We start from the raw sequence: 563,772 nt of genomic DNA on the forward strand, positions 1-563,772 counted from the left end.
TCATGTCATTCCTAAATCAATTTAGGTTATGTATTTGTGTATTGTTTCTGTGTGCTGAAAATAAATAGAGTTTGAGACCCAGTATCTTGAACAGAGCAGGCAAAATTTACAAGCTTGAGACAGAACAGCCCACAGTGACATGGTGAAGTTGCGATACGCGTGCACGCTTGGGATAACAGCTCGAGAGAATCATGTTTGTGGCCGAAAACTGCAACTGTAATGTATAGGGCCATTTTTCATTTGGCTCGAGCACAATGTCTCGAGCAAAATTAGAACACACATGGAAACTCCCCCATTGATACCTAAATGCACCTGAATTCTGGGTGTATGTTTAGATGAAGTGATGGAGCAGATGGAACAACAGGCTTATTCACAAGCTGTTCATGGCTTTCATCTCTAAAGGCCAATGTCACTTTAGTTTAGGTATCCGTTATAAGTGATTATAAACAAACGTGTAAAATAACTGTATTGCAAAAGCAAAACAGCCCGTACAATTGGTAAAACAGACACAGAAAGACAAACAGACCGACAAACTATATTCAGTCTAACTGATTATAAACAATAGCACAATAAAATGGCAAAAGTGTATACTAGTCTTATTATTTCTCTAATTGTTAATAACATAATTAATAACATATTTCTAGATTGTTTATAATCACTTATAACGGATACCTAAACTAAAGTGATACCTAGAGGCCTGGGTTCGAAATGATATTTCTCAACCGAAGAAGTAAAATAAATAAATAAATAAATAAAATAACCCTACATCTGCAATAGATTTCCATGTTTTTTTGTGTGTGTAATTGTAATTACCGGTATTGTGTTTTTGTATCATTATATAACAATACCACTCAGCATGTTGTGTTTGAATAATAATGCGAAAAGTATTAACAAAACAAGCAGGCACTAAAAATATACTGAAAAAACAGTATATACAAAAAAGAAAGGAATATATGAATGAGCATGTACATTAGCTGCAATTCCTAGGCATACAGTTTCTGTGGATTATAAAGAAGTTTTTTTTGTTTTGTTTTATAGCATTACCGTTTTCCAGTTAAAAACTTTTAATTACCTTTTTTTGTCTAAGCCTCTTTGGTTACTAAAGTGCACAGCGTTGTCTGCTGATTAGTGGGAATTTAGATGCGTATGCCTTGTCAGTATGCCATGGTAATATTGTACTGCATATTAATGCTGTGTATGAAATTATAAACCAGCAGTGCGGAGTAGTGGTTAGGGCTCTGGACTCTTGACCGGAGGGGCGTGGGTTCAATCCCAGGTTGGGGACACTGCTGCTGTACCCTTGAGCAAGGTACTTTACCTAAATTGCTCCAGTAATAACCCAACTGTATAAATGGGTAATTGTATGTAAAAAATAATGTGATATCTGTATAATGTGAAATAATGTATAATGTGATATCTTGTAACAATTGTAAGTCGTCCTGGATACGAAATAAATAATAATAATAATAATAATAATAATAAACCTAACAGATCTTCTCAGCCAATCACATTCCTTGTAAAGCTGCTCACATTCTAGGCTTGAAACCCTCCAAAGCCAATGATTATTTAGAATGTTTAACTCTTGTGGTAAAAAAAATAAAAATACAAACACAACAGAAAACGTCAGTAAAACATTGTTAGTAATTGTTGAAGCACATGGATATTAGTCATTAAACAGAAGATAATGCCAATCTAGGCGTTTATTGTCCTTAATAAGCCATGACATTTACAAATGATAATCAACAACATGTTTCTAACGAGCCGTGCACTCTTATGGAGATTAATGAACCTTGAATGATCGGAAAAATATCTGGCTATTCACGGATGATTCGTGACTGGACCATTTGTGATGGGAAACATGCATCTTTTAATGAGCTTGTCTTAATTAGAAACAAACACAAATGTGCAATAGGAGGAATTTCTTTTTCTATGCTGATTTATTCCTGTCACGCAACCAAGACGTGAACAATAATAAAATGTCTTATAAAACAAAGCTTCTTCCAGTTTGCTTTGCTACACTTACCAACAGCATTGTACAAACTTTTGGAGATTTATGTTGAGAGGTCTTTTTCATGAAATGGTTCATCATATGTTAGGATCAGACACAGAAACAGTTTAATTGTTACTTTCTTCACCGTTGAACTTTATGGGATCATTCAATAGTCTCTAATCAGCTAATGTATTATCTTGTGAAGGTTACAGGACACGTCTCCCATCTGACACTCTGCTCCTGTTCTTTCATTATATCATGCTGAGAAAGTTTTAGCCAGTCACCTAGCAGCACCAGAGGACAATGACACCCAAAACAGTCCCGTGATCAAACAAGAACTCTGCTGTCCATTGATTGCGTCACCATCTGTTACCAAAATAAGTTGAGCAAGTTTTTATAAAACAGCCTGAAACTTGTCAAAGTCAGATGAAAACTAGGACCAAAACCCAATTAAAAAGAAAGTGTTTTTTTTTTGTTTTTTTTTTAAATTGGCAAATAAAACACTCTTGAGTGGCCAACTGTTCACACCAGCTCCAGTAAAAGTAATTTGTACTTGTTTTTCTATAGCCTGTAATACAAGTTTGACTGTATATATGTAAATTATAAAAAATAAAAACATTGTTACCACTGATGTTTTCATGAGGGGTTGTTGAATATTCTTTTTGAGTCTCTGTACAACATTACTACACATACTTAAAACCCCCAAAAACACATCCTTTAGCAGACCCCTTGAAGTACACCTCGCTTAATTGTAAATATACAGCAGCCCAACTTCAGTTGATATGCAAATATTAGGCTGTGAACACATATTCATAATGTTTTTAAAAGCACAGCTGAAAAGGCCAAAACCGCTGGGATGTGAGCATGAAAATAAACGCATTGCTCAAAATGGAATTGTCATTAAAGATAAAAATAAATAAATAAATAAATAAACCAACAGGTAAAAGGGACAAGAAAAGCATCTTTCATTGTGAAGCCAGTTCTAGAGCTGGTTACAGTCGTACTAAAGAAGTGTTGAATAATGCATGCTTTTGTGTGGAAATGTACAGTTTCAAGCACTACAGTGGTTTACAAGAATTCAGGTAAGAGGAGATTAAAACAATGCTGCGAAAGTATTACAGTAGGCCTACACGATTTATTTTTAACTGTGTTAAATAGCAAATGAAAGTCCAAAGTCATATGAGACAGCTTAGTTTACATCCTTTTTTTGTGCTGCTTGAAAATCGGTCTTCAACTTGATCTCCTTCTGGAGGGACCGTAGGGTCCTTCTATCACCCCATTGCTTTTAAACTCCCATTAGAAATCTCTCTTTTACTAAAACGTGTACCATTCCATACGGCTGAATTGTTGTGGCAAATGGTATTCACAAAACCTTTAGCAGAAACACATTGTAAAGTACAGCTATGGCCAAAAGTTTTGGGATCACCTAGAATTGTAGAATCATATCATAAAAAAACAAACAAACAAAAAAACAAACACTATAAACATCATTTAAATCTTCTATTTAACATTATGGAATCAGAAACTACAAAATGATATCGCAAAAGTCTACCAGAATCCATAATAGTGTATGGACAACTACAATGCTGTATGTAATTCAATATGTTAACGTAACATTACTCAACAGGTTTCATTCACCATCATAAGGCAATATTAATTAATTGTATCGGGTGATGCTAAACTTTTATCCATAGCTGTAGGTTCTGCACGTCTTTGCCAATGGTACACAAACATTGGATGGTCTGAAGTGTAGACAAATCATAGCTCTAATGAGGCATTTAAAACTTGGCATCTGTCAACGCTGATTGTTGGCAAACTTGCAGCAATAATATGACTGTTTTGTAATCCTTGAAGCAATGAAGTGAATGACTTTTATTAGTTAAAGCTCTAAACCAATACTAGCACTGGCTGCTGTTCTTAAGCTTGCTGCAGATTCATTCAATTTCATGCTCATAAGGGATTTTTCTTTCTTACAGTACCTACCATATGCTACAGTAAACTTCATCTGCATGGCAACAAAATGCGTCTTGAAATACAGTACTGGTACAAAGTGTGATTTACAGCAAGACTAGGGGTGGGGATTGTATTGTCTATTTTACCTCACTTGGACCCTTTACTTACTAAATATCTTGGTATCCGTGAATAGATAATCATCTCGATTTTAAACCATTTTAATTAGCAAGACATCTCATAAGTAGAATGGTACCCTGAAACTTTTTCCTTTTTTTAGGAAAGCAGTACAACTGGGGACGAGGTGTTTGCTGCTGGATAACTTCACTCAGATTACTTTCTCGCTAAATATCTTTTTTTATATATATATAAATTTACTTGTTGCCAATTATTTTTATTATTTTCTCCCATTTTGGAATCGCCAATTATTTTATTATGCTCAGCTCACCGCTACCACCCCTACGCTGACTCGGGAGGGCGAAGACGAACACACACTGTCCTCCGAAGCGTGTGCCATCAGCCAACCGCTTTTTTTCACACTGCGGACTCACCATGCAGCCACCCAAGAGCTACGGCGTCGGAGGACAACGCAGCTCTCGGGCAACTTACAGGCAAGCCCGCAGGCGCCCGGCCAGACTACAGGGGTCGCTGGTGCGCGGGGAGCAGCGGACCCCCTGACCTAACCCTCCCTCCCCCCGGGCGATGCTCGGCCAATTGAGTGCCGCCTCCTTGGAGCTCCCGTCCTCGGTCAGCAAAGGAATAGCCTGGACTCGAACTCGCGACGTCCAGACTATAGAGCGCATCCGGCACTCTACGCAAGTGCTTTTACTGGATGCGCCACTCGGGAGCCCCTACTCGCTAAGTGCTGTGGTACCTCAAATATGATCCACTTACTACCAATGCAGAATGACACACGGGTAGAAAATACTCTCTTCACTTTAGCCTCAAAAACAGGTTTCTGTCTAAGGACTGCCAAGCACAGCACTACATTGAATAGTATACCAGTCTTAGCAGTCAACACTCAGGAAAATATATTTTTGAGGATAAAACAGAGAAAAAATGCCCCGCCCAGCATTGTTAGTAAATTAATCATATTTAGGGTACAACTGAACTAGAGAGATAGATTGCTCATTAAAATCCTGAGCATATTTTTTAAGAGGAGACAATTATCTATTCAGTGACACCAAGATATTTAGTGAGCAAGTAGTCTGAGTGACGTTATCCGGCAACAAACTCCTCATCCCCAGTTGTACTGCTTTCCTAGAAAAAGGAGAACATTTCGGGTACCATTCTACTTACGAGATGCCTTGCTCATTAAAATATTTAACATGTTTTTTTAATTGTTTTTACTTTAGCGCTAGTACAATACATGCGGTTGGAACAATTCACCATGAAACTGATTTTTAATGTAATAAATGTCACATGAAAGGTACAAAATAATGACATTATTAAAATGTATATATATAGTGCAATCAAAAAGTATTTGGACCCCCCTGTCTCAATCTGGGAAATGTCAGCTTCATGTTCAGTTTATTTATCCAAGATCAAGGGTCTCATTTACAATCGGATACTGTCTGGTCGTCTTAAATTATGACACTATACGTGCCTACAGAGCTGTTTATCCAATTGTGATACATCTTAAAGGACATTCTTTAGCACATGTTACTGTATTAATAGTAGCTGAATATGCGGCCTGTCTGCTTGTTCAGTATATCAAATAATGGTGGGGACATCTAGTGGTCAAAACTGGGAAAGAAAAGCAACTACAGTACAGTGCTCAAAATGTTCATGATTATTGTCCTACAAATAATGAACTTGGGTATCACAAATTATATTTAAGAAGTGTGTTGACCTTGTAATTTAGAAATATAACTCTACATGCGTTTCCTGTAAAATGTTATTAACAAAAAAAGTAAGCTTTTTGAGTTTTAACAGAGATTGTTGATTTTATCATAATCTTCTAATGCTGCAAGCGTGATGTCTTGATGAGTAAAGTGTGTAACAAAACAAAAGTGTTTTTGTGTATGTTTGTGTATGTTTTGATATCGTCTAGTTTCCCAAACCACCATTAGCCCCAAAGGTAGCATTAGGTAGTCCATATTAGGGCTGTGAAACTAACCAACGTTTTACTAGAGATTGTAATAAATGAATAGAATATCTTTATATCCTATATGCCATAGAACTGTAGTCTTAGTCTACCCCAAAGCATTCAGTAAAATTAAATAAAACCATTTACATTAATATTAAGCTATAAAATACCAGGACAAATACAGTAAATGTGTGATTTAAGGGGTTTGACTTCTTTATATATATTTTTTAATTAATTAATTTGGTAGCTTCAAATGTCATTTTTAATTGATTAACATTTTTGGGAATTCATGTTGAATTCAACCACTGTAAGGAGTTCTGAGTTCTGTTGCTCCAATATCAAGCTATCATCATTTTAACTGGCTCTGTGGTTGCTCTGAGCTTGCAGGTAAACTATTTGAGCTGGTAGGGCCAGCAGAGTTGAAAGGTCCCCTTGTCACATGACTTGGAATGAGGAATGTTCAGAGCTGGCAGTTAGGATTTTCCAGGTAGTTCAAAGCAAGCTCAGAACCAGTTCAAGACAGATGTAGTGAAAAATAATAACTAAATATTGCAGCAACAGAATCCGGAACCACTTACAATGATTGCATTCATCATAAAAAAGGTAATGGAGATAGAAAGTCAATTAAAATGACATTTGAAGAGCTAACAGCTTTGCATTTAATCATTCAAATAGTTTTTTTTCCCCTGTATGTGCAGACAGATGTAATATGTCATCCTTCAAAACTCTAATGGGAGGCTTTCAGGATCTTCAGCCCTGATTTCTGTAATACAAAGTAAGTGACAAATAATGTTTCTTGGTATATGGGAGATAGAAATTACTCACTCAAGCACATTGATTAATGTCAAATGGAGTCAAAACGAAGTTATTTTGATGGCTTCTGCACAAAGTATTTATTTAGTTGTCATTTGACACAGTATTTTGTGTTCTGTATCTGTGTAAGTGTTGACCCAGAGCCAGCAGCATCTTTAATAAAATGCTACCACTTTAAAAGGAGTGATAAGCAAGATTTTCAAATCTTACTAGCCTAAACCACATTATCACTGCCCTTAACTCACTGGGATCTTTTTTTTTTTTTTTTTTTTGCTTGATTTTTAAATTTTGGGATTGACGTTAAACAGATTTTTACAGCACAACAAAAACAGAGCATCCTGGGGGCATAATGTAAAGGGAACTTCTTTGCTGACAGCATAGTAAACATAGTAAAATGGATACCTGAAAAAGATCTGCATCATTAATGCGGCGAGTGGTTAGAAAACGATTCAGTACCATCAGCCAATCAGCTTCCAGCTCTAGAGGGCTTCTGTCAGATGGCAGATGTCTGCTGCTACGTCACAGCATCAAGTGTGAATCAAATTTAAAATCAATCAGCGCAAATACCTTTTTTTCATTTTGACTTGCTGTAATGACAGTTCACATCTATAGGGCAGCAAACCCTAAACATCTCTCATATATACCTGTCGATAAACTTAGAAGGCTTCAGCTTGTCCAGACCATAGCTGCTCACACTCTCACACTCATGTTTCTCAACATATTACTCTAATGCTTAGGACCTTACATTGTTTACCAGTGAGTCCTTACAAGGACCTTCATGAATTAGGGCCACCCTATCTCCAAGAGATACTAACTCTGTATATTCCTATTTGAAAATTGAGATCAGAAAATGCAGAACTTTTTGTTGGTTCCAAAAATTGTCTTAAGTCAGCTGGAGTCAGAGTTTTTTGCTGTTGTGCTCCTCGTTTGTGGAACTCTATTCCGGTTAACATTAGACAAGTTGAAACATTGGATTCTTTTAAGTCTAAATTGAAAACATACTTTTTTTTCAATGTGTTTTTATGTAATTGGTTGTAGCTGGAGTGTATTGTACAGTGCTCTGGGATGCCAGAGCGCTTTATACAAAAATAATTTGTATTGTATTATATAAATCAAAGACACAATTGGCCCAAATGAATTTTATTATCAACCAAAACCAGCCAATCAGTACTTTGCAACTACGAAAGCAACCAGTCCTATACCCACCACTGCAGTGAATCCACAGCCTGTCAGTCCGATTATAAATTCAAGGTAAATCTAGGTTTTAAAGTGTTGTTTTAAACAAAAAAGAGAAAAATAGTTTTCTGTTAAACTTTTAATTTAATTTTTTTACAGAAAACCAGTTATAGAACTTGACTGAATCACATAAAATCGCGTTACCAATTTATATGCTTCCTTCACTGTATCTAAGTGTGTGGTTGATAAATCAATCAAAGAAAGAACCAAAAGATCTTCAACGTAAAAAGGACACCAGTGCTAAGAAATGGTAATGCTATATGACATGCAATGACTTTTTACATATTAACTTTAAATGTACCCTATCTTTTCTATTTAGTTAATATTTGTTTTCATAAGTTTGTGCTGCTAAATGACTGTATTGGTGAAGCCTAGTTTTAGTGTACTGTACATGTAATGAAACTCCACATATCCCATTGAAAAATCTCTTTGGAATATACAATTGCAAAGCCCCTTAGTCTCATATGATGTATTAGTTAGACCGTCTCAGGTTTTAATTGGAAAGACAGGTGGTCTAACTAATGCATCCTCTTTAAAAAAAGGTTTGACCCTTATGTATACCTTAATGTTACAACATAATACCCGTATGGAAGAGGGATATGAAAATGTGCAGGAGTTGTTCCTTGTGTTCTCATAGATTGGTACAGTAAAACTTTGCTTTAAGGCCACCTCTCAATTAAGGTCACTATCTTACAGTCCTAATCTGTTCATACTGAAGCAGTGTTAACCAGTTAAATAAATTGGTTAAAATAATAACTTTTATAATAATCAAAATCTTATGTTATTATTTTGTTACAAGAAATTCTATTTACCCTCATTAGTAAGGCCACATGTAGATGTGCTTGTGACTGGGCTTAATACAGAGATTGCACTGTGTGTATTTAGCCTAATCCATATACTGTACAGCTATGGACAAAAGTTTTGCATCACCCTATAGAACATACTAATTTATCTTCATAAAGTTGAATGAAACCTGCTGAATAATGTTACTTTAACATATTGAATTACATACTGCTTTGTAGTGTTCCATATAGTTAGCAAAAAACTGACAAATTGAAAAATGTGACATTTCGAAATCTAACATTAAACACTGTATTACTATTATGGTTTCCAGTAAACTTTTGCAATATCATTTTGTAGTTTCATTGATTACATGGTATTAAATAAAAGATTTAAATGATGTTCAATATATATATTTATTTATTTATTTGTTTAATTACATCTCAATCCCAAAATTCTAGGTGATGCAAAACTTTTGGCCAGAGCTGTAGGTTTTGTAAAACGCTGTACAGGTGAAACATTGAGGTTTTCAACACAGCAGTCATGCTAAACCCTCAAATGGAGTAAAGAGACACAGTAGATGGCAGATTGCACTTTAAATGTCCGACTGGACCCTTTATTTTCATGCATAGCTTGGACAAGTGTGTAGTGGAACTTCTGTAAAGATACAAATTAAATCCAACATTCATTCTCTCATTTTATTTTATTTTGATTATTTACAAAATAATCTTTACTTATTTCACCAGTCCTTCAGTTAGGTTTGGACATAGAAAAGTGCTGTGTTAGAACATAAATACACTACAAAAAAAAGCATTTACGCTACAACATTCAGCAAGATCTGTACAACACAGTGCAAGAGGTGGAAGGGAAAAAAGTCTTTTTTTCAGGTGTGAAACTCATATGAAATGCTTTCTATATAAAATAAAGGTTCTTTATTTTATATAGTAACAGTCTAAAATATAAATAAAAAAGCACCTTCTAGAACAGGAAATCAAAACAGGTTGTTTTACATAATAAAAAGAAAAAATATATATGCAGATTTCATTTATTCCAGTCTTTTGCAGTAGATCAGTAATGAAAACATGTTCATTTTCTTACCATCTTAATCTCAGCTATAAAACACAAGAGTAAGGGTTTTGCTATATAATGATTAAGATGTGAACTTATTTGTTTAAATAGTATCATTTTAGTTGTAAACTGTAAATCAGTGCCAGAAAACCCTTTGTTTCAGAAGGATTTAACAGAACTAGAATTAGGCTTTCTATACTACATCACTTATAAGGAGACAGTGACAGTTTTAACAGCATGCCAAATTAACAAACATACGGACACAAAACAACAATATGAAGTGTTTTTAAAGATACCCCTTACTCTGCGTGTGTTTATGGAACAGATCATATTGACATTAGTTGCAGCCTTCATAAGGAATTCAAAAACGGAATTAGTCAAGTAGTCAAAACTATTTAATTTTCTGGCCACCAAACAAACAATTTTCTGGTTTTCCAAACAAACTGGATTCAAGCAGATGTCATGTTAACTTTTCAACCTTCATCATCAACTAATGTAACACTGATGCCATGTGATAGCACAAAGTTATATGAATTTTTTTTTTTTTTAAATCAATGATTTTTGCTGAAAAGGTTTTTTTTTTAACATATAAAACTGTGCCTTAAAAAGATATGATGTAAAATATCATATCGACATATCTACTAGGTAGTTTATGTTTATAGGAAATTTGTAAGTATTTAACAAAAAAAAAAAAAAAACACACACCACCACAACACCACCACCACTTTGAACTCTGTTATATTCATTTTCATAAAATAAATATTTAGCTTTTTCTTTTAATTTGCTGGTAGTTTTCTTCGGACAGCAAGACCATCTGAATTTAAGACCAGTTTGGATGTCTTAATGGTCACAGACAGTTTTGAATAAAAATGTAAATAAAATTGTTTAAAATTATAATCATTTTCTGATTTTCTGTATACACATACAGTATTTTCTAATTTGGCATTAATAAAACACAGTGATCTGTTTAGGAACACTTATCACTGGCTGGTAAATAGCAACCCGGCGTTGTCAGATAATTGGACTGTCGAGGGAATGCACAGTTTAATTACCAGTGATTGACAGCAATTAGGCCACTGAGATGAATACCAAACTCTCCAATTGTTTACATAATTATTTTTTTATCTCCTCAAAAAGGACAAATAAATCACTAGAACGAAAAAAAGCCTCCCTGGCTATATTAGGCAAGAAAATGCAGGACACAGATAATGCTGGCAAACCCTAACTTCAACACTCAATACTCTCCCATTATTCCATGACCATAGAAGGCAGTGCACAAAGCTGTACTTGAATGTACTTTTTTCTTAGTGTAGACTTGTGAAGCCTAAAACTTCAACAATAAAGTTAACAGGGAGAAACAGAGAGTGCAGCCCACCCCAAAACAAGTAACAGTCTAATATATCACCCTTACTGTGGGTCTCCCAGTCATACCAGAGCCCTCAGAGAACAGACCGGGCTTCAAAGTATTTTAAGGAAAGCATGTGAATTTGGAGTAGAATCTGTGATAGAGTTTAATACAAAAGTCCCTTTTGTGGATGTAGTGGAGGATTGGGAGGAACATGTTTATTTCACGTGTTCTGCACTGTGCGAAGAGCAGTAGTACTTCTTATGAGCTATAAACGTGGAGAGACTGCTGAACTTGATGTTGCACAAGCGGCAGTATCTATGGTTGCCATTCTGCACCGGGGGGACAATAGCCTTGGGTGAGGAGATGGGCTCCTCTGCATGGAGAGGGGGTTTCACTGGTTGGAGTCTGAGGGCTTCAGGCACTGAGGAGATGTTCACAGGAGCAGCAGGAGATGTGGGAAGAACAAGCTTGGGTGAAACATTTGTCCCTTCTGGGCTTCCATTTGAAAGAGGAGACGCTGTATCATTTTGTTCTCTGCCATTCAGGGTGCTCTTCGATCTCAGTTTTGGGGGGGGTGTGGGGGTTACCCCTGGGCTTAGGGTAGGGCTGGCTCGACTGCTCTCCTGAGATCTGCTTGGCTGTAAAACGTCTTTCATGTTGTTGCTCTGTGCTGCATGTCCGAATGCCTGCATAGTCAAAAGGAGACCATGCACGTTTTTGAAATGCTCTAACAAGTCCCCTTTGATGGCCCCATTGAGAGGACAATAGGGACAAACAACCGGGGAAACATTCAGAGGACCCTGTAAGGCCTTCATGTTTGGAGACTGGTGCAAGTTCATTTCTGAGCTCAATGAACAACCACCAGGTAAACTAATAGCGTTAGTGCAAGCAGTTGTTGGAACTAGGATTCCTGAAGCGTTCTTTTCTACTTTTATTACCTTAAGGTCCAAATGTTCTTCATGAAGATCTGCATTTTCCAAGACTCTTGATTTCGGTGAACTGGAAACGGCCTTTTTCATTTTCTGAAGCTGATCCAGCGCCTTCTGCTGCAGCTGGGTTGCAGGACAGTAGTACTTCTTATGAGCTAGGTAGTTTTCCACGCTGTTGAAGCTTATGCTACAAGCCGTGCATTTGTGATAGTCAGTCAGGGGTAGCAATGGAGCCACCAGTTGGTCTTCTTGAAGACGGGGTTTCTTGCTGAGATCAATGGGACCTTCTCCATCTGGACTGGAGCTTGGAGACGGGATGGCATTGCTCCCTGCTGTGGAGACAAGGCAGATGGGTATTGAAGGAGATTCTAGTGGTCTCCCTACCAGGGCTAATGGCTCTTGCTTGATGCTTACAGGTGCAGTTTGGTTGGCAACTGCTTCATTCCGGGCCATGTGTATTTCGTACAACTTCCTGCGCTTTCTGGTGCGCACCGGCTGTGGCAGGAATGTCACTTTGCCAGATCTCGGCCTCTGGTGGGGTGGATCATGCCTTGAAGCACAGTAGTAGCGTTTGTGGACCATGTAGTTATCATGACGGCTAAATCGAATGTTGCAGGCCTCACAGAAGGTCTTGGTAGGGTCGTCGTCTGCTTCCTCAACAGAGTTACAAGGGCTCTGGCTGCCCTCACTTACCCTGCTCCCACTCTCCCCCTCAGAAGAGGTGTCCTTCAGGCCAACTTCCTCTGTTTTAACCTCAACCACCTTGGCATCGGTGCTGCTGGAAGATGGTTCTGGTTCAGTGTCACTTTGCGGAGCCGAGGCAGTCTGGCTTCCCACAGCCGATGAAGAGCTGCGAGTGGCGGTGGCTGTCACGGTCGCAGCCGCGTTGTCCTTCACATGCGGTACATTAACGGAGCTGTCGCCCTGCTGGTGGCGGCTTGAGCAGTACAGCCTCTTGTGCACATAGTAATTGTTAATGTTGTTGAAGTTGATGTCGCATTCAAAGCATGTGGCCCCTTTCTGGATGGGGGATCCAGCATAGAATGGTGGGACGCCACCTTGTCCTTGTTTCAGTCTGCTGTGCACCATCTCTGACATTTTGGCAAGGATTTCTGAAGCCTGGGGAACAACGGAGGCCTCTGGACTAAACATGTACTGGGGCAGAAAAACTGTTCCTCCAGGCTGCAAGGAGCCTGTTCCAAAATTCACTGGACTAGAGCCTGGCGTTGGGCTGGAGAGTTCGGTTTTCATCTTGACTGAATGCAGGCTGCGAGGAGAGGAGGTCCTGGAGGACCGATCACTTGCAGGGTTTGCCTGGCCCTTCTGCTCCATACTGTCGTCAGTTTCACTTTCGGATTCCGAGTTCTGGGCGGACTTTGGCTCCTCTTTAATTCTCACTGCTGGAAGAGCCTCTGGAGAATTGCATTGGCTGGGAGTTGCGCTATCGCCATTAGCTCTTGGGCTGGCAGAGTTGCTGTGCAATGCCGACAGTGTAGCCACTTTGTCCTGCTCCTGCTCGAGGTGTTCACTGGGTTTAGGAGATTTCTGCAGCTGGACATGGCTCGGGTCACCCTGTGCTCTCCCTTCCATGTGTGCCAGTGCATGCTGCTGGAGGCTAGCAGGAGAGTCTGCAAGGAATCCACAAAGGGAGCACTTCATTGATGATGCAGGGTCATTACCTGCAATTAACGGCAGAACTGGAAGCCCTGGCCCTGGGGTATATACTTCACTTTTTGACCCTGGTTGGCACAACATATGATTGGTTACAAGATGGCTGTACAGAATATCTCTGGTGGTCGAGACAAATCCACAGCCATGGCATATACCTGGAAAACAAACAGGAGGGCATTGGAACACGGAATTCTAGAAGTACAGAATTAGTGCAGAATAGGTAAGAATAACCTTTTACAGGGGAAAGGGAAAGATAAGTGCGCACACACACACACACACACACACACACACACACACACACACACACACACAAACACACACACACACACACACCAAACAATCTTATTACATTTATACAGTGTCCTTCATGCACAAGGATCCTAGGGTGTTTCACAAACCAGAAGTGCCAATTAAACAAAAGTAAAAAGTAGAAAAAATGTCTTCAACTTAACCTTAAAAATATCAACTGTTTCTGCACTCCAAATTACATTAGGCAAGGAACAGCAGAGTTGGGGAAGACTTTGTAAGCAGCTAGCACATATACACAGATATGTTTTTTTAGTTCCCTACCGTTGAGTGTGTCAGTGTGGACTTTGAGGTGACGCTCGCAATTGGCCTTCGTTGTAAAGGCAGACAAGCAGATCAGACACACAAAGGGCCTCTCTCCTGAACAATACCAAACCAAGGCAGTCATTAGTTTTGGGTCGTGTTCTGGTCAAATCTTGTTACCTCACACAAGAATGATTATTCACAAAGCAAAGTTGTCAATGTTATTACTTGCATACTATGTGCTAAAATGTCTTATTAATATATTAATAGTCCAATAAAGTGTTAATACAGCCTTAAACACGTCCTTGTGCTCTGTTGTTATAAGCGCTGGTGATGCATAGCTCACACAACCTAGTCTATGTAAGTCGCCTTGGATAAAGGCATCTACTAAATAAACAAATAATAACTAATACCAGGGAATAACTCTTTTTGTAATCTGTAGAGGCAATGCAAAGTTGTTTGAAAACTGCAATCCCATTGCCACCTGCACAGCTAATGCAAAGACAAAGTTTAATGTGTTAATACAAATCACCTGTAGAACAAGAATTGTAAAAGGATTGTGCATTTACCCCTTGATGCATCGCAAAACAACATGAGTGCCTTCTAGTGGCATTTTTAGAAACTACATCCTTTTCCAAGATTATGGACAAACATATTTCAACACACATAACCCAAATAACTTGAATCCCGTCTAACCTTAACTATATAAATCAGTCTGCAATTGCAACCCTGTTGACTTCAGTCTGCTCTTTTCATTTGAAAAACCTGCTCATCACTAGACCCCTGTGTTCATCTGTCCCATTCAGTTGGAGACTATCTCTATTACAAGCAGTTCTTTATGCTGTGTCTTACCGCTGTGAGTGCGCATGTGTATCTCCAGGGAGCTGGTGCTGGGGCAGCTCTTGCTGCAGTGTGGGAAGGGGCAGACCCGCTCGTTGGGGTATAAGTCTTTGGGCTTCTCCGGCGGAGGGGAGGAGTCCTGCTTCTGCCGGCTGGCACAGTAATACATCAGGTGGGCCTGGAGGTTCCTCGCGCTCCTGTACCATATCCCACAGTCCTTACAGGGGAAGATGTCCTCTGGAATAAATTGTTTAATTTTATTTAGACAGGCAAGTCATAAATATTAAAAACTTAAGTTACCTGCTGTACATATTAACAGAAAATGACTGTATATAAGAACATAAGAAGAACATAAGAAAGTTTACAAACGAGAGGAGGCCATTCGGCCCATCTTGTTGTTAGTAGCTTATTGATCCCAGAATCTCATCAAACAGCTTCTTGAAGGATCCCAGGGTGTCCGCTTCAATAACATTACTGGGGAGTTGGTTCCAGACCCTCACAATTATCTGTGTAAAAAAGTGCCTCCTATTTTCTGTTCTGAATGCCCCTTTATCTAATCTCCATTTGTGACCCCTAGTCCTTGTTTCTTTTTTCAGGTCGAAAAAGTCTGCTGGATTGACACTGTCAATACCTTTTAGAATTTTGAATGCTTGAATCAGATCACCGCGTAGTCTTCTTTGTTCAAGACTGAATAGATTCAATTCTTTTAGCCTGTCTGCATACGACATTCCTTTTAAACCCGGGATAATTCTGGTCGCTCTTCTTTGCACTCTTTCTAAAGCAGCAATATCCTTTTTATAACGTGGTGACCGGAACTGAACACAATATTCTAGATGAGGTCTTACTAATGCATTGTAAAGTTTTAACATTACTTCCCTTGATTTAAATTCAACAATTTTCACAATATATCCGTGCATCTTGTTGGCCTTTTTTATAGCTTCCCCACATTGTCTAGATGAAGACATTTCTGATTCAACATAAACTCCTAGGTATTTTTCATAGATTCCTTCTTCAATTTCAGTATCTCCCATATGATATTTATAATGCACATTTTTATTGCCTGCGTGCAGTACCTTACACTTTTCTCTATTAAATGTCATTTGCCATGTGTCTGCCCAGTTCTGAACCCCACACTACAGATGTCAATACCATGACCTGCATTCACAATTAAAAAAACAAATGTCCATGCCTTCGGTAGGTTAGGCTAAAATGTGCAGACATTGCACACAATTGTCCAGTATATTGCTATTTTCTTTAAGTCAAACAAAACTAAATATTTTGCATCTGTTTAGAACTGAATTAACAGGTGCACATTAGATGAACTATATATATTTTTTTATTTTTATTTCTAGTCTGAGAAACTCTGCAGTATATGAATTCCAGCTTTCAGCATTTTTCAGAAACCTTTTTGAAGGGCAGCTTTTGAAGTTAAAAGCATAGGCTGAAATAACATGCCCCTACACTAACACATTGCTTGAGGTCCTTGAAAGAATTCAATGCAATATATACTTTGTCTATTGCGATTAAATGAAAGTGATATCTGATGCCGAACTACCTTAAATGTTAAACTCAGTTCAATTCTCTACTTTTCCGCTCCAGGGACACTATATATATAGAAAAGATTCTGCTTCACAGCAGGTTCTCTCCTGTACTAACCCTTCTTTGAGGAATTGAATTAGACACCAGGACCGCAGAAAATTGATTTCTTTAGATCTATATTTGGTGTTTTGGAAAAAGAAATACATGTTTAATCATAACAAGGGGAGATTGTACAAGCTTCTGTCGACCTGTATTGATAATTAATGACACATAAGCTGCTCAAAGTCCTTCAGGGAAAATGTGGCTCATTAAAAACACTTAAAAAACAAAAGAAAGAACCTCCTGTGTATTTAGTATACCTGTCTATACAGTTCAAAACAATGAACAAACTACCAATACCCTCCAATACTGCCAACACAACTGATAGACTCAATCTGCAAAGATACATCAAGTTCTGTGTGGTAATGGATCAGTTTTATTTTCTAATTACTATTATTATCTTTATTTTAGTCAAACCAGGCACATAGTTATTAATTAAAAAGTGATGTTTGAAGATTTTACATTAAGTGTGGAAAACTGCAGTATTAGATGAAAAGACCATTTAATGTATTATATTAGCTTAAAACTGCTTACAACACATTCAGATGAGGACGTTGCAGTATATTTATTGAAATTTGAACAGTGTACAGTTTTAGCAGTTAATATGCATGAAGACAGCTGTTCAAATGAAAATGGAACTCTTCATTACTTGATTATTTCATAGGAAAAAATTCTGAATATGTGATTTTTCATTTAAATTCTTACTACTGATTGTAGTACATGAAATTATATATATATATATATATATATATATATATATATATATATATATATATATATATATATATATATATATATGATGGTACCATTGATGAAAAAACAGTGATATAGAAATATCAGTTACTTGTCAATATGTATGTAACTACCATACTGGATTATAACATAGATTCTAAAGAAAAGGTCTAGTGTTCTCACAAGCGCATCCCATCTCAATGCAGACATGCAATTGCTTAGGTTATACTGCCACCAGGTGGATTCAATCTGGAATTACAAACTCCATGTTCAAGTGGGTTCAAATCTGACGGTAAGATTTGTTTTCCCTGACAAAACATGTCTCGGTTTAATCTTCATCAATATTAAAAATTACTATTCTTGTAGTTAACAATACTGGTTTTCAGGAAATACACTATCTCTCCCCAACCAGAAGACACAGTTAAAAAAAAGGTAATACTATAAAGAATGGTATACGTTTCTTTTACAATAAATTAAATCAATATAGAATATAGAATGGTATACGTTTCTTTTACAGTAAATTAAATCTATATATAATGTTTCCTAATTTTTTGTCAATTTAGCATTAATGTAAGAATATTTAAATATTGTTTAATAATTATTGGCAAACTCACTGTTGACAACCGCAGTAGCTAGGATTGCTGCCATCCCGGCCTGCTGGGGCAGGAGCTGAATGTCAGGGTGCAGGGCTGCTGGGTAGGTGGACTCAGTCTTCAGAGGAGAGGACCCCTCCCTCTGACCAGACACCAGGATGGCCGTCACACTCTCCCCTTCCGGGATCACCTGACTCGTCTTACAATACAACTCATCACCTGCAAACACAACAAACACAACCAAATATCATAAATTTCAACATCAATCTCCTCCACACCAAGATAATGCAGTAAATTAATTCTCAACTCAACCATAGGTTGGTCTTATCACTGAAAACCAATGCATTTACTGAGGTGCCAGGATTGAAAACAGTTCTAAAGCATACCTCAAAGAGGAGTTCACGAGTAGGGAAAACAGTTCAGACTGTCTGTTTGGTCGTGGATAAGCAGTTGAAGATTCAAACCAAAGCTAGGAATTCAGGAATACGACTGGCCCAGTTTAAGGTTGAGACACTTGGTTTTGGACTGGTGCAGCGTTACACTTCTCCAACCAGACAAAACCTACCTTTGCTGTAGATGATGGAATTTGCTGCTGTTCCATCAGAAGTTAAGGAGAGTCTGGTGAGCCAGCAATCTCTGTCATCTGTCACAAGTGTGATCCTGGGTTCCTGGTGAAAAAAAATGCAGAATGAAGGCTTGGAGTCTGAGCACCAGAAATGCATAAAAAGACATGTCCCAGTCTAACCTGCTTTACAGAAGAACAGGCTGGTATAGATAAAATAGCAGATTATACAGTCATTGGAGGTCAATTGACATGTATACAAATGAGGACAGGTTTGACTGTATAAATACATTCAGTGGTATCCAACTTAAAATGTAAACAATGGCATCCCACACGGGAAGATGAGGAATCCTGCAATAACAGTTATTCTGCATTCTCTTGTAAAAGATTAACACAATACGTTTTCCATGTTTACACTGCTGAATTTACTAAACCTTTTCTGTCTTTCTTTTGGTGTGCTCTTTACTGTGCTTTATCATAGTTAAATATGGCTATTACATACTTTAATGGTTTACCATGCGTGCACTATGTTTTACTACGTCTTGCTGTGCTTTAATATCAAAGTAAACTTTTGCGAAATAGAGATTACTAGTGGGGTTCAAAGTTGAGGTACAGCTGTTATAATTTCTCTCTGTGAAACCTCAAAGATAAATCAACACAACATAACAATGTAGCTTGATTTGAAACCTCTGAATGGCTATCAATGCACACAGGCTATTGATAGGTCTATTTTTTCACGCAAACAATGGTTTATTTCACAGTAAAAAAAGAGGTACTTCAAGATATTTCACAATTAAACATACAATGTATTAAAGCAGAAAAAATAGTGTTGTCACAATCATAATGTATCAAAATTAAAATGCTAAATTGTACAATATTTAATTTTTTATGTCCACCTTTTTGACATTCTATTTTCACCTCAGTGAATTATCAAACAAAATAAAAACATAAAAATAAATATAAAAATAACAACAGACACGTGAAATGTCCCCTCCTTGTACTGGACAAAGCGATCTTTAGCAGAAATATTTACGATCTTTAATGCAGCTGGTGTCTTTTTTGTTGAAGACATTTTAAAGAATTTGTGCAGCTCTACAGTGTGTTCAATCGTTTACCGGAAGCAAACTAAACTGACTGCCAGGTTCCTAAATGCAGCATAAAAGGTACTGCATCAATAATAAGACAAACATTTGCTGTATTTATTTAAGTGACAAAAACATGTCTATTTACATATCTTTCAGAATGGGAATATTCACTGGGTGCTACATATTCGTGGGAAAAAACAAACCAAAAAAAAAATAACACAGCCTTAATTCATGACGTTTGTCATGTGATACAAAGTACAGTAGCTTCTTTAATTCCACAGTCTTTGTAAAATAATGTTGTTTGCCAGTCAGTCACCCATAAAACTGTATAGTGACGACTTCATGTGTACGGGCCTGCTGGACAGATATGAGAACAGACAGCCGTGCCAAAAGAAAGGTAGGGACAGAGTCCTTTTCATTTCAATCCTAGACAAATAGCTTTCAGTCTTGGAACTCAAAAACAACAGTGTCTCAGATGATCTGTGCAATTGATGTGCTTCTTACAAGCAGCATCACAGGATCTCTCCAGAGCTGATATGACAGAGAGGCCCAAGAAGCACACATGAGCTAAATGAATAGTGTTTGAAGTGGATGGACGACTGCAAAACTAACTGCATCCAAAATACGAGCAAATTAAATGTATTCATTAATGGGAAAGTGTGACAACAGATAATACAGAAAGACTGCTCAGAATATAACTCAATTTCCATCAGTTTAGAGCAAGGGCACTGACAACTTTGTCTTGATTAATACACCCACCTTGTTAGAAAGTATGATCTGTCTGCCCAAAGCCAACTAAATGAACCAATCTGAATATTTAAAAAAGTGTCACTAAACAAAGCATAAGCCAATGTTCTGCCAATGAGTGAAAGAAAGAGACCTAACCACAGAGGGCTGAAAACATTAGATCACAGCATAATCTCAGTATGTAGTTAATATACTGTTACTGTGAAGTAGGAATTCAAATTTCAAAGCGTCTTGTTCATACTGTTTAAATTCTACATGTAGGACAGGCTGCTCTGGTGCAGCGTTCCAACCCCAATGGGGTTATTTGATGCAAATGATCCAATTCAGCAACATTAAATGTTAACCTCATGCAAACACTTGTTATCATCCCACTCTCTGTATAGGCCATTCATTTTTACAGTATGATGGATTAATGTGCCACTGCTTTATTTAAGATACACATTATTTATTACTGTATATCTTTTCAGTGGAAACTGACACTTATGAGCTGTGTGGAAGTATAAATGGTGGAAGTTCATTGCTGTGCAAGGTACGGTGTGCAGTAAAAATTTATAGTACTACATTTTGTTCCTCAGTTGGAACATATTTAATTAGGTCAACTATATTTATTTAACATAAGGGTTTGTGCAGTGTTTTCAAAAACATTTTGAATATGGGTCCTTGATTCCAGAGGTGTGTGTTCTACCTGTACCTTAAATTACTTAATTGATCCAATTGAACCGCCTTCCAGGTCTTTATTTAGTTAATTATTTAATAACAGCCATAAAACCTGGAGGACTCCCAACCTTCAGGAATGGATTTGTGTGCCCCTGTACAGTTGATTCTATAAATGCTTTTTGACACAATTTTTTTCACACCAACAAAAAAGAAACTAAATGAAAGGACTAGTTCAAATACATCCTACTTGAGCTGTGCAGCTGTACAGTGGTGTTGCCTTGCTAATGTAGTTTAAATATTGTTTCTCCTTTGCCAACACCAACAGTAATTAGAAAGAAACAAATCACATGAATAATTTAACATTGCATTCCGAGTTTGTAGGCAATAACTTCAAGAAGCCAAATTAAATCAAACCTGTCTACTTGACTTATAGTTTTACTTCATTGTCTGCGAGATACAGGGACTGCATGCTTTTGTGCCTGCTATTTGAATCAACCGCTAGAGGGCAGTGCTTTGCTATCAAACTGTGGATCAGATGTTCATACTGTAACTGTACTAAGCCTTATGAAAACAATCAGATTAACAGTTCTGAGTTTCACCGGGGGCACAGATGATTTTACAGACGCGCTACAAAATTGATTTTACAGGCTTGAAAGAGTGAAATAAATGATTCAAACCTAGAGCTAAAAAAAAAAAAATTAAAATTGAGAATTTTTTTTTTCATTAATAAAAGGTTTATTTCTAATTATGACAGTCATAGCCTAAAGAACTTTTTTTTTCATTGTATTTCAGCAGGAACACTCCAAGATTCCAAGATATCTCTTCTTTTGTGTTAGTTTTAAAACGTAATAATAATATCTTAGCAACATACACCCAAAGCGCTGCACGCTTGTAACAATTTGTTTCAGACTAAAATCGAACAAGATTCTTTAAGGAGGTAAAACAACACACAGTGACACAATAATAAGAGCACATTTACATACAGGTTCAAAGATTTGAATTTTAGTTTTGAATGTGCAACAGCCATTGGATGATAATCAGTTCTGCTAAGATTAAACAAAGTCTCTGATAAAACGTAATCTAGTAGCTGTTCCACACAGACAAAAGAACTGATCCCAGGTGTTTAAGGTAGAACATAGGAAAAGAAGGCTTTAGCTGAAGCACACCCAACTGCATAATGGCTTCAAACAAGGTTACTACTTCAAACTCAATACAAGACATTGAAAATGAGTGGGGACATTTAATATAGTAATGAATATGTGGGAAATAAAGAATAATTATGAAAATAATGTAGCAAGCATCCCCCCCCCCCACCTCCATCAGAGAATAGTTAATATGTGGTTGTGTGTGAAAGTCTTGCTATATACGCAACGCTATATATGGATGTCACCAGTCCAGAAGGTCCAAAAAGTATATAGCTTAATAAGAATTCAAAAGCAACTCAAATGTCAATTTATACATGAACTTCACATGTACAAACTGTTATCAAGTATTCACAATTTCATTTTCTTCCTTGCTTCATATTCATAACTGAATATAGCTTTCTAAAAACTGAAATGTTTGTCGGTTTATCAAACACATCTGTTTACCAGAATATATTTTTGGACGGTAATATTGATGGGTAAAATTATGGGGAATCTGAGCGTGTTGCAGGTACCCCCCAAGTAACCCACAATGATATTTTCTATTGTATTTGTTTTTCTACCTAATCCACGATGGTACAGCTACTAGACTTCCCTTTAACAATTACCTTTTTTTTTTATATATAATAACCAGTTGCGTATATCTATTTGAAGTGGCCATGCCAGAATTTGAAATGACATACATTTCTCTTTATTGCATGACCTCTCAGGGGGAGGGGCTGACACTGACACCACCCCAATAATATAAATACCGCTACACACCGCTACACACAAATGTTCTAATTATAATACCAACAGAACTGTACATGCTTATTTAATTGTAATACAACTGCATAGAGGTAAGTGTTTCGTATATCTAACACCCACAAGACCTGCCTCTGTTAGCTTTTCATTGAGGTGGCAGGTCTTGTGGGTGCTAGGTATTCAAAACACTTACCTCTATGCAGTAATGACCTCCCATTATTATATCCTACTTTGTATGATATCCTATCTTTCACCAACTGCATCGGATCCTGTCCGGAACTAAACTACTTTGAAAATATTAAGCTCTTGTGAAAAACTCTTTGACGTGAAGATTAAGCCCATCTTCGGCCTGTGTCTCTTATGAATATTAATCAGGGGAGAAATGTTTTAATCTCTCTGATCCCTCGACTGCTGCCTGGGTACTGATATGAAATCTAATTATTTGGTCTGATATTAACCCCCCCACCCCCATCTCAGACTGAGACTGTCAAATCCTCATCAACTTCCGCTTATCACACAGAGCAACACCCTGTTCCATGTACGATAAAACAGGAATGCTAATGATGCATGACTGATTTATTTTTCTATTCATTAAAAAAAAAAAAAAATGAAAAAAGAATGTGCTCTTGTACTCGTACTTTGGCAACTGTCTGGTAAGTAATGAACTTTTTGCCAGGGTTTAACTCCTCAACTGCTGCGGTTAAACTTGTCCTGTACATACATGAAAACACGAACGAAAATACAACATGTGTTTGATTACGGTCAACATACAACAATGTACATGCAGTTATGAACAGATGCAGAACAATAAAAGGCTCAAATACAGGTGTCTGTTTTTCTCCATTCCAGTGGTTTATGTCAGCAACTGAACTGTACACATTCTTGTGTTATGTTTGCAGTTAAAACATTTTAAAAGGAAAAAAGGCGTTGTCTTACATTTGAATGTAATGCAGTTAGACTTGATTTGTCGTTTGAAGTAAAACATGTTCTGCTTTCAGTTACAAGCTGCCGTGATGCAAGTATTCTCCAATATTGGCTAATTGTACAAATTCAAGTTTTGTACTGTATTAAACTTTTACACAATTTGTACTGTAACACACACACACACAAAAAAACATAGATACCGAGTCATGTTGTGGTAACTGAATAATTGTTGGTGCCACTACTACTTGGCTAGGTCAATTACAGACTTTGACAAATGGCCCTTGTTATAAAGTCGCAAACTGCTGTCCCTTTAAATCTCAAATAGACTGGAGAAACTGCATCGTCCCAAACAAAGGGTTCAGTGTCTGGGCTGAAACCCTCGGACCGATAACCATCTGAAACTCTATCTGCTACACATCCGCTGCTGCAGTTGCCTACGATAGCCCATGCCTGCACCCCATCCCCCCCTCCCCCAAGAACTTTACAGCACTTCTAAGAAAATATAATTAAAACAGATGAGATGCAGGCAAATGACATGTAAAAATATTAAAAACATAAAAAAAAGTGTTTGAAATACAAAAGATAAGAGATTAAAAATTAAACCACTACTAGGGCCCACGATGGGCCCTTCTTGATACAATGGCCAAGTCACTTATTATTTGCATTTGAACGGAGGCGGTTTGGACGACTGCAGTGTGGCTGAAGTTTAGCGTTTCATGAAGACAACAGGAGTGTTTAACATACTGGCTTGTCATCAGAAACCCGGGTCTGAGGAGTTAGACAAAACTACTAGAAGACAAAGCTACTGTCAACAGCCACGGCCACAGCCAAAACGCACTGATCCAAAGTACAGTGACATCTCACTGTCTACAGACTAGGAGGATTAGAACCTCAAAACGAACCATTAGAAACACCTGCCATATCATTGTCAATAGAGTGTAGGTCCACCATGAGCAGCCAGAATAGCATGGACTCTATTTAAATTATTCTGGAACGATGGTTTACCATTCCGAGATATAATTCCAACCAAAATTCATTCCTTGCCCCTCAGTGAGCAATGTCAATTTACTGCTCAATCCAAGCACCTTGATTTGTTATTGGGAGTTCTTGAGGTCAACTGTGTCTTTCTTTAATGGTATCACTGAATATCAGAAAAAAATATGCATAAATATATGCAGCACATATTAAATGAAAATGACCCTTTACCCCCTATTTATGATTATGAAAGTATAAGGAGTGAATCAAAAAATACAAAATATATACAGATGAGCCCGCTTTATATCATGATTGCCATGCAGGCATAATTTGCGATATAAAGCGGGTCATGACATAAACTGAGTTTCACATTTGCCTATGACAGCTAAATTACGTGTGCGAGAAAAAAAGTGTAAGTCGTTCTCTACATTTAAACAAATGCATATAGTTTACTACCGGACAAATACGTTTCATATGATTAACTGTAATAAACAGTTTGTGTCATTATCTGACACAAACTGAACTGTATCCCGTTAAGTCCACCCACGCAGCATTTGACAGGCTGCACAAAATGTCAGTTTATCAGCCGAGATGATTATTGGTTGTTAGTTGGTTTGGAAATTGATTATATCCTGTGGTTACTTAGTAAAGGTCAGCCACACAGCATTTGACAGGCTACACAAAACATGACAGTAAGCGGGTTTGTGAGATATTAAGACGAAGGTAATTTCTCAAAGAACCTATGCGAGTGGTTTTTCAAAAATCGTGATAATAAACGGGGTATGACATTAAGCGAGGTGATATATAACAGGTTAATCTGTGTGTGTGTATGTATATATATATAACATTAGAAATTGAAGATTTTGTGAACAAATAATGCATCCCACATGGCATAATGTAAGGGGGATGGTTTGATGATATTGATATTGGCAGTGGTTTAAACAAAGTGGCAATGGAGTGGTTGATATTTACTGGACAACACCTGTAATGGAACTTTACTGAACGAATCATACAAAAAATGGACGATAAAAAACCAAAACCAAAAGAACTTTAGTAGAAATGTCTTTTGTCTCACTTGAAGCAAACTGGAAATCCATAGCAACTAGGAAAATAAAAAGGTTGTCAGGTTTTCCTGCCTGTGACTAACACAAACCAGAACAATCCATGTCTTGGTCATACAAGAAAATGAATCGGAATCACCTTTGCTTCATCAAAGTGCACTCCCATTAAGAAGCATTCTCCAAACTCACTATTTTCTTGGAAGATATTTAGAAAAACAGGAAAGCTCATCCAAAGCCTATTGTGCTCATTCAAGATGAGGAACAGGCTGCAGCAGATGACGACTGTGCTTTTGTGTGTGATTTCTGAACATTATTTGGACAAGAACTTTCTATACCATTAGATGAGAATCACATTTCAGTACACAGAAGCTCAGCTTATGTGCAGTGGGTAATCAACGGTATTTTCCAATACAACAACTGCAGTTGAGAATGTACACTATTATCAATCCATTATCCATTAAAAATCAAACAAACAAACAAACAAAAAAAACTTAGAAGTGTAAAATCACTTGAAAAACTTGTTTTAAACTCAGCATGCCAAATTACAGGCAATTACTTGTTCTGAATGATTTTCTCTTCTATATAAACATCCTATATGGGTTTTTTTTGAGGACTGTACGCAGTTAGGTATTTTACCACAAATGATTTGACAGCGAGATCATTTCAAAAAAGAGATATTCATATCGACCACTTGATAGACCATGCAAATTCTTGATTTTCATACAAATAATGGATCACTTATAACAGAAGGATATTCATATAGGCAAGATCTTTACGGTGGAGTGGGGAGATGCTGAAAAACAAAACATGGTCTGTTCATCTCCAATGGGGCTAATTTCTCCATTGCAGGAGAACAGACCATAGACAAGACGGTTTGTATGATATAATTTAAATACAATTATCATTTTCTGGACAGCTGAGCCTTGCCTTTGTGGTTCTTGGTAACATATATTGATAACATCAGCAGCCTCGGACCACTATGTAAATGAATTCTCAACATGGAGAGGTGGGGCTCAGTTCCAGCAGGTTAATTTAATGCACACCCTTATGCGCTAATCGTGTCCATATTTCTGGCACACCCTACATGAGGAACACTTGGGGTGTGCAGAAACTAATTACTGACATTCGCATTGTCTTTAAGAAGTATTAAAAAAATGGTCAGGTAGGGGGCTCCCTAGTGGCACATCCGGTAAAGGTGCTCCGCGTGGAGTGCAGGATGCGCCCTATAGCCTGGACGTCGCCAGTTCGAGTCCAGGCTATTCCACTGCCGACTGTGGACAAGAGCTCCCAGGGGGCGGCGCACAATTGGCCGGGGTGGGGGTGGGGGGGTTGGGCTTAGGTCGACCAGGGTGTCCTTGGTTCACCGCGCACCAGCGAAAATAATTGGCTATTCTAAATTGGGAGAAAAATTATTTTAAAAAAAAACAACAATTGCCGACCATTAAATTAAAAATAAATAAATAAATAAATAAATGTCAGGTATTCAATAAATCCATTCATTTAAGTGTTGATTTCAAAACAACAAAAGATGTCCTCCCTCCAATGTACAGTTGAGGACTAATCAACGGCAATTAACTTCTGTATTGAGTGCTATAAAAGAATATGTTCCTCTCATCCAGGGTGCTGACATTTTTACTACCGTTCCGAGGCTGTAAACTGACAATGAAAAGTTTTACCATAGACTACCAGCCTCCTAGAGACAATCAAATAAACTTCTTCATTGCCTCAACTGTACCCACACTATGCTCCCCTGAGTTATATTAACAGTATCACACTTGTAATAAATGATATGAGAAAAAAATAGCTGTATAAAAACTATCCTTCCCAGATACTGTGCGATTATGAGGACACTCTGAATGTGCCTGTACTGCTTTTAAATCATAACAGGAGGCTGTCAAAAGTGTACTGAAACTAATTTCGGGTAGGGAAATTAATTTCAAAACCTTAGTTTCAATGCATTCTCAGTAAGTCCTTAACAGTCCCTGAATCACAGAACAAGGGCAGTTTGTAATTTGCTTAACTTGACAGCAGGTCCACTGGCCCCTGCGGACCCCCACATTCTGACTAGTTCTTTTCAAGACACATTCCACACACAGAACACTCCCTAACTGTGGAATTAGATCTACAAGTGAAGGATGAACTGACTGGGACCTGGGTTGAGAACTGAGCCAAGAGGAGAATGTGATGTTGATACATTTGGAACATGTGACTAGCAGCTATCTCCAACAGATACTCCAAATCCTTCCTGTATTTGAGCTCCGGGATGGGGAGGGAAGCTGGTCAAAGCTGGAAATCATCAACAAAGCAAACTTGATAAGGAGGAACAGCTGAACATGAGCTCTCCAAAAAATATTCTGATAGTAAAATGAAATCTTAGAACTGGGCGCCTATCAAACAGGAATCAATCATTCCGGACTCCGAGTCCAGAAGGATGGCGCCAGAGAGAGATAAAGAAATCGGGGGAGATAAGGGTTAATCAAGGACTGCATTTTAAATAGATAGACAAGCAGGCTCGGAAAGGAGAAAGTAGAGGAATCGTTTTGGAACTTTTGAGAGCACTTAATAACAGATGTGGAGGCATTAATGCCAATTTGCACATTTTAATCTGCAGTTGAAGATTTCTTAATAAGAGAGAATAGCTTAAACATTCCTTTAAGAGTGGTGGGAGTCGAATTGTCTGGTAAAGGCTTGGTAAAATATTCTTTCATAATGAAGGACTTAACAAGATTAAGCATAGACAGCCCTGCAGAAAGTCCAGTTTTTATAACTGCTTTCCTTACTGGTGTTTATTAGAGAAGTGATCAGGTAGTATTAGGGGGTTCATGCCAAATCTGAAGTGGGTAAGGGAAACTGTTTCCACTGCATTGTTGTCTCATCTTCTGATGGATTCAAGGCAGGTTTAGCAGGACTTAGGACTGGGTGGGAGTGATGTGAATGTGTCCCGTCTTGCATTGATGAATCGGTGCTTGTTAAAGCAAAGGGCCCCCACAGAGAACTATAAAGAGTGGGTTTAAAAGTTCAGGTAAGGGGTCATAATACCTGCTGCACAGGATGTGAATGTGAATCTGCCACATGGTGGCAGGATAAATCAGCTCCACCAACTGTTGTGAAAATAAACCAAAGAGAGCAGAATGGGACTTGCAACAAAGTTGTTTTAAGTTTGTTGTAAGATAATGTTTTTATTTTTTAAGCATTAGTTATTGCCCTACTAGGCTGTGCAGAATACCCACACTATTGGCCAAGGGCTAGTGAAAGGCACCAGGAATTTGTTTGTGGCCATCAAGGCTTCCTGATGCCAGGAGCCAACACTGCAGCATGATGAACTGAAATGAAGGACGTGTCAGATAAATGGATCGTGTGACAGTGCACAGACAATTACCCCGACAATTAAAATATACAACGTGGAACAGAAACTGACAATCACTGCAGATTACTGTTGGCTGCTTGAGGTAATCAGCTCAGAGTGGAGGTCATTCTGGCCTCAGCCAAAATACTGTATTCTTCAGGGAGCTGTACTGGAGAGCGTTGAACTGAAATCCTTTTATCTACGCAGATAAGAGTCATACACAGCTGAAAGCCACGACTGTGCCTTCTGAAGAATATTACAGCTTTTTTTTTTTTTTTAAACCAAATAGGTTGCAATTAGATGGCTATTACTGTACATTATAGTATACACTTAAATGATGCAAATTACAATACACATGCTGTTTATCTCTTGTACAAGCTTGTAAAACATTTCAAGAACAATACCAGAGCTGTAATTTAATGAGCAGTGTCACCTGTGTTTATATATTTTTTATTCACATTAAAACTAATATTCTCACCCTCAGGCAAAAAAAAAACAAGCTCAAAAGATTCCGTGTCGATGTCCAGTTTCCCAATATGCGCCTCAGTGAGATCTCTCTCTAACATACAAATGCAAGTTGTTTACAGCAATGTCATTCGACTTTCATAACAGACCCCAAAGATGTGTTGTGGCTTACCCCTCCTGCCAGCTCCACAGCCGGGGCTTCCACCTGAATCTTCCCCCTGAACGGCCCCCAGGTGGTCTCGTGAAGAAGGCCCTGCTTGGCACAGACTTTACTGTCTCCATCGCCGCCAAACAGCTCCAGCTCCTCTGCACAAAACAAAACAATGTCATCAAAATACAGCCAATTTCAGGTCGCAATTAGAAAACACTAGATGACCCCAGAGCAAGCATTGTGTGTGTCCACCGTTCTGAATCTAGTTCATATAGGCTCAGTGTTTAGTTACAGTATGTCCCGTCAACCTCCCACAGTGGCTCCCAGGTAGATTAAATAGATTTGGTTGTGATTGCTATATCAATATTTTACTAACACGTATTTTTTGTTCTGTTAAATGTCAAAACTCCAAAACTGGTACAATTGTGAAACCTGTATTTACACTCTGATACAAACCTTAAATTAACCATTTGCTTCAGTGGATAAAAAACAAAGAAAACCAAGGAAGAGATATTCTCAACTTGACCTTGACCATTTTAAATTATTATTTGACAGCGTTATTAATAGGAAAATCCAAGTCCCGAAGACAATAGTTTTGGCAAATGCCTATTAAAAGTTCATATTATAGATGAGGATATTAAACTCTGGGCAGAACAGTTGGGAGCTCTTCGATGTTTGAATGGTAATGCATTATGTATTTTTTTATTATATGGTAAACCAGGTTGCTATGGTGACCGCACACATGAGATAGAAATAACAAGTACAAGTGGTTTGTAGAATCTGAGGAATTTCATATGAAAAGGGTGATATTTTTCAGCTTGGAAATTCCCCATCATCCCCCACATAAAAAACGATTTTAAAAAAAGGAATAAACTTTTGACATACAGGAAGCATGATTTCACCGAAATGTTTCACTGTTTTGATTTTATTTTCAAGTGATTTCTCTTGCTGATAATTGCAGTTGTGGTTTAGAAGATGTTTAAACAGGATGGAGGTATAGTATGTGGTTACTTATTATTTTATATTTTTCTTTTCATTTAGTTTTTTTCTTTTAATTAACTAGATTTCAGTCCGTCTGTTAAACTGTTTGAACAGTCTCAGCACTATCTACCCACACACCCTACTGAACCAAATCGCACAAACAGGAATTTGAATGCTATAAAAATAAGTCAAATATGTTTTAACTGTTACTGTATGTATGAGGCCATTTGATGTTTATCACTGGTGTATTATTACTAATGCTAAAATGTCTGATATGGTGCCTCAGAGCCTCTGTGCTTCGGCGTCCTCGGTGCATAGGCGCCCTCAGTGCCCCACAGCCTTACCGCTGGCTTCTTTGGAAGGTGCGGGGGCACTGGGTGAAGCAGAATTCCTGCCAGTGGATTCTACCATCACGACCCTGGTGCGAGCCCCTCCAGTAGGACTTTGTCTAAGGACCCGGTAGAGGCCCACCTTAAAAAAGTGTATGCAGCCGAAGCGCCAGTAACGCACCTGGCCATCATGGCAGGTTTCCTCACGGCCTACCTGGATGGCATCTTACAATCGGCGCCCCTTTCTGAACCAGTAGCTTCAGAGCCGTGTTTGGTCTCAGGTACGCTGCTGCAAATTTCATGCTTCCAAGGGCAAGCCCTGGGCAGAAGCCTGGCAGGCCTGGCAGTGGCACGCAGACAGCTTTGACTGTCACAGGCCATGGTCCTGGATTTGGAAAAGTCTGCCTTAATGGACGCCCCTATCTCCCCTGGCCATACTTTCGGTCCAGCAGTGGAGGAGATCCTGCAACGTGCCCGCCTGTGACACAGACGGTGACCCGGATGGTTCCGATCCCCACTGCGCCATGTGGCGACCTGAGGCATCGTCTTCAGGCTTCCACGGCAGCTAATATCCGGGGCTGCCCGCAAAGATGGAGGAACTCCAGGCATGGGGCCCCAGTGCAACAGTGCTCCGGGAGGCAGTTCCAATGAAGCCGCCCTAGGCAGCCACCAAGTCAGGCTCCACCCCAGCCCCAGCAGCCCCAGCAGGGGCCCTGAAGGCTTGTGGTCTCAGACCCATCCCTTCTTACAGGACCAGCTGCAATACTGACGCAATCACACCTCAGACTCTTGGGTGCTCATCACCGTACACACCGGTTATGCGCTGCAGTTCAGCGCGGGCCCTCCTCCCTTTCGAAGGATCACGGGTACATCCTTAAGCGACCCTCTCCAGGTCTTGACCCTCAGCAAAAAAGTAAAAACATTACTTCTAAAATCAAGCCATCCACCTCGTAGAACACACCTCTCAAGAGGAGGGGTGCTACTTGAGGTACTTTCTAGTGCCAAAAAAGGACAGTGGCCTTCGCTCCATCCTAGACCTGAGACACTTCAACGGGTTCTTGACGGAGAGGAGGTTCCAGACGGTTACACATCACCACATCCTCGTCTGTCCGGCCAGGCGACTTGTTTACCACCGTGGACTTAAAGGACGCCTATTTACACGACCCTATTCAAGGGAACGTTAGGTTACGGATGTAACCCCAGTTCCCTGAAAGAGGTTCGATGCAAAAGAGAACGTGATCTCCGAGGAGTGACTACTTATTCCCTCGGTAGGCGGGACTGAGGACAGCACTCACCGGAGAAGCCTATCGACAGCTCTGACATAAAATGCTCAATAAATACCTGACCTGTGGCAGGCATAAACTATGGTTGTTGGTCATGTTCTCTTTCAGGGAACCGGAGTTACAGCCGAAACCTAATGTTTTGTTTCCTTTAAAAGATGGTTGTAAATTGGCATAATGAGCTCAGCTAACCTGTAGGTCATACATATTTCAAACTTCATGTATCTCAAAATAATTGCCTGTATTTCTTCCAGATTATATTGTAAACATACCAAAGATAACATTAGATTATGAGTTATAGTTAGCTGTATAATAAATATTAAAAGCTGTACTATAAAACAGCCATTTTATTTACATGCCATTGAATTTTGCAAATTGCAGTATATATTTACTGTGAAGCTCAAAAAGTATGGACAACTTCCTATCTTTTCAATGTAAAATGCTTCAATTCACACCTACACCAATGTGTCTAAGTAGAAGTATAGTCTCTCCATGCAGGTGAGCTTCTTCTACTGTTGTTGTTTGGTCTGTTTACTTGAATCCCTGGCCTGTGATCTACCCGACGAGTATGACTGAGAAAAGTAATAATTCTTCCCCCGCCCCACTCCCCGTGCTGCAAAACTCCCCTGCTTTGTCTGTTACAAATCCACCCTCCCCTCGGCACAGTTCAACATCTCATTTCGGGTCAGGATAAAGTGGTGGAGAGATAAGGCTGTTTGTCTAACACTCTCCATGTCAAAACACTCATCTATCTTCTGTGTATCAATCCCCACCAGAGAAAAACACTGGGCCTATGATACACTGACTTACCAGCCAAATCGAAGAGAGAGAGAGAGAGAGAGAGAGAGAGAGAGAGAGAGAGAGAGAGAGAGGCACTGTGTGCTGCAGTTACAATTATTTCATTCTGACAACACACTGTAAATAACAGTTACGGCAAAGCAAAGTTATCTCAACTTCTAAAAACATTCCCCAAATACTATTCCATTTGTTCCCTGTGATATGATGAAGGACTGCGCAACTAAAAATAGACTTCTTTAAAAAAAAAAAAAAAAAAAGTGTTAAAAATGCCTCCCTTAAAAATAAGTGGATTAAAAAAGTATGTACTGTAGGGTAAACCAGTGCAGGTCACCGATACAATTTAATCCCTTAAAACCATCACTAGAACTGTCCCAATGTCCCAATGTAAATGCTACTATATATTTTAATTAAAACATTCAAATAAGGGTTTTGAACTGTATACAGTGTCATGATTTGATAGTTTCTGTTTTCTTAAAACACTAAATGGGGCCTGTTCACATTGCTAAAGAATGTTTGGTTTGCTTTTTTTAAAAGCCCATTTTGATTCAATCAAGCTTGCAGCTGTTCATTCTCAATGAAACACTGTTCAACACAAGCAGCTCTAAACTCTATATATTTCAATTTCAAAAATATTTTTACCGCTTGACCGAGTATTAGAGGACTCACCTATAACATGTTCAGACAAACTGAAAATATTTCTTATTAGATATTCATGAAGCCATGGTGTTATTCCAAAAGCGTTACGAAATAAGAGGAACCTACAGCATAACAATGGTGAAAGCATCGGCCTAAAGTAAAAAAAAAAAAAAAAAGTTGTATGCTTGTCACTGTTTAACATGTTGTTGAACTGCTCGGAGAGTGGAATAACGCTGCCCTTTATGACCGGGGAGGAAAAGACCAGTGGTTAAAACACAGCAGATGTGCGTGTCATTTTAAATTAATGAGGTGCAGTTACAAGATACATCAAAAATGTTAAGCTGTAGCTGTTCTTGAATCATCCATTAACCTTGTCCAGTAATCTAAACAGACAAGTCTTTATGGTCCAGGCACTTCCCTTTTATTAGGGGAGGCCTTGTCCAAGACCCATTAGCACATCAGTCTCATCTTCCGTTAATGCAGGTTATGACATGAGCGTACAACAATCCTTAATCATCACTCGTTAACTGAAGATCTGCGACGAGCAGCAGGGGGAACGCAGCGTTTCACTTTGCAGGGGAATTTCTTTAGTGTCTTTCAGTCTGTTTAAAATAGGAGTCCACATACTTTAGGAAGCTTCAAATTACATTTTCTTAACTTCTAGCTTACCTTTGTAGGATATCAGCAATAATTCAGAGCAGTCATTATTGTTCTATTGCTCAAGTGTTGTGTTTTGTTTTTATTGTTTGCCAAGTCTGTGCAGTGCTTTGACTAGGAGTTCAGGAGGTGTTCTTCAGTTCTATTTGCCTGCCATAGACATACAGTAGTGTTTATTTTAGAAGCGCCCATCAAAACTATATCACCAGATGGCACTGGCTATTCCTTTTATAAAGACACTTTGGCTAATCTAGCCAAAGTTTCAGTACATATATCTATGGCAGGCAACTGAAACTAAGGTCCAACTTATCAACCCAGGTGAAATAATACAAAATACATTAAACACAGTAATTGTCAATTTAAATTAGAACCACTCAATTACAAACACCATAGAAAGGTGAGGGGACTGAAATAAGAAAAAAAAGCAACTGAAATGGACCCCGTTAATGTAAACATAAAAACCACTGCACTTTTTATTGCTGCTGCTAATTTTTGATGCCTGGAACTGATCCCTTTTTATTTATTGTTTGTTGTTTATCTAGGGCACCGTAGAAATGTATTTTGTCGTCCTGGATAAGGGCGGCTGCTAAGAAATAAATAAATAAATAAATAAATAAATAAATAAATAAATAATTATTATTATTATTATTATTATTATTATTATTATTATTATTATTATTATTATTATTATTATTATTATAGGGCAAAAACTGTTAAAAGTAATTTATAACCTACTCCTGTAAGCAGTTTCAAGGGGTTTCTGAACTTACACGGAGATTGTTACCAAACCAGTTCTTTGTTCGATATAATATAATGCACCATATATGGAGAATGACCAACAGAGCAAATAGACACTCATGCATTTAATTACACTGCTTGGTTACAGATAGACAGCGCCATACAATATATGCTAAAGTGTATAAAAAAACTCCCTATCAAAGCACATTCCCATTGTTATCAAAGCAAGCTCCAGGAGACTTGGTTTATCTTAAAATATCAAGTTTCGACAACATCTATTGCCAACTATGGCGCTTGTTATTTATTTATTATTTTATTTATTTATATAAATGAATGTATTTAACTCCACAGGACCATTTCACAATATACAGATTCCGACACATTTATCAGTTTTTACTACTACTACTACTACTACATATTAACTGGCATTATTATTAACAGCAGCTACTTTTCTAACAAGTGGACAGTTATTGGGTTCACTATTAGTAGAAGCAAAGTCCATTTTCAGGGCTTATCTTTCTATCTACAGTGCTGGGGCTTTGTTTCAGCAGACTCCAAGTTAATACAATTTCACTTATCTTATCACTTTATCAGCCACCCTCTCATAACGCTCTCTCATTGGCTCCCGCCAGTCAGCTGGTCTGGGTATTATCAGAATTATTTCTAATCTCCAAGATCATTAACCAAAGTATGCACGTATCAGGCTGTTTGCTTTTGATAAAAGTTGTAACAGGCCAAAATAACAGGATCTACCGAGTGTGATTAATTTCAATTTATGCTCCCTGTTCTGTTCTGTTCCCACAAAATGATGAGCTCCCCTTTAATCCCAGTCTGAAAATCGTGTAACCAGTGCTGGTTACAGAGCGCCTGTGCTGTCAGCTACCTCAGAAAGAGGCCTCCACAGTTTATCGTCCAGTGCATTCATCAGAATCCAAACCCTGTTGGCTGTCCAGTTTGTTTACATGCCGTAGTTTAAACTGCAAGTACTAGCTCACTCTGCAAAACGAAGCGTCTTGCTTCAGCTACCACCTGCAGCAACAGGAGGTTATAAGTGTGACCCACACCCCCCTCCCAAAACAAATAATGTTTGTTAATAGCATGTTATCAAGCACAGCTACACAGCAGATATTTCATGGGAATATAAAGTACATTTTCTTTAAATGTGCAAAAATATATTTTAAAAACTGTATGGGTACTAGAGAGGTCAGTTAGTAAACTTCTCTTCAGTTGTTTGAATGGAGAAGCTGAGTTTTTATTCAACTGACCTAAACAATAGCTGATCTAAATATAAAAATACAGGAATAAACCGGTCGGCATTTGACTTATACATACAAAATAAACGAGTCCCCTTCTATTTAATGATTTTAAAAGATCTACTGAATGATATTTAATATCATTTAATGAAGGGTTCCTTCAGGTGATATTTAATATCATTTTTAATGAAGGGTCCCTTCAGGTAATCTCTATCTGTGTCTCAACATGCACCACTACTCAGAGAGAGGTGCTGTTTTCTGTCCATCTTCCATCTTGTGTTTCAATACCTAGGGGGCACCTTTCTGTCATATTTCATAAAATGTCAATTTCAATTATATGTAAAACTAAATATATTTCCAATAATATGTAAAACAAACTATATTTCCAAGGTCTGGGTGCAAACGTCTACATTTCAACAATATGTAACAATTCTCTGACTTACAACAGAGAAATTAAGACATGGTCCCTGTATAACACAAATTAATCTGGTTCTCTCAATACATCCCCAAGTCAACTGTCACAATTTGTACACATTAAACTGCACTGTAATACATACAGTAATCCCTCATTCCTAATGACTCCATCTCTACATTCCTCACTTAAATAAAATCAAGTGGTTTACTGTGCTCGTCTGAGCTCTTTAACTGAATGCATAAATATCGGAACGCTCCTCTTGTTTGGAATGAAACTGGTGTAGCTCTGAACAGTGTGCCCAATCCTATTTGTATTTCACAAATAATTTATGACTTCATGCACACCACATTGTTCTTCCCCCTTTACTACCGCCATTGTTCAGGGGTTCTCTGTCAGTCTTTTGGCACCAGCCCTTAAAATACATGTAACTTAAGAGCTAGACAGGTTACTGGTTACAGGACAGGAGTAAATGAACACTGTGGATGACTGCATAGCTCAAGAATGCTTCTGGAGGCAAAATGGACACCCCAGGCATAGGAGCGCAATGCACTCTGTCATATTATTTATTATTCTGTCGTGAGACTTTCATGTCTTCCAATTACAAATATATGGCGCTTGATACTCCTATAAAATATCATTAAGACTTTTTTCAGATAGTAAAAATGCACATAATAAAGTCCCCAAACCACAAATAAACAACTCATTTAGGGGCTTTCAGATTAAATAACACAAATGACAACTTGAGTAAAGAGCTAAGCCCATGATGTCCTGGAATGCATTCTATACTCCCCGATATCAAGGTAGACTCTAGTTGCCCTGCTTGAAGAGAATGAGCCACATGCAGACTGTGACACTCCAATGATGAAGGCTGGTGTTGCAAGACTCAACTGAAGACAAGCAGCACTTGGCAGGCCTCGAAGACAAAACAAACCCTCTCTGGTGGGAGAGAACCCCGCTCTCGGAGGCTTCTCAGTTCTCAGTCACACAGCAGCCCTCTTCCTGGTGCGTGGCGCTGTAACTCCATGACTCAAAGCAATTCTGAATCTGGAAACTTACTGCAGCAGCGCAGGAATCGCACTGAGGTTTCAAAACAGGAAAGGATTTTGAGATTCAGATCCATTTAAAAAAAAATACTGTGTGGTCTGTTTTATCTTTGTAGTTTTGTATTTTAATAAAACTGTGGTGATCTTATTGAGATGTAGACGGGTGGAGTCATCAGTCTTTTTGCACAATCATGTGCTTCATTACTGTTTGCTACCTTTGATTCTTTACAATGATACAAATTTGATGTTTACTGAGGCTAAGTTACTTATTTGCTGTTCAAAAACAACAACAACAACAACAACAACAACAACAACAACAACAGGAAATGGATATATGTACTAAATAAAACCCTCCAATACTGCATTTGTTAAATCAGGTCATGTTCACACTGTAATATGACCATCATGAAAATAATCATCAATGTACAGGTATGGTCAAAGTGTTTCACCACACTATAGAATTAACTCATTTTGCTTCATAAAATCAAATGAAACGATATATGATGAGTTTATTCCATTAAAAGCAAACAAAAAGAACACAGCAAACAACGCGTTTCGACAACATGTCTTCATCAGGTTCGCAATAATTGTATATGTTTTTGCTTAATGAGCCAACTTCCTAACATTTTGGTATGTTGTTTGAAAACAAATATCGGAAGTATTTATAGGCTTTTTGATGCCATGGTAACCATACATTTATTTCTCTTTGTGATGTCATTCACTGTGTGACTAATGATGTAACAGCCTACGGTTCCTTTCTATTTAAACCTTCAGGCATCATGGTATCTAGTCTATTTATCCATTTATTTTCTTTTATTCTTCTATATTGTACATTACCTAATTTCATTTTTTCTAAAACCACAAACTTCAGCTCATCCATGGTGTGTCTGTTCCTTGTAAAGTGTTGAACTATTGGTTCATTTTCTTTTTTATTTCTTATATTTGATAAGTGGTTCTGTACTCTTATATAATGATGTACCTGTCTCTCCCACATAGTTTATTTTATTACATTTTATGCTAAATATACCATATACAAGGTTGCTATCCTTACATAACAGATTTTTTAAGACTGAATATGTTTTTTCTTTATTTGCAATTTCACTTTTATGGCCATAGCTGTATATTCTTTATTTAATTATAAAAATATATCAATAATGTGCTTGGCTGAAGCGTTCTGGGTCTAGGTACTATGCAGCTGTTGATTTTTACAACTTAAGACAATAAAATCTCTATGTCATTAATGGAATTAATGACATAGAGATTACAAGCCACGAAAATTAAACTAGTTAGCAATTTTTTTTCTTATTGTTTATTTTAAAACTAATATATCCCTTTATTTCATCGAAACAGAAGTCTTCTGATCTATTAGTCTGGTACTGTATATGGGACAATGCAAGGTAACCCAGTGACCCCTGTGAGTAAAAAGAACTGTGTTAAACAAGTAACGGAAAAAAAAAACCACTACATTATCATGATGAAACATCATACAATACAATACAATACAATACATTTAGACTTTAGCCCCCAATCACCATGCAATACCAAGACAAACAAAACCTTCCTGTAATGTACAGTATGCGTAATCCAAAAACAAACAAGCAGGGAGGCAAACTTCGCTTTCCCAGCTTACCATAATTTTCCCTGCTTTCTAACTAAGCACCAGAACCTCATCTGGACACAGGGCATTTAGTCCTTTCAGTAGAATTATCCAGAAGTGTACTCCACTTTCTGGCCTAACCCCCAAGCCTTTCCGCCCTGTAATGGGAGCTTATTTTGCTTAATGTCAGATTACTTTAGCCAAAAAAGGGGTTTCCTAAGAAACGGTCATCCCTTCAGTGTAACTATCTGCTCTGGTCAATGCAGCTTGCTATTGTTATACTATTGTTGATATCAAAATCAGAAGATCACTCCAGGGGTATTGATTTTTTTACAAAGTACAACAGAAAATCTTTATCAGGCTGCACTATAACCCTCGCTAATGGGGGTGGTTCACCTTAGCAGAATTCTAATTCCAGATTGGCCATTTTAATTATTCCTTCTCCTTGAGACACTAAGTCCCCATACCAAATACCCACCACATATTGTTTCAAAGAGTCATAACCAAGGCTTTAATGCCTTCTACTTCCTGTGCTTTAGGTCACATTCACTGCAATCCAAGAGTGTCCTACAGGTACCAGGAAACTGCTGATGCTTGCTAATAAACTAGGTTTTCTGGATTTCTCTATACAACAGTGTAAGAGGTTCTTAAAAATCACCACTCACCAATATCTTTGCTATAGAGAATCCAGAGTTTAAGCTCAAAGTTCATTAGCAGCAAAACCATTCTGGCATTGTCTATACCTGGTGTGTCTCTCTGTCCTACACATAGGACAATTATTGCCTTATAACACAATGAAATGCAGTAGAACTATAGCAAGGTACAAACACACATTACAGTAAAAATGACCTAATTAACAGAAACAATTAAATAGTAATTTGTCTTCAAACAATATTCAAACCGAAGACTGTCAGTCCCTTTATATCTATACCTCCTTCAGCCCTGGGCCTCTCTCAAGCAGAGACCTGACTCGTGTGGTGGTTTTGTGAGGTGGACTAAACTGAGGACAAACTCTTTTCTTTTGGAGTATGAGAAACTGGGTTTGAACCTAGGCAATCTTATCCCTTAAAAACGTAATTAACCTGCTATCTGCGCCACCTAGCCACCCCTATAATTGTACCAGCGTTAAGCCTTTTTTCATTAATTTAGCGGTTAGGATTTCCACCAGATATAGAAACAAAAGCAATCTTTCTTTGTAGTCACTGAACCCCACAACCTGGTACTCCTCTTCCTACAAGTGGCAAAATTAAATAAAAAAAAAGAGGCGCTCGCTGCTCCAGCCGAAAAAACAATTCTCTTTATCAGTAAGGTGCACTAAATGTACTTTAAGGTTCAATGATTTCTTTGAAATACAGATCACTCTTAGCTTTTTTCATATAGAATGATCCAACAAAAACGTAAGTATTTTGCTAATGTTGTTACAACTCATGAGTGGACATACACATTATTGAATGAATGAATGAATAGGGCTGTAATTATTCCTACTCTTCTAAAACCTGCAAGCTACCATTTAAAGTTCCAACCTGTGATAAAGGCTTTAAATCCTTTGTCTAATCGCTACCTGTGCTGTAGGTCACATTCACTCCCACAGCAGTGCTCAGGTAACGGAAAGCACCAGATGGATTCTATGACATTACTAAATGTCTTCTGAATGGCTTATTACAACAGTATTTATTAGTAGCTATTACAAATCATGTCATTACTAACAAAATCAATTTACAAGCGTCTTTGCTTGCACCAGTTAAAAAAAAGAAATGACCATACCATGTTACCCAGCCACGTACAAATATCACATGCAATGTCTTTTACACCGGTAATGCTTTAAAAGCCCGATAAGCATGAACTGTGTCGTTCATAATTTGGAGGGGTGGGGTGCTTTCATTAATGTTGATCCTAATGAATGGCCCCCAAGACAGCTGCTTAAAGCTTATTCCAGTGTGTTTGGTACATTTAGGGTTGGCGGCCATTAAAGGAAAATGTGGAACAGCCTTTTTTATATATTGTGTGGCTTTGTGAGAGGTTTGTCCAACACTTTATAAACCAAGCCAAAGTGATTCCTCTGATTTTGAAGTAAGTAAAGAGATAAAGTAAAAGGTCACAGTGAAGGAATCTCATCTAATCAGCAAACCATTGTTTTCCTATCAACCTTGCTTTGGTTGATAGGAAGATGTTAGCCTAAGAACACATTGTTCCCCTGCAGGAGATAGTGAAGCGGAATCCACTCGTAAAACAAAATGGTGTTAAAGTTGGAGGACACAGGACCTCAAGGCATGGACCATAAGAAAATGATCTTCAGCAGAAATGTCCAGCCTTTTTGGTTGCCCTTTAAGTTAACCATAGTAAAAGCATAGCAACGTGTAATAAAAACCACAGTGAAAGCATGGTAAAGCATAAAACCAAAGGGTTGTGGTAAAGCATATTAATGATCCCTTACGTATTGTAGGGGTAGTATTCAGTCAGCTATTTTGTTACTGTATTTTTTCCATTTGCAATATATATTTTGTTGTACTTAACCCATTAAGTACCAAATACATTTATTTGAAAAATAAATCTGTATTTATATAAATTTGATACATTTACAATATAGTTCAAGAGAAAACGTAAATAACAGGTAGGTGCCAGTTAAAAATGCTCCAAAAATTACAAAGTAGCCTGTCCTCAAATGAGGACAATGGCACTTAATGGGTTAAGAGCTTCCTGGTCATCAGTACCATAGTTTCACATGGTTTGGCCATGTTTTTAAACACATCAATTTTTTTGCCCACTGACTGTATTAGTTACCAAAGGCTAGTGATTTCTTTGCAAACCCATTGAGCTATCCTTTGGACATCCATCGGAGAGCCCTGACCCAACGGATACTTGCTCCGAGTGAGTGGCAGTACAGTGGGAGCACACTCGATCAGGTGGTCAATACTGTTTATTCAAAATGAGCGTTTGGATTACTGTGTGTATCAACTGAGATCCTTGTGATTCCTCTGCTGTCGTCCTCTTCTCAGAGGATCAGTAGTAGTCACCTGGGGCACTTGACACCCCTAAAATGCAAATGTTGTTTTTAAAAACAGCAGCATGATCCAAAAACTTCACATGCAATCATGTGAGAAGTTCTGAAGTAATTGAAACTAAGTGGCTTCTTTCTTGTTTTATACCGTTAATGTTTCATTTGCCTTCTGTTTTAGCTGCTTTGCATAGCACTGTTTCATGGTGTACTGGCTCCATCTCCCAATACAATGGCCACATCCAAAGAAGTATGGAATGAGTCAGGTAAGAATTAGGATGTGTACTACACAGTAAAGAGAACAGGAAGAGGAATCATCATTGAGAGTTTCCACTCAATGATGATTTACAACATCCTTCCTGAATGTGTGTTCCTCACAATGAATCAATGGGAAACATGAGCCAATTCGACACTGGCTGCCTTCATTGGTCTTCACAAGTGGGAAATGCCCAGTGGGATTGGGTTATACTGTATATAGGTTAGTTACCTAGAAGAAGCAGTTTCAAAACACACTATTAAATAAAAGTATTAAATGATCTAAAACTGAAGGTGCTGACTACTGTTCATACCAGTAGACTGCGATTGGAAACATTACTACTTTTCATATGAGCGACATTATATGAAATAATTAACTAACTTCAAATTTCATTTTAATTGCTGCTTTTATTGTGGTGAATAATTCTGAGTGGCTCTGTTGTATTGAGTTATTATATTTTTCTCTAAATATTACCAAGGTTTTAGCTTGTTTGGAGAAACCCAAGTGATGGACATCCGCATCCCATTAAATAAACATGACGATGTAACCTTTGAACTGCAGCAGCCACGTCTACTTTCTCTGTATAATAGAACATATGTAGAGTAGGTGGGACTAACAGAGTTGAAAGGTTCCATTGTCACATGATCTGAACAGAAGAAGGAGGGGTATTCAGCACTGGCACTTAGGATTCTTCAGACAAGCTCAAAGTCAGTTAAAAGGCAGATTTAGAGAAAAATGCAAACTTAATATGGGAGCAACGAAATCCAGACCCACTCGGAATGATTGCAAACACTTTACAATACTAAGGGAATGTAAAAAAAATAAAACAGCAATTAAAAGAACATTTGAAGCTACATACTCTAATATTTCAAAGTTATTCATCAGTTCTGTACCAAAAACCACAGATCTTTTAAAAGGATGGCAAACACATTTATGTCTTAAAAACTTCAACCAAATCACAAGATCAGAAGTCCAAGGTGACTTACACTTGACGCCACTGTGTGATTAGATACATATGAGGCAGGCGATACCGCATCGCACAATAAAACCGTACTTACTATAGTCGCAATCGCTTGAAGACATGAAAGCTTTTTCTTTATTTTTAAAGATGAAAAGCCTTTAGCACTGTGTGCAGTTTCCTAGATTTAGCATCAAAAAGCCATAAAAAAGTCAAATAGAAAGTGCCAAGCTGGCCAGAATGAGATAAATGGGGATGACTGAAATCCCAGGAAGTGAGGGAGGATGTGGTACTCGCTGCAGTGAACGCGCACTGTGATACAGGAGTAATCATGAGATCCTGTCCCGGAAGGTACTCCACATCACTGATATAGCTGTGCTCCTGATAGCAATGGGATGGCTGTGAGAAATGTTCCTTTAGATTACAGGCCTGGCCTATCAATCATCACTAGGGAAGTGAGTGACAGATGGAAGAAAATAGTTTTGAAAGGAAAGATAACTAGGAACTCTGCATGCCTGCTGTTCTTTTAACTCTTTCCTTGCTGCAGAAATCTGATACGAAAAGGATGACACAGGCTGCAGAATTAGAACACTTTGGAGAAAGGCTTGCTTTAATCTTGGATAGTTTGGTGTGGATCAAGGTTCTGAAACTCCAATTTATGTATCTGCTATGTCTTACTCCAACCATTGCAGTTCTCTTTTCACTAGCCTGCCGAGAATCTAAAACTAGAATGCAGAATAAATTTGGCTTCACAAGCTTGTACTACATTTACTGAAAATCCAGCTATTCTTGCAAATCTTCCCTGGTACCAAACATTGGTCAACAAATCAATAAGAGAAGATGGCTTCAAATTATCTCTAGAAGATTGTTATGCAGAGCTTTTAACAACCAGGCTCCGTACTTGTGGAACTCTTTCTAAATCAGCTAAGGACAGTCAAAACGTGGTTATAATGGTTTGCAAATGCTTTTTAGATTGTGAAACACTTTGTATTGCATTATATAGTAGCTTCAAGTGAACCAACAAATGAATTCAGTCAGCCCTACACCAAACAATTCCAGGATACTTGTTTCATGGTCAAATGTAAAAATGGTTTCTAGAAAGTTTCTGACTGGAAAAATATATTTTCACACTGTATTCCAAAGTGCTGTTGGGAAAACCTGTGGATAGGTTTCAGTACAACCGACAAATGATCATTCTATAGGAAATCTTCCAAGAATGTGTCAGTCTTCGGAAGCGTATGCAGAGGGAATGACCCAGATGTTTGAGGGCTTTCCTGAAGAGTATAATAAATGTGGAAGTCAAGTGACAAGAACGCACTCACTGAACTATATGAAGACAATCAACACAGAAAGTGGAGCAAAATATATGGACAACCTTAATAGGGGGTGGATTACGTGTGGTCTGCATGAGAACACTGTATACAAACTTCTACCCTACATAGAACAGAAATACATATATTTCAATATACAAATTTGAATATTTAAGTCAAAAGATGAAGTCTCACCAAAAAAACTGACAAAAAAAACAGCCCCCTCAACAGCACAACACCGACACACAGATGGGATATTGGTATCAAGTTATCAGATAAATTGTGGCCGGTTTTTGTTTGTGTTGCTTTTGTCAGAAACCTCAAATGATCCGAGTTGTTTTCTGTGAAAAAAAATTACAGCATAATTAAAACAGGTGTGTTGATAAATCATTGAGATAGAGTTCTCAGCACCTACTAATCAAACAGCAGATCAAATACTAGACAAAACTACACAGAAAATACGAGGACAAGCACAGAATTATAAATAAACCACTTGTCAGAAAACATCTGCACTGAACCACAGCTGCCTCAACAAGGACTTCAAACCAGTTACAGATATGTACCGACAAAACAGCTCCTCTCAGAGAACACTGCTCAGCTAAATCTGCAAATCTAATAAAACACCATCCATCCAAAACTTTCCCTTTATAAGAAGGGTTTCATATTTCCAACATCCAGCTCATTAAGATAAGTTAACTATGACAATTATACTAATTATACCATTTGCGAAAATATTGCCACTGCATCACTGTTCCCCTTTTGGTCAGGCTATTCTGTAGAGGTTAACATATGTACTGTATTGGTATTAGTGGAAAGGCAGTAATGAACATGACATGAGTAAAGCAATGCTTGTTTAACAGAAGCCTGTTTGTGCAGTGTACAGTGGTCTATGAATCAATGGCAGTTACAGTGTGTCAATCTTCCACTATGGCCAAAGTAAACCTCATAATAGTTCATTAGCCAAGTCTTCTGGTTTCACTGCAGTGTCTGGGGTGGAAAGTTCCTTTTTTTTTTTGGCCAATCTTGGTAACATCCAAAAAACAAATTTAGGATACTGTGATTTCTGTTGGCTTGTTAATAATATGACAATACCATAACATTATACTGTATAATCCTGCACTGAAATAAATGATCTCTAAAATCGTCTGGTTTCACAGGCGCTGATTAGTACTAATCTTGGATTACCGTACCTAAAATAACATTGGGTAACCCAAGATTGGAGCTAATCGGGACCTGTGAAACCAGCCTTGTATGTCCTAATAACATTTTGAGAGGAAGGGGTGGTGGTGGGTTGTCTAGAGAGTTCTGTAGACATGTTCTTAATATAAAAAAAATGATAAATATGCATATTAGTTTTCAAAATTGGTTTTGGAATTATAAAATATAATTTAAATAGATACTTGTATGTAATTGAGGATCAAGAATTGGGAGATGTATTTAAAAACCTTATTTCCAGTTAATAGGCATTTATCCCATTCTATTAACAACTTCTAATTACATTTTCAATATTTTTTTTTGTGCTTTGATATTTACTGTGTTAAGGTGCTTTCACCTGAGTTATGGTGCTGCTTTTCAGTTGTCAGTCATAGACACCTGCAACCCAGGCTAGGTCAGCCAGTGTCTTTATAGAAGTACTTAGTTGTGTATTGACAGCCATACAAAAAGAAAGCAGTGCATGAATACCTATTCACTCTTAGTTCTAAAAAATATTTGGCAGATCTAGTTGGGGTTACATACATCTATGGTAGATATCTAGAACACCAACACACAAAAAAAAAACAAAAAAAAAAAAACACAATTAAATACAATGCGAAATTTCTTCTTGGTTAAATAAAAAACCATTACAAATGTAGATTCCAAACATTACCAAATAAAGAACTATGTAATACATGCCCTGTCACTGAAAAAACAAATTATATAAAACCACTTAATCGTTCTGCTTTTAAGCGTCTTAAAATTGTGCCATTTAAAAATATACATAGATGTATTTTACAGATTATGTCCGGTTATATGCTTATACGTTTTATGTCTCTGATAATTAATTACACCTCGTGTTAAACAGGCATGAAATGATAAAGAGAAATAGCTCCATGATTTCCCCACCCACGCATACCAAAGTGAAACAAACAAGGGAACAATCTGGAAGATCTCTCCCACCCTGTCCATCAGCGTGAGCAGTTTCACCTCGGACTGCTCTGTTCCTTCGCTGATAACAAACCTTGAGGTTTTTACACAAACTTTAGGCAGAGGGAGATTACAAAAAAAGGAGTAAAATAAAAGATAAAACTGCTAACTGAAAACAGTTTCCATCATTTTAATTAGAAATTGTAAAAACTGCAGTCAAAGTAGCATATTTTAATGCATTCGGACCAGGAGGAATGGACAGGAGAAAGAACCCTACACAACCCCCCACCGGCCCATTGTGTTTCTCCAGAATCAGGCATCAGTTTTTTCCTTAAGGAAGCACCTGCCATAACTCCTGTAAGGCCATTATGGCCAGTTCAACATCACTGATTTTTCAGCATGTTGTTAAGTGTTCTGGAGGGACACATGATATCCCTTAAGGATTAAATGGATATATCTCTCTTATATCAAGTCTCTTACCTGTTTAATGTCTTATTGCAGGTGTTTGTTTGATTCCAGTGTTGTTTCTGCTTCAATCATTATAAGTCATGGTTATTAAAAAATATGGGGAAGTGAAGAGGGGAATAATAACAGTGCTGCACAGGCTGGAGTGCTTCACCTATGGGCTTCAGTGCACAGTGCAACACTAATATGTTTCCCCATCTCACACCCCCACAGTCAGTATTGTGGAATTAATTAATTGTGTGATGTCTGTACATTTTGTTAATGTTACACAGAATTGGAAACAATGTATGTTGTTCTACGTACCAATCTATTCCTCAGGTTTTTTGGAGGGGGGGTGATGTATGAGAGGTTTGATGTCCTTAAGTACAGTATTACATGTATGTATATGTATGTACACACAAAAACAAATTTTGGGAGTCTTTTAAGAAGCCGTTTTTGTTGAAATAGGTAGTAAGCAGGGCATACAATGACCCGAGCAGAAACAAATGAGAACCATATAGAATACACAAAAGAGGGTGTCAACAAATGAAATCAAATGGAGATGATGTAAAAGTATACTGTACCTTTAACACCTCCAATTTGGATTTCCCATTTGAAAGAAATGATCTTTTCCTTCTACACTCCTACACAGCAGACCCATATGAGCGGGAACACTGTGGTTAAACATTTAGTTTTTTATCATTGAGCGCCATCTAAACAAATAAAATGACACATATGCAAATCTTCAACACCTGAAACAAGATCTTTCATGGAAATAATAATTAAAAGAAGTAAAACAATAAAAATATATATTTTTTAAAAACTTCATTCCAGTGGTTGAATGAAGAAGGATGCTTTGAATAACAGCTACAAATCCCATGCATACATCCAAAAAGGCACACACACCAAGCCAACTTATTTTGTGTTTGTCTCTTTGGCTATTTTACAAATTGTCATTTGGGATTTTTTACTCTGTTTTATACTCGGTTGGGTTTACGTTTTTTTTGAAGCCCACAACAATTCTTGCCTAGATAGGGAGAGACAAAAATAATAATAAAAAAAATCCTGCAATAAACCACACAGCACAGGTTGGATAAATAAACATCATAAAGAGTCCACTGAAAGTACAATACTCTGCTTTGCAGTTATAAAATCCTTGACTATCTCTGATCCTATCCAGTTGGAAGACAATCATGTTATTCGATGTATTGTTTTTGTTTAAATATTCATTAAAAGTTTTAAATAGTCCAGTTTTCTATTTATTTTTTCCTTTGGAACAAAAGCATGGGGTATGGCATTGTTTTATTTTTCTTATTGCAATTTATCCCATTTAAATGCAAGGTGGTTTTATTTAAAATTGAGATTTGTTGGCGCAAGCTAGCATTTGTCTGGCTGAGTACATCGTTTATTTATACTGCAAATAAATAGCTGTAGCTGTCTATTGATGGCTTCATCAACCGCAGTCTTCAATAATGTCATAAATATCGAAACATTCGTGTGTGTTAAAGCTTTGTGAAATACACCCATTTTAAGTATAGTTATTTTCTGTGACTTTTAATAAATAATGTGAGATAATAATAAAGCATTGACCGAAGGTCATCACTGAGCTTCTCAACTTTTGGTTTTTGACTCCTAGGCCAACAAATGGCCAAATATCTCAGCTAGAAAGTCTTGTGACATGTTGCAGCATTTCAGGTTCCAAAATGCACATGGGTTTAAAATACAGATCAGGAAATGGAAAACTCTGATGACAGCTAGTATAACCCTTCTACATGTTTAGGGTACACATAGAATTGAGCAGTTGTTCAAACGGTTTCTTCTTAAAATATATTTGAGAGTGACTCAAGTATCACGAGGAAACTGACAGATTTTGATTACCAGATCCAATCTGTCGGTAAATTGTAAACCTGTTTCGTGCACCTCATTGCAAAAATCAGAAAGTCTTTGTATCTTAAAGGGTTAAAACACATGTGGGTGTAACAATGCTTAAAACAAATATTTTTTTTCAGAACAGTAAAACTGTATTGTGTGGCTGTGTAAATGTGATTTACCTGCATTGCTAAATATCCGCCACTACTTAGCTTACCTAAACCCACCCCAAACATTTAAAATGCCAGACTCACCACAGGAGCTACACTTATCCAAATATCTACTTACAAAAGTATTCTTTTTTTTAGTTGTTTAAATGCGCATGCAGGTGTTGCTTTTCATAACAAAAGAACTTACATCTGATAAACTGTTCTAGATACGCGATGGCAAACCAAGCAGGATAAAAATAACAACAGAACCCTGCAATAAAAATAATCCGCTTTTGTAAAGCAACTGCTGAGACACATGATCACGCAGTGAATCTTAAATATGTATTACGTTTGGTTAATAAAACAAGCCAGTATCCAATTAAAGGGGACGTCACATCAGCAATACTCGCACAGGCCAGGGATTATAGCTATCAGGCATTTGCATATGAGCATTTTAAGCAGAAAGAATATCAAACCCTCCAGCGAGCAAGGTCAATTTACAGATAATTTTTTTTTTTTTTTAATAATTTATTTTGCATATCGTGCAGCAGACATGTTGGTAGATTAAAATGAGTCTCTTCCTCCACTAGGGTTAAGATTTCCCATATCAAATAGTTCTTGGTATTTTTTATTTTTTATTTTTAAGCTGTTTTTTTTTAATCTTCGGAAACAAAAACAAGACATAAAAGGTTTTTGAAGCATGCATCTCAGGTCTATCACTGGTGTATTGTGATTTAAAAAAAAAAATGTTAAAAACACAGACACCCTCTATGTTTAAAGGCAAAACAATTAGGGACTTTTCCAAGAACCGACAGACATCAATAGACATATAATTTGATATTGAAAATGCATTATGGAATATAGAAATATGTTTCTAGGGACTACACTAGTGCTTTCCTTGAAATACATTCTTTTCACAAATATTAGAGACCATCATTTGTGTGTAACGTTTTAATATAACTGATACTGTATCCATTTTACTGCATGTTTAAAGAAAATCTGCATAAATAAAACATACAGATGTCATTATCATTTGTTTTCATTAGCTGATTTACTCACAATTGGATCAAGTACCGTTGTTCTTTAACTATATTTTAATCTGGATGATGAATTTCCACAGGGGTGATATGTAGACTCGCTTATTAACAGTGAAATGAGGTTGGTGAAAAGAAAAAAAAAACAGGTTTCTACATTTTAGGGCAGTATTAAGACCTGCCATTATTATTATTATTATTATTATTATTATTATTATTATTATTGAGCCTGGGTGTAGTACATATGATTGAAACAGTACTAAGTAAACAAACACACCAGCCCCTGACAAGAAGATGGAAGCACACGTGTGCAAAAAAAAAACACAACGGACTGGATTATCACATCCAATGTCTCTACAAGTTCACATCCTCAGAGCTCCCACTTGCTGACATAACAAAGAGGATATTTTTAGATAAGCGAAACACTCAGACTGGTCAAAGTTTCCCTTTTGCCAATCCTATTCCTGATAAATGCAAAGCCTGCAGTAGGGCTGATAGAATGCCTATCTTGGTGGCTATTTGGAAGGACACTAACATCACTCGGCTGCCATCAACTCCCGACCACACAGCAATTAATATCTCTGCAATTACTGTTATAGGGACAGGCTGGGAGGAGATGATAATGAAACATCTTGACATGAAGAATAATACAAAAAAAATAAAAATAATAATAATAATAATAAAACTCTTACTTAGAAGGCATGAAAAATATTATTAAAAGATAAATGGTTCAATTTTAACCCCTTTGTTACCAGGTACTTAAAGAGGGATTAAACTACAGCAGTAAAACACAAGGTGGAATTGAGGACAGCAATTTGTTAACATTTGCTCTGATATCATACATGTATAAAAACAGAAAAAGAAGCATTCATTTAGCAAAATTAAAAAAACACACACATTATTCCATTGTAATCTGAATACAGTATGTTCAAATTGTGAGGTATTTTACTGTTCTATTGGAAACCATCTCCTCTTCAGAATCAATAGAAACTCCATCTCTAAACAAACAGGTAAAGGTAAACACCTAACTAAGTATATTTTTATCATTCTTTTAGCAACAAGAATGATAAATTATTTACATGTGTTGCAGGGAAGCCTCTTATTGGTTTTGCCTCTTAGAGTCCTTTATAGAACCACAGAGTATTCTAAATGTATGCTTTTAAATTGAAAGAATGTAGTCTTTCCAATGTACTAGCATCCACATTTTAGTTTCCTCTCTTTTTTAGAAGATAGATAATACAATATTATTTTAATTATGATGCTAATAACAAAGGAGTACCAGTAGTTCTATAATTACAGAAAGTTATCAACCACACTTCTGCTTCTTTTGCGTGTCCACAGCTCTGACCTCACATGGATCAGTCTTCATAATGTAACATTTCCTATCTTGTGTAAATGTAGCCGACAGCGATAAAAGGAAAAAAAAATGAAGTAAAACATCATCAAGAAAAGCTTGTCGTTCTTATTTAGGCACGTTATCTAGGAGTTTTAAGACGTGGTTGACATTTGCTACATCTTAAAAGTTTCCCACATTAACTGGAAACTGTTATTACTGTGGTACTTAGATACCACTATCAAAACCTTCACAGTTCACAAGATAGGACCATCTGTATTACATTAGTATAGAAAGTCCTCCTTAGACTATAGTTTTTTTTGTGGAAATACTTGTAGAAATGTGATAAATGCATTATCTATTATATGTATTACTAGAAGTTAGCATACAAATAATATGTAATTTGTATAATCATTTTTTGTTGAAGCAATTCCAGTACCTTCAGCTTTAAGACTACATACACCACTGTGTATAACGGAACCAATTAACCTTTCATCAAGGACCAAAATGAATGGGACATGGAAACTAAGCTCATCTCTCTATCAAGAGAAAAGGTGGTCCCTTCACCCAGGGACACACACACAAGTTTCCTTGAGCTGTACTGTAATGAAATGCGGGAGATAAATGGAGGGCAAAGGGAGATGCTGATAGTATTTCAATATCTATTACCAGGGTATCAGAAACAATACCTCCAATGTTGGTTTCCAAACACTGTAATGTACAGTGTGTTAATAATATGTTAATAAAATGCCCCTAGAGCTTGCTTTACCTGGTCCGTTCCAATGGTTTCCATCCTCTTTCTGTTCTTCCTCTACTTCCTCTTCTTTCAGTCTCTCTGCTGGACTTTGATCTTCTTTACCTGCAGGGGTCCCTGGTGATTCATTTGCAGTTGGTTCTGAAAGAGAGAAAAGATTCCAATAAGCTAAGATAAGTTAATAAGCAAAATATATGCAACTGGTGCAAGGCCGCATGTTCTTAAAGGGGTTATAGTCAATAAAAAAAATATTCCATTCTGTAGTTTGCAGTATTTGTTTAAATACTTTACTATACCTTGCTATTCTTTACAATACTTACCTATGATTTGCCATGCTTTCACTATGCTTTATGCTTTATGACTATTTTTCTTTGTCAACTCATGGCTGCTGATGAAACTTAATGCAGGCTCTAAAGTAACCCAGCAAATAGATGGTGTAATTCGAGACAGAAACCCTTATCTTGCGACAAAACATACAATCTTTGTTTAACGCATTGATGAGTGCGATTGCCGTTGAGACTCCGTGCTTGCTTTTCCGAAACCAATGGCGCATGCAGTGTATTCATGGCAACCCGATAATGATCATTTTCTGCATTAACAGCAGTTAAAGATCCCCCCCCCCCCCCCCCCCAGGTAGATCTAGGACAACATTATAGAGGATCGCACAAAGGGCATGTTTGCATTTACATTCGGACTCCGATAACGACTGATAATTCAAATCGATAAATGTCATAAACATCTCCCCATGTGACGTCATTAACATTCACATTATTAATATAAGAGATAGAGGTGTGATTAACATCAAACATATCAACCCCCCCCCCCCCCCCCTCCCAGTCATCTCCGGTTAAAAGTCCCATTATTTCAGCTATAAATCAAAATGAATGGCATATTGATTTTATCCTGGCAGTGAGTGTCTCTACTGGAACTAGAACACCAGTTATTGCTTTTAATATTATCTACTAATCAGCTTTATCAAACAGGCTGGAACCAGGTGCAGCATAGGAGAAAACCTCCCTAGCCTCAGCGAGCTACAGCTCCCAAATCAGATAAAGCTATGAGATTCCCCTTAACACAGCACGAGGGCAAAGTCTGTTTAACAACTGAAACCCTGGCTTCAGCTGAACCCTTTCCAAACTCTTACCTCCCCCTAACCTCTCCTGAAGTACCCAAGTGTGCATCTAGCCCACGAAAAACCAAAGAACTAAAGTCCATTGTGGCTGCCGGGTTCATCAAGATACATGTGTCTCCAAAATTGATGGGTTTATCAAACACGAACAGATTCGATTTGTGTGCATTTCATTGTTTGTTAATTCGGTCAGTGGTCCTAGGAAATCCTGTTGTATGATCATCAACATCATCATATTAGAACCCCCAAAATCTTTCATCCATCAATCAGAAGACTCCATTGGAGGGTACTATCAAATCCCTCTGAATCAGGGTTCAATTGCTTAATTGCTACTGCTTCTACTGTTACTTCGAAAACTTTTTTTTTTCAATATATTTAATTAAAAAAATAAGACTGGTGTTGCATTGCATTATTTCTTATTTATAAAAATATCTATCTATCTATATATATATATAAAAAAAAAAACAACGCGATCGCTGGTCGATAAGAACGTATGTCCTCAAAACAGGCCTGATTTATGGTTCTGTGATAAAAGCGCTGGTGACATGTAACATTGTATCTCTAACTAGCTAGCCATTAGCGGAGGGTCAAGGGTCTCGTATTTCATATCACATCCCTGATTAACACCTGACAAAGTTTCCATGCCCTTTATCAGACCCAGCAAACTGGGTAAAACATTATCTAACTGCAGCTAAAATTAGGGAGAAATTAGGAATTATAAGGTCAAAAGGAAACATGTGAGAAACAGGAATGTTGACATTCCTATTAAACTTTCCAAAAACACGATTCAGATTCAAACTCCTTATATTTCGACTAGTTATCACCTTTGAGCGAGCCACTGGAGACACTTACTCTGTTTTGTGGTGTGCAAGAGTGCTTAAAAAGTAGCTACAAATTATACGTCCTTAGTTTTTACTGCCCCTTTACACTGTATGTTCGCAATCATTCAGAGGGTCTCTTATGACGTTGACTATGAATTCAAGAGTTTTCAGTTCTAGTTGCCTGCCATAGACATAAATAAAATAGGATAGATCACCCAAAAGTGTCTTTATAGACGTAAGAGCCATCAAGAGATCTGCCACTTTGACTCATGTTTCTGGCAAAACACAGCAATGCTCCAGTGCTTATTAATGTGCTTAATCTAGCCTACATTACATATATCTACGGTAGGCAATCAAAACTAGAATAACAGCTCCTGAACTCAGATGAAAGGACCTTAACACAAACTTATCAAAATTGTATTTGTGTAATTGAAAAAAGCACCACCAAGAATTAATGCAAACCCCCTAACCCACTCAGACTACTACTGTAAAGGGATGAATAAGAGAACTCCAGCTGCAATATACAAAAGACAACATCAAGATTCGTTTTACTTCAGCTCCAAAGGGCTGATGTGACTGTGCACCTGCAACTCAAAAGACAAAGACACAACAATACAAGAAAAACATTGTAAAACTTTTTTTTTTTTTTTTTTTTTTTTTGATACTCTGTATTTTGGGTGTGATACAAAATAATAAATTCCAACAGAAATGCTTGTGTGGAAGTTGGCAAGACCAAAGCCAAGGAGAGCACAAAGCAGACGGGGGGGAGAGACTGAAGAGATGCTTTCATGTCAGTAAAATGCTGAACCCCATGATATTTTGGGTCAAGTGTGACATTTTTAAAGCATTACTTAATGTTGCTACTATAGATTACAGCTTGCACTTATACAGCTGGTAACAGTATCTGTAACAAAGTGGCTATATACCAGCTGGAAACCAGGAGGCTATGTGATCCAGTGGTTAAAGAAAAGGGCTTGTAACCAGGAGGTCCCTGGTTTAAATCCCAGCTCACTGACTCATTGTGTGACCCTGAGTCACTTAACTTAACCTCTTTGTGCTCCTGTCTTTTGGGTGAGATGTTGTTGGAAGTGACTCTGCAGCTGATGCATAGTTCACACACCCTAGTCTCTGAAAGTTGCCTCAGATAAAGGCGTCTGCTAAATAAACAAATAATAATGATTAGAGGTAATAACATTCTTTTACAGAACACACTGGCCAAATTACAAATTGATCTCACCACAGGCAGAACTAAAAGGGGGGGGGGGGACAAGAAACAGCAATGATCCCCCCCCCGATATGGAAATGAATGTATTTTTAGCCATTGTCAAATTTAAAAGTAGGAAGCACATTAGTGCTCATTAATAAGTCTAGGTGACCGCTAAGCCTAACAGCTAGAAGATGTGCCATGCAGAATGGATTATGTTTGATGTGTGTCTCAGTTTGGCAATACTCAGAATTACCAGATTACCTTCGCTAGTGAGGGGAGCTGAAGCAGGGCTTGAACCGTCACACTCCGCAGAATCTTCCTGGTCTGAGGCACCTCCCCCCTCTTCTGATAGGCTGTGCTCATCTGGGAGATTGTCTTCACCATCCTCCAAGTCACCTATGGAGCCTTCGAGAAAAAGGCCAGGTAACAACTTCAGTACAAAACCACAACTCATATTGTTCCCATTGAAACTGGGCAGAGGTGCAACCAATTTCATAACTGAACAATCAGACTTGTGCTTATTGACATTAATCAATGCACCGACAACACTTCAGTATTCACAAATGTCAATATTATTATCCATAGTAATATAATATGCATTGGGAAAACAATATTATTAAAAAGCACATCAGATTTAGCCTAGCAACACGCAAGGAAAACATCTTTTTTTGGGTAGCAAGCAAGTGAGGGTACAAAAAGTGTACCAGGGCGATTAATCAAATAATGATTGTTTAATTCCACAATATAAAATCCATAGTTCCAATAATCGATTAATTGTTGCATCTCTAAAAGTCCTTCGAATTCTGCAGCCTTCCCTTGACTGCTAATTAAAGTTTCAAAACACACCAAGTATCTTTACGGAGAGACTACCTAAGGATAACTATGGTTTCAGTGTCTTACAAAGAAAAATGAATAAAAATGAGCATCGCCATACATAATATACAATGCACTCTGTTTATAACAGTGGTGCACAACTCAGGTCATGGAAGGCCGGTGTCCCTCCTGGTTTTTGTTCTAACCATACCCTAAACTAGTTAATTGGACCAATTAAGCTTCTAATAAAGTTGGAATAAAAACCTGCCGGGACACCAGCCCTCCAGGACCGAGTTGTGCACCACTGGTTTATAAGAATCACATCCGTCCTGGATGATTTGATTCTTATAAAGTGGTTGATTCTTAAAAGCTGACCAATATGATTACAAATAGCAAAAGCATGCCTCTACGCATCAGCCGTTTAAATACAGTATACAAATGTCAATGGTGCTCAGTCACTGAGGACAATACATCAAAACAAGTCCTCGTGTGTAAGCAACTTGTTATATGATCACAATTATGTTTACGCAAGGCTGCAGAATCCTATTTTAGTACAGTATACTTGAGAAGCGATTTTTTTTCTATTTGGAGTCGCTGCTGACCAGGGATTATACTGCTTACGCTGTGTACATGTCTAAATCACGCCAGATGTGATCAAATTCAGATTCAGAAACAGCTTTATTGGTTGTACATGTCAATGCACTTTATACAGTATCGCATTACATGCAGTCAGTTTGCCCTGAAATGATTCTTGTAGTGGATTGCTTGATTCTTACAAGCAGGGTATTTTAGCATGGTTAGTATAGGAATGATTTTATCCCAGTGGTTTTGATCACTATATACGGTTGATTCTTATACCGTGTAAGTGGAAATTTTGACTGGGAATTTATTTTGGCTTTACTGGCAGTTTTGATTGGATCGCCAATAATTCTTCCACCAATCAGAGTATGGCAAACAGTGAGCAATCCCGGCCTCTGACAGACTGGTATGCAGCACAGGTTAAAGAAGTGCTGGGCAAGGGAAAGAATGTGTCGGATGTCAAAGTGAATATAAGAATATGAGAATGGCAGTGTGATGAAGCCAATTTGCTTGAAAAAATTAAAAGCAGACCGGACATTTACATCAATGGATTTAGAAAATCAGGAATTTATGATGCGATGAGGAACTCCGAGGCTGTGTAAACTACACCTGCTACTGTGGTACCTGTATGACTGTTCATTTATGTTAAGCAGTTTTGTGTTATTGATTTTATTTTTTTGCAAGGGGTTAATTAAGTACTGCAACAGCCAAAATAGTTTATTCCAGACTTGTTAGAAAGTCTGTATCAAAAGCAAATTTGCTTTGGATTGTTATTGTAGATTCGATGTAGATATTACTATAAAGACACCCACCGTGCAGGTATTGAAACGTCCCTAAACAACATGTTAAATTATTTCTGCTCCATATAAAACTGAGTTAAATTTTGCCAGTGCTTGCTAGTCTATTAACTATTAAATTTATTTTAATTAGTCTATTAAAATTTAAAGCATTTTTGTTTCGGCTTTACTGTTAAAGTTTTCACACGTGGCAAATACTGTCCTACAATTACTGCATGATACTGTGATCATTCCACTGTGTTAAGTTAGTGAACCAGAGCTATGATTTAAAACTGAGAGTTAGCAAATGCCTATAGTTAAAATGTACTGCAGCTACTAATCCTTTCCAATTACTGGTATCTTAAAATTAAGGACTATAGAACGATAATGCTGTAACTCATTTGTAGAAGGCCTTCTTTTTTTTTCAAGTTGCTGCAGTGACATTGTAGATGCTATAACAAGTTACTGTAAATGAGATACTGTTTAGAAGACAGATTTCATTAAGTAAACATGTATTTTAATGTTTTTGAAATTAAAAATAGAAACACAAAACTGTGGCAATTCTTTGTGAAAGTGCTAAGTGAAAAACACCATCAAAATCTACCGAGGTAGCAAATCCACCGAATTTAATACCAGCCAAAATTTTCCGTTATACAGTATCAGTAATTCTTATAAAACACAGTGCACTTTAATAGTTTATTATTAAAGTTCAATATATTTACACCAATACCAGCGGACTATAAATCATCTTCTAGCATCTTTGCTACTTCTAACAAATGTCATCTAACAAAGCTAATAAAATATTGGCGTATAAAGAATTTACATTGGAACCATAAACACAAAACATTAGGGTTTCAGAAGGCACATAAGGCTAAAAAAGTCAGGTTTGAAAGTAACTGCTACTTAATTCTTGATCGCAAAGTGAGAAGGCATCCTATTTTGCGATACAATCTCACAGTCATTTGCTTGGTGATGACAGGCAGTTCTTTCAAGCTGTACCATGTTTAACTCTGTTCTTTAAGAGGTAAATGAATGGGTACCAAGAGACATTTCTATTGTAATATGGTACAAAATACTTTCGGTTTTCAAAATTTAAGAATATTCAAAAGAGAAAAATCCCATCTTTTACTTAGCTTTCTAAGTACCTTTATATGTTTTTTTCATATGATGTCTTTGGACATATATCAAGTATTTCTTATCCTATACTGATCACAGGGCTGTTGCCTCTCCTCAGATCTGAGAGACAGCACTTGAAAAAGCCCTGTTGGCATTATTTAAAAAATAAACAAATAAATAAATAAATAAATAAATCTATAAAACTCTTTTGTGCTGCATGCTGGGTGCTTTGATCACACGTCCCCTGTAGGATGAATTATCTAGCCCATAGGCTGTGGGGCAAGCTATTGTGGCAAATTCAGAAAGAAAAAATGTTTAGATGCTAAAATAATTCATTTTGTGATTTTGACAATTCTTTTTTTTCATTTGTATCAATCAGATTAAAAAGTGAAACAAAACGATGTAGTGCTGGGATGGACTGGGGAATATCTTTTTCAAAACGAGTATTCAAATATGCATGCATTTTTAAATTAGCTAGAAAAAAGTAGAACACATAGATAGATAGATAGATAGATAGATAGATAGATAGATAGATAGATAGATAGATAGACAGACAGACAGATAGACAGATAGACAGATAGATAGGTTAAATAATAGTAAAAGTACAACATAAATACAAAAGTATTTAGGACATTTCAGACACAAAAATCCTTCAAGAGGTCCGAGTAGGGCAAAACACTCAACAAATGCTTTATATATATATATATATATATATATATATATATATATATATATATATATATATATATATATATATATTTACTAAATCACAGTTCTCTGAAGCACAAGAATTATGGATTACTGTACAAAAAAAAAAATGAATGCAGATTTCCACAGCCCCCGCATCCCAGGTCATTGTTCCCAGGATGCATGTGGCAAATGTAATGGTTCACCCTAGCAACTCAAACATACCTCTTTATAATGAGTGTGTAGCAACTGAAAATGCTGTAAAAAAATAAAATAAATAATAACACTGAGATTTCATACTGGTTGATTTTGTATATATATATATATATATATATATATATATATATATATATATATATATATATATATATATATATATATATTTTCACTTTCATTTAAATTCCAACTAACAGGGATTCTTCTAGACCAATGCTGTGACTGCAGGCGTATATATTTACGCCACAAGAACAAAGAACCTTATAATCTATACAAAGGACACAACAATAAGCATGAATAAAGCAGCTTGTAGAATAAGGAAAGGCATTTTTTCTAATTCTGTTAATTTCACTTCCAAAGCAATTAAAAAGGGGGCTTTGATAATGCTGTGAAACAATCGCGGCTTGACAAAGTGTTTTTCTCTTTGTTAATGAAACATCTTTAGGCTAAATTTGTCTTCCACGCCTGCATGGTTCATTGCAATTTTAGATAAAAAAAATTAAACACAGTCAGATTTGGAACATCATAATAATAATAAAAAAATCATGTACACAATATTTTTAGAATAATGTAGCTTAGCTCTGAGATCTAATTTTTTCTACAATTAATTTTCCTTTAAATCTTGACTGTACAAAGGACGTGTGTTTAAAATTCCAATTATATTCCATGTTATAAATGTGCGTTTAAATTAAGTTTTTTTTTTCTTCTAGGTTTTGGTTTAAATTAATCCACCAATGCATCACTACACACATACATATTTTCTTTTCTCTTTCTCTAATTTAAGAAATATACTTTGTAATTGTTTATTTTGGTTTTTTTGGTTTTTTTGCGGAAAGAGCAGTACGTCACCAAAAACAAATACACTTTTGTTCTGTATTACTGTGCACTATTCTTGTCAGATCTCAGAAACTTTAGATTGGACCAGGACTGTAGCTGGATCAGGAGCTACAGTGGTGTTTTTTTTATGTATGTATCATGGAGAAATACATTGGATATGTGCTGAATGTTTAAAAACATCAATGGGAGACAACAGGTCAAGCTCCGAGCAGATGTTTCAAATACAGATAGGATGGGAACCCCTTATCGATCTCAGACCCACTGCCTGCATTAGTTTGCAAGGTGGACTTCTTCGGCTACTTGTTGCATACCTGCCCTTAAAGAATAATGGTCCATGGGGTGTATTCAATTGATCTAAATACAGATGTTCTTTAATAGCACTAAAATGTTTTTCTCTGCCATTTCCAATACAGACAGAACTGCACTGTTGGTTTTATTTTCATAACCTTAGTACATTGAATAGACCCCTATGTGTGTCATTCATGGGCAACCGTCCAAAACCTACAACATATCCTTTCCCAATACTGCAGAGTTAGGGAAGGACAAAGACAGTTTCCTTAAGAGAGAATGTGATCCCATAACATTATGATAAAGTGTTTACTGTAAATTTCTAAGTGGTAGGACTAGACCCACACCGAGGCATGGGTGTAGAGTTGACCAAGATCAAATGTACAGTACTTGTGTTGTGGAGTAAACCTGTAGGAGTACAAAGATATTGAACCACTTGGACTGGCCTTTGAGAATTCAAATTTCTATCGACTAAGTATTGTGAAAAATACGGTAGTGCTTTGATATACAAAGATATTGGTGAATCTTAAATACAAATGTGTTCATAGGGTATGGGTTTTAATGTACAAAAGCAATGTTTGTTTCGAGTCAAGTCCACCCTCTGAATTTCTTCGTTCTGCAATGCACAGTAAACGTGTGCAATATCTGAAAAACGCTCTATGGTGCTCTCACACAAGCAACTTATAAAAAATACCTTATCACAAGCTGCAGTGTGTGAACCTTAAAAAGAAAATATGTATCTCAATCTTCGACTAGGTAACTGAAGGAATATGATAATTGAAGTGTCAGGGCAGTGGGGAGGGTGGAGGGAGTTACATTACCCCATTGCATTCAGGAACAGTCTCTGACATCATTACTTCAAGCACAAATTGGTACAGTATGCAAATGATTAATTTTATTACATTACATAGTTAGAGAAAATGAAAATAACTGGTAGATGCCAGTTAACAATGCTCCAAAAAATGACTAAGCAGCCTATCCTGAAATGAGAACAATGGCACTTAAAGGGTTAATCTGGTTCAGTTAGACAAGAATGACCATCTCATACTGCACACCTCATTGGATATATCTCAACAGAGTGTAACACAGTTACTCCAGGACCCTCTTTTAGAGTTATTCAACTGTATGCCTATTGTATATTAATGTTGCCAAGCTCCATATATTTGGCAGATAATGGACATGTGCCAGTACAGTAGAGCTGACCCTGAATAAGTTGCATTTACATTTGCATCTTGCAATAAAAAAAAAAAAAAACGGAGAATGAACTGAACTGACTCAATGAAAGGCACGGTTTGTTGTTCTAGCTGGATAAGTGATGACCTGACTGAATAAGTTGGGATGTTGGGAAGTTTACCTCAGGATGACTCTTACAATAATATGTAGCTTTTCCATGTTTGAATATTCTAATATTTCTTTAAATATTCAAATACAAATACTGACTCAGCCACTGAATTGCCGGGTGTGACCCTGAGCAAGTCACTTAATCTCCTTGTGCTCCGTCCTTCAGATAAAAAACGAGGCCTATTTTAAGTGATTCTACAGCAGCAGTTGTTGCTGCATAGTTCACCCCATAGTCTGCAAGAAGCTTTGGATAAAAGCGTCTGCAAAGTGACTTATTAGGCATCCAAGCCAGAATGGCTGGGGAAGCCTATTGTTATTATAAAGATTTTTATTATTATCATTTTAATTCTTCCCAAGACTTCAAACTGCTCCTGCTCGAACGCCGTGTAACCAATCAAACTTTCCAGGTATCATCCTGGATTGAATACAATTCAGATGCTTAAAAATTTAGCTCCTGCGTCAACCAAGATGGCGGCCTGGCGCAATTTTTTTTGAAAAACCATTCAAAATCATCTTGTTGGGAACCGGTGAAGCGATTAATCTGAAACTTTGCATATGTCATCAACAACCAAACCCGCTTCAAGTTTGGCAAGCATAAATTGCTGCCTTAAGGTCAAATGCAAAACTAGCTTATAACTCCTTACAAAGTGGAGATAGGGTAATAGTTACTATGGAACACATATAGGAACCCATATATGCTCTATTCTGAAATAGCCTTGACTGTGACCTTTGACCTCTCCTTAATGTAAAATGCAAAACTGGCTTATAACAAGTGCAGATAGGGTCATGGTTACTATGAAACACATATAGGAACCCATATGTGCTCTATCCAAAAATGGCCTTGCCTGGGACCTTTGACCTCGCAAGTTAAAATGTAAAACCAGCTTATAACTCCTTACAGAGTGTATATAGGTTAATGGCTACTATGGAACACAGATAGGAATCCAATCTGTATAATGTGAAATAATGTATAATGTGATATGTTGTAACAATTGTAAGTCGCCCTGGATAAGGGCGTCTGCTAAGAAATAAATAATAATAATAATAATAATAAATAATAACAAAAACAACAACAACATTTAAAAGAGACATTTAAAAAGCATGGCTCGGAATGCAGAAAGTTTAGCAGCAAAGAGGTGAGGAAGGAGTTAAAGCGTATTCTTTCAAAAAAATAAAAAAGAAGAGGATGAAGTGACTGGGAGCATCACTGCTCTGGGATTGCTGGAAGCCTTGCATGGTTATCATCTCATGCAGGCACCCTCAGCTGGTCTGATCTGTCTTTTCTTCATTAAGCAAATACGGCAAAATGGAAATGAAAACATAATAGCTATTTGATTTCTAGCGAGATATTTTGCATATTGCTTCGTAGCTGATAGTGGAATTTCATCAGCTCTTTTTTCATGCTTTAAAAACTGAATTACTGAGCTGGGCTTTGCTGGAATTCTTCACATAGGGAGGATGAGGGGGAAAAAAAAGACTAGTTCTCCTCCAGATTGACTACTTACATGATTAAATATTCCCCATTTCGATAAAGAAGAAAATGTTAAGAATTCACAGTGATTTAGGTTCACTATGTTAGTCGGGAGATAAGAGATAGAAAATTAACTCCTTAATGAACAGAAGTTGCCTTGCTTGATAACGGGAAGGTTCTGGATGAAAAATCTTTGCGCCACAAAAATAGCTTGCCATTGATTTTATTTATTTATTTCCTGTATTTTTTTTTTTATTTTTTTTTAATCAGAATCGGGGGGAAAATTAGCCTGCATGTCTTCAAAAATAGGTGACAAGGGCTTAATGCTAATGTCATGGCAAAAGGCTGCCAGGGTAAAAAAAAAAAAAAAGTGCAGTGCCTGGTAAATGGAAGACATGACCAGTGAGCCATTGGGTCCCGACCAGTGGCCTGAAAGCAGTCAGTCATTCAATCATTTAGATTACACCCCTGGCAGAATTTGCCATTTCGTCATTCTCAAATACTCTGCCTAGGTCACCATTGCAGAATTGATCTGCTTTTCCCTAAAACCATTTCACTATGATGGGTTCTAAAACTGCACTGCTTCGACCACACAATAATATTCAAATAAGCCATTTTCCTTTAGCTATACCAGAACCAGGTTGGGGTACAGATTTCTCCATCAGAACCACATTCCTAAATACTTAACAAATAATGAAAATTAGCCAAATACTTAGAAAAGGAAAATCTGAATTAAAAAGCTGCTTTGAACTCACAGTAAGCAAAGGGGAAAGAAACAGTTTATTTTATTTTTTACAGTTTAGTTTTGTTTTTACAGTTTATTACAGGCAAGGTCTAAAGTGTCGGCACTGTGTACTGTATGTGGACTGAAGCCGAGGCAAATCACCAAGCTAGCAGTTAGTCTACGTTTGCCAACATACATTCACACACCTTTCCCAAAAAAGAGCACTGGAGCTCAGGATTTGATATACTGCTTCTTAGAACTGGATAACATTTAAGAACCCTACTCTTGCTTCCTTCTCATTGGACGCGCATTAGGTAACTGCCACCATCAGCGCAAGTTGGCAAGATTGAGTTCTGCCAGCCTGCATTCCTAACTGGGGTACCAAATAAAAACGATTCGATCTGCTTCTGCTGATGGAAATGAACATGTCTGATTTGAATAGCTTTGAAGTCAGTCCCAGTGGTAGAGGAAAACGAACAGAAAAAACCCAAAGCACAGCAGGCCCGTTTTCCACAGTGCTTATATTATCCAGGGCTGGAACCTCTGATCCCCCGGTGGAGAAGAAGACCCTCTCCTAATAGTTTGTTTGAGCTGGACACTGAGCAGACAGTGATCCCATATAGCTCTTTGGGGTTGCACAATCACTCCCTCGTTGCACTCGGACAAGAAACTGTGTACATGGTTTTGTTATGATTAATCTTGCCAAAGTAGGCTTAACTGCAGCAAAACTAAAACTAAAACTGAGCAAGCTGCGATAAAGATAGGGTGTTAAAATGTTCTATTTTGATGGCATGATAACACGTTTTAAGAGAAATCTCCAAAAAGATACAGTCCTTAATGCTTTATAATAAACTGTCCTAGCTTTTATCATCTCCAGGGATGTTTTCATGGCTCCACTCATCATTTCAGTGCTGAACTATACAATGTTTCTTTATTACAAATAGGGTTTAGATATTTATTTGACTTTGGAATAGCCAAAAGACTGATATTTACAGTAACTACACCCTGCAAAAAGCATAGCTTCTTTAAAGCTTCTGTCCCCAAGTATCTCCAACAGTCAAGGTTCGTGTTTCATCCAGGAACTGAACTTGTATTAAAACAAGCTTGGTTTTCCAGTGCACATAAAAACAAAACAACTGAACTCATCACTGCCACCATTGCGGAGGGGGCATTGGACTGGATTAACAGCAGTGGTAGGCAACTTCAGCACTTCCATGCCAGTACTATGTTGCAATCTCATGTCCTATTAAAATAAACCCTTGGTCCTGAGTATTTAATTGCACCAGTAAAACCTGTCATGGAAAGACACTCCAGAACCAGGAACCTCCCCAAGAGAAAGAGCACTATAGATATTGAAACTTACAGTAACTGTCTGTCACTGTATCCATTGCAGGTTTAAGGAGGACACATGTGTTTTGATAACAGTTACATGGGATTGTAGTCTATTTATTCGTTACCTTGTGAATTCTAGTCTGGTCAAAAATAAAATCTAGCCATTATGTCAGTTAGAGTGGGGAGACAGTGTAATTATTTTACTGTTCCTACATTTCACTTAAACTCCAGCCCGATAAAAAAAGACGTTATTATCTGTATCTGAAAGTTTTTGGTTTTGTGTGCGAAACTGGCTTGCAAAAAAATAAAATGTTTCACTCTTTTGAAGAATTTCGCTAATTATCTGATCTATTCACTCCAATTAAAAATACATTAACTGAGCTCAACTGCTGAACAATCAACCTTTTCATAGAGGTCTTCTTGTTTATTATCAGTGAACAAAAAAAAACTGCCAGCCTGCCAAACTCGAGACCCTGGACTATCCAAGTCAGGCATACAGACAGCAGCGAGGTGATAAGGAGACCTGATAACAGATAGAAAATAGCAGCAGATTTAAACTTTCCCACCAGCCAGGGATCAGGAGGAGACTGAAATGGAACCAACTACTGCTCAAAGCATCCTATCTCCCCGCACAAGGCCACCAAGCAGGGCTCACTATAGCCGCAGCCCTTTAATACATCAAAAAAGACAACACAAGAGAAACATTTTACATTTCGCACATACCTAAGAGCTTATCTCAAGCAATTTATCTCATTTGTGTGAAAAGTATGTTTTTTAAAATGCAAAAAGCACAGGGCTTTAGGTTGTTTTTATGAAGCAACGTCACTAACCAATAACAAAGCTTGTTTCATGGTCACACTCACTGAGTGTGCAGCTACCACTAAAAACAAAATAATTTAAAAACGGACCCTGCAGAAAATGACGCCTGTTTCTTCACAAAATGCAATTTTAAAACCATACATTATATACAGGTTTTGCATTTTAAGAAGCTCTGGGCCTTGTGTGCATTGCTATTTTGTTCTATAGTCTGACAGTCCAAAAAGATTGTGACCATTCTTGAAGGTCTTTCCTGGTCTGTGATTTCCACAACCCCCATGTCCCAGATTTAATTGCCATCAAATTACAAATTAATATTTCATTACAGGTCATACAACTCTATACCCACACCGCTGATCAAATAAGTGTTGGACATATAATTTGAGGGCTTTTGTGAACGGGTTTTACTACGTAGTTTAATATACAATTAGATTAAAATGTATCACACAAAGCCTAAAATGTAATACTAGAAGACTAACCTAAATTCACTTTAAACCATCTGTTTAGGCAACACTAAAACAGGCATTTTAGAACCTGGAACTGATTTCTGTTCCTTTTAGAATGGTTTATTTTTTCCTGCTACAAATAGAATGGAGAAGTCTTAGCCAATGCAAAGTTGGCTACTCATTTTCAAAAGGAATTAACATTAAATGATATCAAAAATTTGTAATGTGAAACATGAATACATCACTTGTTAAAACCTTTTCTTAATGAACTATTGAGGTTATTTTTAGTAATGACTGAGCATTTAAAAAAAGTTATAAAACAGGAAAACAACTCAGAATATTATAAAAACCTACAATCCCTAGGGATTAAACTTTAACTATGGCTATCCTTATAAAGTTTCTAAAAAAATTAAATAAATAAATAAAAAATACCAAATGACATAAAACAAGTTGATAACGATAACTATTATGCAGTGTTAGCATTAAATATATGCACACAGATAGTTTGGATTATTCTGTACTCTTTTAAAAGATGCCAAGGTTAAAATTCTAAGCTTTATTTGCGGTTTTCTTATTTTATCCCTCTGGCTTTCAGAAAAATGTTATACTTTTTTAAAAGAATAAACAGCTGAGCAGTAAAGAGTTAATCTTGTTGATTTTATCCTCCTGGTTCCCAGCTCCCTTCCATGAACTTGACCCTGAAAGCAGCGGGAGGAGCGATCGTGATGGAATGAAGCCGCCTCACAAACAGGCCACCCCACAGCGTTACTGCGCTTGACAGAAAACAGAACAACACTCTTTTCTTTGTGTCTCATTGCGGCCTTCAGACGCTTATCAAGACTCTGACCCTGAAATCATCTTCACATTAAAACTACAAAGAAATATATCTCAACAGATGTTTACATCAGACTAAATAACCTTAAATGGCTAGAGGGAAAACAAACGTGTACACACACACACACACACACACACACACACACACACACACACACAACCCCTTATCACGTAAGGTGGTGTCGAGATCAAACCATATGGAAGCAAATACAGAATCAAATGGAATGTCAACATGACATTGTGCCACTGGCAACTGTATGCATAGCTCTGCACTTAAACACTTAAAAGCCTTTACAATTATCTAAAATAAAAAGGGCTTAATTCAGAAAAAGGAAGCCACCAGAAATTGTGAGATTTTTACACTTGAAATACACGTCACCTATACATAGGTCATTCTCTGTTTATTTTTGAGAAATGCACAAAACACAGCAATCCCATTTTTTTTTTATCTTGAACTATCTATTTAAGATGGATGTCAATTTATCAAACTTTTTATCGGCTTTTCATAATTCCACTTTACCTGGTTATCTCCACCTGTTACACAGCATTCTAGAAGCAGCCGATTTCATGTATCTGAAACATTTGACTGAAAGATGCAAAAAAAACTGGAAAAAACTGTACACTGTTTCCGACCTTTTTTCCTAAGCTTTGTATTTAGGGAGTAGTTTTAGCCGGGTTTCAGTAAGTAGCATTCAGGTACACAGGCATGTTACCAAATGACTCACTAGCATGACATAGGTAATTACCCTTATGGAAAAAACATATTTTTAAATATATGGTACAAAAGTATGATCCTTATATTTTTCATATATAGAAATTGGCCCCTTTTTTATATATTTAAAATATATGGGATATACTTAAAATATATTGTAGTCGGTAATCCATATATTTATTTTATATGTTGAAAATATATGGTGCACCATACATTTTCATTAGTCTGTAATCCATATAAAATAAATATATGGATTACAGACTAAAATATATTTTAAGTATATAATAAAAAAGGGGCCAATTTCTATATATAAAAAGTATAAGGATCATACTTTTATACCATATATTAAAAATATATGTTTGTTTCCATAAGGGTATGGTCATTCTAATAGTTTAAAAGTACAAAGTACATTTAAAAACACACACACACACACACACACACACACACACACACACTATAATAATCCACAGTTTGCAGTTTTAACCAAGGCTCCACAGACAATGACTGTTAAAAACATGTGGGGAGGTTAGCCGTTTTAAATGTTATCAGTGTCACGCTGTATAGAGATTCTCTGAATGCGGAGATAAGAGTGAGTGCATTTAAAAGGGGATGAAGAGAAACATGCTTAAATATAACCTATGGATACAGAGAATGGGGTATTACTGTATTACTGTAGAACATTAGTTGAATCCCAATATGGTCAAAGTCATAGTAAAGACTGAAGAAATATGTGATAATATTAATAAGTTCATATGGTTTAAAATCCCCCTGGTTATTTAGAATAATTTGACACCATGCTCCAAATCCTACTGGCCATCAACGTTGACTTGGAGGCAGGGTTCGAGCTTGTGCTCATGCACATTGGTCTTTGATGCTGGGTAAAAGACAATGTTTTAACTGATGGATCTGATTAATAACTGATTAACAACTGGGAGTCCTAGTTCCTCCATTAATTACAGCCCCAGACTAATGTCTAGCCTCAGTCTCCATGAGTAGTTGTTTTTTATTTAGCTACACCTTCAAGCCTGCAGATAATTTTAATATCAGCCTGGTGTGGATAGCTGATAATGCTGGAGGCTTGGCCCAGTGGACACAGCCTTGGCAGTACCCGTCTCTGATTAGTAACCATTCTCCATCAAGATAAGATAAACTGAACCTGACCTTTCTATTTGGTTTCCATGGCAATGAGGCCTTCTCATTTTGATATTATTTTAGTGATTAAACAGCAAATAGCTGTCAGATGTGAAGTGCAGATAAGGGCAATTAATAATGGCGTTTGGTTGGGGTGGGAGGGGCAGGCATGTCAGAAGGGCCTTGTGAATGGGCGTGGCTATACTATTATGAATAATGGCAATCTAAGATGAGTAGGCCACTTACTGCCATCCCAAGTCTCTCATGTACTCATTATTCATAGGGAAAAACCTGCTAATTTCCCTGGAGATCTCAAGTTGTAATGTACTGTAATGTGTGAGGTAACTTTTTGCTCCCATTCTGCTCCTATTGATGGCAATGTAAAGTCACCTTCAATATCAAGTCCACCATCAGCAGTTACAAACTTATCAAGCCAGTGTTAAATTACCTCTCTAATCAGACCACAATGGAACTCAATCCTATAGTATTCATTTATATTTATTAATATATATTCGTTGGAAGGTCACCCCACTATTAAGGCCATATTTTGTTGGTCCCTTGATGACAGCTCTTGTGAAATAAGAGAAATCCTACACACGACTTATTAACTTATAGCACGAACAGCACCAACAAAAACAAGGTAGTTTTTCTACATTTTTGGAAATTTACAGTATGTAACCTGTTAGCATATACAGTATATGACGGACACCAATTGTCTGAATGTACCATACTGTATTATTATTATTATTAGTATTATTTATTTCTTAGCAGACGCCCTTATCCAGGGCGACTTACAATCATAAGCAAATACATTTCAAGTGTTACAATAAAAATGTGTATATAAAAAAATAAATAAATAAAACAAGCAGCAATCACATGCATTACAGGTCAAGTTGGGAGAAACACATAATCAGAAACCAATGCAGTCAATCAAAGTCCATCATAGGCGCTGTTTGTTAACCAGTTACCCGGCATCCTATTGTAACACTTTTCAAATCCTTTTTTAATTCTGACATTGATTTGTCTCCTTTTTTAAGTCCAACATAAATTTTACATCTGTGTTTAAAAAAAAATCAATTACAGGTTTTCCATTCCTTTTATTCAGCTACTTCTTGTTGTACTTGCTGGCATTGTCTAAAGGCAAACCAGTTAAGGTTTTGTGCAAAGTATGAGTAAGAAAATGTTTGAACTTAATTTATCTTCTGATGACTAAAACAAAGGCTAGTAAGGTCACATGCAAAGAAAAAAAACACCAGCAGTTTTACAGACGAAAGGGTAATTTCCATGTTATTTTTAAGCTTGTTTGTTTTAGCACCTTTACCAAGATGTGAGTAGTTTCAGGCAATCAGTATGTGAATAACAGATTTAGACTTTTGATAATCGTTTCTCTTTTTCTTGTTAAACAAAGCAGCTTGGTTGTTAAATGATCACACAGCAGATGCTCAATTTTCCACACTCCTCTCAAGACAGGCGTTTTGTTTTGCTAATCAAGTGTTTAGGAGGAATTTTCTTTCACATAATGTATTTTTTTGGTTTGTTTGTTTGTTTTTTCAATCCATTTTTGATCATATTTTACCGCTGTTTTCTTCTACGCAATTTAAAATGCTCAATTCCAATGTCCCCTCACCACTGCATCCAACTGGCCAATTCAAAGGACTGACGGTCAACAAAGGACCTCTGTTGTCGCTATCAAGCGCCTCTTTCCACCTGTCAAACCTAAGCAATGAAAAACGCCATTCTTCTGAAAAAGGAAAGTGCCAAGCCTTAGAAGTCTCTATATGGACTAATTTGGCATGTAACCAGGAAGGTCACTGAAGCACAATGAGGTGAATCATCCCTAGCAGATTGTAATGCCCTGCAGCGCCACCTGTAGGCCCCCATATTTACATGACTTGTCCTGCACTCCAAGCAGTGGTGCTTTTGCTAGGTGAGCCTTGGTGACCCTGCTAATCTGCTTTGTGATGCCAATTTCCAGCTAAAAGTTGTACCGAAGGACTGAAATATGTTGATAATCCTATCAAAAGTATGGCAGCGCCATAAACTTTGAGGCCAGGGTGTTTTTCTTCCTCAAGTTGTGTATGACCTGAGAGAAAGTTAAACCCGATATCAAGATCAGGCACCTGTTTAGAGGACACAAGCTGATAACTCAAAAGGTGACAGTAGCCTTGCAGGGCTGGGTAACCCTGCCCCCCCCACCTCCTCAGCCCCCAGCAGGTGTATAGATAGTCCAGGAATGGAAAACGTGATGAAATAGGGACAACTAGGCAGACAGACATTATCAGGTGAGTAAAATCAACGTCAGCTATTTTAACAATCGGATTAGGCTGTGTTAACTTTGCCCTAGACTGAATGACTTGCTGTGTAGACTCTGATCACTCTGATTAAGTAAATGCTAATAGAAAAGTAAGTAATTCTTGGTCATTATACGCTATCAGCATGTATAGTCTACGATTGGGTTTTGAACCGAGGAATTGTACCCTTCAAATTGTGAAGATGCAGGTTCTGAAAGCCCTGTGCATTATTGTTAGAGACAGAAAGAAAGAAAAAGTGAAGAGAGAGGGAGGGGGGAGACTGGGGTGAGGAAGCCTGAGAAAACGAGGCTCAGATATCCGAGTGATTGGTTTCAAACAGGGCCTGATCCTTCTGCCAAGTTCATATCCTATCTAACAAGGGTGTAGTTACTTAACATTCATCACCGCTGAACTCTAAAACTTTATCAGCTCCCAAGCACGGCGCCATCGCCAGGCCCGGCCATTCTCCACTCTCAGATAGGCCTGATAAAACACTGATAGATTACAGGAGATTGTTTTACTTCAGGGGACACAGCTACTAATACTAATACTGAATTCACATCTGAGAGAGAGAGAGAGAGAGAGAGAGAGAGAGAGAGAGAGAGAGAGAGAGAGAGAGAGAGAGAGAGAGAGAGAGAGAGAGAGAGAGAGAGAGAGAGAGAGAGAGAGAGAAATAAATAACCCAGAACAAAACAAATTCAACAGGATCAAAATCTCCCGGCTAGGTTTCCAAAAAAATATTTTGCTGGCAAAAAAAATAATTTTTTAGAGAGATAGTGCTATTTTTCACCTGATAAAGCAGATGGAGAAATGTGAAGGGGTTTGCTCTTCCTGTGCGACATGATTTAAAACAGAAACAATGCGAGAAGGGAAAAGACAGAGGGGAGAATCTCTTGTCAGAAGATTAACACTTTCAATCACTTTTTTTTGGGGGGGGGGGGGGGGGGGGGGGGGTGTAGCTTTTCGACTATTTCGAAGGAGAGACAATGAGACAGTGACCAGGAGAATTCCACTGGTCTCAATATTAAATAGTTCACAATATGGAGTTTTAATGGACATATTATAATGGATATATATATATATATATATATATATATATATATATATATATATATATAATACTTTTTTTAAGATATTTATTTTTTGTTTTGTTTATTTTGAGCCTGAGCTATAAATTACCTCCTACTGCTAGGGGGAAAGCGTATCGATTGGGTTCACTGCAAACAGTTCCCCTTCAGCTAAAACGATGGGCAATGTAAACAAAATGGATAGTAAACACACATCAATGAATTACATTTTAGTACGTGTGCATCTCTAAGCAAAACAACAAAGTTGAAAGTGACCTTCAATGGCGGCCAGGGTCAATTGAAAGCTGTGAAATGAAGACCAGGAGCCTGCGAGGGGGGCTGGATCCGAGTGTAACTTTCAGCACATCACAGAGATCTGTTATGTCTCGATCTAAAGCATGTAGAAGAATAACACATGATAGAAGCGCAGGGAGATTAACACACACCACAGATTCTCAGCTTTGTTATCAAACTTGATAAGCACCCAGACAGTTCATTTAAATAAAAACCCATATGGAGGATAAACCCCCATTCCGCCTTTGTTTAGTGCTTTCCAAGGTTTAGACCACCTTGGTGTTTCGGGATTAACGCAAAAATACCAGCATGGCAATTCAAATCATACTTATCACTACCTACACTATCTATAGATGACAATTACTGCAAGTCACCTCCCTACTGGATCCTATAAGTAGCAACTCCACGTCTAAATCTGGTAAGAGTGTCATCTCAAGCACAATAACAAACACATTCTAAACATGCAATCCCACCTAGCATGACAACGGGAAAATACGTATAGCTAACTGATAGCTAACTCTGTGAAATTAAGTTAGACTTCTGGTGACTTCGATCAAGAACAGTTACTTTTCCCTGTATCCAGAATATATAAACCCAAAAAAGTCAAGATGTAGTTATTTCTCAGGTCAGAAAAAAAAAAATTCAACCAGGTTTATTGGCTTTTAAAGATTTTTTAAACAAGTTCTTCAGTAGCACCGTGACTTCATATATTTATAGGGATACAATTGTCTTGCAAACAAATAATGCCTGAGGCAGTAAGAGTTAGCCCTGTGACACATATAGAGATATAGAAGGACAGAGCTTATTAATATGCTGTTTTATATACAGTCTATTTCAGCAAATTACTGGTATGAGATTGAGGGAATAGGTAGTACCAGGAAACCATTGTGAGGGTTTTTTTTCCAGGGATTTACTGATTCACCAAGAGGGTCCCATTTCTGGTACCTCTCCTACAGTTAGGGCTACTTCCGTATATGCATTGAGTCATTAAAGTAGGATAAATTATAAGAAACTGAAGGGCTGATTTGATCAGCCTACACCTTGTGTGGGATAGGCCACAGTATCAAGTACACACAATGTTTTTACATCCATCTTAAATGACTGCACATTGACTCAAAAAAGCTAGTAAATATGACATTTTAAATTACTAAGACAGGCACTTCACTGCAGAATGCTAGACATCCCCTTAATCCATACAGTAGGATGTGCAATGTTGCGGATTCAATTTTTAATCTAAGCCTTTTCCATATTCACATACAAGTTGTACACATGTAGTTTATCTTTAAAATGAGACAGCACTCCAATGGAGGGTTTCTCATTATAAATTGATTGGCATGAAGACTCCCAGTTTGGTCGTTTAAATACACCCCATCATTAAAAGATATAAACACCATTTGAGCAGCTACATTTCAGATGAAAACGACAGTACAGAGACACTCTTTCCTTTCTTCTGGAGGGCTAAAGTCATTCAGCCTTGGCCCCTCCTTCCAGCAATAAATAAATCTCCCTATTATTCATACAACAAAACCTAAACATATGCATTGAAAGAAAAAAAAAGCCTTGTCTTTACAATAGGTTTCCCCTACTCACTTCAACTGTCTCTAGTTATGTATTTTATAGAATATTCAGAATACAAAAATCAATGGGTACCAGACATAGGTACATAGTGGTGCAACAATTCTCGGGTTCTATTGAAATGTTTACTGCCTTACTAGCAGGCATTGCAGTTTAGTGAGGAATCAAGCAGGCCACCTTATCTAATACAACCAGCAACCACACATCAACCTCTGAATAAGTAAGCAGAGCAGAGGCTTTTTGGTTCAGCCTGTGAGGGGTTAAGTAACGTAACACCCAAGGAGTCAATCATTCTCTATCTTGCTGGAAAGCAAAACAATTCATCCTGTATTTGTGACAACCTCATTTGCAAAGAAAGAAAAAAACTTTTATTTTTAATTTAATGTTAACATTTTATCGGAGGCCTATGAATAATCTATGCAGTGTTTTTTTTTTTGTTTTTTTTATTGTTCCTGGCATTTTGGTGGAGTGAGATAAGAGTAAAAAAAACAACAGAACAGCTTAGAGAGTGAAAAAGAGAGATAGATAACATTGATATAAACTCCTGCACAAAACAGTCGTGTTCTAATCTCAGCTTTTTATCACACTTCCGTTTTTTTCTCCTTCATACAGCCCAACTGGAAGGGACTACTGCTCTAAAAATGAAGTTTGCAGGGTTAGTATCAAATTAACCTTATGCAATGGCTTTTAATGTGAAGAACTCACAACTCCTGAATAAACTCACTACTGCAGCGAATGGAAGGAATATCTTTGCATTTAAGCACGAAAACCTGGCAGGGAACAGGAGGTTCCAAATCTTCCAAGTCTTTAATATTTATATTAGAGGTCACAAATGTTTTAATTGTTAGAATGATAAAACTGTTTGTGAACACTATGGGGTACAATATATATATATATATATATATATATATATATATACATATATATACACACACACACACATATGCATTAATATTCTTTATACAAGAAACATGGTACAAATAAACAAGCATCGATATAATCAACTTTATATTATGCAAATGAGATCAAAAGGGATACAATTCCAGACGGGAAATCTTTCACTTTCAATACACTGTACGGAGCGAAAATAGCCAGATCATAGTAAATATTTAATGATCAGGTGAAGATAGTTTAGGAAATGTTTATTAACATGCACCAGACAATCCACAGCAAAACACTGTACTGTACTTCTACACAACTCGTGTATGTGTGCATTAAGGCAAAAAATACACCTTATGAGTTTTAATGAAATGACTGATAATATGGATCTTAAAAGGATAACGTGTAACATAAAATAGAAAGTTTCATTTAGCAAAACTTTTGTAAATTGCAATGGATTTTTTTTTTTTTTTATGATATAAATAAGATTTACCTAGTCTGTCAAACTAATATCATATCCCCTTCAAGTCTTGGAAGGACATCTTCTTGTATCCCAAAGAGTTCAAAAACATCAAAAGGGTCAAGTTACAAAATATACTCTTTCCTCAGCGTTCTTCTCACAGAAAAAATGTACAGTATAAAGGTACATAAGCTGTACTGCACTCCAATCTACACTGACCTACATGCTCATTAAAACACTTGGAAAGAAAGCATACAAAAAGGAAGATTACCAATTTAAACAGGAGAGTTTTTCTCCTTCTGTCGCTCCCTCCCAAAGAAAAAATTATCTGCGTATTATCAAGAAAGGCAGACACTTTAATCAGTGAGCTATGAAGTCAGTATTTCCATTCTTATCTTTTAGAGGAGTGGAAATGGAGAAGAGATAGAGCGCTTGGAGCTGATCGGTGGAGGGGAATGATAATAGGAGGAGCGGCCAGGCTACTGGCCGCTCCGTCACTGCTATCGGCACTATTATCAAGCCTTTATCAATTCAACCATCACTGTGCAGTAATAGGGCCAGTTCAGCTTTCTGCATTATCATACTGCACAAACCTGGATGAGAGGCCTGGACAGGGGAGAGAGAGAGAGAGGGAGGGAGAGAGGGAGAGAGAAAGAAAGAAAGTGAGGGAGAGAGAGAAAGCTAGTAACAGAGGGGCTGTTAAAGGACGAAGGAGTAGCTCTACAAAAGAACAGAAGAGAGGAATGGCAGAAGGCGGAATATGGTATGAAAGGATTAAAAAGGGAAATGCAATAACGTTTAAAGGAGTGAAAATTCCATGTTAAATACCAATGGTACACTGGCACCTGCTGAATTCTCACTAAAACCATGACAAACAATTATACATTTAGTATATAAAACACAGTTGTGTATACATCTTAGATCTAGATGTATTGCATCCATAGGTTTCTGGGCAAACTCTAGAGTAAGCTACTATACCGTACCTACACTGGACCTGGGGGGTGGGTCTGCATCATCAAAGAGCAATATCAGTGGCCATTTTTGTATACGGTTAGTAACTTAACTTAACCTCATGGATTGTTTCAGACAATCAAGTTCCCAATATAGTGAATATCCCACAGGTAGATGTCCTCTAAAAACTAACAGGCCTTAAAATGCAATTAAGACAGCAACATAACTTACAAATAGCCAAAGTGATCCAGCCCAAAATATAACCTAAAAAACACATATAAGTGTCTTCATAGACGCACAAAAAAAGAAAAGAAAAACACTTGTAGGGTTTTGAATAGCATTAATATCCTCCGCAGCAGGTATTACTTGGAGATTATTGACCTTGTCTTTCATCAATGAGTTCAATTATCTAAATACTTAAATATGACTGGCTGTAGGTGGGATGCACGCAGAGTATGCAACTGGAAGCTCCTGGTACGACAAAGTAGACTGACTGAGCCCACTGCACAGCTCAAAGCAGGAATAAACGCAGCATGTCTCTTGCTTTGATTAAATTAATAAGAGACTACAAGCTTTGAGTGAGTGCAGCCACAACATCCTAAACCACATCGCCTGACCATTCAGTTGTGCGATTATAAATGCCTACGTGTCTATCATGAGTACATACATAGAAATATACAGTACAAGTGTGCTCGCGTGTATTTATAGATGTATAAAACAGATAAAGCAATGTGTGCGGGGCACGAGGGTTGTCATGTCACAACAACCAATTGCAAAGGTTAGATCTCACAGTCACACACCAGAAGCCTACTTCTCTTTAATGTCTGCAGCTCTGCAACGTGTTTCCACTTACAGGGTAACAGTACCCCTGGCCAAGCAGAGCTCCCAATAAACTGTGCTGACATGACTACTTGAAGGGCATATAACCTGACAAATTGTGACCAGCCGAAGGAGATTTCACCCCTGATGGGAATTATTAAATAACTTTATTGTTTCCATGCTTTCCTGTTCCTCATATAACCCACACAGACATCGACGACAAAATAAAATAAGAGGTTCCATTGCCATCTGTTTCCTTTTACTTGGAAAGACCCAACAAAACTCAACTCAAACTGTTTATTCATTGAAACCACTTCTCAAAAAAACTAGGGAACTCTAAATCCTCTAAATGAATATTTGGGTAAGATTAAGACCAAAATACTTTCAATGTTCACTCCCCCCCAACCCCCCACCCCCACCCCCACCCCCACCCCCACCCAAACAACAAACTAATTTTCACTGTCACTCATAAATCATCTTCTGATGCACTGTTGTGAAAAAAAAAATGATATAAAACAAGATTGCACCTCCCCAAGTCAATTAAGCTTAAACCTGGTAGCAGTTATGGATATCTTATCATAACTAAACATCATATAGTATCTTGCAATAACTGTGCTGTTGTACGGCTTCTTGAATTCCTACTGGAAATGAGCCTAAACAGATACACCTGGACTTCTTTATTTCTTCTAAATAGCGCAATCAGCCCAGGGCACCTAAATTCCAGACAAAGTGCACTAGTACCCAGCCAATCACTGGTGTCATGCCCTGGAGCTGGTCAAATAAATCATGAAAAAACCCAGCAGCTAGAACGTCCATGTCCAACATGTCCAATCTAGTGAAAGACATCACTTGGTCCAGGAGTTCAGTCCCAGCTTGATGAAGATCCCAAACTGCATGACTAAACACAAGAGGAAAGCCACAGATGGGGGACTGACAGTGTGCCTCCCAGAAGCCCAAACATTAATATGGCAGTAATGGAAGTCTCAGATGGCCAATGCCAAATTAACAAACCTGGTGGTTTCTTGGTTTGGCTCGTGGCTTCAAGGAATCTGTAAAACAATTATCAAATAAAACATACTGCTACTAAGGCAAAGTTCATGATCAAGATGGTATACTGCAGTGCATCGACCGATATACAGGCACACTAGAAAAGTCTGTAGAAATTAAAGGATATTAGGGGTCTGGACTTGACAATAAACATTCATCAATTCAGTAGACCCTCTGTATCTGAACTTGGGTTGTGTCTTCTATTGTACACCAGTGTCAATAGACAAAAAAAAAAAGTTGTTCATACACAGAATGATTATTTATTTATTTATATATATATATACACACACACTCTACCAGTCAAAAGTTTTAGAACACCTCCATTTTTCCAGTTTTTATTGAAATTTACGCAGTTTAATGTCTCAATGTACTCTGAAATGAAAGCATAGAACAAATAAACAATTGGAGATAAAAAAGAAATCATGAAATCGTTTTGTTTAACAAAATTTATTCTAAATTTTTGACTCAAAGTAGCCACCTTTTGCAGATATAACAGCCGAACACACTAGTGGCATTCTTTCTACAATGGAAATCAAATATTGTTCGGAAAGTTCTTCCCAACACTGTTGTAGAAGTTCCCACAAATGTGTTGCACCTGTAGGTTGCTTTGCTTTCACCCTTCTGTCCAGTTCATCCCAAACCAGCTCGATGGGGCTTAAGTCTGGAGACTGTGCTGGCCATTCCATGATTTGAAGCCTACCGTCTTGTTCTTTTCTACTAAGGTAGTTCTGACATAGCCTGGAGTTATGTATTATCTTGCTGTAGGATGAACCCCTGACAAACTAGGCGTATACCAGAGGGTATTGCATGGCGCTGCAAAATGCTGTGGTAGCAGTTTTGGTTCAGGGTGCCACTCACTCTGTGCAAGTCGCCGACTCTGGATCCAGCAAAAGAGCCCCAGACCATCACACTTCCTCCTCTAAGTTTGACAGTTGGTGTCACACACCGAGGAACCATCCTTTCGCCTACTCGACGGCGTACAAAAACCCTGCGTGATGAACTGAAGATTTCAAATTTTGATTCATCGGTCCATGAGACCTTCTTCCAGTCTTCAGTAGTCCACTGGCGGTGCTTCATGGCCCAGGCAAGCCTCTTTTTCTTATTTTGCCATCTTAGCAATGGCTTTCTTACTGCCACTCGACCTGTCAAACCTGCAGCTCGAAGTCTTCTCTTCACAGTTGAAACTGAGAATTGCTTACTTCGACCAGTGTTAAGCTGTGCTTGAAGCTGTTGTCCTGTGAGCCGCCTATCACGCAAGCTGTTGACTCTCAGAAACTTGTCTTCTGATTCTGTTGTGGCTTTGGGTCTGACAGACCTCTTCTTGTCAGAGTTTCCTCCAGTTTCCAAGTGCCTTTTGATGGTGTAGGAAACTGTACTCACTGACACCTTGGCTTTCTTTGCAATTTCTCTAAAGGAAAGACCTACACTTTTAAGGGTTATAATGGTCTGTCTGTCTTCCTTTGTTAATTGCCTTTTTCTCGCCATTATGAGAGCAATATACTACTTCCTGCAGTACAATACTGTCCAAATAATGCTTAAGAGAGTGTAGTAACACAGTCTGTTCCAACACTGCTTTTATACAGACAGAGGGTTTGTAAGTAATCAACAAAAGTTGGGACACCTGTAGGAATTGTTAGCATCAACTTTCAAGGCTTAATTTACTTCCATTGCTGCAGAACAGCTGTACGTTGTTAACCCATTACTTGTTACCTGAAAAAGGCCTTTTTGTATAACTCTGAAATGTACATTATTTTTCAGTTTTTGGTAACCTAAACTTTTTTTTTTTTTAACCTCTGGCAGTTTACCACTTACCTTTGTACCATTTCAGGTTATTCACTGGACTTGAACTGCTTAAATTTCAATAAAAACTGGAAAAATGGGGGTGTTCTAAAACTTTTGACCGGTAGTGTGTATATGTATATATATATATATATATATATATATATATATATATATATATATATATATATATATATATATATATATATATATTATTTCCAGTGGTCATGCTATTCATAAAATAAGATAAAATGAAGACTGCAGTCATTTAAATCTTTCCTAATCACAAACTGGGGGTATAAAAATGACATGTACCAATACAGAAAGCCGATAAAATGTAGATTTCACTCTGACCTTTTAATCTAAATACAGTAGATTTACTCGACAGAACAGCTGAGCGAATGCGTAATTCTATTTGTAGCTCCAGTTGTCTCAATTAGTTAATAAACTTTTATACAAATAATTGAATAGTGTCTATTGTGGAGAGAGACAAAGGTTTTGTATTTTACATAATATAATGTATTATACAGTATATTTATTTGTATACATATGAACACACGCTCCCTTGCGTACACAGAGCTATCTTAACCACAAAAATGTTAAAATGATAGCTTGTCAGTTATGGCCAAACATTTCTCGTCACCAGCATGCTTGATTTTCACTCAAGCATGCCCTCAAGGCCCTTTTAGAATGACTTACTGGACGGAGATGTTTGATAGTTTTGGTGTGAAATCATAAGCATGGCGCAGACTAGTGGCACTTGTAGAAAGCAAAACTTCACAGGTTACAACAGTGTAATGCAAACAAAAGCTTATCCTATAAAAAAAGATTATGAACTTTTAGATGCATACACAATATCACACACACAAAGATGTGTGATAGCAATAGTTGCAGACAGTATTTTATAGTAGGGTGCAATTGTGTAGCTGTAATCTAAACTACCTTGTCTTCTTGTTGCAGTAAACAATATTTGTATTATCCCGCTGAAACCTGATTTCTGAAGGAACCGGATAGATTTTATGTCCTTTAACATTTTACAGATATCAAACCAAGTAATACTGCCAGCTGTACAATCTGTCTTCACCTTTGTTTTTGGGTGTTTTGACTGCAAACCAGCCATGAGGTAGTGGTAGGTAGATTTCAGTTGCTTTAGCGCTTTCTTAATGGACTTTGCTTCCCCTCTGCACTCTGGTTACAATCTGCTGTTATCACCAACACATACAATGTAAAGAGTAGTAGGTACCCACAAGTAGATTGTAAGCTGCTGGGTAGGGATCGTTCTGCTCCTGGATTGTAAAACAAGGTGATGAAGTGAACCTCAGCAGGCAACTGTGCTCATAACATCCCTATCGTCTAGACTTGGCATCCATGCTGGCCGTATAGATGACAGTTAAGCAAAGTAGGCTGGTTCACTATTGGATTTCACTAAAGGAGGCCTGGGATTCAACCAAGTTGAGGACAGTTGGTTTCAAGGGGGCACATAGGCAGCTTGTGTTCCTATGTCTAAAAACAACCTGCTGGGAATGTAAACAAACTGGAATCTGAAGGAATTGTATATTATTGTAAAATTCTACATGATTTTGGGACACTGCCACTTTATAAGAGCTGAACCTTACATTGTTGGGAGTATAAGATGTACCAACCTTTTTGCCTATGTAAAATTACATATTTTTTAACCATTTATTTATATAAAACTTAAATATCATCTGTTTTGTGCAGTCATCTGATAACAAGGCTGTTTAAAATACTGCATGGGATCCTAGCTATTGCATTTCACTCTTCTGTGGGGACTCCTTTTGGACAATCTTTTTTAACTGAAGCAAAAGTGATGCACCTGTATGGTATTGGTAGCCATGAAACACATCACCCTAATGCAAGACTGGCGTGCTCTGCTTTAGAGAAGATTCAAAACAAGGTTTGAAGTTAGCAACCAGAACAGGAAGAAATGATACATTATCAAGTATGCTGATATATTATCACTCACCATCTAATATCAGTGAAGAATATCAGCAACACATAACCCGCTTGCTGGCTCTGCTACTTTTCTGCATACCGTACATAAAGACCTTTATGAGAAAATTCAGAGATAACAATCAAGGAGGAACAAAATCCCTATCAGAGCTTGATCTAACACGACATCTACAGTTAATCATAGGTTGTATTAGTTTTAATTAAATTAATTGACAACAATGCATGCAATGAAAAAAAGCAAGAATCACACCTATCATTTAATTATACAACAGCATGAATCACATGAGCAGTGGAACAGAATGCCAAAGCTCCAGTTTGCTGATTTGCTCCGGTTTGTTATTGTAGTAGAGTCCTGCTCCAGTCTGCATGACGGAGATAAGAACTCTTATCAGAGTTGGCAATCTTTATCTGCATGGAGATCAGGCCCCAGGGCTTATCAAAAGTTCACATCGAGCTAAAAGCAGAACAAAGGGAAAAAAACAGGCAACAGAGAGCAGCAGCTGCAGCTGCTGTGGCTTGATTTTCTCGTGTTTCTCAAAGTATACATTGAAACTTTTAGACTATTACATTAACTTCTAGCAAGTGTTTGGATATTGCGAGAGGATAGTGAGCAAATCAAACAATGCAATGCCAGATCCATTTTTCTTTTAGAATGCAATATAACACTAAATGTTTTCTCCTGATTTTTTTTTCTTCAGATGTCCAAGTAAATCCATCTTCTGTTATATCTGTAATTCGCACAAGCACAAAGCGAGACACACCTAAAAACAAAACTAAAAACTGATTAACTTTTCACACGCAACAAAGAAACGCGACCTCTTTGGACCACAGTTCACTCAACCTAGATTTCACTGTCCAGCTGAAGATGGTAGAAATTTGAACATTGCGTTTCTCTTTCTTTCTGTTCACCCTCTAGTCTATGTTGCTAGGACAGACTTATCTGTATTGAAAATCACCAGCTCCATATATTATCAACATTATAAATCTAACAGAAGACAGGGAGGCATGCAGCATCTAGCGACTGTTCTCAAATCTGGCAGTTTTTACGTTATCTGAATTGCCATCCAATTCAACTTTTATCATCTTCCTTATTATTTTTTTGTTCAACTCGTGGAGTTATCACAAGCCAGTCCCATAACAAAATGGCAGCTATATGCAATTTAAATTCACATTCCATTTTTATCAGTTGCATCGGCCTCAGCAACCTATCTCTTCTGCCATCAGCGCCCCATTTATCTCGTTTCACATTTAACCGTCAGAATTATTTTTGAACTCGAAGCAGGAAGCTTTGGGTTTTAGCTTTTAACAAACAGTGTCATTATTAGATCTGGTGCTAATTATCAACAGCCACGATCTCTCAGCTGATAACAGGAGGACATTTGAGCAGCGAACAAAATATGTTTAGTGTATGACAAAAGTAAAGCTAGTCTCTATGAGTCATGTGTTAATCAAAATGGAAAACAATTACGCAGGGAACATTCAGTAGCGTCTTATTTAAATTCCATATTACAATTGCTGTAGCATTAATAGCTGTGCCGTTGGAGTCGTACAACAACACATTACACAATCATATAGAAAACACTATTGGAATAATAAAAAAAGTATATATTTTTAGAGAATATATTTTACTTGCATATTCATCCTCATTATCATTCAAAGGACTATCTTCCCGAGTGACATACAGTGAAGGCTACAAAACGAATACTACAGGAAACTAAGTATCAAATATTTTGACAAGAGGTCTCTTAATGTATCCACAATTAAAGACATTTAAAAAAGACTGTCAAAACTTGTGATTGTATTTGTTTTTTTTTAGTTTCTTTTAGTAATCCTTAATTTAACAAAACTGAGTGTTTTGTAGTTGTTGTTACATATACATACACGAGATGGTTTGACATTGACCATGAATAAATAATAATAATAATAATAATAATAATAATAATAATAATAATAATAATAATAATAATAGGCTAACGTGTTTGATCCGTTTCTCAGTCAGAAAAAAGTGTTTTTAACTTCCAAAAAACTGTCTCAGAACTTTTTACCTACAATAATATTTAGAAAGCACAAATACCCTAAGTGTTTTCTCCTGTTGCCTAAAGATTTTTTAAAATTAATGACAACCACGATCAAACGTTGTGAACTCCCTGCAGTCCCTTTCTATAAAACGACACTTCAGAAAAGGCTTGTCGTCAATATTTATTTTGGTACAGCCCACTCTGCCCCAGTCAAACCCAGCCTCCAAAATGTTGCTACTACTTATCAAGACCGAGCATCTTTTGGAACGGGAACTGAAACGCGACAAAATAGCAGCAAAGCTTGTAGCACTATTGCACCTTTTTTTTTTTTTTTTTTTTTAAGACAAATTAAATTTTATTTTTTAAATTGTATCAACTGTGAGATCACGTTCCTGTGACAAAGGTTTTACATGAAGGAGCGCACATACCAAGCTAAGTGTTCAAATAAAGAAATAAAAAAAACACATGAGCCGAGCGCTTCAAAGCATTATAGCGAGGTAAAGAAATAGATTGAAGAAAAAAAAAAGATCCAATTGCTTGTAACCGTTATCAGCGAGGGAGATCAGCTTCCCGTTTAATCAGGAGGCCCCATCTCGCTGGAAACAGCGCTGCATGGACAGATAGAACGCAACTCCAGCCTGGGAACAGCCAGCCACAGACAGAAAACAAATAAAAACGATCCAATTTAAATCTCTATCGGCCTTGTGATCAGATCGGCCTTATCTGTTTTTCACATCAGCCTTTTCAGAGAACAGAGGCTTCCAAAACAGAATTTAACAGGAAACTGGAGCCTGCATTTCAACTGTGCTGTTCATGTGGTGGGGAGCATACTGAGAAAAATAAACGAATACACTATACAGGCGTATACAGGAGTTAACGTAATGTTAAATACTGTGAGGCTTAAAAAATAAAAAAAATCTGACCAGATTATCAGCATTTTTCATCTTTAATCTTGAATATAATAGAAGCCATCTGACAGCTGTTTTAATACTAACTGCTTTGGATCGAAAAAAATAGGCAAAGAAGCTCCCCTTCTGTTTTGTAAACGTATTCACCACCGGTGTTTGCTTTGCGAGTACTGTGTACACATTGTAACCCTGCAACAAAAACACGCGAAATCGAATGAAACATAGTTATACGTCTGCACTTTCAAAAGTCAGTTTCCGAACAAGCGCATTACTTGACAGTACGGCATAATATTAACGGTGTATACTTTATATGACTTTCAATGTCTACCATACCTTGTTTTAACTTAACATCTTTTCACCGGTTCTGACAGCCCTAGGTCGTGATCAGAGGACTCACTTAGTCATGATGACATTAATCGGGTTGTTTGTTTATGGCATTAACACTTAAGTAGAAAGATAACTCACAACCCACAGTAATCCACATTCAAATTCATGCTGTTCCTATGATTAAACTAATCCGCTATGTACCTTAAAAGTATGAGACGCGTTCCCCGTGTCATGCTTAAAGAAAACAGGAACAGATCTTTACTTTTTAACACAAATAACAACCCCGTTAATTACGAAGACACATTAAAAAACATCGTTCGGTAGACCCACCGCCGTGGCAACAACCGTACTTAAACTAGTTTACTTACGTTTGATCTGCCGCGGTTTGCTCTGTTTTCTCCTGGACATTGCTTCTAGGATATTTCCTTTCTGTTTCGGTGGATGTATATTTTGGTGTGCTTACTTTAACTATAATACAGTACTGTTCAGTCGTGAAAATATCCTCATGTCTCTACTTCGCTCCTGCTAATAGTACATGTTTGCAAGTTTCTTTTGGATATGTTTTTTTTTTTTCAGCCTGAGTTGGAATCCCAGGCTTCTCTCACTAAAACAGTATTTCAGACTGCTGTATCTTGCTACTGACAGGGAATCAGAGACACACACACACGGTTGTATTTTGATGTTGCCCCGATCCACACCCACACCATACTACAGCGCGTAGTTCTGAATGGAGCCCGAACGCTCTAGCACTGAAATTGATGCATTGTGATACTGGCACACCCCCTCTCTCCCTGCCTGTGACGTCACGCAGCCCGCTGTGTGTAGATGGTACGTTGTAGATCGCTTTCACAAACCGACATCATTGCTCCGCCCTCGGGCGCTGAAAACAAGAAGCGAAGATTTAAAACAATACTGACACTGTGTAGCCCCGAAGGAAAACCTTTGTTATTAAATCACTACAGTGATTGAAAGCAATTACTTGGCAGTCAATGTAACGCCTTTTAAAAAGAGTCTACTGCAAAACAATAACATACGGTAAGTGAGAGCTTTTTGGGATACTGTACAAGATAATAGCCTGCGCTACTCCAAACCTCCTCAACAATAGTGTTATGCTAAATGTTGAAAACTATATATATATATATATATATATATATATATATATATCCACTAAACACCCACCATGATTGTTTCTATGCGTGATGCGCCATTGCTCAGGCAATTTTGAAAACTTCACGGTCTGCAGTTTCAAGGCAGGTGCAATCAATCATACGTTCCAAATGCTTTAAGGCATTATGCGTTTGAAGCCCCGTTGTACCATATATGAATTGCCCCAGTGCTCTTACACGTACCTCAGTTTTTAAGTGAAACTTAGATGAGTCACCTTTAACAAAATAAATAAATACAAATAGCAAAGTAGCATTTTACCTATAAGAGCAACACTGTGACATTTCTGCAAGTACTACAGTTCCATTAAAAGAGAAACAACTACCACTGAAAATATTTCATATTTGGACATCACTTGTAGGCAAAATTACTATCTTTTAGACTCTTGTTGTATTTTAGGAATTTAGTGAAAGGTGAGGGATCATGATGGCAGGCAGGTGAGCATCTTCTGACAGCACTGTGAGAGTAAGGGAGAGCACACTTCAACCCTGACCTGAACCCCCCTCCGCTCAGACCTTCCCTTCCCGAAGCACAGACTGCCAATTGTATTGAATTGTGTGGCAGTGATGTGGACGACCAACCTCACTTGTGACGTCAGACAAAAGCTTCCAGAGGTCAAACTAAAATAAAGAAGGTATACAAAAAAATAACTCAGCTGAAAAGTCCAGGTCCTCAGATCATTTCTTGTGATCTTGACATAACCACATTTAAATATACAGATAACAGCCACTGTGGAATAAGGCAGCATGTACATTGTGTGGGACCCAGGTAACTGAGTTTATATCAAGGGGAAAAAATGCTCAAAGCAACACATCTAGGCCAAAACAAGGTATTGCTCAAACTGGGTGCACTTCACTTATTACTGTCAACATGTTTTGCTGCCCTGGTGGTTAAGATGTCAGATTCAGGATTTTGCCCCAGTATAATTAAAGATTCGTACACAGTAAGTTTTTGCATGTTACTCTCCTATGCTTGTATATTGGATTTGCATTTTGTATACCATGATTCTCTGTGTTTTTCACCCTTTAACAATTTTTGTTTCCTGTACTTTTTACCAAGATGAAAGCTTTGATAAAATAAAAATAGTCTTCAAATCCCAAACCAATGCTGAAAAAAAAAAACTGTTAAAGATGGTTAGGCAGACATACAATGTTTCCTAGTTAAAATGACAATGGAAATAAATAAATAATAATAAGATGTAAATATTATTATTATTATTATTATTATTATTATTATTATTATTATTATTATTATTATTAGTAGTAGTAGTAGTAGTAGTAGTAGTAGTAGTAATAATAATAGTAGTCGTAGTAATAATAATAATAATCAGGAAGTTGATGTATTGTTATAGTTATTTATATAGTTATTTACTGGACAGGAAAATGCACTACAATAATATATCACAAATGTAATTTAATATATTATTCTGTCATTTTTATTTATTAGACATCTAGCCAAACCAAAGTGCTTAAAAGCCTTGCCTGCAATATTGCTAGAATGTTTTGGACCACATTCTCCAATTGCAATTGTGAGTTATTACTTTACATAAGCAAACACAATGGTGGGTTTTATAAGAACACAAGAGAGAATTGTGGGAGTAGTTACTGTGACTTTTATTTTTGCAGGACATTTACTGAAACTCACTGTAAAACACTAAGCACAGAGCTTCTCCTCACCTCCAGTAAGTCAAAAGAGGGGGAAAAAACATTCTCTTGTTGGCACCTATTTAACAATACTGCTCTTTGTTTTCATCGAACCACTTCTTTTACTTGCAATGATTAACGCAGACATCAGGACAGCATTTATCAAAACACGATAGTCTACTCAGCAATCAATTAATAGTGAACACGTTGCTATAGTCTTTCTATCCCAGTGCCCCTTCTGTTGTTGAGATAGATATGTTTGCAAGGATTGGTCGGACAGTCAAAGGACTCAGATAAAGAGTTTTTGCAATAGATTGCTGTTGATAAGTGGAACATGATGGCTTCTAAAAAGAACACACCTTTCTGGACATTCTGATTATAAGGAAACAAATAAATAACTGCACGTCTGTGTGTGTGATATTGGTTTTGTAAAAATTGAACTGCTTGTACATTTCAAATATGAACTGTTGTTCCTGTTATTTATTACCGGTATTACTATTGTTTTTTAGTGATGGTGCTGCTATCCCATTAAAAATAAAAAAACAGATAACAAAAACAAACAGCCACTGTGATAAAGATTATGTAACTGATGGTGTTTGACATTTTAAAAAAGTGTTATTTAAAAAGTAAGCCTTTTCCAGAAACATTCTTTTTTTTAAATTAATTAATTAATTATTTTTTTTTACTGTTAATCAATGACTGTTATTACAATTATTGAGGTATTATATTTTTGATTATGAGTTCAGGAGATACTATTCTGATTTCCTGTCATAGACATATAGGCTACAGATCAGCCAAAGTGTCTTTATTAGAAAGCACCAGGCAGCATCACCCCGTGCATCAGTGTATTGCCAGCAAAACAAAATGAAACGTCATCAGGAGTGGCAGATTATGAGATGCTACAGGCTTTGTCTAATCCAGCCTATGTTACATTAATGTTATTTTAAACCAGTGTGTGTGTGTGTTTGTGTGCATAAAGACACCAATGTCTATTTTACTGCTTTAAACTTAATTCTGCCACACTAATGGGCCAATAAATCCAACTTAGCTGCAGGAAAACAAAGATTATGTATAGGGTCTTGATTACCATATTATTAGTAGTAGCAGCAGTAGGAGTAGCAGTAGTTTCTTGTTGGAAACTCACCCCACTTTCTTCTCACTATTGCCCCTACATTTGCTGCCACAGTCCAGCTTTGATCTAACCTTGAATAACAAATATAATGCTATTAACAGTAGTGTAGTAATGATTCAATTAATGTTTTATAGCTTCATTTTTAGTTCAGAAAAAAGGTCACTACTGTATAAGGAAATGTATCTATTTTTCAGATATTATTTCATTCGGATAAAATGCCTTGATGTGTTGATGTGCAACATATTGTTTATATATATAAAAATGACTCAACAGAGTATGGAAAGGTGCATGCTGGGAATAACAAGAAGAGTCAAGAAAAGGAAGGAATGGAAAAGAGTGCAAACAAAAGTAGTGCGATGTTATTATAAGAGTGAAAAAAACTGAAATGGCAGTGGGCCAGACATGTAGCAAGAATAACAGACCATCGCTGGACCAAGGAGATACTAGACTGGATCCCAAGAGATATAAAGCGACCAAGAAGAAGACCTCCAGGAAGATAGCAAGATGAAATTAGGAAACACGCCGCTGCAACATGAATGAGGGACGCAGCAGACAGGCTTTTGTGGAAGAATCTTGGGGAGGCCTTCATCCAACAGTGGATTGAAAAAGGCTGAAGATGACGATGATGATATATATATATATATATATATATATATATATATATATATATATATATATATATATATATATATATATATAATATATAAATAAATACCCACTACTGCTGCTAATTAAAAAAAAAAACTATCAATTATCTTTCGATAATCGGAGGAACTTTTTACTAGCATGAAGGAAAGAAAATGGAACACAGCCACCCAGTGGTGTTTGTCTGTTACTGCAACAGAGCCCGGTCTGAGTTAGCAGGTTAGACCTGCATTACCTAAAGGCAGTGCTTTATTTAGACACCATGAAACCATTAGCAATGCCACAATGACATAATATCCTTGGGGTCCAAACCTTTAGTCTTTATCTTTAAATCACAATTCGTAACATAAAACTAAAAGGGCAGCTACACATACAGTACTGCAGCACCACAGAAATTCAAAGTGACTAACAACAAGTTTGTAAAATGTATTAACAGGTATAAACACATTATAAACTTCACTACTTTCTTCTGCTTCACTGTTAGGTAGTTGCCCGCTAGAACATTCAGACAAGGGGTTTGATAATAAGCTTTTTACTCCACTGATAAAAGCACATTTGTCATTCTGAAAGGACAAGGAAGGAAAAGCACCAATACAAACCAATGAAGAGTTACACACTGGCAAATCACAGTGATGTATGTTACAGGGCAAACATTCACTTTTTCCTCCTGATGTCTCCCACAACTGTAATTAAAAAAGCAAACAGTAAAAAAAAAATACGGGTTGCTTATCAGCGCAATAAAATCCTCATTATGCTTAACTATGGTATATGACCTCCTTTATACTCTTATAAAAGTTTAGCATGTCCTCAAATTAAGCTTCTGTTGTTTCAAATTCCTTTACAGATTATGAATATAAATATACATTATATAATCATATAATAGATATGTACCCCCACAACCCCACATAAAGTTGTGCCCATGGGAATACTGCCGTTCTGATGCACTGGTATTGTAACTAAAGCCATTACCTGCTGTATGTACTGCTCATGCTCTCAATATTGTGCCTTTTCTTAAATATGTATTTTAATGTCATTTTATTTTGCATTTTGATTTGTGTATGCCCTCGCCCTTGTGAGAAACAAACAAATATGCCGTTGGCCAGAAATCATTGAGAAGCACTGTGTTTGAGAGCGGGAATGAGACACCGATGAAAAGCTCTGGGTACAGCCCCTTCTCTGCCTATTAGATGGATGGCTGTAGTGCTGTGTAATAATTCCAAGGTTGTGCTCTTGCCTTTCAAGCAGGATCTAGCATACCATCTCCAGATTTGTAACATTGTTTGGCCCTCTTTTATAACTTGTAAAGATCTGGCATATCTCTCTTTGGCAATCTATTTGACACCTGCTGCTTAAGAAGATGAGGTGCCTCACTTCCATTTGATCTATGGCAGAGCAGGCCTTTGGTATTCTGGAAATACATTGCTAGATGTCTCGATCAAGCCAGTGGAATTCTTCAGTGTGATCGTTCAATGGTGTGTGACTGGCTGCAGTATACTGCGTTTAGGCACTAATACCCAACACAACGGTTACTACCGGCTAGACAGTTGAGCCAGTATCTTGAAGAAAGGGCACTTAACAACCCACAAGATCAGTTATGGAGCCGGATAGCCCAACTGGAGCCTATTAAAGCTGTTTTGAACCGTTGAACAGTGTGTATAAAGACATATATATATATATATATATATATATATATATATGATGACTTTTTCGACTTTTCGACTCATTTTTACTGCTTGCAACTAAAGCCAAGCCCCTGAGTAAGACAAGCTGTGAGTTTTATTCCAGTTTGGTATACTGGCAGATAACATTGGTGTTTATTATGTATGCCATGGCAAAGGGCAGCACAGCAAAGGGTAGAGAAACACATTGAAATCATGCTGAGGCAAAGGCAATCACAGTAAATGTATAGTATAAGCAAGGGGAACTACTAGATTACTGTGGTAAAGGGTGGCAGTTTTTTTAATTAAATACAAGCTGTGTCAGGAAAATGTTGTTGACTCCATCCAATGAGTGTTCTTGACTAAAAAATAATAGTAAAAACAAGAGCACCTTAATCCTTTCAACTCCTCTGTCTGCTATTCAGTACTGAGCCTTTTTTTTGTTGTTAATCAAATCTGCCTGGGTTAAATTTAATATAATAAAGTTCAGTAGAACACGGAAGTTACAAACACATGTCTGCAATTCTGAAACGTGTACTATTTCCAATGATTTAATGTGTAATGTATTAATACTAGTTCTACATCTTTACCATTAGGAATATTAATAAGAAAACAAAACATAAAACAGGCGAGTCTGTTTGACTAGTCAAAATCTTTTACGGGAGTCTGGAGCCCTGCTTCTGGTTTAAAGTGTTGTGTTCACTGGTTAGTTTATAAGTGTGGTGTTCATAACTTTAAAATCGTCACCTCGACCATTAAACATTAAATCAGTTTATGGCTTCAGAGATTCTTTTTTAAAATTTCTTTTACTGCTTTGGTGTGTACCAATACTACACTTAATATCATACGGGACATATAAGATAATTGATTAATTGACTGTTCACAAGATTGATTAATAAAAATATATCAAAGTGTAGAAAGGTGTGATAGTTGCTTAGGCCCTACAAAATCCATCCAGCAGCAGTCTTTTGCAGGCTCTATTTGTAATTTGTTCTTTAGGATAAGAACTAAAACTAAGTATCTATTCTGTGTTGTCATGCCAGTCTGCCAGGTTTTAATGGATATTCTCCTGGTTTAATACATAAATATACATAATGAAAACATGCGTAAGAAGAGCCAAAAGCAATTGGCAGCGACTGCTCTACCTAATGACAAAGCAGGCTTGTTTTCAGTCAGTAGGGATTTCAACATACACTCTGTGTAAACATTTCCAGAAACCTACAGTTGCTCCACACAGTAAAACCCCACGCTGTGTTAGATAGTCTGGCACAGGGGACAGTGCTGAACGGTTTAATACTTGTTTTCAACATTTACGTGCCAGAAAGTATTTCCTGGGAGGATTACATTATTTATTTATGCTCTGTGACAGAGAGAGAATGAATCTTGGTTATAAATTTACCTCCCGACCTGTGAGGTTGCTGTGCAAAGGGAACAGAGTGCCCTGGACTGGATGGTCGGACAATTCATTCCAGGGAAAGGTGGAAGTTGGACATCTAGAAAGGGTGCAGTGCCACGGTACACAAAGTCATCGCTCCAGAAGGGAAGCAATGTGGCAACCGCGGATTGGAGGAGAAAAGGTTACACTCGCTAACAAAGGGGGCGTGACTGACGGTACAAAAGGGGACATGTCTAAGCGATCTGTTCCTTGTTTATGGTTGAGACAAACCTAAAAGGACCAAGTATAAAGTTACCGTCAGTGTTCAGTGTTTGTTTGTTTTGTAGAAATCTAATTGTACTTGTTTGTTATTATTAGATGGCTAACACGTACCAGGAGCTGTTGCTTGCAAGGCCAGCACCAACCCGGACAATACTTCACCATTGTACAGGGATAAATTGTATTTCACAACTTGCACGTAAACCACTCACTCTGGACTTGTGATTGTGTATGTCTTTGTGTGTGTTAATACTTGTTTTATTATTTCAGGACTGCAACCCGTTGTTAATGTGTATTGCCTGGGATTATTCTTTGTGGTCGCCAGACCAGGATTATAAAAATAAAACCAGTTTGGATTGTGAACTTTGTTGTCTGTCTTCTGTTTTATAATTGCATCACCTCTACACCTGCGCACTGCAAGCCACTTTGCCACAATGAGTTTTTATTATTATTTTTGGTGTATATTTATACACACAGCTGCAAACGGGCTTAATGGTCTTTCAATCAGGGTGTGTGTAACAGGTGGAGGCTGGGAGCGAACCAGAGACACTGCACGCGGTCGTCTTAATGCTCGTCTGCATTCGTAGTTATAGAGCTTTTAACCTTACCTCATCTCATCGATAAACGAACAGCATTATTAATGGCAGTGCCTTTCATAGTGGACCACCATCACAAAGCTCTTTACAAGATACGAGACTAGGGTGTGTGAACTATACATCAGCTGCAGAGTCACTTACAACAACGTCTCACCTGAAAGACGGAGCACAAGGAGGTTAAGTGACTTGCTCAGGGTCACACAATGAGTTAGTGGCTGTGCTGGGATTTGAACCGGTGACCTCCTGGTTATAAGCCTGTTTCTTTAACCACTGGACCACACAGCCTCCTAATAGATATTGGTTATTTATATGGCAATCAGATTTTCGTATAGAATATAGTACCATATAGTAGACCAAGGTTCTTCCCTTCCCTTGAGCCAAGCATGGAATGGGTCGCGTATATTGTCAGCTGCAATGCCAGGTTTAAAACAGTGCCTTTTCCAGATATTTTCAAAGCCATTCGTCCAGTCTTTAATAGTGTTTTGAAAGTAGAACTAAGCAATATAATGAAGGTCTCTTAAGGACTCATTTCTTTTTTTACTTCTCAGTTTTGTTAATTAAAGACTGGAGTCTGTGAAAATGAAAAAGAAAATGACAAATTGAAACATGTCTATCAGACAACTACAGTAGATCTGTGTTCTTAACAGAAACATGGCTGGTTGCTTTGTTACATTAGCATTTCATTTTTCCTTTGAATAATAAATAAATACTAAAAGCATTAAAGCACTGGTAGCAAAAACAGCACTGAACTTTTGCAATAGCATTTCATTTTGATTGTTAAAAGCTATTGTGAAACTATGAAGGATAGAACGCGCAAGTTATTCCCCTTGGAAACGTTACTGGTTGCCTCAAGCAGTGACACAACACAAAGCTTTTCAACCCCATGTTGCTTGTGTTACTCCCAGGTCCTCTGTCACTTCATTTTAAAAACTGTTTGGCAATCCACATACTGAGTTATTGTGGTCTCGCCCCAATTGGAAACAGCCCAGTTAGCTACATCACAACTTTTAAAGAAGCCAGTATCTGGATAGATGGGGCAGTTGGTAAGGAAGCTCTCATTCAATCCTTTGTTAAATTTTATCACAATAAAGTTGCATGGTAAGTAATTATGCCGTTTATTTTGCTTTCCTATATGTTAAAATAAAAGTTATGCTGAACCATACAGCAGCATTCATAACACCTTCATAAAGGCTACATAACTTTACAAACCAACATAACAGGTATATAAGTATTCAGAACAAGTGGTGATGAATGTGTCCTACATTGCTGCAATGCAAATCATGAATGTGTCCAACAATGCAAGTCATGAATGTGTCCTACAATGCTACAATGTGTCCAGTTCAAATAAAACGTTACCAAAAGAAAAATATTGAGATATAAAAGTCAGCAGTCGACATCAGTCTCCTGTGTCCTTAGGTTATTGCTATTATGTGACACATGCTTAGGACTTTCCTTTTTTAAAACCTTTGGATTTAATAAAAAGTAAGTTCTGTGCTGCTTCCTTTCTGAGTCTAACAAAATCAGGTAGTGCTGTCCTTTGAAGGAAGCCTGTGACACGTGTTCATTGAAACAGTGTCCTGGTATCCTGTGATAATTCCAATGCAAATGAAAAGCATAGATTTCACTTGTCATATAATGACATATTTAGTCCAAACTTTATGTTTAGAAAACACTTAAAATATGTATTTCAGAGATATGTATTCAATTGATTTAAAATATTTACTATGCTTTACCATGTTATACTGCAGTAAACTTTTATCACAACATAAACACAACAAAGGTAACACTTTAGCTTAGGGATCTGTTATGTGTTTTTTATATAGAAAAAAAATCACAGGTATATTTATATTATATATTATATATGTTTGTATATAATACTATATAGGCTACATTCTCAAAGCTATTTAATTTAAACTGTCATTAGCAACTTTTTTTTTTCAGAAAGGAGAAACGCTCCCACTTAAGTTACTAAACCAGAAATAAACAAGTAAGACTTTTAGTTCAGGGACTTGAATGAAGTGTTGAATTGTTTCTTATTCTTTGTAGATGTTTAATAAGTGTTTTTTTCCATTCAGAAAAAATAATCACAATTTGGAGTAAATAGCTTTGAGGATCTATCCCTATATGTTTAATATGATATAATGCTCTGTACTGTGCAATTCTTATGTTATGACGACAATATATTTCACATTTCATATTTCAATATATGTATGTATTTCAGTGGTTTATTATTTCTAATCATAAGCTATACCTGTTGATAGCATACAGATCCCAAGACTAAAGTTTTACCAAAATTAAGAAATAAATTGGAAAAAGAAAGTGATAGAACTATATTTTCCGTAAGAGTCTTCCCTTGCCTCTGACACGTAATTATTTCCTGCCGGCTTTATCTCCTTTTTGCAATGCTTGGCAGGATTTAAAAAAAAAAAAAAAAACATAAGCATTTAGAGATTCAATAAACAAAAGACGACTCAGAAAATAATTCTATCAATTAATCCTGTAGCCTTATTTACAACCCCCATGGCACAGAATCCAACACGTGGCTGCGCTATCTCTCACTGACAATGTTCTCTGTGATCTTCTGTAGTTCACATTCAAGGGGAACTTGCAAGGTTCAAAGAGACAGCACTGGAATCTTCATTTACTGAGGGTTCTGTTTGGGGTCAAGTCCTGCAATTACTGTGTTATTAATTTTAGCTAATTCTGCAATGCCCATTTAATTGCTAACTTAAATGGGTCGTAGCTAAAATAAAAAAAATAAAAAAATCTTAGATGTTGTGCACTTCCATTCACTTATACTGTAGTTCTCATATGATATCTCAAACTTGTATTTTCATTCTTAACTGGTACTACACCAGATAAAATAAGGTTTCGAGTCTTCTTGTCTTGACTTACAGGATATCTGTTAAACTTCCACTTCCTAGGTCACTTCCCTTCAGCGGTGTCTTCAGGGACAAGCATCTTACTGTAGCTGCAAAGCAAGTCAGTCATTAAGGGAAGCAGCTGGTTGGTTACTTCTCGTAGAAAAGTTGTGGGGACAATTTCACTCTCCAGGTGAAATAAGATCCAATATGGTTTTAGCACATTTGCAAATATTCAAATGCACCTGCCGTTATTTTGAATGGACTTTTTTTTTTAAATAGAACATAATTCACCCAATGGATATGCATTTTCTTCATGCCATGAAAATTGTTTTAAGGATTGCTTTAATCAGCCTATGCTCTGCCAAGATAAGCCACAGTTAGAACTAACCTATTTCATATTTTCCTTTTACTCTTAAATTACATTTACTTTCATATTTCATGTCCCTTCAACTGGGATATGTCACTTCTCTGAAGGACCATTTTCAATGCAGTTTCAATGGGGGAAATTCCATGCCATGCCTCTGTGCAGTGCTGGATATCTTGGTTATTACTCCTTTAAGAGTTCATGAGGCACACATTCTAATCATTTCAAAGTACTGCCTTATTTATGTATCAATCAGAAAATAAGATGCATGCATGGATTGAAATAGAAAACGTGACAATTGTATTACCTGCTGCTGAAATAAAAAAAAAAAAAATAAAACTAGTTCTATCCTCTGTGTTTTGTTACTTTTTTCCATATACAGGTATTCACTTAACAATATTCCAAGATGAAAAATCAATATTTGTTCCCAGCATTACTTAACAGGGCCAGACAACTGATTAACAAAACACTTAAACAAAGTTGTAGCTTTTTTTTAATAACCAACTTTTAAAGAGGCACTTTGTAGCACACTTACAACATAAAAACTTACTTGCAAGTATCCTGTTTTTTTTTTTTTTTTTTGCACAATATTAAAATAAAATTTCTGACATATGCATTGCACCCAAAGTAAAATTACCTACATTATCATACAATATACGATACATATGAACAAGATAATAAAGCACCTTTTAAATCTAAAAATAATAATACAAAATTGCAGGACAGACACAAAAGTACTATGGTCGTTTGTATCAGAACATCAGTGCACTGATTCGCCTCCTTGACTGGGGAGTTATTTTTCATAAACATCAGTAATGTGAAATGTCCTGGTTTGCACCTGAGTTTATATTCTAAGAAGGCTTTTTTTGTTCCTTACCTACAAATTAACACTTTGTCATTAAGCATAAACAGATTTTTTTGAAAAGCTACAGAATACCAGCATAATTGTTTCTGAAAGGTAACTGCTATTGATTAACTGTTTCCTTTGATCAAGAAAGTCTGTATTCACATTAGAAAAATAGCACCAGTTATTGTATATACAAAGCATGCATGTCACCTTATTACAGTAACATAACAGAATAACTATTTAAGAGCTATCTGGACAGTACGAGACGGTGTGGTGAAATGGCACAGTTTTTGTTGATGTAGATCCACAGCTACAAATACTAAAATAACCATGTAAACCCTACACTATGAAACAGACATGCATTCGGAATGCAGCTCCTCTTCAAGTATTTTCTTTTGTTCAGATATTAAATGGACACAGTTTTAAGGGGGGCTGACACATTTAAGTAGCATGTAACCTCAGTACTTCAGAAATAAAAATACATTTCTCTTGACGTCCTAGTCTGCGCAAAAGCAATTACATTATCAGTTTATAAAACTCACTCTCGACATCAAAGTCCTCACATTTGCATGATAAAACAGGTGAATTAAAGTAGAAGATTAGTAGACATAAAGCAAAACTATTTCACAGAGGCAGTCATGCAATCTCATTTAAGCTAGACAGAAATAATTCGGCAGTCAAAAGCTTAAATGTTTTTGTGAATCTGTTGAAGACAGTTTTCAGCATCCCCACAAGTCAGATTTATTAAATTACTCAGAGGTGTCTTTCCTTAAAGGGATCTTAAAGCTGGTTAATTTCTGCCCAAACAATTGGCTGAGCAGATGATTCTGGGATTCAGCTGTCCTGTAGCTGTGAGGCTCAGGAGACTTCACCCCAGGGACAGTCCTGTGCTTGTTTAGGGAACTATACACAAATGGACTCGGTCCTTTAGACAGAGAGGAATGCAAAGGTTTTCTGAAGATGCCTTTTTTGCTTTTGATATCCCAGTTCGAATGGTGCATATCCATTTTCTTTGGAGGATAGCTGTCAAAAGAGTTTTTCTTTGGCTGTATGTTATTAATCCCTCCGATTTTCGGTTTCACATATAATTTGTTGCTTGTCATATCATCTCTGGCTGATGAAAGCAATGGGGGATCATTAGCAATGTCTGTTTTCCTAGAGCTCCCAGTGCTTTCATTTTTTAAGGGGCTTTGCACTCTAAGTTTTTTCTTTTTCACATCAGAATCCATGTTTTCTCTGGTGGCAGTGGAAAGTTTTGAACCCAGAGATGTCTTGTATTCTTTTCTTTTTTTCTGATGAAGTTTTGAAGAAGATTGTACAGATTCCTTTTCTTCTCCTTTCCCCACAATAGAAGCTATGTGCTTTATGCCATTCAATCCGGTCTCATCAGATCCAGTGCATTCTATTGAATGCTTCTGAATGACATCTGCAGGTTTGGTACAGTCAAAGCTTTGTTTGGCGTTCTCACTCGACTTTAAAGATGCCTTCTCCCTGGCTTGGCAGAAATTTTGATTATCACTGGTCTTTGAACCTTTTTTTTCACTTTCACTTTTTTGCTGACCCCCTATAGACAGTTTCTGTAGTTCCCCAATTTGTTTAGCATTAGCTTTGGAAGCTTTCAATATATCTTCAACAATACACTGGGAAGTACCATCTTGCTTGATAACATTCTTTGCCCCTGAACTTTTATCCACAACCAATGACTCACTTTGAAGATCTGTGGTTTCTGATACAGATTTGATGGATTCAGACCATTCTGTTTCTTCCTTTGACGATTCATGATAGTGGGAATCATCATCAGCAGAAGGCTGAGTCTTTTCAACCGTCTCTATAGGATTTTTCAACGCACTGCTACCAGACCCCACTTGACATCTTTTGCTGTTGACGATATCATCAACATTTGATGGCGACTGTGTGTGCTGTTCGTAATGAACATCATCAACATCTTTTTGGGAGGTGCTCAGGCAATGTGCAGACTGGATGTCTACTTCTTCAGTACAAAGTTCAGGTGAAGGAGGGTCACCAGTCAAAGCATTGGAAATAGAAGGGAGAAGACATGGTGCTTCAGGGACAATATTAAACTGGGATTCTTCCATCTCGGCCAAATATTCTGAAAGGTCATCTACGTCGTCTTCTGTTTTTATAGTCATGTCCTGAAGATCAGGAGGGTTATCGCTAGCCTCTGAGAAGAAATCTGAAGTCACAGGCCGTGGCTCTTTTGTAACATGGGTTTCGATGCTGTGGTTAAAATGAAGTGACACAACACTTGCAATGCCACCATCCAAACTGGTCTCACTCAGACTATCAGGTGAAATCTTTCTCTTTTTACGTGGGGGAATAGAACCTCTAGTATCAGTAACAGTGGCCTGCAGCTCAAAACCCACATCTTTGGAGGGTTTGCATGGCCTCATGACTCCCCGAAATTTAAAGGTCTTGCTCCCTTCTGCAAGATGCTTCTCCATATGTCGGTCGTATTGTTCTTTTTTTGAAAACGTGTAATTGCAAGTGCTACAAATAAAGGATTTTTTGATAACATGCATGACATCGGCACACAGCTCGCATGCATACAGTGTTGTGTGTTTAATCTCGGGTTCTTCTGTATCTTGGTGCTCTTCTTTTACATGAGTTTTGAGTTCCTGCAGGTCCTGATAAAAGATTGGGCACTTGTGACACAAGTACATTTTTTTTAAGCTGTGAACAACTAAGTGACGCTGAAGTTTAAATGGTTTGGGGAATTGTTTTCCACAGTGGTGGCAGTCTCTGGAAGGGTCTTTGCAATTTGGGTGCATATTGACGGTTTTCTGAATGTGTTCGGATTTCTGCATGGCCTCCGACAATGTATTTGTGCTGAGCTTTCCAACACAGCTAGAGTTCAATTTGTTCTTAACAGATGCATCATTTTCCTCTTTGATCTTCAGATCTAGCTCAACGTTCTCTTTCACAGCCGTTGCATCTTTATTTGAAGGCGACTTTGTGCTAGCCTCATTGTTCTTTGACTTGCTTGGTCTTCGTTGCATGATGGAACTCAAGAAGTGTTTAACGGCTGTTTGCTCCATGAAACAACCAGGCATGCCCAGCACAGATTGTTGAGCTTGTCCTTTTCTTGCAAATTGAATGGCATGCTCTCTCAAATGTTCATTGTACATCCAGACGTTAGAGATCTCCTTCATACACATCCCACAAGTCCATATGCCAGCCTTGTTTTTGGCATGCTTCTCTTTTAAGTGATCTCGCAGTTGCTCTCTGGAGCTGAATTTGCGCTGGACACACATGTAGCAAGTTGGTGGAGGGGAAGGGTTGTGGGAGGGCTTATGAAAATTAAGTTCCCCAAGTGTCTGAAACCACTTGAAGCACACCTTACATTTGTATTGCCTGTCTTTTGATTTCTTGCTGATCTCACACCGATTCTTTAGTTTCACTTCCTCTGATCTTCGACTGGCCTTCATATTTAGGTTGACAGTGTCATTGTTGCTGATACTGGCATATGCAGGTGTGTCTTTAGTGGAGTCAAAGAAATGGATGGCGGGAAGTTGAAATTTTGTGTTTAAATTCTGGATATCTATAGTATGAAACTGAGAAGGATTATCAGGATTCCTGGCTACATTAACAAGAGAATCTGAAGGGTCTGAGGAGTCTTGATTGCAGGGTATGGCTAGATCGTCACATTTGAAATCCTTAGAACATTCTAGTGAATGGAGAGTGTCTGCTACAATATCTGTCACTGGATCTTTGGTGCCAGCCCACATTACTGCAGGTAATGCAGGCTTATTCCCTGCTTGATTATTCCGGCAAAGAAATTCCATGTTGCTGCGACTGTCTTTATTATTCAGGCGTTCACTTTCATGGTCTGTCTCCCCTTCTGATGTGAGGGTTGCATTCTCAAAGCCGGAAACAACTTTGTCAATTTTTAAAGTGCTCTTATGACACATTTCCAGCATCAAGGTGTCATTGGTTGATATTGTCTCATATTTGCAATGGTCACTTCTTTTGCTAACAAAACTGTTATTCACAAAGTTGTCAGCATCCTGTTTGTTATCAGGGGGTGTAAGTCTGACCGAAATGTGTTCGTTAACGAATAGCTCAGGGGTTGGTTTCTGCTTTTTATTTCGTTTACCGTACACTCTCGTGCATTTCTTCCGGATCATCTGGTCATCCCGAGGAAACAGCTGTGAAAATTTGCTTTCGTCATCAAGTAGGGATTGCAAGTCTGACTGGGACTTGCTAACGCTTGAGGAGGGTGGTTCGTAAGGATATGGCGGTGTGCCCACCCATTCTGTGAATTCGGGAATGCAGGAACTCTTTGTACAGTTCACCTCCACTGAGTCTCCTAGTATTTCAGTGTGTGATGCTTCGGGGACAATTGCTTTCTGTTCACACATCCCTTTCATGTTTCTTTCATCTTCCCCTTCATACACACAACACATTCTGTTTTCTTCAGTTCCCTTCTCTGCAACCTCCTCCAGTTCCACACCTTTTATATGTGCTTTACTGACTTGGTCTTCTTTTTCAGTAAGACAACCCATTTGAACTGGTAAGTCCAGATCTGTTTTCCCAGGACTCAATGTCATCAGTTCCTCATCATGTTTCATTTCGTATGAGAAGACATTGTTGTCTTTCACTTCTAGTTGCCCTGCATTTTTACTTATTGGCTTCTCTTCTGGTTCTTGCAAGGGTGGGTCAGTTTTGTTCTTGTCTCTTGAAATGCCAGGGACATTGGGGGTTATAGCTTGCAAAATATCTGATTTGAGGATAGTTAAAATATCCTCTGAAAAATGTTCAGCCATTTTGCCTTTTAGTTCATAATAATTGTCATTATTATTATCCACTTTCCTGCTTTTCAGTGTTTTTCCTTGTGGATGTAACAATTTTTGTTTCCCTTTAGGACCCAACCTTTTTCTCTTGTTTGTTTCATTTATTTCTGCTGTAGCTTCACCTTCATCATCTTCATCCACAGCTGTACTCATTTCTTTTTCGCTGATTCTAAAAAGAGGCAAATTTGCTTCAGAAGATACTCTGTTGCAGCTTTCCATATCTTCATGCGGTGAAGAAACTTGTTGGTCTGACTGCGAAAGGATATAATTTTGCCCCTTTTCTAACATATGCAATTGAATGTTATTCTCCACAGTGCATTTATCATCCACAGTGATGTTTGGGGATACATCAGTTTCCACCTTCAAAACTGCTTGCTGATCTGCTTGTAGCTGACAGCTCAGTATGTTTTCCAAAGCCTTCTCTTCCTTGATAGCCTCAGCTTTCTTAACATTGTGTTTCATTGCCTTGTGTCTTTTCAACCCAGGGTTGGATCGGAAAGATGCTGAACAAATGTCACATAATTTTGTTCCATTCTTTTTCGGAACATTGCTCTCATTTTTAGATTCAGTTTTATCAACAGTGTCCTTTTCCTCAATTTTAATTGGTTTTGTTATTTCTTCTATTTGTGGCACTTGGTCTGATTGTCTACTCGACTCTGTGTCTGAAGAACAATCAATACATTTTTCCATGGTCTGAAGAGTTTCTGAATTATCTAAAGCTTCATGGTCCAAAGAAACTGTTTCTTTCTCAGGTTGTGGTGATTTAAGACTCAGACCCAAAACTACTGAATCTGATTTCTTTAAATGATCACTTTGTAAGTCCATATATTCTATAGTTGCTAAAGGAGAGTGCCATACATTTGTAATCCCATGTGACATTGACTGAAAGTCCAGTATTGCATTTGTAATGGAAGTAATATTGTTTTCTTTATCGTGAGAGCAAAGCAGTTCAGTGCATACACATTTAATGCTTTGGTCAGGCACTGCTGAAGAGCAAAGATTGACTTGAATATCCACATGTCTGTCACATGAGTCAGAAGAGGACCCATCATGTATATGGTTGTCTGGTTTTAAAGACTCCTTGCATGTTAAAGGCAGGGGTAAGCTTACCTCAGAGTGATCATAGTTATTCTCAATGCTTTCATCATAGAAAGCCTGATTGTCTTTGCATTCATTTGACGGTCCTGCCATACCGCTGTAGACTTCAAGACTGGTGTAGTTCAATGGACTTTGTTTTAGCTCATATCCTGGTAAATCCTGGTTTGGTCCAGATGGCTGGTCCAAAAATGCATGTGTTTCTTTAAAAGTATCTTCACCATTATTAAGTGAATCAGATGGCTCAAGAATGTTAACCAATGGACTTTTACAGAGAACACTTGCTTCACAATCAATGGTTAGGCTTTCCTTTTTAGGTTCAACGCTGATGTGTGAGAGGTCAACAAATGAGTAAGACAAGCCAGACGAAATGGATTCATCAGAATGAGGCAACACCACACTATGTGTTCTTAATATATCATCTTGTCTTGGGGAGTGGGCATCCATGGAAATAGGTGAAAGTCTGTCAAAGTTGTGCCACATCTTGTGAGAGTTGCACTGATCGTATAAGTCATTGTGGTTCACAGATGGAGAAGGATTATTGTGTGCCTCAACAGCATTGCTTTCTGCCTGTTCCTTACTCTCTTCTTCTGCACATTGGTGCTGCAAGGAGTATGTAGTAGAACTTAACTGTGCTAGTTGCTCATTTCTCTCTTGGCAGTCTGTAAGATCTGTATTTGGTTTCGACACAACATCATCAGCAAGTGTATCACAACTTTTCAATGTATCATGTTCTCTAAATGTCAAGGCTTGCTTTTCTCCATCCCCATGTTCCTGTTTTACTAAGATCTGATTACCCAGCTCTGGCAAAGCTTTTGTAGTTGTGCTGCATGGAGATAACAGGTCACTGTGCTCTGCATCAGCCCCAGGTGTGCTAATGTTATTTTTACAAAGTTCATCTGTTGAGTGCTGTGGTTGTGTAGCATTTTGAAATTCATGGCTAGATGATTCAGACATCTTTGGTTTTAGCATTTGATCACTGTGATGAGGTTCTTGCTTTTCCGTCGATGCGGTCACACATTCCTCTTTAAAGACCCCCTTATCACTCTGTTCCTTTTCATTTAAATAATTGGTATCTTTCAGTTTGTCTTTTGGTACGTTTGATGTTTCTGTGCTGGGCGATTTAAAGTTCTCCTCTTTTTGCTCTGATTGGTCACGTGCAATTGAAACTGGAGTGGTAGACAGCAACACAGGGTAAGAAGGCATTATCATTTCTTCCTCATTGTGCTTTATATTACGAGCAACAAAAAGCTGTAGTTGTTGTAAGGGGTTCACTGTGGAGTCTATGCAAGTATCTTTCTCAGGTGTGCAAGAAATCTCTGTTGCCAGATGATCATTTCCCTTTGTGTTTTCCTCAATGATTTGAGTCTTAGGTGTTTCTGAGTCAGTTTGCTGAGCTGTCAAGGGCGGTTCGCTTTGATCAGGTTCTGCTTTGTGGTCACTAAATGGCTTATATTGAAATTCTTTTATATCATATTCTGGGTTCATAATGGCAGACTGGTGTGTGGTTGTTTTAGGAGAAAGTGCTACATCTCCATTATTAGAACAGTCTGGGTCCCCAAATGGAAATAGCAATGTTTTGTGCTTTACACACTCAGATTCAACGTCTCCAGCTTTGCTTTCAATTGATTCAGTCTGTGATGACCCCTCTGTTTCATCCTGTTGCTGTACAGTGGAATTACTTTCTTCCCTATACTCTTTGTTTAGAAACAGGGACACTTCCGGGTCATCTGATAAAGTACCTTTACTAAAGATGGAATCTGAAATGACTTCCAGACTTTTCATGAGATTTTCAGCATACTTTTGATTTTCAAGGATTTCTTCAGATTTGTCTGGCAAAGGGCCTGCAATTGCAGTGGTATTCCCTTTCTCATTTTCCTCTGGCATCTCTCCTCCTTTCACTGTAATCTCAGTATTTTCAGCTTCATCTTTTTTGGAGTAGAAGTGATCAAGGGAACTTGGCTCTTCGTGTTCTGGCGTATGGAGGCATGGTTGAGCATCCAAAGACCCAAATTGAAAAGTACACGACCATGAATGGTCTTGATCGTCATAGTGCTCCTGTAGCCTAGGATCAACTGTGGTCCCTCGAATAGTGCCTGTCAACAACATGTCTTTCTCACTTTCAGGCTCTTGATGCAAATGTAGAGTTGGAAACTTGCTGTTGGAGGTTAGCTGTTCTGAAACTCCACCTTTTAGCTTGCTTGTCTGAAGTTGGCTTTCCAATTCGGTAACAATTCTTTTAATCTCTAGCTCATCATCAGATATGTTACTTACAAATGGAGCATTATAGTCCGCCATTTTATCCGGCAATGCTAAGGGCATCTGCCTAGGTGAAATAGATTTGTCATCCTTATTTAGCGCCTTGTCAACAGAGAGATTTGGAAAATGAGAAATATCTTCAGACAACATAGGGCTCACTTCATCCATTATATTCCAGTCTTTTTTCTCTAAAAATGGAGGGTATGTCGACTCAAACAATGCTCTTTTGTCAGTATGATTTGAATTGAAAGTATCATAACTATCTTTACTGACGTCTGTATACAAACTGTTGTCAAACCCAGGCACTGAAAGTTCTCCAAACATCGAAGAAGTATCGAATGTAAGTGGAGATTTCACCAAGCTTTGCTCGTTGTCCATTGGGTAAGACATGGTGCACTGCTTTGAATGATCTTTCTGAATTGAGTCGTTATGAAGGTCGGATGGACACAGATAAATATCATCAGCCTCAGAACTGGTTACAGGCAAAGGCTTTGAATAAGCATCACAGTCATATATGTTTGATGATTCTTTTACTCCTAAGTCCATGATTTCCAAAAAAGGAGAAACATCACTTCTTTCCACTGCACTTGAATCATGAAAGTCTTTGCTATTGCTTTCAAAATCAGATTTTTTTACGTCCAATACACCTTTCATTGTGTTTTTCTTGCAATCTGCAATGTCAGTGTTAACATCAGGGATTGTTTCACTGGTTTGAGATGATTTAACAACAGACTCATCATTACAGTAGTCTGCAACAAGCCCTTTATAGGATGCAACACCCTTCCTGACAGTTGAATTAAAGTTTACAGAATTCATTGCATTGTCAATCCTTTCTGAGACATCTCTTGTAGTAGCGCAACTTTCAGAAGACAGTATTGGGTCCTGCATAAAGATTCCTTTGCTGTCGAAGCTCTCATGGGTTTTGTTGATACTATATGTTTTGATAGCTGATAAGCTTTCCTCCATCCTGTAACTTGAATGCAGAAATATAGATCTTTGTTGATGATGTGACTTTCTACCAGCAAGCAGAAACTTAGCGGAGCCGTATCTCTTTGTGTTTTTGGAAAAATCTGTTGTGCAGTACTCTTTGGAAATGTTAGGTACTCTTTTAAACACTTCTTGTTCAAAAGAATCAGGAAGTGTAACCTCGCTGGAGCTGGATATCTTTTCTGGACTCCCTTTCTCATTGTCAGAATCTGTCCTGTCAGTACTCTTTGGACTGTTTATACTTTCGCTTGAGAAACTTGCAGGTGTGCTGAGATCACTGCTTGTTGAGGATCTGCTACTCCGTCTCCTAACTCTCCTACCAGAGTTCTCTTTCATCTGTAGTGGACTTAGTGCTTCAGTGCATTTGCTCTCTAAACCCCTGTCCTTTGCACCATGTTTCCATGTAGTTTGTTTCTCCGTAGCCCTCCCCCCTCGGCCTTTATACTCTTTTGTGTAGCTGTATTTGGGTCTGCCACTTAGGCCTGGACCCAGACGGCTGCGGGCGCTGATTTTTAGAGGTTCAGTTTCTTCATCTGAATCTGAGATGTAGTCATATTCTCCCAGCTTACTGTTCTGTGGTGCTGGGGCAAGCCTTTCCATTACTAAAGAAAATGGCAAGTTCTTGCTCCCTTTTACATGCAGCTTGTGAAGTTTGTTCTTTTGCTGTACAATTTTGTGAATGAGTTCCTTGCTCCATGTCCCGCTGCCGGACTTTCTTTTTTTATTTTCTTTTACTCCAAATCTATGCGTTACTGAGCTCACACTTACAGCTGACACTTCAGAAAGACTTCCTCTGTCTATATTTGGGCTATCTTGGTAACTTTTCAGTCCATTTCTTTCTGAATAGTTTTTGGAACACAGCGCCCTGGTCTCTTTTACACTTTCCTGCACACATGCACTATTGGGTTTCCTTCCAAGCTTTATCCTTTCCATTTTTTCAGATGATTTGTCAAAGAAGTGCCCCCCTGATTTTTTATGTGATAAATTATCTTCTTCCTCTTTCTTAAATTCCTCGTGCTTCTTTTTAGAGTCCTGAACCAGGTTCTTGTTGTCAGTGTTCATGTTATCCCTATCAAAGCCAAAAAAGGTTTTTGATTGTGACGTCTGCCTCTCGTCCACAGCCAAATGTTTTTTTTTACTTTCAAACAGCAAAGCATCTTTAATTTTAGTCTGTCCACTTCCCATGGTCTTTGTTGTGGAGAGATCATCATCTGCAAAGGCATCTATGAAGCTACTGTCAATCTCTGCATTGTCCGATTGATAACCAAGACCATTTAGAGCTTCGGTTATTAGACTGTCCAGTTTTGCATCATCTATATCTAAATCAGAAGTAGTAAGAGAAATGGGGGCCATCATCCCATTGAACAAGTTTAGTTTTAAAGGGTCATCCTTTGGATCTCCTTTTGCATCACTGTCTAACAGTAATTCGCCATTTTTGTTTAATCCCAGCAGAGACAAATGTAGATCAGATGAGCACCTTGATAAAGGGAAAGCTGGTGTTGTCTGAGCAGTCTTTGCTGGGTCCATCAGAAATTTTCTGCTTTCCTCCATTTTTGCTGTTTCTTTAAACTCGCTTTGAGATATTGCATGCAGTCCACAATACTGTCTGTGCTCAAGAAATGAGGCAAGGTTGCCATAGTTTTGGTCACACTGCTTGCAGGTAAGGAGAACGTCAAGCTGGTCCAGGTTGGCACTGGTTAGTGAATTGGCCAGTAACTGATGTGCAGAGTAGGGAGGAGGGGGTGGGTGTTCAACCCCAAAGCCATTCAGACAAACCTTCCCATTGTCCACATTCTGTTTGGAGAATTTATTATCGTGTAAGTAGTTCAAGAGGTCATCTTTGGTTCTTTCTGTGGTATGAGGAAAGGCTCTGGAGGCATCAGGATGGAGGTGGTGGAGACTGGGGTTTATCTGGTCTGGGGCGGGGAATGACTTCCCCTCCTTTAGGTGGCAGTGTTGGTGGTAAAAAGGAGGAGGTGGACCTGCCATGGGCAGCTGACTGTCCTCGGAGCTGGCATTGACAGGACTGCTCGAGACCGGAGAAAGTGAAGAACAGGTACTACTGGATGATGGATTTTGAACTGGTGAATGAAGAGGGGATTCATATGGAGAAGGCGTTATTAAGCTTCCTGGTGGCAACGGGAGGTGATTGTTCGTTCTAGAAGGGGCACTTGTCATTGACTGGTTTAATCCATAGAACATACTTTTACTTCTGGAGTTGCACATTTGGGGGTTAGTATCAACTCCATTTTCCAATAAAAATGTGGTGGCTGGGCTACAATTTTGCTTGGTACCTTCATTCCTCTGGTTGGCGAAACCTTCACTTTGCTTTTTGCCATGGAAACTGCTCGGATTGCTTGGAGAAGTGTTCTTGTGAGATTTGTTCTCCTCCTGCCACTCGGAAGCAGCAAGTGGGAAAGGAAGTTTCTGGTTGCTCAGCTGTCTGGACAGTTCGATTCTGTTTTGGTTTGGCATGGTGGATGTGAGATGTATCTGCTGCCAAGGTAATCTGCCATTTTTCACCATATGTTGTCTCTGTTCTACAGCTGGTTGGCATTGAAACTGAAACTGGTTGTCAGTTGGAGTGGAATAAGGTGCAGTGTTCTGGTCGATTGAAGGAAATGTTTTGTTTGCCCCATCCCAGGGCTGTGATAACCTTGGGTGGTTCTTCGTTGTATTAGGGATGTTTTTATCAAATGGCACCAAGCCTGGAGTGCTGGTCACTGGAGAGCTTCCATAAGTTTTGCCCTGAAAGTGCATTTGGGGTAACGAGTCTTGTGCAAGATTTCTCGTAAGGGGATTTCCTTGAGTCATTATTCTTTGACTGGAAACATTATCTTTAGGCGTTGAGCTTCTCTTGTTTACTGACGCAGTGGAAGCACCGCTGTTGTGCAAATTCATTTCTTCCTGTGTAAAAATAGCTTGATTTTCTGGGAAAGTATTGTGACTTTGTTCTACAGGGCATGATGTAGAAACAGCGCCGTCCATTTCTGCAGAGTGATCAGTTCTTCCTTTATAACAAGTGGACTGCGTTCCGTGGGAGGGTTGAAAAAACGGGGCTTGCTGTGAAGGCTGGGGATATGTTCTCCTATCTGGCTGCAAGTTATCATACTGCCCAGTACTTACACTTTCGTCTTGCCCATCTCCAGATGAATTGAATGCAAAATCGCTGTGCGTTACCTGGGTATTTGCCAGTGAAACGTCAACATAGTCTTGAGAATGATCATTGGGGAAAGGATCTGAAGTTGCATCTTGCAAGGGCGAGAATCCGTACTGAAATGGCAAAGGTCCAAAGGTGGCTTTATTGGCATCTGGGAAATTAGCTGGTTTCTGCGAGGAAGAGAGTCCATAGTTAGCACCACCAAATGTTTTTTCTGTAGAATGCCAAGAACTTGACCCGTTGCTCTGGAACTCGGGGTAGTGTAATTGCCCACTTGCTGGGGTATTTTCCCGAGAGAGATTGTTAACTTGCTGTTGCGAGGGATGCTGTTGGTGGACAACATCTGGAGCCTGTGAGGTATAGATTGTGGAGGTAAGGTTTGAGGAAGCCTCCTGAAAGCATCTGTTATAATTGAGATCTTCCTGTTGGAGCTCTGCTTCTCGCTCCGGTATGCTGGGGACATGAAAACGGTAACTACCAGTTATGGGACCTCGAGTAGTTTCTAGCTTTTTGGGTGGCGTCACCTTTTGCTGTGGATATGCAATTCCAATAGTGGGGTTAGACCGGGAGCTGGTCATACTGAGTTTATACAGTTGCTGGGGGTTGCGGTCTCCTTTCCCGGACCTTTTGTTTTTGTCTCTTCCTCTGCTCTTTCCAGTGGGGGACTGTGGGCTGCTTTTGCCACTTGGCCATGTTCTATCACTGGAAAACTTTGGCCTGTTCTGGAGGGACTTAAAATCAATCTTTCCTGTTTGACGAGGCCTAATCACAGCCTCTCTCTGAGGGTAAGACTCCTTTTCCTTCACGGAGAATTTCGTCCCATTAACAGCCTCGCCCTCTGGGTTGGCATTGGAGTTCTGGGAGGGGCTGCTTTTATAGTCCCCCAAGTCTTTGTCACTGAATTGTTCAAATAAGGCCTCCTTGTCCTGTTGTTTGGAATCTGTGTCAGAATCTTGGATGGCATAAACATGTTCTCCCGTCATGATATCCAACAAGAGGACCAGGGGTCAGCCGTACCCTTAGCAGTGCTGCATTAACACCTCCTGTGTACCCTCAGAGGCATGGTACTTTGCTCCTTACAAACAATATAGGCGTTTCAGGACACATCAAGGCTCAGTTTTTTTTAATCCAATCATCGCTGTGCAGATGTCACTGGAAGAAGACGGCTTTTCTTCTGGCATAGTTTCTAATGAAACCTACAAAAAAAGAAACATTATAAGTTGGCATGCATACTTTGCAATAATTAATCAAGATACTTATCTTACTATACAGTATCTAAAACATACACAGAGTGCTTCTAATGCCTGTAATTTTTAATTGTATACTAAAATGTTTTTTATGTCTCTCTTCTGGGTCTCCAAGCACTCAACTTCATTGAAAGGCAGACCTTTATTACATTCCACTTTATTTACATTCCTCAGGGGCATTTTTTTGCTGCACCTCCCTGAAAACCTCTGATGTTCTAGAAGCCAACATTTACACAACAACTGCAGCAGTAGGAGGTTATGATCTTCAATCAGTTGAAGCTCAGGAAGGAAAAAAAATAACAGGTGCCTTTTTGTGTTTTGTGCTATAGATTATAGGAAACAACTGCAGCTGTCATATGTGGTTCATCAATGACTCATAATGTCGTGACATATTTTTAAAGAGACATCACTGGTTGCAAATTTTTCAGTTAAATTAGAAAACGATTCAGTATTATCAGCCAATCAGCTGCCACCTATAGCGTGCTAATACACAGTATTATCAAATTTAAAATACTGTATTGTACTGGCCTTTTCTTTTTGACTTGCTGCATTTTCAAGCGTAATTCACGTTTGGACTGTAAATACTAAACAAAGACACAATTGGTCAAAATTAATTTTATTATCCACCAAAACCTGTCATCTCGACTGGAGCTCAGACACAGCATCTTTCAACAACGGTAAACCGAGACACGGACAGTTCAGTAATATTGCTCCATCCAGATATCCGGCACTGTTCATATAAACTATAAGCAGCCCCAACAAGTGAAAAGGTTATTTGTTTATAAAGTGTTTGTTTCTCTAATTATGTGTGTGATCCTTTTTGAACATTTTTGGGACTATTTTCCTAAAACTCTTCTTAGCGGAAGGTTGCCCAACAAATCATTAGAAGTTCAAGGTAAATTAAGGTTTTAAAGTGTTTTTTTAAAGAAAATAATCAGAAAAAAATATTTTCTTATAGCGATAGTGCCCTCTCAGGACGCAAAAATCCAGTCGCGGTCAACTAACACACGGTAGAACTTTCATTGATGGGCACTATCGCTTAAATATAATGCAGGATAATTTCAACATAAAAAGCTAGTCTTTCTGTAAACCTAATATCAGAGGCCAATGTGAATATCTGTATAAATTGACCCAAAAACTTTATATATTCAGCGTTCTATACAACAGCTCTGTTTGGCTTTTAAATACTTATTCAATGGCAGATGTAACAGGGCAGAGGCTGGGCGTGAACCGGCAGTCCCGTGCTCCGCAAGTGAGCATCTTAACCACAATGCAAAAGAGCCGGGCTCGTCTGCATTTGTGATTTTAGAGCTTTTAACCTCATCTCATCTCACTGACAGGGGACAGGACAGAATCCATAACGGCAGGGTATCACACAACACTGCTCGTTACACAGGCCAACAACTAATGTGTGTGGATTGCGGTTTTAACCATTGTTTTGAATATCCAAATTGTGCATTATTCTGGTCTTAAATTTGCATTTGTTATGTGGCTAACTGGACCGTTTAAATACTCTTTCAGACAGGGGAAATTCTGTATCTCAGCAGACACGCTGATCTGATTTATGGATTGTAATTGATAGAAATGTTATTCTACGGTTGCTCTATGACTGCATAACCATTTTCATATGTCAGTGCCTTCACATGCATTTGCTTTTAAAGCATGGACTCACCAGCAGGGGGCAACATAGACAGGCAGCACTGCCTTCTCCAGAAACTCTTTCACTGCTTCACAATTGTAAAAATAAAGGATCACAACTTTATATGATAGGCTGTATTTGAACAAAACCACAACAAAACCCTGTTTAATCAAATCATGAAACTTACTGAAAACACTATACAATGTTGACGGCACCAGTAACATTTATTGTTTGTCCGTATATGAACAAGTCAGGGGCATGCATGTTATAAAGAATGTTATTTTGTATTAGTACAGTACCCAAGTAAATATTTTACTTCTATGCTTTAATGTGGGTCACAATCACGAGATTCATTTTGTATAATGCATATTGAATTATGCTTGTGTATTTTATTTTCCTTGCCATTTCTTATCTATTCTTTTCTGATACAATAACCAGTTCTTCCATCCAGCATTATAGTATCTTGAACTAGCATGACCAGTTCAAACACAGTACAACTACCATCTCTGACCAGCATAAACCAGTGCTGGTTACAGCTGGTATTTACAACAAAGCCCCTTTTTAAAGTAAGTGTTATAGTACAATGAATACACGTTATTTTCAATTACTGACAGACAGTTACCAGTAAACCAGCCTTCAAAACTGACTTACAGTACAGTCTTTTTTCCTTTTGATGTTGGGTGTATTTGTGTGAATCTACAGGGAGTTTTTAAATAAGTACCCAAAGTAATTCTCTTTACCACTAGGTGTCACTGTTCAACAAATTACAATTTCCTGTAGTCTACCATGCCATTCTGAGGAAAAACATCTAAATTCTATAGAATGCCTTTAGAAATAAACTACCAGCCATTAGGTCAGACAAACAGAAGTAGAACTGGAATTAAAATCAGTTAAAAGCTATACATTATCAACATAGGGGCATAAGATTTGTTAATGTGCTTTACCACGCTCAGATGGTGCATTTTACAAACAGAATGCTAAAAGATAACTGAAACAGGAAACCGACTGACACATATTTATGACATGTTATTACACTACTGCCAAATTCTCTCTAAAGACATTTAAAGACAAGTCATCCAAAAACAAACATGTGCTATTATTCAAATTTGAACTGATTTTTTATTTGATAATTAAACCAGCGTGCTGAACTGCAAAAGGACACACAGAGAAACAAAGACAGTTTCCAGCTGTATGATACAGGCAATGCACCAACTCCGTTTAAATAGATCTGCAAAGGCCTTGCATGTGACAAGACAAACACTCAGGAGACCTCCAATATTTTACTGCAGTCATTTAATACACACAAATAATTATCCGCAACCTTGCAAAATCACATTCGTTTTGCATTAGCATGATACACCCTTTATAAGAAGTGAAGACAAAAACGAAGGAAAGTTTTAGCACAGTAAAAGTAAAGCGCGGAGAAGTGTGGTCAAGCATAGTGTAAATCGTGATAACGTGTGCATTAGGAATACAGAAAAAGCATGATACTTTACTGTGCAAACTGTTCCCAAGACAATTTTTCTTTTTATGAATGTTACCTTATTATTGCAAAAAAGAATGAACAAACCTGTTATCGCAGGATAATCACAGCTTCTAATTGGCTGAGACGATCTATGAGGCTTATAATTATGCTTACAGGATAGTATCTGAATCTCTATGTGTCATACTTTACAAACTAAGAAATCCTTTCCTAGCCTACATTAGCTTCTTCCTTCCTTTAAGGAGACAAATCTAGCAGCAGCAAGGGGTGTACAAACATCAAAATGTCATTCCTGAGCTGTGGAGCCTGACTCTATTAACACATTGGTCCAGAGCCTGCATGAATTAAACCTTCATGAAAATGAACCACTTATGCTGACTGACCTTGTTTGCCACTATTTAAACATGCAGGGGCCTGGTGCCAAAAGGAGAAATTAGGTGCCAAATGCCACACTGTTACACACGTCTTAGCTTAATTCACAGACAGATAAACAGGCACACATAAAGAAATCGTTTGTAAGATTATTAGTTTGCTTAAAGTACACATACGTCTTACTTGTCTGTATCTTTTAAGTATTAGAAACTTTCTATTTTAACTCTTTGAACACTGCATACCTTTAGAAAGGTCAAGGAAAGATAACTCAAAACTTACGGTTGATTTTATTGAGGGCCGTGGGTTACTAAGACCCCACCATATGCTAACAATTCAATTTGGCTAACCCCACATGCTTTGGAACAGTCATCCAGTTACTTAAATAAGAAATGTCACTTGAACGCTGATAGCAGGGCACTAGTTGCACAGTTGATAAACTATAGAACTGCAACATCCAGTTCTTTCTGTGGTACAAAATGTCTACAGCTGGGAGAAATTACTATTATACCACCAGTGTTGAGCAGATTAAGTTGCTGGCTAATTGCCTAAATTGAGATCTATGCCAGAGGGTAAGTGAGCTATAAAGATGGAGTTCAGTTCATGCGAGTGTTACTCAAAGTATAATAAAATGAATTGAATTATTGTAACAACTTATTGCAATAAAATATTACTGAATGTAATGTTCCTGTACATTTCAATATCCATAAGTCTATATGTTATGAATACTGTATGACACCTTGTGACATTAAACAGTAATTGTAAAAACCTGTCCAAAGAAAGCACTGTAGCTGAAAAATTTAGAGAACCAATACACATTTTAGGAAAAAAAAGAAAATCCTTCAAGCACTATTGTGCATTTTTTTGGCCAAGCACCACATGACACCTGTGTCTTGAAACAGGGCAAAATACAATAAAATGATCATAAACCATAGCGTTACACTAAACCCCACAGAAGTAGATTAACACCTGCTCTTCTAGCATTTCATTTTTTTTTTTCAACTTGGTTACTCATTATTTTGGAACAAATTAATTGTTTTTTTTCTCCATTCAAGAAGCCCAGATTTTTCCATCATCATTCAAACATATGTGTGTTGGCCCTAGAATGACTTTTGTGGCCTGCCCTTAATCCCCAAGTTCCTTATACAGTTTTAGCTCACACAGTCAGCTCTAGGGACACATTTCTACGCACATACTGTATACAAGGTAATGCCTCATGAACTGAAAGGTCGCAACAGAAGGTGATAAATACCACAGTGGGTTAGTACTGTATATAGAGCCAACTGAACCGAAAAAAAATGACCTATAGCATGAAGTGTTACAGGTTGTTTTTTTTTTAACATGCTTTCAAATGCTAGAATGAACACTTTTAAAATAGTCTGAGTAAGTAGTGGTAATTGAAGTTAATTAAAGTTGATTTTAAAAAGTATGTGATCAAACGACTTAGCTTTAGTCACTTTCTCTAAGTAAGTAACTAAGAAGATTTAAACCATTTGTAAAAAATATTTGTTGGGACTGTTTTCCTAATTGTTATAATTAATGGATTTAAGTAAATACATTCCTAATACAGATTATTGAATTTTTTGTGACTTAAGTTAAGTTATATTAATTATAATTCCAAGGTATTGACACAGTTTTACCAGAAACGATAACAAAATGAATTTTGCACTATATATATATATATATATCTATATATATATATATCTATCTATATATATATATATATATATATATATATATATATATATATATATATATATATATATATATATATATAGTGGTACCAGTCCACCAATGACAGCCTTATGGGACTGAGCATTTGTGGTAAGCTATGCTGACTTTAGTTCACCAATAACCTGGCGAAATAAGCATTAAAACACTCTTTTCAACAAACACTGCTATACTGTAGTTTGGAGCTAGAAAAACTGAAATTAGGTCTAGAAATCGATATTCTCACATATTATACACATTTTTTGTGTCAGCTGTCATATATTGCTTGAAGGATTATTAATTGTCAGGTAGTTAATTATTGATTTTTTATTATTGATTTATTTAATGGTTAATGTAATGTTAAATGTAATAAAAATTATTTAAATATTTGCAGTTGTATCAAAAATGTTCTAAATGTATTAACTTTAAAAATGTCAATTGTATTTAAAAACAATACAATTATGAGGAATATGTAAACACAAACATGTTACCTATATTCCCATATATAATGTGGAACTATTACTAAATGTGGATTATAACTAAGAAAGATCAATACATGAATGTCAATTTTGGAAAGAAATAGTTAATGATGCGACGGCGGACCAATCGCCCATTCAGATAATCCCGGACTTCAGCAGGAAATGGTGGATTGTCGTCCTCAACTTCCACTTCTTCGGCCTCCTCCTCATCTTCGTGTGGCAATGGGATCCCACTTTGAATGCACATATTGTGCAACACAATCGCACCGGCTGTTACTGAGCACGCTCTCTTGGGGTGCATTCTCATTTCTCCATGAAGGCAGTGAAATCGCCTCTTCAGCACACCATTACACATTCAATAATGCATCTTGTTGTAGAGTGGGCATCATTGTAACGGCGTTCCTGCTTTGTTCAGGGTGCTAACACAGGAGTCATCAACCTTTCAGTGGCTAGCCACGGTCGCCAAGGATGCCATCTAATATCCCAGCATCAAAATCCCAGTAAATGGCACTTTCTCACAGAATACAAGCATCATGAGTGGAACCTGGCCATCGCACAACACAATGAATAATTCTCATTTCTGAATCACAGACCAGCTGGATGTTTAGAGAATGATAACCCTTCCGATTTACTTAAAGGTATTCATGATCGCTTGGGGTTGTATGCGGATGTGGGTGCCATCAATACAAACCACAATTCCAGGAATCCCTGACTTCTCCCTGAATTTTTGCTTTATGAGAGCAAATTGTATTTGATTATTAGGAACGTAGACATACAGTACCTGGTCATGCGTGGTTGAAGTACCAGTGAAACACGCCGAATGGCACGACAAGCTGTTGATTTGTGCACATTCATCATGTCCCTTACAGTGTTTTGAAAAGCCCCATTGGCATAAAACCTCAAGGCAATGAGCGTCTGTAAAGCCGATGAGAGTGTGCCGTTTCTATTGGACACGTATTGCAAATCGTCTGAAAGTTCATTAATAACGGAAATAGTTCTCTGCGATGAAAATTATGGTGGAGAAATTTAGCTCTAAACTGACATGTCCATGGAAGTACACCTAAGACACATTTTTTACGCCTACCCTTTATAAGGCATTGGATTTAAGCCCAGGTGTAACTCAAAGACACACTTACGTCCTTGTGGTGCAACAGACGTATATTTTACGTCTGGCTTATTCCTTGTTTTCATGTCAGACGTAGCTTAAAGCCAGACGTAACGTACAGTTGGTGCAATCCGCCCAAGGAAGCTGTAAATATATACATTGTACTGTTATGTATGCTACATTGTGCTACCACACTTCACATTCCTAACATTTCAATGCTGTACAACAACTGCAGGTAAACCTTCTAATCTTGTGCTTTTATTTCCAACTGTGATATTAAATGGGGTGGAAATTCGTTGTATGATTGATACATATGCTTGCTATTAACCAAAGTGTGATAATAACCAAAGTGATATATATTCAGGAGCTTGTCCCCATCGATTCATTATATTGTCTGGGACATTTCAATGAGGTCATAATAAGCAGAGCGTGGCATTAATAGGAGTCATAGTCAGCGAGTTTCACTGTGTATGGAAATGCCATACACAGTGTGTCAAATGTCTCTCAGTGTGGGGACAGACCATCTTCTTTGAGACTGGCCAGGCACAATAACTCTCACTCCAGTCACTACAAAAGTCAATAACAAACTCAAGATTATAGGGAACTCCAGAATTTGTTTAAATATCTTACTATTTTGTCAGAGTGTTAACACCCTGGCCTAACAGAACTGGAAAGCCTGGCTTTATGTAGCAAAAACAAACCAAGCTGCAGCTGGAGTTTTTCCTTGACTTGCATGCTCACACAGTGCATTAATGTGAACATGAGCAGCCAACATGCACCCATAATTATGCAGCTAAGTACTACTCTGTATAATGGGCACAGAAGCTGTAATTACAGTTAAAAAAGAAACTGGCCAAGAAGCAAAGGAAACAACATCTTCTAGGTAGTTGATGGGTGGAGTTCAAAGTGGGACTGGTTTTGTATTCTGGAAAAAGGACAACTGATAATTCTTGAAGGGTGTAGGTTGTAACATTGTATTGTGATCTTACATTGATATGAATAGGCTTCATAGTATTTTCATGGAAACTTTTGACATCTGCTCTTTGTAATTTTGTAATTTTGTAGCCATGCTAATTACATTTGCTTATTTTAGGTATTCGATTGGAAGTCATTTACATTACTCTTAGGTATATAATATACTACAAAAAAACCCTCAAGAAATCGTGAAAAGCACGAATGGGTTGTCAAATGGGTGAAAACAATATTTAACATTCTTTTTTTTTTAAAGGAGAAAAGTCCATCACTGGGTAATTAAAGACTGGCATCGGCAAAACACTTAGTAACATTAATATCAATTCTCACAATTAGGACTATGGGATCCTTTATCGTTTAAAGCCTGTCAATTTCAAATTAAAAGGTTAAATAAACACCTATTAATACAATTTAAGTAGGTACAACTAACTCACTGGCGAGAGATTAAACAGGACAGTACTGCTTTTCAACACACATACTGTACACTGAAGAGACCGTACAAGCAGGCTACAAAAAAAGAAACAGGATTAAAGATAGAAAAGAAGGGAGCAGTGGAATTACAATCTCCAAATCTGGATGACCTTTTCCTTGGAAGCATCAAAAGCTATTGACAAAATACGAAGAGAAAGACTTAAATTATTACGAAGCCTGCTAAAGCCAGACATCTTAACCACTGGCCAAGTGTTTGGCTCTGCTGTGAAAAATCACATCTCCCTGCAAGGTCCCAAGTTTCAAAGCCTGACTGTTAGAATTTCCATTCCTCGCAATGGCACGCAGTTAAGTGTGAAACCATTCAGTCACTGTGGTGGCCACCAGCGCTGCTTGATGCCATAATGAGGGTCAACAGGCTGGGAGATATTTCATGTCAGAGTATTTACTAAGGCTTCACGCAGGGAGAGAAAATCATCCCATCAAATCATTGACACCAAAGAGAACGCTGTTGAATAGCAGGAGGCTCACAGAATTAGCACCAAATCCTGACCTGTCAGCTTCTCAAACTCAAGGAATTATTTATTTCTTTACTACCTATGGGCTCAGGATTTTAGTCCATATGAAATATACATTTCTGCAGCACTGATTCTTGTTGGTTTTGGATTGGAAGGATATTTTCCAGCACTACTGATGGCATTTATCTTTACATGGCAAGAAATGCTGTATTTATTTATTTATTTTTTTAGTTAAGGATATCACATTTCAAGTCAAAACATTGACCAGCTCCTGAAATCCTAATGATCAATCTTTGAAAAGCTCAGGGAGCTCTGTGCCTAAATACTTCATATGTTTCTAAAACTATTTTAGAGAGTTATGGCTTTTTGTATGAACAACTATGTGGCTTGGAGTATAATTAATTTTATGAAATATATATTGGCACAGTAAATAACAGGTTCTAGAAAACCTTTTGGTGATGCTTGTTCCAGTTTTCTTCTCAGTAAAAAAAAAATGACCTCCTACAATTCTTTAAAATAGCATAAAAGTAAAGCAGGAGTGTTAATAAATACATTTACAATGACTCAAATGGGCCTTTTCAGAAGTTCATTACTCAGTAAGCCTGGCTATCATTATGAAGTTAAAAAATACAAAGCACTTTTTCATAATCTTAATTTCCGTGATTTATAATAAATTAACATATTGTGTGTATGATTACTCTAATTATAACAGACATTTTGTACAGTTTCAACAGCCAGAATCCAAACTGCACAAGATTTCTAATAAAGGAAATAAAGACGTCATGAGCTGCAGTATATAAGCTCTGAAGCAGTTAGATTGTTAATGGTGTACCTGGCTTTTAGCAAAGATCTGATGGAGTCTAAAGGGGTATGGTCATGTATTCCAGACTATTCACTGTTAATACTGCAAATATATGTCATTATCCCTTTAAAGTCAGTAAGAAGATCTTCAAAATACTTAAAGCCTGGACATTTTGTGAATACTCAGGACTAAGGAGTTCTAACATTCATTGTTTATATCACTTACTAGTTTAATCTTTACTCTTTTGCATTTTTGTTAAATTGCGATTTGGAAAGTAAAAGGAAACGGTAGCACTGCCTAATCTTATCAACACATAGCAGCTGTGTCCCAGGCATCCACATGGCACACTGCTTTGGTGTAACAAGCATGGCCCCAGACTCTTTTACTGAAAGAACAGGAGATTTCAATTTTAAATTCAATGCAAAACATGCGCCCGTTGAAAGAATTTCCAGCCCCAATCCCTGCTGCTTATTCCTTCAGGTCTGACTTCCCCTATTATACACGCCACCCTGTACAAAATGTATTGCTTCTGATTTTGAAAGAACAGGATTCACGCAAGTGAAAAATTGAATATTTTATAGGCTACATCTATTCACGAAGATATTTTTTTCAGAAGATTAGAAACAGATATTCATGGTTACAATAACACTGTTAATTAAGATCATTTTATTTTACAATTTTACCTGTTCTTTTAACAACCTATATATGCAGGCAGTATACTACAAACATGCTTGGAATACAATGCATACTTAGTAAGACACAAATGTAATAGGAGTATCCTTGTAACACTAAATCATTTAAACTGATTTTAGGCTGTATTGAACTGAACTGTGCATAAAGAGGATGGATTTTCATCAAACACTAAACAACCTTTCCTAAAAAAGTGGCCTCTCTTACAGTACATTTTCTTAAGGGCACACCATAGAACAACCTATTAATCGACAACAAATTAAGACCACTGACAACTCCACATAGTGCTCTGCCAGCAAAGACTGCTACTGCCAGTTTCTGGTGGCTATTTGTCATTATGGAATACTAAACATCTCCAGTCTTCAAGTTGTTGTTTTTCTCTTCATATATATATATATATATATATATATATATATATATATATATATATATATATATATATAATGTTACAATATACATATATATATATATGTATATATATATATATATATATATATATATATATATATAATGTTACAAGTTGTTACAACCATGTCCAAGGGGGATAGGGTTAAAGAAAGGACAGTGAAGAAAATGCCCACTCCCTCGTTCTTCTAAAAAGCTTTGAGCTTTCTAAATCTTTAACTGACAAAGGCAGGTCAGCCAACGATTTAAAAAAATGCTCATGGAAATGAACTAATTGAAACCATTTGCAGCTACAAGTGCCAACAAGATAACTTGTCGTTATATATTGGGATTTTGTGACAAAAATGAATCCCAACCATCAAGCATCAAGGACGAGCATCAATGAGGTTTTTACAAAAAGCTGGACAGCCTAGTGATCTTTAAGGACCCAGCTAAAATGGACAGGCCAAAAAGTTGGGTCCTTAAAGGGTTAAAGAACAATTTCCTGTTTCTGTTCAGAAAATTAATTCGAATGTAGATAAAAACAATGGTTTTACTGCTCTTTTTAACAGAAATAGAAGTGTGGGTGGTTTACAGATTTTAATTGGGTACATTCCATTTAACTCCTGAGGCCTATATGCTTTTGAAGAAAAACTTGGACCCCTTTGAAATGTAATTGTGGACTCTAAAAATAATTATTCATTACCTCAGCAAAATTTAAGCAAGAGTTATAGGAACATTTGTTTTTATCATATAAAAAGTCTTCGACTCTCTTCAAAATCAATTAGCGCGTTCTTGATGACAAGTCCCGTCCTCTTGTTTGATTGCTAAAATCTTTTTTTCCCCAACGATCAGTCTTTATTTTGCTTTCTTAATGCTTCAGTTGTTTTCAATAGCTTTCTCTAACAACCTGCGTGTATCTTCAGTAATGCGCTTTCTTACTCTTTTGCAGAGCTCAATGTATTCAATCTTTGACTTCAGAGCTGCTGTTTGTTTAATTTCTTCATGAGATCTTTTGTCTCTTGCTTGATCTTCTGGTGGCATTTTGTACTCTGTGTTCCAGCGATGTTTTTTGCTGTTTCTACAATTACTTGTGTCACTTCCTCATAGATTTTGTTTACCTCAGATCTTTTTGCAGATCTTGAAGAGCGCTGAGTCTATTCTTCAGTTCCAGTTGAAACATCAGGCTTTGCTTCTGGAGCATTTCTACGTTGATTGTGCTGAATTTTGTCATCACAAGTTTTGCTCTGTCCAGTGCTGTGTTTAGGTGTATTTTGCATCTTACAAGTTTGTGGTCACTTCCTGTGTTAAAATTGCCGACCGAATTCTTGTCTTCTTGCTGGGTTCCTATTTTGGCGTTGAAGTCACCGATGATGAACTTATAGTGGCTCTTCCCATTTTCGTGTAGTTCTTGAACGTCTTCATAAAAATCTTCGACTTCTTCATCCGAATAGCTTGTTGTTGGTGCATATAATTGGATGACCTGAAGTCATGCTTCCTTGAAACTTTCACTATCAGTCTTGCGGACCTCTCTGATGAGCTGTCAATCACTACTACATTATTCTTGATTCTCTTGTGGACAATTAATCCAATGCCTCCTGTTCTGTAGTGCTTTGGTAGAAGAGAAGATGTCCACTCTTGAGTTCTAGTAGTCCTTCGTCTTTTCGCCATACTTCGCTAAGTCCTACGATGTCCCACTTGATTCTTCCAAGTTTTTCTTCCAACTCTTGAAGTCTTGCTTCACCAGGGTCAGTGTTCTGTGGCAGCCTAAAATCATAACCTGGTGATTCTTAGCACCCTCTGCCTTCATGCCTAACCAGTCGCTGCTTTGGTAGGTGGCAATCCAGCCTCCAGGGAATGGGGGCCACATTTTTGTCTGTACTTTCATCATGGGGGGTTGGCCATAACTCACCACGCTGGCGAGTGCTCCTTCCACTTTGGCTGAGTATGTTACTCAAGCTTTCATAGCATGGTTGAACCTGCCAGAGTCAGGGGACCCCGCTGTACTTCATCTTGACAACCCGTTGTCACCCTTCTGCCACTTTGAGGCAGTGGAAATTGGACTTTAGGAGGTATATATATACACAGCTATGGCCAAAAGTTTACCTGCAATTTAAGGATTGAGACTAAAAGGATTAAGGAGTGAGATAAAAAATAAAATAAAAAATAAAAACTTTATGAACATAATTTAGATCTTTTATTTAACATAATTTAATCAAAGATACTATGAAAATAATTTTTGATTGCAGGGTGAAAACTTCTTGTTTTGTAAACTGCTATGTAAAATAGTCAGATACAGTATAAGAATCTAAGGCTGATTTGATCAGCATATACGCCACCAGGATAAGTCATATCTGGATTTTCTTTTACGGTGCCATTAATCCACTTGGATCTGAACGAGATTTCAAAGTGCTCTGTAATGCCCTTAAAAAATGATCAAATCAACCCCTAAGTCTTAAGACAAGTAGACACACATGTGTTGTTATCCTGGGTCTGTAGAAAAAACAGCGGTGTATCCAGAGAATAAGAGGATGTATGAAAAATCAAGTCATAGTACTTTCACTGTCCTGAACCAGTGGAGTGAGCAGATCAACATCAGCCAACGTAACAGAGATCAGTTCCAGCATCTCCTGCATTGAAAGCACTCGTGTGTAACTTACAAGGTTTCCACCCTATATAAACCTCTGAGCCAGCTGAGGGAATGGAGATATGAAACCATATACAATACTATAGCATGAAGCAATACTGAAAATACTATCGCTCTCCCGATGATAAAGATCACTGTGTCTAACTGTCTGTCTATTTGCGCCCATGCCTGTCGGTCTGTGTCTGTCCATGTGCTTCAAGCCTGCCCAGCTGCACAGGAGAGTAACAGAAATGTCTCCTGCTGACTTCCAGTATGCTTATGGGTTGAGCAAATAAAAATCTGCACAGTGTTCAACATTTTCTGGATGTCTGGACTGAAATAAATAATCAAGATCTGTACTAGTTTACTGTACTATAAGTAACCCTTATTTCAGAAAGAAAATATTGAAAATGGAAGTAAGCAGTTGCTAATATTTAACATTTTTGCAAGTGACACATGAATACGGCATTGAAGTAGATGAGCTGGCCAGCAGCCAGTCAGAATATGAGCTGCCAACTCTGTGAGCCTGCTCTTTCTTATTTTTTATTTTTTTGGAAGTATCTATTACCAAGCAATTTGTTTTAAATATTCTGCTTATACCAGAAAGCTCCAATGATTAATGCGATTCAATACAATGCAAGGAAACGATTGTTTGGTTATCTGGTCTGGGTGAAAACAATATCTCTCTATATAATACATGGATGAAGGATATATTTGCATCCTGAGCCATGTGAAAAAAGGCATAATACCACAGTAGTGATGTCAAAAAGTGATAATTCCTCTAGAGGAAAATATACTTGAACTCTGACCCATTCGACTCCTTGAGACCATCACTTTCAATTCAAACACAAAATGTCTCATTTTCAATCACTCGACAACACCCACAGTACAGAAATGTTAATTAATGATTAACAAAATGAAAATATGTTAAAAAGAAAATGATGTAAAGCTGGTACATTCGTATCTCAGAGAAACTGGAGAGGAACGGGAAATTAAAACAAGGTAAAGGCAATCACCCAAATAAAGCTGAAGCACTAACAGATAACGACATAGAATGTCTGTACAGCACTGAAACACTACGTTTAAAAAAACCCAACTGTACAGCTGAACCTCGTCTTCTTTAATATTAGCATCACAAGAGTATCCATGTATTATAAAAAATAATAGATGGGCCTCTTAAGTGAGTTACAGGAAAACAATTCCATTCCTGGTTTCTGTGACAGTTTATAAATTACTCAACCTTAAATACATATATACAGTACTGTGCAAAAGTTTTAGGCAGGTGTGAAAAAATGCTGTATTATTATTATTATTATTATTATTATTTATTTATTAGCAGACGCCCTTATCCAGGGCGACTTACAATTGTTACAAGATATCACATTATTTTTACATACAATTACATTATTTTTTTTACATACAATTACCCATTTATACAGTTGGGTTTTTACTGGAGCAATCTAGGTAAAGTACCTTGCTCAAGGGTACAGCAGCAGTGTCCCCAGGGGATTGAACCCACAACCCTCCAGTCAAGAGTCCAGAGCCCTAACCACTACTCCACACTGCTGCCCCTACACTACTGTAAAGTAAGAATGCTTTCAAAAATAGACATGTTAATAGATTATATTTATCAATTAACTAAATGCAAAGTGAGTGAACAGAAGAAAAATCTACATCAAATCCATATTTGGTGTGACCACCCTTTGCCTTCAAAACAGCATCAATTCTTCTAGGTACACTTGCACAAAGTCAGGGATTCTGTAGGCATATAGTCAGGTGTATGATTAAACAATTATACCAAACAGGTGCTAATGATCATCAATTCAATATGTAGGTTGAAACACAATCATTAACTGAAACAGAAACAGCTGTGTAGGAGGAATAAAACTGGGTGAGGAACAGCCAAACTCAGCTAACAAGGTGAGGTTGTTGAAGACAGTTTACTGTCAAAAGTCATAAACCATGGCAAGACTGAGCACAGCAACAAGACACAAGGTAGTTATACTGCATCAGCAAGGTCTCTCCCAGGCAGAAATTTCAAGGCAGACAGGGGTTTCCAGATGTGCTGTCCAAGCTCTTTTGAAGAAGCACAAAGAAACGGGCAACGTTGAGGACCGTAGACGCAGTGGTCGGCCAAGGAAACTTACTGCAGCAGATGAAAGACACATCATGCTTACTTCCCTTCGCAATCAGAAGATGTCCAGCAGTGCCATCAGCTCAGAATTGGCAGAAAACAGTGGGACCCTGGTACACCCATCTACTGTCTGGAGAAGTCTGGTCAGAAGTGGCCTTCATGGAAGACTTGCGGCCAAAATGCCATGCCTCTGACGTGGAAACAAGGCCAAGCGACTCAACTATGCACGAAAACACAGGAACTGGGGTGCAGAAAAATGGCAGCAGGTGCTCTGGACTGATGAGTCAAAATTTGAAATATTTGGCTGTAGCAGAAGGCAGTTTGTTTGCCGAAGGGCTGGAGAGCGGTACACGAATGAGTGTCTGCAGGCAACAGTGAAGCATGGTGGAGGTTCCTTGCAAGTTTGGGGCTGCATTTCTGCAAATGGAGTTGGGGATTTGGTCAGAATTAATGGTCTCCTCAATGCTGAGAAGTACAGGCAGGTACTTATCCATCATGCAATACCATCAGGGAGGCATCTGATTGGCCCCAAATTTATTCTGCAGCATGACAACGACCCCAAACATACAGCGAAAGTCATTAAGAACTATCTTCAGCGTAAAGAAGAACAAGGAGTCCTGGAAGTGATGGTATGGCCCCCACAGAGCCCTGATCTCAACATCATCGAGTCTGTCTGGGATTACATGAAGAGAGAGAAGCAACTGAGGCTGCCTAAATCCACAGAAGAACTGTGGTTAGTTCTCCAAGATGTTTGGGCCAACCTACCTGCCGAGTTCCTTCAAAAACTGTATGCAAGTGTACCTAGAAGAATTGATGCTGTTTTGAAGGCAAAGGGTGGTCACACCAAATATTGATTTGATGTAGATTTTTCTTCTGTTCACTCACTTTGCATTTTGTTAATTAATAAATATAATCTATTAACATGTCTATTTTTGAAAGCATTCTTACTTTACAGCATTTTTTCACACCTGCCTAAAACTTTTGCACAGTACTGTATATATATATATATATATATATATATATATATATATATATATATATATATTAAATACATTTTTAACTGTCTAAACAACACATTTTCACACATGCTAGGCAGCTACAAGAAAACAAATCCTGTTATCCTGGCTAGCTGAACAAACCTGGATGTGAAAAACAGACTTTAGGTTCGCTACAGTCATAGCTGTCTGAAAGACCACCCGTACAGGACGACTGTGTAGAACCCCTATTACTACTTTCTCATTAAATACAATATTTCAGGAGTAATTTTTCTGGTTTTATTTGAGTTCTTTTCAAAGTCTAAAGCATTTTGTCATAGTTTACAGTAAGTGCAGAAAAAAACATTGATACTAAATAAAGTGACTATAAACTGTAATCACACAATAAATACATTTTAACATCTGTAGCAGGGTTTACAGAGGGTGGCAGTGGTTCCTATGCAGGTCTGGAGAAATCGAAAGGGCGAGGCAAACCAATGCAAGGCAGAGGCTGGTCATGAACCTGGTAGACTCGTCTTACACTGTACCCCACACATATAACACATTTAGACATAGTTGCAAGAAAAATCAGAAACTAAAACCCACGTCTTTATGTTGCTATATTTAAACCATGGATATCCCTACCGATGCTACCCAGGCTAGTTTTCAGTTGGTTGCCAATGGGTGGGTGCTATTAGGTTGTGTAATTTTGTTATAAGCCTACATCACATCACCGCAGGACCTTTCTAAGTAATCAAGACCTGTATCAAGAAGCACAGAGCTGTTTGTGGTACACAGCCTTTTAAAATGATTGTATATATATATATGTAGTGCAACTGCAGAATCCCATATTTCCAGACGTCTTTCCCCAGTGTTGGGTTCCCGCTGTCTGTTTCCACTTTACAAACCACAGCATTCCGTTACAGTGATGGAAGTTTTGCTTGCAACAGTTTTTTTGTAATTTTACACAATACATCTAATTACCAGAAAGTCTCATTTGAGACTGAACACGGGCAGAATATTAGTCATGTAAGGAAAGAAAAATGTCAGAATCACTGAATAATAAAGTCTGACGGGACAGTGAGTGCTGGAAGCTTGCGGGAAGGGAGGGTGTTCTGGGAATTGTTGCAGTAAATGAGATTTTAAAAGGCTGTGAGAGGTCCTTCCGCATTCTGCAGTGAGCCCCAGCAGAGTGCTTGGTATTGGTCAATGCTCATTCCACACTGTTGAGCTGTGTTAAATACAGTGACTGCATTATTTCTGAAGCTTTCTATTTTTAGAAATCCCTTTCTCTACCTAGTATGGGTTTAATTTTTCCAAAATAGTGTCAGTGTGTTACTAGATAATACATTTCTAATTGAAAGCAAAATATACCCTAATTATAAATATTTTTCCCTATCTACATATACATGAATACTATAACATCATGCTGTATTTCATTGAGAACTGTGGCAGGGCAAAAATCCTGCTGCCTTAAATAGTGTGTGTGTGGGAACGTAAGGTTGGCAGGGATGGGGTTAAATCTGTCCCTGCCAACAATCACAGGTGTGGCTATTCCCCAATTAGGTAATTGATGCTAATTGGGAGGTGGTCACATGTATAAAAAGTAAGCAAAATCCTTTTTTTGGTGGAGCAGTTTGTTTACTGCGTGCGTGCGTGCGTGCGTGCGTGCGTGCGTGCGTGCGTGCGTGCGTGCGTTCAATGTGTGGACAAAAAACAACATTGTGGGGATGTCCCCACTTTGTAAAACATATTTTTAAGATCTAAATATGCCTTAAAAAAAAAAGTGCTAAAATATTTAGTTTGTTGTCGACGTTCACCCTGTGTGGAGTTTTGTCTGACTGGAGTTAGAAATAGTAAATAAAAATATAGTGAGAGTCAATGAGGAGTCCCCACAAATATAGGAAAGCACACACATGTGTTTGTGTGTGCGTATTACTTTGTAGTGCAGGCAAATGCCCAGCCTACAACTGTTTAATCTTTTGTTTAAACCTTTTATTTATCATGCCCTGTTTGTTTGTTCCAGTGTTTTTGTTTCTCTAAACAAACGTGCGCACCAGCACTTGAACTGGAGCTTTTGGTCTCTGAGTCTAATTCTAGCCGGTAACCAGCAGGGGCCATGACACTACCCTGTCACAAGAACCTTTTCATTTTTTATTAAACATAACTGTAAAAAAGATATTGCAGCTCTCTCACAACTTTCCTTCCTTGTTCAGCATGACATGAATAACAACTCAGCTTCAGTGAATTAATGATCTGCTGTTGTCTGCTGAGACTACTAAACTGCTCAGCAGTGCGATACAGTCTCACCGTTTAAGCTTGATTGTACTCAGGGGTTATCTGGGGCGCATACTTTAACACTTTAACATAATATATGCAGTCGTTCCACTTTTAATAGACCCTATGAGTTTTCTGTTAAGAGCAAAGACCTACCCTCCTGATGCCCATTATTGTCATCTCTGCATTATGATTCGTAATGGCACATTTAACTTGCTTTTGGGCTCTCATCCATACAGTTTGCAACTCAACTCTGTAGTAAATTGTACTGAAAAGCCAAGTGGACACAAAGGTAGCGCAATTTATTATAATAACTGATTCAGTCAAGTTTGTAGGTTGCATTTACATAGATGAATAAAAACCAGCTAACATCAATTGCAGAATAGTACATGCTAATAATATCTAAATAAACTGTTAAGTACAGATCTTCGAAACAGTGGTTGCTGGTTATAAATAGCCACTGGTAATCACTGAAGTCCACACCCTATATCCTAAATGCAGCATTAAACTCACCCTGTCATTTGTTATTTCATTTAAAATATACTGTTTAGTTTGAACTGTGGTTATAATCAAATATAGCTATAGTAGATTTTTTTTTGCCATTTCTGTATAATGTTGTGGCGTGTTATGGAGGGCACTGCAGTTTTATATATATATATATATATATATATATATATATATATATATATATATATACATACAATACCCTCCTCCGTGGAGGAAAAAAAAAAAAAAGTTTTTCCCCTGTTAGTAGCAGCTGTCAGGTTTAGTTTATAGAGTGATAATGCTTCAGTCTCCCTCCACCATCATTACTACGTGGGTGCAGAAATCAAATAACTTGTGAGATCCGCAATAAAGAACAAAGGTTAAGAATGACATGCTTTTATAAATTGAATTTAATTAAGAATGTTTAATTGTATCAGCTTTTATAGCACTAACTACAGCTTTTCAATTGGCAGAGTTCTTTATCCACAGTATATCTGCAGCACGCAACAGGAAGCAATTAAAGGCTTGCTGGGTGTAAGCACTCTGTAATAAAGTAGGCAAAAAGGTTTATAAAGTTAACTTGCTTTTTTATTACTGCAGATCCCGGCTTCTGCCAGCTTACAGGTGTGATAATGAAAGCCTGTAAGAAATTGAACGTGAAGTCGACCATTTAAATGCGCTCGCCAAATATTTTTCTAACTAATTAGCTTCTACCTCTGGATTTCTTTGGCCAATGGAGTACTGCTGGGCTGGTATAGAGTGAAGCAGCTTATGGAATCGCTTGTTAACTGATCCATAAATAAATCTGCATTGGAGAAGACAACATGAACGTACTCATAGTCCTGGAAGAAAAAGAGTCACCTAGAGATTGAAATGTCCTGCAATACGGCAGAAATTATAGCTACCAAGGCCAATACACAGGGCAAAGAAGTAAAGAAGTTAGAAGGTCTGAAATACCCCCCAAAAAATGATACATGGGCAATAAAAAAATACTATTAACAGGACTAACTGGACCACTTCTGGGTCTCAATAAAATATCTACTTTAGTAATAAAAATATGTTAGACATTATTTGGGATTTTTCCGACAACAATGGTTTCAACTGTTAACGCTATTTTTAAAGCAGGCCTTATAAATATCCAACTTTCTTTGTATCATTAAGTTAAAACACATGCATACAGTGTCTCTGAAAAATAAAGTTTGAATGAATGTTGCCTTAAATCATGCAGGGCTACAATGTGGGGCTGTATCTTTTGAGTGCACCCCAAAGTGTCATGCTGATGTACTATGAATATGGGTCAGTTATTAGGACAGCCTCAGGGTAACAAATGAATAACACTCATACAGCTAAGAGTGTCCGTGAGACTTCCTGACCTGTGTGTGACCCCAGCACTGACCCCAGTCTTATCAGGGAGTAAACACATTCTAGAAATACTGCCTCGAATCTTTCACACACTGGCGGTAATTGAACGGTTTCCCCCTGCGAAACCTTATTTAAAAAAATATATACCTATTAGCTTATCCACGAATATAAACAGCATTAACAGCACGGTCATTTTCTTTTCTGTGGAATCAGGTGTTCAGTAAAAGACGAGTCATTTAAGGTACTGATCTGATGTGAGCGCCATTCAATAAAAATGTGCAAACTCATTCAGCATGACATCAAATCAATCACTCCCAAATATATCAAAAGCTATGCCTGTGTTGCTATGGAACAGTCGTTAGGTTTTAAGTGGCAACTAGGATACACTGAAGTCTGCTCAAGCCCTTAGAGACAGGGAAAGAATACTGCGGAAAACCAAACCAAAACACGTTTACACTTGCCCTGTATAAGTGACATGGGAAGCCATAAAAGCGGATTGATTCAGTGGAGAGCAGGCATTTCTCAGCTACCTGGCAGTGTCAGAAGTGATTGATAATAGAGGAAATGTAACTTCTAAAGCAGGTATTGACTTAAGAGGATGTACACACACACAGAGTGATCTACTATACTATAATTTGGCTTATTAAAACTGGGCCAACTCAGTTTAAAAAAGGGTTGTCTTATGTTTCAGATGCCTCAAGGTAAAAAAGCGGCATTGATTTGCCCTTTGTGTGTGATTGTGTGTGTGTGTGTGTGCGCGTGTGTGTGTGTGCATGTGTGTGTGTGTGTGCGCGTGCGTGCGTGTGCGTGCATGTGTGTGTGTGTGCGTGTGTGTGTGCGCGCGTGCGTGTATGTGTGTGTGTATGTGTGTGCGTATGCGTGTGTGTGTGTGAGTGTGTGTGTGTGTGTGTGTGTGTGTGTGTGTCACAGCAGGAAGCCTTTATATTTTCCTCTCGTCAGTCACTGGGAAGGAGAGAAAGAGAGAAAGTGGCAGCCGCAGCGATGTCTAGATAAACATTCCAGCAGCAACAGTAACCGCAGAGTCAAAACCACACTTCATAAATTGCCAGGTTGTGAGACGCAGCCTTTCACTAGATCACTATCTCCCAACAATGGGGGCTACAAGCAGCATGAGCCGGGGGGACCTGCACTGGGCTAGCTCTGTGAAAGCCTGCTCGAGTCGGCGGCCAAGTCAGTGAGCAAGTGTGATCGAATAATGCCAATATTCATCAAGCAGACGAGCCCCCCCCACCCCCCGCTCTGTTTGGTTAGGAGGCCTGCACTTGGCAGTAAACGCCAGAATAAATCCCTCTTATGTGTGTTTTTCTTTCATTGGGCACGGATGAAAATGGAATATTTTACAGGCTGAAAAATTTTTCAGCAAAAATATTTTTTTTTCCTGGTGCCTTTCTAAATTGGAAGTATTTTGAGCACAATAGCGGGGTTCTATTCAGAGACTTGGAGCTGTAAATTCGACACTAAAAACACAGCAGAACTACACGCAACGCCAGGGGTCACAACTCCTGCCATGCCCAACATTCACAACATTATTCCTGCTAAACCCCCCCCGATTCCCGGAGAATGAGTCACAGACCTCCCCGCCCCCCCCCCCCCCCCCCCCACACACACACACACATCATGCTAAACAAGCTGTGGAACATGGAACTCGTCCAATTATTATTTTTTATAAATAAAAAATTGACAGAAAAATGGTCTCCGGTTTAAGACTCTGCTTTTCATATTTGTATAGGAACGATCCCAATGACTTAATTTCACCTGAACATTTCTGACTCTACCACTGCTGCTGGCAGACTCCATGGTATCCAAGAAATTAAAGAATGCTAAAACTGTTCTCTGGGATGACATCAATTTAACTAGGTTCCAATAAAAAAGATTAAAATAAAATAAATAAATACAAGATTTTATTGCTTCCAGGTACAAAACCGTAACTACAAGACAAATGTGGGCTCTATTTTCAAACTAAACAGCTGCAGATCTTAATATCGCTTCCCTTAGATAATACTGAAGATTACTGTTAATGCCATATGCATTGGCAAACTCTATGATCTATTAAAAAAAGGGAATTGCCAGTATTATAACAATCAGTTGTAATGTGTTTCCCCAGTGTAGCCTCTTTCACTGTAGCTCAGAGCAGCCCCTGCTGGCAGAGACAAGCATTACAGTTGCTGTCAGCTTTTTCAAAGCACATTACACTTGATATTAAGCCAAATAATTGAACCGTTGTTTTAAATGAACGTTGACTTGATGCCAAATGCATCATCATCACGCAATACACTACAGCTGCGCCAAAAGAGATCCTGTTTATGTCAATTTTGGTCAAAATGATTACAAAGGTCTGGAGCATGCTACAAGTACAGTAGTAAATACATGTGTGGAATTTTCAATTTCCATATTATATATGATCAGCTGTATTTTCTTTTCTCTCTATAACTGATTTTGTGTAGAGATTTTACCATTCACTGTTGCCACAGTTGCACAGGGGACTGCAAACCATTAGCAACCTTGTATAAATACCCTTTGGTTTAGAAAGAAATGTAATACTGTGAATGTCCCTTATCAGTTTATCAGTGTTTACAACACACATTAAGTTTATCACTCTGAATATATATTCCTTCTGAACAAACAGAGTTCCCCAATTAATTATTTTTATATGTGTTTGTTCACACCCAGGATTACTTACATAACATACAGAAATGTTAGAGCAAATACTGCCTAAAACAAAAAAAAGCTAGTATTTTACATTTCATTTGAAATAAAGACATGTACGTATTGTACGTGTGCAGGTAAAATGTTTAAAACATTTTAATGGCAGCAGTGACAAACCTAATCTTTGTACAGAATGTTGGTCAAAAGCAAGGGAGTATATAAATACCAAAGCTTACCCATTACATTAATGATTTAGCCATACAAAATATATTTTGAACTCCTAGGTATTATATACATTCAAATACAAAATGTAAAAATGTATTACAGCAATGCATAATGCATTATGCGTCTTGATAAAGCACAGACGCATTGATTCTTCCTCATTAACATTTTTTTTATTGTGTTTATCTTTCTTAGAATATATATATATATATATATATATATATATACACACACGTATATATATATATATATATATACACACACACACACACACACGTATATATATATATATGTGTGTGTGTGTGTGTGTTTTTGGTTCCCAGGAGCTTCTCAAATGTGCTGTTTATATTGTTAACCATTGCCTCATGTGGTGTGATTCAGGCCCTGCAAGCTCTTGAAAAGAATCCCTGTGCAACGCTGGCTATCGCGTTACATTGGCACTTCCTGGCAATGCAGCCCCCTCACAGACCTGCTTGTGTGAGAAAGAAATCAAACTCAAACTCCAGCTGCAACACAGGCCCTGATTCATCTTCTTCCTTTCGGCTCTCCAAACTGTGCTTCTTAAAGAAAGCAATATTCAAGTCAAGAGTTGTTTGTTACATGTTCTTTTAATTAAGACGCTGTCTGGGGCTGCAGTGTTTATCGGCCATCTAATTGCTACCCAAGGGGTCCTTGGTTTGGACTGCTGCCAAAGAAATCTGTGCTGAAAGTGTATCCCTGGACAACTAATCCTTTAGTGCACCTGTATCCCGTCCGTCTGATAGGAGCCCTCTGTACAGGCAGCTCTCTGTTAGAGCATCCCTATCTGCCATCTCTGAAGGAGACGAGGAAGGGGAAGACACTGGGGTTGAAATGCTAAGCATGCTAATATTCCTGATATGTGTCCACCCTATTGTCAGCTGTTTAGTTAGGTGATGATATTTAGACAAGCAGGCTTGCTTATTGTCACTGAGGCCCGTGCCCACGCAAAAGGGGCAGTTTCAAAGGAAACTTCTTTAGGAAATCTGACAAATTCTCTGGTACTTTCAAGGCTGGATCGCTACTAGATGTGCCTCAGCTGTATGATTATTTCAAGGTAATTCAGAAGCATTCACATTTGACTAATGGAGCATTTGAAGCCATTCAGAGTTTACAAAGAGCATATTTCTTTGAATATTAACACTGCCCCAACTGCTTAAACCTTTTGCTGTGATCTCTGATTTTGTCATTAACATTTTAAAGCAATTGCTCTCTTCTGCAAAGGGCACATGAAGTAAGCACACCTACTGTGCATGTAGTTTAAATGGAGTTAGAAGTTTTAAAGACTCCAAATCAAAGACCCAAGATTACTGTAATCTTCAAGAGATTTTTGCACGTGTGTGCTGAAACTACTGTTGTTTGGATTAAACAGAACTGTGTTAAACCACCTTTCTTTGATTTTTCATGCTCTACTAGAAAGACCACCCTAAAGGAAATAGCAAGACAAGCCTAAAAGAACAGCTTGAAAAGTTTTGATATATTACTCTAACAGACCATTGGTAGTCTACAACATTACCAGCAATGGCAACATAATGGATTTGGAACGAATATTGGACAGTGGTTCTGACATCGCAGCACACTGTCTGTCATGGCATATAACTGCACAGCTCACTGTTGACAAGTAACAGCTATTGACAAATTCAAGATATAGATCATCTGCACTGTGTTGGGGTTTTAGATAAGGTTTGAAATGAGTTGCAGGCATACAAAACCTTATCTCTATCCCCTGCGGTACACCATGGTGAAAGCATAGCAAAGCATATAAAAAATCTAGCGAAGGCAGGGTAAAGCACAAGCACAGGCAAGTACGAGAAATCACAGGCAAGTAATGATAAAGCATGGTAAATCCATAGTACAAGCATGGTAAATCCATAGTAAACTGCAACGCTACTGTGCAGAATTACAATAGTACACATAAAAAAGAGAAAAGAGAAGAACAGAAGAGCTATTGTTTTTAGATGGAAAACCTGTTTTGATGGTGATATCATGTTAAAGATTGACTATGAAAAGAAAACTGTTTGTGTTTGTGTGGTTCTAGTGACATTGCTTTGTAAAGGAACAACCGCAAACACCCCTGCTCTTCAGGCACATGTTAAAGATAATGTTTAAAGTATATGAGATATAGGGGGTCAGCCACCCAACACCACTACACACTGCCAAGGCACAGTATATCACTTATATAAACAAAACAGAAGCACTGACCGGCACAGCTCAGAAGCATCGTGGTTCGTCTTTCATCGAGATCGCATTTAGATTGTATTCACTTTGCTACTGCTGTGGTGTGTAGGTATTACTTGTTTTGGCTCAGAGCTCTTTTTTTGCCTGGAAGATGGATGGGTTTTGGCTCACTATCATCTAGATCTACAATTACCGCAAGCACCAGCAAAAGTTAATGTCATCATATGCTGTAAATGTAACACGCTGGAAAACTGTGGCACACTAAATATGAGCCTTTAAAACTGACGAACCCATGGTTCAGATTATTAAGTTTAAAAAAATATATAGTACCAATAATACATGGAATACAGTAAAAACTGTTTCCAGCATCATAAACACATTTTTTTTTGACAAACTGTTTAATCAAATTACTGGGAGTGTATATATATATATATCTATATATATATATATATATCTATATATATCTATATATATATATATATATATATATATATATATATATATATATATATATATATATGCCTCATTATCAAAAAGCTCACTTACCAACAGTACAGAAACTATAACTCTCAGGTCTGTTTACGGCTGGTGCCACACTAGATTGAAGTAGCTTAGTGTGAGGTAAAGCAATTACAAGCAACAACAAAGAGGGGGGAAAGAAGCATTTCAAATATCCAACCAGCAGATGACAGTAGCTTCCTTTTAAAAACAAGCAGAACTCTCTGAATGCTAGGATCCCCTGTGCGCTCTGTCATTGTCATTCCTTAAAAATAAACAAGAGACCTTCTTTCTGCTCAAGATTTAGAGGTCTATGAGGAAGCTGACCCAGGGCCCACGTTGCAGTATAATGTTACTGAATCATGCATTACTTTAGCAGTCACCCTCAGAAGACTCCTTGGTTCTGGGCTAATGCACTGGGATATTCACCAAATTATTCCTTTAGTAGACAAAAGCAGATTTTGAACTCCTATGCCTGATGCATTTTCAGACTAACAACAGCCAACCTCAGCATTTTGCAGAGGCAAGGTGTAGCTGGACACTTTACATGTAGGAAATGAGGTAACCGGAAGTGGATTTCTTCTCTTTGAAAGCAGGGAATTCCTTACCCTTTTTTATCTTTTGATCACGTCACTGCTGTCTTTCTAACCGTAGATGTGTGAACAGTTCTCAGTTACAAACCTGCTGGCAAGCACCGGTTGAGACAGTACCTTTGCATTCATCTTTCCAAACCTGCGGTAGCCTCTCAACCCTGCTATAGTCGTCTTTCTCCAAATGAATCATATTTTCCTTCTATTTTCCTATTTTTACAGATGGAGAGAACCTGATCTGCTCAAGCGCTTTTCTCTTCGTCTACCAAGCAAGCCAAGAAACTCTTCTCTCACACACATATGCACACACACGCGCACACACACACACACACACTCCTTTTAACCCGCAAACGCTTGTGCAAGTTTACTGTAGTAAAAGCCGAGCAAAGTATAATGAAGCATGGTGAATGCATGGTAATGTATATATAGGCATTGTAAAGCCCAGAGAGCTATGGTGAAATAACTATTTAAAAACTTGGCAAACCATGGTAAACTATAGTAAATGCATAGTATACTTATGGGAAAAAAAACATGTGAAAACAACAAAATTGTCAAGCAAATTTCCTATGGTAAACTTCTATAAGGGAACTAATAGATGTTACCATGCTACTGAACCCTGGAGAAAAGGAAGCATAACACTACTACTACATGCTCTCTGTGACTGGGGGTATGTGCAGTGCTGACTGTGTATGGAAGTTAGGGGTAGGGAGGATTAGAAAAGTAAAGCAGAAGGTCAAGACATGTACTGACCGCCCTCCATCAAACAATTCACCTAAAGACTCCATTGCCTGACATCCCAGTGCGCAGCAGCAGATTGAATTGATTGATTGATTGAAATGTATGACCTAGCTGGTGCAATACTCGGCTATCTTTATGTTATCTCAACAAAGGAAGCAGCTAATGCACCAACACTCATATACAGTACAACATTTAATCAGCAATCATTTTTGTATTGCAAGCCATCTGAATGTGTCTGTATTCCTTATTAGTGTCTATGTTTTCAGTAAGACCATGTGGCATTCCAACCTTAATAAATTAAGAAAATATAAATATCCTGACTTTTTAGATAGATAGTTGACTTGTTATAGTGGTCACTATTATATATTGATCCTACTAAACAGGCGATCCTTGTGCAAGTTTGACTGTATGTGCGCATGGCAGTTTATCGTGCTTTAAATATTCATATGGTCATGATTGGTGCCTTTTAACTTTTTACTACAGCTATGGCCAAATGTTTTGCATCACCCTATATAAAACTAATTTCGATAATGATGTTAATAATCTTATGTTAACATATTGAATGACATACCGCTTTGTACTTTTCAATATACTTAATGAAAAACATTGAAAAAAAAAAGTGACATTTCAAAATTTAACATGAAATACTGTACTACTGTTATGGCTTCTGGTAGACTTTATCAATCCTAAAATTCGAGGTGATGTAAAACTTATGGCGATAGCTGTACACTTTTACTATGGTTTACTATACTTCGCCATGCTTTTAACTATGGGATAACGCAGTACAGGGAAACAACCAGTATTCAAATACCTTAAACTATTCTATTACATCAAAGAAAAAAGAATCCAGACCTATATGGTACCTATAATATAATATACTATATAATACATGGGTAATAGCCATGTCATTTCCTCTTCAGAATAAATCTCATTTGTAGTGTCAGTAAGATTAAGGGCCTGGTTTATGTGGTAATGTACAATCAATATGCAGTCTAGGGTCCATATGGCTGTCAAACTTAATTACTGGATCACACTATAAGGAACAAAACAGGTGTTATTACACCTCAACAGTAATTACCCCTAATTTGGGCATATAACTGTTATGCCACTTCACTCAGCTCACAATGGGTTTATTTAGTGCATTAACATAAAATTCTAGAACCGAGTCCAGTATGTCTTATAAAAAATGGTGTTTATTAATACAAAAACTCACATGAATTATAAGAACAAATGGCTCTAGTCTTTAATGGTATGTTGATGTTAAAAGCGGTCTAATGGTCACGTTTAGTATAAACATTCTGGGTCTGATAACTCATGCTGAAGAACAATAAATTCCTTCAATAGCTGTTTATTATTGGACAAGAGAGGTTCGTGACCCAAGACAATGGCATGTATTCACTGAGTTTAAACGAGTCTATAAACACTTTTACTTCAAAAAGAAAATGTAAATATATAGAGTAAAAAAACCTGAAAAAAGTAGCATTTATTAACTTGCAGCTCAGTGAATAAGAGTCAGTGTCTTGTGTACAGTTTACTGGAACTAAAACTGTAGGATGGTCTGCATATACAGTGTTTAATGAAGATGCAAGTCAATGTAAAGCTGCCACAAACATATAACTACGTGTTATATAGCAAAGAGTAAATGTATTTAACACAATTTGTCAAGATACTTTAGAAGCATTAACTTTATGCTTTAGGATCTGTTTTACTATGGAAAGTTTATTATTCTTTCCCCAAGCTTGTACATTTATGCATTTACCATACTCTGTGCTTTATCATACTCTGAGCTTTACCACATGTGCCTGCACTTTATCTTGCATTCACTGTACTTTTAATATGCTTTACTCTTCCATAACTCTGTAAAATCACCTGAGCAAAAAGACTAAAATACGATTGCATAATCTTCTAAAGTGACTCCTAGAATAATCTGGAAACTAGAAGGGTGTTTGCCTAACACAGCAAATCCCACCAATGTGTACTCGCTAATGATTTTGCTCATAGATGTATTGATAATTGGTGTTTTGTTGGGGGAGAATGATTTCTGTACTGCCACCTAGGGGTGTAGTGCTGCGGGGTCAGCATGGAGCGCCACTCCCCCACTTCTCTTGGGCAGGGAGAGCACCACTTCCATACTTCACATGTAGAATATTTAACTGTTTTGCTCCTATTAATATATGGAGACAGATATACATATGTATGACCCATACAAATAAGCAAAGAATACAATAGCCGTAAGAAACCCTTGATAGGGAAACAATGAAAAAGTTTGAATATAGCATGACTGGTCTAGAATGAGTAAGAGGTGGTGAAGGGAACCTGTATCAATGCTGTGCTAACTTGTCAGCGTTTTACAATTAGATGTAATTGGAACATTTCTTATTTTTGGACCCATATATCAGAAATCAAGTAGATAAAATAAGCTAAACATTTATTTAAAAGATAAAACCTGGATTTGGTGCTTTTTAAGGAACTGATATCTAGAACCTAGGACACAGAAGGATGCCTGATACAGGTTAGCTAGAGTCTGTGTTTACACCATACCTACAGCTATGGCCAAAAGTTTTGAATCACCTAGAATTTTAGGATTGAGACATATATATATATATATATATATATATATATATATATATATATATATATATATATATATATTACAGCATACAAACATTCTAAAAGTTATAAACAAAATAGGTATGAACATAATTTAGATATTTTATTTAACATCATGTCATCAAAGAAACTACAAAATGAAATTGCAAAAGTCTACCGGAAGCCATACTAGTAGTACAGTATTTCACGTTAGATTTTGAAATGTCAAATTTTTTCATTAAGTGCATGGAAAACTACAAAGCAGTATGTAATTCAATATGTTAACGTAACATTATTCCGCAGGTTTCATTTGACTTTATGCAAAATTAGTCAATTCTATAAAGAGGGTGATGCAAAACATATACAGCCACCTTTTTCAGTAGTCAGTGCTGGAACCTGAAGGCTAATCACGTACATACATTACTGTACCATATCTCAACATGTGCCGGGAGGACTCCAGTTCCATTAGTCAAAGGATTATTGCTGAACTTCTGGGCAGCTAGAGCTATCAATTCTGGATTACAGAGAGACTATGCTCGTGACAGCATCTTGCTTGCATCCTCAAAAAAGCATTATATTAGATAATAAAATGTGCAGGTCCATTGGCTCATGGAATCCATGCCTGTGCGATGATGTATTCTGTCCGGTCGTTCAGCCGCCTGGCTGTTGTTCCTTCATAAAACCCTTGGGTAAAATGCTGGGGTGACATTATGGATGGAAACTATGCGACTCAGCATCATTATTCCTTGGCAGAGCATATTTCCTCATTTTGTCTGGGTTGTGGACATTAAATATAATTCATCAACTGCTCTAGTAATTGTGTACTTGGCAGGTTTCCCCATATGAAACCCCTTCTGATTGTGTATTGTTCTCGGGCATTCATAGCATGTACCAAATTAGAGGTAAAACTGTTATTTATTTATTTATTTAAAATTGTGCAACCTTACATGGAAATTGTCCTATTTTCAAAGACACCCTAAAGGGGTATCGAACAGTTATAACAATCACACACTGTAATCATACAGTTCAATCACAAGCACATTGTCCACTACTCAATAGCTCTAGTGTTAAACTGCTCACAATTTGAGTCTGCAAGTGCTTCGAGTGGATGGCTCTTATTCAATGGGGCCGAGTATATGAGTGAAGAAGGCTTGAACGTCTTGTCTGCTTGACTTCTATAGTTTTACCTCCAAATTGTTCATCAGTGTATTTGTTATGTACCCTTGTCACCACCATTCCAATCTCTTGTGCTTGATTTCAACACCTACTCTAACTGGGCTGCACCTTGTCTATTTTATCTTGTTTTGCCATGTTTTCTCTGTGCAAATCATGATCGGGCCTGAGTGTGCTTTCCAATTAACGGATTAACCTCTGAGGATGGTGTTGAGATATTCTTACAGTGATTTTGCGAGAAAAAAAGTACTGTTTGCAGACTTACACCTTCTAAATATCTGAATAATGTATTGCGGCTTTAATGTTACTAGATCACTGCACCCATACCATTCCAAAATGCAATTAGGATTCCATTATATAGTGTAGAAAAACCATAAGCACACCAGCAATGACAACATAAAGGATTTGAAACTATACTGAACAGTAAATTGGTCCTACTACAGTAGAACACTGTCTACTGATATGGTACCACCATGGTAGTGCAATGGATAACCAGTGGGCTTCATACATTTGGTCAATGGCAGCCTCATACCATGGTAACCTCCCTTATGCCACAATTGACCACTTGCGTTGTTAATGTACAGTACTACCACTGTCTGCCTGAACTGCTGTACCACTTGATGCTAAGAGTACAGTATTCTTTAGAAAGAAGTATGCCAGTTGGTATGGAAACACGATGGCAGTCCCTCCGATACATGAATCACTAAACATGTGTCAGACCACTGGAATAAAAGTTATGTCACTGGCCTACTAAAACAGATGTTATTATACGTTACTAAGCAGTAGGTGTGTTTATTGCATCAGTAAGACCAACCTGCAAAGCACAGTCCTGCCAAATAGGTATGTAATAACAGTATTTACACTATGTCTGTGCTAACTAGCTGGGCTTTACCGTAATGGAACAACTTACAGAGGTAGGCTGCGATTCTAGAAACAGATGCTGGTCTGGGGAAATGTACGTGTTCACATCACGACAACAAGAACCTTGGGAAAGCCTGCAAAAATCATCTCCAATGCATTACCAAGAATCCAGTCGAAGACTTCCTTCCGTCCTACCATGGAAAAGCTTGTGGTTCTACAAAGGCAATGTAATTGCTCTGTACAAGGCATAATGATAGTGCAAGGGCAGCTACAATATTTAGTAATACTAAAATAAATTTCTACAATTATTTGACAAATGTTTTGAACAGAACAAATTTTTGTATTACTACCGTATATATTCTAGTGTTTTTTATAGTTACGGTTATCAGTGTTTTTTATGTATATATATATATATATATATATATATATATATATATATATATATATATATATATGCAGTGGCATTATAATGGGTCCCAATGGAATGTTCTGGCCTCTTCTTTAAGGGCATTTCTGGACATTCTGTTTTATGCACAGAACCCCCCTGTTAGAATCCTCAATGGAGTGTGGGACACCCTCCCCCCTCACATTCCTCAGCATATCCTCACATTTCTATTTCAGAACAACAAAGAGGTTTTACTTGCTGGGGAAAGTTGTTTTTTCGTCACCCTTCCTAGTTAGCACAAACACACAGCATGCCAAGCTGTTCGCAGTTTACAGATGGGAAGCCAAGAATTCTTAAAAGTTTGTGGCACATAAGCCTTCGGCTACAGATCACAATCCATTTGAGGATTCCTGTTCTTAAATTAAATAAACAGCTTTGCATGAATTGATAGCTGTGAAGTTTGGATTTTGCACAGCAATAACATTCGCAGATGCTTAAAGAACTGTCTTCATCCAGTTTGCAAACCTGAAATCTTGCATACTTTTGTTATGGAGCTGGCATCACACTGGTGGTTATACAAGATGTAATAAATCTTCCAGTAAACGAAATTACCTTTTGGAATGTTTTAGTGTTTGCAGTTAAGATGCAGATAGACAAAGCTGTAAAAAACATTATTTCCTACCCATGTTGTAAAACATAACACCTTTTTATTAACAATCAGAACATCAATATTCTGTGGTGTGACAGTCTGTTCAATCTTGGCACCCCAAAAATTCAGTAATCATAACATTTCCTTTCAACTTAGTTATAATCTGCTTTGGGGTACTGCCAAAAACCACCATGAAATAAAAGCATACAAGACCTCCAAGGGTGGTATATACATACATTTAGTAGTTCAAAGGATGTATAATCTTGTTAGAGCCTCAGGTACTTGTAAGGGTTAATTGTATAAAGCAACACAGGGGAATTCCATTTGTGATTAAGTTTTTGTTTGTATCCATGGTATTAGAAAAAAGGTCTGTGTATAATATATTATTTAAAATTAGGTAAGCCAGTAAACATATTTAATATGTTTGTAACACCATGGTAATCTTTAATATTTGTACTACTTTGTCTAGTCTATAGAGGCAAATCTATACAAGATGATGGACATCCAGCACCTCTAGTAATTTACACTTGACAACTTGCATCGAGCTTTGTATTTATGAAACTTATTTATGAAATTACTAATTTAAAATAATGATTTATTCATGAAATTATTATCCAACACTATAAAACACTCAGACATAGGACTGCAAAGGGTTAATAGGCAGTATGAAAAACATTATCCCCTAACCATGGCCACTGTGATTGCAGCAAGAAGGAGACATTGTCTTCAGCGAGAACGAGTGATTTGTAGGATGAGAAGAGAAAGGGTATTTCGTAACGGCAGTACTCTCTTCGATTTAAATGAAGATCAAATTAAGCACAGGTACAGGCTCGGCAGCCACATAACTCTTGAGCTGCTGTCTGATTTAAAAGATGACCTGGAGCCTGTCACCCAGAGAAGCCATGCTATCCCTGCAGTGGTCAAACTTGCCTCTGGGTGCTTTCAGGGACTGTGGCAGCTGTTGCTGGCATTTCCCAGTCCGCTTTTTCTTGTGCGTTGCCAGTTGTGCTCAATGCATTTTTGAGGTGAACACCCAAATACCTATTTTTCCCTAAAGCAGGGTGTACTTACAAGCCTTGAAAATACATTTCTATGACATTTCTGGTTTCCCCAATGTGTTGGGAGCAATAGACTGTACACCGCTATGTCGCTAACCCCTCTAGCTCATTCTGAACATCTGTATAGGAATAGGAAACACACCTATTCTATTAATGTGCAGGTGGTTTATAATTGTGCACAATTTAGCACTACACCATTGACTAACTTGTATGCAAAACTGACAGTATACATTTGGCTTATAGGCTACTCACGATAATATGAATTAGTAGTATAATGCTAAATTTGTTGCTGGTCCCTTGAAATTTGTATTAACGAGAATTGACTGCGCTCCTGTAAGTATCATAACTTGTCAATGTGGCACAATGATCTGTTTTGTGTATTGGCTAGGCTAATAAGTAGGCCAAATTAAAACTAATAATAATAACAAAAAAAAAAGCTAAAATCATTTAGTTTCAATATTAAATCATCTGTTATTCGCATTGTACACCAATGTGCACAATGCAGAAGCATGATTTATTTTGTATTACTGGTAGGCTACAAGGCTAAAGTAAAAAAGTGTGCTTGTTATTCATCTGATTTTATTACTGTACTGTACATATTTATATTTTTACATAATGTAATGTGTAGCCTACCCAAAACATTAGTGTTATTTTCAATAATTTATACATTCAAAATACACTGAGCACTACATTTCTTTAGTGGGGGTGAAGGTGGGGGCCCCATTATAGAATCTGATGCAATTAAACTGCCTTTCATTATTTATTCGAAAAAATTGTAGAGATCTCGCTAAGATGATGCAACAAATATTTAACTTGGTATATTGCGGCTCTCTTCATTAACATATTTTCTGTTAGTACATACGACAAAATGCATACTTTGCATACGAATTGTCGCAAAGAAAATACTAATTTATGTATGTTTGTGCTGCAGCTGGCCCATTTTAGTACATCTACCCCTCAATGTTAGAATATATTGTAATACTAGAAGAAATACTACAATTCAATTTTTCTCAGTCTTTCTCTCTCAAGTTTTTTTTTTCTTTTTTCTGATATCTTTTAATACGATGTGCTTAATATGCTTTCAAGACCACAAAAGTTTCTTCATCTGGTAAGAAGTGAGGTACAGAAAGTAAAAAAAAAAAAAAAAAAAAAAAGTTTATTTCACCAGGGTTAGGGTTAGCATTTTTAAACTAAAATGACTATACCTGTCCAACCTAAAATCTAATTTTTGCCAACAAATTACTTTATAGTCAGGTACTTTCCAACCCCGTACTCACTTTATGAGTCCCTGTCCCTGTAGCTTGCTGTTCTCTGGGGCTGCTGCTTTGTCATTACGTGCCCCGGTAGGAATGTGCTACCCTGCAGGGCTGTGTGAAAAAAAATGACCCCCCCCCCCGCCCCCAAGTAAAGACTGAACGCAACCAAAAAACGATACAAAAGGGAATTTCCTTGTCTGCCCAAGATAGAGGAAAGATGAGCTCTTTTGTACAGCGAAGTATGGGGGGTAAATTCAATGTCTCCATTTTTCCATTCTTCTCTAATCATTACACCTTATCTTGGTGCCTGGGTAAATACAGTAGTTTTGTAAATTATTTTATTAAAAAAGGCAGACTGCAACTCTTCCAGGCCAAATATACCTAAGCATCACCCAGTACAGCAAAGGCAGAAATACCAATGAACGGCTGGTATATGTACTGTATGCTGCTCAGTCTGCTGAATGAAGAGTGTCCTGGAACAACTTGACAGCCCACAATTTTTATTTTTCACAATTCATATTTGCTTCCATTTCCAACCGAATACAATTTTGTGGAAAACTGAAACGTTTGTAGGTTATTTTTCCACTATATCAATTTTTTCCAGTACCTCAGCCTTGTTTGGTATATGATTTTCTATAGCTATACTATAAGTAAAGCATATTTAAGATATACAGTATTAGGTACAATTTACTGCTTATGTTAAACAATAAAATTGGCAAAGTGTAGGGGAATGCAATTTGTTCTGAATATTATTATTTTTTAATCTATAGGTGATCAAACAGCATTTTAGGCAAGGCTTTAACTATAAAATCCCCAAAGGAACCTGTGTGCGTTGGGGCATGGCGCAGCAGTGACTGTTTCTTGATATAATGTAATGGGAACCAAGGTTAGTCATTTAGAGTAGCTAAATAGAACAACTAAATAGAACAGCTGAAACATAGGGATTCATGTTTCATTTTCGTTTTTTTCTTTTCAACTTAAAATCTGCTGCTTTAATTATTCAGAAAATTCTATTAGTTGACAGACTGGGTAATCATATAACTAGCCTGCTTCTAACCTTAACAGCAACATATATGAACACTAATATTCAAGTATACTGTGTTTTTTTCCCTATGACCTGTGAATTGAAAAAGAGTGTTTGCCTCAAGACATCTCTCAAATTCTCGCTGTCTAATGTTATTAGATCATGTTGAAGCTATCTTTAACAGCTAATGTCCAAGTCCTGAAAGCAAACTACCTATTAGTTGTTTGTTCTAAAATGTAGTTGAAACAAACCAACTGGGTTTAATTTTTCTTGGTTTCGGCTGGAACATGTATTATGCTGGGGGCCAGAATGTAGTTAACAAATCTGGATAGTGTTTTTTAAGGATACCTATTTCAGCAATTCACCCACCGCATACGTTTAAAATGTTTGTTCTAGCCTTCCTCATGCAGGATCTTCAGCTCCAACTGATTAGTCCATCGCTTACAAACAGAATCTTATGTATTACACCAACAATATTAAATCCAGATGCCAGTTGTATTTAAACTAATGGGTTTTAACAAGGAGACAAGGTCCTGAAAGCAACCACTCTATTGAATGGAAAACATGCTTTTGTGTGTGTGTGTGTGTGTGTGTGTGTATGTGTGTCTGTTGTTTTAGTTGAGGTACAATAAATGATAGATATCTGATCGTGAGCCCACAAATTGCAAAAAAAAAAAAAGAAGAGAAAAAAACCATAAAAAAAGAGTAGGGAAAAATTGTATAATCTGCAAATTAATACTGAGCTGCTGTCAGTCTCCGGATTAAGTACCAGGCATCCCACAGACAACTTACAATTACACATCTGGGAAAGCAACACAATTCTATTGTTGAAGTTGCTATGTGGGATACAGTTTAAATGCAGTTCAGCCAGAAGCAATATCCAGATAACGTTTCCGAGCTTAGATCTATCTCAGGTTTTAACAGATCATATCATTTGCTAATGGTATAACGGCATAAGGTTTTGAGTCTTGAACAAAAAAACAAAAAAAACATGCCTCCACAAATGGTGACAAACAGCAATTCTTTTGACCTACAAAATGATCACACTTTTTTACATGTAGTCCTTTTTTCAAACACTTGAAAACCATTGGTTAGGTGATGGAGTCTACTTCTCAGCTCAGTGTGCTTTGGAATAATATCTTGGACATCATGTCCAAGAAATAACATGCATATGATAATCGTGTTGACATTGCATGACTTGATACCTGTGTTAACACATAACAGGGCTTTATCCAGAGCTAAACAAATAGTATATATCTACGGGAGCAAAATATTTAACAGGGAGGGAGGTGATATATACAGTATGGGCTCCCCCCTATGTACTGTATCACACTTTGAGCTCGCTTTTCTTATGGGAGTTTTTGTTGAGATCTACAATATAGTCTGTTCAACATAAATTGAGAACTTTGGGCTAGTCCATTACACTTACTAGAATAGGGGGGCTTTATACAGGGTGTTCCATAAGTCAGACATAATTGTTAATATTGGTTGTCTTTCTATTTCTTTTAGGTGTGAAATATCAAAAGCAATGAATGCAGATCATTTTGCTGCAGTCAATGGTGTGTGGCTGGCAGGTTTATCAGAGAACATCCAATCAGCATGATATATGATATTGTCTATGATGCCTGATTTATGAGACATCCTGCAGTGATTATTTTCATATGATATTACCAGAAATCATTTTGATTTAATTATTATTTGTTTTAATTCAATCACAGTAATTACAATCCTAAATCCATGTAATCATTGGAAGACTGTAACCCCGTTCTGACTGTTCTCAAATGACCTCTCCCCCTTTAGCTTACAGCCCCTCTTCATCTATAGGTAAATTGATTTAAAACTATTATAATAAAACTACTATAATTATTATAAACAGACTGCTAAAGTAACCTGAAATATATAACTTAGCTTTTTGGTTCTAGTTTTGTTAAATTGACCGATGTTTTGTGTCGTTCAAAAAGTAGGAGTTAATTAATAACTGGAGTTAAGGCTTTGCAAATGTGGCTCAGCAAGAAGTCTCATGAGATGTGATGTGATGTGACTTTGTTTGACAGTGTTACTGACAAATAATCTTGATATATTAAATTGGAAGTACTTAACCCACACATCTTTTGACATGATTATGTTTACTTGATTTATATTTTGTATATAAACACTAAGCACATAAGGTGTTCTGCAGAACACTCCGCAGATATCTACTTACAAATTTCACAGTTTTTTGCATATTTCCCCGCAGATTTGGACTGCCTGTAGTGGTGGTTAGGATATTGTGAACACTAGAAGTACAGCATGCACAACTGTGCAAGACTGAACTGGTATCAAGATCAGGATCTACAGGAGAGCAGTCCTGACAGAGTCCAGGTGGCCTGACAACCACTTCAGAAAGCATAGCAGACCTGTTATATGACCACAGCATTACCAGCAATGACAACGCAATGGATTTGGAAAGAATATTGCACCGTGGTCATGATAGGTTACTATACTAACATGGTAGCATGGTGCTGTAATGATTGATCAGCAGCGTTTATAGGTTCATACGTGTGTGCCAGTATGTCACAATATGAAAAATGTTCCCACTATGCTACAATTCTATAGTTAATCTCCTTGAAGCTGCCAAGGTGTCACCATTGCATTCGTACTGTCATGTCACTGTCTGTCTGCATTGCTTTGGATTAAAACCATTTTTCTCTGTATAAGAATCCACCTGGCAAGCCTGTCTGTAGAATCCTAGTTGCCAGGTACTTTTGAGTACTTCATGCTGTGATCTTTCAACTTTGCTCGCCCCACATGTTCTAATGTAATAGTTTAAAGCAGGCATGGCCAACTGGTCATAAATTAAATTATAATAATAAAAAAAATCCAACTGAGGAGAACAGTTCTAGCTCATACAGCTGAGCACAAGTAGAAATAAAAAAAGACTGCTAATATGTTTTTACTTAGCAGTGGTTTAAGTACGTATGGAATTTTCTGTCAAGTGTGCCTTTTCCAAGTCTGGATGTGGTACAAAAAAAATGGATGACATCAGCTGTATAATATAGTTCCCTAAATGTTTCATGTTGTTTTATTATATGAGCAAGGCTCTTTTTTAAATAACTACTGCTGGGAGACTACCATTAAATCTACTGCTTCAATGCTGGTTGGCACCAGAGAGGCCTTTCATAAACCCTTTCATAAACATCTCATTTTACATAATATCATTTTAACTACAGTATGGGCAAGTCTGAGCTGCTTTGAGGCATTTTTTGTTGTTTCCACACATTAAGATATATTTATTCATAGACACCCCCCCCCTCCCCCCTCCCCCCTCCCCCCCCGAATCCAAGCTGTGGGGATGCAAGCTTCCTCCCATTTTAACAATCAATTGCAGCAGGAGGGGGTTATTATGGCATATTCACACTCAGTCAAAGCTGATATTTTCAGCATCGTTTTCTAAGGTAATAGCCTGGTGATACAATAAGTTCAGGAATTTCAATGCACCTGTAGCTATATATGAACTGAAACAGTATGAATTCCAATTCAGTAATCAACAATCCACAATATATTTCATATTTCTTATTTGAACAAATTCCTTGCATAGTGTGTAAGATGTTGTTATAACCAAACACATCCAGAATATAACCAAACTGTTTCAGACAAAGTGTCCGTCTGGATTATTTTTCATTCGGATGACTGTTCTCTCCTTGGGCCCTCAATGCGCCCTGTACAGTAGTTATTGCTTAAGTATTATTTAGAATCACTAATCTGTAAATGAAACAAAGACATTCATATCTACATACCAAGCCTCCCGCTCCAGACCAGGCTGCTGTTTTCCCTCTCATTTATGACACTAAATTAAAAAACTTAGCCTAAAACCCTGCACAGAATGCCAGACTGTACTGGGATTCAGTCCCATTCCATCTGGATATGAGGTTTGACTTGATCTGATCTGTGAGACTTCAGTGCTGCCAGAACTATCCCCAGTTGTGTTTATTTACATTCCGAGACAAAAAGTACAATGCTTTAACCCTTTCACCTTGCTGGGAGGCTTTGCTGTTCACAGGAAACACCTCGTCATGACAGCTTACCAGCACTGAAATTTACTTCTAATGGGGTTACAAAGCCATCTGTAAACAAGACCTCTGAGCAGTTTAAGCTGCAGTACCTAGACCATACATACAGTATTGGAACACGTTCATGCTTGGAGTCGAATTTCTTATATTTCAAATAGCTGGTTAGTGTTAGAAAGTCAATACGCCGGGTTCTGAAGGAAGTTTTTTTACTCCAAGGAAAAACAATCAAAAGCTATCAAATTAGCAAGAAGCAACTCCTTTCATGAAACACCTCAGAAGCCCTACTGTAGAACCAGCTGCTGCAGGGCTAGCTATACCATCACTCACTATCAGCTTGATAGTGATTGAAGTATATCATATTGCTAGGACTGCTACAATAACTCTCCACAGAGCCAGAATGGCACAGTCATACTGTATGTATACAGTACCTCTGTGTCTCTAGCACTAGGGTGTACCGTAATGTCTAAATTATACCGCAGTCTAGCTTTGGGGATGTGGTATGTAAAGCCTTAAAATCTACAAATAGAAATACTATTAAAAAAAACAAAACATTTATATTAGCCAAAAAAGCTGAATGTCAGGTGCTACTGAGGAATTCAACTGATTGCTGCAATTCTCCGCCAATGCCGAGTTTCTTAAAAAAAACCAGAAAGCAGCCTGTGAACTAAAGCACATTGAAAGCTACTTTTGCAAAGGTAGTAACCCACTTTTATTTTCAAGAAAGTATTCATTCAGCAGCTGTGCCATTATTATAAACTTTTTTACTATTTGTATGAAAACAGGGGACATTTTAAATTCAATCCTCTATGTTTAATAGAAGCAAAATGGAATAATGTTGGTATTGTTGAAGATTAAAACATATTCAGCGGTGTAGTGCAATGTTTAGCAGTGAGGGGTCGCTATTATCTACCCCCACCCACCTCCTCCAACTTATCACGCTGCCTGCTGTCCCCATTTCCCCATACACTCAACAGAGCCGCAGTTTATCACCCTACAGTAGTTACCGTATTTGAAAGGGTTAACAAGTGTATTATTGTAAAGCAATAGTATATGCAAGGCACTAGACTTACAGCTATTTATATTAATAATAAATACAGACATATTTTAATATCCAGTTTCATACACTAATACACACATGATTAAACACAGTCATTATTATTATTAATATTATGTGAAACACCCCCCCCCCCCCCCCCTTTTCGTATATTGAATGGTTTGGCCCAAAATCAGGTTGTCTCACTGTCCTATTGCAGCCGCTTAAGAGCAAATGAGACTGAGGTTTTGAAACAGAAGTGGATCCGTTTGCAAAAAAAGCACAGCGTTGATACAGGTTCCCTTCACCACCTCTATCTCATTATTCACACCTGTTGTTCCAGACCAGATACGCTATATTCAAACTTTTACATTATTGATCTCTCAAATGGTTTCTTACGGTTATTGTATTATTTGCTTATTTGTATGGGTTATACACATATATATCTATCTCCAAATATTAATAGGAGCAAACCCCACAGCACTACACCCCTAAACATTATTGTATATTAAGATAAGGGCAATAACATGGTTTCAAATACTACAGATTGCACATTGCAAAGTTAATGTGGAGAGACAATTAGCTTTGGCATGTTCTAGAAGTGTATTGGCCAATACTTTGAACCGATTGTCTAAATATCTTTAGAACCATATTGTGGCCTAGCTTAAAGCATCTAAATATGAGTCCAGATTTCTCTGAATATATCCTATGCTTGTGAATGTACCATAAATCGCGTGAGCCAATCATGCAGACTTTCTCCTGTTTTATTGGGCAACTCCAATCCAAATATTACTCACTTGCCTCGACTTTCCAGAACAATCTCGGCAGAAAGTTTTTTTTTTTTATATATGGCCACTGATTTTCAAGCTGGATAAACAGAAAGCTTATTGGTTTTTCAGAGGTAACTCAAAAAATATACAATTTGTAAGACTATCCATAACCAACTAGGGACTCCGATCGTCTGTGCTGAAATGTTCTCCTCTCTCACTGACTTTTTTAAATTACATCTTCTCCACAATTTGACCTTAGGCACTACATAATTCAATCTCTTGTCTGTTTATATTTTATAACCAGTTCAATGTGGGTACTGTATATTGTTGCTGAAATCTGGCAAAGATACAGAGCCATGCTAAGTCAATCACAAAATATTGAGAGGAATAAAGAGCTCCTAGTTTTATTTATAGGTTCATATTCTACCTACAGGAAAAAACACTCTGGAAAAAGGAAACAATAGGCACACTATATGAGAACACATCAAACATCTGAGAGCCTGCCTGGTTCCCTGGGGTGTCTATAACTATGAGACTGAGCATCCGGTCTTGCTGGGAGGTGGAGACTGCACTGGCAAAGGGAGATTATCAGGAGCAAGCAATCCAATTGGGTAAACACTGTGACGGTGAAACCTACATGAAGAAACTATTTGTATACTGGCTCATTAAGAAAAACACAGATATCCAGACTTCACAACAGGCAACAGTTGGCTTTTCAGCTCTTTTTAAGCATTAAATTGCCAGAGAAATACCTATTTCAGCATTATTTTGAATAGCCCATTGAATAAAGACAAACAGCTGATATATAGATTAATCATATGTAGATTGCTCTATCTACCTATATATATATATATATATATATATATATATATATATATATATATATATATATAGGTAGATAGAGCAAGATGTTAAAATAGTTACTATATAGAGATAGATAGATAGATAGACAGATAGATAGATAGAGTCAATGTAGACATATAGATTGATAGACAGATAGATCATAGAGTTATTTCATTATTTATCTAGCAATGTTCTCTTCTGTATATTTACTTTAAGCCAAAACAGTTAACTCTATCACCATGTGGACTGGCTGTTATATTTTTATAAGATGTCTGTCCTATTTTTGTTAAGTTAAACTAAAACAAACCCAGGCGGAGTAACAAGGAAAGATGACCATTCCACTGGGTAATGTATACATCTTTAAAATAATTATTAAAAAAGGAGCTTTGTTACACCACGGCTCTTCAAATCCTTGCTTGTGGGTTAACCGCGGTAGCTAAGGGCAACAACAAAAAAACACCAACAGCTGATGACAAGGACAAAAAACGATTTCCCACTACTGGTGTCTTGCCAGAAATCTTTACAGGTCGGTCGTGTGGTGTCTAACGCACAAAGTATGACGCTGACTCATTGTGGAGGAAACACTCTCCTTCGATAATCAGGAGCTGTCTGAACTGGTGGTGACCTGCTGGGTAACCCCATTGACTGGAGTCCACACAGCAGAGCCTCCTGAACCATGAGGTAAGTGGCTGTCCTCTGGGGAGAGCGGAGAGCGGAGAGGGCAAAGGGGAAACTGCAGAAGCTTTTAACACATGATCTGGAGGCTGACTGTACGGCTCACTGCAAATCTGGATTCTGGCAGCAGTCACTGCTAGATGGAAAGCATCAAGACATCACTATAGATATAGTGTTAAAGACCACTTTTGCCATTTACTGTTGCAGATTTGCTGGGTTGATATTGTCTTGTTGCTTTTTGGTGTCTGTTGCTTTAAGGGTTGAAAAAGTGACAGAAAGGGCAACAGCAACTATGCGTGGTCATTTGCTAATTGGGATGCCAGTTTCAATCTAAGCATTTAATAATACATATATTAAGTAATTATTACCTACTCTCTATTTTCAGCTATCTGGCAGCAGATTTCCACTATTAGCCTCAATATTTATATAATATTATGTAAGCTGATTTAGAAACCTAAATAGACACAGCTAGTGCCAAAAAACCCCCAAAAAACACTGCTGAGGGTTCAAACCTTATGTACAGTTTCCATGACTTTGGTCTAAATAGATAATGCTGGGGTCATTGGTTTATGGCACCTGATTCTGGCAGGGTTTGTTTGTTATTTGACCTGGAGTTCTGTTGCCACCTGTGCAAAGCCTACCCTGATGCTGATGTTGTCAAACCGAGTGCTCTTAAGTGAATGTGTTTCATAATACTGACAAAAACAAGTTTCGTAAAACGCATTTTTTTACTCAATTAATCTGAACAGTGGAAAATCAAAATACTAATGCTTTTTAAAAAAGAGCCCAAATATATATTTCTATATGCCTAAATATTTGTAAAAGATATCGTGTAGGTTTCATAATTTGCTGAGTTAAATGGACCTCAGTTTTAATAAAATGCAGTTGTTGTTTTTTTTTTTTTTTTTTAAATGACAACAGATTTTCTGATGTTTGATGTATAAATGACTGAGATGACTGTCTGCACTGGTTAACACATTACTGTATCCTTCCTTCTTTGCAGAGTAAGATGCAGATAAACTCTTTACAAACCGAATGAAGACCCAGCGTGAATAAGCCGTGATGCAGTATGACAAGGCCAGGAAACAGTAGTGGCAGCTTCCCCGTTCCACTGAGAGACTGAGTGGCATTCTCCTGGTAGGACCCCCGTGTGCAAAGTAAATGTTGAATGTTATTAAAGAGCTCAGTAAACCCGAGACAGGCAGGAGGCGATGATTAGACATGGTGAGCTGACACGTGATGGGTTAAGGTGTGCAGATGGCTGGAGCCGCTGACTACATTCCACGCAGAACTATGCCTAAATCACATTCTCTATCCCAATGTGGGATTTAAAAAACAAAACCCATTTGTGTGACAAATGAAAAGTGCAGTCTTTTAAACCAAAAAAACAAAACAAGTAAAGCTCCTCTATTGCACAGTGCGTTTGTCGTATTTCATAGTTATTTTCACAGCAAAAAGAAAATTAAAAAATAGGATTAAATACTTAGTGGATGCTGATGTCCTATCCCTAGCTTCTGCTTGTAAGTCATCTGTTTGGAACTATTTCCTAGAACTGCTGTGGCCTGAAAACTTAGACAAAATGTTCACTATTTCAACCAACTAGTTATTCCTGCACCTCATGCTTAGCACTGCCCAAAGAACAGGCATTAAATGCAACTCACTGCACTAAAACATACCAGCAACAGAATGACAACGATTTTGCTGTGAATAAGCCTTTATGGAAAAACATATGTAGAAAAGTATGATCCTTATATATTTCATATATAGAAACTAGCCCCTTTATATATATTTAAAATATATGGGATATATTTTAAATATATTTTAGTCTGTAATCCATATATCTATTTTATATGTTGAAAATATATGGTTCCACATATATTTTCATTAGTCTGTAATCCATATAAAATAAATATATGGATTACAGACTAAAATATATTTTAAATATATCCCATATATTTTAAATATATAAAAAAAGGGGCCAATTTCTATATATGAAAAGTATAAGGATCATACTTTTCTACCATATATTAAAAATATATGTTTGTTCCATAAGGGAGTTGACATTCTGTGGTTAGAATTAATACATCGCCCTTCAAAAATCAATTCATAAATCTGATGTGCCCCCAACATTTTCCATGATTCTTGACATTGTATTAATTATTATGATACATTTCATCACACTATATGCTGTTGGTAAATAGCGCACAGTGTACTCCAGATGTTCTTACGGGATCTAGTATATTTAAAAACATATCGGATTACATCATTTGTTTGCTGATTGATCAATGAGTTCATGCTGGCCGGGAATACAAAAAAAATGAAAACAATCTTAATACAGGACCTCTTAGAATCATTGATTAAAACCATCTCTATGCTGCAGCTAAACGTAAACATCGAAGTTAATTGAAGAGATACGAGTCATGAGCCCACTGACTTCTGCACAACTTCGCTTTCCCCACACTCAGCAAGGGGAGGTACAAACCGACTGTCAATTTGGCCCCAGCACCCAGGATAGAGTCATATTCCTGTAACGGCACAGATTTCTATTTCAATCTCTGCAATAATAGCAAGGCATACAGACGTGCTCAAATTTGTTGGTACCCTTACAGCTCATTGAAATAATGCTTCATTCCTCCTGAAAAGTGATGAAATTAAAAGCTATTTTATCATGTATACTTGCATGCTTTTGGTATGTCATAGAATAAAGCAGAGAAGCTGTGAAAAGAGATGAATTATTGCTTAATCTACAAAGATATTCTAAAATGGCCTGGACACATTTGTTGGTACCCCTTAGAAAAGATAATAAATAATTGGATTATAGTGATATTTCAAACTAATTAGTTTCTTTAATTAGTATCACACATGTCTCCAATCTTGTAATCAGTCATTCAGCCTATTTAAATGGAGAAAAGTAGTCACTGTGCTGTTTGGTATCATTGTGTGCACCACACTGAACATGGACCAGAGAAAGCGAAGGAGAGAGTTGTCTGAGGAGATCAGAAAGAAAATATTAGACAAGCATGGTAAAGGTAAAGGCTACAAGACCATCTCCAAGCAGCTTGATGTTCCTGTGACAACAGTTGCAAATATTATTAAGAAGTTTAAGGTCCATGGAACTGTAGCCAACCTCCCTGGGCGCGGCCGCAAGAGGAAAATCGACCCCAGATTGAACAGAAGGATAGTGTGAATGGTAGAAAAAGAACCAAGGATAACTGCCAAAGAGATACAAGCTGAACTCCAAGGTGAAGGTACGTCAGTTTCTGATCGCACCATCCGTCGCTTTTTGAGCGAAAGTGGGCTCCATGGAAGAAGACCCAGGAGGACTCCACTTTTGAAAGAAAAACATAAAAAAGCCAGACTTTTGAAGTGGCCTTCTATGAGTCCTGATCTGAATCCTATCGAACATCTATGGAAAGAGCTGAAACTTGCAGTCTGGAGAAGGCACCCATCAAACCTGAGACAGCTGGAGCAGTTTGCTCAGGAATAGTGGGCCAAACTACCTGTTAACAGGTGCAGAAGTCTCATTGAGAGCTACAGAAAACGTTTGATTGCAGTGATTGCCTCTAAAGGTTGTGCAACAAAATATTAGGTTAGCGGTCCCATCATTTTTGTCCATGCCATTTTCATTTGTTTTCTTATTTACAATATTATGTTGAATAAAAAATCTAAAGCAAAGTCTGATTTCTATTAAATATGGAATAAACAATGGTGGATGCCAATTACTTTTGTCAGTTTCAAGTTATTTCAGAGAAAATTGTGCATTCTTCGTTTTTTGTGGAGGGGTACCAACAAATTTGAGCACGTCTGTATGCACTGTAATCTCCCACAATGCATGCAGTTGATAAACAAAAGCAAGCAAAATTTGCACACCTCAGTTTATTTTACATGCAATCTTTACATGTACAAATGCACAGGCTGCATTTCATAGGCGTCTGCTCCGCCATCAAAAGGCTTTGCAAATGCTAGTGCCAGTCCAAGCATGCATACAGTATTTGCTTAAATGCAGAGCTGTTACCAATTTAGCTGAGGCAATAACCCTGAAACACACTTTATAAAAAAAGCAACACCGCTAATTTCCCAAACACTTCAAATTAAGTATGTTCCACCTATTTTAGCCCCCTTCCTCTGGAAAAGCACTTAAGTGAGATGTAAATGTGTAGTAACCATTGGAGTGTTTTTTTTTTTTACTTATCCAAGGCTAGTATACAATTCCAAAGAAATTTGGGAAACCTCAATTCTCAAAACTCGGCAGTAAGAAATGGAAAGTCACTTAGGACTCTTAAAGCAACAGCATCCTTTTGTTTTTCCAAAACGGCTTTTAGCAAGACCAGTTATCCAGCAGCTAGCATGCAGTAAGAAAAAAAAGAACATTCTAATGCTTTAACAAAAGAGAAATAATAAGGTTGCGAAAAGTTGCCAAGTTATCAACGCTTAAAACAACAGGCATAAGCAACTGGAGTTGGAGATGTGGAAGAGTGTTTTTATTGAGTTTGCAAGGGGATGTATGCGTGTGTGTCTCTGTGTGCGTGTGTGTGTCTGTGTGTGTGTGTGTGTGCGTCTGTGTGTCTGTGTGTCTGTGTGTGTGTGCGTGTGCGTGTGTGTGTGTGTGCGTGTGTGAGCGTGTGTGTGTGCGTGTGTGTGTCGGAGGGAGGCGGGGACGATGACTGAGATGCACATAAGAATGTGAGGTAAGACAGGCAGGCAGGCAGACAAGCAGTGCTCAAGATGCCACCTTAGAAAGTTCTGTACAGTAGACTGCTTTCCTCAGATGAACTGAAACATCCTCTCTTTGCTTTGCCAAGCAGTACTGGGAGAGCGACAGAAAAAATAAATGAAACCAGAAAGGTAAACTATGGTTTTGATATTTAACCACGACAATGCAGATTCCACAGAGTCAAACTGGGTTTGACTTTTTTACTGAACATATGTATGCATCTATGGTTTAAAGGCATAGATAAAAGTGCTCTCCAAAGTGTAATTTGCATATTTTTCAAAGGAAATGCAACTGGAAATGTCATATAAAACTAGTAAAAAGCAACTCAGAAAGTAATTTAAGGACTCAGAAGTGTTCCTATGATGTAAGATGATGGTAGTAGAGCAGTTGTTTATTCCTTTCACAGATAACTTGTGCACATTGCCCTTTGGTGATACGATAAATTGGGACACTAGTAAAAATGGAAATAACACAACTATTATCCATGCACCAATGTTATAAACAAAATGCATTCCAGAAAACAATTGGCCAAAAAACTTAAAAACCCAGCAAATTCAGTTTGTCTTTCAAAATACTGTGACAGCTGGGAGGCAACTCGGTTAAAATCAGCTTTACAATCTCCTTACAATCTCTACTACCAGGAAGACTCAAATCACCTTAAAAGGTAGGTGATTTGTATCCGGTCACCTAAACTTGAAACTAATTCAAATTCATTAAAATACAAAATGAGTTACAATAAGGAGAAGAAAAAAAAGTGTCAATGACATACTGTAATGTATATAAAACCATAGAGCAGACATACCTCATAGTAGTAAGCTTGGTGCTGGAGTAATGAAAAGCTGCATATCTCTCCCTGTTTATCTCTAGTGTAGTGTGTTAAGAGTTGCAGACAGTCCTGCCTTGCACAGTCCCTTCTGTATTCTGTGGATGAAAAGAGAAGTCTTCATTACTGACCACAGGCTCTGAGACCCAAGCTCACGCCCCCTCCCAGCCCCTCCAGCCAGTAGCATGCTGGAGTTTGTATTGGCAGTCAGTCAGGCCAAGCCAAGAGGAAAGTGCTTTATCTGCCAAAGAAAACCTCCAGCCACAACAGCCTGCCAACAGAGGGAGAGAGAGAGAGAGAGAGAGAGAGAGAGAGAGAGAGAGAGAGAGAGAGAGTAAGAAAAAGGAAGAGAACGAGAGGGAAGGAAGGAGAGAGAGTGGGGAAAAAGAGTGCGGGAGAGGGACAAATGAAGTGTGAGAGAGGATGAGGGGAAGAAAAGGAGTGTGAGAGAGGGAGGGGGAGGAAGAGAGAAATGGAAACTGGGGAGAAAGGAAGAGAGAGGGGGAGAAAGGGGGGATGCAAGAGAGAGTGGGAAATAGAGTGCGGGAGAGGGAGAGCAGGAGAGAGTATGTGGAAGATAGAGAGGGAGAGATAAGAGTGAGAGGGATAAATAGAAAGGTAAAGAAGTGTGGGAGAGAGAGATGGGGAGAGAGAGGGGGTGGAGAGAAATATAGAAGGCATACAATCTGCAGCTTTCCTGGGGGACGGGTAGACATTCCTGTCAGGCTTTTTTTTCTTTTTTTTTTGTTTAAATCAGGTTTTAATTAAAAAGTCCTCAAAAATCAGATAATGGATTGCTGGTAGGGCAATGAAAACAATATTGTGTGACCCTGGTTCTTTTCAACTCCATCCAAACAATGAAATGAAAACACTTTCTTTTCTGCTACATCTTCCACATTTCCATCCCTTTCCTATCAGACATAAACTGTAACTTTACCTTCTGCAATTTTCCAACTACAATGCAATAAAACATGTGGCGAAATCCATGACCTCACTCTTCTGAACAACAGTGAACATGATGAAAATATTGTGTGTTTGTGAACCAGTTTACATTCGTTCCTGAAAGACACATTGATAAACAGCGATTATAATTTCCAAGCACTGTCACTCATTTTGTTTTAAGATACAGGATATGGTTTCTAAATACACTGATATTTGAAATAAACCCTTGTTTTTAGGGTTGTTTGTATAGATTTGATTTACAATGCAAATTATATAACCACCAGTCATTTAGAGAGAAACAGTGCAAATCTTTTTAAACATGATAGCCCAGTTATAATTTGTCCGACAGCTGTTAATGTAAACAATAACAGCTTAAAGGGGAGGTGATTTTAGCCACACATTGCTGGCATGTATATAATGCAACAAGTTATTATTATTATTATTATTATTATTATTATTATTATTATTATTATTATTATTATTATTATATTCCAGGACCGCAACAACTGCCCACAACAACACCAAAGAATTGAAGGCCGCTGACCGTACTCTGATCCCATTGCCAATCTCTTTATAACCTGGAGCTCGACAAAGGCCAACCCTGCAGGTGTCTGCTTAAGCTTACAGGGGGCCACTGCAGTGCTGTAGCCAGTCAATTGAATATATCACTATGTCTTAAAGGATAGGATTGATACTTGTCTCCAAAGCAATATGGTAAACACAAAAAGTAGATAAAAAGTAATTCAACTTGACTTGAGTCAAACTGCTGTCAATTGACTTTTGTTGACAGCAGCTACCTCTATAGGATGATGATACTATTTCAGGTCAGTGTGTTCTTAGCAGAACAATACAGCAGTATACATGACTATGCATTCATAGTCCTGTTTTTATGCTTAACCATGCTTAAACATACATGCTTTACCAACCTTCAGAAATAACCTTTATAGACATGTAATGGAAGCCACCCAGCATGTTTGTATCTCCAAATAAAACAATTTCTCCCATCGTCCAGAAAATAATATTGTCTAGGTTTGAAATAATTCAATAAATCTTAGTGTCATGCACGTCCATTCGCTATATGGGTTTCAAATGTTCAGTTTTGAAAGAACCTTCAGCATCTTCTTTTGGCAATTAACAAACCAGCAGCTTCCCCAATAGAATCATATGATTTCAGCCAAGAAGACACTTGTAAGGTGAAATGACTTAGGAGAAGTGCAAGAGTAACTAACAGATTTCCTGAGAGTGAGGCATGGAAACTGGTAACTTTCTTCAATCTAATTCAGTGTTTAAAACGAAAATACATGTTTGCTATAACATTCTTTCAACACAGCATATTTGGGACCTATATTGCTAATGCACAACAGGTAAGATGTATTTTGTTAGTTACTAGCACTCTAAACAGAACCTCTCAACCTGGGCTGGGCAGCTAGTCTTTTATCATCACTGCTAAATTCAGCATATTCCATTCACAGATACCTTCCACTAAGCATTGGGAAAATAAAACAAATGCTGCAAAGGCCATTATCATAGTACTACGATGTCTCATTCCTAACTTAGATGTTTGCACAGACCAATACAACATTTATTTGTTCCAGATCTCCTCCTGGCTTCTGCCCCCTTAGATAGTCGGTGCAAACAGAGGCACACACAAATGCAAACACAGGTTAGCTGGGTGCCTGTTGACTTAGCAGCCGGATGATGTTTACTTGCCAGGTTGTGTTGGATTGGAAAAGAGGCTGTTCCCAGGAGGGTCCCGGCCAATCCGTTAGGACATAAAGAGAGAGAGAGGGGGGGGGGGGGGGGGGGGGGGGGGGAGGTAGAATTCAAACCTACAGTAGTGCACCATTATACAGCCTGGCTTTACAAGACTAAAGATATTCAAATGATATTTTCTTAGTTTAGTCCTCTTACCTTTTTATGATGTTTTGCAATTACTCCATTATTTTTTAGTTGTTAATTCTGTGTTAGTTAAGCTGTTTTAAAGTTCAATAGCTCCTCTACATGTATAGAAGTACAGTGTCTTCAGTAAAAAAAATACTTTTGTATTGCTGGCAATAAACTGTTGTGAACAAGATGGTGTTGTCGCTTACTGTTATGAAATCCTTGCTGGTCTAGCTTCTAGCCTGCATACCTTTATGGCAGGCAACTATAAAAAGGTGATAGCATAGTCAACATGTTTAAGAACTGTTGTAAATATCAACTCTAGACATTTTCTGTGAAATGTCAAACATTTATGAGTTACAGCAGAACCTGAAGATGTCATCTTATTCTGCTCACAGAATAGTAAAGTTGAAGCAAGCTTTAAGAGGTGTTTCTTGAGCTGAAACAAACTGGGTTTTCAACAGGGTATGCACACAAGCTAAACTGTGGAACAATCTGTAAAGGGCTTTGAAGCCACTAATGTTAGGAGTCTTTTCCTTACAGGTTTAACACATGCACACTTGAGAATACCTGCATCTAAGCATTGTTTTATAGGCTAGACGTTATGCGGAAATTCTTGATTTTGCAAAATGTTATTCCAGTATTTATCATTAGGTGGCGCTACACTCTAAGCAGAAATACTGTTAGAATCAAGGCTAAACAATACAAGGCCATCTTAAGGAGATGGATGTTCACCACCACCTCCCATTTTTGCACCTGTTTCTTAAAAAGAATGTGATTTGCTGTCTGCAGATGTGCAAAAAAGAATTGAGAACAACTTAAAAAGTAATATTTTAAAATTTGTATGTCAATTTGTTCAAATTTAATGTTGCATTCAACAACGTCTTTAAAAGTTAAAATTACAGCAACCTCTTTTTTTCTTTTAAAAAATATTTTTAATAGCATGTATGCAACTAAATCTATATTTATTTTTTATAAGTCTTCCAATCAACGTCCTTTTACTGCCACAGGTAGACTTCTGTCTAGTGAGCTACGACAGTGCCGACCATCTACTAAATTCACTGCCATTTCACACTCTGGTGAAACCGCAATCTGACACTGGCAAGCAATTCATCTCCTTGAACTATGCAACATAAACAGCCCCTCAATGAACTCATTCATATAAATTACAAACAGCCATATTAGCCTTATCATGGTATGGACATTGACAAAGCTACACTATTTCTATTATTCGGCAGGTCAAGACAAAATTCTTAGGGCTTAAAATAGAAGATAAACGCAGCTGGTTGGTATGGCTCTTTTATTTGTTTAAAGTAAAACACAACTATATATACTACTGTGCAATGTGACCTTTGTAAGCAGAGCTAGGCATAGTCTGTGGCACTCACAGCTGCTTGAATTGTGTTGCTTTTCTGGTACCGCGCTGGACTTGGGAAGCAGGTCCGAGCAAGAGTATTTGTATATTTGACAGGACATCAACCACCTATCTATGGTTATCCCAGGATAAGTGGTTAATGCGATCCAGGTGGAGTCCCTCATGCTATAAAACTGAAAAGATCCAGCTGTGGCTTATCCAGACGAGGTGAGGGTGGATCAAGCCCCTGAGCGACCTTCCTAATGCAAGCACTTGATCTCTGTTACATTTATCCAGTCAGCCGTCAGTCCACTTTACAAATGACTTGTAGGGGTAAGGGTATAGGAAACGCGTCAGAAACTCACTATTTTAATAACATTAGTCTAATGTGCTTCACACTGATATCTGACCCTTCCCCTCCAATCCTTTTCAAAAGCATGAAGCAAGATAGCTAGCCACACTCTTATAGTTGTCAATCAAGGGGGGAGGGGGGAAGAAAGAATGAACAGCTCTTATATAAAAGCAACCATCAGAGGCTTTGTTTTTTATTTGTTTTTATTTGGTGGAGCCACTCCTGAAGACAGATATGACGGCTGACTGGATGGCTGTGAGCAGTTTCTACAGGTTGCTACTTGGCTACATCATCATAGGACATCAGTAATGGAACGGTAAAATGGGGAGGTTCTACATTAGACTTGGAGGGAATGGTCCCAACCCCACCTTACCACATGCACTCACTTTCGCTAAGGAACAATGCAGCTGCATTCCCTCCGCTAGCCTGAAAGCTCTTCACCAAGGGAATTCCACTAATTAAAGAAAAGTATGGGGTTCAGGGTGTGGTAATATAAGGTGACAGGGCCCAGTCTCATGAATCAAGGCATTCAGCACAGTCCAGCTCTGTGCAGAGGCACAAATTAATATGAATATGGAACTAGGACACCAGAATACATGAGCAGAATATGAAGACATACTGCAGAGACCACAAAAGCTATTTTATTTTATTTCCATATATATATATATTTTCTTTTAAACTAAAAATACATCAATTTTTCTAAGGTCTAATTTGGGTTGGTTATGAGCACGCTCCACGCCAAACCATATACAATCCACCCATGCACAATGACTAATTACTGACCCTTGCATTTTGTAACTGTTGTGGCAGTGTTCTTGATTTGTGGACACTTTGCCAAACTAGATCCTACTGTAAACCTGGAGATTTTGTTTGTTATGATGTTGTTTCACAGTAATGTGAAAGACGTGACTGAGGTGTCTAAACTGGTATAAAGCACTGGATTTTACTTCATTCAGGATTTAAAAACCAAGAGACAAGAACAGTAATTCAAGATTTCTTGAAACTGGTTTTGAAATGGACTCTTTTGACATTTAAAATGTGTTTGAAAAAAACATTACAGTTAGAGATATGTGAAGTTTGCACAGTTTTTACTCTCCTTTAAATCTACCTCTGATCAAAATGGGATTTGTAATCAATATTCAATTATATCTAATTGGGATGTACTGAAAACTGCAGCTTCAGGGTGAAGAAGACCAACTGAACCAACTATACTATCAACAAGGCCTGCGTTCAGAAAAAGTAAACAGAAATTGCAGTCAATAGACCCAAATGAATTATAACTTTGTTTAAAACTGAACCGGATTGTGGGGCTTTAAAATATGTATACAACCATTTATAAATACTGTATTTAATTAATGCATCTAACCAGTAATTAATCAAAAGGCTATTATAAACTCATTACATGCATATTTTAATTGATTTGAAAACTAGTAATAACAAATAGTCCCAAGCTGTAATAACACACATGGTGACTCCAATTGTCTGGTAATTCATGTAAAAGTATTGCCCTCAGGCTATAGACGTCCCTTTGGATGTGAAATAATGCCCTCAGCCTTCAATGTTGGGCATTGCAAACACACTCTCACGAACCTCTGTATCCCTGGGAAAACTGTGTCACTCCCTCAAATGCAGCCAATGCTTGTGTCACATGTAGAATACAGTGTGCATATTTTGCAGCTTTTGTTAACTCCAAAACTGAACCCAAGACACAGGGGTTAAACTGGAGTACCCATAACAGACACGTTCATATAAATAATCCTCTCTTTTAACAAACTCTCCCTTATACTATACAAAACCTATACAAAGACTAGCTTTCTCACTTGAATATGCTTACATACCCATGTCTGAATGGGGTTACTGTACAGAATACCAACATTTACACAAGTTGCAGAACATTTAAAGAAACAAATGTTTGCTTTATTTATAACAAGAAGTTCACTACATAAAAGAGCTATTTTCAGACCCTGGTACCATTGGTGAAAAGGCAAGCAGTGTTTTTACTGCTGTGGTATGACAATATGCTGCTTGTGAATGGGGAGGGGTGGAAGGTTTTTTCACAGTGTTGTATTTCATCATTCAATTTAATGTCTTTGATATTTTATACATTAACAGAAAGTGCTTACAGACACTGGAAGCCTATTCTGTGTTTAACTGGTTGTGCAATGCCACTATGTAAATTGAATCTCTGGTAATACGGGACTCCTGAAAAATTAGACAGTGTTGGGATTTGTGATTATTGTTACACATAATTAAGTCTTTAATTCATTCATTTAAGCAGTATAACCACAACAGATGGATGACAAAAATGTTATTGACAGAAATAAAATTGATTTGGTGTATGTGTTATCCTAGCAGTGAATTGGTAAGGTTGAACTCCTTGCATCCTTGCCATTTAAATGCACTGTAATGACAATTCTTTATGAGACATATATCTCAATTCAATAAACCAGGAGTTGGCCCTTCCAGTCAAGGTATTTATACCAAGCAACTTCAACGGTATGCTGTTTAATTGACCCAATGATATAGTTCCACAGTATATTGTCTAATTAACCCAATTATATTGTTCCGCAGTATATTGTCTAATTGAACCAGTTTCTAATGTAAGTTCATTACAGTGAGCAATCCTTGTGTTCCCATAATGTACTATATCTGGATTTTTGCAAACCGTAGGAAGAATGAATTCTTAACTTCGAGTCTACCTTGATGCTGGCCTTCATCAAATACCTAAGTGTAGAACTGGGATAGACTTACATATTGGATTAAATGTACCACGTGTCTTAATCCTTTTTCCCATTACGAAGATCTTTTGCAAGGGAGAATGACTCATTTGGATGACCTAATGACCCAATGGCAGCCTGTCAGTGGTATTGTTATTGACTACCATGACAATGTTCAAGTCTGTAACACAACTATTAAATTAAAAGTTAAAAGGCTTTTGACAAAGTGAAAAACCTTCCACAGTTTCTTCTTACAAAAGTTCACCAATAAACATAGATAGGAGGTATGATTTTCGGTTCAGGTGTGAGGTTGGGGTTATGTCTTTTAGTTAATTATATATATATATATATATATATATATATATATATATATATATATATATATATATATATATGTTATACTCATAGTCAGGATTCGGCCAATGACTGACAAAAAAAAACAATTTCATGATTTGAGCACTGACAAATTATCAAAGAACAAAATGAAAGGTTATTTTGGTCTTTGAGTAAAGTGATATACTCAAATTGCGAAATGTAAAATACCAAACAAGCAAACAACGGAAACACAAAAGAAGAGACAGCTTCTTCGGTCTTCGTCTGCTGGAGGATACAGTCGGAATGAATTTCAATTGTCCGATAGTTCATTCCTAAATTGGACGAAGTACCCAAAGAAAACAAACCTTCTCTTCGTACAGCAGCAGCAGCTGATTCTGGGCCTATGCAAGGCTTAATTTTTGTCAAGCAAAGAAGTTCTTCTGTGTGCGTCAGGGAGATCAGTGCAATTCTAAATGCCACAGCAGCAAGACTTGCAAAAACAAATCCAGTGATTTGTATGTTAAAAAATAAAAACATTTAAGAAGGATTCTTTTGTTGTCAAAAAGCAGTCTCTATCTTTAATCCACAGGCGCACCACTGTCTGTTGCTGATCAGGTCTGCAAAACCTGTTTTCTAAAAAGTGGTAGTTCCATTTATGAGAATATTATAAATGTTTAATAAATGTATAATATGAATAAAACAATCAAATTTTAATGTGTTATTTTTTGTCCTTAAAACTGTATTTTCTAAATAATTAGACTAGAATATTACAAACATTATTTCAAACTCGCTTGAAGTTTAATGTTTGGGGTCACTATCCTCCTAAATTGCTTAACACGAACCCCTTGCAACTGAGACCACAGTCTCAATGGGTTAACTTCCTGCATAAATAGAAAATACATAAATAATGAACCAATGACGTGTATCTTATAAATATAATTTACTGCTTTTATGTTAATTCATTAAAAAAAAATTGTATTAAAGCGTTTGTATTTAGATGCCCATTTTTAACACCCCGCAATTAATTGCTAATCGCAGATTGAGCAGCATCTTTAAAATCTGTTCGGGAACTGTGAATTTGCTCAAAGCACATTTCACAATTTGAGTATATCACTTTATTCAAAGACCGAAGAAGCTGTCTCTTTTGCGTTTCGCTCTTTGCTTGTTTGATATTTTCCATTTCGTAATTTGAGCAAAATAATTTGCTCAAACACCGAAATAACCTTTCATTTCATTCTTTGATAATTTGTCAGTGCTCAAATAGCGAAATGGTTATTTTTGTCGGTCACCAACCGAATCCTGACTATGAGTGTAACATACTGTAGCGATCTCCGTTAACGCAGGCAGGTGCATCACACAGGGCGAGGCAATCCACACACAGGCAGAGGGCAGGCGCGAACCCGGGACCACTTGCACTAAAGCATAGCGGCGATACCGCTGTACAAAAGAGCCGGCTCCCTTGCAAGGAGCGTATATCGGGCTTATGTCTTTGTGTGTGATTACATCACCTACCAGCCCTGCTGCTGCCTTCACCTGTGCATGCTACTATATATATATATTATATATATATATATATATATTTTAATACATTTAGTGTGCCCAATTATTTTACCACTGATTGTCTCCCCAATTTGGAATGTCCAATCATGTTTTCTCCTTACCCCAGTGAAGACCGCTGACTCCGCACAGCCAGGATGCAAATCTGCGCTGTAGGAGTCACCCTGCACACCACACGGCTGTGCTTTTACCAGGTGAGCCACCTGGGGACCCCCTTTTAGTTAATTTATGGTTGTCTTGTGTGGTAACAGCCTGGGGTGAATATTTCATTACTGACTAGTCCCAAGAGTATAATTACATAATAATGATAAAAGATGCAACCTGATCAGCTGGTAACACATTCCCTTGTAATTCACTAATCAGCATAATTGCATGACTGCATCAATCACAGTGTTTCCTCGGGACCTTGGCAGACTAATAAGAGAGGCCCTTTCATTATGTAGACATACAGTACTTCAACATGCCGGACGTGTGACACTCGGGTTATGGCCACAGGACTCGTCGCGAACTAGGTGTAATTATGTCAAAATAAAGCACTTTCCCTTTCTGTATTAGGGAGTTCTGACAGCCTGGAGTGGCAATCCTGCTAAATAAACACCCATCACTTTTAAAAGATGAAAAGGTCATTAAACAGGTTAGAACAGAGCTATCCAAAAGGCTATTTAACCAGCCTACGCAGTATATGTTTCACGTTTATATAAAACACACAGGCTAATTATTCGTTTTTCATTCTTGTGTCTAACAAAAACTACCGATTGTCAAGCCTTAACAATCAAAAGAACAACCAGTTGGACAGCCCTATGTTAGATGAATCCAAAATCATGTTCTTGATATTGTATTGTGGTTGATCTTTTCCTTTTTCCATGCGTACTGTGACAAGGGTGGAAGCATTTTTACGTGCTAATACACTAAAAGTGAACTCCCCTAGTGTTACAGGTATATAAAAACAGGAACACTGCAGTCCAATTGAGGGGAAAGTCTGGGATGCGATCTCATGTTTCAGGAAATTCATCATGCTGTACTTAATTTGAGACTTCGGCATTTCAAATTGTGGTTTCAAGCACTGAAAGCAAAATACAAACCACTGGCGGTCTGAACTACAGTGTGTCATTCTTGTGCTGAACATCTGCAGACATACAGCGAGGCAGGCCAGCCCCTCCTCGCTTACTCTTTAAATAAATATTGGATGTAAAGATTTCAGAAACGCTGTGATCTTTTCGACAATTGCAGCTCCCTGTAATTGACCTTCAAATTATTTTCTAAGGAGCTTGCAAACCATTTAATGCATGCTTATCTACGGCTAGACAAACCTTGGCCTAGCTCCAGAATGCCTGGTAAAGCCCAAACATATATTTAGTCAATTACTCTCTGTGCTCTTAAGGAAGCATTGGATAATATCTGACTGCACAAAAAAAAAAAAAAAAACGCCTCTGTGAACAGGATGGCTTTGCAGGGGTGACCTCAGACCAGAAACACAGACTCAACACAAGGAATGGCGGGGCAAAACTGAAGTGCAACGGCACTCAGCGCGTTTATTAAATAATAAAACAAACAAAAGATTTTAGCAAAGCAAAAAGGGCACGTTGGCCAAACAAACAGAAATAAACACATATCGTGCTGGTTTTTAGCCAGCACGTATTGCAATTGTTTACACTAGTTTTTACCTCCTCGCTCGTTCTCCACTCACGAACACCCTTCCCCGAACAAAGAAAGCTGCAGGCTTTTATATTCTGGCCAAGGGGTTAACTAGCTATAAATGATCTTATTACCCCCTCGGCCGTAGTCTGCACGAGTTAAATAATGTCAGCTATGTTAAATAATCAGTAGCTGATCAGTCACGCATCCTCACAAGGTTTTAAAATCAAAAATACAAAACAATAACAAATAATGGCGGCGGCTTTACATCTGCGCCACAAACAATAATAAGACAAATAATAATAATAAAACAGCACACAAATATATATAGGGGCGGGACAGTCCACCAATCACGGTAAACTAATGATGCCACTTGTATCAGATCATAGTAATAATAATAATACAAAATACAGGGATCTTTTCAATTTATCTAAACAGTAGCTGATCTAAATACTGATTATATTTTAAAATAGGATCAAACCTGGCATTTTACTAATTTTCCTGTTCCTGATGTATTTACAAAAGAAAATACATAAGGAACAGGAGCATTAGACAGCTATTTTTAATTGCTGGTGTGTTACAAAACTTATTTTATTTTTGTGGTTATTTTTAACTGAGAGTAAAAACAAAAAATTCCCCTGACAGGATAGAAAACCTCCATTATTCCGCAATCAAATGCATCCCTGCTGCTAACGGTTCATGAGGACCAGTCATCAAAAGGGATGGGCCTTGTGGCCAATTCTTGATTATAGACTGCAGATTCCTACCCAGTGCTTTCCCAAAGTAGCTGCTGCAGAGGAGACACTCCTTGAGGAATGGTCCCTCCTGAACAATTCATGGGGGACCCAAACCCACTTGACGTTGTAAATGTTTGTTCAATGTATTGTAGACCCCAAACAGACAACATTCTCTTTGATAAGACTAATACGTGTGAACTGGTTCACCCAGATGGGATTTTGTACCATTCCTCCAAGCTGCAGATTCTTATAGGTTTTTTGGGTTTTTTTTGTAATTCCCTCCTTCAGGAAATCAGGGGAGTCCAAATTGAAATCATGACTGGTGACATTTTTATTTGACAATGTCTTTTTAGCCTGTAGCCACTTCTGCTTGTTTCCACTGCCTCTTTAAAGGTTTCTCTTCTCTTAAAGCACTTAGGGCTGTTTGCTTTATTTGACTGCCAGGAACAGTAACACAGTTTGATTGGAAAGTTGTCAAAACATATCTTTTTGATTGCTACTACGGGACAACAAAGAACATTGAAAAGGTGAAGGGGCATACATTGCTTGGTTTATTTAAGAGTTTCAGTAAGTTTACTCATAAATTTGGAGGTTTGACTAACACTTGAATTAACTTTTGACTATAGCTGTATAGTGGCTTTAAAGAAGTATCAAGGTCACATTGATTACACACATATTGACACATTGACAAATATCTTTCATTAAGATGTGGCAACTTGGACTGTGAACATAGCAAATCTTACTTTATTTTATTATTTTTTTTTCATTTCTCAATGATCAATTTGCAAGTTCAATTTTTTTTCGTTCTTGAGAATATGCCAAATTTGGCAAAAGGTATGATTCATTTGAACCATTCTATACAATTCATGATACACTTATAAGAAAATTACATTCACGTTCCTCATCTCCATAGTGACGAATAATATTTCCATCATAGATGCAATGCTTAAATGCCTTAAAATGTTCGTGAAGAAAGCCACTGCACTGGCTAGCTTTAATATTTCAGTTTTCCACTAATTATCACATACCTCATAACTGTGTTTTATTTGGTTGAACTTGCATTTTTTACTCCAACCGACTCATAAGAATAAACGTTGCTGGTGAGAGCAGGTCTTGCTCCTGTGACCTTTAACCCTTCAAGGACTTCTTCCTTTCAAATAAGCATGCTTTTACTTTGCTTGCTTTAGGCAGAACACACTTCAAACAGCATTTTAGTCCACTTTTGCTCTTTTTGAATTGTATGTAGTTTTCAAACAAACAGGGATTTAAAGAACAGCTCAGAAATTAATTTAATATGTGTTGCCCAGATAGATTTAACAACATAAGAAAAGTCTGGGAATGTGAAGAGTCCGTTCGGCCCATCAAGGCTTGCACCTTTCTAGCGCACCATTTGCCCCTCCTAATGGGATCTATGTCCCTACCTAGGGGACCAAAACTACATGAATAGTAAACTTACTAATTGTAGGGTATGATACACATTTAAAAACTCGAAAAAAAAAATTGAGAATTTCTGCAATTTAAAACTACGAATAGTTTGTTGTTTATAACACATTAAAAAAAAAAACTGTACCAGTTGTATGAAAGTTTTTTCTTTTTTTTATAACATTGATAATAAGTAAAAATAGAATGTCTTTATATTATTGACTTTGAATATCTGTCTGCAGTATACACAATATTACAATTGAAATAACAATGGAGAAGCCCCCACCACGTTTTAATGTTACGATCTGACAAACCAAATGAACCTTCATCAAAATCAGAGAGTTGTTGTCCTGTATTGGGTCTGCAGTGTGGTATTTGTTTCATCAATGGTTTCATACAAACCCATGACTTCATATGGCCCCCAGGCCTTTCTCTAGCAGCCTGCACTCATCAGCTCACTGAAGCAGATCTTTATCAGCAGAGAACACTACCTGTGAGACCCACAGCTGTTCCAGGCCAAGGCAACTTTGACCTACTCATTGTGCACTGAGTGTAGCAGCTTCATAATGAAGATCAGATGTGGATAAGTGTGGCTATCTGGGGATTATCAAGATATGCAATACTTTTTTTTTTTTTTAAATATACAAACTAATTGGCTCAGCACTTATGTACAAATGGTTACACACACACATACACACACAAAATTGATATCCTCCTTTTAATCTAGATATAAACATAATAAAGACATTTTAATAATTTCCATGAGTATTATCATTTTTTTTTTGTTTGTTTGTTTTGTTTTTTCTCATTAGGTATTAAATAGTTACAACCAGAACTGGTACTGGTAAGTATATGAAAATTAGTCAACGATGTATTCGAAAATATCTCTTCCAACTTTAGGTGCAAAATTATAATTATAACATGGCACATTTTTAACACAGCTAAAGCACAATTTCTGATGTTGCCATAAGTTGGGCATGGTTTAGACCGATAGTTCCTGAGAAACACAGACCATCATGTAAACCTAAAGCATTTGCAGATTACTTGCCATTTAAACTGATTTGTTATTTTTCATTAAAAATGTTACATGTTATCTCTAAAGTTATCTCTAACAATTGTGATAACATTATGGTACCAGTGCATACATTACGTGCATCAACATATGAAATGAATAGAATAAGTAAAAGAAAAGCAATAGGCAAGTGTATGTTAATAAACTATAATAATAAAGTAACAGACAAACTAACGTTAATGAGCACCTGTCACAAAGACGGCCGGAGTGGGTGGCGTCAGACCAGAAACAGGAACACAAACGACAGAGAGATGGGGTTTTGGTGAGGCTGAACGCGTGATCGCGTTCAGCATTTAATAAACAGAACAGAAAATAAAAGGTTGGAACAGACAAAAACACTGGACACGGCACTACACGCCAAAATAAATAGACAAACAAAACGGACTACACAGACAAACGGTGCACGGAGACAAACAAACACGGTGAGTGAAAACACTTAACTATTCTTCTTCTTATTATTACCTCCGTCTCCAATCCCGTTCTCCACTCACTGAACACCTAACCCCCGACTGAGTGAAAATGTGCATCTATATATACTGTTGTGCTGGGATTCAATTACTAATTAATTATTCACTTGAATCCCAGCACGTGAATTAATTCTGTGCAACCCCGTGCTCACATATTACATTTAACCAGCACGTGAAGTGATTTGTGCTCTCCTCGTGCCTAAATACAAATCTACACTTTTTAAATACACGTGAAACACAGACCCGTTTATATCCCGTGTACCAATGACTATACACCAACATTAACACACACACGCACGCAACATACAACACAGAACACACAAATGCACACAGGGGCGGGGCACTTTGCCACATATACCCCCCCTTGTGCGCAGCACACATGGCCTCAACGGCCACCTCCCCCCTTAAATACCCAGCAGTCCAGGCCAAAGTCTCGGGCTGGGAAGGGAGGCTTCAGTGGGCCCTTGGCTGGCAATGCTGTCAGCACCCCTGCCGGTAGTGGCACGGCTGACAGCCTGTTGGTCCTGTCCTGCAGCGAAAAAGCTGCGGGGGCAGGTGGTCCCCCGACCTCCCCCTTCTTCGTAGCCGGCAGCTCCCCCCTGTGGGGCTCCGGCCACAAGAACTCCTGCAGCGAAACTGCTGCTGGGGAAAGTGGTCTCCAGACCTCCTCCCCCTTCTTCGTGGCCGGCAGCTCCCCTTTCTGGGGCTCCGGCCACCGTACTCCCTGCGGAGGTACGGGCAGCAGAGGCAGCTCCTGCTCCTCTGCTCCTGGCGGTGGTGGAGGCAGAGGCAGCTCCAGCTCCTCTGCTCCTGGCGGTGGTGGAGGCAGAGGCAGCTCCAGCTCCTCTGCTCCTGGCGGTGGTGGAGGCAGAGGCAGCTCCTGCTCCTCTGCTCCTTGCGGTGGTGGTGGCGGAGGCAGAGGCAGCTCCTGCTCCTCTGCTCCTGGAGGTGGTGGAGGCAGAGGCAGCTCCTGCTCCTCTGCTCCTTGCGGTGGTGGTGGCGGAGGCAGAGGCAGCTCCTGCTCCTCTGCTCCTTGCGGTGGTGGTGGCGGAGGCAGAGGCAGCTCCTGCTCCTCTGCTCCTGGAGGTGGTGGAGGCAGAGGCAGCTCCTGCTCCTCTGCTCCTGGAGGTGGTGGAGGTAGAGGCAGCTCCAGCTCCTCTGCTCCTGGCGGTGCTGGCTCCCTCTGCTGTGGCGGCTGGGCATGTGCACGCCGTGCTGCCTTCAGCAGCATAGCGAGAGGCTGCTGGGGGACACCAGCATCCTGCCCTTCTCCCCCCCAAAAATTTTCAGGGGGTTGAGCCTGTAACTCCTCCCCTTCTGGCTCCTGGGGCTGAACCAGCAGGCATTTTCCCTCTGCTGGTGGCTTGGGTCCCAGGGCTGTGGAAGCCCCGACTTGCCTCCCTTTGGGCTGTGGACGCCCCGACTCCTCCCTGTTGGGCTGTGGACGCCCCGACTCCTCCCTGTTGGGCTGTGGACGCCCTGACTCCTCCCTGTTGGGCTGTGGACGCCCCGACTCCTCCCTGTTGGGCTGTGGACACCCCGACTCCTCCCTGTTGGGCTGTGGACGTTCGGGCTCCCCCCACTCAGGCGTAGGACGTTCGGGCTCCTCCCACTCAGGCGTAGGACGTTCGGGCTCCTCCCACTCAGGCGTAGGACGTTTGGGCTCCTCCCACTCAGGCGTAGGACGTTCGGGCTCCTCCCACTCAGGCGTAGGACGTTCGGGCTCCTCCCACTCAGGCGTAGGACGTTCGGGCTCCTTCCGCTTGGGCTCCTCCCATTTGGGCTGTGGATGCTCAGGCTCCTCCCATTTGGGCTGTGGAGGCAAAACCAGCAGGCATTCACCCTCTGCTGGTGGAGATGGGGACAGCAGGTACTCACCCTCTGCTGGTGGAGATGGAGACAGCAGGTACTCACCCTCTGCTGGTGGAGATGGGGACAGCAGGTACTCCTCTGCTGGTGGTCCTGCTACCTGGGCTGCTGTTCCATTTATGGTTGCCTCCAGGTAGCTGAGGACAAACTCCACACCTTCCTCCAAGGTGTTTGGGGTGTGTTCCTCCTGATAGGCCTCCCATCTCTCACTGTCCATCATCCACAGGGCCTGGACGACTATGGGCAGAGACTGGGCCTCCAGCCCAGCATTCTCCAGCATCCAGTCCCGCACTTTGATGGCGTCTTCTGCCATTTTTTTTTTTTTTTTTTTTTCTTTTTTTTAAATCCAAACTGCGGTTCCTGCTCTGGCCTGAGTCCTGGAGGCGCTGTCGATCCCACGCAGGACACCACGTGTCACAAAGACGGCCGGAGTGGGTGGCGTCAGACCAGAAACAGGAACACAAACGACAGAGAGATGGGGTTTTGGTGAGGCTGAACGCGTGATCGCGTTCAGCATTTAATAAACAGAACAGAAAATAAAAGGTTGGAACAGACAAAAACACTGGACACGGCACTACACGCCAAAATAAATAGACAAACAAAACGGACTACACAGACAAACGGTGCACGGAGACAAACAAACACGGTGAGTGAAAACACTTAACTATTCTTCTTCTTATTATTACCTCCGTCTCCAATCCCGTTCTCCACTCACTGAACACCTAACCCCCGACTGAGTGAAAATGTGCATCTATATATACTGTTGTGCTGGGATTCAATTACTAATTAATTATTCACTTGAATCCCAGCACGTGAATTAATTCTGTGCAACCCCGTGCTCACATATTACATTTAACCAGCACGTGAAGTGATTTGTGCTCTCCTCGTGCCTAAATACAAATCTACACTTTTTAAATACACGTGAAACACAGACCCGTTTATATCCCGTGTACCAATGACTATACACCAACATTAACACACACACGCACGCAACATACAACACAGAACACACAAATGCACACAGGGGCGGGGCACTTTGCCACAGCACCTCACCCCTACACACGTTAAAAAATGCAAAAGCAGCTCTAGATTAATTATGAATACCTGTACAGGAGCAATATACAAGACATGCACAAAATTATTTAACAGAATGGTGAAGCAACTCACCAGAACGGAAAACACCAAATTGCTCAGTGATCTGTGTCTGATTAAGTTTTTTTTCCATTTGAATTTAAGTTTGATGATGATGCGTTATCAGGTTACAAAAGAGTACTGTATCAGTTGTGAGCTAATTGCTAGCGGTGCCAAAAATGGGTTATTTTAAGCAAAGTTCCTGTTCCTTTAGTTGGGGCATTTACAATGGGAACAATCCATTTCACCACAAGGGTGTTCTCTTAGGCGAAGTGTTCTCTTAGGAGGCATTGTTATATGCGCAGACTACTGTACCAGTGAATTACCTTAGCAGAACACAACATTAACAGCAATGACAACACAACTGAATTGGACCAGATACTGTAGTGTTCCAGATACTGTAGAACATGGCACTATTGCATGTTAATGCAAGGGATTACCTGCAGTGTGTACAGCTCTGGCCAGAAGTTTTGCATCACCCTATAGAATTAACTAATTTTGCTTCATAAAGTCGAATGAAACCGGCTGAATAATTTGATGTTAACATATTGAATTACATACCGCTTTGTAGTTTTCCATATACTTAATGAAAAACTGACAATTGAAAAATTTGACATTTCAAAATCTAACATCAAATACTGTACTGCTATTATGGCTTCCGGTAGACTTTTGCAATGTCATTTTGTAGTTTCTTTGATTTATTATGTCTCAATCCTAAAATTCTAGGTGATGCTAAACTTTTGGCCATAGCTGTATTAGTTTGGTATGTCAAAATATGGAAATGTTACCACTGTGGTAGCATTCTAACAATGACTTAAAACCACTGCAGCTGTCACAGTGATGTGAATTGTGGATTTGTATTTGACAAAGCAAATAATTGGTCTTCACTGCTGCTACTGCCATCATAGGAATTCAAATCTAAATGCAAAGAACGGCCACAGTCAGCTTTCTAAGAAATGCATGAAAGCCCCTGCAGACAGGAGCATTTCACATGAACCCTGGTTTCTGATGTCAGCACTGTATAGCTATGCAAGCTGGGTCTAACAAACAGACATGGCCAACAGTAAAACAGAATTTTAGGATTGAGACATAACTTTTAAAAATATATATATACATGTATGAACCTATTTTAGATCTTTTATTTATCGTCATGTACTCAAAAAAACTACAAAATGGTGTTTTGTAGTTTCTTTGTTAGATTTCGAAATGTCAATTTTTTCTATTTTTGTCAGTTTTTCATTTAGTATATGGAAAACTATAAAGTGGTATGTAATTCAATATGTCAACGTAACATTATTCAGCAGGTTTCATTCGACTCTATGAAGCAAAATTAGTTAATTCTATAGTGTGGTGCAAAACATTTGGCCATAGCTGTACACACACACACACACACACACACACACACATGCTGCCCCCCCCCCCCTCTTTCTAAGATCATTTGTAAATGATACAACATCTGGACACTAACTCCACAGCCCTGGGCAGTGTTCTTTTGTGGAAATGGCTTTAAATAGTACAGTATACCACCCTGTGTATGAACCATATTTTCTATATGAATCAGGCTGGTTTTAGTTGAGCTGGTTACAAAAATCCCTATTATAGCACTGCTATTGCGATTTCTTTGTATTTTCTATATTACCACGGTACTACAGAGTACTACAGAAAAACACAAGAGAAGACATAGAAATTCAAGCAAGGAAATAATACCAATAACAGAACTTTTTGAAAAGTGATATAAAAATGAAAGTACAAGAAAAAAAGAACACTTTCTGACACAAACCTCACAAAGTCATATTCAAGTTCAGTGGGAGAAGCAAAGTATTGCAAAGTATGTCTATTCTAAGAGACCACATGTTAGTGCTTTCACTGGGTAAGCCACTGAAGAACCAATTCTATTTTGAAATGCCCTCTTATCCAAACTGGAGACACCCTATAGTACTGTCTGTCACCACTCTGGAGACAGCTTCATGCTTGCAAGCAAATGGAGAAGGACGCATTAACTTAGAGCTGAGGACGTGTTTGATGATTTGCAGTGTTTATAGAAGAAGAAGTAATCGTACTGAATTTTATTCAGCGCCAGTACAAATTGAATTGATTGTTCATGCTGAGAAGATGCATTCAAAAGATCCGTTAGTGTGCCAATATTGCAAAGCTAACGAGGTCTCCACCTCAACTCATGAGAAATTAGAATGAGGTGATTTTATTCACAGTAATTGTAGCATGACAATCTTTCAGAATATAAACAAAGTACAATGGATACACACCACAGTGACTTATTTCTTCATTGTAACCCTCACCCTTTGACCCTGAGTTCACAACAAATCAGCAGAAAGTTTGACAGCAGACCCTGGAAACCTGAATTGGTGGAAGATTGTCAACTTGTATACACTTTCTCAGCTGCTGACTAGAGCTAATATATGGGGGTGTCAATTAGACAGTATAAAATCTGTACAGAATGACCTTTACATTAGGGCATGGGATTTCGACTGGATTGGGTTAAGACATGTGTCACAATATAGATTACTTTAGCAAACATCTTTGTTAGCCTAATTAAAACAATGCATTAAAAGTGTTTTACTAATGTGAAATTACTATTGTAATTAGATAGCACACTTTAAAATGCAGTTGTATTATTTGCATGCTTTATACCTGACAGAACAGTGAAAAGAGCTAATATTCAGCTGTACTCTGTGAAAATAAATTGTATTTACTTCTACCAGCTTCTGTTCATCATTTAATAATTTTTGCCTAATAAGCTTGCCTGAAAAAGTGACTTAGATTTCTGCTCTTAATTAATTACAGAACATTTGTTAGGATGTTGCTGACATTTTCCGACCACTAAACCAATGCCACAAACCTGAAAACAGCTGGCCTGTCCCTGTACCACTGAACTTGCAATTGCCTAAACCCATTACATTGGACAGGGCTTTCGGCTGTTGACAATACCCACAGTACCTAGTGTAAGTGCCATTCACCTCCCACAGATTATAATTGTCTTCACAGCATCACATACAATTAGCAGCTGCAAGATACTGATCATTTTAGGTTGTACAAAAGTGAATTACTTTGGACAGATTAGACTTAACAAATAGCATGCATTAACACACCAAAAGAACGGAAATGTTTGTGCATGTTTTAAATTTAAAAAAATAATAAATCTAACACTTGACTAACTGATTGATTGAGCTATTACATTTTTTGCTTTTTTGTTCTTTTGCTCTGCATTTATTTGATGATTTGTATTGAGTTATAACCTCGGACTCTCTCTCTCTCCCTTAATTCACATATGTCAGGAGCACTAGCCAGGTTGTGCCCAGCCAGACGGAATGTTTCTTTGCATCGTCCAACGCATATGTGATTTATGCAGCTGAATTCCATATGGCAAACAGATGGCGGCATTGCGCTCTTCTGACTCCCAAACACACTTTTGATACCGGTGCATGAAGCTGCCTTCTTCACTTCTCAAACTGATTTATTAGCACAAATTGATACAACCTCATTACTACCAAAGCCAATACACAGTACATAGTGCACACTGTCCTTAGCTCCCACAAACATTACTGACACCCTGCAACCACTGGATCTAGGATGGACTATAAATCGGGATCAGATATCTTGCAGGTATATTTATTTCTCTGCCTTGCCAGTTGTATTTTAAAGACTAATCCCACAGCATGACATTGTATTTTGCACACAGTAGCAAGTATGCGTTTCCATGGCTTTCTCTTGCCTGTTGGATCAGTGTAAGTTTATAGGTATTGAAATAAACTCACACAGTACTGAATGGCTTGTTAAAATAATTAAATAATACAGCCTACTTCCAGATATATAACAAATCATTATAATAGTGTATTAGAAAATACATATATTTTTGTTCTTGTTCATTTAGTGATTATGAAAGGTGGAACAACAGCACTGGTTTCAGTCAGGCATGGTGCTGAAAGGCATCATGAGAGCTTCCCCTCACATCTCTGCATGCAAGCAAGTGCTCCTCAATCCTGCCATACAGTTCTGAGACTGTAGAGACCATCCATCTCAACAGTATAGATTCTTAAAAGTATGAAACCACCATAGTGGTTTAAACTTCATCGACAGTCATAATGTTCAAGAATTTTATAAAGGGGTCAATGTGATGAACTTATTGTATGACTCACCAGCTGGATTTTCTGACAACATGGGGGAAACACCACGACGTGCTTGGATCAATCATCTATCCATGGGTTATCCCAGGGTTATCCCTAACAATAAGTGGCTGATCCTGGTGAATTCCCTGGCACTGTGATAATACAGATGGACAAATGTACAGACAGACAGAGATATCTCCCATATCTCCCTTAATCCAATACGCTCAAAAACGGATGCTAAATAAGGGCGTCTGCTAAGAAATAAATAATAATAATAATAATAAATAATGTTCCTACCAAATTTCATCACAATTGGATAAGTGTTTTACCATATGAGAGAATCTAAAATGTGACGTATGACTGCCTCCACTACAGTATATTCCCATTCCTGGGGATTTCACCCCCTGCAGAAGATAGCTTGATCAGTATATGATCATCACAGTCAGTTACCTAGCAGATGATGCCTGCTACATCTGGGATGAATGCTTCACAGCATGGCTTTCCACTGCTGCAACAGCAAGTTCTACACTAGATTTGAATTCAAGCAGCTAATCTTGATCTACAAAGAGAACTTTTTTTACATTCCTGCTATGATGTCTGATACTTAACAGTTTATCCCTTTGATTCTTCAACAAATTCAGCTGGTTTCTATGTGATTTACAGTACCGCGGGCCAAGATGAATGATATAATCTGGATCCTAACAGAAAACAGCAATACTTCCATTGTTCCTTAATTTATTGCAAGTTGTTGGGTGGGGTGACATACATTTCAGCAGTGTAATCATAAACATACAATTACCAGTGGGAAGCAGGCCGGGTTTTGTTGAAGAGGCTTTTGCATGGACATGCCATACCTACACAGCCCAACAGTTCTTCTGTAAAGATATACTGAACATGTTTGGGGTGGGTTATATATTACCTCTGCTACAAAAGATTTTTCCTAAAATTCTTTGTTTTCAAGAAATTTCTAGAAATGATAAATGTCCATTGGGATATGTAAACTTTTGGCCAGGACATATATAAATGATGGCTCAATCCTAACATTCTAGGTTATACAAAACGTTTTGACTAAGATTTTAAGATGTTGCTGTGTAAATGTTCTTTTGAAATACACCCCACAGGCTAAACAAATGCTTTAGGGTTAGGGTCAATTGTCAAAAAGACTATTGTACAAGGCATGACACAGGCTTCTAATCTTTTACAAACATCACTGAACATCCATTTTCAGCACAAAATGCCTAAAGTCTGTCATTCACCTCCTCAAACATGTGAAAGGCCAAGTCATAATGGTATTTAGTAGTATTGAAGATAAACCAAGGGGTCGATCTGATAATCCTTTACCCCTCTGGGATAAACCACAGCTGGATTTTAGTAGAGCTGTAGAATCTGCCTGGATGACATCAATCATTTATTTTTGAGGGCTAATCCTGGGATAACCAAGGATTAGTGGTTAATGCAATCTAGGTTCATTCCACAGTGCTGTGCAATGCTGTGATTTATGTGTCTGTGTCACATTAACAAAGACATGTCAATGTCAAAATGATTTCCATTTAATAAGTTATAATAATAATAATAATTTGGTATTTTTATTTTAGTGTGTCCAGTTATTATTTTTTCCCCCTGATTTTCTCCCAGTTTGGAATGCCTGATCGCTTTTCTCCTCACCGCAGGAATTCCCCACATGGCTCAGGAGACCCAAGGGTTCAGTGTGCATCCTCCAATCCCACGACCAAGCTTCCTTTTTCACCCAGGAACTTTTTTTTTTTTTTTTTTGGAAAATAAAAATATAGGGCTGCGGTTATAAATAATCTTTATAAATTTCTTGTAAAAATACATTTTATTACAGTCTACGATATTATTTTACCAGAGGCTTAAAGATTTAAACAAAAACCCAAACTGCTTTTTTTTTTAAAAAAATTATTAAAATTACATTTCGAATCAATAAAAGAAAAAGAGAATACCAACACTGGTTAATTAAAATGATATAATTTGCAACTTAAATTTCAAACCCATCAATGAGTGGCATGTACATACAATCATATGCTGATGAAGTTTTTTTCATCACCCAAACAGAGATTTAACATATATGTTTTATTTTGCAGGGGTGTACAACGACTGTCACAGGTCTGCAGGTTTTAATGTCAATTTGCGGGTCACTTGGTTGGTCTGACACATCACACAGTGTAGTTATTGATACTAAACAACCGAAGATGCTATAAGTGGGCTTTCTGTTTCTCATGGGACATACATATCTGGTAATACAGGCACAGCCTCTTCAGGGCCAGCTCCACAATAAAAGACTCTCTTCTATTCACTTACACACATCTGCAGTTTTTTGGCCAGTAAGAGGAAACAGATGGATGAGGTTTTCAAAACAATGTAAATATTTTACTGCTAACAACTTTTTATTCATCCCTACCTTCAAACAATCAGTCATAAAATCTTCAGTAAAAGAAATACTGGTAACAATTTAGTTTGGCTATACTACATTTTGCAATGCATTTTCTGTGATATACTGTTGTAAACATTTATAAGGAGACGCAATTTATAATAGGATAAGTTCTAATTACATTGTCACAAACAAAACAAGCTACTACTGTATACTGTAGAAACACATTTTCAAGGGCTTTTATATTTGTACTGCATATAAAGCCAGGATTAGTGGAATCTCTCCATGCTCAATAGGCAGGCCTCCACTCCAATGCATTTCAAATCATCTCTCCTGGATGTAAAAACGCATAGCTACCTGTGAATCTCGACCTTCAGAAGGATTTTCTATTTAGCCTGGCAGACAGGACCTGATAGTTTAACTGTGGAAAAACTGTAGCAAAGACAATTAATTTCTAAAAAAAAAGTACGCGTCCATAGAGCCGAAGTCCCTTCCCCACGGCCTTGGCAGAGCACAGCTATGCTCACTCATCCTGGTACCTGTATTAATAACCCTTTTAAAAGATCACTGCGGTATTTCATGGTAAAAGAAAAGCCCAATGAAAGCCAATAATAGGCAGTCATTGTAGATGTATGAGACATACTGTATATTAAGCAAAGAAAACCATGATAGCCTGTCAAAACTTAGTTTGTAACAGGAGGCTGCCATTTTGGCTCACAGAGTGGCATTATGATAAGCAGGTTTCAAGAAGGGGAAGGAGCTTGTCCATAGAGTTAAAATACCTTTGGGGAATATAAACATACTGGCATGTCATCATGGTCATCTTTCTGATAAAGTAGGGTTTGTAGAATGTCTATATTAAGGAAGAATGTGCTGTAGACTCTGACTGTAGACACCAAGGAATTTGTGTTAGTGTACAACTAAACATGCATGTGCAACTAAGGTTTGCATTAGACAGCAAGTATACTGCATTCTATAGCACTGTCACAGAACTTTGTTGCCCTCCTGCATTCCACATCTACAGTAGTATGGAGGCGTCTGGAAATATACTGATACTGTAGCAACTATGGGAGTGGGTTCCCCGAATGAACAGGTTATAGTACCGTTCAAATACAGGGGGAGCGAATCCTCCATCTTCTCTCTCCTCCGCTCTCTTCAAGATGTCCTACCCTAATAAAAGTTTACCATAATAAAAGCATACTAGTAATATGTAATAGAGCATACTGTGGCAAACTTGTTATAAGGGTAATCTAAGCAATCATGGATCCATTTAACTTCCAGACAGCATATTAATATAGTACCCGCTTTGTGTTTTGCATCCCTGAAAAAGTAATTTCTGATATATATATGAGATATGGGACAACTTTAAAACAGTACTTGCAATGTGATATATGGAAGAATGATTATGTTATGTGCATCATATTTCCACCCGATCAAGCACCTCTAAACTGATAACCTTTACTCACACTTACTCACAATTATCCTACCTAATCTATAAAATCTAAACATTTGTTATACAGAGATGGCTTATGACATTTGAAATCAGATGGTGTATTCGTCATCATAATGTCCAGGAGATGCATTTAAAGCATAAAAAGTTTCTATAAAAGTCGCGACACACATTAAAAACCAATCAAAGTGTAATGAAAGCATTGTCAAGCATACAGTAGGTAAGGATGGTAACGCACAGAGAAGTAAATGTATGGTGAATAAATAGCATATTCTAAAACCACTGTGCAGATCTATCACAGTCTGCTTCTATACAGGTAAGTAAATAACAAGAGAAATCCCTACTGCTAGTTTTAGTTCCCAGTGAACAGTCGACTTAGATAAAAAGCCAGTCACCATTTGCCCTTACACTACATTTCTGAGTCCGGTTCACGTCACTGAAAGTTAAACAGACTACACAATGTGCTCCTGTATGCATTGTGAAAGAGGAATGTCACGCATGGCACAGGCAACAACAATGTTTTCCATGAAACACCTGCATTTTTAATGGCTACACTGGAAAACAGGAATACACAGTGAAAAATAGGGTGCATGTTTACATATACAACAGCTACTAACATCCCGCATTAAGACCAAAAGGACTGGCTTTATTCAGCTGTTCAGAAAACTCATACACTTTGCATTCCAATCAATCAGCTTCTTTGACAGTAAGCTCACCAACATTTAATGAATGTAGTTCCTGCACTCTAGCGCATCTACCTTTATCTGAATTAAAAGAAAAACATACAACACACAATCCTTATGGCAACTTCTACAAAGTGCATTGGACTTTTAATGCTTGTTTGTCAGTTTGATAGGAAGAACTGGTAAAAATACAATATAAAACAAGGCATCTTAGATACAAGCAGATTGTCAACACAACATCAAATATATTCAAATGTATTCAGTCTGGGCACCTGTTTTGTAAACAATAAACAACTGGAAGAGAATTGCTGAGTATTGCATTCTCTAATGTATGATCAACTAATTATTGAAAAAAAAGAAATTTTATATTAAGCAATTGTTTGTAAACATATAGAGAGAGAGAGAGAGAGAGAGAGAGAGAGAGAGAGAGAGAGAGAGAGAGAGAGAGAGAGAGAGAGAGAGAGAGAGAGAGAGAGAGAGAGAGAGAGAGAGAAACCTTCACACAGCAATTCCAAAAAAATAAACCCTGCCCCTGACCTCATTTAGAGACTTGGTTTTACAGCCTGGCTGGAACCTTTCTTAATTTGTAATCAATTGCGTGCACATAGCCATTTTATACCCACCACTTTAAAGCAGGCTCCCGTCTCTTATGGGCTTGTAACTTTCATTGCTGTTGCTCTTCTATTTATAAAGCTCTTCCTTTCCCTTGGAGAGGGTGTCAAATCATTAACCCTAAAAAAGCACACTTTCCATCAAAACTGAACAACACTGCATCTGCAATACCTACAGTATACAGGCACTCTCACTTAATTCATTACCTGTTTTGCAAACACCTTTCTTTCTTGCTACATCCACTCCCTCAGAATAAGATTATCAATTGCAATTTTAAAAAGCTCTGTTTCTTTTTAAGTTGGTGTAAATTGACAAAGAAGATTGCAAACAAAAAGACAAATAAAAGAAAATCTACTAACTACACACCTAGCTTAAGCATTGTTCCTCTCTCTATCAAACTCTTAAAACCTTTCCCAGCTGGTTTGCAGACTCAGTCAGTGAGCCCTTTCAAAGAACAGTTGTAATAGATTCCAGAGTTCTGACATTCCTCCTGCAGAAAGCAAAGAAACTGGTTCAGAATCACCCTCACCTTGCACGCTCCGTCACTGAAGCAAGCCTTGCCCCTCTGTCTCTTCAGTTATTCTCATCCCATTCCTCCACCAATGGTCCTCACTCTGCGCTTATAAAGCTGCCACTGTCATTAAACTCCAATTATGTCAACAGTATAAGATAGAATCAGCAGCATGTAGAATATAAAAGAGCAGCCCTCCTCCTCTGGGATTGGTTATTGAGGCAGATGAATTAAAACAGAGCTCTTCTTCCCTCTCTCCTTCACAAACACAGACTGCTTGTGAGAGTTTGATCTGACTTCAGACTGGACACACCTGCACTGCTGTTTTTAAGGCTGGACAATATATTGTGTGAAGCATAATAAGACTCTCTCTCTCTCTCTCTCTCTCTCTCTCTCTCTCTGTCTCTCTCTCTCTCTCTCTCTCTCTCTCCACTGTCTTCTGATGTCATATGCTCATTAGCATGCTACTGACAGCTAGCTCTTTCTCTCTTTTTCTTAACCCACTCAAGGCAGTAAAAAGCCTTCTCCTGCTACCACATAACAACAACACACTCAGCACATTCCCTTTCATTAAATGCATAATAACCAAGTCTTTAAAAAAAAAAAAAGTTTCTTAAATCTCATACGTAAGCATAGCAAAATGCTCAACTACAAGCCCCTTATAGTTTTTGCTGTAGATAGTTTGACTTCTTTATTTTCACTGAAGTGGCCAATTTATCCTACCACCACACTGTAGATTTACTTTCCTGTGCAGCAGGTTTGGGCCTCCTACATGAACGTTACACACTATCTGTACTGTGCACAGAACCTTATCTGTGAGAGAGAAACTTAAACCCATAGGTTACTCCTATATGTAAGAATTATTGTCTCTCTAGAAGAGTACAGTTTGTACAGGATTTCTGGTTTCTTACTGGTTGCCAGTAGACTGTAATTTGGTTACAGGTTTTCCTGCTGGTAATCAGCAACTGACATCTGTGTGCTTCCAACGGAATTGCAGATTTCCTTTATTAGAGCATTTTACAGCACTACAGAATCTAGCTGTATCCTGGCAAGGTATAGGTTGTTAAAATCTACCCTCAAATCAAGTACTAAAATCTAAAACGTAAGGATTAACCTTCATAACCTGAGCCTGAACGTTTGTCTGCTTGTTTTTTAAACAGTATTAGATTCAATGAGCCTGGTACTTAACTTGTTTCCAGGGGAGGTATGGGGTAAATGTGGTTGTTATTTTAACAGAAAAACAGCTGAAACCTTCACTCATTGAGACACCTTACAAACCTTTGAGCCATTTCGTCTACACAGAAATAAGCAAACTCAGCCTCCCAATGCAAACGGTTCAGTGTGGTTAACCGGAATCCTCAGAAAGGGATCGGAATTCTGAGGAACACATGGTTGCAGACAAAGCAATCCTTTGCTGGTCGAACAAAGTTTAAAGTTTTAAGTTTTTAAGGAAATCATGGAATATATAAAGTTAATCCTTGTTTTCTATTATTTCGGAATGCCATATAAACCAAATCCAGCTGCCCAGAGTGAAACAAATGTTCAGGATTAAATACGGTTTTATGTGTCACTCTGAAAGAAATGCAACCAGATTTAAAAAAAAAACAAAATAAAACATGGTCTTAATCTATAAATTTCCATTGGAATTTAATTTATATAAAAATAAAAAAAATAAAAACCTTGGCAGTACTGCACTATAGAGGGGATATTATCAAATTTATCAGAAACAGAAAAAACGCATTTGCATACTGAGAAGAAAACAAACCTTATACAATGGTAATGATGAAGCCACTATCCTTATAGCTGCTTTTAAAAAGTACCAATAACAAAACACCTAACAACTCTGATAAAGATGACATGTTAAACAGTTTCACACAGTTATCAGACTTTTTGTTAATTGGTACTTTCATATACGCCACCCTAATTCTAATTTATTGTAATGCTAAATCAAGTTTCTTCTTTCATCAGTGTTATTATTTGTTTACTTGAATAAGAAAGCAAATAAACAAACTGTCATGCAGTATCAAATGTCACTGTTGTCCCTCCTTGTCTGTCTGGTTTAATATGGTTTAAGTCAATCGTTCTCACATTAAAAATGGAAATTCCTCGCTAACTTTACCAGCTTGCATATGGCTATTATTTCACAGGCTGTGTTGAATTTGGGTTCATTATCTTCTTGGGTTAGTTTTATTAGGAGGGGGAGGGGGAGTCTCATTTGATCGTGATCTTATATTCTGCAGTTCTCAAAATAACATCTGAATTCAAAGGGACCTTTATTAATTTACAGTGTGGTCTAGGTTATTTGAATTGAACAGATGAAAATAAAAGAAAAAAGGAGACTGCTTGAAATTTCAAAAGAACAAACTTCTTTATTTTGAGGACTTCAGGCAAAAAGCAGGAGTGTAGCATGTCTTGAACACGGCTTCCATTTTACTACACTGCTGTTTCCAGAAACTTCCACAGCTTAATTAACATAACTCTCCTAAAAAGTATCATTCTATTACATACACAGCCAATAGAATCAATATATGTATCACCCAAATTAGGGGAACACCCAATAGTAGACTCAGTGCTTAACAAGGTACTTTTCAAAGAAATAGCTTTCAGCTTTAACCCTTTATACACTACAGAAGGGAGTCATTATTTTATAAGCCAGCAGCTGCCAGAGGTCATTTCAGGAGATAACCTACTGCTGGAAAGCACATGTGGGCGTCAGAAGTGGAAAACATAACATTACACAGACATCTTGGATTTATTTAAATGTGAAGATGATTGTCCAAGTTAGGAGGAAAAACAAACAATGAGAAAATAGTCTAAGATATGACAACAATAAAAGCATGGCCAAGAAAGGTCCCCATACACACTACTCACCAACAATAACAGATTAATACATTCAGAAGAGCTGGAAATGTCCATTTAACTCCACCAGTTGCCTTTCTAAGTAATTGTATTGGTATGAGTCAATCACTGACAGCCAAAACTGCAATGGTGGTGTCATGAGACCACAATATGGAAGACATCTTAGGTCACAGGTCAAAGTAACATTATTTTGGAGTCTATCTTTACACATTACATTAAAGCAATTACACTATGTAACACAATTTTTGTTCCTGGGTAGTAAGTGTTATTTCCTAATTGCTTATGCCTCAAAAGTATAGAAAATGGCTATGTGATGAGTCAAAGGGGTTTCGGTCTGTAATTCAGCCTCCCGACAGTAGAAGGTATCAAACCAACTCGGGACTTCCCTTACCAAGATCTCGTGACCATGACGAAAGTCATCTTTATGAGGGGCGGCACCTTGGTGAGGGGCGGAAGTACGAGTATGTAAATTCCAGCCACTGGAGTCACGTGAGGTTCAAGGACACCTGTCAGTTGGAATTGGTGTTCCACTGACTACCGGGGCGGGGCTTTGCATACTAAAGGGAACGTACTACTGTGTCCGGGGTTGGTCCCACAAAGTGTAGGCGGAGGAAAGGCTGGAGGGAGAGAAGCAGTGCCGGGTTCTTGTCGCTTTTATTTTCACGGTCGGAAGCTTTACTCACGTTGTTCTCTTGGTTCTGATTCTTTTCTTTTTTTTATTCAGCATATCAAGAAGAGGACTAAGAAGCTTCCGATCCTTTCGTTTTGTTTCTCCAGCACTCCCTCCCTCACATCCTTCTTTTGTTTGTTTTTTTTTTCCGTGTAAATATTAATAAAGAAACATTTTTACACGTAAAGTACTGTCTGGAAATTCCATTATTACTCACACGCCTCACAGGCTATTATTCCCCACAAACTTTGCTTTTGTGACCAGGAAAGTGATATTTTGAAATTTACCTATTTCCAATGAGAAAACGGGCGAATTTGTGTCTTTTCGTTCACATAAAGTCAGAAAAAAACAACATATGAATCCAAATTAACATGTATTTATACTAAAGTAATACAAAAATGACTACAAAAGATTTAGAAGTGAGTAGTTTTTCGAGATTTCTGGTTACAGGCGATTCCGATTGCCTCGAACAGACTGGTCACATTGTGGCAGAAGCAGAGCCCATCTTGATGGGTGAAGAAGCTGGAAAAAGGTTGGTGACGCTTCCTCTGATCTGCGACTTGCACACTTTCATCCAACAAGTTCCACTGCTTGAGCCTAGACGTCAAAAGCTCGGCATTGGACTTGGTGAGACCAAGGTCTCTAATCAAGTCATTGAGGTCTTTTTGGTTGGGGGTTGTATGAGTTTCTCTCCTCAGCTCCACCTCTGAAATTGTCATCTGGATCTACAACGTCTTCACTCGCTCTCTGACTTGCTGCTCTCTTCTAAAGACGGCTGCTCTCTCTCCGGAGGAGTGGGTACGGGGAGCTCATGGCAGTGTGGCACCGGGGCGATGGATGAAGGAAGGTCCGGATACGTGATAGCAGGTGCATTCTTGCCAGTCCGACGTTTGGAAGGGTCCACCATGCAGAAGTAGCAGTTGCTTGAGTGGTCAGTGGGTTCCCGCCAAATTCTTGGAATGGCGAACTTCATGGCTCTCTTTTCCCCTCTGTACCATCCTACAAAAATACATTTATTTCACCCATGACTAATGTGTAAGAGATTCTCGCAACATTTTTCATATATGATTGTGGCAATGTGCCCCGCCCCTGTGTGCATATTATGTGTTGTATGTTGCGTGCGTGTGTTAATGTTGGTGTATAGTCATTGGTACACGGGATATAAACGGGTCTGTGTTTCACGTGTGATTTAAAAATGTAGATTTGTATTTAGGCACGAGGAGGGCACAAATCACTTCACGTGCTGGTTAAATGTAATATATGAGCATGGGGTTTGCACAGAATTAATTCACGTGCTGGGATTCAAGTGAATAATTAATTAGTAATTGAATCCCAGCACAACAGTATATATAGATGCACGTTTCTTTCACTCGGGGTTGGGTGTTCGTGAGTGGAGAACGGGAGAGAGAAAGGAGAAAGCATTAAAAAGAAAAGTAAGAATAACAATTGCTACAGCGTGCTGGAAGTGCCAGCACGGTACTTGTTTAACATTCGTCCACTTGTTTTATGTGTTAGTTCGTTTTGTTTACCTGTATATTTTGGCTCCAGTGCCGTGTCCTGTTTTGTGTTCAACCCTTTTATTTTCTTTTCTGTTTGTTAATTATTAAATGCTGAGCGCGATCACGCGCTCAGCTTCACCAAAACCCCAAGTCTCCGTTGTTTATTTCCTGGCTCTGGTCTGACACCACCCACTCCGGCCGTCTTTGTGACAATGATATATTTTTTCAATAACATTGAAAATTGTCTTGATCCCCGACAGGCATGCCGAAATATGCCTTGTAGGCCTCACACATCTTAGCAGATGCTTCCACGGAGTACTTTTCGCTCTTGTCTTGATAAATTGGCCGCAGACATAGCAAAATGCGTCTGCCGGATGCTTGCAGCCTCTTGATGCCATCTCAGAAAAATGCAGATATGTATCCACTTAGGCAGCTGGAACTAAACTGAACTGGTGGGCTTAAGGCCCTTGTATTTATACTACTATTTATATTACTGGAAAGTTCTAGAAAGTTCTAGAAGTTACTCCAAGTTTACTCAGCACTGAATCTATCTGGAATGTTCTGGAAAATAGGTAAATTTCAAAATATCACTGTCCTGGTCACAAAAGCAAAGTTTGTGGGGAATAATAGCAATTTTCTATACTTTTGAGGCATAAGCAATTAGGAAATAACACTTACTACCCAGGAACCAAAAAAAAAATAAATTGTTACACAGTGTTATTCTTTCTAAACCACTCAGCTGTAGCAGTAGCAGTTGAAATAGCAGCAGTGCTGAATTAAAAAACCAGACACTGTACATTGCCTTAAAGTAAGAGGCCAGCTGTACCAGCACCTTTCTGTTTTAAAGCCCTTCACAATAACTGATTTACTAACAAGCTGTCATCTCACCCTACCAATTGGATTTTGATGAAGACATTTACCAAAACATTGTCTACTTGTTCATCTCTTAATAGTTTCACCTTCAAGTCAAGAAAGGAGTGTTTTGACGTTTTGGGCAGATAGAAACAATAAATATGTCAGCTGCCGCGCGTTTAAAGGCCTGACCCACGAGACCCGTACACTGTCCAGGGGTGCTCTCTCATGTGCGGGTTTAACAGTGTTGAAAAACGTCAGGCAATAAAGTCAGTGACGGCAAACAGAACACTCAAAATCAAAGGGCTTCCTAACATGGGTGAGTATGCTCCTGATAACCTTAAACTAAGTACAGCTATGGCCAAAAGTTTTGCATCAATTTTGCATCATTTTTTTAAAAGTTATTTTCAGATAAAATCTTGTATCAATTCATCATCAAAAGTACAATATAATCCTAATTAAATCTGACTAAATGCGGAGCGCTGTCAAAACAGCTACAGATGGTAATGTTGGGAGGCAGTGGAAGAATGCAAAATTTTTAACGTTTCTTCTCTAAAATTCATGAGGGGCTGTGGCAATGTGCTGCGCCCCTGTGTGCATTTCTGTGTTGTATGTTGCGTGTGTTAATGTTGGTGTATAGAGATTGGTACACGGGATATAAACGGGTCTGTGTTTCACATGGTATTTAAATTGTATAATTGTATTTAGGCACGGGATTGCACATCACTGCACGTGCATTTAAAGTAAGTAATATGCGCGCACGAGGTTGCACGTAATTAATCCACGTGCTGGGATTCAAGTGAATAATTAATTAGTAATTGAATCCCAGCACAACAGTATAAATAGATGCACGTTTCATTCACTCGGGGTTGGGTGTTCAGGGCGAAGGAACGGGAGAGTGAGGAGATAAATTAATAGTGAACAATTGCTACTTGGTACGTGTTTGTTTAGTGTTCGTCCCTGTGTGTCAGTGTCTGTTCGTTTTGTTTATATATTTATTTTGGCGTAAGTGCCGTGTGCTGTTTTGTGTTTAAAACCTTTTTATTTTGCAATAAACCTTCTGAACGCTACCATTGCGTCTCAGTTTCACTCATCACCACCATCTGTCTGTGTGTTTCTTCCGGGTCTGACGTGTCACTACCAGCCAGCCTTGTGACAGGGGCATACAAGCAAAAAGAAGGAGAGGAAGGGGCTCCCGAGTGGCGCATCCAGTAAAAGTACTCGCGTAGAGTGCAGGATGCGCCCTATAGTCTGGACGTCGCTGGTTCAAGTCCAGGCAATTCCTTTGCCGACCGCAGACGGGAGAACCCAGGGGGTGGTGCACAATTGGCCGAGTGCCACCCAGGGGAGGGAGGGTTAGGTCGGCAAGGGTGTCCTCGGTTCACTGCGCCTGTAAGCTGCCTAGGGCTGCATTGTTCTTCAACGCTGTAGCGCTGGGTGGCTGCATGGTGAGTCTGCAGCGTGTAAAGAAGCGGGTGGCTAATGGCACACGCTTCGGAGGACAGCGAGTGTTCATCTTCGCCCCTCCCGAGTCAGCGCAGGGGTGGTAGCAGTATGCTGAGCTAAACAAAATAATTGGACACTACTAAATTTAAAAAAAAAAAAAAAAAAAAAAAGGAGAGGAATACCGTGTGTTACATCGATCACAATCAGGGACTGTATGCTTCAGGCAGTCTCAGTCTGCTCCTTATGACTATTCCAGACTTCAAACTGTCTATGCTTCATTAAATCATAAATGACAACAATAAGTCAGCACTGCATCTAGTGAGAAGAACAAAGAGCACATTACTGAACCCTTGAGCACATTGAAACCTTTGCCACTACTTAGATAAAAAAAAAGCACGATATTCAGCTCTTATACTTTCGAAAAACATGTTTACAGTTGATGTAATGTCTTCAGAATCCTGCCCCTTATCCTAGATCTAAGTACAAAACAGAGACAAGACCAATCAATATTTATCAGACATGAAAAGTGTTCCTCCAGGCATGTGAGGCACTTTCCTGCAAGAAGGTGCTTCATCCTTAACATACAGTACCATACATGGGCCAGACACATCCAATAACATTTGGGTCATATTTATCAATAGTGCAAAAGTGTATTTTTTAACTTTGAATCCTTAAATTAATCTTTCTGGCTGCTTGTTACTATTTTTTTTTTAATTCCACCACCACAGTGTGGTCACAATATTGATTGTGGTTTGTGGCTAACCTGAGTAAGTTTAATTTTGTATGTATTATTTTTAATTTTACTAATTTGTTTAAATTTCATGTTAAACATATTGGCTGTAAAAGTGTTACTTAGGAAGATCCACTTATTTTTTAATGTGCTGTTTCCCTTTTAAGTGCTTTGTGATGGTGGTCCACTATGAAAGGCGCTATATAAAAATAAAGATATTAAATTATTATAAGCAAAGCTTGCAGCTTCCTCGTTGCCAAGCAGACACCTGCATCTACTAACACAGTTGAAGCTGCTGGCCAAAACCTTGACTTTTGTTCCAACAGAATTCATGAGTTATGGATAATCACATTGTATAACCACTTGCAGCTGCATGTATTGTTGGGTTGGTTCTGTTCCTGTTGAAAGATAATGACAAATACCAGTGTTGGCTTTTCCACTGGTAAAGAGCACACATCTCTTCTTGAAACATTCTTCACACTTTTATCCTATTCACAATTACTAAATAATGTGTGATTAGCATGCAAAAACACGCAATTCGCATTCATTTAATTCACAATTGCAATTTCAACATGTGACGGTCGTGCATTATGAAACAGGTAAGAGTGGGAAGAAGGCTTCAAGGAAAGACGTGTGCTTTTAGAGAATGTAAACCAGTGGGTAAGCCAACAAGAGCTGCTTTGTAGATGATGAAGCCGAGCGCACAGAAGCCTTAACAATGGAATAATACACAGTAGTCACCCAGGAATCATGTCACAATTAAATTAGAGACTGCTGCTTTAAGATCCCAATAGTTACCGTACATATACAGGGACACAGAATTAGCAGTGATCTTGGAAAAGGCTGGTGCCAGTGTCAGGTTTAATCAGCGTTTCATCACTCAAAGGTTTGTCATTAGCTATCATTACTGGGATGAATGAATAGTGACCATGCCTTTGCTTTCCAGGTAACTGCAGGCAACACCTGTGCATTCCCCAATCCACAAGTGGTCCTCTGTTAAAAGGGGGTTTGCTCAGCACATTTAACCCTTAATGAGCCATGTAAAAAAAAAACAAAACTATAGTATACAATCTACTATCTACAGCATATCGATGAAACCATGTTAGAAAGAATGTAGTACTAGGAAAGACTTAAAATGTCTCTTTTTACTTAGTGGACCCATATCCCTTATGAATGTTTACCACAGTAGATTAGCAAGGAGACTGGGACCTTTCCCATGCTTTCCCCAAGCAAATACCATATTTAAAGATCTGTTTTTTTGCAAATAAGAAATATAAATAATGAATAAACGGTGAATAAAACAATACATTGATTTAAATGTTGCAATTGGAAGTATTTTTTTTTTTTTAATAAAAACAAAATAAAACGAAATTCCAAAAATCTAAAAAGGAAAAAAAAATGTTAGTGCTTTTGTAATCATATAATAGCTCCTTGCTCATATTTTTCTATGCAAGCTCTTCGTATTACCTGTGTTGGCAAAAGATTATCTCAATCCCACCTAGATGGATACTTGAACAATAGTGGCACGGTATATAGAAATAGAAGACTGTCCGGACTTCCGGTTGTCTTTAATGTAAGGCGTCTTTTCAATATTATATATACCCCTTCATCTCTACCACTTCCCAAAGTCCTGATTTCACTGGATGCAGAAAAAGCTTTTGACCGTGTGGAGTGAAATTATCTCTTCTCTACCCTCCAGAGGTTTGGGTTTGGCTCTAATTTTATCTCTTGGGTCAAACTTCCCTACTGCCTCACTCCGCACAAATAACAGACAGGGTGCCCCCTATCTCCACTTCTCTTTGCCATTGCCATTGAACCCCTCTCTATTTCTTTGCATAGTAACCAGGCTGTGCAGGCGTTAACCGTGGGGAAAGAGAGCATAAGGCCTCACTGTACACTAATCACCTCTTGCTTTATATTTCTAATCCTGCTTCCTCCCTTCCATATGTCCTCTCCATATTTGATGATTTTGGTAGGTTTTCGGGTTATAAACTGAATCTAAGAAAAAGTTAATTATTCCCATAAATGCATTAGCCAGACGGTATCCTCTCAAAACTCTATCATTCAAAATATCTGACGAAAAATGTACTCACACGCTCATGCTCGGACCGTTTTAAATCAAATTTCACCCCTCTTTTGGAGTGTGCCAAGCTAGATATGATTCACTGGTCTGCTTTTCCTCTCCTCTCTCTTACTGGCACATTAACTATATTATAATGAATATACTCCCTACATTTCTTTATCTTTTCCAGTGCATTCCAGTTGTCATAAATAAATATTTTTTTTAATTCCTTAGATCAGTTGATCTCTGCATTTATCTGGAACAAAAAGACTCTGTGCATTTGTAAGGTTTTCCTGCAAAGACCAAAACCCTTTGGTGGCCTAGCACTACCTAACTTCCAGTTTTACTATTGGTCAGCCAACATTCGTAATATGGCTTACTGGCTTCATGATCAGCCTCTGGAGGAGGATCCTTCTTGGCTACAAATAGAGGCAGCCTCCCATGTGTAGACATCTTTACCTGTGCTTTTCTATTCACCCCTCCCTCTTTCTACCTCCAACTTCAGCGCTAACCACATCGTCCAACAATCTCTTAAAATGTGGTCACAGTTTAGGCGGCATTTTGGTCTGCGGTTCATTTCTATACTCTCTCCTGTTAACACCAACCACCTATTCTAGCCCTCCCTTGTGGATACTGCATTTCGTGTCTGGCACAGAAATGGTATTACTTCCCTTAAAAATCTATATATTGATAACGTTTTGCTTCATTTGATCAACTCTCCCAAAAATGTAACCTGCCAGGATCACATTTTTTCAGTTACTTACAAATTCGGAACTTTGTGAAAGATAAAGTAAGTCAGTTTCCCCAGCTACCACCTGAATCCCCTATTGATAGTATATTGAAAATAAATCTGCAAAGGAGCAATATCCTTAATATACAACATTATTTCCACTCTACATTATCCCTCATTAGATACGTTGAAAAAACAGCAGCAGCAAAATCTTGATGTTACACTCCCAGAACACGAGTGGAATAACATTCTGTCAAGGGTACACTCTTCCTCTATCTGTACCAGACCTTGACCCGACCTGTGAAAGATGCAAACAGGCTCCAGCTACTCTCATTCACATGTTTTGGTCTTCTCCTAAGTTGTCTCCTTTCTAGATCTAAATTCTTAAGAGCTTCTCGCAAATTGACCAAATGTCTATTGAACCTACTCCCCTTACTGCACTATTTGGTGTGATTCCCAATGGTCTGCGAAGGTTGAAGCAGACTACTTGGCATTTGCTACCTTACTGGCCAGACATCTCATATTACTAAACTGGAAGCAAGCTGCCCCACCCTCTTTTACCCATTGGACCAGGGATGTTCTACATTTTCTAAAACTTGAGAAGGTGAGATACACCTTGCAAGGTTCAACTGATAAATCTGACCCTGCCTGGCAACCTTTTATAACTCACTTTAAAAATAGTGATATAGAGGTCTAATGATTTAAGACATGCTGCATTCTCCCTATAACAGGTTTCTTTTATCATTATTATTATTATTATTATTATTATTATTATTATTATTATTATTATTATTATTATTATTATTTTATATATATATTAGTTTTGTGTGTGTGTGTGTATATATATATATATATATATATATATATATATATATATATATATATATATATATATATACTGTATATACAGTGCCTATAGAATGTCTACACCCCCTTTCAAAATTGTCACCTTTTGTTGCCTTATAGCCTGGAATTAAAATGCATTAAAATAGTTTTTTTTTTCATTTATCTACACATCCTACCCCACAACTTCCAAGTGAAAAAAATATTCTAGAAATTTGTAGAAAATTAATTAAAAATAAAAACTGAAATAGCTTAGTTGGATAAGTGTCCACCCCTCTTGTAATGGCAATCCTAAATTAGCTCAGGTGTAACCAATCACCTTCAAAATCACACACCAAGTTAAGTGCCCTCCACCTGTGTTAAATTGTAGTGATTCACATGATTTCAGGATAAATTCAGCAGTTCCTGTAGGTTCCCTCTGCTGGGTAGTGCATTTCAAAGCAAAGACTCAACCATGAGCACCAAGGCGCTTTCAAAAGAACTCCGCGACAAAGTTGTTGAATACATACATCTTCTAAATGTTAACAGATTCTTAACATGAATCAACTTTTAAAAAATCAAACAAATACTTTTTTTTTAAACTTAGTGAATTCAAAGTTGGGTTGTTTGGGATTGGAAATGATTGTTTTGAACAAAAGAACATTAGAAATGAATGAGGTAGTTCGAACCATCAAGCCCCACCCCTGGGAAGTACACCATTAACCCTGGGTCAGGCTCAAACTGTTTCATGAATAAAGACTGCAGTTTTATTGCTGTTAGATACTGGATGCTATCCAGTGCATTTATTATTGCCTGCATTACTTTCCATTCTAAACCTTTAATCAGCTTCCATGTGTGCCCTCTAGTCTTACCCTGTGCTAAAGGGTGATTTATGAAAAATAAAAAAAATAAAATAGATTTTATTTTCAAGTCAGTCGTGGGCCAATAAATGTCCTTATTCGCACCTAGAAAGATTAACTTTATACCATGTAGGATTCTAAATAACACTCACATGCCTATTAAATGAGAAGAGATTCAATTATTTTAATCTGTCTGCAATTCTCATGTCATTAAGTGCTAATTACCTCTACCCTTATGAGATCAAGTAAGAAAGCAGTCCACTAAAACACAGAGGTGATTTTTAGTCTTCCTGTAATATTTCAAACCCATTCGTTATGTATTCACTGCCTATATTTTGTGACCAATTCAATAACCTACCCTTCAGCAGTGTGGAGTAGTGGTTAGGGCTCTGGACTCTTGACCAGAGGGTTGTGGGTTCAATCCCAGGTGAGGGACACTGCTGATGTACCCTTGAGCAAGGTACTTTACCTAGATTGCTCCAGTAAAAACCCAACTGTATAAATGGGTAATTGTATGTAAAAATTATGTGATATCTTGTAACAATTGTAAGTCGCCCTGGATAAGGGTATCTGCTAAGAAATAAATAATAACAATAATTTGCCACGAGACTTCCCTGAGTCCCTGTGCCTTTGCATTGTCTGTGAATGTAGTTTGTTTGCCTCTCGGCCCCCAGTATAAATAAGGGTTGACCTTTGTGGCAGCCCACTCAATACCTCACCTTAATGAGATGGTATTCCCATTACAAGAACTTTCTGTTTTGTGTTTTTAACCAGTTCTATAATTACATGCTCTCGTCTGAATTCTTGCTGAGTGAGGACTGTGAATTTCAAGTGTGAAGTAAATGTTATCATGTTTCAGGTCCCACTGCTGAAAAAGGACTTGTCAATTCAGTTCTTCTTATCTGAGGCTACACCTTATGCTTTAGAAGTAATTTAAAGCATGCATCCTACAAGATCTTTCATAGAATAGATTTCTTACCTAAAAACAACTACAGCCTCAGGCTAATTAGAAATGCAGGAAAAATGTTCCACCATAGGTCACTGTTTCCAGTCACACCTGCTCCGATGCCCCAGGCATGAATCACAAACTAGCCAAGGCAATTTCAGCAGCTCAAGACATGCCAAGTTAGATAAATAACATGACATACCCCGGGTCAAGTGAAGCTTTTGTATTGCCTTCGAGGCACTTTCAGGTAAATATGCATGATAATTTAGCAGTTTCCCCATGCTTTTTCCAGGCATACACTATTACTGTGCTGTACATTCTTTTTTAATTACAAAATGGCTAAGAGAAAGGTGGAAAAACATATGCTACCACATACAAATCAACAATCATATAAAAAAAGAGTTTATTTTAAGCATTTGAATGCTTGTACTTTTATTAAAGTGTATACCACGAGAGATACATATACATAGCTAAATGTTGCTAAAATGGTAACATTTTGCAAGGATAAACCTTCTCTAACACAAGACTAATTTAATTTAATTCATCCCAAAATAAAGCATATGTAAAGTTTCATCAATAGAACCCTTTATCTTGTAACAATTTGATTAGCCTTTGTTAACCCTTTGCCCCTTTAGTAAAACATACACACAGACGCACACACAACTGTTTACAGATGTGAAAGGAAATATCAGCTGTTTACAGTGCAAACAGCCAAGTCATTTGGCTTAAAAACAAGAGATTTTCAACAGAAGATAAAGGAGGATAGTAATAATGTTGCTAGTTTTAATAAGAAGCAAAAAAAATAATACCTTTGTTAGCACTCCTTTATCCCTAGATGTTAACCCTAGTGACCAGGCTGAATCTCAACACTGGGGGGATGGATATCCCTGAAAAGGACATATTGCATATTGGAAGTGGGTTTACTAATATCCTCTGTTTGCAATTCCAGATGCATACGTATGATACGCGTCTATTTACTTATGACAAATCACTGTACATGAGCCTTGCAGGGTAATGCTGCTGTGATGTTACTACCAACCCCAATAGAACTCCAGCAACAAATTGAATGCTGCAAAGTTTAAAAACACCAATTGTTAAGTACTGTGTGATTATTTCTGAAAGAACCAATTAAAGTGTGAGTGTGTTGCATGCTTTCGTATTGCATATCAAAATTTAAATATTGTATAATGAAAATAAGGAATATATCAAAATTTAATCTAAATTATTGTGACATAATAAAGGTGGAGCTAACAAGTATGCGAGTAACATATATATGCGAGTAAATGTAAAATTAGAGTTATCAGTATGATGAAAAAGGTGACCATATATGGTTATAGTATATACAGAATAGCAGAGAATAAAAAAGTGGTATTTAAGATTTAGATGTCATTAGGTAAGCAAATGAGGTGTTAGTATTATGAAACAGCATTTTAATTGACTGATGTACAGTATGGGGAGAAATTGAAAGGCTAATGTAAACAGATTTGATTACTTCATCAGGATGTTTTTTTTCTGCCCAAGCTTGACTTTAGCCATCATGTTGTATATACATATTGCGAACGAGCTCTCCTCACTCGGCTTGCTTTTGGGTTCTTTTAAAAATTACCCAACACACAGACTGATAGTTAAGCAATTTTATGAGCACTTTTAATTTTAAACAAAACAAGACAAAATAAACATCTAGCTCTTATGAACACTTACAAAACATAAGCAGGTCCTTGACTTGCAGGACAGCTAAGCTGTTTACCTGACCTACAATACAAAACACACAGTACCTTTTTTGCAATATTAACGACAAAACAGTCAGGCTCTCCAGACAGCAGCCGCCTCCAGCAGACTGACTGTTCTCCTTTTATACTTGGCCTCAATTTGCAATAACGAGGCCAACTGCCAAAACAATTAAACAATTTAAACAATTAAACTTGCAGGGCCCCTGTCCTGCTACAGTATATATATATATATATATATATATATATATATATATATATATATATATATATATATATATATATATATTGTGAAGAAGGAGCAGTGGCGCCTTTAAGTCTAGTATAGAGCGTTTTTCCTCTTGGTGAGGCAGACTTTTGTTTTGAATTGTTTGGTTTTGTTTCGCAGTGCGGCTTGAACTGTAATACTGTGTTCTGTTGTCTACGCCACGTCTACCAGGAGACCTGTTACTTGTGTGGCGCAGTCACAGTATTAACACTGTTTGTTTACCAGCTGCAGGAGCAGCGATATTTTGACCAAGTGTGTTGTTTATATGAGCGGGACTGGTTAAAATACTGCGTGGTTTCCAGCTGCAGGAGCAGCGATTACACATCAAGGGTGATTTATAGGACCAGGACTGGCTTAACCCGGTTGGATTACAGGCTGCTGGAGCAGCGATTCATTTATAAACAGGAAGGGTGTATGTTTCAACCGTGGTATTGGAATAATTTTTATTACTGTTTCTACCTGGCTTTCCATACAGTCACGGCAGGAAGACAAAGTGACACATTGTTGCTGTTAAATAGAGATTCAGCTTCATTCGTAGGTGTTCGGAAACCTGGCTGTAGTCAGAACACTGTTGCATATCGTGGATTTTTCCCTTGTGTCTTCCAGGCACCCTCTTGCAGAGGATGCCGCTATTCTTTTCTGTGTTCCAGGAGATACTCATTTGAGGGAGCCCAACTGTACTTACCTGTGTTCCTGGCTCACTCCACCAGAGGGAGCCCAACCTGTACTTACCTGTGTTCCTGGCTCACTCCACCAGAGGGAGCCCAACCTGTACTTACCTGTGTTCCCGGCTCACTCCTCCAGAGGGAGCCCAACCTCTACTCACCTGTGTTCCTGGCTCACTCCACCAGAGGGAGTCCTACCTGTACTTACCTGTATTCCTGGCTCACTCCACCAGAGGGAGCCCAACCACTACTCACCTGTGTTTCTGGCTCACTCCACCAGAGGGAGCCCCAGCTTTTACTTACCTGTGTTCCTGGTGTGCTCCAGGGCGAATAAGCGCAATTGAATAAGTGTGTTTAGTTGTAAATATTGTAAATAAAAGTATTCACCTGGACCAGTGATGTGTTCACTCCAGTCTGTGAAGAGAAAATACCGGTGTCCAGCAGCCCCACACTACCACTCTTTTACAATAAACGTATACCTATTTGTAGTCAAAAGTTTACATATCCCAATGGAAATTTATAATTTCTAGAAATTTCTCAAAAATAAATAATTATAAGAAATCTTTTATTAGAAAGTTTTGCTTTTGTGGATGAGGAAAAAAGTTACAAGAAATAGATAACGTAACATTATTCAGCAGGTTTCATTTGACTTTATGAAGCAAAATTAGTTAATTCTGTAGGGTGATGCAAAACTTCTGCTATGCACTAAACACCCCAGTGAGTTTCCGCAAACAGCAAAAGTGACAATGTGTGGAGACATGTGCATAACGTCACTTCATTGCAGCGCGGTGTTGTATATTAAGTAGACCTAAGGTTGTGTGGGAAAAGACTAGATTACAATGCTGGTTGGTTTTTGAGACAGCATTCCTGAGCCTATAGACTCTTCCAGTAGAGTAGACTAATAGCAGATAGAAAGAAGAGTAGGCCCAGATTTTCACTCTTACTGCTACAAGTAGCTGAAGGAATATGCCTAGCTGGCCTTCAGGCTGACAAAGGGGCAAGCATTTTTCAAGGGAGGGAAGCTTTTATCCTTTGAGGAATGTAAACTGACCAAATGTATCCAACTTTAAGTGCACAGTAGGCCAAACAGTAGGTTATTGTGAAATAGTGTATGTACCACAACTAATACTACTACTACTATTACTACTAATAATAATAACAACATCAACCATTTATTGAGACATTTCCCACTAAAGAGCAATTCATTCTAACAGTGCAAAATATTGAAGTTTCTGTTATGCTGATTTTGCAATGATCTCCAAAACAGTTTCTGAAATAAACCAACTGCAGAAGGGAGAGGACAGTGCGGGGGCTCATCTTGGGCGCAGGCCAAGCTGTGTAGTGGCTTTGCGTCTGGAAGGACACACCATTAGAGACCACACTGGGGTCGTAAAAAGCGTGACTAAATCTGGATCTGAAAGATGTGGCTGTCAAACACTGCTCTAGCCCACAGGCCACATTAACTTATAATTATCCCTACTAAAAATGAAATCCTGTATGATAAAGGAATCTGCCCAACCTCACTCCTCAGAAAACACACACAGCAAGGGCATGTCATTGGAGTTTATGTACAATTTTGACGCTTGTCACATACTGTTGTGCAAAACAGCACACAACATATCCCCTGACATTGAGGTCTAATTTACTCATTAAAACTGTCAAATACTGTACTTAACTACGGCTTGAACTCTATGTTCCTCCAGCTGGTGTTTCCCTATGGAGGTTATTATTGACCCCAAGTGCAATCTACATAATACAAAAACAGCGTTGCGAGTGTACTGGGCCAGCGTAGGCCAGCGGTGTTAGAATCATTGGCATAGGCCTCAATTTACAGCTTGCATCTGTAATCAGTCCTTGAGCTGCATTTAGACTACAAGTATGGCTACCAGTCCATTCCCTATTTCCAGAGGGCAACTCCTGCCACAGACCTCCGGCTTTATCGCCGAGGAGATGCTGGGGTCCAGAACTGCTGCCAGGCATTAAACACATCCTCGAACCTTTACATTTTCTTTAAATCCTCATACATCTCCTTGATGATGAACTATGCTTTACAACTGAATGTTTTGGGCCTGCACCTGTATGATCTGGGTTCACACTACAGTAAACACAGAAAAATACACTACCACTATTATATACCATGCCATATTTGCTTTTTCTAGAGCTAAAAAACATATATTACTAGGCACTGAAAATATCCCCCAAAGTCCAAACAAAATGATGGCCACTGGATATCATTCACAAAGCATTAGCATGCTGATAAGTGCATTGCAGCTTTCTGTATTTACTGGCATGTAAATGCTATTTTTGCGGAGACTTTGACACTGTTTTACCTGTGTAAGAGGCAGTATTGTGTGATGCCCTGCCATTACGGATTCTGTCCCTTGTTGGTGAGATGAGGCAAGGTTAAAAGCTCTCTAATCACGAATGTAAACAAGCCCAGCCTACGCCCTGTTACACATACCTGGTGACCGAATTGGCACAATCTATTGAAAGTCAACTCCAGGTGCTGTATAAATATGTTTAATACTAGTGTAGTCAAAAAGTGTTCAATTATTTATAGTGATTATACAGTATAAAGTATATATATATATATATATATATATATATATATATATATATATATATATATATATATATATATATTTGTTTTACACAAATCAACATTTTTCACAGCAACGTCCATTATGTTCGATATTGTACGGATACAGATAATTGTACAAGTACTGGAAATAATGAATTATTATTATTGAAAAATCACAGGAAACACAGTAAGAAATATTTCACATTAAAGAGGAAGTCAGTTTCTTGATCTCTTAACCTTTTCTGCCTCCCACTTTCCATGGATTGGCCAGCGCTAAGAAAATCAACAGGACGCAATGCAAGGGCTCTTGAGTTTGAATGTTGTCTTCCATTTAGCGTTCATCAAAATTGGTCCCAATGATTTTATTTGTAGGGTTTAATTAAAGCATTAACAAACCTGGAAAGGGCATCAGTCACAAACTCTGGAGCATAGATTTCCATCATTCAATCCATATCCATATACTGTTTCAATGTGATTGGAGGATCATCACTGTGCACTACACCCTTAAACCTGCAGCAACCTTGCTCTTGTTAGCGAAAAAAGGCTTATTTACTTTTACGCAAAAGTGTAAATGTTTTCTATGGGCACTTCATTTAAAACACATATTTTATTGAATATGTCCTTAGAACTGGAAACAAAGGCTACGAAGGTTTTTGGGGTTTTTTTGTATTTAATGGAATATAAATTTTGCACATAAAAACTGTTGTCTGAGGTGGACATGACTAACCTGCACAAGAAGAGCTGCCTTTTATACAGTTCAGGTGCTAGTTAATGCAAACAGTGGAAATGGTGACAATGAAGAAACCATCATGAAGCAAATCTTATCAAATATTAGTGATGTGTGACTAATACCTATTTCTCCTGTTACATGCCAACTAACTGACAATAATGAAGAGCAGCTTTTATCCTGCTGTCACTTCTGGCTTTTATCAGTCATACTGATTTCCACTTAGGGAACAGCTTAGGCACAGCTTTCCGATATTTTTATTTATTATAATGTGTTGTACCTGAACAGTATAGTAAACTGTCTATTAAAAATATGTTATTAATGAACACTACTATAATCAATGTAATACTAGTACTATATTTCAAGTTATGCAACAAAGCAAGCATATTTATTCTGTGTATTAATGCTTATTTTGCCAAGTTATTGGTGAGCTCCTTGCTCAAAGTGTTGGTGAAAGTCAACTCAGGTTATGTCACTGTTTTTGCTCAGTCCCTGTTGAAGTGATGTTAATGATTTCCATTACATGAGAGTAGATGCTAAAACTTCATGCCGAGTTCAACTCGGCTCTCGCCAAGATAGGCACCAACTAAGACGTAGCTTTACAATAAACTAATGTGATCCATCTGCATCTTCATCCATTTGCGTTTCTTTCCATCTGATGATGTAGATATCCTTCTGCCTGGTCTTGATGGCTGAAGTGTAAAGCTGGCTCCAGGGATCAGCTTATTTTACCTCCCCAGCACATCGGCACACAGAACGGCTTCGACGCTGGCTCCGGGGATCAACCACAGTGCGGTCTCCCCAGCGCATCAGCATGACAACCGTGTGGATTGAGCTAAGTAGGGTACATCTCTGGGGTCTTCAAGTGTTTGTCTAGAATAAAAAAAACTCAGCTAATGCCTTCATCTGTGTAATAAGTTTTGAAGTGATTCACCTATTTACCCTTCTTCCCCTTCCTGTTAGAATTACATGTTAATGCTTCTCCTTATAATGAAGTTACATAAATGAAAAATGGGTAGTGCGAAAGTTAAAAAGATAAAATCGGGAAAAGGAAAACTAAAGTAGACGTACAGCTATGGCCAAAAGTTTTGCATCACCCTATAGAATTAAATAATTTTGCTTCATAAAGTCGAATGAAACCTGCTGAATAATGTTACGTTAACATATTAGATTACATACCGCTTTGTAGTTTTGCATATACTTAATGTACAAAAAATGAAAAATGTGATATTCCGAAATCTAACATGGCTTCCGATAGACTTTTGCAATATCAGTTTGCAGTTTCTTTGATTACGTGATGTTAAATAAAAGATTAAAATTACGTTCATATAGCTTGTCTTTTAAATTATGTCTTAATCCTAAAACTCTAGGTGATACAAAACATTTGGCCATAGGTGTAGAATTCAGACTCCTATCCCCTGGTGATTGCAGCTGTAGACGTGTTTTGTAAGCAAAGCAACCCAGGGGTGCAGTAAAACATGTGTAGAAAAAAGTAGTAGTAGTAAAGCTGACATATATATGACGTGCATGTTTTGTTAATGGTTTCTGAATTGTGAAAATCATAGGCATTTCCCCCTTTAATATTATTATTTCTATTAATAATACTACATTACTTTTTGCTGAACTGTATCTGTCTGAGTTTTGTGAAGCACTTTACCTGAATATTACAAACAAATCCCTATAAATTAAAGGGATACCTCCAAAGTTTAATTTTTTAAAATGTATTTCTTACCTGTTTAATATGTTTTCTGTATAGTCTCTATTGTTGTTTCTGCTTAAATCATTATTTGCCATACTTTCTAACTATTCCAGCAACAAATGGCTTCTCAAATTGATTTTGAGCATGCCAAATAAGGATCGAAATCATATAAATGCACAAAACAGAATATTAAACAGGTAAGACATTGAACATTAGGAACATGTAGATGATATACAGTTTCCCTTTAACTATACATTAACATGCTAAGTAGCCAGTGCAGTGCTTTGGGGTTACCTGTGCTCTTTTAAATATGCTTTCAACACCTGTCCCAACTTACAAAAGAGTGAGAGGGCAGGAATGTACGATACTGAAGGCTATGAATTGCTGCTCTGTAATTAGTGTGAATCTTTAATAAATTACATGTCAGCTTGAGTTTTCTTCTACACAGACTGCAGGGTCTGCCTGTCCCTACAGCAGATTTTGCCACTTTTCCTACTCCTCAATGTATACAAAAATACAAAAGAAAAAAGAAATGAGTTTTGCTCTTGCCTTCACTGTTACCCAGGTGCAGAGTCCTTCACAGATTACAATATAGCTGTCACCTCCTAACCATGTGCAAAAAAATAGCAACTCAATATGTGCTGCCTATAAAATGTTATGAACATCACAAAAACACAATTAGGAGAAAAAACAACATTTTTAGGGTACAAATATCTCATTAAAAATGTGGACTCGTAGTATGATATTGCCGTCGGTCTGTCTGTCTGTCTGTCTGTTCTTCTCCAAAATGTTATACTTGACTATGTTATGGACTTTTCAGATTGCATTTGGGTTGAAATGTTTTAAACCTACAAATGAATATAGTCTGACATTATGAGGACCCTCTTGTGTATGTGTGTACACTGGTTTTATTAATATACAAAGCATGCATATGTCATTCAATAACCTCAAAGAGTGACATACCATAGAGCAGGGGTGTCCAAAGTTGGCCCTTCCACTCCTGGTCTTTGTTCCAGCTCTCATCTGTTTAATTGATCCAATTAAACCTCCACCCAGACCCTGAGGTAGTTAATTATATCATTTTACATATTAAACCTGGAGTAGAATGGCCCTCCACGACCGTGGTTGGACAGCGCTGCCATAGAGGCATGCAGGTTTTAAGCTTGTGCCCCAACATCGAAATTGGTAACAAAGGTTTTTTTTTGCCAAAAAATCGTTGTCTTAGACTTTTTTTTAGTTTCACTCAGAATTCATGATTGCTTTGGAAAAGTGACGGTGGCATATAGAAAATAGAAGGAATTACATTTTAATGTAAAATTGAACGCGATTATGGGGCACTGTCTGCAGCTTTAACAACCAGACAGCTACGGAGCTACCTGCCCACCCAGGTACCTGACCTCGGCTGCTTACGGATGTGACCTCTGCTCCGGTTTCAATGGAGCAGCTTGACCCCTGATGTAAAGAAGACGGCATGATTCATAGCCACTCAGTCATTTGAGCCACTACGTTCTGTTATTTAAATTGGAAGCCGTCCATTAGAAGTAAAGTGATATCAACTTAAATACTAACGATTTAGACATTTTTAAACCTTTTAGGACTAGCAAAACCAAAAGTCCTGCATCTCCAGGTCAAAGCTTCAGACTGGTTATAGAAACACGTTTCACACTGGCTGCGTTGTTAAATCTAATACCGATCTAGCTGCTTCAGGGAATACTAATGATATCCGACCGCAGTGCTTTTCTCTTATTGTTTAACGTGAATCCGAATCCCGTTTGCAGTGGGACACGACAAAACAAACCAAATCATTTGTCAGGAGTGAGTTTTAGACTTCAGTCTGTCCTATTCAATTCTGAAATTATCATTCCCCTATGTGTAAGGAAATCCTTTTGTACGACATTTTTTTTCTTTTGTTTGCAGAGGGAACTGAAGCAAGCATTGCACTGTGGGAGTGTGATGGAATATTACACTGAGCTGGGACCACGGAAATTATAATTGTGAAGCTGTACCAAATAACCTTTAGTGGCACTACCATGGTAATGATTCCTAATGTACTGATATACTAATGTCATGATATACTAATGTTACTTACAAGGGCATGAGTCATTGGGTATGAGCTATTGGTAGAATGGTACCACAGTGGTAACAATTACATATTTTAACATACCAGTGGTAACACAGTCATATAAACCAATACATAGCACTGGTAATCTGGTATCGAATGCGAATGGATCTGCTAATGTTTCTCCTGCAGTTAACACCACCAATACAATACACCACCAATATTAATAATTGTGATAAGAATACTCGGCAAAATGGAACACTATGGTGCTAATTACGTACACCAATTTAGCTCTCTCAGCCATAAGATAACGCTTTCAAACAATATTTAGGATTCTTTGGCTATTTGTCTGTAAAACGATCTATTATTCACACCTGCATCCCAGCTAACACCCTCTTGCAGCTTCAAAAACATACCAAACATAGAACAAATTCAGACATCTAATTTATGGGCTTTAGAATATTATTGGTTTTAGAATTATTATTGTTTTATTTTATGTTTGCGCTAATGACATTTTGGAGTAAATATCTTTGAGAATCTGGCCCACTGTGTCAAGCAAGTTAGCATTCTTGATAAACCTGTAAATATTATAAAACTAACGTGAAGTAATTCAGCATGTCAGAATGTTAGAATTCAACTGGTCTCTGCTTAAACCTAAGGAGGCTGTGTGGTCCAGTGGTTAAAGAAAAGGGTTAATAACCAGGAGGTCCCTGATTCAAATCCCACCTCAACCACTGACTCATTGTGTGATCCTGAGCAAGTCACTTAACCTCCTTGTGCTCTGTCTTTCGGGTGAGACGTATTTGTAAGTGACTCTGCAGCTGATGCATAGTTCACACACCCTAGTCTCTGTAAGTCGCCTTGGATACAGGCGTCTGCTAAATAAACAAACAAATAATAAGTAGTTTTTTATCTTAGCTTTATCACATTTGGCAAATTCTGCACTGGTGACAACAGAAATCAGACCCCCTGGACTGTTCTCAGAGGATGCTAATACAGTTACTTTCAGATCGTTTACAGAGGAGGTTCTTAAGTGTAGGATATAGTGAATTTATAGGGCCTCAAAGCAGGTGCAGTATCCTGCAGAGTGGGCCTAAGTGGGGGCACGGAAAGGCTAGTCCCTATATACACACTGACACACATTGTTGGCTGCTTCACAAATAACACTGTACAAAGCACCAATACATTTGCTTGCCAGTGATACAGAACAGTGGACACAGATAAAGGATATGATTTTTCATACACCCTAATTAAACTGATATTTCAGCATATTAAATTAATGACCCCTATTGAGAAATAGAAAGATCTTATCAACAACTCTCTGATTTTTTTTTTTTTTTTTCACAGTAATATTGCAATATTTCAAAACCATAGCCTGGCAAGGCGCAGTGTAAACACTGCTAAAATTAGCTGCAGAATTGGAAACATTAAAGTACTAATTTAGCTGTAAAAAATATCTGCTGTTTGCAGTGATGGTGGAGGGGTTTTTATTTGCTGGCATACTTGTTTAGGAGTGCTGTGTTCCTCTTTGAAAAGGTTCTTATATACGTTTATACAGCTTAATTAGGTAAGCTGCTGGAAAACAAAGAGGACATCCTTTTTCAGATGCACACATTGCACAAATAGACTTGGCTTGTTATTTCATATTTTTTTATTTATTGATTTAAAGAAAGTAATCTGTAACTTCAGACTCACTCAATCAGCTGGCATGATGCCTGTTGTGCAGTTTAATGGAGTCTTCCATTCCAACACACTCTGGCAAGGTGTAGTGCAGATTTCATAGTTCAACGAAAATTTTCATGTTGAAAATGTATTTAGTTTACTCCACTCATGAGCACATTGATGTTTAATAAGAATTTGTAAAACAAATAAAAGAATGAACAAATAAATAAATAAACCATCAAATAAACAAATAAATACATCAATGAAAAATGCTACTTAAAACATTTTCTGAAATAAAAATGCTGACAGGTTTGACAGTTTTGGTGGGGGGTTTTTTGTGTTCTTTTTAAAAGCTGCTATAATGATAACAGTAATCGTAATTCCACAATGCAAACTTTATCCTAGAGTTTCCGATACGAGTTGAAGCAATGTTTCTCCTGAAATGAAGCGAACTCCTGAATCAATGACAAAAATAGTGCAGAGAACACATGATTTAACGGATACCAATAGGCAAGAGGTGTCCCTGAGCTTCTGAAGCCTTTCTCAAAACAAGCTGAGCACACTTGTACATTATAAACCTCACTGATCAGGAAGAAGAAAGGTCATGGTCCTGTGGTAGATGCCCTCAAAAAGCTAACAGGACTTTATATTCTTGAAACTCTCTTTAAAACAGCAGCATCATTTTCAAACAGCCTAAGTGATCCAGTCCAAAATAAAACCAATTGGAGGATAAACAGACACTGAACTTGTTAATGTAACAGCTAAACACTGATGTCAACGTGCCAGCTAAAGATACAAAAATACTGGGGATTTCATTTAAGGGTGTGTTAATACATGGGATAACATAGTTACAGGTTAAACTGTGAAGCTGGAGAAGCTTCCCCTATATGTGCCCATTCTGAGAACGTATTCATAGACTTGTTTGAGTAACTATCATCAGATATTGGCTGGGGGTAGTTCAGCCTAACCTAAATATAAAGATCCCTGCTGAAATTAATGTTTCTGGAAGCTATTATGCCATGTCGTTTGGAATCATTATGGTAATTAACTAAAGCAAAACATTACCTTGCATTACAAAATCGATTTAATCGTGTACAAAATATATAACATCAACCTGCAGTTTGAAAGGGCACAGAAATCAGATACGTTATGCTCAATGCAACTTGCAAGCTCAATGCAGTATGGAAACATGTGCCAGTTTTATGAATTAGTCTAGTTCCTCCTTATATATATATATATATATATATATATATATATATATATATATATATATATATATATATATATACCTGTAATTAATTATAGAGTACTACAGGGCCATTCCTTGAAAATTCTTACTTTACATTTGTTATGCAGATACTGTAAGATAATAACTGGTGAGCCACTTTTTCAATGTGCTCATTGGGTTGAAACACACGCTCATTAACATCTGCAACAGAGCGTGACCCCAGAGCAAGCTGTCAAACTGAAAGCAATTCCAACCATACCTCACATAGTTGCTGTCTTCTCTCGCTCGCATCACAAGCAACACAGAGCTTTAGAACTCTGGCAGGAAAAAAATATTCACCAGAGATTATAAAAAATACTGCATGGGGCAGTGTGTGATAAATGAGAATTGAATGGTATAAGCACCCCTCGGTTGGGCATTCATTTCTCATATCACACACATTATTCTCTACATACAGTACTACAGGGCAATTCCTTGAAAACGATTACTTTACAATTGGTACACAGATACTGTATGTTACTTTAGCAGGCTAATGGCAAGCCCAAGCTTTTATTGGTGGTGAATCTATCCAAATGCACATAAGCCTATCAAAATGTCTAGACCTAATATTGATCACCAGTTCAGTGTAAAGGGGCATTCACACCAGACGCGGCGTGCATGCTGCCTCCTTGCGTGCTGCTCTGCAGTCACCGTAGACCACTGTTCACACCGAACGCGGCTGGGGAATGTCAGTGGACGGTCTGTTGTTACGTCACGGCTGCATGTACAGTGACTTTTGGTTGCCAAGCAATAAACAGTAAATGCCAGCGGGAAGGGAACACTTTTTATACAGAAGACACAAAGCTTAGTAAAAAAAAAATATTTCAAGTAATGAGGAACGAAAAATTATATATATATATATATATATATATATATATATATATATATATATATATATATTTTTTTTTTTTAATATAAAACATAATTTTAATGCTCCCCACATCCTCATAATCCCCCCACAATTACCCAAAATATCAGGCAATTGTGTTGTTTAAAATAAAATAAAAACATGTTGCTTTTAAAAATTGAGATATTTTCTTTCTTTCTTTGTGAGTTTTGCCTGGTTTGCTGGGGTATAGGCAAAGACAGTGTGCATCTTTATACATTGATATTATTGAGCATTATCGTATACACATGATTAAAAAACACAACTGCTGCCATCCCATCATATTAAACTTTTTTTGGGGGGGGGGGGGGGGGGGGGAACTGTAAAAGCGGCAACAATCAGTGGTACTGTGCATCTGCCAACACAATACCTGGAACAATGGAGAGCAAACAAAAAAAGAGAATTGTGATCGCCCTGCTCTACCGGAGAAAGAAAAAAAATGTATGATCGCTGTGGGTCCATGACATCCTCAAGAAAAGAAAAAGGTACGGCAAATATCATCGGCTGACAAAGGAGCTGCGGTTTGGTGAAGGCAGATTTCAAACCTACTTAATGTTGTATCATACAACTCTGCAAAATCTGAAATCAGAACCACACGCTTTTCCTCCATTTTATTTTTTTATTTCTTCCTCGCAAAGGAGCCTCCTACTTTCCCCCTGATTGGCTGCTGGTAGTTTACGTCATGGCGCCATGCGGCGAAAGTTGAAAATATTTGATCTCCCTCTGCCGCTGCGCGTGACCGCCTTCATTGAAAACAATTGCTTTTGCCGCATGGCACTGCCGTGCCGGGTCCGGTGTGAACGCCCCTTTACACATGTTCAGTTTTCAACGGAACGCCTCCACTGCATTGTAGGGTAATTTCAGTGAGGGCATTTAGTATGCATTTCACAACCTCTCATGTTATATTAATCAAAATATTATTCCATTGATCTAAACGGTAGCATATCTAAATACCACCATCCTTTAAATCACTAAAAATGAACCACCCTGACATTTTATAAGACAGAAACTAAATGAACCAATTCCACTCATGATTTTGTACCGTGATTTACTCTCCGTACCAGTACAGCTGACGTCATCGCTTCACATTCTGGCAAGTACCTCAGCTACTTAACAGAATTTCCTCATCAACCTTTTGCCTCTTTTCAGTGAAAAGGTTGATGGACTAAATACATATTAGTAATGAATAGAAACACGTATGGATGTATTTTGTAAGTTATTTAGTGGTATGAACAATAAAGTAGTATATAGCAGAATTATAGCATGGTTAGCATCTGCATATGAGAGCATCAAGCCTCGGATACCATCAGACCTCGGATGCCATCAGTTCATATCTACTGAAGCTACTTTTAATTAGTCTAATATTCCCTCAGACAATACATAGACACTGAAAACCTGCATAATACACTTGCATACACATTGCAAAGCCCTAAAATCCATCTCTCTCTCTCTCTCTCTCTCTCTCTCTCTCTCTCTCTCTCTCTCTCTCTCTCTCTCTCTCTCTCTCTCTCTATTTTTTTTCCATCCAATTTTGTATATACCCTATGGCAGACATTACAACGAGACCAAGTTTCATGTTTACAACAAGACCAAGTTTCATGTTTATAAACTCCACCTCTACATACAGACGGGCTGACAAAAGGGGAGAAAGTGACAAACTGCTTTGCTGTGGATTATGTGGTTCTTATAAGCTTTGACCTTGATATGAACTTGTGAAAGAATCTCAGTTAAGTAGAGAATGATTGCCTGTCATCTTAAAAGACTGACAAATGTTTTTTTATAAAAGTTTTTTTTTTTCAGAATTCCTAATAATTCCCGTAATGCTTTGAGGCAGGGGTATTTACTACATTAGGAAGGAGTTAGAGCATAGTGTGAGAGGCTGTTTAAAACTGTTTCAGCTTCAATTGTATATATACTTGAAAAGGGCCATTTGCAACCAGCATGAATAAAGAGGTTATACATAGCCAATAAAATAATTTCATAAATCTTACCTGTCATGCCCCTCCATTCACTATGTAGGTCCCACTTGTATAGATTTCACAACTTGTAGTTTGCATGTCTCACTATTCAACCAATAATACATAATGTTTCAAATATCATCCTAAAATTATATTTTAACTCAATGTGGTATAACACATGCAGTAACTGCATGGTTACTACCACAACTGTATATGGTGTTAGGGTTAGGGTTAGGGTACTTACATGGTAACACCAATTACTAAGTCGTTACCAAGTAATACTTAAGTAATCAGCCCATAACTATATTATTTGCCCTGTACTTGCCAAATAATGACTACATTGCTATGCAATGTGCTCTGTAACAAAAGCAATACAGTTCAATGTATTAACAGTACTAACCTTGGAGGCCTTCTGAAGGCAAGCAGTGTGGAGCAGTGGTTAGGGCTCTGGACTCTTGACTGGAGGGTCGTAGGTTCAATCCCAGGTGGGGGACGCTGCTGTACCCTGGAGCAAGGTACTTTACCTAGATTGCTCCACTAAAAACCCAACTGTATAAGGGTAATTTTATGTAAAAATAATGTGTACAAAAAAAAATGTAATTGTATGTAAAAATAATGTGATATCTTGTAACAATTGTAAGTCGCCCAGGATAAGAAATAAATAATAAGAAAGATAGCTCTCCTCAAAACAGCAGGCTGCTCTAGTAGTATAGGAATGACAATACCCCTGAAACAGGAGACAACTCATCTCGTGTATGTTTCTTTCTTTTCAGAATAACACAGTGAAACTATTTCATTATTTGTCCTACGGATACCTTTCTGCAAAGTTACTTTGTACATAGTTAATAATAAGGCATTATAGAATACATCTTAAACTAAACAACAAAAAAGCTTTATAAATACTTAGAGATCTTTTACTATGAAGCTGTTGGACCTCCTCCTCCAGTACTGTAAGGCAAGCGCTATCTGCTTGAGAATGGAGAGTTCTTCAGATAACTTGCAGCCCTATTGATTAGCAGTGTAAACCAACAAGTGACCCCTTTACTTAAACTGTACTTGTGCAAGAAAAAAAAAAGCCCCTCCTAGACTGAAAGCATCAATTAAAATGAAATCCAAGTTTATTCCCAAACAGCATCAGTTCCAGACCATATTGAAAACGTTTGTGTCTAAAATTATAACACTGACAGTTTCATCTGCTTGGGCCAGCAAAAGCTGTTTTTGTTGTAAACAAGTTATATCACCAAGATTTTTTTTTTTTTTTTTTTTTAATTTACAGTTAGTTTTTTCCTTTACTTATGTCTTCACAAAGTCTGACAAGACTTAAAATAACACCCTTTAAGGCAGTATCAACAGGTATGTATGCAACAAGTGTCTTCAATCAAAGAAATAATAATCCCTGACATTGACTGTAGAATCGACTGCCCCAAAGGTCAAATCGTAATAGTGAGATCTGTTTCTTATGTCAACTGTTAGGATTATTTTGTCAGTCTACGAAAGAATCTATTTCCTGAAAGCTATCACTTCACCCTCTATTTTTAGAAGGATCCAGTGTAATTTACAAAACCCGGCAGAATATTACTTTCAGATTTACATTCAGAGTCCTGTAATCGGCCTGTTATTTCTTTTGGAGTTAAAAAAAAACACAGATTCTACCTACCTATCTATCTACCTATCTACCTATCTATCTATCTGTTAGTTTTGCCTGGCTGAGTGTGTGTTGTGTGAGGTGGAGGTAGAGGTGTAGCGGTGTGCGGGGCTACTGCCGGTTTGTTTGGTAGGTGTTTACTTTCTCTTTTTTTCTATCTTTTTGAATGTTTTACTGTTTATAATTAATGGTTTAAAGTTTTAGTGGTATTTTGGTGTGCTGAGCTGACGTTTTGTCAGTGACAGCAGACGAGATGGCCGAGAAATGGGGGAGACAGCCGTCAAATTTTTCTTTTGAAAAATTAACACAGCGACACAGCATTAAAGTTTCTCCAGAGGAGTTTGTTCACCTGGAAGAATATCATTTTGTTTCCAGCGCTTTAGCAAACTGTCTCCACAGTGTAATGGAAGGACTTGTGCAATGTGATCAGATGTATTGTGTACCCAACAGATCGATTTATGATAATATTTTTTTAATAAGAGATACTTTAGCTGCTTTTAATATTTTTGGTTTGAACGTAGGGGTAATTTCATTGGATCAGGAAAAAGCCTTTGACAGGGTGGATCAGGTATATATGTGGAAAACGTTGAAGGCTTTTGGCTTTAAAGCCAAATATATCAAAAGGATCCAAACATATAGTGGCATCTTTGGTGTATTAAAGGTTAATGGTGGCTAAGTGCTCCTTTCCCAGTGAGGAGGGGGATTAGGCAGGGGATGTTGTACTCCTTGGCAATAAAGCCCTTTTCAGCTTAGGAAAGTCCTCACAGGTTTTTCCATTCCATTACAGTACAGAAATGGCACTGGTTGTTACCAAAATTATGTTATAGAGGCAGAGTGTTGGTTTTAAATAATTTGGTAGCATCAACATATTAAAAGAGATCTAGACTATATTACTGGAGTTTTTCTGGGATGGAGTGCACTGGATCAGACAGAGTGTGCTGTACCTGCCGCTGGTCGAGGGTGGGCAGGGACTCATAGACCTTTCTAGCAGGATGGAGGCTTTTAGGTTACTGCGCTGAGCACCTCCCGTGAAGGAAGCTTGCCTGTGCCTTCCTACAGCAGGTAGGGAGGCTGGGTCTGGACAGGGGTCTTTTTTTGCTGGAAATGGGCAAACTGGAGATGGCCCGACTGCCAGACTACTATAAGAGTCTGCTGAGGGCATGGTAGTGGGTGCACATTGAGCAGAGGGTCACTGAAAACATTAGCCTTGATTGGCTTCTAGAAGAGCCGTTAGTATACAATACTTTCTTGACATGTGATATTGTTCAGTCTGCTACCTTTACACATCTTTTAGTTAAGGCAGGTGTTGTGAAGCTTAAAGCCCTTTTAGATTTCAACACTTACAGCTGGGTGATCCTCAGTGGTTAGCGTCTGCTCTGGGGATGTGGTCTGTCCACACTGCTGAGCGTTTCCTTACCCAGGTGCGTGCTGCTCTGCCCAGCAAGGTGCTGGAGCTCTTGAGACAGCTGTTCAGGGAACAGAGAGTCCCACACACTAATTCCCCCTTTCCATCACTGTTAGTGTTCCCAGTGATGAGTCAGGCTTCTGATGAGTAGGGTTATTTACTGACTGTAAAGGGTCTGAGAGACCTCCCTCTGTGCACAGTAGAGGGGAAACAGTCGTATAGGGTGCGTGTAAAGGGCCGTTATCAGCAGCAGCTAAGGGCATTACCAGACACACACTGGAGAGAGAGGCGGGTTAGAATGGATTTCAATTTCTAGAAAGCAATGCGTAATATAGAAATGTTTGAACAAACCTGGTGTGTAAACAGTGTATTGTGTGCTGTTAAGGATGGTGAACTGGAAGAGTGCATGTAATGTGACTTTTATGTACTGCAGTGTCGACAGTATTTTATGTCATTTCTTGTACACTTTGGTTGGATCTGAACTATGATTTCATGACAATATCTGATTTTTAAATACTGATTTTGTGTATTAATAGTTAAATAAAGTTTTTCAAAAAGTAAAAGTAAAAATCTCTCTCTATCTATCTATCTACTGTATATATCCATCCATCTATCTATATATATACTATGCTTGGTGGTCCAGTGGTTAAAGAAAGGGGCTTGTCACCAGGAGGTTCCAGGTTCAATCCCAGCTCAGCTACTGACTCACTGTGTGTGACCCTGAGCAAGTCACTTAACCTCCTTGTGGCGTAAAATTGCAAGTGACTCTGCAGCAGTTGTGAAACCATGAACCATGCACTAAATAATAATATTAATAATATATACAGTACAGTGAAACCTCCAAGCTTTTTTCAAGTCTTTAGTGTTGACATTTAACATTTACATTTTTTAATGTTTTAGAAACATTATCTTAGGTAAAACCGTTCTTAAAGCCCTGAAAATACATTTCTAACCTTCTCTAATATATTTTGTGAATGGGTTTTAAAAAAAAAAAATTCCCACTGTTTCCTGGCAAGATCCACTTGATACAAGAAGAAACAGCAGATACTTATGTACAACAACTTGAAGACATTTGGAAAGACTAGTCAAAACATGTGTCAAGGAATTGTACTTTAGTTTTGATTTACAACCAAATTTTAACTACAAAAAAAATAAATACTTGTAAATGTAACACTAGTACAGCATTTTAAATAAGAAGGCAAAGCAAACACACCATAGGTTTGGCCTTTTCCTAGTTCACTGTGCACAGTTCATGGTTTTCCACTGATAGATATCCTTACACTGTGATATGTGGCTATACAGCAAAGCCTTTGACAGGAGAGTGCATTAACTAACATTTTTTGTTGACATTTTTATTGTGTTTTCATAAACAGTTATTTTTTACTACACAACTTGAAGCTAATGTACACACATGCATGGTCAGTAAACACACATAGCATGTTGTTCTAATTAAAGGGTCACATAATCCAATCCTTGTGTTTTGATCCTATTTTATTTTTTTATTCATTTCTTAACCGATTTCTTATCCAGGGCGACTTACAATTGATACAAGATATCACATTATTTTTTACATAAAATTACCCATTTATACAGTTGGGTTTTTACTGGAGCAATCTAGGTAAAGTACCTTGCTCAAGAGTACAGCAGCAGTGTCCCCCACCTGGGATTGAACCCACGACCCTCCAGTCAAGAGTCCAGTCCTAACCGCTACTCCACACTGCTGCCTTGAACTGCTAGTTGGACAAATTGATTATTTTAGAGATTCAGTTTAATCATAAATATGATTTATTGTAGCAACCATTGCATTATTTACTACACTACCATTTCACAGCCTATTAGAGCACATGCAACAAAGCTGATGGGGCTTTGTTCTGTGTTCACAACTGGAAATGTAACAGTGGGGAGCGATGGGTGTTTTTAAGGTAGTAACTCACTATGTTGCACAGCAAAAAAAAAGGTAGACATTCAATATAATCAACAGTAGAGTGGGGTCCAGTTGGGAAGTGTTCAGTTGACAAAGCCCACATTTTCAAAGTGTTTTTCTCCAGTCTTGCATACATGTGAAATAAACAACTTAAAAAGCTTAAGAGAGCTTTAATTATATGAATTAATGGTCTGCTTCTAATTATTTACAACTCTGAAAAAAAATGCCCTCATATTCAAGTTTGTTAAATTGAGTTTTACATCAGAATTTGATGTTTGTTTGATGTTATGAATGGATTACCTAAGCAACGTGAGGTTAGTATGTTTATACCTGTGCAGTAAAAACACCCACCTTGATTCTGGTTGAAGGTGGTCTCATGCAGGAAAGCACCACATTTTATAATTACACTTTATTTACTTTGACCTCCTTCAGTAACTCTAACTCAGTGCTTAATTGCGTGTTCAGACATGTTCTAGTCAAACAGCGTTCTGGTTGAGCCAAAGATTAAAATCAGTCATTTCTATCAGCAGTATGACTCAGATCTGTGTTCAAAGTGGTTACAGCTAAGGCTATGATTTTGTCACGGAGTTCACGGAAATGGTCAAAATCATGATTTGGTCTTAGAAATGGATGTAAAAACACATTTGATTAGGTGTTTCCTTTAGAAAATGCAGTATGTCATGCACTGAAAATACAAATCTAGGACTACCTGTATATTGTTTGGTTGCGTATACACGCAGCATTTATGTGTAGCTATGTGGGTCCGCATATCAGATAGCTGAGCGAGCAAGCATGTAAATGGGTGACAGCTAAAAATACAAAACAGAAGTTTACCAACTCTTTAGAACATGCTGTTTGTTTCAGAATAGTGGAAAACTCTAAAGCCTGATTCATACTTCTGTCGCAGCTGAATGCGATACGTCAGGCGCAGACAGCTAAAAGATGTGCAGCTTCATTATTTGCTGTACGAAGGACGCATCGTGTCGCAGCCCTTTTTACTGCACAAAGTGGTCGCAGCTGTTGTTCATACTTTCAATACAGATTCATGAAATTGGCTACATTTACATTTAAGTAGATGTGCTGAGTTTGTACCTCTTATACAAGAGTCCTCTCAACCAACAGAGAAATGGAAGGGATCATTTCAAACATTATTTAGAGATAGCTTATGTATTTTAGAATGACTTTCAAAAAAAGATTGTAGATGACGTAATTCCGACATAAGTGTTGTATTTTAAAGTAATATTTAAACTTGTCAGTAGTCAAAAGCAATAGTCTTTATATTATTGGTGTTGGTGTACTATTTAAAAGCTCTTGTGTATGCTGATGTAGCTAAGACTACATTATTTGGTGACCTTTCTGTGAATTCTTGTTTTTTTTTATAGTGCTATCTGGAAGCCATACTAGGTTAAAGAAAGCTGTTTCACTTCCTATGTCATTTCACCTAAGCAGTGTCTTCAGAGTCAATGCATGATAGCGACTGGCTGCAAAGCACTTGAGGAAGCAGCTGGCAGGAAAGAGGAAAGAAGGCATTGAAGGGGTGAGAATGATTTCTCTCACCAGGCTATCTGAAAGTAAGGTAGTCTTTCCTAGAACATGTTTACTTGAAAACTACACATGTGATGCCACATTGGTAAATGGAAATGCATAACAGGTAAGATTTATGGATTTAACTGTAACTCAGTTAAGTCGATTGCCCTGGATCTTCCCAGCTGTGGCATACAGTCCTGTTTGGAGCTGTGCAAATACTGAGGCATCTTGCTGATGCATGTTCATCATATACTTAAATTGGCACAGACCTCTGCTGTTCTTTGCCAAATGCAAATCATCTAAAAAAAAACAAACATTGATTTTGTTATCCTCTAAATTTAATATAATACTCATTTAAACAGCAGTGTATGTTGCATCATGCAGACTGTCCTGGAAACACCCTGGAAGCTCACTCCTAAAACATTGTTTATTAGCTTATGAAACCCAATAATAAATGGGGATTATCCTTTCCTGAAAGAGTTTGCATGTCGTTGGAAGTGGTAAACTGAAGAGGTCCAGGCTTTGAACAGCATTCAAAGTGACTCTCTTTCTACAAACTGCTTTGTTAGCCTTGAGAGCTTCAGGACATTGTTATTGCTAAGCCTAAACAACACTGCCTGACTCATCTAACAATTTCTGTGACACAACAGACTGTCAACAGAACACTGTCTGACCAGAAGTGTCTTTTGAGTCAGTGCCGATAAGAGACTTATCACAGGATGAACATTAGTTCAGCTAAGAACCAGCTTACCATGAACGTGACAAATGTAACATAAGATAACTAAATGGATGTTTCCCAGCCTCTCATCCTATGTGGTGATGTGAGACCTGTCCCAGATTGACCCCTTTGCTGGCTACAATGTAATAAAAAAATCTGCAGTAATATAATATATAATAAATATTATAAATACTTGAGGTGTGAGGGTCCGAATAGGGCACCAGGGTGATTCATTGAGCCATGAATGTTTGATTCAGGGTTAATCAATAATCGATTAATTGATTCATCAGACTTAAAAATATATACTACAGATGTAACGGTAACACTTTATATTAAGGAGCTGCTTATTAATGTTTTATAAATATATAATAGATACTTAATAACTATGTTATAGAGTGTTAATGAAGCTGAATAGATGGTTTATAACCACACAATAGCCATAGAAGGAATTACAGTTTTATAAAGGGGACATTTTTTAGCCACCTATTCTACTTTGGGATGTTTACCATGCAATAGCTATAGACGGAATTACGTTTTTATAAAGGGGACAGTTTTTAGCCACCTGTTGTACTTTGGGATTTTTAAACGTAATTCCGGCTATTGTTATTGCATGGTTATAAACCATCTATAATGCTTTATTAACACTTTATAACATAGTTATTAAGCATCTATTATATATTTATAAAACATTAATAAGCAGCACCTTAATATAAAGGTGTTACCGTTGCAACACCTCCCTTTCTGTGCCAATATTCTCTATTTACCATTAAACCTACAATTTTACACCAGGTGTGTTACTCTATTATTATTTAGTAAACTTAACCCTGTTACTGTGATTATTAAATGGCTTACTTAATATAAAAACCAAGGAGTTAACAACAAATAAACAATTTATTTGTCTGTGTGTGTTTGGTTCAGAGCAGAAACTGGGAGTCACAGGTTTACACTTAGTTTCACTCAGTGAGACATTAATCCCATAAAATCCCACTAACCTATTCAGTGCACTGATATCCCCAGTAAGCCTTATCATTGAAAGAGCATTTACATTAAGAGTTTCACTTGTTTAGATTGTTTCCAACTTGCAACTGTCCCTGATAATTATTTCTTAATTTTCTTTAGAACTTTACGCAAAACTGCCCTTTTAATAATTCTAAAATAAAACTAAACAACTTTAGCTGAGTTTGGCTGGTTTCACATAGTCTCTGTGACTGGCTCTCCTGCACTGCACTGCTCTGCACTGCTTGTCTGCTGAATCAGGAAGAGAGAGTGCACCCACACACACAGTTCTTTTGTGCTTGTAGGCTGACCTCTGCACTCTAGGGGGTGGCACAATCCCTTTCATTTTAAAAGCATAGTAATGCAGCTAATCGTTTAGCCATTGCTACACAGTACATATGTTAACTGATCAAAAGAGTACCTACCTTACAAATGTTTGAAGTGGCCCATTCAGTAGTTCTAATCCACAGGTACAGAGACGGATACCTCTGTGTGTGTTAGGAAAAAGGAACCTGAAATGAAAAAACATGCACGTGTGATATTAGAAGTAAGGACTTGTACTGTAGCAAATCAGAGTTGATAGATACAAATCATAAACAGAACTATTCAACTACACAACATCACGAATCAATTAGTACATGTGCTAGTACACAAATCTATTTTTAGCTTGCTCTTTGCAGGGACTCCAGTGGTCTTCAGTGTAACAGTTAATACATTTCCATCCATATTTATTATTGTTTAGGCTTCTAGAAATATATATAAATCATCAAAAATGTTCCCCTGACTTATCAGAAAAGATGAGTATGCTGAAGGAGAACAGGAAAAACAATGCTCATATTTTGAGAAGACTATCAAAACTTTTTGGGTAGTCATAGTGTTAAAATATATTAGCAATATATGCCCTAGAGATGAGCATCACATCCACACACATGCTGTCTATGTTTAGCAATAGCACCCTTCAGGTGTTCATTTCCCAGTACAAGACGATACAAGATGCACTGGTTCTGAAAAAGCATCATTCCATCTATCTACAACTGCGGCAACTTTCTGACAACTACACTGAGAGCTCTCCTGGTAGAGGAGGTAGATGATAATGGAACGACAAAGTGGACTACCGCTCTTCCAGAAGAGGCAAAGAAATGTACCCCAAGTTGGGCCTTACTTTATTATTATTATTATTATTATTTATTTCTTAGCAGACGCCCTTATCCAGGGCGACTTACAGTTGTTACAAGATATCACATTATTTTTACATACAATTACATTATTTTTTTACACATTATTTTTTACATACAATTGCCCATTTATACAGTTGGGTTTTTTACTGGAGCAATCTAGGTAAAGTACCTTGCTCAAGGGTACAGCAACAGTGTCCCCAACCAGGGATTGAGCCCACGACCCTACGGTCAAGAGTCCAGAGCCCTAACCACTACTCCACACTGCTGCCCTAAATATGCCCTAAATATGCCCTAAATATGACGTCACATATTTGAAAGCAACCTATTGCGAGCCACCAACTCACATAGGTGTTGCCGTTGTAGCAGGATGGTACTACAGCACTTTGAAGTACAAGCAACTTCTACAGTATGTTCCTCGTTCCTGTCTGTTTCCAGGCTGTCGTCATGCTTTCTTTCTGCACCCTTAAGTCTCAGCTCTAACACTAGAACATGGGATGCACCATGCTGCCATGGGACTTGATTCAGCTTGTATGCATTCACTCTTATTTTGGTTCCGAACATTAATAGCTTTATCAAGAAAACTGGTATACAGTACTGTATGTTCAAAATAGTTTTATTATATTTTCTGCCAGTCTTCAATATGCCTCAGAAAGTGCACTGCCTGCCCACCCAAGTGTATTACAACATTCCGGAAGGAATTTATTGTATGAAAACATGCTTCCTATAGGTTTACGAAGAAGTAGCATTTGAGGTAATTCCGCTCATAAAAAGCAAAAATACTCATCTGCCTTGTGCCGAGCTTATGCTGTACATGTGTACTGTTTAGTAGGATTTGCCTAATGGTGAAATCCTTACATAATACACTTTGAACGTCCACAGCTCTAGCCTAACGCTTTCCACTATGGTTTTGCTTTCCCTATATACCACAGTGGAAATTACATTTAACAGAGAGTTAAATAAAGTACAATATAATATAATATAATATTTTGTTAAGGGTGGGTGATTGGACAATAAGAAATTCCTACTGTAAATCCATCCTTTTGTTTTTGCTGCATACAGTACACATTATTGTGCTGGGTAGTGATTACTCTAATGTAAATCCTAACCCATTCTAAATAGAACCTCAACACTAAACCTCTTTCATTTCTGCTCTATTCACTTCTGAAACACACTTTTGGTTGTAATGCAATTATATACGGTTCAGGAGGTCATCATACCAGAACCAAGGGGTCTTTCTAAGTTGACAGACCATACTTGCAGTGAACGCTTTTAATACAGCTACACAAAGACACCACTACATGTTACATTGTATACAGTATAGGGATATGTGTTTCTTAGATAAAACTACATGAATAACTGAGGCAAGAAAACAAATGTTTCAGCTAATGCTTTTATAAAAAATACAATTAGTTGAATTTATGATGCCGTGTTTAAGTTACATTATAGTCAATGTTTCTTACAAATAATCCACAGTAAAGAAGCTCTTCTCTTTTAGCTGCAGAGAAACTGCTAAGCAAACCGGCAGTATCCAAATTTCGTCTGCATCCAGCATGTTTTTTTATCTATTCTGCACAACCCAATAAATAATCAGGCCTAAACATTTTCCAAGGCCCCTGCCAAAAGTGTCATGTGAAAGTTTATGAGCTGAGGACACTAACACATGCACGATGGGCAGAAATATGTTTCTTGTTATTGTTCGTTTCCAACAATCACAGAATTGCAATGAGGATTTTAATTTGCCAGTGTGTGTGCATGTTCATTAAAATGTATTCCACCAAGACAGTTTTTTTATTAGTTGTTTTTTCTCAGAAATGTAAGCTGTATCATTTGTGGTTTCTAATGCATGACAGGGCACACCAAAATACTAAAATAACAATTTAAAAAGGGGAACACACTGAGTTTTGAAGCAAGTGATTCACAGCAATAAAGACACTGAGCAGTTGGTTCAATTCCAGTCCAGGTCGATAATGAGAGAAAGTCATTTCCATCTGCAAATAGCTTAGGGCCCTATGAATTGTGTTGGTCTCAGCCAAGTTCCTAATAAACAAGTGTACATATCACATCCACAATTAGCACTACATGATTCAAGAGCAACATCTGTGCTTAGTTTTTAAATCCAAATTCGATTTGATATTTTGACCTTCCTGCCCCTCTGTCCAGGCAGGAAGCTGATTCACCAACTTGAGATGGCGAACCTCACTTTGTCCCCCCCAAGAGAGTAGACACAAAGGCAAGATGGAGGAACATTGAAATGCCGACAGGAAGGTAACCCCTATATACTATAATAAAAGCATAGAAAAGTGTTAAATAGAATAGTGAAAGCATGGTAAGCATTGTAAAGCCCAGATGTATGGTAAAGTATACTGAAAAAATGTCAAACCACGATAATCAATGGTAAATTGATAGTATAATGATGGGTGGGTGGGGGGTGGGGGGGGTGTGTGTGAAACATTACTGTGGTAAACTGGGTTAATAATGGGAGCTTTTGCATCAAAAGGTCAACCTAGTGAGCTAACCAAGTTTACCATTTATCAAGTTTAGACAGAGCAGCTTCAGTGGCACTCATATAAACATTTGTTTGACTATGCCAGATCGATCAGACATTGAAAGACAGTGTTTAGTATCACGCAAGATAACTCAGGTTTCTATGAAGGAGACCGATGAGTTTATGTGCAAGGAATAGTTAAAGGACTCATCAGATTCAAAGCCTATGTTCTAACTGGCTTCAAAGGCTTTTGAATGGAGAGTGTGTCATTGCCTATGGTACCAAACACCATTATTCTGTATTTCTTTGAGTTCAACATCAATTTTGTCTTAAGAAACCAGCACTGTACAATATCAAACTGTAAAGTGGACACAATACTATGAGCGAGAATCAGAAAAGAAACTAGACTGTATCATCAGCATTTAATCCTATATCAGATATACAGGGTGGTTAGAAAGTCAGCTACTCTGTAATGCTGTTGTGGAAAAAAATAACCATTCACCGCACAGCAATGAAACTTGGCAGGCACTATATTATGAGAAACAAGATACTAAGACTACCACAACTGTCCACAAAGGGTTCTATCACTGATGACTACAGCTATACTATTAGTCTCGAAGTTGGGTACTGACTGTATAACAGGAATAAAACCCTCTCTCTGCCTGCTACAGACTCATGCCCGCAAACAGTCCCTTCTGCATTACACTGTCTAGGGGATTTGTTTATAGGGGAAGGCAGTTATAGGGCATAGTTTATAAGGGCCTTGCACCAAAATGCAATTTGGAACATTTTGCTAATGTTAAAAAAAAACTAGTAACAAACACCTTAGTCACATATTTCACTCAAAATGAACTGTCTGAGTTGCTTGTAAGAAGAATATTAACAACATCTGTTTTTTCGTTTACAAAATAATGGTGCGAATTGCATTTTGTAAAGACCTGGACAATTCAATTGAAAGGGAAATCAAGGAGGCCGAAGTAGTAGTTCACAAAACCAACTGCAGAGCTTCTGTCGCTGTAATTGGAGTGACCAGCATAAAACCTGGCACAGGCACTAGAGCCAACACAATCTCTGCCATACCTCCATCTTCATTCTTTATGTTCTGAAGAAGAACAAGAACAACATGACCAATTTATTTCCACTCTTTGATGGTACAATTACCGCTAATAAAAGTAAGTAAATGTAGTTTTCCCTGTGGTATTACAGTGCCCTATATCTGTACAGAAACATGCGCAGAATGTCACTTAAACTGCCGTTTGCACATATATTTGCCTGTGAAAAAGATGAATAAAACATGGCCTGTTTTATTTCACTAAATGAGCAGTTTTAGACTTTTGGCAATATAAAGACCACACAGTTCCATAAAATATATAAACATGTGTATATGCACAGTATGAGGATTTGTAAACTTGGTTGCTTTTCTGCAAGGAGAATCCGCCCCTAACCAACACGTCATCAGCAAGCACATAAAGGCTCTGTTTGTTATTCTCCTGTGTCGCTTCTTTTGTTTCGGCCTCTCAGTCACGTGCTGGGAAGCCGAAACGGAAGTCAACTGCTTAGAGCCTGGAGGAAGGGCTACCCTCAGCCACAGATTCCCTGCGGTTTCCCCCTACATCAAAAATGTAAAACATGTGAGTAGGGGGGTTTTCCTTACCTGAGTGCTGAGCGGTTTGTATTTAGTTCTGCGAGGTGCGTGGTCAGGCTGGAGAGGCTGGGCTCTTTCCCCCAGCGAAGTCATGCTCTGGGAGACGGGCCGTGTCTCAGCTTCATTTTTCAATATTTTGGGGGGTAGGTGGCAGTGCGCCACTTTGGAGTGCATTAATCATTTATTATTATTTTACATTCATGGTTTGGCTGTCTTGTCTTTTGGGAGGAGGTGGCCCATAGCCACTTCCTATCTGCGGCACTGGGATGCATGTAACTGTTCATGTTTTTCCAGCCAGCCTCGTGCAAGTAGCCGTCGAGCACCCACAGGCGAGGCCTCCGGCCAAATTTATCATTCACTCAGACCCTGAGCACCCATCACAGTCATCGGGCACTCAGCGCCCATCACAGTTCATTAAATCATCTGCAATTGCAATCAATAAATCATTCACTCATTGCGGATTCTCCGTGCTGAAATAGCTTGTTTACTTTGAAAAAAAAAACTTTATTGAAAATAGGCAAGGTAAAATTCTTGCTAGGTGGACTCTAACTACACCTATAGGCAATAGTCTAGTCACAGTACTCAATGCATTTACTTAATATGAAATTCAATCATTTGGATAATAAATATTTCAGGTCATGGTGAACTACTATTTCATGTTATTGACTATTTTGAATGTACTATACTTGAGGAGAATATGTAGGTTACTGATATGCTATACATACAGTTCCAAAACTATTTATTTTGAGCTTAGAATACACAATAGTTAATGGACCTGTATTTTAAGGTTTATCCATAATCCACATACTTTATGATGTTGGTGCTACAAAAGTAACAGCAGCTAAACGTCAAGAAGCAAACGCCAAGGACGAACTGTAAGCAGGGACCCAAGAGACATTGCTTGGGCAGTGATTAGCTTGGTCACAGTACTTGGTTTTACAGGCTGTGGGATGTATATAGGGTTAGTGCTGCATTCTGCTGACAGCTGGAGAGAAAGCTGTTCAGAGTTCCCTACTAAAAGCATGCCACACAGTGGTCGCTTGTTCGAATCGTAGTTGTGCCATGTTGTCACTCTTGGTTGGGGGTGTGAACAGGCTGGCTGTAGTGTTGACGTCAGACCTGGAACACCACACAGTACTGAGGGTGAAAGGAATGGACATCCACAGCAGATTGGGGTAATGAATGCGCTGCAGCGCTTTATTATTAATAAACAGAAAATAAAAAGGTTGAACAAAACAAAACACTCAAAATAAAGGGCACAATGGCAAAACAAACAGAAAAACAAACAAACAGTGGACGAAAAGACAAACAAGTATCGTGCTGGTTGATAGCCAGCACGTATAGCAATTGTTTATAATTTCGTTTTGTTTTTTTATTTCTCCTCTATCTCCACACCAGTTGTCCACTCACGAACACACTAAACCCAAGCGAGTGAAATGTGCTCCCATATATACAGTTGTGCCAGGATTCAATTACTAATTAATTATTCACTTGAATCCCCTCCCCGTGCTCACATACTAATACACATGTTATCTGCATGTGAAGTGATTGTGCAATCCCTGTGCCTAAATACATATTACAACACTTGTGCTACATAGCCCAATTTATATTCCGTGCACCACTATATCCACATATAACAGACAACATGAAACACACCACATACAACATAAAACACAACATACGCACATGGGCGGGGCACACTGCCACAGGGGCCACAGGGAGCGCTGCATTGGCCTTGTGTTCTTACTGTTCTTACTGTGACGCCCAATCATTTTGGAAAGTAACCGAAAACAATAGTTTCATGCAGTATATAAAAAGCAAAAGCCCCGATAAAAAGCGATTCACATAAAACTCGAAAATAGCTTAGTACCAAAAAAATGAAATGAATATAAACCGAACAAACAGAAGCCCTAATTATGGATAAGTAGTATAATTGCAATTTCAGAAAACAAAAACAACAAAGAAAACTGCCTTCAATATAAACCTTGAAAGACGTGGAATCCATATATTATAAAAACATTTTTATAAATGGGGGCTGAAATGAATTACTTTAGGTTACGATTGCATTTCGGGGTTCTGGTTAATTCATCATAAAGCACTTGAACCCTTCAATGCAATTCTAACCTTGTAATTCACTGCAGCTCATCTAGTTCATATATTATCCTTTTAAATCTTGTTTCAGGGGCTTACCAAACAAACAATAATTCATGGCCGTAACAGGTTGAGTAACACGTGGGTCCACTTGAGCTGGAATAACATTACAATCAATTCCCTGCTATTGTATAAATAAGACCCTCATATTGTCCCTGTTAGTTGAGTGTTGATGTTTCTTTATATGTTACTGTTTGAACAGCTATACAGCAGTATCCAGGATTTCTGTCTCCTGTATTGCCCACTGGTGTGTCCTGACAGACAGTGGTGTATCATTTCTGCCTTCATTTCCTTAAATAGGCAGTCATTTTTACAATTACGCCCCTCATTATGAGTTTTAAGGTCACTTACACCTTTGTGTACAGTTAAACTATGTGTATCTGAATGTATTTTTAAACAAGGTAAAGAAGGAGGAACCCTACATCATGAAGCACATACTATTTTCTTTAAATGATCATCACCTCCTATGACTGAATTAATTGTAATGCAAATCCCTGATATGCATGCTGTCATTTATAAGAGCTGCATCTCTCTGTCAGTTTGATACAAGTAGCGATGTTTAATATAGCATAGTGCATATGTGAGCACTGTAGAGCACAGAGAGGTATAGTAAAGCATATCAATGAACATGGCAACCATGGTGAGCTATGGTAAGTGCATAGTGAACAGTAAGCAACAAAATTGCCATGCAATTTTACAGTGGTAAAATAAGGGATGTCTTGAACTTGATAACAGATTTTGCTGCAGTAATTACATGCAATGATCATTAAGGAATGGTAGTGTATCTCTACAGAACAATTTAGGAAGCCAGCATAATTGCCATGTTGAATCTTTGCCATTCTGGTTGCCCATGGTGGCCCGACACCCTATTGATGTTACAGCAGGTGTTTCAAATTCTTTGGTCTGGTCTCTGTGAAATCTGACTGGGAACAAGTAAAATGGACTATGGAAAAGAGACATCTGTAACACTGCTGAAGGGCATATCTGACAGTTCATAAAGGGAGTGGAGCCATCATAGACAGGAGATTCTGAGGCAGGCTAATGGTGCCAGCTATGCTTAAAGAGCTTCAGGGCTGGCTCCATGGGTGCTAAGATAGTTTAAGACCTATATTAACTATAACTTCAAATCATACAGCGTAAGTATTTTTCATTGTAGATAACCTTTAATAATGTGCTAGTGACACATTAACTGATTTAAAACAACTTAGACACTTTAATTAAAATCAGAAAATAAAGGAGGTCACTTGGATCGTTGACAGAACTGATATGTCATTGCCACCAGCCAATGAGATTTCTATTAAACTGCTATTCGATAACATGTAACACTTGTTCGTAAGGTGCAAAAAGAAAAATATATGGCTCAGAATATATTATTACTCAGAAATACATGTCTACTTTTTTGGGCAGTAATACCAGTCCAAACCAACAGAAGAGGCAGGTTTTAAATCTCTACAGAAAATGATGTAGGCTGAACATAAAGGCTGTGAATATTTTATACTGTCAGGGAAATATTGAGTTGGTCAATTAATGAATAAATAGAAATGATAGAAAAATGCGCATCTGCAGTCATTTGCGCTGGGAATGTTACACTCAGACTCTTGGCCCATATGACAGAGCATAGGCTTTGCACATGAGGGTACACGGGTGTGTGGTTTGATTGTTAGATTGAATGATTAATTGTTTGAGAGTGAATGGAAAAGTCTGGAAAGTGGTGATTAGATGATTGATTGAATCAATTAAGCCCTTGGTCACATGGTATAAAAGGGAACAAAATAAGTTTCTTAATTTCTAGCAGTAGTTGTCGTTTATGCTTCAAGTACGTTTGTTTTTATTTCCCAAGTTTTCTATTTTTTGCCACATCCTGTATTTTTTGTCAACGTCTTCTTTTTAAGCGTTTTAAATGTAGTTTTCTTTTGTGGGCTGTCACTGTTTCGTTTTGGTTTTGTTCCCATTTTGGTGTGGTTGAAGCCTTTAGCATGGATAGTAGCTTCTCAAATTCTATTATTATTTTTTTTGTATTTACTCTGTGTTTTAGACACTGTAATGGACAATGAGTCATGCACTGAAAAAGCATGCAAAGTCCGCTCACACAATGATGAACGGCTGCGGCAAGTAGCTTTCAAAGCAAAGAATGTTTGTTCCCCTACAAGTAAAATTCTCTTTGGCAAATGTAATAATACTGATGTTCCACAAGGTCAGCTTTCTGAAGAATAGTTCAGGGCTAAATTATGGAATGGTAAACATATACAAAGAAATTATATTTCATCTTAAAATTAAACGATTTCTGCCTAGATATATTCGAATATGTTGTCATTTTAAAAGTTGACAATATAATGTTATAGTTTTATATATATTTCTCCTCCATGGCAGTGTCTTTAAGCGGTTTAAGCAGTCATTAGATAATTGACCACAGCAACAGACCAGGTCAACTATCTACAAGTAATTACCGTAGCAGAGAGGGTTCTTCATTTACGTTAGCTTTTAGAAAGCATCTAACTGATTGGTTGGGGTGATCCGTGAGGTAACCCATGTCTGCATGGTGTTGTACAGAAAAAGAAAACAAAGCATTTTCCTGTTTTGTATTAGTAGCCTTTGAAAATGAGTTATTCTTTTGATGAGGTAATGTGACAGAAAGCAGTGTATTACAGTTAAGAAATACCTCAAGCAATAGAAAACGGTATGGTACACAGTACTGTAAGTTCTCATACCGTGTTCAGCTTCTTGTCATTATTGTACTATCTAAGCCAAAATACTGCAGGTGCTCAAACTGATGATGTAACTGGCACTTAAACAGCCAGGGCATGTATCAAATAAATGAGATTCTATATTGTAACTTGGGTGTAGTCTTCATATCAAAAGTCTAACTAACAACACTGGGAAGTTGAAGGAATCAGTAATGACTAAGAACACAACCGGTCACGGGGAAGCTGTGCGGAGGCATCTAAAATCATTTTTTGCCATCCACAGCTGAGTAAAAAGGACTCACTTTGGCATGTAACCCTAAACCCTTTATTATATTCTGGTGCACACGCTTAAAAAGGAGAATAAAGCCGCTCTGAAATACATATAATTTTCCTTTAACTGTATAGTATTACATGTTGTACTTATATGGTTTGATTGCTTCTCTCTTTATCTTTTTTATATCCTGTATACATAATTTGTCATGTAAGGGGAATAGCCGATCATTGTATGGAATGCTACAGGGAACCAAATACAATGGAGAGACAACAGAAGAAACACTATAGGTTGCTCAGAAAAGCGTGCTGGAGATGACTGTTAAAATTCAGCAGGGCCGGGACGCATGCAAGCAGCTGATATACTGTAAATGCTTTATCCAAGGTTGCTCACAAAAAATAAAATCTGAACCTGTTGCTTTTAACCTTTCTAATGGGAGTTTATTTTCTTACATAACTGCAAACTTACCTGGATTTTAAACTTTCTTTAATTTGATATTACTCATGTTATGTACTTCTGAGTTGCATAATCCCTGGCTAGTACAAACATAATAATAATAACTAAGCAGCAATGTGGTAGGGATGTATGGAAATTGGAAGGCATCCTAAAAAAGCTATGGGCAGCTTCACTTATCTTTGTGACAAAGGCTAACAAACAGCAGGCATCATATAACTTCTGAATGACAAGCGCTGTGGTAAAAGCATCTACTGAAACCAGCTACTTTCAGCTGTGCCAAGTTAATTAAAATCCAATATAGAGAAATAATTTATCAAAACATTGGCCCTAATTTACATTCAGGTGCCAAACATGAATAATGATAACGATAGGTTATGGATGTAACCCCGGTTCTTTGAAAGAGAAGACGACCAGCAACAATACTTTTGGGATATGCCTGCCACAGGTCAGGTATTTACTGAGCATTTTATGTCAGTGCTGCCGATAGGCCCCTCCGGAGAGTGACGTCCTCGGTACCGCCCACCAAAGGAATAAGTAGTCACACTGTGAAGATCATGTTCTCTTTTGCATCGAACACACGAATGCGAGTGATACGACCTCACAAGGTTTGTTGGCCGTCTTCTCTTTCAGGGAACCGGGGTTACATCCGTAACCTATCGTTCCCTTTCAATTCGAAGACGACCAACAACCAAACTTTTGGGAAAGTATATCAAAGCCGTCGCGAGGGAGCGTTAGTGGAAACAGCAGACGAGGGACGTCTCGCTACCTCCAAACTAATGTTGGTAGTACGAGCGTGCAACCTCAAGGACCCTTGTCCTTAGTGAAGGCATAGAGGGATCTACCACATTAAGTCGATAGAACCTGGTGAATGTATGCAGAATAGCCCAGCTAGATGCAGTACAAATATCTGCCAATGAAGCTCCTCTAAAGAGGGCCCATGACGTTGCCACTCCTCTGGTAGAGTGCGCGGTCACCCTCCCAGGTGGGGGTAGGCCGGCATTACAATATGCAGTCGAGACTGTGTTCACAATCCAGTTCCAGCGCATTTATACGCAGGGATGGCCAGCGACCCGACCAGGACCCGCTGACTCCTCTGCCTGCCCAGACCACACCCCAGCCTGAGTTGGATGCGTCTGCCATCACTACCAGATGGTTGTGGCTCACTCCCATGCTTTGCGTAGATGACAGGCTTACTCCACCAGTGCAGGGCTTCCCAGCATACGCGAGACACGGTCAGCCAACAGTGTCTGTAGCGTTTGGGATGTAGCCGGAAGGTATTGAGCCACGCTTGAATCGGGCACATATGGAGTAACCCCAGCTGGATGGCTGATGAAGCTGCAGCCATCAGGCCTAGTAACATCTGACACAAAACCAATTGTACTGTTGAATGCTGTTGGAACAGGGTTAGACATTTCTGAATGGCGGCCACTCTGTCGTCTGACAGGTAGGCTCGCATGGTAAGGGAGTCCAAGCGGAGCCCCAAGTAAACCGTACTCTGCACCGGTATTAATTGGCTTTTGGCATCGTTGAGGGTGAGACCCAGCCTCAACAGATGCTTCTTCACAATCGCCGTGTGGGCCACTGCTCATTCCTGCAACTGGGAACAGATCAACCAGTTGTCCAGGTAGTTCAATAGTTCAACCCCCTGATCTCCTGTCGCCGCAAGGGGGCTAGGATGGCATCCATGTACTATGAGAACGTGCAGGGGGCTAAGGAGAGGCCAAATGGGAGCACGGAAAACTCGAAAATGCTTCCCTGAAAGGTGAAGCAGAGATATTTCCTGTGCACGGGACAAATAGGGATGTGAAAATATGCGTCCTTTAAGTCCACAGTTGTAAACCAGATACCTGGCCGGACAAACTGGAGGATGCGATGTGTTACCATCTGGAACCTCCTTTCTCAGGTCTAGGATGGGGCGAAGACCACCGTCCTTTTTTGGCACTAGAAAATACCTGGAGTAGAACACCTCTTGTTGAGAGGTGGGTTCTACGAGACAAACGGCTTGTTTCAGAAGTAATGTATTTACTGCCTGCCTGAGGGCCAAGACCTGGAGAGGGTCGTTCACAGATGTGACCATGATCCCTTGAAAAGGAGGAGGTCCCGAGCGGAACTGTAGTGCGTAACCGATGTGTATGGTGGCAAGCACCCTGGTGTCTGAGGTGCAGGTGCACCAGTATTGTAGCTGGTGTTGTGTAAAGGGGTGGTTCTGAGGCTGCAAGCCTTCAGGGGCCCTGCTGGGGCAGCTGAGGCTGGGGTGGATCCTGCTTTGGAGGCTGTTTAGGGCGGCATTGGAACTGCCTTCCATAGTGCTGCTGTGCTGGGGCCGCACGTCTGACCGCCAAAGCTGTCTCAGGTCGAAGATTGCCAGGCTTCGACCTAGGGCTTGCCCTTGGAGGAAGCCTGAAATCTACAGCAATGTGCTCGAGACCAAGTGCAGCTCTGAAGCCACTGGTTCAAAGAGAAGTGCTAATTGTAGCATGCCATCACCGGATGCCATGAGGAGACCCGCCGTGATTTAAAAGGCCCTGCATATCAACAAAGCACTCACTAGGCATCTCCAGCCCCGCCCCACCTTTTTGTTCGCTACAGCTTTCACATATGCTAAGAAATAAATAATAATAATAATAATAATAGTCATACATACCGATCAATCATCTCCTGATTACTCATTTTATCACCAAACGCCTCAATAATGCGATCCAAGTCATTATTTTATTACTATAACATCTCAAAAAAGCTCTGCAAATGTCCGTGATATTCTCTGAGCGCTGATGCAGTAGCAGCCAGCATGTTTCCTTATGGCTGCCGTTATCTGATGCCAGGGGCAAGTATGACTATTCATGAGATACGCCCTTTTTTTCGGCTTGTCTCGGCTCCTGTCGCTCCCACTCGGCCATTGAATGGTTTTCTCGGCTTTTTCCGGAGAAAAAATGACTAGAAACCCGTCTTTTGCGTCTTTTTGATGATGTCGGACAGGGTCTGACATTGGACAGGATAGGAATAATTGCAATGTCGGACCAGGTCCGACATAGGACCGCAAAGGGTTAAGGTGGACCTCTGTTATCCTGCATTGGCTATTGGGGCATGCAGGGTCCTTAGGCAGCCCTCCTACCGGAGGGGGTGCACCAGGGTCGTGATGGTAGAATCCATCGGAAGGAATTCTGCTAAGCCCAGCACTCCCGCACCTTCTAAGGAGGCCAGCGGGGCTACCTGCTTTAAGACGCTTGGAACCGAAGCTGGTCAGTGCCAAGAGGATCGTACCTCCTCCAGAAAATCCAGGAATACCGGGAAGGACTGGGGGTAAGAAGCCTGCATAACGGCGCTGTTCCTGTGCTGCTGAAGACTGGTGCCGACTGACGGAAAAAGTGCTGGTTTTGACCTTTGAATGTTGCCATATGTTGATTTTTTTGTATATACATTTTGTCATCTTTATTATAAGAGCATTGCATTTCATTCACAAGAATATATATTATTGTTTTGTACAAAACCTGTGCTCCGAGTTTGTACTCAAAATCCATAACGGAATCAACAACATAACTAGGAAATTGAGACTATCTCAACTACAGCAAACTTAAATACAGACATCAACTTCAGGGGATCAAAGAGGGTTAAGAAGAACTGTAAGTAACTCCATAATGGCCCTTTAAAACTATGTTATAAGCCTGTAGTTTATTTAGTTTAGTTAAGTCACATCAATCACACAAGGAAAGTACATTAGATAACTCCATGGTGGTCCTGGTAGTAGCCTATCATATCATAAAAGAGGAACTCTCTCCCATGTTTACTTATGATAACATCATGGGAACTAAATTATTAGAACAGGATTTGTAGCCAACTCCAGCCTTGTAGTAATGCTATTAAAGTAAATTAATAAGACTGACAAATCGTTCAATGTTTGAACCCATTCCCCCAGTGGCATGAGGCAACAGAATCACATCCAAAGAACATGCCTTTAAAAGCCGTATTGTGTTTTGGAAGTGTATTTGGAGCCCCTTCTAATGTATATTTTATCTATACATTTACTATTTGAGACCCAACATGTTGCAGCCCATGTATACTGTAATACACGGGCAGCAGTGTGGAGTAGTGGTTAAGGCTCTGGACTCTTGATCGGAGGGTCGTTGGTTCAATCCCAGGTGGGGGACACTGCTGCTATACCCTTGAGCAAGGTACTTTACCTAGATTTCTCCAGTAAAAACCCAACTGTATAAATGGGTAATTGTATGTAAAAATAATGTGTAAAAAATTATGTAATTGTATGTAAAAATAATGTGATATCTTGTAACAATTGTAAGTCGCCCTGGACAAGGGCATCTGCTAAGAAATAAATAATAATATAATAATAATACATATACAGTGCTCCCTCGCTATAAGGCTCTTGGTTATAACGCGCCTCGGATATAACGCTCCTACAGCATGTCCCCCAATTCCCTATACTAGTGATTCATGCAATATTTCTACAGTAAATACAGTACCGGTGTTGTTCAAACTACAAACAACTTCTCAGATTAATACTCCAGTTTCTGTCTCTCCCTTTTGATAGAGTATCTGAACTGAAGAAAAGCTGCGCTGGCACTTTATAACACAGACATCTTATTCAGCATTTGTTTTATAACTAAATAAATATTAAGCCTCTTACTTGGTTATCTTTCTAATGTATTTACTATTTTGCTGCGAGAGGAGCTGCGGCTTTCCCCAGGAGACGAGACACTTTAGCTTCGCTTCAGGCCCTGCTCCGGCAGCCGAATCTGGGGCAAGCCCATTCCCTCTTCCCATCTTCCAACCTGCTCTCCTTCTCGCACTTCGTTTGCTTGTCTGTCGATTCAAACTGAACTCCCGACTGCTTGTTTAGCCAGGCTATTTATAGTTTAAACACTGCTAATTAAAATGATCCACGAGTGGGAATGTTACATTGTTTTGGGGGGGGGGGGGGAAATATAGCGTTGGTTACATGGTGCTTTATGCATGGTTAATTCACAGAAAGTTACATTTTTGCTTCACTATATGTGCATTATAGAGAGGGAGTTATTTTATTTTGTATTTTAGTCAGATGTGTGTTGTTATGTGTCCCGTGGCACCTCCCACACCCTCCCCCGTTTATAACGCTTCGGTTATAACGCTCATATTGTGTGTCCCCCGATACCCGTGTTACAGCAAGGGAGCACTGTATATATATATATACACACACACACATTTATCACAGCATGAATAAATCGCAGCTAATTTTGGTTTACTTATTTTACCAGCTAGCAGCAATTAACGTTTGTCTATAGACCATAAATACGTAAAAGGGTCTATTCATAAAAGTACTTGCTGACTGTCCTAGGTAATCAAACTTCGTTTAAAACTAATAAAAGTCGTCCATATTGATATTCATAAAATGATTTGTGCAGACCGGCGACTGTCGCTAAGCAGTTTATGAATGGGTATATATTCATTCACGACCGAAATCTGTCTCCTAAACATTCGCTCAATTCCATCGTTAGCTGTTGGGAACATAAACAAATGGAATCTACCGACAGCAGCATCATCACCCATCATGTTCAGGTTATTTAAATTACCTTAATAATTGTTAATGTTCCTTTGCTTTGCAGGACATATGCAATTCAATGAAAATCACTTGTAAATCAGTTATTTCAATTATTATTTCAGCTTAACACAAATTACTTAAAAAAATATATATTAGGCAGTGTTAGTCACTTTTATACGAACACAATTTAATTAAAAAAAAAGATGTAACAATTTGTGTGTTTTTTATTGCTTTATTTTATATATTTATTGGTTGTTAAATACGGTCAGATCACTTTTTTGACAATGTCATTTTGATGCTGTCGTTAGTTTAGACTCCAACGCACCTAGCGTTCAATAACTCCTAGTTATCGACTGCATTTTGTTGTCATTCACTCTTATGAATAGCAGGTTGACGCTCAGGACCGAAGAAAACTTTATGCTAATGAGGGAATCGTTAACCTTTCTCTCAATTCATTAAAAACATGCCTTCATAGACAAAAATCGTTGGGGCTCAACGATGCATCTCAATTATCTCTTATGAATATCAACTGCCGTTAAATAGACGGCTATGGACGAAATCCGATCATGTAGTCCTGTTTTCTCATTTAAACAGGCCGAATAGACCCCAAAAAGACATATACTGTGCTGTATATATAATAGGAAAAATGTTATTATTTCAAATATAAAACCTGATAAAACTTGGATTGACACCGGTGCCCTGAAGCAACTACTCTTGCCTCTCATTGGCAATGGGACAATACCTTTAGCCCCTTAGCCACTGTTGAAAGAACTGGGTAATATTTTATTCATTGAGGTCTATTCAGTTGATCTAAATGGTGGCGGCTAGAAATGCAACCATCCTTTAAAAATCACTAAATCGGACCCTCTGAAGATTCTTACAGACAGAAATGCACTAAAGAGACTCACAAGGACTGATTTTCTTTACCTTGGTTCTCAAATTGTAATGATATCAGTACACCTGCAGTATTTAGATCCATCTCTGTTAAGTAGGGGTGTGCTGACACTCGTATTATCTGAGTAATGACTGTAAAGTAGTACTGTATTAGTCAGCAGGTATTAAACAAATTAAAATACACCTATGTATTAATGTGTTGATTTCAAAACAAGAAAAGCTGCTCTTCCCTCACCTTTACAATTGAGTACAAATCAAAGGCACTTGACTTCTGTATTGAGTATTTTAAAGGCCAACAGGAAGTGGATTTTCCTCTCATCTGGGGCACTGACATGTTATACTTCTATTGCTGTAACAAGGCCGTAAACTGACAATGAAAATATGTTACTAGCAAATGCAACGGATTTGTCATGTAAACATGACCTTTCATTTAACCTAAATTGAGCTACCGCTGTGGTAACTGGGATATGTATTTCTTTGTCGAGTTTAATCATAGATAACACCTTTCCCAAGACTACAATCCCATAATGCACTGCAGAGATTATGCATTTCTAAAGGCAGTAAAGAAAGTGAAAAAAAAGCTTTCAAATCAAAAGGATAAAAAAGTAAGAAAAATAATCACTTAGAAAATATAAATGAGTTCTAGTTTGATCACGACAGGTTCTAAAAGAAATAACACCATCAGTTATTGAATTATACTCAATAATTGTGTAGACAAGGGAAAGAGAGGGGCCGCATTGTTTTGTATTGAGTAAGAAACTTGTTTTATTCCATTGAATGAATATCTAACAACTTCACATTTCCTAAAGGTAATTGCACAGAAAATATACAAGTTTTGGCAACCCCCTACAGTTTAGATTAATTTAATAGACCCGATTACCTTGTCATGTGACATCGTACCAAAAAGTTTAATTAATCTAAGACTAAGACAGTTGTTCCTAGGCGTATTTGAAATTTTGGACCCACAAAAGTTAGTTCAAACTACTACCTGAAATCTGTAGATCAGCACCAGGCTAGCATGCTGGTTCTTTTTTTAGTGAAATGAATATTAACCTTTGTTACAGAGCTTCTTGAAACTGGGATGGTTTACCTTATTCAACAAAAATGAATAAAGTCTTTAGGCTTTCAGGAGTCAGCCATAAAAAGGAACAATTTTGGAACCACTGATTGTGTTGCCCTAGCTGGTCTGTTGATTATTCTGCTATGGTTTCTTCAGGGTAAAACACTGGTATTATTATGGGATCCCAATGTGGCTTTCCAAACAAAATGCTCTATCTCAGGGGTTTCCACCCAGTAGAAAATCATAGCAGGCTTTTCTGTAAAGGATCATTTGTAGTTTGCCATCATTATGGAGTGTTGTTGCTTGATCCTGCCAAATGAAATCATCACAGGGGAGAGTGCTAAGTCATCGGTTGTACTTTAAGCATTAACCAAGCAAAACTAATTGTTGCTTGTTGCTTGTTAAAAAACGGCAACCTGGATATCCTTCAGGATTCAACATCTGCTAGGACTCTTTTCCAAGGACTATTACTCAATTGAGCAACCACATAAAACAAAAATTGTTTATGTAATAGAAGAGACTTTAATGGCAAAAGACAGTTTCCTTTATGATTCAAATTATCAAAACCTCCCAAGTTTGATATCAAGGCATCACTCCAGCGTTTAACAGAACAACTATCAATTCATTCCCAGAAAGCTGCGTTGCTTGTGTTGACCTAGCCCTGCTCAAATACATTACTCTTGAATGGCACAATCCGTTCAATTAACCACAACATTCTTGAATAGGAATAAGTGTGACAGAATAAATACCTAAAAGAACAGCAACTTTGTGCTTTCTGTTTTTTTTTTTTTTTTTACCATGCATAGTTCTGACCTCTTAAAAACACTCAAAGGAACCATGTGTTTATGTACTGAAGGCTTTCACTAAAGCTTAATCACTGCCTTGAATAAAACTCTTGCATCGAACCTGTATTTAATATATATATATATATATATATATATATATATATATATATATATATATATATATATATATATATATATATATATACACTGTAATCCGGCCGGCACTCACGGTCGTTCGTTTGCACCTTTCAAAGCAGACCCAGGACACAGGAAATTGAGTTTTAAGCGCTTACGCGCTATTTTTAATAAACAATCAAAAACAAAACAAACACCTAGTTCTAATACACACTAACTAAACACTTATGCAGGTCCCTGACTAAATCGCAGGACGGCTAAGCCGTTTACCTGGCATAAAACAAAACGCAGTTTCCTTTTGAAGCACGTCTTCTGTCTCCTTCTACTCAGCAGTCCAGAGCAGTTTAGCTGCCTCTGCACCTGGTTTTAATTTATAATCGTAACCAGGTGCGGGTGATAATTAAATAATAAAACAATTAACCAAAATGTGCATACGCACATGTTTTCTGCAGGGAGGATACTAACCCCCTCCCTGCTGTGTTACACATCCTCCCCCTCAAGTGTGCAACACTGATCGGCCATTCCAAGGCCACCCCCTCCCCTAAAACACAACCACCCACCCTCGAGTCCACAAATGTCAATTTCCGCCCTCTTACACAGGCGGGCTTGAGGGTGGGTCGGTTCCTTCGGCGCTTCCAGGAAGGGACCGTGAACCGGCGACACGGGACCCCACCGGGGAACAGGAGGCTGCAGCAGCGGGCAGAGGTCTTCACCTGGGGACCGACGCAGCGATGTCCGATCACCCAGGGGGAGCTTAGCAGCGAACAGGGGGAGCACCAGCAACGTCTGGCAGCAGCCCAGCGACGTCTGGGTGCTTGGGGAGAGCGGAGTAGGGAACCGGGGGCAGAGCTGTGGCCGATGGTGCAGACTCCTGGGCTCCAGGCCAAGTGCAGGGAGGTCTAGGAAGACCGGCAGGGTGTACAGGAGCAAGGGGCAAGGGACCGCACTGACCAGCGCCGGATCCTCTTCTGGGGTTGTGGGCTGGATCTGTGGTGGAGGTGCGGTGCTCACCTCCTCTGGCTCCGGGACGGTCTCTTCCTCCTGTTCTCCCTGCAGCAGCTCCTCTGGTGCAGGCGATTCCGGGGCTTCTCTCGCCGGCACTGCCGACAACGCTTCTTCTGCCTGCTCCCATTTTTGGAGCAGCAGCTCAAATTCTGTTGGCTCCCGCTCCTTTCTTTCCAGCGGAGTCAACCCGAACTCTCTCTCCCATCTCATAGTCTGCTCTTTTTGAGCAGCAGTATTGTTGTTGATCCTCTTGATCAACTCTTCTATGCTCTCCATTTCTTTTGGGTCGTAGGGGCGCCCACACACGCTGCCACCATATGTAAACCCGGTCGTTCATTTGCCCCTTTCAAGACCCAGGACATAGGAAATTGAGTTTTAAGCGCTATTTTTAATAAACAATCAAAAACAAAACAAACACCTAGTTCTAATACACACTAACTAAACACTTATGCAGGTCCCTGACTAAATCGCAGGACGGCTAAGCCGTTTACCTGGCATAAAACAAAACGCAGTTTCCTTTTGACTGCTTGGAAACAGAGCACATCTTCTGTCTCCTTCTACTCAGCAGTCCAGAGCAGTTTAGCTGCCTCTCTTAAATACACTGCACCTGATTTTAATTTACAATCGTAACCAGGTGCGGGTGATAATTTAATAATAAAACAATTAACCAACGCACATGTTTTCTGCAGGGAGGATACTACCCCCCTCCCTGCTGTGTTACAATACATATATATATATATATATATATATATATATATACAGACATGCTCAAATTTGTTGGTACCCTTACAGCTCATTGAAATAATGCTTCATTCCTCCTGAAAAGTGATGAAATTAAAAGCTATTTTATCATGTATACTTGCATGCCTTTGGTATGTCATAGAATAAAGCAAAGAAGCTGTGAAAAGAGATGAATTATTGCTTATTCTACAAAGATATTCTAAAATGGCCTGGACACATTTGTTGGTACCCCTTAGAAAAGATAATAAATAATTGGATTATAGTGATATTTCAAACTAATTAGTTTCTTTAATTAGTATCACACATGTCTCCAATCTTGTAATCAGTCATTCAGCCTATTTAAATGGAGAAAAGTAGTCACTGTGCTGTTTGGTAACATTGTGTGCACCACACTGAACATGGACCAGAGAAAGCAAAGGAGAGAGTTGTCTGAGGAGATCAGAAAGAAAATAATAGACAAGCATGGTAAAGGTAAAGGCTACAAGACCATCTCCAAGCAGCTTGATGTTCCTGTGACAACAGTTGCAAATATTATTAAGAAGTTTAAGGTCCATGGAACTGTAGGCAACCTCCCTGGGCGCGGCCGCAAGAGAAAAATCGACCCCAGATTGAAGAGAAGGATAGAGCAAATGGTAGAAAAAGAACCAAGGATAACTGCCAAAGAGATACAAGCTGAACTCCAAGGTGAAGGTACGTCAGTTTCTGATCGCACCATCCGTCGCTTTTTGAGCGAAAGTGGGCTCCATGGAAGAAGACCCAAGAGGACTCCACTTTTGAAAGAAAAACATAAAAAGCCAGACTGGAATTTGCTAAAATGCATATTGACAAGCCACAATCCTTCTGGGAGAATGTCCTTTGGACAGATGAGTCAAAACTGGAGCTTTTTGGCAAGTCACATCAGCTCTATGTTCACAGACGAAAAAATGAAGCTTTCAAAGAAAAGAACACTATACCTACAGTGAAACATGGAGGAGGCTCGGTTATGTTTTGGGCCTGCTTTGCTGCGCCTGGCACAGGGTGCCTTGAATCTGTGCAGGGCACAATGAAATCTCAAGACTATCAAGGCATTCTGGAGCGAAACGTACTGCCCAGTGTCAGAAAGCTCTGTCTCAGTCGCAGGTCATGGGTCCTCCAACAGGATAATGATCCAAAACACACAGCTAAAAGCACCCAAGAATGGATAAGAACAAAACATTGGACTATTCTGAAATGGCCTTCTATGAGTCCTGATCTGAATCCTATCGAACATCTATGGAAAGAGCTGAAACTTGCAGTCTGGAGAAGGCACCCATCAAACCTGAGACAGCTGGAGCAGTTTGCTCAGGAAGAGTGGGCCAAACTACCTGTTAACAGGTGCAGAAGTCTCATTGAGAGCTACAGAAAACGTCTGATTGCAGTGATTGCCTCTAAAGGTTGTGCAACAAAATATTAGGTTAGCGGTCCCATCATTTTTGTCCATGCCATTTTCATTTGTTTTATTATTTACAACATTATGTTGAATAAAAAATCAAAAGCAAAGTCTGATTTCTATTAAATATGGAATAAACAATGGTGAATGCCAATTACTTTTGTCAGTTTCAAGTTATTTCAGAGAAAATTGTGCCACAATTTTCCATGTGACTGGTAAAGTAATATCAATAATTGTGTTTTTTTTCTGTGAACAGATGTGGAACACAATTACACATGGATAGGCAGCAGAGGATATATTGTATCATTAATCCCCTGCTTATACGATACACAGTACTTCAACAGTTTCAAAACTGAAAGAGAACAATATGGAACTTGTCATACAAATTCACAAAAATTGAGAAGATCGGAGCAAAGAATCATTATTTTAGAACATTTTTCGGGTTGATATCAAGTTGCCTAAAAAGTAGCTTTTAAGGCACTGTGTAACATTGTTTTGAAGGAGATGCCCATTGATGGCACAATTCGATTGAATTCTAATTATGCTGTAGAAAGGTGTTTTGTTTCCTATACTCTTGAAACTCAGCTTCCAGGAATGTGGCTCATATTAAGAGAACTTCAAGGCACCAACTGCAGCTCCAATGTTCAGTTCATACAATTTAAAGCAGACGTTACATGTACAGTTGTTCAGCATAATGACTTAACTATATACTATAATAAAATCAAGATTGTTAGCTGATAATTTCTACCCAAGCTGTGTCCAATACTCTATGGTTCAGCTCTGGAGTTTCCTTGGGTATATCCATGAATAACTGTTGTTGATCTACAGTATACTGCTTTCAATTTTGAAGTTTCACTCATAAAAAGAATACAGTCCATTCACTTCTTGATATAAGAGACTAATGCTGTATACAGTATATATATATATATATATATATATATATATATATATATATATATATATATATATATATATATATATATATTGGCTAATTGAAAGCAACTGTTTCAGATTCAGCATTGGATAGCTTTATCTTTACTGCATTACTTTAATGCTCCGTTTACATGATTGCACATTAACATAATTCCTATACTGGTGTTCAACATGTCACAGAGCCCTTAATGCAATTTGAATACCAAATATAGCCCATATATCCCACCATGGAAATAAGGGACCAAGAGCTCTATTCAAATCTAAATGTGGTGTAATGTGTAGAGAATGCAGTATCTGCTTGCGTACATAAACTTATGGCGGACTGTGGCAGGGCGGAAGCCCTACACATGGGAAATATGTAGTTTTATTGTATATTTTTGCGTTATTTGTTGTAAATTAAATAATTGTTTAACTGCTGTGATGCTCCGCCGGGTTCGATTACCTGTCTGCATGGAGCAGCAGCTGAAAGCAATCGGCTGTTCCAGCAGGCAGGTGGGCGTGTCTCAGCGGAGCGTCAGTATAAAAATATAGCAATCACGGTGATCGGGGCTGCTGCATCTGAAAATGAACATGCAACTTCTTTCTGTGTTTCACGGCCTTCAACACGACTTTTTATTTCCCTGTCTTTCCCTGTCTTGCTTATTTCAAACTGAATCTGCAACCCCACACCACAGCAGTACCACGACGAACCCTTCAAATCAGCAGATTCATATAGGCGATGGGTCTGTCTAATGTAACATACAAACATAGTCTAAATATTTTCTCTGGCAAATGGAATTATCTTTAAAATAAGTTCAGAGGCACATTTTATTTTTAAAACTGGTATCTTTCAAATTGTCAAAGAGGCTGTTTATCTTTCATCAATTCAGTAAATCAGTTTGATGGTATGGCATATCTGAACTGAAGGAATTCAGAACCTTTCTTTGAACTACAATGTGCATTTGTTTTCATACTGTTCACGATGTATTTAGATTCAAAATGTGATTGAAACTTGTTTTCTTAATAAACAGCTGCTTGTGATTTACATTGGACAGATATTTGGTCACTCATTTGGTATTGGAAAGTAGACAATGACCCACATACAAGCTGCTGGAATAGGGACCATGTGCAGGGCCCTTGGAGCTGATTGGGAGGTAGGTCTGATGAGACCACAGGCCTTCCCACAGCTTTGAGTCATACTGTGACCATGCAAACCAGTCAAGATGTAAAAAATGCTCCTCGCTTGAGTTAGTTTGAGAGCACAAAAATATTTAAATGATAAGAGAACCTAGACAGGAATTTTTTTAATGTTTGCCAGTAGGCTTCTTTCCCCTGTGATCGACTCAATGCTCTACATAGACACAGATGGTCCATATTAATAAATCCCATTCCCTTTGAGATGGCTACATCTGTAGCACAGCTTTCTGTAAATGGCTGTCCCTCACATGACTGATTTATTTGTCATAAAAATCCCTGACATATATACTGTAATTTGTAAAAGCTGCATCCCCCTAGTTTCAGCCACAATGGGAAACACTGCTGAAGGATATCAGTAGGCCTTCAATTTCTAGATGGCTCCAAACTGTCCCAAAAAGGGGTAACTCCATAAAGACAACATTACCTGATAGATAACTGACCTTACCTTTCATTAAGTGCCCTCGCCTTCGATTCAGGACACATAACTTTCGTTAAGGGCAATTATCTAGCAGGTAATGACTGACTATCATTTAAATAAACATACAATGTACATTTTATATGAAATATAGGCAGAAAAATGCAAAGGTAGTCTAATGATGCATTTACACAAACACCCCTCTTGCATATCTACTGTTTATTAACATCTAACTGAACTTCAATAGATGGGTATTTGCATATCAACTAAATATGTAAAATAAAGCGATACTTTTAACATTCTGGAAAACCACACTCAACTTCTCTGAAGAAATTAGATGCAGTCATGTAGCCCTTCATTAAAATGAAAACACTTTGCAGACATATCAGGCTGAATCTGTCATGGATGACCTTGGTGACAGAGCACCTTATTGGCAGCTTTTAGTAAGTGTGGCTATGTGTTTTTGTACTGCATATCCTTTTCTCATGTCTCATATATATGATGGAAAAAGAAACACATTTGGCTATGAGATGTCAATCATGAGAGATCTTACGATCCAGACGGTCTCTTGTTCTGAATCAGATTTGAGTCAGCAGACTCCCACGTGCAGAGGTTCACAAGCTGTACTGTATTTCAGTGCTACAAGGCTTCTAATGCGTGGGAATCATTCTTGAATTACTCACAGTGGCCTTTTATATTCCTGGAGCTGCATGCAAAGTTATGATCTTCAGTGTTGTGAAATAACCCTTAAAATACTGACTACAAATGACTGAACTTCTTTCTTGAAAAAGCCGATAGATAATGGTGACTGCCTGTGACGAATTCTCCACTTCTCCTCAATTCCAAACCTAGAACTCTTTATTCCCAGTGCATTGTAAGTTTCCTGTAATATGTTTTTGTGTCATTCATTTGTATGGTTTTAGGAGTCAGAGTCTTAGTAGGCCGATATGAGCTATTCATTCTGTTTCCTCTTAAGTGAAGTCAGAAGTTCGCACACCTATTGGGGATTCTTAAATTTAAAACAGTGAAAGCTGCACTTTTTCAAACCATATCACCCATGGTTACCTTATCAATGGTGGATGGCTGTCTGATTAAGCATATTTTGTAAATGAATAGAACAATGTTGCAATAGAATACTACTTGCGGATGGAAACCATGTTACCCAGTGATAAAAGATATAACCCAAACACACGTCAACATTGAAGACATCGAGAAAGGCTTTTAGTCAAAACATTTGTCATTAAGGGGTAGATGTACTAAAGTGTTGCGCCTATCGGAATAGTCACAAACCAGTTGCAAACGAGACTAGGGTGAAATGTACTAAACACAGCGCAGTGCCCATCTGAATGTACTATGTATTTCTAAATTATATACAGTAAAATCTTCTTTACAGCATTATGAACTAGGTGCTCACCTGCTTTTAACAGCTAGTATTATGCAAAAAACACATCAAATGGATGGGCGAGACACCTTTAATAAGCAGCCACTTGTTTTAATGGTTAGTTCCTTTGGTGACCGCCAGTTAAAGCAGGAATTGCTGCGAGAATTGTCAATCACAGACAGCATTGTGAAAACCATAGTTAACCACATGCAATGAATGCAGAGCACAAACATTAAAAGAACTGTAAAATAAACCAACCTAGGTGTACATTTCAACGTTTCACATTTCAGTGTCTTTAGTGGTTGAAACATTAGGTGCATCGTGTCATAGAATTTTGTTTCAGTTTTACAACTGAAAAGTTAATCTGATTGAATGCTTTTCTTAAGGGAGAGTCTTCCACTTGAAGACAACCTACTGTATGTGATAATGAAAGCTTAGGCCTGCAATATTTTAGATACCGCAGCGTAATAAAACCATCTATGCCCCTTGCTTTGAACACCCTAATATTTAAAGTTCATATGCTATTGCTTAGTCTGTTTGTATCTGAGCCATCTTTGTGTTTCAGGAATTTCCAGGTTGGCTCAGATCCATACCACTGCAACACCCTGTGTTGAAAGCTGTCTTTTGTATCTAATGTCTGTAACCTGTGTAAAATCTTAAAACTTAACTCTGTCTGCTTACACTTTGAAAGGAAGACAATGTAAGTGGTTTTTTTTTCTGTGTGGTTAGCTACCATTTAAAATGGATACATCCAAAACTGTCATTCTAATATTCCAAAAGAAAGATGAACAGTGTAGTGATATAAACCCATATCATGCTAATCTTGAGATCCCAATTTCAATCTGAGATGAGGTAAGAAAATCTTTTTTAATAAATGAGAAGTCATTATTAATTAAAGTATTTATTTAAAATCTTCAAAGTCACTGCTATCTATGTTTTAATTTAACATATTTGACTGGAGTGACATACAAACAACTTCGGCCTGCTTTGCACAGCACACACATACAAAGTGAGTTTATTCACAGGTGCTGATGATGTCACATTTTTCAATTTTTTTTTTCAAGTATATGGAAAACTACAAAGCGGTATGTAATTCAATATGTTAACGTAACATTATTCAGCCGGTTTCATTCGACTTTATGAAGCAACATGAATTACTTCTATGGCCATAACTGTACACAAAGTGAGAGCTTCCTGAATTTTCTCCTTTCAAATTACTACTTTCAACAGACTAAAGCACCAGACCCACTTGACTTATTGGCATGATTCATCTTTGATTAGACTGTCACACATCTCATAAACGTGCAACCTAAAGGAATGTAAAAAATAAAAGATATTTGGAGTATACAAACACAGTAAAATGTTTCATCACTCGAGCTTTTGATTTGTTTTTACATTGGCTAAAAAACTTTCCTCAGGAAATAGGGCACCTCTCAGCCTTATAATGTCCTCTTTTTTAATTTTTTTTACAATTTTTAAAGAGCATCTGCGCCGTGGAATGAAAGTAAGGCCTGTCATTTTGCTAGACCCAATAAGCCAAAAGAAGAAAGACAAATGTGTACCAAAGAGTGATGTCCACAGCCCAGACATCTGTCTGTCCAGAGCTTCCTCCCCACATTGGCACCCCTTCATTACGCGGGCTTGGAGCGTTTCATTGAGCCTGCTGACAGATACATGGAGATATACAGTACTGTATCTCCAGCAGGATACAATACATGAAATACAGAAAATGAAGCACCTGTAGGTTGATTAAGAAATCACACCATACAGCTACAAAAGCAGTTTATTTTTTTGGTAATGCTTTATTTTGAGAGGCATAAATTAGTATTTAATTAATACGCAATTAAGCATTTGCTGAAGTTTAGTTACGTGTTAACTGATTAGCATTTTTTTTACTGGAGCAGGAAACTACCAAGTCTTAAACATACTCATCATGCATAGGAAATATGAGCTCCAATGACAGTTTAAAGACAGATACACACATGCATGGCACATCTATTGACTGTGTATTAACACATAAGTTTTAATAGTAAAAAAAATGCATTACAAGAAGTCTTTGAATAGATGGAAACGTTAGTTCAACTATGCTTTCTTTCTTAGCAGTACCCAGAGTTTGAAATTATGGAGGAAATTACACTGCACTTTCGACTGTTACTGTAGGCCTTGTGGTGCCATTTTTCACACTCTAGTAATATGGTGTTAGAAAATTACTTTGTTAAAACTTCACTGGTTTCTCCTTGATTGACTCATGACAGATAAGTAAACAGGGCATCATTTAAAATATTAGTTATAGGTCTAGCTGACACAGTGGGCTAATTCACTAGCCTTATACATCTCTGGTTAGGTGTTGAAAGTAAAATGAGTTTCATGGTCATAAGTCTCCAGTGTATATTTGTCCACCTTACAAAATCAACCCAAATTCGGTACATAATTGGTGATCAGGTCAGTACTGAGGTGGACTCGCACACAGAGCGGTACAATTACCCAGCAAGCAAAGGGGGGCTAAGCTTTGATTGCAACACAGCCTGTTCTACTCACATGTGATTCTGTATTATACTACACTTAATTACATACCTCTTGGCTTGATGTAGCATTGATTGGAGTAAATCTAATTAACTTATATTGTTAGTTTGCTTAACCTGACTCAGTTTTCTAACAGCAGGTACTATAGGGAGGTTGGAAGGAGCCCCCTTCCTCATAGCTTAACAATGCACAAGTAAAAAATAAAACTGGTAAAATAATATTTTTAATCAACCTAGGTGAATTTTTGTTTTAAATACACAAACTTGATGTTTTTGGTTAATGTATTGTAAACTGAAACACAAATACCAGAAAATACTGGGTTGAAATGACAGGTTGGTGGGACAGCAAATCATCCTATTTATGGTCTTGCATTAGTACTTTGAACCTCAAATAAACCAGCTTAAGAAAACTGCATTTGTCGACAAATAGTTTATACTATAGTTATCTAGTAACTATCTTAAACTCCATCTTCAAGATAGTTCATTTTTGCTGATATTCATTTGATGAATCATACTTGGAAGCCACTATAGTCAAAAGAGTCATATGAGAATACTGTTTTATGTGTACAACAAATATATCCCAGTCAAGATTTTTAATCTGGAACACTATTCTCATTTCATGTGAAGGTCAACAGGGTTATGAAAATTAATTCCTGATTGTTATATGAATCAGGATGGCCACGTCTTGCTTATTCAAGTAATCCCATTTCCCTGAGTTTGTTCTCTCCTTTGGCTAACTCCACAGTTTTAACTAGTGGAAAGGTTAAAACTGGCTGCACCCATTCGATGCTTGTTATCACAGTACAGTATTTGTATATGAGAGAGGGGGAATGGGTTACTTGTAGACTATATGAAAAGTGATCTCTGTTGTCTATATGATTTCATATGAATGTATTAATCATAGATAACATGGGCCAGATTCATCAAAGTCTTTACATATTTTTTCTTTGTGGAAAAGGGAACTAAAACTAGCAATGTATCTCTTAGAAAGTAAATTCAATTACAGCACAGAGCAGGGAATCTGTAAGTATATTTACTTAGCTGTGTAAAGTGTAATAAAGCATGGTGAAAGCATGATAAAGCATATGTAAGTATTGCAAATCCCAGAGAGGTATGGTAAAGCATTTTAAAAAAACAAGGCAAATCATAGTAAACTATGGTAAGTGCATAGTATAACCATAGGAAAAGCACAGAAGAAATGTAAAGTTACCATGCAAATTTAAACTTTTACACTCAAAACTTTTCTTGAGGCATTAAGCTTCACAGTGGTCCATCATATCCTACTTGAAAGCTGTTCTTAATAAAAAAAAATGACTGACACTCTGGGCAAAGGGGGGGGGGAGATGGTTGAGATTATCTTTTGTTTTAAGGAAATACAGCCTAAGTCATTTATGAAAAGTTCTATTCAAAGTACAGTCCCTTTAGCCTCAACCTTCTGCAAAGGCAAGCAGAACGTATCAGTAATGATTGGTGTAGTTGTAAGCAGGGTTGAGGTCAGTTCCTCTGTGCAAAGCTTTAAGTTATTAAACTGGTCCCAGATGGAGGAAATAGTATGTCTCTGATCATTTCAAATCAACACCCCACCCGCTCCCAGCCACCACATGCTTCATATGCAGGACAAAAATATCCTCCTTTCAGTTCTTCATCTATAAGCGCTTAAATTCCAGGTACAGAAGCAACAACCAATAAGATAGTGATCTATGCCAATACAGTGCAATGCTGTTACCCATATAATTACCTCCTGTTTGGTGTTTCCTACAAGGGCTTTAATAAGAAGGGAGGGTGAAATGTGAACCTTTCCCACTTTCTGAGTCACAACATAAAGAAATGAAAACCATGAGAGTGTTTAAATGGACTGTCAAAACCCATCTAGATATGGCCATTCATTTGTGAATGTAAACTTGTAATTATCGACAACCACAATTATTTATTATCCTAATTCTTTCCAGAAACTGAGGCAATGCAATAAAGTTTCCAAAGTATACAGTGGGACTATAAATCACATCATACTTCAATACATTATGCTACCGGTCAACCAATTTAAAATATAATTCATGTGGAAAATACTTGCTGTTAAACAATAAACATAATCTTCGATCATTTAAGAACATTTAATGGGTTTCACCAATGGTGGCCATTACAATAGTCTGACTTAACAATTTCATCTAAAGTAATCTATCAGGTATGTCCATTGAGGAGCTTTTAAAACTGCTTTTGGAATGACCATTTGGCCATAAGCGTATCAAAATGTTCCGTAGACTCTCCACCATATATGAAGTTTGGGAAATCCCACTAATATCTCAAACAAATCCTAGCAGAAACTTGAGCAGACCACAACATTACCTGCAGTGGTAACACAGTGGATATGGAACAGATGCACAGTGGTCCTGATGCAGTTACCAATACGATACTGTAGCTCAGTAATGCATTATGACACTTTTGGTATGTAAAGCACAGTATTATAATATTGTTAATGTCGTGTTGTGGTACCATTCAACCAATTGCTGCCTCATCCCACCGTAGGTGACCTTGCACTTGGCCAAAAGTTTTCCATCCTGTAGAATTTTAGGATTGAGGCATGATTAAAAAAAAACAACTATATGAACATAATTTAGATCTTTCATTTGAGATCATATAATCAAAGAAACTGCAAAATGATATTGCAAAAGTCTATCGGAAGCCATAATAGCAGTACAGTATTTCATGTTACATTTCGAAATTTCACATTTTTTAATTGTTGTCAGTTTTTCGTGAAGCATATGGAAAACTACAAAGCGTTATGTAATTCAACATCTTAATGCAACATTATTCGGCAGGTTTCATTTGACTTTATGAAGCAAAATTAGTTATAGGCCATAGCTGTATGTACTGTACAGTGCATTGCTTGGGAGGCCTGGGATGAAAACCATATAACCTTAACTCTGGCTACTGTTAAAGAATGTGTACTGTGTCTTTACTGTACCTAAATAAAGACCATTCAGTTCTTTGTTTATGACTACGGATACAGAATATGAGTCACTCTCGTGTCTGCATTTTCCACGAGAAGGCAACATTTTATTGAATCACAGACAAAAATATTCATGTGCAAACAGCTAGTGTTTAGCTAGTTTAAATAAACTATGAAGGAAAGGAACGCATCCTGGATCCTGCATTCTGTGCCAGACTACACTTGACAGTGCTCCAGTTCATTCCCCTATTACTGGAATGAATGAATCCTACATGTCTGCAAAGTCTGACAGCCGCAAAATAAATCTGTAGTCTTCTGTTGCATTGCACTGGAACACAGTAGTGTGTTGTAATTTGGAATAAAAAAGAAAGAAAGAAAGAAAGAAAGAAAGAAAGAAAGAAAGAAAGAAAGAAGGAAACTAGTTCAGTTTGCTGCCTGGCTCCGTCAGTGACCTATAGTTTTGGGAACACTTCATGTGTACAGCTATTGCCAAACGTTTTGCATCATATTATAGAATTAACTAATTTGGCTTCATAAAGTTGAATGAAAACTGTTGAATAATGTCACATTAACATATTGAATTATATACCACTTTGTAGTTTTCTATATACTTAACGAAAAACTGACAAAATTCTAGGTGATGCAAAACTTTTGGCCATAGCTTTAGAGGTGCAATCATCAAACAATGTCCTTATAGAATAGCGAACAGGTAGCAATAAATTGAAGCATTAGGAACACTTTATTATTGAAAGGCAAAAAGCAAATACAATGCATAGACTCTGCAAGAAAGCCTTTAAATATAACTGAAAACCCATGCTAGTGAGGCACTGAATAGAGTACTAGGGTGATTCATTGATTAATGACTGTTTAATTAAGGACTGCAAAATAAAAGCCATGGCAATCAATAAATAGATAAATCAATTATTGTTGCTTCTCAACTGATGTGTGTGAGAGATTGTTATACAACTGGGATTGAGGCATGAGCATGACCATTCTACAATTGCAGCAGCAACCCCAATATAGACTATTTACTATCAGTACTGAAGGACTGGTGTCTCTATCTGCATTTATTTACCTGAAGTCTATCTCAAAAGCGTACGTTATATTTCTGCTTTATTTGATTTTAGTTTTTAAGCAGAACCAGCCATTATCAAAAATGCCAGTTGTCCTGGAATCTCACATTTTAACATCAGACCTTTAACTTTCAGCATTACATTGAGCAGCACTGTTTTTTTTCCCTTGGGACTTGCAAAGAGTACAGGGTTAGATTTCACCCCAGGGCTTATCTACAACACAATTATGTCTTTATATTACAAGTGTTTCTGGTTTAAATATGTAGAAATTGGTATTAATCTGAATCATGACAGAAACAGATAATAAAAAGTATTTTTTTATTATTATTTTTTCATCTCAAACTTCAATTGATACAGAGCTATCCCATTACTGTAATTGGTTTCAGGCACACGGCCAACCTGCCAGTAGCTCAGAATACCTTTGGAACACACAGTTGGCAGCGACGGAACATCTATAGTTACATATTGTTTTGGAATGATTCTGAATTGTCATAAAACTCGAATGGTTTTTATTTTCTAAATGGTTACCTGTTATCACTTAAGAATGTTTTTCACATATCATGAACTTTAGTTCAACGAAGTATCCCAAATTCGGTTAAGTGCAGTTAATAAAATTTGAAACGCACTTACAGTAGATGAACAGCATTGTCATTCATTACAAGTCATTTGTATTATATTACCTGTATTATTGTTGCTCACTGCACTTCTCATGATTCAACAGGGTTGTCAAAGCCATGGGATCTGTTTGGCAAAAGCCTAAGGAGAAGGTTTTTTTTTTTTTTAAGATTCATGCTTTGGTTCTTCCCTTTACTTACTATTGAAAATAAAAAACACTGAAAGAAAGGCTGAAAGGAGAAATTATAAAATAAATATTGCAAGAAAGAAAGATAGAAAGAAAGAATTTGATAACCAAAGTAAACAAAACATATACTATTGTTATCAAACTAATAATATTAATGTCCAGCAATATTCAGTATAATATAGTAAAAGAGAATAAAATCCCATCAGAAATTAATCCCTTACCCTCTGAAGAATAGCATGTGCTAGGTTTTCCCATGGTAATGTAAGAGCCAATTAACATACACTACCAATGATAATAATTATATATATATATATATATATATATATATATATATATATATATATATATATATATATATATATATATACACAGTATATATATATATATATATATATATATATATATATATATATATATATATATATATATACCAATGCTGTGGAAATCAAACATCTGATAGTGCATGTTTGTCCCCTTGGTGAATTTCTGTATTTACTGAATTAATAATACAGCAGTATTCAGATACACCACCATTTAGATCAACTGAATAGAACCCATGCATGGTCTTCATATAAGTCCTCAACCACGAACCGTAAAGGATATGAAAGCACTCTGTTTATCTAAAACAAAACACTTTTCATGCTAAGTCGTGAGAGAGCCTGTACCCCCATTTACTGCACTGCTCTATGATGTCACTGTTTCCCACAACTTCCGGGTAGACCAAGATAGGAACTAAATGACAAATGGTCTTGACCAAGGAATGCATTTTTCAACCACTGGTCATGGAAAACTTTCCGTGCAGCCATTGAGTTCAGTACAGTTTATGAAGGCTGGAGACCATTACATATGTTCCTGCAGTTCAACTGTATCGAGTTGCAGCAGGTTATAGACAACTTAACTCAATTAAGTGCTGAAACTGTAACTGTCATGTTACATGCAGCAATGCAATCAAGATGATTCCAGCACTGAAATATACTACATGTAATTGGAATATGTACAGAAGGAGAAAAAAGTGTAGAACTATCATAGCTATACTATAAATATGTCATTCACCTGACATCTGACAAAAATTGAAAATAAATTCTAAGGGCAGTGTATCCCACAAGGCAAACAAAACACAAAAGTTTACAGCATTATAATACACAACCTGTTTTCTTTCATTCTCCATAGTATCTAGTTTTCGATAAACTCATAACACATCAAATCCAGGAGAAAATTAATGACATTATGTTGTGACAAAGTTTGGTCTCACATTTGAAATCTCACTGCCCATATACCTGTATTTGAAAGTGTCTTCCCCTCAAAACCCTGTTGTTGGTATACATTGGCTGCAATGCAGTGATGAACAGACCATTTTCCCAATTCTAGGTTTCCTCCCATTTTACAAAATCTTTCCCTTCATATCGTCGCTGGCCTGCCTCCCTTCGTCGTGACAGTTTGAACGCAAAGCCATGAATCACAACCCGCTTGCTAGCTCCAGAGCTCTTGAACCAAGTGCCAAGGCATTAGCAGCTCATTTGTTATTCCCGAGCATGTTTTTCAATGAAGGGAAAGCATCATGGTAATGTGCGGAGAAACCACACAGAGGACGGGCTAATAAAACACAGGAAGGCAGGTTTAATGATTTGGAACTTAGAATTTCGTTCCTGTTCACACCATTCACACCTTGAATTTAAAGCTGCTTTTAAAACACTTGTTGATTTTTAAACTGGCTTCTTCTGTTGGTTTGTTTTTATTTATCTCAAAGGCAAATTAAAGGGATACCAGCTGCATGTTCATGAAATTAAATTATAACCAGTTTAATATCTAAATTGTATTAACACAGTAATTTCTGGCAGATGGCATGGATGGGGAAGAAACTACCAAGTGGCCATTTCTAAAACAACCTAATTTAACTTCAGAAATGAAGGGAAAATACAATAGTTTGCTGGAATAGCTAGTAAGCATATTGAATAATGATCTAAGCATAGATCTAAGAATAGAACATGAAACAGTTTTCAGACAATGCAAACATGACTTTGGTGTGCTATATGCCTGCCACCATACATCACAAGCAAATCCCATTCATAACTTATTATTATTGATTTATTTGACAGCCGCCTTTATCCAAGGTGACTTACAGGCATTACAGGGCTTTACATGGCTACAATGCAAAATCAATTTTTAAATATAGTTTACATGAAGTGCAAATTATACTACTAAAATACAATATGAAATAAGATGCAACAAGTTAGGATTACAGCACTTTGCATCTACAATGACATAAGAGTAGTGCAATAGTGAAGGATAGTGCTTCAGCTGAGGATCCAGTAACGTGGTGTGTAGGTCAGGTGAATACAGTACATATTAGGAGGGGTAGATCAAGAGATCTACGAATGCAGTCTAAACAGGCGGGTCTTGAGGAGGCGGTGGAAGTCAGTGAGAGACGGGGCAGTCCTGAAGTTGTCTGGTAGCTATTTTCACCAAGTGATTTTCACATGTATCATTGATTTTCGTACCAGTATTTATTCTCAGTATCAGTACAGTTGAAGTCTCCTGTTCTTGTTCTGCATGAAAACTAAAACTTGAAACGTTACCTAGAAATGCCAACACAAATTACATAAGTAAAATGTCAGTTTCTATGACTAACTTTTAATTGTACCCAAGTTTTATTTTGGGACATGCTACAATGCAGTGATTTGTAAGCTGGCCTTTGAAGAAAATTGCAATGTGGTTAAAAGTGCTGTAGTAAGGAACTTCTCAAATATGAATTCAATCAAGACCCCTCAAGACTCTCTGTATGCATTCTTGAGTTTATGATTCATGTTCAGACCCAGCTTCTGTTTACTACCAAGAGAGAAACAGAATATCACTGTCTACGAAATATACTGGAAATATAAATGTATTCAACCAATCAGGGTGGTCCCGGAGAGAACAGTGGTGTTAAATTTTTGAGCTGACATACACTTGAAAGTGGTTTCCAACAAGCTGAACATGTGGAAAAGGTGGTTTTAAAAATGACAGTCCCGTGCCAAAAAACGCACTCCTATGGAATGTTTGGGGAGCAATTCTCTGTTCCGCGCACGGACTATTTAAATTTAGGAAAATAACATCTTAGTGCATTACAGATGATACATTAACCACACATTTTCTGGCCAGTTTTACCAGACTGCAGTAAGACTGAAAAGCATCAGTTTGACATATTTGTAATTGGCCTGAATCATTGAACAAAAATTGTCTTGAGGTAAAAAAAAAAAGAAAGCACCAGTAGGCTACAAACCATTGCAGATATTTGCAGGTAATCAACTCATTTGTCAATTATAGGGATTGGAATCATTTTTAGCTAATCAGAGAGATGGTTTTTATAAAAGATTAAAGAGTAAATGACATTTTTTAATGAAAATATTATTAGTTGTTTTGTCTTTTAGATTATACATTTATCATTTACATTAGAGCGGATGTCAGGAGAGTAAGGGTTACATTCCAAATGACCCGAAGCCCATAACAGCAACTCCACGAAAACAAATTGATCCCCTGGCTTGGGGAACGTTGCTTTGTCCAGGTGTAAGGGTCATTTGGGAAGATAAGAATTCTATGTGTGGGAAGAGTATATTTCTATATGTTCTGCATCTGAAAGCCCCTCAGGGCTCCCTGACCCCCGGTCTGGGAATCCCAGCTTTATTAGAGGCTCAGAATATCCAGATAGCAGGTCAGGAAGAAAGCTTTGTGAACACAGCTGTATACCCAGAATGTTTCTATTGACATTAAACTCAGGTCATTCGCTACAGTATGTCTGAATAAACATCTAAATAGGCATTAAATTGCAATCACTAATGCGTGTAATCAGCTGGTTGAATGGGACAGGTTCTCTAGAGGTTCTCTTAGATGTAACAAAGCCAGGTGCATGTTCTGGTAAAGAAGATAAGTAATAACCGCTGCGAATAGGAAGATCGTCTGAGACAATTCTGCTTTGGTTGTTTTACATTGCTCCTTCATTAAACACACTCCCTGATAAAAGTGAAGCCAGCTGTGAGGCTGGTGGGGGATGAGGGAAACCAGTGAATGTTCACCCTCACTTAATCCGCTGTCCAGAAACTATTAACCCTTCCCTGCTTCTCCAGTAAAAAAAGAGAAAAAACTGCTGCAAATTGCAAGGCATTTATTTCAAGCTTTATAGGATTCTCCTGCTTAATACAAGTTTATATACATGTGAACTGTCTAGTCATGCATTCTAAGCTTGAAGTGCCAGGCAGCCAAATGTACATTCTGCCACTGTATAGGTCCAGTCGACACATGCATGATCTAAACAGTGGTGGATCGTTATACTACCAAACTGTGTTGGTCAACTCTATCTTTGTAGATTTCATTAGGGTTTTCTCATTTAAACAGACAGAGAGTAAACAGAAATGTGTACAGTTCCTATTGTAAGATAATGAAGGGTCTCTTGTTCTGAATTTCACGGTGGTCTGTGTGTGAGTGCATGTAATGTATACAATTAGCTCTGATAACACAGCTGGACAGAAATAAAAACTACCCTAGCTACCACCTTTTGTGCTTTTTTGTTCTGGCATGTACTGCAAATCACCCTATTGCAGCTTCAGAGGCCATGCGGGATATACTGGACTGGGCTCAACAGCAAGGTGGTCACAGAAATAGGTGATGTAATCCATTTAGATTCCAGCATCCAAACCCCACCAAGATCCCTACCAAGAGCACAGTGAGATCTGTGGGGCGTGGCTCAGGGAGCTGTCAAAGATGACATCCGTGGTTGGTGTATCTGACACACCAGAGTCCAATCACCACAGCTGCTGTGAAAAATACCCCTGGTCTGCACTAATTCTGCAAGCAGATCAATGAAATGTTAAGCACATACATATCCTCTGAACGCAGGCTGGCTCTAATAAAATAACACACCACTCCCATGGGGCCATTTAGAATGATGAAGGCTGCAAACCAGTGACCACAAAAGCCATTGTAAGTGCCCCACCCCCATTTAAAACTACATAAAGAACAACTTGTTACGATCTGAAATATCAGTTTTCTTAACTAATGTATTCTTCTTGTTTAGAATCACATTATATTGTTTTCTGTTGACTTCTTAAAAGTCATCACTTTTAAGCACAGGGGACATGATTAGTAAAGGCCACTGGAGCGCTGTGGGGTTTCCTTCTTAAACCCACAGTAGTGCCAGGGTCAACTGGTATCCTCCCTGTGGGATCCCCAGCTAAGATGCTAAGATCGCAACTTGGCACATCTATGACAGGATCCTGTCCTCCCTGACTGCGTGACTCACCCTGCACACCACGCGGTCATATCTGTACCAGGTGAGCCACTGAGGGATCCCTGAAACTCCCTGAAAGTGTTATGTCACCATTCAACTCCCATAATGTACTTCCAAGACAGCATAACTCAGTTTAAGATTACCTTACCTTAGGTAACATTAGGTATCCAAAGATTAGCGCTAATCAGGGTCTGTGAAACCATCCATTTAAGTATAATATCTAGAAACTACAATTCTAAAGTCTGCCATTAAAAAATAAATTGTGTCAAAATGTTTCTCAACCAGGTTTCTTTAGCTTTACTCAGATTATATGTTTGCACGTTTAAGTTACAGATTAATTCCTAATACATCTAATTAAAAGCTTTGCTTTTTAAGCAATTTGTAAACAACTGTAATATTTTTTTTGATGACACTTATTTTCTTTACTTCAAACAATTCAGGAAAAATAAATGTAATTTCTATTTATTTCATGCAATGCGTATTAATTGCATAGTCATTCCCAAGTAGTCATTTTATTTTGTATAAATAATTAATAACATTTCCCTTCTTCCCTTAGATTTTCAGAGCAACCACACATGTTCCATTTGGTGCTTAGTCTTGTTCCAGCTCTATGTCGTCATCACAGGGAGACCATCACTAAAATTTTGATAAAGTACAAAAAACCAAATGTGCATGATGATCCATCCCAGACATGTGGGGACTCATTTTATCTTGGCTCAAGAACAATAAATGGCTTGTTGTAGCATTTAGCCTTTTCACTGATAATTAGAAACACACCAATGTATGGAAAAATACCCCCCCCCCCCCCCCCCCCCCATTACTGATGGTGAGCTTTAACAACAAAAGAGTTGGCTTTTATTATCCAGTTTGGACTTATTATTATTATTATTATTATTATTATTATTATTATTATTATTATTATTATTATTATAGATAGATAGATAGATAGATAGATAGATAGATAGATAGATAGATAGATAGATAGATAGATAGATAGATAGCATCACACACTAGGCTTAAATCACAAAAGGCTTTAGAATGCCTAAATGTAGTTTTGGTTGGAAACCAAAGCGCTTTGTGATGGTGGTCCACTATGAAAGGCGCTATATAAAATAAAGATTGATTGATACCCATATTGCTATGAAATGTTAGAACCAAAGGGACCCCTAATGGAACTCCAAAACCAAGAAACTGACATCACCAAACTGGACACAATTAAATGAATACCTGGAAATGCAGTCCAATTTCAATGCAGGAGATTTTGAAAATGAGTGAATTTGTTTATTAGAAAATTTCACAATCTGAGATACAATTACAAAGCGAAGGTTGTGGGGGATTCTGATGAAAAGGCACACTGAGACACTTTGCCATATTTACATTTTTTAAAGACACTTTACCCAGTTGGACACAAATAAAACTGAAAAAAGAAAAAAAAAAAGCAGTGTTTATAGCGCAAGCATGGGTATATCTAGCATGGGATCATTTTTGTTATTCCAGTTAAGCAGAATAACATGCTTACAGGGGCTAGTTTCGAATGTGTCTTTGCTTACTTCCAATCCAGTGTTGTAGTACTGAAATTGACAGACTGAGCTCAGGGTTTTATCCAGGCCATAGACAGTGTTTGAAATTAATCTGCATCAAATCACAGTCTGTTGAAAATTAAAATAAAGATCCGCCAGGTAAAATGATGCCTAAATTAATTGATTTAATATGAAAAAAAAATACAAATTGCATTGCTATTTATTAAAGATAGTTCATATAGCAATGACTCTGCACATTTACGAAGACCGTCCAAAACTGTAGTCCAAATCATTTTTTTTTTTAAAGTCTAATGCTCGCACACTGTGTATCACAAAATGACATGCAGATCAAAAAAATTCAAAGCAGAAATATATTTAATCTTATTCACACTCACATTTGCAAAAAAAGTGAATAAAGTGCTCAAAAGTGCTAAAATAATGTACTTGTGGTATAAACAGAATACTGAATGATACTCTGGGACATCCTCTTGCGGCGACTAAAAAACATATGCCACAAATGATCATTCGGTCTCTTTATTTATCCTATAAACGCCAAAAGAACTGGAGACTACTACTTATTTTGTGTTCACTTAGCATGTTCATAGTGCATAAAGTTCAGATAAGAAACAACATTTTACCATCTAAAAAAAGAGGCTGAAAATTTCAAAAAATAAAACACTGAAGATTGAACACAAAACCAACCTTACATTTTTGGAAAGCTTTTGTTTCAATAAATTGTTACGTGTTTGTGTTTGTATTTGAAAACAAGCCATTTATAAGGGGGTTCAGCTTTAAACTGTAAGTGCTGGTTTCACAAACCCTCATTAGCACTAATCTTGAACAACCCAATGTTACCTCAGATAAAGTCGTCCTGTAAGGAAACATAAAAACTCAAAAACATGACTCCAGATGTTACTCCATGAACAGAAAACATTTTCCTCAAATAACATAATGAAATAAGGGTTGTTTATAGCACAAATTAGCTTGTTCAAAAGCTGACTTTCTCACGGTTGATTTGTCACAATGTATCATGTCATAATTCTGAATGATGTTTACTTTGGAGGAAAAAAAGACTTTAGTATGAGAAATTGTTTTTAGGCAAACCAGCAATCTTTTTTTGTGCTCTAACAAAAAAAAATAGCAGAAGATTCACTTCAAGGTACAAATAATTTGCTTTGCTAAGATAATTAAACATGGTAAAGTAATTTCAAATGGATGGGAGTTAACCATGCCAAGTTCAAGTAACCAAACCCCACCCGAATCGTCGCTTTATTTACAAGGGCATTGCTAAAACAATCAAAGAAACCAAAGTGTGATTGTTCCTCCCCCACTTTCCTTATCCACCAAGTGATCCAATGAACTGTCAAAATAAACAATCGTCTTGGTATTGTTATGAAGCTTTTGCTACACTGAAAAGTGAACTTACACCATCTGAATGTAATAAAACTGATAAGACACAGCTTAGTTGCAGGCAGGAACCCCTTGAACAAACATAACATAAAGGTTTGGGAATGAGTGAGCACACCTCAGTCCTTGCTCTCTCAAGCAGACTGTGACAGGACGGTCGAGTGGTGATGCCCCCAGACCAGGAAGGTGACACACACAAGTACTGCGGGTTGAAACGCTGAGCGCGTATTTATTCAAATTTAATAAAAACACTTTTACACAAAACACAACTCACAGAGCCAAAATAAAAGTTTAAGCAAAAATACAAACTAGTAGCATTTGTTATTTTTTTTTTAATTTCTTTCTCCATCGCTCTCTCGCTCACATTCCTCCTCTCTGAACACCCACCCCAAACACAGAAAAGTACCAGCTTATATACATGTGGCCATCTCCGAATTAGCAGTCATTTAATCAATTCGGAGATGGCCACATTCTGCACAAGTTTTAATATGCGTGGTCGACAGCCAATTTGTCAATAAATCTTTAGCTGCCGACCACGCATTCTCACGGGATGTAGTCCTAACATCGCCCCTGCCAAACCACATTAAATCAAAACATTACAATATCCCTTTGAACCCACACATAATAATACATTTCTAGCAGGGCTCTGCCCTGCTCCATATTTACAGGCAGGGCTGTTCTGCTCTGCTACACAGACACTGACAATTGTGTTAAATTGTGAGAAGCTTTTGCGTTGTGGACTAATGTCCTCTGGGGTTTCAGTCATTACATCCTGGTGTCTTTTTTTTAATGAATACAACCTGTGGCCTAAATAGAACTCTCAGAATCCTGTCTAAAGTAAGTGCAGTGCACCAGGTACACCAGAGTGTAACCATTAACCTTTCCCCCTGCAGCACTCTGCCCCCTTAAGAAACACTGCCTTTATGCACATGGCATTTCTTCCTCATTCAAACTTCAAAGCACCTGACTTCAAAGAAAATAAATCAGTCTGTTTTTCTATAGTTCTTACAGAAAAAGAGTCCAATCTGGTCATGATCATATACAGAGATTGCAAGCTGCTATGTCACAAACATTTCCACTTGTTTATATTATGTATTCATAATCTAAATGCAGCTGCCTGTGATAATTAATATTTAATTGTAGTACAAGCTTTACATAAAAACCCTGAAGCACTCAAATTTAAGCTTGTATTATCATGTTTGACATCCTGTTTGTATTAACGTGATGGATTAAGTACTGTAATTAGAGTATATAGTTTGCTGTAATTACAAATACGTTTTATGGTTTTGTCAAGCATTGAATGCAGTACATTGCTGTTATCAATAGGGCACACATGAAAAGGAAAAGCTGGCAGCATACAGCAATAGACCATTACAGTAGTCTCTGCTTGCAGGAACACCTCCTAAGAGAACACTTTGGCTAAGAGAACATCCTTGTGGTGAAACAAATTTTTCCCATTGTAAATGCTGTGCTAATGTGACTTGTCATTGCAAGAGAGTCTTGAGGCACACTGTTTGGTTTATTCAATCTTTCCAGAACTGCCGTTTAATATTGTCTTTGTATTTTGATTTCCACAATTGCTCCTCATCGTTACAACATGGCATGTAAGCAAAGGCCGAAACACGTCACTGTTTCTCTCGCTACAAAAAGTTGAAAATTGTTCAAGCGCTTGAAAAAAAAAAGTCGCCTAGCAAGCTTCACCATTCTGTTAAATAATTTTGTGCAAGTCTTGAATATTGCTCCTGTATATGCATTCATAATTAGGGGTCTACCTAAATCGTGATTTCATGGATTTCACGGAAATTGTGAAATTGAGGGGTCACCGTGAAATTCACCTCTTAGTTTTAGGGGCCAATGCATACCGGACAAGTGCGGAGAGAAAAAAAAGAAACCTTGTTTAAATGAACTACTGAACAACGCAAGCGAACGCAAACTATGTATCTTCCTTCTGTATATGAGCTTCGTTTTTTTATTTCTTAGACAAATAACATTTACAAAAAAATACTCTAAAGCAGTTAACGTTCTTGTTTACTATTCAAATGACAACAATGTTTTAATCAGCCTATCAGTGCGTCTGTATTGGCTTTTCTGTGACCTGTACTATACAGTATGGGGAAGTTAGTGCTGCACTGTTTTGATTTAGGTTGCTAAAATTTAGTTTTCAGCATTGGAGGTAAAGTACGAGAACGACAAAGCAAAAAAAAAAATATATATATATTTTGGTGATTGATCGTGTCAAGATATTTCCCAAATAAACTGTACATGCAGAAGGCGGTCATTGTTTTGCACATCTTGTAATGTGTCTTTGGAGAAAATACGATCGATCGCTATTTAGCTTCAGAATCATAAACGAAAGGCTACTAAATAGGCTGCTGAACAGAACGTAAAATAAACAGCTTTCAGAAAACAAACTGGAAAGTCAGCGCAGACAAAAAGCATTCCTGTCAGTTGTAGCCAAGTTAAATCAGTACTACAGGTACGATCCAGCACAGCCACCTCGCTTCAAAAAACCTGCTGCTTACTTTTTAAATACAGTTAGAATTTTAGACCTGAATAGGCACGTTTTCTTTGTTTTGACTCGGTACTAATAAAATAAATTATTGGATGGGACAAATAACATGACAACGAACGTGCTGCATACATTGCCTTTATTAAAGTATGCCAGATGCCCTTGGGTAACCGAGTTTTGGGACTGTTTCTAATCAGTTTCCACATCTGTATAACTTGGCAAAGATTTGCCTTACACTTCCAACCAATTCAATTCAGTGGATTCAGAACATGCAGTCTCAATGTATGGGCAAGTCCACACCAGACAGAGAATGTCGGCAGCAACTGCTGGGGGATGCTGCATGCTTGCCTTTAACAAATTACAGCACTCAGTTTTAGTAAGGAAGCAAGTACCACTATTTTTAGGCTTTTATAGTGCTCTGAAATATTGGCTACTTAGGTTAATTTAATGTTTAAACAGGTCCGCAAAATGTCCGCAAAATCCTAATTTTTTTCCATAACCTACCCACGAAAAATAGGTAAATGTACCGCGATTTAAGTAGACCCCTATTCATAATTAATCTAGAGCTGCTGCTACATTTTTTAACGTGTGTAGGGATGCTGTGTTAATTTAGTTTGACAGTCAGTTTATTAACGTTAGTTTGTCTGTTACTGCATTATTATAGTTTATTAACATACACTTGCCTATTGCTTTTCTTTTACTCTGTTCATTTCATATCTTGATGCACGTGTGTCTTTGACAAGTAATACTTATTTATTTATGTATTGATTCATATTGTATTTGGTGGTCAACTCCGTATTAGAGAACACTTCAAAAACAACGCATTTACAATAAGTAAAAATGTTAGCTGTTGTATAGCTGTTTGAATTTAAAGCCGTATTTATTCTTTAATGTATATTACACTATTTCTTTTTCTCCGCTTTTAAGCACCTCCTTGTATCTCTGTTGACTGAAGCAACTGACTGACATGCCAATAAATCTGAAAAGAATTATCCCTGATTCCAAACCTTCTTCCTCCCCCCCTGCCAGTCCTGGTCATGAATCAATTGCCTCCAGTTACCAGTGTCAACCAGTCCTGGATGTCAAACAAGAGTGCTGCACTCAGATCAGCGGGTGCCAAAGCTGGAGGTTATGTGTTAGAAATAACAAACTTATTTTTCTGGCAGCCCTTCATCAATCGCTGGATGTATTTTGCTTGAACATGCAAGCTGACAGTGGGGCATTATTGCACCTGCAAATTAATCACGCCTAAAGTGACATGAAACTGTTTCAAGCTTCCCAAATTTCCCAAAACGTGACACAATCTGAGGCATTATTTTTGCAGGAAGGAAGAAATGTACAGTATGTTATCTTAGGCCTCAATGAAACAAGCCTTTCAAACCCTGACTGTATGACTTGCTCTGCACACCACACGGCCATGCTTTTACCAGGTGAGCCACTCTGGGACCCCCTACAAAAAAAGCATTGTTTCATGTTCAGTTTTACACTCAAGTATAATTTGTTGCTGTATGATTATAATTCTGTCCAAGACATTCTTTTTCAGAAAGCAAAGCTTATTGAACAGTTTGTTAACATTCCCCAAAGGTAAGCCCTGTCAGGTAAAACAAGCTTTCTCCAACTGGAACCTGCCAGTCCCCAATGATATGGATAGGCGTGTTCCTCCAAAATATTTTGTTTCAGCTTGTGAACAGGATGACATCACTGGTCAGGCTGTATTTAACCAGGAAGAGACTCAAACACACGCAAGCTGCAGGTTTAAATGCGCTTTTGCGGAATTTAACTATAAATAATAAACAAAATAAAACAAACAGGCACAAGGGCCAAACAAACAGTTTAAATATACAGAACATATATTTTAACATACCAGGGTTTTAGACCGCTGGGTTTACACACACAATACACGGGTTCACAAAAACTCCCCTAAACCCCAATGATATTTCTTACATACACCCTCATATATATTTAAACCCCACAGCACACAAAACCCTCACCTTCACCAACATTAATTCTCACCATCATTTCTCACTAATGTCCGTGATCACCCTATTTATACACCTGTGGCTGGAGCCTTAATTAATAATTAAAACATTAATTCAATTGACGACTCCAGCCACATTCCCACGTGTGTTTTCAGGGAGGATTTTAACTCCCTCCCTACCACCCAATACTCCCCACACAGCACACACCAATGCTCTGCCACACACCTACATTAATACACAATACATTTAAATAATAACAATAATAATACTAATAATACAAAATAAACACAGGGGCGGGGTGTACCCTGTCATACAGCTTTAAATTGATAACTGCATTATTTCTGTTAAATATGATCTGACCCCTAGATTTTTCACTTGTTTTTGGATTATACTGACATTGCTTTGGCTATTAAATCAAAAGCTTCTTTTTTTAAGTTTCTTAAATAATATTTTGTTTCCATTTAAAACGTCTGCAGTGCACTTTGGCTCACGATAGATGGTCAAACCTGATTGGCCCAACATTATTTTCCAAATTTTTCCAGTCAGTGTGGGCTCAACTATAAAGATGCAATTTGCTCTTATCCCTGGTCTTAAAATCCCCAAGTAACAGTAAAGCTGCGCCACTCCATTAATCATACTAGCAATTATACAGAGGACATGTGCAATTTAAACTAACAGCAACACTTTCCAAATCCCAAACTGAAACACAAACAGCACCAAAATTAAAGCTGGCCTAGTTATTTATCATCAGAAGAAAAGAGAGGTGACAAAAGTTTCCATTTATCACCCAATAAAATGAAATGACTGCTGTTAAAATGCATAATAATGTTAAGCAAATGCAAATTAGCCTAATATTGCTGTGTTTTGTGCCTGCTGCTGAAAAAGAAAATTATATAAAAGAAAAGGCATTTTTGGGAAAATAAACAGATCGCATGTTGTGGCGGAGTGTCCCGCCCCTATTATTATTTGTATTATTATTTGTATTATTTTTTGCGGCGCGGATAAAAGCGCCGCGTCTTTTATTATTATATTTAAAAACGTGTGCAGACTCTGGCCGAGGGGTAATAAGATAATTAACAACTAGTTAACCCCTCGGCCAGAGTATAAGAACCGGCAGCTGTCCGTTCTGCAGAGGTTGGGTTGTAGAGAGGAGTGTACGGGAGAGCGAGAGCATATAAAATTAACAATTGCTAAAACGTGCTGGATTAGCCAGCACGTCACTTACTTGTTTGTCTGTCTGATTCATTTGGCCCTCGTGCCCTTTTGTTTTGTTGTTTTGTTAAAATCATTTGTTTTGTTTATTTGTTTGTTAATAAATTACGCTGAATGCAATTGCATTCAGCTTCACACGCTCATCCAATGTTTTGGCTACAGCTACTTCCTGGTCCGTGACGTCACCACACCGAGCCATCCTGTCACACATGTACATCCATTTTTATTTTGCGTTAATTGAAATCTGAATAAAAAAAATGCTGAACATCTGCATTACCAAGTTATATGTTCCCGAAATGCTTTTTCACAGATAAACAGGAATTTAATCAGGCTCCTGCAGAATTGCATCAGATTTACATAATAATTTAGTTATAATTACAAAAGCTTTCTTCCACAGTGAGACTTGACCCCCCTCATTTCACCCCTAATAAGCTTGCATGTGGTTGTTAATAACAACATGAAGCTGTTTTATAGCTTCAGAAGCAACAACAAACTTATGCACCAGCAATCTAAAATCCTTTTTTATCAGTTTACAGTTTGTCTGTTTGTTTATGTGGTCAGGTGATACAATAGGCCTTAATTAGCTGTGTGACAGTTATGGGCAACTATTCAGAAAACCACCTTGAAAAGTGGAACTCTGGTCTCAGAGTGGGTCAGGATGGATGAATATTTGTGCAATGCATTGTGACAAGAAACAAATGTCCTACGGTACCCCAAATCACAAACATCTTCAACACTGGACAAGACACACTGTTTATACTTAAATGTGGTTACCATATGACTCCATGTACACAAGGACAGTTTGCCACAGTTCAAGCTTTTCAGCTCACATCGCAATGCATTCTTGTACCTTTCACAGCAGGACTGCACTTACCAGAATGCATTGGGGTGTCTCAAACTGTCCTATTGTACATGGAGTCATATGGTAACCCTATCTGCAGAGGCCTTCCTATTTCTTATTTTAGATTGGTACCCAGTGGCTGGCTGTCAGAAGCCAGCAGGCCATGGATCCCTACAGATCCATAAAATAATTAATCAGCTCTGTGAAAGTAGTGATCAATCACATTCATGATTCTGGGTGATGCTGTGGGTAGACTTCTACCAGGAGCAAGCAAGGAATTCCAACACAGAACAACGGTCAATCAAAACACTGTTCTCTCTTTAAGAAATTGCAAAGAACGTCCTCCAAAGTAAGTTTTCTCATGCATTAAAACCTTGGCTTCTAGCCACATTCCGTTGATAATAGCCCATCCTGTCCAGGTAAGTATTGCAGCAGTAAAAGTTAAGGAACTGCACAACTTTGTTAGCCCCAGGGGTCTAGTTTGTACAAAAATTCAGATCAATAAAATAAAGAAAGGTGAAAAGGGTGGACATATTGCATTTTTATTGACGCACAACTGGGGTTAATTGTTGTAGCAATACGTTAGCTGTAGGACTGTAAATACAATGAAGATACCAACGTGTTTAAAATACCAGAAACAGTACACTTAACTGTAAAGATACCTGTTGGAGGGAAGTGTAAATGCAGGTACAAGTACAGTGCATTAAATGCATATTTTTCTGATTTTAATTAAAGAAACAGCTGATTGTGATAATGATTCAGAATTCCAGGCTAATATATATATATATATATATATATATATATATATATGCAACATCATCAAGGAACACAAGTGGTAAAAAGGAATATAAACCATAAAAACTTTAGCATGCGTTCATTGCTTAATAACAGCAGACTGATGAGAGAAGTCTTCTATCAGTGTATTGGCAAGTATCAGTTACTTTTTTTACTGAAAGTATTACTTCTTGACCACCCTTCACAGTTTTGCAGCTGTAAATAGTTTTTACTTTATTGCATTGTATCCAAGTTGGGGAAAAAAAAAAAGATTTATCCAAATGGTTTTTAATATCTCAGTTTTGCCAAGGGTTGTATCTGAGAACTTTAAAAAACAATCTGTCTGTGCAGTCTTGAGTTATCAAAACATTCAAGGTTTTGGCTAGGCCTTAGCTATCCTTTATGCTTCCCAGAGTATAATATCTATCACACTAGGGATAAAAAAGCATTTCCTAACTGTGAGACAGCATTAAACTCAGCAGGACCACGACAGAATAGGAGTTTAGTTAATTTTCTTACTTTTCTTGGAAGTTTGAAAACATTTCTTTATGGAAAAAAAAATGGGAACATTCCAATTTAGACACTCCATTTTGTTCTGTTTAATGCTACAGCAAATAAAATACAAAAGACTGTTCCAGTTATTACAAACAGATTATTCATATTCCATATGTTCAAACCTTGTAACACGTTTTACTATACTGCGTTGTGTATTTTTAAGTCATTAATTATTATATAAAAAAGTTACAGGTATTTGGCGCTGTGCATCAGTTAAAGGCTGATCAATCACGACATGTTTCTTTCTGTTCCTGCGAGTCTTACTTGTTTTCCTTGGCGCTCAGAGCTATGAGCACATTTGTTCTTGGAAGATGCTTTTCTCATATTAAAAATAATTATTTCCCTGAAAAAGGCCATTAAAGCCTGCAGCCTTCCTCACTATTTACAGGCCACTTCAAATCAAATACAATATATTACAACAAAGGATGCGTGTGTTGGCTGGGGAGGGGTTTCAAGTGTGTGCTTTCACCGACCCAAGAATCGAGAAATATGATGTAGGTTTGATATTTTCCCTGGTAGTCACATGGCATCCAAGGGCAAGCCCTGGGCTGAAGCCTGACAGGTCTTATAGTGGCGCGCAGATAGCTTTGGCTGTCCCAGGCAAGAGTCCAGGATACGGACAAGTCTGCCTTACTGGACGCGCCTACTCCCCTGGCCATACATTCGGGCCAGCAGTGGAGGAGATCCTGCAATGCTCCCACCAAGAATGGGAGGTGTCCCGACAAGTGGCCTCGATGCTCCCTCCCCGCTGTGATCCAGACGGTTCCGATTCCCACTGCGCCGTGTGGCAACCTGAGGCATCGCCTTTAGGCTTCTGCAGCAGCTAATAACCGGGCCCGACCTGAAGGATGGGGAAACGCTGTACGTGGGGCCCCAGCGCAACAGCGCTCCGGGAGGCAGGTCCAATGCCGCCTAGACAGTCTCCAAAGCAGGCTCCACCCCAGCCTCAGCAGCCCCAACAGGGCCCCTGAAGGCTTGCGGCCTCAGAACCATCCCATCTCACAACACCAGCTACAATACTGGTGCAATTGCACCTCAGACTCCTGCAGTTCCGCACGGGCCCGCCTCCCTTTCAAGGGGTATTTTCACGTCTGTATTCATCCCGCACACAGGAAATATCTTCGCTTCGCCTTTCAAGGAAGCGTCTTTGAGTTTTCCGTGCTGCTGTTCTTCCTCTCCTTACCCCCTGCATGTTCTCAAAGTGCGTGGATACCATCCTAGCCACCTGTCAGACGACAGAGTGGCTGCCATTCAGAAATGTCTAACCCTGTTTCAACAGGGATCGACAGTACAATTGGTGTTGTGTCAGAAATTACTGGGTCTGATGGCAGCAGCTTCATCAGCCATATAGCTGAAGTTACTCCATATGCGCCCAATTCAAGCTTGGCTCAGTGCCTTCCGGCTACATCCCAAACGCAACAGATACCATCGGCTAACCGTGTCTCACGTATACTGGGAAGCTCTGCACTGGTGGAGGCAAGCCTCTCACCTGCACGAAGGCGTAAGGATGGGAGTGATCCACAGCCGTCAGGTGGTGACGATAGAAGCATCCAACTCGGGTTGGGGTGCGGTCTGGGCAGGCAGAGGAGTCTGCGGGTCCTGGTCGGGTCGCTGGACATCCCTGCACATACATGCGCCGGAACTGCAAGCATTCCACCTCGCTCTCCAGTATTTCCTTCCAATGCTCCAGAGGAGATATGACCTTGTCCCCATGTTGAAAGGACCCTGGGTCATGCCCTCTCATAGCAGCGACTGTCCCACTGGATTGTGGACACAGTTTCGATTGCATATACTAATGCCGGCTACCTCCACCTGGGAGGGTGGCCACGCACGTTACCAGAGGAGTGGCTATGTCATGGGCCGTCTTTAGAGGAGCCTCATTGAATGATATTTGTACTGCAGCTAGCTGGGCTACTCCGCATACATTCACCAGATTCTACTGACTCAACGTGGCAGATTCCTCAGTGCCTTCATTAGGCACAAGGATCCTTGAAGTTGCACGCTCACGCCACAAACATTGGTTTGGCGGTAGCGAGACGTCCCTCGTCTGCTGTCTCCGCTCACGCTCCCAACAAAGCTTGGGAGGTCGCATCACTCGCATTCATGGGTTTGACGCAAAAAAGAACATGATCTCCGCGGAGTGACTACATATTCCCTCAGTAGGTGGGACCAAGGACGTCACTCCCCGGCGGGGCCTATCGGCAGCTCTGACATAAAATGCTCAGTAAATACCTGACCTGTGGCAGGCATATCCCAAAAGTATTGTTGTTGGTCGTCTTCTCTTTTAGAGAACTGGGGTTACATCCGTAACCTCTCGGTTTATCGCCATCCATATTTTTCGTTTTTTATTATAACAATTGTTTTATTCCGCTCAGAAAATGGTCCTTTGCCCTTGCTTCAAAACAGACCTCAAACTCAACAACAATCAAAACAGCTGTATCAGTCACACCACAGCTTCTGGTGGTCGCCAGAACGAGCATGTTCACAGGTGAGCGATCCTGCTCAGCTCTACAAGCATCAATCCAGTGTGCCGGCCAATCCAAAACAAGAAACATCTAACAGAAGGGAACATCATCAATATGATAAATGAAACATGTCAGCTAGCACCTCAGGCGTCCGTGTGAAAGTGCAGCTCCGTCTTCTCTGCAATCACACTGTGCATATTCATACCGGACACAGTGCACACCTGCTGTACAAATTACACCACCAGCCAGTTATCCTACCCCCAGGAATATAAAAAAAACCCTGTAGCCCCCAACTTAGTATTCCATAACTGGTTGGTTGATTTTAGCTCTAGGGGAAGAACTTTTCTGGTTTTACTGGATTCACTTCAAAAGATCAGAAGATGATGCAGGAAACACAAAAGTTTCTGATACCCATTAACCCATTTACAAACTGCAAGGCTCGCCATTTGTTATTTTGCATACCAGTAATAGCAGAGAGTCATTATTTCCAAAAGTTTGCTTAAGAACATAAGAAAAGTTACACACATGAGGAGGTCATTTAGTCCATCGATGCTTGTCCGGTTGCTAATATTGAATTGATTCCAGGGCCGCATCCAGTTGGCCCTTGAAGGATCTCAAGTGAATCAGCAGAAACAATGTGGTTTGGTAACTTGTCACCCACTCAGGGAGAAGAAATACATCCAACCCTGCATAAAGTATGTTGTTAATTGCACCAATGCGTTATATCATATATGATGATGAGAAGAAAAGGTTAATCTAAGCCTGTCACTGTCTACGCTTTATGCAACAACTGCTTAGTATTATTATTATTATTATTTTTTTTTTTTTTTTATTTATTTATTTGCAGATGCCCTTACCCAGGACGACTTACAGTCGTAAACAAAAAATACATTTAAAAAATCACAGTACAAGTATTAATACATTCAAGAGCAAGATAAAATACAATGACTTCAGTTCTAGTAAGTAAACTCTGGATGCACTCACTCTACAGTAGCATGAGAAGAATGTGTAAAATGAAAACAATGGAGTGAATATCAGCCTTAATCTACTGCTCATTCATCACCTGTGTGTTAATTATATGCCGAGCAGTCTGCTACTGGCACTAAATAGCAGAGGTAGCGTTGTTATCTGATAATTGTTAGGGCAAATACAGGACAGCCTGAGAGCTCCAAAAACTGTTACTGCATACCCTAAAATGTACTAGATAGACAGAGCTCCTAGGGTCTACAAAGAATAGAGGAACGCTTTTTCTATTGCAAAAAGGGCAGCAGTGTGGAGTAGTGGTTAGGGCTCTGGACTCTTGACCGGAGGGTCAGGGGTTCAATCCCTGGTGGGAGACACTGCTGCTGTACCCTTGAGCAAGGTACTTTACCTAGATTGCTCCAGTAAAAATCCCAACTGTATAAATGGGTAATTGTATGTAAAAATAAATAAATAATAATAATGTGATATCTGTATAATGTGATATCTTGTAACAATTGTAAGTCGCTCTGGATAAGGGCGTCTTCTAAGAATTAAATAATAATAATAATTGCTAATGCTACTGTCTACAGTGTACCTTGACTTTCTGGCCTCATTAGCTGACTGTAAAGGTCGTATAACAGCTGATTATATTGGGATTTTCTCCATGTACCACAGTCTGAAAGCCTTTTAGAAATCAACGCACTGAGTCTGGCCTACCAAGCAACTCCTCAGTGGGTTTCTGATTATATACAGCATTTCCATGCAGAGTTAATGGATCATTGCTTGTAATAGAGGCATGAATGTACTGACCTGAATTATGCTCTGCTTTTCCAAATATTTGTGCTACTCTTCCAACCACAAAGTAATACCAATAATATTTATTTCAAGTCATTTCAAATATTTTGTCAACAAATACGAAAAATGTATTTGTATGCTAATAGCATTTACACTCATGAACTATGACCCGGGTTCATCCTTTAGTTGCTCAACTGAACCCATTCCAGATCATGGAGGTCAATGGTATTTTTTATTTTTTATTTTTTTGGCAAATGTCACTTATTTCTTATGTATCAAACACATATTTTACCAGCAGAGTACACTTTTCAGGTTTCATCAGGCTTTCAGTACATTAGTAGCTTAGAAAAAAAAAAAAACATCAAAAAATATAACATACATTTACCTTTTTTTTAAGCTCTATCTGCTTGCCACTTTGAAGTAATAATAATACACATGATGGACAATTACATGATTTGCCTTCGTGGTACTATAAACTGTGAAACATGAGGCACAGTAAAGGGACAGTTGCACAGTCCTGCAGTGAATTACTGGAACAGACACAAGCTTTGCTCTCTTATGAAACACTCACATAAACTGAGAGGCAGATTCATGCTTTTAAATGCCATCATACCATATCAAAATCAGAAATACTCCGGATTAACATACAAATACACATTACTTTTATATTGGCACTGTAGTAAAACAGAATGCTAAAATAATTATTTTGACATCTCCATATATCCACACAATCTGATACTCCCAATACCTTATGATAAAGCACAATGAAATCACATCATAACTGGATAAGGTTAATGCCATGCTCTGTCAGTAATCTTCAATCTGGAAAAATCTGAACACCTCCCTCTATTTTTTCCCCAGTGTCTATTAAGACCATTCATTTATGTTTATTGTTGCACCTGAAAGTTAGAACAGACCTAAACACCAAATACAACCTGTCAAACAAACAGTATTGTCCCATTCATTTTTAAATCATTATACTGTAGCCTCGGATAAAGACAAAATAACCGAGATCCACTCAACCCAAAGAAACCATAACATGGCTTCTGGCCATGGTTCATCTCTCATCTGGGCTCTAAGATATAGATCAGATTCCTGGCCTCACACGAATGCATGTCCAGTCTTCCACATTCATGGTGTCGTGACCTGACACTGACCTTAGTCTGTCAGTGGCAATGCAGCATGAGTCAATGCACATGTGAGAAATGCAGCCTACATTATGCCCTATATTTTCCATTATGGGCAACTTGCAGGCAAATTGCCCGCTCCATAGCAAATATATAAAGTGGCAAACTTGTCCACAGTAGGAAAATCGGGCCCTATGTCTTTACAGAACCTTTCCAGTTTTTATTTTGAAATGCTATGGATGTCAATGGGATAAGATGCACTGTATAGCATCAGCAAAGTTGATTCTATAGTAAGTCAAGTGTCAAACAAAAATAACAATGGATAGACAATTAAATATAATCTCCGCTTACCGGCAAACAAGAGACAGTTTTGCAGGTCAAGTGTCATTTAAAAAATAACCAACATAGGCAGCACGCACAGTTATATTAAAACAGACCAAAATGAATGAACAGCATAAAGTCAAAAGAAAGCTACATGGAATTCACCATCTTGAAGCTATTTTATGAAGAATCGTGAACTGTATTTACAGTAGTTGTATAAATATTTAGATTTCTCACAGAAAATGAATGTGGTTTTACATAATAACAAATCAAACTTGTATATTTAGGTTACTACTGAAGAAAGATATTAGTGTGTTCCCTATTGAGATAATATGACCCAATCTTTTTTTTTTTTTTATCCAGATATACTTTTGCACAGCCAACTTCCCCTCACATCTTGATATCTGCTGATTCACATTTGCTGATGTCACCGTGAGACCTGCTAAATGCTGCTACTCTTGTTGTTGGTCAGTTTTCTGGAAATTCAATGGGATTCTATGTGTTTTCAGGAAATTGAAACCATTTTGTTTCCTGCATTAATCTGCATTTCAGACATAAATCACATTTCCAATATATAGACAGATTCTAATATGACTTTCGGTTAGCAAAGTTAATTTTAACACATTAAAAAATAACAGTTTGTTGAGGATGACTGGGGGTGTTTAATCTCTTTGTTCACATCAGTACGCAAGAGAAGGGAGCCTCAAGTGTATCTGCTTATCAGCTGCTCAGTCAGGCACCATTGTGGGCTTCCTCTAGGCGGCTTTCTCCCTGGAAGGACCACCCTCTAACAATGCAAGCTTGTATGTCATCCTCTCTTGAATACACAGCCTATTTTAAGCAAACACTGGGATGGGAGCCAAGTTATATCAAATTGTGTGTTGCAGCACAGTCCACAGGAACTCGGATTTAAACCACCTTTGCAATTTGGCACCCAAACATGTTGTGCAGTCGGCCGGCTAGCATGTTCTTCACTTCTTTTCTGTTGTAGCAGTTATAGCTCTGTGGACTGCCTCAAGATACTGTCCAGCTGATACCACAAGAATCCAGCTGTGTTAGAAGCATAATGAAAACAGATGATTCTAATTATATATATATATATATATATATATATATATATATATATATATATATATATATATATCAAGTGTGTTTGACTTGCAGGTCAGCTTCTACCATATATTAAAATAAAAACAATCTGTGGGCTGTTATAGCTTATATTGAATCTATGCAACTTATTGAAAAAATTCCTCTGTGTGCAGCACTATTAGGCTTTTATGTTGAAGAAAGTGGCAATAGGTTATACATTTGTATGCTTTTTTTAACCTTTTTTTGTTTTTAAGTCTAGCAGTTGCCTTCAAATGAGATTACTAGTAATAATGCAATAAATCACCAATGATTTGCTGAATTTTCCCATTCTCTGCAACCAACTGATCTTATGATCAAACTGTAATAAAACGTCACCACAGGTTTACAACATTTAGGCAAATGGCTTTTCAGAAAGAGCCACTGCTGTTCATTGCATAGCTTTTTAGGGCTTCAAATTATATGGTTCCTGGATGACATTTATCTGAAGACTAAAAGCTCCAACAATGGAAATTTACAAAGGTTAAAAAACAAGAGGGGAAAAAAGAAAACAAATCTCCAAAAGAAATGCTCCCATTACGTGTTGACGTATTCAACTTCAGCAATTCTGAATGAAGTCCAAGTTGAAGCCAGGCTCTCTCTTCACTGTAGTCCTCTGGGAATGTTTTGCAAACAAATGAGTTACAAAGCATACTGTACTTTTTTATTCAAATTATATATCCTCTGTATTGTATTCTTATGAATACAATTATTATTAAAGTGGGGTAAGGGTGAAGATAGGGAGGCTGACTGGATGCAAATGAAACAAAACTCAATGAACGATGCATTATGTAATGCAGGTGGTTATTTATCATAACGTATTAACTGGAGAGGTACTTATTATGCTGCATGCTGGGCATTCCTCCCGAGTTTCCAAACTTCATCAACTGTAATATATTCCAGGTTTTTAAACATCATATACATATTTACATCATTTTCGAGAACACAACTGAAGAACCCTTCTTGAAAGAACTGCTTCCAGTACAGTGTAGGAGCCATATCACTTCCAGTGGCAAGAGTCAGATATTTCAAACTGAGTTTTCACTGCAGCCTGGATGAAGAGAGAGCTTGCCACAGCAGGATACTGAAGCCCTCTCAATTTCCCTACGAGTGGCGGCTACTTAAGCTTCCCCACCCTGTGAGCATGCCTCAAACCTGGCCAGGAGGGCGATAAGGAAGCAGCTTAGTCCTCATGTCCGCCCGAGCCTCGGCATCGCTTTGTTTTTTTAATTCTAAAAAAAAAAAAGTGCCCATGCTAATTATGCTGGATAATGTTGTGGTTTAGAGATAAGGTGTAGTATTAAACTAAGAAAGCCTACAATCCAATGAGGGCTTATTACAGACCACCATAGCAGTTTCACTTGTGGCTGAAGTCAAATCCAGGCTTACGGGGTGAAAGGCAAGGACAAACTTTATTATTTTTTATTTTTTTTTAAAACAATAAAATATAACACAGTGGGAGAAAAGCAGCATAGAACAGAAAACAGTTATGCACTACAAGCCAGAGGGTTTGGAAAGGTATTTGTTGTAAATATTTGGTGGATCTAAAAGTTGCATATGGATGGGAAAGGTTATCTGCGTATTCCTCAGTTTTTGTGCCCTCAAGCAGGTCTCATTCCAGTTGTGTAAGCAGTATACTCGTACTGGATACACGTATAGAAAATACTTTATGTGTTTTCATGTTTACAAGGTTAGTGGGAGGCATGACTCAATCATGTTGCCCTTGGCTGCAAAACTCTCTCTGTCACCTCAAAAATTCTTTCCATCTTAACACAAGGGGCACATTTTTTTGAACCTTCATTAAAAATAAATATGCTAACTGCACAAATCTTTTTTCTAATAATTCCAAATCCACCCATAATTTGTACTTGTTAAGATTTTTACTGAATGGCATCAAGTTAATCTGAAAGCAACTACAGTAGGTACACATGTTTTGACTGATTTGTTTTAAGAGTCTTCTGGTGCAGATAGTGCCAGAACAATTGCTCTAACAGATGGCATATCAAAATTTGGTGTATGCAGATATTCTATTGTAAATTACTTGGCGACAACAGTACCTTGTTTCAAATGTTAAAATTATACAGCCAGACACTTCAGACAAGCTCTGTGTTGCTGTCAGATGCAATCAAGACAGAACAAGATTTGCATACAGATGGAGAGATCATAGATGCACAGTAAACTTTAAAAGTCTTGGCATGTAATGCTGGAACAAGCGCCTCAACAGATGACAACTGCAGGTTGGTTACATGTAAATATTCTATTGTAAGAGTGATGCACAGTAAGCTTTGTTTTCTTGCGAAGGTTCTGTGTTTATATTGTGAGGTAACAATATTTTCCAAGACCGTAGGCAAATGTTCTCCAGTCTGCCTCCAACAGTGAGGGACTCATGTATCGACTATTTGAAGCCTGCAGAATGCAGAGCCCTTAAGGCAAGACTGCTAAATTCCATTCAGTTCTAAGAATTCTGTACCTTCTGAACATACATTCAATTGCTTCAGTGATTTCACTCCTCACCCTCCAAAACAGGTAGTTTACAGCAAAGTCATTAGTAGGCTACCAAATGTTTTTTTTTTTCTTTTTTCTAGCAGTTCAAATTAGTGAAACTGTTCATTTTCTCTTCTTGCAGTTTTAAAAGCCACCTGCAGGTGCTAATTGTTTTTTGTTTCTTTCAGAATTAATTACTGGAAGTGCAGCAGTTGGGAGGCCTGAAGCCTGAAGAGGTCAAGTGAATAACCAAAGGTCATGCAAAGACTAAGATTCTGTTGGAACCATTAGACCACAGTGCCTCTTGTTGTTAATTGATAACACTGCAGACCCGAACATTCCTAACTGTTTACCACCTGAGCGCTGATGGAGCAAACATAGAAAAATGACTAATTACAGACAATAGCATATCTGGTTATAGGGAAAATAAAGAAAGCCATTAGGTTGTAAAAAAGTATGTACTTCCTTTTATTGCAGCACATCAATGACTCTTGTGCAGCACCTTATGCTTTTCGAAAAGCATGACACTCTAAAAATAACTTCAAAATCTTGTGAGAGTTTTTGTAGTCTTATTATTAAAAACTTGTATATAGAAATTGCCTCTGATCCAGATTTAATGGCATACAAATTAGGAATCCAGCATGAGAACCCATACCTCTCATTGAGATCCAAACTAAGGTTCTTCTGAGAGATCAGTATCCCATATTAGGATATTAGAGTTTGAAAAGAATGACACATGGTTGTCTTTGGTTAACTGATATACTAACAAGCAAAACAAACTCAATGTCCTAGTTTATTCTGGGAAACAAAATCTATGTAAGGTTACAATCTGAGATGTTTACATTTTATTCAGGTTGGGTTTGTACTTTTTTATTTCGTTGTTTTTGTTTTTTCAGTGTTCCCTGGTCATGGGTGTGAGTGTTTTGGACAGAAAAACTTAACCATGATACCTAAACCTTTAAAATAACAATAACATCTACTTTATCTTTCAAGAGCCTGCTATTTGATATTTCATCAGTCACCCGTTAAGCTTCAGAGGTTTCCCCCGTATTACAATGTCTGCTTTTAACAACGTTGTTCTGAATGACTGACTTCTATTGAATCACCAAATTACTTTCAAATTCTTTAGATCTATTTGCAAGATGACATCTCTAAAACTACAGTGTCCCACAATTAGCATTTGGACAATAATCAATTATTTATTATATTGAACATGATTAATGATAATTGTGTTTCAAAAAGAATAAGCACCATTGGGACACTGTAGTTTTAGATATGTCATCTTGCAAATAGGGGATGTTTTATTCTCTTCCGGTAAACAAAAAAGGTATACTGTACTTTTGTCTACAGTGAGATTCTGGGCAGGGCTAAACAAGTTTCACGTAATTGCATTCAAGTATTTCTTTCTTGTTCAATTAAGTATTAATTCTATTTTTTGTTGACAGCTGTGGTATGACATTATTTTTTAAAAAAAATCAGCACTCGAAAGCCAACAAACAAAAATAAAAAAGGATTGAAACATGATATAAGATAATCGTGATTACCATGATGTTAAGCGATAATCGATACCTGAAAATGACTGTCCAACCCTACACACCTCCATGTTCAACCATTCATTGCTGTTGAATACATGTATGTCTTGGAATGGCCTTTCCCTATTTTGCAACTTGGTACAGTCTGCTTCATACAGAAAGCAGAGCTTGTAGAGCAGTTTGTTTGGTAAAACAAAGGATTTGAAATAAAAGATATTTCACAGTGGTCCAGACATGTGTGATTACGGTATGTAAAGGTGAAAATGTTATGAAAGTGCTATCATTCCACAATGGATTATAACATTGTAGCTGCCCTTGCTATTGCTTTTGTAGTACCCCTGCGTTGTCATTGAAGATTATTTAGAAATGGAGTTAGAAGGAATTAGAAGGTATTTCTAAATATGTGTACAAAACCAGGGTTCCTTTTTCCTTTACTAGGCCAGCTTTCGCAAGCTCGTACATGTAGCTTGACACCTAATCGGCATTGACACTTTTAAAAGGGAATGCTCTAACAGGTAGTGAAGGAGGGGATTGTAAAATAATCTGTCAGTCGGAGTAAACAGGAGGATTTGACAGAAAGGGGCTGTGGAAACCCAAAAGGGAATATTGAGCCAGAGTGTGAAGGACTGAGCACCTGCCTGCTGAGCAGCACAGGCTTGCCAAGACGCAATTTAATTTGTATTACATTTCATTTAAAATGCACTACAAGCTAATGAATGAATTCAGCAGAACGTACCTTGAAAACCAGTGCTTTATGCTGAACAGCACATGCACTTCAATTATGAAAGGCTGTTTAGTGCCTTCCCTCAAAGAAAATGTCTCGATTTATATAAATCTGTTCTTTTCTCAAAAGGAATGCTAAGCAAGGTTTTAAAATTAATCAGACCATGTGACCCACAGTAAAGTTACCAGGATGCAGCAGTTTGTCTATATGCATTATATTCTAAATGTATAAATGTTAAAATGGGGTTTTGTTTGTCCCAAAACCACTAGATTTTTTTTGTGAAACCTTCCCAAAATGAACAGGGTGGAGGGATGACTTTAAACAGGTTTTGCCTGGACAGCTGGAAGCCCTGAGTTTGGCTCTAGTTCATTTGTATTGGATGTCAATGACTGGATCTTGCACATTTTAATTAAAGCTCTTTGGATTTCTAACATTAAAACTGGGATCATATATCTAGAACTGTGTCACACATCTCATCTCAATGTGCAAATCAACCAATAACAGTATAAATACACAGCCCAGTATACTGTATATTCTTTATATCTATTGTGTGTTGCCTTTTAATTTAGTTTTTCACAAACTGTTCATGCATAAGTGTTATGTGGAGCATTATGTGTGTGTGTGTGTGTGTGTGGGTGTGTGTGTGTGTGTTTGAGTGAGTGTGTGTGTGTGTGTGTGTGTGTGTGTGTGTTTTTAGACTAGAAAATAACTTAAGGATCAGGGTGGTGCTTTTAGGTGCCTGAAATATCAGGGCTGTGTTTGTCTTTTCTCACTGAGGAGCTATTCTATCAACACGCCTCCCACAAGAGTGATGATTAGCTGGTGAGCTGAGAGGTACAGGTATTAAAAACAGAATAACTCCTTTGTATCTGATGTTTCAAACCCATGTGCTGATAAATGCCATTATGGAAAGCGGTCTCTTTGCTCTATTGCAAAACAGCAAGAGGAAACCATTGGGTATTTACACTGAACTCGTCCACCTGTTTTGTGAATTTAACTAAACTATGTCTTGTCTGAAACACACTTAGAAAGTAATCAGAAAATTCCCAAGTCTGCATTGTATACCAATCTAGAAGATCATGTGACGTGCAATGTGATCCAACAGACCTACATCTATGGCCAAGAGTTTTGCATCATCCTATAGAATGAACTAATTTTGCTTCAATCGAATGAAATCTGCTGAATAACGTTACGGTAACATATTGAATTACTTACTGCTTTGTAGTTTTCCATATACTCAACGAAAAAATTGACAAAAATTGAAAACCGTGACACTTTCGAACCGATCATACGTTCGACCGACTCGCCCCTCAACACAATGGCTGCATTGACCAACATGTCCATTATGAGTCTCCTGGGTGTTCCTGGAATGGCAACGTTTGCAGAAAGCACAACTCCAGTTACAAGTGGGTCATGATGGACCGATCCCACAGCCATGTGCAATGTATTGAAAGACAAGCAACAGAGGTGCTACGACGGCCCAAATCACACACATATTCAACACTTGACAAGACACACCTATTTATTGAGGCCATTATAATACCTCTGAAATTGGAGGAAATGTGATGATTTTACCATTGTGGAGACATGGACCAGCACAATAAATATAACTAAAGGAAAGTGCATGTTAAATAAAAACTAAAACTAAAACTAAAATGAAAACTTGAGCAGCGCTCAATCAAAGCCAGTACAGTTTATACTTGGTATGGCTTACCTTAACCGTTCACCTTCAAAAAGTGTAAAGCAACTGGGGATTCTGTCAATAACCAGCTTGAATAAGCCCTCTCTTGGAGTTCGTAAACCCTGTGAAATAATAAAAAAAAAAATTTAGGTAGGGTACAAGTATATGTTAATGGTCAGAATAATTTACTCAGAAACTCCAGCACAAACAGTGGATACAGAAACTCAGCATTAGGAATGACAGATTCCGGCCTACTACAGATACTTTAAATGCTGGCCTGTAATACCTACAGTAGTGGTGTCAGGGTGTTATTGCTAAAGTAAAAATCATCCAAAAGAGCAGAGCAGTTCAATATGTTTCACCAGTATGATTCGAGCCCAGGTCAGTGGAGTATGAGTGTCTTTGTTGGGGGTTGATATGTCCGTTTTCAAAGCAATATCTGTTTCAAAGTGTATTTTATTTAGATGTACAGTATTAAATGCAAGAGGCTGTCATGTAGCAGAAGATCTTGTGATGAATAAATAACCGACATGATAAAGAGGAGCAGATTGACTTAAAAGTGCCAGCAGTGCATGTTCTATCATATGAAATATGTAAAGCATGTTGGTGCATTTACATTGTTTTCCACTGGGTAAACAGTTTTCTTCTCATGTCAGATGAGGACCAAGTCAAACAGTTGATCTGACCCCTGTCTACTCTGTATCCCCTCAGTGTCAGGTCAATGACAGGTTACTTATGGAGACTGAACTATTCTTCCACCTTTGTGACCTGTTGAAAGGCATGGAGTCTTGACTTTCAACAGTTAGAAAAGCCCTTTCAGTGGTAATATATTATGTCAATTTGATGTTTTAGCTGTAGCACTCTACACATGTTTACATTATGACCAGAGATACTTAAACATGTAAGTGCCCTATGCTTTAATTAATAGATACATAACTGCTTTTATAAAGATTAATTTTAACTGCTTTGAGTTCCTTTGCTCCGTATTTAGTGGCTGAGCTTGTCACTGGCACAATGCATTGAACTGGATGAGGAAAAAATTACTTTAGTGTTAGGGGGGTTTGCTGGCAACAACATGGAACACAGTCTGGTATTGTGATCTCTAGCTTCCTACAAGTGAAGTGATGTACTGCTGTCTCATGCATTTTTAATCTTGAAAAGAAATATAAAATTAAATATTAAATAGAAATATAAAATTAAGGAGGCTGAGTGGTCCAGTGGTTAAAGAAAAGGGCTTGTAACCAGGAGGTCCCCGATTCAAATCCCACTTCAGCCGCTGACTCATTGTGTGACCTTGAGCAAGTCACTTAACCTCCTTGTGCTCCGTCTTTCGGGTGAGACGTAATTGTAAGTGACTCTGCAGCTGATGCATAGTTCACACACCCCAGTCTCTGTAAGTCGCCTTGGATAAAGGTGTCTGCTAAATAAACAAATAATAATAATAATAATAAAATGTGGACTTACATGTTTATTAATAACAGGCAACAAACCTAAGAGCTGCAGATATGGGCTTGATAATGAGACTAGGCTAACATTAATAATAATATAATGATATCTTTATTTTTATATAGCGCCATCACACCATCACAAAGCGCTTTACAGAGGTAGGCTGTGAACTGTGCATTATATGCAGAGTCACTTACAATAGGACATTTACTAAATGAGACACTTACAATAAAACATGCAACAAGATTTATACCTGCACAAATACAGTAAATCAAAGTAAAAGGCAATAACTGTTTTTAAATGAGGTTTTTGGACATTATCTCATTCTTGGCACGCTAAGAGATTTTAAAATCCCATAACTCATTTAAAAATGTTTTTCATTAAACTAAAATGGAAACTTTGTAACAATTAAGTTAGTTTCATATTTTGTTTCGTATCCAAACAGCAATAAAAAATATTGAAAAGTATTATTCAAGTTTGCTGCCGAAGTGGGTTTATAACAAGTAGTTATAGGAAAGATAAAGAAAGTTTGAAATCCCTGTTCTTGGTATCTTAACCCTACGAGTAATGGGACTATTTGCATTAGATTACATAAGATAATTGACAAGAAAATGTAAAAATGGTTAAACACATGGAAGTTATTTTCTAAAGAGCAATAATCTGCCACTGTCAGAGCTAATGAAATAAATGGTTGCGTGTAATTGCTTTCAGTTTAGAGCTCCTTTCTCTTCAATAGAATAAGACATTATGCCTTAACATAAATAACAAAAATAAAATGGAATTAAATCTGAATGTTTTTAAATTCTGTTATTTCCAGAGATTGCCCAATAACTGAGGCATCTGTTCTTTAGACAAAAAACCTGCTTTGAAAACCATATTGAATTAATACAAATCCAGCTACCACTAGATGTTTAATTGTGTATCCCAATAGATTTAATTAACATAGAAAACAATTTGGCAATTAAAACAATGTAAATAGTAAGCAATTTTCCTATTTGTTATGTTTACATCAGTAAACTGCATTACAAGATTGTGTGCAAAATGCCGAGTGTTTATTTAAAAGAAAATTATATAACCGTGGGTCTGACCTCCATATATTTATAATCTGCTGATACTACAGTGGTTCACACAAACACATTTTGCACCATGACAAAGAAAGTACTGTTAAGAGAAAATGTATTAATCTTCTTATCGACCCAAAGATCTCAAACGAACATGTCTGCAACATTTTGCGTTCAGCTGATGAATACACATTCAGTATGTTTCTACAATCTGTCATCAGCTCTGAAATGTTCATATCATGGCACCCATATTCATAATGTAGACTCTTATGCATGCATCATCTATGTCTGTCTCTCCATCTGTCACACTGCATTGTGAACACGATTAATGTCTTGGGCTTCAGTCCCAATTCTCAAAGTTGTTACCAGGCATACAATCAAAATTATTGACATAGGGAGTGATCTTGTTTTTTGCCAGATTTACATCATCATGGGATTAAGCACATATATCGGTGCCCGGTATTTATTTTTGCAGGTGTGTGGTGTAATCTAAGGCTTTAGGATTGTAGCATCTCAAATATTTTGAGGAGTATGCATTCTTTACTTATTTTTATATTTTTTTTGGGGGGGAGGGGATTCACTTTCTGTGCCAGGACACAGAGTAATTGCTAGAAAAGCAATTCTGTGAGGTATAGACATAAAGGCCCACATTTATAAAGGGGAAAAACCGACCGCAAAAAGCCACGTAATATGCGTGTTCAGTACGGCCGCACTCCGTGTCAAAATAACAACCTATTTTATAAGACTATAGGTGAAGGAGGTGATTCCACAATCAAACAATTTAAATTACACATCTCTCACAATAAATAGCGGGTTTGGGTCAACCCTGCGTGTGTAGGCTACACATTCCAAAAGGAAATGAATGGCACACAAAGACCTCAGCCTGGTACTAAGCCATGGTGATGATGATGCTCGGAAGCGAAAACTGAAATTTATCAATATGGAAGTGGAGATTTTGGTACAAGCAGTACTTGTAACACATGAAGAGTTTGTAGTCTAGATTGCTTATACATTACAACCGTATCATCCAGTTACTGTGTTTCGCATATTAGTTCAACTTAATTCGTATAGAATAATTCCAGGTGTATAGACTTTTCAAACTTCAGAAACAATACGTTTTATTTACTTACATCCATGGCAGTCAAACAGGTGGAAAATCCTTCCATTGTACAGCAATATGTTCAGCAACAATAACTCCATACAGCTTCATACAAACAGTCTTCAGTTTAACTACGACTTATATCTTCTTAAATTCATATGCAGTTACAACTCTCCTATTTCTTATGTATATCTGTATTTCTGACTCTATGTATGATTTTAAAGCATATCTGTATGGTCTATAAAACAGCTACATTATTCAGATGTGCCTACAACCAGCTGACTGTATTTGCTCTAGCTTTTCAGAGTTCTTAAAATAATCAAGCAAATACGAGGCCCACAACTACTGGCAGCTTTAATAAATTAAACAAAATATTTAATACACCTCATTTGCAAAATCCCCTCCCAATTTTAGCGGTTTCATTCACAAATGCCCCAGAATTACATAAAGCGCACAGAGACATAGCCCCCACAAATCACGTCTTAAGAACATAAGAACATAAGAAAATTTAGAAACGAAAGGAGGCCATTCGGCCCATCTTGCTCGTTTGGTTGTTAGCAGCTTATTGATCACAGAATCTCATCAAGCAGCTTCTTGAAGGAGTGTCGGCTTCAACAACATTACAGGGGAGTTGGTTCCAGACCCTCACATTTAATAACATTTTGCAAAGCGCTAATTTTTTAACCCTTCTGATCAAGTCAGTTTGTAAATTGCAGTCTTAATTGCGTGTTTATGCCATTGCATGTGTTTTATAAATCCCATCCAAGAATTCAGAACCCTCAGCGCCCATTTTATGGTCGTAAAACATGCGCAGTCCTTTTATAAATCTGGGCCAAAGTGTTTTTGAGGAACTAAAAGTCAAGGAAACATGCTTATAACCACATCAGGTAATGGCGCCTAAGGGAACTGCTGAACACGAGGTAAAAAACTGGCTGAGGGTTGACTGGAGGAAAATGTAACTCAATGGATTACTGCAATATTGTAATAACATTTAGATTTGAAAAAAATATATATGCACAAGTATAAAGAATATCAAATTACAAGCCAAAACAAAAGTGATATTTTTTGTACGGAATAAGGACCCTTATAAAATTTGCTTGGGATCACCAGACAAAACATTGGCTTTTGAAAACATGCTTACTTCCAAAGCACTATTCTGGGAGAAAAACAGCCTTGTCTTATCTGAGAAGCATAATGCACAGCACATATCAGTACAATGAATAAGGGTTGCTGGCACTTCATTCTGAAAAACAAAAGTTTCCATCTAATTTCTGATGTGAACAAAACAGACTTGAGTGTCGAGGAGGAACAACAAAGCTCACTGATCTGACATCATAATTCTAAGAACTTTAATCTAACAATCAGGAAGCTCTGATGAGCTCTACAACATTTCACAATTAAGTTATTTGAAATACAATCAAAGACGGGAGGTGAGAAAAAGCAGGCAACCATAGACTTTCTTCATATATACAATGAATCAAATAAACTGCAGGCTATTGGGCATCAGTTACCAACAGTTGACCTTGCCTGTTAGGTATGTCACTGTCCTCACCTATAGCTATGATTTTGATCAAAAAGAAAGGATCAAAAGAGACTAGTACTGATTCTTCAATATAGCAATATTAAAGCATACAAAGTAAAAAGTTGAAAAAACCTTGGGTCAGCAATGAAATAATGATAATATACATAATATATACCAAGGTTACCTTTGGTGACTTAATTCAGAACAATACACTAAAAATGTCGGAAATGTATTTTATACTCTTGAGATTTTTTAATTAAATATGTCGAGCCAAAATTTATTTTTCTCACTATGAAATACACTTAAGCTTTATGCTGTAACAGACAGCTGCAAGGTCAGCCAAAGCACACGCTGGAGGAAAAGCTTCAGTACAGGGCCAGCTATCTCCAGCGGCAGGTGATTACGTTTCCATGTGGAACATTGGCTAACATTAAGGCATATTGACAGGCATTGTTTCTTTGCTGCATTGCCAATGTCATGTGTAGTTGACCAGTCTGATATAGGGGTTAGGCATGGCAGATTGGGATTCAAGTCTGGCTCAGGTCACAAGTGAAATTAGTTTCTGTGGTCCATATTACAAAACCTCCACACAATTTGGCACACTTGTACAAGTTTCTGTTTCAGGATGACAGAGGATGTTCCCTTTTTTATAGATTTTGTCCCCGTTCTACAGAAAAACTACAACAACCATTATTCATAATTTGTTTAGTTTTTTTACCAAGTGGGAACACCTTGATTTCTTGTTCATGAAAAAAAGAAAATAAGGAAAGAAAAAGGTTTACAGTTTTTTTTTTTTATTTGTTTAAAAAGATATGATGAGCCCTATTCACAAAATGTTAGGTTTGTTAAGGCTTGTTAAAGCCTATTTTTATTCATTTCCAGTTCAGAAAAAAAAAATCAATAGCCTTAGGTTCATTAGTGTATTCTATTTTTTCAAAGAGCTGTTTAACCTAAGAGAATGTTTATAAAAACACTCCTTGAAAAAGCCCTTAATTTTCTGTGAGTGGCGCCGATGAATCATTCAGAGTTTAAGAAAAAGTGTTTTAAAAAAGCCCAAAACATGATAAATGGGATCAGTGTCATGTTTTAAAGAAAACATATATTTATCCAACCAGGGTCTATTCCTTTACTTAAATGTGGTGTTTGCATCTGCATAGTACGTTTTAACAGTATTTAAAATAAACAATAACAAAATAATCACGCCCAACATTTCTTATGCTCTAAAATACCTCTGGAAAAGCACTTTTGCTGCTGTATACACAACACTTTCCATTATGTCTGCTTTCTGTAAATAGGCATTGAATTGATGAGAGAATCCTCCTGGGGCCATGGAAAACTCTTCTATAAAGTATAAACAGGGATAGTGCCAGAGATTCTTCTTCTGAAGCGTGTGAGTCAAGTCTGTTGGTACAATGAAAAAAACAGCTATAACTGACGCATACTGTACATTGGCCAATTTACAGTATTTTAATATTCATTGGCTTTGAGAAGCTCAACATAAACCAATAAACAGAAATTTACAACAGCAACAGGCTGAAGTCCCAGAATGGAGTAACGTTTAAAACCAGTTAAGGGCTGCTTGTTATATGTTTTGCATATAACCACTATTGAATGTACTCTATCAAAATCTGGCGGCATATGAAATCTGTCTGACCATGTGTCTGTATGTCACACTTACATATGCTAACAGATAATGTAGGTCATGGTGATCTACCTTTTTATGGTAGTGATAGCTCTCATTTTATATTGACAGCCGTGCTAAGAGATTGAATGTCTCCGACATGCCTGTTGATCTTTTATATAAAAAAAATGTAAATAAAAAAAGTCCTGCAGGTTCATCTGCTTGTGAGTCAGTATGGTTTACAGTATGGTTTTTATATTTTCATAATTAGATTTCATGTGTTTGAAGGAGGTAGGGTAACTGTATATTGGTGTCTTGTTTAAAGCTCTTTTTTTTTGGTCCCTGTCAGTCATCAATGCGTGTTTTCAGTAGAAACAACGTCCATCACTCACAGACAAGCACTGACAAATCTATCGAAGAATACAGGATTTTGTTTCATGGGTAATTAGGAGTGCGGGACCGTTCTGAATACGCCTGTCTTTTCAGGGATGTTTAGATAACGTAAGAGGTAGCAAATCTGTACAGGTATTTGTGGTATTCCTTTAAGATCGTTCCTGTCTGCCTCCTGGAATTAAATTATATAAGTGTTTGTACAGTACATAGATTTATGAACATGTTACCCACTATAGCAAAAAGGACAATGCATTAATTCTAGTAGTTGGTAGCAGGGCCTTTTTGTTAACGGTGTTAATATGTATGCCGACATTACTATACTATACTATTAACCTGTCTCCCTGTAACACTCTGCTACCAATGAATGCAAGAAATGTCACCTTTGTTCTGTGTGGTAACTATTACCGATATATTTTTTACATCCACTTGGGACAGGGTGCTGTAGGGTGAGAGGTTAATGGTCACACTCTGCTCTACCAACTTAGAGGGAAGACATGTTTGAGAGCCCTTTTGAATTTTAAAACGTCACTCAGAGGACTGAAACAGAACATGTGTACATAGTGATTCTAAACAAGAAAATTAATACATTAGTTAAGAAAACTGTGATATGACAGGCTTGTACCAAGGTGCTCTTTAAACCACCATAATAAAAAAACTCCTTTTCTCGGTTAACTATAACTGCAAGAACATATCGTATAGTCTAGAATATAATGGACCAGAGAGCTCAGAGAGGTCAAAGTGGTCAAGGAATTCCCTTTAGAACAGAAACACAATGTTTCACAGCTCCCATAAAAATCTCTCTCTCTCTCTCTCTCTCTCTCTCTCTCTCTCTCTCTCTCTCTCTCATGAAAGTATACTGAAACTAAAGTCAAAGTCCAGGTTGCATTATTTTACCTATCTTTATATTACATTGTCTTTTATTTTCTTATTCTTTTTACAATATTTTTTGTAATTACTGCTTTTTGTAAGTCTGTGTGAAGCGCCTTGAACCTTGGTATGAAAGGCGCTCAACAAATAAAGTTTATAAGTATTATTATTATTATTATTATTATTATTATTATTATTATTATTATTATTATTATTATTATAGGCTCGTCCAGGAGCTTTGCATGTATACCAAAGGGGGACTTAATTTTCTGCAAGAACAAATACTTTAAATTTTAAAATGAAAATTGAAATAATTTGATTCATTTATGTTTTGGGGTTGTTTTTTTTGGTATAGAAACCATAGTATCCACATTTGTGCAACTGTTTAAGTGAAAATTAATGGTTCAGTATGTAAACATGCAGACCTCTCTATTTTGTACAAAATCACTACCAAAGTTATGAATGATCTCTTTGTCTTTATTCCAAACAGATTCTCTAGCAAGCACCTAATTTAAAAAGCATGACTCTGTGGTTAGACCATTACCATCCTCAAGCCGAATCCCATCTTTGAAAGCTACAGTGGCAGTTGTAAAATGATCTCATTTCTGAGTGCTAAAAAGGCAAGACAGGTGGCTGAGACAAAATGAAAAGATTCTCTTCCTTCTTTTTTGCGAGGTTTGTATTTTGTTGTTGTTATTGTAATGAAATCAGTCTATCTGGTTTCACTCCCGTGAGTTCGACAAAGTCTGGAGACAGTCTGTTCTTTTCATTTTCACTCTCTGATAGGATACATTTCCTTTTGTCTGAAACAGTAAACTCTAGTCAATGCTTCCTCTGAAGCCCTCAAGCAATGGGGTTCCTATGCAGCACTGGCATTACCTGCGTCTTAGGGTTTGTACTGTACAGGCCTATAATTTCGTGCATCGTTTCAGAATCTAAAAACAAATTGCTTTGTCTTTTTTTTTCATACCTAAACCTTGACACACCTAGGTTATTTAGGATTATAAATGAATTCCTATAGGAAGGAAACCCAATAACCCTCAATAATGCCCCTAGTTAAACAGATGGCTAACAATCGTCAAGTTATATCCTTTTCTTGGGGTTTGTTTATCTTTGCTTAGAGCTGGCCTGTATGAAAATCATGCTATGGTATCCGAAAAGTTAAGCTCAAATCACAACTTGGTTACCGTATCAAAGAACACATTTAAATCGACGTGAACTTAGGTCAATTCTGTTTGGTCTGTTCAACTGATCTGAATGAGAGAGGATTTAAATGATGCCTCTGCTGTTTAATAAATAAGATAGAAGTCTCTCTTATTTTACACAAATACACTGAAGGGATTCTTGTGCTTTGTATGAGATAATGGGCCATATTTTCAAAGCATTCACGCCAGTCTTTAATTAACCCATATTTTTCTGAAAGAGGTAAAACACCTGTTAATTTTACAAAACTAGAACCAAACAATGATGTTATATATTTCAAATTCTCTTAAGCATTCTCAAGGTGGTTTGTTTCTCATTTTGTAACATTAACATGATTTTGTTCTCCTTTCAAAAAATAGGAGTCAATTACAGAATACAGGACACACTTTGAAAATACGGCCCAATAATTATCACAAACTTGGTACTGAATTCAATTTAAATTGCAACCACATTGCAGATTTGCTCTCTGCCCGCCAGGAATTAGGACTATTTAGAATTGTTGTTTTCAGTAGAGTTAATTGATGAAAAAAACACTTTTATAAGAGCCTCCGGTGATGCTTCAAGTTCAAGTCCTGGTTTAATTAGTTTTTTAATAGGTATTTGACAATATCTTCCAGGTGTGTGAATTAGTTACACCAGTAGAACAGTATTAACAAGGTCTTCAGGAAAAAAATTAAAAATCTGATGTGCTGCTGACTGAGGCATTCAGGGCTTTTTTTTTCAAACAACACCTGCATCACAAAAAGTGCACTTTCTGTTAACCTTGGGTTAATATTGTCTCTGGCATACAAAAGGACCATTTTCCCTTCAACGCCTGCCTTTTAATGTGATATAGAGGTCTATTTTAATTATCTATACAGAGACAAAACTAAATACTGCCATCCTTTACATTTTAAGAGGTTTAACATATCCGGACGCTCCTTTATTACTTTGATAAAAGTCGCAAGGTAGTTAGATTAAAGAGCATTGCAAATCAAGGGTAACACCTTAAAATAATGGGCTTGAAGTCATATGGATTTGAATGTCAGCAGATTTTCAGTTGGAATTTCTTCAATTGAAATGTCTTTGGTTTTAAAGTGATTGACTTTTACAGTGTCTTAACTTTTGACATACATGAAGTTTGAAAAGTTAGTCAGAACTATTATATTTAATTTGAAGCTGTATGAATGTGCAGCCATTATTATTAAGACAATAAAAATACTGTACTGTGATCCTTTTCAGAAAGCACTGGAGATGCAAAAGCCAAGCATTACCATTGCCCTAACATTCTCACAACTGTTCTCAACTGTTATTGGTTGGTTTTTTAGACTTTATTTTTTACTTTGACGTGAAAAACTCTATTTATCCTGTCACTGCACAATATCTTTGTTTCCTATCCATATTTGCCCAAGTCTAGCCACTGTACTTTGGCTATGTGATTTAAAACATGTACTTCCAACAAAATTAAATGATTAGAAAAATAGCTTTGTTAAATACATGTTATTGATCTTTGGAGTTCCTTCCTCACAATCACATCACGGTGTGCTGTTTAGTAGATATAGCAGCAACTGCAGTGTAACTACATTATACATGAAGTTAATGTGTATCCTTTAATTGCATTGTCTAGTCTATGTTAAAGCACATTTTAAAAGAAAACCGAGATCATTTGCCTCTGTCTACATGGTGAACAAGATAATTGCCTTGAATTCTCACAATTCTCCTCCAAACGTTTATCATAGCCTCGGATTGCCTTCGGGTATAATTGGAGATAACCCGATAAAGTTCATGTGGGGACCCTATACATGTACAGTACTGTGCAAAAGTTTTAGGCAGGTGTGAAAAAATGCTGTAAAGTAAGAATGCTTTCAAAAATAGACATGTTAATAGTTTATATTTATCAATTAACAAAATGCAAAGTGAGTGAACAGAAGAAAAATCTACATCAAATCAATATTTGGTGTGACCACCCTTTGCCTTCAGAACAGCATCAATTCTTCTAGGTACACTTGCACACGGTTTTTGAAGGAACCCGGCAGGTAGGTTGGCCCAAACATCTTGGAGAACTAACCACAGTTCTTCTGTGGATTTACGCAGCCTCAGTTGCTTCTCTCTCTTCATGTAATCCCAGACAGACTCGATGATGTTGAGATCAGGGCTCTGTGGGGGCCATACCATCACTTCCAGGACTCCTTGTTCTTCTTTACGCTGAAGATAGTTCTTAATGACTTTCGCTGTATGTTTGGGGTCGTTGTCATGCTGCAGAATAAATTTGGGGCCAATCAGATGCCTCCCTGATGGTATTGCATGATGGATAAGTATCTGCCTGTACTTCTCAGTATTGAGGAGAAACTCCATTTGCAGAAATGCAGCCCCAAACTTGCAAGGAACCTCCACCATGCTTCACTGTTGCCTGCAGACACTCATTCGTGTACCACTCCCCAGCCCTTCGGCGAACAAACTGCCTTCTGCTACAGCCAAATATATAAAATTTTGACTCATCAGTCCAGAGCACATGCTGCCATTTTTCTGCACCCCAGTTCCTGTGTTTTCGTGCATAGTTGAGTCGCTTGGCCTTGTTTCCACGTCGGAGGTATGGCTTTTTGGCCGCAAGTCTTCCATGAAGGCCACTTCTGACCAGACTTCTCCGGACAGTAGATGGGTGTACCAGGGTCCCACTGTTTTCTGCCAATTCTGAGCTGATGGCACTGCTGGACATCTTCCGATTGCGAAGGGAAGTAAGCACGATGTGTCTTTCATCTGCTGCAGTAAGTTTCCTTGGCCGACCACTGCATCTACGGTCCTCAACGTTGCCCGTTTCTTTGTTTCTTTGTTCACTCACTTTGCATTTAGTTAATTGATAAATATAATCTATTAACATGTCTATTTTTGAAAGCATTCTTACTTTACAGCATTTTTTAACACCTGCCTAAAACTTTTGCACAGTATTGTATATGTGTGCATGTTTTTTATTCAGTGCTGTTTATATTCAATTACAAAAACTGTCAAAAGTGGTGAATATTTACTGGTCCTTGGTGAGCCTTTAAACAATGTCGGGTAAGATGTAAAAACAAGTAAAAGTAACCATTATTACAAAAAACACATCATAAGGATATAATTAATAACATGTCATGTTATTAATTCTGGGGGTAGCTTGCTAATTTAACAGTTCCCACAGGAAGATTAGTAATGGGAAAAATCAATTTCCATGGTGTGTGTGTGTGTGTGTGTGTGTGTGTGTGTGTGTGTGTGTGTGTGTGTGTGTGTGTGTGTGTTTGTGTGCGTGCATGTGTGTGTGTGTGTGTGTGTGTGTGTGTGTGTGTGTGTGTGTCTGTGCGTGTGTGTGCATGCATGCGTAGGTATTACTATCAATGTGCGGACGAAATTTGAGAAAATGTCCCCAGAAAGATAGTAACTCCTAAAAAAACGATGTTGTGGGGACGTCCCCACTTTGTAAAACACCTTTTTAAGAGCTAAATATGACTTCAAAAAAAAAGTGCCAAAATATTTAGTTTCTGTTGACTTTCACACTGTGTGGAGTTTTGTCTGACTGGAGTTAGAAATGGTAAATAAAAAATATAGTGAGAGTCAATGAGGAGTCCCCACAAATATAGGAATACAAATGTAAGTATGTGTGTGTGTCTGTGTGTGTGCGTGTGCGTGTGCGTGTTTGTCTAGACTATACCTCTGTGGCATAGGCTCCACAAGGGAAATATAAAGGAGTGCAACAGAAATGGAAAACGGACACCAAGCAGCCCCGCTCAGTCCACTTTTCAGTAACACATTTCTAGCACAGATAGTAATCGCAATGTATTCAGTGCCTTGTTAAGGACTTTACTTGATTTAAAAGACACAAGAAATGAACCCACTGTGACAATACATAGAATGAACAAGGAAATGTATGCTAACAGGTTCATTTGTTTTGAACTGGGAATAGAGCTTTAAAGAGAATAGTAAGGAAAAAACTTCAAATTAGCTAAAACAATTAATGCTTCTATACTAGATAGTGCAGTGGTCTCACTCCGGCTTTTAAGAAAGGATAGTGGAGTAACTTAAACATTCAATGGCTAGTCTACAGTTTGCCAGCCCCCGTACTTGTTGTATCTGGGTGAAAACCCCCCCAGGCACATTCTCTCTGTAAGAAGGTAATTTGCTATATAAGTTCACAATTCCCCCAAAAATAAATTGAAAAGGTGATCAGATTCTAAGATGCAATGGTGGCACTGTCATCCTTAAAGCATCTTTTTAAAAAAAAAAATCCCTATGTATTGCTGGAAAATAACTCGCTTCTCATTATCACATTTGTTGTTTGTTTTCTTATTTGGTACTTTTTAAGAGCCCTAAAACTGAATCCCAGCACTATTGAAAACACTTTAGCTTGTAAGTTATTTGGAGTTTTAAAATTCATCAGAACAGAAAACAAATAGTTAATTGAAAGACCATTACTAACAGCAGCTACTATAGGAAGACTATCATGTTTTTTTTTTTTATTTTAGTGCTGTACAGTGGTTCTGTGTACATTTACCGTACACACTGAGTGTGAGTGTGCCCGCTTACATCTGTGTCAGGGTGGTGCAATGTTTTTAATAATGTGCCAAGTCTATAAAAATGAGCCATATACTATGTAATCTAGCACAGTAATATTTTACATATTATTTAGCTGGGCTTAAAAGTAGTCTACAGCTGCAAAACAGATCAAACCATAGTAGCTAAGTCCAAAATGATATAAAATACTTTATTCATATTATTATTCATCTTACTTTGTTGGCTACACATTGCAAGGATATGAATGAAAAATTACAGGTGTCAGTGTCATTGAACAGTAGCTCACAATGACCTTTCTTTCAAAACTAAAATCAAAGAAATGAACAGCTCACAGTCAATGGCTCTTTTTGGTTTGTGGTTATTTCTCTTAGAACTACAAACCTGTTGTTTGAATCTGAGACCAAAACTGCAAAAGTCAAATTTAGTGTAAAAAGCTACCATCCGGAAATCTTATTTTGTAACGGATATTGATTACAAGTAAAACAAAGAAACAAAACCAGCAATTGGTGTCTGACACTTAGAAAACAAAGCACCCATTTCATTTGTAGACAAACCCACGACACTTTTTCAAAAGAAGCCCAGTTCCCAAAACTCTTCATTCTCCACCAGAAATTCGGAAAAATCGAGAAGCCACACGCTCCCTGAACCAGGTACAATATTTATTATTATTATTTGTTTATTTAGCAGATGCCTTTATCCAAGGCGACTTACAGAGACTAGAGTGTGTGAACAATGCATCAGCTGCAGAGTCACTTACAACTACGCCTCACCCGAAAGACGGAGCACAAGGAGATGAAGTGACTTGCTCAGGGTCATACAATGAGTCAGTGGCTGAGATGGGATTTGAACCGGGAACCTCCTGGTTACAAGCCCTTTACTTTAACCACTGGACCACACAGCCTCCTATTTAACAGCAAAGCCACAAAGACAGCTGCACAATAACAAATAGCACAGGATTAATTAGATTCAGATTAGGCGAGAATACTGATGCAACCCTCTCATTTCTTGAAGATGTTTATGAAACAGTGATAAAAGCTTTGTCAGCTCTGTGGAGTCTTGACCTGCTTGAAGACATTTTTTGGGTATTAGTAAGTAGCTTTAACGTTTTGTATTGTATTATTTGTGACATTTTCAGTTGTCTTCTTTACAAGTTTGGAGGACAGATGCCAGCATGTTTTCACACAAACAATGGCAATCTATCTTTTCCGAACCAATTCTCCAGCAGGTTTAACTTACTGGCTTGAGTTGCCTGTCTATTATTGGCAATTCGGTCCTATGATGGCAATTATTTGCTGTATACAAGTCTTGGTTAACGATCTTTCTTTGATATTCATTGTGTGTTTTAATAACCTGCTCGTATCATCCAGTCAGAGAACAATTAAGTTATCTGCCTTTAGACATTGCATGTATCAGTCAAACATATTTTAACAGTTGCAGCATTTTGCAGCTCAATCATCAAAACGGCAGTGTTGCATTTAATCTGGGAGATATTTATACTCTTCAGCACTTTTTATTCAGCTTGTTATTTTAATACAGTAACATTAATATACCATAATAATGTGTGTAGAACCATTCTTGCCATTGTGTTGTGTGGAGAATTTGTGAGACGAAATCACACTGTTTAATGGATTAAATTTAATTAGTTTAATGGATATGTTCCCCAAAAGTAATGGACATTTGAAACTGCACGCTTTGAATTTGAAAATAAAACCCTGGTTTATTTCAGGAACTGGCACTAGGTTGCATTAATAATCAGAAGAATATGTTTGAGATCTGGTTTGGCTTTTATTCTTAAAGCAATGAAGAGAAGTTTCCATGCAATGCCAATGTTTTTGAACCTGTGCTGTTTTCTTAGTTGCTTCTGTCATGCATGCTTTCTCTCTCCCTCGTATACTGATTATCGCCTGAAGGTACAATCACATTAAGGTTTCCTCACAGGGTACAATTATTAGTTATTCAATTATAGGTATTTTCACAGATAACTGTCCAACTGTAGGTCTACAGATTTGTATCACTCTGCTTGTTCAGTGTAACGAATTCAGAGAACCTCACTTTTTTTTTAATACAACAAAAAGAACTCGAGATTATGAACTTCGTAGTGCACTGAAATGTTTTTAAAATAGCCCTTTGTTAGCACAACCTGATGAAATGAATTTGAGAGGGACATAGCCATGTTTGTGGCCCCAGGGTCAGAATCGGATATCATCTGGGGGTTTTATCTATAATTGATGATGATGTCAATTCAGCCCTTATATAAACATTAATAATATACTATTACTATTTCTTGGCATTTAGTACCGGTCGTTTTGTATCCCGAAAAGAAAGTATAACTTAATAAGGGAATAGCTATTTGTAAACTGTTCATTCAAAGCAATCAGGCTAAAAAACATATTTCAGATCTTCTTGTCATTGTACTTGAAGATAGATTGAAGGCGTATGCTTGTTTTCAATACCAGTGCCTGGAATTCATCATGCACAGGAGCAAAAAGACTGTTGACCTGCTTTTATAGAAATACTAAAAGGAAAGTTGTAAAATGTTTTGACTAGAAGTCATATTTCAATGTCTTCAATATACAGCTATGGCCAAAAGTTTTGCACCGCCTAGAATTTTAGGATTGAGACGTAATTAAAAGTTTTTTTGTTAAGTATATGGCAAACTACAAAAGCGGTATGCAATTCAATATGTTAACGTAACATTATTCAGCAGGCTTCATTCGATTTTATTAAGCAAAATGTGTTAATTCTATAGGGGGATGCAAAACATCTGTCCACAGCTGTATAATATCCGAAATTGAAGTTTACAAAGTTTCATTTACTATTTCAAAATCTATTGAGTGTTTTGCAGTTATGGATGAAATAGATACTTTTAAAAATTAAAGGAGAAGAGGGGAAGGGCAAATACCACTTGCATTACAGCTGGAGAAATGTTGTTCTTTTGCTTAGAAACAGCAGGATTATTAAGGGGAGAGCTTAGGAAGATCCCTCATGACAAAAAGAAAGCAAAAGACGGAAGACTGACGTTCTCTTTAGATAAAAAGGAAGTCTAGACTGACGTCTGGGAAAAATTATATTTACAGTTCCACTTACAGTTCTAGCAAGCTGTAGCAAGACAGAAAGGAAGCAGTCTGGGTCATGAGGTATCAGATCAACCTATAACTTTCACAGAGCTTGGGACATCTTCCATTGGCCATGCTAAAGGCAAGAACATTAGAGCCTGTGGTAACCGGACCTACATTCTAGAGGCAATTTTAAAAGAAAACTTCAACTTGGCAACTTTTAAAAATGTGTTCCTTTAACGAAATTATTTAAAAATGCACCAGTAAGTTTTAGTAAAAAACATTGCTCGTTACTAAAAGCTGACAGTAATGGAAGTATTGTGTCAATAGTTACTCTAGCTGGAATTACATTTGTGACACAGAATTAATAAACCTCCTATACACTATGTGAGCCAGTGTGTATGAGTGAAGTGTTATTAATGGTTTGTTGCCAGGGTCAACAATAATCTGAGATAGGTTTTAGTAAGATCTACAGAGATCTGCAAAGACCGCATATGTGGGGAGGTCGAGGGCTAAATGAGATTTTCTCCTACCAAATACTTCACTGTCCGCTATCTACTTCATAAGCTATAAAGTTTTACGATGGGATTTAATCAAGAATGATTGCTGCTTCTTGCGAGGTAAAATCAAAAAGATATACTGTAAGTACCCCAACCACAACCACATAGATCTGCAATTCCTTTGTTTTTTACTACAGTGACTATACCTTTTGGAAACTGATTCCATGAATGATTCATTTAGAGCAACTCTTTCATTTTTGTTTTGCTCTCTGTGTTGGGCAGAGCTTAAAAACATCGTATTACTGTACCTCCTGCGTAAAGTAGCTGCAGAAGACTTCAAGTGGAGAGGGATTTGTGGGCCTCAAAAGTTTTCTGCTGTCTTTTCTGCTGTCTTAACTGCACTTAAGACTAAACTGTGGAAGAATGTGATGCAGTCACAGCAAGGAACACCATTTTAATGTAGAACTGAACATGACTGAGGGACACTGCAGCTGAAGATAAAGACATATAATTACAGCAAACTATACCTTCTTTATTTGAAGCTTGCAAATGCACTGCTTGAAGATACAGGAACATGGTGTTCTGCTTAGTAGATATAGCAGCAACTGCAGTGTATGAGACTGACCCCTGTGGTATAAATGAGGTAATGCATGTGAAGGCAATACGTCAGGCCTGCAACTTCTCATACAAACAAGCCTTTTGTACAATGGTAGGACCTGGGCTGAAGAGTCCACATTCAGCCTGCACCTGTGCATTTGATTGCCACACCCTGTCAATCTCCATATGTGTGTTAGCAACCCTGACAAGCAGCTGCCATGTCAGAAATGACAAGTTAATTTTTTTTAATTTTTTTTTTATTTATTTCTTAGCAGATGTCCTTACCCAGGGTGACTTACATCTGTATACAAACAATACATGTCAAGAAGTACAGTACAATTAAGAGCAAGATACAAAATACAATGACTTCAGTCCTAATAAGAGCAAATACAAAACACAGTACGATTTGATATCGGGGCAGTTCAAGAGCAGATAACATTGTTGATAGTTACATCAGTGTTAGATATGAGTGCAGGTGAAATACAAAATACTACAGATTGGGTTAAGTGCAGGATTAAATACAGTAAAATAGGGAGCAGATAAGTGCAAGTTAAAGTGCATTAAAAGCAGAGTGCTATATTGTCAAGAGAGGGACATCGCCATGTTTGTGGCCCCTGGGTCTAAATCGGATATTATTATTGTTATGTTTTACCTATGATTGATGCTGATGTTAATTCGGCCCTTATATAAACATTAGAATATACTATTACTATTTGTTGGCATTCAGTTTCAAAGACGTACCTGGTCGTGTTGCACAGCCAAAAGTATAACTTAATAAGGGAATAGTGAATGGATAATGTGGAGTGCGTATTGTTCATTCACTGCTTGATTCTTGTAGAAGGGTTGTACTTTAGTTCCTGTGTTAGAAATGTATATATTACATGCACTGTTCTTGAGTAATTTTATTTTTTTAATTTCGGTGTGACACTAACCTTGCAAAATATCTTCTATCTGAGTTTCTTCTTATTACACCTTGTTAGTTACTATTGCGTCCCAGATTTATGTATAATCAACATTACATTTGTATTATGGAATCTGCATCAGTATATCATCTTTTACACAGCAAGCCAGTTAATCAGTCCCAGTCATTATATAATTGTATTGGTTATACTATCAAGTTTGCCCCGATTGTAATGTGTTTAACTATAACAGTATGTTACCGGGCTGATCCTTTGCTTTTCCCTAACCTTTATTCTAAATTGGCAGCAATGAGTTCCATGCTTCCCAATAATGTTATTCTTATAGCAGCCTTATACGCTATGCCCAGATTTGGTGTGTTCAGCTATATTCAAGATCTATTTTGATGATTTACAGTTTTATAATAAAAAACATCTTACTGTGCCTACTTTATCAACGGGAGGTTTATCTCGTTACTAAATTTTAACGCATTAAAACTGTCGAAAACAATTTTGACATCTTTCAGTAACATTCTTCAGCTATTTTATGACCTATAATTATTTTATGTGTGAAATTTAAATTCCTAGCTTACAATGTAGAAATCAATGAAAGTTGTAATTATGGACTTAGCTTGGGGCTAAAACAAAGTTTATTTTAAAGCCACCCTCCATGCCCACACCCCACACCCCACCTGACAGGGAACACTGAAAAAGGTATGTAACGTTATTTGCTCTAGGAAAGTGCTTCATGAAGACAGCAGAAGTTAAGTCATTTGGATGGTTTATAATTTATATGTGTTATTATCCAAGTTCCTTGTGGGCTGGCAGAGAGAATTTTGTTCCTACTCATCCTGTCTTGTTTTCTGATCTCTTCTGGGAATGTTTTGCTGGAACTGTCATATATGTCCTTCTTTGTCAATCAATCTTTCAATCAATCAATCAATATTTATTTTATGCAGCGCCTTTCGTAGTGGACCACCATCACAAAGCACTTTACAAGATGCAGTAACAACAAGAAAATCCATAATACTTTAAATACAGAGAAATGCATAATACATGATATACAGTAAAAAAAAACAACAACAATGCATAATACCTTAAATACATTAAAAATGTATAATACATGATAATAGCATCATACATGAAATAGTAGCAACAACACAGCAGCTAATAGCAGATATCAGGTTTAAAGAGCATGGAAAGCAAGAGAGAACAGGTGGGTCTTGAGAGAGTTCCAAAAAGTCGGAGCCATGAAGCTAAACGAGCATTCTCCAAATGTGGTGCACTTTTGCTTGGGGATAATAAGCAGGCCAGAGTTGGAGGACCTCAGCTTGTGGGCAGGGACATAGCGGGTCAGCAAGTTGAGGAGGTACTCAGGACCTGTGTGATGAAGGGCATTGTAAGTGAGCAGGAGAGTTTTGAAAGTAATCCTGAACTTTACAGGTAGCCAGTGCAGCTGGGCAAGATGGGGGGTGATGTGATCAAATTTTTTACATCTGGTAAGGATCCTGGCAGCGGCATTCTGAACTAACTGCAGTCGGTTTATGGTGCGTGCCGGGAGACCACAATATAGAGAGTTGCAGCAGTCGAGTCGTGAGGAGACAAATGCATGACAAAGTATCTCTGCATCCGGGAGGGAAAGGTAGGGACGTACTTTGGAGATGTTTTGAAGATGGTAGAAGGAAGATTTGACCACGGAGGAGATGTGGGCATCAAAGGAGAGTTTGCTGTCAAGAAGTACACAAAGGCTTCGTACTTGGTGGGGGAAGGCAGCAGCAAACAGTTTCCGAGGTTCAGGGCAGCTATATTGAGATTCTTAAGTTGAGTTTTAGATCCTACTAGTAGGAGTTCAGATTTGCTAGTGTTCAGCTGAAGAACCGGACCATGGCAGAGGGGCTTCCAGGGTCGAATTTTAAGTAGAGCTGAGTGTTATCAGCATAGGAGTGAAACATGAGGCTGTGTTGGCGGTTGAGGTGACCCAAGGGAAGCATATAGATATTGACGAGAAGGGGCCCAAGAACAGAACCTTGGGGGACACCACTGCATCCAGCATAGAAAACAGACTGCATGCTTCTGGATAGGTAAGAGGACATCCAGGAGAGACAGGTTCCAGAGATCCCAGCATACTTCTGAAGGCGGTCAAGAAGAATGCCATGATCTATGGTGTCAAAAGCGGCTGTTAGGTCAAGAAGGACAAGCACAGAGGGAGCACCAGCATCAGCATTAAGCAGGAGATCATTCACAATCCGGAGCAGAGTAGTTTCAGTACTCTGATGCGGCCGGAAGCCAGACTGTAGAGATTCAAGCAGATTGTTATCCGTGAGATGTTTTATCAGCTGACTGGCTACAGCCCTTTCGAGAGTTTTGGAGAGAAAAGGGAGATTGGAGATGGGATGGAAATTAGATAAGTCAGCCGGGTCCAGGGAGGGTTTTTTGAGTGCCGGCGTAACTTGGGCAAGCTTAAGGCCAGAGTCCAGGGACAGGTTTAGAGTGTGCATAATGGAAGGAGCAAGATCAGAAGCACAGAGACGGACAAGGTTAGTAGCTGCGAGATGGTCGGTCCAGATCTCTCTGTGAACCGTTAGTCCAGACGACCTCCACTTGCGCTCAAGCTTGTGGGAGGCAGACTTAAGCACTCGAAGTTCGAGGGTGTACCATGGGCAGTTTCGATCTTTCTTTACGGTTCTGGCTGTAAGCGGGGCAACAGTGTCGATGACATGAGTAAGGGTGGCATTGTCAACTGAGGACAGGAGAGTACCAGTTAGAGGGGATAAAGAGACACATTCTGAGAGCTTCAGAGGATTCATCAGATTCTTGAGACTGAAGGAAATCTGCTATTTTAACCTCTAGGGTGGACCCCCCTTGCACAGTAAAGCAAACTGATTGCATCACAATGGCTTGTCACTGACTGGCCAGAAAGTTAGAGAATGTAAGTAAAATGATAAACTCAGCTAGTCTGCAATGAATGCAACTATTCAGCAACACACACTGGAAAGGTGAATGATCTCAGTGACTTCACAGGGACCATGAGAATGGGTGCCCTGCAAGTGCCTCATCCCTAATGGCAGTGGCTGGATTGAACAATGTGTACATCAAGACAGTCTGTTGGATGTTGCTGGACTGGCAACCTTGCAGAAAATCACCACTGGAAAAAACAACACTGGTCATGATGAAACTCCCCATTCGCCTTATCGCCAGTTTTATCCCCGTCTCATACTTCCTGGTGTAGAGAGACTTCCACACCCATCGGTTGTTAAGGGAGCAACTGAGTATGCCTAGATTATTTTACAATCTAAAATGAGTCATGTCACCTGTTTTTAACCAATCAAGAGGATAGACAATTCTAAATGTATCCAATTAAATAAAACATTTCCAAGTCTGATTTCCAAGGATTCCTACACAGTACATATTATTTTGCCATGCTGTCTTATGCACAGAAAACAGTCACTTGACAAAAATTCTATGATGCCAGGTGTGAGGTCTGCCCCACAACTCTGCCTAATGTACAGTAATTTAGTGTCAGGGACAGTTTAGATTTTTAACTTTGAGGTTTCTTTTACACTAGTCTTTTGTTTAACAGACACTGTAGACAATCCATGGGATGCATGTGCAAGAAGAACATACAGCTATGGCCAAAAGTTTTGGATCACCTAGAATTTTAGGATTGAGACATCTCACTTTTTAAATTTTTGTCAGTTTTTTGTTAAGTATATGGAAAACTACAAAGTGGTATATAGTTCAATATGTTAATGTAACATTATTGAGCAGGTTTCATTCGACTTTATCAAGCAAAATTAGTTAATTCTATAGGGTGATGCAAAACTTTTGGCCAGAGCTGCAGTCCTTTCAACTCTGTTGGTCTTATATGGTCTGTAGTGAGTATGCACAATGTGATTTCTTTGGAATCAAGGACTGCTCAATAGGAGCTGGCAATTCAAATTCTACAGGGGCAGATACTGCCAGATGGATCCTAATACAGAAAAAGTTACTGGGATCATTTAAAGCTACTTACCCTTTAATCACTATTATGGCTCATGTATTATTAGTTAGTTGTACAGCAATTAAATCATTATCCTTATTATTGTTCTTGGACACTATTACAACATGGTTAATGATATGCTCTAGTTTCTTCAGCTAAAAGTTGATTCACCGTCAACTAATGTGAAGTCCCCAATCTCATTAATATTTTTTTTTTGTCTTTGAAATGACTGCTAAGCTGAGGATCACAGGAAAATTGCACTCATGCATCTGTCTGTCTGTCTCTCTGATATTTTTAATAGAAGGATATCAAAGATAAGCGATCCACTGCTGTGCTAGATTCCTAGAAAAATAAGTCACTGAAAAGGCATTACTGCTCTCCTTAAAGCACTTGGCTAAAGGTTGTTTTTGCTTTCAGAGTCATAAAACAAGTCCAGATTCTTCCTGCTGCCCAGATGCACTAAAGGGTATCCTTCCAGACAGCATTTCAAAAGCTACCAATTAAGGTAATATGTGTAGTTGGTATTATAAATCACAAATGAGTAATCAACCAATCACAATTAAGGATTTCTCTAAATTGCATCTTATACTGTGCATAAACATAGTTTTAAAAAAAAACATTACTTGTTTGTTTAATAGGAGTTTCTGAGTACTCTAAAACATTGTAAGGCTGCAAAATTTCTTTCTTTTTTTTTTTGATGTGTAAACTACCTACAGAAAACTGGTCAAGAACAAAAATGACTGGTACAGTATATTAAATTAATTAAAACAAACAAACAAAAAAACATTACCTATGAATTGAATAGTAAACATTACTTCACATTTGCTACAGTACTAAGCAGTACACAAGACAGAAAAAAGGCAGAAAAACCCTCATGGCTAATTAACTTAAAGCATGATCTAAGCACACACCAACTGCCGGTTAAGTTTCACTTTTATAAAACATTCTTTGCGCAAAAAAGCAAGGTTTTTTAATAATGAACTGGAATGTAATTTAGTCAGTATGCAACTGCAACGTGACACAACACTACACTGGGGATAAAACGATACAGACCTCTCTGTTGCTTAATGTTTATAGTTTCTGGGTTTTCTAAATGTTGATTACTAGTAAACTAAACTGAGTAGTTTACACGTTTCAAGGTGGCAGCCTTATTGCTGGGGTATAAATTGATTAAATCAACCTCCTAGTTCCTTTTAGAATTACTGAATACCTTGTGATTGGATGTTTAAATATCCACATGGAAATAATGAATGCAAACATGTGGGTTTTTATTATATTTTATTATATTCCAGGATAAAACAGTAATGCTTTTGTAGGATTAAATACAGTAAAACCCCATATGTGCAGCCAGAACTGGAGTAGAACATTCAAAACATCAGTAAATCAATGTAGGTACCAGGTCTGTCTTTTGATCTTATATGTCCAAAATAATGCTTTAATGTCTAATTATCTCTTCCACTTAAAGGAAACACACTATCAGGTTGTAAACCAAAACAGCAGCTCATTACATTGTCACATTCAATCCATGCTATTCACCACTACTGATTGGGCATTAGTGTACAATTGTGTACAACACAAAATCAATTAAAACACTACATTCTTGGTACACAATGGAAGAAAAGTGTTTAGGTAAAATGCCATACCGGTAAATGGTACAGCACAGCAGACAAAAAATACCACATTTACATTTAGTTTTGACATTCGCTGACCAAGAGGGGGGATATTTAAATCTGGATTTAATCTAAAAGACAATTTAAAAATTAACTCAATTGGATAACTGCATTGAGGAACTGTAGTTTGCAGTCTCTCAAATGACAGCTGCTGGCTTTAATACTAACATTAAGGCAGTGTGGTCCAGTGGTTAAAGAAAAGGGCTTGTAACCAGGAAGTCCCCAGTTCAAATCCCACCTCAGCCACTGACTCATTGTGTGGCCCTGAGCAAGTCACTTAACCTCCTTGTGCTCCGTCTTTCAGGTGAGATGTAGTTGTAAGTGACTCTGCAGCTGATGCATAGTTCACACACCCTAGTCTCTATAAGTTGCCTTGGATAAAAGCATCTGCTAAATAAACAAATGAGAAGAAGAAATTTAAAAGCTACGGCTGTTTAAGCCAGGATAATAAAAAAGGCAGAAAGATGCCAATACTTAATTTATATTTACTTTCTGATCGTGGATGTGCTGACATAAAACAGCAAGTACTTGTCTTTTCTCTCTGTATGGTGGTGACCAAAAAGGATTACATGTCCTTTGAAAATGTTCCATATTACCCCTATGTCTAGAGCCTGGCTTGCATCCAAGAAAAACCCAGACTGATATGGAAGCAATCATTTTGGCTGAAAATGGCTGGTCTAAAAGCAGTTCTTCCGTGCGTGATATTCCAAACAAATTAAAACCTGCCTATTAAATCGTAGGGTATTGGCTTACGGTACTGTATATCTTTCTAGCTTTCTTTTTAACTGTTTTTATCTTTAACGTCCCAGCAAAGCTGCAGTCAATATAAAAGTATGGCCCACATTTCTGCCATACAAACATGGACAGTTTATTGTTGCATTTATCTTTTGTGTGTGAAGCGGCTGTGCCATTTTCTAGATTGCTCGCTTGCAGTTGCATGCAAAAGGTGGAGTGTACTTTTCCTGATTTTATGCTGCTTCACCTCTGAATCAGGTGTAAACCACACCAGCGCTTGACGTTTGCGAAACAAGATCAGTAAACATTACATAACATGTTGGGCTACTGGGGCTGTCCAATCTGCAACTGGACATTACACAAAAGTCAAAGGTCACATCTATGTATCACTTTTTGTTGCTATGTAAAACATATTTCCCAGATAGGATATTTTTTCACAGCCCTCACATTCCGCCTGCATATTGTTTTTCTACAGTCCAGCCTCATGTGTTTCGCATTAGGTAACTTCCACTATCAGGGCAAGTTGGAGAGATCTGCCAGACTGCAATCCTACTGGAACTGGGGATGATAGAATCCCAATTGAAATTGATTTGATCAATGCTGCTCATGGAAATCATTTGTCTGTGCTTCCTGGTTCCAGTGCATCTCTGCCTAAAAAAATGCATACATGATTAAATGAATTAAAGAGAATACAAGTATTTCATTAAAAATCAATAACTGCTGTCCTGCAGTGACATGTACACAAAAGCTAGACTTCCCAATGCTCACCATAGTGATGTACTCTGAAATCTGTTGGTGGTCTTTCAGAAATTCCCCACCACCATTGGATATTTGGACTGATATAATTCAGTACACAGTACATTAGAAATTAAATGCAGATGCTGGTCTTAGCAGTGTCTAACCACTGATACACCAAGGGACATTCCATGAATTCATAAATAATGTTGCCTCTGCTACATTTCAGAAGCGAGATAGATAATGACTCTTTCTTTGTTTCAATTTAAAAACCTCTAAAACCAAGGATTCCTATCCAGAACACAATCTTAACCACAGAATGTTCTCATATTGTTTTCTTCAGGGATTTTATTTCACAGCACTGATGTCACTTTTTAATAACTAGCTAGAGAAAACTAAAAATTATTTAATATTGTGGAAAGTTAACCAAATTTAACCTTGTGCAGACCAGGGGGAACATTTTATGCCAACTTTTACTTCAAGGGTCATCAGTAAAGTCATCAGTAAAATTACTTTTTTGTTAATGGCAACTAAATATATTACAGCCAATTTTAAAATAAGTTGTGCCCCATCTGGCCACCAAGCCCACCTTTATACATCTGAACTCCAAGTTGATCACACCATTGAATCAAGGTTACATTTGGCTAAACACAATGTAAAATAAATAAATAAATGAATCAAACTCAAAGGACTTCTACCATATGATTATAACCACTACCTGATTGTCAGTGATTTATAATATACTCAAGTCCATTTTGACCAATCACAATGCAGCATCAAATACAGTTATTAGAGAATAACAGCACTCTGACATCACTGCTTCAAAACAAAGGACCATGCTGCTTTACAAACATGCCGTAACAACTCTATAAAGTATGAAGAAACCTAAACTAAGAATGATACAGCTGATTAAAATTGTCCATTAAAAATGGTTGTGTCATCCTGTGCCTTTAAGCTTGTTGTACTACATCTCACACCAGACCAGATCCACAAGATAAAATACAATCTTCTTATATTACCATACTTTACATTGAATGCATGATGCAATACTCTTGTTGAGTCATTTCTCATGTGTTTTACCCACAGACCGTGTGCATTGCCAGTGAGCAGAAGAGATGGAAAGTAGCCCAATAACCCTATAGTAAAATATAAACTGCTGTTTCACTTTTGATTTCCTCATTATTCAATGGTTTAAAAAACATTACCATTAACCCATACAGAAAATAAATATATTTTTAATATATGGAATTATATATTTTTAAACCTGAAATGTATTTATAATATATTTTCTTAAACATGACATGTTGCTTAAATATATTTATACTATAAATGTATTTTGTAAATCAACATATTCGCATTTATACATTTTATTTTTCTAAATTATATTCAAAATACATTGTAAAATATGTTGTAAATAAATATATTCACATTCATATATTTAAAAGTGTATGCAGTGTTTTCAAAGAATATATTTATATATTGCATATAATGGGAGACTGCGACGGTCAGGCAGCACTAAATTTAAAACAACAAGGCTTCATAAGTTTATCCATGTACAGCAGATAAAAACACAGACACTGTGATTTTAATGTGGTAAATAAGTTTATTCTTGACGGAACAAATATGGTCGTTAATCAATCTTTCTGCAGATACCGAAGTGTTACAGATACCTCATAAAAAATAACTGGGCTAAGCCTAGTATTTAGAAGAAAAAAAAGAGAGGTCAATAACAATCAAGGACAAAGACATCAATATGAAAAAAATAATGAAATTGTAAAAATGTATTTCCAGTTTATTAGTGGATTTTTCTTTTTTTACTTTCATAGCTCTATTTTCAGCAACAATTCCATAGCTATTAATGAATTTGTAATTGGAAGCAGCAGTTTTTTGTAACGTCTCATAGTTTCAGAAGAACAATGTTAGTAGGTCTACAGAGAAGCAGCCCAAACACCTGTTGTAATGCAAACAGCCTTTTAGCATACGTTGAAAGCTTTTCATTTTTGTACTTGAGTGTTTTATAGACACTGAATTTTTACAAAATGTTGATATATTCCGCTATGTTTAAAGATAATAGTTATTTTTAAGTGAAATTGCGGAATTCCATTCCTTTCTTATTTATTTGCTTCATATCTTGGTGGAACACATGCAAAATACGGTGTGTGTCCAGGCACTTTACATTATGTAATATATTGTGAATACATTATATAATACATGTTTAGTAAATATATTGAATAATACATTTCTAAAAATACATGGACAATATAATTGATATATTGTTACCTGAAATTATATTTTAAATATATTTAAAATATGTTTAAGCAAATACATTCTAAATATATTTTCATATGATGAAAACGGGCCAATTTTGTAATATGTTAAATATATTTTATATAATGTTACATACATAATACATATATTTTTCCATATATTTTATCATTCCCAAAGACTATGAGTTTTATATGAATAATATGTTTGCAAAAATATATTTAAAATATATATTTTAGTATGGGAAGCATTGGAAAATTAAGACAAGAAAATAAAATGCCTGGTTCAATTTTTTTTTTTTTTTTTTTTTAAATTTAGTCGTTGCCAATTAGTTTTTATTATTTTCTCCCCAATTTGAAATGCCCAATTATTTTTTAGGCTCAGCTCACCGCTACCACCCCTGCGCTGACTCGGGAGGGGCGAAGACGAACACACGCTGTCCTCCGAAGCGTGTGTCGTCAGCCGCCCGCTTCTTTACACACTGCAAACTCACCGTGCAGCCGCCTCAGAGCTACAGCGTCGGAGGACAACGCAGCTCTGGGCAGTTTACAGGCAAGCCCGCAGGCGCCCGGCCAGACTACAGGGGTTGCTGCTGCGCGGTGAGCCGAGGACACCCTGGCCGACCTAACCCTCCCTCCCCCCGGGCGACGCTCGGCCAATTGAGCGCCGCCCCCTGGGAGTTCCCGTCCACGGTCGGCTGCGGAATAGCCTGGACTCGAACCGGCGACGTCCAGGCTATAGAGCGCATCCTGCACTCTAGCGAGTGCTTTTACTGGATGCGCCACTCGGGAGCCCCTGGTTCAACTTTAAACATTGTTGCTCAGAATAAATGTTGGCTAGAATGTTTTATTAAAAGGAATAAAAATACATTTGGGGCTCCAAAAAGATTATCTATACCAGTCAGTCCTTTTTTTTTTTTAAATGTAGTAGTCGGCAATTGTTTTTTATTATTTTCTCCCAATTTAGAATAGCCAATTATTTTTAGGCTCAGCTCACCACTACCACCCCTGCGCTGACGCGGGAGCGGCGAAGACGAACACACGCTGTCCTCCGATGTGTGTGCCGTCAGCCGACTGCTTCTTTTCAGACTGCAGAAATACAAGGCTGCAGGTGCCCAGCCAGACTACAGGGGTCGCTGGTGCGCAGTAAGCCAAATACACCCTGGCTGATCTAAGCCCACTGATATATAGTTGCAAACACCCACAACAAACATGACATTTGTTTTTGTATTCACAATGCATGCTTTTTACAGTCTTTGGATTTTGCAAACTGACATTTAAAAAAAATAGTCCTGAAAAAAAAAAACACTTGCAAAAGCAATAAACATATGGGGAACTTCCTGACATATTGACACTAGTTTAAGTGTTGCCATTTTATAGAGGAAATGTTGAGTTATACAGCAAACTGTCAAAACCCTGCCCACAATTATAAAGGGTAGCTTGCATGGCACCCGGGGAGAGGGAAGGGTGGAATTTGCCCATTGCATTAAGGAAGTGAAATGCAGGCTTTCAGCTGTCCAGGCACAACAACATCGAGAGACTTCAATGACTTAACCTGAAACCACATCCTTTTATAAACACACTCTCTGAAAATTCTTCTCATCTGAACCCTGGATCTGGACTCATTTTCATTGGATATTATTCCCTTTGTTCACAATTCCTCAACTATTATATTCAAATGATGCAAGAAGCACATGTTTCTACTAAAACAAGTGTGTGTGTGTGTGTGTGTGTGTGTGTGTGTGTGTGTGTGTGTGTGTGTGTGTGTGGGCAGGTATTACTATCAATGTGCGGGCAAAATTTGAGATAATGTCCCCACAAAGATAGTAACTCATGAAAAAATGACGTTATGGGGATGTCCCTATTTTGTAAAACACCTTTTTAAGAACTAAATATGCCTTAAAAAAAAAAAGTGTCAAAATATTTAGTTTGTTGTCAACTTTCACTCTGTGTGGAGTGTAGCGTTCTCGGTTCCCGCAGGCAGGCGCATCACACAGAGCGAGGAAATCCACACACAGGCGGAGGGCGGGCGCGAACCCGGGTCCTCTCGCACTGAATACCGGCGCTATGCTTCAGTGCGAGAGGACCCGGGTTCGCGCCCGCCCTCCGCGTGTGTGTGGGTTTCCTCGCCCTGTGTGATGCGCCTGCCTGCGGGAACCGAATACGCTACAGGAGTTTTGTCTGACTGTGGTTAGAAATAGTAAATAAAAATATAGTGAGAGTCAATGAGAAGTCCCCTCAAATATAGGAATGCAAACATGTATTATTATTATTAACTTCTTAGCAGACACCCTTATTCAGCGTGACTTACAATTGTTACAAGATATCACATTATTTTTACATACAATTACATTATTTATTTTTTTACACATTATTTTTACATACAATTACCCATTTATACAGTTGGGTTTTTACTGGCGCAATCAAGGTAAAGTACCTTGCTCAAGGGTACAGCAGCAATTTCCCCCACCTGGGATTGAACCCACGACCCTCCGGTCAAGAGTCTAGAGCCCTAACCACTACTCCACACTGTATGTGTATGCACATGTGTGCGTGTGCATGTGTGTGTGTAAGTGTGTGTTTTTGATGCCAGCTCTGAATCAATGCCAAGCCTGGAGCCAGACCAGCTTTCCAGCATTTAAGGTAACTTTGCATTCATAAAACGAAGAAGTGAAGAAAAGCACTGTGTTATTTACGTGGGGACAGTGCACAAGTGGACATGCAAACCCATTCTGCCTGTCTGCCAGTCATGTCAGTTACAAATTAAATTCAACAGTTAACAGGGCAAGGGATACAGGCGAGCCAGTATACCTGCCAAATTAAGTAAGTCACCTGTATTTATTTTAACAGTCTATTGTTATACACAGCCCATATCTTTTTTTGTTTCTTTGATAAACTCCTGCCAGACAGGGAATGCTCTTCTCAGTAAAAGAACACAATAGTGTGTCAGCAGAAGCGATATTACAGTGAAGCAATATTGGGGAACTTAAAAAGCTAATTTACTGTATGTTAAAGGAATATGTTATATAATGTACATTTCCCTAATATTTCACTTCTTACCTATTGAATATCCTGTTCTGTGTGTTCTGTATGATTCTCTGTGGTTGTTTTTATCACTGCTATACATGCTAGCAACTGCAACAAAAGGCTGACTGTGGGGATGGCTTCAATGCACAACGTTTCACCTACAGTATGGGCTTCAGTGTGAAGCACAGCGCTAATGTAAATACTGCTGCCCATAAATATGTAAACCTGGACCTTTTGATAAAGTGTTTTGTTGTATTTATTGTATTTCATTTTTTTTTTTTTAAACAGCAGAGAGAAGGAGAGGTAACAGACAGCGAGTGGGTCTGGATGTGGAGGGTTTAGAAGATGTCTCCAGGAATAGCAGCCAGCAGGTAGAAATACAAACAGTGAGCTCAAGTCTAAACCAGGGGTGTGTCAAATGGTCAACACCCAGCCCTTTTGCTCATCTCCTTGGGCAGGGGATGTACACAACAGGCTTCTGGCACCGATTTCAAACCAACTGCAAGGGCAAAGGCACATTTTCAGAGACGAATAAAGCAATTGTTTTGTTATTAGAATATCAAGAAACAATGTAGTTTCAGGAAAGAAAGTATTGATCTTTGCTAGTTTCAGTCTGTTAACATGGTTTTATTCCTCTATGAAAACTTGCTTTAAAACAGGTCCCCAGAGAAAGCAGTCTGAAGAAGCAAGATTGGTGACACTGTGGCCCTTTGATATTTATTATCCAACTACAGTATTCACTTATTTTCCCAATGTCACGATACCTTGTTTCCCACTCTATACAATAATAATATCTTTATATAGCGACTTTCATAGTGTACCACCATCACAAAGTGCTTTATAGAGGCAGGCTGTGAACTGTGCATTATATGCAGAGTCACTTACAATAGGACATTGATTTAACATCTCATCTGCAGGATGGAGCACAAGGAAGTTAAGTGACAGAGGTAGGATTTGAACCGGTGATCTTCTGGTTACAAGCCCAGGATTATAACCACTAGACTGCCTCCCAAGGCAAAGAAAAGCAGTACAACTGTTGCATTGCATAGTATGCTATACAGCGCAATTAGCTGCCCATTAAGTTAACTAAAACCAATGGCATGGTAAAAAGGGGGTGTTTACAGTATTGCATATCATTTTTGAGAATCTTGGACAAAAACTGACCCACTCCAGGTATTTTAACAATAGGACCTTCAGGCCCTTTTTTTAACTAATCCAGCCAAGTACTACTAATGTGTGAAGGCGATTCAGTTTATAGACACCTATTATGGTTTTTCATTTCTCACAGTATAACTTCCTCCCTTCACAATAACACCACTCAGTCACTATGAGTGGAATTTAAGTTGGCTGGGGTAAGTGGTATTCAGCAGCAGTAATGACCTGTGGCAGAATGGGTGGGTACTCTCAGAAGAGATGGAGCAATTAAGCTTTAAAAAACAGTGTGTCTTATAGTTAGAAGTCTTTGCTAATGACATAACTATTTAAATAGCAAACATAGGGTAAATATACAGCAGTACTGCAGGGATCTGGATCTGATAAAGCTGGCATCTCATGTGAACACCGGAATGCCAAATTGTGAGAGCCAGATATGGAATAATTGAAGAAACCACACAATCTTTCCATCAAACTGTGCCTAGTACTGTTAGAAGATTTGTAAATCATTGGGTAACCAACACCTTACTTATTAAACGTGTGATATAGCATGGTAAAAGAATACTGATATCGAGTAGTCATACAGTGCAGTAAATCACAGATATGCATGGTACAGCACGATCAAAATACACAGTACATACAAAGTAAAAGTTTGGTAAAGTGTGGTAAGCTTTTATGAGGTTATAGTTTTCAATGCATGTAAGTGATTGTTGTTGCAGTGGAACAGCTGTCTGACGTACTGCCCTGTTTGGTAAATTGGAAATATACTATGAACGTTTATGCAGTACTCTATGTGTATCTCTTAATAACCAACAAGTCACTGAAAAGACATGAGTGTGTGTTATTTCTGGCCATCCACGTGTGAAATAAAAACACTACTCCATGTACAGTACATCAATGGAGTACCCTGTTAAATAAGTACAATGAATGGAAAACAAAGTATGTGTAAGCCTACATAAAGAAGCTGAAATCAGGGAATGTATCTGCTGACAATGATGAATCTGAAATAGATATAATAGCTATTAAAATGAGCTCTGTTTTTTACTCTGTAGTGTTGACCACAAAAGCAGTTGTTTGATGCTAGTTATTTTCTATACTTGCTGTGTATAATGCTTTACTAATACTACTGTGTGTAAACGTGACTAACCTCTCTTTGCAGTTTCTTTCCGGCTCACATAGTTCCTGTACAGGCTGGCTGCAGATAATCTTTCTATAAGAGAAGAGGCTGAAGTACAAAAGAAAGGGATTTCATTATAACAGGGTTTGAGCAAAGCTTTGCAACACTATAACCGCAATATGTATTCAAAGTCTTCTTGGGGGGAAACACATTTCACTTTGCAATACTGGTATGGACTATAGTTAAAGATAATTACTTTATGACTTTACCCAATAACTGCTTTTACACCCTTTAGGCAGATACGATTTTAAGTCAAGTTCACAAAGGTTTCGGCTAATGTACACACACGGCTGGTTTCAAAGACCCTGTAGTCCAGTGCTAATAGGGTTCTGTGAAACCAGCAGATAGAGAAATAAGTTGTCGTTCAACAAAGAGTTATCTTGCTGCTCTAAGTAATCAAGCAGTTTTTCAAGGGAGGTGAGGGCTGTACTATGAGAAATGTGATCCTCTGGAATCAGCTGTTCCCCTCCCCTTCACTTCACTCTCTTCTTTTATTAAATCACAAACTATCTGTTTACCAATTTCATATTCTACTGAAAGTTGTTTTACAGGACTACCATTTCCAGCTTCTCAATGTTTTCAAGTTTTTTTTTTGAATTGTTAAAACCATGCGTTTACATTTACTTGCCAACATGTTTGCAGTCATAATGGCACTGAGTCACTGACTTAATGCGTAAAAAATGGGTAAAGTATTACAGTACACCTGTATTTTTCTTCCTGTTTTTCACACACTGTTAATAATCTGGATAAACCGCCCATGGGTAATTGAGAGTTGACTGTACATATCATTTTACTGTTATGTAGGGCGCGAGTGGTGTGATGGAAATGTGTCAGTCTGGCCCTGGGGGTGAGATGTCATGGACGTAACCAAAGAAACAGTTCTAACCACAGGCTGCCTGAATTCTTATTTGGAGGTATAGATCTCTGCAATTTGGGAAGGGGTTAAGTACTGTGTGTGAGAAATAAAGAGCAACATCATGTGTCCAATGTGTTGGTTAAATTATTGATGTATTTGTGAATCCTGCAAAACAGCTTGAGGAATTCTCTTGGTCAACAGTCTGCAGTTAACACATTGGGAAATAACAAAGCCAGTAGAGGATTAGCGTTCTCTTCACCACTGAGACCTATACTGGACCTTGCTAAGTATCTGGCAAGCTGCATGAACAACAACAAATACAAGGTGGCTCTGTGAAAATGTCTGCTTATACACAGTATCCTAACATGATGCAATCTGTCTGTTTGTCTGCCCATCATTCATGCTCAGTCAGAGCACAGTTACAGTTGTGCAGTTACAGAGTTAGGTACAAATGTAGTTTCTCTTGTGTTGTAAGAAAATTCAAATAGTGGTAGAACCGATGATCTGATTAGCATCTATTTTATTTTATTTATTTATTTTTACAAATACACGTTTAGTTGGTTCCCATTAATTTATTAAGGGGGTATTTCAAATGGAAGTAGGAAATAATCGCCACCTTTATGGTATGGTAATAGATGACATTACTGTAGGGTGACCATACATCTCCGATTTCCAGGGACAGTCCCCAGATGTGGTACTGTGTCCCTGTTTCACAAACCCTTTCACCGAATAACCTTCCTTTTAATTTCTTGTATTGGTTAATATGTCGGATGCATAAATGCGTTATAGAGAAATATGCAGACCATTTCTATTGTTAATATTATTCATTGTTATTATTATTAGCTATAATACTGGAGAGCACCAATCGTGCAGGTTTTCTAGGTGTCTTTACATCATCATTGGCTAAAGGTCTGGAACACCTGTTTATCTTGACTAATTAAGCCAAATAGTTGGTGCAATTAAATAACTGAGAGCTTGGTTGAAACGAAAACCAGCAGACCCTGTAGCTCTCCAGGACCAGGGTTGGAAACCCCTAATCTAGATGGTACAGCACTATTGCAGTTGCCATAGCTAATCCAGCAAGCTTCTCTAGTGCTACCAGCATCAGGAATACTGGTGAGTTCAATTTTGTATGTGTGTCCCTGGATTTGGTTTACAAAATATGGTCACCTTACATTACTGGAATACAGAATTGTTGTTCTAAATCAAGTCATTGTACTTTACCAGCAACACTTTTCCATGTACAACTGCGTGAAAGCTCTTGTAAAATGTGAAATCATCCAAGCCACTAAAAATTGAGAAATCATTCAATAGGTGCCTCCTTAATAATTGTCACCGGCTCATCTGAAGCATGTGATTCCTGTCATTAAGCGGTGATTGTAAAACAGGCGGAAGGCATGCAGACACTGTGGTTAGGGTTAGGAAGTGGGATCAGCCCTTGCTGGTCTATAAAGAGAGATGTGGGATCTGTAAACTGTAGAAAAACACCTGTGTTTTCTTCACACTGATATAATGCTTGGGGTGTGGGTAAGGTGGGAATCACAGGCCCATCTGCATAAAAGATTATAATGGTAATTTTTGCCCAGCGATTTATTAAATTACTGCCTGGTTATTTTACTGGCTAGTAATGGGTTTCGATTTGATTTGCCATCACGGATTGTTATAGAGGGATTGTATCTATACCTGTTCAAAATTATTTTAATGTATTTTTGATCAAGGTGAAGCATAACCCATTTGTAAGTATTCATATTGGGAGAAAAATAATGTACATGTTTAAATTATAATCAGTGTGTAGTTTAATAGTGTTTCCAAAATAAACACCAAGATGTGTTTATTATCTGTTTCTTCTAGGTGTTTAATTTCTGTTTAATTCTTAAACATTTGGTTTTATATACAGTACACCTTATCATACAAAAAGCTTCTTTTAAACTAAAATAAATAAATACAACTAGATAAAAAAAAAATCCAGCCTGTCACACAATATTAGAAAATGAACATATTTATTGTCATTTATTTTCAGTTACTAAAATACAACTTCTTGAACTAATCCTGTTTGACACGGATATGAATTTTTCAGCAGCTATGACCAAACGTTTTGCATCAACTAGAATTTTAGGGTTGAGACATAATAGATCTTTTATTTAACATTATGTAATCAAAGAAACTACAAAATTATATAGCAGAAGCCATAATACAGTATTTTATGATAGATTTCAAAATGCCACATTTGTCAATTTGTCATTTTTTTGTTAAGTATCATTGGAGTATGTAATTTAATGTTAACATAACATTATTTAGCAGGTTTCATTCGACTTTATGAAGCAAAATGAGTTCATTCTATAGGGTGATGCAACAATTTTGGCTATAGCTCTAAACAGTAAGTGTTGGGGGACTTATAACATATAATTCATTTTAAAATGACTTGAGCTGCCTCAAAATGGAATCCTATGAAAAAGTGCAGTACTAGCTTTCTGCGAATGGACAGTGATTTAAATGACCTAACTATTGGATTATTAAACATAAATGATTGTTTTTATTATTATTCTATATATATTTTTTGCATATGGGTCATCATATCTAAGCATTACTGCACAGTCTTGCCCTCCAAAAATGTTTTTGTGACAAGCGAATCAGGGTAGAACAACTGTGACTGTGGTTTGGCATTTTTACAGATTTTTAATGGAAAATTCTCTGGCTTTATAATATATATATATATATATATATATATATATATATATATATATATATATATATATATATATATATTGTAATGACTTTTACCCGAAATTTAATCCACTCAAACATGTGAAAATATTGATTTATACCAAGAAATCCATGACTTCACATTAAAAAAATCAGATTTACAGTGAGCCTTTTCAAAAGCACCCCCTGTGGCTGAGAAATTGACACTTGAGTAAGTAAGTCTGGTAAATAATGGTAAGGGCAGGAACAGCAATAGAGAATTTAACACACAAAATGGGAAATCAAACAGGTAGGAAATGCAATATTCAGAAAATGTAGACTACTGCTGGCAATTTCATACTTACATATGACACCTTTTATTGCTCTGAACGAGGGTTAAACTTAATTTTCTGATGCCCAATTTATAAATACATGTTTGTTTAATTAAGTGGTACTTAACATGCCACCAGAATCTCTATATGGACAAATATATCTTTAGATAACTGTCAAAAAACACAATTATAGATACTCATTTTTCAGCATGATAATTAATCAAAACTAGACTAATCAAATAGCGATACAATCAATGATATCACTACAACTGGTTACTGTTCAAACCCTCCCCTAGACCTGTATCAACAGTTTTTACTTATTGTACACATATAACTTGGCAGTTTTCCTCAATCAAAACAAATTGTCTGGCACCCTGCTTTTACTTGGCTACCACAGCGTGCATACTGGATAATAGCTGGCTGTTAGGAATGTAAAATAGATCATATTTAAAGCAATTTTACAGTAGCATCATTATGTGGATACAAAATGCATAAAACCCCTGTTCATTCTACAGAAGAAACCGTGCCAATTCTCACCTTCAGATTAAACTGCAAGAGCTTCCAAAATACCTGCAAGTATACAGGAAAGCCAGATAAGTAAATAAATACATGTATTATAGTTGGCAAGTCATCGCTGTTACACATTGAGCATACTTTTGTATATTTGGATTTCTATTATATACATACTCAAGCCAAAATAGATTGTGGGCGCATTTAAAATATGCCTCTTTCATAAGAAGAAGCTGAAGTGTGTCAGGAAATGAATTAATCAATGTTTATCAAAGTTATGATGAACTAAGTGTCTGGAAAAAGTCATAGCATAATTACAGGACAACTTCTTTACAGTAATGAGACTGAGTAACACATTTGCATGCCTGTGGATCCATGGCGGTTACAGAAAATAATTATTCTCAAATAACCGCGATAAGCTGGCTGCCTGCTCAGCAAAGAATAATTTAATTCTAAAATGTAACATAAAAAAAGTAAGAGAGACCAATTAAAAGACTAACGTTGTGTGACCTAAATAGAGCTCTCAGGAACATGTCTTTTTTTAAGCACATCCGGTACAGCAGAGTGTAACCATTAGCATGTCCCCCTGCAACACTCTGCCCTAGTAGATGTACAAAATGCCACATAAAACAGACATGTTTCAGGATAAGATGTATGGGGTATAGTACTCTGAGATTAGACATGTTTCTACTGAGGCCACATTTGCATTTGTTAAGATAACTGGGATACTTCACACCCATGCTAAGCTGCTCTTAAATCCCCTGCTCAGAAAAAAACACACTCAGATTCGCTGAGACCAGCAGAAATTTTAAATGTCTATGGTTTTCATAATGGAACATTTGGTGTGCTTGTTCAGTGTGATCTGCCAATTGATTAACTCCTGGTCTCTCTGTCGATCTTGCTTCCAGAGAACAATGCAAACGAACTCCACGCATGGCAGTGTTTAAAACGAGGAGATGACCCCTTCAATATAACCATTTGTAACCTTTACTTTCTTAAAGTTGTTGCAGTTCTGATCTTTCTTAATAAAATGCAAGAGAATTACAAAAAATACGGATTCCAAACAATTATTAAACACGTGTATGTATGCCTGTGTGTTCCTTTCAAAAGCAGCTTAGTCTGTTCCCCAGTTGAGAATATGATCTACTTTTGAGCCCTGCTCCTGTATAACCTATGCAGTACATCCATTATTATTAAACATCAGGACATCCATAACTAAAACACTCAATTCTTTGACAAATGTTTCAACTAAAAATATTTCTCCACGTCTTCAGTAGTATTACTACAAGTTACATCAGGACCATGACATTGTGCCAATAGGGTTCAAGGTGAGAGGGAGTTTGGTGCCCTCACAGTTAAAACTGTCTGGGAAATTGCCAGTTATATCATGTGGGATACTGCAGCTTTAATGCAAAACAAAAAAAGAAGAATGTGAAAGAATTGAAATAGTCTCAAAGCCAGTAAAAAAATCACCTACAATTGCCAGTGTAACACACTAATATTTTCCTTGCTAAAGATTCAACATGCTGAGCAAACACAAAGCTTTAAGCTCCCATTTCAAACACCTCATATTACATGCGATTGCTTTTCAAGTTTGGTGCTGCTGCGACACACTTTGGCTTAATTTTACATTGCAAAGTGTGTGCTTCTCTTCAACCACAAATGATTCTCAGTGGTTTTAGTGAATCTGATAACAGACCACAACACCACCACCTTCATATCTATCTAATTGGCCAGACTCAGAAAGTTGTGTTTTTTTTTACATAGGCAACCCTTACAGTCCTAGACCAATCTCTCCTCAGCTCTTCCAAACTTGGATTGACATAACAACAGAAATGTCTGTGGTTTGTTTGGACAGCTGATCCGATTTAAAAACTCCTCTTCAGCTAAACAGAATGGTTAATGTTTCTATTCATACTGCATCACATTTCCTAAAAAACACATTGTTTTGATTAATCAAAATAATACCCAACAGCATGCCTTTAAGTATGAATGCCATATGCTCTCTGGCTCAGCAATATGTGTTGTTATGTGCAGAGTACAGAACGAGCAGGTGTACCTCAGTATAAGTACAAGGTACTAGCCCTGTACTTAACATATCTTTACCATACTATGTACAGTATGGACATTGACACTTTTCACTGACTCCTTATCACAGCACTCCTCTATTGCCCCATTCTTTAATAAATCAACTAAAGTGATGTACATAGACATGTAGTTTTGAGGATCACAAATAATGGGCAAACATTGTGTAAATTCAGTACCTTGTGCCTTGGTCTACAGTAACTAATGTCATGGTACTTGCGTAGCTATATCTTGAGCAATGGTCATCCAGCTGGTCAATATGAAAAGGAAAATACCTGGAATGTGTTAGTTCTATTATACATTTCTTTTCTTGTGCCATGTGAGTACAGTAGGCTTTGTCTTTTATGGCCAGATAAATGTATGATAGTTCGATGGGGCAAACAAAAAACAAATCATATTTAACTTTTTTTTATTATTATTATTTACAATTTAACATAATAACAAGTATTTAACAAGCATTCCCTGCCATGGTTGCATGGACCTTCATGAAAAAGTAGCCTGTCATGATCTACACCCACCATTCTCTACACTGTGGAGTTTATTCAATTGAATTGAACGGTGGCACATCTGAACACTGCCATGGTTTAAACCACAGTAACAGTGCGTGTGAGTCTCTTAAGTATAGATCTATGGAATAACCCCAGTATGTACTCTTCTGCTACGGCCAAAAGTTTAGCATTACATATAATTTTAGGATTGAGACCCTTTAAAAAAAAAAAAAAAAAAACTATATGACTATAATTTTGATTCAGCATCATGTAATCAAATAAACTACAAAATGATATCGCAAAAGTCTACCGGAAGCCAGAATAGTAGTGCATTAGATTTTGAAATGTCACATTTTTCAACTTTTGGCCATAGCTGTACATGTAAAAAAGTGAGACGGCATACCTATGAAGACATATAATAACTGCAGCCCTGCTGCTTTGAATTTCATATCAGTATGGAATGATCCATACACAGCAATTAAGAATAATATTGAACATATGTTGTGAGTAGTTCATTGTCTTTTAATGATTCATGGAAATAGTGGTATGGAAACAATTCAAACCCAACTTCTTTCATTCTTTCTTTTTTTCAAATCACCTGGTAAAACAACTGGCTACCATCTATTCTCACCACAAAGAGCCTAATAAACAATCAAAACAACAAAAAATGTGAGCCTGGCACTTGCCTGCACCAAACCACAGGGATAAACTGGCAGCCTAATCTTCACAATGTTCCAGGAAAATATTACTATTCCGTCTATATCTCCCTTTCATGAACATCGGCAAGCAATCTGACTGTCGCAGAGTTAATAAAGTCCATGCCACAGAGCTTGGAACAATGAAAACAAAGTACCAACCAGAAGAAATACACTTTGACATGACAGACACCGTCATAAGGACCCCAGTGTTTCGTCAAGATGCATTAATGCCTAGGTGGGGCAGCAGTGTGGAGTAGTGGTTAGGGCTCTGGACTCTTGACCGGAGGGTCGTGGGTTCAATCCCCGTGGAGGACACTGCTGCTGTACCTTTGAGCAAGGTACTTTACCCAGATTGCTCCAGTAAAAACCCAGCTGTATAAATGGGTAATTGTATGTAAATATAATGTAATTGAATGTAAAAAATAATTTGATATCTTGTAACAATTGTAAGTCGCCCTGGATAAGGGCGTCTGCTAAGACATAAATAATAATGGGTAATAACCCTACTAAGATCACTGAGTGTCTTCACCCTCTGGGGCCGGTTTAAATCAAGCCTGGGGACTGACATGTGAATTGAATTCTGGAGACCTCAAGCCTCACAAAAACTGGTGAAGAAAATCTTTGATTGGTGCGTGGACTGTGAAGCTCAAAAAAGGTAAGTTGACATTTCCTGTTCTGCTAAATAAGGTTCCATTCCCGCACAACATGCCCCATGCCCAGTATCTCTAAGGGAGATGCACAACAACACAGGAAATAGGTCACATTTGTTCTGAGGTCATTGACTGGAAATGACTGAAACAGGAAGTATTTAAAGCAGATTTAAAGGAGAGCTTTCTCCAATATTTTATAAGGTTAAATAAAACAAGTAGAAAGCATTACAAAGTGTTTTTCTTAATCATTTGTGCATAACTAAATTCCATGTATCATACTTTTTATTATTTAATATGAAATAATGTTTGTTTAATCTAAAAAAAAACTCACGCAATGATTAATTACATACGTAAATTGATTATTTCAATTCCATTCAAACATGTTTTTCCTATGGACCATTTCAGAGTATTTCCTTTCTCATTTGTAACGCTTCACTGCTTTGTACTGATTCATGGTTGATACAACTGCATCTTGATGCAATGTGACATTACATTGTATGCTACAGTAAAATACATTTCTGGTTTACTGGTAATTCTTTTGGGAGCAGTGAACTAGAAAAATATGACCTGGAAACAATGTTTCAATGCATATAATAAGCATGAGAAAATCATGGCAGACTGCCATGTCCCATGGCAAACTTTTATACGGATAGATATTTGAGAATGAATCCATTTGTGTTTGTTGTATCTGTTCCAATTGGTAAAGGTGCAATGAACACCTCCTGCTCAAACCTCACTGTTGAAAGGCTTTATCCATTTAAATCCTGTTGGCTGAACAATTCAGATCAATGTCTTGCTGTTAGCTCATCTCAAATCTATCTCCCTCCAGGCATCACGACTTCTTTCTGTCTTATTCTATTCATATTGGCTAGGCTACCAGCAAGTATTTTTAACAAAACAAAGATATGATTGTGTACAGCTATGGCCAAAGGTTTTGCATTATGTAGAATTTTAGGACTGAGACATTATTAAAATATATATATACATATATATATATTGTAAGAAAGAGCGGCGTCGCCTTTAAGAAATGGCGATGCCATTTGAAAGACTACACAACCCAGGAACCTCAGCACTAATGGGCAAGGTGGGGTTTCTGGGTATAAAGGGAAGTGGAGCGGGACAGCTGGGGGTGATCGTGGGGAGCACCGCCGGTTTGTCCTGCTGAATAATAAGATTGAGAGTGCATTACGTAGTATTGTAAGGTAAAGTGAACGTTTGGTTTCTTTTTTGAGCAAAAGTTGTGTTTTGTTTATACCGTGAGCGTTTATCCTCTTGGTGAGGTAGTCTTTTGTTTTGACAAAGTTTAATTTATTTTATGAAACGTTGGTAGAGAAACACTGCCTCTCGGTAATTAATTTAAAACAGTTCCGCGGTTTCCGTGCTGATTGGGAACCGTCACAATTTTTTTTCAGTTTTTCGTTAAGTATATGGAAAACTGCAAAGCTGTATGCAATTCACCGGCGTAGATTTAGCTAAGGACGGTAGGGACATGTCCCTACCAATGTCAAGGGACCGTTGAATTGTCCCTACCAATAATTTTGATAAATCTGAAACGTCTTTTGTCAAGTCATTTTATCTGCTCCACAAAGGGTTAACTCTCTCAAGCCCCCCGCCCCTCCCCCTCGTTACTCCTCCCTCCTCCAAAAAAACAAACAAAAAAATAACGCTAATTTGATTGGCTTAGGCCCTTCCAAAATGCATCACTGTAACACGGACTCAGTGTGTGGCTGAGGTCAGGGACCAGCAGAGTGTGTTGCTTTCATTGAAGTGCGAAAGTGCACAAGGACTCGGGAATGAAAGGTAAATCTCCGGGTTTAAAATAAAAAAAATTCTAGTCATTCTTAAACGGTGTATATTGTGCCACAATTTTCACATTTATTTTAAAAAATAAGAATAAATATAATCAGTTTAATTCGTTGTTTGTGTTTGTTGGTTAATGCGTTGTCACATTATTTCAATCCTCCTCCTTCCTCCCTTTGTAACTAACTTACTACTTGCTTGATATTTTTGTATCGTGTGTGTAAAAAGCGAACACGAACATATATTTGATTGAATGGACAGTGTGACTATCCAGGCGGCTAAATAAATGCACTATATTATATAGGCAGTAATAAAATATATATATTAAAAAGTCAAATTAAACGGGGGCGGGGGACGACGACGACAGATATACAAATAAATTTCAGTGCGGCGTGAGTAAAAAAAGGTTGAGGCCCGCTGGCTTAGGCTGGACTCTGGAAAGACGCTCATCTGAAGTTGCCGCTTGCCGGTCAGTCTGATAGGAGTGTGACCCACTGACTGAATGAAAGCCAGGTGCCGGGGCTGAAGGTATTGTCAGGTCGTCAGCAACATAGTTTGAGAGAATAAACCTACCGACCTACCTACCTATTATGTTAGCGACCCATTGCTAGCTGCTAACCCAACGTCCTTGGTGGCTAGCTAGCTTGTTTCACAGCTAAATCATTATGTGTGTGTGTGTGTGAGAGAGAGAGAGTGTGTGAGTGTGAGTGTGCGTGAGCATGTTCTGATATCGTCATCCAACTAACGTTAGCTAATCACTTCAATTTGGCTTTAGGTGACTAAAGCATAATAGCAACCAAAAAAAGAAAGATGGACATAAGGAAGTTTTTTTTACAAAAAGTCAAAGTGTAAGTAGGAAGATGTTATTAAAGTAATAAACACAATTGATAATGATTCTCATAGCAAATGAGCGTGCATGTGCTCATGCTTGTAGCGCCAGGGGTATTGGTAGCTTACAGTAAGGCTGGGATAGGTTATAATTCAGGTTATTAGTAATTCTACAGCAGGGATGTCAAACCAGCTTCCAGGAGGGACACTTTATCATAGTGTTTTAAGTGTATACCAGCCAACTTCATGTCAATCAAATTGTCCTCGATTCATGTCCAGCATTCATTTCAAGCCACCAGAAGTTACCTTTTAACAGCTGTCTCCTAAAAAATTTCTTCCCGGGGGGGCATGCCCCCGAACCCCACTAGCGACCGTGACTCCGCCCCCCTACAAAATTATGTCCCCACCAATGTTCAAACCAAACCTACGCCCTTGATGCAATTCAATATGTTAGTGTAACATTATTCAGCAGGTTTCATTCGACTTTATGAAGCAATATTAGTAAAATTCAATAGGGTGATGCAAAACGTTTGGCCAAAGCTGTAGACTTAACGTATACGTATGTGCTTATTGGAGACAAGAGGCTTTACATTAAGCCTGGTAAGTCTGACGTGTGACATGTAAAAATGCAAACATTAACTTGTACAGCAGTTACATTGTAAACACCATTTCCAAGATCTACAACATGTTCATGCATACATTAACAGCATGTTAATATACCACAGACAAGTGGGGTAAATTCAAATAGTAGTAATAGTAGTACACCATCAAAATTAAGAAGGAAAAGAGAGAAGTGAAAACATCTGAATACTCTCTTAGGAAGAGACTGAAACTAACTAGGCCAAAAGTAAGAACTGGAATGCCATAACAGTCTATTGCTATTGGCCAATGGCAAGGTTTAATTCTGCAGACCTTTAAGGCAAAGAACTTTTCTTTCCAAGTGTAGTTTAGTTAGAGAAAGCTTTGAGACGTATTAATTGTTTCAGTAATTGCCTATGGCAGACCCAACGCACAGCTAAATTAGTTTGATTTATTATAATAACTACACAAACCAATTCAATTAGCTTGGTGATGAGATTACTATTTACAAGAATTAGAGCTGAAACAATGGATTTAGAGTTGCAAGACTGGCATTGTTTGAGATTAATGCTGACCGGAGTATGGCAACCATCTCCATCCTGACTACTGAACATCTGGTAACCCTCTTCATATCACTGCTGCAAGCAAATGTCACGAAAAATCATTTAAGGAAGTAATAAGGCTTTGCATTGTCTTACTTATTGTTAGCAAAATAACATCCTAACAACAGCTGTACTTCTTACTGTTTGCCAGACTTCATGGCAAAAGAAATTATTCTGCCACCACATTTTCCAGGCATTGTTACCTTCCTGTGCTGGAGGAATTAGAACCCAGCAGGATCCCATATAGTGCTGGCTGCTTCATAGAATGCAAATAGAAGTGCAAGGCTCAGCATGTGGGGTCCTAATATCTGTTGCACAGGAAATGAACAAGCAGTCAAGGTTTTTGATTAATCTTACAGTATACTGCACAGTCCTACTATATTTAGCAAAAAGGGCTAGAGCAAAGAAACACAGGACAGTTCTTACCTGTAACTAATTTGTTTTTTGGCCGTGTTATACAACTAAAAGGATTTGAACCTACTTAGAAAATCTGCCTGTCTGTATTGTTGGGAAAGGATAAATGGAAAAGGAATAAATAAATAAATAAATCAATAAATAAATCGGGAAAACTATAAGGAACTATTTTTTGCTTAAAAAAACAAAAATAAATAATTATAAGAATACAATTACGAACTCAAGAAACAACCCTGTACCTATAATATTATAAGTGTTCCTCCTCTCGGAAATGTACTCCCACTGAATTATTTAATAATAATACAAATAATAATACTGGCCGGGTACATTGAAAGAACCTTCAAGATCTATTAAAAGACTGCTTTGTGCAAATAACAGTATCATAATTTAATAAATATACTGTACCTGTAACACAGAATGTACTTTAGCGCTTTTTTAATTTAAACGTCATTTAATCATCTAATGATTCCAAAAAGAACAACATCGTTTCCTGGGATGGCTTGAACGCAACCAGTTTATACTTCACTGTCGAAGTTAATTGCATATGAGGTAAATATGTCTTATTTGTTCCCTGATAATATTGAGTTTCACTTTTCATCGATTGACACATAACCGTTGTTCCATACTTCATTGAATAACAAAATGTCAACGCAAAAGTAAGATGACAGTATGTCTGGAAAAAGATGTTGCCTTCTGAAAATATTGCCCAGACCCAATTCTGCAATAAATACCATGAAAGAGCAATGCCTTTCTTTCTCCATCTGGTTTTGAAACAGAAGAACAAAAGTAATCCTCTTAAACAATTCACTTGATACAATAAGCCAGTGATATCATTTCTTCCAACCTCTTCATTTAATAGGGCTGACAGATCTGACTCATAATTAGAGAGGATTGTTACTAGGGTCAGCCCGTAGTCAGATATATAACAGACAAGGTATAAATAAAGTCTTGGTTCTTCCAGGACCATTTTCTTTTTGTATCCTAATAGGTTTGTTGAGTGTTTTGTAGAGTGAATTCCATTTTTACTCAACCTACTGCAGAACTTAATAGGACTGTGATCTTATCTACTTATGAAATCCAAAAGGAACACAATAAATCTTCAATACCATGCACTAGCTTTTTAACACAATCCCTGCATATAAATGATTACAGTAGAAGAACAAGGTCTTAAAGGAAGGTGAACCAATGTTTAAAAATCAATTTTGTATCACACGCCATGTCAACAGTGCTCCCATGTGCCTCTGAAGAAGATCTTTCGGTGCTTTGCTTATATTTTTAACATCAATTTTGACTATTCATACAATCACAGACAACGCTAAAGATGTTATACTTTTGATTTAATTCAGGCCACAAATGTCAATAGACCAAGGCCGTGAAAAACAGGAAACACAATTAAACAGAAGAAATAAAAACACACAGGAAAAAACAATACAGTGCACAAAATAATCTCATTAGACAATCAAATGGAGAATATTTCCTAATATACTGTACAAACAATACAGGCTGACTTTGAATATTGGCAAGGCTTAAGTTTATAGAAGATGTCTTTATGATAGGGATTCTCGTGATGTGTGGTTTCAATATGGATCATGGCAGCGGTGTGTCAAGGATATGTTTGTGTACGAAAGAGGATGCACACAAGGACAACCAGAATGGAATCTGAAGAATCTTTGCTTACACGTCTGCAAGTTACAAGGGTTTTCACAGCAATGGAAACAGTGCTCATCACATCTCTAAGACACTTGTTATTTCACCAGCTCAGGGTGACAACACAACAGAAAATGTATCATGGTGAATGCTGCCAACAAGATTATCATCAAGATTTCACATTGCACTTGACACATTATTATTGGAAAACAGTTTTCCAGATGAATTAACCTGTAACCCGGTGGCATTATAATGGTTCACAGTCCTAAAGGTATGGTTTATATAACCGAGATTTTCCAAATATGTAATTTTTTTTTCTGCTTTTATCATTTATGTGCTTTGCAACTATTCTGGCAGAAACTGATTGGCTGTGTGGGGAAGTGATGTGGGGAAGGATTTCCTATAGGTGTAGCCTTGTGCACTAAAGCATGTGCAACACTGATATGCTTCCCCACAATTAGCCACGGAGGCATTTTCTTCTGCAGTAGTTAGTACTCTAAGTATGGAAAATAATTATCTTAGCAAAAGCTTGATTGTATTTGAACAGCATACTGTCGCACCCCTCTTTATGTGAACTGCTCCGTCATGGAATACAATTTTCGTATAAAAGGGCCTTATTTCCCTGTGGTAGTGTGCCCCGCCCATGTGTGTATTTTGTGTTATATGTTGCGTGTGGTGTGTTAATGTTGGTTTATAGGTATTGGTGCATGGGATATAAATGGGTCTGTGTAGCATGAGTGATATAAAATATATAATTGTATTTAGACACAAGGATGGCACAATCACTTCACACGCAGATTAAAAGGGGTATTTGTATGGAAGCACGGGAAGTGTACAAATTAGTTCACGTGCAGATGTATCGAGATTCCAAATTGAATGATTGATTAGCAATCGAGTCTTGGTACACCTGCATAAAAGATGCAGTGTTTCACTCACTCGGGGTTGGGTGTTCGGTGAGTAGAGAACGGGAGAGGGAAGGAGAGTAAAATAAAGTAAAAGAATAATTAATAACAATTGCTATTTCATGCTGGAAGGACCAGCACAATACTTGTTTGTTTTGACTCACCGTGTTTGCTTGTCTGTTAGTCCAATTGTTGTTTAAGTGTTAGTCCGTTTTGTTTGTCTGTTTATTTTGGCCTCAAGTGCCGTGTGCTGTGTTTGTTTTAAATCTTTTATTTGTGTCATTCAATAAACACACACCCGCCAGTACTGCCTATCTGTGTGTTCCTTTCTGGCCAGACGTCACCCCTACAGCCAGCCTGTTCACAGTCCCACACAATCCGTGAGTGGTTAATAAGTAATTGCAAAGATGCTATATAAATGTCAATAGCCTTTTCCATCCCTGCTCTACAGATCTTACCAGGTATTTGACAAGATCTCTTTAGCCAGTATGAGGTTAATGTGCTGAAGCCAGTTCCAACCCTCAGAAAAATGCCCTTATGTTGATCTAGTAGTGAGATATTTTCACAACACGTGTTGAAATCACTTAAATAACGAGTTCTTTTATTGAGCTTGGTTCACTCTGTGGCTGAATCACAGCAGGCCTTCCTTTCCCTCTGTAATTGAGTAAAACAGAAAGGAGGACCAGCAGGTTAGAGCTGTCAATCCCTACAAACATTTTTCATTGAGTAAAACACAAATAATTCTCTCTTTTTCCTCAATAGGCCTTTTTTTTCCTCAACAGGAAATTAATTTAGTTTCAGCCTCAGAATATTTTCTCCTTTTAATCCAATGAGGTGGGGGGGCCTTAACATTTTTTCCTGAAAAAATAAATTAAGGAAAATTTCATTTTTACTTGTGAAGAAAAACAGAAAGAATAAAGTTATACGGTCATTCTCAATGGACTGACTGGACCTGGCATACGGTACATCTTAACTAAGAGATTAAATACAAAAAATGGTCATTGAAAGGATGATACTAGCTGGTTTAATCAGCATAAAATGTATTTGTTAAATTAAAATATTTGCTGAAGGCACATTGATAACTTAACATTACAAATCACAGATTTTATAATCTTGTATACAGCATAAGGCAGACTGCGTACGTAAAATAGCATTATGTTTAGGTTTAAACAGCTTTTATGCATGCCATCCAAACTCTTGTTAGTACTGTAAGTATGTTTCCAGGGAGATTACACATTTGTGACCCTTACTACTGGTTAAACACGTGTCTTTTTGTCAAAATATACTGTATTCAAACAAGTCAGATGAAAATCACACATTGTATCATTGTATGAATACATATTATGCATTGTATCAAAATATACAAGCCTGCTAGCAATAAAGGGATTGTGCACTGTACCGCTATGGCCAAAAGTTTTAATCACCCTATAGAATTAAATAATTTTGCTTCGTAAAGTGGAATGAAACTTGCTGGATAATGTTACGTTAACATATTGAAATATATACAGCTTTGTATTTTTCCATATACGTAATGAAAAAATGACAGAAATTGAAAAATGTGACATTTCAGAAATCTAACATGAGATACTGTACTACTATTATGTTTTGGCTAGGTCAGTACTTCAGCCAAAAGTTTGTGTTCTTACTTAGGCTTGATTGATCAACCTGAACCTCAATGGGTTAAAATGGATTTTCAGAACATTTTGCAACATAAGGGAAGAGGAAATCATTGTGGGTGGCATCAACCACATATCCTTGGTTATGATGGGATTAACCCTTAAAATAAGTATGTAAACCAGATCAATGCAATCTAGGTCAATTTCTGCATGCTGCAAAAATGCTCCAAAAAATTCATCTGTGGTTTATCCTGGGAAGGTATAGGCTGATCAAATCAGCCATTTAGTTTTACTTTTTTATTGAGTGCAGATACAGATGAGTAAAGAGATAATCCAATACTATTCATTTAGCTGACTACATCTCACGCTGGTTGTGTTTTACTACAGCAACACAGCTGGGAAAACTGCCTACCTTGAGCATATAATGACAAGCTATGATGATACTATCCAAAGGACCTTCTGGCAAATGCATTCTGCTATTCCCTGACGAAGCAGTGATTACGAAGTGAAAAATGATGGAAAGTATGGATTGTTCAGAAACAAACACGATGGAAAACCAAAAACAGATTCCTCGTAACGTGCCTTTGAAATGAGAATGTTTTCAAAAGAAAATGATCCCTGATCACGGGTCCTCCGAGACACTGTTGCAATTTAAATCATATAAAAAAACTCTACATGGTTCACAAAGCTAATTAACCACACACTGTCTTCCATAACAGATGTGATTCCTATGCAAGGTACTAGATTTGGATCCAACTAGCCTCGTTGGAAAATATGTCTTCTATAAAATGTACAGTATATTTAATAAAGTGTTCAAAATATAGCTTCAGAAGGATAAGCAAGCTTTTTAATTCTTTCTTTATTAAGACTGTGGGCAGTTGCCAAGGGCTGGTTCAGGCCAAAGTTTGCCCAAGTGACATCATTTAGCCAGTATTAACTCAGAGCACAATGCTACTTAACCTGTTTCTAAATAGGCTATTTCTAAAAGTAGTTCTTAAAGGTCTTTATTGTTCTTTATAAGTCACCATCATTAGAGAAACATTTTTTGTTGAAATTATTAAAAAATAAATAAAAGTATTCACAAAAACTCTTTGGCATTTCAGCATTAAATATTACAATGCAATGCATTTTTCTATAAAACCCAAACTACTGCAGAGCAAAGGCCCTGTCAAATAGTAAGTCTTAAGCCTAGTTTTAAAAATGTAGTTGAAGTAGTAGGTGCCACACTGTGATTGTAAAGTGGGTCAGCTTATCCTGCATAGGGAGACGAAGGCTCCATGTTGAGTAGATCTGTCCCATTTTGTTATTTGGATTCTATTGAGTTCTCAGACTCAAGTTAGTTATTTTATTACATCCAAATTTGATATTTAAGAGGTTTTGCCTAAACTAGGTCCTCAAGAAATGAGTAATGTCATGGATAGGGACGATCAGGTCAATGACCTGATATTTTTCATTTGACCTCAAGTTACTCATAACTTGTTAAGAATTCTGAGCTTTATTTTTCTTTTTTTTATACAGCTTCTGAAGTCTCTTTAATAGAACTGGAGTGCGAATTATATAATTGTTAAAGTTCTCTAAAGACCTGTTGTAACAAAACAATGCATGAGCTTACAGCAGCTGCACACAGTTAAAAACTAATTTAGCAGTTGTAAAAAGGAACAGCCATATCCATTGGCATGTATCTGTGCTCAAAATGAAGCCAAACGACTCTCCATTTTTCATTATATCATTGCATGACAAAAACAAAAAACAAAACAAAACAAAAAAAAGAGTGAAAACCTGAATCTGACTTGCATTATATTTTTAATAAATCTTTTGTTGTTTTTAAGTTTTTAAGAGGTTGTCTGACTGGTTAAACTTAAAGTAATTGTAGCTAACAAAATCATTTTATAACTCTTACCTGTTAAATACAGTTTCCAAAGAAACACACCAACCAGCTGCTAGGAACTGGATGAGCTTAGATGGGCTAAATGCACTTGCACTTCCTGCGCCATTTCACCTCAGCATGTTACTGTCTGAAAGCATGTCAGTCAAAAGGGGAAGCAGCTGGTTGGTTGATGACAGCAAAAAAGCCATTGAAAGGGTGGGGACAATTCCACCCTCCAGGTGCAACACTAACAGAAAGCATGGCTTGCAAACAAGATATTTCTTTAACTAATTGTGGTACTATATATCTTGTTTTAAAATAGAAAAATAAATAAAAGTTGGATGTGCACCATCTATAAGAGTTATGTAATTATGTTATTAGCTGCAGTGACTTTAAGGTAATTAGAGCATTAATCAATTCTGCACTTTCGGAACAATAAATTCAATACATTTGCATATAAAGTATAAGATTAAGAGCATCTTTAAAAAGCTGCAGTGTTCCACATATTTAGCTACACACCACAATACTGTAATACTGCATGTATGTGGCAATAACTCCATGTTACAGTGCAGCTCTTACAGAGATCCACTTGTACTCCCACTTGTTCTCTCTTGCTTTCCATGCTCTTTAAGCCTGATATCTGTTATTAGCAGTTGTGTCGTTGCTACTTTTTTTTTTTAAAACGCATCCACCATGTTTTAGAATTTTCTATTCACATCCTAGCCTTGTATTTAATGTATTATGCATTGTTTTTCGCTGTATTTAATGTATTATGCATGGTTTTTTTTACTGTATTTTATAAAGTGCTTTGTAAAGATTGATTGATTGATGTAGGACTTGTTTGCAGCAGAAAACATTTGTCTGGTCTCTGCTGCATTCAAACCATGAACTTCAGCCTTCAGCTTTCAAACACACAACATAGAATCCAACCCATATGTTCTACTGTCAGTGGCATTCAAGTGCTATGTTTTTTTCATTTGAAATTCACACCCCTAATAATATTAAACTGTACTAATCTAACACACAATATAGTAACTTATAGGTGTAATATACAGTTGTTTTAAAATAGCTTTTTACGTAGTTAGTAAGGTTTGTGACCACATTAACATGCAGTAACAAATATCACCTCTCTAGGTGTCTCCTGTAAAACATTTTCAGTATAACAAAAAGCAACATTTCATGGAGGTGAGTCTTCTGGCAGGGTGGACAGTGGCAGCTTAACTTTCCTTCTCCACAAAAACAATAACAGCTTTACAGTTTAACTACTATAACATTCCTCCCTCTTTCAATGCCAAAGAAATAGCTTGCTTCAACTGAAAGTTTACAATAATGACATCCTTAACCCCAAAATATAAAAACATAATTCAGATAAAATAACCCTGTCTCAGGGAATGAAATATGAGGTTGGGCTGAAACGATTTCCTTGGGATTACATCTGATTACTAATACAGTGGCCCAACGTGATGTCAGCCAAAATAATATCCCGGGACCCAACCTCCTGACCTCAGAGGGGAAACTGCTTTCTTTGAGAAAGCTTTAGCTTCCACCAGAAAGTAACAAATTGTTTTAATTATTAATGATACGCAAATAAGATATTGGGTTGCGAATGATAAATCGGTCAGCGTTTAAAGCACAGTGAAATCATGGTATTAAAATCTAATATGTGGGAATATTTACCAAGAGATCAAAGCCAGTCTTTGCTGTCGACAGTGTGTCCATGAGGCTATGGGGGCTTTTAAGGCCTCATAAGCAACGTCATTTAGATAAACAATAGGTGCTTGTGTGTCTGCCCTTGAATGCCTAACATTTTACTCACAAGGGGGATAGGAAATATCAACGTATGGGTTTTTGCTTAGTGCGTGGATATTGTGGTTCATGGCTAAACCCATCCCTGCCGGAGCGTTAGGTAATTTATATTTCCGGTCTCTTATTCCTTATTATTGTAACCTCCTGACTGGGGATGCATTACTCTGATTTTGAACCTCTTCTTAAACACCTCTTTACTTAGCATAGCCGAGTGTACCCTTAGCAACAGCAATGCAATGGCTATGATATATGTTTCAACCCATGGTGGTCTCAGTTTTTTATTAACACTGAGCAACCTCCATTCCCACAATCAAGCCCCATCGTTTCTTTTCACCTTCTGAACTTAAGCAACAGAGGTTCCCTTATAAAGGTTTACCACTGCAATTCTGTGTTTTTCCCATGCTTTTCCTATGGTTATACTATTTACCAAACTTTACCGAGTTATACTATGTTTTATTACACTTTGATATGATTTTACTATGGTAAACTTTTATAAGTGTTACTGAACCCTGGAGAAAGGGGCCCAGCCTGGAAATTCTTGACTCTTCATCTATACTTTTCAGTTACCAGACTGGTATAAGTACAATTACTATCCCCAACCAATGTAGTGCTTCTTGTAGATACCCTGCCAGGATCGACAACTTGGTGCAAGTGGGATTCCAAGCAAGCTCACCCTGCACCCCAAGTTGAGTGACCAGGGGTCCGCATTTTTACAATTTTATACAACTAACTTTATAATGAGAAACAAGAACACAAACAAATGTTGGTCCAATAAAGATCAGTTTAATTAGCAGTTTGCATGACCAGCAAATGTAATCTATTTAAACATGAGTTAATACACTTGGTAACAGAATATCAAACTGTGAGATCACATAGGGGGCCATGATGTTGGCTACAACCATTTATTTTATTTTATTTTCTGGTTTTGTATCTACTTTTAATGAAAAAGCATTTTAGGCCAAAGTTAACATTATATTTACTTCAAACTGTTCAAAAAAGTTGATGCAAAATAATGCAGAATGTTAAATAGCTGCCAGGAATTTATAAGACCTTGTTAACACTACCGAGTCATCATGGGCCAATGCCAAAGGCCAGGAGCCACAGAGAATAGCCAGGCACACAAGTACTGGCCTACTTAATTGGTTTAGGGTATGCAGGGTATTTTTCTCCAAGGGAACATCAAAAAAGCCCATTCATGTTCAGTTTTATGACATGTATTAGGTTTTCAGAAAATGAAAAACAAGGTACAATAAAATAAGCCAGTTACTTACTCCAAACCTTTGATAGTGTTTTCTGTTTAGCAGATGCAGAAAACATCTATGTTTGTTCTACTGCATGTGCACAAGATTGATAAGTTTATAGTTTAACATATTTCTGAAGTACAATATTTCTGTTCAATATATTATTTCATCACAGTCTGCATGGAATCATAGTTTCTAGATGACTCACTCAAAATGAGGACAACAATGTGTCCCAATTTTGATCGTCCTGGTTTGGCTTTGATCACATTTTAAGAGTGTCTGAGTCAAATGCCAATTCCAGTGTTTCAGATGCTTCCAACACAAATTGGAATTGGAGAGACTGCACAGCTACTTCATTAACTTCCAAGATATAAAGTAATTAAAAAAATGATCCACAGATCTGTACATTAATCACACGATTCTATGCAGTAAAAATCATTTGGCCATTGGCTGCCCTAACAGGTTACATACACCAATCAAAACACATGTTAATCTAATTTTGGATGAGGAAGGCCTGAGGTTATCATGGCATTTTTTTTTTTTTTTTTAATTAAGCATGAAGATAATTAAACACAGAGGGTCATCTAAATTGAAAACATCATTGAAATGCTGTTTACCAAATTACTCATAATGCCTGTCTGGATTATATTTAGCTTGGTTTGCTGTTCACATGCATAGGCAAATTACGCCTGTGAAAACAACCTAACTTTATTAGCTGAAAAAATAAACAAGAAATAATCGTGAAAACACTATTAATTTAATTTTGATGTTAATTTTACTTTACAGAAGGATGTTAATAGATACATCATGGCACTTCACACTACACTGACCTATTTTCTGTTTGTTTCTGTGCTTTATAACAATCTCTATTAACAGACCTTCTGAGGTTAAAAAGAGAACCATACCTATAGTGTGTGTGTTCTGTATGGTTCACTGTTGTTGTTTCTACTTAGATGGTTATATCCCATTCTTACTAACTATTACAGCTTCTGAAAAGCAACACATTCCTCAAGGTTGACAGTGGGCAGGTGAAGTGGAAAAATATCAGTGTCAGAAACAGTTTCTTCTGTGATAGTTAGAAAGCATGGAAAATCAAAGCATAACAATAGAGATGGAGGGTCCCTGGAGAACTATCTACCCCCGTTTCTTTCCTGACACCATCGTATTTGCTGATCCAAATGAGGGGCTATCGATCTTACAAGGCTCTATTGAGTTAAACAAGCTCAAACAGAGTATAATACATAGAGCTCTGAAAGTGAAAAATAAAAACAACTGACTCTGCGGGATATCGGAAATTTAAAAGACTGGCAGAAGATGTAAGTTTATCATTATCCCAGACAAATGGTCACTATGAATGCCTGGTGAGCTCAGTGCAAGTGGAAAGACTATTCATACCGGCAAAGGGTGAAAAACACAGTTATTCTAAATACAAAAGAATAAAAATCTAATTTCTCACTCGTTTTCAGTACCGCAAAGCAAAAGCAAACAAATTAACAAACAGTGCATATGGCATACAGATGAACAAGAAACTATAATGTGAGATAATGCAATATGGACTGGTGTCCTTTAGTTACTTTCCTGGCTCCAGAATATTCTTACAAGTGATTAAGATTATAAATCAACAGCCAATTGTAATGATCCATGAACATTCTTAATGCCTGTTATTGCTGTTTTTTGCCATAAAATGTTTTTTTTTTTGTTCATGAAATAATAATTTCAAAGCATGTACTCCAGACTTTAATTAATTCCTAAAACATCTCAAATAAAAGTTTACAAAACTAGAACTACACAACTAAGTAATATAATTTAAGTTCTCCTAAATGGTTTGTTCTCTTTGGTCACATTAACGTGTAAAAAATAGGAGTCAAGTAAAGACTGGGGTATACACTGGTGGCACATTTTATATTACTGTACCTTAAAATGGTAATCTTTGGCTATGCAGCACCAAAGAAGGAATATTTTGCCATTAGGTTAATTTAAAAAAAGCTCTGAAATTGAATGCTATTTAGAATCAGCACCACAGATCAAACATCCTCAATTTACCATTTACAAACGTTCACCTCCAGGTAGGAAATATCATATATAGTATTGTATATACAGTATGTGTGGCATCATTTCTGGGAATTCTGTCCATGCTTTTCATTAAAATGCATGAGATTAATGTACACCACCGGTCAACTTGAACAACCTAAAAAGATCATCCATCACTTGGAAGCCCTCCATCACAAGGTGTTTGTCTTTAGTTCAGGAAATGTACTCCCTTTTTCCAGACATGGGACAATGCCTTTGGAAACACGGTTACACATAAATGAAACAGACAGAGGATGAGTCAGATTGTTGGGTTTTAGGGTATGTCAGTGTCTGAAGGAAAATGAGTCATCTAGATGAATCGTTAAAATTGTATGTTAAGACAGAAAGATCTTGTGTACTAAAAGGGGTATAGAAAAAAGTGTACTTTGAGATCATCTGTATACTGGGGTTAAGATAATAGGTTTGTTAGTCGCCCAAGACAGTTGAAATGGATTTGAAATCAAGATATAATAGCAGCTTTATGTAATTAATAAGAATACAAAAACAGTCCATTCGTTTTAGTACATGGGCTGTTGAAGGCCAGATATTATAAAGTAAGTTAAAAAAGAGATCCAGATGGGATCCCCAGTGGCTCACTTAGTGCTGTGAGTCACGCGATCGGGAGCTTGCAGGTTCAAATCCCAGTTCACTGATTTGCCAGACTTAGCTGCATTTGCCATTGCACTACCATGACCTACAAAGAGAAGACTGGAAGACAAAGGGAGGATCAGCAGCTATGGCCAAAGGTTTTGCATCACCCTATAGAATTAACTAATTTTACTTCAAATAAAACCTGCTGAATAATATTGAATTACATACCGCTTTGTAGTTTAACGAAAAACTGACAAATTTTGAAATCTAAGATAAAATACTGTACTACTATTATGGCTTCCGGTAGACTTTTGTGATATCATTTGTAGTTTCTTTGATTACATGATGTTAAATAAATTATCCTAAAATTTTAGGTGATGCAAAACTTTTGGCTGTAGCTGTACAGGCACCAGACAAGGATAGACAGTCGAATTCGGCAGGTGAGAAGAGCGGATTAAAGCAAATTATCCAGACAAAAGATCTGTTAAGAGAAGTCTATGCTACTGTAAGCCAGCACATGCCATTGTTCCTGAAATTTCACAAACACTTAAAGACGCAGGTTCATAGGTTGGAATTTTCATAAAATTTTTTAGGACATTTTAAAACTTAAAAAAAATACATAAATAAGATTGGACCCACAATATTAAATCACGATATAAAGCTATTATAGGATGTTACTGTAGTCCCTCTCAGTAAATATAATCAATCATCTATTAAAAGAAAATCAACAAGTGTAGTGATACCCACAGTGGTGTTCATCCTGTCCTCCATGTTAATTTAGTTGTATATTTTCCAATGCTGGGAACAGCATGTGACCAAAATGAATAAAGTAAAGCAAACCAGATTGTAGCAGCATTATTAAAACACAGAAATGGTAAAGATTACATTGAGCAAAACCTTGGCAAAATGAAAAACAACTGGAGGTGTATAAGCTCCACTATATAACGGCCTCAGTTAGGAAGCACCCCTGCCATAAACCTTGGACTCCTTACATGGAACATGTAATTGAATGAATAACAGCCTCAGCTCAGACCGAGACATATTTTTGGCTTTTTTAAAGCACAGGGAATAGCATTGGTAAGGTTTTCTTGTGCCTTCATTTGGACTATGACTGCATTTTCTTTACACCGCCTGTTGCCAATACATGTGCAAAAAGAGGAAAAAGTGAATCGCATGGAAGCCCTAGAAGTCCAAGCCTTTTTACTGTTGTTTTTGGAATACAAAGCGCACCTGATGTATACCGTGCATGACTGCACAGTTTTGGATTACACCTCTTGTAATACTGTGCAAATCCTGTATGACGCAACGTCTTGTGTACTTCATTAGCAGAAATTGCATATTAGAAAACACTCAGACATTTGCTTAAAATGTGTAAAAGTTATACTTAAAAAAATACAGTATTCCAGCTAAAAATGACTTATGAGCATCACAGATGTTGCAACATATAAGATCAAAAGGACAGTTATCATTTTGGTAGTAATGATACAACATATAACCTTTTCACCTGAATTACTGGAGGAATGTTGTCCGTTTATTGGTAAAATGTCTAAGCAGTAAAGTATTTTTTTGGTAATTAAAAGTAAAATTCTGAGAATTAGTATGAAACAGTGCAACCAATCAGCCTTCACTACAACAGCATACATTCATAATGCAATATTTTTGTGGCAAACAACCATGAAACGTTTCATTAAAATCCATTTAACCTGCCACCACACTGTACCATAGATTCACTCCCTATGCAACATGTGTTCAGATCCAACTTTAAACTTCCCTAGGACTTTAGGTGGGATCCCAATACCTGTTGCACAGGTAGTGCATCTATAGTGTCATGGCAGAATAAATGGGCTTCACTTGATGCAAACTACAGTAAAAAATTATACAGACTTGAAAGAAAATTGTTTTTGCTAATGAAAGGTAAGTACAGCTTTATAATATTTTTAAAGACACACAACATTTCCAATTGAAAACTCTTTATTAGTCCCCATCGTGTTTGTTAGGAAGTTTAAACATAAGACTACATCTTTAAAGTATTAAGTTCAGGGTGCATTTTTGTTTGCACAGTCATTACATGTCATGTGAAGGTTGGGAGCAATTTGTAAAAAGCTGTCCACAAACAAGGTTATCAAAACATTACAAGGCTTACATATAGCACCCTTTGCCTTGGCCGTGAAGAACAGCAAATGTAAAGTAAGGAGAAGAAGAATGAAATGAAGGTTATTCCCTGCATAACCTAATCTCAACAAGCAGGCTACTCGAAACAAACAGAATGCAAGTAAAACAGAAGCAGACACTTGCCGCCAGTGTTTCTGGCAAGTCACTAATTCACTGCAATGAGACCCATGCGTGTGTATTACACGTTCGTAACACAAGCAGTTGGCATAGTTGATGTTCAAAAACGTATGAGCTGCCAGAGCGTGGAGTTAGTTAGGTTAGAAAAAACTCATTAGCATACAGTAAGTTTGGGGCTTAGTTAGTTAAACGTTATTGGGAAACGGAAAAAGTCTGAGTGGTCAATCATCCAAAATATAGAGAAGAAATTAAAGACTCTTAACACAGTTTAAAACAGATTCAATGCAGGACAATGGCAAGAGGTTTGTTATATGGATATGTTGTGACATTTGAGCTTCAATGACCCAGTTTTTGGACAAAGCATTAGTTTACAGTTCCTCCATAAACATTGATGAAAGCTCTAGCAAACAAAGTTTTTGTCTACTTGACCTCAGAGCCTATTTAAGTTTCCGGTCTCAAGACATACAAAAAACAAGAGGCACAGCAGCTAACCTCTGGAGTTCGAACAAGTGAAATGAGTGTGGTGGTTTCAACCAATTCATCACAGATTCTGGTTCTCTGCTTGAGAGAGGTCCAGCACTAAATGGCAGGTCAGGACTCATGTACGTTCGCTTGCATAGCTGTCCTACTGTCCCTCACCTTTCATGAGCACTACATTTACAAGAACAAAAATGTTTGAGAAAAAAAATCCAGACGAAAATGAGATAAAACCTAACTGTACATATATAATGGCCACCTACAGAATATATCTAACCTTGTCCTGCCTGAAGGGATTCCCCTATTATTATTGATTATTCAGGCTCGCTGACATCCTCAGTCTTTTGTCATTTAGATCATTATCCCTTTATCATGGAAAGTATTGGGGTGCAACAGGGAAGCTGGCACTGGCTGCCTGTGTAGTATCATGGTCTTCAGAGGAACAGAAACATATTTACAGTGCATCTATACACGTTTATATAGCCATACATGCAAGCATCACAGAGTACTTTACTTAAGAAAAAGTAAACCACTGCCCAAAACTCCAATGAAACAAGGTCAAGCTAATGAAGGTATATTCTTCGGAACCCCACTACCTACTCTTTAAGTGGTCTTTTAGAATACAGGCTGGTAGAGTACTTCACTGCACTTTCATTGTTTCTACTGAACATAAACATTTCTTAGTGTTGACCACCTATGTTGATCTGTAAAAAACTGAAGAGAATCAAAACAACTTTGAGCCAGAAAGCAGCAAGATGAATAACACAGTGGATCAAATAACACAGCAGATGAGGTTTAAGGGCACCCTGGATTCAGTGTGACTTCTCTGGAGAGATACACGTTCATATTGGTACTTGCACATTGGTACTTTGTTCAGTTTTGGATATGGAAGTACCTGCTAACCAAGCACCTACTGTTGTATCAGCCCTATATAGAAGCCTGCCTGGTCTGTGGTGTTGCTTATTGTGTAACTGACTTGCAACATTTGTTAATCGTGGTCCTTGTTTACAAAATGTGGACCCTTATGTGCTGGTTGCGTCCATTTGCCTGCCTGTCTGTCCCACTCTATATGGTGAACACAACAGCTGCCTTGTTTTAAGATTTAGTTATCATAGTCTCAACAGAGATGGACAAACAGCCAGAAAGCCCCATGCAGGGGCAGAATTAAACCAAAACAGTATTCTTTCCCTGATGTGTTGGGGTGGGGGTTCTCTGAAGCTGTCAGTAACACACTCCACAACTCCAGACACGCAGGAGCCTTCCCTCTGACTTTTTTTGTACTTTAGTCAGCTAACACACAGTTCAGGTTTCACTCGAACATTTTTACTTCCAAGATCTCCAACGCAGTATATTTAATTAACCTGACACTTCACAGTTTTTAGTAAAACTGTAGCGTATGCTTACTAGGCCACATTCTACTCTGAGGGCTCCCGGTATGTCGTTTGTTGGGCCACAAGAGATCTGATACCTGGATACCTGACCAATTATTTCTTTCAGGGAAGTTATGGTGTAAAGTTGTGGTCTAATCTGCAGTGACTGAAACTGGCATGTAAAAGAGAGATGTAGCTTTCATATTTTCTGTATATGTCTGGGCTGCCATTAATCATTCATGTGAGGGACAGGCCATTGTTTTGGGGTGCCCCACCCCTGTGCGTAGTTTTGTGTTTTATGTTGTGTGTATACATTGATACACAGAGTGTGGGTTATGTAGCACGGGTGATTTGAAATGTATAGTTGTATTTAGGCATGGGGATTGCCTTCACGTGCAGATAAAATGTGTATTAGGATGTGGGCACGGGGATTGCATAAATTAGTTCACGTGCTGGGATTCAAGTGAATGATTAATTAGTAATTGAATCCCGGCACAGCGGTATATATAGATGCATGAATCACTCACTTGGGGTTGGGTGTTCAGAGTGGAGAACAGGAGAAAGGAAGAGCTAGAAATAAAAAAAATAACAATTGCTACTCGTGCTGGAGGTCCAGCACGATACTTCTTGTGGGTTAGTTCACTGGGTTTTGTTTGTCTGTTTGTTTGGCCATCGTGCCATTTTGTTTGTTCAGTGTTTCTGTTTTGTTCAACCTTTTTACTTGTTCATTTATAATAAACCAGCGCAACAGCGCATTCACTACACATTCTGTACATCACACATGAGCCAGCTGTTCACAGCCATTTACACAGAAAAGTGTGCTAGACTAAATACATTACACCTTTGTATCTTAAACTGAGTTCTGACTGAAGGTCACAGTTAAAGAGAAAAGGCAGGCATTTGTATATTCAGTAGTAGACAACTGTTTGTTCATTTGCCACAAAACTGCATAAGTTGTATAATGTATCATAATGTCAGGGTACATGTCAGGGTCTTTTTTCTTTGTATATCAAACTTGCATATTTACATGTACATACAGTGGACATAGTTCACAGTGATCATCTTTTTCATGTTACTGATAGCTCTAATTTTTAACTTACAGCTGTGGTGGGGGATGAATGTCACTGGCATGCTTGTTGAAGAGGCTAACACACAGCAGCCTCGCTTCTAGTAGAGGACAAAGGTTAACACAAAAAAGTGTTGTCTCCAAAATAACCAGCCCAGTAATTTGTTGAAAAGTACAATAAATAACAAGTTCGGTAATTTGTTGAAAAGTATAATAAAATGCCTTTTGTTCGTTGCTGGCAGCAAGCCTCTCAGCTTGAATAACACATTTGAGAAATGCACAAGTCTGTTTGCTGTAATGGATGAAACTAAAACCCAAACACAGTTTCAGTTGCAATTTTCAACAATAATTTCATAAAAGTCACAAAGGACCGTTTCTGCAATAAAGCAAAACGCCAAGAAAACTGGATTTATGTGAAAGCTTGTCTATAATAATACATACAAATGGGTTTTCTGAAAAGGAAAATGTCTTCACATCCCGAGGGTCAGAAAATGGGAACCGCTCTTAGCAAAAAAAAAATATATATATATTCTAAAGAGCTGCAAGGCAGGGGTGGTTATCTGGGATAAAAACATAAAACCACTGATCACAGCTTAGATTGACTTATTGTTTTTATTTTATGTATGTGGGTTTGGGTTTAATACCCACAATTATTCATTTCTTATAAAAACAGATGGTTTGTATTTTTGTTATTCATTTCTCTAACTTTAAATACAAAAAAAAGAACAACGGCAGACGAGCGTAGTGAAATCATGGTAAAGCTCAGAGCAGTATGATACAGTTTTTATTATGGTAAATGCATATTAGATGTCAGTATCTGGAAAACTTGCAAACTGATAAAAGAATGTACTCAGGTACTACTGTTAACCATAAAAAAAGGTGTTGTGTTTTCAACTTTAGAATTGTGTTCTAAGCACAAGATGGCATCTGTACACAGGATAATATGTACCAGAATATTTACAAATTCTTAACAGTGATTAGTGGACTTCTTATATATGATTTCCAATCCTCTATAACCTTCCTGAGACATATCGAGTAAAAAATCCCCTTTGTTGTGTATAAGTACCATATAGAGAAAATAATAGTATAACTGTCATTTGCCATTGTAATTTTTTTTTTTTTCAAACATCTTTTTATTTTAATAATGCATGTGTGGTCAATATAAAGTGCAGCGGAATCCATCTATTCTGACTACCAAAGTGAATGAGTAAAATAGTCTTAACTGAGGGCAGCTCGTCATCCGTAGTATGTTTAAACCGTGGGCTGGTCTCTATAAGGATAGGGATTTACTGTAAAACAGTGTGACTCGGATGGCTGAGTGGTGATGTCAGGCCAGAAGCAGGAAATGCAAACACAGGTAGGAACTCAGGTGCAAAACGAAAAATAAAATCTAAAACAAAAACAAATCACAAACACAAAAGAACACTAAGGTCAGGCTGAGGAATTGCCTTCACTGAGCCTTATCTTTTTATCTTGTTCCCTTTTTCCAGACTCCTCTGTTTCTCTCGTTCCGTTCTCTCCTCCGAACTCCCACACTCTGAGCACAGAAAACTGCAGGCTTTTATACAGGTGACCATGGTGATGGCCACCTTCTGCACAAGGTTTTTAAAATAAACAATTGATAAAACAATACGCACAGCTTTTTGCCGTCATTTATATAATAAACACAAAATACAAACACCCGTTTTAAAATAAACAATACCCATCACCAATATTCACAATGCATAGAGGGCTTTGCCCTGCCCCCTTTTAAAAATGTGTAGGGCTCTTTCCTACTGCTCTGCCACACACAGATTTTCTTAAAAAAAAAAAATCCTAAAATGAATGAAATCAAGCTGAATACCTCTTCTGTGTCAGTTGTTTTATTGTGGCAAGGGAAGCTGTTTGTACAGCTGCTGAACCAGTTTTCTTTATAATCAATAAAGAAACAGCAGCTATATTGTCTAAGTGCGCTCCCTTCTTAGACACTTTTATTGGTTGCCACCACACAGGGAACTCTCCTCTAATTTTGCAGGGAGCCACGTGGCAGCATTATAGTCTGGGATACAGTGAGATGAGACATCCAGGGCCATTTTATAGTGTGGGGTTCAAATACTGTACCCCAGAGTAGAAACTGGACCTCACAGTCAACAAACAATCATTTTTTACTGCAGAACCTCAAAGTTATTGGGGTTAGAATGGAGGATGTTCACAAGACTGAATTGTCTGTAATGTATTATTTGTAATGATTTAATGTATGTGTTCTGTATTGTGACGATGGCTTGCCGTGGGTTCAGCGGGAAGAAAGAGACACTGCAACAAGGGATTTCTTTGGCGCTGGAAAGGCCATTTTATTGCTGAATTGGATTGCCGTTGTTTTGTAGAAATGGATTGGCGCTTATAAGTGCCATTGTTTTAGCTCACAAATGATCTTAGCTCTTCCTGCTGTCACTCTCTCAGCACCTCTCTAACAGCACTCAGGCTGCAGCTTATATAGAGTCATCATGCGGGAAAGAGTGAACCTGGTTGAAACCAGGCTACAGCAGCTACACAGACAGATGCACAACACAGCATGAAAGTGAACACAGCATACAACTATTTACAAGCAATCCCCCCCCCCCCCAGCAGTTCAATGCAGCACCAAAATGTCCCATTCATAAGTCCTGCGGGATCCGACGCTACAGTATTAATAAAAGTTCAACAGCATTAAAATGAGAAACAATAATTGGAAAACCAAAAAATAACCTAGCAGAACTATGTTTAACTGTTAACATTGTCTTATCTTGATGTCTTTTATAGTAGCCAACAACCCTGTCTGTTTGGTTGACTGGCCAGTTAGGCGTGGGGTTTGTGACCCAACAGTAAAATAAAAATCTTAGCAGATGGAAAAATCTCTATCTAAAGCAAATATTTCAACTTAAGACAATCATAATTACAAATTGCCCTACCTTATTCCTGAGAGTCAATGTTTTGCACGTCCCTTACCCTATAAGCGCAACACAACCCTTACAATATGGGAAACACCGCAATTCAGTTTTAACGTCCTCTTTACAAAAAACTCAAACTCAAAATGGTCATTTAAAAAATACCACCATGTATTTATAGACAATGTGGACCAAAGTAAATAACATGATATGCCCAAGATTTTATTGCCCAAGTACTTTTAATTGTATGTTGTTGTAAACTTTTTTGTATTCTATCATTATACACAAAAACATATATATTATTTTGCAGCTCAAGAAGTGTATTTTGTCTCATTTCTGATTTAAAACACAAATGTAAGCAATTTGAGTATATGACCATAAAGACAGTCTTTTACCATATTGGGTGAACACCCAATGTTCCTAATTATACAGGAGAAGACTTACGTAGTCCAAAACGCCTTCTCTGGTATTATCCATATTTAAATTTGACTGTTGCTGCATGCTCTCATTATTTATGGGAAAGTAATAAAAATGGGCATTCAGACTTCTGCTCTCTGAATTGATGACAGTGGTTCTCTCAGCATAAGGCCATGTGGTCGGTACTAAATCATTTGTTTTTTATTAAATGTGTTTATGCCATAACTTGCATTGTTCTCTACATCACAAAAAATGTTACTAAAGTCAGATTTGTCGAGAATGCCCAGGAAATAGTTTTTTATTGCCGGTCACTGCATTTTTGTCCCTACAGTCCTTTCACATGTATGCACGTTTTATCAATCAATACAATACAGAGGAGTTAGCAAGCATTAGATCTGTCTATTATTATTTACTTCTTAGCAGATGCCCTTATCCAGGGCGACTTACAATTGTTACAAGATATCACATTACTTTTTACATACAATTACATTATTTTTTGCACATTATTTTTACATACAATTACCCATTGATACAGTGGGGTTTTTACTGGCACAATCTAGGTAAAGTACCTTGCTCAAGGGTACAGCAGCAGTGTCACCCACCAGGAACTGAACCCACAACCCTCCGGTCAATTAAATTGTGAATGTAGATATTGGGTTAAGTTTTAACCTTAAAAATGTATTTTATAAATCACAGGCTTTAAATAGAAACTAAGACCAATAAGAAAAATAGCTTTGTTTTTAGTGCTGTTTTTAATCCAGTAAATTAAAATTGTTGAAACATTTGGCGACCTAAACAGAGGCTTAATCTGCACAGGAAACACTTTGGATCCCAGTCACTTCCCTAGCTGTGACCGAGTGGCACACGCACACACACTGTTCATTATTGAGTAGGTGGCATTGACTAGAGGAGATGAAAGACAGGACATTGTGAAACAGATGACCATTCAAACCGGGCCAGAGTGTCCGCAAATTGCTCTGAAGGCCTTATCAACACCTACGTTATGCAGCGTTTCATCTACCAACTCAGACAACTCATGATTTATTATTCCTCCTTGGCGTCCATCTCATATTCTGTGTATCTAGCCTGGGATGCTCAGTAGACCCATTCAGAGACGTTTTTTGTGTATTTTTATTTCTTGTTCCTTGGGAGGCTGAAGAGACCGCAAGTGCAGGTGTACGTGGGGAAAGACATCAAATAAAAGATCCTGAAGGCTTAGACAGCAGCAGGGGTGGAGGGGGGGGGGCGGCTCAAACATGTCAGGAGTGACTTTTCAGTCCCCAGGGGTTCCGAGGTAGAAATTCTAGTCATACTCAACCTAATTCTTTGCCAGAGAATTACCTCTGTGTGCTGCAGGTCAAAAGCTGTTTTTTTTTTTTTTTTTTTTTTAAATAAAGCTCTATTTAATATAACCTCCAATTTAATAGAAACTCGCATGCACATAAAACAATTGTTGGCAGCTTATTTGAGTATCACCCTCTGGTTGATTGGGGATGTTAATTCATTCAGTCACTAATATTTCACACCATTGGTGCAGAGGTGTACTGTAGACGATCCAATTGAGAATGTTCATTTAAAACATGCTCAATTTGATTGAGATCCAGAGCTTGTTGGGTGGACCTGATCTGCAACAATGTTTAAGTAAACTACAGCATTAATTCGGTCTTCCATAGAAATCAAGAAAAACATGCCCCACACCAGGGCAATGCCAAGTCCAGTCAGGGAGACAGGTCTTAATAAAGCCTCCAGGCAGTGTATTTTTACAAGGGTCTCCTGCTGTGTCTTTGGATAAACTGGTCACACTCCATCTAGCAACTCTGCAGCAGGTGTGAGGCAGGGGGACACTGCTGCTCTGTCACAGATGCTGATCTTTAGACAAGACTGTCAATTTTATTGTTAAAAGGGCACCTTTGCCAAAGCGTTTTAAAATGAAAAATGCGCAACATCAAATCAACAAATAATTTGGGCTGTTAATCTCTGCACTGCCTCGCTGCTTCTGCTGTGTTTTTTTCAGGCTTTATGGGTTCATTTCTGAATTATTTTGCAAGATATGTTCCGATACAGGACTAGACTGATGCAGTCATTATGTAAGTCAGGCTGAATTATTTCACAAACCAGAAGCTGTTAGATGGCTTTATGTGGAAAATAAACAGCAATCTTCTTTACCTATTCCCAGAAACAGTTTGAAAGCATGACTTGACAATGACCCAAAAACAAACCTTTTTTATTGTCAATTTGATTTGTGTATGCTTTGACTTTTTATAAATAAATCGGTCTTTGAAATTACTGCAATTCATCTAAATCTATCTGCTTTCACTGGAGAACCAAACATACCAAATGAAGGTCTCTCATGAATTGAATCTGTAATCCTTGGTACACTAATGGTCCCCCTCTACCTTTTAAGGAACAATATGGGTCCTTGCTTCAGGGCATATACCTGTAGACTTTAAGTCTAGTCAAGAGAGATGAATTAACTTCTTACCTGCCTTAATGATGGACTCAGCTATGCAGTATCAGGCTTGTTGAAAACCTAAACAAAAAAAAGGAAAACCTCATAAAATTTCTATTCTATTAAGGACATTCATTTATTTTCTCAGTTTACTATATAAAAAAAGATATTCCCATTGTAGAATCTCCTTGTAGAATCGATTCACCCTGTAGTTATTGTTTAAATGAATAGTTGTGTGTAAAAGTACAGTATGCAAAAAAAAAAAATTGAAACTGTGTAGGGAAAAATATTTTAGATTTGTTTAGATTTTTATATTTATTCTCTGCCTATTAGCATTTGACACATTAGGCATGTAAAAGAATCTTGTTGTATTAATTGTGAAGGTGGTACAGTAAGTGGGAAAGTTGTCAAAAAAGCTTCTTAAAATAAACCCTACTAACATGGTTGACATGGTAGATAGATACACCAGCCAGCATTGTTAGTACCGGTTTTGAAACAAATAGCATCTGAGTTAATCTTATTGGAAAGTCTTTTCTTCTCTCAGACGTAAGTGTACTTTGGTTGACATGGCGCATAAGTCTGGTAAACCATGATCTCAGCAAAACAGCAAAAGAGAATGCATTTAGACAAAACAGACCAAATAATATATTCAACTGATCTAAACGGTGGCAGTATGAATTTTCTGAATCATCAAAACAGGACATCAAACAGCAGATTGTTTACACTAGAAGGAAAAACATTCCAATCAGCTACAGTACGTAAGTGAATAGTGCATCACTGATTTTGTCTGTATGTTTTTGAAAACTCTTTAACGTGACAGATTTCCATTACATTTTAATCCTCATATTTTTTTCCACATCTAGTTTATATTTTCCATTCTTTCATACTAAAAAAATCCTTGATAGAGTTTAAAGGTGCAGCTCCTGGGGAGGAAGGGGAAGTATCCTGTGAATAAATGTAAAGACCAGGAATTCACCCGGAACGACAGAGGTTTCCCAGCGGAAAGGTTAAGGATAAAAAAAGGAATGCGAGTGTGCACTCCACAGATACAGTGATAGCATTATCAGGAGGGGAGTGCTTTGTACAGGTCTAACCCACACACCGTGAGGCGATTCGGATTCCAGCCACTTGAAAAGTTCCCTGTGCCAGTTCACATTCTCTGCATGCCAGCCACACGAGCCCCCAAATAAATCACAGCTATGGACGAGTCACTTCAGCTTAAATCTGCATTCAATATCCCAGACAAGTACTGACACAATAAAGACTGTTATACAACCTGTGGAGATTCGCTCTACTGGGGACATCTGCCCAGACGCAGTTGTTAAAACCCCTGCTCTTACACATTTATGGTGTGATTTACAGTACTAGTGAACAGTCTGATGTTTCTTCCAAATGGCAGCACTTCAGTAAGTGGTGCATCCCCATGCGAGGGTGGGTTGTTTATTGATGGAGTATATCCATGTTATCACAAAGCAGAACTCTGACTTGTCAGCGACTAGACTGAAGAAAAAACATGCTACCTACTGAGCCATCAATACCCTGCTGTCTTAAATCAACATACCACAGTAGCCTTATGAACTGATTGTCTTGTTTATTAAATCCTCTTTCAGATGTGCAGGATTTGTTCAATTGCATGTGTTACATTTTAATAGGGCCTCAGAGCTGCTTGGCCCAGGTGCCTCTGTAATTTCTTCTCCCCTGAAAAGGGGATTTTGCTCCACGGTTCCACGGCTTCACACCCCAGTGCACCCCAAGCAGTCATTTTCTTACTGCACTTCAAACCTTGCTCAGGCTTGCTCAGAGAAAGCCCGAAAGGTAAAATATGCTTTTTTTAAACATGCCAAAAACTGTGAGTAGTAATGAATGATGTACAAAAACACATATATAGTAGTTAAAACTGTGATGCACATTCAAAGGGTATGAAGTATCAGTAGTTGCTACCATACAGATGGGTTATAATGAGGATATTATTTACAATACTAAAATCATATAGGAGATTTTCTGTTTAGGTCACATACATTGTGCCACTACTATACTGTTTACACATTTTGTAACTAAAACAACCCTCAATGTTGATATAAGTCTTCCTCAAAGTAATTTGTATACATTTATAAATAGTTCTAATATAGTCCTATAATTATTTACTTAACTCAACCTGACCATTTAAGACAAGTACTCCATATTTCTCTGCCTGTCCCTTTCAATTTGTGGAGCGTTACTATTATGAAACTGATCTCTAGTAATTCAATTATACTCTATCCCTTTGGGACTTTAGAATGGAAACGAGATACAAACAACTTAGAATATTTCAGAGCCCTTGTATTTCTGGGTGGTTTATCACAGGTTTAAATTTAATAGGATTTTTTTTTTGTTGTTCTTTCAGCAAAAAGTGTATGTATTGACACGGTTTATATCGAGAGAAGGCTATGTGCTAAAACCTTTTTCTTATTTTTTATAACACATTAGGTTATCACAACATTTCCTGGCAACAATGGGAAGTGGAGCCATTACTGGCAGATCTGATCCCTCTCCAAAGGCAATACAACCCTGCTTACTGGCTGCACACACACACACACACACACACACACACACACACACTGAACAGATTTGCCAACATCCCTCCTTAATCTTAGGCATTGTTGTTTGAACTATTTATTTCCACGGCACCGATTATTATACATATATGCTTATTTATACAGGGCGTTGAGAAATTCCAGCTGCACTTTTGAACAGTAATAACATGGAAATATCTTGGAATGTCAAATTTCTGTTGACAACACCAGGGTGGCCCTGCTATCTACAATGCAAAGTTTACTGCACATACATTTGCAATGTCATTTTCCCATGCTTAAACTACAGTCGTTAACATGCTTTTACTTTGTTTTACTACACTGCCCGACCACCCTATTGGATTTCACATTGCTCTGGGTCACATTTTCCTGGTATACAGTAGGTGCCTTGATTACTCTGAAGGCTGAACGTATGCTGTAGTTTAATTAAGCATTGTTGTGGAGTACGTCCACCTAGCTCTTGCAACCTGATGACTATGGCTACTTTCAAAATGATAATGTACCCATCCACTGTGATGCAGGCACCTTCCATGGCGACCACAAGTCCCAGATTTTAATGGGGTGTATGGCATGAACTTGAACAAATTAATCACAATCCTCTGCCTACCTCTCTGCACCAGCTGCTTGAAATATTGATTCCTGAATACATTAACATACTTTGAGACACTGTTCAGCACCTTGTGGAGTCAATGGTTTGTTGTGTCAAGGCAAATGTTGGCCCAACAGGGTATGCTGTTACAATAATATACCACAGTAAACTTGTATAAGGGGTAGTACAGCAGGACTTTATAGGCTTATGTCTTGGTTTATAGGTTTGATGAGAAGATGTTTTTACTTTTATAAGTCTGTCAACAAGTTATACAAAAGAAACAATGTTAAAATCCTAACCCTAGTACAAGCAAGGAAATCCTGTTGTGTACCTGCATCTCCAGTTCAGTTTATTTTAAGCCCACACATCTTGCCTTTTTACAAAATGTATTTACAGTATTTAACAGGATAAATAACCTCCTGTAACAAAAGCAAGGCCAGAAGTATTCTGCTACAAATGCATTCAGGGAATCATGGTGGGTTTACGTGATAATGCATAGATTTGTACTAAGGGGCAATAGAAACACACTGGGTAGAATGAGACATTGTTGTTGGTGTACTCAGTACTGTTTCACATTAATAAAAACTGTCAAATGCCCTTGGACCCTTTCTAAAGCATTTTGGAAATTACCATACTAAAGCAGTTAAAGTGAATATGTCTTCTATTTAGGCAGACAGCACAGTGATAAACATGACTGATCAATATGCCTTGTGAGAGAAAAACAAGCAAATTGCACTAATCATTTAAAGAAAGGCACATCAATTTCCTTTTCCAGCACGTATCAACAACAATTACTTTTATACAGACATCTGTGAAGAATATCCCAGATGATAACCAGCTGTAGAGAACCAACTTTGCCATGAGATCCAAATGCATTTCAACTGATCTGAGTTTATCTGAGCTGGAAGCAAACCGAAGTAACAAAGGCATATGGCCATATCATATATATTTAAATATCTGCATGAGAGAAATTAGTCAGGCAAGATGGAAAAAATTATTCAGAATCCTTGATAGCCTCTTAAATGAATGATTTAATGGCTATCTGCCATGACTAATAAAACTTGGTGATTGTGTTTGATCTCATTCAATGCTGTAACATTTACTTTTAAATCACATTTATTCCAATTATTCAATTCTCGGCTTGAAGTAGAACATTTAAAAATGGCTTCTAATCATGGTTTTCCCAGAGTGCTGTTCCTGCACATTTTTGCTAATCTGTGTCTTTCTCTGCACAAAACGATTATATGTATAACATTTCTGTACATTTCAGGCTTATAAATTACAGGCTTCTCTAACCCCAAGGTCCTTTCAGAAAAGGGAATATGGATGTGACAACATCTTTCAATGCCATTGCTGTAAGTACAGTACACATCATGCTGGGTTTCTTAATTAACACCCTGGTTCTGAGATCACCAAAAAATGTATGATGCTGCTGCTTTGAAAGACTTTGGTAAGACCACTGAACACCCTAAATATTTCCCACCCCCATGTTTACCCCATGGATGATTCATTGACACACACACGAAGGTTCCTCTGTAACAAGACAGACAATGGTCAGGCAGACAAAAGCAGGAGCCACCAAATAAATCACAGATTGTGCACATTTTTATGATTGGTAATCATACATATTATAAAATATTAACAAAATACTGAGTACTTCAGGCTTTAGAAGTGAGAAGACACAGCCCCCCCCCCCCCCCCCCCCATAAAAAGTTTCCCATAGTAAATAATGTAAATATATGTGTATATATGCTTTTTAACTATATGGAATTTAACACAGGCACATAGTATTGTGGTGAATACAATCCTAAGGTGCAATAAATAATCATAACTAAACAAATGAATCGATAACCGATTCATCATGGAAACTGATTAGTCTTCCAACTTTCCAACCAGCACGGCCATGATATTGAATTAAGCATATTAAAACAAGAAAAGCAGATTCAAATATATTTCAATGAGTTAAAAAACAAAATAGTTTCATAGCAGATTACATAGGAGCAATACAGTGCCACAGAAATGACAAAAACTTCAATAAATCACAAAAATTCCATCTTACTCCAAACAGACTGAGTTCTCCAGCATGGTTAACCTGCTGCAAATTACAATGAATTGGAAATTATTCATATAATCACCTGCGGCTGTTTTATTGATCCTTTTATGGTCTTTTTCTTCCTTTTATAGATTCCATCGCTATGAAAATTAACCTTCCCTCACGTCACAGCTATTCCTGCTGGCAGAGGCAGATGTAACTGCAGACACCCCTGAGGTCCCTACCTGCCAACACCCTCTCTGGCTCAACTTAGAATCGCACGCAAACAGGGTCAGCGAGGGCCTGGAGAGCGGGTTCTTGTTTTTCCACAAACGTGGAATTAAATCATCTCATCGCCAAACGAGTGCACCTCACAACATTTCTGTGTGAGCTCAGATCCTGAGAATCAACACTCTCACATAGGACTGCTTCTGTCAGAATAATACGAAAGTAATGATTGCCCATTTCACTGTCCCTTTGCATTTCAGAAACACAATTTGTTTATCATATTGTGGAGCGGTATCTTTTCAACGAAACTAATGGGACCCTGTTCCACATTTTAAACTACCCCATTCTTTGTGCCTCTTTTAATTCTGATTTATTTGCTGTCAAACAGTTCTTATTTGAAAACATGATGTAACATATTCCAGGGTTGCAGTCATTTTTGCCATCATCACCTTGGCATTTGCAACGGTAAATTTTAATGTGTACAGCCAAAAGTTTCTTCATAAAATTGGATTAAACCTGCTGAATAATGTTATGATAACATATTGAATTATATACCACTTTGTAGTTTTCCATATACTTAACCTAAAACTGACAAAATTGTGACATTTCAAAATCTAAATACTGTACTACTATTATGGCTTCGGGTAGACTTTTGCGATATATTTTTATATATTTTTTGCAATAGCTTCTTTTATTACATGATGTTAAATAAAAGATCTAAATTATGTTCACATAGTTGAATTTTTTTAAATGAATGTCTCAGTCCTAATAGTCTAGGAGATGCAACACTTTTGGCCATAGCTGTGGACCCCAATTAGCAAGTATTTCATTTCTACAGTCATAAAATGTTAAGGAATGATGAAAACCAACAACTATTTTCACTCCTGCAACAAAAAAAAAAACTTCCCCACACACAGTAGTAGCTAACCGTCTTCGACAAATAGGTAGCAGCAACACAGCAGGTGACAATTTGTCACGGTCATGTTATCTTCAAACATGGAAATACCAGGAGCAAAAATGCCATCTTGGCCAAGCCAAGCCTTGGATTTATAGTTAGATTATCATTTTGTTGTGTTTATTTTGTAAACAAAATAGAAATGAAGATGATTTAAGTGTTGTTAACGTATGCTTGTGACAGAGAGAGAAGGTATTCCAACTGCAAATCTCCCTCCCAACCAGAAAAGGCGCTGTGTAAGGCGGGTATTATGCTTCCTCCTAGACTGGAGGACTCGATGGTTGGCGGAAACGGGAAGTCGGCCATCTTGGAGGGGGCGCGCATCTACCCGTAGGTGGAACATTATTATTATTATTATTATTATTATTATTATTATTATTATTATTATTATTATTATTTTGGGACTGCAATTCCTGCCGTATACCCCCAATACCATAGATGGTAGAGGGGATGATTATTATTTTATTATTTACAAATAAATACTGTTTGGGAAACTGAAATATTGTTTGGACTTTGTTTATTTACACCCACCACTCACATCCTGACAATGCTGTTACATACAAGAATGTTTTAAAAGAATGTGGCTCATTACCTTTCGTTTTTTCTAGAGATGCTTTCTGTACAAGCAGCTGTGAAACAGCTTTCCATATCTTCAAATGCAATATTTCTAGGTACTGAATAACATTTCAAGATATAACCTAACCCTCCAAATAGCAGGCTGAGAGTTCTGAGCGCTAGATCCCAGGAATGCAGTATTTGTATTATAAAAAATACAGGGGTTGGGGGCTCCAGAGGATTCGCTCTATAGTCTGGAGATCGCAGGTTCGAATCCAGGCTATGTCACTGACAACCGTTACCACGGGTTCCTAGGGGGTGGCACACAATTGGCCGAGCGCCACCTGTGTAGGGAGGGCTTGGTCGGCAGGTGGAATCCATGGTTCACTGCACACCAGCAACCCCTGTGGCCAATACGGCGTCTGCGGTTCTGCAGTGAAGCCATAAGATCGGTGTTTTCTTCCGGCACTATAGGTCTGGTGGCCTCGCTGTGGATCTGCAGAGCAAAAAATGACGGATTGGCAGGAGCACGTTTCGGAGGACGCGTGTTCCAGCCTCTGTTTCCCGAGTCACCAGGGGGTTGCAGCAGTGAACCGGGATACAAATAACAATTGGGCATTCCGAATTGGGGAGAAAACAGGGGTAAAAAAAACATTGGCGACGACTACATTTATAAAAAAATAAATAAAAAATACGGGGGTCTGATCAGCATTTCCAATCTGTCCAAGCTGGTACTGTTTGTTAGAACTGAGCCTAATAACGAAATGCTGAAATTGTGAATTCTGCAAGAAGCTAATGATGCTTCTTTGAAAATGGCTGCCTGTATGTCATGGATGATTACAGATCGGGCAGTAACATTTTGGTTCGTCTTTCTTCGTCAGTAAGTCACGTTGCTGCTTGTGTATTCGGACAGTGACGTCTTTGTTCATCTTTTCTCGGCAGTCAGTCACGTTGCTGTTTGTGTACTTGGGTAGTACTTGAATTTAAGAACAAGGCTATTTTTGCAAAAGTGCATCTTAAAATCGAAGGAATACGATATATTCTTGTTATTACATGTTACATGATCTATTACAGTTACCCCTGACTCTTCGGGTATATTGGATACAATCCAGTATAACTATCTTCTTATGAGCACTGTGGGAAAGTAATACCCTAATTAAAATTTTACCAAGTTAAATTTCCCATGGATATACTAGATATTTACCATAGTTTGCCATGTTTTTTTAATTCGCTTTACCATACCGTACCTGTCTGTGCTTTTCAATGCTTACCTATGCTTTAGTACACTTTGCTATGCTTTTACGATAGTAAACTTGTATAAGGGTAAAATCCTAAGCAGTTTTGAACAGATTTAATAACAAATAAAAAAAGTGCTGGACATATATTTTGTTACTTTATTATAGTTTATCATAATAATACTGCCACCCATCCTACAATCTAACAGGCATGTCACAAAATGTTTGTCATATACCAGTAGTTTCTTTCCATGCATCAAAAGACTTTGTAATTAGCATCCTAGAATACATTGGGGCATTCATACATGTGGTCTGACAACCACCTTAAAACTTCACAACAATGGTATTGCTTTGTACAAACAATATGTTCAATATTAGATAGAAAAAACAACAGTTGTTTTCTAAACCCTTGATTGTTCACAGCAGTGTGACTAAGCTATTATACATTCAAGGATGTTTTAGTGTGCTTCTGAGTCAAGGCAAAATAACAGACACATTTAATCTTAATAGAAACTGTCAGTTGTCCTCTTGCTTCATATGTGTTGACCTCAGCTGAATGTAGCCCAGAAAAAGAGGAGTTATTAACTTACATTGTCACTTAAACTGCATTTTGAAAAATAAACTCAGTAACCCCTTTTAGTTGGTAAGGCCAAAACTAATGAAGTTTGTCGTAGTTATAAAAACAAAACTGTAACAATAAATACTGAAAGAAAGTAAAACTGTAAATATGTTTTCTCAGTTCACTGTTAACACATTTTACAATAGGAGCTGGGGGAGAGTATCTAGTGTATGCTTCGATAAAGTAGGGTAGAGTGCTGTTATGCATCTGTAATAGTTCCTTCTGCTAAGCAATCTGTTTCCTGTGAACCACTGATACACCTATTCATTTTGTAAGTCTTCTGGAGTAAACTTATCCAGTAAGCTCAATTAACAAGATAGTGCATTCTCAAATGTAACCGTTTATATGCAAGAGGCCAAGGTACAAAACACCCTGGGTTGTTTAGGTTCCAGTCTATTCTCCTGACAATATATACAAAGCTCCCATAACCCTTTGTGGTTTGGTTGAAAAAGGACATGATCTACTGTAAGCAAACAAAACAGCAATAGAGAGAATTATACTGAATATGCAGAACAGGATATTGACTCTCTCAACACTGCAGACCTCTCATGAGGTTGAGGTAAAATAATTCTACCTGAAATAGCAGCCTGCTAATGCAGTCTGGGCTAAATAACTTAACACATCGCAACAGACCTATTAACCAGTCGCAGTCTTGGGTACAGTCTACCCTTTATTTCCATGAAAGGCACTGAGAGCTTTTAACTAGTTACAGAAAGGTCGAGTCCTTGTCAAGTTACTTAGTGCTGAAAGAATTAAAATGGTTCAAATGTAAATAACCCAACAATGTAGATGATGCTCTTCAATAGCACAGCTTTTGACATGACAACGTTGGCCTTCATTTCAGTCAGGACAATTCTTGCAATTTAAAAATCTTTATCTGAGAATAATAACAGTGTGCAGAAGCATGCATCACAGCATTTTGACTTGCATGGTTTTGGCACTTGGCCTTGCTTTTCAGGGCACTTGGTGCAGCCTTAATATTTTGATTGGCATCATTCAGCCAGCTCTAAAATATGTGACAAGAAGGTCGGAGTTACCTCCTTAGTCTAATGTCTGCTTGACATTTGGTGATGGTTGCAAGGATTCTCTTGTCAATCAAATGGGCATATTGGAATGCAAAGTAAAGATACAAGATGCAAGAACAAGAACTAGGTCATGACTCATGACAAACCTATGCAACCTTTTTATTCAGTAACATGTGCTGGATATAATGAGTTAACGGGTCAACTATTGCTGTTTGGAGATGGCAGAGTTACAAGGTATTACACAGCACTGTAAACAGAAATGAAAAGTGACTGTGAGCACTCATAATTATAATCATATGGATCTAAACATTTTAGCTTGTTCCAGATTTTATTTGATGTGGCCCCTGGAGCAGAAAATGTTTGTAACTGTTTGTAATTGTATGTTCTTTTTTCTTTCTTTCTTTCTTTCTTTATTTCTTTCTTTCTTCTTTTTTGTTGTCAAAAGTAGAGTCATTAAATAAAACCATTACAATCTGCTGCATGATCTCTGTGCAACCCAGCAGTGGTCTGCTTTCAAACTCATCCCCTCTGCTAAGGCTTTTGATGGATCGCTAGTCAATGCAATGTCATTTGGCCAAGTATTTATTACACATGTTACAGAGTTTAATATTTACTTTTTTTCATGCTTGCAGCCAATTTGGACCACACTGATTTCAAATTAGGCAACTACCACATTGTATTGTAGGTTACAATTACACTTTTGTCATGGGATATTCATGTGGGGAGTGTATTAAAGCAGAGTCTGGTGTTGAACTACTTAAGCTATATTTATTCAACCAGATATCAGTGAAAGGTGGTTTCTGGTCTTAGGAGATTTACTAGAGAGTACAATATTCTTTTTAGCCAGTCAGCTTTTGAGTTTATAGATTATTGACATTTAATATTTACTTAAAGATGAAACTACAGTCAAGAGACTGACACACACACTGTTGAATTTATCAAAGTCTTTCTAACATACCCCTGAGTTTCTGCAGGTAAAAACTCTTATGTAGGAAAACTGGTAAGTCGAGCGCACTAAACTCACGCTAAACTATTGAAGACTTAGAAAATATATCATAGTGTAAAATTCAGCAGAATATGGGAAACTAATGCTCAAGAAGTCACAACAATTAAAATAAAATATAAGGCATTGCATATCTTGATATTGAACAGTAAAATTTTGTTTTCCAACCTTTGTACATTACAGCCAGGCCAAGATTCACACTCTATTTTGCACTAGAACAGTAACATGACCAACATTACCTAAGCCAACTACTTTACAACAGGCATTGGCACCAATCTGTAATATAACTCAATACTAAAGATTTCCTGTTTTTTAAAATAAATGAATAATCTGTGTCTAACCTGCCTGCTTCAAATTGGCCAATTAAAAGTGGAAATTGATCTGTTGTTCACAGACGAATTTAGTTTTCTTTTTTGAATCTATGGTTTTACAAACTGAACTGTCCCCCTAGCTATGATGTGCATGCAAGAGTGGGAAAAAACAGCATCATCTGGAAATAAATAGGCATTTTTGAAGAACTTTAAGCATGTAGCTAAGCAATCAGCCTGTTTACATCAACAAGGTTTTGTATATTTCTAAAGTTATCGTCTGTTAGCCACATGAAGACCAGTGTGAGAAATTAAACAAATGGCAAAAGCACACCAAGTGCTTCATCCAACAGGCAGGTCATGCAGAATGTGTCTTTGGTATGTCTTTTTTTCTTTTTTTTTTACCATGAAAACTACTGTGAATCTTTTTTTAATGTCTTACTTAATTGATAAAAGAAAGGTTAACCACACCCTCTCAGACAAAGTCCAGACATTTATTTAATCATTTCAGCTTCAGAAAACAAGACATACTTCATTTGCTACTCTAGACCTGAGTTTGAATCAGATCGCAAGTGAATTGAGTTAAGTGGTCTGAACAAAACCAACGCAGGATTAAGGTACAATTATGCACTCTGAACTGGTGTGAACACTACTAGAGCTGTGAGGGGAAGCTGTCATGGTACCAGAATTGCCTTTGTCATCCACATACAAGAGCTGGATAAAAACAAAAATACCTGCACTAGGAACCAGCTAGTTTTGTTTAGATGGACAGTGTCACTGTTGTGTTAATGGGTCATCACTCACACGGCTAACAAACATGTTTTGCAAAGAGCAACCCTGGAATATATTCTGGAATATATAAAATATTCATCTCCCTGTTACTCACCAGTTTGAGTCACAAAGGGCAAGACAGCAGATCTGGAAGATTTTAATAGCGGACTGACAGTAGGAGCTTGTTTGGAGTTCACATTACTAATTTTGCTCAAGAAACAGTGTCAAGTGTTGGATGATACATTCTGGTGACCTAGCTTCACTGCAGAATTCAGTAATCATTGTGGAGTGGTAATGTCTCATTCCAAAACCATTTAATCACCTTAAAGTACTCTTTCACATTGTATAAAAACTGTACTGGCTGCTCATAGCAACAAAAACAACCACTGAAACCTGCCTAGAATGATCCTACATGTTCCGTATTCCACAAGAATACATATACAGTAATATGGTTCCCATTAGAGGTCAGCATATCAGTGTACATTTTGAATCTTTTAAAATGCATTTCACATTAATTATCACAGAGTCGGATCCTTATTCTACTGCCATTAGAGAGCAAGTCAGATAATTCTGGTATGCTGAGTCTTACATAAAATGGCAATTACCTTTAAAATACCAGACCTTGAAAAGGGCCAGCGTAATCACTGTATAATGACGATAATGACGATGCCAGGGAGAGACAACCTTTTGCCCGCTGTCTGCAGCTGAAACTCAGCAGACGCAGGGCCATCAACGTTCATTTCGTACATCACATTCACAATTTAGCAACTGAATATTTGTGTGTTATTTTGGCTTCCCTATCATTAAAATGTTCCACTTTAAAAAAGTTTCCACTACTTAAAAGAATGACCAGTGCTTGATTTAACTTAAATAAAATGATGTAATGCGTGAGTATAGATGAAAGTTACCTAGAAAAAGGCAATGAACAAAAGGCAATTTCCGGTGGTGCATTCAGTTACAATCACAACAGTTGCGATTGAATCCCACACAAGACTTCTTATAGAATGGTAGCAAGGTTTTATATAAGGTCCTATACAATACTATAGATCAGCACTCCTTTAATGAGGTAAACAACCTTGGAAGTGCAGTTACTGTAAATTAAGACAAGAATACTGAGCACTTCCTTGATTGTACTAGACATCATGTTTTTATCCATGTTTGCTATAACGCACGCTTCTTTCCAAATTGCACCTACTGTGCATAGCAGATCTACATTAAGAATTTATTTTTTCAAAAAAGCTTCTGGCAATAATCCATTTTGATTCTAAATTGAATCCAGAAATGAAAACAAAACCCAAAAGACACTGAAAGAAAGTCACATTATGAACTGACAATCAGGATTTTGATCAAGTTACTTGAGTTTCATGGACTTTGATTGGGATCTATCTATGACACTGGGCAAAAATATGGTAAAATAACATTACAGTTCATGTTATATGTGGCAGGACGAAAGCCCTTAATGTAAATAATGTGTGTGTGTGTGTGTGTGTGTGTGTGTGTGCGTGCGTGTGTGTGAGAATGTAAGGTCTGTAGGGATGGGGTTAAATCTGTCCCTGCCAACAATCACAGGTGTGTCCATTCCTCAATTAGGTAATTGAGTGTTAATTGGGGAGTGGCCACATGTACAAAAGGGAGAAAGAGTTTGTTTGAGGAAGGTGTTTGAGAGGAGTGGCGGTAAGTGTTTGTCTGGTGATTTTTAACCTTTAGTGAAGGTGTTTGTTCTTTTGTTTAAATCTTTATTTTGGCCCCCGTGCCCTGTTTTGTTTAACAAACGTGCACATACATGAGTCTCATTCTTGGCGCTGTCCTGCTACAGAATACCAAGCATGGAAATAAAACTCCTGTTGCATGGCAGTTTGATCCATTCCTCATTTCACTCTGAGTTTAACTTTATTAAAATCTGGCATCCGTCCCTGGATACCATGACATTACATTGGCTGAGAAGTTAGCAAGTCTTGTTCCCCTGCAACATAGTCCCCCTGCTGCAGCACTTCATTACTCTACTCATGCATTCTACAGCAAACAAAACACCAACATAAACCTTGACAGATGACTCTGCAGCCCATTGAGGGAACCTAGCACGAGATACCATAAAGCATGACTGTATACAAAGATACAATCTTGACTACTCATTTCACCCAATAAAGGGTTTACTTTTCTGTTGAAATTGACAGTTTGATATGGCTGAAGAGTTTTTGCACTATGGCAGAGTACCCAGGCACTGCAGCAAGAACAAATATAGCAGATGTTTTCAATACTGTCAAGCATGAAAAGACACAAAGTAAAAACATACCACCATGTATAACATACCCGAGTACTTAACGATGCAGAGTCCCACACTATGATAGCATTACCTGGTGTCTGTTTAATACAGTATACCATACTTTTGCTTTCTTTACACTCTTTTGTTTTATACTGATAATATACCTTGTTGACAGTCCACTGTATTACATTCTCAAAATGTACAATACAATTTAAACGTTCATATTTTTTTAAGCAGCTTTTGCTGAACTCCATTTTGTTTTGAAAGGAGCAGTTTTCATGTTGATGTTTCAATACTGTATCTTCAAAATGAACAGAATAATTTTTCCTCCTTTCAAAAAGTTATTTAAAGACCCAACAGCATCATGTAATTTTTTTCTAAGTGATTATTTAAATTAGTAGCAAAGTAAAATGAATGTATCTGTTTGAGCTTTCATAAATGTGACAGAACGAGCAATCCTACCCTTGCTTAACAAATTCTAAAATACTGTTGTTAGCCACGTCTAAAATGTAAAACAGACTGTAGAGATAAACATGTTTTATGAATACACAACTAAAAAATAACCACAGGTTTTAAACGCAGCAAACTTTACATGCATCTTTGAATTTGAAAAAATGGACATCTTCAAACTCAGTTATAGCTCAGAAAATAAATCAATAAATCAATCAATACATAAAAAGGGGATTTCTAAATTGACTTACTGAGAATAAGACATGGAAACTGAGAACTTTATTTAACATTGTGCAGTCCCGGATTTCTTGATTGAAAATGAAAATACACAATTGCTATTTGTTCTCTGAAAACTGTACATTTCAGAACTATGTAGCAAATTAAAGTGCACAAACCATGTAAGACTTAACAACATGTTTAAATATTGTTCATGGTTGTCACACCCCAATGACACAGCCTCTAAGAAGCCAGCAATTCTCAGTGGAGTTATCCTTCCTAGCCTTGTATACTGTGGTGTTGGAAGTGTGATGGGATTAATGGTGTCTCACCACAGGGCTCACTTTCTTCCCAAGCTAGGTGTCTGTTCAGGGGCCTCAGTGCGCACGTGGCCAGGGTATAAATAAAAAACGGACCTCACAGAAGCTGCAGTGCGAGAGGGGCTTCCAACTGTGGAAAGGGAAAGGAAACTGAGAAATAAAATGTGCTCACACAGCATGACAACAAAGACAGAGGGTAATTACAGGGGGTCGTCAGACTTGTAATGGGAAACCATAATTATTACACAGCTGGAGACGTACTGCAGCAGAACAAAACAAGCTATTACAAGTCCACCTGCAATTTTCAGCAATCTAACAGAAGTACTGTACTAAATTGTACTTCTGTTTAACGTTAAATAAACCAGCGCAAAGTGAACTCATTATCACAGCAAAATCTAATCACAGTCTGTAATTCTAGTAATAGGAGATTTCATGCAGCGGTAACACTTTATACTAAGGTGCTGCTTATAAATGTTTTATAAATATATAATACATCTTTAATAACTAGGTTATATAGTGTTAATAAAACATTGTAGATGGGTTATAACCATGCAATAGCCATAGCTGGAATTATGTTTCTATAAAGGGGACAGTTTTTAGCCACCTATTGTACTTTGGTATGTTTAAATGTAATTCCGTCAATGGCTAGTGCATGGTTATAAACCATATATAATACTTTATTAACAATATATAACACAGTTATTAAGTATCTATTATATATTAATACATTAATAACCAGTACCTTAATATAAAGTGTTACCCATGCGGCTATAAGGGAAACACATCTTATTTAGCACCAAACTCCCGGCTCATTTACATAATATACTTAATTGAATGTAGTTCTGAAATTCAGGACTGGGTGCAGAGCTAGTATGAGTTTCAATCCCTGCATAATGTTATTAAGAAAAAAAAACATGAGAAGTGCAAGTGTTTAAATCAGTGGTGCACAGCAAGGGGCCAAGCTCTATTCTAGACCAGATCTTTTTTACAACGTACCCTTAATTACTTAATTGAACTGCTTACACCTCTATTAAGGTGTTAATCTCTGAAACCTGGTGTGAAATGGCCCACAAGGACTGGAGTTGTGCATTCAATGAACTTTCACCATGCTTTTATAACATTTGCTATCAACACAACATAACAGTCAGGTACATTGGCTGTCTGAAATGTGGCTGAAACTGTGAATTGGAACCTGAATATGTATGTCATATATATATATATATATATATATATATATATATATATATATATATATATATATATATATATATATGTTAGGGATGCCATTTGCAAAAGTATGCTCTACATATAACAGGTATTTCTGATATAAAATGTTGCCAACCCCCAGCAGGCTTTTAGAGTAGTGCAAAAACAATTGCCTAATCTCACTAATAGAAAACATGACACTGCACTGTTTTTGTCTAACCAATATGGCAAAAAAGAACAAGATTTGTGGCTGCAGCCAAAAAATAATAGCACTTCACTAAAACCCAATAGTGTAAAAATATGTTTTTAGTTTTACTTGTTGATATATTTGAAGGCAGAATAAATTGGCATCTGTACAAGTAACCCACAGACTGCTAAAGCCAAGGGGACACTAGTCTACATGTTGCTAGAAAATATGGAATGAAATCTGATGCTTCTACATTGCTGCTTCACATTTCAGGGGACACTATTCTACAGTATGTAGAAAATGCAGATAGAATGTTGATGAACAACACGGAGAAGACAATACAAAGATGAGATTTCCTATCAAAAAGTTTATTGGTGTTTTTTAGTGTGCATATAATTTACCAGCATTTTATGTTTCAATATAATAAAATAAACTTAAATATGTATATATAGGATTGCATTAGTAACATTTACCATTACCCTCAACATTTTTGTTCTGAATGTGTTATTTTTGGCTTGATTTTTTTGCTTGAATGTTTTATTTCTGTAACTAAATGTGTAAATAAAACTAATTGTAAATAGAGAAGTTGAAATGTGATTAGTGTTATAGTTTTTTGTTATTATTATTATATTATTTTGAACATAATTCCTAATTATGCCAGGTGAGGATTTTTTCTTCTTCTACAAAAAAGACATCAGTAACTGCGTGTAACAATATTTGCAAGTTGCGTCTGCTGAACTACAATGTTCAAAACGGATTTAAACAATAAGTAGGATTCACTTTATCCATTACTATTAAAGGGTACATAAAGACCTTTTTATTTTATTGTGTTACATGTTCCCATGTGTTGCTACAACTGTTTACGTAAGGAGTGTGTATTGTTTGTTTTTTTTTAAAACATTTTGACCACTTTTTTAAACTTTTAAATTGCATTCCCTGCCTCAAGATGGCTTACCATGTACCTGCATGAACCTCTCAGAACTACATTTCCCATCATCCTCCTGCTCCCTGGTAAATAAACAAATAATAATAATAATAATAATAATAATAATAATAATAATAAATTCATCTCAGTTACTTATGTGAGCAGGAGGATGATGGGAAATGTGGTTCTGAGAGGTCCAGCAGGTACATAGGCAGGGAATGCAATTTAAAAGTTTAAAAAAGTGGTCAAAATGTAAAAAAAGAAAAAAATTAAAACAATACACACGCCTTACGTAAACAGTTGTAGCAACACATGGGAACATGTAACACAATAAAATAAAAAGGTCTTTATGTACCCTTTAAGTTGCATTAAATGAAAGCCCTTATTTGAGACAAAATGATCACTGGAAACACAACTTGGGATCTTAAACATAACATAGCAGTGTGGAATAGTGGTTAGGGCTCTGGACTCTTGACCGGAGGGCCTTGAGTTCAATCTCAGGTGGGGGACACTGCTGCTGTACCCTTGAGCAAGCAACTTTACCTAGATTGCTCCAGTAAAAACCCAACTGTATAAATAATGTAATTGTATGTTAAAATAATGTGATATCTTGTAACAATTGTAAGTCGCCCTGGATAAGGGCGTCTGCTAAGAATTAAATAATAATAATACTGTTAACATACCATTGCAGTTTAACATTAGCATTCTATGCCAACGCAACATTATGTTGAAATTTTTTTTTTTTTTTTTCAAGGAATATAATATTCATAATTTTGTCGACTTTAATGCTGCTCCACTGCATCTCATGGCATTAACTGAGAAATTGGTCAGGATGGACCGATTAACACTTATTTACTTGCCTGTACCACCTATAAATTTTTTTTTTTAAATCACCATGAAAGAAATCGAGAGTCTCCTTCACAATATCGAACACCGGCTCCGCATTCATTTTCTCTGCCAGTTTTCTTAATATTTTTCGCCACGAAGAAGTGTCACATGACTTTATACATCACTTTCATTGGCTGATTTATTCTATGATGTAATGTTACTTCTCACCAGTTCTTTGATACAGTTGCTTGCCACAAAGTTTATGTCACGTTTTACATTTTTCTGGCAACATGTAGATTAGTGTCCCCTTGGCTTAACAGTGGTGGAAAAACAATCATGAGCACTCAGTGAGGGATCTGCAATCGAGCTTAAATTACCTACAAACAGTCCTATCCCTGCCTGAGTTCATGCATTTGAAATTAATCACAGGCTACATTTTTAATCATTTCAATCACACGAAAGCACATGCCTGTCTCAGTAAAGCTAGCCAGGATGATTTCTTTAGGGGGTAAAAAGTAATGTTGGTCGTTTTGTACATTTATAAAAGTTTTACATGGTAAAGTAAGTCGTGCTTTTGCTGCACCTATAAATTACACAGATCAAAATTGACCATGGGTGGATAGTTTTTTATTATTATTATTATTATTTATTTATTTATTTTTTTACCATTTTGTTTCACAATGCTTTACAGCACTTGTTATCAATACAGGGGTCAACAAAGATGTGCCATGTTAGAATATTTTTACCAAGTAATAAAACCCTAGTATAAGAATATACTGATAGTAGTGTATTGTATTAACTGGGGAGCAAGAATAATGGAATGCTACAGATATCACTTCTGACAAGCACCTCAGTACATACAGCTATGGGCAATATTTTTTCATCACCTAGAATTTTAGGATTGAGACCATTTTTTTTTTAAACGATATGAACATAATTTAGATATTTTATTTAACATCGTGTATTCAAAGAAACTACAAAATGATATCACAAAAGTCTACCGGAAGCCATACTAGCAGTACAGTATTACATGTTAGAAGACAAAATGTCACATTTTTCAGTTTTTCTTTAAGTATATGGAAAACTACAAAGCGGTATGTAATTCAATATTAACGTAACATTATTCAGCAGGTTTTATTCGACTTTATGAAGCAAAATGAGTTACTTATATAAGGTGACCATAGCTGTAGAGATTTCAATGAGCAAATGTTTAAACATCTGAATATTTGTCCAAGCACTAACTTGTATGGGTGAGTTTAGTCAGGGCACAGCAGGGTCTTGACCTGAGCAAGCCTTGCGCTATTACAGCATGTAAAGGAACGCTGATGAGCTGTCAGCACAAGACTTACGGTGCAAAGGTCTTGGTAGCATGACATTGGTTTAGCAGGTTAGTTTAGTTATGAGATGAGGATAAAAACTATTCAATTCCCATGTCATTGGGTAGTGGGAGAAAAAGTTGACCAACAAACATGCCATGTGTGACAAGTATCTCCTGCAGTGTGATGTGTTCGTAGTGGGAGAACTGAAAACAGGATTATTAAGGGTCATCAATGGCTCACCAAGTAAACAGTGAAGAGCGAGTCATGCAATCAGTAGGTCAGTAGGTTAGTGGAATCCTGGCTGTAGCGAGTTGCCTGCATAGGCCTTCCCTGAGTTGACATGAAAACTATACCTTATAATAGTGTTACACATGCCTCTTTGTGTCTTTAGTTACAGAACTCCAGTTCCCTTGATTTTTTTTTTCTCTTGCCATGAAGCTTGAGTGAATACTTGGACAAGTGACAGACGTGCTTTATCTGCTAAAAGCTTTGGGGCACGTGGAAAGCAAGCACAGTGCACTGATGCAACGTGTGACCTCTTAACAGGTCCCATACGTGTGCTTGGAATAGAACGTTCTCTAGAGCAGAGTTCTGCCTGATTGACAGCAGATACACACCCCACAGCCCTCAGTGGTCATGCATTGTCTTTCGGTTTCAACTTTTCAAAGTAGTGTACTGAATTCTTCTCCGGATACTGCACCCGCCCCAAAACAATTTGAATTCCCAGGTCCCATCTAAGAACCTGACAAGGCAGAGAAATACAATGCCGAATAAATAAAAAAAAGGCTGAGGTAAGCAAATGAGACAACATGGGAAACCAAATTACAAGGTAGCTTGTCAGAAATTATCCTGTGTCTAGTTTTTTCAAGTGGAGAAAAAGTAGTCTAAACAGAAGAGTCATTCTCCGAGACAGGGACGACAAATGAGCAGAGATTATCCAGATACTAAAAAAGCCGCTGATTTTTTTTTTTCTTTTTTATTAACATTTTAAATAACATGTATTTACATTCTATGTAGTTTTATATGACATTTGCAGTCATGATATACTTCTTACCACAGTGAATTTGTAGATTGCAAACACCAAGTTGTGAAAACATTTGCTTGTAAAGTATAACAACGTATTTTTAATGGGCAGACAGCTCAACTGAACGGAGAGTCCCCCCGGCTGTTTGATATTGTGTCCTGTCAGAATGGTTGGCATTGCTAAAGGTTTAGAAAACCTACACGCTGGCCAGGTACACAGGTGTAACTTGTAGTGTAAGGCCAAGACCTACCCATTTTGTTTTTACCACATCTTTACACTGCTTTCTAGAATGAGACAAAAAAAAGACAACAAATAAATAGGATTACACAGAAGCATTTGACAGTTAGACAGTTATAGAGGAAACTTAATACCACTTAAGAACAAGACTTTTGCAAACATGAGAAAATGTAAGGGGGGTAATATAATAATTAAAGGGCATTTGAAGTTAATAACCCATAAAACACATGACCAGTTTATACATAAATCTTAACACAATTTGATGTTTGCCTTTAGTTCTACAAATTTATTGTGCCAAAAGGGTGTCCCTCATAATTACAGTACTTTAACAATAATGATCTGACCTGGCATATTTTGTCTAATAAAAAAAATCAAGGTACAGGAAACAATAAAGAAGTCAGAAAGCAGAAGAAAAGTTATTTGCAAGTGTGGCGGAGTGTCCCACCCCTAAATATTTGTGCACTGTTCTTGTATTATTGTTTGCAGCGCAGATAAAAACGCTGCGTCTTTTGTTATTGTTTTTGTATTTTTAAAAACCTCGTGAGAATGCGTGGCTGTTCAGCAAATTATGGAAATAATTATGACATTACCTTTAATCACTTTGTGCTTGCGAATGGCCCACAGAAGTTGACAAAATTTGTTAACTGAAATACAGTAAATGCAAAAAAAAAACAAAAAAAAAACCTTTTAAAGTCTACATTTTAAAAATGATATAACAAGAACAATAATGCAAATTAGGTTTATTAAAAATATGAATTACTAATGATAATTTTGTCTGGCTTTCATATATGATCGCGCGCACCACAAACATTAAAGCAGTAATAATACAAGGGAAAGAGTTAAAACAGACTTGCAAGAACAGTTTTTTTTATTTTATATACCTGAAGTTACGTCCCGTTTTAATAACTAACTTTCAATGTTAGTGAAAAATCCTCACCTAGCACGTGTTGTCTTGAATGACAAATCCCTCCATTGCTGAAGTATATCCACAAGGGCTAACAGAATACACACCATGCTCTCTTTAACTTTAATGATAGGGTTTATAAACCTGTCCTGGTAAATGAGGCACACACCCTATTATAACAAAGCATGTGTAATAATGACTTTGGTTATGTATGGTTTAATGCAGACGGGCCCTGTGATAGGACCCTAGACTCAGCAGATACCAGGGGCATCTATATAGCAGAACGCTTTGAAATGAGAGATGCCTTTATATCTAACAGGATTTACAAAAGGAAGGCTTTAAAACATGTGTCCCTGTTGCATTGCAAAATCCATTTATTCTCAGAACATCTGCCAGCCGTTACCATATTTGAACGATTATCAAAACAGCCCTTGTTCTAGATGCAATAATGCAGGGTTTCATAGAAATGTAAGCACTGCACCTGTGAAAGACTTCACCACCACCCCTCCCCCACACACACATTCACCGTCTTATAAGTCTAGAGTATGAAAACCTTCAAATACCTTCATAAAAGGAAAAACAACATTATCAAGCACAATGACTTACCTTTTCTTTATTTTAACCCACTTGGAACGACTATATTATTGTCATTGTTATTATTACTACTGTTATTATTAGCAGTATTTATGCTCCACCGCCTCCTCAAGACCCCCTGGTTTAGACTGCACCTTTAGATCTCTTGATCTACCCCTCCTACTTTGCACTGAACTCGTCTGACCTAAGCACCATGTTACTGGATCCTAAGCCAATGCACTATTCTTGCACAATTGCACTACTAATATGTCATTGTTGATCTAACTTTCTATTATCCTAAATTGTTGCATCCTATTTCATATTGTATTGTAGTAGTATTATTTGCACTTACTGTAAACTATACTGTATTTAAATATGTATCTTGCATTCTAACCCTGCACTGCCCTGTAACATCTGTAAGTCACCTTGGATAAAGGCGTCTGCCAAATAAATAAATAATGCTGAAATAATAATGCTGATTGCATTTTTTTTTACAAACATAAATGCACTAAAGAGACATGCACTGCCAGATGTTTTCATTTCCAGAACCTTGATACACAAAGGACTTATATTAGTAATTTGAACAGTATTTAGATCAGCCACTATTCAGATCAAATGAACAGACCCAATAGAAAGGACTGGGGGAATAGGTGCCGATCATAACTAGGAGGGAGTGAGAAAGGGAACAATGGGGATCTTAAACCCTCTAGGCAACTTGCCATGCATCTTACTTGTGTTTATATACACTAATTCAGTCTGTCAGAGCATTTTCATCATCTTTTCACCACAACCTTGATGATGAGGTGTACATGAGTTATTTCATTACCAGTGTAAAAGTGTCAATGGATGAAATGATCTGTTCAAGAAGGAATGCAACACATCTGACAGGCAATACTATTCCAGATCTGTCTGCTATATATCTAGCACTGTATGAGTTTGTCATGTGTTTATGACTAGATGCTTTCTTTTTTTCTGACATCCACTGAAACAGAAAATTATAATCTCCATACATTGATTCCATTTGATAAAATACATATATTACTCATGCACAAGAATCACTGTCACTGATGCCATGTACAAAGGATTCATATTTGTTATCACAGATAAAACGCAAACTTGATGGAAAAACTTAGGGAACCAGGAAAGGAACACGTCCAAGTCTATAAACCTTATCATATGCTGCTGAGCTGAGCCGAGGAGAAATCTTTGGAGCAGATGAGGCTGGAGGCGCCGCTGGTGTCTCGTGAGAGGAAAGAGTTTGATTTTAACACAACAAAAACACATTTCAATTATCTGAAAAAGTGTCAGATCTGTAGGCCTCCACCCTAAAATGTATAAACCTGCTTTTTCACATGGATCTCATCCAATAGTGTTCTTTATTGTCTTTAGTAATGTAATAAGGAGCAGAATACAGTGCATCACCATAGGGTGTCCCTGATATTGTTGGTGAGTAATGTATTATATTAATGGACTGCACCAAACCAAAGCCCAGAACCTTAAACATACCGAAATAGAGCTTTTTTAGTGGTCTATATGAAGATAACGTGACTTGCTTCATATCGCCAAAACAACTGTCAGCCAGTTTGCTTTGAGGATTTCCTCTAGGAACCTGGGTCTGGGTGAAGGCTCAGTGGGCTCAGAAGATCACCAGAAGCAAGCTCCCTAGTGGCAGACACTGATGACAGTACAAAATAACCCACAGTTAATCGCTAATGATGTTTTAGTTAAGAGGTCTGGTCTAGTGTTACTAGTACTTTGCACCTTTTTAATGGGATGCAGTACTTTACATCAGCTACATGTTCATGTCGTTACATTTCTTACCTGTTTAATATCTTATTATTTGTGTTCGCAATCACTGTCCATTGTTGTTTCAGCTTAGATCATTATTGACCAGGCTTTCTATTACAGCAAAAAGCTTCATTTCATCGTATTGCACCCATGGAGAGAACTGCAATTACACAATGCCAGGAAATGAAGCACAGGTTTTGCAGCCCCTTTAAACTCATTCAATGAATGCAGATTTTTCTAAAGACAGGTTATTTTTTTTTTTTGTTTTGCATTGGTGAATTTAGTCTGGACAAATAAGTACTGTCATTCCAAATGTATTTGGTTGTAAAAGAAGCTACAGTTATCACATGATAAATACTCTAAAGTGTAGATGTGTTGTTATACAACTTTCCACATTACACAGGAACTGGATAAAGTTCAGGGTCTTTAATGAATTAATCATCTTCAGACAATGGGAAGGAAATTATGTGCAGCTCTCCAAGAGTGTCGAGTGACATTATTCTCAGGCTCTCATGATCACATTTCCCTATAAAATGGAAAGAGTACAATACTGGGCTGAAATAAGAAACCCTGGCTTATTACAGACAATGTTATTCTATTTTGTAGTTAATGTCAGTTCATCAAGCTATAGATATGGTTTGCGAATGTCATAACATTAAGTAATCCCTACACAGTGCGGTGCAAAGGGATTGGAGTGGCCAACTTAATTAGATGCACACTATTAGTGTACTCAGCCAACCCTTGCTTTTGATCTGCAAACCTCATCTTTGCTTAAACATATGCACCCTGATAAGGCTTAAGAGAAGCAGATGAAAAGATTTCTTTCTGACCTCTGATTAGATTATATTTTCCTATGCTCATTATTTTTGGTTTATTTTTTCATAATCATTTTAAAGCTGCACGGTGCCACTACTGTCTTCAAATTTACACTACATCATAATTCCATATTATCTGCTTATGACATATTTCCTTAATTTCCTACAATGTGCAGCCAATTATTTTCCAGCAAGCAGATGCCTAGTTCAGCTTTTCCAAAAGCAGGAATATAAGATTCCTTCCTCATTGTGAATTTCTTGATTTTATAAACAGAGAAAGAGATGTGATACCTTTTTTTTTAAATTTAGAATCTCCAATTATTTTTACCCTGTTTCCTCCCAATGTGAGAAATAAATATTCACACACATACACACACATATATATATATATATATATATATATATATATATATATATATATATATATATATATATAGTTCTTAAATGTCCTCTCCTTTGGCAAGTGTTACTTCTCTGTCCAATCATGTGGACCCATTCTCACAAAATATGCTTTGCAGCTACTTATATACATACACAGACACACACATATATATGCAATGTATATACACAAGTATTATAAATTGTAATGAGGCAGAAAATCAGTATCCTTATTGAGTCCTTTGTTTTATGAGTCCAGGAATTTAAAAAATTTTACTGCCCAAGTTCTCCTGTCTTGTGTGTTTTTGAAATTGCTTTTTAAAACAAGAACCATCTGATCATGCAGAGAATGGTTAGGCATGTTGAAATGGTTGCATTTTGTTGCTGATGGTGTGTCTGCAGATTCATCCTTGTCCAAAGATGTTGTTTGGATTCTCCTATGTAGGTCTCATCTGAGCATTTTTTACATTTAATCATGTAGATTACATTTATCTCCAGTTTCCCTTGTGCTATAGAGATATGGGGACAGGTTTTGCATCTGTTGGTATTGCAGGGTTACGTTCCATTGTGTGCACGGTTTAGGTCAGTTGTTTTTTTGCTCTGGATGATAAGCTGGGACAGGTTAGGTGGTTGTCTGAGGATAGGAGAGGTGTTTCCAAAAAAATATAGGAGAGGGTGAAATCTTCAGCTAAAATTGGTGTGTAATCCTCGGATGATTTTGCGGAGAGGTCGTTCCATTTCTCTGTCAATCTGTTTTGGAGAATATCCTTGCTGGATGAAAGCATTACGAAGTCTGCAAAGATGTTTGTTTCTATCAGTAGTTTCAGAGCAGTTCCAGTGGTAAGGAATAGATTTACTGTAAATCACAGATTTCTTTGTGTGATGTTGATGGAAACTAGAGGTAGGTAGGCTATCAGTGGGTTTTCTGCAGATACTGTGATACTTTTTATCGGAATAACTAAACACTAATTAATTACAAGCTTTCAAGACCAAGAAGAGAAATGATATTTTATAATTGATTAACTCAGAAATCTCAACAGGAATAAAAAGATGAGTAGGGAATTCATGTTTAAACCAGTGCTAACCAAGGATTAAAAAATAAATGTCCTTATCTTTTATTAGCATCGACAGATTTATCACTAGTTCCCATTTTCTTATGTTAAAGATATTCCTGTTCAGGATATACAGCATTGTTAGTACAAACGGAGCTACACTGGAAACTGATGTAATGTTGTAGCATGAAGTACCCGAATTTTACTCCTATAGTGCTGTCTTTGAAATATCTGCATTTTTAAAAAGGTATAAAATATGATAGATCTTCAATAGAAAAAAAGGAGAGCCAATGATAATTCTGACAATGCAATTAAACAATGGATTTTAAAGCCTTGGTTAGCTACAGTATTAGTTCCAGCACAAACCTTTATAACAACTATATGGTGCACAACTAAACCTGTCATATATTTTTGCCTAACACCATACAAAGAAAACTCTTCAGCAAACATGAATAATGGTAGAGGCTGATAACCAAATTAAAATACATGCCCATAAGCTTACTGAGGTATGTCTCGGCTCCATTACTCATTGCTCTAAAAGAATGCAATTAATTTAAATACCACAAAGGCCCACAAATGCAACTTTTAAAACATAGGTATGTAATAAATAAGGTCTAGCACCGGCACTCCACATTTTGTGTTTCAAACTGGGACTGACTATTCTGCTTTTTTTGCTCTACTCATAACTCACCCCAAGCATCACAGTCTGATGTAATGTACTGTAACACACAGCCCCTATGCTGCACATTATATACTTATTTAATGACCTCTTAATTTACATTAATGTCAAAATGTCCCTATTAACATAATTTGTTCTAATATATTTGTACCGATTCAGAAGCACATTCATTATTTTGTCAGCTTTCTTGGCGCTTGTTTGTTTTATACTGTTTCAGTCAATTGCTACTGAGCACTCGAATGAGGCTTATGACCTAATAATTGACTTACACCAAGGTCAAACTCTTTGATGAATGCACTGGTTGTCGGTGTTGTTGTATCCACGAGGCTCATTCTCAAGTAATTGCTCCAAGATTAAACCAGCTTTAGGAAAGCAAACAATGTTGGTATTGTGTGTGGGGCAGGTGTGCTCACCTTATTTTCATTTTATTGGGGATAAATTAGGACGAGTGTGCATTTTAATGGAGGCTCAACAGCCACATTCAAACGTACAACACATTACCAATCAGAATGATAGCAAATACAATAGCAAGTGGAATGTACACAAAGCAATTTAAATGTCATTGGTTACCACTTGTGCATAGCCATGCTCTGCTTGTGAAGAATTAATGAAGAATTACACAGTATAGTGATAGTTCTACAACAGCAACCATTTCAGAGGTTACAAAGAGATGATATTGCATCTGTATCTGTTATTTACTTTATGGTTGACTAAAACTATATTCATTGTTTTTCTAATTTATGGCTGCACTGCTGTTGTCAAACAAATGATTTAAAAATCAAATCAACGAATGAACAAAAACACTTGTGGCTTTTTTGAATTGAAGGTGAATTAATTTAAAAATTTGAAAAATAAAAAAAGGCAGGGAGACACTGACCTACACATTCAAAATGCATTGTCCAATGTTACTCAGCCAAACGGCTCCCAAAATATGTGTAATGTTTTGGAAATCCAATAAAATGTGTGTTATATTACTTTCCTGTAAGCTTACTGCAGAGGTACTGTACTGTACAGTGTCACAAGAATGCACATGGCCTGCCTCCCTGTGGCAGATATAAACATTACATGAGCTCAAAAGGAAATATTACAGTCAGCATTAAATACAATAACTGCGTTTTTATTTATTTATTATTTTAATTTTATTTTGTGACATATGTGTGATATATGGGTGATTTATTAACCTTAAGGCCACATTTATGAATTAACCATTTAAACTGAAATATCAAAACTATTATATCTATGGCTATAGTCCCCTACTTATTCAAAATGACAAACCATGTATAGAAAAGGCAAAACGTACAAAGAGAAGCAAAACTGTAGGCATCCACACAATCTTTTCTTTTTTGATACATTACACATTTAAACAATATTTGACAGACTTTTAAAAAGGTATAGCAACACTGCAAGTGCTGCACAGAAAACAGAAAGACATCTATTTAATTGGTCAGCAGCAAATCTCTTTATTCTGCATATTAGTAAGCTCTCAAGCAAGCATCCCTGCAATTCCACAGGGAAAAATGGTAAAGGTAACAGTTTTCTTCTATGTCGTTTCTCCAGGGAAAATCTTTTGAGACTGTGATCACTACATTATAGAGAAAGATGAAGAGTTCAGTTTGTAATGAAGAATGAATAAGAGGCCACATTTTAACAAAAAGGTGCAATCGTGAACATTTATTGCAAATGGTAATTTACAACAATGGCTCAGTCAAACGTTTGTGCCCTTTGTCTGAAAGAGATCCAGTCTGAGTTGCCAACGCTTTTGTCAATGCTAAAAGCAGTTAGGCAAACAAGCCTTTTCATTGCCTAAATCACTGTTGGTTTGATAAGAGTGGTAAGTAGCTGAAACTACCTCAAAAGGGATGCAAACCATCTGGAAAGTTAAGACGGATGAGTAGCAGAAAGGAGCAAACCCATTATCTATTTTATTATAACATTTAATGTCATTGCCAGTCACTGCAGCTTTGAATGCTTTCGTAAGCCACGAGAGTAACAAATAATAATAATAATTTAAAAAAAAAACTTAGCATATCATAATACAGATTTGGAGCAGCTGATGAAAAGTGTAAACTCTTTGTTCACTGATATTACCCTTGACATCAATTTATGAGAAACTATTTATGAGTCAAAGAGCTGCATACAGCACAGTACAGTCATATCCTACAATAAGCTACAGCTATGGCCAAAAGTTTTGCAGCACCAAAATTTTTAGAATTGAGACATCATTTAAAAAAGAAAAACTGTAGTAACATAATTTAGATCTTTTATTCAACATACAAAACTACAAAATGAGATCGCAAAGGTCTACCAGAAGTCATAATAGTAGCCCTACTAAGTCCATTTTTGTCAGTTTTCTGTTAAGTATGGAAAACTACAAAGCAGTACATTATACAATATGTTAGCATAACATTATTTAGCAGGTTTTTTTCGACTTTATGAAGCAAAATTGGTTAATTCTATACAGGCATGTAAAACTGTTGGCCAGAACTGTACACATCTTCAGGCTATGATTACCATTCCAAACAAACTCACAGTTGTGTTTTTGTTCTGCTGTCTGTAGTGATACCTGTCATCTGACTGGTTGATGTACAAACTTAAAGGTTATTTTTATTTACATTCCTGCGTAATGCATGTGAAGATATTTATACACACGAAACGTCTTTGTGTTGACAAAGTCCATCTGCGTAAAGAGCATTTGTTACAGTTACATGTAGGGAATAACATTCCAGCATTTGGATTACTTTGCTTTTGATGTATTCAAAGGGGGACAATGACCATCTGGTCTATTTTAATTTCTAAACAGCTGCAGGTCTTACTGCCACCACATTTAAAAAATGTATAAAAATCACAGTGAAAGCACAGTCTAGCATGGTGAATTATAGAGAAGTATGGTGATTCATTGTACTAAGCAATGAAAAGCTTACAGTAAAAATGAATGAATAGGTGCGCATTCATCTAAATCATTAATTAATATTCCACCACTCAGACATCTTAGAACTGCAGTATGCTGGTACTTACTTAACAAGCAATGTTTAAAAAAATAAAAATAAAAAAGCACTCTTGGAAACTAATGTACAGTACTAAACTACTTTAAACAGACTTTGCAGCGAAAGCAGAGGAAGATAGATCTCAAAGACTAGGCGTGTTTGTTGAGACTAGTACACATTTCTTCAAGTTTACATTACCTTTCCTGCAGCTAAATCCCCAAGGCTGCTGGGTCAGTGTGAAATAGGCTTTTCAATTACCTGAGACGTTCACTTGGTTTTGATACCTGCTTACCTATAGTTGCTCTGTTTCCACTATACTGTAAGTACAAATAAACACAGAAAGCCACAAACAACTGTTCTATTCACTGCTGTGTACCATGCTTGCCTATTCCCAATGGCTTTCAATGCAGTGGCCCTGTGATGTCAACATAATAGTTATTTACTATAAGACCACCAGGGTAGATACAGTAATAAGAGTCATCAGTTGAATGTACAACGGTATGGACCAATACAGATTGGTAATCCAATGCAGTGCTATGGGAGACAGTGGCACAGGACCTGAATCAACAGTGTTGAGAGCGTACGCAGTAATGCGTCTGTTAGCACATATTTATATTGTGTCTGAGCACGACTCGTACCTATTGATAGAATGGTCATGCTCCATCTGGAAGCCGGCAGAGGCTGCAGCATCTGTAAGGTATCCTGACATAATGCTGCTCTTTACAGTCACAAAAAAGGATCGCAGAAGTGAAGTCTTGCAGATACTGTATATAAATCAAACAGGACATGTTATGATAATAGCTAAGCAAAAACTAGCAGACTTTTGAAATCAACTATAAATATTAAACTGGCCTTTAAGAAAAGTTCACACGTTCAAAATCCAACCTCTTTGTCAGAGCTAAAAAAGAATGGTTCAACTACATTGCACCCATTAACAAATCATATAAAAAGTTAAGTTGCACAGTAATTTTACAGCTTGCCATGCTTTTCCTATGCATTTACCACTTTTACCATAGGCTTTGTGCTTTACCATACCATACTTTCAATACTCATTGCTACATTTTTAGCTAGATTCTCAAAGCTTGTTTCGCCAAAATCTTTAGCACGACTTTCTCAAAACAACCTCATAAAATTTCCCAGAAATCAGAAATGTCAGTGTGGGTCTTCTAAGTTGTCTTAAGTTGTTTCTTATTAGCTTATTGTAACTGGTGTTTTTTGTCTTTACAGACTAGTATTAACTTTTCAGCTCTGCCATTTCCCCTCCATCTATGGCTCTGTCAGTTCAGATGATTTGCTGTACTTGTCAGTAACAAGAGAAGGGCTTCATCAAGGTCATCCCGAGGAAGTGAACCTCTCCTTTGCTTGTTTTAACTGTCTGACCCTCACCCTCTCTCATCTGAAACAACTGTCCTAGTAATCACTTTCAATATAAACACATGGGGCCAAACATTCAAACGCCTTGCGTGTGTCGCAAGGGGAGTTGTAGAGATTTTTTTCTGCAAATCCTTTTTGTGAAAAAAGTTGCGCTTTTGAGTGAGATTAAAAATAGATGCTCCGTTGGAAAAAATGGGTTTGCGAGTTGTTCTCTCGAAAGTGCTTTTCTCTCAGATTTGGGGGAGGTGTCTTGAATAATCCCGCAAGTTCAGCACCACGAGCTAAATTCAAAAGTCAATTTGCTCGCAAATCACTATGTTGCATGGAAATCACTTAAGACTGGTTACACTCCTCTTAATTATTTCGCAGGCAGTATTTCAGGACAATCTCTGTTTCTCGTTAAAGAGTGAACATGGCTTTCAGACTGCTATATTTGCAAATGCTAGGAGAGCAACAGAAAAAGAGGAAATATCGTGCAGGCAGAATATACTGACAGCGTATAACATTCCTTGACTTGTCTAATGAAGAAGTCCTTAGTTGATTTATACTTTGATTAAACTTTGGTTTATTTCCAACTCAAATATTTAATTTATTTGTGGTTTATTTTAAACAACACTAAATCACCAGTGCTGAATTTGTAAAGAAAGTGGTGCTGGGGCTATGCCTCATCAAGCCCAAATAATGTGTCTTCATTATGCAAAAGGCTGCGATGGTTATACACCTTGAGAGAGTTGCAGTTGATTTCCTGTGTAAATTCATGTTAATTTATTAATTATTAGTTTCTCCCCAACTCTTTTAAATTTCACTCACTTTTGATTTTACACAAAACATTCGCAACGCAAGCAGAGTTGCGAGAAAGATGAGAAATTTTGCAAGACCTTTGAATATCTTGATTGGCTACACTACTATCTACTAGTGCCTCATATAGCATTCTGATTGGCCATTGCTATACTGCACAAACCTCTGCTTGGCTGAATGGTCTATAATGCAGAGTAGGGGTAGAGGTTAGTTTTACCTGCAAGGTAGCTTCAAAGTAGCTGCAAAGCATATTTTGTGAGAATGGGTCCACATGATTGGACAGAGAAGTAAAACTTGCCAAAGGAGAGGACATTTAAGAACTATATATATATATATATATATATATATATATATATATATATATATATATATATATATATATATATATACACAGTGATGAGAAAGTTTGAGAACCCCTTAGGATTTTTACATATTTCACATATTTCAAACCTAAGATTTTAATTAGATCTTAATCTAAGTCCTAATAATAGATAAAGATAACCTGATTAAACAAATGACACAAAAACATGATACTTTTTCAACATTTATTTATCCACAAATGATTCAACATTCAATATCCATGTGTGAAAAAGTATGTGAACCTTTAGATTCAGTAACTGGTGGCACCCCCTTGAGCAGCAATGACTTCAACTAAGCGTTTCCTGTAACTGTTGGTCAGTCTCTCACATCGGTTTTGAGGAATTTTGGCCCATTCCTCCTTACAGAACTGCTTCAACTCGGTGACATTTGAGGGCTTCCTTGCATGGACAGCTTGCTTCAGGTCCTGCCACAATATTTCGATGGGGTTTAGGTCCGGACTTTGACTAGGCCATTCTAAAATGCGGAATTTCTTCTTCTGCAGCCATTCTTTTGTAGATCTGCTTTTATGTTTAGGATCATTGTCTTGCTGCATGACCCACTTTCGGTTCAGCTTCAGCTCACGGACGGATGGCCTGACATTCTCCTCTAGAATCTTCTGATACAATGCAGAATTCATGGTTGTGTCAATGATGGCAAGCCGTCCAGGTCCTGAGGCAGCAAAGCAGCCCCAAACCATCACACTCCCACCACCATGCTTGACGGTTGGGATGAGGTTCTTCTGTTCGAACGCAGTGTTTGGTTTTCGCCAAACATAACATTTCTCATTGAGGCCAAAAAGTTCTACCTTTGACTCATCTGTCCAGAGAACATTGTTCCAGAAGTCTTGTGGATCATCTATGTGCCCTTTTGCAAACTTCAGACGGACAGCAATGTTCTTTTTAGAGAGCAGTGGTTTCCTCCTGGCTATCCTTCCATGAACACCATTCTTGTTCAGTCTTGTTCTGATAGTCATGAACACTCACATTAGCCAAGGCAAGAGTGGCCTGCAGATCCTTGGGGTTCTTTGCGACTTCCTTGATGATTTTCCGGTTTGTTCTTGGAGAGAGTTTGGTAGGCTTGGTGGAGCCCCAAATCCTTAGAAATGGTTTTGTAACCCTTTCTAGACTGATGAGCATCAATAACTGGTTTTCTGAGGTCCTTAGAGATTTCTTTTGATCTTGGCATGACGTGTTTCCACACACCTGTATGGTAAAGACCAAACTCACAAAGTTTCTGATCTTTATATAGGGTGGGGCCTCCCAAACTCACCCCTGAAGATCTACCTAATTATTTAAACACCTGATTCTAATTATCCCCTTAATTGAGCTGATAAAACCAGGGGTTCACTTACTTTTTCACATACCTTGAATCTTAATTACTCATTGTTTGTCTAATTCATACATCATTTTGTTTCAATAGACATGGAATTGGTTAATAAACCCTACTGGATATTTAAGAAAAGTCTGGTTTTCATTCAAGAAGGCTATCATGGTAAAACTATGGAATTTCCATAATTATCATTGGGGTTCACAAACTTTTTCTCGGCACTGTATTATATATAGAATCAATGCTGTCTCTGCCAGGAATGTGTACATACAGAACTGAACATACAAACTCACAGAGGTGTTGAATAACAGCTCCCTAAAAGTCAATAATATAAAACTGGCTTTGAAGGAATTATATCTTGCGACACATCTTTTTCATGAAAGCTGTTTCTGGATCAGGAATCTGGAGCTACACTTAAACAGGAACCATTAAATCAATAAAATAATAGTTTGCAATGCACTGGATTGTGTTACACAAGCAAGAGACACAGGGACGAATACCAACATGGAAGTGTGGCTGCAACTGCTTGCACCGGGGACATCTATTAATTGGATGCAGACAGGATGATGTTTGCCAGATGGCAGAATGTGCATAAAATGGAGGATACTCCCTTCACCAGTGAACCCAGGGAACTGAAAGAGTAAGCCATAAGACCCCAAAGAATTTGAACAGAAGCCCTTATAAACCTAGGGGCTTTTGCACAGCAAATGTTTCTTTTACCATTGCTATCATTCACAGTGCCTTACCAGTATTTAACAATGTGTTCACTATGCCTTGAGTTGCTAATTGTAAACCCCCTCTTGTATCTCTACCTGTCTATCTGCTATCTCCTCCTGGATGCACTCGCATCACCTCAAATTCAACCTCTCTAAATCTGACCTTTTCTTCCCCTCCTCATCTTCCCCCTCCTCTGATCTCTCTATCTCCATTCCTCTGGAATCTACCATGCTCTCTTCTTCCTCTTCAGCCAAGAACCTCGGAGTAACCCTGGACCCCTGCCTCTCCTACTCCCAGCACATCTCCACTCTAGCACGCACCTGCCGTTTCTTCCTCAGCAACATACGAAGAATCCGACCCTTCCTCACCAACTACTTCACGCAACTCCTCTTCCAAGCCATTGTACTCTCCCGCCTAGACTACTGCAACTCCCTCCTGGCCGGCCTCCATGCGTCCGCGCCCGTCCGCTCCAGCTCATCCAGAACTCCGCTGCTCGCCTGGTGTTCTCTCTGTCTTGCTTCTCCCATGCTACTCCCTTCACTCCACTTGCTCCCGATCACCGCTCGCATCCAGTTCAAGACTCTTGTACTTGCCTACCGATGCCTTGACCAGACTGCACCCAGCTACCTCCAGACCCTCATCTCTCCCTACACCCCCACTCGACCTCTCCGCTCCGCCTGCACTAGACGACTGACTGTACCTCCTCTACGCTCCCCTGCCTCCAGAGCCTGCTGCTTCTCCACCCTCGCCCTGCAGTGGTGGAACGACCTTCCTACGGATGTCAGGACTGTCCAGTCCCTGACCACCTTCCAGTGCCTCCTCAAGACACACCTCTTCAGACAATACCTGTAAAACTCAACTCTTCCCTTCTGGACTATATTGCACTCTACTGTATTTAATCCTGCACTTAACCCAATCTGTACTATTTTGTATTTCACCTGCACTCATATCTAACTTTGATGTAACTATCAACACTGTTATATGCTCTTGAACTGCCCTGATATCAAATCGTACTGTAAGCCGCCCTGGGTAAGGGCATCTGCTAAGAAATAAATAATAATAATAATAATAATAATAATAATAATAATAATAATAATAATAATAAATCTCATGGGTAGTGTCAGCCAATCAGGTTCTGATTAGAGGTAGACATTAGCCATAGGTGCCCTCTAAATCTAACAGGATCTAAAATCATGAAACTCTTTTATTATGTGTCTTTGCCTTCGGTTTGGGGCACCAAACTGTCAGGTAATGAGTAGGGTAATGACACACTAATGTCACAATATGATACGTATCACAATATGCAGGTGATGAAACCATATGTATCACGATACTTGTGATGGTCCTGATTGGCTACTTGTAGATACAGCAAATGGTAATTTAAGGATGCACTATTTTGTTAAAGACACAAAATAAATGGGATAGGGAGAGTATGTATTCATGCCAACTATAAAACACATTTATTCTTCAATTAAGAACCTTTTGGTGAACAACAATGAGTTATGTTGTGCTTTTGGTCTTGTATCATAACACAAACAATACATTACTCTATTATGATGCAATACATTACGTAAAGAAAGTTTCAGGTTTATTGATAGACAATGATTCGTTATGCCCCTAGTAATGACCATTGTGACAGACATTTGGGTGTATTCAATCAAAAACTGCTCAAAAGAATATCAGTAAAATTCTTTGACAAACGCTTCAACAAGATTTTATATATGTTATAGACTAATTAAAAAATATGAAAACGTTACCAATGTTACTGCTTGACTCCTTTTCAATCTTGTGATCGCACTGGAAACAGTGCACTGTGTCATTCCAGCAACCATTTTACAAAACAATTACATTTAAACTGTTTCCACTTTATTAGGAAGTCTGTGTAATGTATTTTCATTATACTCAAATGTACTGCCTTTGTATGTCACAGAGCAGTGATTTAGAGGCTGTGGCACTCCTGCTGTTTTCACTCAGACAGTGGATTAGAGCGATTAGATGCGATTTGGGACACGCACAGTATTCCCAGTACACAGACACATTGCATGGGAAACCAGTGGAACTCTGAAAGACAGTGTTATTGCTGGCTTCACTGTGTAACCAGTTACTTATATGCGGAACCACTGTATTTTTCCTGTAGACAGGTGATACACACTGCTCATGTCCAGAAGAACAGTTTGTTTAATTGCGTCAGTCCCAGATTAGTAGGGATAATGAGAAAACCAAGGATTTCCGGGTAAAAGACTGGCATTCATGTTTCAGGAAACTTCAGCTGTTGCACTGGCATTGTAACACCCATTTATGCATGTGTGGTCTTAGTAATCAGCAGCTGATAACCACAAACTAACAAGTCTGTACTGTGTTAATGTTAATACAAGTGCAGGGTATATCATAAAAATGTTTTTTGTTGTTGTTTTGTTTTTAAAGTGGCCTGAAAAGTTTGAATTAATCTAATATCCCCGATGATATTTCACTCCACCTAAATATCATTCTTTGCACAGTTTCTGTAAAGTAAATACAGCTGACTTAGGAACCATTTTTGCTTTAAGTACCAGGGTATTTATGATGCTTCAGAAGAGCACTTGAAATGATAGAAATCTTTAGGTCAAAAAATCTCTCAGGATAATATTGTTCCCAAGGGTCAGGAAGTAGCCTGGGCTTGGACTAGAGCAGTGCTGGAAAGGGGGTTACAACATTTTGTTTTGTTCTTGGCTAGACAGTAATTTTGCAGTTTAACAAGCTTTTCCCATGCTATGAATTTACAACATGCTTTATCATATCATTGTAATTTACCATGTAATTGTGTGTGATGTGCCATTTTTGTAACTATGCTTTAATATTACAGCGGTATACCCCAGTGCCTTTGTTTCTTTCATTGGCACAAGTAACACAGTGTGTAAAAGAAAACTAAAATATTAAGCAAACATTTTTATGGGAAGTCTTTATCAATCTCTTCCTGCCTGGTGGGCTTTAGCCAAGTCAATGTGAAAATAAAATCTAGAAAACAAAATGATCGACATCAAAAATAAATAGGAATTGTGACAATGTTATGCTAGGATTAGGAAGGAAATGTGTATCAAAAGCCAAAGTTATTACACCTAGAAAGTTTTGTAAATGTTTTTATAGATTACAGATAATAAAATAGTCTTTCCATAAAGTGTGAGTTAAAGGATTGTAATGTTTTGTGAGAATGAAGACAGATGAAGACAGGGATTGCAGTTCTTGAATTCACGGTTTATTATTTACGGGTATTTAGTCACTGTCAGCCGTGACCCACACCTCCAAAACAATAAACGTCGTTGACTAATGATGCTCCCTCTTTTAATTGTACTACTGGATTTATTTTCTTTCCTTAACAAACACTTTTGTCTCTCTCTCTCTCTCTCTCTCTCTCTCTCTCTCTCTCTCTCTCTCTCTCTCTCTCTCTCTCTCTCTCTCTCTCTCAACAAACCCTTCCCCTGTTTTTACCGTTGCCATCTCAAGCTCTGTTCTTTGAATATTTAAGACTCTGGAGTTCCCCCGTGCTGCTCAACACTCTCTGCTTCGGAACAGCAAAACAAATCCTCTTAGTTAGCGCAGACTGCCGAGTCGTTAAAGTATTGTTAATATTGCTCACTGGAATAATAAGCATTAAAAACAGTCTCTGTGTACTCCTAATACAGTGCCTTGCGAAAGTATTCGGCCCCCTTGAACTTTGCGACCTTTTGCCACATTTCAGGCTTCAAACATAAAGATATGAAACTGTAATTTTTTGTGAAGAATCAACAACAAGTGGGACACAATCATGAAGTGGAACGAAATTTATTAGATATTTCAAACTTTTTTAACAAATAAAAAACTGAAAAATTGGGCGTGCAAAATTATTCAGCCCCCTTAAGTTAATACTTTGTAGCGCCACCTTTTGCTGCGATTACAGCTGTAAGTCGCTTGGGGTATGTCTCTATCAGTTTTGCACATCGAGAGACTGAAATTTTTGCCAATTCCTCCTTGCAAAACAGCTCAAGCTCAGTGAGGTTGGATGGAGAGCATTTGTGAACAGCAGTTTTCAGTTCTTTCCACAGATTCTCGATTGGATTCAGGTCTGGACTTTGACTTGGCCATTCTAACACCTGGATATGTTTATTTGTGAATCATTCCATTGTAGATTTTGCTTTATGTTTTGGATCATTGTCTTGTTGGAGGACAAATCTCCGTCCCAGTCTCAGGTCTTTTGCAGACTCCATCAGGTTTTCTTCCAGAATGGTCCTGTATTTGGCTCCATCCATCTTCCCATCAATTTTAACCATCTTCCCTGTCCCTGCTGAAGAAAAGCAGGCCCAAACCATGATGCTGCCACCACCATGTTTGACAGTGGGGATGGTGTGTTCAGGGTGATGAGCTGTGTTGCTTTTACGCCAAACATAACGTTTTGCATTGTTGCCAAAAAGTTCGATTTTGGTTTCATCTGACCAGAGCACCTTCTTCCACATGTTTGGTGTGTCTCCCAGGTGGCTTGTGGCAAACTGTAAACGACACTTTTTATGGATATCTTTAAGAAATGGCTTTCTTCTTGCCACTCTTCCATAAAGGCCAGATTTGTGCAGTATACGACTGATTGTTGTCCTATGGACAGAGTCTCCCACCTCAGCTGTAGATCTCTGCAGTTCATCCAGAGTGATCATGGGCCTCTTGGCTGCATCTCTGATCAGTCTTCTCCTTGTATGAGCTGAAAGTTTAGAGGGACGGCCAGGTCTTGGTAGATTTGCAGTGGTCTGATACTCCTTCCATTTCAATATTATCGCTTGCACAGTGCTCCTTGGGATGTTTAAAGCTTGGGAAATCTTTTTGTATCCAAATCCGGCTTTAAACTTCTCCACAACAGTATCTTGGACCTGCCTGGTGTGTTCCTTGTTCTTCATGATGCTCTCTGCGCTTTAAACGGACCTCTGAGACTATCACAGTGCAGGTGCATTTATACGGAGACTTGATTACACACAGGTGGATTCTATTTATCATCATTAGTCATTTAGGTCAACATTGGATCATTCAGAGATCCTCACTGAACTTCTGGAGAGAGTTTGCTGCACTGAAAGTAAAGGGGCTGAATAATTTTGCACGCCCAATTTTTCAGTTTTTTATTTGTTAAAAAAGTTTGAAATATCCAATAAATTTCGTTCCACTTCATGATTGTGTCCCACTTGTTGTTGATTCTTCACAAAAAATTACAGTTTCATATCTTTATGTTTGAAGCCTGAAATGTGGCAAAAGGTCGCAAAGTTCAAGGGGGCCGAATACTTTCGCAAGGCACTGTATATCACACTTCCACCAACCATGAAAGAACACTGACATTGGGAATCATGTATTTGTATGCCAGACAGACAGCTAGGGTTGTGGAGAGTTAAAAAAAAAACCACACACACACATATAAAGCCCCAGTGATACATAGCTCAGGAAATGATAATCTAAATGCCAAGCCTCAGATTCATTTGAAGAGCCTCATCCCCATGTATACACTTAAAAGTCTTTCAAAACAAAATGTAATTCCTGCAAAAGGTCACCACATGTGTTCCAAATCAATGGAGCTAACAAACAGAAGCTGCCCTAAGTATAAGGCTGAGCGATCCGTCCTGCTATACAAGCGTCAACTCCTCAGCTGTATTGCCGGATGCTTATTGCTTATGCACTGTTAATGTGCAAAGATATCCTTCTTTTTAAAATAGCACATTGGGCTAATTTGTTGTCATCACAATGGAAGTTCATATGATACGACCTATCACACAAGCATCCATAACCACGTAAGAACAATAAGGTAGTGTTAATCTTCTACAGAATAATCAAGACATGTTTTACCTATGTGTGTAATGATTTGTGGAATCACTGCAGCCGTGTTCTTAAGCTTGTGCATATAGGACACTGGTTTTGCAAAAGACTGCCCTTACAGTATTTATTTACAAAGTCAAAATACTTCTGGATAGTAACCTCTCCTTTGATGCCGAAATCTCCTCTGTAGTCAAATTTTCCTTCTACCACCTCCAAAACATCTCAAAGGTCCGTCCCTACCTTTCCCTCCCGGATGTAGAGATACTCTGTCATGCATTCATCTCCTCTCGACTGGACTACTGCAACTCTCTCTATGGTGGTCTTCCGTCACGTGCCATAAACTGATTGCAGCTGGTTCAAATGCCGCTGCTAGGATCCTTACCAGGTGTAAAAAACATGATCACATTACCCCCTGTCTTGCCCAGCTGCACTGGCTACCTGTAATGTTCAGGATTACTTTCAAAATTCTTCTGCTTGCTCACAAGGCCCTTCATCTCACAGGTCCAGAGTATCTCTTCAACCTGCTGACCCGCTATGTCCCTGCATGCAAGTTGAGGTCCTCTGACTCAGGCTTGCTTGTTATACCCAAGCAAAAGTGCACCACGCTCGCAGAGTGCTCTTTTAGCTTCATGGTCCCGACTCTCTGGAACTCTCTCCCAGCCTTAGTGAGTGTAGCTCCCACAATCGCTCGCTTCAAATCAACTCTCAAGACCCACTTGTTCTCTCTTGCTTTCAATGCTCTTTAAGCCTGATATCTGTTATTAGCTGTTGTCTAAATTGCTATTTCAGGTTTTTCACTCCATCTTATTCGTATGATTCTGTATGACACATGCATCCACAATGTTTATAATTCGCAAACTAGCCTTTAATTTATTTAAAGTATTATGCATTTTTCCTCACTATCTTGTAAAGCACTCTGTGATGGTGGTCCACTATGAAAGGCACTATATAAAATAAATATGGATTGGTTGATTGATTGATTGATTTGTTGTTTCATTATGTACCTGCAAACTACATTTTTTGTATTACTGTCCCCTTGCCTTTTTCTGTTTGCAGTCATGCTGAGGGGCTCCTATTGCAATTACTTAAAAATTTCCGGGGCTGCTCTGCAATTCTAGTTGCCTGCTACAGACACAACTTGTGCAACCTAGGCTGGATGAGCCAAATTGTAGAGCCATTCAGCACTATCTAGTGCACAGCTGAGTACTGCTTGCAATACAAAAATAATCTTTAATACTTCTTCACCAGATGGTTCTTACTCTTCAAATGGGATTCACATTTCTGAATTATAAGAGGTGTTTCAAAAACTTTGAGTATAAACTAATGGATTCAAAACTTGCAGTGTGGCTTTGTACTGTCAGTATCATGACGCATGAAGCCTAAAATGCTTTAACACTTGAGATAAATGCTTTAAAAGTTTGACATTCATTACAAAAAACTTTGATGCAGCAGACTTTTCTGCAACTAAATCTTACCAAGACTGAGGTAATGCTACTGGGTTCTCCGAACCAGCTGCGTAAAGTTGGTAGTTTTAGTTTGGTCATTGATGGGCTTGAGATTAGTCCTACGTCTTAAGTTAAAAATCTAGGTGTTTAATTTGACTATGCGTTGTCTTTTGAGACCCACGTTAGAAATATCTGTAGAGTATCTTTTTTCATCTACAAAATATTGGTTGCCTTAGATCATCTTTGTCAATGTTTGATGAGGAGAAACTAATACATGCCTTCATTTCATCGAGAATTGACTACTTTAATGCCTTGTTTGCAGGTGTTTCCACATATGTTCTTAACAGATTGCAATACATTCAAAATACTGCTGCTCAAGTTTTAACAAGAAAAAGAAAGCATGAATGTTAGGTCCTTTAACAGTCTTCATGCATACAAAGCCAGACTTTAAAGAGATGAACAGTTACATTCAGACAACAGAAGTTGTTCTTTCTGCAGTAGTAAAACACAGCTTTTTATAGAACACTTATTTCACATGAAGAAAAACAGCACACTAACCCTTTACCTTGTTTTATAAAGCACACATTAATATATTCTGCACATGAAGGACAGGTGAAAAATATTATAATAACATAATAAAACCAGCTGACAATTAAGCACAGCATAAATCCACAGGGTAGGTATAGGAAAGAGAGATCCCAAAAACAATAATATTATGGATATCATGGTCTCATTTGTCCCAACTGGCCTCTCATTTTCTTTTTGACCTCTGTAATGAAGCTGGTTCCTGGCCTGTGTAATAAGCCTGGTGTTTATACAACTGCACATAAAGGCACTGTCAGACTTAAACCATTCCCAGGAATGCTGTGTCTACTGTACAGAAAGATCAAATGGACAGATGTGTTCCGTTAGAGCTTTACTTTCTAATAAGCATGATTTAATACTGACTCCGTACCCATAAGTATTGACATCCTGTGGTTTCAAATACTTAAATCAATCATATAGCTGACTGAATGGATTCTTACGAGGTAATTACATACTTCATTAACTTTATTTGGTATAACTTCCAATAGCAATATATAGTTCCCTTTCAAGTCGAAAATAACCATCAAGTATGGGATATTGCCGTCAGGCAGTAGCGATTGGCTGAGCTTTATAGCAAAGCTGCCGATAGGCCTCTGCGCGAGCTGCCACGTAAGCCCTCCCCCCTGGGAGCTTACTATACGCAGCGCGCAGAGACTCTCTTCCTCGCTTGTCAACTGATTGTACTCATTAAGCTTAGGCTTGAGAAGCTGGTTTTTGCCCCTTCTCCGAAATTAAATCTAATGGGCCCACAGATGGTCCAAATGACTTCATCTTACCTGTAAGTCGTTAACAAAAATCAGTATGGCTTCCTGGATTTATCACAGCTTCCATACAACCTTTCACAAGTCTGAGTGACAGTTTCACTAGCTCCATACCTTCAGCCATTTTGTAATGCTGAAATGATTTCCCCATCATATCTTGTGAGATGATATACAGTCGGGCTCCTGTTTGTGTGTTTTTTTTTTTTTAATTATTTTAAAACGTTGTAGCTATAGCAGTCAGAACACTGCACTTTCCCATTCATCAACCACAAACAACGGCTGAACTTTATATATCTTTTTTTATATTTTATTTATTTCCTGGACATAAAAGTAATTAAAAAGAAAAAGCTGAAAAACGACCTAATGATTTACAACTCTTGTGTGCATATAACCAACTTTGAATTTTGTACTGTTTAATTGCTAATTGACTAGATCTTTAAAATAACCTATTAATGTCTTTGTAAAGTGCTAAATGTGAGAATGGCTTGGTTTGAAAATGTTTGGAAACTGATTTTGTATTGCGTGTATCTTATTTTAAGTTTTAGATTATATGAACGGTTGATTGACAAATTGTGTTTCTCTGATTAGAGAATGAGAAATGCTTGTTTATGTGTTAATCATGAGTGTATATGACGGGAGATTTGTATATCTGTTTGTTACCTCTGATGAAGACAGTTTGACAGTTTTAATTTTATGTCCAGGAACCAAATAAAATATAAAAAAATATATAAAGTTCAGCCGTTGTTTGTGGTTGATGAATGGGAAAGTGTGGTGTTTTCTCTGTTACAGACGTGCTCAAATTTGTTGGTACCCTTACAGCTCATTGAAATAATGCTTCATTCCTCCTGAAAAGTGATGAAATTAAAAGCTATTTTATCATGTATACTTGCATGCCTTTGGTATGTCATAGAATAAAGCAAAGAAGCTGTGAAAAGAGATGAATTATTGCTTATTCTACAAAAGATATTCTAAAATGGCCTGGACACATTTGTTGGTAACCCTTAGAAAAGATAATAAATAATTGGATTATAGTGATATTTCAAACGAATTAGTTTCTTTAATTAGTATCACACATGTCTCCAATCTTGTAATCAGTCATTCAGCCTATTTAAATGGAGAAAACTAACTACCTGTTAACAGGTGCAGAAGTCTTATTGAGAGCTACAGAAAACGTTTGATTGCAGTGATTGCCTCTAAAGGTTGTGCAACAAAATATTAGGTTAGCGGTCCCATCATTTTTGTCCATGCCATTTTCATTTGTTTTCTTATTTACAATATTATGTTGAATAAAAAATCAAAAGCAAAGTCTGATTTCTATTAAATATGGAATAAACAATGGTGGATGCCAATTACTTTTGTCAGTTTCAAGTTATTTCAGAAAAAAATAAATAAAAAGAACAGAAATGTAAAAAAAAAATTTAAAAAAAAAAATTTAAAAAAAAACAACAAAAACAATAAAGTTAAAAAAAGGGAAAGGGGTCCGAGCGCATTGTGCGACACCCAAGATCTGTAACTTATAGGAAACCATAAGTCTACCGTTCCCCAATTTGTCATGCTTGAAATATTGAATTTCCCCGGGCTACGCCAGGTACTTCAGCTAGTTCACTATATCTGTCTTAAAACATGTGGTATTATAGACAATAGCAAACCTGTATTTTTATTTTAAAACATGACATTTGACTGCACATTTGAGATCTAGTGAATGGGTGTGGATGACATGAAAAATCTATGGAATTATTTTGTTAGCTACAGTACAAATCACTTTAAGGTAAAAATAAAGGGTATTTTTGGGGGGAGTGACATCTCTGTGCAGTCTAGTGGGGTTACCATGCATTCCACAGCTGGGTCACATTTGAAAGAAAAATACAGCCTGTTCCAAATTTAAGTTCAAAGCTTCTTTGGTGGAACTCAGTTCTGAATGAAGACCCTTTATTTGGACATGTGCAGCACCTGACGAGAGACAATCTGTCTTTCAGCCAGCAGACTCCATTCAAAGCTCTTGGTAATATTAATAATCATCTGGATATCATCAGGTTATTACAAAGGCTACACAATTTAATAAAAAAAAAAAACATAGCACACTCCCATTTACTTTAAACAGACAGCAAAGCCTTCTTAAAATAAAAGTGACCAGACGTTGAGAAGTGTGTATTCTAAACTAATGGATCCACGATAATCACCCTAGACAACTTAAATCCTCTAAAAGGTTAGCGATTCATTTTTAAAACCTTTTTCCTTTTTGTTACAATATGGAAAGTGATAGCACATATTTTGTTTAAAGAATATTTTTTTATCTTTCACAGAAGCTGTACAAAGTATGACATTTTATGATCAGAAGCATTCACATACTACAGTACATATATACTGTATGTACAGTATGTAGATTACATATACTGTACAGTATACGGTTATTCATAAACAACACAATCTTTCATTTTGTTTCAGGTTGGTGGACAGGAACAAATACATTGCTGTGCAGTTAGTGTTCATGTCAAGGAATTCTATGAAAAGTATCCAGAAAGCCAAAGCCATGTCCGCCATGACTGTCTACTTGTAAACCTATACCAAGCAGGTTAAAACAAGGGTCTCCTCTATAGCTTGAGTTTTTAAAATGGACATCTCTTGTGCAACAGTGTTCTCATCTGGCAACTTGAATGAAGATGTGATTCTGTGACCAACAAGTTCTGGCGTTAATAATAAGAAACAGAAAAAGAAGGATGAGGGTTCAAACTGGTGACCTTGTGGTTGCTCAGCGAGCACATTACCCATCAGGCAAAAAGAAACATTAGGCTTGTCAACAAAAAATGTGCTTGTGAAGTAAGACGACCTTCTTCTAATAAGACACAGTATGAAAAAAAAAGTGGTCGAAAAAGTATAGCAGACTAATCCAAAGCATTTGGAACCTGTCAAGATTCGTAATTTCTTCATAGGAACGACAGTAATCTGTACCATAGTAAAAATGCCTGGTCTTTCTATGACGTATATTGTAGTTATAAGTGTTACACTTAACACTGACAAATGGAATTAGAATGTGTTTGCTTCTCATGATGATTACCTTCTGATTTTCGGTCAGTTTGGAGAGTTTGTATCAGCAGGAGTCTAGTCGTTTTAAATTCTTTACTTGAATTTGGTTTCTTTTATAATGTCATCCACCAGTGATTCTAACAAAGGGCCCACTGAGAATTCACTTTGAAAAGATTCTGAAATGCATCCAGTCTAAAATGACTTTCTCCCTAAGCTTTCTGGCTCTAGCCATTTCAAAATGAATACATCACAAGAACACCCTACGGGGGAGGTCTGTGTGAAAAAGTAACATTCTGTGAATTCTTCTAAACATACTGCATATGGAACGATGTTACCGGTATTGAAGTCTAGCTCATGAAACAATTGCATCTATCTCACTTGTGCTGTTCAATTCCAGTTGGTGCAGTGTTATAGCAAACATGTATTTTTTTTAAATACTGTTATCTGTTACCAGCAGTTTGCACACCTTACTGTCAGGTAGTTTGTTATACTTGCACTTCACAGGTCATTTCTAAATCAGCAATGTCAAATACCGACGAGAGAGTGATGTTACTGCTGAGGTAAAATGACCATGCAAGTGTAACAGAAAACCAGAAACTAGTACATACAAACTAATGGCATTTTTAATACTGGTATGGTAAATTATATACATTTTTTACATTAAAATATACCATGTGTTTGCTTTAAAACCGCACAACAAGTAATATTTAGGGAAGTATTTAGTTAGCTATAAACCTGTAATGTCTGCCACAGTAAAACAGTGTAGTCTAGTAGACCTTGACCTGTTTTGTCTGACGGACACAGATTTGTATAATGCTTTCGGTAGCACCTTGTATATAGGTCTCTGGTGAAGTGAATCTTCTAGATTGTGGTATAGACCAGTTACACTGTTCTAAATATGCTCTTCATATAGATGGTGCTTAGATGTCTTATTAGGTCATATTTATCATGGTTTATTAGCTTACCATACATTACTGCAGTTTACAATGTTTTCACACTTTCTTTTCGTTCCTGTTATGGTAAATTCAACAGTTCCAATTCAACAGTTCAGATTTGTTACACTGTTTGTAAACCAGGCCTTTGATTTAATATTTCTTTATGAAAATATTGAGAAATTCTGTAAAAGCATTTTGGGCTGTATAAACACACTCATAATTAGTCATACAAGACTTTTTCATGGATTTCCATCAACATGCTTTTCAAAAGGCATCTGTCCAATGCCACAAACATGCACGCAACATTTTGGGAACTGCCAATCAGATGTGGGCAGAGAAAGTTCAATGGTATTGTTGAACAATATGTATTACACGTTGTACACGAGTCCAATATAAACCATAGAAACCACAATAACGATATGACATAAACCACAGTAACAATTTGATTATCTTCAACGGGTACCAGCAGATACCATTATAGATTAACCGTCACACTAACCCAAGCTTCTTATTTAACACCAGTGTAAAGGCACTGATTGCCAATACACTTGGATTGAAAAGGATGTATTTGAAGAGCACACAGTAATACGTGATAGTGCATTGAGCAACAGAGCTAATGCAGTTTTGCGCCCTACACAGAAGTCTACTACTGTGTCATCGTAGATACAAATTTGTTGTAATCCTAACTTCTTGCATCTTAGTAATATAATTAGCATTTACTGTAAACCATACCGTATTTGACTATTGATTTTGCATTCTAACCCTGTACTGCCCTGTAACACCTGTAAGTCACCTTGGTCTAGGTTATGTGGTAGGGTCTCCTATCAACTATAGAGGGATTGAATGTGGCTCAGAGTTCAGTGGCCTCAATATCAGTGGACATTAGTCCATATCATAAAATCACCACACGATTCAACACAAAAAAGAAAGACTGTTAGGACTGGGAGTGTTCAGGTTAGTATTCCAGGGGAGCAATACATATCACAAGCATATCCCCCATCAAGCTAGAATAATTTCCCTGCTTTTAAATATTTGCTATAATGGTATTTAAAGTCATCTAGCACCAGTTTCTAACTACGGTATGTTCCTTATGATAAGTCCGATTTTAGTCTTGTTAATTTATATTTACTGTGTGGCTGAAATTAATGTAACCTGCCTGTAGTACCTTACCCTGGACTAAAATAATAATAAATAAATGTAAAAAAAAAAAAAAAAAAAAAAAAAGTTAAAGAATAAATAAATAAATTTAAGATAAAATTAAATGAATGATAAGATATTAAATACATTTTAAAAAGAGACATTATCTGTTCTGTTGAATAATCATGTTTACTGTGAATGCTGGGTGGCCCCATAACTGGCCCCATAACTGTTATTAAATTCCGGTCACAATGGAGATGTTCCTAACCCAGCTTTGTGTGAATCAGAAACAGAGCAATTCAATATATTTAACTGCTGAAGATGTTCTGCATGCCTCTCCATCTGGAATTGCATTGCCCTGCCAATCGTGAACAAAATTCACAGACCATTAGTGCTGAAGAGCAAACTAACTTACTGCATGTCCTCAGGGTACAACAGTTTAGCATACAGAAAGTGTGCTCAGGCACTATGCATTGTTTGAGAAAGACCATGCCTATTTGACAGTTATATACCTACAGCTATGGTCAAAAGTTTAGCATCGCCTTAAATTTTAGGATTGAGACATAATGGGAAAAAAAACCCTATATGAACAGAATTTATATATTTTATTTAACATCATGTAATATAAGAAACTACAAAATGATATTGCAAAGGCCTACTGGAAGCCATAATAGAAGTACAGGATTCCAGGTTAGATTTAGAAATGTCATATTTTTCCATTTTTGTCCGTTTTTCATTCGGTATATGGAAAACTACAAAGCGGTATGTAATTCAATATGTTAACGTAACATTATTTCAGCAGGTTTCATTCAAATTTATGAAGCAAAATCAGTTAACTCTATGGGTGAAGCAACGCTTTTGGCCATAGCTCTATGCACTGTTGTCCCCTTTAAGGATAGATGAGTTATTTTTTATTATTATATTCCTATTATGAATTTATTATGTTATTCTTTTTATTATGGTAAAAAAAAAAATAATAATAATTTATATTTTATCTTTTAAAAGGCTGCAGTATTTCAATCTGATCGATTTCATGGTGGGAAATAATAAAAATCCTTTGAATCAGGAATCCTCTGACTGTCATAATGTTTTAGTCATGACTGCATTCCATTCCTACAAGGGTAATAACAAAAGCGTTAAAAGCAATCTAGTGCCACATAGTTTGGCTGTTGATCTTTGTGTTTCCCCAGACTCTATTTTCACCTTGAATCAAGTAAAGCCACATTTTCCTTCCACATGTTTTTTTTTTTAAATAAAAGGTGCACCCTTTGCCTTTCCTGGGTGAGCGGAAGAGCCAGCCTTGTCACTCCATTATCCTCTAGTCTTAAAAAGTAGAAGAGAGGGGGCCACATTCAATGTGACCTGGGCAGTTGCAATGGAGCTGGCATCAAACAGTCATTTCACCCATTACAGACCTGTAACCCCTCTGAAGTAGCGCTCTGCCGCTAGAGGCAAAAGAATAAACGAAATGGTACATTCACTTTCAGTGTTACAGGTAATACAGCCTCACCTGCACCTTACAATTGCATTACATGATGCCCACTGGACACTGCAGCACCTATCTGGGGTCCCATAATCTGTAACACAGGAAGTGAATGAAGAAGAGAGGAAACCAGGTACTTGAGTGAGGGCTCAAGCATAATTCAACCATATATTTCGTTTATTTCCATGTGTATTTTAGCAGTATTTCAGTCCACCACCGTTTAGATCCATGTAAGACAGCTACTGTATAATGTCAAGGATTCAGCAACTCTGTTGTAAAACTACGTTCATGCACTGTACTGCAGCAAATGAAAGTAAAACAGTAGTATATTTTTGCAGTGGTGCAACCATGTAATTACCACTTTAGTTGCTGTAATTCTGCTAAACATGCAACATGTACTCTGAATGCACTCTTTCTACATCATTAACTGGGTATGACGCCTGCAGGGGTTAAGTTGATCAATTACACTGCAAGACGTTCTGGCTGTGCCTGGAGCAAAACAAATAGAGAACAGAAATGTGTAATTTAATGCACATCACTCAAAATGTATTACAGATGGTAGAAAATGAGTTTTTCAAAACTACATACTGTATATGAGTGGGCTTTGAAGTTTTCCCCTCAAAGAAACGGAAATGACATAATCATGCTACAGCTTCAGTTTAGCTTCAGTGTAACCTTTCCTCATGCAAAACTACTTCAGTACCAGCTGTTTCACACTATGGTTCAACACCATTAAAAAACAGGACATAGATATAGACTCTTATATGATGTAAGGCACGATTTATAACCTGGGGAACATTTCTTCCTTTACATTCCTTTGAATACATCATACAACACTTCTAGTAAATTTCATTAGCTACCAACATATATTATATATATAGATTTTTTTTTTTTAAACTTCATAAGATGGCTAACAAATAATCCGGATTTCTTGAAACCTCATCACCAGGAACATTAGGTTACTTACCGTAACCCTGGTTCCCTGAAAGAGAAGATGGCCACCAACATACTTATGGGATATGCCTGCCTTAGGTAGGTATTCACTGAGGATTTTATATCAGAGCTGTCAATAGGCCACTTCCTGGGGTGACGTCCTCGGTCCCGCCTAACGAGGGATTAAACAGTCAACCCACGGAAGCCATTTTCTCTTTTGCGTCGAACCCGTGAGGGCGACCGATGCGACCTCGCTGGTGGGTGGTCGTGTTCTCTTTCAGTGAACCAGGGTTACAGTAAGTAGCCTAACGTTGCTTTTCAATTCGAAAATGGCCACCAACATACTTATGGAAAAGTATACCAGAGCCGTTGCAAGGGAGAAGGAATGACAGCAGATGAGGGACGCATCAGAACCGCATAACCCAAGGTTAGTGGTGTGAGCTTACAACCTCAAGGACACTTGTGCCTAATGAAGGCGATAGAACCTGGAGAAAGTATGCGGCGTAGCCCAGCTAGCTGCAGTACAAATATCGGACAGCGAGGACCCTCTGAAGAGGGCCCAAGATGTAGCCAACCCTCAGGTAGAGTGCGCAGCTACCCACCCAAGTGAGGCAAGCCAGCATTGTCAGACGCAGTCGAGACTGTGGCCACAATCCAGTGCAACAATCACTGCTTTGAGAGGGGCTGTCCTAGGGTCCATATACCGTGACAGACAAAGAGCTGGTCAGAATGACGCAGAGCTCTTGTCCTATCCACGTAACACCTAAATGCCTGCACCAGGCAGAGGAAGTTCAATTTCCTATCCTCCTCCGAAGAAAAGGGAGAACAGACAGCATCTGTAGCTCACTGACCCGCTTTGCGGAGGTGATAGCCAAGAGGAAGGCTGTCTTCATAGACAGATACTTCAACTCTATGGAGTGTATGGGCTCAAACGGGGCCTTCGGGGAGAACTGCCTTCCTTGGAGGGCGTAATCACCAAGCACCCTTAAGAAAAGGGGTTGGCAAGAAATGCGCACCCAGAGATACAGAATCAACGGGGGCATGGCACACAGAAATGGCTGCCAAATACACCTTCAATGTAGAAGGTGACCTACCAGCATTGAGCAGTTCTTGCAGAAACTGCAAGATAACTGGCATAGGGCAAGTGACACCAGTCAGAAACCAGTTCTGAAAATATCTCCACTTGTAGGCGTATAACAACCTAGTGGAGCCTGCCCTAGCATTCTGCAACGTGCCCACGACTGTATCAAACAGCCCTAGGGCTGACCAGCAGTACCGTTCAGGGGCCAGGCCCATAATTGGAACCTGCTTGGTTCCGGATGCCAGAGAGTGCCTTTTATCTGACTGAGGAGATCCAGACAAAGTAGGATCTCCCAGGGCTGGCCTTGTAAGAGCTGGAATAGGGTAGAAAACCAGATTATCCTGGGCCACCGGAGGGCCACTAGGAGAACAGTCGAATTCTCTAACCGGACCTTCTATAGGAAGGCCGGGAGCAGCGGTATTGGTGGGAACATATAAAGGAGCATCCTGGGCCACTCGTGGGCTACAGTGTCAATGCCGAGTGGACCGCCTAAGCGGTGGAGTGAGTACCACAGCGGGCAGTGTGTCATCTCCGCCGAGGCGAAGAGATCAACCTGCACCTTCCCGAACCGTGCTCCACCATCTGAGGGTGGAGCCGCCACTCCGACTGATGCGTACCCTCCCTCAAAAGGAGGTCCGCTGCCCAGTTCGCCACTCCGGGAAGATGCATCGCCAGTAGGGACAGCAGGTTCTGTTGTACCCAAGCAGGAGCCAGAAGGTAATGCGATGTAACCCGAAGACCACCCTGTTGGTTGACATACGCCACCACTGATGTGTTGTCTGTCTGGACCAACACATGTGCCCCTTGTAGCACCAGGAGAAAGTGCTGGAGAGTAAAGTAAAAAGCCTGCAACTCCAGCATGTTTATGTGCAGGGTTGTCCAACAGCCCGACCAGGTGCCGCAGACTCTTCTGCCTTCCAAGACTGCCCCCCAACCCAAGTTGGAGGCGCCCGTCGTCACCACCTGATGGTTTACCACTACTCCCATCCGCACACCTTTGCGCAGATAAGAGATCCACCTCCACCAGCACAGGGCTACTGAACACAAGCAAGACACTGTCAGCCGATGGTGTCTGTCGTGCTTTGGATGTAAGTGGAAAGCATTGAGCCATGCTTGCAGCGGGCACATGCGAAGTAAACCCAGCTCGATGGCTAATACGGCTGCGGCCATCAGACCCAATAATTTTTGACACAACACCAAGGTAACCTCAGATCCCTGTCGAAACAGGGAGAAGCAACCTCGAATAGCTGCTACCCTGTCGTCCAACAAGTATAAGATGCCAAGAAGTAGCTCGAGTAGAACCTCTCTCCATGGGAGGTGGGGTCTACAAGACAAATGGCTCACTTGCACAGCAAGGCAGCCACTTCCTGCTGAAATACAGAGACCTGTATTCGTGACCCCTCGGAAGGGAGGAGGACCCATGAGGAATTGTAGTGTGTAACCGGTGTACACGGTGGCGAGCACCCAGGTGACCGAGGTGCAAGCGCGCCAATATTGCAGATGGTGTGTCGTCATGGGATGGGTCTGAGGCCGCAAGCCTTCAGGGCCCCTGCTGGGGCTGCTGAGGTTGAGGCGGAGCACGCTGAGGCAGCTGCCTAGGGCAATGGCCCTGGAACTGCCTCCAGAATGCTGCTGCGTCGATGCACCATGCCCTGTGTTCCCCCTGCCTTGCGGGAGGGCCCGGTTGCCTACTGCCGCGGTGGCCTATAGGCGGTGCCTCAGGTCACCCAGCAGAGCAGTGGGGACCAGGACCGTTCTGGTAATAGTGCGTGCCTGGGGAGGTTGCCAACGGCTCAACCTGCCCCATGCCGAAGTGTTTGCAAGGCAGGTTACCTGTGCCTCCACTGCATACGCCCTCTTCAGGTAATTCCCCTACCATTACTTCTCATACATCAACAGCGTCACACCAAGAGTCTATGCCTTATAATTATGCTTAATAGAGAAGACTTAAACACTACATCTGACCTAGTGGGGAAAAAAAGCCGTCAGGAGCCCTATATTTCTTTCAAGGACCAATTAATCACTCATATGTGACAGGCCCTTATTCACTGGTTTAACAACAGGCAAACAAGTCTGGGTGGCGTGTCTGAAGAAATATTAAAAGCTGTTCCCTGCGGGGTTTGGTGGCTCAGCTCACAGTCTGGAAGCACATGTTCAAGTCTTCATCAGGTCACATGTGAAATGAGTTTGATGGTAATGTCCAATTTAGCGGTGCTTTATTGAAGACAGAATGGCCGAGAGGTTCAGATAAAGATTGAGGAGCGCTTCTGTGGATAGACATAAATCTGTGTTATAGGTTTTTTTTTTTTAAATGTATACCATTCGAATAATTAACTAGTTATTTCTAGTATTGTCCTAAAGTAACTCTTCTGAAGTTTCCTGGGATCCTGGGAACTTTACAAATCAAACAGCACAGATGGATATCACTAACTTAAAATCAGATTGAAACCTAAAATAAGAATCCCTAAGTATAACACAATAATGTTCAGTTTTATACAGCAATACAATGACACTCACACCCTTCTGCACTGCAGGTCATTTCAGCTGCAGGCACAGAAGCATCTTTGAAGCTTACATACTACTCAGTCACTTTATGAACTAAAGTATTTTTGCTTTACCATACTTCAATGTGCTTCACCATGCCGACCTAAGGTTATCCTGTTTTTTTCTTTCCTTTGCCATGTTTTTATTAAAAATGCTTCCGTTGGCATTCCTTAATATTCCTAAGATTTGTGCTTGTAACATTTTCCACGCAGTTGAATAACATGTTCCTTACAGTAATCTACCATGGAGGGAAAAATATGCAATTAGCGGTCCAAATGCCAGGGTATGAGTGAATTAGCTGGTATTTTTATTACCATTGCATATACACAATGACAGAGGAAACATTACGTGAAGTGGTAGCTAGAAATCATACACAGAGCATATTAACCACTTAGGCAGTGGAAACACATGCAGGGTCAATATTAATAACAGAGCACTTCCCATGTTTTGTTTTGTGACTACTAAGGTAATTGAAGTCACAAAACATGCTGCTATTTAAGGCTTGCCTTGTGGGATTTGCTCAAATGGGTGGTTTGATGGACAGGCTGTTAGGGTTAAGGTTAAGTTTAATGTTAGGAACAACGTAAAGGTTCAAGTTATAGTTAAGGTGCCATTTGACTGGCTTACATTAAATTTCTGGCTGCCGGACACATACTATAGCTACAGCCTAATTTAAAATGCATAGCACTGTTTTTACAAACATAGATAATCACATATCTAAGATTACCTAATCTTGCCTTGCATAGAGTAGTCCAACATTAGTGCCAATGGGGTCTGTGAAGCCAGCCGATATAGTATATACATCTACAGAACCTGAAAAGCTGTAATACATAGAATATATAGAGATTATAAATATCCGTAAAAAAGTGTGAGCTCAGGAAACAAAACTAATAAAATTTTTTTTAAAAAACAGGATGGTCTTTTCCTCCTCATTTACTGATAAGGTTTTACTGTAGATATATAGTACAGTATTACTAAAATAAACTTAGTGTAATTGAGAAAGACTTCCAGTCAAAATGTTAGAATAGAATAGAATTTTGCACAGTTTCTTTTGGCAAAAGCACATACTCTGTCATTTAGTGTTTTACAGTCATGGACATCTTACCAGTTATCAACAGATCACTAACATACTAACAGGGTTAATAATTTAACTAATTTCTCAGTAAAGGGATTGTAAATAAGCATCTTATTATTGCACTTGCATCTCCTTTGCTTCAGCAGGGATTACAGAGTCTCAGTCTCAAATCTTTTGGACTGTTATTAGCATATTCATCTCCGTGGAGATTTACTGGGGAGGGTTTTTGGCCTGACTGACTAGACAAGTAAAGCATGAAAGAAACAGGACTTGCCAGATGTAACGTTGTGTAAAAGATTCCCAGAAGTGAGTTCGCGGAACGAGGGGTCATAAAGAAAGCTGAGAGTGAAAGATATCACGAATAGATGGTCAAGCGACACCATAAGTAATTTACTGTAAAATAAGTAGAACCGTATAACCAGCATGCCCATGCAAAACCACACAACTAAACCTCTCTGTTTAAAAAGCCTTCTTCAACTGGTTAGCAGCCCTGAAAACAGCTTTTGCCTTAACGACCCAGTGTCAAAAGTGGGTAGGGGATACTGGTTATCTTAAACTGGGGATAGTGCAAAGCAGGCAGTGTTACTGACAGAAAATACTACCTAGGAAAGCCAGTATCCAGCATAACTACATAATGGAATGACTGTATATAATATAGCTGAATGTTTAATACGTTTTGCAGTGTATACTGAATAAGAGAAACACCTCTTGTCTAAGTAATCTTACCACAGGTGAATTTTCTGTGTGGGCTTGTGCAATCCAATGACTAGACAGTCTTAACCCCAAAGCAAAAATAGTAATAACATTGTAAATGTTGATCTTTATTGGCATAATAATAAATCTGACATAATCTTTTAGGCCTTGTATTAGGAGGGAGATCCAGGAAGGTTTGGGGGTTTGTGACCTGTATGAAAATCCTATCGTCACTCAACTGACCTTTACAAGACATGTATGTCTGAGAATCAGAGCTCATAAAATAAGTCCTTCCTGTTTGCTACAAAGGCCTTTCATTTTGTTACCTCTGGGCTTTGTTTCGTCAACATGAATCATTTGAACATACCTGTCAGTTAGCTCATGTTGTTCTTCATCAGTGTCCGTTCTCCACCTCGCTCCGATTTCCTAAAAACAGAAGACAATATTTATGAGGTTTAATAAACAGCAACCATGCTAAAATAGCACAGCCCTCAAACGAACATTTTGTTAGAACTGGACAATTTTACAGTACACTATATTACTGAACTATACTGCTTTGGCAGTACATTTTAAAATCAATTGAATCCATCTGGTCGGAGTGTAATTCACCTGCATGTGTCCTCTGTTAAAAATGTGATTTTTAATCTGTTTAACCTAAATACACACTGATGAACACATAAGCAAGAACGTTTACCACACAATCTGTGACTAACCTGCAATAGCAGCAAGTAGCGATCCAGTTGTGTTGATCAGGAAATATAAACTGAGGTCTGTTAGGATAACTCCTTTCCCAAAACAAATCTGACCACCTGGGAAGCTGACTAAAGCTGGATTAGATGGAGTCTATGTAATCATGCACAGAGCTATCCTTAATTTAACTGGTATTGGGAGCCAATTGTTTACTGTTATTAAGTGGTGGTCTGGGAGTTTATTAGGATGTATGGCCTGTGTGATCCTAGCTATTGTAGCATTAAAGCAGGGTGGAGTCTAAATGATAATAAATCAGCCTAACTTGTAACTAATCAATGTGGAACAAAGACACTCCTTTGAGGTTTAAATTAGTACTTTTTGATTTCAGTACACTATCGATTGCCAATTTTCTTTTTTACTTGACTAATGACACTGTCATTTTGATGTTACTTTTTTAACCAACTCTGTAAATACTGTAGTCTCCTGTTTCAAAGCCAATATACGCACAATCAATAATGACAATTTCTGTAAATAAAAGCCTTTACAAAGGTGGATAGTTCTGTTGACATGTCAAAGCCGTGTCACACCTGCAGAGTTGTATCGCTTTGTGAAGACATGTATTCATGTTTGGTCCTTCCCTAAAGCAATCTCTTGAAGTTAAGAAAACGGCATCGCCAGACCAGAGTTACTTTAATAGTGGGTCCTAACTGGAAAATGTTGGAAAACCCCTAGAACAATGTTTCCCAACCCTGGTCCTGGAGATCCCCAATCCTGTAGGTTTTATAGGTGTCTTTACATCATCAATGGCTAATGATCTGGAACACATGTTAATCTGGACTAATTAAGCCAATAATTGGTTCAATTAAATAACTGAGAGCTTGGTTGAAATGAAAACCAGAAGACCCTGTAGCTCTCCAGGACCAGGGTTAGAGACCCCTGCCCTAGAATCTACTGGATGTTATTTTCACATGATCATTCCAGTTAACTGAAGAAACAGCTGCTTGCATTTGTGCTGATTGCTGCTCCCCACAGAGGCTATGAAATGCTGTCAGCAGCAATCAGCGCAGATTCAAGCAGCTGTTTCTTTAATTGTTTCAACTGGAATGATAAACTAGCCCAATCCGCACCACTGCCCCTCACCTGTGTGTCAGAGCCTGCTTGCTGTGGAGAGCTCAATCCGAATAATCATTTAGTGCAGCTGAACTCACAGAGCGCACTGCAATGACGCAGCAACGCAGACCTGTCTTTTTTATTTTTGAAACAAAACATTTCCTGTCTGACAGCTGTATGGAGTTTAAATGTCAGTGTTCATCTGTACCATTCTGAAAAGCCTTGATTGTGGGAAGCAGGTACTGTTTGGTGTTCTGTCTGTGTTCCTTGCAATAAATGTACTTTGTGTACAGTTAGATACATATTCTTGCCTCAAAGTTTAATAGGCTACCTGGACAGTGAAACAATTTGAAGGCCTCACTGTACATATGGAGTTTAGTTTGTGGTTAGCTGTATCTTCTAAACTGTAGTTGTATGTTGTGAAACCTCCATGCAAGCTGACTATGAAGCAATCTTACCAAGATCGTAAAGCTAATCAATCATCATCCAGTAACGTGTATTAATTTGAATAAAAGCAGAAGAACAAGAGTTAAGACTGTATCGTATTGTATTTTTTTTTATTTTTTTATTAGAGAAAGTGTTAGATTTCCGTTACATAAGTTTCCTGTTCACAGTGCTTACATAACGCTGCTCATTAATTGTGTCAAAGTTTTTGTCCACAGATGCACCAGTACCTTTTTCTAAAAATACTTTTACTCTACACAGTTTTAACAAACTGCTTTAGATAAAATTAGATTTGTAAATGCTTTGTTTTTCAATACCTTGGATATCTATGGTCAATTTTATACTGTGCTTTTACATTCAGAACAGGGAGCTTGGCATGTCATTTACAGATGTTGTGTTAAATGAATGACTTACAGTACAACGCTGTCAGAATGCAAGCTAAAATACACAGAAGTCATCTATTTTATTTTGTGAAATGTTAATTTTTTTCTGTTAGAAAAAAATATTCATATTTGTTTTATGGATATGGATTAATCTGTAATTGGAATAAGCCCCCCAAAAATATTCCGATTGGAATGGTTAAAGACCCAAAGTAAGGTGGGATAGGAGTAGCTCAGCCAATGCACTCATTGCCTGCCCAGCAAAGCCCACTGCTCTGTCTTTGGCCTTGGTAGCTGAGGCTCTGCTTTGGGTCTCCACAGGGAGTAACCATCATCGCAGCATGGGAGACAACACCTAGAGCCACACTACTCACGCCACCGGAGAGCTGAGGTGAAAGATTTCCAGGGACTGAAATTAATTTCTAGGCTAGCAACAAAGTAAAAACAACCTCTGAATATAAGAAACAGTTACCATTCCCATCCTGGAAACCAATGTTTTGAGGAACACAAGAGTGAAACGCTGCATTGTGTACCCAGTCGTTTCACCCACAGAGCATTACAAAGACACACAGTCATTCACGGCCGGCCCTATCCCATTTTTCACAAACCCCATGGAAATGTCAACTAATGTTTCAGTACTTCAGTTGTGTTTTATCAAGGCAAGAACAACGCTAAGCTTTATACTATATTAACGGCGTGATGAAATGTCACAGCCCATTACACATACGGGGCAAGCGTATTCGAATGAGTCAGTTTTGTATAAATCAATGCAGGACGCTGTCCAGCTGAGTGCCAATCACCAGTGAAGTAAGGCAGAGAAAATGTCATTAAGTCAACGTGCATCCCAAGTGGCAAAACCCGTTTTCTTTTTAGAAGGAAAGGAATTTGCATCGAACTCTGGAAAAGACATTTCCTCAGCCTGAAGTAACATTCATATTGTCAGTCCCCACCCGCTGACAATGCAGCTGAAAACAAAATGGCAGCCCAAGGGTCTGGCTTAACCATCTTTTTCCTGTTGTGCTTCCTAGTAGCCTGAAGGGTAGTCCCCTTTGCTAATGGAGAACAAAAACACTGCTTGCCTTCATGGGCCCCAAACCTGTACAGAAACAACTCTTGTATAATCATCTTTAAAAAGTGCATTCAACAGGGTTAAATGAGTTTTGTGTCAAGTGGCGTGCAACAAAAAAAAGCATTGGTAATTTTAATAAACGAAAGTCATTACCGGTGGACAACTGTAACAATTGTATGATTTTGCGGCTTCTGTGACAAGGGGCCAAGATCAGAAATAACTTGATGCTCCCCATGGCCATTGGAGCCTTTGCTTTCCGAAATGGTAACTACATCAGGAGATTTACCTTTCTGCTCTGGAAACCAAATGTGTGGTTCGTAGTTGAGATTTTGTACCCCTCACTGGGAATAAACTTCATTGGAAGAATTTATTCATTTCAACATATTGTTGGCCAAAGAAGAGGTAGCAGACACTGACAAGACCACTGCATTTAAAAGAAAAAAAAAATATGATAACGACTTCATTCTTTAATGAGGTATTCAGCCAACTGGTATAAATTAAAATAGAAACCTGTTAAACCTGTTAACGACAAAGCAAGAGTTACTGTTTATTAGTAACTCAATGTGTGTTTTATTCAAGCTACATAGTTCAACAAAGGATCATTTTAAAGCTATTTCCAAGCATGTTCAAGTAACACGTCAACAGGTGTGGGTAGCTTCCAGGCAATTCAAGCTGGCTCCTCAAGTACTGTACCGTATAACGTTGCTTGAGACAAAATAATAAAAAAAAATAAAAAAAAGTTAAATGTTCAATGACAGTTTCCTTTGAAATATATGATGGCCTTTAATCAAAAGTAATGCTGGAACCATTAAATTTTTACTGTAAAATGCATAATGCGTACTTTCTTTATACTGAGGTTACAGACTGTCTCCCATATGACCCAAGGGGGCACATACATGAAATACATGTTTTTCTTACAGTACAACAACATTTTGAGAAGTCACTTACACCATTAAATCAGTTCTACAGACAACTGAATGAGGTAAATCACTAGTGAAACAATTGGGATATTAAATTATTATGTGCATTTGATATATGGTCCTGAACTGTGGTGAAAATGTATTTTTTATATCTTACTACTGGTAATACAAGCTCATATGAATACCTCTTCTTAAGAGTACTGCAAAATGGTCTCCTCTTTAACACAAGTTACAAAATATCTTTATCGCAACGTCATCAAATGGAGAGCCCATCACTTTCTGGTGCTTTCTACACAGATTATAGTGCTGTGCCGGTTTTGCATCGGTTCCATTGTATGTGACTGGGGCTTTACCTGACCTAAACTATGCAGTAGCTTCATTATTCTGTTTCTATCATTTTAGTGCCTGAACGTTTTCAAAACTGTGTATTTACGGTGGCCGTAAGACTACCTAGTGTCACAATCTGGAGACTGATCAGCATCGTTTGCTGTATATTCCACTACTGGGTTTGATTATGGGGTGTGATTAAGAGGCCTGACCAAGCCTTGACACAAGACAGCATGGAGGTTAAATTTGTTTGTTTAGCAGACACCTTTACCCAAGGCGACTTACAGAGACTAGGGTGTGTGAACTATGCATCAGCTGCAGAGTCATTTACAATTACGTCTCACTCGAAAGACGGAGCACAAGGAGGTTAAGTGACTTGCTCAGAGTCACACAATGAGTCTGAGGTGGGATTTGAACCGGGGACCTCCTGGTTACAAGCCCATTTCTAAAACCACTGGACCACACAGATCAAAGAGAAGCAAAACCCTTTTAACATGGGAAAGGTAGAGAAGAAGCAAGCTCTATAACTGACAAATGATTCTACATTTATACATTCGATTATTTTTACTTATTATAACAACTCGATCAACAGTCTCACTATCCAAAATATTTATGAAAAGTAATGTTATTTGGCAGATAAAATATTTGTTTTGCTCTCTTGCTGTAACCAGACCTCAATTTACTTTTAAGGTAAACATGGCAAAGACATTGTTTGTTCAAATAAACATAAAAACAGCTTTGTTTGTTCATTTCTAATTTTTTAACCGCATCAGCATCTCCGGCTGAATGTTGGTTTACACTATTTCTTAATTAAAAAAATACCAACAAGACCGGGATACAAAATAAATCAATAGAAACTATCTATAACAGCCGATTCCTTCTGACTTTGAAACTCTAAATGACACATCAAAGTAGATTTTTACTGAAAAGGGTAACCTGAAACTTCAAGTCCAGTTAAATTGATGTATTCTCAGGTCTGGACTGCAGACTCCCTGATTTAAATTTATATCTGTGAACCACCCACAGCATTTTCAAGCCAAGTGAAAAAGCAAAAAACCCATGATAGTAAAGACTGCGCCCATGTAAATCAATCAGTTTGAAAGATTTAGACCAAAGCAACAGAGACCCTGTAAACCAGGGGTGGATGTAAATCACTGTTATAAAGCTGTTATTTAATGGCTCAACTAAATTGGTTTCAAAAGACATTGGGAGTTCATTGATTTGTGACTGTACATACTGTACATCATTTTCCAAAGTCACAGCAGGATAATAAAATAAAAACACATTTGACTGCAGTACAAATCTTCACACAGCTTACACTTTTCAGCCACAAAGCCACTTTGAATAAGTTACAGTAGCTTGCTTTCTTAAGGGGGGCACAAATACTCTTAGGCTACGTACACACACTGCACGTGGCTCGACAACTGTATTCATAAATGGCACTCACTGCGGTTGTTTGTTGTACACACACACACACACACCTTTCATTACTGAAGTGAGTGACTCCCTGTTTAAACAAACCACTGAAATCGGGCCATCATTACATGCCGAACATGAGGTTTTGTGTGAGAACATGGAGGCGGTTTATGGTTATGCTTTTGGAAGAAAGTACTGTACGTAATCGATCGAGAGCTCGTCAAGCACAGCTCTGCTCTTTTCTGCAAAACCAGCAGAGACGCCATTTTGCTTTTTTCTGCACTGCTAAATGCAGTACCATGACGGCAGATCGAAATATTTGGGTGATCTTCAGACCAGAAGGCTGGTGGGAACGAGTTGAGTGGTTTCCAAATGACAGGATTAAAAGTGTACGCATGACTAAGAAGTCGTATATGCGTCTTTGTCATTTACTGAGACATTTCCTGGAGTGCCAACACACAGATGAGGCGTTCGGTATCAATGGGGAAACGAGTTGCAGTCGCACTGTGGTGTTTGGGGATACGAATTGTCCCATATTGTTTTATTTAAGTTTTAAAACCAAAAATACATTTTTTTTTCTTACAACAAAATATTATACAACTGTACTTTGATTAAATAGAAAAGTGTATTTTATGTATGCACTATTTACCATTGTTATGAATTTACTATTCATCAATATTACAAAATCAACTAGACTCATCAAGCACCTATATATTCTTTTTAGCCATGTTTATCACACGGAAATGTCTGATAAACAACGGACATCATTGGTTGTGCAGAAATCCACTGAGCACTGCGGTTGTGTTAGTGTGGCTGTAACACACACACAGTTAGTGCGAATAAACTAACCAAACTGAATTAATAACCGCAGTCGATACTTGTTCCGAACAGGATTAACTCATGCGGTTGCCGCTGCCCTTTGTAACCAAACCGTTGTGTATACAAACCATATTAAGATCAAAAGGTGAACTCACAACCGCCTGTGTGTGTACGTAGCCTTAGTTACATCTGATGTTGATGTTGATGTTGCTGCTTCTGTGCTTGCTGATTGCATTTCTGATATTAAGAATTGGATGTCACAAAACTTTCTGCATCTTAACTGTGACAAGACAGAGGTTATGTTGCTAGACACTGACCACCAGTTACGTAAAACCAATGCTGTAAACTTGTCAGTTGATGGTACCATGCTTGAGTTTAGATCCAAAATGAGAAATGTGGGAGTTATTTTTGATCCTGGATTAACTTTTGAACCTCATGTGCAGAATACTGTTAAGGCATCATTTTTCCACCTTAGAAACATCACTAGGTTGCGACCTATGCTTTCTGCTTCTGTAGCTGAAAAGCTGGTTCATGCATTTGTTTTTTCGAGGATTGATTATTGTAATGCTGTGCTTGCAGGTGTCTCCAAAAGCACACTGTCCAAATTACAACATGTTCAGAACTCCGCAGCTCGTATCCTTACAAGGTCACGTGCTAGGGGTCATATCACTCCTGTTCTAGAGTCCCTGCACTGATTGCCTGTCAGGTTTTGTGTTGATTTTAAAATGTTACTTCTTACTTTTAAGCAGGCCCGGCTCCAGCTTCTTTAGGATGGGGGTGCCAATAGACCTCTTAGAGGGGCCACCATTTAGACACATACTTTTAAACATAGTAATTTTCCGTTGCAGTGATAATATAGGCTTATAGGCAATTCCATGACAAACAAATGTAAATGCAGAGTGAATTATTTTCGATGTATTCAGCGCATCTCTGCCATCCATGTTCTACTGGTGTACTTCATTTGGGATGAAGTTTTTATCTCTACCTCTTTTTTTTCTGCGCTGTCTTTTTTATTCCTTTAAACTTAAACTGCCTTTCTATTCATTTTATTTAAACTATTATACAGATATATACAATCTTCCTTTCCACTTTCCAAAAGTAATGAAAAAACTAAACAAAATGAAAGCAATATAATTAAAGTATAAGTTTTCTATTTTTTGACTTGGAGAACTTCTTTCCTCCATGTTCAGACTCATAGTAATAGCTTTTTCATGAGTCAAAATAACTAAGTTTCTCTTTCTGTCATGAAGCATGGATCAACGAAAAGGAGTAAGTATCTGTGACAGAGTGGAGAAGGAATTTCCACATGAAGCTGTAGATACACCAATTATTAAAACTGACACATACATCTTATGCAGCAAAGAAAATGCATCTGCATATCCATGCAGAAGTTTACAGACAGCAGCACAGTCTGCATCTTTGTTGAGTTTTTTAAGCAACATAGGTTTAGCTACAACAATTTCACTGGCCATGTCATTTTTGTCAACAGCTATCATCTGCAGAGGCTCTAGCATGGTAGCATCAATAAATGTACTAGAGTGGGGTACAAGACAAGACAAAGACTTCATTAAATCCAGATTCTTCAGAGAAAATCTGTGTTCCATCTCTGACACTGCTCAATCTAGAATCTAGATTAACACAGGTCTCTTTAATGTCAGACTGCAGTCAGATTTAGCAATACTTGCATAGTCTAAATGTCCTAGTGTTGAAAACACAACAGAATCAGCTAGCTGCTTACTCATGGTTCTCTGTCTCTTTGTAGGATGCAGATCTACAGATACACTACAGGGCTCATTCCAGAAATCTTCATCTTGACTGAGATTTTTTAATGCATCTGCTGATGCATTTATCACCTCACCAGCAGAGCAGAGATCAACAGATTGTGATTGAAGAACAGCATTGGCTGGCTTTAAAATACCAAGAATATGGACAAGGAACTTTCCAAGAACAAAGAAGCTCTGTCTCTTCAGCTGAGAAAAAAGTCCAGATGCTTCTGTACATAAGTCAATGGAAGCAATATTATCCTCTGAGACTTGTGACAGTATATCAAGAATAAGATCCTGATTATCAATAACACATCTGATCACTTCAAAATGGCTTGTCCAGCAAATTTCTAGCAATCTCTTTAGTGAAGGGCCATTGTCCTTTTGAGTAATGTAGTGGCAATGAAAGAATGCATAGAGAACTACAAAGATCAAAACATCTCTTTGCACATGGTTCACTTTGAATTGCATGTGCTGCTACTAAGTGCAGCTAACGGTTGTAACAATGTATGTATGGTATGTGCCTTCCTAGTTTCCATTGCAGCAAAGCCTGCACACCTCCATTAACCCCACTCATCACTGATGCACCATCGTAGCACTGGCTGATGATGTTGTCAGCATTAAAACCAACTTCAGAGAGGTGTTGAAGTATTTGAGTTGTGATATATTCTGCATCCAACTGATGTAATTCAAGCTAGCCAATCAGATGCTCCTCAGGTATTGAATCAGTAACAAATCTTACCATGATGGACAGATTTTCTACATTGCACTTATCTCGTGTCCCATCACTTTTGATACAGTACCCACTCGAACCAGAATGCATATATTTCTCTTTAATTTGGTTAAGAACCATTTTACTTAATGTCTACTTAGTGCAGGTAGGGTCATGGTTACTATGGAACACAGATAGGAACAAGAATGCCTTGGAAGCCATCAAGTTGCTTGCAACTTCTAGTTATCATTATTATTATTATTATTATTATTATTATTATAACAATTTATTATAATAACGATACCCACTGGAGACAAACTGATCTGCATCATGCCAGCCTATTTACAACCCCAAGAAGATGGCAAGGCATTTTACTACCCAATTTTAAAGAAGAATAGATCTTTAATAACACAATAAAGAAAGAAAGCTACAGTAAATTTGTGATTCTTATTAAAAGTTCACCATTGCATTTTTTGTTTTGTCATGTTTTTTATTCCCACAAGCTTCTGCATTTGAAATATATTTCTTCAAACCGATAATGATACACTTTAGGTCATCCTTTAAAAAAACTGTTGGTTTGCTGTGACCCGACAAAATATAATGTCAAACTATAAAGCGCGACTGTCACAAAGACGGCCGGAGTGGGTGGCGTCAGACCAGAAAGGAATTCAAACACAGACAGAGATTTGTGGTTTGGTGAAGCTGAGCGAATGCTTTCGCTCAGCATTTAATAACAAAACAGAAAATAAAAGGTTTGAAACAACAAAACACAGCACACGGCACTTGAGGCCAAAATAAATAGACAAACAAAACGGACTAGACAGTGCACAACAGACAGACGAACAAACACGGTGAGTGAAAACAGTTAACTATTATTATTCTTCTTATTATTATTCTCTTTACCTCCATCTCCAATCCCGTTCTCCACTCACCGAACACCTAACCACGAGTGACTAAAAATGTGCCTATTTATACTGTTGTGCTGGGATTCAATTACTAATTATTCACTTGAATCCCAGCACGTGAATTAATTCTGTGCAACCCCGTGCTCACATATTACATTTAACCAGCACGTGAAGTGATTTGTGCTCTCCTCGTGCCTAAATACAAATCTACACTTTTTAAATACACGTGAAACACAGACCCGTTTATATCCCGTGTACCAATCTATACACCAACATTAACATACGCACCATACATACAACACATAACACACAAAATACACACAGGGGCGGGCACTTTGCCACAGCGACATAAAGAGGATTTGGCCTATTCAGGCAGAACTATCTGAATGCTTATTGATTGGACAAGTACAGTATGCCCTCTCTGTGACCATGCAAAATTGGGAATTTGTGTTTTGTTTTTATTCTATGATTTAAAAGGTAAACTTGTTGTCACTATTATGCTATTCAGCTGGGCAAAAATACAAAAAACAAACATAAAACCTCACTCCTTTAGCAATATAAAAGACCATGGCATGTCAACAACATGAGTGCATCTATTTCAATTATCTAAACAGTGATGTAGTGTAGCTTAATTATACTGTCCTAAATCTTGTAAGACTGCTCTAGTGCTGAAGATGTCAATAAGAGGGTGATCAATACAATTCCCCAGCAGAGGAAAAACACCAGCAAGATTAATAAAATTCAAGTTAAACAGTGGCTCTGTTTACATTTACAGTTGTTTAGATAATTTAAAAAGAGCCCCGGTGTTATTTATAAATATTAACATGTCACAGATGCTCCATAACTTATGAACACAGTATTAGTGTATCCTGCAATATAAACTTGCATTAACATTTACCAATTTGTATGAATACTGATTGTGGGGCTATATTAATCTAGTTCAAATCCCCATGCTAATGACTTCCTGATGTCAAATCCAGTACAGAAGTTACCTTTGCACTCTTTACTGTGGCTGTCCAACAGATTTCAGTATCACAAAACAAGCTCATTACAATACCTTTCATAATAACTACAAGATGTAGAAATGAATATGAGTGCCAGCAGATGTCCAAGATTATACGGTGTATTTCAACTAAATTGGACTAAGCTGTAACAAAAAATGCATAGCAACAAGAAAAAGCTCCAGGAGATTCTGATTTGAGTAAGATACTGTATCATGAACTTGGCATAAAAATACACAAGTGGCCTTCATGCCAAGAAAGTCAGTAAGTACCAGGCAGTGAACAGAGTGGGGTATGCTGCAGCACAATACCATACAGCATTCAAAACAAGGTTGTTTTTGACTAATGGCATTTCCCAAGAGCAGCATAAAGACAAATGCAAAGTAACTGACTTGAAGTAAACATGTGCTTCCCAGTGCTTATTCTACACATTCTATTGGGTCATTCCAGCCGAAGTGGGCTGAATTCACTAGAGGTGTACGTAGACGACATGCGATGGAGAAACTGGTTCCAGGGTTGGTGGTATGTGCACATAAAACAAACCAAAAAAAAAGCTGTCTAGCTCACACACCACACATGTTAAGGATGTCTGAAAGTGAGAACAATTGTCATTCTGAAGCTTTGACTTTATTTCTTCTCCATGTGGGGGGTGGCCTAGACAAATAGTTTGTAATATGGTGTTTCAAAGGCCTTTCCAACAAGAAATAATTAATGTAAGTGGTCTACTTGAGCTGGAATAACCATATAAAAAAAGGTTAACAGTAATTATGTTTAATGTAAACTGAAGCAATCAATGAATGTCACTGTACATTATACAGCTGAATTGGTTGTAAAACATTTAATAATGAATGGATAGGCTAGAATTAGATCCAACACAGCTGTATACAACCAATGAGCCACTGTCCAATGAGCCACTATCCAATGAGCCACTATCCAATAAGTCACTATCCAATGAGCCACTATATCCCACCACTGGATAAGATTAAGGAGCATGACAAAGCTTTGACACAAATGTTGTCTTGGTTTCAGTAGATCAAGCAACACCCTTCTAATATGGTACAGGTGGAGAAAAACAAGCTCTATAACTAACACATAGTCAATTATACATTAGATTGTGTGTACATAATATGTGTAAGCCTTCCTCTGCTCTATGCTTGAAGAGGAATGTTTGATGCATGCCTCACTCAACAGGAAACAGTCTTCCCTGTTCGTGAGCCACACAAGATACATTTTTTTCTTATAAATGTACAGTGTTTTTTTTCAGCACAGAGAAGAGGTAAGGCGTGACTTATTTAATTTAGACAAAAAAATATCATCCGTCTTTCTGCAATTACACCTTTTCATATTATCATTTTACTCTGAACCCTTTCATGCATGAAATATTGAAAATAGCTGGAAAATGTAATTTTTGACATATAATAAATACAGTGCCTTGCAAAAGTATTCAGACCCCTGACCAATTTTCTCATATTACTGAATTACAAATGGTACATTGAAATTTCGTTCTGTTTGATATTTTATTTTAAAACACTGAAACTCAAAATCAATTATTGTAAGGTGACATTGGTTTTATGTTGGGAAATATTTTTAAGAAAAATAAAAAACTGAAATATCTTGCTTGCATAAGTATTCAACCCCCACACATTAATATTTAGTAGAGCCACCTTTCGCTGCAATAACAGCTTTAAGTCTTTTGGGGTAAGTATGTACCAGCTTTGCACACAGTGTCGGAGTGATTTTGGCCCATTCTTCTTGGCAGATTTGCTCCAGGTTGTTCAGGTTGGTTGGACGACGCTTGTGGACCACAATTTTCAAATAGTGCCACAGATTCTCAATGGGATTGAGATCAGGACTTTGACTGGGCAACTGCAGGACATTCACCTTTTTGTTCTTGAGCCACTCCAATGTTGCTTTGGCCTTGTGCTTGGGATCATTGTCCTGCTGAAAGGTAAATTTCCTCCCAAGCTTCAGTTTTTTAGCGGACTGAAGCAGGTTCTCTTGCAGTATTTCCCTGTATTTTGCTCCATCCATTCTTCATTCAATTTTAACAAGATGCCCAGTAACTGCTGATGAGAAGCACCCCACAACATGATGCTGCCATCACCATACTTCACTGTAGGGATGAGGCATGGGCAGTGTTAGGTTTTGCGCCACACACAGCGCTTTGAGTTTTGGCCGAAAAGCTCTATCTTGGTCTGACCACAAAACCTTTTCCCACATCGCAGCTGGGTCACTCTCATGCTTTCTGGCAAACTCCAGACGTGCTTTCAGATGGTACTTTTTGAGTAACAACTTCTTTCTTGCCACCCTCCCATACAGGCCAGTGTTATGCAGAGCTCTTGATATGGTTGACTGGTGCACCATTACTCCACTCCCAGCCACTGAACTCTGTAGCTTCTTCAAAGTGATTGTAGGCCTCTCTGTGGCTTCTCTCACAAGTCTCCTTCTTGTTTGAGTTTTGAGGGATGGCCTTTTCTTGGCAGTGCCTGGGTGGTGTGATGCAGCTTCCACTTCCTGATTATTGATCCAACTGTGCTCACTGGGATATCCAAACACTTGGATATTATTTTGTACCCTTTCCCTAATCTATGCATTTGTATTACTTTATCTCTAACTTCTGTAGAATGCTCTTTGGTCTTCATTTTCCTTCAGATTCACAGCCTGACTAATGATCCTTCAACAGTGGGGTTTTTATCCAGAAAATGTGACAGCAACTTTAATTGTTCACAGGTAGAGGCAATTTCTTTCATCGGTGTAAACTGGGAGCTTCCACAGCACAGGGGTTGAATACTTATGCAAGCAAGATATTTCAGTTTTTATATTAATTTTTTTCATTTAAATTTACTTAAATTGTCTTCCATTGCATTATATGGGGGGGGGGGGGGGGGGATGGCATCCTTATATGAGGTCATCCTACATTTGCATCTTCCATGTGTCAACATATAAAAAATAGAAAAGTGTTTGTTTTATCTGAAGTCGCCATACAAAAAGGGTTAATTTATACTCATTTTCATATTATTTGTCCACTAAACTTGAATTTTCAACTGATATGTAGAAATTAAACTAGAAAATCAAGTCAGACATCTGTAATACAATACGGGACACTCTACACACAACCTATTAAATTTTCTACCTGCTAAATTGCAACAGCAACTATTGTACTTTGCGTCAACAGATTTAACAGGCTGGTCATCATGGTTAAGGGCTTATTAGTAGTCCTTTCACAGTAACAGAGCCCTGCAGCTACGCAGTCTAGATCAAATGTCTTTGATTTTTCTCCTGGATAAAAAGCGTCATTGAAGTAAAGTAACAGATTTTTTTTGTGGACTTAGTGATATTTTTTATTTATTTAGTCATTCATTTGAAGTTGCTTGGCTCTGTCGAATCTCTCATCCAGAACTTCATAGACTAGCGATTAAGAGAAAAAAGTCCACCAGAAAGGAAACACAAAACATATGTTAAACTCTATTCACTTATTGCATTTATATCAATCTGCGTTGATTATGGGAGGCCTGTCAACATGTTAGTACATTTTTCATTCCACCAGGAGGATGACTTACTTCAGCTGGCAAAAATGTCACACTGGCAAACACAAGAAAAAACATTATGAGCTAAAAAAAAATGTTGAAGCAAAACTTTATCTGCATGCAATTGATAGACCACAATGCAGTCCTGGATGAACTCCAGAAGTATTATGTGCAGTTAAACTGTTTTAAAAAAAAAATCTAAACCATACATCAATATGGTCCAAACTAATTTTAACAATATTCTGTAGGTACAATTGTTATGTTTTTAATAGTTAGTGTTTATACATTTTGCTGGAGCGAATGTTGCTTCAAAACTCAAGTAAATACATATTAGAATATTCTTTCACTTTTAATGAACTGAAACACAGCATATAATACAGTATTTGAGTCCTCATTTAAATTCATAAAGCAGTGATGAGTCAATAAAGTGGTTGTCATTCTCTGGTTGATTCATGTTCATTTCTCGTACAAACAACACACACCAAATAAGACAGCAAAACCCAGCACTTTGGGTTGAGCACATTATTAAGAGCTAAACTGCAGTTTGGTGTTGGTGAGAGAGTGACGTTCCTCCATGTTGACAGCTACTAATCCCTTTGTTCAGATACAGTAGCTATGATTTACCATTCACTATCCTGTGTCATTGTGTCATTGCACATCTTTAATTTTGTGGTTGTGTTAACTGTGTTTTAAAGAATGAGTGAAATGTATTTCTGGTGTTGTGGGTGCCCCACTTGCAAGCAATGCACACAAGGAAAAACTGATAAGGTTTATGTAGATTTAATAAGGCACACATTCTGATCACCATACCATAGATTACAGTGATTCTATTACCCACTTTTCACTACATAAGGAACGAACACTACCATTCTAAAACTAATTAGAAACACCTCATAAACTTCCAATCACTGGTTCACTAACTTAATTGGGGCAGTTTTTTTTGTATTTCTGATAAAAGCATACCTAATGAAGATTTGGAGAAAAAAGCTCTTGGAATCAGCAGTAGTCAATAATGTCTACAAAGCAGGCAGGTCCTCTAAATCACTGCACAGCACAGTCACTGACATACAGAGCTGTGTGCTGCAAGATGCCAAGGGTTCACCCAAGTGAAAAAAGTGGCAATCCTCTTTCACTGAAGCGAAGGTGCTACTGATATTAACAAATAAAGGCCTGGTTTCTGCTGGAGCACATAAACTAATTCACAATGTAACAATGTTACAGAAAGACTTCGGTTCCAGGCAAGAAGCCACAAAGTGACATTAAAAAAAAAAAAAGTGATTGATTTTCTTTGCACTTTTACACCGCCAGAACGTTTCTATACATAACACTGGGGATGTATTTAAAGCCAATTAGATACACTGCATGTTTAACTTATTTGCATTGTAAAATAATGTAATGTGAGGCTGATCAAAGATCCCGGAGAGTTTGGATGGAATTAAAAGGAGGCCTGGCTGGCCTAGGTCACACTGCACATTTAACAGGATCGGGTGCACACGTGTTGACTACATTCAGGGTCAGGCGTCTCATCTGCATATTTTAACATCAGGTTGCAGAAGATCAACTTTAAAACTTGAGACGTGTCGATGCTGAAGTTGAAGTATAGATTTGTGTTGACAAGTTATAGAAATAGGAGACATTCAGAGACTAAAAGCAAATAAGGTAACGGTGTCTCTAAATAAAGTTCTCTATGTAAAACCATGGTACATACCACGGTCTCCGACAATAAAGACTTTAAATAGCTATAATATACTAACGCACTACTACAGACAGATGGATATAGTCATGAAAACAAAAGCACTACTAATGCTTTAAAACTATTTGTAATAGATTCAAGGATTAAACATTTTAATGCAGTAGTATTAAGCTATAGTGGTTTACAGTGTATTTAGATGATGAACATTTTTATTGAAAAATAATCTCATAGACAGTAATGTTTATTATAGACTAAATATCATCATGGTTGACGTCATCTGCTTTAAAAAAATCCTACACAAGACGCGTCTCAGAATTGCATTCTACTGCAACAACAAACGAAACCCATCAGTTTCGACAGAGAACTAATTTTGAAATTCAGGATCGCTGCAAAACCATGAATCAAGCCAAGTTCGATACTATAACCAATGCTGTTGGATAGCTACCAACTGCAGACCCGTCAATATTTTTAAACAATATTATTTACAATTATGGAGGATATAACCGTTACTCAGTGAATGTTTTGTTTTATTTAGGCAATTTCAAGTTATTCATAAAAGAGAATTTAAAATGAGTATTATTATTTAAACGGCAATGAAAAACATCAGTTTATGAGTAAAGGGAACTGTAAAGGAAACTGATAATAGTAAATGCAGTAAGGTGAGTAATAACCATTGTGATTTAGCAGTTGGTTCAAACTATTTAACAGCAATGCTGAATTGTAAATAAATATAAAACTATAAAGAGAATCCAGAAATAGGAAAACAGGGTTGTTATGCTGGGTTGTTTTTTGGATGATAATAATAATAATAATAATAATAATAATAATAATAATAATAATAATAATAATAATAATAATAATAATAATAACAATTAGCATCAGTAATAAAACAAACTTAAATGAGATCGATGCAGTAGTTGTATCAATTAAATATGCTATTAAAACCAAGATTAACTGAGATTTTTTGAAATCTCAAGATTAATTGCCATTCATTTTTTTAATCGCTTGACAGCCCTAGTTTAAATATTTACAAAACATGGCTATTGCTCATATGCTGTATATTTTGTATATACTGAAATAAAGTATAATGACCATCATAAACAGTTGTTACCCTTTGAATTCCCATGTGGTAGGATTCAATGGATTGTTATGAGGCAGATGCTTGTTATGAACATATCATTTATTTTCTTCTCTTTTCAATTTAACAATTTCCATGAATGATGTTCCAAGCAACAGCACTGTTGTAATGCCTCATTAATTCCACCCACTTGTGACTAAATCGTCAAGATTAAACAAGACTTTAGTATAGATCAGAAGCATCATTCACTCATTTTATACCAACTTGTTTACATCAATGAATCGTTTGTACAGGGACCTGAAAGGTTTCTAAAAAGCCAAACAAGTTTCAGTGATGTGTACATAAAGAAAAAGTCAACTTTCGTTATGTTGAAAGCCAAACAGGATTTGCTAAGAATAAAAGTCAAGAAGAAGAAGAAGAAGAAGAAGAAGAAGAAGAAGAAGAAGAAGAAGAAGAAGAAGAAGAAGAAGAAGCATTTTATTGTAAAAACTCCTTAGGGGCAGTTGAATTAGCAACTGATTAGTGTTGTACTAAACATTACTGCTTATAATTAAGCAACAGATATATCTGAGTTTAGATTAACAGTTTAGTGAATGCATTAACTCTTGGTAGCAGAAGTATACAAATAATGGGTACATTTAAAACTTTTATTGGGCACCATGTGTCAAGTAAGAGATCCTTCACAAAGATAATATTACAATTGTAAAGAATACACTAACTAGTTAGCAATGATAACTATCTCCACAGAAGTTTGCATGTGCTTGTCCTGTCATGTTTGAGAGTTAATTCACACCACCTGTATTACCCTATTTTTTTACAACCTCCACCCACCTTCTTTTAAAGTCTAATAAAATAGGCTTTACAAAACAGATACCGGTAGCTTTGCTGGTGAATTATGTGTTCTCAGTCTAATGAGAGACTTCACCTCCATACAGTTCAGTACTCACATTGTTAAAGAAGAGGTATGTTTCCAGTCTGAAACAGCAGACAGCTTCAAAAACATTGTATGTAAAATTCCAATCAAGGCTGGCGCAGTTACAAGATTTGGCCATTAGTGGCACTGTGTGCTATACATAATGTAGTGAATGTATAAAATGTATAAAGAACCTTTTAATCCTGAGTCTCCTGTACTGAAGATGAAAAGATATTAAAAAGCCAAAGCGTCACATACCATTCTGGAATGAGGAAACTTACTTAGCAGTCCACTTACAGGAGGTTTTTTTTTTTTTTTGCTAAAAGATTATAAAAAAAACAACCTGTGGCTACCTTATTGATTACATTATTCATTCTTCTGGTTAACTTGCTCACTGGGATGTTACTACGAGGCACAGAACCTGTTTATGTTGAGTTAAAGTAAGTGTAGTAAGAGGAATGGTTTGGCTCGGTGGAGATGGGTTGATGCAGTAGCCACATTTTAAGCATTCCTCGAGGACCACCTTGGAGCCCGGTTGTCATTTCATTCTGTACTAAATGCCTTGATAACATCCATAGTTTTAACAGCAAGACTAATATTCCAATTGTACCACTGGAGGCCGTAATAGCAATTTTCAAAAGTGATAGTGTTTCTATGCTTGTGTTTATTTGTGGGTCATTGAACCATTGAGATGTTCCTGGAGCATTTGGCTCTAGACAAGTTGACAATGTGAACCTGGGATTCACTTAATGGCAATATAAGTACAACAGACATTAAAATAGAACTAAAAATGTAACAAGGGTTAAATCAAGGTTTTAATACTGGAAACAGAAGTGTGAGTTTACAATGTATTCATGTTTAGAGGAGCCATTAAAATGTAGAAAATTGAATACCAAAAGCATTGTCACCTTACTTTCAATGAAAAATATAAAACAGTATTCAGCAACTACAGCTATAGCCAAACGTTTTGCATCACCTAGAATTTTAGGATTGAGACATAATAAAACTATATGGACATCTTTTAGATCTTTTATTTAACATCACGTAATCAAAGAAACTACAAAATGATGCCGTAATAGCAGTACAACATTTCAGATTTCGAATTGTCACATTTTTTAATTTGTGTCAGTTTTTCATTAAGTGTACAGAAAACTACAAAGCGGTATGTAATTCGATATGTTAACGTAACATTATTCAGCAGGTTTCATTCGACATGAGTTAATTCTGTAGGGTGAGCCAAAACTTTTGGCCATAGCTGTATGTGGCAACAAAGTTCAAAATATAGAATAAAGTAACACAGACACACTGCAGCATTTGTCGGCGCTGAATTCTTTCTCAGATAGGACGGATATCCCCAACTGCAGACCAGCAGTGTGCTGAGCTTCCTTTTAGTCCGAAGTATGACAGTCGCTTTGATTCATGTTTTCTTTAAAGCAGCAGGCTGAAGATCACCAAAAAGCTCACAGCCCTTGCGCAAGCAAACAGGCACACAGGATGAATATCAATTGTCACAGTTGCATTGCTATCAACCACCACCACCCTGTGGTTTGACTGTGCAAGCTCCTTTGAAGTGGACCAACCACAGGCAAGAGTTTACTTCCGCTGGGTCTTTCTAGGGACTGCTCTAACACTGACTGATGTGGACGCCGTTTAAGCAAACAGTAACTGACGTACTGTACTTACTGTGAATGAAATACAGTCCACTATTCAAGAAATGCAAGCAACTCTTGCCCCATCCCACGCTCTGACACAAAGTAAGGATTAGTGATGCAAGTACATCGCTGCTTGTGAAGCGTGCATGTACACAGCATTATGGTTGGGCAAAATGTTTAAATCATCTACTATAACATTCACAACAGGGCACCAATGGGCAACCAATGACCATCACTAATGACCGTCTCTGCTGTCTTTCCCGCTGTGGCTGAAATTGACTTGAACAGGCAGCTACAGGTCAAAGAAGGTATTTGCATGCATGGGACAGCTATTTACACATGTGCTGTTTTGTGTCCAACCCCTCCCCTCCCTAGATGTGTGAGAGTGAAACTCTCTAAAGCACTGAACAAGTGTGGCAAAGAGAATGAGCTTGGTTAAGATATTGTATATATTATTTGAATACTGGATGTGCGAATACATATTTAAAAAAAAGACAATTACAAAAGAAATATTGAAATAAATTAACAAAAGTTTGCTATTATATTGAATTTGTATATGTCAACAGTAAACAACCATTTACACAACAGGTTCAGCTGCCCAACAGGTCTAGCTGTTGCTGCATTCAATATTTGGCGAAAAGGGCTTTGTCATTGTTTACCCTTGTATTCTTTTCAAACCCTTGTATTCTTGTATCTGTACTCCCTGTGGGAAGGGGATGGCCTATTTATTTCAAAGGATTATCCCCCCCCCCCCCCCCCCCCAACCACTTCCTGGTGACAAACATTTGAAATACAATTAAATAATAAGATCTCAATCTGCATCCTCTTCCAGAGGATGTACAAGAAACTCTAGAGCTTGACGGCAGTTTGACAAAGTGAACAAGGCAACATCTGGCATGAAAGGAAAACAAACTTGAACAGACCCCCAATCCAAAGGGCACTTTGTCCTGAGAAAACCTCAAGAGACGCAAGCATAACAGAGCCTTATAAAAGTTTACTGCGGTATATCAAGGTAAAAGCACAGCAAAGCTAAGTAAAGCCAATCTTATTTGGAAAGTATTCCAATACAAATGTATTCCTCTGAAGAAAGCCTGGCAGAACTATAAGAAGACAGCATTGTTTGGAAAAATAATGATATGTACAAATTTTTAGTGGTCCTGATGCAGTAGAACACAGTCTGCCACTGATATGATACAATGGTACTTCAAAGGACTACAAGTAGTCCTTGTTAAGTACTTATACACTGTAAAACCATCGGCATGTAAAAATGTGAAAATGTTACCGCTGGGGTTCCATTCTACCAGTGGTTCATCCCACTGCAATAAGAACTACTCCGGATCACATAGGCAAGAATACAAGAAGAAAACTATGAGAAGTATGGAAAAATTACCTTTCATAAAGAATAATACTACAGTAAATGTCTGGCAATAATCACTGGAAAATAATGGGTAAATTGGTGTGATAACAATCTGACAACTCAAAAACGAGAGGGTATTTCTTCAAAGGGAGGTCTTGTAGTTAGAGTGACACAGGAGAATGCACAGTGATCAACAGTATAGAAATAAGCGCTACAAAGAGGACAAAAGGGCTTTCAGATAAAATCAAAGGGAACGTACCACTCACACAGATGTAATGTAGGAGAAGAACAAATTATTGTTTTCATTTTTTAACCATCAAGAGGTACGCTTATGTGGCAGAAAGTTGTCCATTGCATGGCCCCACATCTGGCATCATAGTATTTAAACTGAAGGGTCTATTTTAATGACAGAAACAGTCCCTGTGAGAGAGAGCGAATGAGTCCAAGTCAACAATCTCCCTCCCGACCTGTGAGGGCACGGTATACCAGGAACAGTGTGCCCCGGACTGGATGGTTTGACAGTTCATTCCAGGGCCAGTCGGAAGTCGGACATCCAAAAAGGGGGCGAAGCCACAATACTGGCAGTCAGCGCCTTACTGAGGTAGCCAATGTGTCAGTCATGGATTGGAGGAGACATGATTACACTCGCTACCAAAGGGGGCATGACGACTGTTTTTCATGTTGTTTTGTCGGTCTATTAATAATTGTATTTGTAATTGTTAATCGCTAATCAGCCAGCATCAGCCCCAGACTACACTGCACTACTGTTTCACTGTTGCTGTATAATTCACCACTTACACAAGAAGCACTCACTGTTGGGATTCGTGACTGTGTCTGTGTATAGTGTGTGTTATTATTATAGTTTTACTGACTTTACACAGTCCCAGATACTAATACTGCTTCTCAAACTTGTAAAACTGCTCTCTCAGACCTCTTTCCTGCATATATTTACTGACGTTAATGATGTTAATAAGAACTGAACCAAACTGTGATAACTAAAGGAAGCATTGAGTTTACAAGGAAATAACTGTCAAAGAATATGCAGCAAGGTCTATGCATCATTTATTTATAGCTATTATATAAACGAATGAGCTATGAAGATAGATTGAGTAAGCTTATTTATTTAGCCTACAGCAAAGAAGAATTAGAGGGACTTAACTGAAATATTTAAAATCTTAAAAGGTGCTGAAACATTAACCTCAGTCAATACTTTATGTGCAGCACTAAAACCAGCACCAGAGGACACTGTTGGAAATTAAGTAGAGACAAACGTGGGGCAGAGGGTAGACACTTCCTTTAGCACAGAGAGTGGTGGGATTATGGAATGGGTTACCTAGCCATGTTATTGATGCTGAATCACTGGGATCCTCTAAAGCCCAACTTCACAAAGTTTTGAATTCAACTGTAGGCACAAGCATTGATGGGTCGAGTAGCCCCCTCATTTTCTTATGAGGTCCTGGAATATAATAAATGTATTGCTTTCGCTCTAATTTCAACATAATTAGTCACTCTGCAACAGTCTATGCTGTCCTGTGAATGACAGCCATAGTGACGTTTGCATATCACAATTGTACTGTGCCCTCTTATCACAGGGTAACAGGAATCAAAACCCCAATGAAAGTGAACAACAGAGAAATAGACTCAACAAAGATCTAAACAGACTCCATCTACAACCTTGATTTTTAGTTTTGGTCAGTTCATTCGCTTTGTGACCGCAGGGCCAGCACAGGTACATCTCAATAGTGCAGTACCAATACAAACAGATGATGAGGTCTTTCGTCATTGGTACATTACAAGGTACTATAAAATCATAAGGGCTATCTCCATTGACTACGAAAAGGGGGATCCCACCCAGGAACTACAGTCCCACCGATAAGATGTGACAATACATTCCTCTGCTTATCCGCAAGTTTACACTGGAGCCTGTGCAGTGTGGCCATCTGGGACAGGATGTGAGATCTGAGTATGATCAATGTTTGCTGTCTGCCCAGTGATGGGATTAAGTGAGTCCATTTTGAACCTTATTTTTATTCAAGCAGCAGGTACATGTTTTTGAAGATATGGGCCAGTGCTTTCAAAATTAAGAATAATGCAAGATAAGAGTGGGGCTAGGAGAATTATCAATTGACAGTGTCGCCAGTAATCGGCAGTCAAATTCATTTTTCCAGTTTAGATATAATTCTTTGGTGTCTGTTTCCTACATTATTTCATAGTAAAGCCTTCTGTTCACTTTTTCAGACAGATGTTCGGTTGACCTGTCAGTTCATAAGTTTGGTGTTCATAACTTGGGGGTCCTACTGTAGTACATCGATAGTGTTCATTCAACAATAGCCAAATAGTTTATTAATAATAATAATAATAATAATAATAATAATAATAATAATAATATATTTATTTTTATATAGCGCCTTTCATAGTGGACCAAAGGTACCAAAGGTAGCTGTGAACTGTGCAGAGGTAGCTGTGAACTGTGCATTGTATGTAGAGTCACTTACAATAGGACATTGATTTAACATCTCATCTGCAGGATGGAGCACAAGGAGGTTAAGTGACTTGCTCAGGGTCACACAATGAGACAGTGGCAGAGGTGGGATTTGAACTGGTGACCTTCTGGTTACAAGCCCTGGACTTTAACCACTGGACCACACTGCCTAAAGTGCTACATTATTTGTGAAAAAAACAGTAGTCTATTAGTACTACTGGGGATTGTACTGGGTTTTATTTTTCTGGTAAGTGGTATAACTTCATATGGAAATGTGTTTATCATCTTTATTTTAAAATATTTTTTATGCATGTGTAGGAGGCTGTGTGGTCCAGTGGTTAAAGAAAAGGGCTTGTAACCAGGAGGTTCCCGGTTCTAATCCCACCTCAGCCACTGTGTGACCCTGAGCAAGTCACTTAACCTCCTTGTGCTCTGTCTTTTGGGTGAGAGGTAGTTGTAAGTGACTCTGCAGCTGATGCATAGTTCACACACCCTAGTCTCTGTAAGTCGCCTTGGATAAAGGCGTCTGCTAAATAAACAAATAATAATAATAATGTGTGATGGTGGCTTTCTGTAATTGGCAACATCCCATTTACAAGTGTCAAAATGTATCTAAAGTATCCTTACTCTACAGCTTGTGGCAAACTAAATGAAACTTTACCCATACTCAGTACTGTATACTGGAATTTGATAGAGGGAGAAAATCTATAGATTTTGAAAATACTTCAAGTGTACAATTATTCATGTCTTAATGTTACAGACATCACACTTCCTGAAATGATCCACCCTTTCAGTGCTTTAGTTTGACTACCATAAGCCGGTCACCAAAGTACATTATGGTTATGAGGCAATGCAGCTTTAACATAAAACGATGTGACTCTGTGTGTGAGAATGTTGCTATTTTAAAATTGGACCCAATTCCTTACTGGCAGCTTGTTTACAAAGAAGCAATAACAGAATAACGTTGCATAAAAACACAGTTCAAGCCACACACATAGGGAAATGAAGGAGGTGGGACCCCACAAAGCCAGCAGCTGATATGCTTCATGGACCTTCAAGAAAACTAAGGCATCCTCTTTTCTCGAGTTCCCTGCCAAATCTCACATACAGTATTTCTTCTTAAATCAGGTTGTAGACTTAATCTAACCATTCATTTTGTAAACACATTCTCTTTGCATGTACCTGGCTTCATAATGTTTAATAAAATGTATCAATGTGTTTTATAGGAAGGAAATACATGATATATTGCTGAATGGCAAGACATACTGTACTGGGGCATTCTGCAACTTAATGTAAATAATTGTGCAAATATAAATTGTCCCACAGTATCCAATTAAACACTAAAACCATTTCCTTGGTGTCATTTATTTACATTCTCCCACAGTCAAGCGTTCTGTGCATTCAGCTTTTTCAGAAAGCAACCCATGTTGACAGTACAGTTTGTTTACATTCATAACAATAGTTTCAGCTGTAAAGGTTTAAGCCCAATTTACAGTAACATGTGTTTATAAATAATAGATAAAAGAAGACAATTAAAAAAAAACGCTATTTTTCAAATGTTGTTTTTATAACTGAAAATGTACAGGGAACAAGTATATACAAATATTCTATGTAACCATCTTATCTTTTTGTAATATTAAAACAAAAAGGGTACAACCCCATTCAAAGTCACTCTCCAGTCTGTGACTGACTTGTCTCTACTGCAGTGTGACTTCTGCATTCCTGAAAAGCAGACATCTGATGCTCTCTATTACTTTACTTGAATAACACAATGGACAATACCGAATATTTCGACAACAATTAGTTTTTAGTTGTGCACAAAATCAGCATACAGTAATGGAAAGAGTTGCATGAGTTGTATAAAGTGATGCTGTAATAAGTGAAGGCTCCCTATCTATTCTATTTTGTAAATTTCTTGTGGCAACATGTTTTACAAGAACATTCCCTAAATAGGTGAAGAGTATATGAAATTATTCACATTTTACATAATTCATGCATGCCAGTCCTAGTCACCTTAAATAGCTTTTGAACTATCTAAACATCTTTAAATGGTTTACCGGTACCGTATCATAAACTTAAAAGGATTATAATATCGCAATTTATGCAACGCAGGTAAAGTTTTCTAATATTCTACCATGTAAGCATTGTAGTTTCTAGTTAAAGCATGTCAAAATATATCATATTCAGGCATTATCGTCACCTTATAAGTTCAATTTAAGGACACGACCCCGTTCTTTAAGAAGAACGTTAATTGCATTAGATTTACAAAACATGCATTTTCAGAGACTCACCCTGTCCAGCTTGGTAATGGCAATCACAGATCCCGTGATGGCGTTTCGTGGTTTGCAAGTTCTGGAAACTAGACAGAAGTGTAGCAAGATTTCCTAGGAAGGAGTATTTGAAGTTGTAGAGCCGTTTCCAGTTCCTTCTTGCGTCTCTCCAGAACAGTCACACTTACTCGAGTTTGCAGCGACCGGGGATTCCCTTTCAATTCGAAGACGACCACCAACGACATTATGTATGGGATATGCCTGCTTATTGGGTAGGTATGAACTCTATACCAGAACTGACGATAGGCCTCTTCCTGGGATGACACATTCGGTCCAGCCCACCGAGGGATTAAAACTGTCATCCTGAGGAAGCCATTTCTCATTTTCCTTCTCAAGATGAGCTGAGCGTGTTGATAGAAAAGAGCTTCTGAATCATGTTGTATTTCACTTGATGCTCAATGTGTTCCACCCACATCCCAAGCGCAACACACACCGTCAGCTGACGGTGTTTCATATGTGCTTGGCAGCCCTACGCTGGTGGAGGACAACTTCTCACCAGTGCGAGGGTGTACATATGGGAGTGGTTTTCAACCGCCAAATGGTGATGACAGATGTCTCCAACTTGGGTCAGATGCCTCCAACTTGGGTCGGAGGGCAGTCTGGGAAGGCGGGCGGTCTCCCTTGCTCTCCGCCATTTCCTCCCAGTGCTAAGAGGTACACATGTGTTGGTCCAGACAGTGGTGGCGTATGTGAACCACCAGGGTGGCCTAAGGTCCCCGGGGTTGCATCGCATTGCCTTCAGGCTTTTGATGTGGGCTCAGAGGAACTTGCTGTCCCAGCGGGCGACGCACATTCCCGGAGTGGTGAACTGGGCAGCAGGCCTCCTCTCAAGGGAGGGTCCCCTTCCGTCAGGTAGTGGAGTGCATTTGGGAATGATTTTGGTGGGCGCAGGTCGATCTCTTCGCCTTGGCGGAGACGACACACTGCCCCCTGTGGTCATGTTTCCTATTGGCCCCCAGGTGGTCCAGGAGAATCTAGTTCTCGAACCTGTGGCAGGTGTTACACGGCCAGCCCTGGGAGATCCCACTTCACATGGATCTCCTCAGTCAGGTGAGAGGCACTCTTTGGGCAGGTTCCGGCTATGGGTCTGGCCCCTGAAAGGGACCGCTGGTTAGCCCTAGGGCTATCAGATGCGGTTGTGGGTACCTTGCAGAATGCTAGGGCAGACTCCACTAGGTCGTTGTACACCTACAAGTGGAAGTATTTTCAAGCTTGGTGTCTGGCTAGAAGCCATGACCCAATCTCTTGCCCTATACCAGTTATCTTACAGTTTCTGCAAGAACTGCTTGATGCTGGTAGGTCACCTTCCACTTTGAAGGTGTTTTTAGCGGCTATTGCTGTATGTCATGCCATTATAGATTTGGTATCTCTGGGTGCGTATTTTTTGGCTACCCAATTTCTTAAATGCGCTCAGCGATTACGCCCTCCCAGAAGGACTGTTCTCCCCGAATGGAGCCTTGATATTGTACTGGAGGCTCTCGCAAAGGCCCCGTTTGAGCCCATATACTCTTCGTTGCTATCACCTCCACTAAGCAGATCAGTGAGCTGCAGGCGCTGTCGGTGCACAGCTCTTGCATGCGTATTTGGGAAGATGGCAGCAAGGTGTCTCTGCGCACCAACCCTGCTTTCCTCCTCAAGGTGATCACAGCCTTCCACATTAACCAGTCTGTGGAACTGGAATCCTTCCATCCACCCCCGTTCTCTTCAACGGAGGATGAGAGATTGAATTTCCTCTGACTAGTGAGGGCATTTACATGCTACATGGAAAGGGCAAGAGCTCTGCGTCAGTCTGACCAGCTCTTTGTTGTCACGGGACATGGACCCTAGGACAGCCCCTCTCAAAGCAGCGTCTGTCACATTGGTGCTGGCTTCCCCCCACACACTAGAGGGTTGACTACATCTTGGGCCCTTTTCAGAGGGGCCTCGCTGTCTGATATTTGTCTTCATTAGGCACAGGGGTCCTTGAGGATGTAAGCTCACACTGCTAACCATTGGGTTATTCGGTTCTGATGCATCCCTCATATGCTGCCGTTCCTTCTCCCTCGCGATGCCTTTGGTATACATTATCCCATACATAATGTCATTGGTGGTCGTCTTCGAATTGAAAGGGAACATTAGGTTACTTACTGTAAACCTGGTTCCCTGAAAGAGAAGGCCACCACCAACCACAAGGTCGCATCGGTCGCCCTCACGGGTTCGATGGAACAAGAGAAATGGCTTCCTCAGGATGATGGTTTTAATCCCTCGGTGGGCAGAACTGAGTGCGTCACCCTAGGAAGGGGCCTGTCGGCTGCTCTGGTATAGAGAGTTCAGCAATTACCTACCCAATGGGCAGGCATATCCCATACATAATGTCGTTGGTGGTCGCCTTCTCTTTCAGGGAACCAGGGTTACGGTAAGTAACCTAACGTTTACTTTCCACCCACTCACGTGCAGCTGTAACCCGTTCGGTCCCAGGGCTTGCTCTGTATCCCATTCTAAAAGGATAGCATAACAATATGCACTGTAATATAATTAATAACACCGGATTACAACATTACTGGGTCAAATACAGTTTACATTCCCAAGAAAAACAGGACGTTGCTATAGAGAGGGCTTCATTTATTAGTACTCTTGAGGCAAATGGGTGGTCAGGTTCCATTTCCCTTGATTTTGTCTAGTGCTATTTTTAAGATTTTGTAAACATAAAACATGCAAAGCATTAATACAAGCAACACCAGAGTTATAGGTATTCACATTTCATCAGTGCTGAATGCATGCACCTGGAACAACTGGAAGACAAGACAGCTTTAGCGCCATTGTGGTCAAATTAGACTGCTTGGAATTTTATAATATTTGTAAATTGTATAAAATTGTTGTGAGACGGAATAATTATGAAAAGTGACCTTCAGTGAGCAATACAGCATTATTTCCTACTGTCTGTCACTTTTTCAACCATAAGTGTCTCCTCTAGTCCATATTGGTATACTGTAGATCCATAACAAAATGAATAAAATAAAATGCAGCACAACTGCAGTCCAAATATATCCTGATTACAGGTAACTGATTAAGTTCTCAATGTACATTGTACAGTATACCCATCTAATTCAACGAACACTACTATACTGTACTATAATACAACAGTTATCAATATGAGAACACTGCAAACATAACAATATGTATTTCAATAAAGCTAAGTCTTGTTTAAATGTATTCACATGATGGAAATCTGTGGTGGTGTGGCAAATTTATTTTATTGTGGGGTGGTGACAGGTGGCACTGTTGATTGCTTGACCATAGACCGTTTTTGAGCAACAGCATAAACTATTGTGGTCATTAGTCAATTGGGATGCAGGATCTAAAGTTATAATAATCTAACATATTTCTCTGTGCATCATCTGTCACAGGCTCCATGCAGGTTGCTGGTCTTCTGTAGTTCCCAAATAGGCTTTAAATGGTAAGGATCAACTTTAAGCATAACTATTGGGAGGACAAATGATGCAGCCCCAGCAAGCCAGTTGGATTACAACATTGAACTAAATATGTGTTTAACAGTATTTTAGTTGGTCTACAATTCTGATCCTATGCCAGTATAATATAACCCTTGGCTCCCTAGTGTTTTTTTGAAGTATTTGACAGCTTTGATTTATTAATCTGGAACTCAGTTTTGTTTTTTGTGCAGTTCAAAAATATTGACTGTCTTTGCATGCCATTAAACCTAATCGAGGAGGCATATTTTTTATAAAAATGAAGAGGCAGTTTATTTATACTTGATCATATTAGTTTATGACTTTTATTCTGTACATGTTTGACAGGTATCATGGTACAGTTAATCTTTACTTTGTGCCATTTTTTTGTTAAAAAAAACTAATATTTGTACAATGTATAGTACTAACATACATATTAACTAACATATTCCTATACCTTTACAAATCAGTTAGTGCGTCAAACCGCCACTGATGCCTACAGCTGAGTTAAGAAATATTACCCCCCCTTTTTTCAGCAGTATAGCTATGTCCAAAAGTTTTGCATCACCTAAAATTTTAGGATTGAGACGACATTAAAAAATAGAAACTATGTGAACGTCACGTAATCAAAGAAACTACTAAATGATATCGCAACCAGAAGCCAAATGTTAGATCTTGTAATGTCACATTTTTCAATGTTTGTCAGTTTTTTTTATTAGGTATATGGAAAACTACAAAGTGTTATGTAATTCAATATGTTAACGTTACATTATTCAGCAGTTTTCATTCCACTTTATGAAACAAAATTAGTTAATTCTATAGGGTGATGCAAAACTTTTGGCCAGAGCTGTAGTAGTAGGTTTTGTGGCTTAGCCTTTGCATCATTCCAGCATTGCCATAGGTTCTGTATTGGACTCACATTTGAGCTCTGGGGGAGCCTGGTCTTCACTGTCAGTGGCTTAAGGAGTCTTGCAGTATGTTTGGGATCATTCTCATGCTGGACCAATTAATAACTTCCCCTGGGTTGAGCACGTTGGACCAGGATATTGAAAGCATTCAGTTATTGTACATGCCATTGACCAGCAGATCTCCACTGAGGGATAGCCTTTCCTGTCTCTGGCAATACCATCTATTCCTAGTCCACACTAATTTCTTCTGCTTGTTTTTGTTGCACAGCATTTGTATGACTATGTCAAAAGTCTGTGTCATTCTCATAAACTCTTGTCATACATGTTCTGAAATCAATACGGTGAACTTATGTCCTGGCTGTTTATTTACGCTCCAGTAAAAGATTGTTTAGAAGTATAATTGAGTAGGCTATCATCCTTCATCCTAGGGGACTTTTGGGAGATGGCTGATACAGCTGGCACACAAAATCCTTTACTGAAGTTATAAGTATCGCGCCACGTCTAGCCCAATCGTTTGAAAAACCATGGGGGTGAAAGGAGCCCATAATTCCAATATTGCTGACAGTTTAGATCACTTACAAACTGTCAGTGTTGACAAACTGTACAGATACAGGCCATGCTGAACCTTGTTTCCTTACTTGGAATTGAATTACACTTGCCATATTGTTGCACGCAAAAAATATTTTTTTCCATAGAAGTGTCTTATCAGATTTGATGGTGCGTTTCAAATTAGCCAAAGACAGTTCTCCAACACTGACTTTCCCAATGTAAACATGCCAGAGAATAGACTTGTTTTCAATGTACTGTAGTTGTAAAACTTTCATTCACCCCTGTTGTACTGAATGAAGTGCCCTGCGAGTGGGCTGCTTGTGGATTACTGTCTTGTACATGCTTTGTTCTGCCCTGTAGAAGTTCACAGCTCTCTGTACGTATGTTTAGCAGTAATTGCATACACCGTGTTTGGTATAAAATGTGTTTCTTTCAGAATTTAAATGTTTATGTTTGAAAATCAGTGTCTGAGAACTATCTGTGGCTAATTTGAAACGTACCATCAAATCTGATAAGAAGCTTCTATTGAAAAAAAACAGTATCTGTGCTGTATTTGGATGTTTACAGGTAAAACTGCAGTACAGTAGACTCTTGCTAATCCGAGCAAGCTGAGACCGGAGACAGTTCAGATTAGTCATGTGTTTAATGCCCTGATCGCAATCATTACCATACATGCATCTTTCATTAGCATGGCATTGTTCAGATTACAGGTCAATTCTAGGACTGGGGTTCACAAAGAATAATAAGTACATTTGAATGGGTTCTGTCCCTCAATATTAAGTTACCATCATTTTTCTTTATATACTGTATAGAGAGAGAGAGAGAGAGAGAGAGAGTAGCCAGGGTTGACAGAATTTAAGTCATATTGTCATATGATTTGAATGGGATGAGGAGGGCTGTTCAGTGCAAGTTCTTAGGATCTCCAGCCCAGCTCACAGCCAGCTCCAAGCCAGGTGAAGGGAGATTTAGAGAAAATAGATTATAATTCAGTATTGGAGCAACAGAAGCCACCACTCAGAAAGCACCATAACACTGTGGAAGGGAAAAATGTAAAAAATATATATATATTCAAATTATCCTTGAAGCTACTTGCAGTTTACAAGAGATGACTATTATATTTGCAGGTATTATATTCACAGTACATTTAGACGTGGTCCTCTATACAGTACAAAAAGTCTGCAAGCTGTTTTATAGTATCTGCAGAGAAATAAGATGCAGTTCACATAAAATGGTTCTCACATGAATAAAAGGTAAAGTAGACACCAATAGCATGAGCACTGGTGCTTGACTCTACCGTTTAGAGTAGCCACAACAGGACAATCAGATTACTGATATAGAGCAGTACCATTTTGCAGGATACATGAAAATGTCCTTAAAAGTATTAGCTGTTTGTTTTTGATTATTTACTCTTTGGACCCTCAGAATGAAACACACAAAGGCTAGACAAATAAATAGAAATACCTGCCTATGACGTGACTAATCCATTTGTTATGGAAACAGATCATTCAGTAATGCAGTTTATAAAAGCTGCAAATCAGTCACCATGGGCATGCCTGCAGATTTGACAACCATAAAATAAAAGCATTCCATGTACTGTAATTTAATTATCCGATTCTGCTAGCTTTATCGTGAACTTTTCATGATAAAATATTCTTATAACAAAAAGGGGTGCGGAAATCGAAATTGTGAAGATAAAATACCTCCCTGACATGATAAATTCCAAGGCAGTAAACATTATTATTATTATTTATTTATTTTTTATTTTTCTTTATACTATTGAAATTACGGTAGACATCCACCACACCTTTGTTTTTTGTTATTAGTTTTTAAACTATGCAAAATTATAATAAAGAAATTGTAAGGGAGCTTAAAATTTAAAAGGAGTATACAACATTCATATATTTCAATACTGAATTATTAAAACTGAGCAAAACTAAAATAAACTTCTTAGTCTGTAACCAAGATCATGTACAGAAGCTAACCATATTGCTTAGGTTAATAAGAAAAATGCTTACATATTTTACAGAAGAAAACAGGAAAAAAATCTCCAGGACGGCTTTATAATAGACTTCTTAAGTCAAAGGATTAAAGTATGAAAACATTATTAGTATGAATGACATGCAGGAAATGTTTTCTATAAAATAACCTTTTGCATTTAAACTTTTCCAGATTTAGCAGCAATGTGGTAACACTTTAGATGAAATGCCCCCTATCATTTTTAAAGTAATATTATATAGGTTATTAATTACTCAGGCCATTAACAATGCATTAAGGGGGTATCATTTCAACTCACCATTATCAGCTGTTAATTAGCATCATGACATCTGAATTGCTCAAGGAAAAGAACCTACGGGACTTTTGTTCTTTGTGAAGACCATGTTTGTTCAACACAAAGTTTAACTCTCGTGTCTCCCCAAATAAGCTTAATCATAACTATAAACACACTTAATGGCAGATTATGTAGTAAGTTTATAAAACTATTAATATATCTTAATGAAAATAACCATTTCCAAATGGCTAACCTACGGTGTGTCATTTTGCATCTTAAACTATGGAAAGCTGAGACAGAGAACTTTGGAGGACTTTAATACCTGTGGACAAACATGGAGGAGAGAGATGCTTTATAGCGTTGCACATGAACTAAACAAGAACAAGTTAACCAGCTGTATTTTCAAGTTATTTAACCAAATCACACTGCCTAAATAATTTTGATTGGGAATTAACTGAATGAAGCCAGTACCTTAGTGACCCAGGAAAAGTGAAAGAATATTAGCAGAAAGGTGACAAACACAAAGCTAATGGTGCTCAAGATAATTGTTTTGGTTTAGTTGGCCTGGAGACTGGACTGTTTTTAATTTGTGTGAAATAAATTAACACAGTCTTTGCAATGTAAATTACATATTATTTAATAACACGGTAGAACCTATAAAGGCACTTTTTTATGTATGGTAAATATGTTCCCTCAGCAGCACCACATATAGACAGACAAAGCCAAAAATTGCCAAAGTGAAGATAGTCATACTAAATACCACATATTCATCTGATCTAATTGGTGGCAAATGTACATACTGCACAGAAATATAAATAAAACCCACATTGCCGGGCAGTTTGACCTGGAGCTTAATTATCTGTCATATATATGCGACACTGTTTCAATGATCAATGACCTGGCCCCCATTAGCAGTTTTATACAGCCCTCAAAAGGCTGAGACTACCACTGTGGCTGATGAGATTAGAAGTGTTCTCGTTTTATTTGTTTTTTTATACAATGGGTGCAACTGGGGTCCACACACAATAGTAAAAAATGTTTTTTGTTCCTAAAATAAAGCTACAGTAATATCAAGTAACAATAAGGTTTAAGATCAGCCTCTCTTCAGATCAACGGAACAGACACCAGTTATGCCTTTCCAAAAACAAGACTTCAACTGCACAGCTCATTTAAAAATGAGTGGAACTTTCCCCATTGTGCTTTCACTTTTCCTATATAAAATATAGTATTAATATTATTCAAATATTTCCATTCATGCAATACTTTTAAAGGACTTACTTAACCTTCTTGCTCATTTTCTCGTAACATCATGCCTGACTTTGGCAGTTTTTGCTTTAGACTATTGATACAGCTGTGATGTAAAATATGTTAAAAACACAATTTATGTCATGTGCCTGGCTGACTGCACATTTTACAGAAAAGCAATAATGTTTACAGTGTTTTCAAGTGACAAGTATTGTATTATTGACATTGAATTTGCAGAGTGTTCCCACTTCTGTTGAAAATAAAACCCACACCAACAGCTTGTACTGTACTGAGGCAGAGCAAAATTCAGACCGTAGCGTTGTAACAATGATACTGTAGGTATATTTCTCAATGAACAAAAACAATACAAAAACATCAGTCACAACCTGCAGCTAACAAAGGATTCTGGTAAAGTTATAGAACAAAAAAATGTCTATTGTTGAAAAAAAAAAAAAACCTCTCTTGCAAACATTCAGTTACCATATCTACTCACTGAAACACCAAAACAGCTGTCTTTTTTTTTTTTTATTTATTTTATTAAACATATCTATACATATTTTCCTACTGGTTGTATTCTTTGTGAAATTGCAAAGCTTGTCACTGAACTCTATGAAAGACATGGAAAAATGACAAACCACAGTAGCACCTTGTCCAAAGCGACATAAAAAAAACAAAGTATTTTTTTTTTCCTCGTGAAATTTTGTTTCAGATGTACTTCTTCTCCCCGGGGTGTGGTGTGGCTGATGTCTCTTCAGCTGCCTGGCATCTGGATCTGTAGCACCTCCCCGTTCTCCCCCTGCTGGATCTGAATCGCCCCATGCTTCATCTCCAGGTCAGACTGCAGCGATGAAGTCAGAGCCTCTGTGCCCTACACAGCAGGGAACAAAGCAAACACAAACTTACAACTGCTGCGTACAGCTTCCATTCCCTCAACACCCACAGGAATGGCGAGTGCACTGAATGCTGTTCATTTCTGGACACACTTTTCATATAAGCTTATATCAGAGAGGAGGCGCCACTGGGACAAAAAAAATGATCTTTTGGGTTATGTCCCTATGGTGTGGCTTTTTCTGATCCTGTGCATAGGACCTTTTGGATACAAAACATCCAATAACATACACAACATGGTATAAAAGCAACTGCATTGAGAATACAAAGTGTATTTTCCTTTGCGTTGTGTTTATATGCAAATACATTGCCATTTATTAACAAGGCTCTCTGTATTAATTCAAGTAGAAACCTTCCCCTTTTTTGTTTTCCTTTTAATTGTTTTTTCTCTTTTAAAGGATTTAAATGTTTTTGCACATAACTAGCACGCAGTCACAGTTCTGAAATGCAGTGAGGGAGAGGGAAAAGCAAGAGGAAAGAAAGGGAGTTCAGAGAGCAAGAGATATATTCCTGTAACAAATGAACCCAGCTCAATTTTTTTCCAGAGATATCCTGCAGACTGGGATTTCTTAACAGACCTATGGTCATGCGTGCTGACTGCATACTCTTCAGCATATTGGACAGAGGGGTTTAAAATGAATCTCTTCTCTTTGTTTTTAAGTTCAAAAGCTCATTAAAAAGGTCCATACTATATAGTGTCGAGAAAATGCCAGCATGTCATTAATCTAATATCTTCTATGTACGATAGTAAAAATAGAAACGGCACATAAGTGAAACTTTGAAAGTCATTTTTCAAACTTGCACATAACTGCTTCCACATGTTATTACCAGATGAAATCTATTTCAATGAGATTTAAAAAGTTTAAGAAGAAAAATAACTAAAAATCGACCCAGTGAGAATTAAATATTTATAACTGGGACTAAAATATGTTTCAGATATTGTAACTTTTTGTGCAGAATATTTTTGTTGTTTGAAGAGGCTCCTGATTTTCTGAAGTGAGGTGTGTAAACATATTACAGGTGCGTTATGCACTGAAGACCTAATATGCTTCCCCACCTAAATTCAGAAAATCATTTTTTGCTGGCACAGTATTAGCACAAGCAGTGTGATCAGTGTTCACCCTTTTTCTATTAGTTCTACACTACAGGGTACCATGATGACAGTCCCGCACAGGGCAAGTTGTAAAGCCACACATTATTAATGAATGGTAGATCACTGCCTTCACTGTTACCAGCGAAATAAACAATGTTGTTGTCTTTTGCTACTTTACTGCAGTGTCTATTGATATATGAAAGGTCTGCCTATGTGGACAGTGGACAGTGTTGTGTGATACACTGCCGTTACAGATTCTATCCTGTCCCGTAGATGTGATCCGGTTAAAATCTCTGAAACCACGAATGTCGAGGAGCCCAACTCTTTTGCATTGTTGTTAAGTCGTTTGCTTGCGTTGTGCAGTGTCGCCAGGTTCACGCCCAGCCTCCACCCTGTTACATTTACATTCACTGTCATGACTCATAAGACACTCATGAAAAAGCAGTTAAGAGATAAACCTGACATAGCCCTGGCGAGGGGCCAGCAATACAAGATTGGACAGGTGAAGTACCCTATACATTAAAAAAGACATACCTTTTACCAAATGAACTGGTAAAAACAGTATATAAGTGTTATCAGTATAATTTCAAAAAATACATATCTGTTTACATTTTTGTTTGGTTTCCCTGACTACAGCAGGGTTGCAGGTTACACTTGTGTCTGCTTAGGTTATAGGCCTCAATGGAGGGAAGCATGAGTGCTGGTTGTGAAACTAACCTTTAGAACATGGAAACAAAGTGGTACAAACTGGTACTGGTCTAAGATAAAGAAGAATGTGCAGAATTGTAAAATATGAACGAATATATTAAACACATACCTAGGAATCACATTTCTTGACACTTCAGCTCTAATACTCGGTCTACCAGTTTCCAAATACCATGAGTTACTGCTTTTACTCTTCAGTTTTCAGAATCATATTTACAGGCTTTTATATACAAACATTGTTTTTTTAAGAATAGTCCTTTTTTTGGGTGCAAGTAGAATTTTAAAAGAAACAGGACGATGCTTATTAAATAAATACAAAACAGGGTCATAATAGTACACTTACACCTGCAGGATTTTTAGGTATCAAAAAACAGTGTTTGTATATCAAAGTTAATCTAATAAACAGTATCAAATTCAAAATTGCCCTTCATATTCCGAAGAGAAGATCTAATAAATAAACATAAAACAGAAATTCCCTAATTGGATACCACAGTGGTTCGATTTTGTTTTTAGGAATGCCAAAAATATGTTTATAGGCAACTCAATTTAAAAAATAAAACAGCAGTTGGTTCTCCAGACAAAAAAAGAAAAGTAGTCTGATGATGTTGTGGTTTTCGCAAGCTTAACATTCTGAATGCCACCAACAACTCTTGAAAGAGCTGCCAGTTATGTATCTTGATATAATAACACATGGCTGTGATGTTCATATTCTTGGCTACCAGGCAAATAGTTTGGTTTTGTTACATTATCCTGTCGTACCTCATTATAGCACAAATCCAAAATCCTACTCCTGTAGAGTTAAATGAATGAAAAGTTAAATTGTATTACTTCACTCTCTCTACCCCGCCACATGTTGATAACACAAGAAAGAGAACTAATGATGGCTTTGGCATCCACACCACCAAAACAAGCGAGAATCCTGTCTGTCTAATCAAGGTACTTAATTCGGTCACGGAATGTTTTCAAGTCGAAATCCAAAAGGCTGAGACTAATACTAAATGTGCTCAATGCTAGCAATGTTAAGCCCATCCGCCACTTCAAACACTCGCTCATAAATTCCATGGTAAAACTAGAAGCCAGGTCAAGTAACTTTTCGGCTTATGCCTTTGTTGGTACAGCTGATTAAAGCAAAACAAATGGATAAAGGGAAAGATGGGTTCCTGAAGCAAAAGGTACAGTATGAAGTTTGCACAAATGGTGGTTCTTATTGCAATTACTCAAATAATGTGTTTTCATACACTTCTTCAGGTAAGATGGTGTGACGGTACTTTCAGGAGCTGCTCTTCTGTTCTAGTTTCCGAGCACAGATATGACATAGGCTAGATTAGTGAAAATGTCTTTATAGATGACGAGCCAGCGCTATCAAGTGATCTGGAACTTTGGATCAAGTTTCCGTTTGTTTTTCAGGCATTACACTGCAGTACACTAGATGGCGCTGGTGCCTACTAATATACAGACACTGATCTAGCCTACATTACAGATGTCTATGGAAGGCAACTAGCACTTAGTGTAAGAGTAGCTCCTGAATTAATAGTGAATGCATTTTTTAAACAAATGGCGACATTCGAATTTTGTGATGAGTCCTTAACTGTTTCCTGTTGTCAAATGGTTAAAACCCACCACGACAAACTAGTTGATTTCCGATATCATTTTTCTCAAGCTTGTAGTTGTTTGACCTCTGCTGTTTGGGGTAAATAAACAGAAAGCATTTTCTCTTAATTAAAAATGATAGCCTTCCATACAACCCAATTCAAACCTACAACAGTGATTTAAATAAGGGTGCAGATATGGTATCAATTTTGTAACAGGACTGGCCTTCCGAAATTTTCTGAGACTCAATTGCTTTACCATTCAGCTATGCACAACAACTGGGGGTGAGACTTTTTTTGCACTTTTTACACCTTATCAACCTATACCCATCAGGATTAGACACAGCTGAAACTTTTAGGACACTTTACAGCAGTGGAGAATCATCCTGCATTGCAGCAACCATTTCTTTTTGGCGTAATCCCAGGATAACCAAGGATAGGTGGTTGATGCAATCCAGGTTGATTCCAAAGTGCAGTAATCTAAATGTGGCTTATCCTCATGAGGGTATACTGGAGATTGATCAAATCAACCCCTCGACTACTTGCTCACTTAATATGCAACACATTTTAATAGTCAATATGTACAGTGTGCCCAAATATCCATTTACTACCAACATTTTTTTTCTGTATTTGTGACTGAAAACTGGAATTGCACTAAATGTATTAATAGTAACGGGAACATTGTCGACACAAATAGCCTATTGTGCAGAATATTAACCATCTCTAGCCTCCTATATTTCCACCTTGCCTTTATGCCACTGAGAAGCTATTTTTTTTACAAAAAAGAAATATAAAAAATAACAGCTGGAATTGAATGTACTTCTTCAGAGATTGCTCATCTGTGGTGTTGAGAATCATACCTGTTAATATTTTTCATATTGCATGTCAGCAACAAGAGGATGGGCTAAGACCTGCAACAGATGTCTTCAAATATTATGGTTGTTCAATTGGACATTTCTATCAAGGATTAGGTGGGAAAGTTAATATTAAGAACTTCAGTTCAACCACAAGTTATTTGAAGTTGTTTCAAATATTTCCTCCCCGAAATACAAAGAAAAAGGGTTTAAAACCCATGTACAAGTTTCTTCAAATTTTAATTGAAGTGATACTATGACAACTAAATAGCTAGCTTATGTATAATAATAAATACTCCCATAATTTGAACATGCCTTTGAAACACAAACAAAGTTCAGAAGGAAATAATTACAGAAATTAAAAAAAAAGCATTTCAAAGACACACTATTGCTGATTCACAATTAACATAATCAGATCAGAAAGCACCAGCACACCAAAATCAGGAGACCATTTAGCTCCAGTTCCACATTCCTATGCATTCACCTTTTACCTGTCTCATTTCTTTGAGATACAGAACTACAAGTACCAGAATGCACTGCAGCATAACTTGCAGAGTGTGTTCACAGAGCTGAGAGGGGAAATTTCCATGATGCTCACCGGCATTGTGGCCGACTGTCCCTCACCTCTGATGGACTACAAACCCAAAAGGATCCTGCAGTATATTTTTGCAAGGGTTTTTAATATCGCTAGTTGTGGGTTATCAGGAAGGCCTGTTGATTTATTTTAATAGCTTCCTGAGAAAAACAGGAATGAAGGCAACACAGACAGAGCAGACAAAAGAGGACAGCTGGATGAGGAATCAGGGAAGTGATGAGGTAACAGGACCAGAAAGATTCCCTTGAACATGTCTGGGGGAAAAAAAATCATTCATTTTCATAAGTGAGGAAAGCTAGTCAGGCCTAAAAATAGAACTTGAAATAAAATTAAACAGATTGGGGTAAATAAATCACCTTCTTCAGTGGAGGCGAAGTGAAGCTGCCAAGGATGCTGTGATATATTACTGTGGGATGCTAACAGACTGCTGGCTGAGGTGTCAACATCGTAATGCTTTTCATTTTTGGACGAACAAAACAGAAAGGGGGATATTCGCACACTTTCACATCTTTGGTCAGAACGCTAAACACAGCTGGACCTGGGCCAAGGGAAATCACTCTCTTTCTTTCTTTTTTTCTTTCTTTCATGGGAACCCCAAGAGATGTAACTTCAGATGCAATGGAGAAAGGTCTGTATAAGTTAAACAGATCTCTTCCACATTGCCATGGAAACGTGATATGCTGTTTGCATCCTGAATGTTATAAAAGGAAAAAATATCAATATATTTGTTTTCTTTTAATACTACTTAAGCACTAAGTGGACTGCATTAGAAAGACCATCATTTTCTATCATATTAGAGTGAAATTGATTTTTTTTTATTTTAATTTTTATGGTATTTTTTTCGCAGCTGTTAGTGAAGAAAATGTATCGAGGGCCCTTACAGATACTTCAATGATACACATCCGATTCACACCCTCTACTTCAAGAGGTCGTACTGTATACAGGAAGGCAGGAGACATTGAAAACACATCAGTCAATGGAAAAAGCAGTGACTGGGTGGAGATCTACAAAGTATGGTAACTGATATTAGGCAAGATTACATTCTAAAAGCCGGGGCTGCTTTCGAGTGTGTGTAGAAGCTTTTCAGTCTTGTTGCCTGTCCTGGAATGGTTTATATCAGTGCTCTGGAAAGGAAAGGCTTTGTTCACCAAACTGACTGATCAAAGCAGCGGTTTCGGAACAAGAGGTCATCATGTGTTTCACCCAAAACTGTTAGATTATTACAGTAGGTAACCCATTAGCACTGGGTTTACAGACAACATTGGAGCGCTGCTGTGCTACTGTGTGAAAAGGAAATGATAGGGCAAATTAGATTTGCTTAACCCTGGTGGTGTCTCTCCACCTAGCACATTTAATTGGACAATTTCTTAATTGGGTGAAATAGGTAGGCTGCCAAGAAGCTGTGCTGTAGGAAGGAAGGAAGCTGAGTTGGGGGATCAGCAGACTCCCCCCTGAGCCTAGCTGTGCCCAGGCAAGGTGTTAGAATCTGGAACTGGGATTAGACATTTTTTATTCTTTGGTAAAACGTATCCTTACCTTGAACCCTGAACAATGCAATGGGTGCAATCTTACATTTCACACACACACACACACACTTCACATTCCAGCTTTAGCAAGTCTACGGCCTTGGTTTGTTTCTGTTGCAACAGACACCCTTACTCCAGGGTACCTGAGACAGGCACATCTTTCTTTCCTTCTCGTCTGTGGCAAGAGCCACCTGAGTTTTGATCATTAAACCCCACTGTCCTGGCTAAAATGCAGTTCTTACATGTAACAGTTCTTACATGTCACCACCAATAACAAAAAATAAATAAAACTCTTTGTAAAATGATTTTCCTTCCCTGGCAATGAGATGCTCAGCAGACCTGTTACAAGTGAAGTGCGGTGACACGCACGGGCCTGTGAGAGCCTGGATCTCTCAGGAGAGGACTTCGTGAGCCGTGCTGGAAACACTTACCTGAACTGCAGCGGAGTGGTCAGTTACTGGAGCCAGCTGGACGTACTGGACTTGGATATCACTGGCTTGGAGGGGTGACCCGTCCACTCCTGCTGTGGAGGCGTCGGTGGATGCCACCGCGATGAGCTGAGCACCCCGGAGCACCTGAGGAGACAAGAGAGGACAAGAGTCAGGACTCCAGGCTCACGAATCAGGAGAATCAAGGCCACACATGGTCAGCATCTGCTTAACGGGATCAATACATTGCTAGGTGGAAAAAATAAATATATCACTTCACAAATCTTCTAGTAATGCTAATGGTCAGGAAGGTGCTATTCTGGCCCTCAAGTATATTTATTGAATACCAGCACTGAGATTTTTTAGGTTATGAAAATCAAAACAGGCAACGTGCATCTGAGTCTCTAATGTATTTTTTTTTCTTCTGGAAAAATGATACCAGGCAGGGTCTGATCAATACGAAAACAATATCGTATGTATGTGAGTTTCCGTGTTAACAATGCCTTATAATAATTGAAATGCCGTGTTCATAAAATGCATAATGTTGTTTAACCACACAGCTAAAAATAAAGACATTTTCTGATAATAAGTTTAATCATAGGGTTCCGGATTCTTTCAACACATTCCTTGAGATCTCTAATACAAAGAGAACTTGTACTTGTTGGCCTTTTTTTTATGAAACTCAAATAGGCCCAGCTGTTACCTTTGGCTAACAGCAAAGTCATAAAGCCATTTTGCTGAACTTGCGTAATTGCAAGGGTTTTCCCTTGAATGTCAAACCTGGCAACACAAATAACTACCAGACTAACCAAAAATAGGAAAATGGGACACTGATATTAATCTGTGGAATTTCCTTTATTTGTTTTCCATTGGCAAGTTTCAATCTGGAAAGGGGGCTTGTCAAGTTCATCAGAAAACAGGTAAGTGATTAGCCAACTGGCTCCTGTCTTCAGAATCAATTCTTTAGGTCCCTTCACTTCTAAAAGCCTTGTCTTGCCTGGTTTGTTGTTTCTCACAGCTCGCTTGACTTTCTCAAGGAAAATCTGTGGAATTTTAATGCTGCATAGAACAAGGCCTAAGAAACGCATTTGATTGAGAAAAATTTTGACACAAATCCTCATGTCTTCTTTGTGACCTGCCACCTAATCTCCCGGGATGAAGTTTAATTTGAGCCACATTTACGGAAGTCACCTTCTCCCAGACCGGGAACACTCGGTTCAGCTTGGGTAGGCGCTGCCTTTTTTGTGTCCAATCAAATCATTCTCATGACCTTGTATTCCTTTTCATTCCACACAGAGCAATTTACAGAATAAAGTATTGCTCTGCAACTGGTGTTGCTCAGTTTTATAACAATAAGGTACACTGAATGAATAGGTTTCCTGATCTCCAGGAAATTCAAACTTGATTGCTCTGGAAGACTGTACGAATGGCGCGGATCAAGTCAACCTATCAATGCTGCAACGGTACCGATAGCAATGGTTACGTTCAAGACAATAATACACCCTTCTACCATGCCAGAATAGTGCGTGACTGGTTTGAGGAGCATGAAAGAGACTTTAGGCATCTTCCATGGCCACCACAATCCTTGGATATGAATCAATTTGCTAACGTTTGAGATGAAATTGAACAAAGCATTCATCACCACGATCCTCTGCCTACACCAGTTGTGTGAAATATTCATGACTAAATGGATTAACATCCCTCAAGACACCTGAATCCTTCCGCTTTCAGAAACCATGCAGCAAAGGGTTACATAACACTGTTTTATGCCCAATACATACACATATTTTTGTATAATAAATGAATAAATAAATCCTGTGACACGTACAAAAAAATTAAACCTTGCAGCTAACTAGGAAATTAAATATAGTAGTTTTTCCAGTTGAAGTGGAAGTGGTGGTGGTGGTGGTGGAGGGGGGGGGGCAGTTTCTTGCGAAATAATTGTTGAATAACAACCAACTGAAAAGAGTAATGCTACACTTACAGATAAAGCTTGTTAGTACACCTCCATTGACTTCTTAATGGCTAAAAGCATAGGAAGGAGGCGGTTTAGTTGGCCAAGGTGGTTCCCATTAAACCTTGCCTCAGGCACTGCTTGGGATACAACTGCATGTACTGCACTTACAAAATACAATAAGCAATTATTTGAAATGTTCAGTGTAACAATTTATAGTACTGCACCCTGAAACATGGCCAGATTGTTTGGTATGTACAGTACTGTAGTTCAATTTGCAAGTACAACCAGGAAGCAAGTTTACCAAACTTCTGAAGGAACTAATCCTGCCCCATAAGTAGTCTCGCTCAAAAAGTAGTACAGCTAAGGACAGTGAAATAAAAGTACTGCAAGCCAATATCCGCATTGAACACACTTGTTCATAAACATCTGGTCCATGATGCTTGGTTCTGCTGTTTGTATTGATAATCTGTCAGTACAATACAAAAAATGTGTGTAAGCAAATTCCGAATGAGAGGAGGTAATTTGGCCCATCAGTGCTTGAACCGTTTCTAACAGCTAATTAATCCCAGGACCGCACCAGACAAGCTCTTTAAAGAAACCAATGAATCAGCAGCAAGAACATGACTTGGCAACCCATTACATACACCCACCACTTTCTGTGTGAAAAAGTACCTCCTACCCTCTGTCCCAAATCTCTCCACTCAACTTACAGCTGTGTCCTCTGGACCTTGTTTAGTGTGTTGGTGACTAGGGTTGATGGTACTTAGCTTCTCAGCATGGTCTCACCAGGGCATTATACAGTACAACCCCATCATAACCTCCCTACACATTTACTACAGTACATAACCAAGAATTTTGTTAGTGTTTTTAATTACCAGCCCACATTGCCTTGAAAGCAGTAATCCTGTGTGAAGGCATATCCTTTTATTTTACTTGAGTGAGTTCAGGACTCGCTCCTTGTTTTGAATGCTACTCACAGTACATTCTTTACATCAGTCTGTGAATGTGATCTGTTTGTCTCTCAGTAGCACAATAACTGCCTTGAGCTGTCTCCATAACTTCTGCAGCCATTTCAGATAGCATTTGGACATAATACAATGAACAGTTGATTTCATACAAATGAAACTAATATTTACAGTGTTTGATTATGAGGACCTCCTGCACTGTTTTAGTAATTATAGACAAGCTGAGGGATGTGTGTGTCATGTAGTTTGCACTTCTGAGGGTCCAGAGAAAGGCATACAAAGTGTATGAGTTATTCTAATATAAACTAATTGCATCTGCTTAGACAGGTAAACAGGGATTTCAATTACATTTTTTTTTTTTATATAAAATCCCAAGGGCAGTACTATGTGGCACAAATGAAAGTTGCAGAATAGCAAGTTCAGGAAGGTTTAACATCAGCAATCAAATCAATGGTTTGGTGCATCCTCCCTGTAAAAAAAAGTCACCAGAAGTTGTATGTCTGCAGCTTAATTTTGTGCCCCTGGTATTGTTCCTAAGTGAATATTCTGCTTACCACTGAAGAATTATGTAACTTTGCTGATCTGCTGTCTTGCACTATTGTTGACTAATTCAGTGGTGTCTATCTTACCTAATTTGAAATGTGGTCTTAATGTACACACATTATTTGTCTTAAATTGATAGGGGTTTGATACAAAATTAGATCCATCTGTAAATTTTTCACAAGGCTGGCTATAATCCAAAGAGATGCCTGTATCCTGGAATATATCAAATCTTCCTCTTACAAGCCAGTTTCATTCACGATGAGCAAGACAGCAGATCTGATCGACTTTGACAGTGGTCATTCTTTAGGTTAGACTTTGATTCTGGGAATCACTGGAGACTGGTGAGGTTTCCAGAGCAACTGAAACACCTTCCAGGCCTGCTATATTGAATCAGTGCTGGCCTGGCTGCCTGTTGTAATTGTTTTTGCTGTGCTGAAATGCCTGGCTTTCAAAGAGATGAGAGTGCCCAGGAAAGAGCAGGTCCTAAAACCGGATTCAACACATCTCTCATGCCCTTGGAGAGATCACTTAAAAAGTACTTAAGAGTAGCTTGTGTGGTGTAGCACCGGAACTGCATTAGAGCCGTGTGCAGGAACATTTAGCAGTAAAGGGTAGGATCTTGATAAATCTGCCCCCAAGAGTTCTATTTTAATCCCATTACCTTCAATGAATGAGCACTGCTGTTTTACAGTCTAAACAATTCAATTACATTTCAAATGTCTGAGTTAGATTTAATATAATAAAGTAAACACTTTCATTAAACTCTTTAAAATGAGATTAATATTGATGGAGGAATTAGCTGAAGGTGCTGCCCAATATCACTGGTATTTTAGAGCATAATTTAGATTCTCAGATTATTTGATCCAACTATTAGACAAACATTTTAACTACAAGGTGAATTTATCTGAAACAAATCTAAATATCAACTAAAATGCCTAACATAGCATATCACACCAACAGTTATGCTCATAGATCTATTAATAGTCAATAGTTTGGTATAAAAGCCTGTAACTGTGTGTGTTTCATTCCTCGATGATTATAAAGCCGTATATGAATTTTCAGATCAAAGTCTTTCATAGAAACAAACCATAACACATACCATACAATAGGTCAAACCGTAAACTAATAACTTCAACACTGAATTCCCGTAATCCAATCAGATTTTTTCATGGCATTGTGTGGCAGCAGGGAATTTTAATCAAACCGGTACTGTCCTCAGGATCATGTTTATATAAAAAGCAGTAAACCCAATGTGTAGCATGTCTCCATTTAAAATTCAGGCTTAAACCAGAACATTAAATCTAAAACAGACTGGAAAAAAGTCCTAGCATAAATGTAAAACTAAACCCAGCTTTCAAAGAAAGATTTGGAGGAACATTACTTGTTATTGCAGTATGAAAGTAATCACAGACTGTTTTTCGTCACATTTAGGGGAAAAAAAAAAAAACACACACACAGCAGTCATTCTTTGTTTTTTTCTTTTGAAGTTGCCCCACGATCCAAATATTGCGGCATTAAATCAGTAGAAACAAAATTGGAAATATCACTGATGCGTGGAGGTACTGTAATATATCTTTGGAAGTAGTCACTTCACTTTCATGATTTGTGTAAGACTGTTGTATCTACAGCTAGTTGCCATTCTTTAAGAAGCATGCTTCGCTCCAAGCAGTTCAAGTAAGGTGAAATGTTTTGATCTTTCCTCCACGGAAATAGGTTAGAGGCAACATGTTCTCTCTAAGAATGTGAAACTAAGGCATTACGAACCGTGTGTTGGAATTCTGTAATTACAGTAGCTGACTCCTTTCCTCTGCCACATAATGATACAGTAATGACTTCAAATACTGGAAACAAGTACCTCTGTTTAAGCAAACCTTTCATTAAGATTAAAAAAATACAAATCTTTTCAGTGCATAAAACTGATAAGAAAGTCAAAGTCAAGAGAGATATTAGTGGCTTACCAGTTTGTTTCTATTACCATTAAGGTAGTTTTAAATGCAAGGACACAAGCCACACTTTTGTGCGCTCAGTCACTCTGAACTAAACAGCCCTCACCCAGCAGGAGGTAAAAAAAAATTCCATATGTAAGCTATATTTTACAACAAACGCATATAAAGCTAACATGTTCTACATGGGCTCGTGAGTTCAAAGCCGCTTTATATGTAAAAACGTATATTATGGGGCACTGCACCTTTAAATAAATAAAGAGATGTTAATAGGAGGCCTACTGTACAAGACAGATAGAGCCTAAACCAGACTACTGTACATATGCTACATGCTTAACTGTGAAGAACAGGTGGCACAATAAAGCCATGTCTTGTGCAGCACAGATATTTACTAGCTGCATCAAAGAAGTTAAAAACACTATTAAAAAATAGGCTGGGGACCATAAGTGTGACGCATATCGTCAGAAAAGCCCAACCTGAGAATTAGAATGAGCACAATATATCTTTTTAGGCTAAAAAATAAACACAAAATGTAAAGTAAAACGGATAGGTCGCTCAAGCCCCGACAGCCAAAGAGAATAAAAATCCAAAAGATTTAGAAATAGGCACTGCTGACATCGATACGGTTTCTTTAAAGCAGCTTAGCTGGAAGCCAAGAGTGGTAAATGCTTTATTAAACACAGGTAGAAAGATACAATAATCATAGGCTGGCAGCGAGTATTAGGCCACTGCAGCAGCTACTGTTGTGTAAGAAGGCCAGCCAGGTATAAGAGGCAGTGGCTGTGTGAGAACCGCAGCGCATAACCTGTCACAAAGAATGACTTCTTTGTTTAGGTGTTGATGGGTTCCCAGGACCACCAGTTCAGCTTTGTAACTCTTACCTGTCTGTGACCTTAAGAAACAGAAAGTGCAGTCAAAACCCTGAACAATTCGGTCCTGAAAGTCAACTTCCCCTGCTCTCTCTCGCTCTCTCTCTCTCTAAGAAGGGAGGGATTTTTTTGTATTTATCATAAGTCTTTTCAATGCTTGATGCGATGGGAATGGGCCAACGATGAATACAGCGAGGACAAGTGAAACGTTATGCCAAGGTTACTGCAAGAGGAGCTTTCATTAGCATATACACCGTGGGGTTAGCTCTGTATGGGTTTTTAATTTACCTGATTTGAATTCAGGGGAAGGCGAATGTACACCACGCTTATTAAAAACATCTTGTCCTCTGGAACTTGTCTTGTTTGTCTTTTTTTTTTTTTAAACGTTTCTTCAGAAAAAAGAAAAAAAAAACATATGTATAAATGATAAACTTCTACTTCTCTATTCTTGTAAATGTGTTAGGCTCACTCTATAATATCCTTTCCTGCCTTAGGGGAAAATGAAACATAAAAAGCTGTATACTGCAGAAGGCACGAGCCGTAACAGCTGTCAACTTGACTTGCAGTTTTACATTAAAATGAAAATCCTACTCTCATCGTTCTTGCTGAAATCCACAGTCTGACTTCTTCCCCTGTACATTAACATGTCAGTGAGCTTGTAGTTGATTTTCAGACAGTCCTCACAGAACACTGTGCAGACACTTTAGTGCCTTATATTACATTCAGCTGACAACACATGCACAGTATTACTGTAGGCAGGCCCTGTACAGTTCATCATTCATTAAAGATACTGGATCTATGCAGGTTGCAGGTGGTTTGCAGCACAGATTGACTCCTAAAATTGTAACTGACAGCACACTAAGCCAGCCTGCAAAGCGAGGGCCAAACAGTGCTGTATAGATTACATCATGAACTTTGAGAGTTCTTGATAGCACAGAGGAAATAACCAATGATAGCCCTTTAATTGGACAATTCTTTCAGCATCAAAATCTTCAGTGTCTCGCAATCCTGTCAAATTCCACATTACTCTATAAATCAAGGATGACACGCATGAGATGTATTTGGCTCTATGTTGTTTTCTCTGAAATTGCAGTTACTTCTTTGGTTTCCTATATAAGCCCAGCCACCTGTGTGTGAGTATAAGATGAAGATAAGTGCAAATGCTAGTCACGGTGGGCTTAGATGTGTGTAAGTTAACAACCCACCAGGAATGAAGCGTGTTCAGTCTGAAATGCCTGTAACTCTGAAAATTGTAACAGTAATTTCTATAAAGAGTCAATGATGAATGTATGGATACTGTATAAATAAACGCTGTACCCTCCATTAACATGAGGAATAACAATAACAAAATAACCATGTTGGTGTTTAACTGGTAGCATTCCCAGCATCTACTCTACAGCTATGGCCAAAAGTTTAGCATCACTCTATAGAACTAGCTAATTCTGCTTCACAAAGGTCGAATGAAACCTGCTGAATAATGTGACTTAAATATTAAATTGCATACCATTTTGTAGTTGTCCATATACTTAAAGAAAAACTGACAAAAATTGAAAAATGTGACATTTCGAAATCTAACATGAAATACTGTACTGCTGTCATGGCTTCCGGTAGACTTTTGCAATATCATTTTGTAGTGTCTTTGATTACATGATGTTAAATAAAATAACTAAATTATGTCCATATAGATTTCATTTTTATTTAAATATGTCTCAATCCTAAAATTCCTGGTGATCCAAAACTTTTGGCCATAGCTCTCCTTATCTGTTACAGCAAGCAGGAACCCTGTTTCCAGTTTCAAGTGTTGTTAATGGTTGACTGGTCAGGTAGTACATGTGGCGTCCATGGCGACTGAGGTTCTACTGTACAAGTGGATCCCGATAGATTTTTGGTGGATCTTCGGGCAAATCTGAACAAGCGTCAACACAGAAGCATAGCATAGTTTTAACAGGGTTGATTGCGTATTTAAAAAATATAATTCCTGACAATGAATACATACAATGAAAAATGACATTCATTCCAAACAGTAAATACCACTAATAACTGTACTCTGGCTTCTATACATCAGTAACCAGAGCAACAAGCTTTCTTAATGCATTGGTTCGTAGTGTACAGTTACGAGTTTGTGCTTTGTGGTGCAAGTTACAAAAGATGGGGGAGGGCCTTCTGTGCCTTCCAGGAGTACTGATTTGCATGAAAATATCCCAGGTTCAAAGAAGGCGAAGCTGGCATCAAAGCATAACATTAACGAAAGGGGGAGATGGAATTTGCTGTTACGTTTTCAGCACTGACCAACCTGCAGTCGAAAAAGCGTGGAAAGCTTTCTGATCAAATTCTCGAGGTTGCAACATCTTTTGAGCCTGAGCTGGAAAAATTGTCAAAACCAAAGTATGCAAAGTTCACACTAAACTTTAGGCAAAACGGGGCACCTTTGTATACTTGACGAAGATGTTTCTTTAATTTTAATAAATTTAAATGTTCATTGTTACTTTTATGGGGTGATTTCTATTGGACAAAAATACACAGCAGCTTTCAGAACTTTCTTTTCCTCGGATAAAAGCAGGGGACAGCTTTAGCTTTTCCCACAAAAGATGCCACCAGCCTCATTAATGCGGCCATGCAACACCGGAGAGCAGGCAGAATCTCTCAGCTTAACCTGGGTGACATCCTAATGGGCTGAACTGGTATTTAAAACTATGCCCTGCTTCAGGAGAGCTATGAAAGCCTAGTTCCCATACAGTGTCAAAAGAAATTGGCTTGGTTTCTTGTTTTTTGTTATCGTAAGAGGATTCATAAATCTTACCTGTCATGCATTTCCTTTTGTTACTTAAGTCTCACATATGGAGTTTTGAATAAAACACGTTATAACAAACACACATTTGCAATGCTAGGTTAATGAGAGTTCTGTTTGCATGCTTTAATTTCAAGTAGCCTTGCCCATTCCTCATCTGACATATCTGCATAGAATATGAAACGTGATTGTGTAACCAATTACTGAATCAACAACATTAATGACAAAACCAAATGCCCAGCTAACTTTAAACACTGACATTTTCTCAGTAAATCAGTTACAATGTATACCGGGCCGTAGCCAGCCATGAAAAATAAAAGAGGAACTTGCCCGTGCTCCCCCCACTACTAAAATGTTTCTAACTGAAGAAAAAAGATATAAGGACATTATTATATGTTGTTTATTTAAATAAAAAAAAAAAGTTTAGTTAACATTTTTTTTTTCCTGAATAAGATACTATTATAGAATTTTCAGTATAAAAGAAAATAAGAAATGTAGCAATGCCAGACACTATATTTAGTTTTAAATCCTAATCTATCAAACAAATCATTTTAACAGTGATGCCATTATCCAAATACAGAGAAGACAGAGGGTTTGCACACAAAGTTTTGTGTAATATTAATTATAAAACCACATTCAGGAATGTAATTAGCTTAAGCGGGTTGACAAGACGGAGAGAGTGTAGCTGCGTAAGCACATCATAACCAATGAGAGTTGCAGCTCGAGCTTTTCGGCTGACCATTCGATTTGATAGGCTGTTTGGCTGTGTTCTGATTTATACTCATGAATATGCATCTGACTTCTATTAATGTGATTGGCCAGCTGCGAGGCTCCTTGCAAACCACAGCCCTATGAACTCGATACAACCCTCAGTGTCAATCACACACTGTCTGAAATAAACTTTCAAGTATCACACTTACTTCAAATGCAAAAAAGGATGAATGCATTTTTATTTGCAGCAAAGCAACGTCTAAAAGGGCCTAAATAAATAATTAGTATGATTTTAACCGTGGCACATGCCTCTGGTGCCTCATAGCTGGCTACGGCATTGGTATACAGCTGCACTATACAGATAACGGGACTATTCAATTAATCTAAGTAGTGGATGACTCGAACACAGCCACCGTTTAAACATTAAAATAGGACCAAACCTGGCATTTTAAAGATTGTACTTTTAATGGTTAAAACAATGGCAGTATTTTGATCCGCCACCTTTTAGATCATTTGAATAGACCCCATTATGTTAAAAGCCTAAAGTTACAGTTTTAACTGGTGTGAATTCTGAGCATCCCTATAAACAAACTGTGCATCTAATACTCTCAAGTCCTTTTAGGAGGGATACAAGCCAAAGATATAGGAAAGGGAGGTCTGACTAAGTTTCTTAAAGGGAGGTCCCACTCGCTGACTCAGAGTAACACCTATAGACAATGCGTTCATGATCACTGGGAAATCCACTTGAGAGGCTGCAGTGATCGGGTCGGAAGGAATATGTTGCGTCTGGAGGATGCAATGGGAAAAAGCCGAAGATGCTAAAAATGACTCATAATAGGGGCTTTTACAAAAAAAGAAAAGAAAAAAAACCCAGAAAAAAACAGCAAAACCTCAAGGTACAAAATGTTCCCAGTTTAGAACAGTGCTCCAGACAGGTCACATGGTGGAGAGGGTAAACCCAGCTGTCTGAGGTTCTGTCTTACATGCCAGAGCAGTTAATGCATGCAGTATCTCTGACTCACAAGCACAGAGATCCAACAATCTTTAAAGGGGTAGTGCACAATAGTACCCCTACTGCATAAGCAACTTATCAGAAAGACTACTCTTGGACAAGTAAATAAAAAGTTTCAGTGCTGTAGGTAGTAGCATGCAAGTAAACAAACCAGACAGCCATGAAGGTCTGGTTCGGGATGAAGTAGAGTGCACAGAAGGGTAAACAACGTAGAAAACAGGTCACCCGAATAAACTGAATGTGATTACAGGACACCGAAGCTGTAAGATACAGTAAAAATACTGCCATTTCAGATGTCAACATCAATTCAGAATGATTCAGAAGCAACTAGGGAGTTATTCTTTAATATTTTTTGGAAGTAAAATGTGCCTCGTATTTCAAAGTATCAGCATGTTTTATGTTTACATCCTGTCTGCTGATTTTGTCCTGGAATATTTGCTCTTTACTACAAATGAACTTGTAATAACCTGGGCTTAAGTTTAACTATCCATCAATTATCTCTATAGTTCTCATGGAAATGTACCAAGAAAGTGAATTATCCCTCCACAACGAAGGGCAGCTTGTATATCACTTCATGGTATGTACAGAATTTGCCAATATTATGCTATATATCTTTGATTACAGAAAAGTCACTATTAATTATTCAGTCATTTAGACTCAACCGGTTTTGACAGTTCTGGCCTTCAAAAACCAACTGGCACTTTCAAATAATTTTTTGTTTATTTTACAAATGGAGTTTTCCAAATGATCGCAGTTAAAAGTACAGTAGCACACACTGATTTACTTGTTATACAAATGGAATCCCTAACCTAACGCTGCACTTGCTTGTGCAAGTCAGTTTAGAGCAATATAACAGATCTGACATGCTTTTATATATGACACCCCCAAGCTGGAGAAGAGATTTCTTTCAACGTAGCCCTCAAAAACAATCCAAAGCCGTGCAGACTCTCCCTGAGGTAGCGCACAGTCTGTTGACAGAGTTCAGTAGATTTTGAAGACCTTCACCAATTCCTAGAAGCAAAAGCTGATCATCTATCTGAAAGATACGGTCAGTGCAGACATACTGTGTGAAAATGCTGCAATAGTTTTTCATATACACCTGGTTGACACCAATGGTGTCAGCTGACATTAAGTATTAGATTGCCACAACCGTATCCTGTGTTTGAATAAACTAGGTCTTTCCGGGATAAAGAGTAAGTAGCGGGGATCCAAAAAATATAACATTATCCGTCCCCACGTGTTGCTACAACTTTTAAATAAATGTACCTGGAATTTTTCTTTTCATTGTTAACATCCTGACAACTTCTTACACTTATAACTTAAAAAAAAAACACATAACAAATGGTTTGGCTTTTAAGTTCCGTACCACATCATGGATCGTTATTCCTGTGTTACCTGTTTGACAATTTGGTCAATAATCCTTGCACTATCAGTGCACTAGAGCGGCCATTTTGAAAAGACTTTAAAGTTTTAAGTGTAGAAAGTTGTCAGGATGTTAACAATGAAAAGGAAAATTACAGGTACATTATTTAAAAAGTTGTAGCAACACATGGGGACATGTAACGCTATATTTTTTGGAACCCCACTACTTACTCTAAGAAAAATACAACCTGCATTCAAATGCATTGCAATGAGAAGCCATAGCTTTTTGGTTTACTTGTTTTCTTTGTTATCAAATTTGCAACAAAACATGTGTAATGTATGCTTTTCTGTGAAGTTTCTTTGGAGAGGAAAGGCTTGGTGGTGCAGTGGGCTCATTCATTAGCCTTTAAACTGGGTTCAGCTCAGATCACAAGTAAAATAGGTCTGCGGGTCTCAACCAGACATTAGTCTACAAAAACAGCCACACAACTGTCAGTTTCTGCTTGAGAGAGGCCCAGGAGTGAATGCCAGGCAGGAGGCGTTGAGATCCAGACTGAGATGCGCTGGCAGAGCTGTAGAGCCTGGAGTGCAACATGTGGTCCTTTTTTTGGAGGGGTTAAATAACGTGACAATGTAAAATTGCCAAACAAAAGTTCACCTTGAGGTAAAAGTCAGCACACAGTACAGTAACATGTCTCTGCATGTAGCTTTTGCAAACATATCAGCATGAATCAAACAAAAATGTCCTTAAGTTTCCTATAGAAACCTGAAGAGAAATCAGGTGTTGGGCAGTGTGTTCCACAAAGAACTCCCCAAACAACCTAAAAAATATAGTTAACAATTGAAAAGATTTAATGTTTAGTGTAATGTCTTTATTTGGCTCTGTTGGCCACGTGCTCTCTGCTTAAAATGTGCTCTCTGCTACAGTATAAACCTTTCATAAATGGTAAGGTAAGCTCTTTTGGGCTTTCATAAAATATACCCAACACATTCACATCTATATGGAAAAGTACTTTACACCGATCTGGGAGAAGAAAAATCAAACAAAATACTGATTGAAAGCAGGGTCACCAGCTACACAACATGGTATTAAAGGGAGGTCTCATTCACATTGTATTGATCTTGCCTGAATTCTTCTCCCCAGGTTAATTACAGTATGAACCTTCTTTCTATCTTGGTATCCCCTTCCTTTTTCAGTTTGTGTAAACATATGTACAGTACATCCTTGTGACAGAGATTGAATGATTCTTGGTGTAGATAACCCTCCCGACCTGCGAGGTAGCTGCATGAAGGGAACAGAATACCCTGGACTAAATGGCATAACAGTTTATTCCCAGGGTTAGGTGGAAGTTGGCCATCTAGAAAGGGGGCAAAGCTAAGGTTATACAAACTCAATGACCCAGACGGGGTGATGTTATAAAAAGGGGACATAGTGATGTGAGCTGTTCCTTTGTGAATGGTTACATTAAAGAACCTGTGCTGTGAAACGCGAGTGTTTTGTTTGTCATTAATAATACTGTTTGTAATTATTTGGATGGCTAACACGATCCAGAGTTGTCGCCAAAGGCCAGTACTAAACCTGAATCAACAAAACTGCACTTTTGTTGTCACTAAAGAACTGTATTCACCACGAGCACTAGAGCATACACTGTGGACTGGTGTTTGTGTTTGTGTGGGTGAACTGAACTGAAACGGGACTGTATTCAGGGGAAACCCACGGATTATAAATAAGCAATAGACGCCGCTGTATTGCTTCATTACCATTGTTATTGTTTACTGCTGTTAGCCCTCAAGCATTGGATTATACAATTAAACCTTCATTGCACCTGGGTTATCGTTGTTATTGATTACCTGCACACTGTTAACCACTTTGACACAATCCTCTAATGAGATCTTGTTCACTGCCAGAAGACAAAGGAATTTTACTGGAAAAGGATGTAGTAGTTTGGTCGAGAATGTTGTGCTCGAGCATAATATGCTCAGTATGCAAAACCATGACACCCACTGACCAAAGTCAAGAGACAGAGGTGGTAAACTAAAATCTCTCCACCAGCTTTCCAATGCACCCTCCTGCTTTTTGCCTCTCTGCAACATGATTTCCATACTGTGTGTATGTGTGGCATTAAAGCCTGATTAAACCTGATTTTAAATTTCAAAACGTAACCTCATTATTTTGACCATTAACCCTTTGCGGTCCATTGTCGGACTGGGTCCATTGCAATTATTCCTCACAGGTCCTTTGTCGGACTGGGTCCGACATCATTATAGCAACGCAATAAACGGGTGTCTAGTCGTTTTTTCTCCGGAAAAAGCCGAAAAAACCATTCAATTGCCGAGTGGGAGCGACAGGAGCCGAAACAAGTCAAAAAAAAAAAAAAAAAGGAGTCTCTCATGATTAGTCATACATGGTATCAGGTATCAGATAACGGGGCGGTCGTAAGTAAACAAGTTGGCTGACTGAATCAGCGCACAGAAAACATGGACATTTGCAGAGCTTTTTTGAGATGTTATAGTAATAAAATAATGACTTGGATCGCATTATTGAGGAGTTTGGTGATAAAACAAGTGATCCGGAGATGATCGATCGGTATGTACGACTATTATTATTATTATTATTATTTATTTCTTACATAGGTGAACGCTATAGCAAACGAAAGGGTGGGGCGGGGCTGGAGATGCCTAGTGAGTGCTTTGTTGATATGCAGGGCTATTTAAACCCGTTTGACTGTGAAAAAAAATACTTTTAAACAGCGCGTCTAAAATTAACTGCGCGTGTGAAAATTAATTAGACCTGGCGTGCCTGACGCGCAATTAATAAATGGACCGCAAAGGGTTAAAAAGCACTATGTTGAACACTATACATAGTGTTAAACAGGGTTGAACCACTGCAATCAAGGGGGGGAATTCCCAGCTGTGACTGGGTTGAACCACTGCAATCAAGGGGGGGGGGGGGGATTCCCAGCTGTGACTCACTGAGCAAGTAATCAGTCTTTTATCCCTGGTCCTATCTGACTACAATATAACCTCAAAACAGAGAGTCAATTTCATTCACAGAGCTGGAATGGAACCTGTCCTCTGGGGCTCTAGCTGACTCATTTAACAGGGAGATCTACCGTCTATTGAGAGAGGAGTGCAACCAAGCTATGTGTTCCACCATTAATATATTTTAAAAAATGCATTGGTTTGCTGTAACCTGCACCAGTCATCACTTTAACCCCTATCCAAATATTCCCACACTGGAGTATTGTATTTTGGTTCTCTGGTCACATGTCTCACCACACTGTTCTTGCATTGATACTAATTACAAAAATGCAATACAGTACAAGGTCGCATATCCGACCCACTGTGAACTGGGGTATAGGTGGTTATGTGAAAAAGTCGGATTTGCGAACATGTATATAAAAAGCATTTACACATCCATAAATAGGCTACTGAACAAAAACAACACGCAAACTGCTTTAAACATGGGGACATTTTTTGCTTTAAAAGTAAACAAACGTAAACAAGATTAATTAGGCTACAAATACTCAGTGTTGCTATGTAGTTTGCTATAAGCCATCTCCACGTAAGCGCTTTTTGTGTTTATGAAGCTTGCTTTGTTTAATTCAAATGCATTTAAAAGCTACCAATATCTGCAACCAAGACTCCATCATATAAACACATTGCACAAAAAAAAAAAGCTTTCTCGACTGGTGTACTGAAACGTCACTGCTACACGCAGCTGACTGACACACGCACACAGCCCGCCTCTCTTAAAGGGGAACTCACCAAAAGGCTGATTGCTATAACGTTTTCTTTCTGTTTCCATCGCGGAAGCTGCATTTGCTGCCAATGCCATTACTCTTGTAGCCTACTTTTTATATTTATTTATTTATTTAGCAAGACGGTTAATTGATCAGGCGGTTATGTGATGGTCGAATATGAGATGAGGATGGCGGTAGGTTGCAAATAAGTGTGTTGGAAGACATCTATTAGAGTTTCCTTAGTCATCCAAGTTGTCTGGAAGTTGTCTGTCAAGACATCTTAAGAATGGTCAGCTCATATTTTGTACATGTTGCTTCATAATGAAATCCACATTTTCTATTAATTCCAGGAAATGTGTGCTTAACTCTGCGAAGTGCAATGGGACGGTTGTGATGGTGCTGAAATAAATAGCGCGTCCCTGTTATCCAATGTTAACAAACACAGTGCCAATCTGTCAAACTGAGCACCTTTAGCACTGTTAGGCCAACGTTTTGACTAGGGCCTTAAATCAGTGTAATGTTGCCTCCATTATTATTACAAAACCCTACATGCCACAGCTACCACCAAAAATCGCACACGGTTTCCAGTCCCTATATTTTTGTTAAGCACCTTGAAATTTCTTACAGTTCATCTCAAACTGGAACTAATAAGAAGTGCAGGCTGACCACAAAACACAGAAACTTTTAGTGGACAGGGAGAATAAAGAGCATCAGTGGGTACAGCTCAATAGCCTAGCATGCAGATAACTCCCCCAGCTGGGAGTACTTATAAAACATCACAAAGGGATCAAATCTTCCAAGTGGATACAACAATGGTACCCCATAAGATGAAGTATTGTTTTTGTTGTTTTCCCAAAAGCTAGGGCTCTGCTGGCTGAGCTAAAGGAAGGGCTCACTCCTGGTAGGAGTTTCTTATTAGCCTAGAAATTACATTTCCCCCACAGGTTAATACTTGCCCACACAAGCTCCTAACAGCAGCCGCATATAGGGTTTCGAGTTCTGGATATTCAAGAATTACAGCTACTTTCACTCCCTCGAGGGCGGCCACTTCCCACTATCAAGGCTAATCCAGGCCAGAAATGAGCAATTTTTACTGTTTTTGTCTGGAGTGCATTCATCAACTGTGGTGGCATGCCCAGGTTAACGACTGTACAGCACCTGACCTTTTAAATATCAGAAAACTGTTATGCTGCCAGAACGCAGGGGGGGGGGGGGGGGGGGGGGTGTCACATACAGTGAGCACCAAAACAACTATGAAGTCTTTATTCAGAGAAGCACAGAAACACTAACATTGAAATGGGAAAATAACAACCAGTATAATAAAGAATTCCAAGTGATGTAATGAGATATTACCTATCAAGGAGCAATTAGAGCTATTAGTATCATAAAACATTGGTCACCATGACCTACATCTACTGTACTGTAAAGAATGACATACAAACTGACAAATTCTGCCTTTTTTAAACAAAATGCAGATTAGACAACAGTCTAGTTTCTCCATATGTACCTCTCAATAATTTGAGGTAAGAATGTTGTCAGAGTTTTCTCACAATTGGAGATGAGTGGGTCTCTAGTTATAGAGTGCTATAAATTCACATCCTGTCTGACACATAATGGGAACCCTCATAGTTTCCTATGGGCAGAAGGTAGGGTCCTATTACCTGTAACACAGGAAGTGAACTGTAGCATTGTGGGAAGAAAAGTGGAAAGAAGTCTGGAAAACAAAATGACCAACAGCAAAAGAAAGGGGCTTAAGTTGTTACTTATTTCAATGTAAACGCACAATACGGTAAAAAACAGAACGTATTATCAGTGTGTGGTAATAATTAAAGGGTAAATAGCTTCAAATGTCATTTTAATTGTATGGTGTTTGTCGTCACTCTGAGCAGTTCTGTAGTCTGTTACTCCCATACTGAATTGTTGCGCTTGTCTGGTGTATCCGGGACTGCCTTCCTTATTCCATTCAAATCATCAATGAAGCAGTCAGAATGAAATGGTAAGGGAAAGGGAAAATAAAAAGATCATTAAAATGGGTTTCGTAGCTACTTGTTATATTATAAAAAATAAAATAAAAAATTCTAGAATGGAAGAAAACACTTTAAATGAAAATGTAAAGTGATTGTAACCATTTTCCACAGTGCTTTGTAGATGTGAAAATCATCTTGTCTGGTTCAACATCCTATCTCAGCAGTCTGCCCCTGTTCCCTCAAGCAATCCTCGCTGTTTCCATAACACTCCAGTGTCTGGGGAGAGCTGAGCACAACAATTACAAGAAACATCTGGTTCACTTTATATAGATATCGCTTGGCCCACATTTACACATCTCCACAGAGACAGTAAACTGGAGCATATTTAAATCATAGCTCTACGCAGACAGATGTGTTCTTATTACTCCAAATAAAATGACAGCAAATACTACACACACACTCGCTAGTGGCGTGTCTTTGAACAGCTTTGCCTTGCCTTACGGAGTGGAACTGAGATCAATTTAAATGTTGGAGCGATTAGCACTGGAACTCCCAGGAAGACTAATTTTGTGTGTCACATGAGACGTTTATATGGCATTTTACTGGTGTTTGCGCATGGAAAAAATAAACAAACAACAAAACTGTACAGTAAACAATTTTCTGACACATACGGTACACTGTTAATAATCATTACTTAGATTTTTTAAATGCAATACATTATGGAGAACTGTAGGATTTTTAAACAACAATCTAGAACAATTTCTTATTTATTTTATTCCAAAAAACAGACTTAAAAAAAAAGTTAAAGCTTAGATATTTAAAGATAGAAAAGGACCCCTGTTTCAAAACTACCTATCAGCCACAGGGGTCGCTGGTGCACGGTGAACCATGGATTCCCCTGTCGGCCTTAAGCCCTCCCTACCCGGGCGGCGCTCGGCCAATTGTGCGCCGCCCCTAGGAACCCCCGGTCATGGTCGGCAATGACATAGCCTGGATTCGAACCTGCGATCTCCAGGCTATACGGTGCATCCTGCACTCCACGCAGAGTGCCTTTACTGGATGCGCCACTCGGAATCCCCTCATGTACCATATTTAATTTCTTTCCTGTTTAATATTTAATTTTCTGTGCTCTTTCAATTATTTTCTACGGTATGTTTTCTGCTTAGATCATTATTTACCTGCATATAACTATACATGGTATACAATGTCCCTTTTCAACCACAAAGATTTTTTGAAGAGAAGTGGATTTAGAAAAGACCACTCAGGTCAGGTGTTAGTCTCTATACAACATGACAGGTTCAAAGAGGACAGACATGACAGCTCCCTAGCAGTCATTTCTAAAACCACCTCAATGCAGTTTTTAGAAAAGCGCGTACATCACAGGATAAGAAACATGATGAGAATGTAGCTGATCTAGTGAGCAGTGTGAAGTGGAAACGCAATTTTTTAGAGTTGACATTTAGTTAATCTGGTTGTTGATTAAATAATACATATGGTAAAATGTTAAGGTCAATTAACACTGATCTATGAAGGACACAAGTTAAAGGTGAAAACATCACCATATACGAATCCAGTTACTGTTGGCAGCAATCCTGCTTTTAAAGCCAACAGCCAAAGCATACGGAAATCATTCCTTGTTTATAGTTTTGACTATTCATTCAAATAAAGATCACATTTAAATAGAATGAATCTACACATACTTTTTAACTACCCTGAAGAGTAGCTTCAAATGTCATTATTACCATTTATTTTGAAATTCCCCTCACTGTTTAATGGGGTTTGCAATCATTCTGAGAGGTTCTGGGTTCTGTTGCTCCAATATTGACACATTCAATTTTTCTCTCAATCTGTTTTTTTTTTTTTTTTAATTTAGGTGTGTTCAATTATAATTAAATTTTTCTCCCAATTTGGAATGCCCAATCGCTTTTGCAGCAATTCCCCACATGGCTCAGGAGACCTGAAGATTCAGTGGGTGTCCTCCGATCCCATAACCAAGCCAGTTTCCTTTTTCACCCAGGAACTCAAGAGTGGATGTCAGCGAGCTACCGACCTCTGGAGGACAAAGGCCAGCCCTGCAGGTGTCCGCACTGAGCTCACTGGGTGCTTGGGAAGCAGGGATCGCTGTAGTGCGATACGGAGAAACAGTCCCTGATGGTTTTACCTCCCTAACCCACAGGAGAGCTTGAGCCAATGCAACACTCCCTTCACAGTCTCCAGAGAAGACCGGCCTACCTCGCACAGCTAGGACACAAACCTGCGCTGTATGACTCACCCTGTCGCTGCACTTCTACCAGTTGAACCACTCGGGGGATCCCCTCTCAATCGGCTTTTTAACTTGCCTTGAGCTTGTCCGGAGACTCCTAAATGCAGGGGTTGAACAGACTCATTCATTCCATTCAAATCATGTGATGGTGTGAACCCACTCTCTCTCTATCTGTATAGAATAGAATAGGTGGGGATGGCAGACTTAAAACCTTTAGAAGTATTTATGCTGCAATTTGCTTTTGCCTTTGATTAAAATCAGTGCTTTAAAAAAAATGCTACTAGCCAGTGTATTTTGCTGTTACCTAGGACACCAGACAATATAATTTCGCCAACAGGCAGTGTATTTTTAGAATCTTGTTCGCAATCATAAATTCCTAAACATTACTTTTAGTCATAAAGGATAACAGCCAAAAAGCAGAGCAAGACATAATCTGTTCACTTGTATTTACTTTTTTATATATTTTCACCGTCACCACTGACAGTTTGTATATGTAACCCAGTTTATGATAAATGACTTAATTAGCGAGGAAAGACTTGGTACTTCATGGCTGGGTTGTAGCTTTATTAATATTTTGTTTAGTTACCTTTAAGGAACTGGAAACAGCTACTTTTGGTGTAAATTGGCTGTATCTCACATGAATGGTTGAGTCTAGAACATTCAGGAAACATAGAAGTACTAAAATGAAACTGGTAAAAGACAAACTTTGAATTGATACCATATACAAGCAGTATCTCCTTGTTTTAAGTCAGTGTCAGTCACGATGAGACGGCATGCAGATCTGACAAACAAGGATAAAAGGGCGGATAGTAGGTGCTTGGTTGGCAGGTGCTTTTGTCTTCACATCTGCACAGACTGCTGCTGATTCACAAAGAACAGACTCAAGAATCCAGAAAGCAACCATAGGCATTGCCTCGAAAACCAATCCATATATTGTACAATCTTTTTGGGTAATTACACTGTGTAACAATTATTATTATTTTTTTTTTTGTTCCTGGGTAGTAAATGTTATTTCCTAATTGCTTATGCCTCAAAAGTATAGAAAATGGCTATTATTCCCCACAAACTTTGCTTTTGTGACCAGGACAGCGATACTTTGAAATTTACCTATTTTCCAGAACATTCCAGATAGATTCAGTGCTGAGTAAACTTGGAGTAACTTCTAGAACTTTCTAGAACTTTCCAGTAATATAAATAGTAGTATAAATACAGGGGCCTTAAGCCCACCAGTTCAGTTTAGTTCCAGCTGCCTAAGTGGATACATATCTGCATTTTTCTGAGATGGCATCAAGGTCATAGGAGACTTCAAAATGGTGGCATTCCTGATGGGTCTCCAAGGCGGTTTTACCAAGTTTCCCTACTATCTTTGCCTTTGGGACAGCAGGGACACCAAGGCGCACTACAACAGGCAGGACTGGCCACAGCGGACTGAGTTCTCTGTGGGGAGGAACAACGTCAAGTGGCAGCCACTGGTGGACCCCCGGAAGGTGCTGATGCCACCACTGCACATCAAATTGGGCCTTATGAAACAATTTGTCAGAGCTCTAGATAAGGAGTCGGCAGCCTTCAAGTACCTTCAAGACTTCTTCCCTAAGCTGTCTGAGGCAAAGGTCAAAGCCGGTGTCTTCGTCGGACCACAGATAAAGAAGATCCTGGAGTGCAATGAATTCCCCAAGAAGCTCACTAGTAAGGAGAAAGCGGCTTGGAACAGCTTTGTCGCAGTGGTTCGGGGCTTCCTGGGCAATCACAAGGCCGAAAACTATGTGGAGCTGGTTGAGACTCTGGTGAAGAACTACAGCACAATGGGCTGTAGGATGTCCCTCAAAGTCCATATCCTTGATGCTCATCTTGATAAATTCAAGGAGAACATGGGAGCGTACTCGGAGGAGCAAGACGGCCGCTTCCACCAGGATATACTGGACTTTGAACGCCGCTACCAGGGTCAGTATAACGAGAACATGATGGGAGACTACATTTGGGGGCTGATTCGTGAAAGTGATTTACAGTATAACCGTAAATCTCGAAAAACTACTCACTTCTAAATCTTCTGTAGTCATTTTTGTATTACTTTAGTATAAATACATGTTAATTTGGATTCATATGTTGTTTTTTCTGACGAAAAGACACAAATTCGCCCATTTTCTCATTGGAAATAGGTACATTTCAAAATATCACTGTCCTGGTCACAAAAGCAAAGTTAGTGGGGAATAATAGCCATTTTCTATACTGTTGAGGCATAAGCAATTAGGAAATAACACTTACTACCCAGGAACAAAAATTGTGTTACATAGTGTTATTTATCTTTTTCATGTAGCCCCACCGATATAAATTAAGAATAAGCATGTATTTTTTCATTGATGATAGTAGTTTCCCTAATAACGGTATGAAATATAAATATACTGTAATTAAACCTAAATTAAAACATCGGAATTCAGAAAATTACTGACAACATTTAACTGAGACATTGCCTTATATTGGTCAGCACCACTGTTAAAATTAAGCATTGTAGTGCACAGACAGTATCTCTCTGCTTGGATTATATATATATATCTCTATATATATATATATCACGGCTGAGGTTCATTTTGCCCTTTTAAAACACAGACCCAGACACCAGAATTGCACTTTAGCACTTTTATTTACCGACAAACTCCCACATGGAGCACTAACTGAACTTTCTCCATCCTAACTACACACTGGATGGCTAAGCCATTTACCAGTAAAACATAAACACTTTTACACATGCAAAGGTTTCACACAGTACCTTCTGTTACTGACAGCCTCTTGCCTTCACACCGACTGCAGACTGCTCAGAACAAACATTTCTGCCCTGTTAAATACCTGCCTGCTAATCACAGCCAGGTGACATTCATTAATTTTTAGAGCCAGATGTACCTCATCCTGGCTCATTCCCGTGGCATTCTGGGTAATGTAGTATTTAAGCCCCTCTTGGACTACATTTGTTTCTCCTCCTCCCTCTAGTCTGCATATACAGCTTTATATATATATATATATATATATATATATATATATATATATATATATATATATTAGGGGTGCACCGATAAAGATTTTCTTGGCTGATACCAATAGCCGATGGTTATCTACCCATATTGATCGATACAGATAGGATTCTGATAATAATAGTACAGGTGAGCTATTGAAAAACTACCAGAACAAGACACAGAGCCTATATTTACACTGTTTTATAATTATAAATGTTAAAAAATGAACAAATATCGTTTACGTTGTATTTATGACACAAATTGTCATAATTGTAAATTTCAGGTTACAAAATTCAATCAAACTTTTTACTTAACAAAAGACGGCACAGTAATCAATTACAACTTAAAAATGCTGCCGAATACACCCGCAACCAATGCAGACTAAGCAAGATAAACAAAAATTACAAAAGGCCATTTTGAAGCACATTGTGTAATAATAATAATAATAATAATAATAATAATAATAATAATGTAACGACCAATGAGACTGCGCTAACTAAGAGGACTTGTTTTGCTGTTCAGATGCGGAGAGTCTTAAATATTCAAAGAAGAGAGCTTTTTTAAAAAGCAGCACAATAATATTCTACTCGCAGTTCATTGTTGGATTTAATGTAGCATCAAGTCTGTTCTGCTGCACACAACTCAGCTATCCTATTGTTGTCTTCAGATATATAAAAAAAAAAAAAAAATCCAAACCCCGCTCTTTTGAGACATATTTACTGCAGGTTGATGCACATTACACAGCACTGCGAGTAAAATGACTGTCGCAGTGTTCTTGTGTCATTAGTATAGTAAGTGCGCCTGACCAAACATTACATTTTGTGCTGGAAGAAATTAAAGCATGAATATCGGTGTACATTATCGGCTAAAATAACAAAAACTGCTGATCGCCAATTGTGTTTTTTTCCCTTATACAGTGGTTTGCAGAAGTATTCACCCCCCTGCAAAGTTTTCACATTTTGTTGGCACCTGAGCGTACTCCACAGCGCTTTCAAATTGGACTTTACATTCAGAATCTACACAAACTACACCACATTGATAAAGTTAAAAAATGCATATAGAATATAGATAAGTAATATTTACAGAGAAAAATAGATTAATCTCAGTTGCATAAGTATTCAACCCCTTTGCTAGTGCAGCCCAAAATCAGCTCAGGTGCAAATTATTTGTTTGAAAGGTCACAAAATTAGAGAAATGGTTTCAGCCTCTGTGTACTCAAAGTGGTTTAACGTGTAAATAATTTCCCTCAGGTATATAAAGACTTTCAAGCTGCAACTCACATAGTGATCCAACAAAGCAACCATGAAGACCAAGGAGCTTTTAAAACAAGTCAGGGATAAAGTGGTAGAGAGGCACAGAGCAGGAGAAGGGTACAAGAAAATTTCAAAGGCGCTGATTATCCCTCTCAGCACAGTGAAGTTCATCATTAAGAAGTGGAAGATGCATCATACCACCCAGACTACCCAGATCAGGTCGTCCTCCCAAACCGAGCAGCTGGGAAAGCAGGAAACTGGTTCGGGATGTCACTCTGAAGCCAACAATGACTGAGACATCTGCAAAGTTCTGCGTCTGAGATGGGAGTCAGTGTTCACACATCAACAATAAGCCGGTGCCTACAAAAAGCTGGCCTGTATGGACGGGTGGCAAGAAAGAAGCCATTACTCAAAAAGCCTCATCTTAAAGCACGAATGGAGTTTGTGAAAAAGCATGTAGATGATACTGCAGACATGTGGAAAAAGGTTTTGTGGTCAGATGAGACCAAAATTGAACTTTTTGGCCTAAATGAAAAGCGTTATGGTTGGTGCAAACCCAACACTGCACCCAGTCAACCCAACATCTTATCCTCCTGACACACTCCTGCCCTTGCAATGTCTGTTTATTGGTCTCGCTGGGTTGAGCATACAATAATCTCTTTAACAGTAATAAAACAAAACAGGGGTTATGCACTGGCTTCGCAGCAAAACCTGTATCTAAATATAAATATAAAAAAATCCCCTCATCCACAATGAAAGCAATTGTTAGAAACCTCCATCCGCACAGCAGGCTTACATCAGCCTGAGAACTGACTATACAGTATGACATAGACACAAAAAACAAAACATGAAGGCGAAAGCATGCACTGAGCAACTTCAGATCTGAGTGTATAACTCCTGTGGCTTCAAAAGAGCTCTCCGAATCATGTCTTACCTCCAAGTACAGCAGTGTTAAACCTGCCCCCTGGTAAGAAACTGCCTCAAATAATAAATAACACATTGGGGGGGGGGGGGGGGGGGGTACCAGATGTACTTCGAAGTTAGACATGATTCTGAGAGCTCTATCGAGACCACAGAGGTGCATCTCAAAAGTCATCAGGATGTGAGGACTGAAACAGAAATGTATATACATAGTGAATCTAAACAAAAAGATGTGTTAGTTAAGATAAATCTTATATTTCATACGTACCAAGTTTTGCTTTAAACCATTACATTATACCCAGCTGTAAAAATAAAATATTATGCTGTATGTTCTGGGATTTAAAATGTTAGTGCCCCCAACACTTAGTTTTTTTGGTTTGTTTTTTTACGTCCTTACTGTGTAAGTTGCTCTCTCCTGTACTCTGTGCATTGTTGCAAATGTCTTTTCAGACACAAATCCCTAAACTAAAACTCACAGCAACAAGTGTCCATGTGAAAGACTGGATCACTACAAGCCACTGCATAGACTGTGAGGCCCATTCACAAAGCTTTAACCCCAGAGTTATTTAAAGACTTGTTCTGATGACTGAACAAGTTTTAAAAAATAATTTAAATCAATTAAGAAAACACGGTGTGAAATGGTGAATAACATTAAATGTTACTGAATCAAATCAAATTACATAAATTACCTGCTTCTGGATTGAATCTTTATAAAATAAAGAAAGTTCGTCCGGCAGAAAGACCTTTTGACTGACAAAATCGCATTCGGCAGGGATATGCATCCCCATTTCGTTAGTTTGATGCTTATCGGACTATGTGGTAGATTAAGGTCTATCTCCAGCACTTACCTCTAGACACATACTCCTAATAAACATTCACATAGTTTATACCATACAGTACAGTTACCAAGAGATAAGATACAAACAATTTATTTTATTTCAAATACATAACATTTGAAGGAAGCGCATAAGTCCTTAAGTGCAGGGCCATGAAACTTGAAGAGGTGTGAGGGGTGAACAAACACAGATAAGCACAGGTCTGTTTTCCTTCTTCTTTCAACACTCCCTGGAGAGAGTTGCTTCCAGCCCAATGTTGCATGCCACTCGCTGGTAACTTCTGTGGTTCCATTTATGTCGAAGACAACGGGACACTGTCTGGATTGAAGCCATCCTCAGTTATGATTTACAAAACCATTGCAAATATTTTCCACCTATGCTTAATACAGTGAAAGCGAACATGCGTGCAGACAGAGTTAATGGAGATACAAATATAAACCAGCTGGATTAAATACCGGCAGAATCCCACAGGACGTCAGATGTAGTCGCATCAAGACAGAATGTATTTTATTGTTTAAAATTCAGGATCGGTTTCAGAGAGATCTAAAAGTTCAGGGGCAGCAGAGATCAGGATTCCTTTGATGTACAGGGACAGATGAATGAAAGCAGAAGAACTGAAGGCGTTTTAGCACATCCAGACTGCTTCCTTATGAGACATCCTCACCTCTCTTTCAATGTACTTTGCACACCATTTTAAAAACAAAGAAAAGCCAAATACAAAGTAAAATTAATAATAAGCATTACTTCAAAACAAATCTATGTATTTTGCAGTACAGTTATATTTGGTATGTATTGTGAACATGTTTTGTTGGAAAACTGGAATTCCAGCAACTACAGATGCAAACATATCATCGATTATTGATCAGCATTGTTTTTATTTTGCGAGCCTCAACTAAACATTAATTCATTAATTGTCCTTGTGCCCTATTTTTAGCCATATATATATATATATATATATATATAGTTAATTAATACTCCAATTGTTCTTTTAGGAAATGATTTACTGATTGAGCTGTGCGAGAATGCAATGTCCATACAGCTCCAGAGTGATAGTACTGTGTAATGTAAGTGATGTAGCAGATGTATTGCATTTAGATACTTAAAAAAACATATTTAGTTAATTTACAGTTAATTGTGAAATATAGTTTAATTTGTACCACCTTATAGAGATTTTAGAATAGTACTGTAGACCAATTTCTCATCCTTGATCCAGGCAGAGTCCTTCACTTCAGCACACAAGTGAATTCCCTTCTGACCACACAACAACATGCTAGAAAGCTCTCAGGCGATCTGTGGTCGGGTCTTGCGGATGGTAAGAGGTGGCGAAAGAAAGAAACTGTGTTCAGATGATAGCTGGTGGCAGCCTTGACTCTGACTACCTCTTTCAGATGTTGGGGATGCTTTTTTTTGCTTGTTTGTTTGTTGGTTTTTAATCTGGAATTTGTTAGAATAATGAAGAAACAAACAATGCCACAGAAGAGAGGAATGTAAGTTAAATGTCAACTTGCAGACAGCTGTACGGAAATTGCTTCCATTTGGACAATATTAAGAGAAAACGCTGCTCACATGCAAATCATCACACTTGCGCCCTGGCAGAGTTCTGGCACAAACGAAATATCGCCCTCTGCTGATCCATATATATATAAATGAATATACACACACACACATATATACAGAGGTATACAGTGCCTATATCCTCACCCCCTTTCAAAATGTTCACCTTTTGTTGCCTTATAGCCTGGAATTAAAATGCATTAAAATCGTTTTTTTTTTTCATTTATCTACACATCCTACCCCACAACTTCCAAATGAAAAAAATATTCTAGAAAAAATTAATTAAAAATAAAAACTGAAATAGCTTGGTTGGATAAGTGTTCACCCCCTTCGTAATAGCAATCCTAAATTAGCTCAGGTGTAACCAATCGTCTTCAAAATCACACACCAAGTTAAGTGGCCTCCACCTGCGTTAAATTGTAGTGATTCACATGATTTCAGGATAAATTCAGTGGAAGGTGTATGGCACCACAAAGACCCTGCCTAGGTCAGGCCGTCCCTCCAAACTGGATGACCAAGCAAGAAGGAGACTGATCAGAGAGGCTACCAAGAGGCCAATGGCAACTTTGCAAGAGCTACGGGCTTTTATGGCCAAGACTGGTCAAAGTGTGCATGTGACAACAATATCCCAAGCACTCCACAAATCTGGCCTGTATGGTAGGGTGGCAAGAAGGAAGCCATTACTCAAGAAAGCCCACCTTGAATTCCGTTTGAAGTAAGCAAAAAAACACTCAGGAGATTCTGTAGCCATGTGGCAAAACATTTTGTGGTCTGACGAAACTAAAATTGAACTTTTTGGCCTAAATGCAAAGCGTTATGGTTGGTGCAAACCCAACACAGCGCATCAGCCAAAGAACACCATCCCTACTGTGAAGCATGGTGGTGGCAGCATCATGTTATGGGGATGTTTCTCATCGGCAGGGACTGGGGCACTTGTCAGGATAGGAGGGAAAATGAATGGAGCAAAGTACAGAGAAGTCCTTGAGGAAAACCTGCTGCCCTCTGCAAGAAAGATGAAACTGGGCCAGAAGTTCGCCTTTCAGCATGACAACGACACAAAGCACACAGCCAAAGCTACACTGGAGTGGCTAAGGAACAAAAAGGTAAATGTCCTTGAGTGGCCCAGTCAGAGTCCCGAGCTAAATCCAATCGAAAATTTGTGGAATGACTTGAAGATTGCTGTCCATCAACGCTCCCCAAGGAACTTGACAGAGCTTGAACAGTTTTGTAAAGAAGAATGTTCAAATATTGCCAAATCTAGGTGTGCAAAGTTGGTAGAGACCTATCCCAACAGACTCACAGCTGTAATTGCTGCCAAAGGTGCTTCCAGGGGGGGTGGAGACTTATGATCTTTCAGTTTTATATTTTTAAAATATAATTTTTTTCTCAATAAAACATTTTTTCCCCCTTAACAGTGTGGAGTATGGTGTGTAGATAAGTGGAAAAAAATCCTCATTTAAATGCATGAAACACTGAGGCACTGACACAACATATATAAGAACATAAGAAGAACATAAGAAAGTTTACAAACGAGAGGAGGCCATTCAGCCCATCTTGCTCGTTTGGTTGCTAGCAGCTTATTGATCCCAGAATCTCATCAAGCAGCTTCTTGAAGGATCTCAGGGTGTCAGCTTCAACAACATTACTGGGGAGTTGGTTCGAGACCCTCACAATTCTCTATGTGTGTGTATATATATATATTGTAAAAGACTGACCCTCGCTCGGGTTCGTTGCCCCTTTAAAAATACGACCCAGCACACAGAAGTGGATTTTTCAAGCACGTTTGCGCTATTTTTTTTAATAAACACAACAAAACAAATACAAAGCAAAACAAACAACTAGCTCCTCTTGGAGCGCTAACTCAACTTTCAGGAATCCCCTTCCTAACACGGGACAGCTAAGCTGTTTTCCCGTCTTCACAAAACCCAGGTTTAACACAGCACTTACTTTTCGTCTCTCTTCCTCTGGCTACTCGGAGACAGCGCACCTCTCTGCCTCCTTCCACTCAGCAGCCCCGAGCAGACTGCTTGCTCTCCTTTTAAACTCCCGCACCTGGATCTAATTTTTAATAACGCCCAGGTGCGGATAATAATTAATAATAAAACAATTAAACTAAACAATAAGCAAATCAATTAGCAAATTAAATAAAACAATAAAGCAATACAAATCAAACAATTAACCAAAAGGTGCATTCCCACATGTTTTTTTTTCTTGCAGGGAGGTTTTAACCCCCTCCCTGCCGTCTCTCACAACCCGCTATATTACATTATATATATATATATATATATATATATGTTCGGCAGTGGCTTAATTATAAACAGAGTTGCTGTCGACCACGCAAATATTAAAAACCCTGTGCAGAAGGTGACCATCTCCAGATTAATTAATTGATTAATTTATTGCTAGTCTGGAGATGGTCACTGGTATTTAAGTCTGCAGCTTTCTGTGTTCAGGGTGGGTGTTCGAGAGGAGGAACGTGTGTATGAGGTAAAGATAAAAACAAAACCGAAAGTAAAGAAAACAATTGCTATGCATGCTGGAAGCACCAGCACCGTACTTGTTTAGTTGGTGTCAGTTTTTTTGTTCGTGACCTGTTTTTGTTTAAATGTTTATTTTGCTCTGTGAGCAGTGGGGGTTTTTTGTACAACCTTTTTATTTATTTTTGTGTTTAATAAAAACGGCGCCGCAGTACGCTTTTTCACCCGAGTACCTGCCTGTGTGTTCTCTGTCAACTTCCGTATCTGGTCTGGGGACGTCGCTGCTCGGTTACCCTGTCAGAGGGGACTATGTGCTTCTTTAAATGTGACATCACATTCACGAGTCTATAATAAAAGTAATTAGTGTGTTTTAAAACATCTATAAAATTGTATAAAAGGTATTTTTTTTAATATAAATCAAAGTATAGCTAGTGGTGCAGTGTTTTGTGGCTGACTGCAACACCATTCAAAAAGAAAATAATGAAAAATGTTCAAGGATGGAAATAAGACACCCATTTCATAGCAACTTGAGCCATTCCAGATTTGATGGTGACCTTAATCATTCAGACAAAATTAAGCTTGTTACTAACTCATGTATCTATTATTCAGGTCTCTTCTTCGCAATAGACTACTATAAATCTGCTTTGCGATAACAAGAATGTCAATTTAACAATGGTTTTCCACAAAACACGTTAATATTACTTTCACTCAGGGGCAACTAAAATACCTGTCCAAGCCCAGTTTCCCAGGACTATTCTCAACATGAGCTTAAACGGTAACCACTTTATGGGGCACTACACCTTTTAAATAAAAACACATTTCAACTTTCGCATTAAAAAGGCTTTTGCTTTTCATTTAAACAAAATACAGAACATGCATTTACAATATTTTGAGGTAATGTGTCCATACGGAGAACAATGAAGTGAAACGGTGTTAATGTACAGCAGAATAATAAATTGGTGTCAGCTGTTCCACGTCTTTTTCATTAATATTATCTACTACTATTATTATTATTATTTAAAATATTTTTTTAAATCATTTTATATCAAACAATAAAGTCTGAGAGTAAATTTTTGCGGGAAATTTACCTAAACGTCGTAAGTTTTAGATTTCATACTGGCATTAACTTAAGCTATGTGTAGAGTGCAGGATGCGCCCTATAGCCTGGAGGTCGCCGGTTCGAGTCCAGGCTATTCCACCACCGACCGTGGATGGGAGCTCCCAGGGGGCGGCGCACAATTGGCCGAGCCAGGTAGCGGTGAGCTGAGATTCAAAAATACAATTGGACATGTCAAATTGGGAGAAAAGCAGGGTAAAATTAATTGGAGACTACTAAAATTTAAAAATAAATTAAATAAATAAATAAATAAATAAATAAATAATTGGGCTTTCAAGACACCAAGTGTACCACCATACAAGAATGATTGAAATTCCCCTAATTTGAGAGAGTTTTCTCCCTTTTTAATTAGTTGTTCTTCCCTTTAAAAAAAAAAAAGTGAGCACCGAAAACATTGAAAGCACCATGTTGTTTGGAACCAGGTAGCAACTGTCTCTAAGGAAGTGAGCATCAGTGACGAAAGCACTAAAGAGCCGTATTCAATTAGATGAGCACTTGTCATGCTACAGCTCAATACATAATACTATATACACACTTACAATGAGGGGGTCTCTACTATAGCCCTGTCCCCGAGTGGGATAATAAACATCACTAGGAACATAAAGCAGTACAAACAACTGTGAGGCATATTCAATTGTTTTACTCAGGTTTGGATGTTATTAACGGCTTCACTGAAATCATTCAAAAATTACTTTTTTTTATGGCAACTGAGCTTCTTTAGTGTATTCTTTCTGTAAAAATGTATAACACTTCATGGAGTATGTTTGTTATTGCTTGAATGGCAGTAGTACTCAGATCCAGCACTGCTTACATCAATTGGATAGACCCCAGTGTACAGCATATGGTCCTTCTAGAGCACAAAGCCTTAACCAGAACAGGATCCTACAGCCCATGTTTATGAAGTTCTAACTGCAGCGAATAACATGGACCTGGTCTACCAACTTATATAGAATATACTTTTTTTTATATATATAAAACTTCAAAGCAACCAGAAAAATATGAGGCACAGCTAGTTTAGGGTCATGAAAAGTTTAGCAATCGCTCTCAAAACAGTAACAGTTTTCAATACGGTTCCTATGGTGTACTTTAGTGTACTAGCCAACGTTTGTTCACTTGTAGAAGATATTAGTATGGTAACTACAGTGTAACTACATGTAGTTCATTTACCTGGATTTTGAAGCCAATATTTTTTTTTTTTTTAATAACAGTTAACTGTAGTAACCTATTTTAAAACTAATAAAAAAAGTTAAGCTGTAATATTATTAGACCTTGTATTAAATACAGAACCTTTCAGATTATAGTCTGGTCTCATGTGAAAAACCTTAACGCAGAAAAGTCAGCAATTAAACATCACTCTGCCGTAGTAAAACGTATTGGAGCTAAGCTTTAAAGTGCTGATATCAGCAGTAAGCTTATGTCAAGTTATTTCTTGGCTTATTTCAGAAACTGCTTGTGGCTGACCCTAACATCTTGCCTTTCACCTAGTGGTCATTGGTTAATAAATATGAACCATCTCATTATTACAGTTTTTACAGCAGGTACATGCTACTCACTGTTTTATTGTTCAAAAATAGTGGTACAGTACACCCTGAAAAACTGGGGAGGCATTTTGCCCAACTGTTAGAGGGCTTTACAAAAGTGGCACCAGGATGAACAGGCCTTGGTTATGTTCTAGGCAGGCTAGGTTAAAGCTGCTGTGTGTCTGTACTGATTTGGCGGGGACTTCACTGCAATGCACTGTAGTGCTGCCTTACAGGAATGCAGGAATAGCTCTGAACCATGAACTCCTGTTAACATTGGCTTTCTCTCCAAATAATAAAACAGTGGGAATTTTCAGCCTCTGGCAGAGGATGATCTGGGAAGTGAACGAGACAGAAGAATTTATGGCTTTCTTGCATGAAAAGAAACAGGCAGATGCGTTCTACACTTTGAATGTCAACAGTTACAATGCGGGCATGTAATGGGGCGTCCCCAAGTCCTGCCACCTAGGTCCATATTTCAGCGTTCTCCAACATGCATCATGCTCGGGCTGTCACCATACTGTACAAGACAGCAGACTGTTGTCTGTGACAAAAGATCCCCACCCCAGCAGAGTAACACGCTCTATTGAGATCAGCAAGGAGCTAAACAAAGAGTGCCTTATATGTGAAGCATGTATGCCACAAGAATGACGTAAAGAAATGTAAATAGTAATTAATTGCAAAGCAGCTTGATGTCAGAGAAGTGCCATGTGGTGCTGGAGTACATAACTATTAGTAAATCTGCAAAATATGACCTGAACTGGAAAGGGTCAGTACAATCCCAGATGTTGCTGTGTTCCTGAGCTCCCCCCTGCTCATGAGACAGCACAAGCAGGGGATCCCTTTGACAGCTGCTTGTTGTAGCACAAGGTGAGCGGCATCACCCAAAGCGCAGGAAGCACTTGAACATCATCTGAAACTGAACCTCCGAACACTGGGACATCCACCAAACCTTAAGGGGCACTGTTCACAATCTCTTTAGAAAACAGGTATTCCAGTAAATTAGAAGCATCACTGAAAATCAACTGATATTGTGGGTCTAATTCACAAAGCTCAACTTATGAGATATTTAAATGAAGAACTCTAAAAGGTGCCTAGGATGAAAATATATCTACTCAAAAACAGCTGGTGCAGGCAAGGACAAAAATTTTGTATGTACTTACATATAAAATACAGATGGCTTGTTTCACAGACCCCATTTAGAAGTAAACTTCCTCTAAGGTAAGGTAGTGTAAGGTTCATGCTTCTGTTGTCTTTTGACAAAGTTACTTACCCTTGGATTAAATTTTTATTATGGTAGGACTATCTTTGTATAAGCTTTTAATTATTGTCATCACTGCCTTAAATGCTAAAGCCGTCAGTTCTCTGTGGTATTTTTTCGTTTAAATTATTAAATTGAGTATGGGTCCTGAAATCAAGTTTGATATTCACAAAACTCTTCAAGAGTTGGCAACCTGACTGGCAGGGAATTACATTTTTCTATTTCAATTTGCTACCACTGGCTGTCTGCTCTATAGTAAAGGTGTTGTTTTTTTCTAGGGGATTTAGTGTAAAAGGGGAAAGAAGAGATGGTAGCCAGTCATGGACTTCAGGACAGGACACGAATCCTATTCAACTGAATTCTCTGAGAAACAAGGCCAGCCTGGCTTGTCATCAAATCTGTGTGCACCTCAGCGAGCAAAACAATAATACTAAAATAAACTAAAACCCTTATATGTTGTTGAAAAGTACTATGAGTGTTTTTTGTAAAAAATATTGACTGGAAGGTCAATATTTTTTACAAAAAGCAATCTTTCAGTTGGTTTATCTGAGACGTACTGTCCAAACGAGACAGATACGAGGAGTTGGAGAGGCCATAACCATAGTAAAAAAATGTTTTTTGGGCTTTCCTGAAGGATGAAACTGATGTTTCCAAATAATGTTTAATGACTTTCAAAATAATCGACCATGGGTGGTAAATTTGGTAACAGCCTGCCAAATTATTATAGTATTACTTTTAAATAAATGTGTAACTTTTTTTTTTTTTTTTTTTTTAAATAGCCACAAACAAGTGTGCATACAGATTATGGTCCAGGCCCTGGTACTCTCCTGCCTAGACTACTGCAACTCCCTCCTGGCTGGCCTCCCTGCGTCTGCCACCCGTCCACTCCAGCTCATCCAGAACTCCGCTGCTCGCCTGGTGTTCTCTCTGCCTCGCTTCTCCCACGCAACTCCAGTGCTCCGCTCACTCCACTGGCTCCCGATCACTGCTCGCAGCCAGTTCAAGACTCTTATACTCGCCTACAGATGCCTTGACCAGACTGCACCCAGCTACCTCCAGACCCTCATCTCTCCCTACACCCCCACTCGACCTCTCCGCTCTACCTCCTCTACGCGCCCCTGCCTCTACAGCCTGCTCCTTCTCCACCCTCGCCCCGCAGTAGTGGAATGACCTTCCTACAGATGTCAGGACTGCCCAGTCCCTGACCATCTTCCGGCGTCTCCTCAAGACTCACCTCTTCAGACAGCACCTGTAGAACTCCTCTTTTCCCTCTGGACACATCACTCTTCCTTAAATGTGCTTTACTTGCTCTTATCTGCTCCCTATTTTACTGCATTTAATCCTGTACTTTAGAGTACTGTAATCTGTCAAGAGCAATATAATCTGTAGTATTTTGTGTGTGTCCCCCAAGGACACACAGTACACTGGCCCAATTAAAAACGAAAATACAATCATAAGGGAATTTTGTTTTATTTAAACTGCAGTAGATAATCAAATTTCTGTATGAAGCTAATTGCTAATTTATTCCTGTGTAACAGAGCGAGAAACTCACAGAGGCACAAATAAAAAGTACATTCCTGGTGCATGTTGTATTAAACACACTGTAAGAACCACAGGTGAATCATCATTAGCAATGGCCAATACATATTTCACAAGTTCTGCAAAGTCTATCAAAATGGTTACCAGGGAAACTGAAAAAAAAGCCTCCAGGTTCTAAACAGAGTACATGCTTTCACTTATTTGTCAAGGTTATTATAAACATTAGATATTGTCTGGAGAATTTTGGAAGTTTTTCAGTTCAAATTAAAAGTCATTAAGAGTTCAGGGTTTTCTTGTAGTCTGAGTGCACGACCTCCTTGGCAAATGAGTTGTTTCCCAATTAATCATAGTGCAGAGTGACTAACTTCTGGACTTTTCACATAACAAGCTGCTGGCATGGAACAATGAGGTAGACAAGTGGATGAAAAATTCAAAAACTTTCAGGCCTTACTGAAATACGTACAGGAACAAGGACTAAACAACAGGCTGACAGTGCAGACAGTGGCTGACTCATGGGCTCTGTTCACAGAGCATTGACTGAGGAGTTATTTTAATTATGTTAAATATTTTGATTTATTAAGAGCTTGATAATTTTCTTGAAACTCTTCTAGCCTGTAGTTGTTCGTGATTTCTGCTCATGACTTTTTCACTTCCCTCATCAAATTCACACTTCCTTTCCTCATGAATGCAAACACGTCCCTAACAAGGATATGGGTTCAATCAGAAAAGCCTGGTTTCCCTGTACTAGAAAGACATTCAATCACATTTTCCAGCATTCTAAAGCAGTTTTAGGCATTTTTTCCAACGCAATGGATTATTTAAGGAAAAAGGTCTACATTATTGTAAAATGACTGCAGTGCTAGGTGTGTTGATACACAAGGAAATGCCCAAAACTGTAGACCAATGGTTTGAATGTCGAATCCCACAAGCCATTTTATAGGCACAATGACACACTTGAAAGCTTGTATCCGGACAAACCACGCCTTCCCATGTATTATTGCTAAGATAACCAATCAAACTGGAGTTTGGGAAAGGCATGATTAGTGTGACATCACAGGTCTTCTATCAGGTAGGGTAGGGGAGACTAGATTGCAATTGAAACCATGAATGGTGTGTTGAGCCAGTACTGGGCAGCTCCTCTTAGAGGAGCCTAAATAAATCACTCGGGGTGCACAAAACGTAACTCATGCTTCCTACTGTGTTATTGCACCTACAATATTCATAAAACAGACTTTTTTTTTTTTATTGTAAACCACAAATATAATTCAGTTGAGTTTGAAATTGCAGTATGGTTCCACAGACGGAATTCAATTTCTTATGATATTCAGCTAGCACACATGAAGCACTGGATAATGGAACCATCCAATAAATTCAATGAGCGTCTTGTATTATAAGAGCAAAAGAAGGCCAACATAAAGAGTCTGGAGAGCAGGCCGGTCTGACTGTAAGACTGCAGGTTGGGGGTAAGCCAGTGCAGAATATTGCACTGCTTAAAGTAGTATTAAACTAAATATGAGTTTGGGTGATCAATTACTGGACAGCACCCATAACGGGACTTTATTGAAAGAATACCACTGGTACATGAAAGTGTAACTATTAACCTCCACCACAATTTTTACATTCCCTGGGGCAGTGTTGAAGGAGGACACGTTAATGGTTGACTCCATTTTAGCCGCTGGCCTTTTTGAGGTTCCTGGGGTTTCACAATTAATTTTATAAACAGACACCTAGAGGCTTTCTTTGAAGACATTCAATGGCAAAGCCGCAGTGGCACTACAATGGCAATTGTTTACTAGAAGGCCGCTATAATAGTATGAGGCTGATATTGATGGAATCGTACCACTTTTCATGTTTTGACCATATCAGTACCATGGAATATGCACAATGCTTGTTCCAAATCCATTGTGTTGCCTTTGCTGGTTATGCTGTGGTATGTGAAGGGCCCTGCCCTGCCTACTACAATGGTATTACTGTACTGTATAACTGTTGTTTTCAGTAAAGGGAACATAGAGTCTTTTTCATTATTTCAGCCAACAAACCATCAATACATGTTTCTCTTTTATTTTCTTTATTCATAGGAATGTTTTTCAGACACATATTCTTTTATTTTTTTCAGAAAATACTTTTACAAGAACACAAGGTTAGAGTGTAAGGGTGGTAATGCTTGTCTTGGCATTGGGTTCATACAGTTTTAAATGACAAATAAATGGTTTTTGTTTTTTTTTTAGATTTTATTTGACCAAAATAGTGGAGACACAGATAATCTGACATGAAACATTTTGCAGTAAGAAGTTTGCTTTCGCATTCATCAGCAGGCTAAAACCTTATGAATACAGACCTCGTATAGTACCAGCATCACTTACAGTAAATTAATGGTTTTAAAATTCCTATTGGGATACCTTTATAATCCCATTGTCAACCTGAAGAAAACTTAGCAGAACCACTAACAGACCACAGCATTACCAGCAATAGCAATAAAACTAAATCAGAACCAATATACCACAGTGGTCATTATACTGCAGTATAGCACACTGGATGGTACTGATATGGTACCATGGTACTGCAATGCATTACCAGAGTGTATTGGGTTAGGTATGTTAAAATGTTTCTACCGATGGCTTATACAGGGTACTAACGTGACTGCACCTTACCTCCTGTGGTACCATCATACCAAGAATGGCAGTCTAAGGAAAGGGGATTTAACTGAAGTTTATAAAATCCTCAATGGTATAGATACAAAGCAACCACATTCTGTCCTATTAAATACGTTTCCACGGCTACAATCACTGTTCTGAACACTATGATTGCCCTGCACGTTGATCAATGACTGCCCTGCTCTTTGCTTGCAAGCAGGTTCATTGACATCTCAGTGAGAATGGTTAGTAAAGCATTCTCAGGGCAGGTTGCGCGAGCACACAGCGCGGCTCAAAACAGGAATCGCAGCATTGACGCTAAGAGTCAAAATCATTAACCTCATGCAAAGCGGAGATATAAAACAAATGCTTAATTATTTTTATTAGTTAGATTTGCTTTTCAATGTATTTTTTTTTCCAATGTTCTCATCCCATTGGTTCTGCCCTTAGTACAGAACCTTTGTTTTGCAGATCATCTCGTAAAGGACGGTACATCACAATAAGTGTGCTTGGGTTTGTAGAGCGAGCGTTATGGTCTTTTAACATGACCGATGACTTTAATTTCATTTAAAAAGTACTTTCTTCACAGCCCCGAGGGATCCAACACTCATCAATCAGATGCTAAGCAGTAGTTTTTTTCAAGCTTGCGCTGCATGCTGGTTGTCAGCAGGAGCTACTATAAGTCCCTTCTCAGTTTCCAATGGAAAATTGGACAGTTCAAAGCCTCGCATGCAGCAATTATTTAATTTGCAGCAGACACACCTTACAAAATATGAAAAATATTACAGAAAAACAAATACACCACTGATTCGATAATCCAGAAAAAACGTTTAATGACAGAGCTTGTTATTTATTTGCAAGAGAACCAAATATTGTGTGGTGTGAAACATGCAATGGATGTTCACGTGAAACTTTTTAATACAATTGTTGATAAAAAATATACATATGCCTGTTTTGCTGAGGAATTCATATACAGACGTGCTCAAATTTGTTGGTACCCCTCCACAAAAAACGAAGAATGCACAATTTTCTCTGAAATAACTTGAAACTGACAAAAGTAATTGGCATCCACCATTGTTTATTCCATATTTAACAGAAATCAGACTTTGCTTTTGATTTTTTATTCAACATAATATTGTAAATAAGAAAACAAATGAAAATGGCATGGACAAAAATGATGGGACCGCTAACCTAATATTTTGTTGCACAACCTTTAGAGGCAATCACTGCAATCAAACGTTTTCTGTAGCTCTCAATGAGACTTCTGCACCTGTTAACAGGTAGTTTGGCCCACTCTTCCTGAGCAAACTGCTCCAACTGTCTCAGGTTTAATGGGTGCCTTCTCCAGACTGCAAGTTTCAGCTCTTTCCATAGATGTTCGATAGGATTCAGATCAGGACTCATAGAAGGCCACTTCAAAATAGTCCAATGTTTTGTTCTTATCCATTCTTGGGTGCTTTTAGCTTTGTGTTTTGGGTCATTATCCTGTTGGAGGACCCATGACCTGCGACTGAGACAAAGCTTTATGACACTGGGCAGTACGTTTCGCTCCAGAATGCCTTGATAGTCTTGATATTTCATTGTGCACTGCACAGATTCAAGGCACCCTGTGCCAGGCGCAGCAAAGCAGCCCCAAAACATAACCGAACCTCCTCCATGTTTCACTGTAGGTATGGTGTTCTTTTCTTTGAAAGCTTCAATTTTTCATCTGTGAACATAGAGCTGATGTGACTTGCCAAAAAGCTCCAGTTTTGACTCATCTGTCCAAAGGACATTCTCCCAGAAGGATTGTGGCTTGTCAATATGCATTTTAGCAAATTCCAGTCTGGCTTTTTTATGTTTTTCTTTCAAAAGTGGAGTCCTCCTGGGTCTTCTTCCATGGAGCCCACTTTCGCTCAAAAAGCGACGGATGGTGCGATCAGAAACTGACGTACCTTCACCTTGGAGTTCAGCTTGTATCTCTTTGGCAGTTAGCCTTGGTTCTTTTTCTACCATTTGCACTATCCTTCTGTTCAATCTGGGGTCGATTTTCCTCTTGCGGCTGCACCCAGGGAGGTTGGCTACAGTTCCATGGACCTTAAACTTCTTAATAATATTTGCAACTGTTGTCACAGGAACATCAAGCTGCTTGGAGATGGTCTTGTAGCCTTTACCTTTACCATGCTTGTCTATTATTTTCTTTCTGATCTCCTCAGACAACTCTCTCCTTTGCTTTCTCTAGTCCATGTTCAGTGTGCTGCACACAATGATACCAAACAGCACAGTGACTACTTTTCTCTATTTAAATAGGCTGAATGACTGATTACAAGATTGGAGACATGTGTGATACTAATTAAAGAAACTAATTAGTTTGAAATATCACTATAATCCAATTATTTATTATCTTTTCTAAGGGGTACCAACAAATGTGTCCAGGCCATTTTAGAATATCTTTGTAGAATAAGCAATAATTCATCTCTTTTCACAGCTTCTTTGCTTTATTCTATGACATACCAAAGGCATGTACGTATACATGATAAAATAGCTTTTAATTTCATCACTTTTCAGGAGGAATGAAGCATTATTTCAATGAGCTGTAAGGGTACCAACAAATTTGAGCACGTCTATATATATATATATATATATATATATATAGATAGATCGATAGATAGATCGATAGATAGATAGATCGATAGATAGATCGATAGATAGATAGATAGATAGATAGATAGATAATAGTGTTCATTTATTTAACAAATTTGTTTCCCATATTGTGCTATCACACTTTACATTACGAACATCTACCCATTATTTGTAAACGCTTAATCATATAGAGGGTTGCGGTGAGTCGGAGTCTAACCCGGCACACATAGGGCACAAGGCGGGACTACACCCTGGACGGGACACCAGTCCACGGCAGGGCAACTAAGGGACAATTTAGAGAGGCTAATCCACCTAGCCAGCATGTCTTTGGACTGTGAGAGGAAACCGGAGTACCCAGAGAAAACCCACGCGAACACGGCAAGAACATACAAACTCCACAAAGACAGACCCGAGGCCAGAATCGAACCCAGGAACCTAGAGCTGTGAGGCAACAGTGCTACATTTGGAACATTGCAATACAATACACATTTATTTTTATATATACACTGTGCTCTCCCCTTTATAAGGCGGCCCTTTATACTGAGGAACAGGCGGTACGGTCATGGCTCCCATTTCACAACCGAGGAGGCCAACAGCACAAAGACCTAGCTCCAGTTTAAGACGACTTTTTCGGAACATTACAATACTGAACAGCAATTTACTTGCATGTAAACCTTCTAATCTGATGCTTCTGTTACGTAGAAATCTGTCGTAAACTGCAAGTTATATTAACCAGAGCTTTTGTTCGGATCATTTTAAGTTAGTGATAATAAGCAGAGGAAGACACAGGAGTGATATTAGGTGGGTTTTATTGTATAGAAAACATTCCCTGTTGCAAATCCATTTCAGTCATCATGGGCCAGCCAAACTGCCATGTTGGTATCCCTACTCCCTATTGACAGTGTCATGGCAGGTGTTTCTAGTTTTTTGTATCTCCCAATACAACCCAACCCAAATTTGCATTGAGTACACAATTTACATTGCAAAAACTGCTTTCTAAAAGAGAAAACAGATCTGTGCCACATGGGTCTGCCAGTTATTATTATTATTATTATTATTTATTTCTTAGCAGACGCCCTTATCCAGGGCGACTTACAATCGTAAGCAAAAACATTTCAAGCGTTACAATACAAGTAATACAATGTTAATGCTTGTATGCTAATTACTGTACATAGCTGCGCTCTTCATTTCTTTCCACAGGCCTCACTTTGTAAAATTTACGACTGTTAGTACGATTGTGGTTTAACTTCGTTTCAACCAATACAAACATGTTGACTGCTTTTACGTTTTTCAGCTTGGTTCTCAAGATATTGTGGACAATGTAAGTGTGACATATTATTATTATTATTATTATTATTATTATTATTTATTTCTTAGCAGACGCCCTTATCCAGGGCGACTTACAATCGTAAGCAAATACATTTCAAGTGTTATATGTCAAGTGACATATAAACATTATACATGTATGCAGGATAGGCTACATCAGCCAAAGCGTCTTTATAGAAGAGCCAGCACCATCTGCTGGAGTTTTCTAAGGCATTGCTGGGAATAGACAACTGAGCAGAAGGCACACAGACCAATCAGAAACAGGGGTCCTTGTTTTCATACTAACATGCTACGAGTTGACTGATCCACGTTTTCATACTGCACATCAAGGGAACCTATGTTGTTTGGATCCTTTGAACAACATGATCGCCTCACAAGGAGCACAATTTATTACTATATACTAAGCGGCCACAATCCGCTTTTATATTCCTATATGTAAAATTCTTATTTTAAGGGCCACTTTTTTTTGTTTATTAACTGATAATAAACGTTGTTCATTTTGAGCTAAGGGTTATACATTAAGATCTTTATAAACTAATACAACGGGCAGTGTTGTGTGATGCACTGCCGGATTCTGTTCCCTGTCGCTGAGATTAGGTTAAAAGCTCTATAACCATGAATGCAGACGAGCCCGGCTCTTTTGCATTGTGGTTAAGGGGCCCGCTAATAAAAACCTGATTTAATTTGCTAAACATTTCTACAGTAACAATCTGAACCGATTTCAAATATATGATTGACTGGGATTTGATAATCCATAGGGCTCTGATGTTTGCAGTTTTAGTTGGCCTATTATATAACAACTAACAGAAAAATAAATAATGTATATTAACATGTTTATTACCTGGTTGTTAATAGTTCATAGGCGGCCATTGAAATAAAGCGTGACCAAAATCTGTAAGTACTGCACTAATAGGAACTAATATTTTGTTAACCTGAAATGGGTTATGTTGTTTTAATCTGGAAAAACTCCTGTACTGCAGTCAAGGGCAGTTACAGCTTTGGGAAGAAAAAAAAGACATGACAAGTGAAGTTAAACAGCCTACTGCCTTTTAAATTATATTAGAGCTGAGCTGTATATATGTCTATCATGACACAAGTCCAATACAGTGTAAGAAATTGCAGGCAATAACTGTGCCTATCTCACCGTGACACAGAAATTAACCAGATCAGGTTTAATGTTACTGTATGGGAAATGAGGTTGTTTCTACAGCAGGTATTATTAAAGGTGTTGTCATATATGATTTCAAAACTATTTTATTTATTTATTTTTTTTCATATTTAGTAAATTTCTAACATAAAAACCAGGGGTGTGATGACACTTGTATTTTCTGAGTAATTACCTTTAAGAAATTTAAATTTGTTAGGTATTAAATTAAATGTTGTCCTTTGGTTTCCCTTGTCTGCACATTTACAGTCGGTGGCGCTTTATCGGGACGCCTCGGGAGATGTAAAAATATCCTGAATAAGCAGCTGTCCCAATTAAACGAGAGGCATTTGAGACGACCTTAGTCACACTTTTTTTGTTTCTAAATGAAAATAATGAAATCACATCACATCACGATTCATTTATTCCTAAACAAAACAAATCGCTGTTTTGTTTTTTTTTCTTAAATGAAAAACAATGAAATCACATCTTATCACAAGGCGAGGCACTTGCATTGTTGACACGCCAACTTTCTTTGCAACAGTAACCTGAGAAACCACAGGGGACTCCAGCTCCTTCAGGAGTTCAACGTGGTTTATGTAATTTATGCAAGTCAAAGCATAATCGCATACTCGCTGTACTGCACTACGCAAACCTGACTTGCTCTGAAAAGCGACCTCTGTTCATCATTTGAAAATACTGTATCCCAATTAAACGAAGTGACGTCCCAGTTAAACAACATAAATAGCATTGAGAAGAACCGTCTACCAGAGTTGAATCCCTTTAGGCAGAAATCTCGATTATCAGTATCCTGATTAGGTGGTGTCTAGTGTATTGAGTTTCAATCAATATCAATCTGACAGTGTTTTTAATATAGAACCTATCATGATTAAACTAACTAAAAACTGTTTGTATTTTGAAATGAAATCATTTTAATTTCACTTTCCTTACTAATGCAGTGGATTGTGGGATTGTAGTCCTGGACAAGATGTAATCTCCGATTAAACTAGACAAAGAAATACAAATCCCAGTTTATATTTACTTTGCTCTTAGAATCACGTCTAATTTCTCAGTACACTGAAATGTAAATAACTGTATTCATGTTGTCCATAGAACAATCCTTGAAAAGTCTTAAATCTCAAGGTCATGGTACTGAAATTCCATCTCTCTCTCCCTCCCTCCCTCTTTAAGCTAGCTCTATATTACATGCTGCTGTTTGACAAAAAGCAATGTAAAAGAAATGTCAAACACCTTTTTGTTGTGAAAGAAAAAAGGCAAATGGGATGTATGCCGACAGGGGTTTAATGAAGAGCAGGGGACCAATCTAGCTGAAAAATATGTTGCTTTGTTTTTTATGAAGGCTAATGGTTCCAAATGGCCATGCTTGTTAACTGGAACTTTCCATACTGCCAGGCATCTGGCTTGGAAAGCCCTGACTGAATCTCTAATGAGTACAGTAGACTGTGATAACAGCTGGCAATGTTGATAAAGGGTTGTTTGATATCCAGTGATGATGTGCCGGTATAATTCAGATTAATTGAGGCCCATGCTTTTTGACCTGTATTTAGCATTCCAGCATTCAAAGTACAGTGCTGACAAAAGATGAACCTACCATCAGCCCAAAAACAAAAACTGTTGAAGCAACTTGCTAGCAGCCTGGAGATACCAACATACAGGGGCATGAGTTTGTTGACTGTATACTTGTCATTGGTAAGGGGTTAAAACCTACTGTACATAATATTGCATGTGCTGTATATAGCAAAAGCAGTACCCTATTACTTGTTCTGAAATTCATCTTTTTTTTTCTTAATTCTGTACCATGTATTAGAAGGAATAAAATACACTTAGAATGAACATATACCACTTTATTATTATTAATTATTATTATTATTATTATTATTATTATTATTATTATTATTATTAACCATCAAATTAAGTTTGTGATTTGGCTCAAAGGACTACACAGAAAACCTCAACAGCTACTGTCCTCTCTTGTTTGAAACGGGAGGTATGTTTATCCCCTCCATAGTGCCTCCAAGTGCCTGTCTCAGCTCTTGTGCACTGATTATAATCTCTCCTCCTCACACACAAAACTGACGATACATGTGACAGTCTGAGTGTCCTCTGCAATGCAACACAAGAATAAAACATGCTTTTACAACACAGCCCCTTTGAGCTGCTGTCGGTACTATAATTCATCGACTAAATGTCAATGCCTTGAGATTCTGACTGCACAGAAGAGATGACATTTTCCCATTGATATGCAGCCTACCTCTGTCATCCTGTGATGTCTTTCCAAACCACCAGTGATTTACATTCTCCGAGCTGGTGGTCTCTGCCTTGATCAGAAAGCAACTTTAGAAGGTTGGCATTAACTAGCAATCAAGTCCGCTCTAATTTACAATGGCTGCCGTCACCCAGTGGAAGCCAACACATCACTCTCAACATTCGCTGCGGGAGCTCAGCGTCAGACACTCTGTGGCCAGGATGCAGATTTGTGAAACACTGTATGTTCTGATCTGCTCTGCGGTTAGGTTAGGGTTTAGATTCCAATTAATGAAAGGAAGAATGATTTCATCAAAGAATGACTTTCGTTGTGGTGAAAGTCATTTCATTAGGGTTGGATTTCATTCCTGAACAGCAGAAAACATGAATAAATGACACAAGTAGCTACACATGGGGGGGGGTTGTGACAGTTTGAGCAGCTACTGTACACAAGATGGCGGCTCTTGTTTTGCCATTAGCAGACTTGCTCAACCCAGTGTTGAATGATTTTCCTTTTCATTTTATAATTTTATTATTTAAGCAAACTAGACTCCAATGGCAATAGATTATACAGCGGAACAGGTTAAGGTCTCTCAACTGCCCCATAATTCCATTCCACTGGCGCTTGTATTCTCATTATAAGTCGGAACACATATAGTGAGAAATACCACATTTATCCAAGTTGTTATTTCTAACAGATGTATTTCTTACACCCACTAAAGGTAGATTGTTGCAGGGGGGCAGGTTAGCGGTTACATTATGGTTTACTGTATCAGATGCTGTTGGAGGTTAGACATGATTCTGAGAGCTCTGTTGAGGATGCTTTAAACGTGTACATTTTAAAAAGTCATGTAATAACTGAAACAATTATTGATAGGTGAATTAAAACAACATACATTAATTAAGATAACTCATATCAAGTTCTGTACACTTTAGCCCACACGGGGGATTAACAAGAAAAACGTTCTAAAGTGTTGCTCTATTGGCTAATACAACACTGACCTATTGTTTAGACAAACAAAAAGTAAACTTCTGTTTTCAATATCAACCATCTGGTTGGAGCGGACTTGCAGATACGCTTTATGAATTAAGAGCAGGAAACAAGCTTTAAGCAAAACCACATCTTAACAACGTGACTCATGGTTGGAACCTGCAGCGGGTAGCATATTCCCTCTCGGTTTAGAGCGGACATGTCCCCCTCACTTTTTCAATGATGGGGAAATGTCCCCCTCACATTGCAGGAGTACTAAAACTTTGATTTCACAATAATTTATTGGTATAATCACTAGTCAGTACAGAAGTCAGTGGCTCCGGGATCACTGGAGCCGGATCATGAGATGGTGTTTTACTACGAGGATCTGGGTCAGGCTCCACTGATCCGTAATGTTGATCCGATCCTGGAGCTGCACACACTAACTAAGGAAACTAACCAATGAGAATTGAACATACGTGGGGCATAGTTTAAAGAACCCGGCTGACAAATTTGTATACAGCCTGAGATCACAGTAATGTTGGGGAAAAATGGCAAACGGATGGACAAAGAGAGAGGAGGATGGACTACGTTGATGTATCCAAAACACAGGAAAATGGTTTAAGTTTGTAATTCACCATAGCTTGTGTTATTTACTAATGTTATCACACTGAGGTTTCTGCTGACAGTTACATTTTTACTTTTAAATTGAAACAGTAAACTTAAAATAGCAAAATTACCTTTGTGCAAATAAAAACTGAATACATTACCAAGAACATTAATAGCACACCTTATTTATCTTCAACCTCAACGTTTCTAGAAATATATTTCAAGGGCAATTCTCATTAAATCTGCATGATGCCACACTCGCTCTAGCACTCAACGCTGCCTCAGGGGCTGGCTGTACTAAAGGGATCTGATCCTGGATCCAGGCTCCTATCTGAGCAGAGCTTCAGTGCTCTTGAAGACTAAAGCCATGGCTTTGTAATTCCATGACTCAGAAGTGACTGAATAATATAGCCACACTCATCACTCATGACAACATTGTGCCAACACTGTATTGTTTTGAGTGACTGCCACATTAATGTCTTTGGATCTTTTAATTAGAATACAAGGGATGCAATGTTTGTTATACTTGTTTGTAACATATTTTATTATTTCAGATAGAATCTTCATGCATGCACCAGCTACAGTAACTGTAAAAGACCTACCAGATTTATGGAGTTAATTGAAAGTGCAAAATGTTTTGTATTTGGGGCTTACTCATTTGATCAAATTATCAATTCAGAACACAAACTGAAACACAATGCATGTGCTCCAACATCCAATCCAACGAGCACAGTTACTGATCTGTCAAAACTCCAGTACATCTTATATTGTGTACAGGTGTCTTCATGTGCATGACATATACACCGCAACACATGTTTAGGTTTAATAATAATTGCTGAGTAAAATCTTTTTTCATTTATAAGAAGTTAATGTGTTATTTGGAAGGTATCTCTTATTATAAGCGACATCATTTTGCATCGTTTGAGCTGACAGAATCCAAACTGGACGAGATGACATCTCAAACACAATAAGAGACACCCTACACAAAAGTATTAACTTTATAATGTATTTTTAAAACAGTACAGCTCCTTTAGTTGTTAAATATCCATTGTCAAAGAAGCATCAGGAATAATAGCTCTCATAATTTCTTAATCCTGTATCCTCTTATATGTACGACTGAAGGTGCTGAAGTCAAACTCACACAAAGTCCCAAATTGTGGAAGTGGTTCAGTCATGCCTGGCAGGTTTCTACTAGTATGCGTGCACACATGTCTTCAAAAGGAACACAGTGTTCTGTTGCATAATCATATTTGTGCTTAACGAGCAAGCTTGCATCCAACATACCCGTTGTTTACAAACAAACTGAATGCAATTCTGTTTCTCATATTGACAACAAAGGCTGAATGCTTGCATGCATCTCCTTATTTCATTTAGAACCTCAAGGAAAAATTATTCTGGGTTTAAATTGACTACAGAATGTACGTTCATTTTTTTTTTTTGTGCTTATGAAAATGTTTCCTAGTTGAATTAATTTGAAGGTTTATACGCTGTTCCCTGACAGGAGTGCTGCCACTGTTGCTGTGTAGGTAAGTTAGCAAATATAAAGTCCTGAAACACCATCTTTTCTTCTCGCTCTCCTCTATGACCACCAACAAGAAAGTATTTTGATCGGATTATTTATTTAAAATGTTGGTGTTTGTGAATTTAGTTCTAATGAAAAGTAGAGGTTGATGGCACTGATTGCAGTCATGAGAGCGTCCCCTCACAGCTCTGCACCCCAATCTTCACCTGAACATCCCTGTGCCTTTAAATCAGTGCTAGGCCTCTCTCAAGCAGAGACAGACGTGGTTTTGTGACGTGGGTTAATGTGAAATTTGGACCAAACCAAGCTTTTGTCTTGTGTCTAAGGCTGTGTTCACACTGGTCCTGTTTGGAGGGTTTGGTCCGCACTTGGTACGATTCGATACGTTTGGTGTGAAGTGTGAACAACAAAGTCCACTTGGAACCGTACCAAGTCCACCTAAAGAGTGCATGGGAACTACAAAACTCAACCACCATCTTTTTAATAGGTCTGTAAGCACTTTATACATTAAAGTCTTAGAATTTAACAGAACCGCAGAGTGCCCAACAGGGAAGGTCTGCAGTGCTTTATAAGGTATAGCTGTGTAGCTATCATGGTCTTAAACATTTAACGGGTTCACGCTTAATTCCCTTTGCTCATTTACACAAATCCCTATTTGATAGAAGGAAGCTGTCTGATGTAACGTCTGACGACAATTAACTTTAAGTGATTTAACATCACGGGGGGGGGGGGGGGGGGGACAAAAAAACCCCACAAAAAACACAAAAACAATAATAAAATACCACATCGTAAAATTAGAGAGTATAAAACGTCTTTGGTGCAGGGAGGCAGGGCTACTGAATGTACCTCGCACCATTGTGATAATTGAATTGTACATAGGTAGACAGAATGGCACCCCTTGTTATAGGCTCCACCCATTGTGTAGTAGACAGCAGGGCTTTTAGTTAGTAAAAATGTGTGTCACTTTCAATCTTCACTATGAAGTCAGACAGTAGTAATACTAAAAAGAAACATATATAATACAAATGCTTCAAATAGAAGTCTCCTTTAATGTCTAATAAGTTTAGAACTACTACATATACCACCGTTGAGAGTTTTATAGTTATGGCTGATATAAAGTCAGTCTGTTAAACTCATACCAATATTAAACTGCCGCCGGTTCCATCAACAGTTAATAATCAAATCAGCAACAGGCGGTACATCCAGTTCAAAGACCAGCTATATCAAGTTTTTGCATAATTCCCATTTATAAATTCCTTTACCAATCTCCTATAGGATTCTCATTTGTAAATGTCCTTGATCAGAGAGAGTTGCAGAGACTGATTTCTGCCTGCAATCAGGAATCCTAACTGGAGCCGAGAGAGTCCCAGTTCAAACCAGTTTCATCTCATGCTGCTGCTAATGGAAACAAACCTGACTGATCTTTCAAATTGCTTTCAACATGGACCCAATGGCAGGTGGAAACAAACTGAGGAGTACACTGTGAAGTGAAGCCGGTTTGACTAACCGTAGCTAAATTGCTTTGAGTGAGCATGCTGTCTGATATGCCAAGTAGACCAACATTTTCGCTGATGATTTCATCATGATTTGTTTCTATCAACCCACATCTATTTAAACATATTTAAAACAGTTTACAGAGAATGGCACAATATAGTACCTTCAAGCAGGTTATAATATCAGTATATGTATTGCATGCAAAAAGGTAGAAAATAAATATACATGATTTTGTAGTTTACATTTCTTTTTTATTTAAAGCATAATTTACTCTTAATTAGCCACAGTAATTAAAAAAAAAAGAACAGGGCAGTCTAACTCCTATTAAAATCTGGCTCAAACTGCAATGGGAGTCTTATTTTTTATTTAAGGTGCCTTTGTTATGCTTGAAAACATTTTATAATACAGAATAGCTGTGAATCAGATGTGGATTTGCAAGCGTCTCACAGGCTCTACAGTTTGCCAGTCTCACATAAAAGGTCTGCATCAACCTTCTGTTTGATGTTAGAAAAATGTGTACAAGAAAACTAGATAGCCGAGTCAGCATCAGCCAGCAAATAACAGAGGATGATGGGGTCTCTCGTAACCACACCACCATAAAGCTGCCTCCCCCCCTAGCTAACTAGTAAAAAAAAAATTCTACTTAATGTTTGTATGGTCATTGCACCATGTTTTTCTTCTTTCATATTATTATTATTATTATTATTATTATTATTATTATTATTATTTATTTATTTATTTATTTATTTATTTATTTATTTATTTATTTCTTAGCAGATGCCCTTATCCAGGGCGACTTACAATTGTTACAAGATATCACATTATTTTTACATACAATTACATTATTTTTTACACATTATTTTTACATACAAGTACCCATTTATACAGTTGGGTTTTTACTGGAGCAATCTACCTTGCTCAAGGGTACAGCAGCAGTGTCCCCCACCTGGGATTTAAACCACGACCCTCCGGTCAAGAGTCCAGAGCCCTAACCACTAGTCCTGAATATGATTGGGGGTTCTTATTTAAAAGGTTGAAGCCAGATCTCTGCCCTCTGAAATTATTTTTTTTAAATTAGAGTTAAAACCCAAACTTACCTGAAAAAGTTGTCAAACAAGTTGTCTGATCCCTTCATTAATGTTGTGAAGCTATTATAAAATCAAGGATTTCTGAATCAATGATCAGGGTCATTTTTGTAAAAATCACTAAAGGTATTTATTTTTATTTTATTTGTTAATGGTATGTTTTAAAAAAGGGTTAGTTTTCCCTCGTCGGCAATAAATCCTGATTGTTTTTCTTTTTTTTTTCAATTTCTAAATTGGACCTGACCTGATTTTTAACTAAAAGCAAAACAAAAGCGAAAATCACATTGCATGCTGGTAATGTTCTAGACGCCGATAAGTTTTGTATGATAAAGGTCAAGCAAGGCATGTCATAAACACACACAATCCATTATGAACTTTGAAAACACATATCCCAGAGAACATGGGTAATTTTCATTATTACTACAACCAGATACAGTACAGTGAGTATTCAATTGATCTAAATACTGCCACCATTTAGGACCAGACCTGTCATTTTACTTTCTTTTAATGATAAAACAAAAAGAGACTCATACACACGTTTATATTTTTTCAAAAACCCCTTAAACCAATGTTTGATCTAATGATCCACCAATGTTTAGATCAATTGAATAGACCACAGTGTCTGAAAGAGGTGAATAAAAAAACAAATTTGCATATGCATATATAGTAATTTTGGACTGAGCCAAGGCATCAAAGCAAGCTTCCCTCAGTTATGAAACACAACTTTGTAATAGGCCCATTCAACCGACCGTAAACAAAAGCAAATAAGAGACACCTTATAATGTTTCACTAAAAAGGAAGGTAGGTGGTTGTAAATTTCAAGGTAAGTGTTGTTTAGTCGTTCAAGGTTGTTTGGTGTGTGTGTGTGTGTGTGTGTGTGTGTGTGTGTGTGTGTGTGTGTGTCTCTTATTCACCACAGCTGGTGGGAGAGGCAAGGGCTTGAGAAGTAGGCCCTAGAGTTCCGGGCCATGCAGCTTGCAGATAGAGCAGCACTGAGATTCCTAGTATTCCTGTGTGTGACTGCCAGGAACTGATATCTCTCTCTCTGTCTCTCTCTCTCTCTCTCTCTCTCTCTGTCTCTCTCTCTCTCTCTCTCTCTCTCCAACAGCCATGGGCTATTGTGTGTAATTGGTCCTGCTGTGTCACTGCTGCCCTCTTTAGGACAAAGAATCTTAAAGAATATTCTGTAGACAGACATGCTGGGAAATTGGCTTTGAGCAATGGCTTTGAGCAATGTATCCTCTATATTTGCACAAGCTTAAAAATGTGAAGTTAAAACGAAAAACCCTCCACTAAGCTAGCATGTAAAATCAAATCAAAGACTTATGTTTTAACTAACTAAGTTACAACTTATGCAAAGCTGGCGCAACCAGGCCCAGGTATTTGTCCCAACTATGTTCCTAATTGTTTAATTGAACCATCTAAATCTCAGTCCTGGTCCCAAAGCTGTTAACTAATTTTACCTGTTAAACCTGGTGCAGAACAGCCCTCCAGGACCAGAGTTGCCTAGCCTTGCTCTATGGCTGTGTCCAAGGAAAGACCAGCTAAATCTTGGTAGTTTATTTCTTAGTTTCACAAATGTGAAACTGGATTTATGTGTTTGTGACCAGAGTTCTGGAACTGGTTCCCCAAAACAGCATTCCCCTGCTAAAAAACTAAAAATCAATTTGTATGTCAGGAAGGAAAGTAAGTCTTACCTGACCGTCTTGACCAACATGCACTTGGTGTATCTGCAGGTTACCCTAAAAAACAAAACCAGAAAAGTTACTTATACTTACTTATACAGAAAACACACAACATACTGCAAGATAATTTAATTCACTAGGGATGGCCTTCACCAGCAACTTCACATCTCATAGGATATCTTAGCATAATATTGCAGTTTTTTTATTATTTTTATACTACGGTCAGAAAGCAGAATAAGATTTTTTCTGACCTTTTATGAGACACCATTTTAATTATGGACTGAATAGTTTTGTAAGAAAATATTTGTAAGCTAGCTGTTATTTGTCAGATAGTTTGAGCTGTGGAGCAAGCCATTCATAGTTTGCGCTGTGCAAGAATTCGTCCATCAGTCTTTTAGAACTTTTAGTAACCCTGTTTACAGAAAGCAGGGTTGAAACTGCTGAGAACCCTTATCACTTCCCACCCAGGTAGCGCAGGTATAACTTGCTTGTAATTAGTGCCTGCTGCTGATAAGAGTTCCATAGGAGCACAGCTTAACTGGAATGCCTTTGCGCTACTATTAATCCTGTTCTAATTCCTTCCTCCCTGCTGATCAATCCTCTTTTTATCAGTGAATTATTCTGCACCCCTCTCGCGGTGCAGCACATCAAAGCTGCTGAACTACTAATGTATTCCAAGACTTGAAAACGCTCTCCTCGCGAGCCCAAGCCAAAACCAGACACAGCATTCCCCTAGGAAGGAACTAGAAGCCCCTGGAATTTACAGTAGAGAAAGTAATTAAACTCTATTTCACTCCCTTTGATTCCTGCAAACGGGATGGCAGGGTTCTATTCCCAGATTTTTAGACAGGGTGGATCGTCTTATTACTGTAGAGCTATTGTCTACTTCTATCATCTTGCTTTACTCAAAGATGACATACCGGTATGCAACGTCGTCATCAGTTAAGCCTTTTTTTTTAAAAGAAATTCTGGCTTTAAACTGCAGTAACAAATAAGGGCATTCCAAACCTAGTTGGACTGTGAGTCTGAAACTTTTCAGAAATATAAGAAGGCTGGAACAGCAGGTAAAACTTGAGTTCCACTGATTTCCATCCCAATACGCTTAAAATAATTGTAATATTTTCTGGTGAGCATACAGTATCATTCTCACATTAAAGTACATTTAGATTCAAATGAGCTTTTCCAGAGTAAAACTGAAGCTTCAAATTACATTTTTAAAGTTGTCGTTTTTTTTACTGTCCCGTTACCTTTTTTGCAATCAATCTGAGTGGCTTTTATTGCAATTACTCAACAAAAATCAGTTTTACTATTTGATATTTCCTGAATTGCGTGCTTTGAGTTAGGCACTGCTCTTTGGTTCTGCCTAAGATACATGTAACCCAAGCTAGATCAACCAGTGTTTTTACAGAAGTAAGAGCCTGCACCAGTTAAATAGGTGGCTCTGGCTCTTACTTTCAAGCCATTGTAATACAGTGCTCCCTCGTTGTCAGGTGTTCCTTTAAATAACCATGTGTGTCAATAAACCATCCATGGGAGAAAACATCAGCAGAATTAACAAACTGTCTTTCCAAAGAAGCCTTTTCTCACTTCAAAAAAGAGTATCAGAAGGGCCTCTGTCACTCCCAATCCTGAGGTAGTTAACACAAAGGGATACACAACAATTATCTTTTTTTTTTTGGCTCTTAAAAGCCTTTTTGTCTCCAATTTGGTTTCTGTTTAGATATCTGTAGACTGACAGTTTGTATGTACTACAAGCAAGCTGTACTGATATTGTTTATAGGTTGTTTATATATATAAACATTTATATATGAATTTGTGTACTGGCACAGATCAAGCCACGAGAAAGACAATGAACAATTACCATAACTGTGCTGCTGAAACAAATTAACTGTGAGCAGCTATAAATCGGTGTGTTTAAAACCTCAGCACATTTATTCAGCACTCCATCGCTCGATATGTTACCATTCATACTCAATTAACCATGTTGTAGGGGCTTACATTTTTCTTGTTTTATGCCAGGACCCAAATTCAACACTCATACAAGCTAGATAAGCCCCAGCATGTGTGGATACACCCCACTGTGTATTTCGGAAGCTGGACTTCAAAAAGCATGTTTCTCAGAAAGACACCACAGTTTCTGTGAAGTATAAAGGTTAACAGGCGCAATGCAGCTGTTAGCTGGACCCGCTTTCCTGACAGCTGGCTTAAGTGGAGGATGATTTGTGGTTTGACATAAATTGTCCTTCCAGGCTTCTCTACCTGCAGAAGGGGTTAAAGTTTAAATTTGAGCTGTAAAATCCCACACTGATACTTCCCAGACAAAAATGTTATTTATTTTTTTTTTTTTTATTATAGATTATCCTTTTGTTCAACGTTAGTGCCAATGCCCTAGAGCCAACAAAGATTGACTTCTCAGATGGGTGCATCACTTCATAAAGCAGAAGGTTTATCTACTGGGATCAGAGCAGTGGAAAAACTTGCGAAGCAGAGTTTAAATGAGGTGTAAAGGTGTGCTTAGTTTTGAATAAAATATTTACAGAATAAATAAGCTTCAAGTCAGACTAGACTAAATATATTTCTAAACATAGATTGTACATGTAATGGTACTAATTCTAAGCACATTCATTGCAGTTAGGGATTACAAAATGACTCATGTGATAGACCCAGTGATGTGGAATAAGATAAAATGGTCATAAAAGAAGGAATATTTTGTTAAAAGGCAAAACTTCATTGAGACCGGGGGCCCATGTATTCATATCAACAATAAATCACATTATTCAACATTCAAGAAGCATTTTGTGAACTACAGTAAAAGGAGCTAAATGTATTTTGGGCATTTGCTGATGTATTGCAATACATTATCTCTGTATCTAGTAAATTTAAAATAAAGAATTCTATGACAAGTGTTTAGACGAGAAGCCTTTCTCTATTTAATTGAAGACATTGAGAAAGACTAGTCAAAGTTCCTTGTAGTATTCTTAAATACAATACACTACCATTGAGTGCTTTAGTTATGGATGATAAACTCTGTATCACAGTAAGTACCATGTAAAGCAATATGTCAAATAATATACACTGTACAGAAAATATTTACACCTCCTGTCGCAGGTAGACATCTGAAAATGATTTGAAGCAAAATGCAAATACAGCATATGACCAATAAACCTAATACCAGCAGTGTGCCAAGGGAATTACAGAACCTTGGAATCTAGCAGTCTGACATTACAGACAGCTGTGAGAAACAGACAGATTTTATTTTGTGGTTGTCTGCTTGTGAATGTCTTTGAAGGACACCTTGACGTGTAAACTTGGAAGTCGGTTAGGTATTTAAATAAAAAAGCACTTGTATATAGTGAAATTACCTCTCGCAGCGGCATTAACTAAACAAAAAAAAAAAAAAAAAGAGCCGTTATCTTCATTTTACCTTGAGGACTTTGACTTATGACACATTGCCAAATAAAACTAGACAAGCATTTGTTACCTATTTAGAGGAACGCAAAACAAAACTAATAATACTTCACATCCACTTGAGATTTAACATAACTAATGAGTTTAATATCAGCAATTACGAGGCATTCATTTGTTCCACCAGCTGCTTTTTCTTCCTTCAGACAAGAAAGCGGTTTCGAAACGCTGACCAAATTTCATAAGCGAGACCTACGAATGCTTTTCAAACTAGAATAATTGAAAAGAAAACATTGTAATCAGCAGCACCCCCCAAAGCCAAATAGGTGAAATATTTCATTTTATTCACTTTAAATATTAAAGTTTTCATTTATAAACCAATCACTTAATAGCTGGTTACTAGAACAGCTATTTTAATGAGGCCTTTTTGAACTGTTGTTGAAAGATTCATACTCCAATGTTTTATATTGTTCCTTACACACATTTTTCACCCAGAGATTTCCATGTGATGAAAAATAAAAACGGGTTTATCATTTGTTCAAAGAAACAACATACTTGACTAGTAATAAGGAAGTCCATGGGTATTTTTGCAATTTAATTAATCTATAATTGTATTTTTTTCCCCCCACAATTTCTCAAATATGGCTTACTTGTATTCCTAGTGTGATAATTATTCATATTTTGGTGTGCAGATTACCTTTTATAGAGGACTGAATCAAAGGTGCAGACTGATGGACATTTTTGGCATTTGGTTTGTGGGTTTTTGGCATGGTGATCGCCTGAACTTTAAAACACGCAAGTTACATTTGGTTTAAATTTTAGATTTAAATCCTTCCACTTTACAAACAGTGAAAAGGACATAATCCACAGGTTTCCCGATAACGCATCCTCTTTACCAATGTGCTTTTCAGACAACTAATTCAAGATATTCTACCCTTCACTGTGATTTGTGTATACAGGCTGGCTGGACTCGTCCTCTCCTAGACTGAAGCACTGATATGTGTCTGTGTACAATGCCATTCTGGGAAACAGCTTATTTTAATGACTGGTTAACTCTCAGTAAGAGTGCTTATAAACCTTAGCATCTTTGCACCATTGATTATTTTGTCACAGAAAGCTGTTCTTGCTTTCCATGATGTTTTAATGGTTTTTGTGAACTTGCCAATAACAGCTTTGATGAAGTATCATTTTAAGTGGATGATGTTTGTGTGATATGTAATGTTCATTTTCTGTCTTCGTGGCCAGATCTTACTTGTTATAGAAAGTCAGTTCCAGATAAAATGTTCTTAGAACATTCATCTGCAAGACACTGTGCAAATTTCAAGCTTAAAACAACAGTATCACTCTACCCAGCTATTTCTACCATGCTATCTGAAGAAGGTGGAAGCTAAGGGTTGAAGCTAATTATTAAAATAGTGAATTTTTAGTTAATCAATTACTTTTATTCTTCATATATATATATATATATATATATATATATATATATATATATATATATATATAAAAACACAAGAGTATATGTGTGTGTGTGTGTGAGTGTGCATGAGCGCGTGTGTGAATAAAGTGCCCCCAGCTCACCTCACTGTCCTGTGTGATCTGGACTTGCTCCCCCTGTGGTACCTGGGCGATGTGCAGATGCCCCTGGGGAATCTACATGGAGAAAATGAGACAAACAGAGCATTAAAAGATCAGAAAAACTACTGTACTTACCATCCTAGACTTCGGTCACAATTCATGAAACCCCTCTAAACAGACATCAACAACAAAGTATGGTAAGAGATTGATCCACAAGCCAGGGTGCTGACTCTGCTCTATAAATCCAATTCATATTGCACTAACTGACCCTCCTGTACAGTCTATCAAGGTTTGGAGTGTGACTGGGAGAACTGGTAAAAGCAAAGAGTCAATTTGAGAAAGTATTTTAAATCCTGCAAGTAATCTGCAAGTAAGTTACAGTACATCTTATCCTGATGGAATAGTTCTAAAGTTAAAAAAACAACAACACTTTGTAATGCTTAATTGTATTATCTTTGTGATTTATAATTTCCATGGGATTATAGCTCTTATAATAATCTACACCTTACACATAATTTATTAACTTAGAAAATATGAATAATAATTCATAGCAAATCAACATAAATGCATTGTCTCTGCATAGTATACGATAAATTGCAAAATGATTATCACTTTTAAAAGGGGGTCACCAAACATGAGCACATTAAAATAAAAACAATTTATGACAGTTTAAATCTGAAAACATAAGTTTACAACCTTAACAGCTATTAAACACTATGGTATGCTGTTCTCCCCCCCCCCCCCCCCCCCCCACAGAACATTAAAAAGGCTTACAATATTATATTTTTCAGCTCCCACCTTGCAGTAGTTTAGGCAACTGTTTAAATTTTATAAGCTTATTACATTTAATGAAAATCTGGAAGCATTTTTTTATAATGGCATCTAAACTGGAAAGTCCACATTGTTCCATCCCACTATACCTCCTGTACTGTGAAAACTGGAGAATGTGGGAAATTCAAACTGTACATGGTCCCGCAACGTGTATTTCACTCAATAGCCTAAACCGTCCTGCCTGAGAAGTCGATAGTGGTTGAATACAGTTCACTTCGAGACAGAGTTTGGAGGTGTTTAGCCCAACAGTCCATTATCATCTCAAGCTTTTCACCTGTGTAGTCTTGTAGAATACGTTTATATGCAAGAAATATAACAAAGGTTGTTCTGGTGATACCTTTAAATTAATCAGCTGAATATGAATAAAGAATACACTGGCAAGGTCTTGAGGAGGACATTTAAAAAAAAAAAAAGTATGAGGCTGAACTGTAATTGGAACATTCTTTACCTTCAGTTTCCACTTCCCACCTAAACAACAGTCCTTTGTGGTCTTGAAACCGAGTGTATTTTACATGTATATTTACACAACTCTCAGCCAATCGGTGCACAGATTTCATTTATCACACAGCAAAAGCACAAATCCAACTCAAACAATGGAAATATGCCCCCACCCAAGCAGTTATACTGCTAGACGTGTAATTATAGCCATGCAGTTACACCGCGCAGCCCCCTGGGCAGCAGTGTGGAGTAGTGGTTAGGGCTCTGGACTCTTGACCGGAGGGTTGTGGGTTCAATCCCCAATGGGGGGAACTGCTGTTGTACCCTTGAGCAAGGTACTTTACCTAGATTGCTCCAGTAAAAACCCAACTGTATAAATGGGTAATTGTATGTAAAAATAATGTGATATCTGTATAATGTGATATCTTGTAACAACTGTAAGTCGCCCTGGATAAGGGCGTCTGCTAAGAAATAAATAATAATAATAATAATAATAATAATAATGCAATTTGTGACCTGGTTCAGCACATCTCAGCGTTGTCTCTAAAGCTCCCTACCCACCGCCTCAGTACTGTGCTGGACCAGCCCCCACTGAGCTCACATTATCTGCCCTTTCTAAAACTGCACAGATAGAAGGAACCGTACATTTTAATATCCAAAGTGTTACATGAATAAAATAATCAAGCCGTATCACCTGGTAACCTCAGCAATAATTATACGTTGTCTTTGGCTTGCAGTGTGTAAATATTCCCTCGGAAAGAAGCACCACTACTCTACTTGATTATTTCATATTCAGTTGACCCAAATAAAAAAATAACACACTTTATTGTACCTCTAAAGGATCTCAAATCCAGTTTGCAAGAAATTATTTGGTGGTCTCTACGTATCCCCCAGTGGCTATAAAACCAACACACAATTCAGCCCAGGGCAGAATGACTGTGAGGGGAAGCTCTCATATCGCCTGTGTGTGTGTGTGTTTGTGCCCGCCAGCAGTGACTGAAGCCAGAGCCATTGTCCCTCACTGTTTATTTCACTAAATTCACCAATATTTAAAATAGAACAAAAATAAATGCATTCAGACTATGAAAAGGGGCATCTGAGGTGCCTGTCTGTTTTATCAGCCTGAATGAAAGAGAAGTCATATTAAAGATTTCCGATCTGGAAATCCATCAAGGTCTACTTTCCATTTAAAAAAAATAAATACATTCTGCAGCAACGATTGTGAATTTCAAAGGAACAAAGCTCTGTATTTCAAACAGTTTCATTTCCTCTGGAAGGAAACAATCTATTTAAAGGAAGAGAAAACATACAGTGCGCATCAAACTGACTATAAGGATCGCATCAGCAGTGTCAGAGGGCACCCAGAGTGCAAACAGAGCCCTTTGCATTGCTTTCCTCTCGGGCCAAGTTCGCAGTGGTAATGCAGGACCATCTGCTGTTAAACAATCAGCACAAGGCACAGATGTGTCATGTCTAGTGCAGCTCATTTCAGACCCTTTTCCATTTGCTGCAAATGGTTCTAATGTAACCCACCACCACAGTCTACAGTAACACTGCAGATACAATAAAAATGACATTAAAAAGGGCATAGAACTGGTGTTTTACTGCTGGTACAAAGTCTATTAGCTTTCACAGATAATGTTACGGGATATGATGTGCTATAGAGCAATGAAACTTAGCAGGGAGTAAAAGCAGACCACAAAGAAACGGATGGTATAATGAGCGTACTGCATCATAGGGGTTGCCATTTGTTTCTAAAATGGCTTGCGCCCTTGCGATAACAATACCCAGAGTGGAATGCCATGAAGTGCTTGTCATTCCACCTAGTTCATCCCATAGATGCTCATCCCAGTCGACTGAGATCTGGAGATTGATAACTGAAGTCTGTCTCATGCTCCTTAAAGCAATCATGGATGATCTCAATGGATGGTGGTTTTCTCATTTTGAAAGGTCCACAAGGGTAGACATTGTTGGGTAGAAATGTCCAGCAACAATGTCCAGGGAAATATTTGGCCTTCCAGTGGAATCAAAGGAGCCAGTTTGGTTTGCAATGCAAATGGGTGAGTGCTTACAAGAAATAAGCAATGAGTTTTCTCAAAATATTGATTTAAGATACCTCTTGCTTTTGTTATGGCTCTTTTAGCCAAAAAGACTGGAGAGCAGCCACGGTTCGAAGTATAAAGTGAGAGTCATCAGTATCATGAAAAGTAGACATACAAGTGTGTAAAAAAAAAACCAAAAAACACTGACATACCCATGTATCCCCAGATTCTGTCATACCCATGTATCACTATTGGATAAGGAGTTCTCTAGACGCAAGTAATAAAGATGAACCTGCACTTACCACCTGCATCTGCCCATCCTCACCGATGCGGTGGATCTGGACTTGCTGTGTGTTGGACAGGGTGTAGTGCACGGTCTGCTGGCCGTCTGTGGGAGACGCGTCAGTACACTGCAATCCATCTGCAAAAACCAAGGGCCTCTGTTTGCATCAAATCGACCACAACTTCAAATCACACATACAGAGGTTACACTGTAAGGAACTGAGGCAAGCTGAAAACTCATCCTTATGGACAACCTTTCAACCAGTATTAAGATGAGATTAAATAACACATTGACCCGGATGGGCTATTTGTTGTAACCCTGATTTCCGCTATCAACTTCCTGAAAGGAGGCAGTCATCATTGATAAATGATTCTGTATCCCTTTAGAAAAATATAAACACCTTGCAGACCGTCATGGCTGCCCGTGGTGGTCATACACACTACTGACAGTGTTATGACAGTGTTATGACAGTGTTATGACAGTGTTATGACAGTGTTATGTCCCTGTGTCCCTGAATAACGACAAGTGCTTACAGTATCTTGTGCTTGTTTTTATTTTTAGAAGATCAAATAATTTAGTGACAGATTCCAATCTTTAACCTCATAACTGAACTCCAAGGTAAGAATGCTGGTTCATAAATAATGATTAGAGCATGTTTTGGTATAGTTCACTAATTGGTAGGATCTAGATCCAGAGAAAACAGAGAAGGGAAACGTCTGTCAAGATAATCATCTTAACCATATTGATGTTGGCACAGGAACAGGGTGCTTACCAGGCATCAGGGATTATTTCTATACTTGGTCAAACAAACAATGGCAGGCCTCAAAGTTCCACCCACCCAATCAAGTCCATTTGATGACTGCTTGTGAGCGATTGCGTTACATTATGTCAAGATGTGTACTTCAGAAAGGGTAAGCACAATAAGAAGAACCTTCCATTGCGGTGTGATGAACTGTACTATCTTTTCATGACCATCTCACCGCTTAGTGTATCATGACAATATATTTTCAAAGCATTTTCTCCAGTATTGGAGGGCTTTCTATGATGCCAAATGTGTTTAAAGTTGAATTACTTGGGAAATTAACAAGTCTCCTAGATTAAGAGTACGCACATACACACACACACGCACGCACACACACACACAAAGTTAAGCCTATTGGAGAAACACTGGTGTATGGAGGTGATAACCCCTTAACCAACTACTTCTTGCAAATCATGTTTTTTTTTTTTTTTGTAAAATGCTCTCACTTCAGTTCCAGTTGCCTGCCATAGCCATACATAATGTAGGCTAGATCAGCCAAAGGGTCTTTATGTTAGTATATTTTATTGCCATATATTATATTGTCATACTTTGACATGTTCAATAAACACTAACCCGTTTTTATCACTATACCCACTTTTAATGACGTATAATTGTTTCCACCTAAAAGTAATCCTTTTTGGTAGCTGTTTATAAACCATGTGGCAAATGTCAACTTGAAAATAAAAAGCTTGTATAACAAATCTCCCGCTCGCGTCTCCACTCACTGTACCTAAGCAGCAGCCCCTGCCTTCATGTCTAAAAGACGGATCTGTTCCTTAACAGCACTCTGTCAGCAGGCTTGAAAACCGATTGCTTTCCACCTCTGAGAAGTTAAGCTTTGATGGTGGCAGCAAGCTTTCAAAATCAGGTCGAAGTGGGCTTTTTTGTTATAGTTTATTTGAAGTCAACCCAAGGCACAGTGTGTGCTACAATGTAAAAGCTCCAGTCAATATCTGTTTTATTACACCTTAACCCTTTGCGGTCCATTGTCGGACTGGGTCCGACATTGCAATTATTCCTCACAGGTCCTTTGTCGGACTGGGTCCGACATCATTATAGCAACGCAATAAACGGGTGTTTAGTCGTTTTTTCTCCGGAAAAAGCCGAGAAAACCATTCAATTGCCGAGTGGTAGCGACAGGAGCCGAGACAAGTCGGAAAAAAAAAAAAAAAAAAAAAAAAAGGCGTATTTCATGAATAGTCATACATGGTATCAGGTATCAGATAATGGGCGTCCATAATAAACAAGCTGGCTAAGTGCGTCAGCGCACTGAGACTATCATGGATATTTGCAGAGCTTTTTTCAGATGTTATAGTAATAAAATAATGACTTTGATCGCATTATTGAGGAGTTTGGTGATAAAACGAGTGATCTGGAGATGATCGATCGGTATGTACGACTATTATTATTATTATTATTTATTTCTTACACAGCTGAACGCTATAGCAAACAAAAGGCTGGGGAGGGGCTGGAGATGCCTAGTGTGTGCTTTGTTGATATGCAGGGCCATTTAAACCCGTTTGACTGTGAAAAAAAATACTTTTAAACAGCGCGTATAAAATTAACTGCGCGTGTGAAAATTAATTATTCCTGGCGTGCCTGACGCGCGATTAATAAATGGACCGCAAAGGGTTAAAGAGTAAATCAGACCCACATCAGAGGGCAATAGTTATTTGCCACTTCTACAATTAATATTTTTGATCATGTGACAGTGCATGCGCCAATAGGCTAGTTGCAATCTTCTGGTTGCTGTGATTTGTAACACATGTAAGAAATTGAATAATTTTTTTGGATTCCACATTTAATGCATCACTCTTGTAAGACATTTACAGACTGCTTGTGAAATGTGCAACAGCAGGTACATGATGCATCTATTATGGGGGGTGGATAATCAGAAAGACCAAAAATGGTTAAAAAGCCTGCATCTTGAGGTGCTTTGCTACAATCTAAGCGGGAACACACAATATTGGCAGTTCAAAACACTTGAAATTGTCATAGGGACTGCAAGGCAATGCTTCAGTCCTGATCTGATTCAATCCATCCAGAGTCTCCTCATGATTACCAGATCCAGTCTGTCTGATGCAGTCTGATCCAGTCTGATCCAGGTAGGCGCAGCACGTGGGATGTGCAAAGCTGGCCTCCCAGTCTCCCTGTCCAATCTCATTAAGATCAAATATTGTGAGAACTTGAGAGATATTTGAAGTAAGGCCAGACGCATGCCTCTTAAGCTTTACTTCTCTGCAGTCTGCTGACTGACAGTTATGATCCTGTTAGATTTGACTGACAGCAGGATAAATCAAATTCTCCTATTTAAATAATACAAATAAAAAAGCTTGAAAAGTTATCTGGTACCGTTTAAGTCGTATGCAATAAAGAGTATTTATTTGAATCAGATGGGCTTTTTCGTTCTTAAAGCAGCCTGAACAAAATTTTAGACTGTTACAGGTCTTTATTTTTTTTAATTTATCTTAAATCAAGAGGACTAAAGATCAGTGGACGGCCTCACTTTTTCACTCTTAAGCTAATAGCCTCTTTTTAACCAACCAAACAAAACAGATTTGGTCAAGCCACTGAACCCTGGTGGCAACAAAGACCCAGTCTGGATAACCTTCACCAGAGACACATGGGATACACTGCAATAAGCAGGTACATTAACTTCACTATAGCTGCATGGCACATCCATTTCTGTTAATACACGTAACTGCAAGGACAATATGCTTAGTGCATATAGTAAATACCAGTGAATGTTAACTATGCAACTACAGTTAATGTAGCTATATTTGAAATGTATGCAACACATAACGTAGGCTGTCTGCAAAACAGTAAGAGCCAGTGCGACTCAGTACGCAGTGACTATGTATTGCTAGCTGTAGTGTTTAGATGATGCTGGCTCTTACTACCATAAAGACAATTTGGCTCGTGAACACAGGCTACATCAAACAGGGAATAATCAAAAATGTCAATGATAACCACTCAGAATGAATGTAAACATGAAAAGTTATTCATGATGGTAATTGAACTGTGAAAATGTCATTTGAAGCTACTTGCTCTTATACAAATACCCTCTTCTAATCAGCCGCTAACTATATGGTTTGGCAGTAGGAGACCTGGGTCAATTTCAATTTAAGGAGATCAATCACAAGCCCTCACCACGATGGAGCCCCCTCCCAGACCTCCTATCCCATCTGATTATGACACCCTCTCAAAGGATTCCAGACTCATTAGCCAGGCTGGGATTCACCTCCCATTTATTTACATTATACAGACTGTGGCAAATCAAAGCTGTGCTGGGGCCTAATGTAATTAAACACTGGATTAGACTGCAAATACCAAATGAGGGGTGCTTAATTGGAAGCGGAGTAAAAGCATGTTTAGAACAGAAGGTAGGAAGCGCTTTTTTACACAGTGTATGGAATAGCCTACCAGGTGAAGTCACATATTAAAAAGTCACATTTTAAAAAGGGGTGAAAGCTCTCCTTAGCTAGAATGACTATATATTTATATGTATTTGTTTATTAAATATAAGCCTGTTCTTAATCATCATTTACTGCTTGTGCTGCACACTGAAAATTTGGCATCGTTTTACTGCCCTTGTGAAACAGAACATTTGTTACAGATTTTACATAGTGTTTTCTATTACACATGCTGTTTTTGTTCTTGTTTTTTATGAATTTTTTTTTTTATGACCAGGGATGTTGGGAATTTTTTTTTATGTGGGAAAAGAGAAAGAAAAAGAAAACACAGATTTTTCCATCCTATTTGTTTTTTTTAAGTTTTCGGTAACAAAATTAATATAATCATCAACCCCAGTGAATTAGTCTTTAGTGTTACATAAACTGGCATGTCCAATATCACTTTTGGCTGTTTTCCTCTTGGTCGGGGAAGGACAGATGTTCATGTATTAATTTGTTTATTTTTAAATCCCTGATTTGCAGAATACTAGCACCCCTGGTCATTGCCTCTGCTGGCTGAGTGGCATGTGGCCATCCCTACCTGTGCTGGAGTAAGAGGAGGAGGCGGCGGGAGTGCGTCTGGAGAAGCTCTTCACTGCCAGGCTCTGCCCGCGCTGTTTCCTGCGCCAGGCCGTCCGACATTTAGAGTCAATGCTTTGCTTGATCCGGTACCAGTCCGACTCTGTGATGCCAAACTTGTAGAACAGGTGACCTGAAAACACAGCCAAACCCGTAGTTGAAGTTAACGCGCTGTATGTATGTGTGTGCGAGCAAAGCTAATGATAAAGAGGCAGCGAACACAGATCACTGCATTACCAAAAGCAGCATTAGCTAATTGAATGCAGCCAAGCAGGAAACAATGCAGATGCGGTGTCTTATGATTGAGCCCATGTAAGCAACAGAGTCCTAATGAAAAATACTATTAAAATTATAAATCACAAAAATGTATATTTTAAATCAAAAACTACTATTAAATACAAAAAAAAATGGTGCCGTGTGATCTATGAAAAATAATACGTACTAGAATTTTGACAAGCCTTAAGGATGATAATGGTTGATTTCATTTAGAAAAACTTTTCAAACTTGCTAGAGGCTAAATTGATGCTGACTTAACAGGTAGCACCTCCTTCACTCTGCCAGCAGGTGTCAATATATGGTGTTCTCATGGATAAAATAGTATAGCAGTGCCATAAACACTCACTAAGACCAAGGGGTCTTTATATTGGGTGAGAGGTTTCGTAGATGTGAATGCTATTCCTATTGCCAAAGGCTGAAATGATTATGCAAACCTATGGTGTTTTATAGTTGTACCACAGTAGAGCAGTATCATGGTGCTACACAATAGGAAGAATGTGGTTTAATTGCCATGGGGTCTACCACAACATCTTGTTACAAGTAACGTAACCAATAAATCTTAAGAGTTACAGGAAAAGACAGGACATGTATGACTCAAGCGTTGAAATAATTATACCAGTATGTCATTAAAACCCACATATTTTTTACAGTATAATGGCAAAATGCACTTACTTGTCAAGGATTTTAAATGTATATCTCCATACACACTAAAACAATGAGTCATATTGGGTGTATCACAGTACTTTTAATTGCACTGTGTAGTGAAATATATACTGAGCATCAAAAGAAACATATCACTTATATTTGAGCATCAAAAGAAACGTATCACTTATATTTGGATAAAATTCACTAGATGTTATCGAAAAATGACAAACTCTGTTTTAGAGCAGGTGCAGTGACTTTTTATTGTGCCGACTTAACAACTGACATCACGAAGATGCTGCAAAATGATCTGTCGATCTTGGGCAGGTGTTGTGACTCTTGGTCTCCCAGTTCATGGCCTGTCATTGACAGAGTGTGTCTGGTTATACCGTTAGCCTAGATGTTGTTAAGACTAATAAGATGTACGAAATTTCATTCAGATATAAACGATGCTAACATATTTCTTAAATTGTTTGGTAATGTTACCCATATTCTGTTCTAGTTAAATGAGTACAGTTTAAATACTGATTTAATTAAATTAAGCTTGTTGTATATAAATCAAGAAGCAGCAAAAAGCTAGAATATCAACTGAATTGCATTGTGGCAATTTAAAGCCAAAATGATTCTGGGGAAAAAAAAGAAAGAAATAAGAAAGAAAGAAATACTCCCAAAATAAAACCTTGAGCAGCTTTTTTTTCTCAAATTCTTCCTTTAATGAAGAGGTTTTGGTCAATTTTAATCTAAATCTTAAGGTTGCGAACAATATAATTCCTTACATGTTACCTGCACTTCCATTTTTACATGTGCAGTTTTAAACAAACATGTATTTTTATTTTTAAATGAGGATATCTGGTACTATACCAGGTTAAAGGTCAAAGTTTACTTACTTTCATGTACTGTAGTCAGTTACAGTTTCACTTCCTAGGTCATTTGCTATACTTCAGCACTGTCTTCGGAGTCTAAGCAAGTCAGTGGCTGTAAAGCACGTCAGTCATTAGGGGAAGTAGCTGATTGGTTAACGCAGGCAAAATAATATGTTAAAGGGGAGAAGACAATGTAATTCTCCAGGTGGAATGACCAAGGAAATCCAAGACTACTAAAAGTTTGCAATTCTAGACTAGGACCAGGTATTTAAAAATGTATGTTTGAGACTATATAGTAAATGGAAGTGCAGGGCAGGTAAGATTCATGTAATTATTTTGTTAGTAACTTTAACTTTCTCTGTATATTTAATGAACGTCTGCCTCCACTGCTTTAAATAGATGCAAATCAGGACAGATTTTGGTGGCTTTAGATATTTTCTCAGTGCTTAAAAAGCATGGGATTTTACACCTGTCCAGGTTCATGAGCTGAAGCAGGTTAGGCTTAACATAGAGAAACAGAAAAAAAAGTAGTTGTTCCGTCAAAACAGAAGCTAGAAATTGCTTTTTGTTTATTCCTTACTCTGGGCAAATAATTTCAATTTAGGGTAGCAAGTTTTACTTAGGGATGTACAACTGTCAAAAACGTTCTCCCTTGATATTTCACAAAGTTGGTTAATACATGGTTAGTCCATGTTGACTGTAAAATGTAAAACATACTGTATTTTACTGTATGAAGGCACTATATATTGCACAATTTAGAGGGAGCACTGTACATAGCTATAAAAACACAATGGTATAATATGTAATAATATAAGTCTATACGTGTCACTTGTTGTAAAACAGAAGTCATCTGTAGAGGGCCGTAAAGGAAAGCTGAGTTATGCAAACAGTATGAGAAAAAAATATATATTATTTTTAATAGGGGGCACACTACACATAAAATTACTATTAGCAAACTTTGATAATTCAGTGTTATTATAACCTTGCAGTAAGTTCTGTTCCTTACAAATACAAATTATTCTAAATATTTATTTTCTTTTGATCACAAACTCCATGCCAAGTCTTGCATATTAACTAAACACATTAGTTTTTAAGAAACAAAAAAAAAATGTATTTATCAAAACCCATCTACCCTGTTGAGTTTGGCCTGAAAAATGAGTTAACTCTGGACTGAGTTTGTTTTAGGACCACACAGCTCATGTGTGTGTGTCAGTCAGATGGAATTAAGAGTTCAAACTGTAACAGTGGCTTCTGAGAACCAGAAGCCATGGGCTGAGGTAATTTGTGTTTGACAATAAAGTAAAACTATTCTGATAAAGTGTGTCAAGGGATCAACACAACGTAGCCTTAATACTAGCCGTACTACTGTATTTCAAGGAAACAGCTGTCAAATAATTTTAAGAAGATGCAATTTATATGAGTTTTCTTTTATGCATGTTCTAATGTACTTCTTTATTTTTCTAATAAATACAATCTATATTGTAACACAGCAGGGAGGGGGTTAATCCTCCCTGCATGAAAAAAAAATGTGCGAATGTACAGTTGTGTTAATTGTTAATTATCCCCTGCACCTGGTAATTATTGTTAAATTAGAGCCAGGTGCAGGGTATAAAAGAAAAGCAGCCAGTCTGTTCAGGGCTGCTGTGTGTAAAGCCCGCTTGCGAGTGTGTGCAGGCGTACCACGAGAGTGAAGGTTTGTGAAAACTGTGTTTATTTTGTTTGGTTTGTTTTACAGGGAAACAGCTTAGCTGTCCTGTTTTTAGTTTAGGTTCCAGTGTTTATGTTTAGTTAGCGCTCCGAAGGAGCTAGGTGTTTGTTTTTGTTTTGTATTTTGTATTTCTGTCTGTATTATTAAAAGTGCGCGGAAGCGCTGAACCCCCAATTTCAGTGTGTTGGGTGTGTCTATTTGTAAAGGGGCAACGAACCTGAGTGGGGGCAATTCATCACAATATGTATTATACCAAGAGATAATGTTGCATGCAAGTTTTATTAGTGGTTTACAGCATGTTGGTCTTATTGGGAGGTAATTTAATAGCGGTCGGATACATTTGCGCCCTTAACACAGGGATGGCCTTATTACTGAAGGTCATTTTATACTGCCGTCAATAGGAGGAAATCTGTACCTTAAAGTGGCTTTAATTGTGAGGTGGTCTTTATACTGAGCATTAATTAAGGCTCCTTGAAAGCAATTTTATTGACGCAATTAGGGCCACTTTGAAGCTTAACATTTTATTGTGGCAATTTATACGCCAAAATACAATAAAGAATATAGTGGGAAACTAGTATAGGTTTGGTGAGGTTTAGGACAGTGGTAATAATACTGTTTTGATCATTACCACAGAACCTACTGGTAACTAGTATTTTACTTTAAATCAGTTTTTTTTTTTTAAACACATTAAATATACAATTATGATAACTAAAAACACAACAAAGCAGTTATATACCATCAGCCGCAAAGTTTAATTTGTAAAGTGCCAGTACATTTTTTTAAATTATTATTATTTAAAGCTGTTTAATATGTTAAATCTAAATCTCATGGATTCCTCCTTAGACATTTTCAAACTAATAAATAAATCAAAAACGGTTGCTTCCTGGCACCTTATTTCTTCCTGTGCTATAGGTCACATGGTTTTACTGCAGCTTGAGCACTGCAATGCAGCACATAAGGTTAGACATGATTCTGAGAGCTCTGCTGAAGCCTCTATTGTCACCAGGATGTGACTTTCATACCAAGTAAACAATGCATTTGTTGTATGTAACTCTGAAAATTCACAGCCACACCAAGTTGTTCTCAAACACCCTTCTTGAATATGTTTAAAACTGCAGGGGCCTCTCAAAGTGATACTCATAAAACTGAACAGACAGGTAAAAGAATAGTGCCACAGTCTCTTTAAAAGATACAGAATTTCATTTGAGACACAGGAGTCACACAACCCTGTCTGCGAGTCTGGATGGCAATATCCAGCGCATCACCCGCCAAAACAAACAAATGTATGAATTAACAACGAGGGTTCAGACCTTTGCAATGGAGCTTGTGGGTTTGGAGCGGATTGCTATGGCCAATATCTGGACAGAGCATGAATTTATTTACATGTTCGGTTATTTCAGGTCACTCCGTAAAATATAATTTTCCTTGTAAAATATAAGGAAAATATTTTAATGCCGATTTGAAATCTCATTAAGGAGAACGTGCAATTCTTCTCTAAGGTTCCGGACCACTTTTACAGGATCATCTACAGTACCTGAATCTATGGGTGTGTAATGTATGCACTTGTTGGAGAGTGCAGCCAGCGGCTGGTGTTGATTTGCAGGGAAGCACGCAGATCACAGAGAAGTTTGGTGCAAAACCAATTATTTTTATTTAAGAACGATAATAAATAAAAAGCTAATTGAACAAAATATCAAACACTTTAAAGAAAGAAAAAATGGAAACCAAAAAATAACTACTTATAGTCACCTAATCACAGGTACTGACTCCAATAACTGAGTCCAACCATAAAGCTGCAAAACTGCCCTCTGATCTACACAAAAGGAAGATTCTGACTGAACCAACTAACAGCCTTTATACCGTTCCAGGCCTACCCCTCCCCCAGAATAAACCATTATGCAGGTGGTTACATAAAAACAAACCAGCAAACAGTTATCAATAATAAATATAGTATTCAAAAAGAAACAAAATCAATGAATATATATAACTAAACATTAATCTAACAGATGCATTAAAATGATGCTTTAAAACAAGCAGAGGGAAACTTAATTAAAATCAGCTATCCCCCCTTTCAATATCTTCTACAGGTACTGCCCAGCTACAGGAAGTCAGTACCCAGGGAAGTCAATAAAAGCTTCCCTCATCAACATGGCTGGTTCCCCACTTCCTGTCAAGATGGAGGACCACACCACCACACCCAACTCAGGTTACCTAAACCATTGCATATCAAAAAACATGCTCATTAAAATAACTGTTGTTCATTTTAAAGTTTATCTTAACAATAGTACTGTAATACATTGTTCTGGAAGTGTGCACCCTTCCAAACCAACTATCTAAACAGTACTCGATTAACTTTTTTTTTTTGTCTTTCAGGACACTCCCACCCACAGGCCTCCAGTCCCCATACAACAGGTAAGTGAATTTTGTTTTTAGTATTTTCCTTACTAGACACAAGAATCAGCAACACAATTCAAAAACAGTTAAAAAAAACATTTGCAGTAAATATCCAGATACATACTGAGACAATGTGAGGGTCTCCTCCTTCACAGTACTGTACAATACATATTGTATAAATAACCTTACACTGTACACATCCTGCAGTTTAAACACCACAGTTGATATCAAGATCTGACATGCATATTTTTCACAGCGGTTAAATGTTTAGGAAAAAATTCTAAATGTTTAACACTTGGTTTAACATTTAACTATTACCACCCCTCCTTTGAACTTGCCAGCCCTTACTCACATCGAATGCCGTAGATCATGAGGGGGTCTAGCTGCTTCTTGCCATGCTTGCCCTGGCCGGAGAGGTTGGAGACGGCCTGGATCTCTCGGTGGAAGAGGTAGTCTAAGAGAGTCAGAGCCATCTTCTCCGCTGTGCGGCAGTTCGTGCTGATGTGTAGCATGTCCGCGGCCGAGATGGGGCTGCGAACCCGCATCTCTGCATTGCTTTCATCTCCCAGCCACGTGCCACTAGGGTAGTCCTCTGCAAGACAACCGGCAGAAAACATTTGGATGAGAAAAACTGTGGATGCTCCTGTAGTTGTATCGGGGTACATTTGCTGGGTTTTTTTTTTTTTTTTATTTAAAAAGAGGAAAATTATTTTATCCATGTTTTTGGTCATGATTTAAACATCCAATTGCATTCCCTCACAGTAGCAAATCCCCACAATAGCTCAGAACGGAAGGTCAATGGATGTCCACCGATCCCACCAGCAAGCCACTTTACATAAAGGAGCTGTACAGCGGATGCATAGGATCAATATGCGGACAGAACTACTTTTTCAGTATGACACGGAAACGAATTATTTATCTAAAGACGCCACTAGAAAGGGAAAGGGTTAAAGAGGATTAAAGGCTCAATTTGCAATTCTTTTTGCAATCTGGCTCAAGCCACAAGGGCTGAGCATGGTGGTCCAGCCTAGCCTGTTGTCATTCTCATCACAAACACACACAACCACCAAAGTATGGCCAAGCTGTCTCTCTTTGTTTGAGAGAGGCCCAGGAATGAATGGCCAGGGGTGTTCAGGATTGCGGTGTGCTCGCTCTCTCTTGCAGAACTGCAAGGGGAAGCTCTGATGACGCCTGCTTTCTGGCTCCATGCCTGACTATCCACCAGCACCAAATAACAAATAAAGCCAAGTAAATGCAACTTCTCCTGCTGCCTTTGGTTTTCTTTTGACTTTTCTTGTTCTCGTCTATGAAAATGTAGACCACCTGATTGATGTGAAATGCGTTACCATTATGAGAACTAATTTCATTTCGGCCCTTCGGCCCAGCGCTGGTTTTCATAGCTTGAAAGCAAGTATACATATCAGGGACAAATTCATTATTCTGTGAAGTGATAACCCTTTTGTCAAAAGCAATATCTTTATTAACTTTCGTGGCAAAATGGGTCATGCATTTATATAAATGGTAGGATCTCAGGAATAAATGTATTTCAATTAACCCAACGATATACTCTGTAAGAATTGAATAATAGTTATCAGAGCAGCCTGTGGCAAACTAATTTAAAGGGTTTATGAATTAAGACTTTTAGGAAAATAAAATTATGTCGATAACAAACGTCAATTAAGGAAGGAACTAAGCGGCACATTTACTGTGGAATTGAAGGAATGTTCTATTTGAGTAGCAGTCAAAAGGTAAATGTTTCTAAAGTGTGACCTACAGTACGTACAATATACATCCCCTGGATAAAAATGCACTACACCTCTGTAATCGACTGACCGTTAGAAAATGTGCTTTAGAAGGTGGATTGAGCTCATGTGAATCCGTATCGGCAGTTTTCGGTATAATAAATCCACTTAAAAGATCAAAGAATGGTGTCATAGAAACATTTAAATTCTTTTAAATTTCTAAGAACAGTGATATCCACAGGACTAATATCCTTCCACCGCCCAGCTCGCTAACTTTCATACTAAAATGGGTCATGCATTTATACCAATCTGAGGATCGCTGAGAACAAATGTATTTCAATTAACTCAGCTATACACCCTGTATCATTTTAATAACAGTTCTCGAAGCACCCTAAAGGTATGTGCTACCATCCTGAATTTAGGAAAATCAATTCAAATGTGAAGAAAATGTCTTTCTGTCAATGATGTACAACAAGTGTATCAAGAAAGCCAGATGTGGGTGGGGCTTGGTTTTTGTACCTTAATTAATTGAGACAGGTTCCAATTGACAAAACTTTCACACTTTATTTAAAGAGTGTTTATGATCATTTATTCTAAGGTTTCAGAGGTTTTTTTTAATTTTTTTAAACACACTAAAATTCTCTTTTGATATTTCTGAGAAAGGTTCGCCAAACCTTTTTTTAAAGGGGAAGTGTCATTCAAATCTTATTTATCTTACCTGAATTCATCCCCTCTGGTTAACAATGCCCTTAACATCTTCAGTTTATGTAAATGTATGCACAGCATACTTCCTGTTTCTTTTTTATTACAGTACCGCAATGTATCCTATGATTGAGTGTTTGGATGACATCTTTATCATGTAAAACACATTTCATACAGCCAGTTGCAAATTTAAGAACCCAGTGCAGTAGGGGGTCTTTTTGTTCTTGTGACAGAGATCGAATGATCGTTGATGTTAGATCTCCTTCCCGACCTGAGAGGTAGCTGCATAAAGGGAACAGAATACCCTGCACTAAATGGCACGACAGTTTATTCCCAGGGTTAGGTGAAAGTCGGGCCACCTAGAAAGGGGGCAAAGCTACGGTATACAAACTCAATGACCCGGACGGGAAACAGCGTGGCATCCGCGAATTGGAGGAGCGGATGCGCTCCATGACCAAGGGGTCGTGAGTGACGTTCTAAAAAGGGGACGTAGTGATGTGATCTGTTCCTTTGTGAATGGTTACGTTAAATGACCAGAAGGAGAACCTGTGCTGCGAAACATGACTGTTTTGTTGTTAATAATACTGTTTGTAATTATTTGGACGGCTAACACGATCTGGAGCTGTTGCCAAAGGCCAACACTAAACCTGGATCAACAACACTGCACTTCTGTTGTCACTAAAGAACTGTATTCACCACCAGCACTAGAGCACGCACTGTGAACTGGTGTTTGTGTTACGTGTGGGTGAACTGAAGCGGGACTGTTATTATTTTGGGGCAAACCCACGGATTATAAATAAGCAATACACGCCACTGTATTGCTTCATTCCCATTGTTATTGTTTACTGCTGTTAGCCCTCAGGCATTGGATTATACAATTAAACCTTCATTGCACCTGGATTATTGTTGTTTGTCTGATTATTGATCACCTGCACACTGTTAACCACTTTGCCACAGTTCTCTACGTGTTCCAAGAAGAAATGTAACATGTGACATGTGCTATCAATGTAGCCCATGTATTCGGTCTTAATGATCAGACTGGGTGTTGACATAACAAACCAAACCTATTGCAATAATTAAAGCAAAGAGCCGCCGTTCTTGGCAGAGTGGCTCGGTTTAGCTTGTGTGTAACCTGGCAAAACGATAACAGCGTGTACTGTATGTTGAAAACAATATGTATGTTGATTTTCATCTGAGCGTTGACGAGCCAACAATAACTGGGCTATTCATTTGGCCCAGCCATTTTAGCAGCAGGAAATGCGGTAATTAACTCTGTTGGAGGCCCTTACTTGGGTTACTTGCCTGTTACTGGAAACTAAGCAGATGCTTGCATTAGCTGGAGGATTATCCCTGTTTTTGTGTGAGAATTTTATTTGGCACCGATTTCCGTTGATATTCGTTTATTGAAATCTTACAAAATCCCTACCGACTTTCACGGCCGGCCAATATCTCTCTTTCTCAATCTCTCTAAAGGCAACACACTACCAACTTACTTCCGTCTCAGGAACAACCACATCATTATATGAGGGTAGGTGGGGCTGGCAGTTGAAAGGCCACATTGTCACATGATTTGAATGGAATGAGGAAGGCTGTTCAGTCTTGGCAATTAGGATTCTCCAGACAAGCTCAAAAGGAAGGTATTAAAGGCACCTCATTGGTTGTGACAGAAAATCCAATTTGTGGGGTAAAATGATACGCATTTTGTTCAAATTAAAATAGACAATATTTGGGATATCACTCCTGGTACAAATTGCTAACTCACCCTGTCACACTCTACATGGTGAACACAATGTCTACCCTGATTTTGCACCAAAACTTTGGATGTTTCAAATTAATATAAAGGCGGTTATGAGGACCCTCTGAACTTGCAGCACTGACTCTTAAAACTAACCTTGCTGAAATGTGTTATTGCAATTATCAGGACTGGACTGTGCCAGGAATCAGGCCCATGCTAAACCTGGATCATTTCCTGCATTAAGTAATCAATTGAACACCTACAGACTCTAGAGAAACTTATTAAGATCTGAATAACTCTGTTTAGAGCAGACATAGATGACCATTTTACACCATTTCAAACCCTGGCACATCATATGTAAACCAGAGAATATTAGACTGATTGACGCAATCAAGGGGCTTAAATGTAGATATAAACACTAGTAGCACAAACCCTTCACTGCACACAGATTAATGTTAACCCAACATACACACATTCCTCATCTTTTTCAAATAAACCATTTCTAAAAGGCCACTTAAATAATCAGTTAAAATTTCCAAGAACTAGCTGAAGGAGAGACTGAAATTTATTGTTTTAAAAAATCTTTGAATAATATTGTTTATAATATCCACACATACAACACTTTTGTCTCTTTGCCAGCATTCAGCTGTGATTTCCCACAGAAGCAACGTTGCACATGGAAAGACAAAAAAGTGATTATTTGTCTAACAGGGACTCCGTGCAGCTGTGTAATTAGTAATGACACAAAATGCTTTTGCTAGCTGGTTATATCTTAAACATCTGGAAAACTCCGGAGTAAATAAGTCAACAGAACTCTCAAGACCAAAAAATACATAAATCAACCATAACTTGCAAAGACATCAGCAGATTTGCACATTGATAGGGAAATCTCTTCCATATATTTACATTCAGGCTACTGTAAATTTGCTTCATATGTTTATATATTCGGAATCCTTTTCATTAGTTGATGGTTTGCCTCTAATACCCCACCTGATGTTTCTTAGGTTGAAACTTCAGCTACCTTTCCACTCCTAGTTACTTCAATTTAAATTGTGTACAGGACCACAGAAAAACATGAGGAACGGATTACTCACTAACCTAACAGGAGTCGATCATGTGAAATGAAACATCCCTCCATCTAAGCGCAATGTGAACATGTAGGGTGCTATCTACGGACCACAGTATGTGTCCCTGCTTTCCCCTTCGCTTATTAGGTCCATTCCTCCCGCCTTTAAATTAATCCTAACATTAAAGTCACTGTGAGATTGCAAAACTGCTTTTCAGTCCCCCAGCAGGACGACTGAAATAATGCTCTATAAAAGTGATGCTGTTAAAACTGAATAAGGGGGGGAGGTCGAGAATAGCAAGCACAAACCTTAAATGACCTGCTATTCCTGACATTCTTGTACATTAGGATTAGTTTGTTCAGGTGGAAGCTAACCTCGCAGCAAGCCAAAGATTAGAAATGTAACCAACGCAGACGTTACCAACAAACTAGCAGCCTGCCAAAAGACCTTTCAGCAAGCTCATGACAAATTAAATGCTTTAAAGAGTTACAACCTTTGAACACATCAGGGCTTGGTATTAGCTCCTGTCCAGTTGATGTCTAGTCCTTACAGCCACGCAATGACAGTCCAGACAGAACTTCAGGTAATAAATTCATCAAAATAATAACAAAGCTCTAAACTTAAATCAGGGTAACAGTTTAGACAACGGCTGCTTTGCAACTACTCCACTCTGTGTTTCCACTCCTCTTTCAGGAAGGAAATGATCATTAGCGGGGATCTAGAATTGTACTACATCAAACATAGTAAACTGAAGTGACACAGAGATGCAACAAGTAGTCAATTAGTAATCATAATGGCTTTTAAGCTGCAAATCTCAATCAGACATTCATTGATCAACCTATTTGGAGCCTCAGGTCTTAGGTATATAGTACTAGCACACATTTGCATTTAAAGGTTTTAAAGATTTAATCTTCCTATAGGAAACCTATTAGGTAATTTTCCCCATCAAAGTGACAAAGTTCTGCCAACAACCCAAATCCTAACTGTGGCTCACTGATGACAGACCCAATTCAAACCAGTTCTGCTGCCAGTGGAAAAAAGCAGGACTGATTTCAAATCACTTTCAACCCCAGTGACAGATGAGCAAAACAAGGTACAAAAAACACCAATAGTTGCAAATTCTACCTGTAAAAATGTTTAGTGTTGAATAAATATGTAAATTACACTCGCTATCAAGGCCACAAAGGTCTCTTCTTCACGTGAGAAGTGGACATGTGGGAAGCGTGTAACAGAATTAGCCCACATGGTTTTGTGTATAAAATCCACTAATTCACAGGTTCCTTATTCTAGAGAGAATGACAGGCATCTATTACTAAAAGTAACACATGCCTAGTTGTGTTTTTAAAATACAAGAATGCAAATGTGAAAGACCTTTAGCTCCATCTAGTGTCTAGAAATCACAAATCTAAAGAACTGACAGGAACGCTGATGTGCTTCCTCCTCCTTTTTTTGGTAAGCCTCCTTGTATTTCAGTCTCTGGGGACTCCAGATTTCAAAGCCAAAGGCCAGTGCCATTTATCAATTACATTGTATTAGGAGCAGGCCTCCCAAGAGGCTCAGACCACTGGTTTAAACTTCCCTGATTAGATTTGATCTGTTTAGACTAGACACCAATTGGTAAGCTACTTTGCTATGGTGTTTAAAGCAATTAGCCCACATGATTTGGTAAAAGAACCGTGGTCCATATGTTAGTTATTGTGCAAAGGGAACCTGATCTACAAACCCAATCCAACACTACTTACCCTTAAATTTAGTTTTGCTTTATTTGAAGCAGAGAGCTAACAAAATAATTCCAGTTAACCATACCTAATGTGTCACCATCACTTCATTGGTATCACATTTTCCTATATAAAAGACAAACACACCTGGCTAAATGTGTACTTATATTTTCCAGTGGTATTTTGTTTAACTGCAAACTAATTCAATTTACTGATGAAAACAAAGGGATGAAAACAACCAGTCATTAGAAAAAGCAAAGACTGGTTACTGGTTAAAAATAACTGACATTGATTAGATATTAAAAAGTCAACTTATGAGAAGAACAGTGTGTCCCTTATTAAATGGCTGTAAATACAAAATGTGATCTATTGTGAAAAGTAAAAAAAAAAACCTGGATCCACTGTATTCACATAAAGTGTCACATACAGGCAGACAGACACCCCCAGATTCTGAACACAAGCTAAAGGATGTCTCCAGCAAGTGTCATCATAATTGGAAAAACAGTTTTTAATACATATGCAAAAATGGAAAAGTGACAGACAATATTCTCATACTCTTGATTACTGCTGTCACTACTGACATGCTTACCTAGAAGCATCTTCACTATATTCCCTTATTCAGTAATAATACAGTTTAACAATTTTTTTTTTATTATTATTTTTTTTTTTTAGCAATCCACATTATTTAGTTTGGATAAGGATTTGATACATGAGATGTGTTTTGATTACGAATAACTGAGTGGCAGCTAAATAACCCATATACAGTATATGTCTATTTCTCTAGAATGACGATGTAATCTAAGGGAACTGGAACCCCCAATACCATGAACCTTTAATTCCAGCAGGGTAATGAGAAATACTATTTAAGAAACAGGAAGATACACAAACCAGAGGCCAGGCAGTTGTAATATCAAGACTTGGGTGTCTGTGAAATTGTTAACCACAGAAACACATTTCCAAGTAGAAGTATATTACAAACACATATAGGGGCAACCCACAGGAAACTCTGGGATTTGTTCTTGGTTTTAATTTTAGTTTTTCATGGCTTAATATAAAACTGTGGGCTGCTACTGTAGGGCCCAATTTAAGAAAAATCTCCTTGGATTGCACAAATCTATTATTTTTAGGGGTGAATCCAGGGTGGTTCCCCAGAGCTGTAAAAAAATAAAACCAATAAAATGCAGCTGTGGCTTATCCCGTCAGGGTATAGGTTGATCACCTTATCAATAATGACTTGGTGATCACATTGATCACCAAGTCAATAATGCATTGTTGAATATTCGAACAAACATTCCTGGATCATAAAGAGACAATATTAAGGAGAAGATGATCTGCTCAGTAATCCCTGCATCCCTGCCACATGGTGTTAACTGAAATAAATAAAGCACATTATATTGTATGGATGTCGTGTCAAGCACAGCCAGTAATGGATTTAAAGCTGTTTTGGGAAAGCTGCACAGGAAAGCAGATTGTGTTGAAACATGGTATTATAGGACAGGAGAAATCCTAGGGCCAATATAGTAGAGGAGAACTGAAATATTTATTCAGATATGCATTTACAAAACAAATCTGAAGTTTCTTTGCTGGTTGTAAAGAAGAATTTTACTCGTCGATATATTGCTCTACTATACAATAGATTAATCTAAAATGCTGAAAAAAATAACAACTCATTTAAAATCCATATTTTGATTTGACAGCAGTCACACTGAACAGTGCCTGTTTGAAAACATCAAGATAAAGACTGCGGTGTTAAAGAATGCCAAATATTTCATATCTTTATACAACAGATCATGTGTGATTTCTGCTTTGATGTGCGGAGTGCTGATTTCTAGTTTCTGTAAAGGACTCTGAAACAGATATATAGTTTTTGCTGCATTTCAAGCCAGCTGCACATGGTCTCCTTCCACAGAAAAAATTGCCGGCTGATCTCCCCGGGGACCTCTATCTGACTGAGATTCTAAACAGATGAGATGGCTAGCGGTCCAAAATAAGCAACCCAGCCCCCATACATCATTCACCAGGCAGAAGTGACAGAGTGCTGCAACAAGACAACACAAACACACGTGTGCTTGCCATATGAACTGACATTTAAAAACAAAAAAGCCTGGGATTTTTTTTTTTTCTTCATTTTAACCGTTTCATTACCAGTATAAACATCTTTTTCCGCAGACAATGACAATCCTATCACATGAATGTTGTATGCTCAGTATAACAATTTGTCTAAGACGTTTCTTTAGTTTTGCTCAAACTATTACCACATCACTTTAAAAACACACGTGTGGTAAGTTTAGAGCCTGCGTAACCATATATAGTAAAAATGAAAAGCAAATCTTATGGCAAGGCTCAATTTGCTTTTTCACACCAAAACTAATCCAGTAAGGGTTTCTACATTTCCTTTGAAATCCTGCATCAATTGAAGTTGTTTTGTAATATTAAAGAGAGGGTAATTGGCTACAAATACAATTTAAAAAATAACTTTTATTTTCAACATACAATAAAAAATTTTAAAAAAAAATGATTTTGAAATTATATATATATATAAAATGCATACTCCGTGCTACAAATTTCAGTTACAACACAGCAATTTTGATGTCTTAATGTTTACAAGGTATTCTGAAACTGACTGCCTTTTTCTAACACAGTACTTCATACATAGAACACCTTTTAAAATACAGTTAATTTTAGTGGGACCCTCAAGAGTGAAGGAGGCAAAAGGTTCTATAAAACTGCAGCTACCAATAGCAATGCCTTCCACTACACTTCAAAAAGGGCTCATTGTTTTTTAAAGGGATACCGTATATCATCTACCTTTTTATAATATTTGTTTTCTTACCAGTTTAGTATCATATTACTTGTCTTCTGTAGAATTCTCTATGGTTGTTGCTTTTTTTCTGTGCTTAAAAAAACCGTACTATTCCAGAAAGAAAAAGGAAACGCTTCTGAATAAGACTCATCCAGGCTGCCTGTTGGGAAGTGAGGCTGAGAAGCATTGTTGCACAGGCTTCAGTGCATAGTGCAACACCAATATGCTTACCTCACATCAGAACATCAGCAGCAATTTGTGATGGAATAGTTATAAGTAGGAAAATAACTATAGAGAATCATACTACAGGACACACATAATAGGGTATGGCATAGAATACTAGGAAAATATACTGTAGATGATATAAAGTATGCCTTTAGGCCACATGAGCCACATCAGACAAATACTCCTGTAACATTTCCTTAGGTCTATCGCTAACTCTGCTCTTTGTCCGCTAACCTCTTCTCTTCAGTCAGACTGCGTCAGCTGCCACTGGACCCCAACAGAGCGTACAGACATCTTTCGCTATCTATAGGGAACAGAAAGATGACATGTAGGGCGCCCATCCAATCACATCCCTTAAAGGGGCAGAGATCAACCTGATTTTTACCAACAGATCCAATTTTCTACAAACAAATGTGTAATATATATATATATATATATATATATATATATATATATATATATATATATATATATATATATATACATAAAAACAAGTAATATTGATCTGAACAGGTCATAATACCCAAACGAAACAGCAATCCTTTGATGGCACCACTAAAAAACGAAACAAAAAAAACCAACTATTTTTTGTGTCTTTCTGTCTAAAGAGGTCATTACAGAAACACAGAAGCTGAAACATTTATGAGACACTGAAAGATTCTTTCTTACTGCATTCCTAGCGAATATATTTTATCACATCACAGCTTTTCACCATGTAAACTGTACTGAAATGTATTGTACTGTGACTAAAATACTTACCTTATCAGATGCAACAGTATCAGGAGATAATCAGTTACCGGTACCAAAAAGGATGGCAATTATCAATTACCATACCAACCCTTGTAGTAGGTTTCTCTTTCAATTTGAGAACTGAACACTTCACCTCCATGCATTTCTCTTTTACTTACAGACATGTTTAGTCAAACTGGCAGTTGCAGTGCATTTCTATATCTGACAGTCCAAACAGCTGTAACATAGCTTAGAACATTTCATTACTATATGGACTAGTACAAGGCACCGTGGACAGTTACACTTGATTGAGAGTGGCACTTCCAATGCCTCTCCATGTCAAAAATGGCATTCACAAGCCTACATCATCTCTGCGTACTTCTAACAAAGCATTAATCCTACCAAAAACATCTGCAGATATTTATACACAACATTTCATGTGACAGCTCCTAAAGGAGCTGATGCATTCTGTAGCAAGTGCAGCTTTCAATGATCACAGTCTGCTGGGAGTAGCTGGAGCCACAAAGAGTGCCGTCATCTGCTGTCTGTCTGTCGGCCCTGTGCCTGCTGTTGATTTTACGGCTAGTCTACGCTCCAGTTCAAAGTCAAGGGCATTCAATAAATAAAAACCCAGAGATCTATGTCATTTAACATAAACTTCAGAGTAGAAATATTCCCTGCAGACACCTGACCTGCTTGTAAATCCACTTACTATTTTACAGGAAACATTGTTTTGTACAGTAAATATCACATACCATTTCACCCAAGCACATTAAAACAAACTTCTGTGTCCGCTTACTGTACTATTGTGTGGTCTATCCCAGGGGTCGGCAACCCCTGGAACTATTTCACGACTTTGTGAACAAGAAAGACATCATTGCTCCTATTGAAGAAATGCCATTGTCAGCCAGGACTGTTCAAAGGCGAATAGATGAACTGTCAACTGATGTTAGAAAACAATTGACGGAAGACCTACAAACATGTGATGTGATGAGCCTTGCACTGGACGAAAGCACAGACATGAATGATACCCCCCCCCCCCTCCCCGGCTATAATTGTTCGCTACTGTATCAATGGGAAAGTAAAGGAAGAACTGTTTTCTTTGTGCTATGCATGGTACAACGAAGGCTACAGACGTACTTAATGCTGTCAAAGATTTTTTCACACAACAAAAACGACCTGCATAAAGTGGTTTCTGTTACCACTGATGGTGCACCTGCTATGGTGGGTAAAACAGCTGGATTTATAAAACTTACGGAAACTGAGATCGGGCGTTCTCTTTTGAGTTTCCATTGCATCATTCATCAGGAGAGCCTGTGCGCTAAGATAACATCTTCTGATTTAAACGAAGTAATGACAACAGTTGTGAAAATTGTCAACTTTTTGATTGCCCGCTCTTCTTTGACACACAGGAGATTCCGCAAACTTCTGAATGATATGGATTCTGCATATGGAGATTTAGTGCTGCACAGTAATGTACACTGGTTGAGTCGAGTTAACGTGCTCAAGTGATTTGTTGCTTGTCTTGAACCCATCAAGCTCTTTCTTGGAGAAATAGTCAATAATATGTAGACCTTACTGATGACAAATGGCTAACAAAACTTATGTTTCGGACAGACATCACATCACACTTAAACAACCTGAATACTAAGCTACAAGGAACAGAGAAAACCGTACTTCAGCTGTATGAATACTGGAAAGGTTTCCGTGCTAAGTTATCGGTTTTCAGACGAGATATCGAAACGTCTACCTTTCGTTACTTCCCCACTGTGAAAACCCATTCAGGAGGAGCATCGAGTGAACACTGGGGATACATACAACTATATGGGACAGCTTGAAAATGAGTTCACAAGACGATTCCAAGACTTTTGAGACATGGGACCCATGTTTTAATTTCTTGTGAACCCTGACAATATGAAGGAAATCGACATACAACTTCTGTATTTTGAGTGGATGAACACTGACGGATTTGAATTGGAACTGATTGACTTCCAAAGCTCAGGCATCTGGGTACCAAAGTTCAAATCACTGCGAGGTGAGCTTGAAAAGGAAAGCGACTGGCAACTCAAGATCGCGGAATGTTGGTCTTCCCTTCCTTCGAAGTACGCCTGCATGAAAAAAGTAGCTTTTGCCTTGCTGTCGACCTTTGGTTCTACTAAGCGCTGTGAACAGGTGTTTTCACAATTGAAAACTATACTAAGTCCAGTTAGCAGCCATCTGACCACTGACCATTCTGATGCATGTTTGCGTCTGATGACAACAAACTACCAGCCTGACATATCCAACCTTAGCAGTCAGAAACAGGGCCATGGAAGCCACTAAAGAGGACACAGGTAAGGATGAGAGCTACTTTATTATTATTATTTTTTTAGATGTTTATGTAGGTGCTAAACAAAGTTTGCATTGCAGTATTCAACATTATGGATTAATTTCCTTAGAATGACTCTGGAAATGCAAGTATATGAAAAATAATGTACACACATCTGTACACAATAAAGCTGTAATGTTTTCTGGTGGCATAAATAAGCCTGTAAATAAAAGGTGCAAACTCCTGTAGTTTATACAGGACGTAAATCTTAGGTAGCTTACAAGTAAATGTTGCGATTTCTGGTCAAAATAATCTTTTTGCTATTAGCGTAAAAGTAAAAATAAAAAAACTTTATAAAAGGTTTTCATATTGTTATATTTCCTGCCCTGCCCAACATTCACCATCATACAACCACATGAGACCCTAAAAAAACAGACTCCACTCTGTGTCTGTTAAACCTCTGCCTTCATCCAGCATAACACTTGGTGACGAATTCGAAAAGCTGCTTCAGAGACTACTGAGCTTTTAACTGGGTCTGCGGTTTCTTGGTCGACTTCGCTGATAACGATCAGTTTCATTCGTCTCAAAGCTAGTGGGGACTCTGTCAAAAATACAAAAACAGGTGTGCAGTTGCCGAACCCCAGATGGGCTTTGAGGCATGCTGCCATCACAGTCATGTTTGCAGGCACATTCAGTTGTGCTTTCCCAGGAAAAAAATAATTATCCTTTACACAAATACAGGCATGGAGTGGCCACCCAAAACTCTCTAATCAAAGACCCGATAAATGCCAGCACTCATTTTCAATTACAACCTCTTGCGAGCTTAAAGAGTACATAGTTTCACCAGGCGCAATCTCACGATACAGGCAAACAACACATACATTAGAAATGTTGTGAGAAACACTGTTCAGTCCCTTGACTCTTGCTTGCACATTTTCTCCATGGCAGTATCTTCTTGTTAATTGAAAACATTCTGGGGATTTAGGTATATTATATTATGCATTAATTGCTGTGAAAAGTACTTCCTAGTTACAGCTCAGAACTTACCTTTGCTTCCATCTGTGGCGTGCGTTAAGAAATATTAGTTTGTAAACTACATTATGCCGATATGCCTGCTATATCAAGGTTGTGCTTACCTTGCTGTGTTACTTCCCAGCTTGCGAGCTGACAGCTACAATGGGGTCTACTGATGTTTGATGGATGCAACTTAGAAAATATAGGCTGCAGTTTTCCAGATTCTTCATTGTCTCAACTCACAGCCACACTTAAACCAAAGATTCATTGCAACGTCAAGTTTACCAATTAAAGTTTTATTCATGCAAGACTGTAGCATTAGTTCCCCATTATATCGCCAATTGTTCAATATGCCCACCACTTAACATTTTAGGGTGCAACTGCACTTGGATGGGATGATTATATCTGCAGGGATGCTAAGGTAAAGAGGGGTGGGTAACAGGCAACAAATCTCCAGTCATGTGCCCCAGTAATTAGTGTGTGGTGGCATTTAATGAATGTATGCGATCAAGCTCACTGGATGCCCTTACCTTCAGAGTTGAGGGTGATGAGAGTGACATTGTTCCCCATGGCGCCCCCTCCTCCCTGGCCACTGTTGGAGACGGAGTCACTGGCCTCTGACCCGCTCTCAGCGTCCTCGTTGTGGCTATCGTCCGCCGCTGGGACCTTCACCAGGATTGTGTTCTGTCTGCGTCCCGGAACAGCACTGGACAAGAAGGGAAACACGAATCAACATATCAGCTACATGCTGCTGCATGGAGCACTGCTGGAGGTTCAAACACAATTTCAATTGCCTGCCAGCTCAATCAGTCAATCCAGCAAATACGATGTAGAGGCTATTCATGCGCTTGAAGAATGCTAATGCCCTTCTGGCATGCTAAGGATCTTAGAAATAAAGTACAATGATAGGAAAACACTCACAGTATATAATATATCATACAGGTAATAAATACTAGGGAAATATAGATATAAGTAGCTTAGCCTTTTAATGTAGTCCAACTTGGTTACCCTTACTGCAAAGTATAAATTAGGATACCATGAGAAGCCCTAGCAGAACCATATGCAAATTATATCATCACCAGGGGTGACAACACAGAGGATTTGGAACACCAAAGTAGTTTCATATGTTAATTATATACTTCAATGGATATTATCATTTATTTCTTAGCAGACACCCTTATCCAGGGCGACTTACAATTGTTACAAGATATCACATTATTTTTACATACATTTACATTATTTTTTACACATTATTTTTACATACAATTACCCATTTTACAGTTGGGTTTTCTTTTACTGGAGCAATCTAGGTAAAGTACCTTGCTCAAGGGTACAGCAGCTGTGTCCCCCACCTGGGATAGAACCCACGACCCTCCGGTCAAGAGTCCAGAGCCCTAATCACTACTCCACACTGCTGCCCATATTGTGTTCATACCACTGGTATGTCAAAATATACAAATGCCATACAATTCCACCAATGGTGGTGTCATAATATTGTGGCTGCTGTTTTGTTGTCATAGCCCCTTAGTCTAAAATCTACAGCACTGCGATTCTATAGTACTGCATTGTCATTATAGATCATTAAGTGGAGGTGGAGACAGGAGGAATGTTTTCTGACTATAAACAAGATAGACAGAACTAAGGCAGTTCCCATGGTAGAGTCCAATAGGCTCAGTTTGCCAAAGTCTACAGTGTAATGTGTGGTCTGACACAAGGGTAAATTGTTTGGGTTTTGCAGAGCCAATCCATCTCCAGGAAGCAGATCCCAGGATACTGCCAAGCTGCTGTCCCTTGTTGGTCATACATTGCAATGTGTTGTTTCAAATGGCAGCCCGGAGAAACATGCCATCCCTGACATCTGCGCTCAAAAAATACAATTTATCTGAAATTCTTTAATATTACTTAAGATAAAAGCTTTTTTTTTAGCAGCCCTTTGCTCTGGGACTGCACATTGCACTATAGATTCTGTCTAGAAAGGACCATATTTTTAAATAAATGTTCCTAAATGTTCCTTCACTTTATTTGTATGTATGTATGTATGTATGTATGTATGTATGTATGTATGTATGCATGTATAGATACATATACATGCATACATACATATTTATAATTGTATTTAAAAAAAATAAAAAAAATTATTTCAGTTCACAATCACATTTAAAAATAGATATCCTATGTATTATATTTTCTGAGCTCTGTATGCTGCTGATCAAGCTTGAACCGCACATTTTATTGTGTTGGTTGTATTTGTAATTTCAAAATTATTGCCCCTAGTAAATTTTGGTGGTGGTCTCAATGGGTAAATTTCCTGGTTAAATAAATACATAAATAAATACATTTTAAACAATTTTCTTTACAGTTAAGGGTAATAAAAACAATAGCATCAGTAATAAAACAAATTTAAATTAGATGGATGTAGTAATTGTAACAATTTAATATGTGATTAAAACTGAGATTAACTAAAATTAATTTTCTTAATCGTGAGATTAATTTTCTTAATCGCTTGACAGCCCTAAAATAAATTATATATATATATATATATATATATATATATATATAAATAAATATATATATATATATATATATATATATATATATATATATATATATATATATATATATATATATATGAATGTGGTGGGATTTTTAAAAAAGTGAAGACGACACTAGACTGAGTGTCTGCTTGACTGAGTTCCTTAATAGTTTAGAAATCTGATTTAGCATTTTGAAGTTATGGATGAAGTTCAAGGCCATTGCCACATTTTGCCTGCAGTATTTATTTAGTAACAAATAAAGAGATATTGCTGGAATTTACAACAAATGTTTTTTATGGGACAATTACCATTTAAGACAGCTACGTAACAAATATGAAGTCCAAGCGTGTGGTCATTGATATGGCCAGGATGTTAAAACAATGTGGCACAAAAACTAGTAACTTTTCTTGTACGCTACCCAAGATCAAACATGACTTAAAGAATCATAAAATACAGTTGTGTACAATATATGAAGCCATCTCAGATGCCACGGTCTGAAGTCATTTTTGACTTCAGATATTTAAGGGAGTGGGGGAATTGGCTACTAACTTGCTAAGAAGATTCTCCAGTGATTCGGTTGCTCTGGTGACTGTTTCCTCCTGTCCTGAAACCTTTGGCCGGTCACTACTTACAATGACGTTAGTCTGTGGAACCACGCTATGAGAGGGAGAAACAAGAAGGTCCAAAGTTAAATATGAAAAAAACATCCTTATACAACTTTTACCAAATGCCCATCTTTTAAAGGAAAAGTTTTTTCTCAATTGTGTGACAATATTCTGCCCATAAGTCCCTTTTCCTAACTATACTAATCTTGGCCTGAATTAATCAAAGTTTCTGCCACTGCTGTATCTACACTTTATAGTTGCGGTGGTGTCATAACTTTATCCAGGCCTCTGACTCAGATGAAGCCATGCTATAAAGAGTTCATTCACGTAACACTGGAAGGGAACTTGTGACCCCACCTGAACCCACATTATTTCCAATGTGCAGTGTTCAGGTGGGGTCAAATAACCTGTAAAACGCAGAAAGTGAATAATGTTATGGTAGGGAAAATTGGCTTCACTGAGTCAAACTGAATCTAAAGTTTAAACAAGTGTGGAATATACCATGTATTGAGGATTACTTCAATTTATTTCAACAGGACCTTATTTAAAATCTTCACCTTATTTTGACAAACACACCCTTTATGAACTTCAAACCTGCTTAGACAAAACTGAGAAATCTGGCAAAGAAATTATGTGGCGCTAGACAGTAGGCCTTGCCAATGTCTTCGCTGTCAGGGCCAAGGGTTAAATATTTGTTTTGGTTTATTTTTCTTAGCCAGGCGAGAGAACAAGAGCTCCTAGTGTTAGAAAAATAAAGAGCTTAGTACTGCAGGTAATTACACTTTTCATTTTAATTGAAAGAAATCTGACAGACACCAGTGTCTACTTGCGCTTGTCATACATCAAATGTCAAAGCAGACAGCGAAGCAGACTAAAGAACAAGCCAGTGCAGGTTATGTATGTCACCTTGTGTGTTAACGGTGAAGAGTAATTGGGTTTAAGAGGGCAAAGCAATTTTACATGGTGCAGTGAAAGAGTGGTCATAGTTCATAGCATGACCCCCATTTTCATTGTGTGAAAACTCAAATGTAGTTTGAAACAACATCAGTGCTTAATTAAATAAACTACCCTACCTATCTGATGAAATATATGCATTGACAGCAGTGCGTGATCTCACAAACTCAAAGCAGCTCAAACACTGTATAAATAATGAGTTTATCATGAACTATTCGAGTTGCAAGTATTGTAAACTGGGAAGATAAGGGAAGCAATGTGAATAGGGTGACGTATAAGTCATAATGCAATCGTATTTAATGCAAGTTTATTCAATGACCACCACAACCACATTAAATGAGTGCTAGGTTTTAGAATCTATTGTCTTACTCAGCAGCAGTAGCAGCATTACCACTTTCCCCCTTTTTCTTGTGGAGATGTTTGGTTGGTTGTTTTTCTATACCTTATTTCAGAATCATGTGGAAATGAAATAATACTTTGCAGGTGAATTTAGGACATCCGAGTCTTACAGCTGACACTATATTCTTCATAAGAAACATCCAGTGAAACAGACATCACCCTGAAATGAAAACGGCCCACAGCCCTTTAAAAAGCAATTGCTCAGAGAAACAGTAATTAGTCAACATTTTTCATTGCACCACTTTCTATTAAACAAACACTCTTCCTAAACTAATTCTATGATCTGAACCCTTTGTACTGCATCAGCGAACCCATTTCATTATCGTACTTTCACACATTCCCATTTCACTGCCTATCTACACTTTAAAATACTCTAAGGGTATGTGTGTTTTATTCCAGCTTATTATGTCCAAAATCCTTATCAAAGGCACCATCCAATGAGGGAGAACAGTTGAAGACTCTTAGCCAGCACTTTATGGAATTATGCAGAACTGGTACCAGCTGCTCACAGATGGCTGCTCAGCCACACTATGCATATCCAAGGTTCAGTAATACAGTCACAATGCAGTACAGTGCCTTGCGAAAGTATTCGGCCCCCTTGAACTTTGCGACCTTTTGCCACATTTCAGGCTTCAAACATAAAGATATGAAACTGTAATTTTTTGTGAAGAATCAACAACAAGTGGGACACAATCATGAAGTGGAACGAAATTTATTGGATATTTCAAACTTTTTTAACAAATAAAAAACTGAAAAATTGGGCGTGCAAAATTATTCAGCCCCTTTACTTTCAGTGCAGCAAACTCTCTCCAGAAGTTCATTGAGGATCTCTGAATGATCCAATGTTGACCTAAATGACTAATGATGATAAATAGAATCCACCTGTGTGTAATCAAGTCTCCATATAAATGCACCTGCACTGTGATAGTCTCAGAGGTCCGTTTAAAGCGCAGAGAGCATCATGAAGAACAAGGAACACACCAGGCAGGTCCGAGATACTGTTGTGGAGAAGTTTAAAGCTGGATTTGGATACAAAAAGATTTCCCAAGCTTTAAACATCCCAAGGAGCACTGTGCAAGCGATAATATTGAAATGGAAGGAGTATCAGACCACTGCAAATCTACCAAGACCTGGCCGTCCCTCTAAACTTTCAGCTCATACAAGGAGAAGACTGATCAGAGATGCAGCCAAGAGGCCCATGATCACTCTGGATGAACTGCAGAGATCTACAGCTGAGGTGGGAGACTCTGTCCATAGGACAACAATCAGTCGTATACTGCACAAATCTGGCCTTTATGGAAGAGTGGCAAGAAGAAAGCCAATAAAAAGTGTCGTTTACAGTTTGCCACAAGCCACCTGGGAGACACACCAAACATGTGGAAGAAGGTGCTCTGGTCAGATGAAACCAAAATCGGACTTTTTGGCAACAATGCAAAACGTTATGTTTGGTGTAAAAGCAACACAGCTCATCACCCTGAACACACCATCCCCACTGTCAAACATGGTGGTGGCAGCATCATGGTTTGGGCCTGCTTTTCTTCAGCAGGGACAGGGAAGATGGTTCAAATTGATGGGAAGATGGATGGAGCCAAATACAGGACCATTCTGGGAGAAAACCTGATGGAGTCTGCAAAAGACCTGAGACTGGGACAGAGATTTGTCTTCCAACAAGACAATGATCCAAAACATAAAGCAAAATCTACAATGGAATGGTTCACAAATAAACATATCCAGGTGTTAGAATGGCCAAGTCAAAGTCCAGACCTGAATCCAATCGAGAATCTGTGGAAAGAACTGAAAACTGCTGTTCACAAATGCTCTCCATCCAACCTCACTGAGCTCGAGCTGTTTTGCAAGGAGGAATGGGCAAAAATGTCAGTCTCTCGATGTGCAAAACTGATAGAGACATACCCCAAGCGACTTACAGCTGTAATCGCAGCAAAAGGTGGCGCTACAAAGTATTAACTTAAGGGGGCTGAATAATTTTGCACGCCCAATTTTTCAGTTTTTTATTTGTTAAAAAAGTTTGAAATATCCAATAAATTTCGTTCCACTTCATGATTGTGTCCCACTTGTTGTTGATTCTTCACAAAAAATTACAGTTTCATATCTTTATGTTTGAAGCCTGAAATGTGGCAAAAGGTCGCAAAGTTCAAGGGGGCCGAATACTTTCGCAAGGCACTGTATGTACTATATCATAATGCAGAAGTACACCTAAACCCCTAATAAACTATTCATTAGGGGACGCTGGAGTGGTGATGTCAGTTTCCTATTTACTTCCTGATTGTTGCTACCTGGTTGTAAACAAACTTGTGTTTACGTTGATCTGGTATCAACTTGCAAATATCATTAAATAATTTTAAATGAGAACAGGATGTTTGTGTAAGAAAATACTATGAGGACAAAACTATGATTTAGATGCAGCTGTGGTGCTGCTATGTGGTCAGTGTATGCTGCTATCAGGGAAAGAATGTTTTATTGCCTGGGAAAGGGGCTACCTGACCTGGTGCAAGTACCAGTGGTCTGGTCAAAATGTTGCTGACACACAGGGATAAGCTAGCAACTTGGAGATGCATCCAAGAAGTAGACTCTGAGTCCTCTCCGGACGACTGACCATCCTGTGCTTCTTTCAGAGGATTAGGCAATTGATCACTACTTCATTTCTGTTTATAATTAGGGCTACATTATTATGTCTAAATGATAATGTTTAAGCGATATGTGTGTAACTTTTAAATATTGGAATCAGTAAATGGACTTTCTACTGAAATCCTTGTTGTGTGCACTCCTTCACACAGAGAAAAACATAAATACATATAAATGAATGATTTAGTTTATTTGTATGTATGTTTATGAACATAATCCAAAAGCATTGGATTACTTTATGTCTATCATCCATCCATATATGTCATATCAGAGATGTATGCGTTTCCAACATAAATACTGATTTTTTTGTAAAAACGTTTGGCCATAGTTGCAGATGGTGCATCCTGGTACCTTTGCTGTAGGTCACATGGTCTGATTGCTACTAGACCATTGGAGGGAGTCTGAACTACAAAACATGAAGTGATGTGGTACTAGGAAGCACAGCAGACTGTCATCTATACCATTGTTTTTGAAATATCTGCACAAGCAAGGAACCAAATGATAATCAACAGAAAAAAGAAACACCAATGATAATATTGCTAACCAGAAGTGAATCACAACTTCGGTAAAAATGTTTTTTTTTTGTGAAACAGTATTGGTCTGCAAGTTTGTCTTAAAGGACCTAATTATGTTAAACACTGTGCGAGAAAGAGCCCAGTGATTTTAAAAATTGAACCCACATGTTTCGCATAATAACACAAACGGCAATACAGGTGGTGCCTACTAAATGGGCAAGCCAGTGCCAAGAATGTGCTCCATCCACAATGTCAGGGAAACATAATGAACATAAAGTGGAAAAAAAAATGTATGTAGCAATAATTAGATCATAAGCAAGAAAGACTTGGACAACACTGGGAGTCTGTCACTCCGGTTCTGGTAAAGCCAAATCATTCCTGGCTATTACAAGCTCCCAAGTATTAATTTTCACATCATGAACAGCAGCCAATTAAATGTCTCTTACTGGCTGCAAGAAAAATCTATTGTGAAAGAGGCAGCGTCTGTCTAGATTCTTTTAAAACTACGTCAGTTAAATTGATTGCAGATAACAAAATAATTACATTCATTTTCCATGCCATGCCTGTACACCTCTCAAAAGGCATTTTGTAAGCATGCATTTTCATAATACACTATGTTAAAAGAAATATTTGTTTGCAGGCCTTGCTTTCAGATTGCACTTTCTTGGTCATTTTTCCTGGACAGTGAAATTGTCCTTACCCCTGTCACTAACCAACCAGCTCCTTCCCCCAATGATGGATATGCTTTATAGCAGGTAAGACACTATGACAGCCTTAACCATGACTTACATCCAAAATAAGTGCATGTGAATGTGACATGTACACACGGACAGGAACCCCAATACAGTACATCCCCAGATTCTGATACTTGAAATACCTTTAGGAAGAGAATGCCCTTACCAAGTTTCATCACAAGTGGATAAGTGGTTTTAATGATGGAATATGTGTAAAAATGTAAGTGTGGCCAGGAAGAATATTGGAACCAAAACAAGTAAATACTTTGAAAGACACCACCTGCACATAGCCTTTCTGTTGAGGGTCGACATAGTTGCTTTTTTTTTTTTTTTTCGCTCAGGTGCAGTTTTTATAAATGTGTGCTTGCATTTCTGCAGGCTCTGGCACCCCTCCAGCACCACCTTCTGAAAAACCCTGGTGCTTTAATCAAACCTGAACACGAGTCCTGAGATCTTAACTGGAACAGGTATAAATAAATAAATAAATAAATAAATAAATAAATAAATAAAACAGGGAAGCGGGCAAATATAATCCATCCTCACTGTGAAACCGAGACTGCCTTCAGCCTACTAAAACTGTAGTGTTACCAGGACTCCAGGACTTTACATTATTACATTTGTATTTATTTTTTTACCTGAAGACATAGTTTGGAACATACAAGGGAAGTGCTCACCTGGCTTCAAGCCTTTAACTCAAAATAATTATTTAACTGATGGAAATGTTCCTATAGTCAACATTCTGGTCTGTACGCACGGGATGCTACCTCTGCAGTGAAGTCAACTACAGTGCTCACCCGTTATAACGCGCCTCGTTATAGTGCGGAATCGGTTATAACACGGTAGGGTCGTGGCTCCATAATGCCATTACAGTAGCCCTTTTATACGCGTTATAAGGCAGAACACAAATAGCAAGGTCTTTTAACTATGGCTCCCCATTATAGCGTTATAAAGGATGAGCACTGCATTTTGTCTTAGTAAAAAGCATGCATTATGTAACTATGCCTCCGAAACGAAAATCATTTTATGTTGTACAAAGCTGAAAACTATTAAAAAGAATTAAGTAACGCATATCTGTCATGAATATAGGTTGTCAAAAAGCACGCTGTTTTCTGGCTTGTTCAGCAACCATGCGACACAACAAAATCAATTAAAGAAAAAACAACAACAAAAGAACTTGAGGATCTGATGAACTTTTCATGTCAAACTCTTCATGTTGGGTTGATTTGGAATAAAAGCTCAGTTTGGGATTCTTGCATGTTGGATTAAGATTTGGTGCACTTTGAAACAAATCATGTCAGATTGATTTGGAATAAAAGTTCAGCTTCAATTCGGGATTTTTGCTTTTTGTACTGTACTGCGTTCTAATTCTTTAACAAATAGGATAACGCAAAGGCAGAACACTACACACATGAGATGAACAGGTACATGTAATTCTACTTTTATTCACAGTCTCATCTCATTGTCTTACTCCAAAAGTTTATCCTTCATTTTGATTGTCCTTTTCGCCAAAATGAACAACAAAAGGCTTGGACCCCAACAGGTTCGTTATAGCGAGGTTGTACTGTACTTTTTTCTTTTCAATTTCAAACTTCTTTCAACCAAATCTGAAATTCACAAATTCGCAAGCTATTGAAACCCTAGAGACGAGGGCCCAGTCCAGCCCAGGAAGTCCCTGTCCCCCAGGCTCATTGTGCACCTGAACAGTAGGGCCGCTGAAGCGAGTGAGAAGAGATCCACTGACAATCCTGTACATACTGTACTTTCAAATTTACCTGAAGCGGAAAGCAGTTCAGATCTGATTAAAACAAGGAGTTGCAAATCCCCGAGAGCCCCCCTAGCCCCCCTTACCATCGCACTTTGTTCCAGGTCTGCGTGGCCCCCAGTGGAGATCCTGCCACCATGGGAACCTGGATGGGGCCCTGGTTCTTGTTCATCACCATGTCCAGTTTCTCCTCCAGGGACTTGTAGGTGGCCTCCAGGGCCTGCAGCTTGCCTTCGATGTTATCCAGGCGCAGGCAGATCGTCTGGTTGATGGAGTACAGCAGGGACTGCAAAGCAAGTCAACATGTGAATCCTGGGGGTCAATATGAACAACATCACCCATGGGAGTGCTTCTAATTGCATAAAGCAGTAACTGGACATCATCGAGCCCATTTTGAAAGTTGTTTCCACCAGTTTTTCAAGTTTTTGGCAGATATTTCAAATACAATGAAGCATAATAAAAGTTGCTGGTCCCTTCATCTTCCTGTAGGTAGCTGCAATCATACCATGTAACCTAAAGAAAAGGAAGTGAGCCAGTAATACGCAGAAGCATTTTTACTTTTTAGCGGAAAATCTTTTTATCACAAATTTTTGTGATAAAAAAACATAAATGAATACAAGTGATGAAATTGCTTAAACTACTAAAAGTGAAGCATTAAGATTTTAAGTTCTTGAAACAATGCCAATTGTGCTAATCATATTGACCCCATTCTGCAGGTGTAGTAGCGGCAGATATCCACCAGGTGGCCAGGTAAAGCCAAAAAGGAACCGTCTCAGAACTATATTTACAGCTTTACACACACTAAAATTGCACATATATGTGGGGGTTTTTTTAGTAAAGATTCAAATAAGAAAATATATTTAAAGCGTTGGTTAATGCTTCTGCAAAAATTATCTTTAATTACTAGCCTCCACTAGAAAGTGCACTATTTCTAAAATTAGAAAGGAGTCCAAGTTTAGAACCGTCTTAACTGTGCAATCTTTCAGAGGGCGAGAGATGGGAGGTATTGAGTGACACTGAGGGGGAGGGAGAATATGAAAGAAAGTAAATGCTACACTGGGACAGGAAAGGAAAGAGGAGATATCACGATACAAGAAGTGGGAAGGAACCAGACCTACCCTGCTGAGTTATAATTCAAAGCGGAAAATAAATTAGCACACGTTCTCACATCTTGACAAGTCCCCGGGGGAACTGAGGTGGTTGCATGGTACAAAATAATTTCTCACAAAGCAGCGGAGCAATTGTGCTGCATAAACAAACCAGTGAAGTGAGGACAAAACTAGAGTGAAGACGCCTCTTTATTCAGAAATAAACAGCAAAGGTTACTTCAAACAAAAACAAAAAAGGCTGTTTTATTATCCTAAGGTCACTACAGACGGGCAGGAATCTTTTTGAAATAAAAAAAGGCTGCACTATTGTTTTGCATATCAAAGGTCTATTGGGCAGCTGCCAATGTAAGCACATTACTTCACAACTCAGTCTTTAATCAAACACTGGGGTATTATTCATACTACCATGAATAAACTATCTACCACAGCCCAATAGAGTGGAACTGCAATGCACTTTAAAATATGATCTTGACTTCACTCATGTAACGTTAAAGCTCAGTAATGGAAAGCACCGATAACTGTGTTTCAGTGAACAAAAAAAATGAACAGCAGTACACTTGCAGGGGCCTGCTCCAACTGGTTAAGATTGAAATACTTTTCACACTTATTCAGTCTGGCTCTGGTCAGGTCTAATCGAGACCAAGTATTATGCATACACAGTGCCCAGGACTAATATAGTGACTCACCCAGCTTATGGGTTATGATTGAAACCAGTGGAAATCATGGTATTCACCTTCGCCAAAACACTGGAGTAGACCTTTTAAACTTATGACTAATTTGAAATAGTTGAAGCTCAGCAATGACAAATACTGAAGTAATAGAAATACATGCCATGTTACTGCTCATTAGGTGTTGGAGCGCTAGTGCACATATTGAAGTCTGTTAGATGTTTAAGGTGTTATATTTGAAGGGTGTCCAGGAAAAACTACATAACAAATATCCTTGCTTCTTATTAAAATTCGAATACAGTTTCTGAAAAACTGAAATGTTTGTAGGTTATCCAAGTTTTTCACCATATCTACAGACTATATATAAATCATGTGGAACTTCAAGTACCTCCCAACTGTATTTTTTCTTTTTCCTTTTTTAAATTATTTTTTTTTATAGGAAAGATGATAGGAAGCAATTTACACACAAGACCACTCCCTGCTTATAATTATAAGCCATATTCAATAATATGGGCAACACGGCACTATATAATATATAACAAATTTTACAGGTCTGGACAACCAGTGATAAAAAAATGTTTGTTTGTTTATTTTTTTTTTTTAAACATTTAGTGCTGTACATGCATCACCAATACAAAAGATGTAACATTTACACTGCAATGCTGCCACCTAGTGGAACAGAAATAGAAATGTGTTCCAAATTGTGATCTGGAACACACCTGATTTTAGGTGTGCTTACCCCAGTCTTTAATTTACTTTTGTTTTGTGAAAGGAGAAAAATCTTACAAAACCAGACAACTAAATAAAATCTCATCATTTCTCATAAAATCATTTTTCATAAAATAGGGGTTTTAATACAGATTGGAGTGAATGTTTGAAAAAGCCCCTTCAATTTCAGTTTTTAACAAATAAAAATCACACCTCAACCTTAATTTGGACCACCTGAAAGACTTGCTAATATTCTAAATGAAAAAGTATCCTCACCTTGATCGTATCCTGACAGTTGATGTCTGTCCGCTGTCGTTTTCTGTCCGGTTTGTCGCAGTCTTCAGTCTCTTCATGGTTTTCCAAAACCACTGACAGAAACACAAACAGAGAGAGATTTGAAATGCATGTTTTGAACAACCCTTCCAGAAAAACAGCATAGTTTCTAACTTTTTTTTTTTCCAAATAGTTTTACAAACACCATCTTGCACACGACTTAGCGGAAATGGTCTCTCCTTAACGTGACTGATCCATTTGTCTTGTACTCGCCGTATTATATAAAAGCTGGTCTCCCTGTTTTGGAACAAGCATATCAAAATATCGATATTGGTGCCCATCCCTAAAAAACACTGTATTTCAATGCATATCATGTAAGGAATTCTTCACCAGTACACAACAGGGATGGAAATAAGACTCCTACTGCATAACATTTTCACCCAGTTCAGGTTTTAATACAAGCTTCATTAGCCACAGTGTATAGGTAACAAGCTCAGACGTGTCTTATTAAACTCATAGTAAAAGCAGAAATGGGTGAAACTGCTGTGCAATGGGAGTCTTATTTCCATTCCCGCACACAGAAAGCCTCCCTCACCTGGGTGGTCTTGATTCAAGTCCTCCACTGCTATCTGCACCATTTCCGCCAGGTCCTGTTCAGACATCATTCAGAGAGCTGTCGAGAAACCCACCAACCAGAGAAGCACCTCAGGAATTAACCAATCAGCAACAGGCTGGGGAAGGCACCTCCTGTACGGACGAGGGATCCCACCAATCAGTGCACTCCAGCAGCACTTTACTTGAGAAGAGAACAGGGCAGAGAAAAGAACGAACATCCTGTCAAGAAAAACAAGGAAATGTAAACAAAAAAAACAAGTTGAAGTTACCTTAAAATGAGCCTACATAGGATTCAGTACACATGTGGAAAATAAGAATATGGCAATATTTTCTGCAAATATAGCCTATGGTAATTTTATTAAAGCTGAAATAACTTTTTTTTTTTTTTGGTAGGTTTAAGCATTTTTTTAAATAAAACTGGGCAAGTTGCTCAAATAAATTTGGAGTGATTTGCAGTTTGCAATAAAAGAAAATACAAAAAGAATCTATCACTCAGTACACACGCATACTGTGGGTCTTCGTAATCTCTGTCAAATCGTTTAAAATCACCAGTTAGCGGAATATATACCAATGCAATCCTACAGGAAGCTAGGGTCTGTAATACAAGTCTGGACAGACACAATCAGTATCTAAGGACCCTAAACACAATCCAACCTTATTACTATTATATACCGGTATTATATATTGTTACACTACCCTCCAACAAATATTGGTAGTCCCTGCTTTTAAATACTTCTCCCAAAAAAGTAGAATTATACCTTTATTATACATTTTTATTTATTTATTTACTTTAGATGGTTACCATATGTTCGTTTGTATATAGGGAAATACCTATTTCTGTGTTTTGTAACACTCTGTTTGTTAAAACTACCAGGAGCCTTGGTGTTGCAGTCGGATTGTTCAAATTTTAAACTGGCCCACCTGGTTTGAGAAACACCAGGGGTTTTTAGTCTCTATGGATGTATTAGCTCTTAAAATTCAGGAGGGGATGAGGCTCGGGTTACTGGCATAGAGTCACAGTACAGTCGGTATCATCAGATATGCTGGGCCTCAAAACATCTATCAAACGTGTCAAAATTCATATTGTTCATATTGAGTAGGCCTTATTGAAATGCTAAAAATGCACTTTATAATTTGACTGTGGGTTGAGGGTTTGTATACAATTAAATGCAAGAATCATTTTCATGAAGTGATTTGGTGCAGGAGGCAGCATCAGAAGCTTTTAATCTACTGCATATGTTCAACACAAGGAGAGGCAGTTTTAATACTACTATTGCTGATATAGGCAAAGGATTTCAAAGCATTGCTTGTCACTCCTTATCTCTTATCTTAATTAGCATTATTATTATTATTATTTTTATCCAAAGCGACTTAGAGACTAGGGGGTGAACTATGCATCAACAACTGCTGCTGCTGCTGCTGCAGAGTCACTTACAATAGGACCTTGGTTTTATGTCTCATCCGAAGGACAGACCACAAGGAGGTTAAGTGACTTGCTCAGGGTCACACACAGTGAGTCAGTGGCTGGGATTGAACTGGGAACCTCCTGGTAACAAGCCTATTTTTTAAACCACTGGACCACCAAGCATACCGCTCTGTGTTGCGCTGGGAACCTTTATTGTTTGTTATACTTTAATTCTGCAAACATATCAAATACAACATGTTTGACAGATTTGTGCATTGTGGTCTAGTTGCTCTAGGTCAGATGGTCTGATTGCAGCTACACCATTGGCAGGAGTTTGACAAAGGGTTCAATCAGGTATGTCTCGACCTTTCTGTCCCCTCCTACCTCCAGTATTATTTCCCTCTACACCCCCTCTCGCCCCCTTCCACCTGCAGATTAGCTGTAACCCCCCTCCACCTCCCCACTCCTTCTCCACCCTTGCCCCTCAGTGGTGGAATGATCTACTCACGGATATCAGGACTGCTCAGTCCCTGACCACCTTCCTGCACCTCCTCAAGACACACCTGTTCAGACAGCATAAACCTCACAATTCTCAACTATAATGGACTATATGGCACCCAGTTGTATCAGTACTTGCATCATCTTGTACTTGCACTTAACTGCTCCACACTTTGCTGTATTCTACTACTGCTCTCAATCATAATTATATTTTCTGTATCTTGTACTTGACTTTACTCTTAAAGGTAACCATTTTTTTTTCTTTTGTAATTGCTCTTATTTGAAATCGTTCTTATCCATTTGTTGTACTTACAACTTGCTCTTTATGGAATTTACTATTATATCCAAATATTTTTAAGTTTAACTGCTTAGTCAAAATCGCTCTCAAACGCAATTATTTACTTTCGCTCTTATTTACTACTGATGTTATTGTATTTTATAACTGCTCTTATCTGTAATGTAATATTTTGTATTGGCATATTTTGTATTATGATACTTTGTAACTAATGTAAGTTGCCCTGGATAAGGGTGTCTGCTAAGAAATAAATAAATAATAATTATTATAACAGCGATTTTCATCAATAGTGTTGTCTTTGGAATGTCTGCTTATTCCAACTTGGAAATACAAGCAAACAGCCAGACGTTTGCTTGTATTTCCAAGCAGCGGTGGCTGCTACCACTGATTTTTTTAAAATCATTCTTAAAGAACCATGCCTTTCCTAAACAACATAAATATGTCTATAACTGACCGATCAAACTACGGCAAAAAGGCTAGTTTCATTCATTCAATGAGAAGAAAGTTGTTGTCCACTCTATATTGACTGGTGACGTTGAACTTGCCGTTTTACAGAGAGTTCTCTAGTTAAGTGAATCTTAGGACAAGTTTCCATAGCCATAGGTTTAGTTATTAAAATACGCCAACACATTTTTTTTAGAAAACAAAGTTTACGCACATAATGACGAGTTAAAAGGTACGTAATATTTATCAAAAATAGAACCGAACAAATACTTATACTAATAGATACTTCAAACAAACTTGTAACCGATAATAAAATAACAATAAGGAATTCCATTATTTTTCATGTAGTTGCAGCAATAAACTCGAAACTTGTAAATACATGGTTACATATATATATAAATTAATATTGCATAAATCTATTCTTAATGGTTGTGCTATTGTAAGCGATGTTGGATTTAGACCACGCGTCACGCAAATAAAAAGCGTAAAATGAAGCAACTTCTATTAATCAAACAAACCGAAAGTGTTTAAAAAAAAAAAAACACACACACACACATTAAAACGCTTATCCAAAAGAAAACGCAACCTTTAACAACAATATAAAAAAAAAAGACGTTTGGGTTTTTATTTTTATTTTTATTTTTATTTTATTTTTTTTAGTAAATGGTCCTGGATATAAAAATGTACAATTGGTTTAAAACTAGAACTTGTTTGGGCCTTGCTGCCTAAGCACTACAATGAGCACAGACACGGAATTATCTTCTTAAGGTCATAAATAAAACAGTGTGTAAAAAAATAATAATAATTGGTTATTTCTGAATATATAATTCAATCCCATGCCCTCTAACTCCCCCAGGCTCCCGGTGTGCAATTTTGACTGCGTCAGTTTGGTTTATATTACCGTGTGAATGATGAATTCTCGTGTTGTTTGTTAGAGATTCCGATAATGGCGTCCTTCCTCGCGAGAAAATCCCCCCGTTTATTTCTCTGGCCTGTGTCTGTCTGTGTTCTTCGCAGCGCGGCAATCGGGAGCCTGGCGCTATGGGGAGGAGGTGCGGCGAGCGGCGGTGGTGCAATGGGCAGCCCAGACTAGAAGAGACGATAAGAGACGAGATTGAGGGCGGTAGCAACGCGAAAGGATCGAATAGGAGGGGGTTGTAATAACAGAAGGGAAAGTGTAGTTTCATTAATTCATCTATGACCTAGTTTATTTCAAGAGCGAGTTGGGAGTCTAGTAGCTGCATTTTTTCTATTCAGCTGTTGTTTCTTAGGCATTACAGTGTTTTTTTGTTTTGTTTTGTTTTAATAGTACTAGTATTTAAACCTGTGTACATGGTAAGACTCGGGAGTCTTGTTGTACCGTTTTCAGTTTAGAATTCTCCATTTGAACAATGACATAACTTTGACGTGGACTATAAACTCAACACTTAAATACATGCATAGGCTTACATTAGAGTAATTTGAATTGTTCTTCTGGTATCTTAAAGTGCACACATTTTACAGCGTATACACTTACAGTTAGTAATATGCTATATTGTTTCCAATAACGTTGCTGTTAGTGTTGTATTGTCACACATTGACATTATTCATTCTACAGTATTGAGGTTAGACCTCAGAGGGTACATAAATTCTGTTTAATTGCCCACTTTGAAGTTTTAACAGACATGGATTTTAAAACTCAATCACATAACGTGCTGTTCTCTCCCCAACATGTTATTGTACTGTATCTTTGTAGTGTTTGTGATTTCTTCCAGCTGCTGAATGACAGTTCAAAGCAAACCTTAAATGAAAAAAGTTTTATGTCGAAGGAGGGGTCAGTAAAAAAACAACTGGCTGAGAAAGTGGTCATGCCTCCTTTTACTGTAGTTGTCTTGGCAAGTCTAGAGTGCTGTAACTGTGTTTTATTTGAAACCGGAAACGAAAATAACAGTAAGTTAAATTATTAACTGTGTCTACGTGCTAAAATCAGATGTTGACACTGATTATGTGGGTACACCTTTCATCATTTGTTTCACAATAATCAAATTACTGTATTACCACGATAAAACCTGTATTAAGCTCGGAATGTACTATTGAGTAAGGACCAGCTTTCATGTTTGTATTTTTATGTTGATATGAATTGTATTCTAATTCAACTAATTATCTTATATAATTTAGTCACTGATGGAAACAACTCATTAAGCATCAAACCTTGCTGTTATTGTGTCCCGAATATCATATGTAAATTATAAAGTAATAAAAGGATATAAATTAAATTTTAAAAATATGTAAAAGACCATACTATTTTATTAATGGTGGAAAAATATCATAAATTACATTAACAACTATGTAAAAACCTGGAAAATATGATAAATTCAATTTAAAAAATATATAAAAGACCGAAAACAGCATAACGTACCAAATTTGAATGGGCGGTTCCCTGCTTTCTTAGCAGAAGTTGTTTAGGACTGATAAATGAGTGCTAACCATAAATTTAAATCTATTTTCTTACATATTATAAGCACTAGCAATATTATCACTGGTCCCTGTTTTCTTTTGTTGAAGATGGTTATTTGCTAGTATTTCATACTTCAATATGGAACATTTTAGTATTTCAAAGACAACACTAGAGAAGTAAAAGGTGCTCCTTCTTCCTGGTACAAAATCCCTTCCTGTGCAGTAACTGAGCTTCACTCCAGTGGTCTAGCTGCAATCAAGCCATGTAATCCGCTGGGACAAGCCGCTGCTTGATCCTGGTGAGGTATAGGTTGATAACTTTAACCCTGGATTAACTTGGCATCTGGCACCAAGCTGGGTTAGAGAAAGTTCTCTCTATGCCTGTCTTTCAGCTGCAGCAGTAATCTTGCACTTCCTCTGCAGAGCCAAATTGTTCCCACCCCTCCAGCTTAGCCAGCTTTCCCCAATGATTGATATGTTTGGCATGCTCAATTCTGCTCCTCCTGATCAGCTCACAGCGCTACAGAGCATAACATTTTGCTCTATGCCACCCACTTATTTAACACACGTACTGCTGTTGTGAAATGAACAAAGAAGTGAAACACTAATAGACAACCTGAGAGTAAAACGTGAGCTTTCTTTAACCTAAGACAGATACCTTTAATGGAACAATCGTGTTCAGTTTTATTGAAAAATATGAATTATGAGATAAAGATAACCTTCTGTGTCTTCTGTCTATTCTGCTTCACCTTGTAGGCTTTCTAGTTTGTTATCATTTCCAAACAGTATACCGGTGTAGTGTTAGAAATTGGTACATCATCAGAATGTGGTATGTGTACCAAAACTTGACCTGTGTAATGTCAGAAAGCTGTACGCTGTCACATTGAAAGTGGTATACTGTCAGATTTTGGTACAGGTGCAATCAATTGCGATCTGATGGGTGTTTTCCGATTGTAAAAACAGAGGTACACTTACCATAAATTATACATTATTTTTTTTGCAAACTTAAATTGGAAACAGTCAATTTATCTAAACAGAAAAAAACAATTCACGACGAACAAGACAAAATGAGAAGTCCACCGCAAAGTTGCACAAGTAAAAAAAAATGTACAAGACCCAATGTATTGCATATGATAAATATGTGCATACTATTTTCATAATGGAGGAAAAATATGATACATTAATACATTAATAATGACGTAAAAGACTGGATAATATGATACATTTAACAAAAGATGTAAAAGACCATACTATTTTTTAATGGTGGAAAAATATAATAAATTACATTCACAACTATGTAAAAGTCTGGAAAATATGATAAATTCAATTTAAAAAATATATATGAAAGACCGAAAACAGCATAACGTACCAGATTTGAATGGGCGGTTCCCTGCTTTTTTAGCGGAAGTTGTTTAGGCATTGCGCAGTCTTATCTGCCTGGAGCACAATCACTGCCTTCTTGCGCATTTAAGCTTATGTCATGTGTGAACTAAACAGACATTTCAGATATTTGAAAACAAAACAAAAATGTAAATACATAAAAAAAAAAAAAAAAAAGATACTGCACTTGGTAACAACAACGTTCTTAAATGTGCTATAGTATGTACAATGATATACGTTTATATTTTTAAAACTGAAAGGGGCCATTACAACGGATTTAAAGCTTACTATACGAAAGCACATGTTACTTGTATTCAAAACGACAGTCTAGTAATTTTCCGTTCATACGGTTCATCTTAATCAATAACATGCCAGGTTAAAACAACGCCCCTATAAGCACAGAGCTGATTGGTTGTCATATGTTGCAGCACAATACTACTACACGTTTTTGGTGTGTTAAATTGTTAAAGACGAAAAACGTTATTTTCGGTCAAATGCATACATTACGTGAAACGATA

The 563,772-nt window shown here is 37.9% G+C and overlaps 3 protein-coding genes and 2 long non-coding RNA genes across 7 annotated transcripts; all 5 read right to left on the reverse strand.

Annotated features, from left to right (window-relative positions):
* Positions 1-10,609: 10,609 nt before the first annotated feature.
* zfpm1 (zinc finger protein, FOG family member 1) lies at positions 10,610-87,433 on the reverse strand. The gene is made up of 9 exons (XM_034904672.2): positions 87,069-87,433; positions 56,457-56,600; positions 53,054-53,179; positions 30,107-30,240; positions 18,792-18,894; positions 18,248-18,445; positions 15,276-15,500; positions 14,445-14,540; positions 10,610-14,029 (listed from the first exon to the last, which is right to left on the reverse strand). Exons 1-9 carry the CDS (start codon positions 87,106-87,108, stop codon positions 11,490-11,492), a joined length of 3,606 nt encoding a protein of 1,201 aa, XP_034760563.2. The 5' UTR covers positions 87,109-87,433; the 3' UTR covers positions 10,610-11,489.
* Positions 87,434-96,308: 8,875 nt separating this feature from the next.
* Positions 96,309-327,392, reverse strand: LOC117425843 (zinc finger protein 469-like). Of its 2 annotated transcripts, XM_058993604.1 has the most exons (6): positions 327,368-327,392; positions 322,931-323,008; positions 289,473-289,561; positions 226,914-227,000; positions 162,058-162,176; positions 96,309-112,775 (listed from the first exon to the last, which is right to left on the reverse strand). In XM_058993604.1, exon 6 carries the CDS (start codon positions 112,560-112,562, stop codon positions 100,017-100,019), a length of 12,546 nt encoding a protein of 4,181 aa, XP_058849587.1. In that variant the 5' UTR covers positions 112,563-112,775; positions 162,058-162,176; positions 226,914-227,000; positions 289,473-289,561; positions 322,931-323,008; positions 327,368-327,392; the 3' UTR covers positions 96,309-100,016. The 2 variants fall into 2 exon arrangements, with proteins under 2 accessions (XP_058849587.1, XP_058849588.1); XM_058993605.1 differs by lacking the exons at positions 226,914-227,000; positions 289,473-289,561; positions 322,931-323,008; positions 327,368-327,392 and adding an exon at positions 189,317-189,637.
* Positions 327,393-357,895: 30,503 nt separating this feature from the next.
* LOC131698901 (uncharacterized) lies at positions 357,896-440,995 on the reverse strand. Its single transcript, XR_009307896.1, has 3 exons — positions 440,850-440,995; positions 414,668-414,726; positions 357,896-358,276 (listed from the first exon to the last, which is right to left on the reverse strand). It is a non-coding gene; the product is annotated as an uncharacterized LOC131698901 (long non-coding RNA).
* Positions 440,996-448,679: 7,684 nt separating this feature from the next.
* On the reverse strand, positions 448,680-560,582 carry LOC117425775 (protein BANP-like). Of its 2 annotated transcripts, XM_034043031.3 has the most exons (13): positions 560,340-560,582; positions 556,777-557,015; positions 556,185-556,276; positions 553,510-553,709; positions 546,361-546,468; positions 543,808-543,983; positions 529,587-529,826; positions 523,314-523,484; positions 518,538-518,656; positions 514,928-514,999; positions 509,957-510,001; positions 456,987-457,130; positions 448,680-450,173 (listed from the first exon to the last, which is right to left on the reverse strand). In XM_034043031.3, the coding sequence occupies exons 2-13, from the start codon at positions 556,844-556,846 to the stop codon at positions 450,057-450,059; spliced, it is 1,554 nt and encodes a 517-aa protein (XP_033898922.1). In that variant the 5' UTR covers positions 556,847-557,015; positions 560,340-560,582; the 3' UTR covers positions 448,680-450,056. The 2 variants fall into 2 exon arrangements, with proteins under 2 accessions (XP_033898922.1, XP_058849589.1); XM_058993606.1 differs by lacking the exon at positions 529,587-529,826 and having other exon boundaries at positions 560,340-560,581.
* On the reverse strand, positions 474,393-480,016 carry LOC131698903 (uncharacterized). Its single transcript, XR_009307897.1, has 4 exons — positions 479,871-480,016; positions 477,116-477,203; positions 475,003-475,129; positions 474,393-474,829 (listed from the first exon to the last, which is right to left on the reverse strand). It is a non-coding gene; the product is annotated as an uncharacterized LOC131698903 (long non-coding RNA).
* Positions 560,583-563,772: the final 3,190 nt, after the last annotated feature.

The sequence above is a fragment of the Acipenser ruthenus genome, chromosome 20, assembly GCF_902713425.1.
Source record: "Acipenser ruthenus chromosome 20, fAciRut3.2 maternal haplotype, whole genome shotgun sequence".
Lineage (NCBI taxonomy): Eukaryota > Metazoa > Chordata > Actinopteri > Acipenseriformes > Acipenseridae > Acipenser > Acipenser ruthenus.

What these genes read in the sequence shown, in the direction of transcription:
- LOC117425843 (XM_058993604.1), bottom strand. Translation starts at nt 112,562, where the DNA reads ATGACGGGAGAACATGTTTATGCCATCCAAGATTCTGACACAGATTCC.
- LOC117425775 (XM_034043031.3), bottom strand. Translation starts at nt 556,846, where the DNA reads ATGATGTCTGAACAGGACCTGGCGGAAATGGTGCAGATAGCAGTGGAG. An exon ending in CTTGAATCAAGACCACCCAG is followed by an intron (nt 556,277 to 556,776) that starts GTGAGGGAGGCT and finishes TGTTTCTGTCAG; the next exon opens with TGGTTTTGGAAAACCATGAA. An exon ending in ACTGTCAGGATACGATCAAG is followed by an intron (nt 553,710 to 556,184) that starts GTGAGGATACTT and finishes CTTGCTTTGCAG; the next exon opens with TCCCTGCTGTACTCCATCAA.
- zfpm1 (XM_034904672.2), bottom strand. Translation starts at nt 87,108, where the DNA reads ATGTCCAGGAGAAAACAGAGCAAACCGCGGCAGATCAAAC. An exon ending in CAAACCGCGGCAGATCAAAC is followed by an intron (nt 56,601 to 87,068) that starts GTAAGTAAACTA and finishes TTTTTCTCGAAG; the next exon opens with GCTCCATAGGTGACTTGGAG. An exon ending in CTGTGGAGCTGGCAGGAGGG is followed by an intron (nt 18,895 to 30,106) that starts GTAAGCCACAAC and finishes TTTTTTCACCAG; the next exon opens with GAACCCAGGATCACACTTGT.